The sequence below is a fragment of the Salvelinus alpinus genome, chromosome 1 (genome assembly GCF_045679555.1).
Source record: "Salvelinus alpinus chromosome 1, SLU_Salpinus.1, whole genome shotgun sequence".
In the NCBI taxonomy this organism is placed as follows: Eukaryota; Metazoa; Chordata; class Actinopteri; order Salmoniformes; family Salmonidae; genus Salvelinus; species Salvelinus alpinus.
The window spans coordinates 77,411,825-77,906,068 of NC_092086.1; the positions used below are offsets into that span (position 1 = coordinate 77,411,825).

The following is a 494,244-nucleotide window of genomic DNA, read 5'->3' on the forward strand; positions in this document are numbered from 1 at the left end:
AAATCCACCAGTGGGTGGCAGTTTTTCAAAACCTAGGGAAAGCCAACTTGATCAACATGTTCAGGATTGTCTCATTTGTCCTCAGTGTGCCTGGCTCAAATGCCTTTGTAGAGAGGATTTTCTCTCTGATGACCATTAAATGGTCAGACTCAAGAAACAGATGCAGCACGGAGCTGATCAAAAATGAAATATCTGTGAACTGTGATTTGTCATGTAATGACTTCTCTCTGGCTATGCAAAAGGACAAAGGACTGCTTGAATCAGTCAAGAGCAGCAAAAAAATAAGTAGACTTGGTGAGTGACTCATGCCCCTCTTTTCCTCTTATGTATTTTTTTTTAGCTGTAAAGGTCCAAATTGTGATTTCTTTGATCATTTATTTTGAGGTTTATTCACATAAGGATACAGTTTTAGTAAAGCCATAGACTAAATTGAATATACAAATGTTTTGCCTTTCCAATTGAATAGGAATATGAACACTGTTTATATATAGCTACAGTAGTTGCCATGGTAACCAAACAAACGGACTTGCTAGTTGAGCTTACTAAAGCATCATTCCTGCTATAGCTTGTGGCACTGTTGTTGTTCGTCGAGGGCCTGCAAACCGTGCAAATATATCCTCCAAACACCAGCTTCGAGGGCATTGTCACTTTTATACAACGGGTTACCAACATATTCAAAATAATGATTGACATATTTTCATAAAAAATGTTAGTTTGATGAATTTATTCATACTATTTTATCCTTCCACAAGATATAGTCCCGACACAAATCTAGGGTTGCTAGTAGGGTTGCCAACTTTCTCACCACCAAATAAGGGACGGCGGTGTGGGCATGGTGTTGTGTGAATAAACTTGCTAGCTACTTCAGTGGATGTTTCTAGCGGCAAATGTGCTAAATTATAGCCATGGTATAAAAGGGAAAATCAACTCCGGGCTCTACGCATTCTCTGGAAAATAATGCAACTCTGCTAGCGCTTCGTGGAACACATCTCCCACGTCTTTCATTGTTTTCTATTGAACACATAGCCCCTCGTTGATTATCTCTTACATGTACCTAAGTGCATAATGGTAAAGATAGCAGAGTGTACAGCATTCAGAAAATATTCAGATCCCTTGACTTTTTCCACATTTTGTTAAGTTACAGCCTTATTCTAAAATTGATTAGTTTTCCCCCTCATCAGTCTACACACAATACCCCATATTATGGGGCACATAATCATTTTTGCAAATGAATACAAAAAATATTCAATCACATTTACATAAGTATTCAGACCCTTTACTCAATACTTTGTTGAAGATCCTTTTGCAGCGATTACAGCCGCAAGTCTTCTTGGGTATGACGCTACAAGCTTGACACACCTATGTTCGGGGAGTTTCGCCCATTATTCTCTGCAGATCCTCTCAAGCTCTGCCAGGCTGGATGGGGAGCGTCGCTGCACAGCTATTTTCAGGTCTGTCCAGAGATGCTTGATCGGGTTCAAGTCTGGGCTCTGGCCTGGCCACTCAAGGACATTCGGAGAATTGTCCAGAAGCCATTCCTGCATTGTCTTGGCTGTATGCTTAGGGTCATTTTCTTATTGGAAGGTGATCCTTCGTCCCAGTCTGAGGCAGGTTTTCATCAAGGATCTCTCTGTACTTTTCTCCGTTCATCTTTCCCTCGATCCTGACAAGTCTGCGAGTCCCTGCCGCTGAAAAACATCCCCACAGCATGATGCTTCCACCACCATGCTTCACCGTAGGGATGGTGCCAGGTTTCCTCCAGACATGACGCTTGGCATTCAGGCCAAAGAGTTCAATCTTGGTTTCATCAGAACAGAGAATCTTGTTTCTCATGGTCCCATTGCCACAGAGGAACTCTGGAGCTCTGTCAGAGTGACCATCGGGTTCTTGGTTACCTCCCTGACCAAGGCCCTTCTCTCCCGATTGCTCAGTTTGGCCAGGCGGCCAGCTCTAGGAATAGTCTTGGTGGTTCCAAACTTCTTCCATTTAAGAATGATGGAGGCCACTGTGTTCTTAGGGACATTCAATGCTGCAGAAATGTTTTGGTACCCTTCCCCAGATCTGTGCCTTGCCACAATCCTGTCTCGGAGCTCTACGGTCAATTTCTTCGACCTCATTGCTTGGCTTTTGCTCTGACAAGCACTGTCAACTGTGGGACCTTATGTATTGTTGCTTCATTCCTTCCTAGCATAAATAAATAAAATACATTTAGTTTAATAAAATAAAATACGTTTAGTTGTCTGTCATTCTAATGACATCCTTGAATAAAATAGGACTATAATTATATGCAGAAGGCTTTCACTTATTTTCTTCACCAAGATTGAATGGTTATGAGTCTAAATATATAACTGCTAGCCTACCGCCATCGCACGTTCGCTCTTCTTTCAAACTAGACGTGAGTTCTATTGGGCTGCTGTATTTAACATTCAGCTAAAAAAGAGCTTGCGTCCCTCTTCGAATAGTCTAACGTCCAGAAAGCTATTCTAGTCGAGTGTATCACCATGTGTATAGTGCAAAGGGATTGTTAACGTGCATAAATGATAAGGATGTTTATTATGCAGGGGTTTTTACTGTGCGGTCGGTCCATGGTGTGACAGTCACAAAGTGTCAGTACCAAAAGGCAATAAGGATCTTTAGGGATCATACTCCTGTGGCTATGGCTGCACAACTAACATATTGACATATTGGCTGAGTCCCAACTGACCCTGTGGGGCCTGGTCAAAAGTAATGCGCTATATAGGGAATGGGGTGCCATTTGTGACACAACCTATGACAGTCTCTGCAGGACATCTGACATTGCAGCGCAAAATGCCATCGCAGCACTCCTCCCTCCAAACCACATTGGGCAGTGACAATATGATACTTTATTCAACCCCTAAAATATCAATCCTGGTTTCCCAACCCTGGTATTTATCAATTCTTAACCCCACTGCCTATAAATGAGTGAATGTGGAATGTGCGATTTTGGTTTTGGTTTTGAATCACAGTCAGGATTGGGTATAGGAAGATAACATGAATTGAATATAATTGTATTACAATAAATATATGTGTGGTGTGTAAGAGGAGAAAAATCAAGTATAGAGTTCAAAAGTTTAAGCATTCAAAACGTCAGGGAAGACGAGCTCGACAAATGTTTCTACTTTTAATCACAAAAGGTGCTCAGGTGCAGCAAATATTTCTGCACAAATTTTTTACATTTGCACCTTTGCTTTTGCGACCAAGTCAAGCATTTTTTGGAGAGTGAGCACATTTATTTACTGATGTAGGATCTTCATTTGAACACCCTGTTGCAGGAGAACTTTCCTGCAATGCAAAATCTAGTGAATTTGATGTTTAAGTTTCCCTATCAAACCCTACAAAAATGTCCATTCATTATAATCGTTCCTTATAATCCACATAATAATTCACATTTCCTGTTTCTTTTCCTGCTTGAGCAAACTGACGCAAATTAAGATCCTACTTCTGTAACTACTCACAGTTTTTCTATTTATGAGGCAATTAATTTACAATATGATTCACTAGTGGTAAGGAAAGGTTTCCACCTCATTAGTGATCCACCGAACATCAGAATGTGCTACAGCAGTTGGACAAGAAATGTTTCACTCTCACACGAGCTGTTTAACACAACAGTCATAAAAATAACTTTATTCATTACAATTGTATCTGACATAGAGCATATCAAATGTTACCTGTAGACATTTAACAGATAGAACTTTACCTTTTGACAAATCACAAAATCTAACAAGTACAGTACATAGCATATCCATAAAGGACAAATAGGAAATCTGAGGTTGAAATTAAGTTGAGTCCCAACGACCCAAAAGCTCAGTCATACAAAATGACATCGCTCAACTCAACCACCAAGCTTTTCATTCTAATGGAGGCTTTTTGGAACAATTTCTCTGAGTACAGAACACCGTACCTCACTTCTCTCCAGGGTTATGTCTTTTTTAACTAATCTTCTAAACCTAGCTATACTGAACAAAAATATAAATGCAACATGTAAAGTGTAGTTCCCATGTTTTATGAGCTAAAATAAAATATCCCAGAAATGTTTCAGAGTCACAAACAAGCTTATTTCTCTCAAATGATGTGCACATCCCTGTTAGTGAGCATTTCTACTTTGCCTAGATAATCCATCCACCTGACAGGTGTGGCATATCATGAAGCTGATTAAACAGCATGATTATTACACAACGAAAGCCACTCTAAAATGCAATTTCGTCACACAACACGTCACAGATGTCTCAAGTTTTGAAGGAGCATGTAATTGGCATGCTGACTGCAGGAATGTCCACCAGAGCTGTTGCCAGAGAATTAAATGCTATTTTCTCTACCATAAGCCGCCTCCAACATTGTTTTAGAGAATTTGGCAGTAATTCCAACCGGTCTTACAACTGCAGATCACGTGTAACCACTCCAGCCCAGGACCTCCACATCCGGCTTCTTCACCTGCGGAATTGTCTGAGACCAGCCACCCAGACAGCTGATGAAACTGAGGAGTTTTTCTGTCAGTAATAAAGCCCTTTTTTGGGGGGCAAACGAATTCTGATTAGCTGGGCCTGGCTTACCCATGGCTGCACACCTGCCCAGGCATTTGGAATACATAGATTAGGGCCTAAAAATGTATTTAAATTGACTGATTTCCTTATATGAACTGTAACTCAGTAAAATCATTGAAATTGTTGCATGTTGCGTTTATATTTTTGTTCAGTATATTTTTCCTTCATCCACATTGATTGGTGTCACATTGATGGTTCAGTCCATTGGTGATTTAGTCATTTTTACATGATGCAGTCTCCTTCAACTCATGGTACCCCTGGTGGTTTGGCTCTGTAAGGAGACAGAGAGGGGAGTTAGGAGTGGAAAAAAACACAAATTGTACCTGATCTCTTGCAGTATTTCCTAATAAAAGCCTCTTTTAGAAGTAGGCTGTCCGGTCATGGGAAAAACTCTAACACATAATAGTTATTTATATTAGGCCTACTGGCATAGTAGTTTGACAATTAAAATAAACGATTTGTGTACAATTAATATTTGTGCAAAGCATTTCTGTATCAAAGCTACTGAGAACATATGGTATATTCTAATGTTCCCTAAGTGTGGATGGAAAAGTTTATATCAAACCTGCTATCTCAATTCAAGTCCATTATTACTTTTGAATCATTTAATATTCAATAATCTGTTCGCTGCTCTGGCACCCCAATGGTGGAACAAACTCCCTCACGACGCCAGGTCAGCGGAGTCAATCACCACCTTCCGGAGACACCTGAAACCCCACCTCTTTAAGGAATACCTAGGATAGGATAAAGTAATCCTTCTAACCCCCCCCCCCTTAAAAGAGTTAGATGCACTATTGTAAAGTGGTTGTTCCACTGGATATCATAAGGTGAATGCACCAATTTGTAAGTCGCTCTGGATAAGAGCGTCTGCTAAATGACTTAAATGTAAATGTAATAAGAGTATAGTGGCTATTCAATGAAAACTGCTTACACCACCAGCCGGTACTCAGTCAAAGTACTGGAGCAGACTATTTAATTTCAGCTTCATCTGCAGTCTTGCAGAGATTCCTCACTTTATAATTTTCTCAACTTGCAAAACGATATAGACGAACAAGACCACTAACAGAATACGTTTGAGAGTGTAGATAAGAGTTACGGTACCCAGACTCATATTCTCCTCCACCAGTGGCCTGGACTCGGTGCAGTTGACAGCGTTTCCCCGGGCTGCTCCTAAGATGGTCATGATGTCCACCAGGTTGAGCTTCCCTTCCTCCTGCAGCTCCTCCACGTCCTCCTCCAACTCCTGCGCCATCTCGGCCCTCTCCTCGATCTCCTCCGCCGTCAGCATCCTCACACCCTTCATGCCATTCCCCTTCCCGATCTGCGGGGGCGCCAGCGAGCATATAGCCCTCAGCCTGCCATAAGACTGCAGGTGCACCACGTTAGCGCGCAGAAACAGTAAAAGAACGTTGAGGTCGTTGAGCGGGCAGCCCAGCTTGCGACCACTGTTGAGGCCCAATGCGGGGAGAACCTCATACACCGACAATAGAGTCGTATCCCAGCAGAAGAGGCGGACCAAGCTGAACAGCACGATAGGCACCAGCAGGACATAGATAGCGCCGTTAGCCACGCTAATCACCTGGAAGACCAGTTGGCCGGTCATCTTGCACTGGACCAGCTCGGGAACCCAGTTTTGGTCACGCAGCAGGCCCGTGCGGACGAAGCAGCTGAACTCGTCCTGGAGGAAGGCGGACATGTGGAAATAGACGAGGTAGAGGCAGGCGGCCGACATGAAGGTGAGCAAGAGGAAGCCGCGAAGAAAGAGCATGCTGACGAGGAAGTAGGAGCTTTGCTTGCTCTGCATGTACCTCTCCAGCAGGGGGTACTCGAAGTAGCGCTTCCTCTTGGCCCTGAAAGAGACCATGAAGGAGATCGGGTTAGAGGACAGATGGCTCAAGCACGCTTTCATGTTATTGGCTCTGTTGTATGATAATGGGGGTAGTATGAGCATCTAAGGCATTTATAGTATTCAAGATTTAGTCAGTCACATGACTGTAGTTGAAGCTAAACTAGTGTCTTGTTTTCAGTTTCCATGGATTTACAAACACCCGGGAATGTGATTGCTACTCAAACGTCTTCAGAATCATTGTAGACATCAATCTAAAGGTGTGCTTCCCAGCAGGTAAAGATTGTGAATATATTATGACCACATTTTGTGGTCATAATATTTTAAGTTTTAATAAGTTTTTGTTCGTTTTGGGTTTTTTCGGCTGTTCGGGCTCACAAAATCTGTTCTGGAGGCAAGCCAGAGACAAAGTCTATGCCCCTTTGTCAGTGATTGGTCAACAGTAGGGATTCTTCAATAAAGTCTTTATTGTCATTCAATGAGAACTCTTTTTTGATTCACATTTTTTCATTGATAAATACTGGACCAAACATCTTAGTTAGATGTAAAATTGTGCGATTAAGATCTCCTTGGCAAAAACAGCAACATTTATGACAGACTTCTTGAGTTATCTTACATTAATTCTGACTATTTTCAGGAAGTGTATACTGGCAACGGCTTCTCAAAATGAACAAATAGTACTATTACTGCTTTTTTCTCACTTTTCAAGAAAATATATTTTAACGGAGTATGCAAGCACTCACGTTGGGTGCCAGCCAAACTGAAGCATGCTAACACCTTAAGCCTGTTGACGTCCCCTCTTCCCCAGTCCAAACTCCTCCCTCTACCTGCCTCAACAAATCTCTGCCACACCCACTCTCACCTCTCAAGCTCGGCTTGGAAGGTGAGGGGGTTCTGGGTGTTCTGGCGCATCTCCAGGATGCTCCGAGCCAATCGTATGGAGCGGTTGTAGGACTTGTCCAGCTCATCAATGATGAAGAGCAGGTCAGAGCCCAGCGATGGCATCACGAGGAAACGCCAGATGAGGGCAGGCAGGTACATCATCATGGTCATAGCCAACAGAGAGTACGGGAAAATCTGAGAGGGAGGGAGGGAAGGTGAGAAAGAAACGAAGAGAAAGGGAGGGGATCGGAGAGGTAGAGGGTAAGAGATGATGACAGAGAAAGGATAAAGAGTGAGAGAGAGTGAGATGAAGAGAAGAGAAGGAGAAAGGGAAAGAGCAGGAGGGAGAGAAGAAAAGTAATTTACAGACTACATTTTAAATGTTTAATGAGAAAGATTAATTACTTTTAATGGATGCTCTTTAATGTGACATTAAGGAAGCAAGAGGCACTTTCCATTAAAAAGTAATGATGGTCAGTGTACAAAGTAATGGTGCTCCCTATCTCTCTCCATATCTACTCACAACTTCGCTTAATTTTGTAGTTGAAGAATGCGAGAAGGTGATACTCGCGACTGGTGACTTTCAGGCTCCATTGTCATGTTTGGATTGTTTCAAGAGTTCATAAAGAACTACACATTTTGATATGTTTCATTGTACTGTAAGTGCTATGGATTTATTGTTACAGGGAAGCAAGCTGTGTTATTTTGTTCATCGGATGGCAGATCGTTTTAAGAGGAGCGCTCCTATCATTTAAATGGAGTTGGTCAAATTCGAATCTGGGTTTGTGCCTGTCTTTTGTTTTTACTAGCAAAGTGCAAAGAAATGCTAATTCAGGTTGGGCATGCGTTTCTGCTTGAATTTGGTTGAAAGGGCAGTGAATTTTCTCATATCTGAGAACTTGCTACCAAGCTCCTGTGTGTATCACTTAATAAATGTATAATTTATTTCATGTACACTGTAATTGTACATGTCCTATTAATCCTATTGGGATTAGTTGAATTGAGTAAATGCATTCCTCGTTTTAAGGAGTAATTATTTGATTGACTATACACTTATAATTTAGTACATCTATTGGTAGTTGTTATTTACACTATACACTACACATGATTGGGTACCGCCTTGACATCTCTGATCTGCTTGCCTCAATAAATTAATGCTAGAACATTGGTTGCCAGGATTAGCTGTTTGTATCTAATCTCTTAAAAATGATATAACGGTGCAAGTTAGACACATGTTCATTGTAGTCATACTGAGAGGTGGGGTAAAGCTTGCTACCTTGACTAGAGTCCTCCAGAAACGTACCTGTTGCCTTTATTCACATAATATTGGAGTCAGATTGATGAATGTAGTTTCTTATTATATTCAGCATCATTTCTACATATTGGTTGGATCATTTCCACACCCGTTACAAATGGTGACCCATCCAGTTGCATGGGAATTTCCATTACACTACAATTTCCCACAATGAACACCTAAAACTGTGTACTGTGCTACATCAGAAACACACACACACGCACACACTCACAAGCTTGTGATACAGCTCCTCATCAGCCGCTTCTGAACAGACTGCCCACCAAAATACACATCAAAATATACCAATGGACACAGCACATGGCTAACTCCATCATTATACCCATGAACATGAGGTCCATGTCTTACTTGGACAGCCCAGTACTGATAGAACTGCTTATTACATATTTTGAAAGCCCATCTAAAAGTGCATGTCTGAGCTTTCAAACGAGTTGTTAATGGCCTCAGTAACAGAAACCTCAGGCTGTTAGTGTCTTGTCAAAGTTTAACAGTGTTATGTCTGGAGAAATCTTTAAATGTCCCTTTTAAAAAGCCATTCGGTTTCTCTCTGAAGAATGTATTGTCAGTGCATATTTTTGAATTGGGAATCTTCCAACAACATTGCCAAATACAGGTATAGCCCACAAAATCCCTCCAGTATACCATTGACTCTTCACCCACTTATTTTACACTGATGTCATTTATCACCTGACAAAGAGCAACTATTTACAGTAGTTTTATGACCTTTTTTGTCCAATTCCTGTGCCACATTAAGGTGTGTGCAATTGTCTCTCGTTCCAGCATGACAGAACACAGCAGGCCATACCTTGTGCACCCAGAGGGATCGCTCCTCGAAGTTTCCATCTGTGTCAAACTCATGGTGCATAAGGGAGTCCCAGCAGTACGTGTCCACATAGGCTGCCTGCCTGGCTGTGAAGTTGTTAGGTGGGAAACAGCTGATCTGTGGGCCTAGAGGAAAAACAAATATAGATTTGAACTATTTTGAGCTCAACAATTGCACTGGTCCAGTTTGTAAAAGTATTACAGTGACATAAAGATGCATGTGCACACACTCAACATACGTGCATGCATAGACATAAACACACACCACAGAGAGAGAGAGAGAGAGAGAGAGAGAGAGAGAGTTTCCATAATGTGCCTTAAAGCTTTTCAGAAGGTTCCCTTTTCCAGAAGCAGAAAGGTTAGCCCTAACAAATCTAAATCATATGCTTCTAAATGGAAACTTGCGTTTTTAAACAGGGTGGTGTTAACCTCCTAATGTGTGGGTCTTTTTCAGAACAGGCCCTGCCCGTTCCACCATACAGATGGCTTAACCACAGAGCCAAGGGTCCACACCCTTCCGTTCAGCCCATCTCCTCTACAGCAGTGCTGGGAGAGCAGGGCAGGGCGACAGGCAAAGGGCCACTTCAGAGAAAACTCTGAGAATAACACAGGACACCCTATTTTTATACACAGACTCCAAATCTCCACATCTGTGAGAGTCTCCTAAAATAAGTACACCCAACCATCCAGTTGCTGACTGGGCATGCAGTAGGCTTAAGCCGCACCACCAGTGTTGTGGTATTACAGATAACTGTACATGGATGGGTTACATGTTACATGATGTGCGTGCGTTTGTGTGTGTGTGTGTGTGTACGTGACATTGAGATAGCTGGGGACATGCTGTATCCAAAATGGACTATGTACGACAAGACCGTCAGGTTACAAGGGAACACAGACAGCAACAAAGCATGTTCCTTCTACCACTGGGCGACAGTTTGACAAAGAACCCCTATTGCCATCCCTATCTTGCTTGTTACCCATTGTACAACAAGGGATCCTTCTCACCCAGCTATTTGTAGCTGTGGGCAGAATTATTGGCTGCTGCAGCAGGTGCACGCAACAGAGACAACGGAGACACCACCAACCAGACAAAAGAGGAAGCAGACAACAAACCAAGCTAGATAAGGAGGACCAAGAGCCATCAACCGTTCCTAGACTGTCCCTCATTTTGCAACATCTCCCAGTTAATTAGCATTTAATTTGACTTCGATAGAGAACTGCAAAAGGAGTAGGTTGCCAGTAATTACCAAGCAACACGGCACCTGCGAACACTGCTCTCAGTCATCCTCCTGCCAATTAACATCTGTAACGGCTGATTATAGTCCAGCTCGACGGGAAGACGATCGTTAGCTCAATGTCAATGAAACAAGGAAATAAACTTGCCTGTATGTACCCTGTTCTGTGTGCCACTATCACACGCATGGTTGTGTTAGTGTTATTGTTGCAGTTGACCACGGTTGGGGTCCAGTACATGTCAACTCAAGTCAGAAAACAAATGGAAATGATATGAATAAATTGAAAGAGACCTTATAATTCATGAAAACGTTACAATTAACCTTTTGAATAGTTGATAGAATTGTCTCCTTAACCCTTAGACTACAACCAGGACCGTTATAACATCCAGTGCCCCCATGTACCCTCCATTCACAAAAGTGCTGTGCAAACAATGGTTTGTGACTGAATCTGAATCACTAACTCCCTTGCCTAAACACAGATTCTCACTCCCGTACAGTAAAGGGAAAAAGGCAAATGAGAAGAGACTAGAGAGAGAAATGTGAGACAGAAAAAGAAAATGGAGGAATATTGACCCAATGATACAGCGGACAAAAGAGGCATGAGAAAATTGCAAAAATAAACACAGAAAAGGGAAAGAGAGGCAAAAAGAGAGGAAAGGAAATAATAGCAGAGAATGTAACAAATGTGATTTGCAGCTAAACAAGAACTAAAAGAGAGCGAGAGAGACAGAGAGAGACAGACTGACCGATGGAGATTTCGCGAGCGAAGGCCATGGACACCAGCAGCAAGGGCAGCCCCACGGACACAAACTTGATGACCCTGTCGAGCGGCAGCTCCAGCTCCAGGTGACCGATATGGTTGCCCCCGGCGCCGTCCCGGAGCAAGGCGTCTGACAGCATGGCCTGCGCGGCTGCATTAGCGATGGACATCTTGACACCTAGAGATGTACAGGGAAATGTTGGATTTACTCCCAACTGAGTCCACTGAGACCTGGGAGAACTGAGTTTTACACTAGTAGAGAAAGTTTTTCATTGTTGCATAGACCAGATTAAATCCAAACTGGCAAGCGGAGTCCACTGAGACTTTATAGCACTGAGCCCTAGTAGAGCATGAAGGATTTTAGCCTGGGGCGGAGTCCCGTCCCAACTGGCAACCAGGAGTTTCTGGGTTAGCTAGGGGAAATACATTTGTCCTACCCTGTAGAGTATTAGAATGTACTTTGTATTCAGTTGTTTCTTTTTTCTATTGATACAGATTTCAGATTTACTATGTCATCGTATTAAACCACTAGTATTATAGTCTTGATATCCAATCTGAGAAATAAACTGTTTAAATTTAACTAGGCAAGCCAGTAAAGAACAAATTCTTATTTACAATGTCGGCCTACACCGGCCAAACCCGGACGACGCTGGGCCAATTGTGCGCCGCACTATGGGACTCCCAATCACAGTCGGTTGTGAGACAGCCTGGATTCAAACCAGGGTGTCTGTAGTGACGCCTCTAGCACTGAGATGCAGTGCCTTAGACCGCTGCGCCACTCAGGAGCCCCAAATAAAACTGGTATTCAATGTGTGAAGTAATCATCAAAACAGTATGCAAAACTATGGCAAAGGATGAGAAGAGAAAATTGTTTCTCAGATATTTTTCTTCAATTGACAATACCGTAAATACCAAACATGCATCAAAGTACTTTAAACCCTTGGTACAAGTACCACTTATTCTACACATCTCTATCTCCCTAAATGTCAACAGCCTTTCAATCATTTCCATTACACATCTTCTACAATACAATGATAAACAGCTTCCATGTTACCTTCAATCCGCTTGCTCTTTCCAGTGACCAGTGACTGCAAGATGGAAATCCAGTAAGGAAATGCAGTGAGACAACTGAACCAAACGCCTCTCTGAAGACCAGAGCTGTGTTGGCGAGGCCCTTAAGTTGTCCGTGAGGGCCCTGCTATATGACAGGCTGGGACTGGGCTGGACTGGGCCTGGGTCCTGGGTCTATGGATCTAATTACTGCTGCTGTATGTTAGTGCCCAGATGGCAGTGGTGTCTCCGCAACTCCACAGACCTACAGGGCTGGCTGCTGTGTGGTGAGGTGTGTCTGGGGTGGGAGGAGGGAGTGGCGACTGTGTGTGTGTGTGTCTGTACTTACGTGTGTGTGTTCACGTTTGTGTGTGTGCATATGACCCACTGCCCAGCCTCTTCACTGAGGTCCCAACCATGCTCGACTGCCATGGCAGCAGCCCACTTCAAACAAGACCCAAGCACCAGTGGCTTTTCCTGTCTCTCTAATTTCCCCTCTTATTTATACCTAAGGTTGGCTCCAGAACTGCTGCTGCTGCTAGCATACAGTATTGAGAATGGTAGTTAGAGTTAGGCCCTGTCTGCTACAGCTATTTCAGTGCTGCTGCTAGGATGGATAACTTCAGAGGAACTGAATGACTGGTAACTAGTGCAATGTAGAACAACGTGCCATACCACAACCCTAATGGCAATCATGGAATGCTTGGTCATATGTAGTCCAAATACAGATACAATGATTTTAGGAATTTGGGGTATTTTATTACGTGTGTGTGTGTGTGTGTGTGTGTGTGTGTGTGTGTGTGTGTGTGTGTGTGTGTGTGTGTGTGTGTGTGTGTGTGTGTGTGTGTGTGTGTGTGTGTGTGTGTGTGTGTGTGTGTGTGTGTGTGTGTGTGTGTGTGTGTGTGTGTGTGTGTGTGTGTGTGCGTGTGGTGGCCATCTACAATGAAGTAGGTCAAGGATACAAGTGTGTATATATGTGTGCGTGTGTGAATGTCTGAAATCAATGTATAACGGCCATCTACAGAAGATCCCAGACTTGTATCATATTCAGCAAATGTTTTTTGATACTCTCTACTTACAGTACATGGGTCACCCAAATTTAAAGGTGGGAAGACATGGGGGTGGTACTCCAGCAAGACCAAATCACAGGTTTGATAAACAACCAGAGGTTGGGATATAAAAGACATGACAAGGAAATGTGGGAGGTTGCTCTACATTGAGGCCGTTTAGTCTGAGCTTCATCTGTAATTTGTGGAGAACTGTGGTTATTGTCTAATACAGAAGTGGTCTTTCTTGTTTGAAAAGCAGAGGCCCAGTGTTGGGTTACTGTCAGCATGCAACAGGTAGTGTGGCTTGGGTGAACTTTTCTGACAGGAGCAATGGCGTAAGATTAAACAATGAGCAACAGACACAGATTCATGACAATTTATGTGGGGTATCTTTAGCCCTTTAACAGCGTGCAGTTGTTTTTGATGTAATTTGTACTATTTTGATTGTAATACCCAATCTGGCCACAGGGAGGAGAGGTAGGCCTGTCACGATACTCACAAAAGTGTCAATAGTAAGCTGACTGAGGCTGCCCTAATATACACACTGTGTGTGACCACTGTCATATGCACACACCTTCCTGCCTCAGAAAGGATACTCAAACTAGAAGCTTTATCTATTTTAATTATAAAAATTGTCTATTGAAACAATAGATTATGACAACAATGTGCACAAACCCAAAAAATGAAATCCCTAGTCACTTGCTCTGGAAGAACCATTTAAAAAAAATAAGCAATCAAGAAAATGTATAATTAAGCAATAAGGCACGAGGGTGTGTGGTATATGGCAAATATACCACGGCTAAGTGCTGTTCTTAGGTGCCTGGACACAGCCCTTAGCCGTGGTATATTGGCCATATACCACAAACCCCCGAGGTGCCTTATTGCTATTATAAACTGGTTAACAACGTAATTAGAGCAGTAAAAAGAAATGCTTTGTCATACCCGTGGTATACCACGGTTGTCAGCAAATCAGCATTCAGGGCTCGAACCACCCAGTTTATAATGAAGAACATAATTCACAAAGACCAATCTCAATGAACATTCAAGAACAGGTTTTTCTTTTCTTTTCTAGACATCACATTAGAAAACGGGTGGCTTAATTTTGTGGATTTCATTTAGCACAAAAAGAGGGTTGAACTTAGTTTTCACAGTTTCTTCAAATCCTTAACGTGAAACATAGAGAATCGTTTCAGGAATTTAACTCTTCCCTTTAAATATGCAGGCTTTCCCTTTAAATTGTCTTTTTCTTGCAAAGGTTTTCACTTAAAGATGTTAGTTCTTTAAATTGAGGATTCAATTCCATTTCTCTTCATGTCGGTATGTTTTTCTTTAACTCATTGAGACACTGTTACCAAGGCAGTGTTTGGTTTGTAATGTGAATCCTCAATGTGACATAGAGTATTTCTTTCCAGTCTTGAGATTTTGTCACCTTGATTGGCCATCAGTAACTTCGATAACTCAGATTCACTAACTCAGTTTTCTCAATTGCAAGACCTCCAGAAAATCACAGCAGTTACTTTGTGCCTTCTACAAAGGTGCCATTTCAACAGTCTTCTGAAAGCTCGAAGGAAATTGTTTATAAATATGCAAGCCTTCAGCAATGTAACGCAAACGTCAAAACATCTAATATACATACTTTGTGCAGTTTTTGCTCTTGGCCTCAAAGAATGAAACGTTTTTTTAATCATGCCCGAAAACATCAATTTTGTTGCAGTGAAAAATCGCTCGTCATCAACATTATGAAAATGTGTGCGGAAAACATAATGACAACATCGTGTTCATGGAGTCAATCTGAAACGGACTAAGGCTTGGATGATTCCAAAGCATGGAACCCAACGTGACGGCCAGGTATAGACCTACAGTACAAGTTCACAATCAACTCACATACAGCAACTCATAGTTGTCATTGTTTTGTCAGTAATAAAACATAAGAGGTTTGGGGTGACCCACTAGTCCACAGAGTATGGTGTCCATTCTAGGACACACAATTTATGGTGACCATTTTAGGACACCTTCAGACCCCTAATCCTCATATAGGATCTTCCTTCTTAAGAGTTCTGATGGGACGGATCTGTAGTTTCTAGACAGAAATCCATGGTAGAAAAAACAAAAGGCCCATTCAAGGTGTGACTGTTGCCTGAATCTAGGGGCTGGGCAGGGGTTAAGATTGAATGGAGGTGTGGTTTGTGGAGGGAAAGTATGGTCTGAATTGTGTTCATTAGAGCACCCATAACAAAACAAATTTCTTAGTGGAGAAATCCAGGTAGTCCCTTTCTGTCTCAGTCTGTTTTCTTCTGTTTTGGTGACTACTGAACACAACCCAGGTGTCAAAAGGTCACGTTGTCCTTTAACACATCTCATTACTCTAGCCCCTCTCTATGCTCCATGCCCAGATCTCTCCTTCCTCCGCCGCCGGATATACGTCTCCCTCCCTCGCTCTCTTCCTCCTCCTCATCTTCCTCGTCCTCCTCCATAACTTCCTCTTCCTCCTCCTCCTCCTCCTCCTCCTCTTCCTCTGTGCCATCCATGGAGTCGTCGGTTCCACCCAGCATTGCTTGCTGCATGGCCAGGGTGGCTGAGTCAGAGGACAGGGGCTGGAGGCTGTCCAAGCCTAGGGGGTCTGTATGAGAAGAAGGAGAAGCAGGCAACGCAGGGTTTACACACTAAGAAACACAAACATGACATTATAACTGCCTTCGATTCTATATCCTTCTCATCAAAGTGTGCACTCATTCACCCCCCCTACTGAGATTAAAAAGAATGAACTGGTGTAATGTGGTGGGATCACTATAGCCCATGCCAATATTCAATGTATTGTATTCACTGATCCATTGCTTTTAAATCCATGAGGATGAGTGCGCAAGTGCACACTATCTATGCACATTGATGCAAAATGATTACCCTTATAAAGTAGGTTGAAATAACAAGGAAACTATGTTGAAATATCAAGAGAATCATGATGACTCAACCAATCTTTAGCCAGAGTTTTGAAACAGACAAGTAGACATTGACAGAGCGTTTGAATGGTTTAGTGACGTACTGTCAGCGTTGTTAGAGTGAGGTCCATGTGTCTGCAAGACGCCAGCAACAATGGAGTCTGGCCAGAAGCGCTGGGTTGGACGGTGTTGGGACTTCATCTTCTTAGCCTTGGGAGCTGGGTCTGGGTTACTGGCATCCAGCATGGGCTGGAGGATGCGCCTGCGAGCGTTGATAAACCTAGAGAGAGAGAGAGAGCGAGAGAGCGAGAGAGCGAGAGAGCGAGAGAGAGAGAGAGAGAGAGAGAGAGAGAGAGAGAGAGAGAGAGAGAGAGAGAGAGAGAGAGAGAGAGAGAGAGAGAGAGAGAGAGAGAGAGAGAGAGAGAGAGAGAGAGAGAGAGAGAGAGAGAGAGAGAGAGAGAGAGAGAGAGAGAGAGAGAGAGAGAGAGACCTTTTTTCTCTGTAAGAATGTCGTACTCTATGATACTGAGAACATTTGTAGACCAGTAGATGGCGCCACTATGTTGTGAATCACCATCAGGTGATAAAGCATAGCACTGAAGTTTGAACTCATCAACATTCACTCTGAACATTCAACATTTCTATTGATTTCATCCATACTTTTAACCAGCTGATTTTCATCTCCTAGTGCATTTGCAGTAGTAGTATTACAATCTTACCAGTTGTTGACCTGTAATAAGGTCAGATTTGTTTGTCCTGCAATCTGTCTTTTCTCGTCCTCTGTTGGGTAGGGATGCTACAAAAGGGACAGATTTAAGATATTTAGGATGCCATCAGTAAAGTTTAATCAATTTCAATTAGTAGTTTTGTGAATGAATAGTTCAAACCCTCCCCTCACCCCTAAACTCTCAACTTCCCTAAACCTTTGACCCATGCCCCAACACCTTGTATTCTCAGGCCTTGGCCAGAAACAATCCTTAGCCCATAAATCTAATTCTTCATAGCCTATCTGAGGGAGTGGAACTACCATATTGCTTATACCTATTCAATTAATTCATGGAGATATTCAATTCATTATTTCAGATCACTACAAGTGCCTACTAGGTAGAAGCTATGTGGGTTGTTTCTGGATGAGGCCTTCAGTCATACACAGCTCCAACCCTGACATCATTAGCTCTAAACCCTTCACCCTGATTTTCCTCCATAGCTCGACTCTTCTCAATAACTTCTTCTATAGCTTAACCAAAGGAATAGGGATGAATATTAGCTCTGTGGCTACTGTAAATCCAACATCTTAACATTGATGTGAACACTAATGTTGCTAGCTCACCATGAGATGCTGGAAGAGCCAGGAGCGCATGATGTTGGTGGCGTGCTTGGGCAGGACCCCTCTCTTGTTCTTGTGCTTCTTGTCATCACTGTCCAAGAGTGAAGCCAAGTCCAGGTTTACCTTGGATGGAAGAGAGGGATGGAGAGAGGGATGGGGTGTTATTGTTGCCACGGTAACAAAGAGACAGTGCCAATTATCCGTCTCTTTGGCAAGGGCAGAACCGCCCTCTTCACCATCGCCATAGCAACCCAATTTGAGTAATGATACTTAAAATAAAAAGGCGAGAAAGGAACGTCGATTCACAACACCCTTGACTCAGAGAAATCTAGGAGGCCGGTCTGATCTAGCTGAAAGAACTACGATGAGAAATGTGCCTAAAAAACCTGGCAAATTGTGCAAAAACAAGACAGTACAAGTAGATAGCTTGTAACTAAAACTTTGGCTTTGATAAGAGTTTTGTTCCAACTCCGTGGGTGGTTGAGAAAATTATGAAAAAGCACTTATTCAAGAAATCTCCGATTTCTATTTTACAGTATAGTTGGGTGGGGAGTACTCAGTGGCAATTAACTAGTTTAAACCATGTCCATGCTCACACTGGCGTCAAGAAAACACATGCACATGCATGTGCGCGCACGCACACACACACACACACACACACACACACACACACACACACACACACACACACACACACACACACACACACACACACACACACACACACACACACACACACACAGAGTCCAATGGTCCTCTATAGCTCAGTTAGTAGAGGATGGCACTTGCAACGCGTCTGCTAAATGGCATACAAAATAAAAAAAGGCATATACAGTGGCATGAGATCACTATGCATGAATTCCAAAATGTCTTTAATCTAAAAAAAATTCACCTCTGGTCCACACACAAAACAAATATTTCCTATGGCATTGGCGCAAACAGTATCAAAGTGAGGATCCTTCATTCATATTTAACAACCCATTTGCAATGGCTAAAACACTTTTGAGGCAAAAATATGAAGATTTCTTCTGCACCACGCATAAATTGGCAGTACAAAATGTCTGAATAGATCAATAAATATACTCAGCTAAAAAATATTCTTAATCATTTCATGCAGGCATTGGAAAGTCATGAAAATGGAATGGCTCCCAACTGATTCTGATATACAGTGCCTTCAGAAGGTATAAAAAGGATAAAAATTGATTTAATCGTCATTTTTTGTCAATGAGCTACACAAAATACTCTAATGTGATGGTGGAAGAAAAAGTTTTTTGTAAAAGAAAACATGAAATATAAAACACAAATATACAGTATTTTGATTAGATAAGTATTCAATCCCCTGAGTCAAAACATGTTAGAATCACCTGTGACTCTTTCTGGGTAAGTCTTTAAGAGCTTTGCACACCTGGATTGTACAATATTTTGCACATTATTCTTTACAAAATTCTTCAAGATCTGTCAACTTAGTTGTTAATCATTGTTAGACAGACATTAAATATTGTGATAAAATTTCGAGCTGATTTTAGTCAAACTGTAACTAGGCCACTCGGGAACATTAAATGTCGTCTTCGTAAGCAATTCCAGTGTATATCTGGCCTTGCGTTTTAGGTTATTGTCCTGTTGAAAGGTGAATTTTCTCCCAGTGTCTTTTGGAAAGCAGACTGAACCAGGTTTTCCTCTAGGATTGTGTTTAGCTCTAATCAGATTATTTTTATCATAACAAACTCCCTTGCCAATGACAAAGAAACCCATAACATGATGCAACCATTTCTTTGCCACATTTTTTGCAGTTTTACTTAGTGGAATTAAAATGTATTTTTGGGGGGTTTGTATCATTTGATTTACACAACATTTCTACCACTTTAAAGATGCAAAATATTTTTTATTGTGAAACAAACAAGAAATAAGACAAAAGAACAGAAAACTTGAGCGTGCATAACTATTCACCCCCCCAAAGTCAATACTTTGTAGAGCCACCTATTGCAGCAATTACAGCTGCAAGTCTCTTAAGATATGTCTCTATAAGCTTGGCACATCTAGCCACTGGGATTTTTGCCAATTCTTAAAGGCAAAACTGCTACAGCTCCTTCAAGTTGGATGGGTTCCGCTGGTGTACAGCAATCTTAAGTCATACCACAGATTCTCAATTGGATTGAGGTCTGGGTTTTGACTAGGCCATTCCAAGACATTTAAATGTTTCCCTTTAAACCACTTGAGTGTTGCTTTAGCAGTATGCTTAGGGTCATTTTCCTGCTGGAAGGTGAACCTCCGTCCCAGTCTCAAATCTCTGGAAGACTGAAACAGGTTTCCCTCAAGAAATTCCCCGTATTTAGCGTCATCCATCATTCCTTCAATTCTGACCAGTCTCCCAGTCCCTGCCGATGAAAAACATGGTGTTCTCAGGGTGATGAGAGGTGTTGGGTTTGTGCCAGACATAGCGTTTTCCTTGATGGCCAAAAAGCTAAGTTTTAGTATCATCTGACCGGAGTACCTTCTTACATATGTTTGGGTATTCTCCCACATGCCTTTTGGAGAACACCAAACATGTTTGCTTATTTTAACTTTAAGCAATGGCTTTTTTTCTGTCCATTCTTCCGTAAAGCCCAGCTCTGTGGAGTGTACGGCTTAAAGTGGTCCTATGGACAGATACTCCAATCTCCACTGTGGAGCTTTGCAGCTCCTTCAGGGTTATCTTTGGTCTCTTTGTTGCCTCTCTGATTAATGCCCTCCTTGCCTGGTCCGTGAGTTTTGGTGGGCAGCCTTCTCTTGGCAGGTTTGTGTTTTAATAACGGATTTAATGGTGCTCCGTGGGATGTTCAAAGTTTCAGATATTTTTTTATAACCCAACCCTGATCTGTACTTCTCCACAACGTTGTCCCTGACCTGTTTGGAGAGCTCCTTGGTCTTCATGGTGCCACTTACTTGGTGGTGCCCCTTGCTTAGTGGTGTTGCAGACTCTGGGGCCTTTCAGGACAGGAGTATATATACTGATATGATGTGACAGATCATGTGACACTTAGATTGCACACAGGTGGACTTTATTTAACTAATTATGTGACTTTATTATATTTGTATTCTGTACAGGCTTCCTTCTTTTCACTCTGTCATTTAGGTTATTATTGTGGACTAACTACAATATTGTTGATCCATCCAAAGTTTTCTCATATCACAGATATTAAACTCAGTAACTGTTTTAAAGTCACCATTGGCCTTATGGTGAAATCTCTGAGCGGTTTCCTTCCTCTCCGGCAACTGAGTTAAGAAGGACGCCTGTAGTGACTGGGTGTATTGTTACACCATTCAAAGCGTAATTAATAAATTCACCATGCTCATAGGGATATTCAATGTCTGCTTCTTTTTTTACCCATCTACCAATAGGTGCCATTCTTTGTGAGGCATTGGAGAACCTCCCTGGTCTTTGTGGTTGAATCTTTGTTTGAAATTCACTGCTCAACGGAAGGACCTTACAGATAAATGTATATGTGGGGTACAGAGATGATGTAGTCATGTTAACCACTATTATTGCACACAGATAGTCCATGCATTTTATGTGACTTGTTAAGCACATGTTTACTCCTGAACTTATTTAGGCTTGCCATAATAAAGGGGTTGAATACTTATGGACTCATGACATTTCAGGTATTCATTTTTAATTAATTTGTAAAAAATTATAAAAACATAATTCCACTTTGACATTATGGGGTATTGTATGTAGGCCAGTGACACTTCAAAAAAAAATCATTAATTTAAAATTCTGGCTGTAACACAACAAAATGTTGAAAAAGTCAAGGGGTGTGAATACTTTCTAAAGGCACTGTAAATATATGAAACACAAACACACACACATACACACACACACAGTATAAAATAAGCCTTATTACAGGTGCAGCTGGGGTGTCACGTGGAAATCCCTCCCCCTATCCCCCTCGGCACTGGGAATTTGTGTTCCGGAAAAGCGGGGTTGAATTAATTGGCGGCACCAAGCCGGGGTATCATTACCGGGAGCTTGTCGGTGATGTAGCTACGGGGCTGCACTCTATTCCCAGACCACGTGTAGAGTGCCGCCTCGGCTGGGTCCTGGGTATTCACTGAGGCCGCCGCTGTCTGTCAAACACAGAATTACCTGCCTGGCTGACACTGTGGCTTTCTAATACGCCTGCAGAGCAGAGCACCCCACAGTCTGCTCCGTAGGCGAGCATACGGGTGGTCTGACAGTCTGACTCAAATATTGACCACCTATGTGAGGTTCTTCAGGCCATGGGGATTGCAGGAGTTTAAAGGGACATGCACTCGCAAACTCTGACATTTAGAGCTTTCTTTGCAGGTGTGTTGGACTTCAAATTAAAATAAACAAGTCACTTGTTTATTGTACTAACATTTTGTCAAGGAGGAAACGTTAGCACATAGGCTAAAGGCTGAAACATTAGCATAATAAACAAGTGATACCTTGCAAAAACAGTGTGCTGAAATGTCATAAGTTTACCAATGACACGTTAGCTATTACACTATTACTCTAATATTCATTTCACACTGTCGTATCATGTTCATAACAGAGAGGCCCACCACTTGATGACAGCTAATGGCAAGCAAAAACAATGGTATGCATGACAGTGAGATTATTTGGAGTTGTTAGACATTATCCATCTCTACATCTTATGGCAGGAGAGGCAGGTATATGCTAGAAGAGCAGCTGACGGCCTCACCTGTGAATTCTGGATCTGGATGGTCCCCTGGGGGAGTCCCTGGGTTAACACCTGCCCTTGCGATGTCACCATGGCAACCGGCTGATACAAGGTGCCACCTGAGGGGATAATTTGCGGTCATAAGAGTCGAGTGGCTTCTTCTTCTGTGAAAAGCAGTCGGCCTTGCACCATTTCGGCTCGAGAGCTCTATTATCTAACCCTACCAAAACAATAACAACAACAACAACATGTAAACAAGGAAGGCAAAAGCACGTCGGTGCGAATGAAGCACGAAAAAAAAAGCTGTATTCTTTCATGAGTTGTTCTTTTGCTACTAATTAGCACTAATTTAGATTCTCTAATCACGGGTATTAATTTGAGCTTTGAATGTCTTGCGATCAAAGAGAAAGATGGAATGAGATTATCATTCTAAGTTGAAAGGGATTTCCGGAGGGCAGGGGTAACTTTTTGCTGTGCATAATAACAAGAAACCCAGCCACACTTTTGAGTGATATACACTACATTACCAAATGTATGTGGACACCTGCTCGTCGAACATCTCGTTCCAAAATCATGGGCATTAATATGGAGTTGGTCCCCCTTTGCTGCTATGACAGCCTCCACTCTTCTGGGAAGGATTTCCACTAGATGTTGGAACATTTCTGCGGGGATTTGCTTCCATTCATCCACAAGAGCATTAGTGAGGTTGGGCACTGATGTTGGGTGATTAGGCCTGGCTCGCAGTCGGTGTTCCAAATCATCCCAAAGGTGTTTGATGGGGTTGAGGTCAGGGCTCTGTGCAGGCCAGTCAAGTTCTTCCACACCGATCTCGACAAACCATTTCTGTATGTATCTCGCTTTGTGCTCGATTCATCACTCCATAAAACGTGTTTCCACTGCTCCAACGCATTTCCGAGTCCAATGCGAGTCCAATGGCGGTGATCTTTACACCACACCAGCCGAGGCTTGGCATTGTGCATAGTGATCTTAGGCTTGTGTGCAGCTGCTAGGCCATGGAAATCTGTTTCATGAAGCTTCCAACGAACAGTTCTTGTGCTGACTTTGCTTCCACAGGAAGTTTGGAACACAGTAGCGAGTGTTGCAACCCAGGACAGAGAATTTTTATGCGCTTCAGCACTCGGCAGTCCCGTTCTGTGAGCTTGTGTTGCCTACCACTTCACGGCTGAGCCATTGTTGCTCCTAGAAGTTTCCACTTCACAATAACAGCACTTACCGGGGCAGCTTTAGCAGAGGAGAAATTTTACGAACTGACTTGTTGGAAAGTTGTCATCTAATGACGGTGCCACGTTAAAAGTCACTGAGCTCTTCAGTACGGGCCATTCTACTGCCAATGTTTGTCTATGGAGATTGCATGGCTATGTGCTCGATTTTAAAAACTTGTCAGCAACGGGTGTGGCAAATTTGAAGGGGTGTCCACATACTTTTGTGTATATAGTGTAGAACACCATTAACACAAAATGTATTTTCATAATTATATGTCAACAGCCTCCATTTGACGTAGGATATGATGTGACCTACCAGCAAGCAGTTGCTGAAATAATAATTGATAAATACTTAATGCAAAACATTGTGGCTAAACCTTCTCTCACTCTAATGTTGTTTTCATTTTAAATGTTGTGCATGCAGAGTAGAACACTTTGTACAATTTGTACATACACTGTTTCTGCCCATGTCACTACAATGTAGAGGTATAAGGGACACTTGTTGTATGATGTAATATCAGGGAAGGTGAGGTACCCATAGAACTGGGTTGAGGAAGGTGGAAAGGCTTCTCACCTGACACCACCTGGGAGTTGATGGTAGTCATGGCAATGTTACCCTGTTGCAGGGTCCCGGTGTGCACCATGATGCCCGAGGAGTTGACGGAGCTGGAGACTGATGTCATGGACGGAGAGGATGTCTGGAGGAGGTCCTGGTGAGGTCAGAGGTCATAGGAAGAGAAGGAACCAGTAAGGGGGTTGAGGAGGGCCGTTCAGGATGTACATACGACTAATACAATTTGAAACTTGAAACATGAAAGTACTGAATGTTGGGGATAAAAATGCCATGAACAGAGCTGATGATTCCTTAGTGCTACATGTAGGAGACATATCTGTTCTTCAAAACGTTCTATCCAAACGTTACACAATGTATTAGACTAATGAATACGTCTCAGATGGTTGGACACAAGTATAATGGTCCTTCAGAAAAACACGAAAACATTAACGTAGTTGGCTCCTTGAAAGTGCATACCAGATACACTATGTTTAGAGTTTGTACGTAAGTGCATGCAACATATGTGTAAGTGTCCGCCTTACCTGCTGCAGGCTGAGCGAGGTGTGCGAGGGCGAGTAGGGCCCGCCCAGGTCATTGCGAAGCAGGTTGTCGCTGTGCATCTTGGTCTTGAGGCAGGTGATGTAGCGGTTGCAGAAGTCCTTGCAGAGCTCGTTAACCTTCTCCAGCTCCAGAAGGTGGATCCTCAGCACCTGGATGGCCTTCACCATCTCGGGAGGGAGAGAGAGAGAGAGAGGAATATATGCAAGCTCAATGATTGGGGAAGGAAGGACGCTACATGCTAGCCTGAATGCTAGTCTAGATTGGCTCAACTTTAGCTAGCTCTCGTGTTGATTTCTCCAGTTTTAGAATGGTGTAACCTTAGCAGACCTGTGTTCAAATGCATTTGTATTTGAGTATCTGGTAAAAAAATAAAATAATTGGTGTGTATTTGAGTATTTACAAATACACAGCCAAAAACATGTACTTTTATTTTAGTATTTGAATGGTTATTTGATAAATTGTATTTAAGAGGATTTTCAGATACTTCAAATATTATTTTCAAATATCTGGATAAATGCATGGGAGTGTATTTGAGGCAGTGTATTTGAATTGTTCAAATACATTCCAAGTGTATTTCCAAATACATAAAAAAAATTTACTTCTTGTCTTTTCAAGAAAAAATATATCTGAACACTTATTTCAATTGTATGTGAAAGTAATTGAGATATTTGAAATAGTATTTGAACCCAGGGCTGAACCTGATCACCTGGACGGCCTTCACCATCTGAGAAGAGAGAGGCAAAGCCAGCAGGCTCAATGACTAGGGAAGTAGGCTACATGCTAGCCTGAATGCTATGCTCGCTCAACATTGGCTAGCTCCATGGTTGCCTTCTCCAGTTTGAACCAAAGGTAAATAATAATATTGGCAATGATGTGCCCAGGGGCTAGAGGTTGTTTCTGGACAGCCCCCTCATGTGCCTTACAAATGATGTGCTAGCCCTAGTCAGTCTCTGAACGTTCTAAGATAGCCCTTGACATAACACCTGCTAATCCATGAGCCCTCTCAAAATCCTTCACCATGATCCAAACTTTGTCCTTTTTCCAACCAGGCTTCTCTTCCCAGTGCTCACTCCCTCAAAGTCAGCACTCAAGGGCACCAGAATGGGGCGGAAAAGTGCTTGGCCAAGGAGGAGATAAATCTGCCAATTACTGCCGCTTGTTTAATCGGGAGCCAAGTGCCATCTCGGCCAGTCAGCTTCAGCATTACTGTCCTGTGGAAGAGTTAGTGTGTGCCAGGGCCAGTCCGCGACCGGCACCTCGTAAAGCACACAGATGCGGGGTTAATTGACTGCCGCACCACTTGTCGGCCGAGTACCCCCATAATGATGAGAGCCGACCTTCCATCTCTCTCTCTCCCCAGCCACCTTCCCTATTTCTCCTAATTTCTAATTACTGCTAGCTGTCATGGAAGGGTGGGAGGGAAAGATCATGAGGGGGGAGAGTGGGAAAGGGGAAGAGAGAGAGAAAGGGTGAATATAAATAAATATTTAGAGAGACAAAGGAGATGGAAGGGAAAGGGGTAGACGTGTCTGCATGTGAGAGAGAGAGAGAGAGAGAGCTAATTGATAGTCTAGAAGAGAGAACCATGTACATGAGAAAGGGTGAGAGAGGAAATAAGACAAATTGATATGAGTGGGAAATAAAACGGCACGTATGTGAAAGGGATATGTAATGACTGCCTCCACCAGTAGAGGAAGCAAATCATCCTCAACATTAGTAAGCTACGTTAGACTATTGAGATACTTCCTCAACATGAGGAAGCCGTTAAGACTATTGAGATGCCTCCTTAATGAAGAAGTCACGCTAGACTATTGAGATACTTCAAAGCCGCGTTAGACTATTGAGATGCCCCCCATGCAGGGTACTAACCAGGTTGTCCAGGTCGGGGTCCTCGCTGAAGAATGGCTTGTGGTCCTGCTCCTGCTGGTGCACAAAGTTCTCGATGTCCACATCGAAGCTGGCAGAGGTGATGCACTCAGAGCCCTGGGTGGCCTGCTCACACTTCTCAAACAGCAGGGCCAGCAGTGGGAATAGGGGATGTCTGGAAGGATAGGAGAAAAAAGGAAGTAGTTAGACTTTATAACTGCTCTAGCTGTATCTTGATTGCCATATAAGAAGTAGTTCCAGGTGCAAAGTTTTTTTAAACTCTGTTTGAGAAGAGGAAATGTTGTTTGTTATGTATACTGCTCTCGCTGTATCGGTATTTGTGGTATGTGTATCATGTTTACAGTCTGAGGTCGACAATGCTCCTTTTAAATGCAATGTTCCTGCGTTCTCTGAAACCACATTCACAGTAAAGGCTCAATCCGAAATGACTATTAAACGGGAAGACTGAAGTTCGAGGTTTTGTTGTGCATTGTGTTCTTGATACAGTATTGTTGTACTGCAACAATGCTCTATGTCTTACACCCAGGAACCGCATAAGCAAGTCAACTTGATTGTTAACTCCACTGACAAATGCAACAGACAAAGCGAACAGTAGGCACTGAGATGATCTACTGCACACCCAGTCGCCAAGCTCAGTAAAGGTGCAGGAGTAATCCACTGGGCACACACTGGTTGAATAAACGTTGTCAATGAAATGACGTGGAATAAATGTTGAATTGATGTCGGTGCCAAGTGGGAAATGCATATGATTGAGTGAAAAAGGAGCCTCCACACGCTTCAATCAGATGCAATTAAAACGCTGAAATAGCATCTGAAATAGCGCCTGAAATAGCGTCTGAAATAGCGTCTGAAATAGCATCTGAAATAGCGTCTGAAATAGCATCTGAAATAGCGTCTCAAATAGCATCTGAAATAGCATCTGAAATAGCGTCTGAAATAGCGTCTGAAATAGCGTCTCAAATAGCATCTGAAATAGCATCTGAAATAGCGCCTGAAATAGCGTCTGAAATAGCGCCTGAAATAGCGCCTGAAATAGCGTCTGAAATAGCGTCTGAAATAGCATCTGAAATAGCGTCTGAAATAGCATCTGAAATAGCATCTGAAATAGCGTCTGAAATAGCATCTGAAATAGCATCTGAAATAGCGCCTGAAATAGCGCCTGAAATAGCGTCTGAAATAGCGTCTGAAATAGCGTCTGAAATAGCGTCTGAAATAGCATCTGAAATAGCATCTGAAATAGCGTCTGAAATAGCGTCTGAAATAGCGTCTGAAATAGCATCTGAAATAGCGTCTCAAATAGCGTCTGAAATAGCGTCTGAAATAGCATCTGAAATAGCGTCTCAAATAGCGTCTGAAATAGCGTCTGAAATAGCATCTGATTGAAGTGCACGCAAACTCCTTTTTCACCTCCTGACAAGCAAAACAAAACAATGAACAAACAGTTTGACGCAACCTCATATCACTGTGTTATCAATAGTTTGGATTAGTGTTGCAAAAGTCCCAAAATTCTTGCTTATTCCCTTCTGATTCTGTAAATCCTCAAACCATGAATTCTGAAAACCTGGGGCTTTTGGGAGAGTTCTTGGAATTTCACAACCCTAGTTTGGATAGCTTTCTCATATTCCCTAGGACATTTAGTTCTGGTATGAATCAATATGAAGATGACGTTAAGTAGTGAAGATATGGTCCATTGCGATAACAGTGAATGTCACCTACATTGTTACCATCTGTCTTTTATGGCCAATGTCACAAAGGTCAGACCACTCAGTAATATGGTCCAATGATCCATCTGCAAATCCCCCTCTGTTTAATATAGTAGTTCCAACTTCTGCAACTCAGGCAATAATGCCTGTTCAATGTTAAGGAGAGAATATACAGTATATCAATGAGTATCAATGTTTTGGCAGAATTCACAGAGTTGGACAAAGTTTATGGATACTTGTGTAGAATTAACTGGACAAGACTAAAACAGAAAACAATAGCAAATCAAATCGAATAGAAGATAAAAACATCTTAATCACTCCTTAATAATCATACAAATGCCAGGAAAAAGCCTTTGAATGTGCATGTATCACAAAACTATTCAAACACTAAGAACACTTCATCAAGCACACTATAGTACCAATAACCTTTATAGCTTTGCGTATTTCATGTTGTAAAACCCAAAATAGCAGAGGCACCTCATAACATGAAACAACATGACAATTAATTAAAATCTCCCCCAAAAACATGACCTCCCTGCATCCGTCTCTGTACTAAAGTGGTGTGTGTGTGTTTGTGTGTGTGTGTGTGCGTTGGTCTGTGCCTACGTGTAAGCATACATCCATCTGCGAACGTGCACGCGCGTGTGTGTGTGTGTGTGTGTGTGTGTGTGTGTGTGTGTGTGTGTGTATATGTGGCGTGAGAGAGTAGGTAGGTAGGGGGGAAGTGGGCATGTAGCACACAGGGCTACTCTAGGATGCTGGGAGAGTGGGCCCCTGCTCTGGCTCTAACCCATGGCTCGCAGCCTTTAATAGCCCACTATATTAGACTCTAATCTGCCTGATCCCAATTTAATGCGGCTCCCTCGGCCAGACGTGAGACGAATACTAAACAGGCGGCCATGCGCAGAGCGCTGAGCTGCAGTCCTCCCGGCCTCATTCACGGGGCGTGAGAGAGAGAGAGAGAGAGAGAGAGAGAGAGAGAGAGAGAGAGAGAGAGAGAGAGAGAGAGAGAGAGAGAGAGAGAGAGAGAGAGAGAGAGAGAGAGAGAGAGAGAGAGAGAGAGAGAGAGAGAGAGAGAGAGAGAGAGAGAGAGAGAGAGAGAGAGAGAGAGAGAGAGAGAGAGAGAGAGAGAGAGAGAGAGAGAGAGAGAGAGAGAGAGAGAGAGAGAGAGAGAGAGAGAGAGAGAGAGAGAGAGAGAGAGAGAGAGAGAGAGAGAGAGAGAGAGAGAGAGAGAGAGAGAGAGAGAGAGAGACCAAATTGAGACTCTGCATGCAGAATTCTGCAAAAATATCCTCCGTGTACAACGTAGAACACCAAATAATGCATGCAGAGCAGAATTAGGCCGATACCCACTAATTATCAAAATCCAGAAAAGAGCCGTTAAATTCTACAACCACCTAAAAGGAAGCGATTCCCAAACCTTCCATAACAAAGCCATCACCTACAGAGAGATGAACCTGGAGAAGAGTCCCCTAAGCAAGCTGGTCCTAGGGCTCTGTTCACAAACACAAACACACCCCACAGAGCCCCAGGACAACAGCACAATTAGACCCAACCAAATCATGAGAAAACAAAAAGATAATTACTTGACACATTGGAAAGAATTAACAAAAAAACAGAGCAAACTAGAATGCTATTTGGCCCTAAACAGAGAGTACACAGTGGCAGAATACCTGACCACTGTGACTGACCCAAACTTAAGAAAAGCTTTGACTATGTACAGACTCAGTGAGCATAGCCTTGCTATTGAGAAAGGCCGCCGTAGGCAGACATGGCTCTCAAGAGAAGACAGGCTATGTGCACACTGCCCACAAAATGAGGTGGAAACTGAGCTGCACTTCCTAACCTCCTGCCCAATGTATGACCATATTAGAGAGACATATTTCCCTCAGATTACACAGATCCACAAAGAATTCGAAAACAAATCCAATTTTGATAAACTCCCATATCTACTGGGTGAAATTCCACAGTGTGCCATCACAGCAGCAAGATTTGTGACCTGTTGCCACAAGAAAAGGGCAACCAGTGAAGAACAAACACCACTGTAAATACAACCCATATTTATGTTTATTTATTTTAACTTGTGTGCTTTAACCATTTGTACATTGTTACAACACTGCATATATATAATATGACATTTGTAATGTCTTTATTGTTTTGAAACTTCTGTATGTGTAATGTTTACTGTTCATTTTTATTGTTTATTTGACTTTTGTATATTACCTACCTCACTTGCTTTGGCAATGTTAACACATGTTTCCCATGCCAATAAAGCCCCTTGAATTGAATTGAGAGAGAGAGAGAGAGAGAGAGAGAGAGAGAGAGAGAGAGAGAGAGAGAGAGAGAGAGAGAGAGAGAGAGAGAGAGAGAGAGAGAGAGAGAGATTCACACTATAAGTGCCAACTACTTCCTCCCTCTGAAACCGCACACAGAGGAAGGGGATGAACGAAAGAGAAGATAGAGGATAGGAGTGGAGGGGGGGCAAGGGAGAGGGGCTGGCTGCAAAGGAGTAATATGTTCATCATGGCTTGTTTTTCAGGTCCTATGCTATGGCAGGTGTTCAATTATTTAACTTGCTGGTGATCTAACGCACAGTTCAGACGCCGAACTTTTGGTGAGTGGAAGTGAATAGAAATGAAGAGCGGGCTGGTACGGTTGAGAGCTTTTCATGACATACTGATTGGTTTCATACAACCGATCTCAACACTACAGTTGGTTTCGGGTCGAATTCAGGCATAAGAGCGACCTCTTCTGTGCTAAAGAAACTACAAAGTTTATTGCACTAAAAAGGCAAAGACCAATCACATTCCTGTGCAGCACAGAAGTTAATGTTTGAAACAGTGAATATGATCGGTTTACTGTGTCTCGGTTAACGTAACGTGTCTTCAGATTTCATAACTCCCTTTAACTAAGGAATCACAAAGCGTCTTCTCATCCCTAAAATAAACCATGAGGTATGTTAGCGATAGCGATATTACTGTGCAGCGTACACGTTATATTTTCTCCCGAGATGGCAAAGTAATTCATATGTTGATGTAGTGTCCATCCGTTATGAATGCTTCAACCTCTGTGTTGAGAAGTCATGTTTTTATTGCTGGTTCAAAGAGCACCAAAAACTATACTAACCATGAATAAGCCTTTTAGCATTTCTGCCGCCACAGAAACAGACCCTGGGTCTGTTCTAACGCGTCCACATGTGAATCGAAGGGGGGATACTCTTTTCACGCCATTCTGGTCGGTGGGCGGTGCTATACATAACGGTGGGTGTAGATTTCAGTGGAATCCACACAGTATCGAGAACAAGCCAATAATTCGCTCATGTTCGGATCGTGGAATCTTTTTAACACACTGCTAAGCCATAAAGTACAGTTTGACTAAACTTAACTACAGTAATGGATGTTACAGTTTCATCAGGGAGCCCCAAAGATGAAGTAAACAAATGTAAATCGCTGAATTCACATTATGTTTGCTATTTCATGCAGTCACAGAATAGAAAGAAGGTAAACAAATGAATTTGTTTTCAAATTTCGCATTGTTTGAAATTGAGAGATATCATTCAACGCAAAGTAACGAGACTGGTTGTGTAAGTATGCCTCCAGGATAGCATGGTAAAGTTGGTCTCATGTATAGGACCACAAAAAATAAATAAGACAAAAAAAAGTGTTTAATGAAGCCAGCAATAAAAATAATTCATCTCAGCGATTGACAGGTATTATTGCATGTTGACTAACCAATCGCAGTGAAATTTGATTAAATCTCACCTACATTGTTACTATCTGTCTTTTATGGCCACACACACACGTGCGATCAGTTTCCGATATTTCATTCAGGTAAATTTAGTAGATAGACATTGTTTGTTGGCTAGCAATCAAAGCTTTTCATTACACATCTTTCATTTTGGCAATGAAAAATGTAAAAAAATAGGGACCGCTGTTTTGGCATCAAATGAAGATAGAAAGAGAGATGATTCCGAGTGGTGCAGCAGTCTAAGGCACTGCATCTCAGTGCAAGAGGTGTCATTTCAGTCCTTGGTTTGAATCCAGGCTGTATCACATCCGATTTGGATTGGGAGTCCCATAGGGTGGCGCACAATTGGCCCAGCATAGTCCAGGTTGAGCCGAGGTAGACTGTCATTGTAAATAAGAATTTGTTCTGACTTGCCTAGTTAAATAAAACATGTAATCGGAGAATGGGGTATAATTTATAGTGACCAAAGTAAGTTGTAGCTGGGTAAAAACATCCTACTTCAAAAAACCAAGGCACTCTTGTGTAAAAGTTAAAAGCCTTTATTTTAGTGGCTATTGAATAGTAAAAATGTAAAGAAAATACACCAACACGGTGCGGCTCACAGGCCTTCTTCAGGGTGCACATCAGTGACAGGTGAAATGAATGACCAGAAATTAAAGGGGAGTGGAGAATATTAACCAATAGATGAAGAGGAAATTAAGCAAAAGTATGTACTAATATGAAAGTGCAATTGTAAACTATACGTAGTAACCCACCATAGTTTAAGTTATGAATGAGGTCCCAGGCGGAGGGTTTCCAGTTGAAAGTGCATGTGCGTCGGACAGTCCTTGCACTTTAAAAACCACGGCCACTGTAATGTATACCACCGCCCACGGAGTGAAAAGAGTTTGTCCCAATCCGAGGCCATGATTGTGCTTCCGTTGTGGGTGTTGTAGCGAAGCAACCTTTATTTGCATGCAATTAACATATATTAATATGCATTACCATTTCAACCGACACTGGAAGAACTGCTCTGGCGCGCTGTATGAAACAGAGGCGTGCTTAACCCATACCACGCCCAAAGAGCGGCAGAGCCTGCCGAACTATTGTCAAAGGTCTGACGAGGCGATCTACCCCTGCATGGTTTCAGACAGCACTCTATCCACGCTATTCCAAAGAGAAAGTGCCGTATTTTTTAGTTCGGCTAGGCGATGGAGCGGTGAACTAGGGCTAAGATATCTAAGTGTTATAGACAGTTATTGTCTTATGAGAGTAAAAATAGGTCCACGTATTGAACTAATCTCAAATGAAAACCCAGATAAATATAGGAATTTATCATGTTATTGATTCCAATAGCCATTCTCACTGGTGATGGTTTCCAGCTCTGGAGTGAAATGTTTGTTCCCCCTTCCTCAGTAGTGCTTTCTGTAAACACACAGACAGGCGCACCCGCACACGCACACACACACAACTGATGAAATGGAGATATGATGCCGCGGGGCTTCTTCTCATAACCCCGGGGCATTATGGGTACACAATAGGTTTTATTGGCCGACTGGCCCACACCTACAACACCACAGTAAGAGAAAAACGTTTCTTCTCCACAATGAGTCTGGATTTGCATCCCTTGCCGACAATCCATAGAATGCGAACATATTCTGACCATTCTGATTGGTCCCAGAATCTGATGGGTTGGGCCAGAGCTGGCCTACATGATCAACTTTGATACTCTGATTGGTTAGACTTGTTAGAGACGATCCAATCGCTGATTAATTTGTTTTGTAAGTCACCCCTCATTTTGAAGTCACACAAACGACTTCAGGGATGGCAGTTTCAGACTGAATGTATGTAGCGATTGATAGAGCAGCGGAATTAAATTCAAGGTGAGTTGTCAGGCAAATAAACAATAGCAGTAATTACACAATTGAATCCTTATTTTAGATGTATTTATTAAACGGTAAGGCTCCAGGCACATAACATTCATGGACCTTTGCCTGGTTTAGGATATTTTTCCTGGTTTTGGACATTTACATGGTTCTACGTTCAATCAGCTGCTCAGGTGGGTGCAAATAAATGTAGGCCTACCAAGTAATAAACATGAAAGTATTTTCTCAGTTCTATTGAATAATGTGTCACATTTTGTTTCCCTTGATTTAATGGTCACTATCTTGGTACTGCTGTATGCCTTAACCCAAGCTGTGCAAATTGTGAGCATTTTATTTCTTATACTCATAGCTTGAATGGAGGCTACACGGTTTCATGCTTAGGGAACAGACAGTGGTAGATCAGGGAGTGGATCAGACTGAGGTGAATGCACACCGTACCTGTATAAGTCTTTCTGATACTAAGGCTGTCCTAATATGGACACCATTTAGCCCCACATCGGGCACCAAAAAAACAGCCAGTCTCTATCTGCAGTGCGACGGAATGGAGACGGCCGACGGGGGGATCGTTACCCGGGCCATAAAAGAGCCATTTACAGGACGGAGGGAGTGAGCATGGAGTCAGTCAGCACAAAGTCTCTCCTCCTGCACCAACTGAGCCACGACAAAACACCCCACCGAAACGGTCCTCCATGAATCACACTCGCACGATACGTGTTCACTTAAACATTAAGGTTGGGGAATGGTTATGAAAAACCTACCCTTTTTCTGCAGTATCATACGTGAATCAAAGGCATGGGGTGCATCTGAAATGGCACTCAATTGACTATATTGGCACCCTATTCACTATGTTTTGGTCCAAAGTGGTGCACATAGGAAATAGGGTGCCGTATCGAACGCAACCATGGTGTGATACTAATTGCGTACAGGTTTGTGGCCTTGCTGTCACTAGCAAGGGTGTGTGCCTTCTGAGTTTATATACCTTGGCTTATCGATCTGTACCTATAATTGTGGGGACTTATTTATTCATAAGGTCATTTTTCAGTTCTTTCTCCATATACAATGGGAGTAAATCTGTAAGCGTAAATACCTGTAGTACCTGTGGTAGAAAAAAACACTTGTTCAGAAAAACCATGTAAAATGTAAGTATTTCCGTAATTGGACAAAAGGTGCCGAACGTCAAGAGCAACCATGTTTTGCTATTCCAATTTTTTCTCTGCCACTGTTTTTGTTGGGGAGCTTTTGGCAACCCACCCAGGGGGTGAAGAACGTTAGAGGAGGGGGTGGGGGGGGCTCTATCTGTGTGTTCACCGTGTTTGCCATTCTAATCAGTCCTGCCATATGCCCGGGCGCTTTATTAGGACCCAGTTTGTGGCAGGAACCACGCTGTGTGTGCTCTCGACAAGGCCCTCTCCCCCAGGCTACATGTCTGAAGCACACCCTGTGCAGGGGGCACACATACACGTGCACACACACACACACATGCACGTACATGTACGCAAGCGAGCATGCACACGCACAAGGAAACGCACACACACGCAAGCATGCACACACACACACAGTGAGTTTAACGGCAGCCCATCTCTCTGCCTCCTCCTTTTTCTCTTTTACTTCCTTCCTTCTGTCTTGTCCTCCCACCTCCCTTCTGTATTTCTTCCCCCTATTTATTTCTCGGTCTCTCCTATTTTCTCTTTCGCTCTCTTTCTTCCCTTGTCCATCCCAGGGGAGAACGACTGGAAGTTCAAGGCCGGCCGCGGTACTGCAGGCATTGTTAACAGAAAACAGGATCTCCTATGAATGGAAAAATGTCGATCTTCAGGGTTAACCTTTGTGTAAATAAATAAAAAATTCAAAGACAATCATGGTACCAATAATTGCTTCACATACACCAATGCATGTTCTATAACTGATTATTTTCAGATCGCACACAGAGGATAGAAGGATAATTTAGTTGCTAATGGCAGCCTGCAGTATCCCGGTTGGCCTTCAACTTGAGATACTCAATGAGAGGGAGCAGCACTGAGCTAGCCTGTAACGTCACTTCCTGGAGTAGCCCCAACTACACATGTTATGTCTCCATGAGACGCCATCTTAACCAACTTCATTTGGCTTCAATGTCCTATTGAGTCTTCACATAGGAATGAATGGTGTCACGTGATCGATGTGTTATTTAAGTGTTATTACATACAACCGAGAAGAACTATTGGATATCAGAGAGACGTCAACTTACCAGCACAACCAGCACTACGATCAGGAATACGACTGTCCCAAAGCGGATCCTTTGTCTGCGCTTCCCAGGGCATTTGAACTGATTCCAGAGGCCGACCCAAAACACCGCTGGAGGAGAAGGTGCCAGAGCGGTCTTCTAGTGAGGCTTCGGATGCGCTCACACCACCCACCGCTTCCGAGTATATTACTTGCTAAAGTCCAGTCCCTAGTTAACAAAGTCGACGAAATCAGGGCAAGAGTTGCATTCCAAAGAGATATCCAGGATTGTAACATGCTCTGTTTCACAGAAACATGGCTAGCTGGGGACATGCTGTCGGAGTCCATACAGCCAACGAGATTTTCAGTGCATCGCGCCGACAGGAATAAACATCTCTCCGGTAAGAAGAAGGGCGGGGGTGTATGTTTCATGATTAACAACTCATGGTGTAATTGTAACAACATACAGAAACTCAACTCCTTTTGTTCACCTGACCTAGAATGCTTCACAATCCACTACCAACCATATTATCTCCCAAGAGAACTGTCCTCGGTCACAGCCATCAAGGAACTTCACTGGACTTTATGCAAACTGGAAACCATATATCTTGAGGCTGCAGTTAATGTAGCTGGGGATTTTAACAAAGATAATTTGAGAACAAGGGTACTTAAATTCTATCAGAATATCGATTGCTGTACACAAGCGAGTAACACGCTTGACCATTGCGACTCTAACTTCCACAATTCTACAAGGTCCTCCCCTACCCTCCTTTTAGAAAATCTGACCAAGACTCCATCGTGTTGCTCCCCTCCTATAGGCAGAAACTAAAAAGGAAGTGCCCGGGCTTAGGTCTATCCAACGCTGGTCTGACCAATCGCATCCCACGCTTCAAGATTGCTTCGATCACGTGGACTGGGATATGTTCCGGGTAGCCTCAGATAATAACATTGACGTATATGCTGACTCGGTGAGCAAGTTTATAAGGAAGTGTATAGGAGATGTTGTACCCACTGTGACCATTAAAAACTTCCCTAACCAGAAACCATGGATTGATTGCAGTATTCGAGCAAAGTCGCAATTCAAAGGCTCAAACACGAGACGTATGTGACAATAACGAATTACAAAAAGAAAACCAGCCCTGTCGAAGGACATCGACATCTTGCTTCCAGACAAATTAAACAACTTCTTTGCGCGCTTTGAGGACAATACAGTGCCACTGACGCGGCCCGGTACCAAAGACTGTGGGCTCTCCTTCTCCGTGGCCGACGTGAGTAAAACATTTTACACGTGTTAACCCTCACAAGGCTGCCGGCACAGACGGCATCCATAGCCGCGTCCTCAGAGCATGCGCAGACCAGCTGGCTGGTGTGCTTACGGACATATTCAATCAATCCCTATCCCAGTCTGCTGTCCCCACATGCTTCAAGATGGCCACCATTGTTTCTGTTCCCAAGAAAGCTAAGGTAACTGAACAAATTACTATCGCCCCGTAGCACTCACTTCTGTCATCATGAAGTGCTTTGAGAGACTAGTCAAGGATCATATCACCTCCACCCTACCTGTCACCCTAGACCCACTTCAATTTGCTTACCGCCCCAATAGGTCCACAGACAATACAATCGCTATCACACTGCCCTATCCCATGTGGACAAGAGGAATGCCTATGTAAGAATGCTGTTCATTAACTACAGCTCAGCATTCAACACCATAGTACCCTCCAAACTCATCATTAAGCTTGAGACCCTGGGTCTCGACCCCGCCCTGTGCAACTGGGTCCTGGACTTCCTGACGCGCCGCCCCCAGGTGGTGGAGGTAGGAAACAATATCTCCACTCCGCTGATCCTCAACACTGGGTGTTGAGGGTGCGTTCTCAGCCCCCTCCTGTACTCCCTGTTCACCCGCGACTGCGTGGCCATGCACGCCTCCAACTCAACCATCAAGTTTGCAGACGACACAACAGTGGTAGGCTTGATTACCAACAACGACGAGACAGCCTAGAGGGAGGAGGTGAGGGCCCTGGGGGTGTGGTGTCAGGAAAATAACCTCTCACTTAATGTCAGCAAAACAAAAGAGATGATCGTGGACTTCAGGAAACAGCAAAGGGAGCATCCCCCCTATCCACATCGACGGGACAGCAGTGGAGAAGGTGGAACGTTTTAAGTTCCTCGGTGTACATATCACCGACAAACTGAAATGGTCCATGCACACAAACAGTGTGGTGAAGGCTGAAAAACCTCAGAAGGCTGAAAATTTGGTTTGTCACCGAAAACCCTCACTAACTTTTACAGGTGCACAATTGAGAGCATCGTGTCGGGCTGTATCACCGCCTGGTACGGCAACTGCACAGCCCACAACCGCAAGGCTCTTCAGAGTGTGGAGCGGTCTGCACAACGCATCACCGCGGGAAAACTACCTGCCCTCCAGGCCACCTACAACACCCGATGTCACAGGAAGGTAAAAAAGATAATCAAGGACAATAACCACCCGAGCCATTGCCTGTTCACCCCGCTTCCATCCAGAAGGCGAGGTCAGTACAGGTGCATCAAAGCTGGGACAGAGAGATTAAAAAACAGCTTCTATCTCAAGGCCATCAGATTGTTAAATAGCCACCACTAGCACAGAGAGGTGGCTGCCTACCTACAGACTTGATATCATTGGCCACTTTAATAAATGGAACACTAGTCACTTTAATAATGCCACTTTAAGAATGTTTACATATCACGCATTACTCATCTCATATGTATATAATGTGTACTGTATCCTTCACTATCTATTATTTAATATTTATTTTATCTTAGCCGCTCTGTCACTGCTCACACATATATTTTATACTTATATATTCTCATCCCATTCCTTTACTAGTGTGTATTAGGTTTTTCTGTGGAATTTGTTAGATATTAGGTTTTGCTGTGGAATTTGTTAGATATTAGGTTTTGCTGTGGAATTTGTTAGATATTAGGTTTTGCTGTGGAATTTGTTAGATATTAGGTTTTGTTGTGGAATTGTTAGATATTACCTGTTAGATACTGCTGCACTGTCGGATCTAGAAGCATAAGCATTTCACAATAACATCTGCTAACCATCTGTATGTGACCAATTTGATTTGATTTGATTTATCCATTCACATACACAGTCATTGTTGGTCCATCCTCCCTCCATCACCTGCAATGCGGGATAGATGGGCAAAGCCGGCACAGGGTGTAGTGTCTGCGGTATGTGAGATCTGAAGTGTGTGTGCGTGCGTGTGCGCATATCTGCCTGCGTGCTTGTATTCTCTGTCTCTGTCACAGTCCAGTTGTAGAGAGCAAGTGGGCCCATGGGAGACGGAGGCAGATGGGCTGGTGTGTCACCTTCCTATCATCAGAGCGTGACACTTTCATTGATCCAGTTAAGCCAGTGTAATCTTTTCATGTTACTCATTTCAAGTTATAGTTTGTATTCACCATTCAAACTGTCCAGGCCGTTTAAATCTATTCAGTCATATCAGCTGTGGTTGTTAATGTTCCTGTGACTAACATTATCGAAAGATGCTTACTTCCACAAGCACCCAGTTCTCTGTATCCGTAACAATATCAAAGTTAAAATCGCTTGACAAACTCCCCCACGAATATCCTGCAGCCCTTCCTCTCTCAACCTTCTCAGTCAAGTCAAACGGTGAGGAACCAACCAGAGATCAGACTGACCATGCCAATAAACCACTGGGCTCTGACACAAACACCTTTCAGCCAGCCCGCTGAACACTCGAAGGGAAGCCTTTTTTAAGGAACACGGGTGGCTAGCTTTGCGCCATCAAACAGCGCTGGTCGTTAAGGAATGTGGGAGCGGTCAGATGGGAGACAAAATAGCGGCGAGAGCTTCACAGCGGTGAAGGTAAACAGACTTTATGGTGCATTACTGAAGTCTGTGAGCAGACATCCTGCATGGCGCCCCCCATTCCAGGGCACTGTCAAATTAAAAGCGTTCCCATAGTGTATGATACGGGATGTCTTTGCCTCGCCGCTGCACCTCTTTGCTCTATGGATGCACACACGTGTGTGCTCGCTAACACACAAACACACACATACTCTCTCATTCCTCGCTTCCCTGTGAATCCGTCCATCCACTGGAGTTCAATAAGTGGCAGCAAACACACACTTCAAATTGCATGGTGTAGTCTTTGCCATGAAATGCTTACTTACTAGCCCTGTCCCTACAACACAGAGTTAAAAATTAAGAAAATGAACAAACAAAAATAGAAGAATAGTAAGACAATAAATAACAATAACGAGGCTATGTCTCGGGCGGATCTACGGTGTAGAGTGACACAACACATGCAGGGCTTTGGACTGCAATTTGGGCCCATTAGAAAAAGGATGGCACCAATGTCAAAGGTTGAAAATAAAAGTGTTATAGCATGTAACGCTGTTTGCTTTCCATTTTGAGATTGAGGATGTATGACAAATATGGGACTTTTGTGTGAAACAGAGTTGTGGTTCATTTTGTCAACCATTCTGTACTGTGCCTTCAGAAAGTATTCATCCCCCTTGACTTATTCTACATTTTCTTGTGTTATAGCCTGAATTCAAAATGGATTAAAATGTTGTTTTTTTGTCACCCATCTACAAACAAATACCCCATAATGATAAAGTGAAAATATTGTTTTTACAACTTTTTGCAAATGTATTGAAAATGAAATCCAGAAATATGTCATTTACATAAGTATTCACACCCCTGAGTCAATACATCTTAGAATCACCTTTGGGGTAAGTCTCTAAGAGCTTTGTACACCTGGATTGTACAATATTTGCACATTATTATTTTTTTAATTCTTCAAGCTCTTTCAAGATGATTGTTGATCATTGCTATACAGCCATTTTCAAGTTTTGCCATCGATTTTCATGCCGACTTAAGTCTGTCGTCTTGGTAAGCAATTCTGGTGTATATTTGGCCTTGTGTTAAATATTACCTTCCTGCTGAAATATTAATTTGTCTCCCAATGTCTGTTGGAAAGCAGACTGAACCAGGTTTTCCTGTAGGATTTTGCCTGTGATTAGCTCTATTCTGTTTCTTTTTATCCTAAAAAAAACTCCCTAGTCCTTGCCGATGACAAGCGTATCCATTAACTGATTAACAGCCACCACCATCCTTATAAAAATATTGAGAGTGGTGCTCATTGATGTGTTGTGTTGGATTTGCCCCAAACATAACACTTTGTATTCAGGACATAAAGTTAATTTGTTTGCCAATTTGTTTGCAGTTTTACTTTATTGCCTTATTGCAAACAGGTATTTTGTACAGGCTTGCTTCTTTTCACTCTGTTTTTATTCTGTACAGACTTCCTTCTTTTCACTCTGTCATTTAGGTTAGTATTGTGGAGTAGCTACAATGTTGTTGATCCATCCTCAGTTTTTCCTATCACAGCCATTAAACTGTAACTGTTTTAAAGTCACCATTGGTCTTGTAATGGGAATTGTAATGTTCGTGCTTTTCTTATAACTAATTTCTGTGTTCTATTCGTGTGCTGTTCTAATAACCAATTTCTGTGTTCATGCAAGTGACTGACTTAACGAATCATACTGATTAACATCAGTATCTACAATTTGGAAGTACGCCCAGACCTTGTTTTGAGAACGAATGAAAGATATCTCAGTTTCAAGGTCTCAGCAATAGAGAGAAGAAGCCTCGTGAGGTATTGGTCTGTGACATGTTATGAACCAGTATTGGTCAGTCACATGAATGAAACAAAATGGTAATGATTAATTAATTATGCTAAATCATGCAAATATAACTTGTCTGTGTATAGGCATATATAAGACAACTGCTGGTACTTCCCAGGGGGTGCATTGAGTTGGTTGGAACCTCTCCAGCGCACTGACAAATAAAGGATGATTAAGTTAAGATTGACTTCGAGTGTCCCTGTGTAAGAATTTCCATGAAATCCCTGAGCAGTTTCCTTCCTCTCCAACAACTGAGTTAGGAAGGACGCCCATATCTTTGTAGTGACTGGGTGTATTGATACACCATCCTTGTAAATTAATAACTTCACCATGCTCAAAGGGATATTCAATGTCTGCTTTAAAAAAATGTTTACCCATCTATCAATAGGTGGACTTCTTTGCGAGGCATTGGAAAACCTCTCGACTGAGGGACCTTAAAGATAATTGTATGTGTGGGGTACAGAGATGAGGTAGTCAGTCAAAAATCTTGTTAAACACTATTATTGCACACAGAGTGAGTCCATGCAATTTATTATATGACTTGTGAAGCACATTTGTACTCCTGAACTTTCAGACTTGCCATAACACCATAATACTTATTGACTCAAGAAATTTCAGCTTTTCATTTTTTATTAATTTGTAAGATTTTCTAAAAACATAATTCCACTTTGACATTATGTGGTCTTGTGTGTAGGCCAGCAACATAAATATATTTTAAATTCAGGCTCTAACACAACAAAATGTGGAAAAGCACTGTAGATTTCAAGTTCACTGCATGTATTTTAACTTCTTAATGTACAGAACATTTTCTCAATATACCCACCCATGAAGGCGGCAATAGTTGGCACATTGATTCTGTGAGATACTGTGTGTTCCTGTTTTACTTGTGAAACAAACAGTTCATCTTAGTTGTACTACTGTTTTTCATATCAAAACAAAGTAGCTAAAATCTCCCCAACCACCATTTCACTTACAAAGACGTACACAATAAATAAATAAATATCTCTCCTTCAGCCTCCATCAGTTGGGCATAGTGGAGCGACCTCTGGAAAACATACCGCCTGCTAGCTCGCTAATAAGACAAGCCCAATCTAGCACTTCTTCATCGGGAGCTTCGTAACTCGTTAGGCTAATTACAGCTATCACAAGTTGATTCCGCCTGTAATAATTAAGTGACGACTCGTCAAAGAGAATAGAGGAGCTAGACAGGTCCTCCGCGCACAACAAACTCACTATCCAGGCCATTAGCGAAAGAACTGACGTGTGCACAAACATTAATAAGGAAGAGATGCTGCAAACTTCCTGGATAAATTACAGGGATGCTAATTCAAACTCTGGTATCACTTTGAAAACGTTCCAACCCCCAAATGGCGGCGGAGAATTGGAACAGTGCGGAACAGGGGAGGAGCAGCTTTTTTGGGATTGAGAATGTACAGTATAACTTTCCCTTGCATCATTGACAGTAGCGGGAGGGAGTCGAGACAATGGCTTTGGAGGCTACATTTGACTCATTGAACGCATGCTTTAAAGTTGCGTATCAGTCTTTTATTGATTATAACACAGCATTTTGTCATCAAGGCCATCCAAATATAAAAACAAGCATTCTGTCTTTAATCCAAGAAGGTTTCCAAAATGTGTTCATCAATTGGCACAAACAGAATATGTTAATTTCTGATTTGATTTGACCCACAATATATCTGTCGAGTTAGCTTTTGGCATTGCAGCAGCATGTGTTGTGTGTTGTGCTGCTGCATGGTGTGAGCACACTACAGGAGATGATCAATAAAGTGGGAGACAGGAAGCTGTCTCCTCTGCCTGTGGATGTTTAGAATGTTTTAAGGACATTTGGAAGTGTCAAAGAGGAAGAAAAGGCAACGTTTTGAAGCCCCTTTTTTGCTTTCAGTTTCATACCCTTCAAGTGGTAGGGTTAGCGGTCTGTGTGCTTGTGTGTGTATGTGTGCATGAATATACTGTACATACGTTTGTGTGTGTGTGTGTGTTCATTTGTGTGTGAGTTCATGTGTGTGTGAGCATGGCTGCAAGCCCGCCTGTGAGTGTGTTTTCAGGAGGGACGATAATGAGTGAACAGGCAGCGTGGGCCTGGGGCTGAGTGTCTTTTCCAGCGCCCACAGCCCCTCTCAGGCTGGCTGCTCCCATCAAAGAGAAGCCTTGTATCTCAGAGCGGCTTAGAAATTCTGCCCCAGGCTTGGCGAGGCCTTCACAGCACTCGCCTAAGGGGCCTGAGCCGGCCAACCATGGGTCCAAGAGCACACTCAGACAAGAGCAGTGGATAACCACACTAGGGGAGAGCCAAGGAGCCAGAGCAGTGAGCCGAACAAAGAGCATGCAGTGTCATCATAGAGTTTGCTGAAGACGGTATTGGGGAGAAGATGTATTTTTCTTGGAAGCACAAAAATAGCGGTTTGTTGCTGGAGCATGATTTCTCATTGGGAGATTGCTGAACATATTACAAATTTCTGTGTTCTGTGAATCATTTTCTTCATTAACAGATAATAAAAGCCCATTATGAAAGTACATTAATATTCAAGTGATGAGTTGGGAGAGGAGGATGTTTTTCAAAATGTATGTTTAGTTTTCAGTTTTCAACTGTCTATTCACTTAATTACTCTTACAAGGATTTCCTAATTGTGATACTGCACTTGAAAAGATAATTCCTTACACGTTATGTACCACACAATAGGTTACACAAAACCCAGTACCCTGGAGAAAATAGAGAAAACCAACCATCATCGTGCTCAATCTTACCTTAGCATTGGGAGTGTGTACTGAATGTGTGTGTGTGTGTGTGTGTGTGTGTGTGTGTGTGTGTGTGTGTGTGTGTGTGTGTGTGTGTGTGTGTGTGTGTGTGTGTGTGTGTGTGTGTGTGTGTGTGTGTGTGTGTGTGTGTGTGTGTGTGTGTGTGTGTGTGTGTGTGTGTGTGTGAGTGTGTGCGTCCATGCAGGAGTGGGTGCGTGCGTCTGTTTACAGGTGTCCTTTAAATGCCTGATGGTTCTCAAAATCTCCTCAAGGGAGTTTTGCCTTACCACTTTTTGGAGAGCTTAGTGTGAATGAACTAACAGAGAGAATTTACAGTATATAGCACAGAAAATGTACAGTATATTGCACAAATGTATGCTTTGAGACCACGTCTTACCTGTAAACGGCCCGCTTATCTGACTCCAGCTGGGCCTGGGGGTCAAGGGTCACACTGATGGGGGTATTCCCAGCCTCCGAGGATGCTGAGATGTGGACCTGTTGGGCCTTGGAGTTCTGTTGGGTGGTGCCCGTCATCTGAGGGCAGAGCAAACAGAACCACAGTGAACTTCAATACATAGAACGGTAGCCCTGGTCCCAGATCTGTCGGTGCATTAGCTAACTCAGAACCACAGTTAACTGCATAGACTGGTAGCCTGGTCCCAGATCTGTTCATGCATTCAGAACCACAGTCAACTACATACACCTGGTCATACGCCTGGTCCCAGATCTGTATGTGCATTAGTCCTCTTCTGGCTGGGCTTTCTACTTAGAAAACTGGTTTTGTGTTCCACTATCTCATCTCTAGCAGGCACACACACACACATTATCAGATTCTGTGAACTACATGAGTGGATAGACAACCAGCTTGATCTTTCCGCATGGCCTATGAAAGATGGGCGTGTTATTTTGATGTGATGGTCTGGATGTGTACAATGCATCTCTTCAATCGTGTCGATCCTCCACCTCTTTCTCCTTCTCCCACCCCCTCCTCTCGTCTCCTTTTCCCCCTCAGTCTTTGGAGAGAAGGAAATGGGTCCTCCATCCCCCCTGTGTTGGTTTGGGGAGGAAGCATCTTAATCTCGGCTCCAAATGGGAAATAAATTAGCTTCTTCACACTTAACTAGCTCTCATTTGCATTTTGTTGCCTGCACTGACTGTGGCTTGGGAGCTCTCCCCTGTCACTAATCCTCTGGGCGGAAGGAGACAGTGGTAGAGTGGAGACAGGGTGGGGGATGGTGAGGCTCTGATTGAACCTGCTCTACTTCCTTCTCTAGGATACTGCTTAGCTAGGATAAGGTTAAAGGGCAATTCTGCCACTTTTCAACCTCATATGTGGCTCGTGTCAGGAAACTAGGCGTATGTCGCGGGTCACTACTTCACAGGAAAGCCATTTGAAAGTAAACTTTTTATTATTATCAAAATGTGTTTTTTCTGGCAGAAATGCCCTCTGGAACATGTGAACTTTCATGTGCCTTAATAACAAACTTGTATGCCATTTGTTAAGCAACAGAAAAAGTGAGCAACCTTCCAGCTAGCTATGATTGGCTGAGATAATAAGTGGGCTGGACATGCCGAGAGATCAGTTCGGATTGGTCAGCCATATAGCCTGCTTCTGTCTATTTGAGCTGGTCAGTATGTTTAGGTATTCCTGCCTAATGCGTCTATTTTGAAAATATATCACGTAGTAGAACTGCATAAGTGTTGCTCTCCACTTTCTGGAGGATCGAGTTTAGAAATCAGTGGAATTAGAGGATAATAGCTAAGGAGATGGAGAAAACATCTGTCTCCGGATTACATCTTCAAACTAAGGGCAACCATGGCATCTCTGACAGGGAGAAGCGTCCATTCTTGATGTCTAGCTAGCTACATTTTCAGATATGACACGTTTCTAATTTGACAGACAGCCTTTTTCCTTTCAAGTTAAAGTGTACTGTTAGCTAGCTAGCTAAAGTTAGCTGGCTGGCTCGCTAGCTAACGTTACGTGTATGATCTTATTATTCATATCTCAGATACATTTGTGTTGCTAGTTATAGCCTAATGTTAGCTAGCTAACATTGACCCTGGTTGGTTAGCTACCTTCAGATTCATGCAGGGTAGTAACGTCATGATTTGGGATACTGGTTCATTGTTTACCTAGCTAGCTAGCTACATGGCTTAACTTCTTATGGCTGCAGGGGCAGTATTGAGTAGCTTGGATGAAAGGTGCACAGAGGTGCCCAGAGTAAACGGCCTGCTCCTCAGTCATAGTTGCTAATATATGCATATTATTAGTAGTATTGGATAGAAAACACTCTGAAGTTTCCAAAACTGTTTTAAGTATGTCTGTGAGTATAACAGAACTCATATGGCAGGCAAAAACCTGAGAAAAAAATCCAAACAGGAAGTGGAAATTCTGAGGCTGATCGATTTTCAACCAAGATCCTATTGAAATCACAGCGAGATATGGATGAGTTTGCACTTCCTATGGCTTCCACTAGATGTCAACAGTCTGTAGAACCTGTCTGTTTTAAAAGACTAGTTGATCATTAGAAAACACTTTTGCAATTATGTTAGCACAGTTGAAAACTGTTGTCCTGATTAAAGAAGCAATAAAACTGGCCTTCTTTAGACTAGTTGAGTATCTGGAGCATCAGCATTTGTGGGTTAGATTACAGGCTCAAAATGGCCAGAAACAAATAACTTTATTCTGAAATGTGTCAGTCTATTCTTGTTCTTGCCAAGAAACTGAAGATCTGGTATAACACTGTGTCTGGTATAACACTATATAACACTTGGCAATTTCTCGCATGGAATAGCCTTCATTTCTCAGAACAAGAATAGACTGACGAGTTTCAGAAGAAAGTTATTTGTTTCTGGTCATTTTGTTGCTTCTTTAATCAGAACAACAGTTGACAGCTGTGCTAACATACTTGCAAAAGGGTTTTCTAATGATCAATTAGCCTTTTAAAATTATAAACCTGGATTAGCTAACACAACGTGCCATTGGAATACAGGAGTGATGGTTGCTGATAATGTAGATATTCCATAACAATTCTGCCGTTTCCAGCTACAATAGTCATTTACAACATTAACAATGTCTACACTGTATTTCTGATTAATGTGATGTTATTTTAATGGACCAAAAAAAATAGCTTTTCTTTCAAAAACAAGGAAATTTCTAAGTGACCCCAAACTTTTGAACGGTAGTGTATGTGAAAATGGCGCGTTGCTATGAACTGTGATTAAAAAGATACAAGGAAAAGTTTTTTTTAAATGCCTTGGCAGCAGCTAAAAGGGATCCCTAATAAATACAAAAATCTCATAACATTTGTTTTTGAAATGTTTTAACTTCGGGTGATGTCATCGGGTATAATTATTTACTTTACATATTTTTTCTACAAAACTTAAAAAAGCAGAGTTTTCACACTGTTATTGTGTTGGAGATAATGACAATGAAGTTGAAAAGTGGTGGATTTGCCCTGTTGGTCTCAGGTTGACATTGAGGTAGGGTAAACTGCTCCTATATCTGCAGTTAGGTCTGGCCTAACTCTTATAACAATGTTTATAAGAGTTAGGCTCTTATAACAATGTTTGTTTGGAAGTGCATTTGACTTAAGACAAATAAAATACTCTAGAATGTTTTCTGCAAGAAATTTTCTATTGATTATTTACTTTCTAATCCATTTCCTTAATTGGCTGAAATAAAAACTGCTTTGACCCCAACCCTGAGCTGACTACTAGTGGTGTACTGACCTGTTGGCTCTCCTGGTACGATGGTGGAGGAACGCTCTGAGTGGCCATCATTGTTAGTGCTGGGGACACATGTTGCATCATGGGACAGATTCACATGGAGACCTGCAGGGGGACACAAACACACATAGTGTTAAGAGTACATTATCGCCTCACGAGTGGCGCAGTGGTCTAAGGCTGTGCCACTAAAGATTCAGGGTTCGAGTCCAGACTCTGTCGCAGTTGGCCGCGACCGGGAAACCCATGGGGCGGCATACAATTGGCCCAGCGTCGTCCGGGTTAGGGGAGGGTTTGGCCGGCAGGGATGTCCTTGTCCCATCGCACGCTAGTGACTCCTGTGGCGGGCCAGGCGCAGTGCATGCTGACACAGTCGCCAGGTGTACGGTGTTTCCTCCGACACATTGATGCGGCTGGCGTCTGGGTTAAGTGGGCACTGTGTCAAAAAGCAGTGCGGCTTGGTTGGGTTGTGTTTCGGAGGACAGACGGCTCTTGACCTCATCGATGAGACAAGACTGTAACTACCAATTGGATACCATGAAATTGGGGTGAAAAGGAGGTAAAAAAATGTATAATAAATAAATGAGTACATTATCATTTAAACATCAGGTGTTTGTCTCCTGAGTGGCGCAGCGGTCTAAGGCACTCTGAGTGCAAGAGGTGTCACTACAGTCCCTGGTTTGAATCCAGGCTGTATCACATCCGGCTGTGATTGGGAGTCCCATAGGGTGGCACACAATTGGCCCAGTGTCTTCCGGGTTTGGCTGGGGTAGGCTGACATTGTAAATAAGAATTTGCTCTTAACTGACTTGCCTAGTTCAAATATATATATATATATATATAAGAAGTGGCTAATTGCTGGTCCAGGGTCAGGCCCTGTATTCATAAAGCATCTCAGAGTAGGAGAGCTACAGTTATGCTTTTTAGACCATGATGAATAAGACTACATTGACAGGGGGGGACATGATCCTAGATCAACACTCCTACTCTGGGAAGTGTTATGAACACCCAGGTATTTACCTAATCAGCTTTAGTGGGTGGTTTATCCGTGCTACTTTCACTTTTCACCCAATACAATGGATCTGATCCCAGCCGGCGACCCTGTGCGACGCCGAAAAAGGGGCAAACGAGGCGGTCTCGTGGTCAGGCTTCGAAGACGGGCACATCGCGCTCCACTCCCTAGCATACTACTCGCCAATGTCCAGTCTCTTGACAATAAGGTTGATGAAATCCGAGCACGGGTAGCATTCCAGAGAGACATCAGGGATTGCAACGTGCTCTGCTTCACGGAAACATGGCTAACTCAAGGGACGCTAACGGAGTCGGTGCAGCCAGCTGGTTTCTTCATGCATCGCGCCGACAGAAACAAACATCTTTCCGGTAAGAAGAGGGGCGGGGGGGTATGCCTTATGATTAACGAGAAGTGGTGTGATCATCATAACAACACACAGGAACTCAAGTCATTCTGTTCACCTGATCTAGAACTCCTCACAATCAAATGTCGACCGCATTATCTACCAAGGGAATTCTCTTCAATCATAATCACAGCCGTATATATTCCCCCCCAAGCAGACACATCGATGGCCCTGAACGAACTTTATCTGACTCTTTGTAAACTGGAAACCACACACCCTGAGGCTGCATTCATCGTAGCTGGGGATTTTAACAAGGCTAATCTAAAAACAAAACTCCCTAAATTCTATCAGCATATCGATTGTGCTACCAGGGCTGGAAAAACCCTAGATCATTGTTATACTAATTTCCACGACGCATATAAGGCCCTCCCCCGCCCCCCTTTCGGAAAAGCTGACCACGACTCCATTTTGTTGATTCCAGCCTACAAACAGAAACTCAAACAACAAGCTCCCGCGCTCAGGTCTGTTCAACGCTGGTCCGACCAATCTGAATCCACGCTTCAAGACTGCTTCGATCACGCGGATTGGAATATGTTCCGCATCGCGTCCAACAACAATATTGACGAATATGCTGATTCGGTGAGCGAGTTCATTAGGAAGTGCATTGACGATGTCGTACCCACAGCAACGATAAAAACATTCCCAAACCAGAAACCGTGGATTGACGGCAGCATTCGCGTGAAACTGAAAGCGCGAACCACTGCTTTTAACCAGGGCAAGGTGACCGGAAGCATGACCGAATACAAACAGTGTAGCTATTCTCTCCGCAAGGCAATCAAACAGGCTAAGTCCCAGTACAGAGACAAAATCGAGTCGCAATTCAACAGCTCAGACACAAGAGGTATGTGGCAGGGTCTACAGTCAATCACGGATTACAAAAAGAAAACCAGCCCCGTCGCGGACCAGGATGTCTTGCTCCCAGACAGGCTAAACAACTTTTTTGCCCGCTTTGAGGACAATACAGTGCCACTGACACGGCCCCCTACCAAAACCTGCGGGCTCTCCTTCACTGCAGCCGAGGTGAGTAAAACATTTAAACGTGTTAACCCTCGCAAGGCTGCAGGCCCAGACGGCATTCCCAGCCGCGTCCTCAGAGCATGCGCAGACCAGCTGGCTGGTGTGTTTACGGACATATTCAATCAATCCTTATCCCAGTCTGCTGTTCCCACATGCTTCAAGAGGGCCACCATTGTTCCTGTTCCCAAGAAAGCTAAGGTAACTGAGCTAAACGACTACCGCCCCGTAGCACTCACTTCCGTCATCATGAAGTGCTTTGAGAGACTAGTCAAGGACCATATCACCTCCACCCTACCGGACACCCTAGACCCACTCCAATTTGCTTACCGACCCAATAGGTCCACAGACGACGCAATCGCAACCACACTGCACACTGCCCTAACCCATCTGGACAAGAGGAATACCCATGTGAGAATGCTGTTCATCGATTACAGCTCAGCATTTAACACCATAGTACCCTCCAAACTCGTCATCAAGCTCGAGACCCTGGGTCTCGACCCCGCCCTGTGCAACTGGGTCCTGGACTTCCTGACGGGCCGCCCCCAGGTGGTGAGGGTAGGTAACAACATCTCCACCCCGCTGATCCTCAACACTGGGGCCCCACAAGGGTGCGTTCTGAGCCCTCTCCTGTACTCCCTGTTCACCCACGACTGCGTGGCCATGCACGCCTCCAACTCAATCATCAAGTTTGCGGATGACACTACAGTGGTAGGCTTGATTACCAACAACGACGAGACGGCCTACAGGGAGGAGGTGAGGGCCCTCGGAGTGTGGTGTCAGGAAAATAACCTCACACTCAACGTCAACAAAACAAAGGAGATGATTGTGGACTTCAGGAAACAGCAGAGGGAGCACCCCCCTATCCACATCGACGGGTCAGTAGTGGAGAAGGTGGAAAGTTTTAAGTTCCTCGGTGTACACATCACGGACAAACTGAATTGGTCCACCCACACAGACAGCGTTGTGAAGAAGGCGCAGCAGCGCCTCTTCAACCTCAGGAGGCTGAAGAAATTCGGCTTGTCACCAAAAGCACTCACAAACTTCTACAGATGCACAATCGAGAGCATCCTGTCGGGCTGTATCACCGCCTGGTACGGCAACTACTCCGCCCACAACCGTAAGGCTCTCCAGAGGGTAGTGAGGTCTGCAGAACGCATCACCAGGGGCAAACTACCTGCCCTCCAGGACACCTACACCACCCGATGTCACAGGAAGGCCATAAAGATCATCAAGGACAACAACCACCCAAGCCACTGCCTGTTCACCCCGCTATCATCCAGAAGGCGAGGTCAGTACAGGTGCATCAAAGCAGGGACCGAGAGACTGAAAAACAGCTTCTATCTCAAGGCCATCAGACTGTTAAACAGCCACCACTAACATTTAGCGGCCGCTGCCAACATACTGACTCAACTCCAGCCACTTTAAAAATGGGAATTGATGGAAATTATGTAAAAATGTACCACTAGCCACTTTAAACAATGCCACTTAATATAATGTTTACATACCCTACATTACCCATCTCATATGTATATACTGTACTCTATATCATCTACTGCATCTTGCCATCTTTATGTAATACATGTACCACTAGCCACTTTAAACTATGCCACTTTATGTTTACATACCCTACAGTACTCATCTCATATGTATATACCGTACTCTATACCATCTACTGCATCTGCCATGCCGTTCTGTACCACCACTCATTCATATATCTTTATGTACATATTCTTTATCCCTTTACACTTGTGTGTGTGTGTAAGGTAGTAGTTGTGGAATTGTTAGGTTAGATTACTTGTTGGTTATTACTGCATTGTCGGAACTAGAAGCACAAGCATTTCGCTACACTCGCATTAACATCTGCTAACCATGTGTATGTGACTAATAAAATTTGATTTGATTTGATTTGATTTTACCATGCTTGGTGCGTTTCTATGTACACTGTACAAAAATATAAATGCAACATGCAACAATTTCTAAGATTTTACTGAGGTACAGTTCATGTAAGGAAATCAGTCAATTGAAATAAATAAATGAGGCCCTAATCTATTGATTTCAGATGACTGGGAATACAGATATGCATCTGTTGGTCACAGATACTTTAAAAATCCATCAAATCAAATCAAATGTTATTAGTCACATGTGCCGAATACAACAATACCTTACAGTGAAATAATTAATTACAAGCCCCTAACCAACAATGTAGTTTAAAAAATATGAAAAAGAATAAGAAATAAAAGGAACAAGTAATTAAAGAGCAGCAGTAAAATAACAATATACAGGGGGTACCGGTACAGAGTCAATGTGCGGGAGCACCGGTTAGTCAAGGTAATCGAGGTAATATGTACATGTAGGTAGAGTTATTAAAGTGACTATGCATAGATAATAACAGAGAGTAGCAGCAGCGTAAAAGAGGGGGTGGGGGGGGGTAATGCAAATAGTCTGGGTAGCCATTTGATTAGATGTTCTGGAGTCTTACGGCTTGGGGGTAGAAGTTGTTTAGAAGCCTCTTGGACATAGACTGGCACTCCGGTACTACTTGCCGTGCGGTAGCAGAGAGAACAGTCTATGACTTGGGTGGCTGGAGTCCTTGACAATTTTTAGGGCCTTCCTCTGACACCACCTGGTATAGAGGTCCTGGATGGCAGGAAGCTTGGCCCCAGTGATGTACTGGGCCATTCGCACTACCCTCTGTAGTGCTTTGTGGTCAGAGGCCGAGCAGTTGCCATACCAGGCAGTGATGCAACCAGTCAGGATGATCTCAATGGTGCAGCTGTAGAACCTTTTGAGGATCTGAGGACCTATGGCAAATCTATTCAGTCTCCTGAGGGGGAATAGGTTTTGTCGTGCCCTCTTAACGACTGTCTTGGTGTGCTTGGACCATGTTAGTTTGTTTGTGATGTGGACACCAAGGAACTTGAAGCTCTCAACCTGCTCCACTACGGCCCCGTCGATGAGAATGGGGGCGTGCTCAGTCATCCTTTTCCTGTAGTCCACAATCATCTCCTTTGTCTTGATCAGGTTGAGGGAGAGTGCGTGGATCAGAAAACCAGTATCTGGTGTGACAACCATTTGCCTCGTGCAGCATGACACATCTCCTTCGCATACAGTTGATCCAGAAAATGATTAACTTGCTGTACAGTATGTAAAATGCATCTTGTGTTGAGAATGAGTGCGCAGCAGTTGTCTGGTTTGTTACTGCACCAGATAACCGCCAGGTGCTGCTATGATATCTCTCTCTCTATCTCTCTCTCTCTCTCTCTCTCTCTCTCTCTCTCGTAAAATGCTAAACTACAAAGCACCTCACAAAGTGCAAAAGCAATGCAAAAATGGACCTACAACAGATGCAACATTACAGAACAGGTGACATTATAATAACGCTTAACAAGATAACACACAATAAGGGATCAGTGCCCTTGTTTTCCTCATGTAGTGGATGGTAGGTTGTATTTATGAAACCAAGCCAACCAGTGTCCAATTAAAGCTCCAGTCAGTGGACTAATTGCTATTGTCCAGACCTGGAGGAGTCCCGCAGGGTTGTGTACTGTACCTGATGGAGTTATAGGGTCTCTGGAGTTAACACACACACATGCACATGCAAGAAAACACATACACGTGCGCACACACACACACACACACACACACACACACACACACACACACACACACACACACACACACACACACACACACACACACACACACACACACACACACACACACACACACACACACACACACACACACACACACTATTCCCATGTATGGCACAGCATCAGTGGAACAGCATGTATAGTCATGAGCATGAAGGTCCCTTTGGATGGTAGGGTATGAATCACATTAATTGCTGGTGTGGTTACAGGAAGATTGGGAGCGGTACTGTGGAATAGATGATACAGTATCTGTCATGCTTACTAAGAAGTCTGAACTTGGCAGGTATAATTGTTAACAGCCAGAGAGGTCTAGGAGTTAAATCAGAATGAGATTGTGAGTCATACCAAAACAAGGCTAGACACAGGGAGTCGCATTGGACTGAACCATTTCAACTCTATTTTACAGGCAGAAAGGGCAAAAACAGGGCACAAATACCCATGCTTCCATGCAAATAACTGAGACATTGTAAAATATCAGATGTAGGATCTCAATTTGAGCCAGTTTGCCACAGTAGGAACATAATCTTGCAGCAGCAGGAAATGTGAATTATTATGTGGATTATAATTACGCCTAATGAACATTTTTGTAGGGGTTGATACATGTTTCCTAAGGGAAAATCAAATAAATGACAAACTTCAGAAGCATTTTTAAACCTCAAATACACTACAAGTTTAAAATGTCCTGCATTACAGGAAAGATATTCTGCAACAGGGTGGTCAAATTTAGATCCTACATCTGTATATTATACCCAGTCACCATTTCCATAAAGAATTCCCCTGCTCTACTCTGAATAGGAACAGTGTCTTTGAGTTTGAGGGGACACAAGTGCACAAGACAGCACAAGGACCCAGACAGCCAGACAAGAGAGGAAGTGGTGCGAACGGCTTCTCATCTCTCCCCCAGACACAGACAAGGAGACACAGATGACGGGCGTGCTCCACCAGTGAGCTCATCCCATCCTATCCTAGGACCCGGCCTGGCACCAACGTGTGTGGAAAAGTGCCCCGGGAGGCTCTAAAACACAACCACCCGTCAACTCAGCCAGCCCCCCACATAACTCAACACAACATCTTGCTAATGATATTATTAACCCACTATCGACACCTATGTCCTCCAAATGGTTCGCATCTCACCTCACATCTTCTAAGGCATTTTTGTACAACCACCCCCAGAATGGATCCTGGCTCTGAAATTGCACATTTTAGTTAATCTGACGAGCTCTGGTCCAAATCATACAAATTGAGGATGATGGGTGTGTGTGAGTGTGATTATACTGATTTATCTTCCTGGCTTGTGTTCTCGTTCCAAGTGGTGTCACCTGAAAGGTATGTCCCCTTTTATTGGTCCTCATTTTAATTGCAAATGCAGGGTTGGTAATTAAACGGAAAATGACACAGTAGGAACATAATCTCGCAGCAGCAGGAAATGTGAATTATTATGTGGATTATAATGAGGGTTACCTAGTGGTTAGAGCATTGGGCATCGAATCCCTAAGCTGACAAGGTAAAAATCTGTCGTTCTCTCCCTGAACAAGGCAATTAACCCACTGTTTCCCGGTAGGCCGTCATTGTAAAATAATAATTTGTTCTTAACGGACTTGCCTAGTTAAATAAAGGTTTAAATAAAAAAAACAAAAAAACATTTAAAGACTAAAAGATAAATCAATTCCAATTATTACACAGGTTTTTAAGTGGTCTATCAAGTCTCCCATTCCTCAAGGAATGCAGTAGGCTACCTAACACAACCACATTACATGCACCCGTAAATACACACACACACGTACATGTACGCACAAACACACACACTCTGGGGGACAACCAAGTGGTCAATCAACAAGACCTGTATTTTTATCGGGTCAAATATAACACCCAAATGGACAACAAAACATTCCTTGTAGAATGGTAGGGACACATTTTCCCCTTTCCCAAAGCACCACTGGTCAGTACCAGTAAGTAATTCCACTTTAAGACCCTCACTGGACCAACTATGAGAAATATGGCTACACCATAAACCACTAAGTACGTGCCAGTTGTTTGAGGACCCAATGTAGGAAAGGTTATGTGTTTAACAAAGAGCACACCACAAATATGTCCATTCTAACGCGTACAACTGGCCTACATCATATTGACACAAAGCCTGTCAGTGGCCTAACCACAGTTCGACACCATTACCCTTAGTATTGATAGAAAATCCATATCCGGTCACATTTGATGTGATTAAGTCCTATACCATCCACACTTGACTGAATCACATCACATCTTACTGTATACCATCCACACCTTCTCCAATCCAACCCGTTCAGATCTGTGATTACTTAAAGGAAGGTAGGAAGGAACGAAAGAAGGGTGCATTTCTGAGGTATTCGAACAGGGCCCATGTCTAACTGTGTGGCACGAACGTTACGTTCGATCGATGAGCCTTAACAGGAGGCCTACTGCTCCTTGAGAGCCTTGGCTGAGGAAAGGTAAAAGATGTCATCGATAATTCTTGACATGACCTCGGACAACAATCGTTACCTCCTGGGTCCAGGCTATTGATGAGGCTGGCTGGGGAGGGGGAAAGCATTACAGTGTCAAAGCTGCTCATGTAGCTGGCTGGCTCTGAATTTCTCGGTTTCTGCAAAAAGAAAATATTGTCACTCTCTCGCTATCTCGTTTTCTCGAACACTTGCGCCCAAACACGTACACACACATACACACACCACCACACACAAAATACACACACATACACACACACATTCCTGTTCCTCTTTTGATAAGACTGAGTCAGCTTTCTACCAAATGTCAGCCGCGGTATTTAAACAATGAACTCCCCCACCAAAAACAAACAGTTAAATAAGAAGTGTTAGTAAGAAATTAGCCAGAATCTTTGAAGTGCAAAGACCTCTCCAGTGACATGTCTGACACACAGCGATTGGGCACTCTTGAACACAGCTCTGCTAGGTTTCCCAGCAAACAGGTGATGCCTGCAGTCAAGGGAATGTGGTCAGATGAGTGTTTACAGATGAGTGTTTGCACACACACTTCATCCAAATACTCTCACGAGTGGCTTTACACAAAAATCGGGTAAGGAAACCATGTGTTGGAGGATGTTGCACGATCCTTTCTAAGCACACACATACTGATAAACTATCAACAGCATAACACAGGTTGACTTCAAGATCGATGCCACATATGATTGCTTCATGCTGCATAATGCCTGACTTTGAGACTGACCCCCGTTGGTTTTCTCAGCGTCCGATGTTAAGAACATGTCGGAATGTGGCAGTTTAATATTGATTTTGTAGTTCTGATTTCAATTGCGCATTGAGGATCATGAAGGAGAAAACCACTGAGAGACTACAACCACAACATTTGCTTGAGCCAAAGGGCTGCCCCCGCCCCCTTTCCATTTTCTCCATCCCGAGACCGAGTTTCCTGGTTACGGACATGACCTGGAAATGCAATGAATAACATTTGCTTCGGAGGTGACACGTAGCCCAAATATCATGCATCTTAATGTCCTAAGTCATAGCAATAACACAGATGAATATGGGTATCCAATTACTGCTCATTCTTAGAGGTAGATTTGCAATGCAAAAGGTAAGAGGAGAGGAGGCCTTGGTGGGTATTCACCATGTGAGAGAGAAGGGCTTGGCAGGAGGTAATGAGGTTGGGGAAGGGGGCACCACACACACTTTTGTGCACACACACACGCTCACACATTTACAAAATCGTACACACACACGCACACAAACACACATCCCTTCGGTATAACCAACGTCATGACATATAAGTGGGCACCACACACACATACCCCACACCGTACAGCCCGAGGCGGGTGGGCCCAACAGCGGTCCTCCGGCCTCATAGCCCCCGGGCTAGGAAGAGGCTCACATCACGGGGCCCAGCCTTCTTCAATCTCTCCCAGTCTCCTTACTTAGCATTCATCCTATTACCATTCGAAAGACACACACACATCGACATTCACACACACGCACACACTCATACACACGCACACACACACAAAATGTGGGGGTAATACCTCAGAAGCCCAATGTGGATGGTTTTGATGCTGTCGCTTGGTGAAGGACGATCATAGACATTGTTAAAGACATAAGTTCAGCAGAGGTCACTGCACAGATACTGCTGAGGGAGAGACTTTGTTGCAGATTGATTTGTTTTGTCTTCACCCTCGATGGTGAAATTGTATCGATGAATCCAGCAAAGAACTGTAGAAGTTAATTAACTCATGTCTGACACGTTTGCACAGTGCAATAATGTCCATTGAATTTTGGATAACACTATCTATGAACCACCTGTTTATAATGCCACATAGTGCAATATAAGGCTTCTTATAAGCATTCATAATAGCTCACAGCTCATTTTAACACCTTTTATGAATGCATTAAGGCTATAGATTCATTCATGCATCAAACAAAAAGCATAATGCATTATAAATTATAAAGACGAATAGTTCCTTATAAGACCCTATATGAATGCATGAGTGCATATAATGCAGTTATAAGTCAGGTGACTCACAGAAAGTGTTTCTGAATGTTCACTTCCCACCCTTTCATACAAACCAGACAAAATGACCTTGAATGATAAGTGCTACTTCCTAGTGACATAGTTCTTTAGTAGATTTTGTGATAATGTCCTTCATGGATTTAAATGTGCCACATAAACATAAAAAACACCCTACCATTTCCCAGGAGTATTTTCCGTCCATATACAACAGCATCAGTCGCCCAATCTGACTCCAATTCTTGTTTTCTTTGTATTTATGCAAATGATTGTTTGGATATTACAGATTCAGATGTGATTGCATTCTGTCCTGCTTTTTAAAATTACATTAAAGATTCGACTATGGATGTTGATGAGACTACTACAGTGTGGTGAAATTTGTGTAATTCCCTAAAGGCGAATGGTTCGCATGCAAATAACCTTATTAGCATATCTAAAAGCTCTTATTATAATTAGGTTGTTTTTTTTCTAAATAGGGAACACGTTACCCTGGGATGAAAAAGAGAGGAATATACATGTTTCACAGAAAATTGCAAAACCTAAAAACTGTATAAAATCTGGATAAAGTGCAGACGCGCGTTCAACAGGGGAAATAATTCACGAACGTTAGCTAACATTAATAATAATAATTTATCGGATTTATATAGCGCCTTTCCACCTACAGTAGGTGCTCAAAGTGCTTTACATAGTCTGAGGTGAAACACTCACCTCTTCCAACACCAATATGTAGCACTCACTTGGGTGATGCACGACAGCCATTTTTTGTGCCAAAAAGCTCACCACACACCAGCTATCATGGTGGAGTTATATATGTTTATTAAGAATGAGGGGGTGATTAGGTGGCCATGATGGAATGGGGCCAGGTTTGAAATTTAGCAATGACACCGGGGTTAACACCCATACTCTTACAATAAGTGCCATGGGATTTTGTATGACCACAGAGAGTCAGGACACCCATTTAACATCCCATCCGAAAGAAGGCACCCTACGCAGGGCAATTTCCCCTTCACTGCCCTGGGGCATTGGGATCTCCTTAGACCAGAGGGATGAGGTCCCCCTACTGGCAACAACACGTCTGCCACGCTGATCCTCAACACTGGGGCCCCTCAGGGGTGTGTACTTAGTTCCCTCCTGTACTCCCTGTTCACCCACGACTACGTGGCCAAACAGGACTCCAACACCATCATTAAGTTTGCTGACGACACAACAGCGGAAGGCCTGATCACTAACAACGATGAGACAGTGTGGTGCCAGGACAACAACCTCTCACTCAATGTGAGCAAGACAAAGGAGCTGATCATGGACTACAGGAAAAGGCTGGCCGAACAAGCCCCCATTAACATCGACGGGACTGTAGTGGAGCGGGTCAAGAGTTTCAAGTTCCTTGGTGTCCACATCACCAACAAACTATCATGGTCTAAACACACCAAGACAGTCGTGAAGAGGGCACGACAAAACCTATTCCCCCCCAGGAGACTGAATAGATTTGCCATAGGTCCCCAGATCCTCAAAAAAGTTCTACAGCTGCACCATCGAGAGAATCCTGACCGGTTGCATCACCGCCTGGTATGGCAACTGCTCAGCATCTGACCGAAAGGCGCTACAGAGGGTAGTTCGTACGGCCCAGTACATCACTGGGGCCAAGCTTCCTGTCATCCAGGACCTATATACTAGGCAGTGTCAGAGGAAAGCCCAAAAAATTGTCAGAGACTCCAGTCACCCAAGTCATAGACGGTTTTCTCTGCTACCGCACGGCAAGCGGTACCGGAGCACCAAGTCTAGGACCAAAAGGCTCCTTAACAGCTTCTACCCCCAAACCATAAGACTGCTGAACAATTAATCAAATGGCCATCGGACTATTTACATTGACACCCCCCCCCATCTATTTGTTTTGTACACTGCTGCTTCTCGCTGTTTATTATCTATGCATTGCCACTTCACCCCTACCTACATGTACAAATTACATCGACTAACCTGTACCACCGCACATTGACTCGGTACCGGTACCCCCTGTATATAGCCTTGTTATTGTAATTTTATTGTGTTACTTTTTATTCTTTTTTACTTTAGTTTATTTTGGTAAATATTTTCTGAACTCTTTTTTGAACTGCACTGTTGGTTAAGGGCTTATAAGTAAGCATTTCACGGTAAGGTCTACACCTGTTGTATTCGGAGCATGTGACAAATAAAGTTAGATTATTTTATTTGAACACCACTTCCAGCAGCATCTGGTCTCCCATCCAGGATCGACTCTGCTTAACTACAGAGGCAAGCCAGCAGTAGGTTGCAGGGTTAACCTAAAAAGGTTTGCCACTGTTATTTGACAGATACAGTAGATCAAAGGTCTATTTGTTACTTCAGTGGCAAAGCTTATAGGGAAAATATAATATAATATTGGAATATCTAGCAGGTGAACTACGGTATAAGAGTAATTTAATTCCAGAGCTCTGTTGATGACACCAATCAAAATAGGCAGATTATTTCAGAGTAGATTGCCATTTTCAATCAAACTTACTGTGCACCGAAATACATTAATGCATTAGCCAGCCTAATAAAGACCATCTAGATGGTGTTCTTTGTGTATTGACATTATTTTCCAGGTGAATTGGAAAACATTCAACCTATATGTTCCTTTCTGTTTTGAAACATTTAGGCATGTTTTTTCCTCTCTCCCTTCCTCCCTTATAGACTTTCAAATCCAGTCAAACAACACTTTGAGGGACTTCCATTTGGAGATCTTCAGTGCATCCTCCTACACACCACATAGCTTTCATTCTGTGAGTTGTGCTAAGCCGGCTCTGAATGTACCAGCATCTTGATGTTATTAGCCCGATGCAGGGCCGAGCAGGCAGCGTGTCCCGCGGTTGACACACAGCAGTCGCATTTCCTCCCTAAGCTGATAAAAATCGGAATATTTAAGGCTGAAAATTCTGCCTGAAATTGGAACTCCTGAGCTCGGCGAGAGGAGCGTAATCTTCAAAAGTTTGCTGTCTTCAAATCGTTTCCGTGGCCCTCTCTCTCTTCTTCTTCTACTCTCATGTTCACAGGCGATACGCCGGTTGTAACATTGTGTGGCTTATCTGCTATTGCATCTGCAAGGCCGTTTTAAAATGGATACCTCCTTATCGGTGGACGTGTGAGTGAGCGAGGCCACAACTTTAGGTGATGGTTGTGGTACATGACAAATATTGTAACTAAGTGACATGGATGGTGTAATACACGTGGGCCCTACCTCAGATGAATCATGTACAAGCCTGTCCTGCTGTTCAAGCTTAATAATTGAATTAAAAAAATATCCATCATATACATTTTTAACATTGAATGTGATTCAACCAGTGGCTGGTCGGTGTCATTTATTAAGATATAAAGAAAATATATGGGCCTTATTTCTATTACATCATATTAGATGACTGTCATTCATATTCCATTCACCCAGCTCAATTTAACATCCATAGGTTTAGCCCACTAGATGATACTCAAATTTTCCCTTTACCCATCATGAGGTTGCTACAATCTAGCCTACAAATAAAAGTTTACAACGTAGGTGCACAGGTCGAGAGAAATTAGAGTAATTAAGGTGACAGACAGTGACACATTCAATACCGCCTTGTACACTCTTGCCCGAATCTAGCTGATCTAGGGTGTAGTCATTAGTCCAACAGTTGCAAACAAGTTTCTATTGGACAAATTCAGGTATGTTTATCCCCGTTTCGTTCCGTTTGCTTCTGTTTAAGAAAAGTTTTTCAACAGAATCAAAACACTCCTGATCACACGCAAACACAGAACTAGCAGCCAAATATAAACCGCATGATCACTTTGCTCATTGTATATATAATTCCTTCTCGCATCTACGCTCTCTCCTCTTCTCACCTTTTCCCTTCACTTGTGGACTTCAGTGCACAATACAACAGCTGTCTGTGACCAGGCAAAAAAAACTTTCCAAGCCAAACTTTCATACCATAACCGCTAACCACAGCCTACATCGTTGTCACCATATTAAGGTCATAGTCAACATATAGTAGCTACTAGAACTAACGCGCTAGTAAACCCGATACAATCATGCAGTACAGTATACAGCAAGCAATTTAGCAGTTACACCGGCGGGCCTCGGTGGCAATAAATTAATAAAGCCAAAAGCTTACCTTGGAAGAGTTCCAGTGTTGGATAGCATTAGACAGCTAGCGTTGGATAGCATCCCTCTCTGTTTTAACTGGGTATTTGAGTAGGCTAAACTAGTTAGTTAAGTAAGTGAAAGTGAAAGTAAAAGATATATATGCTACGAAATATAGTTAGCTCTCTCTGTCTTTAATTCGTTTTTCTGTCAACTACTCACCACATGTTATGCACTGCAGTGCTAGCTGTAGCTTATGCTTTCAGTACAAGATACATTTTCTGACCTTTTGATTGGGTGGACAACGTGTCAGTTCAAGCTGCAAGAGCTCTGATAGTTTGGAGGAAGTCCTCTGGAAGTTGTCATAACTACTGTGTACGTTTATGGAAGGGGTCTCCTAGGTTTTTTAATGTTTCACTTGTTTAACTTTTTTATTCACGATAAAAATTGCTATTTTCCCAACACCCCGGCCTATCCACTGGCTTAAAAAAATCAGTCGGGATCTTAAGCACTTACAAATTCATAACATATTGTACAGTACGAATTGGAATTTGTAACTTATCATAAAATATATATATTTTTGCAGTAACATATTGTACAAAATGGATGATGTAGTACACAATTGTGCAGAATCTTCTGGGACCCGTTTTGCCTTGAGCAGTACTTTCAAAACTCCTGGCGGAAATTACACAATCTCTGGAGCATTACTTTAAGGGGAGCATGACTCTGTGTCCCGTGCCCTTAGTTCAACTTCAAACACCTTTAGACAACAGCTTTTAGAGTGAATATTAGGTATACAACACCTAACATTGACACCGAGGTTAAATCAAGAGTTTGCAAGGTTGACATGAGTTAAATGAACGGCCAGTGCCATGCCATGCCATGCCCTGCTTGGTGCCACCGGAGGGTGAGGGCACATTGTGTAGAGGTATTGGCAGGCATGTGGAGGGGAAGATTAAGAGCACCTAGTCATCTGCATGCAGAGGATTCCATCTCTCTATCCTCCTTCCATCCCTCTATCCCTCCCCCTACAAAGGACAAGCGACAGGGAATATTTGAGGAGAGCGGCAGGGGGCTAATGAGTGGGGGGGGGGTTATCAGGTGTGTGGGTGGATGTAGAGGAGGTAGAATGGTTGGGATGCGCAGCTTTGATTGTCAGCAGATTCCTGGTGGAGATGGTTTGAGGCCCCCTCGTCAGGGTCTGGATGAGCCGCCGAGGGGGGTCAGACTATTATAGCAGGTGGAGGAACCAGGGCAAGGTGGATGACATGTGTGGAGGCGGTAGGGAGAAAGACCTTCACCCCATAAGGGTGTTCGTTGGCAATGTGTGGTTGGACCCATGAGGAAACCGAAGGGTAACCAATACTTGGTTGAGCATAATGAGAGATTGGTCCACAAAGTCTAAAAACTGTCTGAAAGATAGCTAGGCTACTGAATATGCTAGCTAATTGAGATCCAGTTCATGCATGCTCCCTTTTTATTATTGAAATTATTGAAAAGTGAACAACTATTATCCCTATATACAGTTTCATTCCCTGCAACAATGAACCACTCCCCTCATTTTCTCTCTTCATCCAGATGTATTTTTCCTGTAAAATGGAAATCTGATAATTGTCCACAACCATTCCCAAGGGCCTGGTAATTACGATATCACTTGCTGATACCAACAACAAAAAAAACACAATTCAAACGATCACAGTGGGTATGCCATAAAGTTAGGGGGAAAAAACAGTGTCAGGGGCACTTGGAGAGCATGGAGAGCCGTCTAGAACACAAACCAGGCAGTGGGGAAGAAAGAGACAATAAAAAGTAGGCCAGAGCTCTGAAATGAGAGGGGCAAATAATGAGGGAGACGCTGGTGTTTGCTGCTCTTGGCACCGACAGCTGATGTTTGTCTTTGTGTCGGGGAAGGAGCCCAGCCGAATGGAATCCTTGGAAACACCAAACAATCCAATATTACATTTCCTCTCTCAAATGCCACAGGGAGCGGAGGGGAGCATGTGTGGGGTGATGAGGGAGAGAGGGGGAGTGAGAAAGCCAGAACTAGAGAAAAAGAGAGAAAGGGAGTGTGAGAAAGGAAGAGACACAAGTAGATTAAGAAAGAGAGAGAAGGTAAGAGATGAAAGGAGCCAGATGGAGATATAGAGAGAGAGAGGAGAGAGCAGCCAACACCAAAGAGAACAGAGACATTGGGGACTCAGTATTACCAATGCTGTTTTAAAATGGGAAAAAATAGAAAACGCACAGCTATCATGAGCCAGCGATTAGAACTGAACAGGCAAGTTGCTGCAGGTGCATCAACAAGTCCCTTTGATATTTTAAGTAGAAATTGTGCACAAATGTAGCATTTTAAAAGCCTGTTATATTAAATAAAGTTCCCTTTAATATAGACCACATGGAAAAATCAGCCCCAGCCAAAAGGACATCTGGAGTGCATTAGAGCTCTGAGGACATTGGATCTCCCCCGAGCGGCAAGACTGGATGGGTGGCCCGCTCCACCATTTTAGCAACAGGCCCGACCCTTTGTGATTGATAGGGGGCCTGCCTGGAGGAGTCCCCGCACACTTAACACTCACACACACCGCACATGCCACACACTGCACACACTAAACACTCAAGTACAACATACCTCATATGCCACATTATATGTTGTAGGGTTCATACATGTAGTGTAAATGTAGTATTATATTTATCACTCACATAAGTGAACACTGCAAATGTCAGAAAGTGTGAAGTTAATACTCATGGGCACATTGCACACAGTTAACACTTTTAGAGTGTTGCACATATCACTCATTGCTAGATTCCTGAACTCTCAAAACTCATGCACGCACCACAACACAAATAACTTGAAAGAATTTGACAGTGTTATTATAAAAATGATTCGACAGATTCTTCACAAAGTTGCTACACTTCATTCTGCAGTCTTAATCAAAATTATACTGCACATAGAGACATTTTCTGTTTACAAGCAAACATCACGTTTAAGTGGTGCACGCGTATCCTCACATCAAAAGCCCTGTAGCAGTATAGCTATACACTGATGTCGGGAACTTGACAAACTTAACAATGAGTGAATGATAAATATGAAAACACACAAGACTGATGGGTATAGCTATGCTCAATAAGTATATTATTCTAGCTCTATGGGTGATATTTTACCTTGCCTCGCTATCTTGCTAGCTAATCAATCCTCCGATGACAGCTGCCATGTTGTAGCCGCTAACCATCTGACTACGTATTTGTTAACTTGCAGCCCTTGCAGAAAAAACATGCATTTCACGTGAACACATGGGAAGTGTTCCAAAAAAAACATGTTTCCATTTGACCACATGATCTTATGTGAAGTTAATGTGATAGAAACTACAAGTGAAAACGGGATGACTTGTGAAGTGTTCCAAAAACAGATGTATTCACCTGATTTCAGATTGATTGATTTAACGTGAAATCAGGTGAAATTCACATGAAATGAATTTTCCGCATGTGAAATAATGTGTTTTTTCTGTAAGGGAGAAGCTGCATCTGAAGTTGTATTCAATCCAATGTAAACAAGCCCCTTTCTGATGTCTTTTAACAATGAGGCCGAGAAATGGGTCTATACTCTTGACTAGAACTTGGGGGATCATCATTCTCTCCATATGGAAGCAATGTGAAATGATGTTGAGAAACAACATACAATTGCTTCACTTCCAGATCATCAAAGCATTGCTTAAAGCATAATTTATGTTAGTTATTCTTAAGCTATATTTAATATACTGTGTATATGTCTTCCCTATACGTTTTCAGTATTCTTGACAGTGAGAAAATAATAATTTTTTCAAAAAGTTCAAAAGGATCCCCTCATTTCAAAGATATTGCCATCACTTGATTTGCCATTTCAAATCAATTGCAGCATCGGCCCAATTCACAGGAACTTCTCAGTGGCGTGCCACACACCACACAGACGAGGTTGATCCATATTTCACGTTTGAATATAAGATGGAAACGAAAGAGAGAGAGAAGAGGGGGGGGGGGCAGATCAGCCTCCATGCCAGAAGATGGGGGAGAGGCAGACCGAGACAGACCGAAAAGAAAGGGAAGAAACAGGCGACATTTAGAGTAAATGGCATCCAAAACCCTCTCCAATTATCTTTGCCAGCCACGCCAGCGAGACTGACTTAATTAAAATGACTTGAGAGGGAGGGGAGCGAAAGGAGCCGCCAGTGATTGAGGGGGCAAGGCGGGTATGTATCAGCGGCGAGCACAAAGCTTGAGCGTCGGGCGACTGCCGACCACACTCCCTTTTCAATTCTGACATCAAAAGAAAATAAAGAAATCATAATAAAAAAGAGAGGCCCTTGCCGTTTGGAGCCATGTAATTGCACTATTCAAATCCAATGTTTTTATCATCGTTCAGATATTCTATAGAAGAAATGTATTTATACAAAAAAAAGAGAGAATAAAACTGATTTTATTCCCCCTCCAAATCCCCCATAATCCTGTTGTGTCTTTCTGAGGCTGCCTCTGACGGTGACCTTTTTGCAGGGAGCCTGTTACCATAGAAACCCCTCCATTCTTTGTGAATTTCTGTCACCATTTAGGCAAAAGTGGTGACCTTAAGGTAAATAACGAGCATTCTGTTCCCCTCGTCTAAATCAAGTGTTGTTTGTGTGTCTTACTTTCCATATCGAGCTGCAGGTGACGCGTGAGGGCCTCTTCATTTAGAACAGAACAATAATCTTCTGACAATTGTTCATGTACCATAACAATAGATGATTGGATTCGCAATTTCCTTTTGTCTTAAACTGATTTCTGATTATCAGAATGTCCATGCCAAGTGTTTCTCCTTCCAGTTAAAGTGAAGCCCTGATTACCAGATACAGTGGCTCATGTGGCACCACATCTTGGTTAACACCTGTTACTCTTTCTGTTACTGTTTCTATTGTCTCCTCTGCTGATTTGAATCGTAACTCTATTAAACAAAACCCTACTTAGAGATGTTGTATATAAGAATGGTGTGTGGAAGTTTTATTCAAAAGTTTTTGGATGACCACAAACATAGACTCAAATTCACAGGTTGATGGCCATTGCCTACCACAGTGTAAATAGCTTTGATGTGGTCTGCAGTTTGAGACTACAGTGTAACTGTTAGAGCAACAAACTTATCTGAACCAGCTGAATTCAAACAAAATAAACGTACTTACATAAAAAGCTATGTTTATTGAACTACAACGTATTATGAAAGAGCATGACTTTTCTTGGAATAGAGCTTGCTCAGTACAGTGTTTAATAAAACAAAAATACGTTTTGGCAAAGGGGTCAGGTTTTTGTTCTAATCACCACTGGTCAGAGTGTTGTATACAAGCCGGCACCCAATAAGTACAATTTGTTACGTTCTGCATATAGTGTTTCAGTCATTCAAACACTACCCCACTGCTTGTGGGGAATGCCTGAGCTAGGTGAGGGGTTGAAGAGAGAGAGAAAGAGAGAAGGAAGGGTGGGAAGGAGGAGGAGGGGGTTGGGTTAACATGACAACCGCTGTTTTGGCCGGGATAAAACCAAGCTTCTCTCTCACCCCTCCCTTCTCTCCTCATCCTCTTTTCCTCCTTCCTCTCCCTATCTCTCACTCTCTCCTTCCTATTCAGCTCTCACTCTTTCTCCCTCTCTCCGTCTCCCCACTTGGGGAGAGTCGCATTCCCCTGTGTTGAGCTCAGAGGCGAGCCGGAGCGCAACTCTCCTCTCAGTGGCAGGATTGTTCTCAGGGCTCTAGATCCTCCTCCGGTTGCCGTGGAGACCTCCATACCACAGCACTGACCCTGGAGGTTTGGGTCTGTTTTCCTCCAAGCAGGAGATTCTGGCAGCTGGAGGACAGCTGTTACTACCAGGGCCAGGCGTCAATCGGCTCCAGGCCTACAACCACCCACAACAAACACTGGGTACACACACTGAGTACACTGTCTTGTGTTGACGTAGTAAATCTTTTCTTAATCCTATTTTCTTAAAACTGCATTGTTGGTTAAGGGCTTGTAAGTAAGCATTTCACAGTAAGGTCTACACCTGTTCTATTCGGTGCATGTGACAAATACAATTTGATTTGATTTGAAACATTGAAATGTTCAATTGTCTTTTGAGGATGAAACGTGTCGTTTTTCACAACAAACAGATGCATCTTGTAATTGGGTTGTCTTTTGTGCAAATCACAATTTCTCTGTGAATGGACTTAGTAGCCTTAATACTCAATGGCGACAGAATGGAGCAAAGTCAGATTAGAAGCTAATGTTCAGTTCACAGTATACATTACACACTGGGACTAAATGCTCCTGTAGGTGAACACAATTCACTGTGTAATAGATTTTGGCAGGACCCTCTTACAGAGGAGTCAAAAGGCACATTGAGCTGAATCCCACAGCAGGACAACCGTAGCGGCATTAAGATGGTGCAGAGGATTAAAGTATGGGCAACTGATCCTCACCTGCAAGCTGCAATGTAGCTATTCCTAAAGTGGTTCTCCAAAATGGTGGACCAGCTTCACATGCATACCAAGGGCAGACTGATGACAGACGAGGGCATGTTCATATCTATTGCATGGGCATCACTACCAAATACATACATACTGTATACTGTACATGTCTGAGTTGGAAAACATCTCAACACATGATGCATCACATTGCTGTATATCAGCAGTGATTGGCTCTCACTCATCTCCACTCCATTCATTGCTGCTGAAAAAGCTATTCTCGTAGCACTTTGCATGCCCTCTTCTTGAGTTGAGTACTTTCCTTGTTTCTGAGTGCATCAAGTACTGCCGTATCCCACACTGCACAGAAGCACGAATACTACCCCAATCTCAGCGCAGCACTTTGAATGCTTCAACTGGGTATATCATCTGTCTGTTAGTTTCACCAGTACTCTTTTTGAAATTAGTTAATATATTAGTTAGTATCTATTGTACACATAGGTGATGAAAACATAAACTGTAATATTAGACTTGGTATTGATCTGCTTAACATCCCAGAGATAGATTGCAAGTGAAATGTTTTTTTAAATTATTGTTAAGTGCTACATAATTCAAGCCTAGAATACATTTTAACAACAAAGACATACACACATTCTGAAGAAAACAAACATTTGACTATAATTCAAGTCTAGAAGAATTCAAGTCTATAATTCTAAATACTACAACAAGTCTAGAGGCCCAAAGACTTCCTATAAAACCTTCCACCCTTCAGGCCTGCCTTATCTTTCAACAACGCTCCAACATTTGTCTCTTTCTCTTGTATGTATGTTTTACAGGGATGGGGTAGGGGTTTGATGGCGAGGATCGAGTTATAGAGAGTTTTGTTGCTTCTTTTTTCTTACCAGGGTAAAAAAAAAAGTGCATGCAGCCTACGCAGGGAGCTACGTTGCAGAGTCTTTTGGCTCTTCCTCTCCATCTGTTTTGTTTTCTTTCCATCGTCCCTTTTTGATGAGCTGGGTCTTCAGTCCCCCCAATAAAATCCCATTAGCTCTTAATGAAGTCGTGCTCGCAGCCTCTCGGCCTCACCTCATTTAGCACGATTGTCTGGCGGCCATTGGCATGGAGGCAATTACAGCCGCGCGGCGAGAGTAATTGGATATGCCGACAGGGGCCCCAAGAAATGGGGAATAAATAAATAAAAATATTCAAACTAATAAGCTTCCATTCAGATGGTGGTATGGAGGAAGGAAGGGGTTGTGGCTAAGTTAAATCAACATAATTAGGGTTGCTGGGTTGGTGGGGAAACGAGAGCAGGGTTGGGTAGCTAGCAGGGTGAGGAGATGAAGGGGTTTCACTAAGGGATGATGGTTGAGATGGCAAGAACGATGGGATGGGAGATGGAGGAGGGGTAGCTAGCGTGCTGCTAACGCTAATGATGAAGGGCATACAGGTGAACTCGAAATTGACTGGCAAAAAGGATGCAAGAGTATATATCATAGGTGTACGTCAATTCGTTTTCTTTTTCCGTTTTGTCTAAATATTATATTTTTTCGTTCCATTATCGAAATGACAGCTAAATCGTTTAATTTCTTAGGAAAATGCCCTTATCCCAGGCGGCACACTAGGCTCACAGTGTCACAGATTCTCCACTAATACGGCATGATATTTACAGAGGTGCAGGTTCAATTGCTTTCTCTAGGGTATACAGTGCATTCGGGAAGTATTTAGACCCCTTGACTTTTTCCAAATTTTGTTACGTTACAGCATTAGTCTAAATGTATTAAATAAAACGTTTTCCCTCATCAATGGGTGTTTCTACAACTTCATTGGAGTCCACATGTGGTAAATTCAATTGATTGGCCATTATTTGGAAAGGCACACACCGGTCTATATAAGGTTCCCCAATTCACAGCATGTTAGAGAAAAAAAACAAGCCATGAGGTCGAAGGAATTGTCCGTAGAGATCCAAGATAGGATTGTGTCTAGGCACAGATCTGGGGAAGGGTACCAAAAAATATCTGCAGCATTGAAGGTCCTGAAGAACACAGTGGCCTCCATCATTCTTAAATGGAAGAAGTTTGGAACCACCAACACTCTTCCTAGAGCTGGCCGCCCGGCCAAACTGAGCAATTGGGGGAGAAGGGCCTTGTTCAGGGAGGTGGCACCTTCCCTACGGTAAAGCATGGTGGTGGCAGCATCATGCTGTTTTTTAGCAGCAGGAACTGGGAGACTCATCAGGATCGAGGGAAAGATGAACGGAGCAAAGTACAGAGAGATTATTGATGAAAACCTGTTCCGGAGCACTCAGGACCTCAGACTGGTGCGAACAGGACAGCAACCCTAAGCACACAGCCAAGACAATGCAGGTGTACCTTCGGGACAAGTCTCAGAATGTCCTTGAGTGGCCCGACCAGAGCCCGGACTTGAACCCGATCAAACATCTCTGGAGAGACCTGAAAATAGCTGTGCAGCGACGCTCCCCATCTTGCCTGACAGAGCTTGAGAAGATATGCAGAGAAGAATTGGAGAAACTCCCCAAATACAGGTGTGCCAAGCTTGTAGCATCATACCCAAGAAGCCTCAAGGCTTTAATCGCTGCCAAAGGCGCTTCAACAAAGTACTGAGTAAAGGATCTGAATACTTACGTAAATGTGATATTTCTGTTTAGTTTTTTTATACATTTGCAAAAATTTCTACAAACCTGTTTTTTGCTTTGTCATTTTGGGGTATTGTGTGTAGATTGATGAGGAAAAAACTATTTAATACATTTTAGAATAAGGCTGTAACGTAACAAAATATGGAAAAGGTCGAGGGGTCTGAATCCTTCCCGAAATTGGATTTCCTTGTGGGATTGGAAATGTCAGCCTTCACTATTTAATTGTCTGTAAAGACAGTGGGAGGTGTCAGGTGCTTCAATCTAAAATACCTTAGTTGCCTCATCTGAGAGCGAGCATTTCAGATGTAGTCTGTTTAATGAGGTTGGCTTCCATCTCTGAATGTCTATGCTAACCTTGCTATGCATGTGTAAGATACTTCATATGTTCGATACCATTTGGTCAACAGGATACTGTACACAAGGAACTCATGGGAGTCCTAATGGCATTTCTTAAACAGTTGTAAGGACACATCTAAACATAAAACACAAACTTTGATTCCAACAATACTAAATGATCTGTAACTAACATCTACCTTTGAGATGCTTGTCATTGGCCACATGCTAATGCTAAAGCTAAAAATACAATTCCCTACCACCATTTATGTTGTCCTCCTTGATAAAAAAGGGAAGAAACGAGAAAGCGGACTTCACACTGGAGAAATGAAATGAATTGAATGAAATGAAAGATCGAGAACATTGGGATCCAGTACTCTTGGCACATGGCGAGCCCCTCTTGGTGCCAGATGCCTGGGCATCTCCCCTGGCTCCCTCCCTCCCCCTCCCTCCCTAAGCTGAGCGACAGGTGGCAGAAACCTGATCACCAAGCACAGGCCTTCACCAGGGGCACCTCCGCCAGAACCGAGCAGCCTACCCACACCCTCCACAATGGGGGTAGAGGTGGCAGAGGACTGGATAGAACCAAACCCAAGAGGGAGTTAGAGGGATGCAGGCAGGGAGTGGGAGAATGGAGGAAGGAGGTGGTTACAATGGAGCCTTTGGCAAGCAACAATGCAGAGAGACTACAAGTCTATTGTGGGCGGTGTGCTCCTACAATAGTCGGGGAGTGTCTCCTGAGGGGGCATCCACCATAGCAGGGCCCCTCCCAGGCAGGGCCCCTCCCAGGCATCGCCTATGTTTAGACCTGGCCCCACCTGGTGACACTTCCCCTAAAACCCCACAACACACAGATATACAATGCAGGTAGACTTCTTGAGATTAAACACTGGGACTTACAGGGACATTTTGGTTACTGAAACCCATTTTTATTGCATGTAGTTTAACAGGCTCTATCTTTGTTAGGAATGACGACAAAGGGACCTAGAGAGGAAGACAATGTTTGTATTTGTATGTGTCTATCCATCATAGAATTGTTCTATCATTGGTCATGATACTGGGAAAGCATATAGCAATGTCTAAAGGTTTCACATTAATCCATCCAGACCGGTGTGGATTGGGTGGACAGCACAGGAGGTTGGTGTTACCGTAATTGGGGAGGACTGGTTCATAGTGATGGCTGGAAAACAATAAATGGAATGGTTATCAAACTTAAACACACGATTTCCATGCGTTTGATACCATTCCATTCACTCCATTCCAGCCATTATTATGAGCCATCCTCCCCTCAGCAGCCTCCTGTGGTGGACAGCTGTGTTTATCAGGATCATATACTGTAGCTGCATGATCGCTGCCCATTCATTGATACAATAACAAGATGCTGTGAAGGAAGGGAAAGAGCTAGGTAGCCATGGACAGTTTTCATAAGAGACTATCATCCTATGGATGCCATTCCATTGAGGAGAGAAAGTGGTACCTGGTGCGGATGGCTGCCACTTCCCTAACACCGAATGCTAGGTTAAAACCTATAAGGATTATCAGAAGTGCAGGAGCAACACAAGCCTCATCCACTCAACACGACCCTTCTCTCCTCTCCCCATGACTTTGGAATGAAAATGTTTATTAGTCTAAAAAGATCTATACAAACAAACACTCCGCGCGACAGTGTGAGATGGCGGCTCCAGCCAGGAGGAGATTTAATTAGCGAAATCTCGTTAGGTCTAACAAAATTAAGTGTAAAACAATCCTCGGCAGGGCTCCGAAGAATCCATACAGGAGAGGAGAGGAGGGAGGGAGGATGCAGCGGCTGGGAGTGATTAGGGCCAGGAGGATATGGAGACAGGCAGTGCCAGTGCACCGTTGTTGTGGCGGGAAATGGCTTGGAATATCCAGCTGCTTTTGCACTCAATTAAAGAGACTTCCCTCTCTTTCTGCCCTCCAACCCCCCCTTCTCATCCTATTCCTACTAAAAAATGAGTTCACCTCCCTGTTGCCTGTCATTATAGTGTCACAGTAAAGCCCTCGTCTCGAACTCTCCCCACAGCTTCACTTAGAACTCATCAACTCCAGTCAATTCCATCCTGGCCAGCTCAACCATTAAAGACACAAATAGTGTTTTTAGAGTGAATCTAACTGCTATTAAAAACATGAAGGGGGAAAAGCAGCATCCAAACTTTGGGAAATAAACTCCCTGCGAGAAGTAAAGTCAACTTAAAAAGTCAAATTGGGAAATACAACTTAGTCTGCGGAATTAGGAAGAGGCCTTAAATGATTGATGTCGATCTAGGTCAACCGAACCGCAACGGAGTTGAGTCAATCAAAGAGACTTACAGTAACTACTCTTGCATGGTAGTTTTTTAAGGTAGGAGTAGTGCTCTTAGTCTTAGCCTTCATCATGGTACGATAAAAACACTTGGAGTTGGTCCTCCACACTGCTTCTGAAGAAGCAGCTTGACAGTATTAGATGTACCAGATGTGCTGCTAAGATGTGTTGTTAACACCCCATTAGTTAGTCATGCGTACGTGTATAAAACACATGCCCAAAGACTACACTTAGGCCCTCGCTAAATACACCTCTTGTTTAATGGTGCTGTAAACAAACAGACAGTATGTAAACAGTAACTCTAGTGAAGAAGTCTTAAAGTCTTACTTCCCTATTTCAGGACTGTGAAAAGGTGATGGGAGAACTCACAGTTAGTTTGCCCTCAGCAACACAGCAGCAGTCGATGTTGTTGTCGTCTGCTCTTCCACGCCTTAGTGTCCGGTCCTCCACACAAAGTCTGCAAAAAACAGGGAAATGTTGCTGTGTGAGTAAACATGTATGTATAAAGTCCATTTTTAACATATCCCATTTACTGTACACAAAAGAAGGCAAAATCTGAAAAGTAGTTGTAATTTCACAATGATAGTGGTCTGGGTTGTTTTCTTATGTATACAGTATTATTGGCATTAAAATACCGCCATATAATGGGTGTGAATAGAGTGGTGAGGAGAATCAGTGTCCAGAAGCGACATCATCATTCATTTTCTGCATTCAGGTTCACTCAAACATCGTTTTAAGCTTTGTTTTACTACTGACAGTTACAGCTGATTTCGGAATTGTATATCGATTCTCTCTCTTTAAATATTTGTCATCTGATTTCTTTGTTTCAGTCTCTGAATGGTTTAATTAAACATTTCGCCGCGAGCTCCAGATATCAGGGCATAAAAACTATCATCTATGTCTTGAATTAGCCTAGTGCGCATGTGCGCCCAGCTATATCATGAGTAAGTGCTATCTGGGATACGTGGGACGTCCCTAACCTAATCCTAACCTTAACCCCTACCCTTACCCTAACCATAACCATTACTTAACCCTAAACGCAACCATTTAAAATGTCAACTTCAATGGGGTAAGGACGTCCCAAGGAGCCCGGGCAGCACGGACCCTATATCCTGTCCCGAGCTTGTTTTCCCTTGCTAAAATAGCTGGCTAGCTGAACTATAGCTGTGTTCGAAAACCCATACCACCATACTGTATACAACATACTTAATGAGTATATACTACATACTAATATTTCATTTTAGTATACTGTAAACGAACGGTATCGTTTCAGTTGAGCTTACTAGAGCTTCGCCTGTCTAGTTGATGCTGTTGCTATGCAACCTCTTGCTAGCTTGTTAGCATAACAAATGACTAGCTAAACATTTTATGATTTTGGGTGTGTTCGTGAATTCAATCCGGAGTGCCAGAGTGCGCTCTGGGCGTTCGTAAATTCAGAGCGCACACTGGACACTGGACGAGGAGTAGGGTTGATCTGAGTGTTCAAGGATAGTCAAGCACCCAAGCTAACTGCAGTGGTGGAAAAAGTACCCAATTGTCATACTTGAGAAAAAGTAAAGATACCTTAATAGAAAATGACTCAAGTAAAAGTGAGTCACCCAGTAAAATACTACTTGAGTAAAAGTCTAAAAGTATTTGGTTTTAAATATACTCAAGTATCAAAAGTAAATGTAATTGCTAGAATATACTTAAGTATCAAAAGTAAAAGTATAACTAATTTCAAATTCCTTATATTAAGCCAACCAGACGGAATCATTTTCTTGTTTTTTAAATTTACAGATAGTCAGGAGCACACTCCAACACTCAGACATAATTTACAAATGAAATATGTGTGTTTAGTGAGTCCGCCAGATCAGAAGCAGTATGAATGACCAGGGATATTCTCTTGATAAGTTCGTGAATTGGACCATTTTTCTGTCCTGCTAAGCATTCAAAATGTAATTTTGGGTGTCAGGGAAAATGTATGGAGTAAAAAGTACATTATTTTCTTAGGAATGTATTGAAGTAAAAGTAAAAGTTGTCAAAAATATAAATAGTAAGTTAAAGTACAGAAACCCCAAACAACTACTTAAGTAGTACTTTAAAGTAGTTTTACTTAAGTACTTTACACTACTGGCTAATGTTGGCTAGATACTTCTAGACACAAATGAGAGAACACCTCACTCTGACAATTTTACTCGCCCTAGCAGAGCTGGTTAGGCTGTTTTCATGTTATCCAGAGCATTAGTGACTTTAATTAACTGTGCTGCTGGCAACAATTTAATTACGCTTTTTTTGCTGACGTGTACTGACACGGGCCATTCTCTCGCAGTTATTCTGCGAGAGAATGCTCTGAAATCAGAGTAGATAGCCAGAATTAACAATGTCCATTGAAACGTACAATGACCACTTAGCTAAGAATGATGTGAATAATCAAGTCAATAAACGTTGGGTAGTTAGTTAGATAGCATGAAGTTAATATACTGCCTGGCAAGTTCGATGTACTGTAGTAGTAGTCAACTAACGTTAGGTAACTAGCTAACATACTGCTGTACTGCTATGCGGTTCGTTAGCCAACATAACGTGTAACGTAACTTATTTGAAAAGTTATTTATTTATTACATTGCTCAACATTTTGTTAACATTTGTCATAATCACTTAAAGCAATGAATTTGTATCAGCTCTCGTTGGACTTCGGCATATTTTCCAACATTTTCTTCAAATTTAAAAAACGTTGTGAAGCCATGCCCATTTCTGAAGAATTGCATTACGGGCCTTAAAAGTACGGAAAAAGTGTTCACTGCATGTATACTTCATATTTTGACGAATTCTAGAACAACATCCGGGAAGTTTTGGCATACTATCTATATCCATACTATGACCAATAAGCATACTATATACTCAATTCATGTCACAAATAGTATGGTTAGTGTCACAAATAGTACGGTTAGTACGGTTAGTATGAGTACTTGAGCTAGTTTTTGCAATCCTTGTCAAACTTCATAAATACTGCTCCCTCAACTTCAAAACTCCTTTGCTAGTTATACAATCATGTAACTAAGAAAATCGCTGGAAAGAAACTTGATTTATTGTTTTGTTGAATAGTCATGACTGGTTCGACCTATCAATTGTGGCAAAAGATACCATTGCTACTTAACGAGTATCCAAGTTCAGTTTTGAGATCCACCGGTTTCAGTGGCATAGGGTTAGCTAGACATTTCTGACTGATCTTGGAACTGTGACAATGGGCAGCCTCTCCTCGCTAGGCTCGATGGAAGATGTAGTGATTTTGCCAACACAGACAGATATGTACACAGTCTTGTACCCTTAATCTTTCTTAAACTAACTATCGGATTTGTTGATTTAGGCCATCATTGTGAATAAGATGTTGTTCTTAACTGACTTGCCTAGTTTAATAAAGGTTCAATTTAAAAAATGATCTGACTTTATTAGTAGAATGAGTAATCCAGAAATGTCACGAGTAAATTGACAAGAGAAAACTTGAGAAAATAGCAACTCTACAGAGCACCAATGGCTACAATGAATGGGTTAATTACTTCTGGCCATGAAGAGTCCACGTTAGTCTTCCTCTGTCTCACCACTCTATATGTCGAATATAGAATATCTTGGCTGCAAGTAGCCTTAGTCTCTTTTAGACATATTCCTTTGTGCCTAGTACCTCCATAGGCTCTTGGACTCATTTCGAGGAGTTCTGGTGCAGTGCAGGAAGTCAGTATGCACATGTAACCGATTTAAGTTCAATCTTCCATTTAGGATTGGACACCTGATCTTTCGCTTGACCGGCTAGTCATGTATCCTGTCAGTGGGTGTGTGCTGGGCTTCCCAGCAGGCTAGCAACTCCAGCTGCTACCTGCTAACACTGGAGCTCTGAACAGCGAATGTTTACCAAGACCTGCACTGCTCAATTGGGACTGTGTGTGAGGTATAGGCTAGGGAGCTTGGAGACTGGATATTTAACAGACAGGGGGAGGGGGGATATACATACTGCAGCAGTTACATGGCTTTTTCGTTTCCTTCACTTCAAGACCACTAACAAGTTAATTAAAGGACTGGATAGGATTCCACCATACACCCTTTTGCTTCAATGTATAAACTCATTTCAGACCAGTGCTCATGAAAGTAAACAAGGAGAGTAGGCTTTTTTTGTGGGGGGGGCTATCCTCTAGCCTGGGTTGTTCACTTCACCAACACAACAGTCACCCAAGGAAGATCAGGGGAGGTAGAAGGGGAGGCATTTCTAAGGTTTCCTCCTGCTACAAAGAAAACATTTTAGCCTGGTCTGTAATCCCTCTGGAAGCTTCCCCCTAATCTCCGGGACCAGCAGTGGCCTTCCTCTCCAGCCGCTCAACCCGGGCTGGCCTTCCTGTTGACGTCAAAGTGAATTAAAGCGGGCCGAAGCAGCAGCGGCTCCCCCCGGGGGGCTGGAGGGCTAATCACTGTGTTCCTCGCAAACCACAGAGGAAGCATTAGCATTCCTGGAGCAGCAGACCACCACAGCAGACCACCTCCCCCTCTCCCAAGTCAGCCTGGTCGGCTGGCTGGGCCCCCAAACAGACACGGAGAGGAGAGAGTGGGCCCCTCTGACTTGGGAGAGGGGGAGGTGGAGAGCATTAGATTTTTCCCACATTCAGTCACTGTCTTGGTCTCAGAGTCTCAAGTAGTCTGGCATGTCGCCTTGTGCAAACAGTCCAGGCCTAGCACACACACACTCACACACATGCACACACAGTCCCCCAGTCTAGGAATTCTTCATTAAATTGAACAGTGGGAGGATGGGGCACTGCTCTCGGGTTACATTTTGACTTGATTAAAGCTGAAGGAATTGGACACGGCAGTAGTGCTACCCCATGACAAGTTCTTGTGCTTCCTGGAGTTTTTATCGTAGCCCTGTACAATATTTGTTCTCGAATAATGGGATGCGCTCGGCTGCTTCGAACTTGTTTTCGGCCATGCGTTACAAAACAATTCAGCTCATTTGCTCAATTTTTTTTTTTTTACAATTCAAGTGGAGTACAGGCAGTTTATTTTAGTTTCAGGCAAACATGTTCAGAGAAGATATAGCGTTAATGTAGGTAATGAATATTTACTAAATATCCTATAATCGTACACAGACTCAGTACACATTGGTATAGTCCAGATGGACCTCTTTAAGATCCACAAACTCTCCTCTTTGGAAGAGGAAGGTCAAGGTGAGCAGGGTGGACCAAAGGACTCATTTCCCACAATCCCTTGCCAGCAATAGCCCCCCAGCTGTTCAAAGCCTGCAATAACAGCTGCTCAGAGGTTTAGTGCTTCATGTTACTATGACAACAGTGGACTGATTCATATGCACAGTCTCTCTGTTCTAATAACGAAAGTGACATTATGCCATAATTTCATTTCCATAAAACACAAGAAAGGCGAGCAAGGTTTTTCTACACAAAGATGCAGGGCATGAAGAAGCTAATTAATTTGAGATTCATTTTGGAGTTCTGTAGCACATGCACCCAAACTCAAAAACCCATGCCCCACAAACTTCACACCACAAACTTGCAATAAACACCAAACAGAATGTAACTGTATCTACAGAACTAACAATATATAAAATCCTTACGGTGGTTTCCACACACACACAATGGGACCTAAATATTCTGTCATGCCCTACAGCTGTACAGAATATCACACAGATCACTGTCAAACAGGATGTACAACAATGATACAATTTTCTTTCCACTGGCCAAACAGGAAGTGAGGTCATTTGGCCATCTTCACAGGGGATTTCTATTGGGTGCTGATGCTATAAGAAATGCAGAATAGTACTTCCACATTTACAGTATAAAGCCTATAGATGACATAAACAATTCAACTCTTTCAACTGTCTTTTATTAAAAGCTATTATACCAATATGTCTCTACCATTTTTCAGAAGGTAATATAGCATAACTATTTACTTAGTCATTATTTCAGGGATGGAACTTATTTTGGCCACAATCAATAGCAATAATCAAGAATTTTGACATAAGACCAACCCTTACCGTGCAAAATATATACTCTTTCACCATCACACACACAGGTTATTTTGAAACACGCACTATGTACTTAACATTTGGAACAGCACAGAATACATTTGCATGTGTTTAGGAGTTATTCTAAGCTCAATATTGGGGACTATTACTAGGTCAGTATGGCTAAGACTGTGTTGTTTAAGGGTAACAACTATAGAATTCCAGGGAGCTTTGGATGACAATGGTAGGTATTCCCATAGGGGTAACAGTACACTCCTTGGCATCACGAGGGGTTTACCCCAACGTTTAACGAGCAAGCAGCTAATAATAGGCAGATGTGGCAGACAAAGCACAGGACACACACATAATATACACACACCGCACGACACCATATCCACCCTTAAATGCACACACAAAACAATACACACATGTGTATACAAACACACACAGACACTGATCCATATACAGTTGCTAGGGAAAGTCTACACAACCCTTGCAAAGTCTTCACATTTTGCTGCCTTAAAATTACATCTAAAAAGGGATTACATTAGATTTTTTCCCTACAACCTATTTCACATTTTCAAAGTGAAAGAAAAATAATAGAAAATGTTTCAAATGAATAAAAAATATACATTTGTATGTCTTCACACCCCAGAGTTAAAACTTGGTGGAAGCTCCTTTGGCAGCCATTACAGCTATGAATAATTTTGAATAAGATTCTACCAACTTTTCACAACTCTTAAGGGCCCCTACAATTGATGGACAGCAATATTCAAACCGTGTCTCTGATTTTCAAGCAAATTTAAGTCAGGACTGAGACTGGACTACTCATGACCACTCTTGGAAAGCCATTCTGGTGTGTCTTTGGCATGAAAATGTGTGTAATTGTCCCACTGGAAAAATAAAACTTCAGAAGACTGAGGCAGTTTTTCCTTTCATATTTATTTTAATCCTGGCAAATTCCACAACAAAACTTGAAAATACAGAGGATCAATAACATTGCATTCACTACACAAAACTAGACAATGTTTGAATATTGCTGTCCATCAATGATTCCCAACAAAATGTACTGAGCTTGAGCAATTTTGACAAAAACAATGGATATATGTTGCCCTAAGAGTTTTGCAAAGTTTGTTGAATCATATTCAAAATGATTCACAGCTGTAATGGCTGCCAAAGGTGCTTCCACCAAGTATTAACTCTGGGGTGTGAAGACATACGCAATCAATAGATCTTTGTTTAAAAAAATGTATTAATGTGGAACATTTTCTATAATATTTTTTTTTACGTTGAAAGCAAGCTGTGCAAGGGGTGTGTAGACTTTCACTAAGCACTATCCACTATCTATACAAACAAATGCGAGTGAACACCAAACAACACATACAGCACCTGTCAAAAGTTTGGACTCAACTATTCATTCAAGGGTTTTTCTTTATTTTTACTATTTTCTACATTATAGAATAAAAAATATTAAATAAGGCATATGGAATCATGTAGTAACCCAACAGGTTTTAAACAAAGTCTTCAAAGTTACCATCTTTTCCTTGATGACAGCTTTGAACACTCTTGGCATTCTCTCAACCAGCTTTATGAGGAATGCTTTTCCAACAGTCTTGCCAGAGTTCCCACATATGCTGAGCACTTGTTGGCTGCTTTTCCTTCACTCTGTGGTCCAACTCATCCCAAACCATCTCAATTGAGTTGAGTTCAGGTGATTGTGGCAGCCAGGTCATCTGATGCAGCACTCCATCACTCTCCTTGATCAAATAGCCCTTACTCAGCCTGGATGTGTGTTTTGAGTCAATGTCCTGTTGAAAAACAAATTACCCCAAAGCACAAACCAGATGGGATGGCGTATCGCTGCAGAATGCTGTGGTAGCCATGCTGGTTAAGTGTGCATTAAATTCTAAATAAATCACAGACAGTGTCACCAGCAAAACACCCCCACACCATCACACCTCCTACTACATGCTTCACGGTGGGAACCACACACGCAGAGATCATCCGTTCACCTACTCTGCGTCTCACAAAGACAAGGCGTTTGGAACCAAAAATCTCTCATTTGTACTCATCAGACAAAAGGACAGATTTCCATCGGTCTGTTTCTTGACCCAAGCAAGTCTCTTATTCGTATTGGTGTACTTTAGTAGTGGTTTCTTTGCAGCAAATCGACTATACTAAAGTGTTAGCAAATTGATATCCTTATTTTCAATGGTGCATGTGCAGATGTAGAGGGTAAAGCAAAAGGTGCGGGGATGAACCCCGTCCTGTCTAAGGACTATGAAAGTCAAGTTTGAGAGATATGAGCTTTGGGGTGTGGTCACTGGTCAGTCAGTATGCCCTAATGCAGCGCAACTGTAAATGACTTCCATTCTATATTTTCTAAATGATTTGCCTCTAAAAAATGGACTGTTATATTACAGAACTAAATCATTCCTCAATCTAGTGTTTAGAAATACGGTTTACACTAGCCACAACTAAGGCCTTTTGGCTAATAAGACCAAACAACTTGACCCTTTAGTCCCAGATGATACATGTCCATTTTACAATCTGTGTCAATCCTATTTCATGATATGAAAATACTATTAAAATGCCACATGATATGACATGTCCTAAGGCATCTATGCAGTTTATTCTATTCCATCACTCCCTCCCCAATGTAATAAAACTGAAGGAGCTCACTTGCTACCGCACATAACTCATATGATCTGAACCATGCTCCTCGGTCCCCATGGGCCTTGTTGGGTCGGCCTCTTATGCATCATATGCTCTTTCGCTTACACTGGAGCTGAGCACCAGAGCAACCTGGCTGCCGGCCAGCCAGCCCAGGCCCCAGCCCTATCCCCAGTCCCTCAGCCTCAGCTCCATAGACGTAGCTCCAGCCTCAGCCCTAGAACATAGCTACCAGACCCATCCCCATCCCAATAGCCCCAGTCCAATGAGCCCTATCCTCAGCCCCATAGTCCCAGCCCAATAGCCCCAGCCCAATCCCTAGTCCTAGTCCCAACTCCAACCTGTCAGCCCAGCCCAGGCCAACCAACACTCGCCCCTGCACAGGAATCTAGAGACAAGCATCCTGTCTAGGGACTATGGGAATGAGATCTGGGGGGGGGGGGGGGGGGTTGGCGCTGAGGGAGAGGAAAGGAGGGGATAGGGGTAACGGAGGGGAAAAGACTGAGGCACTGAGCTTTCAGCAGATTCCTCAGGCTTGGGGATGGATTGGGTGGATGGTGGACGGACCCTCCTGTAGCGCACAGTAGGCTGGCTGATCTAACGCACGTAGGGGGACACTAAAACTATCTTCCCCTGGTGGAGTCTTCCCTCTTTTCGGAGGGTCAGAGAGAGACATGCCTGTTTCATATTCCTCCATTGGGCCTCTGATGAGCCCACAATATCTCCCAGAAGTTCATTTGTTGTCACTCTGTCTAGCAGAAGGGAGAGCGAGCGGAGGGAAGAGGGAACATGATGAACTTGGCAGAAGAAGGGCAAGATCCTGAAAAGTCAAGACAGTGCGGAATTCCCCATCAGTGTCTGAAATCAGACTTGCTGGCTGACCTTTAGCCTGTTTTTTCCTCTCTCTCTCTCTCTTCAAGTGGAAAAGAAAAGGTTAACCCTTTCTGAGGGACATTGCAATCGGGGGCTTCGCCAGGCATTTGTATGTACAGAATAGATGTGTGTGCATAATCTAGTTTCTATGCAAGACGTGCATGCATGATCTAGCCAACTTCATCAGTTTTCTACGTCTGAATATTCTGTTTAGAGGCAGTTCTTGAAGTGGGTTGATAAGGTGTTGATGCTCTTTCATTTTTCTGTACAATGGTCAATATTTTAGAATTAATATTTTATAAGAGATGCTGGTACTCAAACAGTAGAAACTTTGAGGTGCCGACTCAATTCAAACTCTGGGTAGATGTATCATGAATGTGCTTGTCTGTTTGTTTCTGAGGACATTATGTATTTAAGTGAGCAGGGAAAGATGAGAGGTGCGCTCAAATCTGTATTAAATGTCTATAACAGTTTATAAATACTACCACAGCAGGGCGTCAGTGGAACCAGGGACAGCAGCCAGCCTGTTAAATGGCTGCTACACACACGCACACACGCACACGCACATGCACACACACACGCACACACACACCAGGGAACTCAAGAGGAAGGTACAAGTGATCCTCCACCATTCTGCTCTTTACTGGGGACATTTCACCTCCAGTAAAGCTGCACTGACAGACAGTTCCACAGCTCCACCTAAGCACTGGTCTCGGATCAGTTTTATTTTCCCAGTTACCTAAACATACCCATTACTATTAAACAAATACACCTGACCCCAGATCAGCACTCAGGGGCTACAATGTCCATTTACACCATACTGACCCTGGCCCGCCGAACCCATGGAGAGGGCCAGGTACTCGCCACAGAGAAGGGACCTTGACCAGACAGACGCTGAGTACCAGATATAACTGCTGTCTGTGTGGAAACGCTTCTCTCCTCACCCTGCTAGACAGGGCCAGACTAAAGCATTTGGGGCCTCTCATTGACTAGAATGTTCCCACCTGATCTCGCCTCCTGCCGCCTGCCTTTTATCGTTGAGGGCATGGGGCAGTTTATTTTTTTTGCTGTTTTATAGCTCATCTTTTGTTCAAATTTCCCCATTTGTGCAGTTTGAAAGCAAATGTTCTGCTATTCTACACATTTTGCTATGAGGCTGAGAGAAAATGTTGCAGTTTTAAAGGTAACTTCCTGCAATTCTACCCATTTTACTATCATTTGCTATCTGGCGGCCCCCTGGAGGTCGGGAGTCCGGGGCACGTGCCCTGCATGCCCGTCCAGTAATCTGGCCCTGCTGCTAGGCCTTGTCATTCTAGCACAGACATGGCAGCAGGCCACAGACACTCTAGCTGCTGTGTTCAGCCTCACACCAGTCGCTCTACACTACACAGCAGCTGTTTACATCTATCTTTTAGAACAGAGCTGTCATCAACCTTTTCAGGGACACCATTATAAAGTTATAGAAACGGGAGGAATTGAGGTCAAGTGGAAGATGGAAGTCGGGGGTTCACCACTAGGTGACATAGCTGGTGTTCTCTACTGCCGCACAATGGCGACTTTTTTGAGCCCGCCGTGGCTCCTTATAGGTGTCGTGTTTCAACTCTGACCTTACGATGGTTGGGGAAGCAGGTTGATTGGTTGGTCACTGTCTTTAGAATGATATGGTGGCAGAGACTGGCGGTTATGTGGTTATGACTCTGGTAAGCTCACTGGATCAGCCAATGGCATTATGTTAACGTTCTGACGTGACTAGTCTCTTGTGACAGACAAATTGTAAGGACCAACGCCGGAGATGAGAATCAGGTACGGGGAGTCAACATTTAATCAGGAAACAGACAAAGACCAAGAAAAGAACAGCGTCAGCACACGGGTACAAAACGACAAGCAACAATTAATGCTGAAGCAGGGAACAGAGTGGGGAACTAGACAGATATAGAAGAGGTAATGACAGAGATGATTGAGTCCAGGTGATGTGCGTGACGGGTGGAAGGCAGGTGTGCGTAATGATGGTGGCAGGAGTGCGTAATGCTGGGGCGCCTGGCGCCTTCGAGCGCCAAGGAGGGGGAGCGGGAGCAGCAAAAACCTCCACAGTCATCTGGTTATCAGTGTTTTTTGTATTATTCATTGGGGAAAAGCAGGGTTGGGGTCAATTCGAATTAAAGGCTGTCAATTCATGAAGTGATTTGAATACAAAATTCCGAATTGAAAAATATTGAAATAAATACATTCTACTTTTCAGTTTGTTGTGAAGTAATTGGAAATCAATGCATTTTTTTCAATTATTGAATTGTAATTTCAGTTTACTTTCTGAATTGACTGCCTGTAATTATAATTGCCCCAAACCCTGTGGAAAATGGACGATTTACCACAATAGAGGGTGAAACACATTTCTGGACTCTGTTTATTCCTGTACAGGATTAATCCAGTCATTCATGACAAGATGAGGACAGTGCAGAGAGATCAGAAAATAGAAAACAGTAGATTCAATTCTATTGACGAAAGCTGTTATCAGCAGCTCCAAAATCCCAAAATGTCTTGGTCTGATAGACCTCTACAGAGAACTGTACTCTTCCCTTCCTAAAAACTAAATGTCTGCTTTAAAAAGTCAGTTTAGTGTTAAGCCACTGGGCCTTAACTTGGCAAGAAGTTCCAAACCTGTATCAAAACCATATAGTTCTTTGCATCGCAACTTCCACAGGCCAGAGCGGAGCTATCAATACATAAAAGATCAAAGGACTCTTTCCTTGTGAATGGAGTGTAGCACATCTGTGATTTAAATCGACTAAGATCTATCTACCAGAAACAAGAATTAAATCATGTCTATCGCTACTTATGCTCTCTGCAGTATTTCTTTAGCATCTTTTTGTATTTGCTGGATCTTCCAAAAATAACAAAGTATAGAGAAAGAAAATGGTATGATGAAAAACATTGCTATTTAACTGAGCTAAATCTGTATCAGTAACTCTCAGTTTTCAGGGACAGGGGGAACAATAGGATCATTAGAAAAGCAAAGCTCATATCGCAGCACATATCCTAACATACTAATTACCCGGCACACAGTTTGAATCTGTTTATTATGCATGAAATAATCTAATGTGATGACTGCAATAATTATGTGCACACATAATAAGACAAAAGAGTGGTAACAAATTATAGACAAACGATACCAAATGGGATTAGTAGTTGTAGTGAAGAAATGCTCAATGAAAGACTAGGTTGAAAATGAGTACTCCCACCAAACACAGAACATTCCCAGAACATTAGCTACGATTCCCAATAAGTTGTAGTTAGGGGTTTTGTTAACATTAGGATGACATCACAAAAACATTTCAAATGAAATATCCTTGGAATGTTCTAACATTCACTAAAATGTTCTACACAAAATCTGTAACAATCACCACAGAACATTCCTCAAATGTTCTCATTAGGTTTCCAGGTAATGTAATAACACAATGTACCAGTAATGTTTTCCCATCAAAACAAACTTGGTTCTGTGAACATTATAGGAATGTCCTGGGCAACCAAACTTAAACATTGTATGAATGTCATCACAACTAAGCATATTTCGTGTTTTGGGAACCTATCTCTTGTAATGTACCCACACTGTTCCCACAACCGAATGAAATGTTTAACGAACTCAGAAAGGTTGCTCTGTCAACATTCTTGCAACATCAAAGGAATGTTTTGTGCACCCTGAAACAAACATTATCTGAATGTCAGCACAACTAGACAGTTTTAGTGTTTTGAGAACCTATCTCTTGTCATATCCCCAAAATGTTCCCACAACACAAAGAAACATTCTGGGAACCTTTAACAAGCAGATGAAATGTGTTCTGGGAACATTATTGTAACATTGGGTGAATGATTTTTTCACCCTAAAAGAAACTTTGTAGAAACATCTGCACAACTGGACAGTTTTAATGTTTTGGGAACATACAGTATATTTTGTGATTGTTACGTCCGTCGTTAAATGATGTCCAAGGTGCAGCGTGGTAGGCGTACATTTTCTTTAATATTAAATGTTCCACCAAAAAACAATAAACAACTCAACGAACGTAAAGCTAGGAGTGCAACACCTGCAACACAAAAAGACAAGATCCCACAACAGAAGGTGCGAAAATGGGCTGCCTAAGTATGATCCCCAATCAGAGACAACGATATACAGCTGCCTCAAATTGGGAACCATACTGAGCCAACATAGAAATAAAAACATAGATTTCCCACCCTAGTCACACCCTGACCTACCAAATAGAGAATAAAAAGGATCTCTAAGGTCAGGGCGTGACAGTGATATCCCCACAATGTTCTCACCAGACTGTTCCGACAACCTAATGAGCCATTCTGGGAACCTTTAAAGATAGGATTAAATGTGTTCTAGAAAAGTTCTTGCAACATCAAGGGAATGTTTTTTGCACCCTAATAGAAACATAGTAAAATCCTCCGCACAACTAGACAGTTTCGGAGTACTGGGAACATTTATTTTGTGATGTCCCCACAATGCTCCCACCAGACTGTTTCCACAAACTGGAAACATTCTGGGAATCTTTAAAAAACAAATGAAATGCGTTCTAGGAACATTCTTGCAACATCAGGCAATTGTTTTATACAAACATTCTGTAATCATCAGCACAATTGGACAGTTTTTGTGTTATGAGAACATTTGCCGCAACCTAACGAATGTTCTGGGAACTTTCACAAAACCAATTTTGTTTTTCTGGGCTGTCTACATACTACTATAGATAATGGACTACCGAGCCTGAATTAACGTCTAGAAAATGTCTGTACCACGATACTCGTTCCACATGGATGCTGGCCCATGTTGACTCCATTGCTTCCCACAGTTGTGTCAATTTGTCTGGATGTCCTTTGGGTGGTGGACTATTCTTGATACACACGAGAAACTATTGAGCATGAAAAAGCCAGCAGCATTGCAGTTCTTGACACACTCAAACCGGTGTGCCTGCCTACAACCATACCCCGTTCAAAGGGTCTTAAATCTTTTGTCTTGCCCATTCACCCACTGAATGGCACACATACACAATCCATGTCTCAATTGTCTCAAAGTTCTTAAAACATCCTTCTTTAACCTGTCTCCTCCCCTTCATCTACAATGATTGTGGTCGTGTACGGCTCAGTTAGTAGAGCATGGAGCTTGAACCGCTAGGGTTGTGGGTTTGTTTCCTGTGGCCACCCATATGTAAAATGACTGTAAATTGCTTTGGATAAAAGTGTCTACTAAATGGCATATATTATTATTATATAACTGATTGAAGTGGATTTAATAAAAGATGTCAATAAGGGATCATAGATTTCACCTGGTCAGTCTATTTTATGGAAAGAGCAGGTGTTCTGAATGCTTTGTACAGTCAGTGTATATGTAACATTGGGCTTTAAAGGGTTAATGTATTACTATAAAGCAATCCTGATAAGATGTTTTGTTTTTGGTATTTAAAGACAATAGTAAATGTCTATTAATTTTAATATGAAATAGTTCATTTTATTGTATGTTGATAATTACTGAATAACTGGAAAATAGGAACTGGGGCCATTGTTTTAAGACACATAAAGACTGAGTTGAATCAATAGTGTTCTCTTTATCTCTTGGTACAATGGGTAACATGTACAATGAAACTACTAGCATCCTTTTGTCGCTAATTGCTCTGTGTGCAGATTCCTTTAGAGTCTGATATGATAATCCCAAGAACACACACTACTTCCCAGAGCCTCTGCATCCACTTGATAAATCTGCCATGTTCTTGTTTACAATGTGACTTGAAAGGCAACAACTTGATGCCCTGGGCCCCTCAAACGTAACAAATGTGAAAGGACATAAAATAAGAAGTGGCATGTGTTGTTTGGAACAGCCACTGGGAAGTTAGATGTGAGTTGAGTCATAAAAACGCAACCATTTCAGAACTGAAATGTGGTTAGCCTAAAACATCTTGTGTGTGTGTGTGCCACTACGAATTCTAGGCATCCCCACATCCATACACAGTCATTTAATTTACCTGTGACTGCATTTAAGGTTTGGATTTCATATTAAATCCCTGACTTTACTATATTTCAAGCCCGAATGAAATTCCTGGACACAAAGTTCAATGGGATCTCCATAAACATGTCACTAAGCATTTCCTGTTGAGGAGTGAAAACCTGCACTGTATAAAAGTCGCCCTTACACACAGATCTCAGATCAGCTTACCGTCCCCAAAGCCTAACCTTATTCATTAGAGGTTATGGATGCAAAACTGACCTTAAATCAGCATCTAGGACCTACAGTACTTCAGTACATACTTTTTCAAAGAAACCTTCTCCTTAATTACAAACCAACCCGGCCCCCTTGGGCTCCAGCCTTCCGGTGATACAGGAGCATGGTCTGACACATGGCTAGGGCTAAACATGATCTTCTTGCAGAAGCATTGAACGAGCAGCAAGATTCAGACATTCACAACCTATACTGCAGAGCAACTGGCCAAAACATTACAAACCTACTTCGATTCTCTACAAGAAATGGTATTTAAAGAGGAATCTTGCAAGAATCCTCTGTGTCTTAACAAGGGAAGCAGCTGCGGAAAATTCCAGACAAAAAATAAATAAAACTGTAATGAAGAACAGAATCGAGCCTAAGTGACTAAAAGTTAAGTGCTAAGGGGTTGACTCTCAATGCAATCCTGTAGCTTTAAAGTTACGGTATAACATCAACGTTTTTTTTTAGCACAGATTTTTTACTCACACACCCTCAGAGTGCCACTCATAATTTTATGAAACTAATGGGGTGAGAACAGGAGAGGGAAAAGCAATGAGTGGGAATACAGCAGATATGGCCGTCTGGATGAACTGTGCACTTTTCAAGTTGACAGCTTCTCAATTTTGTTTTTAAAATTCCTCAAAGACAGTTAAAGTAATTTGAGGAACTCGGGCTCCCCCGAGTGGTGCAGAGGTCTAAGGCACTGCATCTCAGTGCTAGAAGCGTCACTACAGACCCTGGTTCGATCCCGGGCTGTATCACAAATGGACATGATGGCGAGTCACAAAGGGCGGTGCACAATCGGCCCAGCGTCATCCAGGTTAGGGGATGGGTAGGCCGTCATTGTAAAATAAGAGTTTGTTCTTAACTGACTTACTTAATTTAATAAAGGTTAATAAAACAAAGGAAAACTGTGTATGAATAGCCAGCAGTTATCTGATGATGCATTTCTCCAACCTATACAGTAAACCAATGTTAGTTATGGCAGAAAGAGACGCACCTTCAAAGGGTATTAATAACTTCTCTGTTTTAAGATTACGTAACAGCATGGGAAAAGGTACACAAACTTCACGTTGTACAACAGTATATTTCAGATACGTAAAGGTTGAACAATATGTCAAATAAGGATAGCATCAACTATCAAGTGTAGTGAAAGTCTACACACCCCTTGTACTCTTGTCACATTTTGCTGCCTTAAAAATTTATTCAATTATATTTTTTTCCTCCACCCTTTCAAAGTGAAAGAAAAAGTGTCTTCATACCTCACAGTTAATACTTTTGGCTGAAATTCCTTCTGTAAATCATTTTGAATAAGATTCTAGCATATTTTGCCTGTGCTTATCTCCATTCTGTTTCTTTTATCCTGAAGTCCTTAACGATTACAAGCAGATCCAAAACATGATGCAGCCACAACTATGCTTGAAAACATGGAGGGTGGTACTCAGTAATATGTTGTTGTCACAGGTCAGGGTCACTGGAGAGCATCCGTGGGTTTCCTCTAGTATCCAGGTGACCCTGATTGGGGTTATTCGGATCACCTGCTGGATGACTATTTAGGTTCCTCTGTGGACTGGGCCAGTTGCTTAGGTCTCATGTTTTGTTCAGTGTTCTCGTGTGCCCTTGCTTTGTTGTTTTGCTATGAAGACCTTAAGTAAATATTCTGGATTTACCCTTACCTCTGCCTGCTGTGTTTCTCTGTGCCTGGGTCCAAGTTTGTACTAGCACTATTGTCACAGTAGACCTGAGCTGCAAAATGGACCCAGCAGAGATTCTTCAATCGTCCGAGGGACACTCCGAGCTCCACCACTTACGGTCGGCTCTCACTAACCATGGAACAGTGATTGGTCGCCAGTAGGCGCGGCTGAAGACTTTGTCAGAGGATTTAGGAACTCTTGTGTTCACTCTGTAGACACGACAGACGGGAGAAACTGCTTCTGCACCTGTGGCGGTTTCTAACCCTCCACTTCCTACCAGCTCATCATCTCCCTCCCCTCGGGAGCCTCATCTCCCATCACCGGAGTGCTTTGAGGGGCATCCTGGGAGGTGTCGTGGGTTCCTGCTCCAATGTTCGCTGGTCTTCAAGTTGCAGGCATCAACGTTTCTCACCGAGCGTTCCAGAGTGGCATACTTCATCTCCTTGCTCTCAGGACGGGCTCTGGCCTGGGCCATGGCCATCTGAGAGCAGCAATCAGACATCTGTTTCAATTGGCAAAGCTTCACCCAGGAGATGAGGGTTTTTGATCACCCCATCAGTGGCAGAAATGCTACTCAAAGCCAGAGTCTCTGGGTTTGCGCCCAGGCTCTGTCGCAGCCGGCCGCGACCGGGAGGTCCGTGGGGCGACGCACAATTGGCCTAGCATCGTCCAGGTTAGGGAGGGTTTGGCCGGTAGGGATATCCTTGTCTCATCGCGCTCCAGCGACTCCTGTGGCGGGCCGGGCGCAGTGCGCGCTAACCAAGGGGGCCAGGTGCACGGTGTTTCCTCCGACACATTGGTGCGGCTGGCTTCCGGGTTGGAGGTGCGCTGTGTTAAGAAGCAGTGCGGCTTGGTTGGGTTGTGCTTCGGAGGACGCATGGCTTTCGACCTTCGTCTCTCCCGAGCCCGTATGGGAGTTGTAGCGATGAGACAAGATAGTAATTACTAGCGATTGGATACCACGAAAATTGGGGAGAAAAGGGGGTAAAATTTAAAATAAAAAATAAAATTAAATAAAAAGACAGGGCAGCTGTAACGTAGCTGATTACGCCATTGACTTTCGGACGCTTGCCGCTGAGAGCGGTTGGAATATACAGGCACTTCACTCAGTCTTTCTGAACGGACTCAGCGAGGTTCTCAAGAATGAACTGGCACCCGGGACAACCCTGACACTGGAAGAGCTTATCGTTCTGGCCATCCGGATTGACAACCGGCTTCGGGAACATCGTCATGAGAGGACGGAGGGGTCCTGAGTTGGTTCCAGTGTTTCGGGCCATGCTGAGGGAGTCGACTCTTCACTGCCGTATGCTGGGCCTGCTTGTCCTGTACCCCTTCAGGGTTCTCAATTCGGCTATGGTCCTCCTTCATATCCTACAGAGGAGCCGATGCAATTGGGAGGCACCAGACTTTCCGCTCTGGAGAGTCAGATACAGTCTCCTGCGGACAATACGGTACGCACCTTGCTTCTGGACAGCCTGTGGTGGGATAAGGAACAGTTGGATATTCCGGCTTTCATAGACTCTGGATCACACATTAGCTCGCCAAGAGAGTCTGCCACTCATTAAGCTGGACACTCCGTTGTCGGTCACTGCACTGAATGGTCAAACCCTGGGGTCTGGGAAGGTCAAGCAACTTACCATGCCTATCGAGCTACGAGTTCTGGATGACCATGTGGAGTTTATCCAGTTACATCTGTTGGACTCTCCTGAGCTTCCCCTGGTTCTTGGACATCCGTGGCTTTCCACCCATAATCCTCAAATTGACTGGCCTTCGGGAAGCGTTCTGGGATGGAATCCTTCATGCCAGTTCACCTGCCAGCCACTCTCTCCACACCTTTCCGGTCCTGCTCGTCTGGAGACTTCCGATCCTCCTGTTCTGCTGGCTGGGATTGACAAGCCCGATCTTTCCCGCGTACCTCGGGATTATTGGGATTTGAGTCAGGTCTTCAGCAAACAAATGGCCAGCAAACTAACTCCTCACAGGCCCTATGATTGTGCCATTGACCTGTCCGGCACCACTCCGCAGAGAGGAGGGCTGTATTCTCTCTCAGGTCCAGAGACTGCAACCATGAACAGTTGTATTGAAGAGGCGCTGGCGGCTGATTTTATTTGGCCATCCACCTCACCTGCAGGATCAGGTTTTTTCTTTGTTGGGAAGAAGGATGGGTGATCACGCCCCTGTATCGATTACTGGGGTTTAAATAACATTACAATCAAGAACCGTTACCTCCTTCCTCTTATGTCATCAGCTTTTGAGAGACTCCAGGGAGCTACGGTTTTCTCTAAATTGGATTTACGGAACACACACAATCTGGTGCGCATCAGACAGGGAGACGAGTGGAAGACAGCGTTCAACACTCCTAATGGACATTATGAGTATCGGGTCATGCCGTTTGGACTTACTAATGCTCCAGCCGTTTTCCAGGCCCTGGTCAATGATGTGCTGCGCGACTTCCTTCACCCCGTTTGTGTTTGTGTACCTGGATGACATCCTCATCTTCTCCAAGTCCATGGTTGAACACGTCCAACATGTCCGCCAGGTTCGTCAAAGACTCCTCGCTCATCACTTGTTCATGAAGGCCGAAAAGTGGGAGTTTCACGTTCCTCAGATCTCCTTCCTGGGGTACATCGTGTCTCAGGGCTGTGTACTGATGGACTCCGAAAAAAAAGCTTGGCTGGGCATGTATGCTGGACCCCTGATGCAGAAGGCGTTCCAGGACCTGAAACGTTGGTTTTCTTCTGCACCCATTCTCGTTCATGCGGACCCTTCTCTCCCTTTCGTGGTAGAGGTGGATGCCTCTGACGTTGGCGTGGGGTGGTTCTGTCGCAGCACTTGGCTAAAGACCAAAAGCTCCATCCCTGTGCCTTCTTCTCCAGGCATCTCACTCCAGCGGCGAATAACTATTATGTCGACAATCGGGAGCTTCTTGCGGTCAAACTGGCTTTGGAGGAGGGACGGCACTGGTTGGAGGGCTCGGAACATCCCTTTACGGTTTGGACTGACCACAAGAACCTGGCCTACATCCAGGAGGCTAAACGCCTCAACCCTCGACAGGATCGTTGGGCTCTCCACTTCACTCGGTTCAGATTTACGTTATCTTACGTTAACCCTAAGAACATTAAGCCGGATGCCCTTTCTCGCCAGTTCCCCAGCTACAGTGAGGATCGGCCGCTTGAATCCATCATCCTCAGGTCACTCATTTTCACGCCGGTGTCCTGGGGTATAGAGACTGTAGTGAGGGAGGCGCAAGGTAGGGAGGTAGTTCCAGATGGCTGTCCACCTAACAGACATTTTGTTCCTCTTGGGGCACGGTCCAAGGTATTTCAGTGGGCTCACTCGTCGCGTCACACCTCTCATCTGGGAGGGCAGCGAACGCTAGAGTTTTTGAGGAGGTTTTGGTGGCACTCGGCAGAGGCGGACAGTCGGACCGTTGTGTCTGCCTGTCCGACATGCGCCCGGAACAAGACTCCTCGTCAGCAGCCTCTGGAGCTTCTTCATCCATTGCCAACACTTTCTCGGCCCTGGTCCCATCTCTCTATGGATGTCATCACGGGCCTTCCATCCAAAGAGGGACACACGGTCATCCTGGTCATTGTATACCACTTTTCCAAGGCGGCACATTTCCTTCCACTGCCTAAGCTTCCATCTGCCTGTGAGACTGCTCAGCTAGTCATTCAGCATGTTTTCCGCCTTCACGGACTTCCTCTGACCGGGTTCCCCAGTTTGCCTCCAGATTTTAGAGCACATTCTGTACTCTTCTGAGGTCATCAGCCAGTCTGTCCTCGGGTTATCACCCTCAGTCAAATGGTCAAACTGAGCGGGTGAACCAGGATCTGGAGACCGCCTTACGGTGCTGTGTGTCCGCCAACCCCGCCACTTGGAGTCAGCACCTTCCTGGGTGGAGTATGCACACAACACTCTCCAGTGTTCCTCCACTGGCCTGTCACCATTCCAGGTGTTGTACAGTTACCAGCCCCCCCTGTTTCCAGATCAGGAGATTGAAGTGACGGTTCCTTCCGCTCAACGCCTCATCTCTCGTTGCCTCCGGACCTGGAAGAGGGCTTGGTCAGTGCTCCTGAGGTCTTCAGCTCGGGTACAACGACAGGCCAACCGTCATCGCCGCCCGAGTCCCCTCCTGCATCCAGGCCAGATGGTCTGGTTATCTACTAGGAATTTGCCTCTACACTTGGAATCTAGGAAGTTGGCTCCCCGGTACGTTGGGCCATTCAAGGTTCTACGGTGCACCAATCCAGCGGCCTATTGTCTTCGTCTTCCCCGGTCCACGAGGGTTCATCCCACCTTCCACATCTCCAGACTCAAGCTTGTGGTGTTCAGTCCTCTGGTTCCGGCCTCCACCTCCGCCTCGCTTGATAGCGGGACAGCCAGCCTACACGGTGCGACGCATCCTCTCCAGTCGTCAGTTCCGGCGAGGGACTCAGAATCTCATGGACTGGAAGGGTTATGGGCCTGAGGAACGTTCCTGGGTTCCGGCCTAGGACATTTTGGACCCTGGACTCATTTGGGACTTCTGTCGACGTTCAGCTATCCCTAGTGGCACACCGGGAGCCGTTCCTTAAGGGGGGGGGTGTCCTGTCACAGGTCAGGGTTTCTTCCTGGAGTGTACTACCTGTGGCTGCCACTGGAGAGCACCCGTGGGTTTCCTATAGTAACCAGGTGACCCTGATTGGGGTTATTGGGCTTATTGGGATCACCTGTTGAATGGACTGGGCCAGGTGCTCAGGCCTCATGTTTTGATCAGTGTTCTCGTGTGCCCTTGCTTTGTTGTTTTGCTATGAAGACCTTAAGTAAATATACTGGATTTACCCTTACCTCTGCCTGCTGTGTTTCTCTGCACCTGGGTCCAAGTTTGTACTAGCACTATTGTCACAGTTGTATTGGATTTGCAAACAGGATGAATGTTTTGGAATATTTGTATTCTGTACTCTGTCAATTAGGTTAGTATTGTGGAGTAACTACAATGTTGTTGATCCATTTTGTTGATCCCATCGTCAGTTTTCTCCTATCACAGCCATTACACTCTGTAACTGTTTTAAAGTCACCATTGGCCTCATGGTGAAATCCCTGAAATGTTTCCTTCCTCTCCGGCAACTGAGTTAGAAAGGACGCCTGTATCTTTGTAGTGACTGGGTGAATTGATACACCATCCAAAGTGTAATTAATAACTTCACCATGCTCAAAGGGATATTCAATGTCTGCTTTTTTTTACCCATCTACCAATAGGTGCCCTTCTTTGCGAGGCATTGGAAAGCCTACAGTACCTAGTCTTTGTGGTTGAATCTGCGTTTGAAATTCACTGCTCGGTTCAGGGGCATTACAGATAATTGTATGTGTGGGGTACAGAGATGAGCTAGTCATTCAAAAATCATGTTAAACCCTATTATTGAACACAGAGTGAGTCCATGCAACTGATTATGTGTCTTGTTAATCCAATATTTTACTCCTGAAATTATTTAGGCTTGCCATAACAAAGGGGTTGACTACTTATTGACTCAAGACATTTCAGCTTTTCATCTTAAATTAATTTGTAAAAAAGAATTTAAAAACATAATTCCACTTTGACATGATGGACTATTGGGTTTATGCCATTGACCCAAATCTAAATTTATTCCATTTTAAATTCAGGCTGCAACACATCAAAATGTGGAAAAAGACAAGGGGGGTGAAGACTTTGAGAAGGCACTATATCCATTGTTTTTGTCAAAAGTGCTGAAGATCATTACATTTGGTTGGGAATCATTGATGGACAGCAATATTCAAACCAGGACTGAGTAAGATGTTAGATGAAAACATGCCTCAGTCTTCTGAATACCTAACCCTGGGATATAGTTATATTTTTCAGTACAACAATAACACATTGTAATGCCAAAGACACACCAGAATGGTTTTCCAAGAGGTGTTGAGTGTTCCCATGGGTCCAGTCCCAATACTAACTTTAAATCTGCTTGAGTTGAACATTACTGTCCATAACAACATTTTATGAGCTGGATATACAGTATGTTTCCCTGAGAGTTGTGCAGAGTTGGTAGAAGCTTACTCAAAAAAATGTACAGCTGTAATTGCTGCCAATGGGGCTTCCACCAAGTATTAACTTTGGGGTGTGAAGACATACACAATCAAAACAGCTTCGTATTTTATCATTATTAATTTCGAAAATGTTCTATTCTTTTTCTTTCACTTTGAAAATGTGAAGCAGGCTGTGTTGATCTGTTGGGAAAAAATCGAAATGAATCCTTTTTAGATTAAATTTTAAGGCAGCAAAATGTGATAGCTGTGCAAGGGGTGTACTTTCACGAGGCACTGTATATATTGACAAGCTGGATTTCGAGAATAGCTCACTTCCATCCCTAAAATAGACTGAGTCAACGAGTTCAGCTTGCACAATGCACAAAACCATGGAATCATTGGCTCAAATTCTAGAAGAGGTAGCTATAGAGGGGCCTATATGTGTTTGCCTAGAACCCCTAAATCACCTATGTCAAAGCTGAGAGAAGCTGGAAGCTTTACAGTCTCCCTGCGGCCAAAATGCCTTAATGCATTATATTACAGTGATAAAATGGTACTCCTTAAAGTATTTTGGAGAGTCAAAGTCTAGTAAAACATAAGACATAACATTACCGGGGAGAAATGCACTTCCAGTAGTCGACGTTCATATAAAATCATTGCGCTTTTACAGTAAGGGGTTGGACACATTGAGGAAATCATTTGTGGTATTACCACTAAAACTCATTACAATAAATGATTCTGATGTCACCGTTTAAGCAATGCTTTCAGTCCATTGATGCAGTGCTTCTGCAATAACAAAGCCCATGAGAAAAACGTCCTTGATTTCCTATGTCAGACGTTGCATCTGGCTTTTGATAAGAAACCTCTATGGACCCCGTAGGAAGAACAAAAACAAGGTGCACAAATAGATTTGCAGGAAAGGAAACTTAAATATCGACTAATGTTAAAAAGCTAGGAGGTGGGGGTACAGAGGGAAAATGTTGTCCTCCAAACCAATGATATCCTGTAGAACAATGTTTTGAGAAATACACAGGAACTAGAAATGGCAGAAAGGAATGAGTGATGTCATTCCAGTAAACTGTGAAAGATGGCACTTTTTAGGACAAAATAGCACTTAAGCGTTTGCATCCATTCAATGGAGCTTTATACTGTTTTTCCAAGTACAGTCTACTACTGTATGGTGCCAATCATCAACATGAGGCAATGGACAAACCGGATTCCATCAAGACAATTTCAGAAGAAACTCCCTATTTTGGCACGTGGCTACAACCACTATGGAGAAACTCTCTCCACGTTGTCTGCGTCTCAGCCAACGTTTTGTAACACAACTGGTCGAAATTTCCAGCAAACTCGACAATGACACTTCACACCCCAAAACTAATTGAGGGAATATGAATGGTTGCTCTAGCTTGCAGTTTGAACCTACTTTCCAAGAGTCTCCCACTAAGGGTATAAGATTTTTAAGCAACTTTAAGTTTACCATTTTTGCCCATACATTTATGTATTTTTTGAGAACGGAGAACACAAATATGCAGCAGCCATAGTGGTTTTGCCTCACCCTGCTCAGCTGTTACTAGAATAAAATACATTCTGGATTTAGTGACAGACTTCATATGTCTCTCTGTAAGGCTGTATTCATCTATTAGGATTATCTGCATTCCACCAGAGATAAGAATCAAATAAGTTTCAAGTTTGCAGTCCTGTCTTTAAACACAGAATAAATAATAAGCTGCTGCTAATTTATTTAACTTTTGATCCTTGAATAATAATAATCATTGCAGTCTAAATACAATGTTGATTTTTGTTTTGAATAATAATAATAATAATAATAATAATAACAATAATAACAATAATATTGTAAAGATGTTTACATTTACTTGAAGTTAACTTTGTTTTGAATTGTATAATATAACATTGACTGTAATCTACCAAACTATAATTACCTTCGCTTCAGCTAAACACAATTAAAACATCAGCATTCTGTTTTGTGAGTTTTGTTTAGTTTCCAGAATGTCTCCCTGTTGCTACTTCATCATTCTAAAAAAGGGCAATAAAATCAAAGTGCTGATGCTAAAATCATTAGCAAATGACTAAAACCTTTGTTCAATGTTATATTATGCTGTGCTGTTTTATAGTTATACAGATCTCCAACCATGAGGGTTGTCTGGACAACCTCTATAGAACCATATAGATCTGGCCTAGTATTTGGTGATCTGTTGATTTTGGAAAGCATGTAGTTAAAGTCATAGGAACAAAATCTGCTGGTTACTATTCAGCAGTAGTGGCATTGGAAACATCCTCGAAAACATCTTGGAGAGTTCTAATGCATTTTCATGACAATGTCTATTTTCTGTCCTTCTGCAGACTGAGCAAGTTGCAGCAAAAGATCAACCGATAGCACATGACACAAACAATATTGCGGATCGTTAAATACGCCCATCGCTCCTCTCGGAGCATAAATCAAGCAAATCCATTTCCTCTCCGTGTCAGTCCCCGGTGACGGACTTCGAGTAAGAGCGATGCCCATGCTGCAGAAGTGGGAGAATGAGGCGAGGGGTAAAGTATAAAAGCATGCAGGGTCCTCCTTACACTGAGCCATCGGACAGCTAAAGCAGGCCTCGTCATTCCTCGGGAGAGCAATAGGGATCAAGCAGGCTTAGTGCCTGGCCGGTGAGGGCCTCTGATGTAGGGGCCACAACATGCATCCCAACTGCTCGAGGTGTGCTGGTGTGCTTCACTTTTGAGGCCTGTGCTGCAGAGAAAAAGGCCCAACTTGTTCCCAGGGATAGAACAAGACCTTAGTGCGCTCCAAAGGGATATACTGTACCTACCCAGCAGACTAAGGCCTCATGAATTATTCCAAACAACATGCATACTTTAGGATTTCTCTCTTTCTATCTCTTCATCTGACTGCTAACAAGAAGATGAAATGGGCCTTTTCAGGGCCGGTTCCAGGCATAAGCGACATAAGCGGTGTGATCAAAACAGGGGGGGGGGGGGGGGGGGCTCAGTCGGGGTTTCAACTTACTATTGAGAGTAAAAACAGTAGAATACACGAGGTGCAATTTTTCGGAATTTGGTTGTGCATCAGCGGTTTTTCTCTTGTTATGTCAGTCACAGACAGTCACTCAATTATCGATGTTAGCTAACATTTTTTTTGATTGGTAGTTAGTCTTGCCAGCTATCTAAACTTGTAGTAATCATGGCCGAATGGGGGCCCAGACCTCCAGGGGGCCCCCATTGATTTTGTTAGTCATTCTCACTCATATATCATATTAACATGGCATAAGTCATTACAAAATGTGTAGAATTGCAGGACATGTTATTTAAATCTGAAAAACATTCTCTCTATCCCATGGCAAATAGGGTAGAATTGCAGGTTATTTTCTGTAAAACTGCAAATTTGCTCTCTCCACCCTATTGCAAAATGTGTAGAATTGCAGAAAACTTGCTTTAAAACACTAACGTATTTTGCCGCGGGATGGGGGTGCCCCAACCAAATCTCGCTTAGGGCCCCCAAAAGAGTAGAGCCGGCCCTGGGACTATTAGAACGAGACCTGAAATACATTGATGATATTCACAGAGAAAATTATGTATTTGTTACTTTGGCAATATGAAGGAGGTGGTATTAGGCGCTACGGCAAGGAAAGAGCAGCCATTTGCATATCGCTTCAATTTTCTCAAACGCTTTATGGCCATACATAAATGCACAAATTGGTTAATAACAGATGCTGTTCTTGCTCTGTTTATTTCATTCATTTAGTGCAACAGAATCACTTTATTAGTGATTATCCTCTAAAAGCTGCAGGAGAGCACAGCATCGCACCTAATAATGTAATTTACCCATAAACTGGGGAATGGGAATATGCAAATAATGTATGGGTGTTCGGTATCTGCAGTTTTGCCCCTGGGCTGCTTGTCCCATGACACAAATCATCAATTAGGATCCCAGCAGGGCTTTGGAGCATCTAAATTGTGTGTGTGTGAACAGCTTCAATGTGTCTGTAACTCTATTGGAGGGATGCAACACCTTTCTTCCATGAGAAATTCCATAATTTGGTGTTTTGTTGACGGTGGTGGTAAACGCTGTCTCCAGAATCTCCCATAAGTGTTAAATTGGGTTGAGATCTGGTCACTGATCTCAATGGCATATGGTTTACATCATGCTCATCAAACCATTCAGTTGCCAATCATGCCCTGTGGATGGGGGCATTGTCCTCCTATGGTGGCATACCCATGGTAGCCAAAATAACGGCCTGCCCAGCATTTTTATACATGACCCTAAGCACGATGGGATGTTAATTGCTTCATTAACTCAGGAATCACACCTGTATGGAAGCACCTGCTTAAAATATACTTTGTATCCCTTATTTATTCAAGTGTTTCCATTATTTTGGCAGTTATCTTTACAGTACATATATTATATGTGCCATGTCTACAATTACTTGGCATGTACATTAATTAATTTCTAACACCACTTAAAAAATAAGATGCAGATTCAGATTTTTCTAATCAGAATTTGAAAGGTTGTATGGAATAAGTTCCTTCAAATTGAGTTTATATCATCACTTTTGTGGTAATACATTGAATATGTATATATCAGTTTTGTTTATATATACATGAATAAAATGTAATCGTTCTGGGGGGGGTGGGGGTGGGGATTGGGGGGAGCGGAGGGGGGCTCAGTTGATGGATAGTTGGGAGGGGGACTGATGGCAACATCAGTTGCAGGATGGGATGGGAAGGGGCGGGAGGTATGCTTTCTTCAGGTGTGGGGGGGGGCTGCTGGGTTGGATGCAAAGGGGTGGGAGGAGGATACGGCGGGTGGATGGCGACTGAGGGGGGGATGGGTTGGGGTTATCTTTGTATACATTTTGTTGATTGTATTTTTTGTACCTGTAAACCAAACTCTGAAAAAAAGACAAAACAAAACAAATTGTTGATATCAGATGCAGGGTTTTACAAAAAGAATGCCTCAACTACTTTGACTAAATAAAATAATAATAGATGTCCAAACATTGCAAATGGATACATATTGAACTCATTAATATGGCATGACATGATAGTGAATCAGAAATCCCTATGCCTTTTTATACATTGAAATTTCATGAGGGAAAGACAAAAAAGCTTAACTCTTTATAGTCTACATGGCAATAAATATAGGATACATGACTGAAGTGAGTTCCAAATTATGTGGAAAAACTTTGAGTGTGTTCTTGTCAAATGCCTAGCCCACTAAAAGCCCAATTCTGGAATAAACAAGTAATCTAAAATAGAAAGTAGCGACTGGGCAATGAATCGTGCCACACAAAGAGAGCCAATGTTCAGTCTGGAGAGGTCTTGCATGGTATGCCTCAGGATTGAAAAACAAACATTGGAGTCACTGTGATGCTGACAGCCACAAGCCATTCACTTTAGACAAATCACCTTCTGTATCCCTATTTAAAAAGATAGAAATAATAAAGTGCCAAACTGAATCTATTTTTGATAGACATGGATTACATGCTGACAAGGGCAATGACATGTATATTACAGTATATTATATTATGCAATTTCAGATTAATGCAAACCAAAACACTTATAGGACAATTCATTTTTTAAAGTATAATCAAATCCAATCAGATAAAATCTAAAAGGTCCAATGCAGTCGTTTTTATCTCAATATCAAAAATGTTCTCGGTAACAATGAAGTACCTTACTGTGATTGTTTTCAATTAAAATAGTAAAAAATAAACAAAAATAGCTTCTTAGCAAAGAGCAATTTCTCGAGCAAGAATTTTGCTAAGACTGTCTGGAAGTTGTCTGATTTGGGAGGGGGAAACTGAAAACTTGCTGTTATTGGCAGAGAGGTTTGCAACTCTCTTTCTTATTGGTCTATTAACTTTACAGCATGCTGATGTCACCAGGCAGGCCAAAATTCCGTCCCACCAAAACAGGCTGAAATTTCTGGCCATCTTTTCAAACAGCTCTTACATTAAAAGGGCACAGTACTATTCCAACCTCATAGTGTGGAAACATATATAGAAAACACGGGTATAGAAAACACGGGAAAACATTTTTTTTATTGCACTGGACCTTTAAAAACGTTTTGCCATGCTCAGGCTATTACAGGATTTGACTGACAAATCATTACCAGTTTACCTGCTTAACTATGGCATTTGTATTTTAGATAAATTACGAATGATTAGGCTACAAAGACTGACTAGCATCCCACTGGGCACACACTGGTTTAATCAACGTTGCTTCCACTTCATTTCAATGAAATTATGTTGAAACAACATGGAATAGACATTGAAGTGATGTCTGTGCCCAGTAGGATAAAGCTTAACCACCATGTGTGCCATAAACGCAAAATAATGTACCCCAATGGTCTTCACTGAAATATAATTTTAATGTAGCCCATTTGACACACATAAACCATTTTGTTGACATCCTTTCTTACACTTATATTTCTTTCACATACATTAGCAGTTATTTACAGTGGATTTTGGATAGCCTGTAAGTGGTGCAAAACATCACAGTATAACCTAAAGTTAGTCGTAGACCATTACTTACTTTACCTAACGTAGTCTGACAGCAAAGCGTTTGTTTGCCTTAAACAAGAGGACACATTAGTTCTACCTATAGCCCATCAATAACAAAACGCTTATGAGAAGGATAAGACCGGATACAATGCAATTTCAAGACAATCATCCAGGTGCAAAATCAATGAAGAATATACTGCAAAATCAATGAAGAATATACAAATCCATATACATGAAAAAGGCCTATCATATAGGCTATGTCAGTCAAAACATATTTGCAAATACAATTAATTAAACAAACAAATATATAAATGCATAATAACTTATTAATAAATCATTATTCAATAAGCATGATACATTGTCACGCGTGGAAAGCGCGTTCACGTGCGCAGTGTCTAAAATTGTCTTGTGCAGTCCTTCGATTATTTTCTCCAACCAAAACATTGTTCTATTCTCCATATCCCTTACAAACACCTCGCAAACACCTCGCAAAACGTGCTCTAAATGCCATTATCAGAAACATAACCAACATATTTTATTAATCCATACGCTGCATCAAGAAAAAAACATCCAGTCTTCCCATCCAGTACAAAAATGTATCTCTCTTCTCTGTTTCTTTCTTTTCCTCTCCTCCCTCCCTTTCACACACGTTCTCCCTCCTCCCCTCTCTCCCTGTCTATCTCTCTCCCGCTCTCTCTCCCTAGCATGGCCCTGTCTGTATGAATAATGTGCTGCCTTTTGTAATGAGGGCGAGGGGGGAAAAAAGACGCTGGAGTGTTAGCCTGCTCCATGCTCTGACATTGAAAATGAATGACAGCTTACCTGAATGCCAATCTTCATCAGACTGACACTAGGCTGACAACACAGCCTATACTCCCTTGCACAAACTGTGACGTCTGCCATGTAAGACCCCTCCCACCCCCCCACACACCACCCCACCGGCTCCTCGTATCCCCCCTCCCATCACCTCCACTACTCTCCCTCCAGTATTACCACACAAACCCCAGCAATGCGCATCTATTCAAATCGTGGAGTCTGCCGGCCCCCTGTCGGCTCATATTAAAAATTACCGTCAGACAAGCAACTGATATGCTACATTCATTTGAAACATTAGCAGACATTCCAGTTATCCAGTATGAGGATGGATACATTCTGTCACTTCCCAATGATGCAGTGGTGTAAAGTACTTAAGTAAAAATACTTACTTAAGTCGTTTTGGGGGGTATCTGTACTTTACTTTATTATTTATATAAAGTTAATGTTTACTTTTACTTCACTACATTCCTAAAGAAAATAATGTACTTTTTACTCCATACATTTTCCCTGGCACCCAAAACTACCCGTTACATTTTTAATGCTTAGCAGGATACCTATCAAGAACATCCCTGGTCATCATCTCTACTGCCGATGATCTGGCGGACTCACGAAACACAAATTATTCGTTAGTATAAATAATGTCTGGGTGTTGGAGTGTGCCGCTGGCTAATCATTTAAAAAAGTACTGTCTGGTTTACTTAATATAAGGAATTTTAAATGAACTATACATTTACTTTTGATAGTTATGTATGTTTAAAACTTTTACTCAAGTAGTCTTTTACTGGGTGCCTTTCACGTTTACTTTTTACTTCATTTTCTATTAAGGCATCTTAGTGTGACAATTGGATACTTTTTCCACCGCTGCAATGATAACACACCAGTGAAAAAAGTGCTTTATTTATAAAATTATTCACAAAGATCTATTATCCCAATGTAACAGTGGCAAAAGGCGGCTTGAGTCAGTAACTGAATGGTTGCTAGATCGAATCCGCGAGCTGACAAGGTAAAAATCTGTCGTTCTGCCCTTGAACAAGGCACTGTTCCTAGGCCGTCATTGTAAATAAGAATGTGTTTTTAACTGACTTGCCTAGTTAAATAACGGTAAAATATTTTTTTTGAAAGGACTTATTAGTTGTAAGATCAGTGACTGGGAAAACGTCTGAAAAGCATTCTAGTTGCCCATTGATAAAATCATCTAGTTGCCCACTGATAAAATCATCATCACGTTAGTTGGATTTATTGTGGTTAAACATTCAAAGTTAAAGCATCATTGTTTGTTGTTTATGGCAAACAAGAGAGCGTACACAATTTCAGATGCTGCTTCTTCTTGGAATAAACTACACTTCCCAGCACTCTATTCGGTATTAGTAACAACCACTTTGTAAGGCTGCTTATGGTCTATCCTATGAAATTGAGGTTTATTTGCAACCAATGGATCCAGCTTGTAGTTGTTATACAGTTTGCACGCAGGTGATAGTACAGAAGTGATTTCGTGCAAGTTCTGTTTCCGTTCAGAAATCCATTTTTTGGTGTTGTGGGTTATCACGAGCGGTCTCAAACTTTGAGTTATTTGGAAAGCAAGTTATTGAATCAGCACGCGCTCACAGGCCTGGATGTTGTGTTGAGTGTACGAGCTAGCTATTTAGCTAGCTAGGTAGCTAACTTTACTGTCATCAGCGGGTGCAAAATGCGACGTCTAGAGTTCTAAACGATGCAATTCGCATTCTAGGGTGCAACTTGTTTTGCAGAAACTCAATTTAACGCAAATAGCTTTGCTTGAGCTGAACAACAGCACTAGCTAACGCATATAGCTACGTTAGTTAGCTAGCTCACTTGAATCTCCTCAAGACGTGACTGTGAGCAGCTAACTAGCTCACTTGAATCTCCTCAAGATGACTGTGAGCAGCTAGCTAGGTTAACCCTTTGGTGAAGAATGGCTGGCACGGTAATGGGCGTGGGCACTGGGGTTTTCCTCATTGCTCTTATCTGGATTGTGGCTCTCGTGCTCGGGATGATCCTTTTGAGAGCTACTGGACCAGCTAAGTAAGTTACCGGTAGTTGTGAATACATACACACATGCAGGCCTAGCTAAATAGGCTACCTAAACACAGTTTTTACACATTATCTTGTGCAGACATGATGCCACACTGTACATTTGCATTGCCCCGAATAGCCTGCTTCTACAACCGCCATGCCAAGAGGTGAAATCACAGGATCATAGGTGTATGCTGTACTGGCTGTTCCACATCAAAACCCTGGCCTACACTTTTGTGGATTATACTGTACATTATCATGTATTTCAGAGGGATTATAATGTATTTCAGAGATTATATCAAATAGTTAGGCCCTACATGTTTTATACAGGTGTATGGCTATTGCACTTAGGCTAGCCCAGGGCCGTTTAACGGTCTACTGTCATTCGACTTTAGACCAGCCTGCTATTTGCACTGTTACTGGCTAGGTCACATGTTTCTGACTGCTACTGAAATGGTTATGTCAAGATTTTACTCTGAGAAAATGAATTGATTCACTAAAACGTGTAAAACGGGGTTAGTTTACTGGTTATACATATTTGATTGGGCTGATTGATGTTGATTGCAATGACCTTGGCCTAATTTGCATTAGTCCTAAAGAACACACAATCAAAAGTGATTACCGTCGAAATATTTGAAGAATACAATTTGACCCCATATGATATTAATGATATTTGTATTTTTTTTAACAGGCTAGGCGTCATCCCTGTCTTCCTGCTGGCCTTCATTGCCACTCTTATCCTGGTGTTCTTCCCCCGCAGCTCAGAGACTCCGTCACCATTCAAAGACATCGAGGTAAGTAATATAACTGTAATACAATTGTAATGCACACACACACGCACGCGCAAGTGTACTCCAGCGTAGAGGCAGCCAGCTGCAGAAGGCTCTTGGGTGTCAAAGGTTCTCTGTAGAAGTGGGAGCCACTGGTGTCATGTGTTTTCTAATATTGATACTCAACTAGGGATGGGCATTTCAGATTTTTACTTGAGTACTCGACTGAAAAAACCCATATATTTTTAGAACACAAGGCCCGCACTGGAAAGAAATATGTGTGCATTTATCTATAGGCCTATGCCAACAGTGCGCGACAATGGCTAATTTGTTATAACCATTATAGATAACAAATCCTAATTAATTTAGCAGACAAGACACTCTTATTTCCCGAGCCCTTATCACAGTCTAGACACCTATTTTATAGTAAAAAAAAGATGTGATATAACAGAATAAAATATTATATTTTTCCAAATGAAAAAAGTTGCCACTGCGAAGTGATGAGCATCTCACGTCTGGAACAGTTATTCTCAGTGATCATTTGAAACGGGGCTCTATTAGGCGAGTTGAAAGACACATTTTTTTCAGGGTTACAAAACAAAATCTGTATTTTTGATATTCCGATGTTCGATTTAGTTTATTCTGCCTGTTCTTTGGAGTTTTCTAAATGGATGAACAATTTCACATTGAACACTGCGTGGTGATGAAGTACAATCACGACATCTGTTTGAATAGGTCTAGGTTTAATGATTCTGATAAATATGCTCTTTGTGTTTATCAAACTAATATTTTTGCGTAGTTTCATTTTTGGAACTTGTCTATGTTTAGTGGGGTTATAGTTTAGGCTAAACAATTCTAAACGGCACTAGCGGTTCACAAATTAGCCAAAGCGAAAATAGACGGGACACAATCGTTCCAAAACTGCAGCTTGTTGGAACACATATCAGTCCATTTTGAATTTGTGATAAAACTGTTGTCATTTTGCAAGGAATGTTGCGTGTGTATCCCATCAGCTGGATACATTTTTATAGGCATCTATTTCTGTAGGCCTAACGAGAGCTTGAAAGAGAATTTAGGGAGAAGAACTGTGTGATGCTGGGCTATTTTTTTGTTGTTGGTGGTGCCCCGTAAATGCACATGTGCAAATAGAATACTAGAGTCAACGCAAATTAGCTTACTCTTCAAGACAACAAGTTGATGCTGTTGCTATACAATCTCTTGCTAACTAGTTAGCATAACAAATGACTAGTTAGACATTTTACAACTTTGGGTGTGTTCAATGTGGAGTGCGCTCGTAAATTCAGAGCGTTGTCAGATTGTCCGTTTTGTAAATTCAGAGTGTTTCACTCTCGGGGCGCACACTGGACGTTTGGGCCGAGAGGTAGAGTTGATTTGAGCATTCTGAATTTACAACCGCAGTCAAGGACCCAAGCTAACGTTGGGTAGCTTGCTAGCTACTTCCAGACACAAATGAGACAACACTGATCATTTTACTCGCCCTAGCAGAGCTGGGTAGGCTGTTTTTATTTTTTCCAAAGCGTTGGTGACTAACTGTGCTGCTGGCAACAATTTAAATATGCTTTTTTGCCAACGTTTACTGACACTGGCCGTATTCAACGGGTGTTGAGCGCTCGTAAATTCATTATTCTGGGCTCTAATACACTCAGACGAGAGTGCTCTGAAATCGGAGTAGATAGCCAGAGCGAATTTACGAAAGCACCCGAATGTCCATTGAGAACGCACAACGACTATACCATTTAGTTAAGCAAAGAAGGACGGGAATAATCAAGTCAATAAACGTTGGGTAGTTAGATAGCCTATAGTTAGAATACTGGCAAGTTTGATGTATAAGTAGCCAACGAACATACAGGTACTTACTGCTGTAATGATATGCTATGTGGGTCGTAAGGACAGAGTAGCTAACAAATTGTCAGCCAACATGTAATGTAACTTATTTGAAAAGTCATTACTTTATTACATTGCTCAACATTTTCTTAACATTTGTTATAATTAGTTAATGCAATTAATTTGTATCTGCTCTCGTTGTACTTCGGCTGCATATTTTCCACCATGTTCTTCAAATCTGAAAACGATGTGAAGCCACGCACATTTCCTGAAGAATTGCATTATGGGCCCTAAGGTACGGAAATAGTGTCCTTTGTGTGTATACTTCATATTTTGGCGAATTTAGTACCTCATCCGGTAACTTTTGGTATACTAACTATATCCATACTATGACCAATAAGCATACTATATACTCAATTCACGTCACAAATAGTATGGTTAGTATGAGTATTCGAGCACAGCTACAGACAACTGCCCCATTGAATCATGCGCATAATATTCGTGTCATTATTAGCTAACCCATCTATGGAATATGAATAGCGTATTGCGCTCATCAAATGATTCCCCTGAACAACAGAGGGATTTGTCCCAAACAAGTAAACTACAACCCATTTTTTTTGTCATGGTGGCTTTTGTTTTGTTTTGTGGCCCATGTACATTATGTAGGCCTAGCAGAGTGGCCTGTTGGCCCTGGCTGCAGAGCTGCAGTCAGAACATGTGGCGGTGTGTTTGTCATAAAGACCTGGTCTGGTTTATCTTTCCCCAAAGGCAGCGCAGCACAGACAGACTACAGCGCTTGCCTTTCCTGCTGCGCTGTCTGTGCATGGGAAAACCAGAAGTACAAAGAGGCATGGGCTGTGTCTCATAGGGTTGCCAAATTACGGGAACTTTCCATAAATTCCCTGGTTTTCCAGAAACCCTGGTTGGATGACTCCGGATTTCCTGCTTATTCCCTCACTATTCCAGAACACCTCCAACCGGGATTTCGGAAATACAAGGGAATTTATTGAAATTTGCAACCTAGTCTCAAATGACACCCTATTCCCTATTTAGTGGACTACTTTTGATAAGGCTCTGGTCAAAAGTACTGCACTATATAGGTAATAGGGTGCCATTTGGGCCGCAACATGGTTCTGTGCCTGTTTTCCTGTTAGTTTAGGCCAATGTGCAAGATCAGCTGACACACAGACCCGATGATTCAGGCAATCTATTTTCGACGATGCATTCATTATGCATTCTGTTTTTTATGTGAATAAATTCACTATTTGCTGTTCTGTCATGATACTTTAAAAATCTATTTTTCCACAGAAAAGTGTTAATGTATTTGGGTTTATGTAGTGAAATATTAATTAACTTTTAGATGAGTTTCAAATCTTAGGAATGTGTAAAACAAAAACATATTTTTATTGATTTAAAAGATGACCGGTGGGGTGCATAATTTCTAGGCCATATTCAAATAAAAATAAACAAGCGTAGCTAAAATAGTTTTAATTCGGCTGATTGCACATTGTAATTAGTTGTGTCAATAGTCTACAACTGGTGTACTAAACTATCATTACATCAAAAACCATACAGTTCGGTATGATGTAGCCTAAGCCTATTGAAACACACAAGGGCAGACCTATTACACATGCAATTTGCTTTTAGAAGGTGGTCTTATAGAAGAGGCTCAACCAGTTATTCCTTACCACAGAGATCCTATTAAATTACATGTGACTTACCTCTGAATAACTAGCTACTGTGTGTGTGTTACTAAGAGAGTGTGTGTGTGACCGACCACGATAATGTGTGACTGTGTATGCATGTGTCTGTGTGTGTGTAAGAAACGGCTAACCTCTTGCTGTTAAACAAAAACAAAATATCACAGCGCCAATTAGGCCGGCCCCAGACAGGGCCTCCGTACCGAACGGCTCGATGCCACATTAATAAAACATGGGCCCCAGCTCTGGGCTCCGCTTGCTGGCTAATTGGCAAATTAGAAAATTAGATGCGTTAAATGAGAGAACACTGCATCCGCCAGAGACAATGCCCCTCCACCCCTGCCCCGAAGCTCCCACCAAGGCCCCAGTATCCTATCTTTAGTCAGCAGTAGGTTGTTGCCGCCTCGTAATATTTGGCATCTGTACGGTGGAGCAGGTCTTCAGGGAGTTGGGTCTCTTGGTTAGTCATCTCTTCCACTCCTCCCCCAGGTCCTTCTGTTTTGTTCCAACAGGCAACGCAGTATAACCAACAACTGTCCAAGTGTAACCTTGTATCTAAGTCATAGGGACCGCCAGTTAACACACTGGCTGGGAATTGTATTGACCAAGATGATGGAACACAGTACTATTGACTCTTCTGTGATTTAGTGAATCATGTATTATATTAAATGAATCATATTAAGCCTAGTTAGTGTCTCTTTGAGGAAGGTTGGTCATAATGCATTCAAACTTTTTTTTGTGTGATTTGAATCATTTGTATTTTTGCGATTGTTTCAACTTACCAAAGTGTTTAGTTTTTTGAGCCATTTCACGTGGATGATGCAACACGTGATCATATTGTATACATTGAGAGTGATCATTATCTTTTAAAATAAGGCTTGTTATTACTCACATCATTATTAACAAGTCTCTTGCCCTATCATGTCCATTTATTGAATGAGGCCATGTTTGCTTGAGTACAATATAGTAACTGCCTGAAACGTGTGCATTTATAGAGCAACATGGGTCATGATCTACTAAGTCAAGTCAGACACTGTAACACATTTACCAAAGTCCATGTTAACATTTGGCTTATAAACATTTGGCTTCTAGTGAAGTAAGTGTGAGGAGAGAAGCCTGCCTTTCCTTCCCATTTCCCTCCAGCACTGATTACAGTGGCTCACTTGTGACATCTGTTGGAAGAAAGAGGAATTAGGATAATTAAAACACAAGTTACACATTTATCGGATATACACAGACCATCATCTATCCTAACTAACTCATTCATCATCCATTTGGACTTGGATCTACACTGAACCAAAATATAAAGGCAACATGTAAAGTGTTGAGGGGGTGGCTCATAATATGAGAAGAGTACTGTTAGTTTGGCTTTGTCTGTAATAAAGCCCTTTTGTAGTGAATAACTCATTCTGATTGGTTGGGCCTGGCTCCCCAGTGGGTCGGCCTGGCTCCCAAGTGGGTGGGCCTATGCCCTCCCAGGCCCACCCATGGCTGTGCCCCTGCCCAGTCGTGAAATCCATAGTTTAGGGTCTCATTTATTTATTTCAATTGACTGATTTCCTTATATGAACTGTAACTCAGTAAAATCTTTGAAATTGTTGCATGTTGCGTTTTATATTTTTGTTCAGTATATTTGGTCAACCAATGAACTGATAACTGTATGAACATAACAACCCTATCTCTCTACTCCCGCAGATCGTGGACACTTTCTTCATCGGCCGATACGTCCTGTTGTCAGTGGCCAGTGTGGGCTTCCTGGTTGCTCTGTTTGGCCTGCTGCCACTGCATTTCCTGCAAGCCGTCTATGCCAAGCCCTTGAGAACCCATTAGAGCGGAGCGGCCAGGCCAAGTTGACCCGTTAGACTGGTGGCCAGGGCCGTATGTGCAGCACTGGAGATGAGAAAAGGCCAACTAAGAGGGGCCCTAGTTAAATGGAGCACCGGACAGGTTGGCACCTGAACCAAAACACAGGCAGGGCCAATGTTTTCTCTGCGGTCAACTGTTGTGTTTGTTTTGGGCCAAACAACATTAAAGATAGGCTAAAATGTTGCCTGGTATCTCACCCTAACATAGATTATATGTTTTGATGTTTTGTATATGGATAGCTATTAGTTTGAATTGTAGTGGTGGGGTAGCAGTTGCATTAATGGAATGGATTTATCTCTTGGGCCTCTGAAGTTCAGAGGATAAGACTGATAGCTGTAATTTAACTGTATGTATATTTTTGACATTCCTTTTTTTTTTACTGAACTTGTATTCTTTTTTTTTACAATACAAATATTTTATGAGACAACTTAATTAAACATTTCATTGTTGGTTATCCCGCCTACTGAAAACAAATTCCTTCTAGCAAAATCATCCAGCATCAAAATGCCACTAAAGAACTCAGGCCTAGTCCTGCTGTAGCAGGCCCTGTTAAGAATATGCATAGCGCTGTTTGTCTACGTTCAGATGCAGCCAGGTGGCTTTTTGAGTGAGTTTGGTTAATTAAGATATCTTCTTTGATTACACTTCTCATAGCTGTCTGATTCATGAAGCCTCTCAAGTCAGTCAAGTAAATTGAATGAAGAGAGAACTGTCAGTAGCAATGCTGTGACATACTATGATGTGAAGTAGTAGCCCTCTCACATAGTTAAATGGAGTGATTGTGTTCATTAACTCCAGATGCATCTTGTGTTCTGTCACATTTGCCGGCATTTAAACCAGATAGATTGGATCTGCACTCGACTACATTGAAATGTAAATTTTTCAACTGACTGATGCCGTCTTTCTCGGTCTCATACCCCCAAACAATAAAACTAAGTGGGAAAGCACAAATTCTGGTTTTGCTGTTGTCCCACAAAAAACTTAATGCAGCATTTCTTTCCTTGAACAATGGGCGCTATTGTTTTTAAGTTATTTTGTAATTTCAACTCTCAGATAAAATTGCATAAATGCTCATCAGAAGTGTGCATTGTGTAGCGTTCACACGCATCTTCACTAATCCTAAAATGAGATGTAATCTCCAGGACAACAAACTGTAATCATACGGTATATCAAGTTTCCCTATATTACTCATATAGGGAAACTTGTGATACTGGGAGGCCAGGCCTGTAGAAATATCGTGAAAGACATCACACACAAAAAATCTATTCTAAAAGGAATCCAGTCACAAGCAGTAGGGGTACAGCAGGGGTACATTATTGGTAACATAGTACCATGAAACAAACAGGTTTCCTTTTGCCCCTTAGAGGATAGTAAGTAACCTATAAGATGGATGTCTGCTCTCCTTTATGTCATCAATCATTTATCTCTAATCATACCATTCTGTTGCACAGTGGCGTGGTTAGGATAGTATCACCAATGATTCCACAGAGTATGATGCTTTTTGCAATCTAGGGGCTCAATTTCCACTGCTCAGCCCCTCTCTTGGCTCCTTGCAGCCCCCTATTTAAAGTGCAAAGCCCGACGGGACGTGCAGTGAAATTCCAACCAGGATGATGAAAGAGAATCTAATGAATCAAAACCAATCCTATTAGTTCCGGCCCACATCTCCACACACTGGCCTTTTCTACACGGTCAGGCCCATCCACCACCACAGGTCCCTCTCACACAGTCTTGGAAATGGGTGGTGCAGCCTGGCATGGGATGGATCTGAGATCATTCAACACAAGGGGTATAGGTGGGGGGGGGGGGGGCTTCCTTGCCTGTAATAGAGCATGTGATTACCATGAAACATGATCTTCGCCATAGAGTGGTAGAATGTTTTGAAGCGTAGTGACACTTGTTGGATAGGATTTACCTGGGAGGTGGCGAAAACGAATGTGGCCTATGCATTGAAATGTTATCAGAGACTAATTACTTTGCAAATATGTGGGGGTTGTCGTTGAAATGTACCTTTTTGAAATGTTTTTCCTGCAACAACAGTCGCCATGCAGCAGATGCCACCGATTACCACATCTTTCAGCTGCCTCAGGCTCCAAATCTGACAGTTTAGGGCCTGCGCAAGACGCACGCCCAAAGTTCTTTGCTCCAGCCGATCCAACTCTTTCTCACTCTTTCTTTTGCTTTATCCCTTTTTTTATTATCATTTTTGTTACCAAACTCCCTCTCTGGGGAGTGGGAAAATGGGCAGAACAAAGCGTCTGGGGGTTTGAAGCTCTTTTGGAACCTCGATCCAGAGCCTTTGTGGAGCAGCCAGCTGGACATACAAAGAGATGGGTGGGGGGACTGGAGAGAGAGAAAAAGAGAGGGAGAGAGAGATGTGGGGGCAAAGAGGTGTGCAAAGCCTAGGATGTGGGAGTGGTGCTTGGTTTTGAAGCAGGGGAGGGGGAAAAGGAGGGGAAGGGGAGTGTGCTCCTCCTCACTAGAGCCTGTTTTGAGATGCATTGAAGCAGAACTCCTGCCTTGCCCCCCGCACCCTATCCTTCATCCTCCGTTCCTGGTGTAATATGGCCAGTGTCATCAAGCCTTTCCCCTCTCATCCAAGCTAACCCTGAAGATCCTCTATCAGTGCTCCAACACCCTGACCCATGGTTAGAGCATCCCTTCCATGCTGTTTGACAGGAGACAAGAGCCAATGGTTTAGCACTGCCGGTATTGACGATGGATCTTTGATCCACTCGGCTGGCAAGTTTTCAGCAGGCCTCCGTTCCCAATTTGTTATAGGTTTCAAAACTATACATATTTTTGTTGAGGGCTTATACAGGGGAAAAGCCCACCAAAAATGGGTGAGCTGCTTCTAAATCCCTCAAAGCCTGAATTTGATTAAGGCTCCCTGTCCAACGAGTGGAACTGGGAACATCCAAACCTCCAGTGAGTCCCCTCACTACCCTGGCTTGGCTGGCTGCTTCACCATAGCTGGGAAATTAGTTGTTTTGGGGGGTAGAAATTTGCTTGGTGCAGTGTTGCCCTGGCAACTGCCGATGTATTTTTGGGGCAGAGGACTGTGGATTTTCTCACTGCCGCCCCGGTCTCGCTCCATTACGCCCTTTGTGCGAGGCCAGAGGGTGCTGTCAGTGCCCCACACACTCTAGGACAAATCCAGAGTCCCAGGAGCCGGCGTCGCCTCTTTCCTCTTAGCCCTCTCTCAGGAGGGGATTACCTCCTCCCTGGGTGAAGATGAAGGCCCAATTTAGAGGTCAGAGTGCTCTCCAATGGCCTCCTGTCAGCTCAGACCCGACGGCCCATCACGGGGCAAAGCGTGGCTCTTCGGGGATCCCTCTGTGATTGTGGGGAGAGGTGTCCGAACATGGGCCACCTCCCGGGGAAGGGGTTATGGTGTCAGGCTTTAAAAAGACTGTGGTCGTAATGACGGAGTGAGAGATGGGTTGTCTGTGGTAGATGGTCACTGTGGTCCAAAGGAAAGATCTGTGTGTGTTTGGTGGTCTGGTCAGTTCATACACAGGGAGGACAGGACACACCTGTTGGTCTTGCTCTTTGTATCAATTGGATTCAGAGTGATTTTCAATGGAATAGCTCAATGAAGTGTTGAAGAAAGGGTTAACGATGCAAGAGGTGTTTGTGCTATTGACTTGGCACAGACATGTTCCTGAAATGGAATAGTGATAGCTCATTGAACTCAATAATTAGACTTCGGAGCTGAATTCACATTGGAAAGATGATGTAGCCAATCAGATATGAAAATCAGGGTGGTTTTATGAGGTTTACAGTTTGGTTAGCTATGTATCGTAATGTGTACTGCTCACTGCTGAATAGATGCATACAGCAGAAGTTTTCCCTCTGCTGTATGCATCTCCCTGCCCCATAGTGACTTTTAGTACATCAACGTCAAGTCTGTCATTGTCCATTAGCGGTTGCTGAGCACAAAGAGAAAGTTGTCAAGAGGTTGTTGGGATAAAACCCATGATCAGGTCTGATGTGTTAGCCCAGCATGGTACCTCTGTTACCTCTGTTCCCCCAAGTCCTCTAGTCTCCAACCAGCTGGACTGGATAGTGATTGTTGAAACATCGGACCAGAACGTTTCGACAAGGTCGTTGTAAAAAACTTTTGTCTGATTGTGATCGCTGATCTAAGATGATGTACGAGGGCTCCTACTGTGCGAGCAGGCGGCTACAAATTTGCCTTGCTAGTTGCACTAGTGGGGGGTGGGCAATGGGTATTTGAGTTGCCTCGTTAAAGGAAGACCGCGAGTGAAAAAAATAACCCTTTGTGGCCCTTTTTTTCCCTTTCCCTTCTTATCAAAGGGAACTGGCGTTCTTCTGGCCAGATAATTGATACGTGAGCTCCGAAAATTGAAATTGTCACCAGTGAAAATGAATTATCTACACCTCAACAAATGAGAATGCACCGGCCTTGATGTCTAGCTTTGTTCCATCTTGCATTTGGCTTTTCATGGCATATTGTAATATTCCTTGTTGTAAAAGCATGAATATCCTCCAACAAAGGCTTACCCTTTCTTGCATTGATGCATTTAGAGTTTTCGGAGAGGGTCAGAAACACTCCCTGTCCAATCCTTGGTCTAAAGCGCTATGGGCAGAAAAGGGGGGCACACAGTAACAGATACCGCCTGCCTACTTTAGTCAGTCTCCCTTGAAAAAATTATCTCAGAACACAAACCAATGGATGGGGAGGCGTGATGCATATCCAATCCCTTTGATGTTGCAGAGTGGAGAAAGTGGTATTGTGCTGGACTTGATCAGTCAGCTGGTAGACACTTGATTAATGGAACTGACCTAGCTTTGGTAAAACAGGCTTCTCTGTATCCTCCCCCTGCCCCAAACTCTCTTCCCTTTCTCCTCCCCCTCCAGGCCTTGTTTTCTGTCCCCCTGCTCCGTGCAGAACGAATGACACATATGCTGTTGGAGGAGACAGGACCCCTTGGTCCCCTTCTCTGCGCTCCTCTCCCAGTATGGGGCCTGAACTTGTTTTTCAATCATTGTTTTCCCCCCCAACATATTTTACCCCCCCCCCCAAAGAAAAAAGAGGCACAGAGAAAGAGAAGTGAGAGAGCAAGGAGAGAGGCAAAAAAAGAAAGAGGGAGGGAGAGAGGGAGAGAAGGAAGGAGAGCACAAAAGCCAGGGTGCAAGGAATATAAAGAAAAAACATTCTTTATAACAATCTCCAAATAATTTAACGCAGGGAGGTCTAAGAGTTGTCTGGGGAGAGACTAGCTGAGATGTGCCTGTTGGGGCTCTACCAGGGGCAGAGATTGTGCGCTAGGCACGGAGCTTTGGCGTAGAGCTGTCATCCAGATAGGGAAGACGCAGAGGCTAGAAGATGCAGGTTGGAATGTGTCTGCTCTGGGCGACCTGGATCTATACCTGGGCGGAAGGGTCACTTCAATGCCAATGCACATGTCTACCTGAGCCGGGATTGGCCGAGGGGTCAAAGACACAGGTCAAGGAGCATGTCCGTCATCGATTGGAGCACCAGCAGCATCGGCCTCATAGGGACAGGCCACACCGGAGAAAAGGTAAGCACCACCCTTCCTTCCCCCCTGACCTTGCTCAAATGTCTTTTGAGGGAAACCTGTACCATAGTAAAGAAGGATTGATGAGCTCAATAGTGTTGTGGAATGCTAATGCTATTAGCCCAGTCGGTTCTCCATGTTCCACTATATCCATCTTTGGTGCAGTTCATTGCAGTATAGAAGTTGTGGAGTTAGGCTATATCATGAATTAATAATGCTTTCCTGCAATTAGGCGTCTTATTGATAATGCATTACTGATTAGGTAATGTATATCTGATCGACTGTCGGTGTATCAAAAAATAGTACAGAATGACATCACCAAGTTGGCAATCAAAGTCTAAAGAATGTTGGTCCCATACATATTTTGTATCCAATTAACTACTTATGAAAAGTGAAATACATAAATGATCAGTTCTATATGAATTATGCAAGCTTGTCATTTGCATATGAAGTGCATGATTTCTTTGTAGAGTGAGACGGCTATGCCTGCCCCAAGCTGTTATGAGAAACATTGCACTCATTATGTGTCCCAGTGTGTGGACCAATGCGTGACATCTTGAAGATGGAAAACACAAAAGAAAATGTATTGGACGATTGATAGAAAACCAGTATAAGTAGACTTGGGTCAGATTCATCCGAGTGTACTCTTGTTCCTGTATTGGCATCAAAATTGTTGAAGACCTCATTAACTGCAGCCAATAGGTTTGTTCCATGGCATTCTTCTTTCAACTTGTCTTTAGGAACAATTGTGGCTCAAACAGTTGACTTAGAACTTCTTCATGTTTATAAAATACCTACTGGGTAAATTCTTTAAAGCCATCCTTCAGCACATATTTAACCCAACATCATTTCCATGCCATGTGTTTAGAGCAAGCCATCCTTTTTCAATCTCTAAACCTTTTGAAAATGTCTGGAAGCTGGCCGGGGCCATCTAACCCGAGTTGTTGGATCAATATAAGCTTCCGTCACCTCGACTGGGCCTTTTTAAACCGAAACAATTGCCGGTTCACTAAACAACACTTTATTTATGTGTTTGTTTGGAGGGAATGGACTACCATTGGTAGTTCTCCCTTTCTCTTCTCACCATCTCCCTCCGGGAGCCCTGTTTTTACAGGATTTGGGGTAATTGGGATAAGTAACTATTAGCTCCTAAAGTCGTTTTTCTTTTCTCCTCACGGCTATACTCTAGCCGTGCCTCCTTGTTTCTGCTGTAATGGATCACTAGGTGATGACATCTGAGTGTCTTTGTAGCAGGGTGTAAAAGAGAGATGTATCCATTTTGGTTCAATTAAAATGTCTCAATTAAAACTCTAAACGCTAAAAGAAAACATCAGAATGCATCTGTTATTCTTAAGGCCTACGCTGCATGCATCTGTAGGCTAGAGCAAGTCAAACCTCTCCATAAGTCATTTAAATCAGTTGAAAAAGGCTGATAGCAGATGTTATTGTGATTGCTTCTATCTACAAAACAATTCTTAGCATTTCTCATTTTTTGCTCTGCAACTTCTTATTTTTAGATTAAATTCTACCATGATTAACCATGAGATATGATTGCAAGAACTGTAGAATGTCACCAGTTCATGAAATATAAGATTAAGTCATTTCCATGTATTGTTTAGAAGCATGGGAGCCTCCTCATTTCCTGTCTTTCCATGCAGTGTTGACAGAGCTGCTGCTACAAATTGTTTTCAACAAAAAAAGACGACCATTCCACATTTTTGGCTGTATTACACTGAGTGTACAAAACATTAGAAACACCTTCATAATATTCAGGTGCACCCACTCTTGCTCTCAGAACCTCATGGACTCTACAAGGTGTCGAAAGCGTTCCAAAGGAATGCTGGCCCATGTTGATGCCAATGCTTCCCACAGTTGTGTCAGGTTGGCTGGATGTCCTTTGGGTGGTGGACCATTCTTGATACACATGGAAACTGTTGAGTGTGAAAACCCAGAAACGTTGCAGTTCTTGATACACTCAAACCAGTGTGTCTGGCATCTACCACCATACCCTGTTCAAAGGCACTTCAATATTTTGTCTTGCCCATTCACCCTCTGAAGGCACACATACACAATCCATGTCTCAAGGCTTAAAAATCCTTCTTTAACCTGTCTCCTCCCCTTCATCTACACTGATTTGAAGTAGATTTAACAGGCGACATCAATAACGGATCATAGCTTTCATCTGGATTCACCTGGTCAGTCTATGCCATGGAAAGAGCAGGTGTTCCTAATGTTTTGTACACTCAGTGCATAATCATTCAAAGGACGCAGGCAACCAAATATAAAGGCAACCAATATACAGTAGCTTATGAGGATCAATATTGCTGTAGACTACCCGAAGTGATAACCTCAAATTGGCACTTCAAATGAGGGAACATTGAAATATATGTAAACAGGCTTCAACGTACCCCAAATGCAAATTATCTTATTATTCTATGAAAAAGTGTTGCATTTGAGGAAACGATGTTCAAATTAACCCACAATAGCCTATATCCTGTGTAGACTGTGTGGCAGCGCTTTTATTCCTCTGCAACTATCCCAATGATGTGTTGGTGATTAGAACGGTGGCTTAAGCCCCTCATGCGACGAAAGACACATTTTCAGCCAGGGAGTTAAAACGGGGGAGTGTCGCATTTTTTAGGCGGCGACCTGTTGCCACTTTGCCTGCCTCTTCTAAAGGTTCACATGGCAGTCACTTGGGACTGTTGCTAATTGCATTGGTGCTCTCTTGGATTTAGATAAGGTGGTCATCAATGTGTGATGGAATGGCAAACGAAACACCAATGGAATTATCTGGAAAATCTTAATCAATCTGGAGAAGAAACCTCCTCAAATGGAACTTTGATTTGTGCGTAAAACAGGAAACGCGCCTCCTCAAGTGAAGTAATATGCACCAGATAGGTGAACGATGCAATAACGATTTGTTTACATACTTCGGAGACCTAACATAAAATGACGGAACAGATGTTTATAAGAATGTTGGTAGTTTTCGCCGCTCTTGGAAACCTTGCAGGTGAGGCTGTTATTTGTATATGATACATGTAATGTACTGTAGGCCTATGGTAAACATATCAGCTAATGCATTTATAGTTTATTTAATTATTACTATTGCTAGCAATTTGAGTAAATAAAGTTAATTATAAAAGTTTCCCCTGCCTATATTTCCACCCTTTTTTTTTCCAATGGCTCTGTTATTATGGCCTGGTTTGTGAGGCCTATTTGAATGAATTGAGCTCATTCTCAAAATAAGTTTCTAGTGGTATCAGGCACCATTTGTTTATTGATAGGCTAAGCTTTTTAACACCAGGCTTTAGCCATATGTGATACATAGCAAATAGAGTTCTCTCCTGTTGGTGATTTTTGTTTGTTTCCCCTGCTTGCTTCAAATCATCTTCCTACTTTTCAATGGCACTTTGTTGTTCAGTAAATAATTAACAGTTGATGTAGCCTACAGCACCTGCCGAGTCAGCCCATCTGTTTGACACAGTACTAGACTATTGTTATTCCAATCTTTATGGAAGTGACCATTTAGAAAATAATATTAGTCTACTCTATAGGTTTTGTAAATAATATGCATATTATGCAAATATTTAATTGAAACCGCTTTACATTTTTCAAAATCATTTTATGACTTAAGTGTGGGCTCTCCCTCAGGAAATAGCTTTGTCTGAAACAATATAAACTTTGCAAGCCACTGACAAAAATGTCTTACCTCACAATCAGGGGTAGACCTATGGCTAGCCTAGTGTTGCAAATGACATTTGCAAGATTAGCTGATTGTAACACATCTGAAATCCTATCAAAATAATCTTGACAGTCTTTGAAAGCATGTCATCTCGTACATGATGAAAGCATCCATCAGATAGCTGTTCCAGTTGCAATGTTCATTATCAAAATCAACACAACCAAATATAGCCTACCACAGCTCAATGGCCAGAGTCCAATTTTTATCCAATAGTACATAGCGCCAGTGTAAGCCTTAGCATCAATAGTGTTTTGACATTGCCACTCAATAAAGGCATTGTCGCCGGGGCAATAATAGCAGGGGTCCACTGCCACGCACTCAGTGCACAGGTGACAGATTTCCCTTTGAGCCCTCTTGATTGTGTTTGCGTGAAGGAATGTTGTTCTATTGTTTAGTGTGTGGGGGGTGGGGGGGCAAACGGCCTTGCGACTGGTTTAGCTTCCTGTCCCATACAGGAAGTACCACAGAATCCCCCCACTTCCTCCAACTTGGAGTCATCCAATACCACGGGCCGAACAATGGAATTCCAATGCTGCTGGCCTAAGAATAGGCATTGTTTGTTGGTAGCCGGTGTCTATGCTTGTTTGTGGTGGATGCTTTTACTTGAGTGTGTGAGCTGACCCTGAACTAGGGGCCACTCTCTGGGTGTGGTGTCTCTACTGTAAAAGCCCACTATTACTGACTCTTAAGTATACCCTTGTTCCACTTTGAAAAGAGGACCACACACTTCAGACTACTTCAGTCAGAGTTTGTTTGAGACCACTTTGGGACAAACATGTTTTCCGCACTACCTCTCCATCTGTCATTAGCCTTTGAGTCATACTGTACTACATTGTTGCTCTCCAACACAGTAAAACTTGTTTTTGAAGGTGGGAGTTGCTTATGGCGTGAAAAGCATTGGCGAGACTCCCAAAGGAGATGCTTGTTGACGTATGTAGCCTAAAACACTGACCCAAGATTAGATTGTACACGGCCTCCCGTTACGTGAGTTAGGAATGGAAGGTCATCCATGACTTGTGTTTGTTTGTGATATTACTAGAATGGGTGTATGAATCAGTACATCCCTTGGGACCTGATAGAAGGAAAGGAATATTAATGTAAAGTTAGTTTTTTGACTGTCCATGAGACTTGAAATAGTCTATCCACCTCTCATTCCATGGCTTACGGCCAGACCAGCCTGAATATGCTTGATCTCGGAAGTTAAGCAGGGTCAGAACTGGTTACTATTTGGTTGGAAGACCGCTTGGGAATATCAGATGCTGTAAGCTTTTTGCTCACTAGAGTATTCTCTTATAAACACAGTAATAATATCAGGGCCATTTTAAAATGGAATGGCTATTCTAGTTCCTCAAAGTTTTTGAGTTACATGAACTTGAAATAGTTTATCCAACTCTTGTTCCATGGCTTACGGCCATACCAGCCTGAATACACCCGATCTCGTCCTCTTCACCCCATTCATTGCTAAATGAATAGTATGCATAGTAATAGTAATAAACTATTGCCAGAGCTTCTGTGAATTAACAGATGCAATAGCCTATTTTGACAGAACCTTAGTTTCTCCATCGTTCCTCCATCCACTGTTTTTGTTCCCTGCAGGTTCCAGGCTGAGGGCGGAGGTAGTGGAGGTAACCCCGCTGATCGTCCACCACCCCTCAGACGTGGTGGTCAAGGTAGGCAGCCCTGCCACCCTCTCCTGCCGTGCCGAAGGCACACCCGAGCCCTCCATCGAGTGGCTCCACAATGGCCAGCCCCTGGAGATGGACAAGCTGGACAGCCAATCGCGGCCCATCGTTCTGTCAGGGGGCAGCCTGTTCTTCCTCAGGGTGGTCCCTGGGAGGCGGAGTCAGACACAGGGTGTGTACGCGTGCGTGGCAAAGAACAGCGCAGGCAAGGCCACCAGCCGCAATGCCTCTCTCTATATCGCAGGTAAGACTGTGGGGAAGTCTTTCAAACTAGATGGACATGCATTTATCTTGTCATACAATGCCTTCAGAAAGTATTCACACCCCTTGCCTTTTCCACATTTTGGTGTGTTACAGCCTGAATTTCAAATGGATTAAATTTAGATTTTGTGTCACTGGCCTACACACAATACCCCATAATGTCAAAGTGGAATTATGTTTTTAGAAATGTTTACAAATTAATAAAACATGAAAAGCTGAAATATCTTGAGTCAATAAGTATTCAACCCCTTTGTTATGGCAAGCCTAAATAAGTTCAGATGTAAACAATTTGCTTAACAAGTCACATAATAAGTTGCATGGACTCACTCTGTGTGCAATAATAGTGTTTAACATGATTTTTGAACGACTACCTCATCTCTGTATCCCACAGCAGTACATTTCAAACACAGGTTTTCCAGTACCTCGCAAAGAAGGGGGCACCTATTGGTAGATGTGTAAAATAAATAGCAGACATTGAATATCCCTTAGCTTAGAGCAAGGTGAAGTTATTAATTACACTTTGGATGGTGTATCAATACACCCAGTCACTACAAAGATACAGGCATCCTTCCTAACTCAGTTCCCTGGATTTCACCATGAGGGATTTCACCATGAGCCAACGGGGACTTTAATACAGTTACAGAGTTGAATGTCTGTGATAGAAGAAAACTGAGGATGGATCAACAACATTGTAGTTACTCCAGAAATGCTACCCTAAATGAAAGAGTGAAAAGAAGCCTGTACAAAATACAAATATTCCAAACATGCATTCTGTTTGCAATAAGGCACTAGTAAAACTGCAAAAGACATGGCAAATAAATTAACGCTGTTCTGAATTCAAAGCGTTATGTGTTATGTTTGGGGCAAATCCAACACAACACATCACTGAGTACCACTCTTCATATTTTCAAGCAGGTGGTGGTGGCTGCATCATGTTATGGGTAAGCTTGTCATCAGCAAGGACTAGGGAGTTTTTTAGGATAAAAAGAAACAGAATAGAGCTAAGCACAGGCAAAATCCTAGAGTAAAACCTGGTTGTCTGCTTTCCAACAGACACTGGGAGACAAATTCACCTTTCAGCAGGACAATAACCTAAAACACAAGGCCAAATATACACTGGAGTTACTTACCAAGGCAACATTGGATGTTCCTGAGTGGCCTGGTTACATTTTTTTACTTAAATTGGCTTGAAAATCTATGGCAAGACTTGAAAATGGCTGTCTAGCAATGATCAGCAACCAATTTGACAGAGCTTGAAGAATTTAAAAAAGAACAAAGTGCAAATATTGTACAATCCAGGGGCCTCATTTATCAATCATGTGTAGGCACATCTGTGCATAAACCATGCGTGGGATCATTTCCACGCAAAGTGTGAGATTTATCAATATGCACGTTTGCTTGAGAGTGTTAGTAACTTTACGCACAGCCATGACCATGCATAATGCTCAATGCCAAGTGTAAGGGAACTTCCTGTCAAGTGTAGAATGGGGAAAATATATGTTGAACATTAAAACAAATCGAGGGTAATAATAGTTGTATTTCCATTGTGAATTCATTAAACATATCTTGACAGTCATATAACTTGACTACATTAGTGCATTTGTTCCAATAATAATCCTTATAAAATACAGTCATTTGTTAAATTAGAGTTACGTGTGAAAGTGAAACCATTGTTGAAATACTATAAAAGACTGAGATAATGGGAAATGTCACGAGGCTGATCTCGCTCTATTTGAAGATTTGGCACGCTGCATTTCGTAGAAAGCGTGTTTATAGAGACAGGTGGGATTGTTTTTGGCAGAAAGTTCATATTGGTTTTGGGAAATTATCTGATGAACCAATTTGCGAGGATTTAAGACCTACTTTAAAAAGACAAACGCATGCCATTCCAGTGCAAATCCAAGTGCTATCCACCCTCGGGTCTTTGGCAAAATGCATTTTTCAGCGGGAGCTTGCCGATCAGTGTTTCACAACCAGTAGCGGATTTCGGTATAGGCGACATGGGCACCGCCCAGGTCACGGGGCGCACTCCCCAAAAAATGTGTAATGGTGACATTTGTGCGATCGGTTTTCCATCGCTCATTTGCACATCACGTCAATGATATCATGTCACCGTGTGGGACTGTGGGTCAATTAACCTTGTCGGAGTGGGCGCCCTGATTCTAGTTTGTGAGCTAGGCAGGCTACTGCCTGGGAAGGTCTCCCACTCAGAAGTACGAGATGGGGAGGTTGACCTCAGGTCTCCCCACTGGAAGCCCGAGGTAGGGGACCAGGGGACTCCATCAAATAGTGCACCTCTAACTTTGTACAGTACTAATGCAATTAGTAAAATCAGTCACACCACGAAATGCTACCAAATAAATCACAATTAATTCATAATACTGTGAATATATAGTTTCACAGACATATTGTTGAATTTTGTTCTGGTTTGTGCCTAATCGTTAAGAATAATATAAAACCAGTCCAAATGTATCCAAATTTGTGGACTGCTCTCAGAATTTGTCTTGCTCTTCCAGTGACCGTAGCTCAAGCAGAGAGGCGCTTTTCAAAGCTAAAGTTCATCAAATTCTACCAGAGGTCCACCATGTCACAGGAATGCCTTAGTAGCCTTGCTGTCATCAGTATTAACCATGCAATTGCTGAGCAGATTTCTTATGATGATGTAATTGATGACTTTGCATCAAGGCAAGAAAGATCAGGGTTTAGATGGCAGTTGAGCAATTTCGTTTGTGTTTCTTGTTTGAAGTGCAGTAGTGTAATAATCAGGTTATTCTATTTGTGTGATATAGGATTTGTGCAATTTAGTTTTATTTGTGTTGTTTTTGTTAGCAATAGGGTAATAGTGTAATAATTTGATAATCTTTTTTATTTGTATTTATATACTACAATTCGTTTTTATTTGTCTTTGTTACTTCTTTTGGATATTTTTGAATCTTATTTTTGCGTATATTTTTATATTTATATCATTTTTAATGTTATGATTATTTATTTGTGCTGTTCCAAATGTCTGAATAAAAATTAGTTAGTGCAGAACGGTGCTTTTTTTTGTTGGCGGGGGGGGGCGTTCGCTCAGGGAGCCATACAAGCTAGAACCGCCACTGCTCAACCCTCGATGAGGTAATGTTTTGGATACAATCATCAGCAAAACAAACTGTAACATACAATTTTCATACACCATCGCACTACGGGTTGAAGTCAAGAGTTTTTTTTTTTTGCCAACAATGGATTCACAAATACGAATGGAGGAGTAGAACGCACCCACATCACCATAAAAGCACCATCCTAAAACGATTTCAACTATGTCAACAGAAAAGGCTTCCACTCTTAATGTGCAGGCGATAGGTTATGTGGTGCGCAAAAGATGCTGCTAAATGTGGTGGCCAGGTGGTACGCACAACTCGTTCATTCTGCAGAACAGCAATGTTGGCCTATACGCCTACAGGAAGGAGCTGTTGAGGATGGATGGCTTATTGATGAGTGTTGCCTGCTCATTTGAAGTATATTTGCCATTGCTAATGTAACTAATTGGCTCAATGGTCCTCTCTTTGTAGCTATTTTTACTGGTCAAGCCACAACTGAGCAAGCCAAATATAATATTTTGATTGTACTCAATCTCTGACACTAACACCTGTATTTCATTCTTGGATCATTATTTTTTTCTAAGCTTTTTTTGTTTGCGGCGTTGTATGTCATGGTACGCCATTTTATTTCCCCCACATGCTTTAAAGGAATAATTTGGACCATATATGGTTAATTAGGGACATTTCGAAATGCAAATAGCCAAGGTCGTGTACTGAGGCTGAGAACAATTTGTATTTAGCAATGGTGATCTCCTACCGGTGTGCACTCATAGGATTATTTGATAACTCAAACATTTTCTATGCGTATTAACATTCTAAATTCCTTTCGTAAGTTGTATTTTAGAATAGTTCCTCCCAATATTGTCAAATGAGGCCCGAGGTGTGCAAAGTTCTTAGATTTACCCAGAAAGACTGATCGTAATCACTGCCAAAGGTGATGCTGACATCTCAGGGGTGTGAATACTTATGTAAATGAGCTATTTCTGTATTTTGTTTTTAATAAATTGGCATAAAATGTGTCAAGGGGTACGAATACTTTCTGAAGGCACTGTAAATGCCAAGATACCATGCAAAACTAATTGCACACTAGGATGAAGAGAGGTACCATCACACTGTTATAGATCATGTGAGTGAAGAGACTATGTATCAGTCGCCGCAGTGTGCGGTAACTAATAAACCACTCAAGATATTGATTAGCTGAATCAGGTGTGCTTATACTGAGATGGAACCAAAACCACACAAGGCTGCTTTCCAGGACCAAGACTATGGAACCCTATGCCAGATGGATGTGAAACTGTGGTCTTAGAATACATTCTATTGTCTTTGTTGTATGGCTCTCTCCTACATCCTGTCCCATTCACTTCCTCTCTACCTCCATGCTGATCTTTAACATTATATCAAGCTGATATATGATCCTTGAGGTCAACGGGAAGCCCCCAGTATCCACAGATCCACAGAATCCTGCTCCAGAGGAAGAGAGAGCGAGATTGTCTTTGTGATTACAGAGAATAAGTAAGGGGGTCCAATGTCAATGAATACCCCCTCTCCAGGACAAACACTGCTAAATGACCCCTGACCCCCAGCCTCTGTTTGCACCCAAAACAGGGTCACCCGGAGACCACTGGATTCCTGAGCTGGATGGTATAATTAGTGGCTGATTGACTTGTTGGGGGAACTTCCCTGGAGCAGTACATTTGGTGGTGGAGCCATTGGGACAATAGACAGTGGTACTTAATTTAGATTCAGTTGGCAGATCGACAGTACTTTAGAGAACAGTAGCAGGAGGATTGTGGTATATCTAGAATTTAACCTTTATTTATCTGTGTTAGTTTCATTAAGATAATCGTGTAATCGTGACCTTTGTCAGTATAGTTGAACTGGTTGGGAAATGTAGCCTAAACAGCAATAAACCATGCATCACTTTTAATTCAAAAGTTGGGCTAAGTTCATTTCCGGCTAATTATTAAGTTGAAGAATACACGTATCTACATTTTAGAGAACTCCAGCTTAAGATCATTCCTTAATATTTTGCTGAACAAAAGATTGGAGATATTCTACTTGTACTTTATGGCACTAGACCATTGTGTGTCCAAAAATGTTTTGTCTCATGATTCCATTTGGTGTTGCAATGTAATGGTATCAGTGAGGATTTAAACAGGCATCCTAAGCATGTTGTAATTTATACATTCAAGGTGAAAGGCCATTGTTTCTGTTCTTTTGGATATAATGGGAGGAAGCTCCTTAGACCTTCAACCTAAATGGTTCACAGTTACTCTTAATGATTGAGTAAACATGACTTGTTCCTGTCAAGAGGTCAGGCTTGTCTGTCATGTACTTGTGGTTATGTCACTGTAGACCGGTCAAGTTTGCTCTATGAATTGTTTGAGACCTCTGAGGAACGTACAGTACCAGTCAAAAGTTTGGACACACCTACTCATTCAAGGATTTTTCTTTATTTTTACTATTTTCTACATTGTAGAATAATAGTGAAGACATCAAAACTATGAAATAACACATATGGAATCATGTAGTAACCAAAAAAGTGTTAAACAAATCAAAATATATTTTATATTTGAGATTCTTCAAAGTAGCCAGGCTTTGCCCTGGACAGCTTTGCACACTCTTGGCATTCTCTCAACCAGCTTCATGAGATAGTCACCTGGAATGCATTTCAATTAACAGGTGTGCCGTGTTAAAAGTTGATTTGTTGAATTTCTTTCCTCTTAATGCGTTTGAGTCAATCAGTTGTGTTGTGACAAGGTAGAGATGGAATACAGAAGATATCCCTGTTTGGTAAAAGACCAAGTCCATATTATGGCAAGAACAGCTCAAATAAGCAAAGAGAGAAAATAGTCCATCATTAATTTAAGACATGAAGGTCAGTCAATCCAGAAAATTTCATTAACTTTTGAAGAGTCTTCAAATGTAGTCACAAAAACCATCAAGCGCTATGATGAAACTGGCATCAAGCGCTATGAGGACCGCCACAGGAAAGGAAGACCCAGAGTTTACTGCTGCAGAGGATAAGTTCATTAACATGAGCAATGGACATTAGACAGGTAGAAATATGTCCTTTGGTCTGGCGTCTTTGTGAGATTCAGAGTAGGTGAACGTATGATCTCCGATGTGTGGTTCCCACCGTGAAGTATGGAGGAGGAGGTGTGACGGTGGGGGGTGCTCTGCTGGTGACACTGTTGGTGACTTATTTAGAATTCAAGGCACACTTAACCAGCTTGGCTAACACAGCATTCTGCAGCGATACGCCATCTCATCTGGTTTGTGCTTAGTAGCGCTATCATTTGTTTTTAATAGGACAATGACCCAACACCTCCAGGCTGTGTAAGGGCTATTTGACCAAGAAGGAGAGTGATGGAGTGCTGCATCAGATGACCTGGCCTCCACAATCACAGTTACTAACCCTAACCCTTCTAAAACTAAAAGCATTGTAATTGGAACAAATCACTCACTAAACCCTAAACCTCAACTAAATCTTGTAATAAATAATGTGGAAATTGGGCAAGTTGACATGACTAAACTGCTTGGAATAACACTAGATTATAATATTCATGTCAATCTCTCCTGGCTGAAAGTGGAGGAGAGATTGACTTCATCACTACTTTTATTTATGAGAGGTATTGACATGTTGAATGCACCGAGCTGTCTGTAAACTACTGGCACACAGCTCGGACACCCATGCATACCACACAAGACATGCCACAAGAGGTCTCTTCACAGTCCCCAAGTCCAGAACAGACTATGGGAGGTGCACAGTACTACATAGAGCCATGACTACATGGAACTCTATTCCACATCAAGTAACTGACGGAAGCAGTAAAATTTGATTTAAAACACAGATTAAAAAAACACCTCATGGAACAGCGGGGACTGTGAAGCAACACAAACATTGGCACAGACACATGCATAAACACACACAGATTTAGTACTGTAGATATACGGTAGTGGTGGAGTAGGGGCCTGAGGGCACACAGTGTGTTGTGAAATCTGTGAATGTATTGTAATGTTTTAAAATTGTATAAACTGCCTTAATTTTGCTGGACCCCAGGAAGAGTAGCTGCTGCTTTGGCAGCAGCTAATGGGGATCCATAATAAATACAAATACAAAAATCACCCAACCTCTACCCAGTTGAGATGGTTTGGGATAAGTTGGACCACAGAGTGAAGGAAAAGCAGCCAACAAGTGCTCAACATATGTGGGAACTCCTTTAAGATTGTTGGAAAAGCATTCCAGGTGAAGCTGGTTGAGAGAATGCCAAGAGTGTGCAAAGCTGCCAAGGCAAAGGGTGGCTTCTTTGAAGAATCTAAAATCTAAAATATATTTGGATTTGTTTAACACTTTTTTTGGTTACTATATGATTCCATATGTTATTTCATAGTTTTGATGTCTTCACTATTATTCTACAATGTAGAAAATAGTAAAAATAAAGAAAAACTTTTGAATGAGTAGGGGTGTCCAAACTTTTGACTGGTACTGTATGTGGTTGTTGGCACTATGTATTCCGTATACAGAATATCTGGATATTTGGAGCTGTGTGATGTATGGTAATGGTTTTGTTTAAAAAAATCATTAGATGAGGTTATTGTAAGCCTTGCTTGTTTTTGGTGGTCAAAACTCTCATTTGCGGGAAGACAATTCAAGCAGGCAGGGATGTGTATTGTGCTCGGCACGTTTCCCTGGAAATGTTTATGAACTACAGGCTTGTAGACTAACTTTGACGTTTTCGTACAATGTACTGTTATGGCAGTGTGCACCAGCTAGTCTCAGACTCACTGGTTATGAATGGACCTCCTCTGTCGTGTCTTCTTCCAGCTCTCCGTGAAGACTTCCGGGTGCAGCCCATTGATGTGGAGGTAGCTGTGGAGGAGGTGGCGGTGATGAACTGCAGCCCGCCGGTGGGACACCCCGAGCCCAACGTTACCTGGAAGAAAGACGGGGTCCCCATCAACAACACTGACCCGCATTACACTGTGAGACCTCCTTAACAATAGCTACATTCTTTTTAGGGGTTTGGAAATTGGAAATTAACATTGGGACAGTTGTCAGTCTGCATTTCATTACAGAAAATGTATTTTCAAAACATGTAGCTTTTTCCATATTTTAATGAATTTTTCTAACTTTAGTTAATTCCCGAGGTGGCAGGAGCTGAAATTTATTCCACACCAACCTGGGGGGTTCATCATACTGTTTTGTTTGATTACTTATTTCTCCAATCCTGATGTGGTATCATCCTTTTACCAATAGAGGGCATTGTTGTACAAAAGTTTGATTAAAACCACAGGCTGCTTCATTCATTTTCCTTCTTCGTTAATAAAAGAGGACCTATCATCTTGGACCAAAAATGATGATAATTTATCCTCTGCAATGGCAAATTCATTGGCCTTCTGGTTAGAGGGTCAGCCCTGAGATTTGACTGTTGAGAGTTCAATCCCTGGCTGAGTCATACCAAAGACAAAAAAATGGGACCCAATGCATCTCTGTTTGGCACTCAGCATTAAGGAGATAGATTGGGGGTAAGGCCCTGTGATAGACTAGCATCCTGTCCAGGGGGTGTACTTGTACATCAAGCTGTTCACTCTACAGAAACAGGAGATAGGCTCCTGCTCCTATGAGCCATTTCGGCTCACACAAGCCAAGGCTCGTACAAGGTTATTTATCCTCTGCAAGAAACTTTTTTTTTTTTTTTACTATATGTGATTGCTATCCATGTGACCTATAGGCGCTGAATGGGAAGTTGATCATTGCCCCAGCCCAGAAGAATGACTCTGGCGTGTACATTTGTGTGGCTTCCAACACTGTGGGAGTAAGAGAGAGCAGGGCCGCCCGCCTTTCTGTCCTAGGTAAGATAAACCCTGACCCCATATATAGTACATCAGCATTTTAGCAAGAACCTTTTCGCACTACTGAGCCAAGCTGTACAGCGCTGGCCTGATTATGCATCCACCATAGTGGCTGGAAATGACAATGTGAAAAGAACTGAGTCAGCACAGTACAGTTTGGCTCTGCACAACATTGTGGAAAAGGTATGTCATTCTGCTAAGAATGTTTGCTATTGATAAAAGGGATAGCATGGAATTGAATGCAATAAAATGCATAGAGGTGTGATATGACTAACCATACTTTTCATATTTGTCCGTGCTTTCTCAATCCCCAGCCAAGCCAGTGTTGGTGCTAAAGCCTCAGGATATGTCGGTGGGGATGGGGGAGTCTGCCCAGTTCTACTGCGAGGCTAAAGGAGATCCCATGCCTGCTGTGGAGTGGAGCCGCGAGCAGGGCCCTCTGCCCAATGGCAGGTCTGATTCTTGCATTCAACTACAAAAGCTTTGTCCATTAACTGTACATTAGACTAAAAACTGTCATTGACATGAGGTGTATATGTAACATTAAAAAACAATCTCTCAGCTACTCCACAGCACAGTCAGTACATATGTCATGACAGGCCATACTTAGTATACCGTTCAATAATATGTCATTCTTTGATTTCTAATAATTGCATGCAGTTGCTAGAGTGAATGTTGTACTGATTTCTGTGTCATGTCTGTAGGTATCTAGTGAATCCTGACCAGAGCCTCCAAATCCACTATGTGACGTCACAGGATTCTGGGAGGTACACCTGCACAGCTGTCAACGACGTGGGGGTGGTCACCGCCAGCGCACAGCTAGTGGTGGAGGGTAAGAGCGCTTAGCTTGGGCCTTCAACGCTACGTTCATGTGTTGTGTATCGGTTGAATATGTAATGTACAGTGTTTATGTTGTGTACAGCAGGACTGTGTGTCTAAGCCAGTTTCGCCTCGGTGAAATCAAAGTTTATCCTATCGTACCCTATTTCCTTACAGCCAAATGTAATCAACTCAGCAAGAAAAGAAACTGTCCTTTTTCAGGACCCTGTCTTTCAAAGATAATTCGTAACAATCCAAATAACTTCGCAGATCTTCATTGTAAAGGGTTTGAACACTGTTTCCCATGCTTGTTCAATGAACCATAAACAATTAATGAGCATGCACCTGTGGAACGGTCGTTAAGACACTAACAGCTTACAGACGGTAGGCAATTAAGGTCACAGTTATGAAAACTTAGGACACTAAAGAGGCCCTTCTACTGCCCAGGGTCCCTGCTTATCTGTGTGAACGTGCCTTAGGCATGCTGTAAGGAGGCATGAGGACCACATGAGATGTGGCCAGGGCAATGAATTGCAATGTCCGTACTGTGAGACGCCTAAGGCAGCACTACAGGGAGACAGGACGGACAGCTGATCGTCCTCGCAGTGGCAGACCATGTGTAACAACACCTGCACAGGATCGGAACATCACACCTGTGGGACAGGTACAGGATGACAACAACAACTGCACGAGTTACACCAGGAATGCACAATCCCTCCATCAGTGCTCAGACTGTCCACAATAGGCTGAGAGAGGCTGGACTGAGGGCTTGTATGCCTGTTGTAAGGCAGGTCCTCACCAAATATCACCGGCAACAACATCGCCTGTGGGCACAAACCCACCGTCGCTGGACCAGACAGGACTGGCAAAAAGTGCTCTTCACTGATGAGTTGCGGTTTTGGGAAGACATCCACCTCCCTCATGTGGTACCCTTCCTGCAGGCTCATCCTGACATGACCCTCCAGCATGACGATGCCACCAGCCATACTGCTCGTTCTGTGCGTGATTTCCTGCAAGACAGGAATGTCAGTGTTCTGCCATGGCCAGCGAAGATCCCGGATCTCAATCCCATTGAGCACGTCTGGGACCTGTTGGATCGGAGGGTGAGTGCTAGGGCCATTCCCCCGCAGAAATGTCCGGGAACTTGCAGGTGCCTTGGTGGAAGAGTGGGGTAACATCTCACAGCAAGAACTAGCAAATCTGGTGCAGTCCATGAGGAGGAGATGCGCTACAGTACTTATTGCAGCTGGTGGCCACACCAGATACTGACTTTTGATTTTGACCCCCCTTTGTTCAGGAACCTTATTCCATTTCTGTTAGTCATGTGTCTGTGGAACTTGTTCAGTTTATGTCTCAGTTGTTGAATCTTGTTATGTTCATACAAATATTTACACACATTATTTACAATATTTACACTGAAAAGAAATGCAGTTGACAGTGAGAGGACATTTCTTTTTTTGCTGAGTCTATATCTATTTCTCCTCAGGGAACACAGCAAACTGGAATGCACAACAAAGACCATATTAGGCACAGACTTTTTTATGATGTCCTTGAATTGGCGGCGGAATTGAGTGTGGATCTAAAGTAAACCGTTTTTAGGATCACTATGGAAATGTATATGGAGTTTAGTTTGTGTCAATTTCAGTGCCAGTAGGGAACTTCCATTTATGAACAGAAAATATTATTTTCTCTGAAGATTTTTCTCCCTCCTTCACAGAAGCCGCAAGTACCAGACAGAGGGACCTTCACAGAGAGTTGTCGGCCCTGCGCGTGGCTCTGGAGAATGTGACGGTGCTGACTCCAAACTCCAACATGTCCCAAGTGCAGTGGAAGGTACGGAGATCAGACGTCACATGAAGGCGCATGTATTATTATGAAAACTGTTAGGTATTAACCTTTTGCTGAACTAAGATTGAGGTCTGTCATTTTTCACGTTTGTTCAGAACATTATTTTCGTGTCACAGAGAACGTTCAAATAATGCGGATTTAAGGTTGTCTTTTTTGGGTTTCTACTCCAGAAAGGCAAATCTTTTAACTCTGGCTTTCCTTCTGTTTTGTTCCTTACAGCTCCAGTCTTTCCCAACCCAGCCACACTACCTGGATGGTTTCGAGGTCCTCTATCGCTCTCTCCTGCCCGCCAGTTCGGACTGGGCGGCTAAGAGGGTTGTACTACCAAACTTCCAAACACTGGTCGGCCCGCTGAAGAGGGGCTACAAGTATGAGTTCAAAGTGCGTCCCTACGGCAGCAGCCTGTACGGCCGGGAGAGCAACACCAGGCACCTAGGTGTACCTGAGACAGGTAAGGGTTCAAAACGGTTAGAGTTGGCTGTTATCAACTCTAAAGAAACATTTATGAAAATATAGGTGTTTCTTTGGATACTGTAGCTCAGGAGTAGTCCAACTTTACAGTGCTATTTTGTACTATGAAGATTAAAAACGATGTTTTGAATCAAGATGGGTTGTGTGTCTGTGGTTTTTACACGTGTTGTTATTTTCATGACACTCCATCCTCCCACAGTGCCTAGTGCCCCACCTCAGGCCATCTCCATAACGATGACCCCTGACCATAATGACACGGTCCATGTGACCTGGAAGCCTCCCCCCCATGAATCTCACAACGGCATCATCAAGGGATACCAGGTAAGAACAAGATGACTTAAAACCCCTTTTACCTTCTTGTATCTATGCTTGAAGAAGTTGCTCAAGCACACTGGCATTCTTGTATGCTCCACAATGTGTTTTATGAAACTTTTGTGAGAATGCAAGAAATTCCAGTGTGAGTTTTCTTTCCTCTATGTTCAGTACCTGACATAATACATTCACACATTCTAATGAGACATCGTATTGACAGGGTGTCCTATGCAACCCTGGCCTGCAGGCTTTTGTTCAAGTGCGAAATACCTGATTCAACTAATCAGTCTTGATAGAAGTGGTTGAACTTCTGGGAGAAGACCATGATAAGTTTAATCAAAGGTGTGTTGATCTGGTACAAAAGCCAGCTCTCCGGGACCAGAGTTGCCTATTACTCCTGCTGAAGAATCAATCACCTGAAAGCACACACACACACAAACTGTAATGCTTCCCTGGTTCCCTCTTTGATCTCTGGGTGTGTGTCCGTGTGTCCTGTCCAGGTGTGGTGTGTGCAGTCGGAAGAGCAGCAGTACCTGAACTGGACAGTGGACGGTGGGACCTACAGTCTGGAAATAACCCCTCTCTACCCAGGGAAGCAGTACTGGGTCCGGGTGGCAACGGTCAACGGAGCTGGCGTCGGGGTACAGAGTGACCCCCATAGAGTGGTCATAGGTCAGTGACAACATGCAGCGGTTATCTATGGTCAACCGAACGCCAAAAGGTTATGAAACCAAGCCAAGAGGTTGAAGTAATTGTTCGTAGAACTCCGAGACAGGATTGTGTCGGGGCACAGATCTGGGGAAGGGTACCAGAAAATGCCTGCAGCATTGAAGGTCCCCAAGAACACAGTGGCCATCATTCTTAAATGGAAGAAGTTTGGAACCAACAAGACTCTTCCTAGAGCTGGCCTTTAGGCTAAACTGAGCAATCGGGGGAGGAGGGCCTTGGTCAGGGAGGTGACCAAGAACCCAATGGTCACTCTGACAGAGTTCCAGAGTTCCTCTGTGGAGGTGGTTGTCCTTCTGGGATGGTTCTCCCATCTCTGCAGCACTCCACTAATCAGGCCTTTATGGTAGAGTGGCCAGACGGAAGCCACTCCTCAGTAAAAGGCACATGACAGCCCACTTGGAGTTTGAAAAGGCACCTACAGGACTCTCATACCATGAGAAACAAGATTCTCTGGTCTGATGAAACCAAGATTGAACTCTTTGCCCTGAATGCCAAGCGTCACGTCTGAAGGAATCCTGGCAACATCCCTACGGTGAAGCATGGTGGTGGCAGCATCATGCTGTGTGGATGCATTTCAGCAGCAAGGACTGGGGGACTAGTCAGGATCGAGTGAAAGATGAATGGAGCAAAGTACAGAGAGATCCTTGATGAAAACCTGCTCCAGAGCACTCAGGATGTCAGACTGGGGCAAAAGTTTACCTTCCAACAGAACAACGACCCTAAGCACACAGCCAAGACAACTCTGGAGTGGCTTCGAGACAAGTCTCTGAATGTCTTTGAGTGGCCCAGCCAGAGCCCGTACTTGAACCCGATCTAACATCTCTGGAGAGACCTAAAAATAGCTGTGCAGCGACGATCCTCATCCAACCTGACAGAGCTTGAAGGGATCTGAAGAAAAGAATGGGAGACACTCCCCAAATACAGTTGTGCCAAGCTTGTAGCATCATACCCAAGAAGACTCAAGGCTGTAATTGTTGTAAAGGTGCTTCAACAAAGTACTGAGTAAAGGGTCTGAATACTTATGTAAATGTGATATTTCAGTGTTTTATTTGTTGTTGTTTTTTAGGGAAAAATTTGGACACAGTACCTGTCAAAAGTTTGGACACACCTACTCATTCAAGGGTTTTTCTTTATTTTTACTAGTTTCTACATTGTAGAATAATAGTGAAGACATCAAAACTATGAAATAACACATATGGAATCATGTAGTAACCCCCCCAAAATTATACAAATCAAAATATATGTTCCATTTGAGATTCTTCAAAGTAGCCACCCTTTGCCTTGATGACAGCTTTGCACACTCTTGGCATTCTTTCAACCAGCTTCATGAGGTAGTCACCTGGAATGCATTTCAATTAACAGGTGTGCCTTGTTAATTTGTGGAATTTCTTTCCTTCTTATTGCTTTTGAGCCAATATTGATTTTGAGACAGTTTTGTTGTGACATGGTAAGGGTGGTATACAGAAGATATCCCTATTTGGTAAAAGACCAAGTCCATATTATGGCAAGAACAGCTCAATTAAGCAAAGAGAGATGACAGTCCATCATTAAGAACTTTGAACGTTTTTTTCATGTTTGAAACACATTCCAGGTGAAGCTGGTTAACAGAATGCCAAGATTGTGCAAAGCTGTCATCAAGGCAAAGGGTCGCTACTTTGAAGAATCTAAAATATTATATAAACCCCCACACAACAGAGCCTGAACTCTCTCTCTCTAATTTTTCTCTTCATTTTTGACTTTCCCGTCCCTCCCTATTCCAGACTCCCAGAGGTCCGGGGCCCCCCAGTTGGACAGCCCCAGTAGGGACCTCACTCAGGTCCTGGCCGTGCTGAGGGGCCCAGTGTTCATTGGGAGTGTTGGCGCCCTCCTGTGGTGCATCCTGGTGATAACGGCCGTCTGCCTGTACCGCCGCCACACCCGGCCTGGCGACCACCTGGGACGAGGCCACATCAAGGCTAAAGGTCTGTATGGGCAGAAATTGGGGGATAGCTTATATGTTGTATCATTAGTATTAGCTTGGCATAGGATATTTGGAGCATGGATATGTCATGGTACGCTAGTCCACTTTACCATTATGGTTACATAATTAGCGTTAGCAACTATTCAGGTTTTTTATTTAGCTAAAACAAGATGTTCTGGTTATTTGATGTGTAACTGAAGGTTTCACCCCTCACAGGGTTGTATTATAGTGGGCATGCATTCCATAGGTTGATTTGGACTCATCATTCAAGGTCAAATGCTTATGATAAAATATATCAAGGACGGAATTAACATTACCATCTCCAGTATTCCTGTATAAGGTGTGTACCCTCATTGGGAAATCAACGAGACTATAAAATTACTATGACTCTGGATTTTGCAGGTTTGTACAGGTTGGCCAGTGAGGACCTCATCATAAAACACAGGTAGGTGGAAGACAAACAGTGTGGCTCATTGACAATGTCACTACCTTTTGTTTTGTTAAACACAAAGTGGACAAAACATTAGGAACACTCTTTCCCTGACAGACTATCCAGGTGAAAGCTATATCCCTTATTGATGTCACTTGTTAAATTCACTTCTATCAGTGAAGATGAATGGGAGGAGACAGGTTAAAGAAGGATTTTTAAGCCTTGAAACAATTGAGACGGATTGTGTATGTGTGCCATTCAGAGGGTGAATGGGCAAGACAAAATATTTAAGTGCCTTTGAACGGGGTATGGTAGTAGGTGCCAGGCGCACCGTTTCCCGTGTATCAAGAATGTTCCACCACGCAGAGGACATCCAGACAACTTGACAACTGTAGGAAGCATTGGAGTCAACATGGGCCAGCATCCCTGTGGAATACGTTTGACAGCTTGTAGAGCCCATGCCTCAACAAATTAAATTACATTTATTCATAAAGGCCTTCTTACATCAGCTGATGTCACAAAGTGCTGTACAGAAACCCAGCCTAAAACGCCAAAGAGCGAGCAATGCAGGTGTAGAAACACGGTGGCTAGGAAAAACTCCCTAGAAAGGCCGGAGCCTAGGAAGAAACCTAGAGAGGAACCAACCAGGCTATGAGGGGTGGCCAGTCCTCTTCTGGCTGTGCCAGGTGGAGATTATAACAGAACATGGCCAAGATGTTCAAATGTTCATAGCAGGGTCAGATGATAATAATAATCACAGTGGTTGTAGAGGGTGTAACAGGTCAACACCTCAGGTTTAAATGTCAGTTGGCTTTTCATAGCCGATCAATTGAGGCTGTTCTGAGGGCAAAAGGGGGAAGGTATTCCTAATGTTTTGTACACTCCGTGTATGCTCATGTGTAATATGATCTGATCCACTATATGTGCCTCCTAGTTTTGCCATTTTAACCATACCCATTACATGGGATTGATTGATTGGCTGACTGATTGATTGTGTCTCTGCAGAATGGCGGCCCCAGACTCTCCGTGGATCTCAGGTGTGTGGAGACCGACCCTGAGTGACGAGAAGTACCAGGGACTGTGGGCTCAGAGCCAGGAGAACCCCGGCTTCAGAAGGACTAGTGAGTTCTGCTTTAAAGCTGGTCTAGAATCAGTTCTACCATGTTTTTGTCATGTTGTGTTGCTACCATGCTGTTTTGTCATGTGTTGCTGCCGTGCTATGTTGTTGTCTTAGGTCTCTCTTTATGTAGTGTTGTGGTGTCGCTCTTGTCGAGATGTGTGTTTTGTCTTATATTTTTATTTTATTCTTAATCCCAGCCCCTGTCCCCTTGGAGGCCTTTTGGTAGGACCGTCATTGTAAATAAGACATTGTTCTTAACTGACTTGCCTAGTTAAATAAAGGTAAAAAAAGAAACAAAAAGAAGTTCCTCCTACCGCATTTCTTACTGTTACCAGTATGCGCTGGATAACAAAGACTGGTCCTGGACCAGTTGATTATGCAACTAACTCTGCTATTCATCATGGAAGCTCAGAACCTCTGCTACGTAAGCACTACACTTGATCCATTCTGCCTCAGAATTTCTCCAATCTTAGATCGATAGGTATAATTTATTTGACAACTTAAAAATACAATTCCAGCCACACAAGTGGATGCATAGCATTTCAAATTCACACAAGTGGATGCACAACATTTAACATCATCATGGGGGACAAATAATGGTCCTCTTCTTATTCCCAGCGTTGCCCATCACAGCCAAGAAGGACCCCAGCTCTCTGGACGTGGCTGTCCCCATTCTGCCCGACAGCTGTGGTGTCTACGGGACGTTCTACGTGGACCTGACGGGTAATGGCCTCAAGACCTTCAACAGCCCTGCCCGATGCCCCAAGCGGCCCCACTGCCACACCACCACCTCCTCGCAGCACATCTCCCAGCCTGCCACAGTTGTCCAGGATGGCCAGGCATTGCCATGGAAACAGGCCTTGCCCTCGCAGCCCAAGATGGGCGTGCTCAAGGAGTCGTGGGAAAATAATTACAAGCAAGGTGATTGTCAATGTGGTGTCTTCCTTGCATGGTTTTGATGTCCTTGCTATTGGTGAACGTCGATCTGTAGTTACTTTTGAGTCACAGACTTTGTCTCCTTTCGCAGATCTCCATGCGGTGAACAGCGCCCCCTTGCTGTCGTCGAGGAGCCAGGTGCTGGCTATGAGGGGAATGCCTTACAAACAGAGGCTCAGCCACCTCCCACCAGGTACTGTACTACTGTACAGTCATCTTATACCACTCATACTCTAAAGGATTTAATGCTCAGGAACAATTAAACTGTGTATTTACTGCCCCCCAGGGTGTTTACCTTTTTGTTCTACCCCAAGCACACCTAATTGATCTTATCAATGGCTTCGTATTTAGTTATCTTAAATCAGGTGTGTTAGTGTTGGGCTAGAACAAATATGTGCACCCCTGGGGGTTCCCCCAGGAATGGATGGTACAGTCAGATCCCCTGTCCTTGACAGTATTGTTTTTGTTGTGTTAACCTTGGTGCCTGTGTGTGTTCGTCCTCCAGGTGGGCGCTCGGAGTGCTTCAAGCCCCTGGCGTCGCCCCGCTTCCTGCACTACTCTGCCTCACTGCACCTGGAGGACATGCTGCCACCCCCGCTGCCCATGGGCGACACCACTGACACACACAGCCTCACCTCAGAGGAAGGGTGAGGAACTTCCTGTTGACTACTTCCTGACACCAATTTATCCATAACTTCTCCCATTCCCCACTCTCTAATGAGCCACTGCGCTCTGCTTCCCTCCATTTCCTTGGCCATTATAGTAAAACCCTATGGCCTGAAGTGGTTTCCTGTCTACTGCTGGAGAAAATGATTGTACTTCCTCCCTGCTCTTAGCCACGACGACAGGGCCTCGACACGGCTCAGAGAACGGCAACCAACACCCAGCAATCAAATGCCAATTTACTTGCCCATGAATGAAACGTAACCACAGTTTAAATAAAGGAAACTGCTCAATTCTAGTTACAGTATGACTATCCTCTTGCAAGGAATAGCACTTTTGTTAGAAACAAAATTGGAATATCTTGTAACTATAGTACATTTAGGCAACTAAGCGTGACGAACGTACAGACAGACAGATCCACAGTCCCCTCCCCGATTTCATTGTGGGGGACATTAGCTGCTGTAATATCAAGCTAATATTTTGGCTGTGATATAGCCATTTTATTAATTATTTAATGATATACCTATTGATTCTTGAAGAATATCACTTATGAATGTATTTTTAATTATTGGAAATTACCATCTGACCATTATTCATCACACCTAGGTCCAGCAGGTCCACTAAGCTGACTGTAGATGCCGGGTCTCTTCAGTCTGTGTGTGCTGCGTCTGGTCACCACGGCCCCCCCACCAACACTAACACCAACACCACTGGCTGCCCCTCCTATAGCCGCCTGTCCACTGCCTCCTATTGCATGTCATTGGATGAGGAGCAGGACGCAACGATGACCTCACAGGAAGTCGCCCAGTACCTGGAACTCAGCCCCAGGGCTGAGAAGCACAGGTAGGGTTGCCATGGAAACCTAAGGGTGGCGACTAAGGGAGGGCGAGAGGCTTACTGTCAGAGTCATTGATTGAAAGGCTTTCACGCTATCTATTCCACTACGTCGATTGATAAGGGCTTTTAAACTTAGACAACCAAACATATTGTCAGTAATATTTAATCTGACTTTTCTCCAAAGCCAGTAGCCAGTCTCTTTATCAGTAAAATGTTTGATATTACAAGAATAATTCTGTTATGTTACAACACCTGTAAAGCAATACTGTAGTAAGTTTTTACTTTATTCACCTCTTACCTTACCTCACTTCCTGTTTCCAGCACCACGTTGGAGAATCCTCCCGCCTCCTCCCTGTCTCGCACCTTTTCCCCCACTCCCACCCTGGGCTATATCTATGGGCCCCTCTCCTCCGACCAACTGGAGGACGGGATGACTGACGAACAGGAGCCAATGGGCCCCCGACGGGCCCGGTTTCAGAGCACGCCCTCGTCGCTCTGCAGCGAATGGGAGGGTTCGCTGTGGAACGGCTGGGGCTCGGTGTCAGAGGGAAACATGGCGAACAGCACCCGCAACAGCTTCATCAGCTCGTCGGATGGCTCATTCATGAACGACGCCAACTTTGCCCGCGTGCTCGCCACTGTGGCCGCCGAGTCCATGAGTGAAGCCTCCTTCTCAGGCAAGACTGCTGGATAAACATTATTAAAATGTTAATGATAGTTAATGCATGTTTTAATATGGTTGCCCAAATGTAGCCAATCATCATACTTTAGACAGGTTGTTCATATATGTTATTCCTTGAGATTGAGTTGTCTTTCCACCAACTGGCACTAGATGGTGCACTATTACAAGACAATCCTAAAATGGTGCCTTGGAGTCAGATTTACATCAGACATTCAATCTGATTCCACTAGCCTCTATAGGTTGGTCATCATATACTTGTGTATGAAGATTTCTGGATGGATGCGTCAGGCTACATCAGGGTTAGGTATTATTCATTAATTTAACGTTGTCCATAGTATTTAACAAATAACAAACATTTTACAACTCATAAATGGAATTAGTGTATTCCAGTAGCTGGTGGAGAAATGGAATTGACCACACATTCAGGTGTCACCAGTTTTCATTTGTGTAGCTTATCGGCATGCTCTGTATCCATTGGGGATGTAGCCTTACCTAGATTTAAGCAGTGGTCTTGTATTCGAGGATGCATAGATGGGCTACATGTGGGAATTAGCAGTGCTTGTGTGGCCCCTGAAGCTGACCTATGGGACAGATAGATGTGATTGAGTTGAGAGTGTATCTCACAGACACACACAATGTAAAGAGAAAGTGTGTGTTTGTGTGTGTGTGTTGGGCAGGGGGTTAGCTCAGGATTCGGGGGATGGCAATAGGTGATTACTTAAGACCTCTCAGCAAATTAAAGGGGCTAGCAAGCCAGCATTCTCAGACTGTTACTTAATCAATAACTCTGTCCTTTTTCCAAATGTGCAGATGTCCGATTCAACTTTACTCGATTTGCCCAATTGTTCTTAAAATATATATATTTTTTTTTTAATCGGTCTCATGAAAACGTCCGTTGTGTCCGAAAGGTCTGGGGTACAAACTTTTGACACCACTAAGGAAAGACTCACAAACACGATGGTGTTCTCCGTTTTGCTCTACGACCCCCACAAGTGTCCCGGGACTCATCTGACGGTTACCTGGTACCAGATTAAACAATTAATGGAAATATGGAAGTAGTTTTGTGCCAAAATATGTCAAAACAATATATATTTTCTGAGATTTCTTATCTCCTAGATATAGGACACGCACTTCAAACCTTATTCCTTATGATTTATTTGGTCTGTTTATTTGGTCCGATTTTTTATTTTCAGTATTTGGTCTGTTGACCAATCAGATCAGCGCTGAAAAATGCCAATTAGTGGAAAAAGTTTTGGAATTGGACTGCCTGTGTAAACGCAGCCATATTTCTTTATTCTTCCCCTCTAAATCAGGGACTCATTTAGACCTGGGACACCAGGCAGCCCAATTCTGATATTTTTTCCATTTATTGTTCTTTTTACCAATCACATCAGACCTTTTTCAGAGCTGATCTGATTGGTCAAATGACCAATTAGTGATAAAAAAAAAAATCTGAATTGGACTGTCCCAGGTAGAACAGAAAACCAGCAGGCTCCGGACCTCATAGGGCAGGGGTATCCACATATTACCCTATATAGTGCACTACTTTTGACCAGGGCACATACGTCTCCGGTTAAAAGTAGTGCTTTTGTAGGTCAGGGTTCCCCAACTGGCGGCCTATGGGTGGTTTTATTTGGCCCCCCAAGTTTTCTGAGAAAAAAAATTATAAAATGTATTTTTTACATTTTTGGACAAAAGACTGTAAAAACACCAGGAAATCAGCTCCAAAATTATTTTAATTTTGTAAATCTGTTCCCAAGAATTCCCATGCATAATAGGGAGAAAAATGATCATATACAAATGTAAGCAAGGTTTGAAATTGTTTTAGTCAAATATTATATCTGTTTGGGCTTCTTGTGCTCAATTTGCAGTCTACTAATTATTTGTAAATATATTCTGGGCCCCCCGACCATCCGCATAAGAAAAATTCGGCCCGCGGCTGAATCTGTTGTTGGGAATAGGGTACCATTCACGTCAATGTCATTTTCCTCTTTAAAAGTGAAATACCTCTTTAATTACTGGCCAAGGGAATACTTCCAATGAAGAAGTTGGCAGGGTGATCGTGCATCTGTTTTTCTTTTACTGTTGATATGGTACAAAGAGACAATCTGACACTGTAAAAATGTGTCCCTTCTGTTACATCTCTTTTATCATGACGTCAGTTGTCGTATCATATCTCTCTTTGTATCACGGTGTCAATTGTGTCATATCTCTCTTTGTATCATCGTGTCATATCTCATGTATTTTGTAATATATAGTATCTCTATCGTGATGTCCGATGGTGTGACATGGTGTCATGTATCAGTGTGTGTTTTAACTCTAGTTGTGTTCTACTGTCTCCTCTCCAGACTTCTCTCCCCCGGCGTCGCCCCTCAGTGCCCTGTTCCCTCCAGCTCGAGGGGAAGAAGAGGAGTGTTTCGGGGAGCTGGACCCCATGCCCGTTTGGGACTGGAGCACAGCCTGGGTGGAGGAGATGGAGGCGCAGTACCGTGCACAGTACCCCTCTCAGGCAGCAGCAACCCCCGCTTGCAACACCTGGGGGCGTTGCCGTGACGATCTTCACTATGACAACCGCCGAGCCACAGGAGGGAGTAGGGGCGAAGGACGAGGGGGGGTGAGGACGACCCCACACCGATGATCTGTTTGATGATGATTTTTGGTCAAATCCATTTCAATGCCAAGACTTGAATTGAATTGACTCTTGATTTGTTAAGCATGAGAAAAAACGATTACATTTCGACTTGGGTTTCATTCATTATTTTTTAAGTGGTCTTTGTTTCTCTGTGAGTGCTTTGCAAGTCATCAGTAGAAGTGTAACTGGGGTTGAAATGACCATTCAACGTCTCCCGTCCAGACCACTATTGGTTACCTGAGCTAGGTTTCCCACAATACCTCAGGGCAGTCTCTCCCATGAAAATAGAATTCCTAGAATGGACATCTATGGTGTGTCCTCTGTTTTGTGTTCTCATATGACCTGGGTTGGGCTTTCCAAGAGATGAACCGCAGTGCCAAAACAACTCTAAAAAGTTTCAGTCAAAATTTTGTCATGTCATAGGTTGTTCCAAAACAAATATTTAGAGAGTTATGCTTTTAGCAGCACTGTTACTGTACTACAGCACTATTTTTGTCTTCCAGAATCTTCCAAGCGCTATGATCCTACTAGCCTGGTTAAAACAGATTGAATGCACACTGGTGAGCGCAGCATTCAGTCTGGTTTCATATTAATTACAGCATATTGAAAACTTCAGGAGCGAATTTGTACAGACCATTTACTTGCAATAGAATGTAAATATCTACGACCGATTTAATTTAATGAACCATGAACACTGTGACTTTCCAACCCATTCTCTGCTTCTTTTCATCATACTTTGTTCACACAAGAACGTTTTATTCCGTTTTTTATTATTATTAAATGTGCTTTTGTCTCTATACATTTTTTTTTAATGAGCGCTAACCATTTGTTGTTTGACTAGAATTTGGAAGATGTAGTTATGTTTGTTTAATTTCTCTTCCTTTTAACATGAAACTTAACATTGAGGGCTGAATCATCAACACAACAGATGTGTGTGCAGGACTACACGTTTTCGCAAATCTCCCCTTGACATCAATACATGACTTGTGTAAATATCCTATGTGTCTGAAGTTAGGATTTGGCCCTATGTACCTGCTGAAATGTGCACGTTGAGCAATAAGTAGAATATGTTTTTCACATACTGTAAAGGTCTTCCTTTTATAAGAATAGCTTCAGTAGGACTGGACCAGTATGTCTCACCCGAGATGAGGAATAATTCTTCCTTTTATATACATTTTCATGCATTACTTAATATCATTTGAAGCTTAACTAACCCAATATCTTCTACTGTGGCCTTTGATAATGATAATAAAACATATAAGTCTTAGTCTGGTAAGTTCTTAGTTATGAATGCTTATTCTAGGAAGTCTTTCTAAAGTAGCAGTGGACATTAGCCTAGGTACAGTACCTTTCCTGAGAGTTTCATCCTTGCCAAACTTTCCCGTTGTTTGGTAAGACTACCAGCATTTTTCTAAAGCAAAAACAGACCGGCAACCAAGCTAAATTATTGATACTTTGAGACTACTAATCTCATTCTGTGGCTCAGGATGATCTCCTGCAATTATTTTTAAACCAACTGGTATCTAACTCCAACTACATCCTGTTCAATCCAAATGTGACACTAAACCTTTTTAATGAAATGTGTAATCCAGTGGCACTTTCAACAATTCATGTACTTGTAGAGGATGAACAACAGGACAACCTGTTAGTCTTATATAAATCATAGAAAATCAAACAAAAGGAAAACAATCTCTTGATGTGTCAAGCATTTTGCCCACTCTGGTCTCGTATCACTGTATTGCCTCTCCTCATATTTGGTCAACTGTGTGTGTGTGTGTGTGTGTGTGTGTGTGTGTGTGTGTGCGTGCGTGCGGATATGTGTCTGTAAATGTTAGTTTGGTCAATGGCTTCCTTGGCCAGAGGTTACTCCATTAGTTTGTATTGAGTTGTTACATCGTGTTATTCGCCACTACCATGAACAAACAGACAGAAATGACATTACACAACAGTGTCCTCATCTTGCCTCGTTTGTGTAGGCTACACATCCAGATGGTTTAGCCCTTATCTCACAGTGTTCACTACCCCACGGCCATATGCTCAACATGAAAAGCCAACACCAGCTCCCACTCCACACACACAAAAGCATGAAAACACTTAATTCATGCACGGTATATATATATATATATATACACACACACTACATCCCCCTACACACACGAATAGTACTAGAGGGATCTGTTTCACTGCGTTAGACCCGTGCCAAGGTGGCAGTTTTTTATAGCCTGTTGGTAATCCACTGACCCACATTGGCCTGGAGAGAGAGCACAGAAACTATATGCCAATATCTGCCAAGTAGACCTGGGTTCAAATACTATTTTAAATCTTTCAAATACTTTATTTGCTTTAGCCTGCCTGGAGTGACAAATGTGAGGTTTACACTTGGGAGTATTCTGTTGCTTCCCTTGCGGCTCAACCAAACACCGCCTGAAATGATTTCAAATACTATTTGAACCCAGGTCTGCTTTGACGCTTGTTTTATTAATTTTCCCCCCCCGCTTTAATCCCGTTTTTTATTTTAAATGTTTGTTGTTTTTTTACGTCATAGCTGCCATTTCACCAGGGGGATTATGCATTTTGGTCGCGGCTATCGCTAGAGAGTAGAACATGCTTTTAATTAGAGAGAAGGAATTCAATGCTTCCTCCTGTATTTGGACTGGGTTGGCCATTTAGATATGCCTGGATTTTTTGACAATAATATTCAGAGGCTCTGCTTTTGCAGAATTTATGGCAAGCCATTTTCTTACATTCCACCTCTCTGGACAGGTAATGCTGCCTAGCTGAATAGATTAACTGAATAGCATTTTTGTGGGATTCCTTGACTTCAAAGTATACCCAGAACCATCTGGGCAGAGGTAAAATTGCAATTAAAAATTGCACACTGAACAGTGACAATTATTTCATTAATTGGACATCAATGTGGCACACATGGGCAATCCATATCCACTCTGCCATGTATGTCAATACGATGTAAGTTACCAGCTTACCCCCTTCATCACACACACTTCCACATTCACGCGCAGACACAGTGAGGGTTCGAGCGGATCATTCAAAGTGTGTCGCATTATTGGGTTAAAAATTGTCTGACTTGCACCTACATGTCCACCAGTGGAGGCTGCTGAGGACAGGACGGCTCATAACAATGGCTGGAACGGAGCATGGAAACCAGCGTTGAGACCATGTGTTTGATACCATTCCACCTATTCCGCTCCAGCCATTACCACAAGCCTGTCCTCCCCAATTAAGGTGCCACCAACCTCCTGCGGTGTCCACTGCATGAACTTCACAAAAATCATGTGATCTAAGGTCATGAAGTTTTGACTGCAGTCAATTGAATGTTTCTGCAGTTGCTCTTCACCGCCATTCATATCGACAGGGCTGTAGGGGAGCGGGTCTAGAGCTTCAAGTTCCTCGACGTCCACATCGCTAAGGATGTATCATGGTCCAAACACACCAACACAATTGTGAAGAGGATACGACAACGAATCTTCCTACTGAGTAGGCTGAAAAGATTTTGCATGGGCCCTCAGATCCTCAAAAGTTCTACAGCTACACGATGTGGAGCGTCTTGACATCACCGCCTGGTATGGCAACTGCTTGGCATCTGACCATAAGCCGCTACAGAGGCTAGTGCGTATGGCCCAGTACATTACTGGGCCTGAGCTCCGTGCCATCCAGGACATCTATATCAGGCGGTGTCAGAAGAAGTCTCCAACCACCCAAGTCCATAGACTGTTCTCTCTGCTACTGCACAGCAAGCAGTGACGGAGCGCACAAGCCATAAGACTGCGGAACAGTTCATCAAAAGGCTGCCCTGACCCCCTTTTTATTTGCACTGGCTCTCTTGCACCAGCTCTATGCACACTCACTGGAATCTACCCACATACTCACACACTATACTGACACTCCAACATACACAACACAGGAGGCTGTTTAGGGGAGGACGGCTCTTAATAATGGCTGGAATGGAGTTAAAGGAATGGTATCAAACACATGGAAACCACGTTTGATGAGTTAGATACCATTTCATTTATTCTGTTCCAGCCATTACTATGAGCATGTCCTCCCCAATTAAGGTGCCACTAACCTCCTGTGACACACACACCCACTACATACGCTCACACATACAAAACGTACACACACATGCATATTGATTCCACACACATACACTCAGATATAGACACTCTTTCACATACGCTGCTGCTACTCCGTTTATTATCTATTCTGATTGCCTAGTCACTTTTACCCCTTTACTTTTACATATCTCAATTACCTCAACTACCTCTTACCTCTGTACATTGACTCGGTAGGGGTACTCCTTGTATGTAGTCTCGTTATTGTTATTTTATTGTTACTATTTCCTTTTTGGCAAATTTGTCTTACTTTTTAACTCTGCATTGTTGGGAAAGGGCTTGTAAGTAATCATTTCACAGTAAAGTCTACACTTTAGTAAAGTTTTTGCTTGACAAATGTGACCAAAGACATGACTGAAACAGGAACTAACTTTGCCATGTACACTGTGGATATATACAAATTAATGTGACATTTGAGGCTCTCTCTCACTGATGGATTGTACAATGTACAGGTAATTGCCAAAATAAAGGAAACATCTACATAGGGCTTTGGGCCACCATGAGCCAGAACAGCTTCAATGCACCTTGGCATAGATTCTACAAGTGTCTGGAACTCTATTGGAGGGATGCAACACCATTCTTCCACAAGGAATTCTATAATTTGGAGGTTTGTTGATGGTGGTGGAAAACACTTCCTCATGTACCGCTCCAGAATCTCCCATAAGGAGTCAATTGGGTTGAGATCTGGAGACAGATGCTCATAAAAACCATTCATTGACCAGCCATGCCCTGTGGATGGGGGCATTGTCATCCTATGGGGGATAGCCATGGTAGCCAAAATAATGGCATGCACAGCATTTCTATACCTGACCCTAACACTATACACGTCGTGTTACCATCAGCGTCACTTCAATGTGATGTTCACCCCTACCTACATGTACAAATTACATCAATTAACATGTACCCGCACACTGACTCGGTACCGGTACCCCCTGTATATAGCCTCATTATTGTTATTTTATTGTGTTACTTTGGTTTATTTGGTAAATATTGTCTTAACTCTTTTTGAACTGCACTGTTGGTTAAGGGCTTGTAAGTAAGCATTTCACGGTAAGGTCACACTTGTATTCGGCGCGTGTGACAAATAAAGTTTGATTCGATGTCTACCAGCTACACAGAGCGTGTTGTTTTGAGAGTGGAGAGCAGTAGAGGGGAAGAGCATCTTTATTCAAATGACACAAGTTGCTTTTGTTTACATTGAACATAGTCAATGTAGCTAGCTAGAGTTTCTGCTTCTTGGCTTCATAAATCTTAGTAAGATAACCAGTGGTGTTTAGTCGAGGCCATCTGCAACCAAAATCAACTTCATGATTTCAATTCACAAGATAGAATGAATGCGCGTCAGCCATCAAGAGTTGAACCTTGGCAATCATTGCTTAATTTGTGACAAACCACAGCGTAGCAGCGCAGCAGACAGAGTAAACAGCCAAGTAGCCTCCTATCTATTGTGGTGAAATGGACAGTACTCTCCAAGGTGCTGATTCATTCAAAGCCTTTTAGATGACACTGCAGAACACCCGTCATATGCACACATACTCAGCTGTGGGGCTTACAAGACCTGCATTTCATGTCATTTTCAAGACCTCAATGTAGCAGTACAACAAATATCAAAATATAATTTCAAATAAAATTAATCAATGTAGGCTACAGCAGGACACACATATGAGAATATATAGGCCGCCTATTTGATAATATGAAGCACATATTCAGATTAACTTCACAGTACAGAACAAGTTTGTTAAGGAATACACGTTTCCACCTTCGTTTTCAAAACCTCCCACAATGACTCTCCCCATGTCAAGTCCATTTAACTCCTGACAGCCCATTTCTTGCTCAAAGCCATGAGCGAGCCAGTGGCTGTGACATTTAGCCTCCTAAGGCTGTTCATAAGACTGGCTGTAAAGTCAATTTTTTTTATTGTTAACTATAACCTTGGTGTCTTTAGCCTTGTCTACAATGCTTGCTGCCACCAAATGCGCCTTGGTTCTGGCATGTTCAAAAACCTTTTTTCTGAGGGCTTTTTGTTGTTGTTTTTATGTCAGAGGCAGAGGATGTTACTGTACATTCCACCCACTCTTTTGCTAGCTAGTTTAATCCCTCCAGTCATTTCTAGACCCAAGCTCCCTACCTTTTTGCATGCTGTACAGCCCAGCTTTGAATTCTGTATGACAAGCCATTGGTTTATACATTTGCTTGTTCTTTGAACTGCAAATTGCACCTGCTTGTCGGTGGATGCACTGCCGCTCCCCCCAGCCCCCCGTCTCTCTCTCCCGCTGAGTCTGACTCGCTAGTAGGCCCACTAGCTAGTGGAGGTGCCGGTGGTGATGCTGAACTGGCAGGATTAGCAGCGCTTCTAGTTAAGGCATTGCCTTAGGAACAGTTGCCCCCTCATTCCTCTCCTCCGGCACTGACAGTTCTCTGGCTCATTCTGGGTCTGATTCACCATCTCAGGATTTTTGGACTGGAAAAATGATCAAACTCAATTGCCTTTTATCCAATTTTTTATTTGGTTTAACCACGTTTCAAATTCAGGCTACGTGGCATGATTACATAGGGACCTCTTCACTAGCTGACCACCACTACCAACACCTGTGTCAAGATCAGTTACTTAACGCACTGGCACTTCCCATAACCTCTATGTACAAATAAGAGAGCAGGTCTGGAATCATTGTGGTAGGATAGGATGATTACACAGATCACCACACTTTTACATGACCTTTCTGGTGATTTAAGGCTGATCGCTTTTAGTCTAATGTTTAGTGCGAACAGTGAAACAAATCATGCCGCGAAAGGTACCGGATCGGGAAAATAGGTGCTGGAACGAACTAAGTCAAATCTTAGAGGTGCTGGTTCCAGTTCCTGCAGGATCCGGCTCAAATTAAGCACTGTTGGCAATTCTTGCCATTGGACGTGACGCAACGCGAACGCGACACGGGCAGTATAGCAACGTTCACTGATTTCAAAGGAAGCTTTCCCTCAATGGCTGATGGCAATGCCAGACGCCCGATGGGTGTAGTGTAGCAGGGCCGTAAGCATGATGGGATGTTAAATGCTTATTTAACTCAGGAACCACACCTTGTGGAAGCACCTGCTTTCAAAATATGTTGTATGCCTCATTCACTCAAGTGTTTCCATTATTTTGGCTGTTACCTGTACATACAGTGTATTGGGAAAGTATTCAGACCCCATCCCTTTGTCCACATGTTGTTACGTTACAGCCATATTCTAAAATAGATTCAAATTATATTTTTCCCCTCAATCTACACACAATACCCCATAATGACAAAGCGAAAACAGGTAGAGATTTTTGCCAATGTATTAATTAAACTGAAATACCTTATTTACATAAATATTCAGACCCTATGCTATGAGACTAGAAATTGAGCTCAGGTGCATCGTGTTTCCATTGATCATCCTTGAGATGTTTCTACAACTTGATTGGAGTCCACCAGTGGTAAATTCCTCTAACTGCCTGTAGCTCAGGACCTGAAGTAAGGATATGCATATTCTTGATACCATTTGAAAGGAAACACTTTGAAGTTTGTGGAATTGTGAAATGAATATAGGAGAATAACACATTAGATCCGGTAAAAGATCATACAAAAAAAAAACATGCCTTTTCTATTTATTTTTCAATATCTTTGAAATGCCATACATTTAGAGGTTATCCACACGATCACAGCAGTGTCTGTGCAAGGTTTCAGACTGATCCAGTGAAGAATTACATCACTACACAATATTTTGTATCAAGTCTGCCAGGAGTTTGCCCAAATGTGCTGAATTGGTCAATTTATACATTTTCAAGTACATAACTATAGAGAACATACAAAAATGCTATGGTAATAATTTATTTTTACATACATGGATCATTAGCTTCCCTACAAATACACCAACCTTCACACATCTGGATGGCCAGGCGGGGTGGGTGTGGAGCCAGAGACAGCGGTGGGATCAAACTGTAGAACCCAGTTCTGTCACGCCCTGACCTTAGATATCCTTTTTATGTCTCTATTTTGGTTTGGTCAGGGCGTGAGTTGGGCATTCTATGTCGCATCAGGACGATCGTTACAAGTTCCTACATTTGAGTTGAAAAATTGATTTTATCAAACAAAACTATACTACATTTTATCTCTGGGATCCTCAGGATGACAAATCAGAGAAAGATTACTGAATGTACATACATTATTTACCTTCAGAGGTGAATGTATCAAACCAGTTGTAACGATGTACGCTGAGCGTCGGGAAGCAAGTTCAGGGAGTGAATACATTCAATAAATGAACAAAACAAGAAACACAAACAACGCACCAAAATGAAACAGCAACAATGACAACTGGGGAAGAAACCAAAAGGAGTGACATACATACAGTATATAGGGCAGGTAATCAAGGAGGTGATGGAGTCCAGGTGAGTGTCATTATGCGCGTAACAGGTGTGCGCCCTAACGAGCAGCCTGGTGACCTAGAGGCCAGAGAGGGAGCACACGTGACACCAGTTGCCATGATGAAAGTGTTTTGTTGTTGTGCACTATCCTCAAACAATAGCATGGTATATATTTTTGCTGTACTAGCTACTGTAAATTGGACAGTGCAGTTAGATTAACAAGAATTTAAGCTTTTTTCCCATATAAGACATGTCTATGTCCCGGAAAGTTGGCTGTTGTTAACAATGTCATTCTAGTCAAATTATCGCATATTGAGCAACAATTGTCCCGTTTAGGTACACCGATCCCATAGAGGTTACATGATTTGGAAAGGCACACACCTGTCTATATAAGCTCCCACAGTTGATAGTGCATGTCAGAGCAAAAACCAAGCTATGAGGTCGAAGGAATTGTCTGTTGAGCTCCAAGACAGGATTGTGTCGAGGCACAGATCTGGGGAAGGGTACCAAAAATGTTCTGCAGCATTGAAGGTCCCCAAGAACACAGTGGCCTCCATCATTCTTAAATGGAAGAAGTTTGGAACCAACACAATACTTTTCCTAGAGCTGGCTGCCTGGCCAAACTGAGCAATCAGAAGGGCCTTGGTCAGGGAGGGGACCAAGAACCCGATGGTCATTCTGACAGTGCTCCAGAGTTCATCTGTGGAGATGGGAGAACCTTCCAGAAAGACACCAAGTTTGCAGCACTCCACCAATCAGGTCTTTATGGTAGAGTGGCCAGACTGAAGCCACTCCTCAGTAAAAAGCACATGACAGCCCGCTTGGAGTTTGTCAAAAGTCACCTAAAGGACTCTAAGACCATGAGAAACAAGATTCTCTGGTCTGATCAAACCAAGATTGAAATCTTTGGCCTGAATGCCAAGCGTCATGTCTGGAGGAAACCTGGCACCATCCCTACGGGGAAGCATGGTGACAGCTAGGGCTGTGGTGGTCATGAAATTTCATCAGCCAGTGATTGTCAAGCAAATAACTTTCGGACTCACGGTAATTGGGCTCCCGAGTGGCTCGGCGGTCTAAGGCACTGCATTTCAGTCCAAGAGGTGTCACTGCAGTCCCTGGTTTGAATCCAGGATGCATCACATCCGGCTGTGATTGGGAGTCCCATAGTAAATAAATAAATCCATGAACAATTGGCCCAGCATTGCCGGGGTAGGCTGTCATTGTAAATAAGGATTTGTTCTTAATAACTGACTTGCCTTGTTAAATAAAGGTAACATTAAAAAACAAAAACATTTAGCATCTCTTGGCTTCCACACAGGTCACTGATGCTGACCTTTGGAACATCTACATTTTAAAAAGTCTAATAAATCCATGTAATATAGACTACACCTTCACAATAAATCCATGATTTATTTTAGACAGGCCTAAAGACGCATGATATGAAGAAAGAACAGAATAGCATACTCTGAGTTGTCCTTGGCTGTGGACTACACAAGTTCAATTAGCAGAGAAGATTTGCTTACAATTCTGTGGCATTGTTTAATATTATTTTACAGTTTGAAGAATACATTTGAACAAAGCTGAATAAAATAGAAAGGATATTTTCTCCAAATGACTTGAGGCGCACATGCAGCTATTCTGTGTTGAGTGGTTAACAAAGAAATAGGATATTCTATATGCTTAATTTAGAGTTATTCATGTAAATGTAGTTGTTCTACAAACGTTAGGCTATATGTTTAGATTTTTAATACATTGTAAGGCTGCATGATGCAACTCTAATGATGATTTGAGAAAAGCCGCTTGAAAGGCATGAGCTCTGCTTAGTTTTTTTGTGTGCTGCCTGTACACACTTCGTCAGTCTCTCATTCACAATTTGAGAAGCACTTGATAATAAATCTATGCTTTTTTGCAGCCTTTCTCCCTAAATGCTGCCTGCACCTCTCACCTCACTCACACATCTCTCCATCACCTGATCGGGTCTTTCTCACAGGCTACAAGTGAAGACAGACACATCAGGGACGCAACTGTGTGTGTCCTTATCCAATTCTGATGTGCATATTGAACATTTTGGAAGAACTGTCCACATTTACTTTTCGTCAGCCAACAAGATTAGTAGGCCTAACAAACAGCAAAAGCACTAGCTTATGTGAATCTACTATCCCCCATAGTACAAAAGTTTACCTATTCTATTCTGTGCGAGAAATAAATATTCCAAACATAGTCTGGGACAGTTGTGGGATGCGATAGATCCCAAATTAATACAACCATTAGGATCAAAAACATTTTTTACGCAATGAGGCTGAGGCAACAGATCAGACTGTTTAGCTTAAAATGTTGATAAACTATTAGACTATTTCTTCACATTACAAGCACAGCAATGCCCACGCGGCAGTAGGCTATAAGCGCAAATGTTTCATTAGCGGGAAAACACCATTATCAAAAGTGACCACAAAAGCGATTATGCATGTAATGCTTTTATTATAAAGGTACATTTTTATGGTGAAAATGATCTTCCCCAAACTTGAAACTCACATGCTGCTTATGTGTGCCAGTTAGGCTCTACACCCCTTGTAAAGCGGATTCATGTGCATTTGGCCACTTAGTTGTGATACAAACCTTATTAAAACATATAGGCCTATGGGCTAGGCTACATGAGGTGTGCGAATATGATTTGAAAAAGTTGAGAGAAAAAGAGGCATTGTTTCTTATGCTGGGCATCATTCACAAGTGATAATATATAATTCACAAGTAATAGGCTAATATTGTCACCCATCAAACTATACTTGATTTCATCTTGTCTTTACATATACTAAGTAATATATGTGTGACATTTGTTTTGATTTAGAATGGACCATTATCATGCACCTGTATCGGAACAGGGGCAGCCGGAAAAAATACATGTCATCTATGCACTTAAATAGCAAATGGAGGATGCTTTTCCCCATGTTTTTTTCTCATGCCAGCCAGGTAAGCTATACTCCTGTTGTAAATATAAGCAATGTGCTTAATATTAGGAAAGTTAAAAAATAAATATAGTAGGCCTAGCCTATAGAAAGCTGATCCTCCTCTTTTCAGTAGAGGCCATAACTCTGTTTTCTCGCACAATTGCATAGCCTATTGAAATGTTGAGCAACATGAGCTCATGGGCTCTCATGAAGTGTTTGATTAGGATTAGAGGGACAATAGAGTGTTGAGTACCAGACAGTTAGCAAGTTTGGTAGGCTACTAATGACCATCAGCAGCATCAGAGCTTGGAGAAGCCTAATTACCACGACTAAATGGTGACGTGGAATTTGACTGTCTTCATGACTCATGACCGCCAGTTTGGCGATAATACAGTCACCGTAACAGCCCTAGTGGTAGCAGCATCATGCTGTGGGGATGTTTTTTAGCGGCAGGGACTGGGAGACTAGTCAGGATCGAGGGAAAAATGAACGAAGCAAGGTACAGAGAGATCCTTGATGAAAACCTGCTCCAGAGCACTCAGGACCTCAGACTGGGTCGACCGTTCACCTTGCAACAGGAAAACAACCCTAAGCACACAGCCAAGACAACACAGGAGTGGCTTCGGGACAAGTCTCTGAATGTCCTTGAATGACTCAGCCAGAACCAGGCCTTGAACCCGATTGAACATTTCTGGAAAGACCTGAAAATAGCTGTGCAGCGACGCTCCCCATCCAACCTGACAGAGCTTGAGAGGATCTGCAGAGAAAATGGGAGACACTACCCAAATACAGGTGTGCCAAGTGTGTAGCATAATGCCCAAGAAGACTCAAGGCTGTAATTGCTGCCAATGGTGCTGCAACATAGTACTGAGTAAAGGGTCTGAATAATTATGTAAATGTGATATTTCAGTTTCTAACAATCTGTTTTTGCTTCGTCATTATGGGGTATTGTGTATAGATTGATGAGGGATTAAAAAAAAAATCCATTTTAGAATAAGGCTGTAAGGTAACAAAATGTGGGAAAAGTCAAGGGGTCTGAATACTTTCCGGATGCACTGTACACACATATGATTTCAGTTTGGGCGTGTGATATAACGGTTGGAGCAGTTTATTTCAACAATATAAAGACAAACGTGTATTAACAATGGCAACTGCCATGTTGAGTTGAGCCTTGCTGTTGGGAAACCACCTTAGTGTCTGACTTTCGGCTGTCAAAGATGCACCTCCCCCGACTTCACTCTGACTTTCTTCTACAGTCGGTTGCTTTCCCCTTACTATTCAAACACCCTCAGTCTCTCTCTCACTCTCTCTCATTCACTCACATGTTTTCTCTGTCACTCACATACTCTCTCTCTCTCTCTCTCTCTCTCTCTCTCTCTCTCTCTCTCTCTCTCTCTCTCTCTCTCTCTCTATATATATATATATATATCTCACTAAATGGTCTCTTTCTATATATATATATATATATATAATATATTATATATATATATATATATATATATATATATATATATATATATATATAATATATATATATATATATCACTCACATACTCACTCAATTCAATTCAATTCAAGGGGCTTTATTGACATGGGAAACATATGTTAACATTGCCAAAGCAAGTGAGATAGATAATATACAACTCTCTCTCTTACTCACACACATACTCTCAGTGCTGTGTGCTGGTGTCATATTGGATGTGTTTGGCCTTGGTTGGTAGTGTTTCCTATGCATTGTGTGATCAGAGCCTATAGTGGATTGGTCAGACCCCCCATCAGAGCCTGCCTTCTGTTGGCCCTCTGTGACCCAGATCTGGTCTGGACCAGATTAGACAGAAGGGTCCCTCCACCTTCCTAATTTTCTCTTCTCTTCTCATTTTCTCTTCTCATCTCTTCTCGTTTACATTCATACATACGTCCAGTTTTCATATGCTATGTTTTGACTTAACACCTTGCCACATTCTCACAGTTTTCAAAGACAGTCAAACCTACCCATCTCTATTAAAGGTCGAGTTTGGTCAAAAACACAAAAATCACGTTATAACTGATCAGTGCACCATCATATCAGGCCATTTAATGCTTAAAAGAAAATGGATGATTACGATATTTGGCTACAAAAGTGCAATTTCTTACCGATCGCTACAGCTTCCGTCCAAAAACAAATCCTGTGAAATTATGTCAACACATACTGGCTAGCTATTGTGGCAAGCTTAGGAAATGAACTAGCTTCGTTGGTTGCGGCGCGCATTACCAGAATGGTAAAAATTGAGAAAGAGGCACATTTGGACCGTTTTTCATTCACAAAGTTGACCTTTAACTCTGCTCAAATATCCTCTTGACTGCATACGGCTTTGTTTGCGACCCCTTTTGCATATAAAACGTCTTCCCAAAAGACAAAAGCGTAAATCTCTTCTCGGCTGTGCCATTAACATGGAAATTGGAATGTGACATTTTGGACAGGACAGGGATTTCAATGACCCACTCCACCCCATCCCCAACTCCCCATCCTCCTCCTCATCCCTCCATCTCCCTCTCTTTCTCAGACTATTCCCCCTCTCATTCTTTAGTGGGCGTTTCTAGCCTGACACTGGCCTAATGAATGAGCAGGATGATTTATGGCAAGAGGGGAGAAGGGGAGCGATGGAGGGGGGAGGACTTGGAAGTTTAAGGGAGTAAAGGGTCTTCCAGGATGCCCATGAGGGTGGGAGGTAAGTGGGGTGAGGTTTGAGGGTGTCGAGAGGGTCTGTGAGTTAGTATGTCAGCATATTTGTCCTCGGAGTGGATGCAGTGTTTAGGTGTACATGAACCTCAGTACACTAGTAAGGTAGAAGTACTTTTATATCAGTCGTACATCACAGTTTTGTGTTGTCTCTGTCGAGCGCAGATATAATATGTATATGATTTGGTCTGAATGTGTTCATTCGGGGCATGTGTATAATGTAGTATTTGTGACGTGACTTAGTAGTGCATCCTGATTAACTACAAAGGAATGCATTGGAGCTCCTCAGGGAGTAGTCCCATCCCCACTTCCTTATGAATTTTCCTTGATCCAGTTAGACCCAAAACACTGTCAACTCTGCAACATGCCTCGTTGTTCAAGGGCACAACAGTAGGCTACAGTACAGTGCAAAGACAACCCATCATGTCCTTTTTCAGTTCACTGCTGGGGCACAATGACAGTAGCACTAGCAGGACACTCTATGGCGTGTGTGTGTGTGTGTGTGTTTGTGTGTGCGCGCACATAAGGCACCTCAGGGTTGTGGGTGATGTCTCAGGTGGACAGAGGAGAGTTAATTTTTTTTCACTCTCTGAACTCTAGGCAAAGGCCTCTCACATTGGCAATGTCATGCTTCTCCGTGCAGAGCCAACCGTGTGGAATGTACTGTGAATAGTCAGAGGCTTCAGGATGAAAATAATGAAAACATGACTTCAGCTTTTACACTTTCACTCCACCTGACAGTTCTCCCCCAAACCAAAAGTTTGTCAGATGTTTCCATAGTTGCCTAAAGCTGAGTGTAAATTCTACATAATCTGTTGTGTAGAGCTAGCTTTCTGCAGTTGGAGAAATTGTTCGGTCTTGGTGCCAAATCTAACTAACTATAAATTTGGATCTGTCTAATTTTGTTTTATTATAGTTGTACACTGTAAACATCTATTAGAAGACATTCTTATGAAACACTTTAAAGTTCAACTGCCCCTTAGAACCAACATTTCTGGTTTTATACGGCCTATGTGGCATCAATATAAGTCATAAACATAAATTATACTGTCAAAATTGACAACAAAGTGTAAATAGGATAATAAGTCAGTCTCATCCAAAACAGTTTTGTGAGTTCGTCACAATTTACTGGAGGGTTGGGATTACGATCATGCCCACTTGCACAGTGCCCACTAACACAAGAGAAGCAGCTGTGCTGATCAACTGTGCGTGCTCTATTCAATCATAGCAGCAGACAGTGAGACAGACATCCCATTAAGCAGTGCCTCAGACCTCAGATTCCTTATGAAACACTGCCAGACAGACACACTCTGGTAATAGATAGTGAGAAAGTTGTAAACAAATAAATGGCACTGAAGCACACACGTCGCCACTCGCCAATGACTTAATAAGTTTATTGTGGACCAGCTGCTCAATGTGCCTGCTAGCTACCACTTGCTAGCTTCATTGACAAACACAGAGTTAGCTAACTAGAAAGTGATTTCGGGCACTGATGAACAGCATGTAGCTTGTGCTTTACAGTATTTACGATAGTTTGACAGCTTGCAGATGTAGACATGTTATTGTTCCAAGAAATCAGTCCTAAGCGTGCAGCCAGACTTTCCTGACTGGATAGACTGTATGAAGTGCACTGACGAGTTTTTCAGGCAAATATTTTTACTTGAGAAATACTGCACTAAAGACCTTAGCTAGATGTAAAATTGCACGATTTAAACCTCAGCAGAAACGTCTAAATTAATGACAGATTTCCTGATTCATCTTAGATTCATTCTGACTATTTTAATAAAGTGGCTATTTTGTTGTTACAGTGAATCAGAATGGTCAAAGAAAAGTACCTGCCAGGGTACGATATGCAAACATAACCACAGATTATCCATTATACTGACCAAATACTCAAGTGGCTGCTCTAACAATGAAAACAAATGTCTTAAAAAAATGGAAGGCAGTCGGGAGAAGGCAAGATCAGGTGGGACCATTCTAGCCAATGAGAGGGCAGATATGGGTGTGAACAACAGGTACAGCTCCGATATGAAGTGTATTTTCTCAAAGTTGCCGCGATGTCACGTGTCCTACATATATCAGTACTTGTAACAACCTAAGCACTACGAAACTTCCATTCAGTCAAATAAGCCACACATAGCAAATAAGCCATGAATTTTTTTGTTAACCAATCTGTTGGAGAAGACAGATTTTGGGAGCAGGTATCCCACTCGCTTCGCCTCTCTGACATAGCACATCCACGTCAAACCACACCCCCAAAGACAAGACTCATTTGCCTTCAGTCATGGCTGCTAGCAATTCTTAATGCGCAATCTTCAAAACGAGGCCAAATCAGGAAGTGCAGTAAAGTAAAAAAGTGTATTTATTGTTCAACAAATGTATTTTATTGTATTTTTACAAAACAACAAGACTACCAAAAAGTTAGTCGACAGAACAGGTCTTTTTTTAACAGAATACGCAAGTCATCGCACAATTGCAGCAACACTCCTTCAAAAGGGACGGTTACAATCTTTTCACAACAAGCTCTCTCTGTAAAAAAAAAAATCTAACGTAGAAAAGAACAACATTCTCATCGGACGACAGGCGATAGGGATCCAAAGACGACAGAGAAGACAGGCAGAGGCGTCCTGAGAGGAAGACGAACCCCTGCAGTTTTATCTGTCCGGCCGGCTGCCCGACAACACACATTGTGCTCCATATTTTTTGTTGTTTCTCCGCCACAACAAGTGCAATAGCCTTTATGCTTCTCGAAACGGTATGCATTTCTACAAAAAGAGGTTGGCACATTCAAGACATTAACTGTTTATAATAATGGACCTTTTTTTTCATTATAAATACAATATACTTTTTCTATCCCTGTATCCAGAACCCACGTAAAAACAGTACAGAGATGGCTATTTACAAATGAATGCGGGATGAGCCCAAGAGTCATAAATAATCATAATAATAGCAACAAAAAAAAGGATGAAAGTCCGTTCTTCTTCCATTGTTCCTTAGAATTTGATCATATTCTTTATTTTGTAGCTGTTTGTGTCGATGGGAAAAAGGGAAAATGGGAGGCATCAAAGGAACGTGTTTTGTTTCTACGTGAGAATGTTCCTGTCTCCACTTATCTCATTTCCTGAAAAAGACAGACAAACGTGTCAGAAAACATGTGAAAAAAGGAACAAAAAGCAGAAAGCCAAGGCTTGTTTATTATCTGGACATAACAGGTAGGAGCTCTAACAAAGCATGTATTGAGGATGATTCTCATAAATCACAAAGTTCGTCTACACCGCTTGATTTAAATACAACAAAATATATTTGATTTGTCAATTCATTTTCAAAACGGAAACCAGCTATACAACTAAATCAGAGGAGCTTAACAACCCAAGTGGCTAAATTATAAACGATAAAATGTTGGAATAAAACCCAAATTTGGACTAATAACCATAGAATGTTTCTAAAAACCCTCTTCAGCTCTATCTCACTGTAACCCAAAACGCTGGTCAACCGCCCTATGGGAACAGCTCTTGTTCGTCCTTCATAGACTACTTGACTCAGTAATCATTTGAGGGATTGGCTATTAAACAAGGAAGTCAAGATCTGAGGGAGTCACACAAAACACATCCCCCACTGGGGGGTAAAGACCCTCGCCCCTACCCCCCATTCAAACCAAGCCCCCCATTCACCCGCTCTGTCCAAGTGGAAAGATAACGCTCAGCAGCGTGACAGGAGAGGGGTAACACGAAACTGTCTCCCAGTGAAACACACAGCCCATCTATTGTAAGGCCCTGGCTTTAATGTTCCTGGTGGAGCACGAAGGGAAGTGGAGATGAGGGAGGCATCAGAGTGAGTTCCTGGGTAGTCCACATGGAGGGGGGGGGGTACTGTGAGGCTTTTCCCCATGTTAGATCTCTAATGCAGGTCAAAGGGGAACGACCTATCATTGGGTCACCGATCGCCTGAGAACCAGCAGATCTGTAGGACAGTGTCTGGAACGACAGAGCCAATTCTGCACCTAATAAACGAGGTCATCTAGTACAAATTGCCTGAAGCTCTACTGAGCATAGCCTAGCTGAATGAATGACAAAGCTAGACGCGTGATAGGTTGATAGATGCTGTATATTTTATATTTGGCAAACATTAAGATACTTAATACTCCAATATTACCAATTTTCTGTTTAGATCGAGGTACAATGGTCGCAACAGTGGCAGTTGAAAGCTAGTAGAACAGTGTAAGTTACCACTGGGAATCACCATGGGCACACAGAGCAAATGCAATGTACCAGTAAGTGGTTATACGGTAGTTTGACTACTAAAGTCATTTTTGAAAAGATGTCAAAATGTTGTTGCGGTTGTTTCTTTTCTAGTCTTTTTTAGCCCGGGGGACATACTACACAGCTTGTACCCACTTAAAAGGCCTTCTACCCCCTCACTAGGGTGCCTGCTCAGAGTGCACTTAAAGCAGGGATCCCACAAAGAAGTGTACCCTCAGTGCACTACAGAGGGAGAGTGGGGTGGGGGGGGGCTGAGTTTGACATTATCCCACACTGTGCAGGGGATTTTGTGTTTTGTGTGTGTGCGTGCATGCATATTTTTTTATGGCGAGAGAAATCATTTGTGAGCGTGTGTGTTTTATAGAGAGAAATATAGTATATGTGAGCAATAGTAGATATCTATACGCTTGACAGGGCTTGTCATTTTGCTCAGTTATCCCTCATGTCAGCATTTCCATGCTAGTGAATGATTATTTACACACGTATGACACTAGCACTGAACCATAGACAATTTAACTGTTATATTATCTATGCCCTGAACTGTGTACAGAAACGGAATACATTTACTGGATACTGATCTGTACTTTTATTGACAAAGACCAATGCGTGGTAAAGGGGCACGCTTGAATGAATTGATGTATGTATTTTCATAGTACATGGTCTATGAAAGCTGCAACAGTTTTGGCCTTGTGAGATACAGTGGCTGCAGGGAAAGATCTTGAGCTGACACTCGTTAACTAGTGAACTTTTTAAAAGAGACCAGTGGACAAAGAGTTGCCTATGGTATGTATAAGCTGGAAGTAGAAGCCTAAGTGTTGTTGTCCATTAATTTACTCCAATTAGGTGAGGGATGATAGATAGGGTTAGGGTAAAATAATAAAGGAAAATATATTTTAAAATATATATATATATGGGGGATTGGAAATGATGCGGACAATTACATTGACAGAAACCACAATCTATTTACAATATTAAAGCTAAAAAAAGAAGAAAGAAAAAAGTTGCCTATCCCTGTCTTAGCTAAAACACAAAACATGACATTACCCTAGGTCACCTCATCTGTAGTATATCTCTTCTCAGCCCCCAAATAACCCCTGAACACCAGTAGACATTGTAGCTCCCAAGAACTAGAACCCACCATGGTCCCCTTCTATTACCACTATTACCACAACCGTAGTGTCTCTTCTTGCCCCCCTTCCTGATATGAATAGCTCAACAGCTTCCTGATATGAATAGCTCAACAGCTTCCTGATATGAATAGCTCAACAGCTTCCTGATATGAATAGCTCAACTAAATGCAAGAGAGAAGAGAAAACCAGCAGATATTGTGGCTGCCAAGAACCAGAAACCTTGTATCACCTCCTCTCCTCGTTGCGTTTCCTGCCCGGGCAGTGACCCCCTCGTGACCCTGTGGAGCCCCGCGATGAGGAGCTTCCTGTGATGGAGCAGTTGCTGGACATATGACCCCCCCGCCCCGCCAGGTAGCTGGGTTTGCCATATGAGATCAGGTCCTCATCTGTGGAGGAGATGGGATTGGGTGAGAGGGGAGAGTTAGGGTCAGGGATCAGAGATGTACATGTTGGGAATGGAGAGTAAGAGAAGTGGCTATATTCTACTGATAAGAGGATCTTGTAGGATGGAGGGAGTACTACGTCGTGAGTTTTTAATGGATGGATTTGTGAATTGAAATGTATTCATATGTTAGTGTGTGTGAGAGAACGTGTTCATGAGCTTGATTGATTTATGTATTATTATTTGTGTGAATTAGTATTTTCCCAGTGAATGAGTGACTGTGTTTTGGTGCGAGTGCTAATAGGCTACTGCAAAGGCTCTGGCTGTGCTTGTGTGTGTGTTGTGAATATGAGACTGAGCATGTGTGTGAACACCACACTTCAGTATCTGCACCACTCACCGTCTTGGCGTCGCTGTCCCGATCCCTTCCTGTTGGGAGTGCTCCGCTCTCCTTCTTTCCTCTCCATGGAGGACAAGGTCCCGGGGCCCCCCTCTCTGTCCAGGGACGTGTTGCCACATTCTACAGTCCCTGCTGGGCCCCGAACTGCTCCGTTCTCTGGTGGAGGCTCTGGTGGAGGGGGGAGGTCTGGAGGAGAAGACAGACAAGGACAACAGGGTTAGGGTTACACTGCAATGGAAGAACAGTAAATATAAGCATATAGGCAAACATACATAATGTAGGCTTTACACACACAGAGACATGCTCATGCCCAACACACATTCATTGATTTGTTTGTTAATTCGTCCAAACACGTATGCACACAGACCCCAACCACGAGATGTTCACTCCCTTACCGTGGGGTAGACGGTATCTTAGCATGAGGTCTGATACCAGACAGTTTTTATCTACAAACCATCAGACTGCTGAACACTAAACTGGACTGACCACTGCACCTTAGCAAACATGCACTCACTCACGCACCCACACACCCACACAGACATACACACAAACATATATACAGTACCAGTCAAAAGTTTGGACACACCTACTCATTCAAGGGTTTTTCTTTATTTTTACTATTTTCTAATAATAGTGATAATAGTGAAGACATCAAAACTATGAAATAACACATATGGAATCATGTAGCAACCAAAAAAGTGTTAAACAAATCAAAATATATTTTAGATTCTTCAAAGTAGCCACCTTTTGCCTTGATGACAGCTTTGCACACTCTTGGCATTCTCTCAACCAGCTTCATGAAGAATGGTTTTCTAACAGTCTTGAAGGAGTTCCCACATATGCTGAGCACTTGTTGGCTGCTTTTCCTTTACTCTGCGGTCCAACTCATCACAAACCATCTTAATTGGGTTGAGGTCGGGTGATTGTGGAGGCAAGGTCATCTGATGCAGCCCTCCATCACTCTCCTTGGTCAAATAGCCTTTACACAGCCTGGAGGTGTGTTTTGGGCCATTATGCTGTTGAAAAACAAATGATAGTCCCACTAAGCGCAAACGAGATGGGATGGCGTATCGCTGCAGAATGCTGTGTTAGCCAAGCTGGTTAAGTGCGCCTTGAATTCTAAATAAATCACAGACAGTGTCACCAGCAAAGCACACCCACACCTCCTCCATGCATTCACGGTGGGAACCACACACGTGGAGATAATCCGTTCACCTATTCTGTGTCTCACAAAGACACAATGGTTGGAACCAAAAATCTCAAATTTGGACTCATCAGACCAAAAGTCAGATTTCCACCGGTCTAATGTCCATTGCTTGTGTTTCTTGGCCCAAACAAGTCTCTTCTTCTTATTGATGTCCTTTAGCAGTGGTTTCTTTGCAGCAATTTAACCATAAAGGCCTGATTCACGCAGGCTCCTCTGAACAGTTGTTGTTGAGATGTGTCTGTTATGTGGCTGCAATCTGAGGTGCAGATAATTCTAATGAACTTATCCTCTGCAGCGGTCTTCATGAGAGCCAGTTTCATCATTGCGCTTGATGATTTTTGCAACTGCACTTGAAACGCTCAAAGTGTTTGAAATTTTCCGCATTGACTGACCTTCATGTCTTAAAGTAATGATGGACTGTTTTTTCTTTTTGCTTATTTGTGTTGTTCTTGTCATAATATGGACTTGGTCTTCACCAAATATGGCTATCTTCTGTATACCACCCCTACCTTGTCACAACACAACTGATTGGCTCAAACGCATTAAGAAGGAAATAAATTGACTTTTTGCAAGGCACAGTTGTTAATTTAAATGCATTCCAGGTGACTACCTCATATTGCTGGTTGAGAGAATGCCAAGAGTGTGCAAAGCTGTCATCAAGGCAAAGGGTGGATAATTTGAAGAATCTAAAATCTAAAATCTATTTTGATTTGTTTAACACTTTTTTGGTTACTACATGATTCCATATGTGTTATTTCATAGTTTTGATGTCTTCACTATTATTCTACAAAGTAGAAAATAGTACAAATAAAGAAAAACCCTTGAATGAGTAGGTGTCCAAACTTTTGACCGGTAGTGTACATTCATGCTACACACACATCACAACTGCTGCTACCAGACTCTTATTTTTATTGTTAAACACTCTACAATTTAAACACTTGCCTGCCAATCACCCCTTCCCCAATACATGTGTAAATATTGGACTATAAATTGTGTCTTCCTGTGTTATACTTCTATTCTACTGAGCCATTTATCTTTTATTATTTCTGCATTGTTAATTACACTTGAAACACTAACCTCCTTGATTCAGCACCTCTCTTCTGTAAGCTCCGCCCTTGGAGGTCTTCTTTTTCACTCGCGACTTCTGGCCAGGGGGAGTCTGTGTGTTGTCTGCTGGGGATGGCAGAGCTCTTACTGTAGGTCAGCCAGAGAGAAATAAAAAATTACTATAAGGTAATGGGGTTATGGGTCCTTTGAAGCACTGTACATGGACAACATTGCAAATAACAACATTGCAATGTCTTATGTAATTCCAGCTCTTTGTTTAGGTATTACGAATTATATACCGGACATAAATTAAAATAAATTTATGTTAATGTTGTGTGTGCGTGCATGTGTGTGTGCTTGCAAGTAAGTACAGATACTGTATCTTAATATGACCCAGTGTCTCACGCAGGTAAATAATCCTGTAGCAACAGGAAATGTGAATTATTATGTGGATTATAACATTTTTTTGTACGGGTTGATACATTTTTCGTTGTGACAAATCAAGTCTGACATTTTAAAGTGGAAATTGCTCAGTTTAGAAGCCTTTTTAAACCTCGAATACACTACAAGTTTGCATTTCCTGCTGTGAAGGAACATTTCTGCAACAACAGATGATTAAATTAGGATACAGCATCTGTATGGGTTTGTTTGCCCACTGTTCCCTTTCCATGTGTATAAGCACATCTGTGTGTGGTGCATTCACTCGTGTGAGTTTGTGCAGAGCGGTAAGCATCACTGACCAGGTGTGGTGGAGCTGACATTGTCGGCACTCAGCGTTTCCCCCTCGCTGAAGTCACGGCGATGATTCGAGCCATTGCGGAGCGGTGTGCCCCCCTCGGAGTCCTCACTGTGCTGCTGGGCTGAGAGGTTAGGGTTGGACTGGGTGAGGGGAGGGCTGGGCGCCCGGGGCACTGAGACGGGACCACAAGGTAACCTACTGTATAATGGCAAAGAAAGAGAGGGTGCTTAGCAATAGCAATTACTTACTTATTTTGTTACACAATTGAACTATTGTTTTGTTCATTTGAGGGAGAGATTCTACTGCAAATATGAGTATTGTGCTATCTGTTGGTAATGACATTGGGCAATTACCATACCAAAGCATTCATTACTTTATTAATCTGTGTTATTACCATCTCATTCATCTGAACAAGAGAGTATTCAATGCTATCACCATTAGTATGGCTACAGTGTCTACCTGTACATACATGATGTGACTTTTAGAATTTGACTATGTTTGGCTTTGTTAGGCTGTGTCATGTCATACCGTGCTAGCTGCTGCCCGTCATGGTGGTGAAGGTGTGCTGTGTCGTGGGGTGGATGGTGGCTCTCCTCTCGGGGCGATGGCGTGAGAGTAGCAGTGGACTGGTGACTGTAGGAAGTGGTGGGGGACGAGGCGCCACCCCTGAGGGGAGGGGCGGGACCATCCTCACAACCCTCGGTCAGATAGGTCCTGTCTGGAAGGGGCGGGCACCACTCTTCCTCATCAGACCTGGGAAGGAGGAGAGGGTCACTTTTTCCATGAGTTCACATTAGACAGAGTAGGATGCCGTGGCCCCTAGGAACACTGATCTATTGTCTGTTTTTGCATTATCCCTTTTAATGGATTGGGGAGGATAAACTGTTCCTAGATCTGTGCCTAAGGGCAACTTCTACCTGGAGCATTATAAAACAGTCACCGCTTGTGCAGTTGGTGCTATGGAGCAGTAGGTAGCTCGATCACAACACATTCACAATGGTGGCCCTCCCTCTTTAGCTCATAATGCTTACAGCATTGGTCTGTAGCGTATCGATTTCCACTGCTCTACAGCGCCGTTAGACAGCCTTCCCTGTGGGTCTGCTGAGCGCCATGTCTTGCAAGGAGATCAGGGTGTGCATAGAATCACTTAAAGGGTGTTTTCATACATTTGTGTTTGGTAGAGAGGTATGTGTGGAGAGAGGGCTGTGTGCCTGTGCCTGTGTGCCATGTGTGTGTGTCATGTGTGTGTAATGTGTGTGTATGTGTGCATACATGCGTATGTGTACACCATGGAGGAAATGGGCAAGGCCAGGGAGTTAGCTAGCTGTTATAAGGCCAACGTTCCTCTCAGCTAGCCACAGGGGCTAACTCAAAGGTTAACGACATTAACTGAGGTTCATCACCAATCTCTGCTAACGGCTAACACCTGCAGGGGGCTAGGTGGAGTGGTGCATGAGAAAGCTGCTGAATGATTATTTTGTTCTGTTGACCCGGAGAGTAGAACATGAGAATGGGAACGGGCTAAAGTAGGCTAATGTTATTAGCTAGTGTTATTAGTTGAGACTTGGGAATAGTGGCTAAATTGCTAACTGCCGGCTAGCGTCTTGGCTAGAGCCAATACAACCTACAGTAGCTGTCAGAAATGGTTAGAGGTAGAAGTTCGTAAGCCTCATGCCTGCTTCAGTTGAGCTGCTAGCCTAGCCTATTCGGGGGGAGTGAATGGCAGGAGCGATAACTGAATGGTCCCCTTGCCAAACCTCCATGAATACTGACAATATTATCGTTTACAAAGTGTGTGTGTGTGTATTCATTTTGCAGTGCGACAGTAATGTGGTTCAGCAGGGAACTGGAAGAAAAGGTGCATTGAGGTCCAGAGCTAGCAGGGTTAACAGAGAGAGAGACCAAAGGGAAGTCTGTCCTGTTAGGCAGAGAGGCAACGTTAGGCTAACATAAAAAATCTTCACACAAAACCCTGGCCTAGAACTATGTGTTAGTGAGGACTGAGAGTGCAGAGACAAGGGCCAGGAGAAAAAGAGGAAGTCAGAGGCTCATACGTCTGTAGGACAGTATAGTAAGTAGCCTTGCACGAGCCTTAATGGCTCATAGGAGCACGAGCTCCAGCTTCTGTAGCATGAGGCAGCTTGATGTACAAGTACACCCTCTGGACAGGAAACTAGTCTATCGCAGGGCCTTACCCCTAATCTATCTCCTTAATACTGAGTGCCAAGCAGAGACGCATCAGATCCTAAAAAGAGTGTCCAGAGGTTATTTAAGAGATCTACCATACCTTAATAAATGAATATTACCTTCATGTTAGCAAGAAGATGGTGTAATCATCGGTGTGTGTTGTGCCAGGGAGCAGCATAAGTGTGTGTGTGTGTGCATGTGTACACGGTTATGTATATTTGTGTGTGTGTGTGTGTGTGTGTGTGTGTGTGTGTGTGTGTGTGTGTGTGTGTGTGTGTGTGTGTGTGTGTGTGTGTGTGTGTGTGTGTGTGTGTGTGTGTGTGTGTGTGTGTGTGTGTGTGTGTGTGTGTGTGTGTGTGTGTGTGCGTGCTTACCCTAGCTCCATGTCCTCATGGTCATCTAGGGGCAAATCCTCCACCACACACTGCTCCAGCTCCCCAAAGGAGGGGGGCGCGGGCAGGACTTCAGTCCAGTTCATAGAGGGGGTCTTCACCGCTTTGCCCATGGACTTCTGCTTGGGTTTACCTGCACATAGACACACAAAGAGTTGTTTTAGTTCTGTAAGGTGGGAAGACTTGGTCCTAAGGTCTCTAAATACATGTTAATACACTTGGAAAGGGTATACATGTATGTCACAAACATAACTCGAGGTCCCTCGTAATTTTCGGAGGCATGAATCAGTGTTCTTGAAAAAGAAAAGGAGAGCCACACACTCAAGGAGTTCAGATGCAATAATTTAATAACAACGTTTCGACAGCCAAGCAGTCTTCATCAGGGTATAATGACAAACACTGCGGGTCACTCATTTATATAGAGTTTGAAAGGACACACACAGGTGTCTGTAATCATGGCCAGCTGTGGCTTTATTTCAGTGGTTGATTTACAGATATAAATAGAACATATAAAAAAGCATGAATGGATTACATGCAATCATAGATACAATTTGGCTACATAGGCATACTAACATTATATACAATGGATAGCAAAAACATGTGCTCCACTAAGGCAGTTATTTCTATTATAACTTGTCCTTGTGGTAAAATAACTATGTGGGCAAAACGAAGCGCAAACTAAAAGTAAGAATCTCTGCGCATCGTAGCACCATTAGGTGCAAAAACTTTATGTACCCAGTTGCGGCCCACTTTTTGGAAGCAAACCCCTATTTCGTCCCTTCGCTATATCGGCGTGGAACACGTCACCCTCCTTAGAAGATGGGGTGACCTTGAAAATGTATTGTGAAAACGAGAGGCTGTCTGGATCTTTAATTTAAAGACCCTTGCTCCCTTTGGTCTCAATGTAAAGTCTGATATGAAGCCATTCTTGTGATTATTGATTTTGATATCCATTGTACATCATTTGTAAAGCAACCAAAGAAATAAAGCCACAGCCGGCCATGATTACAGACACCTGTGTGTGTCCCTTCAAACTCGCAGTGTTTGTCATTATACCCTCGCCTTGTTGGTTAAGGCCTTGTAAGTAAGCATTTCACTGTAAGGTCTACACCTATTGTATTCGGCGCATGTGATAAATACAATTTGATTTGAAGACAGCTCGGCTGTCGAAACGTTGTATCTGAGATCCTATAGTGTGCTTTTCTTTTTCAAGTGTTCTACTCCGCTAACCAGGTGTGCGTTTCCTCCGCCTTCAGATGAATCAGTGTTACACCAATTTCCAGTAGGTTAGCTACCGCTACGTCTCTTGTTGCTATCTAGTAGGTACCATAATGCTGTTCTATGGCTCCAAAAATGTCAAAGTGACTCCAGTTATTATATTTAACTTAGTCTTTTTTTGTGAATGTAGCTTGGGGTTCTTGGTGCCCCAACTTGAATCATACCATGGGAAACGCAATCTTAAACGTAGTCTTACCGCTGTCCGTCCTGCAGCGGTCGGGCTGGGCGTACTGGGAGGAGGGTCCGGGCTGGGTGATCCAGTGGCCGCCATCTTGCTCTGTGGGGCTGTGAGACCCCTGGAGTGCCTGGTTGGTGAAGGGCATGATGGGAGTGCTGGCGTATGGTGTGGTGGAGGAGTAGGGGCTGTTAAAGCTGCGGCGGTCCTCGGCAGTGGGGTCGATGGTGCTGTAGATAGGGCCTTCGGTGGAATCGCCCGTGCTGTACTTCTCTGTCTGGTTCAGGTAGTTGGATATGCCCGCTTCTGGTGCCGAGGGGGGTCAGAGGTGAGAGGTCAGATTCTAGTGAGAGGTCATCTTTTATCATTTGATTTATGGTTATAAGAGGATTTCTAGATATTTAACTGCAGAGTTAGTGTCAAAGTTGTTATGTGAGCTACAGTTACCATGACATATGCAGGTTACACTATTTGGCAAGGTAAAATATATTTTATTTAACAATAATTCAACCTGTTGGATTTTCCAGAAGTGCTTGAATTCAGCCCCAAGTCTGCCGTACAAGTTGATTTCACATGAGATGATGGAAACTATACTTTGAGACTTCTTCAAAGACTGAAGGAAGATCTCAATTGCATACTCCTCATGTCCTCTCTCCTCTCGCATTGTTTTCTCAAAACCCATTGGATGAGAAAGCCAGAGGTCCCTCCCCTCTGACCTTCTTCTCCAATGGATTTTCACAAGGAGGCAAGGAGAGAGAAGAGAGGACGCGAGGAGTATGCAATTGAAATTCTCCCTGAGACTACAAAAAAGGCATTGAAGAGATAATCCCTGGTTGTGTACAAAACAAACTGACCGCTGTGAGCAGGATCATGCTGTGTCTCATACCATTGTAGTATCTCTCTGCAGTGTCATGTTTGGAGGTGCAGCAGTTGACGACCTCTTTGCCACTATGGACCAGGTTGGTGGTGGGCCATGAGTCTGCCAGCCACGGGTAATTGCCCATGTTGCCACCCAGCATGCCAGACCTAAAACATAATAAAACACACACTATGATCATATCTGATGCCAATCCACAGCTTTGTTCTCATCAATTTACTAAAAGAAGACTAGTAATAAGAATGGGAAAGTCTCCTTGAAATAACATAAACAGGGATCCTTACCTTCCATTGAGTCCAGATGCCTCTCCATGTGGAAAGCCAACTGCAGAAAAAAGGAAATATGCATTCAGGTGTGAATGGAAAGGTAAAATACAGTAAAGCATGAGTGGGGGCCATAATGTCATACGGTACAGTTGCACTCTAATATATTGGCACCCTTGCACGTTACTATTTTTTCATTAACAGAGCTTTTGGTGTTCACACGTGTATTGATTTATAACTGCACAGGACCAAGAAACTTCACTTCAAAGTAAAAAAACAAAATGTCCCAGACTAAATTATTCTGAATTCAGAAGAATTCTAATGAATTTGGTTGGAGGCAGGTGATTCTCATTCACTGTGTGTAATCTATCTCACCTGTAGTAGGTAGCAGGTGCCTACAGGGTAAACATAGCCATTCAACCAGTTTTGAAAAGAGAAAAGAGAACATTCTGCTCCATTGCACTGATACCCATAGAATTCCAGTCATTGGCATTGGCTCGGGCAACTACCTCTAACTTCCTTCATACTGGACACAGAGACATAGAAATGGTATCCAAAAGTTCATCTGACTCTGGGGAAGTAGATAAAGGGCCTCATTGCCAACATCCTGAAGTATTTTAAGTTAAAATAGCAGCCTATTGTAAAGTGCAGTAGAATACTTGATATGGTAAGGTTGGTTATATTACAACATGCTTCTTTGACAAATGGTAAAGTAACATTAAGTGTTGTATAAAGAGTGCATAAAATAAAGCGTGTTAAGTACCTGCAGGCGTGTAGTTGAACGATGCGGTATAGTGACTCAGCTCCTTCCTCTTCTTGCGGCGGCAGTAGATCCACATGCTGAAGCTCATGAGGATGACCCAGAAGGCCCCGCCGATCCCAGCGATGAATGCCGGCTGCTTCACCACGTCAGTGATCTGCTCGGCCAGGCTCACGCTGCCTTCATCACTGTCCTCGCTGGGCACCGAAGGTGCCTCCGCTGGCAGCTCTGAGGGAGAGCGGCAAGGAAGTAAGGAGATTGGTTGATATTTCGATTTTCAGACAACTTTTGCCATGTAAGTACTGTATTATAACCATAATTTTCCAAGTAATACTGCATGGTTTGAGTACTGTGTATGACAAAATGGTATATGTTATAAACCAAATGACGAATGGCAAAACATTTAATCTTCCACACCTCAGAACTGTATGTAAAGTTAGAATCATACTTGTTGGCCTCATGGCAACAATACAACATTTGATTCTAAGTTGTACACAGACTCTAAGCATGCTTAACACATGAATATGACGCTGCTGTAACACTTAACGATCATTTCAGTCATTTTTGCTTCCCTTATTACAGTTCCGCTCAATCTTATACTATATCCTTGATATGCCGGAACTGAAATGTCTAATTCTGCTAGCTTGTGGTTCTGCGGGGACTCACTAATGAGGATGGACACAGGCTGGCTGTGGGTGCCCACTCCGGCGCTGGTCACTGCTGCCACCTCCACCTGGTACAGAATGCCTGGCAGCAGCCCCTTGAGCACAGTGGAGAGGAAGGCGCCATCTACGGTGGTGTTGATGTGGTAGCGGGTCTGGGTGTCGTTGCCTACACACCACACCTGTTATTGTTGGTTGGAGGATGGTGAGTTGGTTTAAGAGATGGAAGATGTCAAATTTACAGTGTCCATATTAGCACTGCCTGTTGTGACTTTGAGGCAGTCCTAATATGGACACGATTTATTTTCCAGTCCTGTTTGAGCTGGTGTTTACATGGTATTTAGTTATTTAGTAAATAAAAACGTATTTGGTAACTATGGGTGCGTTCTGGTACTTGCTTTAAAAAATGTAAAACAATTCATAGCTACTCCTTATTTCCAATTACTTGTTTTAATGAATCCCAAAGAAATCATTGTAATTATGTAACTATTATTATTTCATTTTTTATTTTACCATGTTATTTCTAAGTAAATACCACCCATATGGATGGTTGTCATTGGATTGTTCCAATCATGATATGTCGTCTCTGGTTCAGTCAGCCTACCTTGTACTCCTGGATGATTCCATTCTGCATATCGGCAGGGGGAGGCTCCCAGGAGACACTAATGCTGGAGCTGTTGCTCAGCTTCACTGTAACCACGGTGACTGCTTTGGGAGGGGCACACGGGACTGCAGGGAAAGAGGGAAGATCAAGTTGTGAAAAAACCCAACTCCATGTTGACATAGAAAATATTAAATAGGGCCATTTGGTAAGATAGCGAAAATATGATTAGATTTTGATGAAAATGGCAGACTCCATGAAATGCCATCAAATGCCATGAAGTGGTTATTGGACTAAACAGTTCTTTGCCTTCATAACAGGATGTGAAGGTCACACAGGTGTTGGGAATTGCAATCCAATTGAGACTGAATTGGTTTTGACTTCTCAGAGATGTGACTGCTAGAGGCTCCTTAACAGCTAGCTATTTTTAAAAAGTCAGACCTCAAACTGTTTCTGCTTTGTGCCCTCCAAAATAAATACTAAAAAGGTTAAATTGACCACTTTTCATTTCACCCTTACTTTGCTGGGTAAATTGACTGAGGGCACATTCTCTTTAAAAGCAACGACTGTGTATGACCAATCAATCGCCACTTTCAAAACCTTTATTTAAACCTGGAACTCCCATCGTAAAAAAAACTATTTTAAAACCTTGTTACTCACCATTCCCTCCATTATGGACATAGGCTATCTTAAGTATACGCTGTCCATATTAGGACAGCCTCTGTCTCAGCAAGGCTTGTGTCAGTCTCATCTGAAGTGGTCAGTATCAGTAGCTTCTAGCCAGTCTTACCTTCCTCTGGTGTTCTGACCAGAAGCAGCCGGCTGTCCATGCCCTGGAACTCGTCGAAATAGGGCCGGATCTTGATCTCGTACTCAGTGCCTTTGAGCAGATCAGCGACCACGGCCAGGCGCTCCGACGGGGCCTTGACATCCTGCAGCTGCCAGGTGCCACCCCTGGGCCGGTAGAGAATCCGGTAGCCCTGGATGTACTGGGACTGACGGTCCACCTGGGGAGGGGAGGAAAAACGTGGGAACGTGGGGAAATAGAGAGAAAGAATGAGGGACAATTAGAGAAAAGGGAGAGATACAAATAGAAAGAAAAGAGATACAGTTCTACTACCCTTGAATATGGGTATACAGTAAAACATCCAATAAAACATTCATAGAGTGTGAGTCCAACCTTTCTCCTGTGAAAGGTGATGTAAACACTCAGGTCAGGGTACTCACCATCCATGATACTTGAACACTGGAGGCAGTGAGTGTGACAGGCTCCTGAAGCTGAACGGCCACCTCTCCCAGCTCTTTCTGGACCTGCCTGTGGTCCACTCCCTGACCGGTGGGACTCACATCTGCAAACACATCATGAACAAACTTCAAGACACAAAATACACAGTAAAACGATAGTGGATGCTTAACTCACGTACACACTTGATTGACATACCCTAAATTGTTTTATATGAAGCGTGAAGCCTTCAGACCTTCATGCTTTCATGAAGCAAGTTTTCAAAATGAGAGAAACATTTAATTTTGACTTCCCACACTTGTTTTACACTAACTACCACTCTGTACTTATTTAATTTTTAAAATTATGTTGTGTCCCTCCTAGGTACTGACCTTGTGTGCGGACGGGCTCAGAGATGGGGCTGGGGTCACTCAGGCCATAAGCGTTGACCGCTCGGACGATGAATAGGTAGATGGTGTTGGGGAAGAGGCCACTGACCGTGTGTTTCTCCAACTTGACCAGGTCAGCCACCGTTTGCCACGTACTGCCTGCTGATTGGCTAAAGTAAGAGACCACAGACAATGATGTCATGTTATTTGTAATTTCCAATTACCTTAGTAAAGTTACTGTGCAAGGTTATTGTTTAATGTTATACTTTACAGAGTATGTTATATTGACAGCTGTTCCTATATTACTCAATAGTGACTATCACTATCTTTTCACAGAGAATCAAACTCAGCGGCAAGTAGCCTAGCGGTTAAGAGCGTTGGTCCAGTAACCGAAAGGTCAGAGGCGTGTGTGAAACAATTGTGGAGGCATGCAGTAGCATTGACATGATATCTCTGCATTGGCATGATTGGTTGACAATAGGTGGCGGCGGTACGTCCGGTAATAAACACAAACTTGACAACTTCCTTTACAATAGCTCTGCTCCGCCAAGGGCAAGAAATATGAAAGCCCTGATGTCTGCGGAGGCTGCTTCACAGTAAATGCTGTACGCCACTTCAGACACAGATTGACCTTTAGGCAGCCCGCAGCAACTCTCTGATTCGGAGGGGTTGGGTTAAATGCGGAAGACACATTTTGGTTGTGCAACTGACTAGGTATACCCGTTCGTCAGGTTATTGGCAAAGCATTCCACTAAACATTGTCATGACTCAATAGTGACTACAAACTGTTCCTCAGTCTTTTTACAGAGAATCAGATAGGAGCCACTAGAATAGCAGAGCCCAGGCTGAAGCTGTTTGCTTCGTCATTAAGTGCTGTGTTCAGCGATGCTTCGCTATCCCCCATGCTCATTTGACGCACTGCGTTCCCGAGCCCAGTGACAGATCCAGGAAATGATGACGGAGCTATTTTTAGCCCACTCAGGTTTTTAGCCACGACGCACCATCAGACCATGCCAGAGCATCTGGTAAATAACAACGCCAGCTGTGTGTTTATGACAAGTTTCTTTGTTCGTTTTTTAAAAATGTTTGTCATCTTAAATATTCGTGCTTTGCATTCTAATAAATAATGTGATAAATCTTGTGAACAATGCATCTAATAAAGGCAGTTCCGTTTGCATTGTCCTCTCCTGCCTGGTCTTCTTTAGATTTGCTGTCACACCTTGTTTATTGTTTACTGGCATAGTTACATGACACCCTCCTCCACCCCTCATCACTCGCTTTTTCTTATCTTTTCCTCAACCCGTTCCTTTTTCATTTCCCCCTCGGGACCAGTGACTGCTGTAGCAGACGAGTGACTTTATAGCCGACCTGCGCAATTAGGCGACAGCGATAAAAGCTGTGTGAACCGTAAATATTCCTCCAGCGGACCGCCCAATAGTGATAAATCCAAGGTCACTTTGTCCGAGGAGAGGCCGAAACTTGGGACACACACAGGAAACACACAAATACACGTAAATATACACTCTCGCCCCACAAACATGGCAATGGGGGGAAAAACGAGTGTTCCTCACCTCCGTGTCCTATAGAATGGAGAGAGGACAATGGTAAATCAGGCCCATCTTCATACAGTAACAACATGTCAGGATTCTATCTCCACCTTGTCCTGCACGCACGCACACACACTCATCCCCTCTCCCCCTGGCCACACCTACCCTTCAACCCCCAAATGACCCCCAGCACCTCAGACAAGGAAATGTGATTCTAAACTAACCTATTCAGCCCCCACAGCAACTCTATAAACAATCAATTTGGGCCACTCGGCACGGTGCTAACTACTGCCCAGGGGGCAAGGTGAGTGATGAGGGGGCTAGTGAGTCAGGATGAGATAGTCCCCACCTAAATGAACAAGGAAGGGGAGGGGGGCATTTCCTCGTAACACAGTCCGTCCACGTCTGGACCTGCTTTCTCATCCCTTCCTCTCTCCATCCCTCTGCGTCCTATCAGCCCATTAGACCCTACGGAGCCTTTGTTGTTTACTCGTAACACTGTCTATCTGTGTCTGACCTGCTTCCCCCATCCATTTATTCCTCCATCCCTCTATATTCATCTTTCCATCCCTCCATCCCTCTGCGTCCTATCAGCCCACTGTGAGACCCATAGGAACCTCTCTCTCAGTAAATAGAGCTAGCCCGGCTCCGCTCAGCGTACAATAGCCCAAGGACTCTGTCTATCTGTCTGTGCCGGCCACATTTGAACACATTACCATTTTAGCGCCACAGAGGTGCACTAAGCTGTGTGTGTGTGTTCGTGTGACGTTTGATGGGGGCTAAAGTCAAAGTGGGGGGCAGCTGGGAGGTTTGGGGAGTGGGTTAGCATGGGCCAGCCTTCAACCTAGCTGAGGTTGATTAGAATGTGAAATGTGTCAGGGTCAGGGTGTCCACAGGGGTGTGTGTGTGTGTGTGTGTGTGTGTGTGTGTGTGTGTGTGTGTGTGTGTGTGTGTGTGTGTGTGTGTGTGTGTGTGTGTGTGTGTGTGTGTGTGTGTGTGTGTGTGTGTGTGTGTGTGTGTGTACTGACACCATTAATAAAGGGTGAGGGATGGATGCCCACAGCAACCTCTGACTAGAAATGGTCCACCCAAACAGACAGTGTGGTGAAGAAGGCGCAATAGTGCCTCTTCAACCTCAGGAGGCTAAAGAAATGTGTTTTGGCCCCTAAGACCCTCACAAACTTTTACAGACACACAATTAAGAGCAGTATCATCGCCTGGTATGGCAACTGCACCGTCCGCAACCGCAGGGCTCTCCAAAGGGTGGTACGGTCTGCCCAACGCATCACCGGGGGCACACTGGCTGCCCTCCAGGACACGTACAGCACCCGATGTCACAGGAAGGCCAAAAAGATCATCAAGGACATCAACCACCTGAACCAGAAGGCGAGGTCAGTACAGGTGCATCAAGAGACTGAAAAACAGCTTCTATCTCAAGGCCATCAGACTGTTAAATAGCCATCAATAGCCGGCTACCACCTGGTTACTCAACCCTACACCTCAGAGGCTGCTGCCCCATATACATTGACATGGAACACTAGTCACTTTAATAATGTTTACATACTGCTTTACTCATTTCATATGTATATACTGTATTCTATTCTACTGTATTTTAGTCAATCGCACTCTGACATTACTCGTCCTAATATTTCTATATTTCTTAATTCCATTCTTTTACTTTTAGAGTTGTGTGTATTGTTGTGAATTGTTAGATACTACTGCACTGTTGGAGCTAGGAACACAAGCATTTCGCTACACTGCTAAATATGTGTATGTGACCAATACAATTTGATTTGAGAGAGAGAGCTGGGGGCTGGAGGGTAGAACACTGTGTGTCTGCCAGTGGAGGCTCCTCAGAGGAGGAAGGGGAGGACCATCCTACTCGGTGAATTTCATACAAATAAAAAAGAGTTAAGATAAACCTATACTAAATATATTCACATCACCAAATACCTGATTAAAACACACAGTTTTGCAATGAAGGTATACAGTAGTCTCAACAGCACCCTCTAGGGTAGCACCATGGTGTAGCCAGAGGACAGTCATTTTCCGTCCTTCTCTGGGTACATTGACTTCAATACAAAACCTAGAAGGCTTATGCGCCTCACTCCCTTTCATAGACCTACATGGTAATTAAGACAACCTCCGGTGGACGTCCTTCAACCAGTGAAAGCTTTGGCAGTATGAACATGTTGTCAGACAATGATCCTAGTACTTGTGTGATTTTGCATGTGTGATTTTGAAGCTTGGTGAGTTGGTGACATTTTCGGATAGATTGAGATAGTGAATAGTTGAGCATTTTTAGGATATTATTCAATTCAAATTAGTTTCTTCAAACTACAGGAGATGGAGAAGGTAGATTATATAGTTCTTTCTTGGTTTTAAAACTTTATTTTTGTGTCAAGTTAGTGACATTTATTTGACATTTTCCTGCTAACTTTAGTTGCAAGTAGCTAGCTAGCTACCAGAGTGCAGTCGTCTCCGCCAGAATGACTAGCTAACACTAATGACAATGTAGTGGATTTTTTGTTGAAGAACCCCTTTCATTGTCCACATCAGATTGAAGCCTCTGAACGCCTCTGAACACCTCAACTCATGCCTCATACCCTCATTCAATCGCAGCTGTGATTCCTTCCCAACCCTAGACTTCTCATTGCCCATAATATTTTACTGTAAATATATTTCTTAAATGTTTTAGGTTGAAATAATTTGTCTTTGACGACTTTTGAAACACGCTTTGTTGTCTCTGTGCAGCCCGCGCCTATACCGTGGGTCTCCTATCCTTCTATACCGTGGGTCTCCTATCCTTCTATACCGTGGGTCTCCTATCCTTCTATACCGTGGGTCTCCTATCCTTCTATACCGTGGGTCTCCTATCCTTCTATACCGTGGGTCTCCTATCCTTCTATACCGTGGGTCTCCTATCCTTCTATACCGTGGGTCTCCTATCCTTCTATACCGTGGGTCTCCTATCCTTCTATACCGTGGGTCTCCTATCCTTCTATACCGTGGGTCTCCTATCCTTCTAAAATGTTCAAGTCACCAGTATGTGCAAGTGTATCTTTAGATGTTACGTGTTACTTTAACCCCCCCAAAATGTAGCATGAATAGAGCTGACATATCTGTCTTTCTCTCTGTTCTACAGAATGCACCACGAGGTTGAGCCCTATTGAACGTGGTCTAAGTCCTACTGTCCACTCCACTCACCTGAAGGCCTCGATGATGTATGAGGTGACGGCGGCGCCTCCCTCGTGGGCGTTGGGCTGCCAGGTGAGGGTGACACTGTTGCGGGTCACGTCGGTCACCACAGGCTTCTGGGGCGGTCCTGGCAGCTGGAAAGGTTCTGATGCCTGGGGGACAGACGAACCTCCACTCTCTGAAAATCACAATCAAATCAAACTTTGTATGAAGTGCATTTAAAAAGAAACAGACAGAGGATGAGAGGTTAGCTGGATGGTAGTGGATCTCCTATGTATAGTGGTAGTGCAACCATTCTCGATCTAACTGTTGTTGGAAGACTAGCACTAGTCCTTTTGTGAGTTACCAACAAATAATTCATGTTATACGATCAATCACGAATTGAAAAGTGACATTTGTCTTCAATAAGGAATGAACTGGAACCGAGCCCAGCCCTGATCACAGTAACTGACTTTGACAATTCACATCTAAAAATAAGAGTTTAGTTGTGAATTTCTGCTTGGTTGTTTTTAAGATGCATTTGTAGGCACTAAATACCATCGTATCAAGCTTCATCAAACAGCAGCATTTCATAACAGGCATTACTTCTTCCAACTCATCATCCTTCCGCTTCGCCTTGGGCCAAACAACACCCCTCGGTACGATTACATCCACAATTTCACAAGACCTCTGCCTTATTTCTCCTTTCACTGCCACACCTACGGCTGATAATGATCTTATATGGACATGTAATGTCATAGAGGTAATCTAATAGCCTGTAGGGAGGTGTTTACTACAGTACATTTACCTTTCACCGTGTGTGCGTGCGTGTGTGTACACGTGTGTGTGCATGCGTGTGCATTTACCTTTCACTGTGAGTACTCCGCTCCATGTCGTCTCTCCGCTCGAGCTGGAAGCCACGCAGGTGTAGGCCCCTGAGTCCGTTTCCTGGCAACAAGAGAGAGGGCTCAGTTAACATGGTGTACATGCACCAAAGCACAATGCCTTTGCCTCTTCATATTCGGTGTTCCAAAGCAAATCTTTCCAGGTAAGTCAACATGAACATCTGCCTAGAACATCTGCCATGTTGACTCCAATGCTTCCCACAGTTCTGTCAAGTTGGCTTGATGTCCTTTGGGTGTTGGACCTTTCTTGTTACACACAGGAAACTGTTAAGAATGAAAAACCCAGCAGTGTTGCCTGTTCTTGACACAAATCGGTGCGCCTGGCACCAAATACCATAATGATTGAAGTGGATTTAGCAAGTGACATCAATAAGGGATCATAGCGTTCACCTGGATTCACCTGGTCAGTCTAAGTCATGGAAAAAGCAGGTGTTCTTAATGTTTTGTATACTTAGTGTATATATGGCTTTAGATTATATGTTCTCAGAGCATGCACAGAACAGCTGGCAGGCATATTCACTGTAATTTTTAACCTCTCCTGGTCCCAGTCTGTAATCTCCACATGTTTTAAAATGACCACAATCATTGCTGTTCCTAAAAACTCTAAAGCTTCATGCCACAATGACTACCGCCCTGTAGCTCTCAGTTCTGTAATCATGAAGTGCTTTGAGAGACTGGTTATGGAACACATTAACTCCTCCATCCCAGCCACCCTAGACCCACTCCAATTTGCATACCGCCCCAACAGATCCATAGATGACGCAATCTCAATTGCTCTCACCCACCTAGATAAGAGGAATACCTGTGAGAGAATGCTGTAAATTGAATACAGCTCAGCGTTCAACAGCATTGTTCTCTCCAAGCTCGTCACCAAGCTTAGGACTCTGGGTCTGAACACCTCCCTCTGCAACTGGATCCTGGACTTCCTGACGGGCCGACCCAAGGTGGTGAGGGTAGGCAACATCATCTCCGCCACGCTGACCCTTAACACAGGGGCCCCACATGGGTGTGTGCTTAGTCCCCTCCTGTACTCCTTGTACACCCACGACTGTGTGGCCACGCACGACTCCAACACAATTATCAAGTTCGCTGACAACGCGATGGTGGTAGGCCTGATCACCGGCAACGATGAGTCAGTCTACAGAGAGGAGGTCAGTGACCTGGCAGTGTGGTGCCGGAGCAACAACCTCTCCATCAACGTCAGCAAGAACAAGGAGCTGATCGTGGACACAGTAGAGCAGGTAGACAGCTTCAAGTTCAGGGTAGGAGTCCCCACTATCCATTTAATCGTATTCATGATCTAAAAGGCAAAACTGATCATAGATCAGCACTCCTATCTGAAACCCTTGATAAATATGGGCCCTGATCCTTTTGAACCAGTGTGGGAGTTTAGAGGAGGATAAAGGAGAGACCTTTAGTAACCAGAGCGGGTCTGCAAACTTCTGTGGCTCTTACTTTGGTTTATACTGAGCACTCAACAGTAACCAGCAATCTGGGCTGACACTAGCAAGTGTGTGTGTGTGTGTGTGCGAGCGTGTGTGCATGCGTGTGTATACTCGCACGTGCATGTGTATCTGTGTGTGTGTGTGTGATTGCGTACGTGCCTACTGGTAATTGTGTGTGAGTGTGTAGGTAGTGCACACGTGTGTGTGTTTAAGATGATAAGTGTGGGTCAGGGAGAACATTGCCTATTAAAATTTCATTGGGAGGCTGAGAGCGAGACAAGGGCTAGAAATTGCTTACAACAGTGGAAGATGTACAAATGTAGGATCTCAATTTGATCACCCTGTTGTTGCAGGAAATGCACTAATGTATTCAAGGTTAAAATGCTTCTAAATTCAGATTTGCCCCTAAACATTTTTTTTATCAATAATTCACATTTCCTGTTGCTGCAGGATTATCTTCCTGCTGTGAGAAACTGGTCAAATTAAGATCCTACACCTGTAGGGACTTTAACTCGCAGACAATGATCTAATAGTGTTGACAGCTCACCCCCAACCGCCTGCAGGTTAGTGTGCCACACACACACACACACACACACACACACACACACACACACACACACACACACACACACACACACACACACACACACACACACACACACACACACACACACACACACACACACACACACATTTCAAACTAACGACTAGGCATTCAGCCCTCATGGTTAGTGTAAGACTAATCTTATTCAAAACTAAAGCTAATGAATTATACAAAGCACACTACAAAAACACACAGCGAGCCAACACAATGCAATCAAGATAATAGCACTGTTGTTTGTGCTTGGTTGCCATCCACTTCTCTATACCCTTGTGTGTGTGCGTGCGTGCGTGTGTGGCCAGTTGCAGTGGCGTTGGTATAACTCAAGTCTAAGTTCCCTGTCTAAAAGCCCCAAGAGGGACAGGAGAGATGACTCCAAGTCCAATAGCACATCACTCTTCCTTCTCTCTTCCTATAGGCCAGCTGACATTGAAAGGACCTGTATGGCAGCCAAGAAAGCCAATGATGTGGATGTTTGGGGCGACAGGTCCCGGGTGGTGACTGGTGATTGGAGGAGAGGATTGGGAAGGGTTAAACGGATGGGCACATAACCATTAATCATGGTTGGCAGCTTTAGGTGCTGCGCTAAACAGATAGTTAAAAATGGTTGAAGGATGAAGGTGGGGAGAGTCAACCGGGAGCCAAATGTCTAAGCTCGTTCCTGGTTGTGGAATGCGTTCCTTATTTTCTCCCCTTCCTCAATGTTCTGATATTATCTCAAGTGCACTCTCTCTGTGTTGTAGCATCTTCCTTGACTTCTATTTCTCTCCATCTCATATTTTCATCTCAATATCCTGTCCCTTTCTCTATCGCTTTCTTTCTCCCTCCCCCCCCATTTCTCTCTGTCCTGTTAGAGGGAGGCTTGGCACTGTGCTGTAGTTGTAGTGTGTGTCTGGCTCTGGTCCCGAGGTAATGGGCATTGCTTCAGTCCCAGAGAGGAACAAACGGACCATCTGTCGGGTGGCCGGCCCTCTCTCCTCCACCCCATCCTCCCCTTCTTCCTGTGCCCCTCTCTGACTTAGTTAAAAGAGGAGCAACCTGATAAAAGTGGGAGAGGGCGATAAAAACAAGGAGGAAGAGTGTCCAAGATTCAAAATTACAGAAATTGACATAAGTACAGTCCATCTAGTCGAGATATGAGAAATTCACAAATACATTGGGCAGAGGAAGTACTAAAGATTGTTTGCTATATTTTGAGTGCATGCGGTTGAAGTTTTAGCTGAACATTTTTGATGTTGGTGCATTGAGATTCTTAACTTAATCTCTCTCCCTCCCTCTCTCTTTACCTATCCCCCCTCCCTCTCTCTCTCCCCCTCTCTCAATTCCCCAACAAGGATTTAATTAAAGTCACAGCAATCGTTAATCACTGTGGGCCCGACAATCAATTAATTAACACGTCGGCCGGCCTGAAGCTCGCCACACACTACGGTGACCCGCAGGTGCAGCCCGCAACCCCAGAGGGCTCTGGGTAGAATGGATTTCATTAGCCGTGCGTACGCCACCACTAACGACTGCTAACGATTGCACCCGCTCATTGCCTTGGCGATTATGCACCACAGACACTCGACAGCCAATTACTAAGTCAATGAGTCACCCATAAACCATAAAAAAGTCACTCCTGCGGTCCAATATTCCAATATTAATATCTTGCTCTTAATTTGATTGAATTACATTGCCGAGATGTGTGTCAGAGAGGACAGCTGGTATGGCCTGTATGCCGCTCACTGTGGCCATATCAATATATCAAGAGGACAGGTTGCCGTGGCATCTGAAAACTGCTATGGCTTTCTATTGCTCTAAATGGCAGTCACTCATAGTAATACAGTGAATTAAACTAAGCTAATTACCATTAAGGATGAGTAGTTACTCATTGTGTATTTATTCCTTGTGTTATTATTTTTAAATTATTTCTCTTTTTGTCTCTCTGCATTGTTGGGAAGGGCCCATAAGTAAACATTTCACTGTTAGTCTCCACTTGGATTTGATTTAGTTGATTGCATTGCTTTGGAAATAACACTCGGGTGTTATTGCATGCGGTTGCTTAGTGTCACTTAGGAGAGTTACCTCAGACGATTGATATGATGAGACTTGGAGTGCGTTGAGATGCAATGTGAGGTGTTTAATTTCATATGCTATTATCCAGGGCGTGAAGGCATTTACAGAGGAGGAGGGAAAGAGAATTGTTTGGAGCATTCTTTCTACATTTATGAGAATCATTGAGAACATTATTTTACGTTCTTAAGAATTATTGGGAACGTTCTTTGTACGTTCCTTTCAGGTACCTGCAGGTTTGTGATCTGGAACGTTCCCTTCTCCATCAGGCTGACACGCTCGTCGCCCAGTATCCTTTGGCCGTCCTTCTCCCATTGGATGCTGGGCAGAGGGTTACCCATCACGTGGCACTGCAATTGAGCGGTGGAGCCTGGTGCCAACGTTTGATTGGCTGGCCCTTGGCGGATGATGGGCGGGACTCGGTCGGAGGGTGCTGTGTGGGGGAGGGAAGGAGGGAGAGACAGAGAGAGGGAGAGAGAGGGAGAGAGTGTGCATTAAGAGAGTGTGTACCACTGGGCAAACACTGGTTCAATCAACGTTTTTTCCACGTCATTTCAATTAAATTATGTTGAATCAACGTGGAATAGACGTTGAATTGACATCTGTGCCCAGTGGGTAGTTGAGTGTATTCCATAAAAACACTATCCTAACCATTTTCAGCATGGAGTCCACCTCGAATTCTGTTGGGACATAACTCTTCATATTAACCAGTGTGAATCACTAACAGCAGGCAAGGCGGTGTAAAAATATGCAGACGTAAAATAACGCAGCTCTCAGCAAGTCCACAAACCCCCTGCTCCTGCCCTATTTCACATCCAATCAATGACATAGATCTCTTTTGCTCGAGCGTGTAGCAATCTAGTTTTTCTCTTGCTCTAGAGACGATTTATATGTGAAATAAAACAGCGGTTCAATGAAGTTGTCATTTACTGGTTAGATGTTAAAGGGTTAGTTAAATAAAAACACTACATTTTCAGTGTCTAGTTTAACAGAACTGTGTGGATTGCAGTCACTCCTTGTCCGTCGACTGCTTTCAAGGTATGGAAAGAAATATCTAAATATTCATTTAGCAAAATCTGTCCCTGTAATGTCAACTTTCAGTTAAAAAAGGTCTACCCATGGCAGTTACTCTACTGAACTGTAGTGTTTTGCCAGTGCAGGCCTTTATTTACCATAACATCTTCACTCATATTGCTTTCTCCCACTGTACAGCATTGTTATGGCTTAACACGTCAAAGTAGCGCTGAATAATTTAATATTTGTTTGACTAAACCTGGAAAATTCTTCTTGAATAAGTCATTGACGAGTTAATTACTTTGGCATTTACCATTCCCTCTCCAGTATCAAACAGTTCTGATGGTAAAACCAAGGACATTAGACTGCTGGGATTGGGTACATGCTGAGATTAGGTTTGCAATATTGGGCTTTGTTCCAAGAGGCCAAGAGGATACTTATATGAATAAACATCATGGAAAGGAAACATAATCTTTCACAACATACCACCAAGGTTGTGGACTCAATTCCTGCATTAGTCCACATTCTAAGTGGGTTTGGTTACATGTGTGCTAAATAGCCATATGGAGTAAGTGGCTTCACTTAAGATACAGTACATATCGAAATGACCTGCCTTCATAGAAGCTAAAAATGGAATGGAGGAGCAGAGTATGTGTGTGCATTATTGTGTTTGAGTATTTTTGTGTGTGCGCGCGTTTGTGTGAAAAGGGAACAGTGTCCACTGCAGTCAGATATGAAGTATAATTACCTTTTTAAGTGTATTGACATTTTCTGCATTGACTAGTATCGAGCAATATAGAACATACAGATCTAGGATCTTCATTTTATCACCCTGTTGTTGCAGGACATTTCCTGCACAGCAGGAGATGCAAACTTGTAATGTATTCACATTTTTAAAAGGCTTCTAAAGTTTGTCATTTCCACTTAAAAATGGCAGACTTGATATGTCCTAACACATAATGGACCAACCCCTAGAAAAATGTCATTGAATTATAATCCACACAACAATTCACATTTCCTTTTCAAATGAAGATCCTACATACAGTATGTAACTAGTACACAGTACATCAATAGTGTACTCCTTGTTTAACCCCTTGGCACTAAATCCCATCCCTCCATAGACTGTTTACCCTGTAGTGAAACACAGGCCCTGGCTATATACTCACTAGACCACCATGCCCTGCAAACAGAGGCCAGCCAATGTACATATATGGATCTGTCTATGCCACCTCTGTATGTCTGTGTGTACACCATCATGTAAACACCACTGTGTGTGTGCTGACATCTTACAGAGTAACATTCATGAACTATGACTATGACAAAGGGAAAATGAAAAACAAATATTAACTGTATATCTGTTAGCATAACGTACAAGTGCATTGTTGTCTGTATGCTAGGCAGGGAAAGGCTAGCTAAGCTACAGTGCTTTGAGGCAGATGTGGAGCACAGATGCATCTAAACAACAGTTTATCCCCTTCCTTACTGGGCGCGGCGCGATGAGGGGAGCATATGTTCCCGGCGAGGTTAATTTGCATAGCGCCATTGCGACTTGTCCTGTTTGATTACGTCTCGCTTTACCTCCTGCTGTTCGCTCATTTGGGGGACTGGGGGGGGCGATGATTTTTAATTTGGGGCGGCTTTGAAGAGTTTTTAATTTATTTAGGTTTAAGCAGTTGTGAAGGGAGTGATGGAGGGTGGAGGGACTGGCAGGGGGGGTAGTCCATGGGCCAAACCAGCAGTCCATGAAATATGTCCAAATAAAACATGGTGATAAGGTAGTCGGAAAAAGGATGCTTCCCAATGGCACCCTATTCCCGTTAAAGTGCACTACTTTTGACCTAGGGCTCTGGTCAAAAGTAGTGCACTATAAAGGGAAGAGGATGCCATTTGGGATATACTCAAAGTGTTAGAAGGTAATGGGATTTGAATGTGGGGTTTGTACGAGGAAGGTGCTGGGTTGGGTTTGGGAGGTAGGTTAATTGAAGCCAGCTGTGTGTGATAGTGAGCCCTAGGGGGTAATCAACTTACTCTAGAGCAAGTATTCCCAAACTGGGGTATGCATACCCCCCTGCCGGCGGGGGCACGCCAAATAAAAATGTGATTCACATTTATTTATTTTTTCACATTTTCAAACAGTCGATTTATATTTTCCAACGGGGCTATACATTTGGGAGAGTTTTTTTTCCTCGCCTGAGTAGCCTCATTTCACTGCCAAAAATAAAATGAAACCATCTAGTGTTCAGCGAAATAACAACACAATGTCAAATACAGGTAGCCTAGTCAAATAACTAACATCCAATCACATTAACCGTTATTCCCTGGCGGGAATTCCACTAACGGCCCATATGTAGCCAAACATAGCTGCTGCTCATTCCGTTTGCTCGAAAATGGATACATGGTTAAAAAAAGTAAGGCCCACGTCCAGCTCTACTGGTAGTACTGCTACTACCAGCAGTACTACACCTGCACCTCTCGATGACACAAGTTGTTCTGCTTCCACGAGCACATCCAATGCTTGCATCAGTAATTCTACATTTGTTGTTAGCCCAGCTAGCATGGACACTGACAGTTGTGAATCTGATGGAGCCGAAAAGCTACTGCCCCGTTACCCGGGAAAGCAACGAACAACAGACAGGGACGTTGGACCATCGAAGAGGGGCAAATATGATAAGAACTACATTGATTTGGGGTTCACTTATATTTGGAGTAGTGCCTTTCCTCAGCCACAGTGTGTTATATGTGCAAAAGTACTATCTCACAACTCGATGAAACCTTCACTCTTGCGCGGACATTCAGAAACAAAACATGCCGATTACAAAAATAAGCCACTGAGGTTTTTTTGCGAGAATTAAAACGACTTTCGAGTAGTAAGACATGTATAAGAGCAACAGATACCATTATAAAAAGGGTCGAGAAGGGTCTTATATGGTGAGCTACCGAGTGGCTAGGACAGGCAAGCAACATACTATTGTGGAGGACTTAATTGGGACGGCAGGTAGCCTAGTGGTTAGAGCATTGCATACCACTGCTGGCTTGCTTCTGAAGCTAAGCAGGGTTGGTCCTGGTCAGTCCCTGGATGGGAGACCAGGTGCTGCTGGAAGTGGTGTTGGAGGGCCAGTAGGAGGCACTCTTTCCTCTGGTCTAAACAAAAGATCCCAATGCCCCAGGGCAGTGATTGGGGACACTGCTCTGTGTAGGGTGCCGTCTTTCGGATGGGACGTTAAACGGGTGTCCTGACTCTCTGAGGTCATTAAAGATCCCATGGCACTTATCGTAAGAGTAGGGGTGTTAACCCCGGTGTCCTGGCTAAATTCCCAATCTGGCCCTCAACCATCACGGTCACCTAATAATCCCCAGTTTACAATTGGCTCATTCATCCCCCTCCTCTCCCCTGTAACTATTCCCCAGGTCGTTGCTGCAAATGAGAACGTGTTCTCAGTCAACTTACCTGGTAAAATAACGGTAAAAAAATATATATATATAAAAAAAATTGGACTAATAACTGAAAGGTTGCAAGTTCAAATCCTTGAGCTGACAAGGTAAAAATCTGTCGTTCTGCTCCTGAACAAGGCCCCTGAACCCACTGTTCCTAGGCCTATCATTGAAAATAAGAATTTGTTCTTAACTGACTTGCCTAGTTAAAATACAATTATTCCTGCTGCTGGGGAGAAAGGCCCACAAAACTATACAGGCAATGCCTTCATCAAACAACACTGTTTCACAGTGACATGGCAGGAGATATTTTGAAACAATTACTGCTTTGTGGCGGGCCTGGCATAGCTCCTGGTATATGTCCGTTACGTTTATGGGGGGGGTCAATTAAGGAAGCTGTCAGACATTCCTCTTCTGCAAACCACTGGAAACCAGGACAACAGGAGAGGATATTTTTAAAGTACTGGACAGCTTTGTGACATCAATTGGACAATGGTGGTCAAGATGTGTTGGTATCTGTACTGATGGTGCAAAAGCCATGACAGGAAAACATAGTGGAGTGGTAACACACGTGCAAGCAGTTGCTCCCAAGGCCACTTGCATACATTCACTGCAGCATCCACTGAGAGGCTCTTGCTGCCAATGGAATGTCTGACAGCTTGAAATACGTTTTGGACAATACAGTGAAAACTTTGTTAAAGCAAGGCCCCTGCACTGAGACTAGGAAACACTGTCACCACTGATAAATCCACAATAATTGAGAATTCCAATAAGCATTTCTCTAAGGCTGGCCTGCTTTCCACCATGCTATCCCAACCCTGGCCAACAGCTTTGCACCCCCCGCAGCAACTGGCCCAAGCCCCCCCCCCCCCCCCCTCCCCACTTCTCCTTCACCCAAATTCAGACAGCTTATGTTCTGAAAGTGCTGCAAAATCTGGACCCCTACAAATCAGCTGGGCTAGACAATCTGGACCCTCTCTTCTTAAAATTATGTGTTGCTATTGTTTCAACCCCTATCTGTTCAACCTCTATTTTGTATAGTCTGAGATTCCTAAAGATTGGAAAGCGGCCGCGGTCATCCCCCTCTTCAAAGGAGGAGACACTCTAGACCCAAACTGTTACAGACCTATATCCAACCTGCCCTGCCTTTCTAAAGTCTTCGAAAGCCAAGTGGACAAACAGACCACCGACCATTTCGAATTCCACTGTACCTTCTCCGTTATGCAATCTGGTTTCTGAGCTGGTGACGGGTGCACCTCAGCCACGCTCAAGGTCCTAATTGATATCATAACCACCATCGATAATTGACAGTACTGTGCAGCTGTCTTAATCGACCTGGCCAAAGCTTTCGACTCTCACCGTATTCTTATCGGCAGACTCAACAGCCTCGCCTGGTTCACTAACTACTTCTCAGATAGAGATCAGTGTGTCAAATCGGAGGGCCTGTTGTCCGGACCTCTGGCAGTCTCTATGGGGGTGCCACAGGGTTCAATTCTCGGGCCGACACTTTTCTCCGTATATATCAATGATGTCGCTCTTGCTGCGGGTGATTCTTTGATCCACCTCTACGCAGATGACAACATTCTGTATATATCTGGCCCTTCTTTGGACACTGTGTTAACAAACATCCAAACGAGCTTCAACTTCATACAACACTCCTTCCGTGGCCTCCAACTGCTCTTAAATGCTAGTAAAACGAAATGCATGCTCTTCGACTGATCGCTGCCCGCACCTGCACGCCCGACTACCATCACTACTCTGGATGGTTCTGACTTAGAACATGTGGACAACTATAAATACCTAGGTGTCTGGTTAGACTGTAAACTTTCTTTCCAGACTCTCATTAAGCATCTCCAATCCAAAGTTAAATCTAGAATCAGCTTCCTATTTCGCAACAAAGCCTCCTTCCCTCATGCTGCCAAACATACCCTCGTAAAACTGACTATCCTACAGATCCTTGACTCCGGCAATGTCATTTACAAAATAATCTCCAACACTCTACTCAGCAAATTGAATGCAGTCTATCACAGTGCTATCAGTTTTGTCACCAAAGCCCCATATACTACCCACCAATGTGACCTGTATGCTCTCGTTGGCTGGTCCTCACTACATATTCAACGCCAAACCCACTGGCTCCAGGTCATCTACAAGACCTACAAGATAAAGCTCCGCCTTATCTCAGCTCACTGGTCACCATAGCAACACCCACCCGTAGCTTGCGCTCCAGCAGGTATATTTCACTGGTCATCCCCAAAGCCAACACCTCTTTGGCTGCCTTTCCTTCCAGTTCTCTGCTGCCAATGACTGGAAGGAATTGCAAAAAATAAAAGTCACTGAAGTTGGAGACTTACAGTTGAAGTCTGAAGTTTACATACACCTTAGCCAAATACATTTAAACTCAGTATTTCACAATTCCTGACATGTAATGCTAGTAAAAATTATTCCCTGTCTTAGGTCAGTTAGGATCACCACATTATTTTAAGAATGTAAAATGTCAGAATAATAGTAGAGAGAATGATTTATTTCAGCTTATATTTCTTTCATCACATTACCAGTGGGTCAGAAGTTTAATTACACTCAATTAGTATTTGGTAGCATTGCCTTTAAATTGTTTAACTTGGGTCAAACGTTTCAGGTAGCCTTCCACAAGCTTCCCACAATAAGTTGGATTCATTTTGGCCCATTCCTCCTGACAGAGCTGGTGTAAGGGAGTCAGGCATGTAGGCCTCCTTGCTCGCACACGCTTTCTCAGTTCTTCCCACAAATTTTCTATAGGATTGAGGTCAGGGCTTTGTGATGGCCACTCCAATACCTTTACTTTGTTGTACTAAAGCCATTTTGCCACAACTTTGCAAGTATGCTTGGGGTCATTATCCATTTGGAAGACCCATTTGCGACCAAGCTTTAACTTCCTGACTGATGTCTTGAGATGTTGCTTCAATATATCCACATGATGTTCCTCCCTCATGATGCCATCTATTTTGTGAAGTGCACCAGTCCCTCCTGCAGCAAAGCACACCCACAACATGATGCTGCCACCCCTGTGCTTCACGGTTGGGATGGTGTTCTTCGGCTTGCAAGCCACCCCCTTTTTCCTCCAAACATAACGATAGTCATTATGGCCAAACAGTTCTATTTTTGTTTCATCAGACCAGAGGATATTTCTCCAAAAAGTATGATCTTTGTCCCCATGTGCAGTTGCAAACCGTAGTCTTGCTTTTTTATGGCAGTTTTGGAGCAGTGGCTTCTTCCTTGCTGAGTGGCCTTTCAGGTTATGTCTATATAGGACTCGTTTTACTGTGGATATAGATACTTTTGTATCGGTTTCCTCCAGCATCTTCACAAGGTCCTTTGCTGTTGTTCTGGGATTGATTTGCACTTTTCACACCAAAGTACATTCATCTCTAGGAGACAGAACGCGTCTCCATCCTGAGCGGTATGACGGCTGCGTGGTCCCATGGTGTTTATACTTGCATACTATTGTTTGTACAGATGAACATGGTACCTTTAGGCGTTTGGAAATTCCTCCGAAGGATGAACCAGACTTGTGGAGGTCTACAATTTTCTTTCTGAGGTCTTGGCTGATTTCTTTTGATTTCCCCATGATGTTAAGCAAAGAGGCACTGAGTTCGAAGGTAGGCCTTGAAATACATCCACAGGTACACCTCCAACTGACTCAAATTATGTCAATTAGCCAATCAGAAGCTTCTAAAGCCATGACCTCCTTTCATTTTCTGGAATTTTCCAAGCTGTTTAAAGGCACAGTCAACTTAGTGTATGTAAACTTCTGACCCACTGGAATTGTGATACAGTGAATTATAAGTGAAATAATCTGTCTGTAAACAATTGTTGGGAAAATTACTTGTATCATGCACAAAGTAGATGTCCTAACCGACTTGCCAAAACTATAGTTTGTTAACAAGAAATTTGTGGAGTGGTTGAAAAACGAGTTTTAATGACTCCAACCAAAGTGTATGTAAACTTCCGACTTCAACTGTATTTCTCCCTCACTAACTTTAAGCGTCAGCTGTCAGAGCAGCTTACACAGCACATCTGTAAATAGCCCATCCAACCAACTACCTAACTCATTACCATATTTGTTTTTGTTTTTTTGCTCTTTTGCACACCAGTGTCTACCTGCACATCTATCATCTATCACTCCAGTGTAAACATCTATCACTCCAGTGTAAATTTCTAAATTGTAATTACTTCGCCACTATTGGTCTATTTATTGCCTTACCTCCTTACTTCACTTATACAGATTTTTCTGAGAGTTACATTGTTTATCCCATGTGTAACTCTGTATAGTTTTTGTCACACTGCTTTGCTTTATCTTGACCAGGTCGCAGTTGTAAATGAGAACTTGTTCTCAACTGGCCTACCTGGTTAAATAAAGGTGAAATAAAAATACATTTGAAAAAACTCTTGTGTATTTTCTGCACTATGCAATGAATTGGGCAGCGACCATGTAACGCTTTTACAACATACAGAAGTGCACTGGTTATCAAGTATTGACACATTGTTTTTAATTGAGAGACGAACTTAAAGTTTTCTTTACTTACCATAATTTTCACTTGTCTGACCGCTTGCAAGATGACGAGTTTCTCACACGACTGGCTTATCTGGGTGATGCTTTTTGTCGCCTGAATGATCTGAATCTAGGATTACAGTGTCTCTCCGCAACTATATTCAATGTGCGGGACAAAATTGAGGCTATGATTATGAAGTTGGAGCTCTTCTCTGTCTGCATTAACAAGGACAACACACAGGTCTTTCCATCATTGTATGATTTTTTGTGTGCAAATGAACTCAAGCTTATGGACAATGTCAAATGTGATATAGCGAAGCACCTGAGTGAGTTGGGTGAGCAATTATGCAGGTACTTTCCCGAAACGGATGACACAAACAACTGGATTCGTTATCCCTTTCATGCCCTGCCTCCAGTCCACTTACTGATATCTGAACAAGAGAGCCTCATCAAAATTGCAACAAGTGGTTCTGTGAAAAATGAATTTAATCAGGAGCCACTGCCAGATTTCTGGATTGGGCTGCGCTCAGAGTATCCTGTCTTGGCAAATCGCGCTGTTAAGACACTGATGCCCTTTGTAACCACGTACCTACAGTATGTGAGAGTGGATTCTCAGCCCTCACTAGCATGAAAACTAAATACAGGCACAGACTGTGTGTGGAAAATAATTTAAGACTGAGACTCTCTTCAATACAACCTAACATTGCAGAGTTTTATGCATCCTTTCAAGCACACCCTTCTCATGAACCTGTGGTGAGTTATTCACAATTTTCGATGAACAAATAAGGTTTACTGTGTAAGACGGTTAAATAAAGTAAGTAAAATGATTGATTATTATTATATTATTTGTGCCCTGGTCCTATAAGGGCACTTTGTCGCTTCCCACGAGCCTGGTTTTTACAAAAACTCACACTCATTCTTATGTTTAATAAATGTATTGTATAGTGTGTGTGTGGCAGGCTTACAATGATGGCAAAAAATAACATTTGAGAGTGCGCTGACCCTGGTGCTAGGGGGTATGCAGCTGGAGGTTGAATGTTTGAAGGGGTACGGGACTATAAAAAGTTTGGGAACCACTGCTCTAGAGAAACTCATGCTAGGTTTCTGTCGTTAGAGGTTAGTGTGCAATCACACACACACGCAAAGGCACACACACGAAAAGGCACACACACGCAAAGGCACACACACGCAAAGGCACACAAACTGAAACACACACACAGACACACACACTCATTGAGGCTGTGTTGGATGCTTTGGCATGACTTGTGTTTACGGCACTGTGGGAATCCAATCTTTAACGAGACAGTCAGTACTGTATAGCCTCACATGCACCGAAGCACAATGCCTTTGCCTCTACACATTCTGTGTTCCAAAGCAAATCGTTTGAGGTAAGTCAACATAAACATCTGCCTAGAATCTATGGGCTATCTGTAGATACACTGAGTATACCAAACATTAGGAACACTTTCCTAATATTGAGTTGCACCTTTTCAGATCGCTGCAGCTGGCGACTGGAACGAGCTGCAAAAAAACCCTCATAATGGACAGTTTTATCTCAATCTCTTCATTCAAGGACTCAATCATGGACACTCTTACTGACAGTTATGGCTGATTTGCGTGATGTACTGTTGTCTACCTTCTTGCCCTTTGTGCTGTTGTCTGTGCCAAATAATATTTGTACCATGTTTTGTGCTGCTACCATATTGTGTTGCTACCATGTTGTTGTCATGTTGTGTTGCTACCATGCTGTGTTGTCATGTGTTGCTGCCTTGCTATGTTGTTGTCTTAGGTCTCTTTTCATGTAGTGTTGTGTTGTCTCTCTTGTCGTGATGTGTGTTTTGTCCTATATGTATTTTTTATTTTTATTTTTTAAATCCCAGCCCCCGTCCCCGCAGGAGGCCTTTTGGTAGGCCGTCATTGTAAATAAGATTTTGTTCTTAACGGACTTGCCTAGTTAAATAAAGGTTAAATTAATAAAATAAAAATGTATGCTTTGTACACTCAGTGTATGTGCTGTGACTGAGTGTGTGTGTGTCTGTCCCTGACTTGTGTGTATGAGCACCTTGATATACAACAGATATATTTGTGTATCTGCACTTGCATGTTTATGTGCTATCATTTGTGTGTATATTCATCTGTCCCTGAACACTTTTTCAATATATTTACGACAGATCTGTGAGTGTGTGTGTGTTTGTGTTTGTGTTCCTCCCACAGACACTCACCACTCTCGACCTCCAGCAGGGCCTTGGTGAGGATGCTCCCGGCCACAGAGATGGCCTGACAGATGTAGTATCCCGAGTCCTCACTGAGGACGTCTGTGATGGTCAGCTCCCCGCTCAGAGACACAGAGTATCGGCCGGACTGGGCAGCTTCCTGGATGGGGAACAGCAGGATCTGGGGAGGCAGGAAATGACACAACACCACATAACAGGTAGGCTGAAACCAGTCAGCACAGGGGGGATAAAACATCACAACACCATGTCACACAACTGGTAGGCTGAAACTGGTCAGCAAAGGTAAAGCATATAATTTTTTACTGTAATTTGCTCAGGTCATTGTAAGAATGAGATATTTGTCTTATGTACAAGCTACCTTCTTTTCACTCTGTCATTTAGGTTAGTATTGTGGAGTAACTAAAAAGTTGTTGATCCATCCTCAGTTTTCTCCCATCACAGCCATTAAACTCTAACTGTTTTAAAGTCACCGTTGGCCTCATGGTGAAATCCCTGAGCGGTTTCCTTCCTCTCCGGCAACTGAGTTAGGAAGAACGCATGTATCTTTGTAGTGACTGGGTGTATTGATACACCATCTAAAGTGTAATTAATAACTTCACCTTGCTCAAAGGGATATTCAATGTCTGCTTTTTTTATTTTTACTGATCCACAAATAAGTGCCCTTCTTTGCGAGGTATTGGAAAACCTCCCTGGTCTTTGTGGTTGAATCTTTGTTTGAAATTCACTGCTTGACTGAGGGACCTTACATATAATTGTATGTGTGGGGTACAGAGATGATGTAGTCATTCAAAAATCATGTTAAACATTATTATGGCACACAGAGAGAGTCCATGCAAAGTATTATGTGACAAGCAAATGTTTTATACTGAACTCATTTAGTCTTGCCATAACAAAGAGGTTGAATACTTGTTGACTCAAGACATTTCAGCTTTGAATTTTTTATGATTTTGTAAACATTTCTAAAAACATAATTCAATTTTGACATTATGGGGTATTGTGTGAAGGCCAGTGACACAAAAACTCTCATTAATCAATTTTAAATGCAGACTGTAACACAACAAAATGTGGAAAAAGTCAAGGGGTGTGAATACTTTCTGAAGGCACTGTATGGGTGTGTGTGTGTGTGTGTGTGTTTGTTACATGCATGCAGTGTAAATACACTACCAGTCAAAAGTTTGGACACACCTACTCATTCAAGGGTTTTTCTTTATTTTTACAATTTTCTACATTGTAGAATAGTGGGGGGAAAAGTGTTAAACAACTGAAAATATATTTTATATTCTTCAAAGTAGCCACCTTTTGCACGCGCTTGGCATTCTCTCAACCAGATTCACCCGGAATGCTTTTCCAACAGTCTTGAAGGAGTTCGCACATATGCTGAGCACTTGTTGGCTGCTTTTCCTTCACTCTGCGGTCCAACTCATCCCAAACCATCTCAATTGGGTTGAGGTCGGGTGATTGTGGAGGCCAGGTCATCTGATGCAGCACTCCATCACTCTCCTTCTTTGTCAAATAGCCCTTGCACAGCTTGGAGGTGTGTTGGGCAATTGTCCTGTAGAAAAACAAATGATAGTCCCACTAAGCACAAACCAGATGGGATGGTGTATCGTTGCAGAATGCTGTGGTAGCCATGCTGGTTAAGTGTGCCTTGAATTCTAAATCACCATCACACCTCCTCCTCCATGCTTCACGGTGGGAACTACACATGCGGAGATCATTCATTTACCTACTCTGTCTCTCACAAAGACACAGAAGTAGGAACCAAAAATCTCAAATTTGGACTCAAAAGACCAAAGGACAGATTTCCACCGGTTTAATGTCCATTGCTCATGTTTCTTAACCCAAGTAAGTCTCTTCTTGTTATTGGTGTCCTTTAGTAGTGGTTTATTTGCAGGAATTCGACCACGAAGTCCTGATTCAAGCAGTCTCATCTGAACAGTTGATGTTGAGATGTGTCTGTTACTTGAACTCTGTGTATTTATTTGGGCTGCAATTTCTGAAGCTGGTAACTCTAATGAACTTATCCTCTGCAGCAGAGGTAACTCTGGGTCTTCCTTTCTTGTGGCGGTCTTCATGAGAGCCAGTTTCAGCATCACTCTTGATGGTTTTTGCGACTGCACGTTAAAATTTCCGGATTGACTGACCTTGACTGACCTGAAATTCCACAAATTTACTTTTAACCATGCACACCTATTAATTGAAATGCATTCCAGGTGACTACTTCATGAAGCTAGTTGAGAGAATGCCAAGAGTGCGCAAAGCTGTCATTAAGGCAAAGGGTGGCTACTTTGAAGAATCTTTTTTGGTTATTGCATGATTCCATATGTGTTATTTCATAGTTTTGATGTCTTCACTTATTCTACAATGTAGAAAATTGTAAAAATAAAGAAAAACCCTTGAATGCGTAGGTGTGTCCAAACTTTTGACTGGTACTATATGTGTGTGTGGTTTTCATTGCCTCCAATGTGTATTTTGCGGGGTTCCAGGAGTGCGATGCTCTTTGACTCTGTCCTCGAAGAGGCTTAGAGCTGATCGGTGGAGAGCCCGTGGTAAGAGGTCAAGGGTGAAGATATAATTGTGTGTGATGGAGAGAGGCAGAGAAGGAGGGAGAAAGGGAGGGGTCCACAGTGATGCTTAGAGGGAGGGATAGAGGGAGAAGAGGGTCACAGAGGAATAGAGGGAGGGATAGAAAGAGGGAGGAGAGGGGAACAGAGGGATAGAGGGAATCATTTCGCTGCCCAGAGACAGTTAGACCAAAGAGAAGCCCTCAGTTCTGCTCTCCATGGGTCTTGTGCTATTTAGAGCCAGGCAGTTTGGTGTTATCTAACACAGCCCTGGCAGGGCTACAAAGGGGGGCACTCTCTCTCTCCCTCCCTCTTTCCCTCTCTCTCTCTGCACCTCCTATACAGTACTCCCACATATAATCCTTCGCTCTTTCCTTCTGCTTTCATCTACTTTTCCCATTCCCTACCCTCTTTCTCATTGGCAACTCTCTGTTTCTACATCTCCCACTCTCTAGCTATACCAACCAACCCCTCACTCCCTCTTTCCACCTTCGCCCTCTTCATCTCTCTCTCTCCATCTCTCCCCCTCATCTGTCCCTAAGAGCGGTGCTACAGGCTCCCATGCACACACTCCCACCAGGCCTTTCAGCATGTTGATGCTTCGCAGAACCCTCTGGATTCTAACAGTGACACACACACACACATACTCTCTTCGATGCCTAAGGAGCCTATATACTCCTGGTGAGATCTGCTCTAAAGTGTAATATATCAAGGGGATTGCACATTACACCACAGACACTAGAGTGCACCTGTGTGTGTGTGTGTGTGTGTGTGTGTGTGTGTGTGTGTGTGTGTGTGTGTGTGTGTGTGTGTGTGTGTGTGTGTGTGTGTGTGTGTGTGTGTGTGTGTGTGTGTGCATATGTTTTTAATCAGACATGACACCATATACGCCATCTTTTGTGGACCCCAGGAAGAGTATAGCTGCTGAGTTGAAACACTATCCAACAATTCATTCAGTGTGTGTGTTTCTCAGTGTGACTTGCCCAGGGACTGCGCTCAACCGAGAGAAAGCAGAGCCTGATAGCAACATTCAACGCTAGCAGAGCCAAGAACATGACAGATAGACTAGATAAGGTTCTCCTTAGGATGACCTTTATTTAACTAGGCAAGTCAGTTAAGAACACATTCTTATTTAGAATGACGGCCTACCCCAGCCAAACCCTAACGACGTTGTGCGCCGCCCTATGGGACTCCCAATTACGGACGGTTGTGATACAACCTGGAATCGAACCAGGTTGGTGGTCGCATGGCAATTTTTAAACCATGTTTTAATGATACCAATGAATTGTGTTTATATTGTACCAGTTTTCATAAGGAGGTTTATATTATGTGGTAACTTTATCCACCATCAACTTTTTACTTATCTGTATCCATGGCAGCCATTTTGTGCCAAACCCATGCTGACTGAACACCAGTTTCCACAGTGGAGTGGTCATATTGGTGTATACAGAACAACTGTGACCTGACCTGATACAATATTCCATGGCGCGTGTCTTACCTGGCTGCCTTCTTTCTGCCAGAACACAGCGGGTGGAGGGTTGCCCTTGGTGCCACAGAGGAAGGTTACGGTGCGACCCTGGGCTGTGATCTGGTCCCGGGGTCGAACAACGATCTGAGGGGGCACTGTAGAGAGAGGGAAGAGTATGTTAGAATATCTAAAAAGATATGCATGTTTTTATTTTTGCTGGACTCATTTCTCCATGTCAGGATGTGTGTGCACGTGTGTGAGTGACCCTTTCTTAATGTGAGTGTGTGTCAGGTCTGCATGCACTGTGTATGTCCACCAAGCTGTCACCACTGGCACTGTGCACGTGTGTAATTCTTAGGGGCCCACCAAAACACTGTGTGAGGATAACAGTTCATCCCTTTCTATATAACACACACACACACACACACACACACACACACACACACACACACACACACACACACACACACACACACACACACACACACACACACACACACACACACACACACACACACACACACACACACACACACACACACACACAATGAGGATGAAGCATTGACGGAAAACAGAGATGCAATGAGGGTGCTTTGTGTGTGTGGATTTCTAGTACACACATTTTCCAGTACACACTTGACAATTTCTTGAACACACTTGTCATCATTGAGAAACTCCATGTAGGCAGATGCACCACCACATTTAACATTGATAAAGAGCTTTAAAAAATGAGTACTGTTCGGTGCAGTGATAGAACTGAGCATCACTTTCATGTCGCTACAGCAACGACATTCGACTTGTGCACGGTTTCTTCAATTACAATTTCTTCACATAATTACATCTGTTTTCATGGGCTCGTGTTTTGAAGCCCTCTCGAGAAAAAACTGTTCATGTTGAAAATCCATGCTATTACAAACTTGCTTCCTCATATTATCGTTGCGATGCTGACCCGAGCACGAGCCACTGCAGCTAATAAGACTAGGATCGTTTTTTAAAGCTCTACTTACAAGAATGTGACCCAGTGTCATTTGCAGCTAGTTAGCACTGGCTAGTTGAATTCTCATTGGCCTCTGTGTCCTTGCCAAAAGTATAGGATCATTGGAGCCAACTCTTCTATATGCTAATTGGCTACCATATATAGGCTGCTGGAGGAGCATATAGAGGATCCCACTCTGCCTCTCTATCCAACCCAGTCACGTACATCTTAAACTAGGACACAAATCTGGAAGTTGGGGGGGTCACTTCTTGATCAAGGACCTTGTAAAAATTATGTATTTGAAAGACAATAATAATAAAATGGGAAATAGGGGAAAAAAAACCCCACTATATCCTCACAATCTCTCCTCCATGACACCTATCACACCCACGCACGTACCCAAACACACACATACAGCAACCTCTTGATTGCTATTGATCACACCACGAGCTATTGGCTCATTTTGCACAGAGGGACTGAATGTGTAATGATGTCATCTTTGCCCTTGTGGTGCCTAATTGATTTCTCATCTCCCTGCCTGATCCCCTCTCTTATTTCCCTTTCACTCTCAATTGGAGATTGAGAGACGAGGGGAGGGATAGGGGGGGATAGAAAGAAAGGTATTGAAGGCCAGGGGGTAGAGAGAAAGGAGAGAGAGGGGGGGGGGGGGGGGGGAGTGAGTGAGTGAGAGAGAGCTGGTCCTGGGGCTCTGTTCACAAACAGAAACAGACCCCACAGAGCCCCAGGACAGCAACACAATTAGACCCAACCAAAAGATAATTACTTGGCACATTGGAAAGAATTTACAAAAAAACAGCAAACTAGAATGCAATTTGGCCCTAAACAGAGAGTACACAGTGGCAGAATACCTGACCACTGTGACTGACCCAGAATTAAGGAAATCTTTGACTATGTACAGAATCAGTGAGCATAGCCTTGCTATTGAGAAAGGCTGCCGAAGGCAGACCTGGCTCTCAAGAGAAGACAGGCTATGTGCACACTGCCCACAAAATGAGGTGGAAACTGAGCTGCACTTCCTAACCTCCTGTCAAAAGTATGACCATATTAGAGACACATATTTCGCTCAGATTACACAGACCCACAAAGAATTTGAAAAGAAATCAAATTTTGATAAACTCCCATATCTGTTGGGTGAAATACCACAGTGTGCAATCACAGCAGCAAGATATGTGACCTGTTGCCACAAGAAAAGGGCAACCAGTGAAGCACAAACACCACTATATTTATGTTTATTTACTTTCCCTTTTCATACTTTAACTATTTGCACATCATTACAACACTGTATATAGACATAATATGACATTTGAAATGTCGTTATTCTTTTGGAACTGTTGTGAGAGTAAGGTTTACTGTTAATTTTGTGTTGTTTATTTCACTTTTGTTTATTATCCATTTCACTTGCTTTGGCAATGTAAACATATGTTTCTCATGCCAATAAATCTCCTTAAATTGAATTGATAAAAAGAAGAGATAGTTGGGGGGAGTGAGAGGTCAGAGAGAGGTCAGAGAGAGGAGGGGGCAAAAAAGAGAGCGAGAGAGTAGAGAGATGGAGGGAGGTACATTTACAGAGAGGAGGAAGTAAAAGGGAAAGTGAAAGAGGTCTGGCAGAGCACATAAATAGTGCCTTGGGTAGTATCCTCTTTACCTCTGCTCCCATTTCCTTTCAATTCATCAAACCAATAGACTTTCAAGGAGCAAAATCTCAGCATTCATTATCAACCCACCTAGAGAAGTTAGTCTAACAGAAAAACTATAACCAATTCGTTCGGTTACCTGCTCTGTGTATTTTCACTTTGTGAGGTGTGTTTAATTCAGGATGATTGCTCTATTTCCGAAGTGTGTAAACTCTTAGAAAAAAAGATGCTATCTAGAACCTAAAATGGTTCTTCGGCTGTCTCCATGGAGAACCCTTTGAAGAACACTTTTTGATTCCAGGTAGAACCCTTTTGCTTGTTCTAATATAGTTCTACCTGGACCCAAAAGGGTTCTGCTATGGGGACAGCCGAAGAACCCTTTAATAACCTTTTTTTCTAAGTGTACTACAAGCTTTCATCCTCCTCGATCGACCCCTTCTCCCTGCCACCCTCGCTCTTCGCACAGTGGGACATAAATCACTCGCAAAATAGACCCAGGGCAGAGGTCGCGGAGGGTCGTGTTCAGGGGTCAAACGAGACTCCACATGCCAACGCTAAAGGTCAACAAGGTCAAACCTGACATCCCCTGCTGTCTGTCATTTGGGCGTTGGGCTGTGGGGCAGAAGAACAGCTAGCTAGCGAACAAAAGTAAACACCAGCAAAAGGCATAATCTATGTTTCACCATATTCTGTCTCAGTAGCTATCTCCGAGGCATGCGCTCCTATTGATTCAATCCCATTCTCACGGCTGACGCAAGCGCTGAAATAGTGCAGAAACGCAGCGTAATACCCACATCTTATGTAACCTCACCGTAGGCTTGTGCACACACAGACAGAGACACGTACAACAAAAATGCACTATCAATACACGCAAAGCCAACGTACAGTGCCTTCAGAAAGCATTCACAACCCATGACTTTTTCCATAATTTGTTGTGTTATACAGTCTGAATTTAAAATGGATTAAATAGAGATAGTTTGTTACTGGTCTACACTCTAAAAACAAATGTGCTATCTAGAACCTAAAAGGGTTCTTCGGCTGTCCCCATAGGAGAACCCTTTGAAGAACCCTTTTTGGTTCCAGGTAGAACCCTTTCCACAGAGGGCTCTACATGGAACCCAAAATAATTTCACCTGGAACCAAAAATGGTTCTCCTATGGGGACAGCCAAAGAACCCTTTAGAAACCCTTTTACTAAGTGTACACACAATACCCCATAATGTCAAAGTGGAATTATGCTTTCGAAATTGAAACAAATTAATAAAGAATGTAACGCTGAAATGTTGAGTCAATAGGTATTTAACCCCTTTGTTGTGGCAAGCCTAAATGAGTAAAAATGTGCTTAACAAGTCACATAATAAGTTGCATATATGTACCCCACACATACAATTATCTGTAAGGGCCCTCAATCGAGCAGTACATTTCAAACACAGATTCAACCACAAAGACCAGGGAGGTTTTCCTATGCCTTGCAAAGGCCCCCTATTGATAGATGGATCCAAAAAATAAAAGCAGACATTGAATATCCCTTTAAGCATGTTGTCGTTATTAAATACATCCAGTCACAACAAAGATAAAGGTGTCCTTCCTAAATTAGTTGCCGGAGACGAAGGAAATCGCTCAGGGATTTCACTATGAGGCCAACAGTGTTTTTTTTTTTTCAAAAACATGTTTTCACTTTGTCATTATAGGGTATTATGTGTAGATCGGTGAGCGAAAACATATTTTTTAATCCATTTTGAATTCAGGCTGTGACTATCATTAAATGTGAAGACTTATTTTATCAAATCGTTTTAATTATAGGTTTAATTATTACGTGATTAAACTAACCATGTAAACATGAATTAACTAGGAAGTCGGGGCACCACGGAAAGTGTTGCGATTACAAAGTAAAACATTTCCAAATATAACTCTTCAGATATTTTAATACCTGGTGAATTAGTCTTCTATTAATGAATTATACATTTTTACCTCATTAGTCTCATTCCAAACGTCATAAAATTATTGGTTATCTGCACAAACCCTAGTTTACATAATGAATCAGCAATATACAAATTGGCTTAATTATTTATTTACTAAATAAGCACAGAAACACATAACAAACAAACAGTAGATATTGGTTACTAACAACAATAGAAACGTCCCTAGTGGGCTAAGCCGATATGACGGCTTGGTAGACAAAGGAAAGGGGTGGGGACCGAGAAAGAGCGGGAAAGACAAAATGTATTCACTACACACAGTGGATAATTCTAATCATAGAAATGCTAATCCTTTGCACATGAACGGCCGCTCATTCTGAAAGAAACTGAAATGTACATATTTACGCCTGTATGTCGTTGTTGTCTCTCCATTGAAAACACTTGATCATCCTGTATGGTTCATCAGTGTCTCTGGTTAACTTTCCCAGAAGTCATGTCTTTCGTGGTTGTAGGTGGTTAGAATGGATACTTCAGAGTACCATTCCGAAATGTTCTCAGAATAGATGCTTCGGCGGCTGTCGGTATTCTAATTCTAGGTTTACGTAGTTTCTAGCTGCAAACTAGTAATTTGTGTCGTCTAGAATTTGCTCCTTCTTCTGTAGTGAACGATAGTCTCAGAGTTTAACCATTTCCAGCCATGTAGCCAAAACAACAGCTGTATGGTTTCTGTGGCCTATAGAATTGTAGCCTCTGTCCCAGCGTCCTCTGACTTCTTAATTATTCGAGACGTCCGGTTTACCGTGGGTCTCTTTGGCGTGAAATGTACATTTCGTCACGGGTGGTTTTATACTCTGGAGTAGAAAAGGGCGGTTCCATGACGCCAACGTAATGTCTATGCTCACGTGTGCGTGGCCATTGATTTGGTTAACTTGATATGAAAAACATACTCTCATTTAGAAGGTTAACATCACATTACATCTTTTCACAAATAGTTTAATGTTTAATCACATACGTTTCACAATATTTAGATGTAAACCTGACAGCTGGGAAATGTACACTTTAAGAGATACAGTTATGTGTGTTTCCTGTCCTTCATGAGATCACCAAATGAAACACACTCGTCATAACTGTCCCTTAAGTGTCCATGGACCATTCCCACATTCAAAAAAAGTAGAAATCTTGTTTAGTTCTCCCATTTCGGGGATTAGGAGTTTTGAACTAAAATAAGCTCTATGTTCTGGTAGACTCTCTCAATACTGCATGGCAGTTTCTACCAGGTATTTAAGACCTGACATAAAGTCATAAAACTGTGGAGAGAGAGAGAGAGAGAGAGAGAGAGAGAGAGAGAGAGAGAGAGAGAGAGAGAGAGAGAGAGAGAGAGAGAGAGAGAGAGAGAGAGAGAGAGAGAGAGAGAGAGAGAGAGAGAGAGAGAGAGAGAGAGAGAGAGAGAGAGAGAGAGAGAGAGAGAGAGAGAGAGAGAGAGAGAGAGAGAGAGAGAGAGAGAGAGAGAGAGAGAAAAGGCTCTGCACACACTTACTGGCCTGAGGCCAAACCACTCGACCAACAACATTGGACACTTTATGGAACACAAAGCCTTCACCATCTCATCCTGGAATATCCAAGGCCTGAGGTCATTTGCCTTTGGCCTAAAGAGCAGGAACCTGGACTTCAACAAAGAAATCGGAAATACAGACATTGTCATCCTACAAGAAACATGGTATAGAGGAGAAGGACCCACTGGTTGCCCTCTAGGTTACAGAGACCTGGTAGTCCCATCCACCAAACTACCAGGTGTGAAACAGGGAAGGGACTCAGGGGGTATGCTAATTTGGTATAGAGCAAACCTAACTCACTCCATTCAATTATTCAAAACAGGAACATTTTACATTTTGCTAGAAATTCAAAAGGAAATTATCTTAAAAACTTCTTGACGCTAGGAGGCAGAATTTTTCTGTTTGGAAAAATAACGTTCCCAATGTAAACGGCCTATTTCTCAGGCCCAGATGCTAGAATATGGATATAATTGACAGATTAGAATAGAAAACACTCTAAAGTTTCCAAAACTGTCAAAATATTGTCTGTGAGTATAACAGAACTGATTTTGCAGGCGAAAACCTGAGGAAATCCAACCCGGAAGTGCCTCTTATTTAGATAAATCCCTGTTCCATTGCCTGCCTATCCTCCATTTAAAGGAATATCAACCAGATTCCTTTTCCAATGGGTTCCACAGGTTGTGAACAGGCTTAAGACATAGTTTCAAGCTTTTATTCTGAAAAATTTGCGAGATTTATCAAATTGCGTCAGTGGATAGTCAGATGTCCTTTGATTAGTTCTTGCGCGCGAAAGTGGTAGCTCAACATTTTCTTTCTCTATTGTATTGAATAGTTTACCGTCCGGTTGAAATATTATCGATTATTTATGTTAAAAACAACCTGAGGATTGATTATAAAAACGTTTTACATGTTTCTACGAACTTTACGGATACTATTTGGAATTTTCGTCTGCCCTTCATGACCTGCCTGAGCCTGTGGATTTCTGAACATAACGCGCCAAACAAATTGAGTTTTTTTGATATAAAAATAATCTTTATCGAACAAAAGGAACATTTATTGTGTAACTGGGAGTCTCGTGAGTGCAAACATCCGAAGATCATCAAAGGTAAGCAATTAATTTTATTGCTTTTCTGACTTTCGTGACCAATCGACATTGCTGCTAGGTGTTTGTAATGTTTTGTCTAGTGATCGATAAACTCACACAAACGCTTGGATTGCTTTCGCTGTAAAGCATATTTTCAAAATCTGACACGACAGGTGGATTAACAACAAGCTAAGCTGTGTTTTGCTATATTGCACTTGTGATTTCATGAAATTAAATTAATTAATTGTTTTGAATTTGGCGCTTTGCAATTCAGTGGTTGTTGATGAAAATGATCCCGCTAAAGGGATCCGTGCGCCAAGAGGTTTTAACAGAGAAAAATGTCCTCCTGTGTGCTACAGGAGACAACTTCTCTATCCTGAAGACAGCTTCTCTATCCTGGGGACATGTACTAGTCTGTGGCGACCTAAACCGGACTAGAACCTGACACCCTCAGCACACAGGGGGACAAACACCTGCCTGGAGGTGACAGCATTCCCTCCCCCATATGCCCCCCTAGGCACAACTATGACAACATAACCAACAAAAATGGGCTACAACTCCTGCAGCTCTGTCGCACGCTGGGTATGTTTATAGTCAATGGTATGCTTTGAGGGGACTCCTATGGTAGGTACACCTATAGCTCATCTCTTGGCAGTAGTACTGTAGACTACTTTATCACTGACCTCAACCCAGAGTCTCTCAGAGCGTTCACAGTCAGCCCACTGACGCCCCTGTCAGATCACAGCAAAATCACAGTCTACTTGAACAGAGCAATACTCAATCATTAGGCATCAAAGCCAAAGGAACTGAGTAATATTAAGAAATGCTATAGTTGTAAGGAATGTAGTGTGGAAACCTACCAAAAAACAATTAGGCAACAGCAAATTCAATCCCTTTTAGACAACTTCCTGGACAAAACGTTCCACTGTAATAGTGAAGGTGTAAACTTGGCAGTATAAAATCTTAACATTATATTTGACCCATCAGCTTCCCTATCAAATCAAAAAATGTCAAACAGAAAACCGAAGAAAATGAACAACAATGACAAATGGTTTGATGAAGAATGCAAAAACCTAAGAAAGAAATTGAGAAACCTGTCCAACCAAAAACATAGAGACCCAGAAAACCTGAGTCTATGCATCACTAAAACAATACAGAAATACACTACGGAAAAAGAAGGAACAGCACATCAGAAATCAGCTCAATGTAACTAAAGAATCCATAGACTCTAACCACTTCTGGGAAAATTGGAAAACACTAAACAACACAAAGAATTATCTTTCCAAAATGGAGATGTATGGGTAAACCACTTCTCCAATCTTTTTGGCTCTATAACAAAGAACAAACAGCAAAAACATATACATGATCAAATACAAATCTTAGAATCAACTATTAAAGACTACCAGAACCCACTGGATTCTCCAATTACCTTGAATGAACTACAGGACAAAATAAAAACCCTCCAACCCAAAAAGGCCTGTGGTGTTGATGGTATCCTCAATGAAATTATAAAATATACAGACAAACAAATTCCAATTGGTTATACTAACACTCTAACATCCTCCTTAGCTCTGGCATATTCCCCAATATTTGGAACCACGGACTGATCACCCAAATCCACAAAAGTAGAGACAAATTTGACCCCAATAACTACCGTGGGATATGCATCAACAGCAACCTTGGGAAAATCCTCTGCATTATCATTAACAGCAGACTCGTACATTTCCTCAGTGAAAACAATGTACTGAGCAAATGTCAAATTAGTTTTTTACCAAATTATCGTACATCAGACCATGTATTCACCCTGCACACCCTAATTGACAAACAAACAAACCAAAACAAAGGCAAAGTCTTATCATGCTTTGTTGATTTCAAAAAAGCCTGAGACTCAATTTGGCATAAGGGTCTGCTATACAAATTGATGGAAAGTGGTGTTGTGGGAAAAACATACAACATTATAAAATCCATGTACACAAACAACAAGTGCGTGGTTTAAAATTGGCAAAAAACACATTTCTTCCGACAGGGCCGTGGGGTGAGAAGGGATGCAGCTTAAGCCCCACCCTCTTCAACATACACTGCTCAAAGAATAAAGGGAACACTTAAACAACACAATGTAACTCCAAGTCAATCACACTTCTGTGAAATCAAACTGTCCACTTAGGAAGCAACACTGATTGACAATTCACATGCTGTTGTGCAAATGGAATAGACAACAGGTGGAAATTATAGGCAATTAGCAAGACACCCCCAATAAAGGAGTGGTTCTGCAGGTGGTGACCACAGACCACTTCTCAGTTCCTATTCTTCCTGGCTGATGTTTTGGTCACTTTTGAATGCTGGTGGTGCTTTCACTCTAGTGGTAGCATGAGACGGAGTCTACAACCCACACAAGTGGCTCAGGTAGTGCAGCTCATCCAGGATGGCACATCAATGCGAGCTGTGGCAAGAAGGTTTGCTGTGTCTGTCAGCGTAGTGTCCAGAGCATGGAGGCGCTACCAGGAGACAGGCCAGTACATCAGGAGACGTGGAGGAGGCCGTAGGAGGGCAAAAACCCAGCAGCAGGACCGCTACCTCCGCCTTTGTGCAAGGAGGAGCACTGCCAGAGCCCTGCAAAATGACCTCCAGCAGGCCAAAAATGTGCATGTGTCTGCTCAAACGGTCAGAAACAGACTCCATGAGGGTGGTATGAGGGCCCGACGTCCACAGGTGGGGGTTGTGCTTACAGCCCAACACCGTGCAGGACGTTTGGCATTTGCCAGAGAACACCAAGATTGGCAAATTCGCCACTGGCGCCCTGTGCTCTTCACAGATGAAAGCAGGTTCACACTGAGCACATGTGACAGACGTGACAGAGTCTGGAGACGCCGTGGAGAACGTTCTGCTGCCTGCAACATCCTCCAGCATGACCGGTTTGGCGGTGGGTAAGTCATGGTGTGGGGTGGCATTGCTTTGGGGGGCCGCACAGCCCTCCATGTGCTCGCCAGAGGTAGCCTGACTGCCATTAGGTACCGAGATGAGATCCTCAGACCCCTTGTGAGACCATATGCTGGTGCGGTTGGCCCTGGGTTCCTCCTAATGCAAGACAATGCTAGACCTCATGTGGCTGGAGTGTGTCAGCAGTTCCTGCAAGAGGAAGGCATTGATGCTATGGGCTGGCCCGCCCGTTCCCCAGACCTGAATCCAATTGAGCACATCAGGGACATCATGTCTCGCTCCATCCACCAACGCCACGCTGCACCACAGACTGTCCAGGAGTTGGCGGATGCTTTAGTCCAGGTCTGGGAGGAGATCCCTCAGGAGACCATCCGCCACCTCATCAGGAGCATGCCCAGGCGTTGTAGGGAGGTCATACAGGCACGTGGAGGCCACACCCACTACGGAGCCTCATTTTGACTTGTTTTAAGGACATTACATCAAAGTCGGATCAGCCTGTAGTGTGGTTTTCCACTTTAATTTTGAGTGTGACTCCAAATCCAGACCTCCATGGGTTGATAAATTTGATTTCCATTGATAATTTTTGTGTGATTTTGTTGTTAGCACATTCAACTATGTAAAGAAAAAAGTATTTAATAAGAATATTTCATTTATTCAGATCTAGGATGTGTTATTTTAGTGTTCCCTTTAATTTTTTGAGCAGTGTATATATCAAAGAATTGGTGAGGGCACTAGAACAGTCTGCAGCACCTGGCCTCACCCTAGTAGAATCTGAAGTCAAATGTCTACTGTTGCTGATGATCTGGTGCTTCTGTCACCAACCAAGGAGGGCCTAGATCTTCTGCACAGATTCTGCCAGACCTGGGCCCTGACAGTAAATCTCAGTAAGACCAAAATAATTGTGTTCCAAAAAAGGTCCAGTTGCCAGGACCACAAATACAAATTCCATCTAGACACCGTTGCCCTAGAGCACATAAAAAACTATACATACCTTGGCCTTATCATCAGCGCCACAGGTAACTTCCACAAAGCTGTGAACGATCTGAGAGACAAGGCAGCAAGAAGGGCATTCTATGCCATCAAAAGGAACATAAAAATTTACATACCAATTAGGATCTGGCAAAAAAAAATACTTGGATCAGTTATAGAATCCATTGCCCTTTATGGTTGTGAGGTCTGGGGTCCGCTCACCAACCAAGAATTCACAAAATGGGACAAACACCAAATTGAAACTCCGCATGCAGAATTCTGCAAAAATATCCTCCGTGTACATAACGTAAAACACCAAAGAATGCATGCAGAGAAGAATTAGGCCGATACCCGCTAATTATGAAAATCCAGAAAAGAGCCTTTAAATTCTACAACCACCTAAAAGGAAGCGATTCCCAAACCTTCCATAACAATGCCATCCCCTACAGAGCGATGAATCTGGAGAAGAGTCCCTTAAGCAAGCTGGTCCTTTGGCTCTGTTCACAAACACAAACAGACCCCACAGAGCCCCAGGAAAGCAATACAATTAGACCCAACCAAATGATGAGAAAACAAAAAGATTATTATTACACATTGGAAAGAATTAACAAAAAAAAATGAGCAAACTACAATGCCATTTGGCCCTAAACAGAGAGTACACAGTTGCAGAATATCTGACCACGGTGACTGACCCAAACGTAAGGAAAGCTTTGACTATGTACAGACTCAGTGAGCATAGCCTTGCTATTGACAAAGGCCGCCATAGGCAGACCTGGCTCTCAAGAGAAGACAGGCTATGTGCACACTGCCCACAAAATGAGGTGGAAACTGAGCTGCACTTCCTAACCTCCTACCAAATGTATGACCATATTAGAGACACATATTTCCCTCAGACCCACAAAGAATTTGAAAACAAATCCAATTTTGATAAACTCCCATATCTACTGGGTGAAATACCACAGTGTGTAATCACAGCAGCAAGATTTGTGCCCTGTTGCCACAAGAAAAGGGCATCTAGTGAAGAACAAACACCATTGTAAATATAACCCACATTTCTGTTTAGTTATTTTACCTTTTGTACTTCAACCATTTTTTAAATGTAGCCTTTATTTAACTAGGCAAGTCAGTTAAGAACAAATTCTTATTTACGATGGCAGTCTAGGAACAGTGGGTTCACTGCCTTGTTCAGGGGCAGGACGACAGATTTTTACCTTGTCAGCTCAGGGATTCGATCTAGCAACCTTTTGGTTACTGGCCCAACGCTGTAACCACTAGGCTACCTACCGCCCCATTTGCACAATGTTACAACACTGTATATATACACATAATATGACATTTGTAATGTCTTTATTACCTTGGAACTTCTGTGAGTGTAATGTTTACTGTTCATTTTATTGTTTATTTCACTTTGTATATTATCTACTTCACTAGCTTTGGCAATGTTAGCATATGTTTCCCCATGCCAATAAAGCCCCTTGAATTGAATTGAGTGTGTGGGGGGGGGGGGGGCTATGATCCTCCCCCAAGGGCACGTCATGACAGGCTGTAACACAACCAATGTGGAAATAGTCAAGGGGTTTCTGACGGCACTACTTTCTGACGGCACTATACTGTGATGATATACCGACAATAACAACAAAACAAGCCCTGTTTCCACTCCACACTAGACAAGGGGCTTGATTACGACAACTTGACCAGGCGCAAATCCATCTACTTCTATCTTAGAATGATTGGTGGGGTTTTCAACTGGGACTTTTCCCCCTCCGAAGCTCCATCTCGAGAATAACAATGGCGATGCTTGATTTGAGGAGGCACACTCTCTTGCACATCGCCTATGGCTACAATAAATAATTAGCCATAATGGGCACAGCACTACACTGCTGAGCTTCAGAGGCAGGGAAAACAGAGAAGCATGAAAGTTCTCACTTGGGATAGCACATTGTGGGAACACACTGTAATGGATATAAAATATACATAACACCAAAATTGAGCGAACGTATCAGACGTGTCATAGGGAAGAAATGAGAGATGGCATCTGCCTACTACACGTTTTGGAAACTTAGTTCTATATTTAAAGCCACAATCCTGAATTTGTTTATCAGTCAAAGGTCATTTGGTTTGGTTTTAAGCTGAGGGATGGGGCTGGAGAAATGTTGGATGGCTCAAAATGGAGTCTTGCATTTATCCACCATGAAATAAAGACAATAGGGGAGTCCATTGACTTATGTTAAGTGCCTATTGCAACCAAGTACACACATAACTGAGAAAACATGAATAAGAGAGAGTCTATTTTAACCTGTGGGAGTTCAGGACTCTTTCTTTATGATAAGATAAATGAGGGAGGTATGATAGGAAGGAGAGTGGTGGTCAGAGTGAGAGGTAAAGCAGCTGTGAGATGGTGTGTGTGTGTGCGTGCATGTGTGTGCGTGCGTGCGTGCGTGCGTGCGTGCGTGCGTGCGTGTGTGCGTGTGTGTGTGTGTGTGTGTGTGTGTTTGTGCATGTGTGTGCATGAGTTAGTGGTTGTGTACATTTGCGTGCGTGTGTGTGTGTGTTTGTGTGTATAGCACTTTTCAACTGATTCCTCAGCCCCCCACATACTGTGCTTATGCTAGGCCAGATCAGAGTGCAGTTAGTTTCAGTGCTGAAGTTGAATGGAACACAGTAACTCACAGCAGGCCTCTATATCAAACAGCGGCAGACAAAGTGGTTACAACAGACGATCTAAAACAATGCACTAAGAGAAACGGGGCTCACAGTACGTGTGCGCGGGTGTGTGTGCGTGAATAGGCCCTCAAATCCTCTAAAAGTTATACAGCTGTACCATTGAGAGCTTCTTGACTGGCTGTATCATTGCTTGGAATGGCAATAGCACCTCCCTTGCTCGCGTGGCGCTACAGCTAACAATAGCTAACAAAATGGCTACACAGACAGAGTTGACCCTTGTATCTTATTTGTATTTTTGCACGCAATGTATTGAGATAAGCATCAATAGGTTGACACTTGTAATGTATTAACAACAGCTTCTATCCCCAAGCCATAAGACTGCTAAATAGCTAACTAAATAGCTAACAAAATGGCTACACAGACTGAGTTGACCCTTCTGTGTGTACATACAGTACCAGTCAAAAGTTTGGACACACCTACTCATTCAAGGGTTTTTCTTTATGTTTACTATTTTCTACATTGTAGAATAATAGTGAAGACATCAAAAATATGAAATAACACATATGGAAACATGTAGTAACCAAAAAAGTGTTAAACAAATCAAAATATATTTTCTATTTGAGATTCTTCAAAGTAGCCACCCTTTGCCTTGATGACAACTTTGCACACTCTTGGCATTCTCTCAACCAGTTTCATGAGGTAGTCACCTGGAATGCATTTCAATTAACAGTTGTGCCTTCTTAAAAGTTAATTTGTGGAATTTCTTTCCTTCTTAATACGTTTGAGCCAATCAGTTGTGTTGTGACAAGGAAGGGGTTCAATTCTTGGGATGACTCTTTTCTCTGTATATATCAATGATGTCACTCTTGCTGCTGGTGATTCTCTGATCCACCGCAACGCAGACAACACCATTCTGTATACATCTGGCCCTTCTTTGGACACTGTGCTAACAAACCCCCAAACGAGCTTCAATGCCATACAACACTCCTTCTGTGGCCTCCAACTGCTTTTAAATGCTAGTAAAACTAAGTGCATGCTCTTCAACCGATTGCTGCCCGCACCCTCCCGCCCAACTAGCATCACTACTATGGACGGTTCTGACTTAGAATATGTGGACAACTACAAATACCTCCAGACTCACATTAAGCATCTCCAATCCAAAATTAAATCTAGAATCGGATTTCCATTTTCGTAACAAAGCCTCCTTCACTCATGCTGCCAAACATACCCTCCTAAAACTGACTATCCTACCGATCCTTGACTCCGGCGATGTAATTTACAAAATAGCCTCCAACACTCTACTCAGCAAACTGGATGTAGTCTATCACAGTGCCATCCGTTTTGTCACCAAAGCCCCATATACTACCCAGCAATGCGACCCGTATGTGTCACACCCTGATCTGTTTCACTTGTCCTTGTGATTGTCTCCACCCCCTCCAGGTGTCGCTTGTTTTCCCCAGTGTATTTATCCCTGTGTTTCCTGTCTCTCTGTGCCAGTTTGTCTTGTATGTCCAAGTCAACCAGCGTGTTTTTCCCCGTGCTCCTGCCTTTTTCTATTCTCTTTTTCTCGTCCTCACGGTTTTGACCCTTGCCTGTTTCTGGACTCTGTACCCGCCTGCCTGACCATTCTGCCTGCCTTGACCTCGAGCCTGCCTTCCACTCTGTACCTCCTGGACTCTGAACTGGTTTTGACCTTTTGCCTGTCCACAACCATTCTCTTGCCTACGCCTTTTTGGATCAATAAACATCTAAGACTCCAACCATCTGCCTCCTGTGTCTGCATCTGGGTCTCGCCTTGTGCCCTGATAGTATGCTCTCGTTGGCTGGCCCTCGCTTCATATTTGTCGCCAAACCCACTGGCTCCAAGTCATCTAATAGTCTTTGCTAGGTAAAGCCCCGCCTTATCTCAGCTCACTGGTCACCATAGCAACACCCACCCGTAGCACGCGCTCCAGCAGGTATATTTCACTGGTCATCCCCAAAGCCAACACTTGCTTTGGCCGGCTTTCCTTCCAGTTCTCTGCTGCCAATGACTGGAACAAACTGCAAAAATCACTGAAGCTGGAGTCTTACATCTCCCTCTCTAACTTTAAGCATCAGCTGTCAGAGCAGCTTACCGATCACTGTACCTGTACACAGCCAATCTGTAAATAGCACACCCAACTACCTCATCCACATATTGTTACTTATCCTCTTCTCTTTTGCACCCCAGAATCTCTACTTGCACATCATCATCTGCACATCTATCACCCCAGTGTTAATGCTAAATTGTAAATATTCTCGCATTTATGGCCTATTTATTGCCTTACCTCCCTACTCTTCTACATTTGCACACACTGTACATAGATTGTTATATTGTGTTATTGACTGTACGTTTGTTTGTGTAACTCTGTGTTGCTTTTGTCGCACTGCTTTGCTTTATCTTGGCCAGGTCGCAGTTGTAAATGAGAACTTGTTCTCAACTGACCTACCTGGTTAAATCAAGATGAAATAAAAAAGGTGGGGGTATTCAAAAGATAGCCCTATTTGGTAAAAGACCATTCCATATTATGGCAAGAACAGCTCAAATAAGCAAAGAGAAACAACAGCCCATCATTACTTTAAGACATGAAGGTCTGTCAATCCGGAAAATGTCAAGAACTTTGAAAGTTTCTTCAAGTGCAGTCGCAAAAACCATCAATGAGCTATGATGAAACTGGCTCTCATGAGGACTGCCACAGGAAAGGAAGACCCAGAGTTACCTCTGCTGCAGAGGATAAGTTCATTAGAGTTAACTGCACCTCAGATTGTAGCCCAAATAAATGCTTCAGAGTTCATGTAACAGACACATCTCAACATCAACTGTTCAGAGGAGACAGCGTTTATTTATAAAAATGTATTTAACTAGGCAAGTCAGTTAAGAACTAATTATTATTTTATAATGACTGCCTACCCCGGCCAAACCCTCCCCTAACCCAGACGACGCTGGCCCAATTGTGCACCGCCCAATGGGACTCCCAATCACAGCCAGTTGTGATACAGCCCAGGATTGACACCTCTAGTACTAAGATGCAGTGCCTTAGATCACTGCTCCACTCAGGAGCCCAAGTTGCTTTTTTAAATTTAACTAGGCAAGTCCGTTAAGAACAAATTCTTATTTACAATGACGGCCTAGGAACAGTGGGTTAACTGCCTTGTTCAGGGGCAGAGCGACAGATTTCTTACTTGTCAGCTCAGGGACCACGATCTAGCAACCTTTCGGTTACTGGCTCAACGCTCTAACCACTAAACTACCCGCCTCCCCTTGCTTGGTGGTCAATCCGGTGGAAATCTGTCCTTTGGTCTGATGAGTCCAAATTTCAGATTATTGATTCCAACTGCCGTGTCTTTGTGAGATTCAGAGTAGGTGAACGGATGATCTCCGCATGTGTGGCTCCCACCATGAAGCACGGAGGAGGTGTGATGGTGCTTTGCTGGTGACATTGTCTGTGATTTATTTAGAATTCAAGGCACACATAACCAGCATGTCTACCACAGCATAGCATTCTGCAGTGATACGACATCACATCTGGTTTGTGCTTAGAGGGACTATCATTTGTTTTTCAACAGGACAATGACACAACACACCTCCAGGCTGTGTAAGGGCTTTTTGACTAAGAAGGAGAGTGATGGAGTGCTGCATCAGATGACCTGGCCTCCACAATCACCCGACCTCAACCCAATTGAGATGGTTTGGGATGAGTTGGACCGCAGAGTGAAGGAAAAGCAGCCAACAAGTGCTCAGCATATGTGGAAATCCTTCAAGACTGTTGGAAAAGCCTTCCTTATGAAGCTGGTTGAGAGAATTCCAAGAGTGTGCAAAGCTGTCATCAAGGCAAAATGTGGCTAGAATCTTAAATATAAAATGTATTTTGATTTGTTTGACACTTTTTGGTTACTACATGATTCCATATGTGTTATTTCATAGTTTTGATGTCTTCACTATTATTCTACAATGTAGAAAATAGTGAAAATAAAAGCCCTTGAATGAGTAGGTGTGTCCAAACTTTTGACTGGTACTGTATATACATGTATATACACTTTTCTTTGCAGTCTCTATGCACACTCACAGGGCCCTACACAGTCACACACACACACATTGACACTCCAACATACAAACAAACACTCACTTCATAATTTGCTCACACACTCACACATACAGTACATTTATACTGACTCCACACACACACACACACACACACACACACACACACACACACACACACACACACACACACACACACACACACACACACACACACACACACACACACACACACACACACACACACACACACACACACACACACACACTGCTGCTACTCTGTTTATCATAATATCCTGATGCCTATTCACCTTACCCCTATACATATCTCCCTCTATTACTCCAGTGTCCCTGTACATTGTAAATATGGTATTGGAACTGACTGACCCTGTATATATTATGCTTACTTACTTTCTCGTGTTCTTCTTATTTTTATTTCTCATGTATTTTTGTTCTACCTTATGTTATTTTAGTATTACATTGTTATGGATTACTGCATTGTTGGGTTTAGAGCTTGCAAGAAAGACATTTCACACACACACACACACACACACACACACACACACACACACACACACACACACACACACACACACACACACACACACACACACACACACACACACACACAATCAATCAATCAATCAATTTTATTTTATATAGCCCTTCGTACATCAGCTAATATCTCGAAGTGCTGTACAGACACCCAGCCTAAAACCCCAAACAGCTAGTAATGCAGGTGTAGAAGCACGGTGGCTAGGTGTCTGTACACACACACACACACACACACACACACACACACACACACACACACACACACACACACACACACACACACACACACACACACACACACACACACACACACACACACACACACACACACACACGGTAAGCAACAAAGCACAGCCGTGTCCTCGGAGAGAGCTCCTCAGGGGCTAAGAGTGACAGGCAGCTGTCACAGTCACACGATGATGTCGACAGACAACAGCCACCTACATACGCTCGAGTAGACCCGCTCGCAATTAAAAATGCACCCAAACGCTATTAATACTGCATCAAAAAGACAATGTTTTAAGCTTGAGAGGACTTGCAAAAGACCTGCTAAAGTTAAAGTTACCCCCTGTAGAACAGAATGAACGAGTACAATGTTCTGGGCCTTCAAGTTCTTTCCCTGAAGAAAACAATTGAAAGAGCTTTTTGGTGCTAAAATCCTTGTCTTCATGTAGATCTAATCCATAGTAAATTAGGAAGATTAAAGTGAATTTGTGTGTACTGATATTGCATGCTGATATGTTGCTTATAAACTGGATATCTTAATGTAGTTGGGTTTTTTTCTTCATAAATTCAGTACAGGTAGTGTTTTAGTCTATTTTCTCTCTCTCTTTCTCTCTATTTTTCACTTTGTTTCTTTATTTCTCTCACTCTCTCTCTCACGCACACACACACATACATACACACACCCTGTCCTCTCTCTATCTCTCACCCACTCTCTCCTCTCTGACCCACTTGCTCAATAATTGGGTTGTTTTCCGCCCCACACAAGACTGCCTATTGAACAGGCTTTCAAACATCGCCCCAGTGCCTTCCCAGTCTTTAATCTGTTGTATCTAAATTAGTCTTACACCTTCTTACTTCCCCCTCTATTGTCCCTGTCCTTTATACATGCTAATATGCAGGGCAGTTTAGGAAATTACACGCTGAGATTATGTTATGATTTTATTGCCGCTGCGGGCATGATAAAAAAAGATCCTTTGAGATTGCTATCCCGGACGAGCCCCCATTAAGGGACCCACCCGTTTCTTCTCTTATCCCCTCCACTTCTCATTTTGTGCTAAATTTCTATTGTCTGATGGGAAGTTTTCTTTTTATACTGTTCTTCAACAAGCCATTGTACAAATTATAAGTGGAGTCTTTCCTCCCTCGGTGGCCTGTGCCCAAAAACTAAATAAATAAATAAATAAATATATATATATATATATATATATATATTTACTTACATTTCGTACATTCATAGCTAATTATCTAATGCTCCTGTAGCTAAATTTAAATCGATTTTTAAGCATATAGCTTTATTTTCTGCAAAATCCCACTCATCCCACTGTACACAATTGTATAGCCTACTGCTCAAAGAGAGTTGCTTGGCTACCCAGACGCCTTGCCCCGGCCAAATGCTACGCCATGCACATGGACTTTAGTTTCTTCACCACAATGAGTCTGGATATGAGTATCTCCCTGACCCTACACCAAATGCGAACACATTCGGGGGCATTTGATTGGTCCCGAAACCGATGGGTTGGGCCTGAGTCAGAACACACTTGGGTAAAGCAGCGGTTTGAAAATATGTCATTAGCTTTGATACTCTGATTGGTTCGAGACGATTCAATCGCTGATTACTTTGTTTTGTACAAAGCCCCTCGTGCGCTCATCACCACAAAAGACTTCAATGATGTTAGTCTAAAGTATGTAACGAACGACAGAGCAGTGAAAGAATTTAGTGTGAGTCGTCAGGCTACAAAGAGAGGCCGAAGAGGGGTGGGCTGTCAGCTGATCATAGCGAATGTAGATTATGTAAACCAGCTAGTTAGCTAGCTAGCTAGTTAGCTATGCTGTTGAAACAATCTAACTAGTCTTTACCTGTGATTGGAGTTTGTTCTGCTGCTGACATTTTCCTCTTAGGCCTACTAACAAACAGTCTAATTAAAGCCTTCTATGACACATGCAACTGAAAAGGGAGCCCCTACTACACTTGCGTTGCGTGCAGGTATCTTATACCTGCAGTGCACACTCGCGTGGGGGCAGAGGAGCGGGTGAGAGGGAATTTTCCACAAAAAAAAAGGTGAAATTATCTAGTTTGATGGGAAATTAATTTAAATAACGAGAGAAAATCGACTAAAAGTGAAATAAATTGTTAATAATTAACCAATCTGAAAGGGCACTTTACTCATAGGAGGACAAAAGGGCAGGGGCTCAGGCACCCTTAGACCTTTACCTGTGCATGTGCCTCGTGGCCTGTATACTGTTCCTTCTTAATCTACCATTTCCACTTAATTTTCTTTCATTTTGACATGTACACTCTCTGAAGAAATATAGTGCAATATCTTCAGTTTCATGGCAGAACAACGTTCAATTTCATAGCTATGGCTTGCTTTTTTGGTTTTATGAGACAGAAAAGCTTCTGGGTTACTCCAAAAATAACTTTTTGTTAACCTACACTTGACTGCTATCACAAAAAAAATGGCTCTTATTTTCATTCACAATAATATGCGAGTAGCTGATGGCTTGGCGCTTAATTGATGTTAGCATCTTCGGACTGTGTCCAAAATTAGTCGCACATGGTGCTGTGGGCTAAGTGGTACGTCTAGTGTGGGAGGGATACTAAAATGGAAACAGGTCGCAAAATATTTACATTCTCCTATTAAACCTTTTAAAAAAGGGGCCTTTTAAATATGACACATCTGCAACCAAGTTGGGTTACGCTATAGCATAGATGCTAGCCAAACCTCAGACAGGAGGAAACCCCATTTGATCTACCAAGTAGCAAAGAAGGCAGTAAATTGTCCGTAACCATTGACACGGTCAGATTTTTTTCCTAACAATAATGGTTAATGCTACGATTGGGGTTAGCGTAATCTGATCCCAGATCTGTGATTATGGGCAACTTCTACCTCGAGTGCATAGAAGGGTTTGGTAGAACTCCAAATCGCAGTAGCTACCTCAGCCTGCCTGTCACCTTTACTTCTGGGCTAGTATTGATCGCCTTCTCCCCTTCTCCCTCCCTCATATAGCTTCCTTAGGTCATTTGCCAATGTGGGTATAAATCTTAGAGTTCAACCCTGTCTCATTGATCTCTGCTGTAATCGTCATTGACAAGTCAAGGACATGACTGTGGTCCTATCACTAGCCTATTTGAAGCATTGAGCCTTAGTGCGTGCACGCACACACTCACACACACACACCCACCCCCACACGTACACACACGTGCATGGTATCAGTCGCTGTAGGTGTAGGATGAATATGTATGAACTTTCCAATTTGTAAGTCGCTCTGGATAAGAGCGTCTGCTAAATGACTTAAATGTAAATGTAAATGTGTACAGAAAAGACTAGCTCTCCATGTGTCAATATCACAAGCCAATTTGATCCAATTAACCTTTTTTGGCATTCCAATGTTAAGGGTTGTTGCTGTAAATATATACATCTATAGTACAGACCATTTTATAGATGAACTCAAAACGGATTGGATTGCTGCTGTTGAGCCATGTCCATATATGGTATTGCAGAGTATGATTTTACAGGGTGGCCAGGGGCATTTAATGCATATTGACTTTTCCCCCCTTCATCAAGACGCCAATCAGATAAAAGCAAATGGGAGGTTTCTACTATGCCAAATATGGCAACCGCATGGACGAGACCCAATCGCAAGCAATCAGATCAATCCTTGTCCTTCACTCGACACACGCTACATGCAGAGAGATGAGATGAAATGGTGTACTTACTAAATGGACCCACTGGGACGGAGAGATGGAAAAAAAATGGACCGGAGAGAGAAAAAAAGAGAGATGAATGAAAATGAGATGGGTCGAGTTGAGTTGAGACTTGAGGATGATTGAATGAGCAGTGCAGTCCAATAAACCCAGAATTAGTGTATCATGGTTAGATGATGTTTTACTAGTCAAGTCAGGAAGTGAAATTGAAACTTCCTTATAGAAAATCAATGCCACGTTTCAAGTACATTTTCCAACTCTTTCTATTCATCGTCTGAATTGATTGAACTGAAATGGTATTGACCCCAATCCCTGGTATGAATAGGTATTATGATATGTCGGCTATAGGTCAAAACTTAAGGGATGAATGTGTAAAGGGAGAGGTGGAGATTGGAAATGAGAGGGCTCAGACTGAAAGAGATGTGCTCAAACAGAAACCCCTCTGGCTGTCTCCTCTACTCTGAGTGTGTTGTAGACGAAACACGCACGCACGCACGCACACGCACGCACACACACACACGCACACACACACACCATTAATAATGCAGCTGCACTCTCCAAACTAAATCATCTCCCAACAGCCAATAATCTCCACACAACTCCATGCCATAAGCTCCTATTGGTGTATGTGCCTGTGTCTCCACTTATGTGTGTGTGTGTGTGTGTGTGTGTGTGTGTGTGTGTGTGTGTGTGTGTGTGTGTGTGTGTGTGTGTGTGTGTGTGTGTGTGTGTGTGTGTGTGTGTGTGTGTGTGTGTGTGTGTGTGTGTGTGTGACTCTGTACCAGTGAGTGTGTTTTGCATGTCATGTGTGTGCATCCCCATGTGTTGTGCCCGGTCTTACCGTGGACCTGCAGGCTGCCCGATGCTTCTGCCTTCCCCACGCTGTTCTCAGACACACAGGTGTAGGTGCCCTCGTCCTCGGCCCGGACCTGAGTCAGACGCAAGCTGTGGTCACTGCGGATCTCTGACCTGCAACAACAACAGCAGCAGCAGAGCAGAGCTGATAGGATGGTACTGTATGCTAACTGGGATCCATTCACCCTCATTGATTTCTGGTGACCCAATGCTAATGTGATGCTGTGTATGTGTGTATCTATCTTTGTGTGTGTCCTCACCTGCCACGGGGCAGCTCTCCCTCCTCTCTCCTCCAGCGGATGGTGGGGGCGGGGTCTCCATGGGCCTCACACAGGAAGTCCACCATGTCATCTGCCAGCACCACCTGGTTCACTGGACGCTTAACAAACATGGGCCGCTCTGACAGACGGACAGAGACAGAGATATGGTCAGAGAGAGAACAAGCTAAGTTAAGAAAGAAAGAGGGAGAAAAAGCTAAACAAGGAGAGAAAGTTGGGGAGAGAAAAGAAGAGGGCAAGATAGGAGAGTGGAAGAAGTAGGGAAAAGATGATGAATTCACAGCAGAAGATAAAACGTGAGAAAGAGAGGGAGAAGAGGAAACACTGAGCATTTGAATGTGTTGAGGAGGAGAGCGAAAACTTAATACGTTAAAAGACATGTTGAAACTCCACTCACCAAACACCACTAGTTCTGCTGGGTCGCTGTCCCTTTCTCCCACCATATTGGTGCCCACACACACAAACATGCCCGCATCGCTCTTCCTCGTGTTTGAAATCATCAGCTTTCCTCCTCGGATCTATAATTAAGGAGAAAGGAATTGGAAAGGAGGGAGAGAGAGAGGGGATAAACAAACATGTTAGTCAAAAACACAGGAGGTTGGTGGGACCTTAATGGGGAGGACGGGCTCGTGGTAAAGGCTTGAGCGGAATAGGTGTAATGGTATCAAATACATCAAACACATGGTTTAATGCCGTTGCAGCCATTATTTTGAGCCGTCCTCCCCTCAGCAGCAACCAGGTCAAGAACCTGGTCCAGAAGTAAGCCACAGTGTTCCCTTAAAAGCCACCACAGAGGGAAGAGTGATGATGTTCTTGTCATGTCCCCAAGCCCATTCACTCTGTCATGTTATATATTGAGTAAACAACATTTTAGGCATTTGGTTATTTTAGGCATTTGGTTATCTGTGTCTGATTATGGTTGTCTCCTTCTCTTTTTCTCTCTCTCTTTCTCGCTCCATCTCTCTTTTATTCTCTCTCGCTCAATCTCTCTCCACAGCCCTAGCATCACATTGCCTCTCTCAATTTCTATCTCACTCCCCCCCCTATATACCAGCCTACTCTCTTTCTGTTTCTGTCTGTCTCTCTCTTTCTCCAACCTCACCTCACCCCACCCCACTCTCTCTATTTCTCTCTCCCAACAAATGTAGAATACATTAAACAAGAGCCTTCCCAGTTAGCACATTTGGTTCCTTGGAAGTTGAGGGAACGTATGTTTTTTGTTTCAGATTGGTTGTGGGAACGAAGCCATACGTTTCCTGACCAGTAAAACAGAACGTTTTTTAAACGTTCTTAAAGTTTTTATGTGAGGTCTTATTAACACTCTGAGAAAATAAACTATGTTTCAATAAAACTTTTTAGAAAATGACTAGCTTATTTTTGGTTAACTTTTTTGAACTCCAAGCACAAATAGAACACGTGGATATTAATTTCATTAGGCATTAATCATGGAAATACATTTCTTTTTTATTGTGACAAGGCATCAGAGAGATTCAAACCTATAATCTCCTGTTCTATATCCATGGAATTAGTCCACTTCACCACCAGTATGGAGCTAGCATGCTATGTTTAATTTTTTACGCATACAAAGCTGTTCATTTTAGTCTATTCAAACAGACCCCATTTCAAAGGAAACAAGCACTCTTTAAGATCAGTTGTAGCCAATTAGTGGGTGCGGCCAACACACCTGAACACACTTAACAAGAGGATAGAGAGTTTTGTTGATGCTGAGAACAGAATGTATATGTTTGTAAATAACATTCTTAGAACGGTCTCTGAACGTTACCAACGTTTTCTTGTGGTTTTTATGGGAAGTTTTCTTAACGTTCTCGGAACAATTTGAGAACATAACTTAAAATAGAACTATGAGAAAACCTGTAGGAAACGTGCTTAAGTACAGAAATACCCACAAAAGAACATTGTTTCTTAACGTTCTCTGAACTATTTATTAAATTAAATGTAAACGTGGGGTGGCAGGTAGCCTAGTGGTTAGAGTGTTGGGTCAGTAACCGAAAGGTTGCAAGATCAAATCCCCAAGGTAAAAATCTTTCATTCTGCCCCTGTACAAGGAAGTTACCCACTGTTTCTAGGCCATCATTGTAAATAAGAATTTGTTCTTTTAACTGACTTGCCTAGTTAAATAAAAAAATGTTTAGGAAAGTTCCTAATGAAATACCAATAATATAATTGTTTTTATTTTGTGAAGTTCCTTAAATGTGCAGAGAATTTTCCAAAGCCAATCAACTATTGTGCACCACTCTCAGAAAGTTGTGGGACGATCGTATGCAAATTAACCATAGGACAACCATGCTCACACCAAGCTCTACGAAACACGTGGCTCTTAGAACGTTATGTGCTAGCTGGGTTCTCTTTAGATAAGTGACTGTGTGTAGTGTATTATATAGTGTATCTGAGTGCTTAAGACCTCAGGGAGAGCAGAGGTGGTGGTGGGTCTGCTTTTGTCATTACACCTTCAAATAGATTCATCTAAATGTGCTGTATAATCTATTCATTTCCGTCATTGCCGATAATCAAAAATCAATGCAATTCCATACACATGCTTGTCCATTATAGCATTGAGCATATAACTGTCATACAGTATTGACCCGTGTTCAGCTGACAAACAAAGGGATACAACCTTAAGGTTTATGGATAAAACGCTTAAATGATAGAAAGATGAAACTGAGGTATAGATATAGGTATTCTAGGTTCTACTTGTATATACAGTTGAAGTCGGAAGTTTACATACACTTAGGTTGGAGTCATTAAAGCTTGTTTTTCAACCACTCCACAAATTTCTTGTTAACAAACTATAGTTTTGGCAAGTCGGTTAGGACATCTACTTTGTGCATGACACAAGTAATTTTCCCAACAATTGTTTACGGACAGATTATTTCACTTATAATTCACTGTATCACAATTCCAGTGGGTCAGAAGTTTACAAACACTAAGTTGACTGTGCCTTTAAACAGCTTGGAAAATTCCATAAAATGATGTCATGGCTTTAGAAGCTTCTGATAGGCTAATTGACATAATTTGAGTAAATTGGAGGTATACCCATGGATGTATTTCAAGGCCTACATTCAAACTCAGTGCCTCTTTCCTTGACATCATGGGAAAATAAAAAAATCTGAAAATAAAATTGTAGACCTCTACAAGTCTGGTTCATCCTTGGGAGCAATTTCCAAACACCGGAAGGTACCACGTTCATCTGTACAAACAATAGTACGCAAGTATAAAAACCATGGGACCACGCAGCCGTCATACCGCTCAGGAAGGAGATAAGTTCTGTCTCCTAGAGATGAATGTACTTTGGTGTGAAAAGTGCAAATCAATCCCAGAACAACATCAAAGGACCTTGTGAAGATGCTGGAGGAAACAGGTACAAAAGTATCTATATCCACAGTAAAATGAGTCCTATATCGACATAACCTGAAAGGCCGCTAAGCAAGGAAGAAGCCACTGCTCCAAAACCGCCATAAAAAAGCCAGACTATGGTTTGCAACTGCACATAGGGACAAAGATCGTACTTTTTTGAGAAATATCCTCTGGTCTGATGAAACAAAAATAGAACTGCTTGGCCATAATGACCATCGTTATGTTTGGAAGAAAAAGGGGGTGGCTTGCAAGCCGAAGAACACCTTCCCAACCGTGATGCACGGGGGTGGCAGCATCATGTTGTGGGGGTGCTTTGCTGCAGGAGGGACTGGTGCACTTCACAAAATAGATGGTATCATGAGGGAGGAAAATCATGTGGATATATTGAAGCAACATCTCAAGACATCAGTCAGGAAGTTAAATCTTAGTCGCAAATGGGTCTTCCTAACGGACAATGACCACAAGCATACATCCAAAGTTGTGGCAAAATGGCCCAAGGCCACCAAGACAAACAATTTAAAGGCAATGCTACCAAATACTAATTGAGTATATGTAAACCTCTAACCCACTAGGAAAGTGATGAAAGAAATAAAAGCTGAAATAAATCATTCTCTCTGCTATTATTCTGACATTTCACATTCTTAAAATAAAGTGGTGATCCTAACTGACCTAAGACAGGGAATGTTTACTAGGATTAAATGTCAGGAATTGTGAATGTTTAAATGTATTTGGCTAAGGTGTATGTAAACTTCAGACTTCAACTGTAGTTATACAGTGCCTTCAGAAAGTATTCATACCCTTTGAATTATTCCATATATTGTTGTGTTTCAGCCTGAATTCAAAACTGATAAAAAATAATAATATTTAGTTTGACGGTTCTGTATTTAAGAAGTATATGAATACACAAAAATGCAAGTTGTTTAATTAAAGGAAGCTCTATCCAACGAAAAGACTTTCAACATGTGAGAAGAAAGAAAATCATAAAGTACAGTGTTAAAAGTTCACAACATATAAAGAGATGGGAACATTTTTCGAAATCAAAAATGGTGTGCTGTGTCCTGATTGACCATATAAAAAAAGTAAGACACAAGGCCACAGCTATCCCATGGTGGTGCATAGGGTTACTTATCTGGCTGCAGTTCTGAAGATTGCACATTCAATCCAACATTTTCTGTAACCGTGTTTCTTTAGAACAAAAATGAAATTGAAGATCAGATATACTCTACAAAGAGAAGATATCTTTAATTTGTCCAGATTTATAAATCCAGTCAGAAATGCAGAATTTAGACTTAATGTAATTGACTGTTCAACTTTAAAAAAACACCTCAGATATAAAGCAAAAGTGATCCTAGATCAGCACTTATAGTCTTGGATACCTTGTAAATATGGGCCCAGAAGTACACAGCATATAAAGAGGATGGGTGAAGTGACGGTGAATAGCCAGGTTACCAGTATTTCCCTGGGTTAGTTACGTCTAAGAATGCTTAAAAGGAAGCATGGAATTCCTGATTGGCCATACTGCCATGGCTATATACTGAAAAATGATGATGATGAAAGAGGGCTTCCCTGGTGGCACAGAGGATGAAAGTCCTGGTTTGGCAACCAAATATTGTAGGTTCAAACGTTAAATGTCAAACATATGAATTGTAAAACAATATGGTTGTGCTTAAATTATTAAATGTTTTTCAATTGTCCTATGAATGAAATTAAAATGACATGTCTATATCACATACAGTGCTTTCAGAAGTTTTCATACCCCTTGACTTATTTCACATTTTGTTGTGTTACAGATTGAATACAAACTGGATTCAAAAAAAAAAAAATTCATCCATCTACACAAAATACCCCATAATGACAAAGTGAAAACATGTTTTTAGAAATGTTTGGTACTTTATTGAAAAAAGCACCCCTGAGTCAATACTTTGTAGAAGCACCTTTGGCAGCGATTAAAGCTGTGAGTCTTTCTGGATAAGTCTCTAAGAGCTTCCCACACCTGGATTGTGTAACATTTTCCCAATTGTGTTTTCTTTTGTAGTTATTGCTTGTGATTTATGTATTTATGCACCTATTGGTGATGCTGTGCTAGTGTTTGTTGAGCTGTAAGACATATTTCCTGAAAGGGACACACAATAAATAATTATATGACTATTATTTTCAAATATTCTTCAAGCTCTGTCAAATTGGATGTTGATCATTGCTAGACAACCATTTTCAGTTCTTCCAATCAATTTTCAAGTATATTTAAGTCAAAACTGTAACTCGGTCACTGAGGAACATCACTGTCATCTTGGTAAGCAATTCCAGAGTAGATTTGGCCTTGTGTTTTAGGTTATTGTTCTGCTGAAAGGTGAATTAATCTCCCAGTGTCTGGTGAAAAGCAAACAAACCGGTTTTCCTCTAGGAGTTTGCCTGTGTTTACCTTCATTTCAATAATTTTTTATCCTGAAAAACTCCCCAGTCCTTAAATATTACAAGCATATCCATAACATGATGCAGCCGCCACTATGCTTGAAAACATGGAGAGTGATACTCAGTAATGTGTTGTATTGGATTTGCCCCAAACATAACACTTTGTTTTCAGGACAAAAAGCGAATTGCTTTGCCGCATTTTTTTGCAGTATTACTTTTGTGCCTTTCTGCAAACAGGACGCATGTTTTGGAATATTTTTATTCTGTACAGGCTTCGTTCTTATCATTTTGTCAATTAGGTTAGTATTCTGGAGTAACTACAATGTTGTTGATCCATCCTCAGATTTCTCCTATCACAGCCTTTAAACTCTGTACGTGTTTTAAAGTCACCATTGGCCTCCCAGAGCAGTTTCTTGCCTCTCCAGCAACTGAGTTAGGAAAGATGACTGTATATTTGTCGTGACTGGGTGTGTTGATACACCATCCAATGTGTAATAATTAACTTCACCCTGCTCAAACGGCTATTCAATGCCTGCTTTTTATTTTATTTTCACCCATCTACCAACAGGTGCACTTCTTTGCAAGGCATTGGAAAACCTCCCTGTTCTTAGTGGTTTTAAATTCACTGCTCGACTGAGGGACCTGACAGATAACTGTATGTGTGGAGAACAGAGATGAGGTAGTCATTCAAAAATTGTGTTAAACACCATTATTACACACCATGTAACTTATTATTTTATCATTTTTAAATTAAATTTAAACACAACAAAATTAAGAAAAAGTCAAAGGTTGTGAATACTTTCTGAAGGCACTATATCATAGATATAATAGATAGACAGACATACAGTGCATAGGGAAAGTTTTCAGACCCCATGACTTTTTCCAAATGTTGTTACAGCCTTATTCTAAAATTGATTTAAAAATGTCCTCATCTATCTACACACAATACCTCATAATGACAAAGCGAAAACAGGTCATATGATTTTTTTGCAAATGTATTAAAAATACAAACAGAAATACCTTATTTACATAAGTATTCAGACCCTTTGCTATGAGACTCAAAATTGAGCTCAGGTGCATCCTGTTGTCATTGATCATCCTTGAGATGTTTCTACAACTTGATTGGAGTCCACCTGTAGAAAATGAAATTGATTGGACATGATTTGGAAAGGCACACAGCTGTCTATATAAGGTCCCACAGTTGACAGTGCATGTCAGAGCAAAAACTAAGCCATGAGGTCGAAGGAATTGTCCATAGAGCTCCAAGACAGGATTGTGTTGAGGCACAGATTTGGGGAAGGGTATCAAAACATGTCTACAGCAATGAAGGTCCCCAAGAACACAGTGGCCTCATTCTTATACGGAAGAAGTTTGGAACCCCCAAGACTCTTCCTAGAGCTGGCCGCCCGGCCAAACAGAGCAACTGGGGGAGAAGGGCCATGGTCAGAGAGGTGACCAAGAACCTGATGGTCACTCTGAAAGAGCTCCAGAGTTCCTCTGTGGAGATGGGAGAATCTTCCAGAAGGACAACCATCTCTGCAGCACTTCACCAATTGGGCCTTTATGGTAGAGTGGCCAGACAGAAGCCACTCCTCAGTAAAAAGCACATGACAGCCCGCTTGGAGTTTGCCAAAAGGCAGCTCAAGACTCTCAGACCATGAGAAACAAGATTATCTGGACTGATGATTGAACTCTCTGGCCTGAATGCCAAACGTCACGTCTGGAGGAAACCTGGCACCATCCCTACGGTGAAGCATGGTGGTGGCAGCATCATGTTGTGGGGATGTTTTTCAGTGGCACGGACTGAGAGACTAGTTAGGATCATGAGAAATTTGAACGAAGCAAAGTATAGAAAGATCCCTGATGAAAACCTGCTCCAGAGCACTCAGGACCTCACACTGGGGCAAAGGTTCACCTTCCAACAGGACAACAACCCTAAGCACACAGCCAACACAACACAGGAGTGGCTTCAGGGACAAGTCTCTAATGTCCTTGAGTGGCCCAGCCAGAGCCTGGACTTAAACCCGATCGAACATCTCTGGAAAGACCTGAAAATAGCAGCGACGTTCCCCATCCAACCTGACAGAGCTTGAGAGGATCTCTAGAGAAGAATGGGAGAAACTCCCCAAATACAGGTTTGCCAAACTTGAGTGTCAAACCCAAAAAGACTAGAGGCTGTAATCACTGCCAAAGGTCCTTCAACAAAGTACTGACTAAAGGGTCTGAATACTTATGTTTAAATTTGCTAAAATCTCTAAAAATCTGTTTTTGCTTTGTCATTACGGGGTATTGTGTGTAGATTGATGAGGGGGAAAAAAACTATTTCATTCATTTTAGATTAAAGCTGTAACGTGACAATGTGGAAAAAGTCACGGGGTCTGAATACTTTCCGAATGCACTGTACAGGCCTCTTTTTTGGATAGCCACAACAATGAAAGTATAGAAGGATGAAACAGAGGTCTATATACAGATGGATAGGACTCACGGTGATCCTCTCGTCGTGGTCGTTGACCTTCATGTTGTTCCTCTTCCAGGAGATGGTGGGCTCCGGGTGGCCCCGCGGGGGGATGCACTCCATGACCGCCGGCTCCCCTGCCGCCACGACTACGTCACTGGGTGTCTGCCTGAAGTCATCCCTCAAGACTGGTAAGAGAGGGGAGGGAGAGGGGGGTCGATTGTTATTATACAGCAAACATTCATTATTAGCTTTGGCAATTTTCGTACATATTTATTGCCAATAAAGCACAATTGCAGATTGAATTGAATAGAGAGAGGGTGATACAGAGTACTACGCCTACTTCCCAATTCCAAATCAACCCCTAACCCCCTAAGCACTTTGTGTTGATGTAATACAGTTGGAGAGGTAATAGCAAGATCATAATAGCTCTGCTTTTCCCTCTGTAAGGGAGTGCCACAAAGATACCTCAAAAGTCCACATCAGAAATCGTAAGTTAGGGTAGTCTACCACATCTTTCACTGTGCAGGGTGGCTGCATGAATGCATTATAATGTAGTCTAAGTTTCATGTGTAAGTACGAACTGTATGCCATAAAGCTTTGTGCTGTCTCCGCTATCAAGTCTTCTTAAAAAAAGAGTGAATGCAAAACAGATGAAATTCAACACGCAAGAGCGGCTCTCAGTGTATGATTTAATTGAATTACCCAAAGCCCCTCAATACTGGGATAATAATGATATGACTTGTGATTCAAAAATTGGTGTGTGTGTTGCCTTCCTATGGTCTTCATTGACTCAGTGTCCTGTGTGTGTGTGTGTGTGTGTGTGTGTGCATGCGCATGTGTGTGTGTGCGTGCGTGTTGCCTCCCTATGGTCTTCATTTACTCAGTGTCCTGAGTGTGTGCTTGTGCGTGTGCCTATGGCATAGCGTCTCATCAATAATGGACAGGCTCCTTTCTGACACAAGGTGGATGAATTATTCAATCGGCCTAACACACTCCCCAGACACACACACATCCATATGCATGAGACAGAAATACAAACACTTACAGAACATACAAAAGAGACAAACATGTACACACACTTGCACACAGAGCATAAGACAAAAGCTTATAGAAATATGAACACTCACAAACACACCTACACACATGCAACCACGCACACCAACAACATCAACTCTACCAATAATAACCAACCACCCTCTATCAAACCACACCTACAGGCCAGATGCAATCAACCCTTCTTCCTTCCTCAATCTGTATTCCCATTACATTTACATTTACATTTAAGTCATTTAGCTGACGCTCTTATCCAGAGCGACTTACAAATTGGAAAGTTCATACATATTCATCCTGGTCCCCCCGTGGGGAATGAACCCACAACCCTGGCGTTGCAAGCGCCATGCTCTACCAACTGAGCCACACGGGACCACAATGACTCTTGAATGACTCTTTATCAGATTCTTCTGCACCTCTTCGCCACTTCTATTAGTGTAGTCTGCTGCTCTCCTTCCGTATCTCTCTGAATTGACCCGCATTCAATCGTTATTTCACTCTGCCACTATCCAATTGGTGCCTGGCTATGCCCTTAAGCTAGCACCAGAGGATAAAGTTTCCGTGAGGATAAAGTTTATGAGGAGAAGGGATATTGCTTTGGACTCGATCCAATATACTGTAATGCCAGGCTGCTGATGATATGGATTAAACTGAATGGAGTCTGTTGGAAAATGGCAGTAGCCTGTATCAGTGTGTTAAAAATAACTATGAGGATAGTGGAGTTGGTATTTGTTCGTATTTCACTTAGGCCACAAGTGGCTAGTGATTGGAGACGATTGGACAGAGTTCTAGGTAGTTTCAGTGCTTTGGGTAGAAGTTACCCTTAATGACAGATCTAGAGTCATCTTATCATCTGTTAGTCACAACTTTAACCATTGGGAGTAAAAACGGGAGTATATGACCTTGGATCAGTGCTTAGGGGTAACTTCAACCCTTAGTGTCAACAATGTGTGAGTGTGTCAGCCAATCACATGAAGAGCTGAATAACCATCTCACTGAGAGGCCTGCGGAGGCCAATCATAATTTGGTCTCATGCGAACAACAAAACAAGACACTGTCTTTCATTCAGTGGCAGTGCTTACCCTGTGATAATCTAATAAGAAAAGCTGTTATGAAAAGCTGTTTCATCATTTTTTATCTGTTTTCTTTAAAGGTTTTTTTATGCTCAAAATCTCAAAATGTGCTAAAACTGCATCAAAACGTGTTAGGGTATTCATCAATTCAAATCCATTCAGAACTTGCGGCATTCGCGGCCGTTCCTGATTCCAGTCACTGTCGATGAACAGCATAGGCCCCGCTGCTTTGCCTAGCCTCATTTGTTGCATTGAGCCAATTTCATATGTTGTGCATGCGTGTTGCGTGTGTGGGTAAGCTCTGTTCATTTGGCCGTGACTACCTAATTTGGCGCCCGCATCCCTTGAAATTATTGAAGCTAGCTAGAAAAAGACAAATGTACACTGTACTGCACCCCAAACGTTTTCAAGTTGAATTTTCAACAATAACTTGGTATAATTCAAAGAGTGAGACCAACACCTGCACTTCCTGACCATCAGAGGAAGGGACAGAAAATCATCCGATCTAATGTACCATACTCACCCTGACAAAGCAGCCTGGCACACAGCCAATCAGAGATGAGAGGAGAGGAATGTTTTACAGTATTTTGGACATTATCAGTGTTCAAATGGAAGTCAGATTTGATAATTTTAGGGCTCCTGAGTGGCGCAGCGGTCTAATGCACTGCATCTCAGTGCTAGATGTCATGTTTTGTCTTTGATCATCATGTCTTGTCCCTGTGCTTCCCTCTGCTGGTCTTATTAGGTTCTTTCCCTCTTGCTATCCCTCTCTCTCCCCCTCCCTCTCTCCCTCTCTCGCTCTCTCTCTCTATCGTTCCGTTCCTGCTCCCAGCTGTTTCTCATTCTCCTAACTACCTCATTTACTCTTTCACACCTGTCCCCTATTTTGCCCTCTGATTAGAGTCCCTATTTCTCCCTCTGTCTTCCGCTTCTGTCCTTGTCGGATTCTTGTTTGATGTTTGCTGTTCTGTGTCCTTGTTCCGCCCTGTCGTGTTTTTGCCTTCTTCAGATGCTGCGTGTGAGCAGGTGTCTATGTCAGCTACGGCCTGTGCCTTCCTGAAGCGACCTGCAGTCTGTGGTCGCGTCTCCAGTCGTTCCTCTCTACTGACGAGAGGATTTCAGTTTCCTGTTTTGGATTTTCCTATGATAATATCCAGGAGTATCATTGTTTGTTTAAGACTGGATTAAAGACTCTGTTTCTCTTAAGTCGCTTTTGGGTCCTCATTCACCAGCATAACAGAAGAATCCGACCATGAATGGACCCAGCGACTACGGATTTTCGCAACACTGCCGTCGAGATCCAGGGAGCAATGCTCGGCAGACACGAGCAGGAATTGTCTGCTGCTCGTCATGCCGTTGAGACCCTGGGCGCTCAGGTCTCCGATCTCTCAGGACAGTTTCAGAGTCTTCGTCTCGTGCCTCCAGCTACTTCCTGGTCTTCCGAGTCTCCGGAACCTAGGGTTAATAACCCACCATGTTACTCTGGGCAGCCCACTGAGTGTCGCTCCTTTCTCACCCAGTGTGATATTGTGTTCTCTCTCCAGCCCAACACATACTCAAGAGAGAGAGCTCGGATCGCTTACGTCATATCACTCCTTACTGGTCGGGCTCGGGAGTGGGGCACAGCTATCTGGGAGGCAAGGGCTGAGTGTTCTAACGTTTATCAGAACTTTAAAGAGGAGATGATACGGGTTTTTGATCGTTCAGTTTTTGGGAAGGAGGCTTCCAGGGCCCTGGCTTCCCTATGTCAAGGTGATCGATCCATAACGGATTACTCTATAGAGTTTCGCACTCTTGCTGCATCCAGTGACTGGAACGAGCCGGCGTTGCTCGCTCGTTTTCTGGAGGGACTCCACGCTGAGGTTAAGGATGAGATTCTCTCCCGGGAGGTTCCTTCCAGCGTGGACTCTTTGATTGCACTCGCCATCCGCATAGAACGACGGGTAGATCTTCGTCACCGAGCTCGTGGAAGAGAGCTCGCGTTAACGGTGTTTCCCCTCTCCGCATCTCAACCATCTCCTCCCACCGGCTCAGAGACTGAGCCCATGCAGCTGGGAGGTATTCGCATCTCGACTGAGGAGAGGGAACGGAGAATCACCAACCGCCTTTGCCTCTATTGCGGTTCTGCTGGACATTTTGTCATGTCATGTCCAGTAAAAGCCAGAGCTCACCAGTAAGCGGAGGGCTACTGGTGAGCGCTACTACTCAGGTCTCTCCATCAAGATCCTGTACTACCTTGTCGGTCCATCTACGCTGGCCCGGTTCGGCTGCTTCCTGCAGTGCCTTGATAGACTCTGGGGCTGAGGGTTGTTTTATGGACGAAGCATGGGCTCGGAAACATGACATTCCTCTCAGACAGTTAGGGAAGCCCACGCCCATGTTCGCCTTAGATGGTAGTCTTCTCCCCAGTATCAGATGTGAGACACTACCTTTAACCCTCACAGTATCTGGTAACCACAGTGAGACCATTTCCTTTTTGATTTTTCGTTCACCTTTTACACCTGTTGTTTTGGGTCATCCCTGGCTAGTATGTCATAATCCTTCTATTAATTGGTCTAGTAATTCTATCCTATCCTGGAACGTTTCTTGTCATGTGAAGTGTTTAATGTCTGCTATCCCTCCTGTTTCTTCTGTCCCCTCTACTCAGGAGGAACCTGGTGATTTGACAGGAGTGCCGGAGGAATATCATGATCTGCGCACGGTCTTCAGTCGGTCCAGAGCCAACTCTCTTCCTCCTCACCGGTCGTATGATTGTTGTATTGATCTCCTTCCGGGGACCACTCCCCCTCGGGGTAGACTATACTCTCTGTCGGCTCCCGAACGTAAGGCTCTCGAGGATTATCTGTCTGTTTCTCTCGACGCCGGTACCGTGGTGCCTTCTTCCTCTCCCGCCGGAGCGGGGTTTTTTTTTGTTAAGAAGAAGGACGGTACTCTGCGCCCCTGCGTGGATTATCGAGGGCTGAATGACATAACGGTTAAGAATCGTTATCCGCTTCCCCTTATGTCGTCAGCCTTCGAGATTCTGCAGGGAGCCAGGTTCTTTACTAAGTTGGACCTTCGTAACGCTTACCATCTCGTGCGCATCAGAGAGGGGGACGAGTGGAAAACGGCGTTTAACACTCCGTTAGGGCATTTTGAATACCGGGTTCTGCCGTTCGGTCTCGCTAATGCTCCAGCTGTCTTTCAGGCATTAGTTAATGATGTACTGAGAGACATGCTGAACATCTTTGTTTTCGTTTACCTTGACGATATCCTGATTTTTTCACCGTCACTCGAGATTCATGTTCAGCACGTTAGACGTGTACTCCAGCGCCTTTTAGAGAATTGTCTCTACGTGAAGGCTGAGAAGTGCGCCTTTCATGTCTCCTCTGTCACATTTCTCGGTTCTGTTATTTCCGCTGAAGGCATTCAGATGGATCCCGCTAAGGTCCAGGCTGTCAGCGATTGGCCCGTTCCTAAGTCACGTGTCGAGTTGCAGCGCTTTCTCGGTTTCGCTAATTTCTATCGGCGTTTCATTCGTAATTTCGGTCAAGTGGCTGCCCCTCTCACAGCTCTGACTTCTGTCAAGACTTGCTTTAAGTGGTCCGGTTCCGCCCAGGGAGCTTTTGATCTCCTCAAGAAGCGTTTTACATCCGCTCCTATCCTTGTTACTCCTGACGTCACTAAACAATTCATTGTCGAGGTTGACGCTTCAGAGGTGGGCGTGGGAGCCATTCTGTCCCAGCGCTTCCATTCTGACGATAAGGTTCATCCTTGCGCTTACTTTTCTCATCGCCTGTCGCCATCGGAACGCAACTATGATGTGGGTAACCGCGAACTGCTCGCCATCCGCTTAGCCATAGGCGAATGGCGACAGTGGTTGGAGGGGGCGACCGTCCCTTTTGTCGTTTGGACTGACCATAAGAACCTTGAGTACATCCGTTCTGCCAAACGACTTAATGCACGTCAAGCTCGTTGGGCGTTGTTTTTCGCTCGTTTCGAGTTCGTGATTTCCTATCGCCCGGGAAATAAGAACACCAAGCCTGATGCCTTATCCCGTCTCTTTAGTTCTTCTGTGGCTTCTACCGACCCCGAGGGGATTCTCCCTGAAGGGCGTGTTGTCGGGTTGACTGTCTGGGGAATTGAGAGACAGGTAAAGCAAGCACTCACTCACACTGCGTCGCCGCGCGCTTGTCCTAGTAACCTTCTGTTCGTTCCTGTCTCTACTCGTCTGGCTGTTCTTCAGTGGGCTCACTCTGCCAAGTTAGCTGGCCACCCCGGCGTTCGGGGTACGCTTGCTTCTATTCGCCAGCGGTTTTGGTGGCCTACTCAGGAGCGTGACACGCGCCGTTTCGTGGCTGCTTGTTCGGACTGCGCGCAGACTAAGTCAGGTAACTCTCCTCCTGCCGGTCGTCTCAGACCGCTTCCCATTCCTTCTCGACCATGGTCTCACATCGCCTTAGACTTTATTACCGGTCTGCCTTCGTCTGCGGGGAAGACTGTGATTCTTACGGTTATCGATAGGTTCTCTAAGGCGGCACATTTCATTCCCCTCGCTAAGCTTCCTTCCGCTAAGGAGACGGCACAAATCATCATTGAGAATGTGTTCAGAATTCATGGTCTCCCGTTAGACGCCGTTTCAGACAGAGGCCCGCAATTCACGTCACAGTTTTGGAGGGAGTTCTGTCGTTTGATTGGTGCTTCCGTCAGTCTCTCTTCCGGGTTTCATCCCCAGTCTAACGGTCAAGCAGAAAGGGCCAATCAGTCGATTGGTCGCATATTACGCAGCCTTTCTTTTCGAAACCCTGCGTCTTGGGCAGAACAGCTCCCCTGGGCAGAATACGCTCACAACTCGCTTCCTTCGTCTGCTACCGGGCTATCTCCGTTTCAGAGTAGTCTTGGGTACCAGCCTCCTCTGTTCTCGTCCCAGCTCGCCGAGTCCAGCGTTCCCTCCGCTCAGGCTTTTGTCCAACGTTGTGAGCGCACCTGGAGGAGGGTCAGGTCTGCACTTTGCCGTTACAGGGCGCAGACTGTGAGAGCCGCCAATAAACGTAGGATTAAGAGTCCTAGGTATTGTCGCGGTCAGAGAGTGTGGCTTTCCACTCGTAACCTTCCCCTTACGACAGCTTCTCGCAAGTTGACTCCGCGGTTCATTGGTCCGTTCCGTGTCTCTCAGGTCGTCAATCCTGTCGCTGTGCGACTGCTTCTTCCGCGACATCTTCGTCGCGTCCACCCTGTCTTCCATGTCTCCTGTGTCAAGCCTTTTCTTCGCGCTCCCGTTCGTCTTCCCTCCCCCCCCCCCGTCCTTGTCGAGGGCGTACCTATTTACAAGGTACGGAAGATCATGGACATGCGTTCTCGGGGACGTGGTCACCAGTACTTAGTGGATTGGGAGGGTTACGGTCCTGAGGAGAGGAGTTGGGTTCCAACTCGGGACGTGCTGGACCGTTCGTTGATTGATGATTTCCTTCGTTGCCGCCAGGGTTCCTCCTCGAGTGCGCCAGGAGGCGCTCGGTGAGTGGGGGGGTACTGTCATGTTTTGTCTTTGATCATCATGTCTTGTCCCTGTGCTTCCCTCTGCTGGTCTTATTAGGTTCTTTCCCTCTTGCTATCCCTCTCTCTCCCCCTCCCTCTCTCCCTCTCTCGCTCTCTCTCTCTATCGTTCCGTTCCTGCTCCCAGCTGTTTCTCATTCTCCTAACTACCTCATTTACTCTTTCACACCTGTCCCCTATTTTGCCCTCTGATTAGAGTCCCTATTTCTCCCTCTGTCTTCCGCTTCTGTCCTTGTCGGATTCTTGTTTGATGTTTGCTGTTCTGTGTCCTTGTTCCGCCCTGTCGTGTTTTTGCCTTCTTCAGATGCTGCGTGTGAGCAGGTGTCTATGTCAGCTACGGCCTGTGCCTTCCTGAAGCGACCTGCAGTCTGTGGTCGCGTCTCCAGTCGTTCCTCTCTACTGACGAGAGGATTTCAGTTTCCTGTTTTGGATTTTCCTATGATAATATCCAGGAGTATCATTGTTTGTTTAAGACTGGATTAAAGACTCTGTTTCTCTTAAGTCGCTTTTGGGTCCTCATTCACCAGCATAACACTAGAGGTGTCACTACAGACCCTGGTTTGATCCCGGGCTGTATCACAACTGGCTATGATCGGGAGTACCATAGGGCGGCGCACAATTGGCCCAACGTCATCCAGGTTAGGGTAGGGTTTGGCTGGGGTAGGCCGCATTGTAAAATAATAATTTGTTGTTTTCTGACTTAGCCTAGTTATATAAAGGTTAAAAAAAGTGTCATCCTTGGCCATGAAACGCTGTCACACTGAGAGGTTCAGCCTGAAGGACAGACGAATGGACTTAATTTAAAAGTAAAGGTAGGCCTAATTAATTTCCTTTTCCTTTGCAATTTGCGTGTTAGGCTATTGTTTAAATGAACATGAAAATACACAACATCCCTTTGATGCATTTGATTTATAAAGCTAGAATTTCGTTTTGATGAGACACTATTTTGACGTTTTAAACTGAATTCTCAGTCATTTCGATTGTTGATATGGAAATTATGTTAGAACCTTAATTAGAATGTATAGTTGAAATCGGAAGTTTACAAACACTGAGGTTCGAGTCATCAAAACTCATTTTTCAACCACTCCACAAATTTCTTGTTAACAAACTATAGTTTTGGCAAGTCGGTTAGGACATCTACTTTGTGCACGATACAAGTAATTTTTCTAACAATTGTTTACAGACAGATTATTTCACTTATATCACAATTCCAGTGGGTCAGAAGTTACATACACTAAGTTGACTGTGCCTTTAAACAGCATGGAAAATTCCAGAAAATGTACTCATGGCTTTAGAAGCTTCTGATAGGCTAATTTACATAATTTGAGTCAATTGGAGGTGTACCTGTGGATGTATTTCAAGGCCTACCTTCAAACTCAGTGCTTCTTTGCTTGACATCATGGGAACATTTTGGCTTAAGTACAACAAAATCAAGGTATTGGAGCGGCCATCACAAAGCCCTGACATCAATCCTATTGTGGGCAGAACTGAAAAAGCATGTGCGTGCAAAGATGCCTACAAACCTGACTCAGTTACACCAGCTCTGTCAGGAGGAAGGGGCCAAAATTCACCCAACTTATTGTGGGAAGCTTGTGGGAGGCTACCTGAAACGTTTGACCCAAGTTAAACAGTTTAAAAAAGGCAATGCTACCAAATACTATTTGAGTGTATGTAAACTTCTGACCCACTGGGATTGTGATGAAAGAAATAAAAGCTGAAATAAATCATTCTCTCTACAATTATTCTGACATTTCACACTCTTAAAATAAAGTGGTGATCCTAACTGACCTAAGACAGGGAATTTTTACTAGGATTAAATGTCAGGAATTGTGAAAAACTGAATTGAAATGTATTTGGCTAAGGTGTATGTAAACTTCCGACTTCAACTGTATATATTTGTGTGTAATAATATTTCACATAATAATAATATTATTATGTGTGTGTGTGTGTTTGTGTGCGGTGCTTTGGAAGAATTGTAAATGCATTGTGAAAGGCTAAGCTGTTTGCTTTTCAAACTTTTCGAATTAAATGTGTTTATATATTGAACTTTTAGTGCCACCTATTGATTGTATCTTGGGATGCTACACCGGTCTTTGGCTGAGCTGAGTTGAGTAGTGTGTCATTTTGTCGGTTGATATGAAATATGCCGCTATCGGAGGCTATAGCTTGTGTACCCTGGTTACATAGGTATTTACATTTGGTGATTTTTTTATATGTAATTTAGGTTTCTAGCCTATGTCACTCTGGTTGTTGGAGCTATCTATTGTACGGTGAACTTGGGCTTCATCAAGGTTTATTTGTGAGTACATCTGGCATTGATAATCGCCAGTGCCTACTCAGACACCAACCGCACCGCACGTCACTGCTCTCTCCCCCTTCCCTCTCTCTCTCTCATGTTCTCTATCCGCCTATTAATAATGCATGAATGATCTGCCTGTAAGGTGTCTTCGGTCAGTCACCCCCCCCCACCCCGATCCTTCATTCCCCTCATCCCTCTTTCTCCCCTCATCTCTCTTAAGCCTCCTGCTTGTGGTCGCTACCTGAAGGCATTTTCTTTCTTTCTTTCTCTCTCTCTCTCTCTCTCCTTGTTCTTTCTCTCCTTCTCTTTTTGAGTCCATATCAGGTTTCAGGTGTGATCCAGGCTTTTGATGCTCCCAGATGAGATCTTGACATACAGTGGCCTACCTAAAGAGGCCAAAGCCACACTTGCCTTCGAGCTAGCAGCCTGGCCTAAGCCACTCTCGGGATTTGGAGGGGTGGGTGGGTGAGGGGTACCTGAAACTATGAGAGGGATCACTGTCTAACCCCAGGCTCATTTCCTTCTCAAATATCACCCCTTAACCCCCTTTTTGTAAAATGGACCTTGCCAAAAATTTACTTTCACATCAGCTTCTGTCCCACAGTTAGCTGATGGGAAACTTGTGAAAATAGGGGGTGTCTTCGCCTTCTAAAGTTACTCAGCTTTCAACACAAAATCGCACACTCATCTTTGAAAATATGAGTGAATTTGAGATTGGGACATCAAGGCTGGTAGATGATTTATTGATGTGTTAGAGAGTCATGGGGGTGAATGTGTTGCATACGTTATGATGACCTGATTAATGATATTCAGAAATGATATCAATGCGTAGACGTTCTCACTACGTCCACACTGAACCTTCTCCCATGGGTATGGAAAGTGTGGAGCAGTCAAATCTGCCAGTAAAATAATCAGAGGAAAGATTTCCATCCAAAAAGTGTTCCTCCAAACAATGGAAGGCAAGTTGGAAGGCATTAATTGCAACAGCGCTCAATTATTATATTGTCTACTATTCAGATTTAAAATCTTAAAGAAACACTCCAAAAAGCATCACTATCCCTTAGTGAACCGAGAATACGTGTTTTTCCTCCTTTCTCACATAGTGTGAGTGAGACTAATTAACACTAGACTAATTGCTGAACACTCCACCAGGGACAGAGGTGGTGACTGTTATTTCTCACTATTAGACGGAGGAAAACACTAATGTTGACTCAGTGTTGAAAACAGCTCACAGGTGTGTCCCATATCAGTACCCGGTGTTATGACGTTGGCCTGTGGGTAAGGTTTATGACCCCCCCCCCCATGAAAACCTTTCTCCCTTCCTTCCCTCTCTCTTGACTCTACTGAGGGACTCTTGAATAGCCTTTGTTAAACATAGAGAGTCTGGGAACATCAAACAAGTGGAGGGAAAGGAACCATATTTCGGTAATAGAACCAGTTGAAAATATGTGTTGGTACTTAATGAATATGATGTCGGTTCGGTTGTCATCTGAGACATTATGACTGATGACAGGACGACCTAAACTGTATCTGGGAAAGTCTACACATTATAGTTATCAGATTCACATGGAATTGTTGTGCAATTCAAATGTTTAAGTATAAAATTATTTGTGAAAAGATTAAATGTAATTTTAGCTTCCAAATTAGAGATTTGGGTTTTCATAAGGTTAGGGCTCTGCTCAATCAGTGGCCTGCCCCTGTGAAGAGACATGGGTTATAAACTATGAAACACACCCTTCTCCCTCCACTATATAAGCCCTTGACGAAAATGTAACCTTCTGTTCCGGGTACATTAGGATCACGGTCCGATGTCAGAAGGATTCAGATAATAACTACAGAACGAAGCCAACCTCAGCGAGAGCTTTGGTTGCGAATAGTATGAACTTTGAACTCTTATTCGCTACAGAGGTGATACCTCCTAGCCGTTGAGTTAGCAGCAGCCGCTGTAAACGTGGGCTACGAGAGGACAGACAGAGTATCCCGTCTACCACACAACGACGACACTACAACGTTTCCAGTTCACCACCAGAGACAGTCTTCAAAGGACAAAGGACTCTGTTGGGCAACACGGCCTTCCATCTACCACCAACCTATTGAAGCGCAGCTCAGAGTAAATATTTATTGCATTTTCCTTTTCCAAATGGGCGGTAATTTAGAATGCATAAGATTCTGTATTTACGATAGAGTAGCTGCCTACGGCCCGATAGAGACATAGCTTCTCCCTTTGTTCTTCAGTCTTCCCGCTCTTTCACTCAAACCCAACCCCCTTTTCTTTGTGTAACCAGCTGTCATATCTGTTCCGTCCGCTAGGGACGTTTTCCTTTATGACATAATTTGTAATCAAGGTATGATTCATTCTGTGTATATGTAATTCTGTGTGATTAGTTTGGTATTTAGTAAATAAATAATTAAACCCAATTTTGTATTGCTGATTCAACTTGATAGCCAGGGTTCGTGAAGATAACCAAGAATTTACAACTTTCAGATGAGACTGAAATAAGGTGACGATTAATATTGACTGCTATTGATGTAAAATATTACTAGGTCTTTAAGAGTTTATTCGGAAGATAACAGCTCTATAAACACTCTTTCGTGGTGCCCCGACTTTGTAGTTAATTACATTTACATGATTAGCTCAATCAGGTAATATTAATTACAGAGAAATAATTTTATAGAATAGCATGTCATATCACTTAATCCGGCATAGCCAAAGACGCGACACCGGCAACTGATTGAATAGAGAGTGACGGTAGATCCCAATTCAGTACCCTACAACTGATTGAATAGAGAGAGATGGTAGGTCCCATTTCAGTACCCTGCAACTGCCTTGTTTTACAGTAATGAATTCCTCTAAAAACTCAATCTACAGATCTTTAAGGGACCAATCTGTGTGTGTGTACTTATACATGCGTGTGAGTGTATGTGCTTACCCTGGGGGGTTGTGCTGGTCATTAACACTGTAATTTAGCCACTAATGTCCCCGCAATGTCACCCCAGCAGGGTGGATCTGAACTTAATCTGATTAATGACAACTCGCTCCTATAATGAAGGATGAGAAAAGCCAACAAAACCTGAGCACATTACCATAACCATCCTTATGGGGACTTATGGGGACACTCCCTATCTATGTCATGGCTAACCCCCCTTATGAGGACACTCTTTATCTATACTGATGATGGGTTACCTCCCTTATGAGGACTCCCTATCTCTGTCAATGGGGCCCTCTCATCGCTTACGTTTGTGATCATTTCTCCAAATGTCAAGATAGCGTGGCGTCCCTTCTCGAGTGTGTGTGTGTGCGTGGGTGCGTGCATGTGTGTGTGTCTACATACATCAGCGCATTTTGTTTATAAGCAAGGTAATACCAGATTGGAGTGTCAGATTGAGAGAGAATTGGGGATGTGTTTTATTTCCACCCAACAGTGCCACAGAGATATATGCTAGAAGAGAGGTTTTCTGGGGTCAATAAACGGTGAATTAACTGTTGAGGCTGGTGTTTAACCACTCACACCACACACACAGCCCCCGACCTTATCCCAACATCATATCAACCTTTACCCAACCATCATTAACCCAGACCAAAACAGTGCACCACCAAAACTACTTAGGGACCCCTCCATTCACAGCATGTGGTTTGGGGGAACCTATTTAGCTAGCTACTTCCCGGGTCCGGATTGGAGTGCCACAAGGTTAGGGAAAGCTTGAGTTGACCTGTCACACCCTATACAAGGGGCCCTTGCTCCTAGGTCCTTGGATCCCTCTCTTCGCTCTCCTTCCTCGTCTTGGCTTCACTGGATGCATCCCAAATGGCAGACTATTGCCTATTTAGTGCACTACTTTTGACCAGGGCCCATAAACCAGCAGCTTTGAGAGAAGAGTGCTCCACAGAAACTTGATTAAGCACTGACAATTACCCATAAAGCCCCAGTGGGGCAAGATTAAGCAGATGACCCTTGACCCGCCAGTACTGACGCCCCCTTGGGGGAAGCCTCTCAACAAAGCTAGGTATAATCCCTACCGCAGGGCCTGCACGGTCCACTTCAATTAGGAGGGGGAAACACACACACAGGGACACACAGAGCGGGACAAACCACACAAGCCGAGAGACATGCACACACACATAGACACAGATATGCAAAAAAAACACACACAGATACACACAAGCATTGCTTATAAACAAAACACACTAATGGACTGTATGAGAAAGGTAGACCCTAATGAAGGAAACCCCATTCCATCTATCACCATCTATCGCCTTTTCTGTGTTTAAGTGAGCTAGCTCTTTTACAGTCAACAATATACAAAGCACATCCGAGTTAGCTGTCAACGTGCGTCTCTCAGCCAATGTAGCTGTTTGTGTACGCTAATGACAAATACAGTAGTCATACAAAATGACAAATAACAAGTCTAAGTTTACCACTCTGCCATCTACATGCAAACATATCCATTACATTGAATCGAACAAAGAAAATAAGCTGTGCATATAAACAAAATCAACAATATCAACATTGTGTATTTATAATATCAATCTCTTCACCAGTGACCAGCGAATGACTCTCTGCGATGTGTCACACTTAAAATATGCCCCCACTACAACGACACTATTCAATGTCAGGTCCTTGCTAATATATCAGTGCATTGTTTGTGCTCATAATTTGACATAAATGCTCGGGGCAGGCAGGCGGCTCACTTTTAATTAAAAATCCACTTTATCGTTATCATGAAATGTTCATCACATTCATCAGATGTTCAGGAAGATGCTTGTGTGTGTTTTTTCCTCCTGACAAGTCATTTTCAGCAGCCCTAGGGCTGGGCGATATGACGATATATATCGTGTGACGATAGAAAAACCTCTAGCGTTTCATATTGTGCTCTATCGTTTATTTAGTTGTGTCGCAAATCACAATCTTTACGGCAATATTTTTCGTCAACTGGACGACGCTTTGCAAATTGGAAATTTGCAACACAAACAAACATGGAAGAGAGTGAACGTGACACAGAGCACGGAGACATGGAGCTCGTACCTAAAAGAGGGGCTACTTCGGTTTCATGGACGTGGTTTGGGTATGAAAAGTCTGACACGGACCAGAAAACCGCCCACTGCAAAATATGCCGCAGGCCGGTCCCGACAACAGGCTCAAACACCACTAACCTCTTTTACCACCTACGCAAGAATCATGTGAAACAGTACGGAGAGAGTCTACAGATGAGAACCAAAAAAGTACAGTCGAGTGCTCAAAACAAACCCCCGACTCAGACGTTGCAAGAGGCTTTTGCCCGCAGCACACCATATGGCAAAGAATCAGGAAGATGGAAGGCCATAACAGCTGCCGTTACAACTTACATCTGCAAAGACATGGCCCCAATTTACACAGTCGAGAAACAGGGGTTTCGTGAGTTGGTGCTAACACTCGACCCAAGGTACCAAATGCAAATTGATATGTGACACGTATTAATGCCAAATTAACATGCCAAAACAGGCAAGCCACCAAAATATATATATATATATTTTAGGCCTATATTTATTTTGTTTGCAACTATAGGTGAAGTGTTTTCTATTTACCTTTTAAGATTTTGTACATTCATATTTAATATTTTGTTATATGCTTAATTGAAAATTTGCACAGGTTCTCAATAAAATAAATAATCAAATATGAGTACCTTTTCATTTGTTGAGTATAATTCAAACTGTAATAAGAAATAGGCCTTTACATGTGGTCATTCTATATAAACTATTTATAAATTGAATTCACAGAAAATGTGCTATATCGTGATATGTATCGTTTATCGGGATATGAAATGACCTATATCGGGATATGAGATTTTGGCCATATCGCCCTGCCCTATCCCTACTCATTAATAAATATTCAAATAGATGATGGAGAGAGACAGAGATTGAGGGATGGTCTTAGGCTGGTGGGGACCGGGGGGGGGGGGGGGGGGGGAGTGAGTGTTCAGGCTCTGTTGTGTGGGGGTTTGAGGCGGTCATCTGACAATCTGTCCTCTTGCATCTCAAGCTGATATGAGGCAATCTGTCACACACACACACACACACACACACACACACACACACACACACACACACACACACACACACACACACACACACACACACACACACACACACACACACACACACACACACACACACACACACACACACACACACGGGAGACGGGTTATTGAGGGCTCCACACACACCAATCACTGTGTTTTATCATCCTCAAGCATTGATCTGATTTGGAACCAGCGAAACATAATATCCTCACACACACTTTAACAAGCCCCCCAGACCCCTGATACGATTCCAAATGGGAGATTCAAATCCTAATACGTTATACGACTCTGGATATACCTAAAGTCATAGTTTATTCATAGCCGTCTAAGCCTCCGTCTCCTGTGCTGTATTGATGGGGTGTGTTTGACATTCAATGAAACAGGCCAGTGCCTATAATGAAAAGGTCAATGTACGCAATCTTTGCCTCATCTCTTATGTGTTGAATTAAATAGGCCTAGGCTCTCCACCCCACCCCACCCCTCAAGAATGTCAGAATGTCATCTTTGACATATTTTTGACATATCTTTGACATATGAAACCCAGTCTATATGGCCTTATGGTTTGCATGTCTGTTTTCTCTACGAGGGAGATATATGTTTATTTTGTCTCGGAAACCAGATGCATAGGCAGATGTATAGGGGGTGGGGGGATTGAGTGTCTTGGAGGGGTCCCCGAATTGGTGATCAATAAAAGTGATTGTTGGTGGGTGGGTGGGACTGGGGGTGGTGTGCAGATGGTAGGCCTTAGGGGCCTCTCCTTGGGGGCCCCATGGGTTCCTGGCCCCTACACTTTCACTAGGATTAGCCTGTAAATTCACAAGTAAACACAAATACACATGCAGCCACACATACACATATTGAGTGACATTAGAGCTCTGCTACCCGATGCGAGCCTGACGGGCCCCGACGTTATACATCGGGTTAGGGTGGGTAGTGCCTGTTTTATCATCAATAACTAGGGTATGGGTAGGGCTCAGGTATCACTAAATTGATCACTAACATTTTGAAGCTGAGCCATTTGTTCATGCTCTGCTGCACAGCACAGCCATATCTGACTAAGATCATAACATGGTTTCAGAAGTGCTTAAACCTCGTAAAATACCATGTTCCCCGAGTTTTGTCGGGTTTTAGAGTGACCTTTAAAGTAACAGCTAACTCCTTTCGCATGTCTCTTCGCTCTTTGAGCAACACCCGGTGCATTCTGGGCAATTCTGTGACAAGGAGAGCTCTCCTTCAAGGAGTGAATGGGAGTCAGTTGGGCACTAGCTCAAAAACCAAACATTAGCATGACTTTTGTCAACAAGAAGTACAACATTACAAGTCTTTTTGGAGATGTGAGATAATTAGCTTGCTATCTGTAATATTGTACAGCTTTGGAATTATGACATTACGTACCCTGAATTTGAGAAGGGATTGTGTGATGATAAGCTTAGTTAGCCGCGTTACGCAGCGTGACATTGTGAACACGATTGGTCAACAGTCTGTTGAGTGGGGTGTTATACAGTTGTCACGGCCGTCGAAAGAACTGGAACAAAGCGCAGCGTGGTTAGCGTACATATTCCTTTTATTAAGATGACGCCGGCAAAAACAATAAACAATACAAAAACGACCGTGACAGAACTCCCCACCACCAAAGGACCAAGCAGCGTGGCGAAAGGGACTCCTGGACATGGGAGGAGATTCTGGACGGCAAGGGACCCTGGGGGCAGGCTGGGGAGTATCGCAGTCCAAGGGAGGAACTGGAGGCAGCGAAAGCAGAGCGGCGGCGATATGAGGAGGCAAGTCAGCGAAGCAGGCACGAGAGGCAGCACACGGGGAGATTGGCGGAGTCAGGTTATAGACCTGAGCCAACTCCCCGTGCTTACTGTGGGGAGAGAGTGACTAGTCAGGCACCAGGTTATGCGGCTCTGCGCCGTGTGTCTCCAGTGCACTCTCATAGCCCGGTGCGCTCTCTGCAAGCTCCCCGCAGTTGCCGTGCTAGAGTTGGCATTCAGCCAGGAGGGATTGTGCCGGCTCAGCGCTCCTGGTCTTCGGTGCGTCTCGTCGGCCCGGGTTATCCTGCGCCAGCTCTACGCACGGTATCCCCAGTTCGCCAGGAGAACCCAGTGCGGCCTGTTCCAGCTTCCCGCACGTGCCGGGCTAAAGTGGGCATGCAGCCAAAAGGAGAGGTGCACGTGGTAAGCACCAGATCTCCAGTGCTCCCCCACAGCCCGGTTCGACCTGTGCCTGCGCTCGGGAGGTGCCGGGCTAAAGTGGGCATTCAGCCTGGAAGAGTGGTGCCAAGGCTACGCACCAGATCTCCAGTGCTCCCCTACAGCCCGGTTCATTCTGTGCGTCCTCTAAGGACCAGGCCTCCTGTATGCCTCCCCAGCCTGGTGGACCCTGTGGCAGCCCCACGCACCAGGCTGTCTATACGTCTCCTCCCATCAGTGAGGGTCCCCAGTCGAAGTCTCCAGCGACGGTCTCCAGTCCGGAGCCTCCAGCGACGGTGCCCAGTCCGGGGCCCGCAACGAGGGTGCCCAGTCCGGGGCCAGCAACGAGGGTGCCCAGTCCGGGGCCAGCAACGAGGGTGCCCAGTCCGGGGCCAGCAACGAGGGTGCCCAGTCCGGGGCCAGCAACGAGGGTGCCCAGTCCGGGGCCAGCAACGAGGGTGCCCAGTCCGGGGCCAGCAACGAGGGTGCCCAGTCCGGCGCCCGCAACGAGGGTCCCCAGTCCGGGATCAGGGCGCCACCAAAGTGGGGTGAGCCAGAGGTGGAGCGGGGTCTACGTCCCGCACTAGAGCCGCCACCGCGGATAGATGCCCACCCAGACCCTCCCCTATAGGTTCGGGTTTTGCAGTCGGAGTCCGCACCTTCGGGGGGGGTACTGTCACGCCCTGACCTTAGAGAGCTTTTTATGTCTCTATTTTGGGTTTGGTCAGAGTTTGATTTGGGTGGGCATTCTACGTTCTATTTTCTATGTTTTTGTATTTCTTTGTTTTGGCCGGGTATGGTTCTCAATCAGGGACAGCTGTCTATCGTTGTCTCTGATTGGGAACCATACTTAGGTAGCCCTTTTCCCCTCCTTTCAAAGTGGGTAGTTGTCTTTGTTTGTGGCACTAAAGCTTCACGGTTGTGTTTTGTTGGCGACATTTTAAAATAAAAAGTAATGTACGCTTACCACGCTGCACCATGGTCTTCTTCCAGCATCGGCCGTGACAACAGTGAGCTCCAAAAGTATTGGGACAGTAACACATTTTTATTGTTTTGGCTCTGTATTTCAGCACTTTGGATTTTAAATAATACAATAAAGTGCAGAATGTCAGCTTTAATTTGAGGGTATTTTCATCCATATCAGGTGAACCGTTTAGAAATTACAGCACTTTTTGTACGTAGTCTCCACCTATTTTGGGGGACCAAAAGTATCGGGACAAATTGACTTCTTAGTTAAGTATTTGGTCGCATATTCATAGCACACAATAACTACATCAAGCTCGTGGCCCTATACATTTCTTGGATGCATTTGCTGTTTCCTGAATGAATCGTGAATAAGGTGAGGAAGTTACAGACGCACAAATATCTCTCTCTCTCTCTCTCTCTCTCTCTCTCTCTCTCTCTCTCTCTCTCTCTCTCTCTCTCTCTCTCTCTCGGAAAATCAAAGCTGATTTGCACAGTTGAGGGTAATGAGCTGAAAACAGTAAGCAATTGGGGATGTTTTGGGGCGGCAAGGTAGCCTAGTGGTTAGAGTGTTGGGCCATTACCTGAAAGGTTGCTAGATCGAATTCCTGAGCTGACAAGGTAAAAATCTGTCGTTCTGCCCCTGAACAAGGCAGTTAACCCATCTGTTCCTAGGCCGTCATTGTAAATAAGAATTTGTTCTTAACTGACTTGCCTAGTAAAATAAAAAAGATTTGGTTCTTGTAAAATTGCCTTATTGGTTCTACAAATCTACTCAACATGGCAGATAGTCTATGTCAACATGGGTTCATAAGGTAAACCAGGTAAACATTTGGTAGGCTATACACTGAAATGTCATGCATTGTGCAGAAATAAATGACATTTTTGGAAACTAAATAATCAATGGCATTTGGTATGAAACCTGATAGCCATATGCTGCTCCTGCTTGTAAATTGCAGAAGTGTCTGTCAGACTGTGTGTGTGTGTGTGTGCGCATGTGTGTGTGTGTGTACCTCCGGGACAGACAATCTCTAGTTACCCCTCATAATGGAGGGGCTATTAGTGTTGGGACGTAGACAGATATCCCTGTCTACTGCTAGGACCACAGCTGTCATGGAGGTTGTGTGTGCATGTGTGTGAGTGTGTGTGTTGGGGGGGATTGGTGGCATGAGCTGGACGGGTGCTTTGAGGGGGAGGTGTGCGTGTGTGTGCAGGAGGGGGGGGCTTGTTTGGAGCTTAAAGGCACGTTTGGCTTGGACATCTGTCCCACCCAGAGACCCCTCACACACACACACACACACACACACACACACACACACACACACACACACACACACACACACACACACACACACACACACACACACACACACACACACACACACACACACACACCTCCCTCGACGCTCTCCCCTGGACATTTCATCATCTCCAAACTCCCGACAGGGATAAAAGAAGGACCCACTCTGGATAATGAGACTGGTTGATGGAGGCAGGGAAGGCTGGGGCTGCTATGGTGAGGCAAGCACTGAAGGACCCAGACAGATATTGCCTTGGGGACGATAGGGAAATGAGAAGGGGGAGGAGGGGAAGCTGGGGGGGATCAGTCCAGGATGGTCCATCCCCCCAGCCACAGGACCCTGGTGGTGCATTTACTTCTCTCCTTCCCTCATTTCTCCTCATTTTATCCCCCTCTTTTGTTTGTGGTGCGTGTTTTTCCTTGTCGTGCCACTCATTTAGACGCTGTCTCCCCTGGTTAGGCCCGTCAGCTGAGTCCAGTTAACACACAACAGCTGGGGATTCCTCCCCTTACCCTCACAGACCCCCAAACACCGACCTTTTGGCGGCTGATGGATGAAAGGCAGCTGGCCCCACCGCGGCGGTGACGGGGCATGAAAAATGATTTCCTTTATGACAGAGAAAACGCACAGGACGCACCATGTTGAGGGGAGTTCTGACACACCGCCGTGCATATGATACCTGTTTTTTTTCTGTGTTTTATTTTACTGGACAGAAGATGATCAGACAATGCGTGAAACGTGCTTAATTCATAGATAAACTAACAGCGTTTGCGTGTTTGATAAATACGTGTTTCCATTTGGGTAGCTATACGAGGTAATACTGTTTACAAATCAGGTTTCCCGTCATGTAGCTTTCTATTGTCCAGCCACTACCCATTTTCCAACCACTACTTTTCTCCTTCCCCCCTTATGACACCCAGGTGGTGACAGCTAGAACAGCAGAGTCCCTACCCATCTTCCGAAAGCACCTAAAATCCTACCTTTTCAAAGAGTACCTTAAAAAAAAAAAAACACACACACACAAAAACATTCCTGAACCAACACTTGACTCCCCCCTCCCCCCTAGCTCTGACTTTGCTGATAACTACTTTGTTGAGGAAAAGTGTACTGACTATGCCAAGATGAATGCACTAACTGTAAATTGCTCTGGATAAATAACTCAAATGTAAATGTGGAATGGATGCATGACAGAAAGCATACAGTTCTTTACAGCTTCTCAAAACTCATCAGCTTTGGCCGGGGCATCTCATGAAAACACGTCCCATAACCACGAAAAAATAACGTCTCTAACTCAACCTTACATGACATAAAACACGGTGGCTCAGACTGCCACAAAAATAGTCGGTGGAGGCCGGCAGAGGCTGGGGAGGGAGAGATGGACGAGGTGAGCTGTCAAGGTGCAACATTTTAGGGCTTTCTAAGTGCTAATAAACGCCCATGCCTCGGCCTCCCAGCAGCCTTTCACACCCGGACCTGTCAGGGCGACAAATTGGAGTTATAAATGAGTGTGTGTCGACTGCTCGGGTCAATGTGGAGGGTGACTGTGACCTGCAGGCCCTCATTATCAGGGGGAGTAAGGCGTTATGGGGGTGGAGAGAGAGAGAGCGAGAAAGCGACAACCTTTCCTTTCTTGCACTAACACTCACACTTGTCTTGTTGTTGCTTATTATAACCGTGATATGTGGTTGGCTGACCTAGCTACCTTAAGATGAAGGAACTGTAAGTCGCTCTGGATAAATGACTAAAATGGCTATAATGTAAATGTAGAGAGAGACACAGAGAGAGACACAGAGAGAGAGAGGGAGAGAGAGAGAAACATTGCCTGTGTATGTGTGTGTACATGTAAAGGTGTGTGCAGGGTTGGGGAGTAACGGATTACAAAAAAACTGTAACTGTAATCCGTTACGTTACCAGCAGAAATATTGTAATCAGATTACCGATACTTTTGAAAAAGTAGATAATTACTTCTAGGATTACTTTCAAATTTAGAAGGGATGTTTGCTGAAAATAAATGTCCATGAAACAATTCCCTGTTTTCTTAATTACCTTTCATATTAGCGTCAGTCAACTGAAAAAGTGCTACTTTGATCTTCCCGCCTGAGCAACATACACGGTCACAAAAGAAAAAGGTATGGCGCGCCAACGCAATGCATTTTTTGGATGGCGTTTCAAAGAACAATTTGTGTTCAAAAAAGAAAAGGGCAGGAATGTTACAGTTCAATGCAAACTATGTTTGCCCACGGTAAAGCTGCTGTCGACATCCAGACACTCCACTTCCAAACTGAAGAAACACTTGGAGGAAAGGATGATGATTGGCAGGTGTGGCGTGTTAGCTTGCTTAGCTAGTCTCTAGAGACATAGGTTGTCTTCACAATGTTACCAATGTTCCAGCCTAGGTCAGAGATTTCAGAGAGTACTAGCTAGCTAGTGAGTCAGATTTCTAGCTAGCTAGCCTGTTTAGTTTGCTAATTTGCCTGACAACTCTCCTACACTATGTGGTATGCTGCTCACTTAAGGTTGCTCTGTCGGTTGCTTGCTACCGTAGTTAGAAAGATATCATAACAAGTATGTTATTGGGATAATTTGTTAACAATTTCACGAATTAAATCTATTTTAACTAAGATAAATCAGTTGTAGATAGTTGGGTGAGATTTACTGGGCTACATAGCCTAGCTAGCTAACGTAAGCTAAATCAAAAGTAAAAAATTAAAAAAGTTTTGAAAGCTAGTTGCACTCTGTAACCCAACATAACAAGATGCTCACTCTCAGGGTTGTTGCTAACTTAGTTAGCTAGCTATGGTTTCAGAGTAACATGCTACCCAAATCAATAAAGCCACACTGCAGTTTTCCTGCTGATCAATTGTTTTTTCAACAAAAATAAATGCCTGTATTATTCAATCATAACTCAAAGTATAATACTGTATTAGTCCACTGTTTCATTTTTATATTTGAGTATTTCTAGACAAACAATATAAACCACCATAGACATCCTTGCATCCACAGCTTTCTCCAGCACCCACTCGTAGCACGCGCTCCAGCAGGTATATCTCACTGGTCCCCCCCAAAACCAATTCCTCCTTTGGTCGTCTTTCCTTCCAGTTCGCTGCTGCCAATGACTGGAACGAATTGCAAAAATCTCTGAAGCTGGAAACACTTATCTCCCTCACTAGCTTTAAGCACCAGCTGTCAGAGCAGCTCACAGATTACTGCACCTGTACATAGCCTATCTATAATTTAGCCCAAACAACTACCTCTTCCCCTACTGTATTTATTTATTTATTTTGCTCCTTTGCACCCCATTATTTCTATTTCTAATTTGCACATTCTTCCACTGCAAATCTACCATTCCACTGTTTTACTTGCTATATTGTATTTACCTCGCCACCATGGCCTTTTTTTGCCTTTACCTCCCTTATCTCACCTCATTTGCTCACATTGTATATAGACTTATTTTTCTACTGTATTATTGACTGTATCTTTTGTTTATTCCATGTGTAACTCTGTGTTGTTGTATGTGTCGAATTGCTATTCTTTATCTTGGCCACGTCGCAGTTGCAAATGAGAACTTGTTCTCAACTAGCCTACCCGGTTAAATAAAGGTGAAATAAAAAAACAAACTTTTTTTAAAAAATGTTTATGTGTGAGTGGTTACATGTCAAATCAAATCAAATTGTATTTGTCACATGCGCCGAATACAACAGGTGTAGACCTTACAGTGAAATGCTTACTTACAAGCCCTTAACCAACAATGCTTTAAGAACCTCAGCCCTGTGTTTATCAGACAGGGGCAGACTATAGAAAGTGAAACATGTGTTTCAAAAGGGTGGACAAAAGTTTTGAAAAGCTACAATCCTTAATGGGAACAATAACAAGGTGCTCACTCCACTGTTATTTTACTTATACTGTAGTGTCATAGTTAAGTAGTTACATTATGCTTTTTCAGAGGATGCATAACAATCAATGGACGACCCTGGGCAGGAAAGGAGGAGTGCAGAGATGCACAGCCATCTACAGATGGCCAAAAAGAGACATTTTGTACACCATTGAAACAAGCAAAACTACAACCAGGAGGACCACACACCTCACAAAGCCGGGTTAATCACCTGGTATTTGGCTTCATCATAGAGGATGTGCAACCATTTTCACTAGTAGAGGTGCCTTCATTCTGCAAGCTAGTAGAAGTAATCAGTGGTGGGAGAAGGGTCATGTGTAGAAATAATTTAATGCAACGAATTGAAAGGGAATTTGAGTTCATGAAAGAAGCTCTATCCACCAAACTCCAGACTGTAAAGTCAGTCTGCACCACAGCAGAAGCTTCTTCGGCATGACATGCCACTGGATCGAGGAGGACACCTTGGAGAGGAAGTCAGCTGCTTTGGCTTGTGCGAGACTGAGAGGACGTCATACCTACAATGGGATTGCTGCCAAGTTAAAATGCAGTCTTTGAAATTCAGCACAAAGTGAAGGCCACTTGACAGACAATGGAAGCAACTTTGTAAAGACATTCCGGGAGTTCAATGGAAATGAAGAGGAGCAAGATGAGACGGATGATGGAGACTTTGAGGTTTGATGATGTTGTAACGGATCTCCTGTTCGTCGGATGAGGAGTAGCAAGGATCGGACCAATGTGCAGCGTGGTAAGTGTTCGTCATTTTATTAAACTGAACTGAACACTACAATACAAAGTAAACAAAAAAGAACAACCGAAACAGTTCCGTCTGGAAACTAATACTAAGACAGAAAACAATCACCCACAACACACAATGAAAAACAGGCCACCTAAATATGGCTCCCAATCAGAGACAACGACTGACACCTGCGTCTGATTGAGAACCATACTAGGCCAAACACATAGAAATATAACATACAGAACAAAACATAGAAAAACAACATAGAATGCCCACCCCAACTCACGCCCTGACCGAACTAAAATAAAGACATAAAAAAGGAACTAAGGTCAGAAGGTGACAGTTGTGGGTGCGATTCTTGAAGAGGAGGTTGAGCAATACCTTTTCTCTCCCTTTACATCAACATTGTGTGGCACACACCCTCAACCTCATCGCCACCAATGAGGTGGACAAAGCTGCATCCCAAGGTCCATCACAAAAATTGTACAGAAGTGCAATGTCAAAATGTTCCAGCATTTGGAACAAAGCACACAATTCCACATTAGCTTCAGAGGCAATAGAGGACATTGCAAGCATGAAAGTAACTGTGCCATGTGTGACAAGATGGAGCTCAGAGTACCGTGCCATCTCCAAACTCATAGCCCTCACAGATGACCAGCTGGGGCAAATCGGTGAAGAACTGGGTGTGAGCAGAAAACTACATCCTTGTGAGATTGCTTTTCTCAAGGAGCCACTCAAATTCTCTATTGATCTTCTTCAGGGAGAGAATAACTGTTTTCTTGGCTTACTTATCCCAACAATCCTAAGCTTGAAGTCTAAACTCTCAGAGAAAACGCCTCCTGCGACATTCTCATCACTGCGGTCATTGAGGCTACAGACCGCCGGTTTGGACCTATGCTAAGCACCCATGAGGCAAAAATGGCAACTGCTACCGTGCCAAAGTTTTGACTGTGTTGGCTCAACCCTGGAAAGAGAGAGGAGATGCGGAGCACATTAGTTCAAGAAGCAGCTTCTATGGGGAACACGCAGGTTGATGAGGGAGCTCAGAATGAGTCTGATGAGTCAGACAACAACAACGGCCAGTAGCACTGCAGAGGATGAGGTGAGGAAGTACCTCGAAGACAAAGACAAGTCTTTGGAATCCTTGAAATCGTTCCCCATAGTCCGGAACTTGTTTCTGAAGTACAACACTACACTGCCCTCCAGTGCCCCAGTTGAGCACCTTTTCAGCTATGGTGGAAACCTGTTTACCTGTCAGCGAAACAGGATGTCTGATGCTCATCTAGCGAATGTCCTCTTGCTGCGATAAAACAGCAATTTCTGCCTTCAATCATCTGAGTAGGCTAGCTTCAGAATAGGCCTACTGCAATGCCATGTCTGATATGTGGGTTTATTGCAACTAGCTGCACTTTTTTTGATTAAACTTAAAAAACTACTTGGTGGCCTAGATGTGTGATTACACTGTGCACGTTGTAAAATAAAATCTTCATATTTCTATTTCTCATTTTAGTCATTTAGCAGGCGCACTTATCCAGAGCGACTTACAGTAAGTAGTGAGTGCATACATTTTCATACTTTTTTGTACTGGTGTCCGGTGGGATAAGTGTTTCGCAACATCCATGTTGCTGTGTTACTTAAGTCCTTACTTATACCTGGTTTTAACATGTATCCTTTGTCCTGAACATTGTGTTTGTGCCCACATTTTTAGACAGGTGTACCTGATTAAAAGACGCATTGCAGTCTGACTGTGATCAGATCTTATAGGTGTAAATGGACAAGATCAGGATGAAGGACGCATGGCAGGTATACAGGGCTTAAATACATTTTTGTCACAATGTTTTGTGATGTGTTCTAATGTGGCTCTGATTAGTGGCTCAAACATCAATAAATGTTGTTAAATTGATAATAATATTTTATTTCTTGTGTGTTTTACGGGTGAAGTAATCCAAAAGTAACGGAAAGTAATCAGACTAAGTTACTGAGTTTAGGTAATCCATAAGTTACATTACTAATTACCCTGGGTGTGTGTATATGTGTAGCCTACAGTTTACAGTTTGTGTGTGCGGAGGACCAATAAGCTCCTTGGTAACAGTGAGTTAGAGGGAGGGAGGAGAGGGTAGTTTATGGGGGTTGGCTTGGCCTCCACCCTCTCCTGCATGCATCTCCTCCCCCCAACAGTCAGCCCCATGCCTCAGGCCTACTAGGCTAGTTTGATTGAAAGAGACATATTTCAAGTCAAGATGGGCTGTATTAAAATACAACTTGGCAACCGAAATGTTCTGACACCCAGCCCCTTCTTCTCCCATCACGCTATCACACACCCCCTCTCCCTTTCTATCTTTCTTCACCCTCTCTCCCCTTCTCCCTAGCCCTCTTCCCCCGAAAGCAGCACTGGTCTGTTTCAGCCTTGGAAAACAGCCTGTGGACACACACACCTCTTTGGGGTGTTCACATAGTGCCTCGCTTCATGGTCCATTCCCATCTCCTATATTGGTGTTCCTGCTCTGGCTGTGCTCACCCGACCAGGGGTAAGAGGTTCATCCCCAATACACCTTCCATGTTTGTGGGTTGGGGGAGGCTGCTATGTGTGTGTGTATATGTGTGTGTAGATATATATTTGGGCTACAGTCCCCCAGGACTGAGCGCCATAATTCAAGAGAGTACGATAGGGCAACATGTCTGCTGCCAGGCAAGAAGCCCTCTCCAACCTCTCTGCCGTCACACTGGGGCATTCTTACTGAAGCCAGTTTCGAAGCAACGTTCCAAATGGGCCTTGGTCAGAAGTACTGCACTATAAGGAAATAGGGTGCCACTTGGGATGCATGCTATGTCTCGTGAACAGCACCAACAAAGGGCTAGCTGTTACCTAAATAACTAGGGGCGGGTGGGTAAGTTGTGCCACGCTTGTTTCTAGGAAACCATACACAAAATGAAGAATTTGACCAAATATTTAGGAAGAGGTAATCATTTCATGGAGTCTAAAGGAAAATAACACATGGAAAAAGTGGTAAGCAATAAAGGGTGCAGCTGTTTGTTCACCCGCCAGCAATTGCTAATAACCCATCCGCAACCGCCCGACTCTACAGTGCATTTGGAAAGTATTCAGACCCCTTGACTTTTTCCAAATTTTGTTACGTTACAGCCTTATTCTAAAATGCATGAAATTGTTTTTTTCTCTAATCAATCTACACACAATATCTCATAATGACAAAGCAAAAACAGGTTTTAGAATTATTTATTTTTAAAGCTGAAATATCACATTTACTTAAGTATTCAGACCCTTTACTCACTACTTTGTTGAAGCAGCCTTGGCAGCGATTAGAGCCTTGAGTCTTCTTGGGTATGACGATACAAGCTTGGGACACCTGTATTTGGGGAGTTTCTCCCATTTTTCTATGCAGATCCTCTCAAGCTCTCAAGATCCTGTCAGGTAAGATGGGGAGTGTTGCTGCACAGCCAGCTATTTTCAGGTCTTTCCAGAGATGTTCGATCGTGTTTAAGTTCGGGCTCTGACTGGGCAACTCAAGGACAAGGACTTAGTCGAAGCCACTCCTGAGTTGTCTTGGCTGCATGCTTAGGATTGTTCTCCTGTTGGAAGTTGAACCTTTGCCCCTGTCTAAGGTTCTGAGCGCTCTGGAGCAGGTTTGCATCAAGGATCTCTCTGTACTTTGCTCCGTTCATATTTCCATCGATCCTGACTAGTCTCCCAGTCCCTGTAGCTGAAAAACATCCAGACAGCATGATGCTGCAACCACCATGCTTCACCGTAGGGATGGTGCCATGTTTCCTCCAGACGTTACGCTTGGCATTCAGGTCAAATAGTTCAATCTTGGTTTCATCAGACCAGAGAATCTTGTTTCTCATGGTCTGAGAGTCTTTAGGTGCCTTTTGGCAAACTCATGTGCCTTTTACAGAGGAGTGGCTTCTGTCTGGCCACTACCACAAAGCCTGATTGGTGGAGTGCTGCAGAGATGGTTGTCCTTCTGGAAGATTCTCCCATCTCTACAGAGGAACTCTGGAGCTCCTTCAGAGTGACCATCGGAATCTTGGTCACCTCCCTGACCAAGGCCCTTTCCCCCGATTGCTCAGTTTGGCCAAGCGGCCAGCTCTAGGAAGAGTCTTGGTGGTTCCAAACTTCTTCCATTTAAGAATGATGGAGGCCACTGTGTTCTTGGGGACCTTCAATGCTGCAGACATTTTGGTGTCCTCCTCCAGATCTGTGCCTCGACACAATACTGTGTCGGAGCTCTACGGACAATTCCTTCAACCTCATGGCTTGGTTTTTGCTCTGACATGCACTGTCAACTGTGGGACCTTATATAGACACGTGTGTGCCTTTCCAAATCCTGTCCAATCAATTGAATTTACCACAGGTGGACTCCAAGTTGTAGAAACATCTCAAGGATGATCAATGGAAACAGGATGTACATGAGCTCAATTTCGAGTCTCATAGCAAAGGGTCTGAATACTTATGTAAATAAGGTATTTCTGTTTTGTATTTTAATACATTTGCAAACATTTCTAAAAATCTGTCTTTGCTTCGCCATTTTGGGGTATTGTGTGTAGATTGAGGAAGAAAAATATGTATTTGATACATTTAGAATAAGGCTGTAAAGTTACAAAATGTGGAAAAAGTTAAAGGGTCTGAATAGTTTCCGAATGCACTGTATGTTATAAAATGAAAATCTGTGGCCCGCACCCGACTCTTACCTGCTAATATAGAAAACACGCTCTAGGCTACAGTCAGACACGGTGGACATTTTTTAGGACAGAGAGTGCAGGATTGTTTTTGTCTGATTTAGATGTTTCTGCTTCTAATTTCCGACATTTGGTAGGCTACTTGTTAGTCAACTTGTCTATAATTAGATACATCAAGTGAAACTTTATTTGTCACTGTGAAATGCTTACTTACAAGCCCTTAACCAACAGTGCAATTCAAGAAGAGTTAAGAAAATACGGAAGTAATAAAATAAAATAACAATAATGAGGCTATATACAGGGGGTACCGGTACCGAGTCAATGTGTGGGGGTACAGGTTGGTTGAGGTAATTTGTACATGTAGGTAGGGGGGAAGTGACTATGCATAGATAAGATAATAAACAGTGAATTACAAATGGAGGGGGGGGGTTGTCAATGTAAATAGTTTGGTGGCCATTTGGGTTAACCCTCCTGTTGTGTTCCGGTCGAATTGGACCGATTTGCAAGTGTTCTCTCTGAAAAATGTAGTTCATTTAATCTGATTGTCAGGTTCCTTGACTTTGTCCACACAGGGCATCTGAACACACAAAATACATTTGGATGATTTTCATTAAATTTGGGGTATTTTATTTTGTACACCTGTGGTGTTCCCGGTCAAAAATGACCGGTCATTAGAAATGAATGGGTGAGACTACACTTAGTGTATAGAATTGAGTTCAGGCACATGCCCATTCATCAGATGGACACACTTCTTCTCCCAGACCCCCACATGCATGTGTCTGAGCACACACACACACACACACACACCTCACTCCCCTTCTTGGCTTCCATGGCAACCCCCACGGGAACCTTTTCCCAATCAAATCTTTCCTCCACGGGAACCACACCTGTTGGCATTCTCACAAACAACCACAACATTGTTTCAATAATAATAGCTTTTATCGCAGCTATGGTATATAAAGCTTTTTTGAGGCCTTGCTCACAATTCATTCTGTGGCAGCACAATGACCAAACGATATACTGTATGTGAGGCTCTTGATCATAACTTTGATCATGACACTGGTGAGGAGGACAGAGGCCAGGAAACTGACAGTGAAGATGCATTAGAGGAGGAAGTGTCAGAAGTTGAAGACAACACAGAATATGATCCAGACCAAAAGACAACCGAGACAATCCAGTGATGAGGAAGAGGGCCCTGCTGAGGTTGTTGTTACATTCCAGTCAAAGAATGGGAATTTGTCCTGGTCTTCATCCCCACCTGAGAGGTTGGCTGTCGGCTGAAAATATTATCAGGATGACCCCAGGGTCAAATGAGATACGCCATATCCCGGGTTGATGACATACAACTATTCCTGACAGAGTCAATCGCAACTATAGTGATAAACATGACCAACTTGGAGGGGAGACGCGTTTACAAAGACTACTGGAAGGAGGTAGACCGGACAGACGTCCAAGCAGACGTGGGTCTCTTGATTTTGGCTGGTGTGTACAGAAACTAATCTACCACCAGTTTATGGGATGCAGAGTCTGGTCGGGCAATTTTTCGTACCACTATGTCACTCCAGATATTTCACGTGTTGTCACAGGTGATTCGCTTCAACAACCGTGATACAAGACCAGGCCGCCGTCAACATGACAAGCTGGCAGCTATCAGAGAGGTTTGGCACAAGTGGGTGGAGCGCCTGCCACTCAACTATAAACCAAGTCCAGGCACATGCAACAGCCACCACGTATTGTCCAACGTGCATGAGAACACACAAAATGTAACCACCATTGATTGACAGATTGTGAACATTTAAATGTTTTTGTCATTGATAGAAATACTGTTATTGTTACTGTTGTTCTTTAATGTGCTCAGACATTAATTTTGTAATATGATAAAGTTTTCATGTGTAGTTCTGGGCTTATGTCCTTTCTTTACTAATAAAATCCTACCGGTCAGTATTGACTGGGAACACAACAGATGTTATTTTGTATCACTATTAAACAATTTGAAATGGTTTCAAAACAAATGTCCTTGTTAAACTTTGACACAAAGTAGTCTGTGATAAATAGAACAATATGTTTCATCTGAGTATTTGTTATAGTAAAAAAAAACATACATTATGCATTTTTCACTCAAAAACGAGTTGTATGAGCTCAGGTCAATAAGACCTACAGGCCATAAATAGCAAATGGAAGTGACAAACTTGTAATGTTCACAAGAACTTAAGTTCATATAAAGATCTAACACAACATTAGGTGATAATATAAGTATTATTATGGATTTATAATCAGCTATAATTGGGTGGTCATTTTGGACCGGGAACACAGAATTAATAAATATGAAACAAACACAACATGGTTAATTGTTCAGTAATCTTATGGCTTGGGTGTAGAAGCTTTTAAGGAGTCTTTTTGTCCTAGACTTGGCGCTCCGGTACCGCTTGCCGTGCGGTAGTAGAGAAAGCAGTCTATGACTTGGGTGACTGGAGTCTCTGACAATTTTATGGGCTTTCCTCTGACACCGCCTATTATATAGGTCCTGGATGGCAGGAAGCTTGGCCCCAGTGATGTACTGGGCCGTATGCACTACCCTCTGTAGCGCCTTACGGTCAGATACCCAAGCAGTTGCCATACCAGACGGTGATGCAACCGGTCAGGATGCACTTGATGGTGCAGCTGTAGAACTTTTTGAGGATCTGGGGACCATGCAGCTTCTCTTCTGTTATTATATGTTGTCCTAGAAGACGAAATAAACCCTTGCTCACCAGAATAATGTCATAAATCGATAGAATGAATGCTTCAATCTAGTTGACATCGGTAAAGATGTCTCTGTCATCTCTGCTTCTTTCACGGAGCAAAGACGTTTAGGGACCGGGGAGAAAATGCAATAACTCAACCCCCCAAAAAACTGGAACCTTTTCAAAATGTCTAAACGACATCAGTTTGACCGGTTGTAAGGAAATAGAAAGCTGTGAAAATGACTCATTCAAGACTGTAAATGAATAACAATGATTCATTATTCTTTCATTCAATAACTGTAATGTAAATGGCGTACAGTGTAACACAATGGGGCAGTTGTCTAAATGATCAGCAGCCGATTCAAAAATCAAACTGTCGCATAATAGTGACTTAACTTCTGCTAAACTTGAGAGGTGCATCCCAGCCTCCTCTACAGTTGAATACATTAGTCTCACGCTAAGTGACTTTGAAAAGTATACGTTCTTCCAAAATGCAGTCATTTTAGCTTTGAAGGACACTTCAAACAGACAGACAGAAGTATGTTGCGTCAAAAAACTTGGATGAAAGGCTCCTTGGATAACGTTATTTACCAAAAACAAGCACTTCAGACTGGCAGAGGTTAGAGGAAGAAGGAGCTTCACAGCAGGAGGCCTGTTATTACAAACACTATGTCCACTTGTTATTCAGTGCCTCTGTCATGTCTGTGAAGTGTGTGTGTGTGTATGTAAGAGTCAGCAGTGTGTGTGCGTGTGTGTGTGTGTTCGTGTGTGTGTGTGTGTGTGTGTGTGTGTGTGTGTGTGTGTGTGTGTGTGTGTGTGTGTGTGTGTGTGTGTGTGTGTGTGTGTGTGTGTGTGTGTGTGTGTGTGTGTGTGTGTGTGTGTGAGCAAAGTATACACCCCTTCACCACTGGATAGAAGGACTGACCCAAAACAATTGAATGGCAAAAACAAAGAGAGGGGGCATGGTGAGAGCGTGGAGGGAGGAGGGCGGGGGACCTGCCCCTTTTGCCCCCCAAGCGTAGTCCTTTTGAATGCAGATACACCCAACAATAAATCCATTACTGAGGTGGTCTAATCTGTGTGGCCAGCTAATAGAGACATTGTCTGCCCTGGAAGAGGATTACTTTAATCTAGTAATGGTCTGCCTTGGCCTATGTTAGGGGAGCATGGGGCCATGAGGACCCCCTTTGTCCAGTGGGGCAGTTGCCCCCATTCTCCCTAATTCCCCCCACTGCCCTCTCTGCTTTGTCTACTGTACTCAAGCCATCTGGAGAAAACTGAAAACAAAAAAAGCTGCTCCACCACAACAGTAGTCTTCTCACAATCATCAAGGATATGAGAATTGAAGATGAGAATCTCCCCCACCCCCTCCACTGTAGTTCAGTCCGATAATGAAGATCTCTGAATACTAATCAAAGTCTGATAAGTCATTTAAAATGACGTTTCAAAAGGTGCTTAAGAGAGGAGGAATCCCAAGTAATATATTTAAGAGTGTTTCATGGCTTAAAAAAATAAAACAACGACAAAAATACATCACCGCCCGGGGAAATGGCGTAAAAGAAGTGTAGGGGGACAATGGTTTAGTCGGTGTGATGTTTAGTGTGAGAAAGCAGCCCAGAGGCACTGTCGTTGAAGAAGGAGTTGATGAGATGCCAAACATATAAAGGTCTCAGCCATTTGCAAAAAGCTGTATGACAATAACACTGCCATAAAATGCACATAAACAAATCATAAAAAGCTTCATTGAACTAAATTATTTTATTTATTTATTAAGTCACTCTTAAATCTTTTCAGAAAATGTGACATCCCACCATGTTTCCCAAAGCCAAAATGGTTGATCTAGTATTTTTGTAGTACCGTATCCAGAAGAGAAACTTGATATTGTTGTGCCTTTACTGTAAAATCTATTCAATTAAATTGGTTATCTCAAGTTGGAAAGCGCGCAAAAAGATCAACTGCGTCATGCAGATTTACTCAAAGAATGTGTGTGGGCTCGGAAGCTTTCTTGGTGCCCACCATTCCAATGAGGGACAGCTTGCCAAATCCCAAATACCTCCATATCCGCCTTCCCTCAGGAGCCAACGCAGGGTTAAGAAAACGAGTTCTGAACATAGTCTGTAGACTGACTCACGCACACACAACAGCAGAGAAACATGACAGAAATGCAGAATCTGGACTGGGACTGGGCAGTGAGCAAGAATGCAAGCTACAGATATAGGATCTTAATTCAAGCCAGTTTGCTATAGCGGAAAAATAATCCTGCAGCACAGGAAATGTGAATTATTATGTGGATTATAATTAATATAATGTTTTTGTAGGGATTGATCCATTTTCATTGGAGCAAATAAAGTATTTTAAAGTGTAAATTATAAACTTTAGAAGCCTTTTTAAACCTCGACTACACTAGGGAAGATTCCTGCAACAACAGGATGATGAAATTAAGATACGACATCTGTATATTGGGTGCCCACGTTGGTGGTAAGAAACAGGTCGGTTTTCAATAATTGTATGTGTGCTTATTCGCTCCATTGTTGTTAATAGCAGTTTATTTCTCCCAAACAGACCAACTGCCACATCGGGGGATTTGGAATAGACGCTTACGCAAACACAGCCAGGCCAGTGACAATGCCAGACACCGCACTGTTCTAGCATCGAGAAGAATATGCCAACCAATTACACTGTTGGGTCATTGACACCTTTGTACACTACTGAAATGTTTTATTATTTACAATGGTGGCCTACCCCGGCCAAACCCGGACGATGCTGGGCCAATTGTGCGCCCGCCCTATGGGACTCCCAATCACAGCCGGATGTGATACAGCCTGGATTCAAACCAGAGACTGTAATGATGCCTCTTGCACTGAGATGCAGTGCCTTAGACCACTGCGCCACTCGCGAGCCCTAATTTGAGGTACATGTCATCACATTTGTGTATTGGATAGAGATAGGATAGGAGGCAGATTAAATAGGAGGCTGTTTGTGTGTGTTCCTACAGATGTAGGATCTTCATTTGATCACTCTCTGCAGGAGAATGTTCCTGTAATGCAGGAAATTAAAAACTAGTAGTGTATTTAAAAAAGCTTCTGAAGTTTGTAATTTCCACTTAGAAATTTCAGACTTGATATTTCCTTTTGAAAAATGGATCAACCACTACAGGATTATTTTCCTGCTTTAGCAAACTGGATCAAATTAAGATTCTACATCTGTATGCTATTCAATTCCCCTGGGTGATGCCAACTTTCTTAGTTCCCTGTATAAGTTATGCTAGGTGTCAGCAAGCTCTCCTGACTTTGTGCATCATCTAGTTGTTGTTGGTTGCAGCTGAGACAGATGGGCAGGCTAGTCATCTCTGACACTTCAGTCTCATCTCGGAGACGGTCAAGACCACTGCGTCAGTGGATGAGCATCCTGCTGTCTCAGTCCAGTCATGACGTATGGGCACCTTCTGGGCAGCGTGATGGCTTCCAATGAACACTTGGCCCAGGAACAGATGGCAAAGGTGTACTTTCTACTGACCCTCTGCCCACCGCAGTGCCCAGTTCTCATCAAATGTGCTGAGCGGTGTTTACCCTGTGCCCATTAATGTGCCTTGCACATGAAGACTCCCAAACAACTCCCTCTAGCATGGCACAGAAGGGGGGGTGGGGAGTTCAACTACACCCATTTCCCCCACGTCAACAAACTCCAAACCAGATGGATCTGTGACAAATCCATTTAGATCCAGTCGAATGACTTAAGCTCTTCTCTGACCTTTCCAACTCTGGAGCGGTGGTCATCTTAAGGTGAATTTCAGCTCAGAGAATTCATTAAAAAAACATATTGTAGAAATCAATAGAGAGTTTAAACGTCTGTTTGCTCGGTTATTTGCGGAGGGTCAAACGCAGCTAAATCCCCTTGAAATGTGCTTTTAATACAACAGCATACGGTTTTGTCCTATCATTAGGCAAAGGCCACATTGAACGCCCAAAGTGTAATGCGTCTGTCAATAAAAAGTTCCCAGAGTCAATTAAGTGGAAACTTGACTTTGAAACGGCCTCTCGGCTGGCAGGCAGCAGGCTCCTGGGGAAGAGGACAACACAACAAAATAAATGGAATAATAAAGCAGCCGTAAGTAGAACTATAAACAGCACCATATTCACCGAGCCTGACCCCACAGGAGTTGCCTTGGGGACAAGAATGGGAGTTGATCTATTTTCGCAACTGCAACTCATTTCCAAACAACATGCTTCTGAGATAACCGAACAAATCGAAGGAATTCTGTAATCACAGTATAACCCGGTTACAGGACTCTGATTCAACGTGTAAAAATCGACCTCGCACATCTAGGAAATATATCTTGCCTAATACTCCTACACTTGCATAACAGTTTGGGAACTAACATAATCTGACAGACGGTTGAGGTCAGTAGGAGGGTCTGGTGTATTTAACAGTGTGGTGGAATAGCCCGCGTAGATAGTGATCTGTATCAATGAGAGATAATGGAGCTTGATTAGTCGGAGTGGGATTATATTGTTTTATTGTAAACCTGGATGCTTCTGCTGTAACCCAGGACACACAATGGCCCTGCAGATGCCCCAGCATTCATTAGCATGGGGGCAGGGGTAGTGTGTGTGTGTGGGGGGGGGGGACTGTTCCTCACACCACCTGTTGTCATGTCCTCTTGACCCCCATCCTCTCCAGACACACACACACACACACCACTGGCCACAGGCCACCAGCACGACCTCAGTCTCATTAGCCCCAGTCTGGTCTTATTAATTCATGATCCTCTGAGGAGGACAGGTTTGGCCGGTGGGCCCAGCTCAATGACCACCAGACGGAAGGGGGACCAGAGGGACCAGCCAGAGGGTCCTGGCCTCACCTTGGCCATCTGACCCCTCCTTTTGTGTTTAGCCCCCCTGGTCATAGTCCTGTCCTCTGCCCTTTCCTCAGCCCCCACGAGCCTGGCAGCAGGCACATTGATTCCATTAGTTAAGCCTGGACACACAGGAGGGCTCAAACAGTCTAAACTCAAAAACAGACCAATTCAGAGAGATCAACTCCTAGACTATCCAACTCAGAGACTAATTAAGAGACATAGCAACTCAGAAACAGACTAGCTCAGAGAGATCTACTCCTGAAGGGCTTCAAAGAGAGAGAAGACCATATCTTCTAGCACAGTACCAGTGGGCACTTTAAGTGGAAACACATTGGCACACAAAGGCATTTGACATAGCTGATCACTGGAGACCAGATACTTGGAGAACTTCCTCAGGTAGTTGACTTTCAGACTGGCAAAGCCAGTTGTAACCGAAAAGCTTTATCGAAAGAAAACAGGCTATTGCCACTCGTCCAATTACGAGTAAAAAAAAAAAGAAGAGATTTCTCAACGATCTCTTGAAGAGGGTGTTCAGACAACAGAGAAAATGCATCAATGGTGACAAATTGCTTTGGAACCACTGACTGGTACAACTGGCAAGAAAATATGTCCTAATCTCTGCTGAACTCTACAGGCCCGGGCCTGTATTTCTGCTCTTAGCTGGACGTGAGGTTGGAAATTGCTCAGTGTGGAGCGTGAAGCAGTTATGGAGCACCATGGCCCATATTGGCCCTAACCCATCGGATTAATAACAGAGGGCAGCCAGCCTGGAGCTGCCTGAGGTTGGAAATTGCTCAGTGTGGAGCGTGAAGCAGTTATGGAGCACCATGGCCCATATTGGCCCTAACCCATCGGATTAATAACAGAGGGCAGCCAGCCTGGAGCTGCCTGAGGAGAGCGTGCCCTGCAGCAGCTTGGCCATTTGAAGAGGGGAGGAGGGCAACTCAGACACCCTTATCTGCCAAGTAGCCCCCTTCCTCCCTATTCCTAATCCCTTAAAACCTCAAAATACATTTTCTGGAGGAGTGGTGTGTGTGTGTGTGTGTGTGTGTGTGTGTGTGTGTGTGTGTGTGTGTGTGTGTGTGTGTGTGTGTGTGTGTGTGTGTGTGTGTGTGTGTGTGTGTGTGTGTGTGTACGCACATCTTACTTCCGGAGCATTGGCCCCAGGGCTGTCTCGTGGTTGGGGTCCTCTGAGATGGTTGGGAGTTTTAGGGTGAGCGATATTGGCCAGGGCTAAGCTCCATAAAAGGAGGGTTGAAAGCATTTGACTTTCACTGCTCCCTCAGTAAAAACGCAGTTTCTGTGTTTTGAGGGACAGAGGGTATAGTCTGTCATGGGGTAAAGACAGCCTTCATAATAATTGAACTCTAACAAATATGTGTATATTGCTGTCAATACTGTTCACTGGGGCTCTCCAACCCTGTTCCCGGAGTGCTAGCCTTCTGTAAGTTTTCGCTCCAACCCCAGTTGTAACTAACCTGATTCAGTTTATTAACCAGCTAATTATTAGAATCAGATTGCTAGATTAGGGTTGGAGTGAAAACTTCCTGGACAGTAGCTCTCCAGAACAGGGTTGAAGAGCCCTGCTGTATACAAACAGTTTGTCGGATATGCTACTTACATCATCCTATAACAGAAAGAAAGAGGAGCAAATGGCAGCTCTTGAAAAAGGAATGTGGTAACTGTAGCCTACCAGGCTTCGTTCTAAAGCACTGAAAACCCGGCAACCAATACAAACCAAGAAACTATCCTCAACTCATATCAGGGAAAACTATTCATAAAACAGCAACAAAAAAAAACTGAAATATGCAAATTACCCGTTGTGTTATCAAAAGGAATTACATAATGAAATCCTAATGCAATAGCACATCGGCTAATCTAATAGTGAAATCAAATTGGCCGTCCACGTTTTATTTGAGCAGAGCAGATTGCAGCAGTGCCCTGTTGTGAAAAGCTGCCATTCTCACAGGGTTTTCTATAGTGTGTGTGTGTGTGTGTGTGTGTGTGTGTGTGTGTGTGTGTGTGTGTGTGTGTGTGTGTGTGTGTGTGTGTGTGTGTGTGTGTGTGTGTGTGTGTGCTTGTGTCTGTGTGTGATGATTTCAGGGGCTAACATCTGCTACCTGGAAACAGCCACAGTTGGCTGTTCTATCTTCACTTTCCCTTTCCAGTGCCAGTTGTTACATTTTGCTTGAGCTAAGGATTGCCTCTCCTCTCTGTCAATCCTATGCAGTGCTATACTTGATCAATTTCTGACAACTTGGCTCAAACACACCTCTCTATCCCCAAGAGCCAAAATGGCCAAGGCACTTACTTGCCACTTCCAGTGATGCGTTGCGACTGACGGCCTCGCCTAGGTAGTTGCGTGCCACGCACACATAGACCCCCTCGTCGGGTTTGCTCCGTCGACCGTGGACGATACGCAGGAAGAACAGGGAGCCGCTGGGCAGCAGCATACGGTGGGAGCGTGGATCTTCCCTGTCCGTCTCCACTCGTTCGCCATCTTTGTACCACTCCACCATGGGGCTGGGACGCCCCTCTGCCTTGCAGTTGAGGGTGGCCGGCTCGCCCTTGGACACGATCAGGTCAGAGGGGTGCTCCACGATTCGCGGGGGGGCATCCTCCAACCTGGGTCGGGATCCTGGAATAGAGAGAGGGGGTAAAGAATTAAGTGTAGTCTGTTGTAGAGGTCTTGACAGTTTCAACAGACCCAAAATTCCGAGATCTGACCCGGGTCCTAAATTCAGACTTTTGTCTTGGATCTGGGTCGGGTCTGATATAATTGCCACGGGTCTCGGATATGTGCAATTAAAATGTATTTACCGACTGAACCCAATTGAACCTGTCCTCTGTTAATTTAGTCTTTGTGTGATGAGAACTGCGCCAGTTTGTTATCTGTCAACCAATTACAATTCAATAAAGCGTATAGCTTATGTCCAGCTGAAACTGGTTCTGGCTGCTCACCTCACATGCACCTGCTGCTGAGGAGAGAGAGAAGAGAGAGAGTAAAAGGAACCCTGGCCTAGGCTACTGTTGATTGCGATCATTGAGTAGTTTTTCATTGAAGTAAAACGAAAGTTAGAGGAGAAAGAGTACAGTGAAAAGTAGCTGACAAGGGTAATGCCTTTGGGGACAAATGTTTATATTGTAGTGAACAAAGAGGAGAAAAACATTGCCGCGGCCAAATGGACTATGTGCAACTCGCTATTCAGGTTTGATGCAATTTTCTACCTTTTATTTATTTATTTTCGTATTCATTATTAATTGTTTAGTAATTACTATTATTATTGTAAATTATTATTATTATTATTATTATTGTAGGCCTATGTAATAATATAAACCAGTTATTTAAATATCCTATGCAAAAAGTGTTTTGTTTCATTTTGTTGAGACATTTCATTGACTAAATTAAGGTCTGTCTTTTACATTTTGTGCTCCACTTAGTTTAAGGTTAAAAGTAGGCCTGTTGTAATATAAATAGCATTAGCCTATTGCTGTCATTGGTTGGGTAGGCCTAAAGTAGACAATCACCTTTGTTGGTAATAGCTGCAATATAGGCCTAGCCTGTTCAAAACTTTTATTAAGGTTTCATTGAGCCATTTTTATTGGCCAAATGAAGTTCCAGCTGGAATGTTGTGTTGCCGCAATATAATACAATTACCGGAAGGCCTACTATGCTACTCGCACTCAAAACATGAAAAGGAAAAACCAAAGAGGGCAAGATGCAAAACTTAATTTAATGCTGCAATATAATAACCTGTTGTTATTTTCCCTATAACAATGACTTGACTTGATTTTGATATTACCCTAAAAGTTAAGCAACTTTAATGAAGGTTTGGTGTGGTATGGCTATTATTAGGCTTAGCTACTGCAGGCCTATGAAGGCAGTGCAAACTGGCTGAGGAGTATTTTTCTCTGCTCTGCTGAAGGGTATTTTTCTGCACTCATACTGGAGTAATAAAGGTCTAGTGAAATGTACATATATTTGGGGGATTTATCAGGGGGTGCACCCTAAGCTCCCCTGAGAATTCAGACTTTTTCCACATCTTGTTACGTTACAGCCTAATTTTACAATTTGATTAAATATTTTTTCCCCTCATCAATCTACACACAATGCCCCATAATGACAAAGCAAAAACTGTTTTTTAGACATTTTTGCAGATTTATTAGGAAAAAAAACTGAAATGTTACATTTACATAAGTATTCAGACCCTGTACTCAGTACTTTGTTGAAGCACCTTCAGCAGCGATTACAGCCTCAAGTCTTCTTGGGTATGACGCTACAAGCTTGGCCCACCTGTATTTGGGGAGTTGTATTTCGATCAGGTTCAAGTTCAGCTCTGGCTGTGCCACTCAAGGACATTCAGAGACTTGTCCCGATGCCACTCCTGCATTGTCTTGGCTGTGTGCTTAGTGTAGTTGTCCTGTTGAAAGGTGAACCTTTGCCCCAGTCTGAGGTCCTGAGCGCTCTGGAGCAGGTTTTCAACAAAGATCTCTCTGTACTTTGCTTTGTTCATCTTTCCCTCATTCCTAACTAGTCTCCCAGTCCCTGCTACTGAAAATCATCCCCACAGCATGATGGTGCCACCACCATGCTTCACCGTAGAGATGGTGCCAGGTTTCCTCCAGACGTGACGCTTGGCATTCAGGCCAAAGAGTTCAATCTTGGTTTCATCAGACCAGAGAATCTTGGTTCTCATTGTCTGAGAGTCCTTTAGGTGCCTTTTGGCAAACTCCAAGCGGGCTGTCATGTCCCTTTTACTGTGGAGTGGCTTACGTCTGGCCACTCTACCGTAAAGGCCTGATTGGTGGAGTGTTACAGAGATGGTTGTCCTTCTGGAAGGTTCTCCTATCTCCACAGAGGAATACTGGAGCTCTGTCAGAGTGACCATCTGGTTCTTGGTCACCTCCCTGACCATGGCCCTTCCCCCCCGATTGCTCAGTTTGGCTGTGCGGCCAGCTCTAGGAAAAGTATTGGTGGTTCCAAACTTCTTCCATTTAAGAATGATGGAGGCCTCTGTGTTCTTGGGAACCTTGAATGCTGCCGAAATGTTTTGGTACCCTTCCCCAGATCTGTGCCTAGACACAATCCTGTTGCTTGTTTATTGGTGGCGCTGGCAAAGCCCAGTTGGAGGTTTCTTTCTCTCTCTATTTCTACTCTCGGATTTGGGTCTGTTTTCCACTGGACTTTTCGAAACGGGTCTCACTGTCCTCGGATCCATTTGGAATGGGTCTCGTTTAAAAAAATATACATATTTATGCAGGTAGGAAAGCCACGGATCCATTTCGGAACGGATCCAACTTTTTGGACCGGTGAAGACCTCTACTCTGTTGTATGACTTGACTTGATTCATTTTAGCCCCTAGTGGAGGGATAGGGGGTTAAGTATTACTGTAATAGAGAATGTTGTCAGTAACTAGGCGAAAGCAGGAGAGGGGAAACGGCTTCTTGAGCGTGCACTCGCCTACAGGGGAGGTTGGGAGAGGGTTGGTGCTAATCACTATGTGGTAAAAGGAGAGGGTTCATTTCCCTGTGAGCTCCACCGAGCCCTCGAACATAGCCTCTTTTTACAGTAGAGACACTCCGCACAAGGGCTGAGTGGGCGGCACACAACAGAATAAACAAGTCAACAACACACACATTCAATTTTTGCTCCCCTAACAGTCGACACTCAACCACGTCAACAACATGTGAAAAACACATTTTCATCATTCAAACTGTCAGTTCTGAGAAAACGAAGACAAGTTGAGTAATGTTCTCCACATGTGTCACTATTCTGCATTCATATCAACTTGATGGCTGAGAAATTACATGCTCTAAATTCAACTATCAAACAAAATGCATCTCCGGCTCAGAGGGGAGACGCACGAAACGTATCAATAAATTAAATTGTCCTGGGTTTTTAGAAATTCACAGAAAGGAATGAGGAGGGACTGCCAATGGTTTTGTTTTGCATAAGAGAGAGAGAGAGGAGAGAGCGAGACACAGAGAGACACAGAGAGAGCGAGAAAGAGATATACAGAGACAGACAGACAGACAGACAGACAGACAGACAGACAGACAGACAGACAGACAGACAGACAGACAGACAGACAGACAGACAGACAGACAGACAAAAGGTAATTCCATGCAGCAGGTTTTGTTGCTGGAGTGCTTTGCAATTGCTTCCCTCTCTTTCCCCCAATTTGATTGACAGTGTGTTGGCGAGACAATTATGGATGAATAACAACAGCGGCGCAAAGACTAACACTGTGGGGCGAGAAGGAATTTTCCACAGAGAGTCCTTTTAGGGATGACACAGAGAGGTGACTATCTCTCCCTATATTTGTCTGAATAATTACTGAGATGCACCGATGCCAATTATTACGGTTTTGATGACTTTGTTGTTGTATTTTATTCCACCACAGTTAGGGACGCCAAAGATTTTTTGAGTCGTTGAGCTGAGTTTTCTTGTCGGCAATCCAAGATGGAGGATGAGGCTCTCAAGAGATCTCCACAGGGCCAGGTGTGAAAATGTGGCTTCCAACCGTGTCTGATAACAACTGATAAGAGGGCGGCTTAATATCCACTGGGCAAATGCCTTTCCCTCCACGGTCGAATACTCCAGGGTTATAGGATTAACAAGTCAAAGGTAGAAGGCTTTTAGTTGATGGAGGAGATACAGACTATTGTATTGAGTGATGGACCCTCACTCAAACCAATTATCTTGTTATAGAAGGAACGTGTGGACTCTTGATGTAAAGGTAATGGTGGTAGATGGACTTCTGAAGGAATTTTGAGTCAGATGTAAAACATCAATTTTCATGCGATAGCTTGACCTGCAGTGTGTGACTAACATCTCAGTAGATCATCGGCCTTTACCATACAGAATGATAGGCCTTTCAAAGCAAACTCTCGAACTGGCTGCTAAATCTTAACTTGCATACTGCCTCAGTCATTTATTTTGTATTGAACCTTTATTTAACTAGGCAAGTCAGTTAAGAACAAATTCTTATTTACAATGACGGCCTACCAGAAGGCAAAAGGCCTCCTGCGAGGACGGGGGCCTGGCATTAAAAATAAAAAATATGACAAAACACGCAAGAGAACAAGAGAGACACCACAACACTACATAAAGAGAGACCTAAGACAACAACATAGCATGGCAGCAACACATGACAACACAGCACAACATGGTAGCAGCACAAAACATGATACAATCATTATAGGGCACAGACAACAGCACAAAGGGCAAGATGTTAGAGATGACAATACATCACGCAAAGCAGCCACAACTGTCAGTAAGAGTGTCCATGATTGACTCTTTGAATGAAGAGACGGAGATAAAACTGTCCAGTTTGAGTGTTTGTTGCAGCTTGTTCCAGTCGCCAGCTGCAGTGATCTGAAAAGACGAGCGACCCAGGGATGTGTGTGCTATGGGGACCTTTAACAGAATGTGACTGGCAGAACGGGTGTTGTATGTGGAGAATGAGGGCTGCAGTAGGTATCTCAGATAGGGGGGAGTGAGGCCTAAGAGGGTTTTAAAAATAAGCTTCATCCAATGGGTATTGTTTTATTTATTTATTTTATTTCACCTTTATTTAACCAGGTAGGCTAGTTGAGAACAAGTTCTAATTTGCAACTGCGACCTGGCCAAGATAAAGCACAGCAATTCGACACATACAACAACACAGAGTTACACATGGAATAAACAAAAGATACAGTCAATAATACAGTAGAAAAATAATTCTATATACAATGTGAGCAAATGATGTGAGATAAGGGAGGTAAAGGCAAAAAAAAAGGCCATGGTGGCGAGATAAATACAATATAGCAAGTAAAACACTGGAATGGTAGATTTGCAGTGGAAGAATGTGCAAAGTAGAAATAGAAATAATGGGGTGCAAAGGAGCAAAATAAATAAATACAGTAGGGGAAGAGGTAGTTGTTTGGGCTAAATTATAGATGGGCTATGTACAGGTGCAGTAATCTGTCATTGTGACGGGTATACAGAGATGACCAGTTTAAAGAGGAGTACAGAGTGCAGTGATGTGTCCTATAAGGAGCATTGGTGGCAAGTCGGATGGCTGAATGGTAAAGAACATCTAGCCGCTCGAGAGCACCCTTACCTGCCGATCTATAAATTATGTTTCCGTAATCTAGGATGGGTAGGATTGTCATCTAAATCAGGGTTAGTTTGGCAGCTGGGGTGAAAGAGGAGCGATTACGATAGAGGAAACCTAGTCTAGATTTAACCTTAGCCTGCAACTTTGATATGTGCTGAGAGAAGGACAGTGTACTGTCTAGCCATACTCTCAAGTCCTTGCTTGAGGTAACTACCTCAAGCTCTAAACCCTCAGAGGTAGTAATCACACCTGTGGGTAGAGGGGCATTCTTCTTACCAAACCACATTACCTTTGTTTTGGAGGTGTTCAGAACTATGTTAAGGGCAGAGAAAGCTTGTTGGACACTAAGAAAGCTTTGTTGTAGAGCGTTTAACACAAAATCCGGGAAGGGGCCAGCTGAGTATAAGACTGTATCATCTACATATAAATGGATGAGACAGCTTCCTACTGCATAAGCTATGTTGTTGATGTAAATTGAGAAGAGCGTGGAGCCTAGGATCGAGCCTTGGGGTACTCCCATGGTGACATGCAATGAGGCTGAGACAGCAGATGTTCTGACTTTATACACTGCACTCTTTGAGGGAGGTAGTTAGCAAACCAGGCCAAAGACCTCTCAGAGACAGCAATACTCTCACAAGAATGGAATGGTCTACCGTATCAAAAGCTTTGGCCAAGTCAATAAAAATTGCAGCACAACATTGCTTAGAATCAAGGGCAATGGTGACATCATTGAGGACCTTTAAGGTTGCAGTGACACATCCATAACCTGAACGGAAACCAGATTCCATACCAGAGAGAATACTATGGACATCACGAAAGCCAGTCAGTTGATTATTGATACGTTTTTCAAACACTTTTGATAAACAGGGCAAAATAAAAATGTGCCTATAATCACCTTGATCTCTCCCTTTAAATAAAGGATGCACTGTGGCTGCCTTCCAAAAAACGTGTCAGTGACAACCACATAATCCACATTAAGGGACATGGGCAGCTGTAAGGAGGGGGGTTTATTCTCCAGGTCTTTAACTGTTTTCCAGAACTAGTTGGGGTTAGACCCACAGAGAGAGAGAGAGAACCTGCATTCCAACAGAGCTTGGTCTACTCATGCCTATAACCAAGTATAACACAGAATCTGACATAGGCTGCAAAAAAACAAAAAAACACTCCATCTGTGTATGTTCCTTGCTCTCAGAGTGAAAACAGTCGTCACTTCGGAGTGGTTGTCTTCCCTTTAAGCCAGTGTCTGCAGAAGAACAGTATAGGACCAACTGACGCTCAGCTAATATCTTTTAGGGTCTAGAAGAGCTGAATAGACCTACGTTGGTGGGGGTTGGTGGGAGGTTGTGGAGGAACCCAGCAGTACAGGGGCTTCAGGAGCTGACACATAAATATTACAGGCCGGGCCAGTCTGAGCAGGGAAAAGGACCGCGGTATGAGACTGACCTAATGTTATGTGAATGTTCTCAAAGCAACTGAGCGCCTTAATAGAAATGAAGCTGCAGTTGAAGTCGAAAGTTTACATACACCTTAGCCAAATACATTTAAACTCAGTTTTCACAATTCCTGACATTTAATCCTAGTAAAAATTCCCTGTCTTAGGTCAGTTAGGATCACCACTTTATTTTAAGAATGTGAAATGTCAGAATAATAGTAGAGAGAATTATTTCTTTCAGCTTTTATTTCTTTCATCACATTTCCAGTGGGTCAGAAGTTTACATACACTCAATTAGTATTTGGTAGCATTGCATTTAAATTGTTTAACTTGGGTCAAACTTTTCGGGTAGCCTTCCACAAGCTTCCCACAATAAATTGGGTTAATTTTGGCCCATTCCTCCTGACAGAGCTGGTGTAACCGAGTCAGGTTTGTAGGCCTCCTTGCTCAAACACGCTTTCTCAGTTATGCCCACAAATTTCCTAGTGGGTTGTGTCAGGGCTTTGTGATGGCCACTCCAATACCTTGACTTTGTTGTCCTTAAGCCATTTTGCCACAACTTAATAAGTATGCGTGGGGTCATTGTCCTTTTGGAAGACCCATTTGAGACCAAGCTTTAACTTCCTGACTGATGTCTTGAGATGTTGCTTCAATATATCCACATCATTTTCCATTCTCATGATGCCATCTATTTTGTGAAGTGCACCAGTCCCTCCTGCAGAAAAGCACCCCCACAACATGATGCTGCCACCCCCGTGCTTCACGGTTGGGATGGTGTTCTTTGGCTTGCAAGCCTCCCCTTTTTTCCTCCAAACATAATGATGGTCATTATGGCCAAACAGTTCTATTTTTGTTTCATCAGACCAGAGGACATTTCTCCAAAAAGTACAATCTTTGTCCCCATGTGCAGTTGCAAACTGTAGTCTGGCTTTTTTATGGTAGGTTTGGAGCAGTAGCTTCTCCCTTGCTGAGTGGCCTTTCAGGTTATGTCGATATAGGACTCGTTTTACTGTGGATAAAGATACTTTTGTACCTGTTTCCTCCAGCATCTTCACAAGGTCCTTTGCTGTTGTTCTGGGATTGATTTGCACTTCTCGCACCAAAGTACATTCATCTCTAGGAGACAGAACTCGTCTACTTCTTGAGCGGTATGACGGCTGCGTGGTCCCATGGTGTTTATACTTGCGTACTATTATTTGTACAGATGAACGTGGTACCTTCATGCGTTTGGAAATTGCTCCCAAGGATGAACCAGACTTGTGGAGGTCTACAATTTTTTTCTGAGGTCTTGGCTGATTTCTTTTGATTTTCCCATGATGTCAAGCAAAGAGACACTGAGTGTGAAGGTAGGCCTTGAAATACATCCACAGGTACACCTCCAATTTACTCAAATTATGTCAATTAGCCTATCAGAAGCTTCTAAAGTCATGACATCATTTTCTGGAATTTTCCAAGCTGTTTAAAGGCACAGTCAACTTAGTGTATGTAAACTTCTGACCCACTGGAATTGTGATACAGTGAATTATAAGTTAAATAATCTGTCTGTTAACAGTTGTTGGAAGAATTACTTGTGTCATGCACGAAGTAGATGTCCTAACCGACTTGCCAAAACTATAGTTTCTTAAAAATACATTTGTGGAGTGGTTGAAAAACAAGTTTTAATGACTCCAACCTAAGTGTATGTAAACTTCCGACTTCAACTGTAGATGTTATGCAAAGGTTTTTAAAAGAGAAGATACCATTGCCTGAGATTGAGGTAAATGTCATGCTTGGGTTTGCATAACTAGAAATGGGAAAAATATTAGGCAAATGTTTAGAAATGCAAACTTCTAAAGGCCAAGAGATGAAGTTCAATGTTATTAAAGAGAGGTGTTCAAATGGCAAGGTGACCTCAACATTGTACGACTTCTCCAATTTTAACTTGAAAAATTGGGAGAGGACAGTAGACAATCAGAAAGTAGGCCTATACTTGACTGTCCGGAGAGAGATTAACTGACATACCTAGGCTTTCTATGGACTTATTACCACCTGGCTGTGGTTTACAGGGACAAGAGAGCATCGGCTTCAAAGCTTAATGTGAGCTCATGAAACCATGGAGCTGAGCTTCTCAGCCTTTTATAGATAGGAATGACAGTGTCTGTAAAAAAGCTGTGAATGCTAGTCCAAATTCCACAAACCTGAACATGTAAATAGGGGGCAACTCAAGACACAAGAGTGTGGTTGTTTTGTGTTGACATGTCTATAGTTACTGGGCATCCTAAATGAACCTGAGCAGAAGCATTTGGGAATTGAATGTACTGTGAGACAGTGATGAGCAGTTTTGTCTTTAACGGATATTATTTTATTTACATTTGAGTCATTTAGCAGACGCTCTTATCCAGAGCGTGCATTCATCTTAAGATAGCTAGGTGGGACAACCACATATCACAGGCATAGAAAGAACATCTTTCCTCAGTAACCTAGCTGTCAGTAGAGTCAGAGCTAGAAGGGGTGGGGTGGGGATGGTAAAGTGCAAGTGCTGGTTAAGTGTTTATTTTTTTTAAAGGTGAGGAGGAGGATTATTTAAGATACTGTTTGAAAAGGTAGGGTTTCAGATGTTTTTGGAAGACGGTCAGGGACTGCTGTCCTAGTTTTAGGGGGAAGCTGGTTCCACCATTATGGTGCCAGGACAGAGAAGAGCTTGGACTGGGCTGAGCGGGATCTGCCCTCCCGTAGGGGTGGGAGGGCCAAGAGACCTGAGGTGGCAGAACGGAGTGCTCGGGTTGGGGTGTAGGGTTTGAGCATAGCCTGAAGGTAGGGAGGGGCAGTTCCTCTTGCTGTTCCGTAGGTAAGCACCATGGGCTTGTAGTGGATGCGAGCTTCGACTGGAAGCCAGTGGAGTGTGTTGAGGAGCGGGGTGACATGAGAGAACTTGGTTGAAAACCAGGCGGGCTGCTGCGTTCTGGATAAGTTGCATGGGCTTGATGGCACCTGCGCCACTTCCTGTGTGAAGTAGGGTCGTACTCTACGGATGTTGTAGAGCATGAACCTGCAGGAGTGGGTCACTGCTTTGATGTTTGCAGTGATGGACAGGGTGTTGTCCAGGGTCACACCAAGGTTCTTTGCACTCTGGGAGGGTGACACTGTGGAGATGTCAACCGTGATGGAGTGGTCTTTGAGTGTATAAAGGAACAGATGTTTATCAAATCATTCCAAAGTCTGCTCTGATATCACACTATGGTTGCTGCAAACCCTCAAAAAATATATACAAATAGCCTCATGAGTAGATGCTATACAACATGGTCATGCCCACTAAGAATCCACAGCAAGCTATAGTGACTGATTAGAAGCAAAGGATGAGAGTCAATTTGAGTCTTACATGCTCGTCGAGTCAGCCTTAAAATGACAGGGACAAATGCTAAGCTAATCGCAAAATGACCCCGATGGGGCACGATCAGCATCAGGATGAGCCCAAAACATCAGGACTGTGTCAATGTTATTAGAGTGAGAGTGTGCTAATGCACACCCAGCAAACCAAAATCCGTTATGTAAAGGTTCCCAGAACATTTGTTAGGCCGCGGCAAATGTGCTCATAACACAAACAACTGTCCAGTCGCGGTGATGATTACAGAATGCTTGTATAACACATTCGTCTGATGTTGCAAGAACGTCCCTAGAACACATTTCATCTGTTCTTTAAAGGTTCCCAGAATGTTTCATTAGGTTGTGGGAACAGTCTGGTGAGAATATTGTGGGGACAACTGAAAAGATATGTTGTCAAAACACAAAAACTGTCCAGTTGTGCGGATGATGCTACAATGTTTCTTTTAAGGTGCAAAAAAACATCTGCCTGATGTTGCAAGAACATTCCCAGAACAGCCTTTCCGAGTTCGTTAAAGGTTCACAGAACATGTAATTAGGTTGTGGGAACAGTGTGGGTGCATTAAAAGAGCTAGTTTCCCAAAACACAAAATATGCTCAGTTGCGATGACATTCATTCAATGAATGGAGGTGCTCAGAAAAATTCAAGAACATATTCCTGATTGGTTATACTGCCATGGCTACTGAAAAAAGGCAATGAAAGAGAGCTTCCCTGGTGGCACAGAGGATGACAGACCTGGCTTGGAAACCAAATATTGCAGGTTCAAACCCCAGATGTGCAAATTGTCAACTTTTGAAGTGTAAAAAGAAGATGGTTGTGTTTGTATGATTAAAATGTCATATGAATGAAAATATGCTGTGTGTCTCTATATCCCTTACAACACAGTCCTCAAATGCAATTTTCCATTAAATCTGGAGAGAAACATAATGGGAATGTATTCTAATTGGCATTCTGAGAATGTTTTGGAAAAACTAAAATAGAACATGTTTTTGAAATTTTCTGTGCAACTCCATTCGTTGTATGAATGTCATTACCACTGAGCGTGTTTTGGGAACCTAGCTCTTGTAATGTACCCACTCTGTTCCCACAAACTAATTAAACATTATTGGAACCATTAAAGAACAGCCAAAATGTGTTACAGGAACATTCTTGCAACGTCAGGCAAATGTTTTAATATAAAAACACAAACTTTTGGGGGAATGTTCTGTGCTGGTTGCTACAGATGTTGTGCACAACATTGTTGTGAATGTTAGAACATTCCCAGGATATTTAATCTAAAAAAAAATGAAAAATATTCTCTGAATGTTTTTGAGATGTTATCATCCTAATGTTAGATAAAACCCTAACTAGAACTTAATGGGAATCTTAGCTAATGTTCCGGGAATATTCCGGGTTGCTGGGCAGAGTCTGAAACAGCGTGACTTCATCCCAAATCTCTTAGACTTAGACCTCTTTTAGCTGGGGAGTTGATCTCAGCCTAAGAGAATACTGCTGTGTTGTCTTGCATGGGAGAGTGGGAGAGAGGGAGGGAACATAGTCTTGATCAGATTTCAAATGTCATTCTATAATGGAGAATGAAAAACTGCTGAGGCGTCGCGCTTTCCTCGTCTTCAGGTTAACAAGTGGGTTGGTCTGACCTTGTCGTCTGAGACACGAGCGTGTGCGCCAGCATCCAGAGTGGATTCTATCTCCCTGCCAACTCCCTCCACTATGTATTTCATCATGTCTATCCGATTGGGCTTTTAGCAGCTAAACAGATTGATCTACTTCTCTGGGGAAGAAAACTTAATCTGCACATCACCCAACTCCCCAAATCACTTAAGTACTCACTTGACCGACATTCTGATGAAAGATGGGCCTAGAGGGAAAAGTAATTTGCATGTAAGGTCACAGGGCTAACGTTGTTCAAGATATAAAAGAGAGGCTAGCAATTTAGCGCAACTTCCCACAAATGGCACAAAGATCATATTCAACCTTGCCTTGATGTATTCTAAGGAGTTAACTCAAAGAAGTCATGTCATTCAAATATGGCCAAACACTATAGGCCTATAACACCATAAGAAATATTTTCTACTGTTATCTATGTTTTTACTCAGCCCGATTTGTATGTATATAATCCTTATAACCATTATGTACCTCTATGATTTATGACTATTTACTGTGCGCAAAGTTGCCTTTTGTATCACACGGTTTTGAATTGTTTCCACAGCCACCATGCGCCATGTACGTAATGGTCATGTGAGGTGTATTCTGTGTATATATTTTGGGATGTGGCACTCAGGGCATTTGACTTGAGAAAGATCCATGTTGGATTGAAACATTGTCCTATAAAGGTGTTCAATTGGGAGCATATACAGTGTGCAGGCCTCTATTCTTTTTCATGTGTCCTTTATTAGCCCAGCACCTACTGTACGTTCTTTTAAGGATGTGCGTCTGACAAATAACTTTTCTAAAGACAATTATTTCCCCACACATTCACTTCAGCAGCAAAGAAATTCTATCATGGTTTGACTTTTTTCCTTTTTAAATCTCCATGACAACAGGTTTGGCAATTTAATAATTGCCTTCTTCATTCAAGCACCTGTGAAAGCCTTGAGATCAACACCCTTCGATCACCAACGTACAGAAGACTAATTGATACAGCTAACTTCCTGACCCTCCCCCACACAACTGGTTTGTTTGCTAACCACCCCTCACACCTCCAAAGTAATCTCATATGGCAGTTATGACATGAGGTACTGTAAAGTATGTGAGAAGACTCTGTTTTCGTCTCCCTGCCAGGCAAACCTGAGCACAAAACACTGATGACATCTAAGCTCAGTCGGAGTCAGCCGTGAAAAATGCCTTAAAATTCCACCGGAGGAACTTGAGAATAAATCAGGCTTGGGATACCTATCGGAACACAGCACCTCAAATCCTTAACACCCTGTGGGGCTAAAAAGAGAAGATTAATCCATGCATTGGCTTACCATTTGAAAACTCGGCTAAGCTAACCCCCTGCTTTCCACGCAACTCCCTTGAATAGAAATTCTGACTTCAAGTGTCCACAGCTGGAAGGAGTCTTTCACATAGGAATTCCAGTACAGCAGCTACTTTAGATGTGAGCGCTTTCTGAGAGCGTAGCCCTTTATACTTGTACATGTATATGGGTTAAAACTGCAGATTTGGGCACTAATAAGCACCTACATTGGAACATAGTGGCTGTACAGTAACATGCTATATATGACGTCAGAGCTCTGGCTCTGCGCTTCACAGAGCTCTGTGGGTTTTGACTGAGAGCCTTGATGAACTTGAGCACGGTGTGTGACAAGAAGTTGACCCCATCCCTCCCGGAAATTGTTGTCTGAGTGAGGGAAATGCTGTAAATTAAGAGGACTGGATGCATTTTGAAAGATGAGATGTTGATAATTATAATAAATACCGCTTTGATGCCATGCAAGACATCAGTGAGTCCAAATGTGCACTTTATATCTCCAAATCATAAAACGAATTTCATATACAGTGTCAACGTTTATGATCACTACGTTTGATGTACAGTTTCAAGATGACATGTCATCATACCCTGGGTTGTTCTGAACAGAATGAGCCTATGTTTGTTTAATGTGAAGAAAATTTGCACACCAAAATTACAATCTGTTTCTCTGAATTCCCATGTGAAAGCCTAACACTGTAAGTTAATATTTTATAACTTAAGCAAGTCATGTTGGCAATAGAACAAGCCTTCAAATCATGCCAACCTGACCCAGATTGTGATTAATAATGGACCGTTTTTGGATTGCGTAAACAACACCAGTAAATGTGATGGTAGGGATGCAGGGTTTGCGTTCCAAACGAAACAACTACAAGTGTGCTTGCTGTAGTTCCTCAACCGCACAGCTAGGAGAGCTCAAAGAAGTACCTTATAGTTGAATACTCTTCTTTGTGACATACAAGTGCATTGAAATTGCTTAGGGACTGTGCACACTTTAGAGAGGTTCGTGGCCTCTTGGAGACACCATTTAGTCCTCTCACTCAAACCCTTTTATTTGTTTTGTCTTATGTTGCAACTACCCCGCATTTTCCAGAAAGAGCCTTATCGTGTTACTGAATGTATTCAGAGTATTTTCAGATTTCATTATCAAGAAATGCAGCAAAGAGGCCAGTAAATGTCAAATTCACATAAAATGAACAGTGTAATGTTTGGATTCAGTCTTGTGTCAGGTGAACTGTTGTGTACTTACCTTTGGTCTAACAATTTTCAGATCATCTCCAAACTGTTCCCTTTCAATTGCTACCATGGTTATGCATTTCATATTTCTTCTGTAAGAAACATTTCAATTTAGCCCTATCCATATAGGGTTAAAAAAGGTTATCGACCAGAGGGAGTAGGACAAGAGGAGAGGCATGAGGGGAAAGAGAAAGGGAAAACGTTCTTATTTCTTCCTCATCTGCAATTATTTTTACCAGACTGCCCACCCCTCCCTCTCAACTGAATGTTGATGTTTTACAGCAGCCCCCCCTCTCCCTCCTCTTCTCTTTTGTCTAAGCCTGGGAATTGATTTGTAAATGGCATTCATTTCCTGAAGTTAAATTGGGAGTGGGAGTTGGGCGGGGAGTGAGTGTTTTCTCCCCAACCACCTACTCTTTGAGGTTGAGGATAACAAAAAGAGGCACTTGCATGAGAATAGAAACGGTGGGCCGTAAAGCCATAGCCTTCATAATTGAGCTTCTGTTGGATGCAAGGGACTAAATAGAGCAGGGTTAACTGCTCTGGTGTTTTCGGGTTAACTGCTCTGGTGTCTCCCTCTCTCTGTCTTTGAGAGGGGACTAAGGATGGCTTAGGAAAAGTGACCAAGCTTCCACATCACGTCAACTCCGAAAGATGGTGCTGACTTACAGTTACACCTTCCAGGGGAGGGAGGTTCAGTGGCTAAAGCAGCTTACATGTTTTCTGGGCTAAATGTTTGGGCTGAAAAATGAGACACCTTGCCATGGAGAGAGGGGCTTTCCCTCCGCCAACTGGAAAAGAAAGTTTAGGGTCATTTTCGTACTCTGAAAGTGTAGTTTCTCCACCAACATGGTTGAGAGGCTTGAAGTCCATTAAACTTTGATTTACTTCAAAGTAAAGAACTCGCTCTGGGGGTCAACATAGTCTTTATACATGGATATTTTAATGTTTACCTTCAAATGTTCTACATTTCAAATTCCTCACCCATAATGTATACCTCCAGTGGCGGATCTAGCTTGAATGGCTGCCTGGCCGAACCTCCCCTTCAGCCCCCCCCCCTCCAAAAAAGCACCATTCTGCACAAACTATAATTTTTATTCAGACATTTGGAAAAACACAAGTAAATAATCATAACATTTAAAACTTTATAAATAAAAAAATATATACAAAAATAAGACTGATAAATATCAAAAAGAAGTAACAAAGACAAATAGAAACACATTAGTGTTGATTTGGCACTCGAGCATCAGTACATTACTCATCCCCCAACACTGTCAACCAAGAGTCAAGACTAAACCAATTCACCTTGCTGGTGTGCAGACTGGTTTTATATTATCCTTAACGATTTCACACAAACCAGAAAAAAATGCAAAAAAATGTCTGTGAAACTATATATTCACAGTATTATGAATGAATTGTGGTTTATTTGGTAGCATTTCATAGTGTGACTGATTTTACTAATTGCATTAGTACTGTACAAAGTTAGAAGTGCACTATTTGATAGATTGCCCTGACCCCCCTACCTCGGGCTACCAGTGGGGAGACCTGAGGTCAACCTACCCCCGCCCCCCTCCCCATCTCGTACTTCTGAGTGGGTTACCTTCCCAGGAAGTAGCCTGCCAAGCTCACAAACTAGAATCAGGGCGCCCACTCTGACAAGGTTAAATAACCCACAGTCCCACACGGTGACATGATATCATTGACGTGACATGCAAATGAGCGATAGAAAACCGATCGCGCAAATTCACCATTATGATTTTTTTGTGCGGGCATCCCGTGCCGCCCTGGGCGGCTGCCCATGTCGCCTATTCCTAAATCCGCCGCTGTACACCCCATTTGTCTTGCCAGTTCAGTTAGAAATGTCAATATCATGGTGAACGTATTGCCTACTTGACACTGATGTACAAACAACATTTTATCTAAAGAGTGTGCATCACAGAAGCAATTAGCATCGCAACTCTTATTTCTTTCAAGTGATCCTTACTCTAGACTAAGACAACAGCAAACAAGTGTATCTGGATTGGTTATGTTTCCACGTGCTACTGCAGAATTTGGTTTTCAATGTTTATATATTACAATTGGTTGGTTCAAGTCAGATGTCAATAAGGTGTTATGTCATTGGCTATGCTTGTAATGTGCAAGTGGAATTCAGCAGGGGAGAACGTAACAGGGTTGGTTATGTTTCCACTTGGAACTGCAGATCTCCCCGTATCTGCAAGCGTAGCCAATGACATAACACCTTATTGACATCTGACTTGAACCAACCAATATAAATAAATATACAATGAATACATATTACTGCAGCAGCCGGTGGAAACATAACCAACCCTGTTACACAAGCAAACACTCAAAAGTGTTTAAAAGCTTGAACTCAAAATACAGCAGCCCTGCACTCTCAAGCCAATCAAAAATCCTCTAACCGCTGTCTGCTTGGTTTTGGTAGCTTCCAGCAATAACTATTGATTTTCCAAACAAGACTTTGGGGAGAGGCTTGAGAGAACATGAGCAAGTCAGCACTTTCACCTACCAGCCAGACAATTGCTAGACTACTACTACTGTCAGTGTTGTAAGTACTAACACTGTCAAGTGCATGTGAGAGAAAGGGAGAGGAGGGGGGGAATGAGAGCGGAATCAGAAGCGAGATACTGACATTGCATGTGCTGAGCTTTCCAGGGCTTGTCACTTTGCATGTAGGCTATTTTTACTGAGCGTGGAGGCAGGGGAGTAAAAGGGATAATGCTAATAAACTGCCTGTGAGTGCAACAGTGGAGTCCCCGCTTGGCAGTATCAAGAGACTGCATCCCAGAGTGTAATCCTGGTTTGGGGGTTCCACCACGACCACCACCACCACCACGACCACCACCACCACGACCACCACCACCACCACCACCACCACCACGACCACCACCACCACCACGACCACCACCACCACCACGACCACCACCACCACCACCACCACCACGACCACCACCACCACCACCACCACCACCACCACGACCACCACCACCACCACCACCACCACGACCACCACCACCACCACCACCACCACCACCACCACCACCACGACCACCACCACCACCACCACCACCACCACCACGACCACCACCACCACCACCACCACCACGACCACCACCACCACCACCACCACCACCACCACCACCACGGCTAGGGGAGCTGGCATCAGCTTCCTGTCCCACACAGTTGCAACCAGCAGTCTCTGCATTCTTCTGCATTAAAGACCACACTGGACATGAAGACACACACATACAGCTGTGCACACACCAACTGGCCCTAACTCATATCCTGTCTGACCCACAGACTCCACATATCACCACAGAAGACAAAATGGGCCCAATGTGAAAAACTTCCTGGGTATTATCAGGGCAGATATTGAATGGTGTAGTAGGGGGTTGGTGGGAGGGATAACAAATGTCTGGCTACAAAGCTAGTTCCTACACCACTCTGGCATTCTCTAAGTATTTTCTGCTATCCACAGCAGTTCAAGGCGGGCTAACATCCCTATGCTCAGTCAGAGGCCTAGCCTTGATCTCTTTGTACCTTGGATGCTTAGCGCCTGTCTAAAAAATATAAGAGCGAAGGGAACAACAAGGCAAACTATACAACATAGTTTTACACTCACTCAAAATTCACCTTAAGAGATTTCTTCCTTAGAGTTTCTTCTAAACTGGCAATACTGTTTTACAAGGAATGTGTCCTAGTTTGACTGATACAGTGCCTACAAAAGTATTCATCCTCATTGGCGTTTTTCCTATTTTGTTGCATTATAACCTGTAATTGAAATAGATTTTTATTTGGATTTCATGTAATGGACATACACAAAATAGTCCAAATTGGTGAAGTGAAATGAAAAAAATAACGTTTCAAAAAATTCTTTAAAAAAAAAACCCGGAAAAGTGATGCGTGCAACCCCTCTTTTTACGCTGCTGCTACTCTCTGTTTATCATATATGCATAGTCACTTTAACTATACATTCATGTACATACTACCTCAATTGGGCCGACCACCCAGTGCTCCCGCACATTGGCTAACCGGGCTATCTGCATTGTGTCCCACCCACCACCCGCCAACCCCTCTTTTACGCTACTGCTACTCTCTGTTCATCATATATTTTTTATTTTTTATTTTACCGTTATTTTACCAGGTAAGTTGACTGAGAACACGTTCTCATTTGCAGCAACGACCTGGGGAATAGTTACAGGGGAGAGGAGGGGGATGAATGAGCCAATTGTAAACTGGGGATTATTAGGTGACCATGATGGTTTGAGGATCAGATTGGGAATTTAGCCAGGACACCGGGGTTAACACCCCTACTCTTACGATAAGTGCCATGGGATCTTTAATGACCTCAGAGAGTCAGGACACCCGTTTAACGTCCCATCCGAAAGACTATATGCATAGTCACTTTAACCATATCTACATGTACATACTACCTCAATCAGCCTGACTAACCGGTGTCTGTATGTAGCCTCGCTACTGTGTATAGCCTGTCTTTTTACTGTTGTTTTATTTCTTTACCTACATATTGTTCACCTAATACCTTTTTTGCACTATTGGTTAAAGCCTGTAAGTAAGCATTTAACAGCATTGCACCTGTTGTATTCAGCGGACGTGACAAATAAACTTTGATTTGATTTGCATATCTATTCACCCCCTTTGCTATGAAGCCCCTAAATAAGATCTGGTGCAACAAATTATCTCCAGAAGTGACATAATTAGTTAGATTGCACACAGGTGGACTTTATTTAAGTGTCACATGATCTGTCACATGATATCAGTATATATACACCTGTTCTGAAAGGCCCCAGAGTCCGCAATACCACTAAGCAAGGGGCACCACCATGTAAGCGGCACCATGAAGACCAAGAAGCTCTCCAAACAGATCAGGGACAAAGTTGTGAAGAAGTACAGATCAGGGACAAAGTTGTGAAGAAGTACTGATTAGGGTTGGGTTATAAAAAAAGATGAGAAACTTTGAACATCCCACGGAGCACCATTACATCCATTATTAAAAAATGGAAAGAATATGGAAACACAACAAACCTGCCAAGAGAGGGCCGCCCACCAAAACCCACAGACCAGGCAAGGAGGGCATTAATCAGAGAGGCAACAAGAGACCAAAGATAACCCTGAAGGAGCTGCAAAGCTCCACAGCGGAGATTGGAGTATCTGTCCATAGGACCACTTTAAGCCGTACACTCCACAGAGCTGGGCTTTACAGAAGAGTGGCCAGAAAAAAGCCATTGCTGAAAGAAAAAAATAAGCAAACACGTTTGGTGTTCGCCAAAAGGCATATGGGAGACTCCCCAAACATATGGAAGAAGATACTCTGGTCAGATGAGACTAAAATGTAGCTTTTTGGCCATCAAGGAAAATGCTATGTCTGGCGCAAACCCAACACCTCTAATCACCCCGAGAACACCATCCCCACAGTGAAGCATGGTGGTGGCAGCATCATGCTGTGGGGATATTTTTCATCGGCAGGGACTGGGAAACTGGTCAGAATTTAAGGAATGATGGATGGCGCAAAATAGAGGGACATTTTTGAGGGAAACCTGTTTCAGAGATTTGAGACTGGGACGGACATTCACCTTCCAGCAGGACAATGACAATGACTGTTAAAGCAACACTCGAGTGGTTTAAGGGGAAACATTTAAAAGTCTTGGAATGGCCTAGTCAAAGCCCAGACCTCAATCCAATTGAGAATCTGTGGTATAACTTAAAGATTGCTGTACACCAGCGGAACCATCCAACTTGAAGGAGCTGGAGCAGTTTTTCCTTGAAGAATGGGCAAAAATCCAAGTGGCTAGATGTGCCAAGCTTATAGAGTCATACCCCAAGAGACTTGCAACTGCAATTGCTGCAAAAGGTGGCTCTACAAAGTATTGACTTTGGGGGGGTGAATAGTTATGCATGCTCAAGTTTTCCGTTTTTTTGTCTTAACACTTGTTTGTTTCGCAAGAAAAAAATATATTGCATCTTCAAAGTGGTAAGCATGTGGTGTAAGTCAAATGATACAAACCCCCAAAAAGTCCATTTTAATTCCAGGTTGTAAGGCAACAAAATAGGAAAAATGCCAAGGGGGTGAATATTTTCGCAAGCCACTGTAAAGGATGGACACAAAAGGAAATGGCACAAACAGCAAGCTGAGGAATTCTTTGTGGAGAAAGATCTTCTTCCCTTCTCGTCTGTAACTACTTCTCACTACGTATCACATATTGCCTATTTGAGACTAATCTGACAGGAACTTTTCCTAATGATGGATGCCAAAGTCAAGGAATCGATGACAGCAGCTGCAAAATTTTCTCCTACTCTGACAGGAAGCCAGTCACCTTGAGAAACCAAGGACAGTAAATTATGAATGATCAAACAATAGCCTTGCTGAACTTTCGAAGTGCTCAAGTCTGCAAAGTCTAAATGATCCCCCTGCCAATTTGTGGAACCCCTGCCAGATGCTTCAGGTGACAGCTAGACTTACATTTTTTATTACGCATCTCATTTTGGATGTTGACAGACAATTTGAAAAGTGACTGCAATTTTGTGGATCCCCTACCTGCGCTGCTTCAAAGCCGCATGACAGACAGACACGTCCTTCGCCGAAGAGACACTTTCTTAGCAGATAAGATCGTCTGTTTGACCTACTGCTGCATCTTACGAAAACCAAGTCTGTTGTCAGGCAGACACTTGAAACACTCCAGTGGAGGGAAATACAGGCTACTGGTGGAGAGAGAACAGATTGATAACTCCATTCTATCCCCAATTCCTCTTTACCATATGCCAGATTGTACGGCGTGGGGGGATACACGTTGTTTGTATAAACAAGGCAACTGAACTGAATAATGAAACTTAGTTATTTTTCTATTTGTGCCATACTCATCTGACCTTGACCAGAAACTGCTGAGCAATTATAAATGTCCACTGAATAATATGCTGTGGATGCTATATAATGGGTACTACCACTACTACAGGCGATTGGTTTTGACAAGTAAGACTGGCTGGGAGTCTATTTCCAAATAGCAGTAGTAGTAGTAGTAGTAGTAGTGAAGGACGGGAGAGTGGCAGTATGAGAAGTGGAGGTGAGGAAGTATGTGTGTGTGTGTGTGTGTGTGTGTGTGTGTGTGTGTGTGTGTGTGTGTGTGTGTGTATGCTCAGAGTCATTAGACTGAGAGCTCCTGATGGGAGTGTTCACATGGCAGCGGGCCACTGCTGTTTAATGTGCCCTTCAGAGGGGACCAAGTTGCCCACTAGTTTAATCAGCGGGGAACCATCCAAATATAGCTGCAGACAATGATACTGGGCTGAAGTGGTGCACTACACACACACACACACACACACACACACACACACACACACACACACACTACACACACACACACACACACACACACACACACACACACACACACACACACACACACACACACACACACACACACACACACACACACACACACACACACACACACACACAAACACACAAACACACTCGCGCACGCACCAAGTATTGATTTAATACGAATGCACAATGCCACACGAATGGTACACACACACACACACACACACACACACTCTCATGGACAAACACATACAGCGTATACACAGTGCATTCACAGACGCATCTACACCAAATAAACAAACAAAAACACAGAGACACTGTCTGCCATTTGACTGCCCTAGACATGCTGCCTCTCTGTGTGACTCCCTGACAGACAGACAGACAGACAGACAGACACAGGGTCTTGTGAGGCCTGGGCAGGGCAGTGGGGTGGCTGTGTGAATATGATGTCTGAGTGGAGTAGGACAGCTCTTCTGCTGTGCTCCAGTGCCCACGCTGTCTTTATCACCACAGCGCCGCTCGGCCTCACAGGTCACTCCCCTGCGTCTCACATATGCTCTCTCTCTCTCTCACACTCACACACACACACACACACACACACACACACACACACACACACACACACACACACACACACACACACACACACACACACACACACACACACACACACACACACACACACACACACACACACACACACACACAACACGAACACACAGGCACACATAAACCTCACACACTCCATTTATTACAAAAGGGAATTTTCAAAACACTTGGTGGTACATGCTGTAGCAGACAGTGCATTATGGATGTGCCCCATGCTAGGGGGCAACAAGGGAACAGGGAAGTCCTATGGGGAAGAGTTGTGTTGGTTGTGTGAGCATGTTGTATAAGTTATAGATATGTTACAGACAGACAGGTTCTTTTTTTTTGTGAGTAAACAAAGGAAAAGTGATCGTCTGTTTTACCAACAGCTCTCTGTTGTTAAACAGACACTTGAAACATGTACACTCTTAGAAAAAAAGGTTCCAAAATGTTTTTCCGGCTGTGCCCATATAAGAACCAGTTTTGGTTCCAGGTAGAACCCTTTTGGGTTCCATGTAGAACCCTCTGCGGAAAGGGTTCTAACTTGAACCGAAAATGGTTCTTCAAAGGGTTATCCTATGGGAACAGCCAAAGAAACCTTTTAAGTTCTAAATAGCACCTATTTCTCTAAGAGTGTAGGTAGGTAAGCAGACAGACGGGTAGGTGAATGGACAGTTATGGGTTACAGGAGGACTGCAAATTAACTGTTATTTTCTGTGCTTGTATGCATGTCTGGGTGGATATGCACAGTGACAGGGCCTATTGCGTTCTCATTTTCCGATGTACATTCTTTGCTCCTTTCTTATTCCACAACTGGAATTAGATGCCTTTGTACCCTAAAGATCCAACAGATCCTTGTGTCACAACAGGTGACTAACATTTCAGAGGGAAAATGGCTGCACCCAGTGTGTTTTCACCTTGTTAAATTTGGCTAAACTGGAGGAGGCTTTAAATAAATGAATGTGTACTAATAAACACAGAACAGGGCAACACAGCAATTTCTTTAATTAATTTGTAATTCTATCGTTTCAACCGATATCTCTGAAATGGAAAACATTTTGAAAGCCTCTGCAGACAAAATGTGGGGGGTGGGACATGCAGTGTTCGAAATTTCTTCTTTCTCAGCCCACATCACGTGTTCTGCATATAATAGTCCTCAAGTAGTAGAAGTAAAAACAAAACAGCTTCAAGTCTCTCTCTCTCTGTCCGTCCGTCCGTCCGTCCGTCCGTCCCCCTCTCTCTCTCTCTCTCTCTCTCTCTCTCTCTCTCTCTCTCTCTCTCTCTCTCTCTCTCTCTCTCTCTCTCTCTCTCTCTCTCTCTCTCTCTCTCTCTCTCTCTCTCTCTCTCTCTCTCTCTCTCTCTCTCTCTCTCTCTCTCTCTCTCTCTCTCTCTCTCTCTCTCTCTCTCTCTGTGTGTGTGTGTGACCAGCGCTAGGGGCTCAGCGTCCCCACAACCTTTCATCTTCATCATCCCCACAATGTCCCCATAACCACTGGACTACTGGAACTAATGTCCTCGGCCATTAAGCTGTCTGAAACGTGGGGCCCTGGCCCAGGGGCCCGTCAGATTGATGCCACACTGGTATTGTTGAGGTCCCTGTGGCTCGTTTTCACCTCGGACAGCTGCGGTGGAGCTCTTTGAGGTCTGGAGAGAGGTGCTGTCAGCAGCCACTGCTAAATAGAGTCCCCCTGTGGTTTGGTTGGTTTCTTTTGATGCCTGGGTGAACTGGAAATACCTCAGCCCTGTCTGGTAGTGGCAAAGAGGTTAGGGTGACTCCTTTTAGCCCTTGGAATAACAATGTTTTGTTCAAACAGACTTAACTGAACTCCAATTGACTATTTCTGCCTGTTGATGGGTATTTTAGTGTGAGCTTATGATAACTGACCTTGGCTGATGACAATCAGCAGACATTGAGCAAACTGAGGAATATCGTTATTCTTTTAATAGTTAGAGTGAATGAGGGTTTGACCATGTATTTATGCCTGGTTAGCTGAGTCACACTATGGAAGATGGATCAACTCAACAGCTCATGTCAGCACCTCCCAAGTTATTGGCAGCTTGATTGATCTGCTTGATAACAGATGAAAAGAGGAGCGATGAGGGGGACTGGTTGTTTGCGCGTGTGTGTGTGTGTGTGTGTGTGTGTGTGTGTGTGTGTGTGCATCTAAGAGGCAACAGAGGGTTCTGACTGTGACTTGCCTAACTCTCTCCCTCTGTCTTTATCTGTCTGTCTGACTTGGGTGTCTCGCTGACTGTAGATCTTGCTAGATCCTGTCAAAGTGATCATTTTAGACCAGAACCAAGATGATTAAGATGTCTGGTTCCCTCACTTGGGGATGTGGCTGTCTGTCTACTATATGTTTACTGTGCTGGTTGCAGTCACATGTCTCAGACAGTGTTTACAACAGACAAACAGGAAGAGCCTTCATCCCTGTTACCCATCAACATTCTTCGACATTCACGTCACCGTTTAGGTAATGGCTCACTGAGTAATGGCGATGACACAGAGATGCATAGATACTACGGGTGAATTAAGGGACATGTCAGAGGCTGGTGTAACCCAGACACAAATGTAGCAATTAGATGTACACGTATGTCTCTTTACATTTCGCAATAACAGCACTGTAGTTATGCAGTTACCATAATGCTTTCTTTGCTTTCCGCTATCGTTTGTCAACAACGGCTCCATACGTTTCAAATGAGCAGTAAAATGTAAACACAAATCATCCTCAAACACCTATTGATGGCTTTAAAACTATAAAAGCTTAGCTATTGGTTATAGGCTATTCTCCACCGAGATCTTGTCCGAGACGCGTGTGTACTGTAATTAAGATCAAAGTCAAGCGGTTATATCCCGTCTTTTTGGCCTCGTTAAAGGCCTGTTTGGGGATGGTCATGAGAAAACTGACAGCTGTTCTGCTGCAATTTCCCAGCGATTTCAAAAGGAGCTGAGCAAACGCATGGCCCTCTCCCGTTCAGTCATTCAAGACTGGCAATAGGGTTGACAAACTAGCGACTGGGTTGACTGAGGGTCACCTTACTGACAAACTGAAGCCAGCGATTGAAACTTGACCCTGGCCCCCTGTTGAAGGCTTTTATCAGGTGTGGAAAGGTGATGGGAGATAGCTGGAGGGACCTTCTGCGCATAGTGAGAATGGTTGGGTGGAGACTTTTTTTCTCTCGAATGGTGACATGTACAGTGGAAAACAGCTTGCATCGGCACATGGACACGTAGGATATTTGGACTTAGAGAAGAAAAACTGGTCTTTTTTTTTATGGCTAAAATGACATTGATTCAATTTGAGGTTATGGGGACATTGAATTAGGAAGATTTGGCAAAGCTGCGAATGAGTGTGCGTTCAATTTAGCCTTGTGGACCCATAGGAACATCTGGAATCATTGAAGGAGAGCTGTTCCAGATGTGGCCATGCTCTGGGTTCATAGTCAATGTTTACAGCCTTGTAAAAGCCAGCTCCAGCAGTACCCAGCAGCAGGGCCCGATACACCACGCTGTCAGAGACGGCATCTGCGTACGACCGGGAATACTGCCAAGTGGCCATACGACATGCAATGGGGATAGCGAGTAATGGTATTATTTGTATTAATCAACAGGGTGAGTTTCTCTTGAGAAGAATCCATTGTCTGTGACAAAACTCAGTGAAACTTCTAAATTATGTTATTAATACATACTGTATTATTATATATTTAGTTAGGCACAACTGCAACATTCTACTGTCGAATTCTGGCCCTCTCTCCTGTCCTTAGATATTCAGGAATACAGATCTTGAAGACACAATCACAAAAGAGGTCAACATGTTGCCAAGGTCCCCAAGCCAGCCATGTTTCCCCTCTCAAACTGAGTTGACATAATTGAAGTGGTGTCCCTCCCAATGGCATCACTGAATAGTTATTCATGTGACTGCTCAGGTATTGTCAATGTGGCTTCATAAACATTTCTCCCCTCACTGACGTATTTTCCTCATTTAAAGGCATAACCAATAATTTGCGACGAGCTGAGAAATTGATGGATTAAGGATGAGCATCTACGGACATTCTTTATAATGTGGTAATAAGCATATCAACCTTTTTGATTTCAAAGTTTTGAGCAAAATACACAAAATGTAGATCTTTTTATACAAGATCACTCATAAATATATTTTTTACTAGGCCTATACCAATACGAATTAAGGTGAATGAGCGTCTGTCACTGAAGCCTTGTGTGTAAAATAAACCACACATTCATTTCCTTGGCTATTGGACCAAGAGTGCCACAAAAAAACAAAGCATCACACTTAATAACTTATTTATAGGAAAAATCATTAAGCATGGCGTATAAGAAATATGATAATTGTATCATGAATTGAACTTACCAAAAACGAAACCAATAAGCGCAAAAATAACCGGTAGGGTATCCAACGTAAGGCGAAACTCCATTACCCTCTGGTGTATGATAAAATTGTCTTCAAACAAGAAAAGTTTCTCAGGTATCCCCACCAAAAACTCAAAATTATCCAAATGTGGGTAAGGTCTGTCAAGTCTACAGAAGCCGACTCCGACAACTTTGGAAAGTCAGCCCCACACGTTGAGACAATTTCTACGACTTAACCACTTGCAGCATCACAACTGCTTCAGAAAGACTACATACAACATTCGTAAGAATAAGTTCCTTATGGTGTTTTCTTATATCTGAAGGATGGCAAATTTACGCGCCTGGATACGGTCGGGAGTAGAGAGAAGATGCTCTATTTTCTTAGATTTCTCTGCCGCTGTCACCGTATTGTTTGTTGATGGGAATTTTTCATAACGCTGTCCAGATTTACATTCAACCCACGATGTTAGGCTGTCTACCCCCGAGTCCAGGTTGCTTGGTATTGAGAATCAACTTCCTCGTCAAAAAGGTAACTTCTGTGACAGTATGTGCAGTTTAATTCTTGATAGAGACTTTCATTATTTATCTTCTCCCATTCCATCCTCTCTCTTGAATGAACTGAATTTACAAGTCTCTTTATCGCCAACACGCTCTCGTGGCTAAAGCCCACCCCCTAGCCCCAGTCTATAGTAGTCAAAACAGTGAACACTCTTAAAGAGACAGTGAAGAAATATTTCGCATAACTTTCTTAGAATTGACAAAATCGTGCACAAATTACACACACCATGTTGCGCATTTGTTTACCCGTTACTGCAAACAGATCAATAGAATGTTTTGCTCTCAACTCATTCCATAAAAAGAGGTCAGTTTGTGTCAGGATAATATTTTCACATCAAATTGTATGAATGTCATATGGTCAGTTGAACAATTGTTTTAATTAATAAGGTTGTGGGAGATTTTGTATTGCCACTTACAGAGTTCAAGTAAATTCCATTCCCGAATGCTAGGCCAATCTATAGTCATCTTTTTCAATCTCCATGGGGCATGTTGATTCACAATATTCACATGAAAATGTATTCACCACTATGTGCATTTAATTTACCTTGGGATAATGGCATCAAAAACGTGATGGTGGAAAGAATTCAAATGTAAACATATCATATGCCTTACATATGAAAAGACACACACCAGGAATACCAATCACATTGACTAGGCATTAGACCTATGTGATGTTATTTACGCAAAGCAGGCAATAAAACAGACGTTCTAAAATCTTTCAGGTCCAATGCAGCAGTTTTTATCTAAACATCAAATCATTTCTGGGAAAGAATGAAGTACCTTACTGTGATTGTTTTCAATTGAAATCCTCAAAAAGAAACAAAAATAGCTTCTGAGCAAATAGCAATGTGTCAAGCAAGAATTGTGCTAGGACTGTGGTTTGAGTGGGGAGGGGAAAACTGAAAACTAGCTGTTATTGGCAGAGAGGTTTAGAAATCTCTTTCTTATTGGTCTATTAACTAATTTACCATCTGGTGATGTCACCAGGCAGGCCAAAACTCCATACCACCAAAACAGGCCAAAATTTCAGCTGGTCTTTTCCAACAGCTCTTACACTAAAAGGGCATTATCATAATTTTCATAATTTCACAATTTTATTACAATGTCATAGCGTGGAAATATAAATGAAACTCAGAAGAATCTTGTTTTTGACAGCACTGGGCCTTTAACAAACCCCACAGTGCTGAGAAAATGTCACTATCTATCTGAAGGAGAGCCTTGTCTTGAAATGATGGAAGGAAAAAAGGCAATATTACATGTGCTTGGAGATAGGGGCAAACTGCAGAGTATGAGATGTGACAGAGCAGGACATAGCGGGATCCATCAAATCCCACGGTGGGAAATAATACGGAGTGATTGGATAGAGTGCCGCTCGGCCAAATAAATATGACGTATTGCAAAATACCCAAGTAAACACACGGTGCTTGACATTCATAGAAATGCATTGGGAGATGACATTTACTGAGCTGCCTGTGCATATTAATGTGTAAAGACTTCACTACTGTGCTTAGGGACTGTGATATTATCATGTTTCATTGATATTCTGGTGCAGGCCACTATTGTAGATTTAACTAATAATGTTTTAGAAATCCATGCATTCTAACACAATCTACAAAATCTAATCTAATAACACTAACTTGAATACATCCTCCTTCTAAAGCACTACAACACAAAAGTACCCCTGACTGTGAATACCCTTGATATCACCGTCATGGTTCATGCATGTGCATGTTTAACCTAATTACGAAAACTGATTCATTGAGCTCCAGTGCGTAATTGAATAAACATGATGATGCAGTCCCTAAATACATTTCAGCTTGTCTATGACGGATGACGGTAGTTTGGGACCCGCATCAAACATTTGGTCAAGCTGTCAGCGAAATGGTGCAGTCAATGAATTTAGACATATTATCCAGCAGTAGATGTCATATTATGGCCAACAGCCTATCAACATGGTTGGATGCTGTGTCTCGACCCCAGAGGTACTTCAGTTTTAGGGGGGTGATCTTTCTATTGCTGTGCCTCTGCTTCATTTGTCACACCTTGCTGTTTGAAGCAAATTATCATCAGGTATTACAAATGCTAAATCGGTTGAGCATGGCAATTTTTTAAATATTTGACAAGACGCAGTTGTGGGTTCTCTCTCCCCTCCTTTCTTTTCGTCATTAGCATTAAAACATTTTTTTCACATTTCTCTGTGAGTTGTTGTGGGCAGAAGTCCGATAAAACAGTACAAGTAGTAAACAGTAAACAGATGAACGGTTAAAGATGTCTTATCCGGTGTCCTGTGTGAATTTAAGTATGCTCTCTCTAATTCTTTCTTTCTTTCTTTCAGAGGACCTGAGCCCTAGGACCATGCCTCAGGACTACCTGGCCTGATGACTCCTTGCTCTCCCCAGTCCACTTGGCCGTGCTGCTGCTCCAGTTTCAACTGTTCTGCCTGCGGCTATGGAACCCTGACCTGTTCACCAGACGTGCTACCTGTCCCAGACCAGCTGTTTTCAACTCTCTAGAGACAGCAGGAGTGGTAGAGATACTCTGAATGATCGGCTATGAAAAGCCAACTGACATTTACTCCTGAAGTGCTGACCTGTTGCACCCTCGACAACCACTGTGATTATTATTATTTGACCCTGCTGGTCATCTACGAACATTTGAATATCTTGGCCATGTTCTGTTATAATCTCCACCCGGCACAGCCAGAAGAGGACTGGTCACCCCTGCATAGCCTGGTTCCTCTCTAGGTTTCTTCCTAGGTTCTGGCCTTTCTAGGGAGTTTTTCCTAGCCACCGTGCTTCTACACCTGCATTGCTTGCTGTTTGGGGTTTTTGGCTGGGTTTCTGTACAGCACTTTGTGACATCAGCTGATGTAAGAAGGGCTTTATAAATACATTTGATTAAAGGACCTAAAGGACCTCTAGGTCCTCCACGACATAAGAAGCATACTACATATTTTTTAGCACCTCCAAGACAAATACGTACTAATAGTCTATTTACATTAGACAGAAACAATCGTCTAGCAATCCAAAGGTTGCGTGTTTGAGTTAACAGTAGCATTTTAGCTAACCCTTTTCCTAACTTAACCTAATTCTCCTTACCTTTTATGTAAATTCTCCTAACATTTGTCATTTTAGTACTCCTAACCACCAAGTAAATTCTTCCCATAATTCTCCTTTGTTGTTAGGACAAATCAAATCAAATTTTATTGTGGGTGCAGCGAAATGCATGTATTCCTAGCTCCAACAGTGAAGTAGTATCTAACAGTGCAGTAGTATCTAAAACTATTTACAACAATACACACAAATATAAAAGTAAAATAATGGAATTAAGAAATATATAAACATCATATAGAGCAATGTCGGAGTGACATTGACTAAAATACAGTAGAATAGATTAGAATATATACATATGGGATGAGTAAAGCAGTATGTAAACATTATTAAAGTGACTAGTGTTCTATTATTAAAGTGGCCAGTGATTCCAAGTCTATGTATATAGGGCAGAAGCCTCTAAGGTGCAGGGTAGCGTAACCGGGTGGATGATGGCTAGTGATGACAATTTAACAGTCTGATGGCCTTGAGATAGAAGCTATTTTTCAGGTTCTCGGTCCCAGCTTTGATACACCTGTACTGACCTCACTTTCTGGATGATAGAAGGGTGAACGGGGCGTGGCTCGGGTGTTTGATGTCCTTGATGATCTTTTTGGCCTTCCTGTGACATCGGGTGCTGTAGGTGTCCTGGAGGGCAGGTAGTTTGCCCCCGGTGATGCGTTGGGCTGACCGCACTACCCTCTGGAGAGCCCTGCGGTTGTGGGCGGTGCAGTTGCCGTACCAGGCGGTGAGACAGCCCAACAGGATGCTCTCAATTGTGCATCTGTAAAAGTTTGAGGCTTTAGGGGCCAAGCCAAATTTCTTTAGCCTCCTGAGGTTGAAGAGGTGCTGCTTCTTCCCCACACTGTCTGTGTGGCTGGACCATTTCAGATCGTCAGTGACGTGTACACCGAGGAACTTGAAGCTTTCCATCTTCTCCACTGCAGTCCCGTCTATGTGAATAGGGGAGTGCTCCCTCTGCTGTTTCCTGAAGTCCACGTGTCCACGAAAGGTTATTTTCCTGGCACCACTTTCCCAGGGCCCTCACCTCCTCCCTGTAGGCTGTGTCGTCATTATTGGTAATCAGGCCTACTACTGTTGTGTCGTCTGAAAACGTGATGATTTAGTTGGAGGTGTGCGTGGCCACGCAGTTATGGGTGAACAGGGATGACAGGAGGGGGTTGAGCACGCACCCTTGTGGGGCCCCTGTGTTGAGGATCAGCGAGGTGGAGGTGTTGTTTCCTACCTTCAACACCTGGGGGCGGCCCGTCAGGAAGTCCAGGACCCAGTTGCCCAGGGTGGGGTTCAGACCAAATGTCGATCGATTATGATTTTTCAACGCTGATACCGATACCGATTATTGGAGGACCAAAAAAAGCCAATACCGATTAAATCGGCCAATTTTTTTGCAGTTTAATTTTTTTTTTTCTGCCATTTTTTAAAATTACATTTACAACAATACTGAATGAACACTTTTATTTTAAGTTAATATAATATATCAATAAAATCTACATAGCCTCAAATAAATAATGAAACATGTTCAATTTGGTTTAAATATTGCAAAAACAAAGTGTTGGAGAAGAAAGTAAAAGTGCAATATGTGCCATGTAAAAAAGCTAACGTTTAAGTTCCTTGCTCAAAACATGAGAACATATGAAAGCTGGTGGTTCCTTTTAACATGAGTCTTCAATATTCCCAGGTAAGAAGTTTTAGGTTGTAGTTATTATAGGAATTATAGGACTATTTCTCTCTATACCATTTGTATTTCATATACCTTTGACTATTGGATGTTCTTATAGGCACTTTAGTATTGCCAGTGTAACAGTATAGATTCCGTCCCTCTCCTCGCCCCTACCTGGGCTCGAACCAGGAACATATCGACAACAGCCACCCTCGAAGCATCGTTACCCATCGCTCCACAAAAGCCGCAGCCCTTGCAGAGCAAGGGGAACTACTACTTCAAGGTCTCAGAGCGAGTGGCGTCACCGATTGAAACGCTATTAGCGTGCACCCCGCTAACTAGCTAGCCATTTCACATCGGTTACACCAGCCTAATCTCGGGAGTTGATAGGCTTGAAGTCATAAACAGCTCAATGCTTGAAGCACAGCGAAGAGCTGCTGGCAAACGCACGAAAATGCTGTTTGAATGAATGCTTACGAGCCTGCTGCTGCCTACCACCGCTCAGTCAGACTGCTCTATCAAATATCAAATCATATCAAATCATAGACTTAATTATAACAGAAATACGAGCCTTAGGTCATTAATATGGTTAAATACGGAAACTATAATTTTGAAAACAAAAAGTTTATTCTTTCAGTGAAATACGGAACCGTTCCGTATTTTATCTAACGGGTGGCATCCATAAGTCTAAATATTCCTGTTACATTGCACAACCTTCAATGTTATGTCATAATTACGTAAAATTCTGGCAAATTAGTTCGCAACGAGCCAGGCGGCCCAAACTGTTGCATATACCCTGACTCTGCGTGCAATGAACGCAAGAGAAGTGACACAATTTCCTTAGTTTAATATTGCCTGCTAACCTGGATTTCTTTTAACTAAATATGCAGGTTTAAAAAAAATATACTTCTGTGTATTGATTTTAAGAAAGGCATTGATGTTTATGTTTAGGTACATTCGTGCACCGATTGTGCTTTTTTGTGCTTTTATGTCATGCTGAATGGAGGCTTAAATGTACATACCAAATCATACAAATTGCACTTCATACAAGCATTTGAAAGAGTAAGTAGAAAAAGATTTTCTCTGAATATTGTGAACTGTGGCAAACTGTGATGCAAATGGATTATCTAACCTTAATTGCTTTGCGCAACACCAAAGCCATGCATAAGGATTGTTGGAAACACCGACAGCATCAATAACAACTTGGAATCATATACATGAACCATACATGCAACCCCGAGAACATCACACACCATCACATGGCCCGGATGAGAAGTGACAGCCCCTCTGCCTAATATGGCTAATTAATCGATGGACTGTGGACTGGGTTTTCAGCATGTGCCAGTGTAACATGATTTATTGCCCCGGATCAACCACTCACCATTAAAGCTGACAGCTCCAATTGGACTTTGGCCAAGTCTGTCAAGCATATAGCCCTTGGTTGTGGCACTCCAAAGCAAGATCACATGTTATGTGGATTGTGAAACACAGTTTTTGTTGTATCCTCAGTTGTAATGATTGCACGACACAGCATTTTCTGTCAACAAACCATTGCACAATCCATTTTAGCTTAATTTGAGCTGTTTTTTTTTAGCTTGTAAATGTTCACCCTTTCACAAAGGGCCTCTGCCAAGCCTTGCCATTTCATTACTTCTGCTGCTATCCGACAACACAAATGTCCACACATATTACAAAGAAATCAAACTGTGATTGCCATGGAGACTTATCAAAAACGCTGCCTCTGAATAGTCCTTGACTGCATTTCACACACTGCTCTAAAATGTATGCCATAAATTATGTTAAAGCAATTGAGTTAGCTATATTGTATATGTGTTATTAAGATAAGATGAGCCGCTCTTCAGTGTTTTCGTTTTACAAATGACCTGCCATTTTATTTTTGTTATTTGGGTTGTCCCATGAAATGAGTGCCTTTTCAATCCCTTTGATACTTAAATTAGAAATTGTGCACCAATATAGCATTTTAAAAGCCTGTTATATTAAATGAAGTGCCCTTTAATATAGACCACATGGAGATGCCAAAATGCAGCATTTTGGCATGTCCCTCCATGCACCCTCTGTGACTTCGAGGAAGATTTTACCCCACTTAAACCCAACATTTCTCCAAGTTTTCACCATCATTGTACAGCCGTAGATATTGTATTGCTTTGACAAAGTCATTTCTGAATAGAATACAGTATATGCATATGAGATGAGTAATGCAAGAACATTATTAAAAAACATTATTAAAAAGCATTATTAAAGTGGCATTATTAAAGTGTAAAAGCAGATGAGATGGTTCTACTCTTTGTGATCGTTTGCTGGTGTTTTCTGATGACAAACTGAGCGGGTCGAGCATAACGTCAACCAGATAGACAGGCAAAAAAAATGAACAATTTCAATTATTTTGTGAAGATTTCATTCAATTGCAACTCCCTGTTGCACACAACAAGCTTCCACTCCCCTTGTCACAAGAGGATGTATGGGTGATTTGAGATGAAATTGTCTACCCTGCTACGGTCAACCCTGTTATTTTATTTGGCACTTAAAGGTGCAATATGCAGAAATCGTTCCACAATTTCCTGGTTGCTAAAATTCTAATAGTTCGCCTAATTTCACTTTATGCAACAAAACAAGCAAGTATATTGGCGAGAATCATTGCACCATCTGAACCGCAGTGAAATATATTTTCCAAAACCAAAATATTTTATTTTCAGCTGTTTGAAGCTGGTGACCAAAACGGAAAGTAAAAGATGCAAAAATTCAACTTAAGACCGGGAAGCATAGAAATAGCGCACATAGAACAGCTCTACCGCTTCTTAGACTTGCTTTCAATGATAAAAGGAGAAATGCTCACAACACGGCAGCAAGTTACGTTTTTAAATATATTTGCAATGTATTGAAAAAAAAATACAGAAATATCTAATTCACAAAAGTATTAACACGCCCGAGTCAATACTTTGTAGAAGCACCTTTGGCATTACAGCTGTGAGTCTTTCTGTATGTCTCAAAGAGCTTTCCACACCAGGATTGTGCAACATTTCACCATTATTCTTTTCAAAATTCTTCAAGCTCTGTCAAATTGGTTGTTGATCATTGCTAGACCACCATTTTCAGGTCTTGCTATAGATATTCAAGTAGAGTAAAGTCAAACTGTAACTCGGCCACTCAGAAACATTCACTGTTTTCTTGGTAAGCAACTCCAGTGCAGATTTGGCCTTGTGTTTTAGGTTATTGTCTTGTTAAAAGATAAATTAATCTCCCATTGTCTGGCTGAAGGCAGACTGAACCAGGTTTTCCTCTAGGATTTTGCCTGTGCTTAGCTCCATTCCATTTATTTTTTAACCTGAAAAACTTCCGAGGCTTTAATCATTACAAGCATACCCATAACATGATGCAGCCACCACTATGCTTGAAAATATGGAGAGTGGTAGTCAGTAATGTGCTGTATTTGATTTGCCCCGAACATAACACTTTGTAATCAGGACAAAAAGTGAATTGCTTTGACACATTTTTTGCAGTATTACTTTAGTGCCTTGTCGCAAACAGGATGGATGTTTTGAAATATTTTTATTCGGTACAGGCTTCCTTCTTTTCATTCTGTCAATTATGTTAGTATCCTATCACAGCCATTAAACTCTGTAACTGTTTTTAAAATCACCATTGACCTCATGGTGAAATCCCTGAGCGGTTTCCTTCCTCTCCAGCCACTGAGTTAGGAAGGATGCCTGTATCTGTGTAGTGACTGTGCATATTGATACACCATCCAAAGTGTAATTAATAACTTCACCATGCTCAAAGGGATATTCAATGTCTGCTTTTTTGTATTTTTACAATTGTTTTATTATCTACCAATAAGTGCCCTTCTTTGCGAGCATTGGACAACCTCTCTGGTCTTGGTGGTTGAATCTGTGTTTGAAATTCACTTCTCGACTGAGGGACCTTACAGATAACTGTATGTGTGGGACACAAAGATGAGGTAGTCATTCAAAAATCATGTTAAACACTATTATTGCACACAGAGTGAGTTCATGCAACTTAATATGTGACTTGTTAAGCAATTGTTTTACTCCTAAACATATTTAGGCTTGCCATAACAAAGGGTTGAATACTTATTTACTCAAGACATTTTAGCTTTACATTTGTTATTAATTTCTAAACATTTCTAAAGACAAAATTTTACTTTGACATTATGGGGTATTGTGTGTACGCCAGTGACACAACATTTCATTTTAAACCCATTTTATATTCAGGCTGTAACACAACAAAGTGTGGAAGAAGTCAAGCGGTGTGAATAATTTCTGAAAGAACTGTATCTTTTAAATGCATAAACACCAACTCCTTGGGCTGTTTTACCTCTTGATGCAGAAAACGCTTTTGATAGACTAGTACAGTCATATCTCTGGTCTGTCTTGGAACATATGGAAATTGGCACATGTCTGATGAAACATTTTATGACAGGTCTGATGGAAACAGAAAATGTTTTGGTAACTTTCTAAATGTCGACAAAACAAAATACGCTAGACAAGGTGGGATATTTTTGTGCCGGTAAAGTGAATTATGCAAGGAATGTCGGTGGAAGCGGTTTTATGCACAAATATTGATGTAATAACCATCATAACGAAGTAAACTCGGAGTCACGCGATGACATGTTGTGTGGTCCTCCAACTACGACTTGTCGGGAATGCATGCAGTTTATTAGGCTACAGATGAAATACGCTATGATGAACTCCACAGGCTGGTGAGCTTGATGCTCCTTTCCAATAAATACCGAGGGTCTAATTCTGGTGACATGATAATCAATGCTTAGCTGCTATTTGAAAAAAAAATGTATATAAAAAATATATTAACTCGCTCTTTTGTCCATGATAATCTCATCATGCTATACAGTGACTTTAAAAACACCTGCTCTTTCCATGACATAGACTGACCAGGTAAATCCAGTTGAAAGCTATGATCCATTATTGATGTCACTTGTTAAATCCACTTCAATCAGTGTAGATGAAGAGGAAGAGACAGGTAAAATAAGGATTTTTAAGCCTTGAGACAACTGAGACATGGATTGTGTATGTATGCAGTGTGTCATTCAGAGGGTGAATGGGCAAGACAAAACATTTAAGTGCCTTTGAACAGTGTATGATAGTAGGTGCCAGGTGCACCAGTTTGTGTCAAGAACTGCAACACTGCTGGGTTTTTCATGCTCTACAGTTTCCTGTGTGTATCAAGAATGGTCCACCACACAAAGGACATCCAGCTAACTTGACACAACTGTGGGAAGCTTTGGAGTCAACATGGGCCAGCATCCCTGTGGAATAATTTTGACACCTTGTAGAAACTTGATTTGGGGAACCCTGGATTGGTTGGTTTTTAGGGGCAGTCGCTCTTTAAGGCTCTTATTATAAAGTACCTTTAAACTACTGCCATTCTGGACTGTGATGGAAAGCCTAATATGTGGCTCTTTTAGCCACCGCACCACTCTAACTGACCTGCAAGTGCATTGAGGTAACATCAACAACATATAGTACAGTAAGCCTTGACAGTATGTGACCATTGACTGATCCCAGTCATTTTTCATAAGTGCATTATCTTAGTGACCGGATATGAAAGTCATTAACAAAGAGCACAGTTTTTAGTCAGTATGGGGACTTAACAGGCTGGCTGACCTTGTCAGGGTAAAAAAAAAATGTAATCTATTTCCGTGTAATAGAGTATATGGAAATTACTTGCAATGAATCCCCTGCAAATCTGTTACTCTCTGTTTCTCTCTCTCTCTCTCGCTAATAATCAAGCTCATATCTGCACCTGTTATTGGAGCTGCTGGTCTTCTAAGGGGCTCATTGGATTCTATTATAGATTAATTGATTAAGAGGGTGGCGCTGGAAAATGACAATATCTCAGTGATCTGTCTTTCAATGAGATTGGCTGTTACCCAACCACCCCAAGGGAGGGAGAGAAAAGGAGAGGGAGAGAATGAGAGAAAGTGAAGAAAGCTGACCTGGGGACACCCAATTTCCTGTTTGTCCTTGGTTTGGTCTCTCTCTTTTTCTCTCTCTCTTTCTCTTTCTTTCTATTTATTTGTATACATTTTTTTTCTTCTCTCTTTCTCTGTCTCTCGCTCTCTCTCTCTCCCAATTAAATGTTAAATTTCAATTTAAATGGGCTTTATTGGCATGGAAAACATATGTTTACATTGCCAAAGCAAGTGAAATAGATAATTAACAAAAGTGAAATAAACAATCAAAAAAATGAACAGTAAACATTACACTCACAAAAGTTCCAAAATAATAAAAACATTTCAAATGTCATATTATGTGCAAATAGTTAAAATAGAAAATAGAAAATAAATAAACATAAATATGGGTTGCATTTACAATTTATCTCTCTCTCTCTTTCTCTCTCACACTTGTGTCTGGGCATTTTGTCTTTGAGCCTTTTTTGTGAGGCCCCCAACGTTAATTGTTGGGCTGTGAAGCGAGAAGGTCCCTCTGTTGTCCTGTGGTTCCAGTGAATGGGATGGGAATTGGTGTGTAGACAGGGGCTGAGACCCCAGCCCTCTGTTTGCCACTCAAATTATGATATGGCAGATGACCTGAGAGCCAAAGATGCCATTAACCCTTGATCCAATGGGATTTAACCATTAAAAGGGCAGAAATTAAACTGGATTCATCTGCTAATTGTATAATGAGGAAGGATTAGCTCTGGCATGCAAACACAGTGCTGGAAATTAGTTTTAACAGATGTTTGTCAAGGCTTACACTGGAATTAGTGAGTATCTACAGTGGAAAAGTGTTTAAGGTGTTATGGTGTAATCATGTTTAGAGCTGCAGTGTGGTTTTGAGTTACTATTTCTTTGAGATAAACCATCTGAGATATTCAGAATCATACAGTTTGTTGACATGTTGTTGGTTAGTTTGTGGTTGTACATGACTGAGGTTAGAGGATGTACATGTGTTGTTGATTATATTGTAGTTGACTATCAATGATGGTTGAGCCTGAATGTCCAGTCCAGTCAATCTCTCTCAAGATGGCTGCCTCACCTGGCTCCACAGTCACAGAGGGTAGGAGGCCCAAAGAAGGCGACTGCATGCTCTGTAATTTGGCCCCATACTGTGTGCAAGTCCCTGGTTCTAATGACATGCTCCACACCCCCTTTCTCCCTCCCTCAACTTCTGCTGACCAAATTGGAGCTCCCATCATTTTGTTTCCCTGGAGATGAAATGACTCTTCCAATACCCACAGTCTGCGACTGGGCTCCAAAGGGAGAGAGGGCAGCAATTACAGTCTCACACTCCCCTAACAGTGCTGGGTGAAAGCTGCTACCAAAAAGCTGCCCACGTTTTGTCTGACTGCTACACTGATGGCCTGACTTGATTTCGGTTCTCTCCCTGTGTCAACAGGCTGCCCGGGTTTCTCAGGCTTCTGATTATGGGATGTCGGCCATTCAAGATGGTCGGCCCTTTCAACATCTTTAACAGGGCTATAGGAAAGCATGCTGTAGCTGGTGGTATGCTTTTTTAATAACAGTGATATGGGCTTTTCTAACCCACTCTGTCGCTACAAAACATACAGTATGTAATGTGTACATGTGGCACTAATGTCAATGTTCCATAAACATATGTATGAGTATCACCACAGAATGACATTCAACACCTATCTATCTAAAGTCTTATCTAAACGAAAAGGTGCTGTTACGACTAACAGCACCTGATAGAAGTATGTAAGATCATTTATGGATAACTTTGACTTAAAGTAAGTCTATTTTTTTAATATTTTGTACTTTTTTGTGGGGAGGGGGGTTCCAGATACAATATTTAAATTTATAACATTTCATATTCCATATATTTTCAATTCATTATTTCATACATTGTATCTGTGGGTTTCCACTCAGAAGAAGAAAAGAAGAGGAGAAAAAGAGGAGAAAAAAAACATTACAAAAGGTAAGTAACTACAAAGTATTGATCATGTTGATCATATTTATAAGTTTAAGTAATAATAAAGTCAGTATAAATAAGAAAAACTAAAAAAAAAGTGGGCCTCCACCCCCAACGTCCCATCCCCTACCCCCAACCAGCCAACCTGTCTCCATCCAAACCCCCCGCCACTCCAGAAAACCATGTTTTGTGGCTGAGGGATAGGCATATATCATTTTAATCATATTAATGAAATTGGAGCCAATTCCCATATGTTCCAAGACAGACCAGAGATATGACCATTCTAGCCTATCAAAAGCTTTTTCTGCATTGAGAGATAAAACAGCACAAGGAGCTGCTGTTTCTGATCAAGCATTTAAGAGATTGTAATGACGGGCGCCGAGAGTCGGGAAGCAAGTTCAGGGAGTGAGTTTTTTTTATAAATAAACGTAACATAATACAAAACAAGTAAACACGAACAATGCACAGACATGAAACAGAAACAATAACGCCTCGGGAAGAAACCAAAGGGAGTAACATACAGTTGAAGTTGGAAGTTTACATACACTTAGGTTGGAGTCAATAAAACTCATTTTTCAACTACTCCACAAATTTCTTGTTAACAAACTATAGTTTTGGCAAGTCGGTTGGCACATCTACTTTGTGCATGACACAAGTAATTCTTCCAACAATTGTTTACAGACAGATTATTTCACTTATAATTCACTGTATCACAATTCCAGTGGGTCAGAAGTTTATATACACTCAGTTGACTGTGCCTGAGAAACAGCTTGGAAAATTCCAGAAAATTATGTCATGGCTTTCGAAGCTTCTGATAGGCTAATTGACATCATTTGAGTAAATTGGAGGGGTACCTGTGGATGTATTTCAAGGCCTACCTTCAAACTCAGTGCCTCTTTCCTTGACATCATGGGAAAATCAAAATAAATCAGCCAAGACCTCAGAAAAAAATAGTAGACCTCCACAAGTCTGGTTCATCCTTTGGAGCAATTTCCAAATGCCTGAAGGGACCAGGCGCGTTCTGTCTCCTAGAGATGAACGTTACTTTGGTGCGAAAAGTGCAAATCAATCCCAGAACAACAGCAAAGGACCATGTGAAGATGCTGGAGGAAACAGATACAAAAGTATCTATATCCACAGTAAAACAAGTCCTATATCGACATAACCTGAAAGGCCGCTCAGCAAAGAAGAAGTCACTGCTCCAAAACCGCCATAAAAAAGCCAGACTACGGTTTGCAGCTGCACATGGGGACAAAGATCGTACTTTTTGGAGAAATGTCCTCTGGTCTGATGAAACAAAAATAGAACTGTGTGGCCATAATGACCAGAATGCCTCTCCTTCCTGAGTGGTCTGACGGCTGCGTGGTCCCATGGTGTTTATACTTGCGTACTATTGTTTGTACAGATGAACGTGGTACCTTCAGGTGTTTGGAAATTGCTTCCAAGGATGAACCAGGCTTGTGGAGGTCTACAATTTTTTTCTGAGGTCTTGGCTGATTTATTTTGATTTTCCCATGATGTCAAGCATAGAGGCACTTAGTTTGAAGGTAGGCCTTGAAATCCATCCACAGGTACACCTCCAATTGACTCAAATTATGTCAATTAGCCTATCAGCAGCTTCTAAAGCCATGACATCATTTTCTGGAATTTTCCAAGCTGTTTAAAGGCACAGTCAACTTAGTGTATGTTAACTTTAGACCCACTGGAATTGTGATACAGTGAATTATAAGTGAAATAATCTGTCTGTAAACAATTGTTGGAAAAATTACTTGTGTCATGCACAAAGTACATATCCTTACCGACTTGTGGAGTGGTTGAAAAATGAGTTTTAATGACTCCAACCTAAGTGAATGTAAACTTCAGACTTCAACTATATATATATATTTATATATATATACAGTATATACACACACACGCGCACGCACGCACGCACACACACACACACACACACACACACACACACACACACACACACACACACACACACACACACACACACACACACACACACACACACACAGTTGACGTCTAATATATGTGTATATACATATATATTATTCATTCATCCATTTATTCACAGCTTACAAGTCATTCACGCCTTTAAATACGAACAGTATTTAAATACAATCAGTAATTTGTATTATAAAAAAAACTATCAAAGGTGTCCTTGAAAAATTCATGTCGCCAAAAGCAATTGAATTCACAAATGCATGCGACTGTTTTTAATCATGGCTTTATTGAATACTTAAACAGTTTTTCGTTAGAACAGACTGTCTGGGATGGATTGTAATTAGTTTGTAAGTCATTATTGTATTTGTTGTGGTGATTACACTGTTCCAAACGCTCAGAAAAAAGATTGTAATCTAACACCACCTGTTGGACACTCTTAATGTACACTGCTCAAAAAAATAAAGGGAACACTTAAACAACACAATGTAACTCCAAGTCAATCACACTTCTGTGAAATCAAACTGTCCCCTTAGGAAGCAACACTGATTGACAATACATTTCACATGCTGTTGTGCAAATGGAATAGACAAAAGGTGGAAATTATAGGCAATTAGCAAGACACCCCCAATAAAGGAGTGATTCTGCAGGTGGTGACCACAGACCACTTCTCAGTTCCTATGCTTCCTGGCTGATGTTTTGGTCACTTTTGAATGCTGGCGGTGCTTTCACTCTAGTGGTAGCATGAGACGGAGTCTACAGCCCACACAAGTGGCTCAGGTAGTGCAGCTCATCCAGGATGGCACATCAATGCGAGCTGTGGCAAGAAGGTTTGCTGTGTCTGTCAGCGTAGTGTCCAGAGCATGGAGGCGCTACCAGGAGACAGGCCAGTACATCAGGAGACGTGGAGGAGGCCGTAGGAGGGCAACAACCCAGCAGCAGGACCGCTACCTCCGCCTTTGTGCAAGGAGGAGCACTGCCAGAGCCCTGCAAAATGACCTCCAGCAGGCCACAAATGTGCATGTGTCTGCTCAAACGGTCAGAAACAGACTCCATGAGGGTGGTATGAGGGCCCGACGTCCACAGGTGGGGGTTGTGCTTAGAGCCCAACACCGTGCAGGACGTTTGGCATTTGCCAGAGAACACCAAGATTGGCAAATTCGCCACTGGCGCCCTGTGCTCTTCACAGATGAAAGCAGGTTCACACTGAGCACATGAGCACATGTGACAGACGTGACAGAGTCTGGAGACGCCGTGGAGAACGTTCTGCTGCCTGCAACATCCTCCAGCATGACCGGTTTGGCGGTGGGTCAGTCATGGTGTGGGGTGGCATTTCTTTGTGGGGCCGCACAGCCCTCCATGTGCTCGCCAGAGGTAGCCTGACTGCCATTAGGTACCGAGATGAGATCCTCAGAGCCCTTGTGAGACCATATGCTGACACATGCACATTTGTGGCCTGCTGGAGGTCATTTTGCAGGGCTCTGGCAGTGCTCCTCCTTGCACAAAGGCGGAGGTAGCGGCCCTGCTGCTTGGTTGTTGCCCTCCTACGGCCTCCTCCATGTCTCCTGATGTACTGGCCTGTCTCCTGGTAGCGCCTCCATGCTCTGGACACTACGCTGACAGACACAGCAAACCTTCTTGCCACAGCTCGCATTGATGTGCCATCCTGGATGAGCTGCACTACCTGAGCCACTTGTGTGGGTTGTAGACTCCGTCTCATGCTACCACTAGAGTGAAAGCACCGCCAGCATTCAAAAGTGACCAAAACATCAGCCAGGAAGCATAGGAACTGAGAAGTGGTCTGTGGTCACCACCTGCAGAATCACTCCTTTATTGGGGGTGTCTTGCTAATTGCCTATAATTTCCACCTTTTGTCTATTCCATTTGCACAACAGCATGTGAAATGTATTGTCAATCAGTGTTGCTTCCTAAGTGGACAGTTTGATTTCACAGAAGTGTGATTGACTTGGAGTTACATTGTGTTGTTTAAGTGTTCCCTTTATTTTTTTGAGCAGTGTATTAAGCACACAGCGCTCGCTCCTCCTACCCTGCTTATTGTTATTATTACAATTATTCGTATTATCATTATAATAATAAGTAATGTCATTATCATTAGTAGGCTTTTTAGACTAGTAGCCTTGTATAACCACCATTGAGCCGTAGGCCTAAGAATGTGCATTTTAAATATAGCCTACCTAAAACAACAGTTATTAATTTCAAATCCCTAAAAAATGAACTTTTTTTGTCCTACTGAAAGCCCACCCAGAATGGATGGCTTCTTTTGTATTCCAATTTATTGAAGGAGTTGGTAAGGCTGCAGAACCATTTACACCTGGCCTACAGCTTTGTAGCGTATTTACAGTCCACTTTCACTCTGTTGTTAATGTTGAAAAAAAGAGAGCCCCAAGCTTCCTGTAGTTCGAAATATTATTTATTAACTCTAACATTGAGTGAAGGGCACTCACATCGGCCAGTCACGGTGAGTGCATACATGTCGACCTGTACTCCGCCCAACCCTGATTGTGACCATCTCGTCCCTCGCCCTCTTTAACGAGTCATTCTCCGCCTGACTCTCCACCATTACCACCAGATGCTTATTTTTATTGTTGTTACGTATTCAGTAACATTTCAGTCTCACAACAACTTAAATAAATAATTAGGTTACATATAATCATACATATAATCATAAGAGGCACCTTCTTTTTCACCTTCTTTCTCGCAGGGTCTTTTTTTGGTTACAGGGTTAAAACAGAAACATCCAAAAGGTTAACAGTTTAGGCATTAATTCCAAGTTGTTAGGGCTAAAGTTTGGGGACGGCTTAAAACAAAATAATTTAAAACGACACGCTATTACCGTCAGGCATCGTCCGTATTCACGTTATTGTCATGGCTTGCAAGTGCATTGTGAAATGGAAGGCTATTTCCAGTGATCAGTCTGCACCCCTACACTCGCTCAGATGACTGACTGCAGCATTCCCACCTAGCCAAGCTATTAGGCTATCCTTTTGTAAGTTAAGAGAGGTGTGAATGCTTCTGTGGCTTCTGTGAATGAGTCTTGTGCCTTACCGCCCATTACATCAGACATCTGTGTGATGAATTAACTATTTTTGAATTATTGTTTTAACTTTATTTGTTGGCTAATTCAGGCTTTCACTCAAGTGAGGAATTTTTGGTATCACATCCATGGGCTTATTAACACTAAAGATAACAATTGCATTATTAATAATATATATATATATATATATTTTAAACAATGGCAACTCTCTCTTGCAGTTTGAAAGGTCTTAATATGGAGTTGGTCCCTCCTTTGCTGCTATAACAGCCTCCACTCCTCTGGGAGGGATTTCCACTAGATGTTGAAACATTTCTGCGGGAACTTGCTTCCATTCAGCCACAAGAGCATTAGCGAGGTCGGCCACCGATGTTGGCCGATTAGGCCTGGCTCAGTGAGCGTTCCAATTCATCCCAAAGGTATTCGATGGGGTTGAGGTCAGGGCTCTGTGCAGGCCAGTCAAGTTCTTCCAGACTGATCTCGACAAACCATTTCTGTAAGGTCCTCACTTAGTGCACGGGGGCATCTTCCACCAAACTTTACAGTCGGCACTATGCATTGAGGAATGTAGCGTTGTCCTGGCATCCGCCAAACCCAGATTCTTCCGTCGGACTGCCAGGTAGTAAAGAGTGATTTATCACTCCAGAGAAAGCGTTTCCACTGCTCCAGAGTCCAATGGCGGCAACCTTTACACAACTCCAGCAAATTCTTAGCACTGTGCATGGTGATCTTAGGCTTCTGTGCAGCTGCTTGGCCATGGAAACCGATTTCATGAAGCTCCCGACGAGCAGTTATTGTGCTGACGTTGCTTCCAGAGGCAGTTTGGAACTTGGTAGTGAGTGTTGCAACCGAGCACAGATGATTTTTACACGCTATGCACTTCAGCACTCGGTGGTCCCATACTGTGAGCTTGTGTGGCCTACCACTTCACAGTTGAGCCGTAATTGCTCCTACACGTTTCCACTTCACAATAACAGCACTCACAGTTGACCGGGGCAGCTTTAGCACTGCAGAAATTTGACGAACTGACTTGTTGGAAAGGTGGCATCCTATAACGGTGCCACGTTGAAAGTCACTAAGCTCTTAAGGGGCATCCCTCACTCTGAACCGCAGTATGACGCAACTACTAAATGAGGACCCACTGTATGTACAAGAAATGCAGTCTCATCTAGATCTTCAAAATAATTCATCATGGGCCAAGTCCTCCTTTAGGCCAAGTCCTCACTGGAAGATACATTCAATAGTGTAAATGGAGGGGGACAGCCATCAACAGGAAGAATATATATATATATAAGGAATTGTGTGGCAGCCAAAATGGGACTGACCATCTATCCTAAACAGTAGTACAATAGAAATAGCAGGGGAATAGCTTCCAATTTATATTGCCGTATTTAGCCCATATACTCTAGGTATACAATGCCCTGTAGCCCCACAAGGAAGCAGCTTCAGTCTGTATGACACTTCAATATACTGTCCATTGTTCATTAATTGGAGTAGTGTCATAATTGTCTAAATGTCCTGGACTTTAGGCAATATAATAATAACAAAGTCCAGTTTTCGGCAATAATAATAATAGTGCTATTTTTACCCAATTGGGGGGGTGTCCTCATAATTGTCTTATGCTGAGGGCAGCATCACAGCCATAGGCTAGACTGCGTGGATAGCATACCTGTACCTGAATATTGATCCAGTCAAATTGGGAGTAGCCTAGATCTGTCGGCTTGTCCACTTGTGTCTTGCTGTGCTTCTCGAAGAAGTCTTGAGCCTCCTTGCCAGTGTATTCTGGAAGGTCAAGATGAGTTTTGCCGGGTGGATGAAGCCGCATGTCAGGTTTAAAGTAAATCTCTGACCATTTTCTCATTGATTCCTCGGAAGGCCAAGCCGTATGAAATATGCAAACAGAGGTTGCCTCCCAGTTAGCACCCTATTCCCTACATACTGTAGTGCAGTACTTTTGAGCAGAGCGCTATGGGGGAAAAGTAGTGCACTAAATAAGTTATAGGGTGTCATTTGGGATGCAGCCAGAGTCAGTGAGAGACTGAAATCTGAGTGGAAATAACAAATAGTCATGACTCATCCCCACACACTGGTATTTACCCCAATCACTTGGCGAGTAATTATCTGCTTGCGGATCTAGCAATTGAACGTTTCAGGCTTTGATTGTTGGAAGCTAACAGAGGCTGCATTTTCCCATAATTAATTTAACCCCTTTTATTTCTTATTGTGCAACGAAAGAGAGCTAATGTTGGTTATTATGGTTATTACTTCTGCCACGCTGCATAACGCAAATATCCATTGATATTTCTTATGAGAAGCTGTATAATAAACAAAAACGCTTGGAAATCGGTGTGAAAGAATAATGAGTGTTTTTCTGAATTCGTTTGTCGAGGTCGCCAGGGGAATTTGAAAGATTGTTGAACAGTATACCATCTAACAGCAGTGGTGGAAAAAGTACCCAATTGTCATACTTGAGTAAAAGTAAACATAACTTAATAGAAAATGACTCAAGTAAAAGTGAAAGTCACCCAGTAAAATACTACTTGAGTAAAAGTCTAAAAGTATTTGGTTTTAACTATACTTAAGTATCAAAAGTAAATGTAATTTCTAAAATATACTTAAGTATCAAAAGTAAAAGTAGAAATAATTTCAAATTCCTTATATTAAGGAAACCAGGCACCATTTTCTTATTATTTCAATGTAGGGATAGCCAGCGGCACATTTCAACACTCAGGCGTCATTTACAAACAAAGCATTTGCATTTAGTGAGTCCGCTAGGTCAGAGACAGTAGGGATGACCAGGGAAGTTATCTTGTGTGTGAATTGGATAATTTTCCTGTCCTGCTAAGCATTCAAAATGTAACGAGTACTTCTGGGTGTCACAAATGTATGGAGTAAAAAGTACATTATTTTCTTTAGAAATGTAGTGAAGTAAAAATAAAAGTTGTCAAAAATATAAATAGTAAAGTAAAGTACAAATACCCCTAAAATCTACTTAAGTAGTACTTTCAAGTATTTTTACTCAAGTACTTTACACCACTGTATAACAGTGTATATATATACTGAACAAAAATATAAACGCAACATGTAAAGTGTTGGTCTCATGTTTCATGATCTGAAATAAAAGATCCCAGAAAGTTTCCAGACGCACAAAAAGCTTATGCCTCTCAAATTTTGTGCACAAATTTGTTTGCGTCCCTGTTAGTGAGCATTTTTCCTTTGCCAAGATTACCCATCCACGATTTACTCCAGACACGATTTACTCCATCCACGATTTACTCCAGACATCCGACAAGGCCCTCATCCCCGTCATTCACAGGAGAAAGAGACAGAGATATCGGGGACGTAGGTCTGGGTGCCTTGTAAGAATTCGACGGGAGTGGGTAATCTGCCTTTACCATCGGTCCTATTAGCCTAGGTACAATCATTGGATAATAAAATAGACGAGCTACGTGCTCGTATATACTACCAATGGGACATTAAAAACTATAATATCTTATGTTTTACCTCGTCGTGGCTGAACGACAACATGAATAACATACAGCTGGCATGTTTTACGCTTTTTCGGCAGGATAGAACAGGCGCCTCTGGTAAGACAAGGGGTGGCGATCTGTGTATATTTGTAAACAACAGCTGGTGCACGAAATCTAAGGAAGTCTCAAGTTTTGCTCACCTGAGGTGGAGTATCTCATGATGAGCTGTAGACCACACTATTTACCAAGAGTTTTCATCTATATTCTTCGTTGCTGTCTATTTACCACCACAAACCGATGCTGACACTAAGACCACACTCAATGAGCTGTATACGGCCATAAGCAAACAGGAAAATACTCATCCAGAGGCGGAACCCCTAGTAACCGGGGATTTTAATGCAGGGAAACTTAAATTCGTTTTAGCTAATTTCTACTAGCATGTTAAAAACTGAAGCTGGAAACACTAGTGACTCGGTCAATAAGAAAGTGGTCAGATGAAGCAGATGCTAAGCTACAGGACTGTTTTGCTAGCACAGACTGGAGTATGTTCCGGGATTCTTCCGATGGCATTGAGGACTACACCACATCAGTCACTGGCTTCATCAATAAGTGCATTGATGACGTCGTCCCCACAGTGACTGTATGTACATACCCCAACCAGAAGCCATGAATTACAGGCAATATCCGCACTGAGCTAAAGGGTAGAGCTCCCGCTTTTGTGGAGCGGGACTCTAACCCGGAAGCTTATAAGAAATCCCGCTATGCCCTCCGACAAACCATCAAACAGGCAAAGCGTCAATACAGGACTAAGATTGAATCCTACTACACCGGCTCCAAAGCTCATCGGATGTGGCAGGGCTTGCAAACTATTACAGACTACAAGCGAAGCACAACTGCGAGCTTCCCAATGACACGAGCCTACCAGACAAGCTAAATTACTTCTATGCTCGCTTCGAGGCAAGTAACACTGAAACATGCATGAGAGCATCAGCTGTTCCGGATGACTGTGTGATCACGCTCTCCGTAGCCGATGTGAGTAAGATCTTTAAACAGGTCAACATTCACAAGGCTGCAGGGCCAGACGGATTACCAGGACGTGTACTCCGAGCATGTGCTGACCAATTGGCAAGTGTCTTCACAGACATTTTCAACCGGTCCCTGACAGAATCTGTACTACTAACATGTTTCAAGCAAACTACCATAGGCCCTGTACCCAAGAACACTAAGTTAACCTGCCTACATTTAACCTGCCTACATGACTACCGACCCATAGCACTCATGCCTGTAGCCACGAAGTGCTTTGAAAGTCTGGTCATATGGCTCACATCAACACCATTATCCCAGAAACCCTAGATCCACTCCAATTTGCATACCGCCCCAACAGATCCACAGATGATGCAACCTCTATTGCACTCAACATTGCCCCTTCACACCTGGACAAAAGGAACTACTAGCATTGCCCCGCCCCCCTTCTTTTACGCTGCTGCTACTCTGTTTATTATCTATGCATAGTCACTTTAACTCTACCTACATGTACATATTACCTCGACTAATACTGTACCAGTATTGAATTTTTTACTTATCTATTTTTTAGTTAACAGTTATTTTTCTTAAAACTGCATTGTTGGTTAAGGGCTTGTAAGTAAGTATTTCACTGTAAGGTCTACACCTGTTGTATTCGTCTCTTGTGACAAATATGATTTGATGACACAGGTGCAGCTTGTGCTGGGGACAATAAAAGGCCACTCTAAATGTGCAGTTTTTTCACACAACACAATGCCAGAGATGTCTCTAGTTTTGAGGAAGTGTGCAATTGGCGTACTGACTGCAGGAATGTCGATCAGTGCTTTGGCCAGAGAATTTAATGTTAATTTCTCTACCATAAACCGCCTCCAACGTTGTTTCATAGAATTTGGCAGTACGTCCAACTGGCCTCACACCCACAGACGGTGTGTAACCATTCCAACCCAGGACCTCCACATCCGGCTTCTTCACCTGCGGGATTGTCTGACCAACCAGCCGGACAGCTGGTGAAACTGAGGAGTATTTAATAAAGCTCTTTTTTGGGGAAAAACTCATTCTGATTGGCTGGGCCTGGCTCCCAAGTAGGTGGGCCTATGCCCTCCCAGGCCAACCCATGACAGTGCCCCTGCCGAGTCATGTGAAATCCATAGATTAGAGCCTAATGAATTTATTTCAATTGACAGATTTCCTTATATGAACTGTAACTCAGTAAAAATATTGAAAATGTTGCATGTTGCGTTTATATTTTTGATCAGTATAGAAACCAAACAATTTCACTCTCAGTAGTATGGCACTGCAAGGTTGTTCTCTGAATGAGAGATAGAAAATGTATCTTACTGAATAGTGAATACCCATACAATTTGTATGAAAGGGTTTCTTAAATTAATTAGGCACAGCACAGAGCCCTGGCCTTCACATTATGTGTGATTCAACATTAAATGAAAACTTAACCCATTTATTTTTTCTAATAGTTTAAGAAAAATTGTATAACTTCAAAACAGGTTTAAAACTATAATTTTTATCTCATGGATTTTCTAGCATCCATAGCTAAACTCAGCAAAAAAAGAAACGTCCTCTCAAGTGGCTACTGAGTTTATTTTCAGCAAACTTAACATATGTAAATATTTGTATGAACATTACAAGATTCAACAACTGAGACATAAACTGAAAAAGTTCCACAGACATGTGACAAACAGAAATGGAATAATGTGTCCCTGAACCAAGGGGGGGTCAAAATCAAAAGTAACAGTCAGTGTCTGGTGTGGCCAACAGCTGCATTAAGTACTGCAGTGCATCTCCTCCTCATGAACTGCACCAGATTTGCCAAAACTTGCTATGAGATGTTACCTCACTCTTCCACCAAGGCACCTGCAAGTTCCCGGACATTTCTGGGAGGAATGGCCCTAGCCTTCACCCTCCTATCCAACAGGTCCCAGTCGTGTTCAATGGGATTGAGATCTGGGCTTTTCGCTGGCCATGGCAGAACACTGACATTCCTGTCCTGCAGGAAATCACACACAGAACGAGCAGTATGGCTGGTGGACCTGCCTTACAACAGGCCTACAAGCCCTCAGTCCAGCCTCTCTCAGCCAATTGCGGACAGTCAGAGCACTGATGGAGAGATTGTGCGTGCCTGGTGTAATTCGGGCAGTTGTTGTTGCCATCCTGTACCTGTCCTGCAGGTGTGATGTTCCGATGTACCGATCCTGTGCAGGTGTTGTTACACATGGCCTGCCACTGCGAGGATGATCAGCTGTCCGTCCTGTCTCCCTGTAGTGCTGTCTTAGTACGGACATGGCAATTTATTGCCCTGGCCACATTTTCAGTCCTCATGGCTCCTTGCAGCATGCCTAAGGCATGTTCACGTAGATGAGCAGGGACCCTGGGCATCTTTCTTTTTGTGTTTTTCAGAGTCAGTAGAAAGGCCTCTTTAGTGTCCTACGTTTTCATAACTGTGACCTTAATTGCCTACCGTCTGTAAGCTGTTAGTGTCTTAATGACTGTTCCACAGGTGCATGTTGATTAATTGTTTATGGTTCATTGAACAAAAATGGAAACCGTGTTTAAACCCTTTACAATGAAGATCTGTGAAGTTATTTGGATTTTTACGAATTATCTTTGAAAGACACGGTCCTGAAAAGGGACATTTCTTTTTTTGCTGAGTTTATATCTATTAATGCATTTGAGAGTGGTGACATTTCTCTAGCCCCATCTCTCAGCTGTTTACCAAAACAATGATTTCTTGCTTTTCGAACCCCAGATTGCCCCTTTAATGTGCAATTTTATGTAATTGGCTGGGAATTTCAAACCATATGTGTCAGACAACGTGAACAGAAATTGAAAATAGAGAAAATTAATGTTACCCTGTTCAAGTTTGTTGTGCAGTTAATTGCTTTCATACATTACCCTGGTGGAGACCATGGTCAACATAGCGATCAGGCTGGTTCCATCAGTTTATTCATATAGTTGAAGTCGGAAGTTTACACTCACCTTTGCCAAATACATTTAAACACAGATTTTCCTGACATTTAATCCTAGTAAAAATTCCCTGTCTTAGGTCAGTTAGGATCACCACTTTATTTTAAGAATGTGAAATGTCAGAATAATTGTAGAGAGAACGATTTATATCAGCTTTTATTTCTTTCATCACATTCCCAGTGGGTCAGACGTTTACATACACTCAATTAGTATTTGGTAGGATTGTCTTTAAATTGTTTAACTTGGGTCAAACGTTTCGGGTAGCCTTCCACAAGCTTCCCACAATAAGTTGGGTGAATTTTGGCCCATTCCTCCTGACAGAGCTGGTGTAACTGAGTCAGGTTTGTAGGCCTCCTTGCTCGCACATGCTTTTTCAGTTCTGCCCACAAATGTTCTATAGGATTGAGGTCAGGGCTTTGTGATGGCCACTCCAATACCTTGACTAAGCCATTTTGCCACAACTTTGGAAGTATGCTTGGGGTCATTGTCCATTAGGAAGACCCATTTGCAACCAAGCTTTAACTTCCTGACTGAGGTCTTGAGATGTTGCTTCAATATATCCACATAATTTTCCTACCTCATGATTCCATCTATTTTGTGAAGTGCACCAGTCCCTCCTGCAGCAAAGCATCCCCACTACATGATGCTGCCACCCCCGTGCTTCACGGTTGGGATGGTGTTCTTCGACTTGCAAGCCTCCCCCTTTTTCCTCCAAACATAACGATGGTCATTATGGCCAAACAGTTCTATTCTTGTTTCATCAGACCAGAGGACATTTCTCAAAAAAGTACGATCTTTGTCCCTGTGTGCAGTTGCAAACCGTAGTCTGGCTTTTTTGTGGCGGTTTTGGAGCAGTGGCTTCTTCCTTGCTGAGCGGCCTTTCACGTTATGTCGATATAGGACTTGTTTTACTGTGGATATAGATACTTTTGTACCTGTTCCTCCAGCATCTTCACAAGGTCCTTTGTTGTTGTTCTGGGATTGATTTGCACTTTTCGCATCAAAGTATGTTCATCTCTAGGAGACAGAACGCGTCTCCTTCCTGAGCGGTATGACGGCTGCGTGGTCCCATGGTGTTTATACTTGCGTACTATTATTTGTACAGATGAACGTGGTACCTTCAGGCGTTTGGAAATTGCTCCCAAGGATGAACCAGACATGTCTTGGCTGGTTCCAGACAGGTCTTGGCTGATTTCTTTTGATTTTCCCATGATGTCAAGCAAAGAGACACTGAGTTTGAAGGTAGGCCTTGAAAAACATCCACAGGTACACCTCCAATTGACTCAAATTATTTCAATTAGCCTATAAGAAGCTTCTAAAGCCATGACATAATTTTCTGGAATTTTCCAAGCTCTTTAAAGGCACAGTCAACTGAGTGTATGCAAACTTCTGACCCACTGGAATTGTGATACAGTGAATTATAAGTGAAATAATCTGTCTGTAAACAATTGTTGGAAAAAATACTTGTGTCATGCACAAAGTAGATGTCCTAACCAACATGCCAAAACTATAGTTTGTTAACAAGAAATTTGTGGAGTGGTTGAAAAACGAGTTTTAATGACTCCAATATAAGCGAATGTAAACGTCTGACTTCAACTGTAAATGCTGTGATTATTAAATCTTTAACAGGACACTGAAAAAGGTTTGGCACAAACATGGAGAACCTTAAACACTTTAATTAAATGTGTATTGAAATGAATCTCATTTCTCGCCAACTATGCTACTGTATATACTTCAAAGGTCTCTCAGTGTTCCCTCTACTACTTGAATGTCAGATGTACAAATGTGGCAGGTTGTCTGAAAGCAACACTACAGTTTCTCCTCCTCACCTTCTTTTGAGGCTGTCAACATTCCCCTTGAACCGCTCAGGGGTAAAATGTGAGATGATAGGCGAGTGTGTAGGAATAGTTCCAGGGGTGGAGGGCAAAACATTGCAAAAGCTTGTTTAGTGGTCTGTGAGACCGCCGTAGGGATGGTGAACAATGTCACAGAGAAAGAGAGAGAGAGAGAGAATGGACTTCTCGTGCTGCAATGAATCGTGCTGCAATGGAAAGCAGACGTTTTACCGGTTCCTGACCAACTCTGCTATTTGATTTATTTGCGCTGATCTTAACTTCTTTTGTAGATTATGTTTCTGCCATTGTTTCCTATGACCAAAAAGAGCTTCTGGACATAAGAACAGCGATCACTAACCTCAATTTGGATAAAGATTTCTACTTCAATGAGTCGGAGGCGCAGGATATACTGCTCACCCCGGACCAGGCCCTAAGATCCCAAAAATAAAAAGGCTGCATAAGAGAGGCCGATGTGTTGGCAAGTACATCAATTATCTCTAACCTCCATTCTATTGGCAAACATACAATTACTGAAGAACAAACAGGACGAGCTCCGTTCGAGTCTATCCTATCAACGAGACTGGAAAAACGATAATATACTATGTTTCTCAGAGTCGTGGCTGTACAAGGACATGGATAATATATATCTAACTGATCTTTCTATGCATCGTCACGACAGAACGGCAGCGTCGGGTAAGCTCAAGGGGGGAGGTGTGTGTCTCTTTGTTAACAACATCTGTTGCTCAATCGCTAATATTTAGGTCTTGAGGTTCTGCTTGCCTGAGTTAGAATACCTCATGATACGGCCCAGTACATCACTGGGGCTGAGCTCCCTGCAATCCAGGATCTCTATACCAGGCGGTGTCAGAGGAAGGCCCTAAAAATGGTCAAAGACTCCAGCCACCCATGTCGTACAGTAGACTGTTCTCTCTGTTACAGCACAGCAACAGGTACCAATGCACCAAGTCTGAAAACAACAGGACCCTGAACAGCTTCTACCCCCAAGCCATAAGACTGCTAAATAGTTAACCAAATAGATACCCAGACTATCTACATTGACCCTTTTAGCGCCAACTTTTTTGACTCGTCAAATCAAATCAAACATGTGTAGACTTTACCGTGAAATGCTTACTTACAAGCCCTTAACCAACAATGCAGTTATAAGAAAAATAAGTGTTAAGTAAAAAATAGATAAGTAAAAAATTCACTACCGGTACAGAGTCAATGCGCGGGGGCACCGGTTAGTCGAGGTAATTGAGGTAATATGTACAGGTATGGGTAAAGTGACTATGCATAGATAATAAACAGCGAGTAACAGCAGAGTAAAAATAGAAAATAATAATAAATAAAATACTGCTACTGTTTATCCTAATATATATGTACAAATTTACCTCAATTACCTCATACCCCTGCACATTGACTCTGTACTGGTACCCTGTGTATATAGCCAAGTTATCGTTAATCATTGTGCATTTACTATAAATTGTATTATTACGCGTTTTACTTTTCTATTATTTCTCTATGGTCTTTCTCCCTACATTGTTAGGAAGTAAGCATTTCCCTGTTAGTCACCACCTGTTGTTTACGAAGCATGTGACAAATAACATTTGATTTGGTTTGATTTGAGAGAGAGAGAGAGAGAGAGAGAGAGAGAGAGAGAGAGAGAGAGAGAGAGAGAGAGAGAGAGAGAGAGAGAGAGAGAGAGAGAGAGAGAGAGAGAGGTAAGCAGCTATTGAGGAAAACTGCCACGGCAGAATGGATAAACAACAGTTAGGCTATACAGTATACACCAGTCCAACAAGGTTTTAGGATAACAGTGTACCAGGGGATGCCTTGGTGCGGATGGGCCAATTATCTTGTAGGTTGGTGTTTTTACACACACACACACACACACACACACACACACACACACACACACACACACACACACACACACACACACACACACACACACACACACACCAAAAAATAAAATAATAGCCCATCTGTCCACTGTTTCACCTCACATCCCACCTCTCGTATACACATATTTTTTGTCATTGTACTACAGGAGACGGAGGGGCCTTTATTCCTGTGAATACAAGGACATTGTTTGGTTGGGGTAGGTAAGTGGTTGCTATGGAATGGCGCATTGACAGAACGCCCCTGTAAATGACTTTGTTTCCCTCTGCAACAGGGGGAAATTAAAAAATATAAAAAACGTATCCTGTTTGCTCACAATTATTTGTGGATTACCCTTCCTCCATATATTTTTGTGGTAGTCGTGTCATAGTTAAACCCAATCCCAGCTGAGTCAGTCTTCTTTTTCTGTGTGTGTGCGTCCCTCTCTCTCCCTCTCCATCCCTGTCCCTTCCTGCCTTTGTCTCCCACACTCCCCCTGTCCTTCCAATCATGACATAAAGCCTGGCTTCTGGAGCATAGTTCCCACTTTAATGTCGCCTTTCTCTTCCCCCTCAGATCGGGTTTGTCCCTGATTTACAATGGCCCCGGCAGCCTATGGGGAGGAATGGAGATGAGGGAATGGGGAGATGGGAGATGTAGAGCCCATTTTACTGTTCTCCTGCTCCCCTGTTCCTTTTTTTATGATTCATTCAGCCCAGCCATGGATGTGTGGTGCCTGAGGGAACAGCCTTGGCCTGGGAGACAGAGGGAAAGTCTCTCCCTGGAGGGAACCCAATGCAAAGTTAGTGGATAGTTGCTCAGGAGACAATGGCCCCTGCCTATCACCCTGAGAGAGTCAGCTGGTTTGAACCTAGGGTGAATGGGTCTATCACGAGAAAGCACGCAAGGCCTATCAAGACGTCTAACTGAATAATGGTTACATTCTGGGCAGGGGGCGTGAGGGTTGACCAATTGAGCATGACAATGAGTAATATAAGCTCGTCTGACACAGTTCCTTGGGGACGCATCACATGTTGGGTATTGTTGTTCGAGGATGTTGTTGGGATATAAGACCACTAATGTTTCCTCAAAGCAGGATGTAAGTCCTTATTGAATTAGAGGATTGAGGGCCTAAATCCCGATCAAACATGATAAATAATTGCTTGTTAAAAATGTAGCGCCATCTGGTGAATAAATAGTCAACAAGATGGATAATGGGATTTATATACAGTATATAAAAAACAAACACCAGACATATTTACAATATTCTTTTAGAGCAACTTTGAAGGAAAATGTTATATGTTATTCAGTTTGGACATGTACAGTGCTGTGAAAAAGTATTTGCCTCCCCTCAGGTTCCCCTTTTCTAATATTAGGTTTTGGTTGAAGATCTAAAAACATTCAAATCAAATCAAATCACATTTTATTTGTCACATACATGTGGTTAGCAGATGTTAATGCGAGTGTAGCGAAATGCTTGTGCTTCTAGTTCTGACAGTGCAGTAATATCTAACAAGTAATCTAACAATCCGCCAACAACTACCTAATACACAGAAATCTAAAGGGGTGAATGAGAATATGTACATGTAAGTATATGGATGAGCGATGGCCGAGCGGCATTGGCAAGGTGCAATAGATGGTATAAAATACAGTATATACTGTACATGTGATATTTAATTAACATTTATTTAACTAGGCAAGTCAGTTATTAAGAACACATTTTTATTTACAATGACGGCCTAGGGACAGTGGGTTTACTGCCTTGTTCAGGAGCAGAACTAAATATTTTTACCTTGCCAGCTCGGGGATTTGATCCAGCAACCTTTCGGTTACTGGTCCAACACTCTAACCACTAGATTACTTTGCCGCCCCAATATGAGTCATGTAAGATATGTAAACATTATTAAAGTGCCATTATTTAGAGTAGCATTGAATAAAGTGACTAGTGATCCATTTATTAAAGTGGCCAGTGATTGGGTCTCAATGTAGGCAGCAGCCTGAGTTAGTGATTGATGTTTAGCAGTCTGATGGCCTTGAGATAGAAGCTGTTTTTCAGTCTCTTGGTCCCAGCTTTGATGCACCTGTACTGGCATCGCCTTCTGGATGGTAGCGGTGTGAAAAGGCAGTGGCTCGGGGGGTTGATGTCCTTGATGATCTTTTTGGCCTTCCTGTGACATCGGGCGCTGTAGGTGTCATGGAGGGCAGGTAGTTTGCCCCCGGTGATGCGTTGTGCAGACCGCACCACCCTCTGGAGAGCCTTGCGCTTGAGGGCGGTGCAGTTGCCGTACCAGGCGGTGATACAACCCGACAGGATGCTCTCGATTGTGCATCTGTAAATGTTTGTCAGGGTTTTGGCTAACAAACCAAATTTCTTCAGCCCCCTGAGGTTGAAGAGGCTCTGCTGCGCCTTCTTCACCACACTGTCTGTGTGGGTGGACCATTTCAGTTTGTCCGATGTGTATGGCCAGGAACTTAAAACTTTCCATCTTCTCCACTGCTGACCCTTCGATGTGGATAGGGGGCTGCTCCCTCTGCTGTTTCCCGAAGTCCACGATCATCTCCTTTGTTTTGTTGACATTGAGTGAGAGGTTGTTTTCCTGACACCACACTCCGAGTGGCCTCACCTCCTTCCTGTAGGCTGTCTCGTCGTTGTTGGTAATCGTTGGTAAATCGTCTGCAAACCCAATTGCACAGGGCAGGGTTGAAACCCAGGGCCTCCAGCTTGATGATGAGCTTGGAGGGTACTATGGTGTTGAATGCTGAGCTGTAGTCAATGAACAACAGCATTCTTACATAGGTATTCATTTTGTCCAGAAGGGATAGGGCAGTGTGCAGTGTGATGGCAATTGCGTCGTCTGTGGACCTGTTTGTGCGATATACAAACTGAAGTGGGTATAGCGTGACCGGTAAAGTGGAGGTGATATGATTGACTAGTCTCTCAAAGCACTTCATGACTAGTCTCTCAAAGCACTTCATGATGACAGAAGTGAGTGCTACGGGGCGGTAGTCATTCAGTTCAGTTATATTTGCCTTCTTGGGTACAGGAACAATGGTAGCCATCTTGAAGCATGTGGGGACAACAGACTGGGATATAGAGCAATTGAATATGTCCGTAAACACACCAGCCAGCTGGTCTGCGCATGCTCTGAGGATGTGGCTAGGGATGCCGTCTGGGCCAGCAGCCGTGCGAGGGTTAACACGTTTAAATATTTTACTCACGTCGGCCACGGAGAAGGAGAGGGGGGGGGGGGGGGCACAGTCCTTGTTAGCGGGCCGCGACGGTGGCACTGTATTATCCTCAAAGCGGGCAAAGAAGGTGTTTAGTTTGTCTGGAAGCGTGACGTCGGTGTCCGTGACGTGGTTGGTTTTTGTTTTGTAGTCCGTGATTTCCTGTAGACCCTGCCACATACGTCTCGTGTCTGAACCGTTGAATTGCGACTCCACCTTGTCCCTGTACTGGCATTTCACGTGTTTGATTGCCTTGCGGAGGGAATAACTACATGGTTTATATTCAGTCATATTCCCAGACCTCTTTCCATGATTAAATGCGATGGATCGCACTTTCAGTTTTGCGCGAATGCCGCCATCCATCCACGGTTTCTGGTTAGGGTAGGTTTTAATAGTCACAGTGGGTACAACATCTCCAATTCACTTCTTTATAAACGCACTCACCGAGTCAGCGTATAGGTCGATGTTGTTCTCTGAGGCTGACCGGAACAAATTCCACTCCGCGTGATCAAAACAATCTTGAAGTGTGACTTCCAATTGGTCAGACCAGTGTTGAATGGTTCTCGTCACTGGTACATCCTGTTTGAGTTTTGCCTATAAGACGGTGGGAGCAAGATGGTGTTGTGGTCGGATTTGCCGAAGGGAGGGCAGGGGAGGGCTTTGTATGCATCACGGAAGTTAGGTTAGCAGTGGTCGAGGGTATTGCCCATGCGCATAGCGCAATCAATATGCTGGTAGAATTAAGGTAGCCTTGTTCTCAAATTTGATTTGTTAAAATCCCCAGCTACAATAAATGCAGGATATATGGTTTCCAGTTTGCATATAGTCCAGTGAAGTTTCTTGATGGCCGTCTTGGTGTCTGCTTGAGGGGGAATGTACACAGCTGTGACTATAACTGACGAGAATTCTCTCGGTAGGTAAAATGGCCGGCATTTGATTGTAAGGAATTCTATGTCGGGTGAGCAGAAGGACTTGAGTTCCTGTATGTTGTTATGATTACACCATGAGTCGTTAATCATGAAGCATACACCCCCGCCCTTCCTCTTCCCAGAGAGGTGTTTATCTCTATCGGCACGATGCATGGAGAAGCCCGGTGGCTGAACCGATTCCGACAACATATCCTGAGAGAGACATGTTTCCGTGAAATAGAGAATGTTACAATATCTGATGTCTCTCTGGAAGGCAACCATTGCTCGAATTTCCTCTACCTACCTGTTGTCAAGAGACTGGACATTGGCTAGAAGTATACTCGGGAGTGGTGGGCGATGTGCCATCCACGGAACCTGACCAGGTGGCTGCTTCGTCTGCCCCTTCTGCGGCACTGTTGTTTTGGGTCGGCTTCTGGGATTAGGTCCATTGTCCTGAGTGGTGGTCCGAACAGAGGATCCGCTTCGGGAAAGTCGTATTCCTGGTCGTAATGTTGGTAAGTTAAAATTGCTCTTATACCCAATCATTCTTCCCGGCTGTATGTAATAAGACTTAAGATTTCCTGGGGTTAACAGTGTAAAAACATAAAAAAACGAAATACTAAATAAAAACTAAATCGTCACCACAGAACGGCAGCGTCGGGTAAGCTCAAGGGGGAGGTGTGTGTCTCTTTGTTAACAACAGCTGTTGCTCAATCGCTAATATTTAGGTCTTGAGGTTCTGCTTGCCTGAGTTAGAATAGTTTCCTAAGAACTCGAAGCGAGGGGACCATCTCTGTCGGCGCCATCTTTTAGTATCATCTTTTAGTATAAAAAATATGCAAAAATAAATAAAATCTGAAAGGGGGCAAATACTTTTTCACTGTACTGTAGCTAGCAAAGTTTAGACAGGTAATGGGCTATTTGGAGTGCTAAACCAGAAAAACTATTAGGTGGCTGCAACACGAAGTGGCCCCCACACCTGTTTTGCTATGTTTTAGAGCAGGTGTACAACCTCGAGGTCAAAGGTCGGCATCTGTCAGGCCAGAGTCCCTAAACCCTAAAATCTGAAAAGCTGCTGCTTGGCAAAGCAGCTAGCCTAGCTGCTAGCTATCAAGCTAGCCTAGTTGCTAGCTATCAAGCTAGCCAGGTTTCCTTAACAGTTTGAACACAGCCCTCGACGCGGTTAGCCCTTGTGGCTGGGATCGCAGATAGTCCTGGGCTTGTGGCTGATTAAAGCCTCATAGATGTTAAGTCCCCTATGTAGGGTACTTTGAGCGTTTCTGTACTGGTTCTGACAGATATTTCTGTGTACAGCGAGCTCTGTGAACGGCGCAACATCAATTGTTTTACATTCCCTAAAAGCATTGGTTGTCCCGATTCTAATGTGCTATTGCAAGTGCAGCTGTGAGGTCCACAGACACACAACATATTATATTAGCATAGAAAGCAGAACGTCACATTGTTTGGCCTATCCAGACAAAGGAACCTTACAGCTGCGCTTGCAATAGCGCATATGAAACGGGAGAATCTAATGGATGCAACAAAAGCAGTCATCTCGTTGTGATGTTCTCAGATGGATTTATAGCTCTCGACAGGAAAAAATACAAAATAATTTTGTAGAATTTTAAAAATACCACTTTCTCTTTGTCACAGGCGGACAAAATCACGTTGTGTATTGTCATTAAGTATGATCATATTTATTTGACAGTTAAGAGAAATGTGAAATCTTATTGTAAGTTGTTTATAATTTGATTGTTAATATATTTAGCAATATTATTTATTTCCTATTCAACAAAAGAGGGATCAATAGGGCTAGAAATGACTGAGATGTCATTTCAGTCATTCAGTCATTTCTAGCCCTATTGATCCCTCTTTTGTTGAATAGGAAATAAATAATATTTGCACTATGTACTTGAGCTTGTGTCCTCAAAAGTAAGTCCACCTGCGCAATTTATAACTATTTTTACCAGAAATGTGAGATCTTAATCTTCTTGGAGTATGCAGCATTACTAGTTAATATTTAAGGCCCTCTCATAATAAATAATCACTATTTTGGCTAAAATAACATTTTTGCCCTAAAGTTTGTTGCGTATCAGTACCAGCTTACGTTGCTACCGTCATGCCCCCTAAAGTTAAAAAAGGCTGGAATAATGGAGAGGACAGTGTTTCGCTATCATAGGTGCGCAATCTGTTAAATCAACAAAAATGTGTATACAAGTAATTGTTAAAGCAACAGGAAAATAGCTTCAAGAGCTTTGTCCAAATACTAGTGGAGTCAACCAACAAAACAATGGACAATCTGACCAGAGATTTACAAGACCTTAAGAATAGTTTGCAGTTTTCCCAGGGAGAGGTGGATGTCCTGAAAGAGATTTGCAGCAAGATGACAACAAATTGTAAGTCCACACGAGATAACATCAGCACTGTCTGTGAACTATTACAGATGACTGGGAAAACAGACTATCTAGAAAGGCAATCCAGGAGAAATGATCACCGAAAAGCTGCAGATGGATCATAGGAAGATTGAAAACCTGTAAACACAGGTCTGGAAAAACTGTAACCAGCCCAGGTGACAGAAACCAGGCCGATAGTAGCCAAGTTCCTAAGGTTCAAAGACAAGATGGCTGTTCTGGAGAGAGCCAATAACTTGAGAGGAACCTACAACTTCCTCAACGAGGACTTCTCTGAAGCTGTGAGCCAGAGGCGGAAAGAACTTATCCCAGCTAATGAAAGCTGGCAGAGAGCGTGGGGACAATGCTTACATCCACTATGACAAGCTAATTGTCAACCCTCCCTCCCAAAAGCCTGGGTGGAGTGAAAGAGCCAAGCTTCCGGGTCAGTAGCTTCAGCCCACTTTATATATACAGTACCCGTCAAATGTTTGGACAGACCTACTCTTTCAAGGGTTTTTCTTTATTTTCACTATTTTCTACATTGTCAAATCAAATCAAATTTTATTAGTCACATACACATGGTTAGCAGATGTTAATGCGAGTGTAGCGAAATGCTTGTGCTTCTAGTTCCGACAATGCAGTAATAACCAACAAGTAATCTAACCTAACAATTCCACAACTACTACCTTATACACACACACAAGTGTAAAGGGATAAAGAGTATGTACATAAAGATATATGAATGAGTGGTGGTACAGAACGGCATGGCAAGATGCAGTAGATGGTATAGAGTACGGTATATACATATGAGATGAGTACTGTAGGGTATGTAAACATAAAGTGGCATAGTTTAAAGTGGCTAGTGGTACATGTATTACATTAAGATGGCAAGATGCAGTAGATGATATAGAGTACAGTATATACATATGAGATGGGTAATGTAGGGTATGTAAACATTATATTAAGTGGCATTGTTTAAAGTGGCTAGTGGTACATTTTTACATAATTTCCATCAATTCCCATTTTTAAAGTGGCTGGAGTTGAGTCAGTATGTTGGCAGCGGCCGCTAAATGTTAGTGGTGGCTGTTTAACAGTCTGATGGCCTTGAGATAGAAGCTGTTTTTCAGTCTCAATTGACCCAATTGAGATGGTTGGGGATGATTTGTACCGCAGAGTGAAGGAAAAGAAGCCAGCGTAAGTGCTCAGCATATGTGGGAACTCCTTCAAGACTGTTGGAAAAGCATTCCTTATGAAGCTGGTTGAGAGAATGCCAAGAATGTGCAAAGCTGTCATCAAGGCAAAGGGTGGCTACGTTGAAGAATCTCAAATATAAAAGGGTGCATTACCGATGACACAACGGTGGTGGGCTTGATCACTAACGACGATGAGACAACCTATAGGGAGGAGGTCAGAGACCTGGCAGTGTGGTGCCAGGACAACAACTTCTCCCTCAACGTGGACAACAACCTCTCCTTCAACGTCAACAAGACACACACACACACACACACACACACACACACACACACACACACACACACACACACACACACACACACACACACACACACACACACACACACACACATACACACACATAACACGAACACACAGGCACACATTCACCACACACGCTTTCTCATCTCCACACTCATCACGTACGCTGCTGACTACTGTCTGTTATCTATCCTGTTGCCTAGTCACTTTACCCCTATGTACATATCTACCTCCATTTCCTTGTACCCCTGCACATTGACTTGGTACTGGTACACCATGTATATAGCCAAGCTATCATTGCTCATTGTGTATTTATTTATTTTTCTGTTATTATTATTATTATATATATATATATGTTTTTTAAAATTGTATTCTGCATTGTTGGGAAGGGCCCATAAGTAAGAATTTCACTGATAGTCTACACCTGTTGTTTACAAATTTGATTTGGCTCCACAATACATTATTTACCATACATTTATTTTGGGCACAAAATAGTCTGAAACACAACCAAAACAAACAGAAAATGCATCCAACAAGTTTGTAGTCACAAGCTTGATGTAATCATTGCGTGTTCGGAATATGGGACCAAATACTAAACTTCTGACTACTTTAATACGAATACAAAGGAATGTTTTCCAATACTTTTTGTCCCCTAAAATGGGGGGACTATGTACATAAAGTGTTGTAATTTCTTAACGGTTCAACCGATATGGATAAAAATACCTTCAAATTAAAGCTGACATTCTGAACTTCAACCGCATAGTCATTTTATAATTTCACATCCAAAGTACTGGAATATAGAGCCAAAACAACATCAAAATGATCACTGTCCCAATTCTGTAGTATGCATCTGAATGTGCATCTCATCTGACAGTATATTTATTTCAATTATTTATATTCAAAGCTTCCCAGTTAACTGGGTTCCTGTTAAACAACCAAATATAAAAAGTGTCCCATTAATGCTATACTGTAGCTAAATCCAGCATACACAATGGATCCGCAGGACCAGAGTTAATAGACACTGCTGTTCGGTCTAATTTCCATTTCTACAGCCCTGTCCATGACTGTAATGTAATGTTGATTAATATGTAGGGCATTTGGAAAGCCTCCACACAAATCCCATGTTCCCTCCTCAACTCCTGGGCCAAAAGTCTGCCAGCCCTCCACTGAGCTAGATAGCTACTTCGGTCCTGAATCTTTAGGTAATGGTAATAAATTGTCATGTTCAATATCTTGCACTTGCAGTTCAGTCCACAAGGCAATTAAAAGTGCATTGATGAAATAACATTAGGGATCAAGAAGCAGGATTACAATAATCATCTCAGCCTATACTTAGACATGTTTTCCCTGTGAAGTCTGCTTGTTTAATGCTGATTCATTCCATCTTCATTTTAAAAACAAAAAATTATTAAGGAATGAATCAAGATAGCAATTTCATTTTCGAACAATTTGTTTTTTTAAATACAAAGTAATACAATCAAAACAAAATGAACCAGACCCAGTCCACACATAAAATTGAAAGTAATGTTTCAAATGGTCACTATATTAGGTTAACAATCCAATCACAGACTTGACAACAATGGCTGGCATTACTAACCTCAGCTGATTATAAATATTTCGCAAATATTTGATAGTATCTACTTCACCCTCTAGTAGGCCTTAGTGGGTCCAGTAATGGTAGATTTGAAACGCTAATGCACTTCAACAGAAGTTCTCAACACTGCAACAGAAATGTTGAGTGTCTTTTGTATGCAATAACAGACCCTCCACGGTTGTCTCTAATGGAACTAAAGGGGGCACTCAACACAATACTGGGTGTATCAGTCAATCCCGCACTCCCTTGTGAAGAGACAGCAGAGTGCGGTCAAAATTGATGGTGAGAAACCGATATAGCGTACAGCATAAAACCAAACAAAAGGACGCAGGTCGGAGGAGAGTGAGAATGAACAAGAGAGAGGGAAAAAAGTTTCAAATGCCAGGGCTTGGGGAAACACAAAACCTCATCATCTTTCGGCCACCGAGAGCTGTCTTCACTTCTGCCATGTACATTCAGTGTACAAAACATTAGGAAGCTAAGATCACCTTCCTAATATTGAGTTGCACCCCCTTTTGTCCTCAGAACAACCTCAATTTGTTGTGGAAGAAAGGTGCAGAAATCACTCTGCCATTTTCTAATTGCTAAAATTATAATAGTTTGCCTAATTTTATGTTACAAAATAAGCCCTCAGAGTGTAAAGAATCAATGTACCACTAAACTGCTGTGAAGTATCTTTTCAATAAACCAGAATATTGTATTTGCATCTTTTTGAAGCTGGTGTACAGAAACAAAAGTAAAAAACACAAAAACTAAACTTAGACATACTTTAGCACACATAGAACATATCTACCGCTTGATTTCATTGAGAATGACAGATCTATAACTGACATTTCTATGTGAATTTGGTCGGGTCTCCCAAAAAGTTACATATTGCAGTTTTAAATCCGATTCGTTTTGTGTTTCTTTGTCGCGATTCTAACGAGTATCGCGATACTGGTATCGTCCCGGCCCTATATTATATTATATATTATATTGTTATAAAGATTCCATTTGGTGGCAATAGCCCAGCTCATGACTGATTAAGATTCCTGAACAGATAGGCTAGAAATGTCCTACAAGGCCACAAAAAGGAATACATATATACTGTATGTTGTCAATGATTGTGTATAGTAGTTACTACACAAATACAAAGTAATGTTATGTTCTCAGAATACTTGAAAGCCAGCTATGGTCTATTCTGCTTCTGGGTGATACTAGGAGTGTTGAGGAAAGCGTCTTGGGGGATTTGCTGTGTGTATCAGTGCCAGTCAGTGTGTGATTGAAATGCTCAGCTTTCTGACCTGTCCACTTACACAGATAGAGCCCAGGGCGCCAGCTGCCCACTGCCCATCAATGACTGGCCATATTACGTGCTCACACGAACATCGTTCATTCATAAGAACAGAAGCAGAGAAATATGCAAACAATTCCAAACGTACATGGTACACAGACTTGACCCACATGTTCACACTTGGAAACACATCAGTCAAACAGGTACAGTAAATCCACGGACATAAACACATTGCTTAGATGTCATCTCTGCTTGTTTTGGGGCTTTGGTCTGGGCACTGCTTCAGTGTAGACAACAAATGATTTACGCCCGGACACCCAAGTCATGTGACACGAGCTGCATCGGTCACTGGTCTCGCCAGTCATCACTGCTTCCTTATTGAAACATCGCCAAAAGACAAACAGATGCTAGGTCTTTTACCCCGCAGCTAAAGTGACCATGTTATGTACTGACGGATCTTCCTTTGAGTGCTATGGTCCATGTTGAACAGAAAAATGGGTTAGAAAGCCTGAAATACACTCAAGCATATATTAACCAGTTATATTTCCATTATGTGAAAAAATAGCCAAAATCCCCACAGATCATTAGAATTACACTACGTGAAAACATTGGGTTGGGTGTCAATGGCCGCACAGCTTTTCTTTTTAATCACAATTTTCTTGATAAATTTTTATACAGAGTAGACTTCAGAATTTGAGTGTCTTTTAAACAGCCCCAGACCTTGTCTGCTCTTTCATGCCAGTTGAACACTGACATAGACAAGACAATTGAACACAGTAGGGCAGCTAGCCTTAAAATGACCACAGAGTCTGTTGGAGGTCAACTGAACACTAAGTTGGGATGAAGTGACTCGATTGTGTCACCTTAAGGGACATCTGCCCTGAGAAGTCGGACCAATATTGAGTTCAGTTCCGACCTCATCACTCAAGAGAAGGACCGCACTGTCATATCGGATCAAATTGATCTGTTCATTGCTAACGGCTAGCTCTGCTAACTCCATTGAGCCTCACTAGTTTCTGGCTTCTACTCAGAATACAACATGACAACGACATGCTGGCAGCCAGCTCGTTTGTTCAACACACTTCACAGAGTTTCTTCTTCACTGGAGAGAAAACATCCAAGCTATGAAATTAGCCAATTATCTTCCAGTGTTTCCGTTTTGGACTGTGAAAAGCAAGGGGCTGGCGAGTTGACAAGTCATAAAAAAGGGCTGTCAGTTTTCTCCAGAGGAAGTTCTATTGGAGGGGCGAGAAAGAGGAAACGGAGGAGAGGTGCTGATTGGAGGGCTGGACCTGTCTGTCAGGCTGCCAGGTGGCAAATTTCTTGTCCAGCTGCACGGGCTTAACACTTAGCGTAGCCACCGATTGACCTGCGAACCGCGGGAGGTTGTGTCTCAGTTATCATGGCGAGTTGGCACTAATGCTAAACCACCCGACAGTGGGGGATTGGATGACAGTGAAAGGGTCAGTGTGTGCCAACCGTAGAGAGAAGTGACAGCGATGACAAGGGTCGACATCTGTCGGGGCGTTAGCCTCCGCAACTATGTTAATGCTAACGTTAGCTGTTATCTCTGTGCGCCAGCCTGGCTTTAGCACTATGCTAGCTACAACACTCTGAGCTCCTATCAAGAGATTGGAGCCAGAGGTGAGAATGAATAGAGATACCTAAAATGAATTTCTATAGCACTCATCCAGGGGAAAGTCATTAAAATAAATTATGCAAACAGAAAGAATATTTCTTCCTACAAGGAAGAGTTGTATGCCTCACTATTGGGTAGCTGGCTCTGAGAGTCAATTGTCAATATTGATCTCAGAAAGATATGATGAGGTGAGTGACTGAGCTTAGTTCCTCTCATGTTTATATATAAGGTGCACACCTTAATCTAGTTTTCTGCCCACAGTGAGACCCTAACATTTCAATTTGGAAATAGGTAGGTTGGTATTGGCAATGTAACTGCCACTGAGTTATTTGAATTCTGAGGTAATTCAGATCACTGAAGACACTTAATCTTTAAAGCTCAGGGGATTGTCCTTAATTTTGTAGAAAAATATATAGTGCCTTCAGAAAGTATTCACACCCCTTGACTTTTTCCACATTTGTGTTACAAAGTGGGATTAAATTGTATTTTTTTTTTGTCAACGATCTCTCAAAATGGAAGAATGTGAAGAACATTCATTGAAAAATGTTAATTAATTAATGGAAAATAAAACACTAATATATCTTGATTAGATAGGTATTCAACTGATAGGTATTCAACTGAGTCAATACATGTTAGAATCACCTTTGGCAGTGATTACAGCTTTGAGTCTTTCTGGGTAAGTCTCTAAGAGTTTTCCACTCCTAGTTTGTACAATATTTGCCCATCTTTTATTTATTTATTATATATATACAGTGGGGAGAACAAGTATTTGATACACTGACGATTTTGCAGGTTTTCCTACTTACAAAGCATGTAGAGGTCTGTAATTTTTATCATAGGTACACTTCAACTGTGAGAGAAGGAATCTAAAACAAAAATCCAGAAAATCACATTGTATGATTTTTAAGTAATTAATTTGCATTTTATTGCATGACATAAGTATTTGATACATCAGAAAAGCAGAACTGAATATTTGGTACAGAAACCTTAGTTTGCAATTACAGAGATCATACGTTTCCTGTAGTTCTTGACCAGGTTTGCACACACTGCAGCAGGGATTTTGGCCCACTCCTCCATACAGACCTTCTCCAGATCCTTCAGGTTTCGGGGCTGTCGCTGGGCAATACGGACTTTCGGCTCCCTCCAAAGATTTTCTATTGGGTTCAGGTCTGGAGACTGGCTAGGCCACTCCAGGACCTTGAGATGCTTCTTACGGAGCCACTCCTTAGTTGCCCTGGCTGTGTGTTTCGGGTCGTTGTCATGCTGGAAGACCCAGCCACGACCCATATTCAATGCTCTTACTGAGGGAAGGAGGTTGTTGGTCAAGATCTCGCGATACATGGCCCCATCCATCCTCCCCTCAATACGGTGCAGTCGTCCTGTCCCCTTTGCAGAAAAGCATCCCCAAAGAATGATGTTTCCACCTCCATGCTTCACGGTTGGGATGGTGTTCTTGGGGTTGTACTCATCCTTCTATTCCTCCAAACACGGCGAGTGGAGTTTAGAGCAAAAAGCTCTATTTTTGTCTCATCAGACCACATGACCTTCTCCCATTCCTCCTCTGGATCATCCAGATGGTCATTGGCAAACTTCAGACGGGCCTGGACATGCGCTGGCTTGAGCAGGGGGACCTTGCGTGCGCTGCAGGATTTTAATCCATGACGGCGTAGTGTGTTACTAATGGTTTTCTTTGAGACTGTGGTCCCAGCTCTCTTCAGGTCATTGACCAGGTCCTGCCGTGTAGTTCTGGGCTGATCCCTCACATTCCTCATGATCATTGATGCCCCACGAGGTGAGATCTTGCATGGAGCCCCAGACCGAGGGTGATTGACCGTCATCTTGAACTTCTTCCATTTTCTAATAATTGTGCCAACAGTTGTTGCCTTCTCACCAAGCTGCTTGCCTATTGTCCTGTAGCCCATCCCAGCCTTGTACAGGTCTACAATTTATCCCTGATGTCCTTACACAGCTCTCTGGTCTTGGCCATTGTGGAGAGGTTGGAGTCTGTTTGATTGAGTGTGTGGACAGGTGTCTTTTATACAGGTAACGAGTTCAAACAGGTGCAGTTAATACAGGTAATGAGTGGAGAACAGGAGGGCTTCTTAAAGAAAAACTAACAGGTCTGTGAGAGCCGGAATTCTTACTGGTTGGTAGGTGATCAAATACTTATGTCATGCAATAAAATGCAAATTAATTACTTAAAAATCATACAATGTGATTTTCTGGATTTTTGTTTTAGATTCCGTCTCTCACAGTTGAAGTGTACCTATGATAAAAATGACAGACCTCTACATGCTTTGTAAGTAGGAAAACCTGCAAAATCGGCAGTGTATCAAATACTTGTTCTCCCCACTGTATATATATATTTTTAAAGCTCTGTCAAGTTTGCTGTTGATCATTGCTAGACAGCCTTGCCTTAGATTTTCAAGCCGATTTAAGTCAAAACTGTAACTAGGCCAATCAGGAACATTCAATGTCGTCTCGGTAAGCAACTCCAGTGTATACTTGGCCTTGTGTTTTAGGTCATTGTACAGCTGTTGGGTGATTTGTGTCCCAGTGTCTGTTGGAAAACGGACTGAACCAAGTTTTACGCTAGGATTTTGTCTGTTGCTTTTTATCTTAAAAAAACTCCCCAGTCCTTCCCGATGACAAGCATACACATAATATGATGCAGCCACCCCCATGCTTGAAAATATGAAGAGTGGTACTCAGTGATGTGTTGTGCTGGATTTGCCCCAAACATTTACGTATTTGCCAAATTTGTTGTAGTTTTACTTTAGTGCCTTATTGCAAACAGAATGCATGTTTTGGAATATTTGTATTCCGTATAGGCTTTCCTTCTTTTCACTCTGTCATTTATGCTAGTATTGTGGAGTAACTACAATGGGGTGCTTTGACATTATGGGGTACTGTGTGTAGATCAATGACACAAAATCTCAATTGTAACCATTTTAAATTCAGGCTGTAAAACAACAACATTTGGAAAAAGTCACGGGACGTGAATACTTTCTGAAGGCACCGTATATACCAAACCACAATATTGACCAAGAATATTTGTCCCTCCATATCCAAATGCAATGATAAACAGTTACAAATCATTTTTATGAGGGGCCAATGGGATCTTTTGAACTTCCACCACCTACTGTGAGGCTTTAGGTGACAAATTTAAATTAATTCCATTAATTGCTGCCTCACCTTTGGCCATATCCTCTGGTGCCTCCAACTACAGTAGCGAAGAGGAGGCGCCCACTCTGGCCATGCACCATGCTCTCAGTCCGATTCAACGGAGCTCATTAATAACCCAAACGATAGCGCTCTACCTCCAGCCGGTGGGGTAATCAGTCTAAAGAGGCTGCACCATGCCAACAACACACTACCCTCACACACTTATGTGCACATGTAAAAAACGGATTAAATATTGGTGGTGAAACAAATGAATATGCACATAATAATCCATACACTGAGACACACTTATTCACAGATATGCTGTCTTTCACAAACACACACACACACACACACACACACACACACACACACACACACACACACACACACACACACACACACACACACACACACACACACACACACACACACACACACACACACACACACACTAAGAATGTGATAAATCCATCATTAACAAACCTGTAGTCAGCATACAGTATGGTGCAAAACACACTATCATCTTTCTCCCACACCCTTCACTAATTGTGTGAGAGTTACAAATGCATATTCCCTGAATGCCTAATAAGGCAGTTGGGACTTGAAGATAATCTTATTTCTGTTTGACTCTCACTTTAAAATGTTTACTGTGTGAGTTTTGATTGTATATACTTTGCATATTTGACATCCTTTGAAGCCTTGAACATAGTTCTGTATTCTATCAGTGGAATAAGGCACACATGGACATAGATAGCCATTAGGCTATTCTAACTGGCTGCTGTGTTTTGGCAGGAAGTTATGTAAGATAGATATGGAAATGTCAATTAAATAATCACATACATGCACGCGTGTGCATACACACACACAAACACACACAAACACACACACATTCTCTCTCTCAAAATTCACTTTCTCTCTCACACACATACAAGCACGCACGCTCTCAACACGCACGCACACGCACGCACACGCACACGCACACACACACACACACACACACACACACACACACACACACACACACACACACACACACACACACACACACACACACACCACAAAAATAGTTAAACACATCCACACACACACACACACCACACACTCACAGTAGACATAAGGCAATCTGATTCTTTCTTGCTTTAGAGTACATGCAGGAAAAAGAGGAGCAGCAGGCCTTGTGGCTGTCAGTGTGTAACTGTTACCCTCAGCCAGAGGCCCTAGATGGTCCCACATGGCCCCTGGCCCCTCTCTCATAGGTAGTACACAACCATACACAAACACTCCTTACTACTGCATTATTCTGAGTAGGTTAGTTGTTTAGATACATCCTTCCTTTATTGAACTGACTTACTGTAATTCACTTTGCTCTTAGTCAAATCTGTTGTCCAAATGTTATGAAAATGAAATTTACTGCTTCTGTTATGACCTTGAGGCTGTGGCGTTCCCCAGTCAACTTTAAAAGGGACATTGGTGAGAATTTAGCGTCAATTATGTATATTGAGAGCTATGCAACATTTGCATGCAATGGAGTCTGCTAGTCATCCTAGGGTCTTCCGCTATGAAACCAATTAATTTGCTGACGATGATGTCAAGGGTTGTATTATTTATTTTGAATTACTGAAACACTTTCAAAAGCCAGAAGAGTAAAATGAAAAGAAATTCCAGCACAGTTTCATATGTAATGTAGCTAGCAATATAAACTTAGCAAAAAAAGAAATGTCCCTTTATCAGGACCCTGTCTTTCAAAGATAATTCGTAAAAAATCCAAATAACTTCACAAATCTTCATTGTAAAGGGTTTAAACACTGTTTCCCATGCTTATTCAATTAACCAAACAATGAATGAACATGCACCTGTGGAAAGGTCGTTAAGACACTAACAGCTTACAGACGGTAGGTAATTAAGGTCACAGTTATGAACATTTAGGACACTAAAGAGGCCTTTCTACTGACTCTAAAAAACACCAAAAGAAAGAACGTCTGTGTGAACGTGCCTTAGGCATGCTGCAAGGAGGCATGAGGACTGCAGATGTGTCCAGGGCAATAAATTGCAATGTCCGTACTGTGAGACGCCTAAGACAGGACGGACAGCTGATCGTCCTCGCAGTGGCAGACCACGTGTAACAACACCTGCACAGGATCGGTACATCCGAACATCACACCTGTGGGACAGGTACAGGACGGCAACAGGAACTGCCCGAGTTACAGTAGCACAATTCCTCCATCAGTGCTCAGACTGTCCGCAATAGGCTGAGAGAGGCTGGACTGAGGGCTTGTAGGCCTGTTGTAAGGCAGGTCCTCACCAGACATCACCGGCAACAACGTCGCCTATGGGCACAAACCCACTGTCGGTGGACCAGACAGGACTGACAAAAGGTGCTCTTCACTGACAAGTTACAGTTTTGTCTCACCAGGGGTAATGGTTGGATTTGCGTTTATCGTCGAAGGAACGAGCGTTACATCGAGGCCTGTACTCTGGAGCGGGATCGATTTGGAGGTGGAGGTTCCGTCATGGTCTGGTCATGGTATGGTCATGATCTGGTCTGTGTCACAACATCATCGGACTGAGCTTGTTGTCATTACAGGCAATCTCAACACTATGCGTTACAGGGAAGACATCCTCCTCCCTCATGTGGTACCCTTCCTGCAGGCTCATCCTGACATAACCCTCCAGCATGACAATGCCACCAGCCATACTGCTCGTTCTGTGCGTGATTTCCTGCAAGACAGGAAAGTCAGTGTTCTGCCATGGCCAGCGAAAAGGCCGGATCTCAATCCCATTGAGCACGTCTGGGACCTGTTGGATCGGAGGATGAGGGCTAGGGCCATTCCCCCCAGAAATGTCCGGGAACTTGCAGGTGCTTTGGTGGAAGAGTGGGGTAACATCTCACAGCAAGAACTGTCAAATCTTTTGCAGTCCATGAGGTGGAGATGCAATGCAGTACTTAATGCAGCTGATCGCCACACCAGACACTGACTGTTACTTTTGATTTTGACCCCCACTTTGTTCAGGGACACATTATTCCATTTTTGTTAGTCACATGTCTGTGGAACTTGTTCAGTTTATGTCTCAGTTGTTGAATCTTGTTATGTTCATACAAATATTTACACACGTTAAGTTTGCTGAAAATAACCGCAGTTGACAGTGAGAGGTTTCTTTTTTGGCTGAGTTTAGCAGTGTAGCTCTACCAGCCTTCTAGGGCAATTACAGGCAAATTACCTTGTTCTAGGACACCAATACAACTGAACCACCCAGGACTTCAAACAACAAAGCCACAAAGTCATCAGCTTGAAAGCCCCTGATCTCAATTTCGGAATAACATATTAGGAATGTGACCAAAATAGCTTTTTACCACCTCAGGAACATTGCAAAGGTGCAGCAGTTTCTATCTCAGGCTGATACAGAGAGACTTATCCACAATTCTATTACAAGCAGGCTTAACTAACTACTGTAATGCTCCCCTGTCTGGAGATTGCATCGTTTTTAAAGTCTCTGTACTGGCTGTCTGTGAGTTTTAGAATTCATTTGAAGATTATTCTATTGGTTTTTAAATCAATTCACGATTGTGCACCCCAATACATGTCAGACATGCTTTTGAGTTATGTACCCATTAGGTCTCTCAGCGCTTCTGGCACTGCCCTTTTTTAACTATCCCAAAGTCTAGGACTAAGAGGCATGGAGAGGCAACCTTTAGTTACTATGCCCCCTGCCTCTGGAGTAGCCTGCCAGAGAACCTGAGGGGGGCCGAAACTGTGGATATACAGTGGCTTGCGAAAGAATTCACCCCCCATGGCATTTTTCCTATTTTGTTGCCTTACAACCTGGAATTAAAATTGATTTTTGGGGGGTTTGTATAACTTCATTTACACAAAATGCCTACCACTTTGAAGATGCAAAATATTTTTTATTGTGAAACAAACAAGAAATAGGACTAAAAAATTGAATACTTGAGCGTGCATAACTATTCACCCCCCAAAGTCAATACTTTGTAGAGCCCCCTTTTGCATAAATTACAGCTGCAAGTCTCTTGGAGTTTGTCTCTATAAGCTTCACACATCTAGCCACTGGGAGTTTTGCCCATTCTTCAAAGCAAAACTGCTCCAGCTTCTTCAAGTTGGATGGGTTCCGCTGGTGTACAGCAATCTTTAAGTCATACCACAGATTCTCAATTGGATTGAGGTCTGGGTTTTGACTAGGCCATTCCAAGGCATGTAAATGTTTCCCCTTAAACCAGTCTAGTGTTGCTTTAGCAGTTGCTCATTGTCATTGTCCTGCTGGAAGGTGAACCTCCATCCCAGTCTCAAATCTCTGGAAAACTGAAACAGGTTTCCATCAAGAATTTCCCTGTATTTGCGCCATCCATCATTCCTTAAATTCTGACCAGTTTCCCAGTCCCTGCCGATGAAAAACATCCCCACAGCATGATGCTGTCACCACCATGCTTCACTGTGGGGATTGTGTTCTCGGGGTGATGAGAGGTGTTGGGTTTGCGTCAGACATAGCGTTTTCCTTGATGGCCAAAAAGCAAAATTTTAGTATCATCTGACCAGAGTACCTTCTTCCATATGTTTGGGGAGTCTCCCATATGCCTTTTGGCAAACACCAAACGTGTTTGCTTATTCCTTTCTTTAAGCAATGGCTTTTTTCTGGCCACTCTTCCGTAAAGCCCAGCTCTGTGGAGTGTACGGCTTAAAGTGGTCCTATGGACAGATACTCCAATCTCTGCTGTGGAGCTTTGCAGCTCCTTCAGGGTTATCTTTGGTCTCTTTATTGCCCTCCTTAACTGGTCCGTGAGTTTTGGTGGGTGGCCCTCTTTTGGTGGGTGGCCCTCCCTCTCTTGTTGTGGTGACATATTCTTTCAATTTTTTAATAATATATTTTATGGTGCTCCGTGGGATGTTCAAAGTTTCTGATATTTTTTAGAACCCAACCCTGATCTGTACTTCTCCACAGCTTTGTCCCTGACCTGTTTGGAGAGCTCCTTGGTCTTCATGGTGTCGCTTACATGGTGGTGCACCTAACTTAGTGATGTTGCAGACTCTGAACAGGTGTATATAAATATATACTGATATCATGTAACAGATCATGTGACACTTAGAGTGCACACAGGTGGACTTTATTTAACTAATTATGTGACTTCTGAAGGTAATTGGTTGCACCAGATCTTATTTAGGGGCTTCGTAGCAAAGGGGGTGAATACATATGCACAAACTACTTTTCCGTTTGTTTGTTTTTTAGAGTTTTTTGAAACAAGTAATTTTTTTCATTTTACTTCACCAATTTGGACTATATAATAAAAATCAATTTAAATTACAGATTCCAATGCAACAAAATAGGAAAAACGCCAAGGGGGATGAATACTTTTGCAAGGCACAGTATTTAAAAGAGATCTTAAAACACACCTTTTTAGCTTTGCTTTTCCCTAGGGTGCTTTTTTAGTCTTTCGGTTTTTATTGTTATTCTTTTGTTTTTTATCCTCTTATGTTTGTTATGTAGTAAATATTTCTGTTTTTATTTTCATTGTTTTTCCTTGTGAAATGCATTGCGTTGCATTCATGTCTGAAATGCAATATATAAATAAAGCTTGATGTTATTTTATTTGACCCCTCGTTTGACAGCGGTTATAAAACCGGTGTGGTGGTGTGGTGTCACAACGAGTAATACGATAGCATTGTGTCACTTTAGCCGCTCAACTCTAGCTCTTTGTCTTACACCTGGTACCAAACGAGAGACCAAGAGCTAGGGAGATAAGAAACGAATATGCCATTGTGTGCGTGCGTCTGTGTGTATGTCAGTCCCCACTGTGAAGTGGGGTGTGTTTCTCGAGTACAAAGGAGAGCGAGCGTGTGTGTTTGTGTGTGTGTGTTTGTGTGTGTTTTTTGTGTGTGCGTACATAGCCTTGTTGTCCCCTATGTGGACTGTCTACGCACCCACCCCCCCCCCCCCCCTTGGCTCCCTACTACTCGACATACACACACACACACATGCCACACTGGCTGGGCTGGACTGCTCACTCTCCCGAGAGGAATGCCTATTGATCAGGAAGGCATCTCCCTAATTAGGCCTGAATCGAGAGAGAGAAAGGGAGTGTGGGATGAGAGGAAGGGGGAGGGGGGACACAAAGACAGACACAGAGAGAAAAACACAGGGAGAGGGGAAACAGAGGAGGTAGGGCACAGAGGGCTGGTCAACTTGTTGTTCCAAGAGAAATGAAGGCGGGAGAGAGGAATTAAGCTCTGCTACACAAGAGGAAAGATGAAGGGAGAGGGTGGGAGGAAGGTAGGCATTACTAGGCTGTGAATGAATGGTGAAAGCAAGTATAATGAAGATAAATAAATCATGACCGAAACAGATAACATGGAGGATAGTAAGGGAAGGAGAGGGAAAGATAGATAGTGGTAGATAGTGTAGAGAGGGCTGGAGTGAAAAAGAAGTAGAGTTGGATGGTGGTGAGGGGTGCCGTGACTTTGTTACACAACCTCATAACTTAAAACTGATTGGCCCCGAGCACATCCCAGAATCCTTCGCTCCAGCCGTTTGTTTTTTGAAGAATTTAGGAGAATGGAAAAACAAATGGAACTCTGCTATTTGATTCCAATCACCATCGGGCCTCAAAATGCTCCTGGGATTCAATTAAAAGCTGCAATTAACTAGTTCACAGTTTTCCCTCCTCTTTCCTTTCCTCCCTCCAGCTAGATAGGAGAAATGATTTAGAAGGAGAGAAAGATAGAGACGGAGAGAGAGACAGGGAGAGAGAGACAGGGAGAGAAAGGGGAGAAAGAGGGGGAAATAGAGAAAGAAGGGGGAGAGAAAGGAACATCCTTCTGCTACACTGCTAAACTAATTTAAATCCCACCAAGGGGAATGGATCTTTCCCAGTCACTTTCACTTTCAATAGTTGTTTTTAAATAGACACCAGGGAGAACTTATAGCAACATACCATTCCCACTGATCACCATGCATAATCTATAGGGAAATATGCTGTACACTGGGAAATACAGTATATATATGAGCATATGCTTAAACTTCAAATTTGCACTGTAGCAAGTGTAGGACATAGGGATGTGTGAAACTTACTCCTCAGCCTGAAGTGTCCCCACTTGTACCATTGAATAGCCAGCTTTTCTAGGGCGGCGATTAGTAAGATTCTTCAGGAGGGCAGTAGTCATGTGTGCTAGCAAGGCAGAGTTCCTGGGTTCGGACCTCGGTGTGAAATGAATCAGGAGGAAGCGGTATTCGCTAAGCAAGCAGCATGACATCCTTCACACATGCTTTGGTTCTACAAAGATTTACAAAGTGTGTGTTTGTTATACAAATTCTGTCTCCAGCATATTTCTCCCTCAAAAACATGTGTGTGCGTGCGTGCGTGTACCTGTCTGACTCTATTTGCATGTAGCCTAGTAATGTATGTTTCTGAGATGTCTGTCTGTCTGACATGATGAGTCTGATTGAGCTGGTTTTCTTGTTTGCTGTGTTTGAAGTGTGTGTTTGCTCACTTGTGTAGGCATCATGTAGGCTTTTATGTGTGTCCGTGGGTGTGCGTTTTCAGTGTGAGTTTCCCCTTTGGGGTAAATCCCCAAATTCCACCCGAGACACACACTCTCCCTCTTTCTCTCTCTTGCCCTCTCTCTTTCATGTAAGTGCCACTCTTCAATCATGCCAATTGCTTGTGAGTCTAATGTGAGATGTTCAGCTCATCATGCATGCTGCCCCACTTTCAAGCAGCCAGCAAGCAACAAACCTCTTAATAAATCAAATAAGCGTTAGCTTTACAACACAGAGCTCACAGTCTCCCAGTAGCCTTCCCCCAGTGTGCCTCCAACAAGGACCCCATAGCGTCTCCCTCCACCCTGCCTGCCTGAAATGGCATGGAATAGAAATAGCCATCCGTTTAAATTGTCTGAAGTTGAACAGAATCCAAAGGCTTGCTATGAAACGTGTTAATTAGGAAAAGAAAATGCGTTTCTACAGGGCATTGTTGGTTGGTGGAACAGGAAAATATGGAGTGTAGCGTGATGTGTGACGGACAGATCAAAGGCCGTCAAACACATTCCTAAACACATTTCGTAAAGCCATCGTCTTCGAAACAGGGCCCCAGATTGAGATGGTCTTAAGAGGTGTCAAGGGGAGTGTGTGTCCCAAATGGCACCCTATTCTCTATGCACTACTTTTGCACTACAAAAGTAGTGCAATATATAGGGAATATTTTTTACAGATGGCTTTTGTTCCAAATGCATGTCATTTCTCCTCTCCAGCTCAATTCACGCTCTTAGGAACATGCCACATAAGTATGAAATCAAATAAAATGTATTGGTCACATACACGTGTTTAGTAGATGTCATTGCAGGTGTAGCGAAATGCTTGTGCTTCTAGCTCCGACAGTGCAGTAATATCTAACAAGTAATATCTAACAGTTTCACAACATATACGCAAAATACACGTACATCTAAGTAAGGAATGGATTAAGAATATATACATATACTGTATGTCTGAGCGGCATTGGACTAAGATACAATGCCATAGTATAGAACACAGTATATACATATGAGAAGGGTGATGCCATATTTACACACAATTAAAGTGACTAAGATACCATAGAATAGTATAGAGTACAGTTTATACATATGAGATGAGTAATGCAAGATATGGAGACATTATTAAAGTGATTAGTATCTCATCCTTAAAGTAGCCTAATCTATGTCTATAGGCAGCAGCCTCTGATGTGCTGGAGATGGTTGTTTAACAGTCAGTGGTGTAGTATAGAATACAATACAGTATGTACATATGAGATGGGTGATGCAATATGTAAACACAATTTAAAAGTGACTAAGATACCGTAGAATAGTGTAGATTGCAGTTTATACATATGAGATGAGTAATGCAAGATAAGAAAGTGGCTAGTGATCCATTTTTAAGGTGGCCAGAGATTCCTAATCTATGTCTATATGCCGCAGACTCTGATGTGCTAGTGATGGCTGTTAAGCAGTCTGATGGCCTTGAGATAGAAATTGTTTTTCAGTCTCTCGGTCCCAGCTTTGATGCACCTGTACTGACCTCACCTTCAGGATGATAACGGGGTGAACAGGCAGTGGCAGTGGTTGATGTCCTTGATGATCTTTTTGCCCTTCCTATGGTGCTGTAGGTGTCCAAGAGGGCGGGAAGTTTGCCCCCGGTAATGCGTTGGGCAGAGCGCACCACCCTCTGGAGAGCTTTGTGGTTGTGGGCGGTGCAGTTGCCGTATCAGGCGGTGATACAGTCCGACATGATGCTCTCAATTGTGCATCTGTAACATTTTGTGAGGGTTTTAGGTGCTAAGCCAAATTTCTTTAGCCTCCTGAGGTTGAAGAGGCGCTGTTGCGCCTTCTTCACCACACTGTCTGTGTGGGTGGAGCATTTTAGTTTGTCAGTGATGTGTACGCCGAGGAACCTGAAGCTTTCCACTTCGGTTCCATCGATGTGGATAGGGGGGTGCTCCCTCTGCTGTTTCCTGAAGTCCACGATCATCTCCTTAGTTTTGTTGACGTTGAGTGAGAGGTTATTTTCCTGGCACCACACTCCCAGAGCCCTCACCTCCTGCTTGTAGGCTTTCTCATCGTTGTTGATAATCAAGCATACTACTGTTGTGTCGTCTGCAAACTTGATGATTGAGTTGGAGACGTGCTTGGCCACGCTGTCATGGGTGAACAGGGATGACAGGAAGGGGCTGAGCACACACCCTTGTGTGGCCCCTGTGTTGAGGATCAGCGAAGAGGAGGTGTTGTTTTCTACCTTCACCACCTGGGGGCGACCCGTCAGGAACTCTAGGACCCTGTTGCACAGGGTGGGTTCAGACCCAGAGCCTTGAGCTTGATGATGAGCTTGGAGGGTACTATGGTGTTGAAGGCTGAGCTATAGTCAATAAACAGCATTCTTACATAGCCTCTTGTCCAGATGGGACAGGGCAGTGTGGTGGCGATTTCATCGTCTGTGGATCTATTGGGGCGGTAAGCAAATTGAAGTGGGTCTAGGGGGGAGGTGATATGATTCTTGACTTGTCTCTCAAAGCACTTCAAGATGACAGAAGTGTGTGCTATGGGACGATAGTCATTTAGTTCAATTACCTTTGCTTTCTTAGGTACAGGGACAATGGTGCCCATCTTGAAGCATGTGTAGACAACTGACTGGGATAGGGAGAGATTGAATATATCTGTAAACACACCAGCCAGCTGGTCTGTGCATGCTCTGAGGACGCGGCTAGGGATACCACTGGGCCTTGCGAGGGTTAACACGCTTAAAAGGCGTGAAGGATAGCCCACAGTCCTTGATAGCGGGCCGCGACAGTGGCACTGTATTATTCTCAAAGCGAGGGAAGAAGGTGTTCAACCTGTCCAGATGCCGTCGGTATCCGTGACGTGGCTGGTTTTCCTTTTATAATCCATGATTGTCTGTAGACCCTGCCACATTCGTCTCATGTCTGAGCTGTTGAACTGGGACTGTACTTAGTCCCTATACCAATGTTTAGCCTGATTGATTGCATTGTGGAGGTAATAACTACACTGTTTGTATTCTTCCATATTCCCAGTCTTCTTGCCCTGGTTAAATGCAGTGGTTCACGCTTTCAGTTTGGCGCGAATGCTCCCATCTATCCACGGTTTCTGGTTGGCCTAGGTGGGTACAACTCCTGTGCACTTCCTGATAAACTCATTCGCCGTATCTGTATATATGTCAATATTATTTTCTGAAGCTACACTGAACATATCCCAGTCCGCGTGATCAAAACAATCTTGAAGCGTGGATTCCGATTGGTCAGACCAACGTTGAATAGTCCTTACCACGGGTGCTTCCTGTTTGAGTTTGTGCCTAATGGGGGATGAGGAGCAAGATGGAATCGTGGTCTGATTTGCAGAATGAAATGGCGGGGGAAGGCCTTATATGCATTCTGGAAGGTAGTATAACAATGGTCAAGAGTTTTAGCAGCGCGAATACAACAATCAGTATGTTGATAGAATTTCGGGAGCCTTTTCCTCAAATTTGCTTTGTTAAAATCCCCAACTACAATAAATGCAGCCTCCGGATATGTGGTTTCCAGTTTGCAGAAAGTCCAGTGAAGTTATTTGAGGACTGTCGTGGTATCGGTTTGAGGGGGGATATAGACTGCTGTGGCTATTATTGACGAAAATTCTCTCGGGAGATAATACGGTCAGCATTTGATTGGGAGATGTTCTACGTTGGGTGAACAGAAGGACTTGAGTTCCTGTATGTCCTGTAACTAACCTCCAGACGAGCTTCAATGCCATACAACTCTCCTTCCGTGGCCTCCAACTGCTCTTAAATGCAAGTAAAACTAAATGCATGCTCTTCAACCGATCACTGCCCCCACCTGACCTCCCGTCCAGCATCACTACTCTGGACGGTTCTGACCTAGAATATGTTGACAACTACAAATACCTAGGTGTCTGGCTAGACTGTAAACTCTCCTTCCAGACTCACATTAAGCATCTCCAATCCAAAATTAAATCTAGAATCGGCTTCCTATTTCGCAACAAAGCATCCTTCACTCATGCTGCCAAACATACCCTCGTAAAACTGACCATCCTACCGATCCTCTACTTCGGCGATGTCATTTATAAAATAGCCTCCAACACTCTACTCAACAAATTGATTGCAGTCTATCACAGTGCCATCCGTTTTGTCACCAAAGCCCCATATACTACCCACCACTGCGACCTGTACGCTCTCGTTGGCTGGCCCTCGCTTCATACTCGTCGCCAAACCCACTGGCTCCAGGTCATCTACAAGTCTCTGCTAGGTAAAGCCCCGCCTTATCTCAGCTCACTGGTCACCATAGCAGCACCCATCCGTAGCATGCGCTCCAGCATGTATATCTCACTGGTCACCCCCAAAGACAATTCCTCCTTTGGCCCCCTTTCCTTCCAGTTCTCTGCTGCCAATGACTGGAACGAACTGCAAAAATCACTGAAGCTGGAGACTCTTATCTCTCTCACTAGCTTTAAGCACCAGCTGTCAGAGCAGCTCACAGATCACTGCACCTGTACATAGCCCATCTGTAAACAGCCCATCCAACTACCTCATCCCCATACTGTATTTATTTATTTATCTTACTCCTTTGCACCCCAGGATCTCTACTTGCACATTAATCTTCTGCACATCTACCATTCCAGTGTTTAATTGCTATATTGTAATTACTTCGCCACCATGGCCTATTTATTGCCTTACCTCCCTTATCTTACCTCATTTGCACTCACTGTATTTAGACTTTTAATTTTTCTACTGTATTATTGACTGTATGTTTGTTTATTCCATGTGTAATTTAATGTTGTTGTATGTGTCGAACTGCTGTGCTTTATCTTGGCCAGGTCGCAGTTGTAAATGAGAACTTGTTCTCAACTAGCCTACCTGGTTAAATAAAGGTTAAAAAAAATCCTGGACCTGTGACCAAAAACGAGCTACATGTGGACAGTACCAAAATAAATGATCTAATGACTTTACCTCCTTGCAGCAAAATCTGCAGAGCTGTGAAGATTGTATCCCCCATAGATTGTCTTAGGCCTTGACATATCGAGCTGGAGAAAAAAAAGACTACTGGGTCTAGACTAGTTTTTGTGCAAGACTACATCTAGCAGAGGAAATAAAATGAGATAGCAGATTCCCATGGGGAGAAAAGCAATGGTATAATGGTTTCTCTTTCCATGGCTCCTTGAAATTTCAAATTGATGTTTTGTGCGTTGATGGTTGTCAATGCACTCTACTGTACAGTACCAGTCAAAACTTTGGACACACCTACTCATTCAAGGGGTTTTCTTTATTTGTACTATTTTCTACATTTCTATAATAATAGTGAAGACAACAAAATGATGAAATAACACATCATGGAATCATGTAGTAACCAAGAAAGTGTTAAACAAATCAAAATATATTTTATATTTTAGATTCTGCAAAGTAGGCACCCTTTGCCTTAATGACAGCTTTGCACACTCTTGGCATTCTCTCAACCAGCTTCATGAGTTAGTCACCTGGAATGCATTTCAATTAACAGGTGTGCCTTGTTAAAAGATCAGTTGTGGAATTTCTTTCCTTCTTAATGCGTTGTGTTGTGACAAGGTAGGGGTGGTATATAGAAGATAGCCCTATTTGGTAAAAGACCAAGTCCATATTATGGCAAGAACAGCTCAAATAAGCAAAAAGAAATGACAGTCCATCATTACTTTAAGACATGAAGGTCAGTCAATGCGGAACATTTCAAAAACTTTGAAAGTATTACTCATACTGTGTCAATGATGGCGCCGACGGAGATGACAGCATCGCGTCTAGCTCTTAGGAAATTGCAGTATTTTGTTTGTTTATGTACTATTTTTTATGTTATTAGCTCAGGAACTGTTTTGTGTCATTACATACAGCCGAAAATAACTATTGGATATTAGAGCAGCGGTAACTCACTAGAACTTCCAGCATTACGACCAAGATTACTTCCCTGGAGCAAATCCTTTGTTGGCTCTCCCCAGAGCAATTGAACTTATTCCAGAGGCTGACCCAAAACAATGCCTGCGGAGGAGAGGTTCTCGGGGCGGTCTTCTGGTCCGACTTTGGAAGCGTGCACACCACCCACCACTCCCGAGTATTTTACTCGCTAATGTCCAATCTCTGGATAATAAAGTTGATGAGCTCAAGGCGAGAGTTGCTTTTCATAGAGCCAACAGAAACATGGCTCTCTGGACATATACTGTCTGACTCTGTAAAGCCAGTTGGGTTTTCAGTACATGGCGCCGACAGGAACAAACATCTCTCCGGGAAGCAGAAGGGTGGAGGTATATGTTTTATGATTAACGACTTATGGTGTAACTGTGATAACATTTTCATTTATTTTTATTTAATTTCACCTTTATTTAACTAGGCAAGTCAGTTAAAAACAATGTCTTATTTTCAATGACGGCCTAGGAACAGTGGGTTAACTGCCTTGATCAGGGGCAGAATGACAGATTTTTACCTTGTCAGCTCGGGGATTCAATCTTGCAACCGTTCAGTTACTAGTCCAACGCTCTAACGGTTAGAGTCTAACCACTCGGCTACCTGCTGCAACGAATGCAGGAATGGCTGAAGAATTGCAACATTTACCTAGAACTAACACTGTAGATAGCAATACTGGGTGATTTGAAAAGACATAGACAATCGATAAATAATATTATAATTATTTTAGCAAAAATGAGAATAGAAAGGTTCAGTACTTTTGTGAAGCATCACTGCACAGTTGAAAAATATATGGCAACTGGAAATCCAAAATGGATGGTGTTAAGATATAGATGGGAGGGGGTGAATGGATGGGACTAAGAACAATAAGATAACAAATGCAAAACATACGGGGTCTGTAAAATGTATATAGTTTCAGAACTTTTGTGAAATAGCAGAGTTACAAATAGACATCAGAAATAGAGGAACGCCAGGACTAAAAACAAACAAAATATAACTATTGTAAAATAGATTGTGTCTGTAAAATGTTGTCTGTAAAATATGTATGAACTGCAGGTAGAAGCCTAAGTGTTATTTTTTATTTGTTTACTCCAATTGGGGAGGGGTGGTAGGGTTTGCGGGGAATAATGAAGGTATATTCTAAAAAAAAGTGTCTATTTGTATGTATATGTATATACACTACCATTCAAAAGTTTGGGGTCACTTAGAAATGTCCTTGTTCTTGAAAGAAAAGCAATTTATTTGTCCATTAAAATGACATCAAATTGATCAGAAATACAGTGTAGACATTGTTAATGTTGTAAATGACTATTGTAGCTGGAAACAGCTGATTTTGAATGGAATATCTACATAGAAGTACAGAGGCCCATTATCAGCAACCATCCCTCCTGTGTTCCAAAGGCACGTTGTGTAAGCTAATCCAAGTTTATCATTTTAAAAGGCTAATTGATCATTAGAGAAGCCTTTCGCAATGATGTTAGCACAGCTGAAAACTGTTGTCCTGATTAAAGAAGCAATAAAACTGGCCTCCTTTAGACTAGTTGAGTATCAGGAGAATCAGCGTTTGTGGGTTCGATTACAGACTCAAAATGGCCAGAAACAAAGACCTTTCTTCTGAAACTCGTCAGTCTATTCTTATTCTGAGAAATGAAGGCTATTCCATGCGAGAAATTGCCAAGAAACTGAAGATCTCATACAACGCTGTGTACTACTCTCTTCACAGAACAGCGCAAACTGTCTCTAACCAGAATAGAAAGAGGAGTGGGAGGCCCCGGTGCACAACTGAGCAAGAGGACAAGTACATTAGAGTGTCTAGTTCGAGAAACAGACACCTCACAGGTCCTCAACTGGCAGCTTCATTAAATAGTACCCGCAAAACACTAATATCAACGTCAACAGTGAAGAGGCGACTCCAGGATGCTGGCCTTCTAGGCTGAGCTGCAAAGAAAAAGCCATATCTCAGACTGGCCAATAAAAAGGAAAGATTAAGATGGGCAAAAGAACACAGACACTGGACAGATGAACTCTGCCTAGAAGGCCAGCATCCCGGAGTCGCCTCTTCACAGTCAATTATCAGAAGCTTCTGAAGACATGACATCGTTTTTGGGAATTTTCCAAACTGTTTAAAGGCACAGTCAACTTAGTGTATGTAAACTTCTGACCCACTGGACTTGTGATACAGTGAATTATAAATGGAATAATCTGTCTGTAAACAATTGTTGGAAAAATTACTTGTGTCATGCGCGAAGCCAACTTGCGAAGCCAACTAACCAACTTGCCAAAACTATAGTTCGTTAACAAGAAATTTGTGGAGTGGTTGAAAAACGAGTTTTAAAGACTCCAACCTAAGTGTATGTAAACTTCCGACTTCAACTGTAAGTGTAGGGAAAAAGGAAAATGAGAATAGGGAGTTCAAAATGACTGCTGCTCGGCTTGTCTCCTGTCAGCCACTGGGATGGAAGTCTGCTTTTGAAGTCGCTGGTGACCTCGTGCTATTGGCCAATGACTAGGGAGTCCTCTTTCTGTATGTACACACAGGTACCGCAGATGAAACCACTGTGGGAGAGGGGGACAGGAGGAAAGGAAGGGAGGGAGGAAGGGGTTGTTCACTCAGATGAGCCCACTGAGAGGAATAGCGTGTCACGCACACACTGGGGGAATATAAAAGAGAATCATTTGTGTGTGTGTGTGTGTGTGTGGTGGGGGAAGAGGAGAGACCTCAGTGACTGCCCCTCTTCCAGCTCTCATGCAACATTAATGGCCTTTATCGATTGTGTCTGTCCTTCACTGGGGAGATGGGACACAGACACATGTATGCAGTTGCTCACACCTCGACTCACGCATGCACACACCTCAATTTACTGTACACACATGTGGACAGTCCCCCCACCCCAGGCCCAAATAAATGACAGTAAAAACCTCTTCTGTCATTCAAAAAAACAATCTCTTTTCCTCCCTCCATCTCCCATCCAATATAGTGTAACTAAATGTCATGGCGTCCCCAGTTTAATTTGTAGGAGGACAAGAGACAAGCACTGAGTTATTTTTCTTTCTATTTCTTTTTCCTCCAGATACAGACTTATACATATGAACAACAACTTACAGACACAAACAAACAATAACTACATTTTATCTTCCCAGACCTGAATGCTCACACCCCCATCCCTAGTGCCTGCATTATTGTTTGCCACTTCACCTTAAATTGTACTAATTTGTTTTTCTTGGTCGCCCATATTTCTATATTTCTATAATAAATCATTAGATTTTTCCATTGTGTTAATGATGACGGATTGATTGATTCCCAAGTTTTTCTTCAAATATGCAGACAGACGGATTAAAAGTAAGTTTATGTTGTAACAATATTTCATTCTTAGAGGCCTCTTTCTCTTCTTTCCTGTCCTCTTTTCTCATTCTCGTCTCTCCAAGTGGGAATACATTCCAAGGCCAGGGATTGATCAATTAACTAGCTGCCTTCATCGCAGGGTAGTTACTAGTAAACAATAAAAAAGACTTACCTTGAGGAGACAGAATACCAAGCAAACAGCATCCATCAAGACACCAGAGGATGTGGAGAAGAGAGAAAGAGAGAGAACAACAAACACTGAATTAGCCATTGGATTATGATTTTCATGGTAACAAGTTGTGTACCACACCTGCAAAACTTATTTGGATGAGATAGAAAGAGATGAGAGACAGGCTTTGTCCCTCTGCTACAGTCCTTAGTACTAATATGCTCACAACTCGCAGTATGGCGAGAGTAGCGTATTATGAAGGAGTGAAGAGAGTAGTCTTCAGTTTATGTCATGTGTTATGACATTATTATAGGTGTTCTGACAGAGAAAGGATTCGCCAACACTCCCATTAGTTCTGGTGCTCTTTTTAATAATGTCCAACCAATGACGCCCACTGAATAGTAATGATATGTTAGCAGGAATGCTCTTGCTTCGAGTTGGCAAAGTAGGTTGGCATGATGGGACTCTTTTGATGATAGGAAATGAAAATGACCACTGCGAACACAATAACTACCTGTGTGGGGCTAAACATGCCTAGTATTTATCTGAAAACATGGTTCCCAGGCCAAACTCACCATTAATGAATAAGTGATCCAGTGGGTTATTTCCATACCATTACATTTAAATGGAAAGAAAGCATATAATTCAATATACTATTACTATTGTCGTTTCATTGTCACCGCAGTTGCACGTACTTGGCAAAGAAAATCATAAGCTGACATATGTGTCAGCCCATTAAACTAAACCAGGTTGTGAGGGAATTTAATTGAAACGCAGACAATAAAATAGATCGACATGCTAAATTAGCTTCCACATAAAGCCCTGGGGGCCACTGTTGCTGTGTATGGAAACATGCTAGTCATGTAAAGAATTACCTTTGGGGGGGAAGAATTAGCCTCCTGAAATGCAATTACCAATTTCCATACCCAGATGTAGCACTAAAGCCACTTTGATTTGATTTGATTGGGTTAATAGGATTTAATCTGCCATGCACCTCCACCAATATTCATAAAAACGGGCCCCCGGAATGTAAGCTCGAGCATGTGCACGTTATTGGCTGGCGTACCCCTCTGGAGCGTTCCGACAACGTTGTGAGTGTTAATGAAGAGAATGGTTGTCAAGCTGTCACGTGCGGCGGCTGGCAGATTGGTAGTGGCAATTATGGGGTTGTAATGGTGGTGGTGGCAGCGATCTACAGAATTATAATGCCCCTATTCATGGGACTTGGGAGGTTACTGTGTGGCAGATTTGGTGTGTGTGTGTGTGTGTGTGTGTGTGTGTGTGTGTGTGTGTGTGTGTGTGTGTGTGTGTGTGTGTGTGTGTGTGTGTGTGTGCGTGTGTGTGTGTGTGTGTGTGTGTGTGTGTGTGTGTGTGTGTGTGTGTGTGACCTTTTCAACATGTATGGTAGATACGGCTTCCGGGGAATTGATCATCTGCTAAACATAGATTGCATGCAAGGTGTTACATGCTACATGGGCACACAACGAAAGATTACACGTCTCTAAAATGTGTAGGGCTTCATACTGTAGATGGGATTGTGTTAGATAGACGGATAGATAGATGGATGGTAATTGGATGACTTCTAGCCCTCTGATTCACAGATCTATTGGAGGGAGTGCTTGAAACGCATCTACACTCACACAAACATCACACAATCACAATCTCCACACGGTAATCTATTCACACACGCTATTTCCACTTATATTTTCATATACAGACAGATAAACGCAACCACGTGCACACACACACATCCACACAATGTCAATCTGGTAATGGAAAAGTAGCTACACAGCTTTTCACTTCAAGGCTCAGCAGGTAGCTTTTCATTTGCCTTCCCTGACCACGGCTAAAAAACAGTGGCCCCAGCATCGATCCCTGCCTCCCTCCCTTCATTACCATGTTAATATCTGCAAAACGCTCCTCTTCCAGAATAGCAGGGGAGTACACCACAGCAGGAGATGGAGAGATGGAGGGGAGGAAGACTACTTTCCTTCCATTCCAGCCATGAAAACACGAGAAGAGTAGGGGAAAAACAGAAACACAGAGCTGTGGGGTGTCCAAGAGATTGCCTGTTTTACTTTCAGGTGATTTCCTCACTCCCCACGGGTCTTACTGGGGCCTCTAGGAAGGGAGTGAAGCGAGGAAACGCAACCAGGAGAAGAGGCCTCTGCCCTGGGTAAGTATGGGGGATGGAGCCCTGTGATGGAGCTATGCTGTAGCTAGCCTAGCGTCATTAGCCATCTCCAGCTGCCTGGGAAATGTGCGCACTTAATTTTGCCCCTGCGGGCCCCCAAAACCACTGCATCTCCCGGTGCCTACAAACTACCAGCAATTTAGGCCAATCTTGGATCCTGAGCCTCTGAAGTTTAATGGTAGCCCATTGAACAAAAACATCAGTGGGGTTTGTTTTTTAGAAACCTTCCTTAGTGTGTGTTTGGACAGTTTTGTTTATTTTCCAAAACTTTTCTTGACAACCCCACCACCTCACTACACAGTATCGCTGCCATGAAAAAGGAGGAAGAGTTCCATTAGCCAGATTGGTTGTAATTTGGGGCGTTGGTGCAATTTACCATCTTAATGTGAGGTGACCATTAATGTACAGTGCATTCGGAAAGTATTCATACCCCTTGACTTTTTCCATTTTTTTTACATTACTGCCTTAGTCTAAAATTGCTTTTTTTAATGGTTTCCTCATCAATCTACACACAATACCCCACAATGACAAAGCGAAAACAGGTTTTTATAAAAATGTATTTACATAAGTATTCAGAACCTTTGCTATGAGACTCGAAATTGAGCTCAGGTGCATCCTGTTTCCATTGATCATCCTTGAGATGTGAAATGGTGGTAAATTTCAATTAATTGGAAATTATTTGGAAAGCCACTCACCAGCCTATATAAGGTACCACAGTTGACAGTGCATGTCAGAGCAAAAACCAAGCCATGAGGTCGAAGGAACTGTCTGTAGAGCTTCGAGACAGGATTGTGGCGAGTTACAGATTAGGGGAAGGGTACAAAAAAATGTCTGCACCATTTAAGGTCCCCAAGAACACAGTGGCCTCCATCATTCCTAAAACGGAAGAAGTATGGAACCACCAAGACTCTTCCTAGAGCTGGACGCCCGGCCAAACTGAGCAATCAGGGGAGAAGGGCCTTGATCAGGGAGGTGACCAAGAACCCAAAGATCACTCTGACAGAGCTCAAGAGTTCCTCAGTGGAGATGGGAGAAACTTCCAGAAGGACAACCATCTCTGCAGCACTCCACCAATCAGGCCTTTATATAAGTCAGTAAAAGGCATATGACAGCCCACTTGGAGTTTGCCAAAAGACTTAGACCATGATAACACGATTCTCTGGTCTGATGACACCAAGATTGAACTCTTTGGCCTGAATGTCAAGCGTTACGTCTGGAGGAAACCTGGCACCATCCCTACGGTGAAGCATGGTGGTGGCAGCATCATTCTGTGGGGATGTTTTTCAGCGGCAGGGACTGGGAGACTAGTCGGGACCGAGGGAAAGATGAACGGAGCAAATTACAGAGAAATCCTTGATGAAAACCTGCTCCACAGCACTCAGGACCTCAGACTGGGGCGAAGGTTCACCTTCCAACAGGACAAGACCCTATTATTTTTTATTTTTTTATGTTTAATTTCACCTTTATTTAACCAGGTAAGCTAGTTGAGGACAAATTCTCATTTACAACTGCGACCTGGCCAAAATAAAGCAAAGCACTGCGACAGAAACAACAACACAGAGTTACATAGAATAAACAAGCGTACAGTCAATAACACAATAGAAAAAAAGAAAGTCTATATACAGTGTGTGCAAATGGTATGACGAGGTATGGCAATAAATAGGCCATAGTAGCAAAGTAATTACAATTTAGCAGATTAACACTGGAGTGATAGATGAGCAGATGATGATGAGCAGATGATGGTGTGTAAGTAGTGATATTGGTGTGCAAAAGAGCAGCAAAGTAAATAAAAAAAATATGGGGATGTGGTAGGTAGATTGGGTAGGCTATTTACAGATGGACTATGTACAGCTGCAGCGATCGGTTAGCTGCTCAGATAGCTTATGTTTAAAGTTAGTGAGGGAAATGTAAGTCTACAGCTTCAGCGATTTTTGCAATTCGTTCCAGTCACTGGCAGCAGAGAACTGGAAGGAAAGGCGGCCAAAGAGGTGTTTGCTATGGGGATGACCAGTGAGATATACCTGCTGGAGCGCGTGCTACGGGTGGGTGTTGTTATCGTGACCAGTGAGCTGAGATAAGGCGGAGCTTTACCGAGCATAGACTTGTAGATGACCTGGAGCCAGTGGGTCTGGCAACGTAGAGCATACAGGTCGCAGTGGTGGGTGGGATGCATATGGTGGGTGGAATGCATACAGCCAAGACAACTCTGAATGTCCTTGAGTGGCCCAGACAGAGCCCGGACTTGAACCCAATCAAACATCTCTGGAGAGACGTGAAAATAGCTGTGCAGCGACGCTCACCATCCAACCTCACATAGCTTGAGAGGATCTGCAGAGAAGAATTTTGAGAAACTCCCCAAATACAGGTGTGCCAAGCTTGTAGCGTCATACCCAAGAAGACACGAGGCTGTAATCGCTGCCAAAGGTGCTTCAACAAAGTACTGAGTAAAGGGTCTGAATACTTACGTAAATGTGATATCTTAGTTTATTTATTTTTTACAATTGCAATAAAATTCTAAAAACCTGTTTTTGTTTTGTCATTATGCGGTATTGCATGTAGATTGATGAGTAAAAAATACAATTTAATACAGTTGAAGTCGGCAGTTAACATACACATACATACACTTACAGGTTGGAGTCATTAAAACTTGTTTTTCAACCACTCCACAAATTTCTTGTTAATTAACAGACTATAGTTTTGGCAAGTCGGTTAGGACATCTACTTTATGCACGACACAAGTAATTTTTCCAACAATTGTTTACAGATAGATTATTTCACTTATAATTCACTGTATCACAATTCCAGTGGGTCAGCAGTTTACATACACTAAGTTGACTGTGCCTTTAAACAGCTTGGAAAATTCCAGAAAATGATGTCATGGCTTTAGAAGCTTCTGATAGGCTAATTGACATAATTTGAGTCAATTGGAGGTGTACCTGTGGATGTATTCCAAGGCCTACCTTCAAACTCAGTGCCTCTTTGCTTGACATCATGGGAAAATCTAAAGAAATCAGCCAAGACCCAAATAAATTGTAGACCTCCACAAGTCTGGTTCATCCTTGGGAGCAATTTCCAAATGCCTGAAGGTACCACATTTATCTGTACAAACAATAGTACGCAAGTATAAACACCATGGGAACACGCAGCCGTCATATCACTCAGGAAGGAGACTCGTTCTGTCTCCTAGAGATGAAAAAAAGTGCAAATCAATTCCAGAACAACAGCAAAGGACCTTGTGAAGGTGCTGGAGGAAACAGGTACAAAAGTATCTATATCCACAGTAAAACGAGTCCTATATCGAAATAACCTGAAAGAACGCTCAGGGAAGAAGAAGTCACTGCTCCAAAACTGCCATAAAAAACAGACTATGGTTTGCAACTGCACATGGGGACAAAGATCATACTTTTTGGAGAAATGTCCTCTGGTCTGATGAAACAAAAATAGAACTGTTTGGCCATAATGACCATCGTTATGTTTGGAGGAAAAGGGGGAGGCTTGCAAGCCGAAGAACAACTTCCCAACCGTGAAGCACGGGGCTGGCAGCATCATGTTTTGGGGGTGCTTTGGTGCACTTCACAAAATAGGTAGCATCATGAGGATGGAAAATGATGTGGATATATTGAAGCAACATCTCAAGACATCAGTCAGGAAGTTAAAGCTTGGTCGCAAATGGGTCTTCCAAATGGACAATGACCCCAAGCATACCTCAAAAGTTGTGGCATAATAGCTTAGGGACAACAAAGTCAAGGAATTGGAGTGGCCATCACAAAGCCCTGACCTCAAGCCTATAGAAAATTTGTGGGCAGAACTGAAAAAGCGTGTGAGAGCAAGGAGGCCTAAAAAAACTGACTCAGTTACACCAGCTCTGTCAGGAGGAATGGGCCAAAATGAACCCACCTTATTGTGGGAAGCTTGTGGAAGGCTTCCCGAAACGATTGACCCAAGTTAAACAATTTAAAGGCAATGCTACCAAATACTAATTGAGTGTATGTAAACTTCTGACCCACTGGGAATGTGATGAAAGAACTAAAAGCTGAAATAAATAATTCTCTCAACTATTATTCTGACATTTCACATTCTTAAAATAAAGTGGTGATCCTAACTGACCTATAACAGGGAATTTTTGATAGAATTAAATGTCAGGAATTGTGAAAACTGAGTTTAAATGTATTTAGCTGAGGTGTATGTAAACTTTCGACTTCAACTGTACATTTCAGAATAAGGCTGTAAAGTAAACATTTTTGTTTCCAACAAGTCTGAATACATTCCGAATGCACTGTAAATGTTCATGGAAATCAAATTAAACCTGCATCTTCTAGTGTGAACTGGTTATCCTTTCAGGCTTGTCCTTGCATGATCAAATTTATAATCAAAAATCTATTATTTTGGAATCACTAATAGGGTCTAATGTTGATGTTTTTGTTTGTATTTACATTGCGTTTAGCCACTGTAATTCTTTAGACATTGTTGCATAATGAAATGTAAAATGCAAAAATTGTTCAACTTACTGTAAACATATACAGCAGCAGCCTAATAATACTTTTTGTTGCTTTAGCTTTATTCACCCTATTCACCCTACCCTCCCATTCGCTATGTGATGCATGCTGGGTAATCCACAGAGCTCCAACCACTCACGGTCTCCTCTGCTCAACCCAAGGACACAAGTCTGTTTAGGAGCTATGGACGCAGCTGGACGCATTTGGAGTGTGGTGGGAGGCAGAGGAGACATCCTTACTTGTGCCCGCTGATTAAGTGTCACCAGAGAGCAATGACCTCTCCCCACCTCTCTCTCCTGCTGGAAAGGCACAGGTACATAAGGCTTTAACCTTTTCATTACCATTATCCTGCCATGCAGAGCAATAGGTAGAGGAAGCTATAGCTTTAGTGTTTATGGCTGCTGTGGTGGGTAGGGAGGGAGGGATGGACAGGAAAGAAGGGAGAGAGAGAAAGGGAGGCAGAGAGATAGCTAGCTCAGTGGTTATTCTGGTAGGGAGAAAGGGAGGGAGGGAAGGACTAAAGAAGGGAGAGAGAGAGAGAGAGGGAGGGAATGTAGCTCAGTGTTTATGGCTGTTGTGGTGAGGAAGATGGGAAGGGAGTGAGAGAGAGAGACTGATGCTCATTTAAATTCAATGCAGGGCTGAGGTGGGAGATAAGCAACAGATGACACTAGTGATGGGCCATTCTTTCTCTCTCTTTTCTATCAGGGAGCCAGATCACAAAATACCCTCCTAAATACTTCATTTCAGAGAAATAAATTATGGGGATGGTGGGGGTGTAGTGTGGGGAGAGGGTGAAATGACATGTCGCAGGGTGAAATGACATGGCGATGGCTCTTGAAATTCTCCTAATGGTTTGTCTACTAATATAGTTCATGGTTTGTCTTCCTCTCTTTTTTTGATGATCCGCCCACCTATATCCAGAGCCATATACACTGAGTGTACAAAACATTAGGAACACCTGCTCTTTCCATGACATAGACTGACCAGGTGAATCCAGGTGAAAGCTTTGACCCCTTATTGATGTCACCTGTTAAATCCACCATTCAGTGTAGATGAAGGTGAATAGACAGGTTAAAGAAGGATTTTTAAGTCTTGAGACATATATTTTATAGCTATGCCATTCAGAGGGTGAATGGGCAAGACAAATGATTTAAGAGCCTTTGAACAGGGTATGTTAGTAGGTGTCAGACGCACCAGTTTGAGTGTGTCAAGAACTGCAACATTGCTGGGTTCTTCTCGCTCAACAGTTTCCCGTGTGTACCAAGAATGGTCCACCACCCAAAGGTCATCTAGCCAACTTGACCCAACTTTGGGAAGCATTGAAGTCAGCATGGATCAGCATCCCTGTGGAATGCTTTCAACACCTTGTAGAGTCCATGCCTCGACGAATTGAGGCTGTTCTGAGGGCAAAAGGGGGTGCAACTCAATATTAGGAAGGTGGTCCTAATGTTTTGGAAACTTAGTGTATACTATACCCATTCCCTTTAGATCAATAATCAAGAAGGAACGGAGAAGAAAATGATTATATTCAAAACTATTGACTATTACTAGCTAATAGTAATGGAGTATGGTGGGAGTTGCACTAAGGAGTGTCTAAGAAACATAAGGTCACCTTGCCAACGCCTAATGCTTCCTTCCCTCCGCCATCGCCTACACACCGTTTACTATGTCTTAATTAACACACACCACAAAACCCCAACTGGATTGAACGAGAGAGCAAAGAGGAGGAAGGGGGAGGGGAAAATGAGAGGCCTTGATTGATTTGGCACGAACGGGGAAAATAAAGCGGATTTGAGGAACCCAAATGAAGACTTGCCAGGGTAACTTCCCAAATCAATCTCCATCATCGCTCCTCACGTAATCAATTAGTCTTCATATAGTATGGGAGTGTTACAGATGGAACACCAAGAACTGACTCGACTACTATAAACATTTTTCTAATTTGAACCATAAAAGGTTATTATAACACTGCTTGGATTTAAATCATATTGTCTAGTCAAATAAGGGATTTACCCAAAATGAGTTTAAGTGTTAAAAAGCTGTATTTTTGGTTCCCTTTCTATACTATATATATATATATATATATATATATATAGTGTCTGAACAACTTCCTAATTAAATTCCCTCAGCCTGTAAAAAGATCTGGACCTGAGCCGACTACGCCACAAACATATTGAGCAGAACATCAGACGCATCCCTGCAGCACTTCTAATGTAGCATTTGTCAGGATCTTATTTCTGGTAAGCCATTTCACTAAGCCCTATGGGTGAGAAGCAATACAGTCAACTTTGGTTCTCCTATCCTCTTATCTAATCCACCGTATCTCGCCTGGCCTGTCCTCTCCCAGACGTCGACTAATAGACCCAGACAGTAATGTCGAAAAAAGAGGATGGCAAATAGAGTGACCTAAGGGGTGTAGTAGCCTTTGTGTGACCAGGGTTATGGGTGGCGTGACCTCCAGTTGCACAGACCCATATTAGTGACTTGTGTCAAAATGAGGCCTGTGATTTCCTTTAAAAGAAACCCCTGGTGTTGTGCAGCAAATGAATCACCCATCCAGCACACATGTCCATGGATCGTGGTATTGTCATTCAGATAATGTGTGTGTCACTGTCGTTCTTAATTTAAAAAAAGGAGGAGCATATATTTAATACAATTTTATGGGCCAATATGGATCGGTGTGTAACATGCTCTCTGAGTCTTTCTGTTCTTTGTTTTCACTCGGATGGATGTTTCAGAAATAGGTCTAGGGATTTTTTGATCTGTGCGTAATATCTCTGCCATATCAAAACTAAACTACAACACCTTTTCAATAGATTAGGATGGATTGTGTTGCAGTCATTTGTGTCTGTTCACCACATATCACTTATTCTGCATTGGAGAAATTGAGAGGTGAAGGATACCTCGATCAGTTTTATCCAATAATGTTTCCATTTGTCCAATTTACACTGAACAAAAATATAAACACAACATGTAAAGTGTTGGTATCACATTTCATGAGCTGAAATAAAAGATCCCAGTAATTTTCCATCCGCACAAAAAGCTTAATTCTCTCAAATTTTGTGCACAAATGTATTTACATTCCTGTTAGTGAATGTTTCTCCTTTGCCAAGATAGTCCATCCACCTGACAGGTGTGGCATATCAAGAAGCTGATTAAACAGCATGATCATTACACAGGTGCATCTTGAGCTAGGAACAATAAAAGGACATTCAAAAATGTGCAAGTTTTGAGGGAGTGTGCAATTGGAATGCTGACTGCAGGAATGTCAACCAGGGCTGTTGCCAGATAATTTAATGTTTGTTTCTCTATCATAAGCCGCCTTCAACGTTATTTTAGAAAATGTTGCAGTAAGTCCAACCGGCCTCACAACCGCAGACCACGTGTAACCACACCAGCCCAGGACCTCCACATCCGGCTTCATCACCTGCAGGATTGTCTGAGACCAGCCACCCGGCCAGCTGATGAAACCCGTGGGTTTGCACAACCAAAGAATTTCTGCACAAACTCTCCTAAATCATCTCAGTGAAGCTCATCTGTGTACTCATCATTCTCACCAGGGTCTTGACCTGACTGCATTCGGCGTTGTAACCAATTTCAGTGGGCAAATGCTCACCTTCAGTGGCCACTGACACACTGGAGAAGTGTGCTCTTCATGGATGAATCCTGGTTTTAACTGTACCGGGCAGATGGCGTCGTGTGGGCAAGCGGATTGCTGATGTCAACGTTGTGAACAGACTGCCCCATTGGGGTTATGGAATGGGCAGGCATAAGCTATGGAAAATTAACACAATTGCATTTTATCGATGGCAATTTGAATACACAGAGATACTGTGACGATATCCTGAGGCGTATTGTCATTCCATTCATCCGCCGCCATCACCTCATGTTTCAGCATGATAATGCACAGCCCAATGTCAGAAGGATCTGTAAAAAACAAAGCTGAAAATGTCCCAGTTTTTCATTGTCTGCATTCTCACCAAACATGTCACCTATTGAGCATGTTTGGGATGCTCTGGATCAATGTGTATGACAGCGTGTTCCAGTTCCCACCAATATCCAGCGACTTCGCACAGCCATTGAATAGGAGTTGGACAACATTTCACAGGTCACAATCAACAGCCTCATCAACTCTATACGAAGGACATTTGTCGCGCTGCATGAGGCAAATGGTGGTCACACCAGATAATGACTGGTTCTCTGATCCCCGCCCCTTTTTTAAGGTATCTGTGACCAACAGATGCATATCTGTATTCCCAGTCATGTGAAATCCATAGATTAGGGCCTAAAGAATTTATTTCAATTGACTCAGTAAAACAATTTCACTGTTGCATGGTGCATTTATATTTTTATTCAGTGTAAATATTTAAGCTGCCCTGTAAACAAACTACACATTTCTGTAATTTTGTTTCAGCACCCATCAGCCCTCTCTATCTCAATCTCTATACCACAGACTGAGCACACAATCCGATTTCTGATGGCTAGCCACAACAGGCAAGGCAGTGTAGCAGCAGTGTTGTTGTAGCTAAGCCTCTGGACCTAGGGCGACACACACACACACACACACACACACACACACACACACACACACACACACACACACACCTGACTTCCTCTACTAAAGGGAATATGCTGGAGAGACATCCTTTTCTCCTCTTCACGAAGACTACACTGTACATTGTAGTGTATGTGTAGGAGTAGTGACCATATCGTTGATGTATCTATGTTGCATTTTCTATTACAATGGCGCCTTTTTTCAGGCTCCTAACCAATTGTGCTATTTTGTGTGTTTCTTCTCATTGTTTGTAACTTATTGTGTACATAATGTCGCTGCTACTGTCTGTTATGAACAAAATGAGCTTCTGGATATCAGAACAGCGATTATTACACTCGAACTGGACAAAGATTCTTTCTTTAATTAGTCCGACGGAAGGATTTACTGCTTCTCTGAGACGAGGCCCAAATCCCTGTCATTCGCATGCAGAAAAGACGGAAATACATGGGGTGGAGATCGCGGTGCCTTGTTAGAATTCGTAGTCAAGTGGGCAACCAACCGTTCTATTGGCCAACGTGCAATCACTGAAAAATAAACTGGTTGATCTCCATTTGAGACTATCCTACCAAGAGGATATTAAAAACTGAAATGTCTTACGTTTCACCGAGTCATGGCTGAACGACGACACTGATAATATACATTTGGCTGGGTTGTCCGTGCATCGGCAGGACAGAACAGCTACGTCTGGTATGGCGAGGGGTGGGGGTGTGTGTCTGTTTGTCAATAACAGCTGATGTACGATGTCTAATATTAAGGAAGTCTTGAGGTATTGCTTGCCTGAGGTAGAGTATCTCATGATAAACTGTAGACCACACTATCTACAAAGAGAGTTTTCATCTATATTTTTCGTAGCCATCTATTTACCACCACAAACCGATGCTGGCACTAAGACCACACCCAACGAACTGTATAAGGCCATAAGCAAACAAGAAAATGCTTATCCAGAAGCGGCACTCCTAGTGCAGGCAGACTTAAATCCGTTTGACCTCATTTCTACCAGCATATCACATGTGCAAGCAGAAGGAAAAAATACTCCAAACCACTTTTACTCCACACACAGAGATGCATACAAAGCTCTCCCTCGCCCTCCATTTGGCAAATGTGACCATAATTATATCCTCCTGATTCCTGCTTACAAGAAAAACCTAAAGTAGGAAGTACCCGTGACTCCCTCAAAACAGAACTGGTCAGATGAGGTGGATGCTACGCTACAGGACTGTTTTGCTAGCACAGACTGGAATATGTTCCAGGATTCATCCAATGGCATTGAAGAGTATACCACCTCGGTCACCGGCTTCATCAAGTGCATCGATGACGTTGTCTCCACACTGACTGTACGTACATATCCCAACCAGAAGCCATGGACAACAGGCAACATCCGCACCGAGCTATAGGCTAGAGGTGCCACTTTCAAGGAGCAAGACACTAACCCGTACGCTTATAATAAATCCCGCTATGCCCTCAGACGAACCATCAAACAAGCAAAGCGTCAATACAGGACTAAGATTGAATCCTACTTTACCGGCTGTGATGCTTGTCGGATGTGGCAGGGCTTGCAAACTATTACGGACTAAAAAAGGAAACCCAGCCGCGAGCTGTCCAGTGACACGAGCCTACCAGACGAGCTAAATCACTTCTATGCTCGCTTTGAGGCAAGTAACACTGAAACACGCATGAGAGCATCAGCTGTTTCAGACGACTCTGTGATCACACTCTCCATAGCTGATGTGAGCAAGACCTTTAAATAGGTCAATATTCACAAGGCCGGATTACCAGGACGTGTACTCTGGCAAGTGAATTCACTGACATTTTCAACCTCTCCCTGACCAACTCCATAATACCAACATGTTTCAAGCAGACCACCATAGTCCCTGTGCCCAAGAAAGCGAAGATAACCTGCCTAAATGACTACTGCCCCATAGCACTCACATCAGTAGCCATGAAGTGCTTAGAAAGGCTTGTCATGACTCACATCAACACCATCATTTCTTTTAATACAGTTTTTTTTTCACCTTTATTTAACCAGGTATATACAGTGTGTACAAATGAGGTAAGATAAGGGAGGTAAGGCAATAAATAGGCCAGGGTGGCAAAGTAATTACAAAATACCAAATAAACACTGGAGTGATTGATGTGCAGAAGACGAATGTGCAAGTAGAGATACTGGGGTGCAAAGGAGCAATATAAATAAATAAATACAGTAAGGGGATGAGGTAGTTGGATGGGCTATTTACAGATGGGCTATGTACAGGTGCAGTGATCTGTGAGCTGCTCTGACAGCTGGTGCTTCAATCTAGTGAGGGAGATATGAGTCTCCAGGTTCAGTGATTTTTGCAGTTCGTTCCAGTCATTGGCAGCAGAGAACTGGAAGGAAAGGCGACCAAAGGAGGAATTGGCTTTGGGGGTGACCAGTGAGATATACCTGCTGGAGCGCGTGCTACGGGTGGGTGCTGCTATGGTGAACAGTGAGCTGATATAAGGTGGGGCTTACCTAGCAGAGACTTGTAGATGACCTGAAGCCAGCGAGCCTTCAGGTCACAGTGGTGGGGCTTTGGTGACAAAACGGATGGCACTGTGATAGACTGCGTCCAATTTGTTGAGTAGAGTGTTGGAGGCTATTTTGTAAATTACATCGCCGAAGTAGAGGATCGGTAGGATGGTCAGTTTTACAAGGGTATGTTTTGCAGCATGAGTGAAGGATGCTTTGTTGCGAAATAGGAAGCCGATTCTAGATTTCATTTTGGATTGGAGATGCTTAATGTGAGTCAGGAAGGAGAGTTTACAGTCTAATCAGACACCTAGGTATTTGTAGTTGTCCACATATTCTAAGTCAGGCGGGCAGGTGCGGGCGGCGATCGGTTGAAGAGCATGTATTTAGTTTTACTAGCATTTAAGAGCAGTTGGAGGCCACAGAAGGAGCGTTGTATGGCATTGAAGCTCGTCATGAGGTTAGTTAACACAGTGTCCAAAGAAGGGCAAGAAGTATACAGAATGGTGTCGTCTGCGTAGAGGTGGATCAGAGAATCACCAGCAGCAAGAGTGACATCAATTATGTATACAGAGAAGAGAGTCGGCCCGAGAATTGAACCCTGTGGCACCCCCATAGAGATTGCCAGAGGTACGGACAACAGGCCCTCCGATTTGACACACTGACTCTATCAGAGAAGTAGTTGGTGAACCAGGCCAGGCAATCATTTGAGAAACCAATGCTGTTGTGTCTGCCGATAAGAATGTGGTGATTGACAGAGTCGAAAGCCTTGGCCAGGTCGATTAAGACAGCTGCACAGAACTGTAATTTATCGATGGTGGTTATGATATCATTTAGGACCTTGAGCGTGGCTGAGGTGCACCCATGACCAGCTCTGAAACCAGACTGCATAGCGGAGAAAGTACGGTGGGATTCGAAATGGTCGGTGATCTGTTTGTTAACTTGGCTTGACTTTACAGTGTCCCAGAACTTTTTGAGTTTGTGCTACAGGATGCAAATTTTTGTTTGAAAAAGCTAGCCTTAGCTTTCCTATCTGCCTGTGTATATTGGTTCCTAACTTCCCTGAAAAGTTGCATATCACGGGGGCTATTCAATGCTAATGCAGTACGCCACAGGATGTTTTTGTGCTGGTCAAGGGCAGTCAGGTCTGGAGTGAACCAAGGGCTATACCTGTTCCTGCTTCAATTTTTTTTGAATGGGCATGCTTATTTAAGATGGTGAGGAAGGCACTTTTAAAGAATAACCAGGCATCCTCTACTGACGGGATGAGGTCAATATCCTTCCAGGATTCCCGGGCCAGGTCGATTAGAAAAGCCTGCTCGCTGAAGTGTTTTTGGGAGTGTTTCACAGTGATGAGGGTTGGTCGTTTGACCGCAGACCCATTACGGATGCAGGCAATGAGGCAGTGATCACTGAGATCTTGGTTGAAAACAGCAAAGGTCTATTTGGAGGGCAAGTTGGTTAGGATGATATCTATGAGGGTGCCCGTGTTTACGGATTTGGGGTTGTACCTGGTAGGTTCATTGATAATTTGTGTGAGATTGAGGGCATCAAGCGTAGATTATAGGATTGCCGGGGTGTTAAGCATGTCCCATTAGGTCACCTCGCAGCAACAGCTCTGAAGATAGATGGGGGTCAATCAATTCACATATGGTATCCAGGGCACAGCTGGGGGCAGAAGGTGGTCTATAGCAAGCGGCAACGGTGAGAGACTTGTTTCTGGAAAGGTGGATTTTTAAAAGTAGAAGCTCCAATTGTTTGGGTACAGACTGAACAGTAAGACAGAACTCTGCAGGCTATCTCTGCAGTAGACTGCAAATTCGCCCCCTTTGGCAGTTCTATCTTGTCGGAAAATGTTATAGTTAGGGATGGAAATTTCAGTTTTTTTTGTGGTCTTCCTAAGCCAGGATTCAGACACAGCTAAGACATCCGGGTTGACAGTGTACTAAAGCAGTGAATAAAACAAACTTAGGGAGGAGGCTTCTAATGTTAACATGCATGAAACCAAGGATTTTACGGTTACAGAAGTCAACAAATGAGAGCACCTGGGGAATAGGAGGGGAGCTAGGCACTGCAGGTCCTGGATTAACATCTACATCACCAGAGGAACAGAGGAGGAGTAGGATGAGGGTATGGCTAAAGGCTATAAGAACTGGTCATCTAGCACGTTCGGAACAGAGAGTAAAAGGAGCAGGTTTCATTATGCCTTGAATCTAAAATAGATTCAAGGCATAATGTACAGATAAAGGTATGGTAGGATGTAAGTACATTGGAGGTAAACCTAGGCATTGAGTGATGATGAGAGAGATATTGTCTCTAGACACATTTAAACCAGGTGATGTCACCGCATGTGTGGGAGGTGGAACTAAATGGTTGGCTAAGGCATATTGAGCAGGGCTAGAGGCTCTACAGTGAAATAAGACAATAATCACTAACCAGAACAGCAATGGACAAGGCATATTGACATTAGGGAGAGGCATGCATAGCCGAGTGATCAAAGGGGTCCAGTGAGTAGATTCGGCTGGTTGGAGACACGGTGATTCAGACAGCTAGCAGGCCGGGGCTAGCAAGCTAGCAGAAGGGCCTTAGAGGGACATCGCGACGTAGGAAGTCTGTTATAGCCTCCTCGTGCGGTTACTTCGGTAGACCAGTCATGATGTATTAGTAGGGTTCCGTGTAGCCTTGGGCTCCAGTCCAATTGGCAAAATAGGTATAGTGGCCCAAGAAATTGGCCGATGGATCTATTCAGCTAACAGTCCAATATGCTCTTGACGGCTAGCAGGGTAGCAGATTTGCATTCAGGGGACGTCGCGACGTAGGAGCCAGTTGAGTAACCCCCCTCGAGCAGATTACGTCGGTAGTCCTGTCGTGAAGGATCGGCGGGGCTTGCTTCGGGACAGAGACGTTAGCCAGGAGTAGCCACCCGGAATGCAACAAGCTAGCTGCGATGATCCAGGTGAAAAGGTTCAGAGCTTGCGGTAGGAATCCGGGGATATGGAGAGAAAATAGGTCCGGTATGCTCTGGTTTGAATCGCATTTTGCAAACTGCCGAGAGTTTTCCGAGCTAAAGGTTAGCTGATAACCGCTAGCAGTGGTTAGCTGACTACTAGCTAGTAGCTAGTTAACTGGCTAGCTTCTGTTGGGTGATTCCGGTTCAGAAGTAAAGAAAGAGCAGATCCACACCACATTGGGTGAGGTGGGTTGCAGGAGAGTATTTTGAAGTAGAGGTTTAGAAAAATATAAAAAAGGCATGCGAAGAAAAAATATATAAAAAGATATATACATGGGACACGACAAGACGAAGGACAAAGATGTCTGGCTGCTACGCCATCTTGGTTTGTGATGGAGTGCAATCATCCCAGAAACCCTAGACCCACTCCAATTCACATACCGCCCCAACAAATCCACCGATGACGCAATCTCAATTGCACTCCACACTGCCCTTTCCCACCTGGACAAAAGGAATACCTATGTGAGAATCCTATTCATTGACTACAGCTCAGTTTTCAACACCATAGTGCCCACAAAAGCTCATCACTAATCTAAGGACCCTGGGACTAAACACCTCCCTCTGCAACTGGATCCTGGATTCCCTGACGACTGCCCCCAGGTTGTAGGGGTAGGAAACAACACATCTGCCACGCCGATCATCAACACGGAGGCCCCTCAGGAGTGCGTGCTTTGTCCCCTCCTGTACTCCCTGTTCACCCACGACTGTGTGGCCAAGCATGCCTCCAACACCATCATTAAGGTTCCTGAACACACAACAGCTGTAGGCCTGATCACCGACAACAATGAGACAGCCTATAGGGAGGAGGTCAGACACCTGGAGGTGTGGTGCCAGGACAATAGCCTCTCCCTCAACGTGAGCAAGATAAAGGAGCTGATCGTGGACTACAGGAAAAGGAGGGCTGAACACGCCCCCATTCACATCGACAGGGATGTAGTGGAGTGGGTCGAGAACTTCAAGTTCCTTGGCGTCCACATCACCAACAAACTATCATGGGCCAAACACACCAAGACAGTTGTAAAGAGGGCATGACAGCACCGTTTCCTGCCTCAGAAGACTGAAAAGATTTGACATGGGTCCCCAGATCCTCAAAAAGTTCTACAGCTGCACCATCAGGTGCATCCTGACCTCGTATATCACCACCTGCAATGGCAACTGCTCGGCATCCGACCGTAAGGCACTACAGAGGGTAGTGTGTACGGCCCAGTACATCACTGGGGCCAAGCTTCCTGACATCCAGAACCTATATAGTAGGCGGTGTCATAGGAAGGCCCAAAAATGTGTTAAAGACTCCAGTCACCCAAGTCATAAACTGTTCTCTCTGCTACCGCATGGAAAGCGGTATCAGAGCGCCAAGTCTAGGTCAAATAGGCTCCTTAACAGCTTCTATCCCCAAGCCAAAAGACTTCTACCCAAACCCCATTTGTTTTTACACTGCTGCTACTCAATGTTTATTATCTATGCATAGTCACATTTCCCCTACCTTAATGTACAAATTACCTCAACTAACCTGTACCCCTGCACATATACTCGTTATCGGTACCCCCAGTATATAGCCTCGTTGTTGTTATTTTATTGTGTTACTTTTAATTTTATTTTGTACTAGTTTATTTAGTCACTCTTTTCTTAATTTCTTCGGAATCGGTGTCCCTTCCACGGGACGGTTGAGCTAAAGTAGGCTAATGCAATTAGCATGAGGTTGTAAGTAACAAGAAAATTTCAATGGACATAGACATATCTGATATTGGCAGAAAGCTTAAATTCTTGTTAATCCTAACTGCACTGTCCAATTTAGAGTAGCTATTACAGTGCAATAATACCATGCTATTGTTTTAGGAGAGTGCACAGTTTTGAACATGAAAAGTTATTAATTAGCAAATTAGGCACATTTGGGCAGTCTTGATTCAACATTTTGAACAGAAATACAATGGTTCATTGGATCAGTCTAAAACTTTGTACATACACTGCTGCCATCTAGTGGCTAAAATCTTAATTGCACCTGTGCTGGAATAATACATTATGGCCTTTCTCTTGCATTTCAAAGATAATGGTATAAAAAATAAAAAATATAAGATCTTTTACCAGATCTATTGTGTTATAGTCAACCACATTCCTTTCACATTTCCATAATCTTCTAAGTGTTTCCTTTCAAATGGTACCAAGAATATGCATATCCTTGCTTCAGGGTTTGAGCTACAGACAGTTAGGTTTGGGAATGTCATTTTAGGCGAAAATTGAAAAAAGGGGCTAATCCTTGAGAATAAATCAAATTCATGGCCTCGTTGAATAAAATAAATACTACTGTATACTGATAGTTGACAGCATATAGAATGCAACCAATATTCTATATTAGGAGAGAATACATTTCTCAACAGTTGTATTTGAATTTCTTGAACTGCATTGTTGGTTAAGGGCTTGTAAGTAAGCATTTCACGGTAAGGTCTACACCTGTTGTATTTGGCGCATGTGACAAATAACATTTTATTTTATTTGACACAGGAGGTTGGTGGCACCTTAATTGGGGACGACGGGATCGAGGTAATAGCTGGAGCAGAATAAGTGGGATGTTATCAAATACTGTACATCAGACACATGGTTTCCATTTGTTTGATGCCATTCCATTTTTTCCATTCCAGAGATTATTATGGGCTGTCCTCCCCTGAGCAGCCTCCCGTGATTAATGCTGTATCTATGACCTAGTGCAACGACAATTCTTCATATGCCAATTATCATGAGTACTCCCAAACTGAAGGACGTAGCTGATTCCACTTGTTTCATAGCTGAAGAGGCGGGGAAAACCTTCAGGCGGGTCATACTCTACATACAGTACCTGTACACTCTTATAACGAAAGTGCTATCTAGCACCTAAAAGAGTTATTTGGCTGTTCCCATAGGAGAACCCTTTGAATAACAATTTTTGGTTCCAGGTAGAACCCTTTTGGGTTCAATGTAGAACCATTTCCACATGGAACCCGAAACAGTACCTGGAACCAAAAAGGGTTCTCCTCCTCGATAACTACTGTGATTATTATTATTTGACCATGCTGGTCATTTATGAACATTTGAACATCTTGGCCATGTTCTGTTATAATCTCCACTCGGCACAGCCAGAAGAGGACTAGCCACCCCTCATAGCCTGATTCCTCTCTAGGTTTCTTCCTAGGTTTTGGCCTTTCTAGGGAGTTTTTCCTAGCCACCGTGCTTCTACACCTGCATTGCTTGCTGTTTGGGGTTTTAGGCTGGGTTTCTGTACAGCACTTTGAGATATCAGCTGATGTACGAAGGGCTAAATAAATACATTTGATTTGATTTGATTTGATTATGGGGACAGCCAAAGAACCCTTTTGAAATATTTTTTCTAGTGTGTGACACATACTTACGGGTGTTTTTCTCTGCACCCCAGTTTGACGTAATGACACAGTCTTTTGACTTCAACCACGGCACACAACATTCAGAGGGAGTACTTTGGGTCCTAATAACAACCTTGCCAGATGAGCATCCACACATGTTTGTGTTCACTTGTGCGTACCTGTTTATGTGTGTGTGTGTGTGTGTGTGTGTGTGTGTGTGTGTGTGTGTGTGTGTGTGTGTGTGTGTGTGTGTGTGTGTGTGTGTGTGTGTGTGTGTGTGTGTGTGTGTGTGTGTGTGTGTGTGTGTGTGTGTGTGTTAGAGCTGAAGCCCCATCAGAGAGACAGAGAAAGAGGTGTTTATGTGGGAGTGTTTGATGGTCTGGTGGTCTCTACATCAGAGTGAAGGAGAAAGCCTTGATTGTGTTGATGATAAACACAGGGGGCCACTAAGTGTCTGCAGCCAAGATTGGCTTGTCCTCTTTTACAGTGGTGGAAAAAGTATCCAATTGTCATACTTGAGTAAAAGTAAAGATACCCTAATAGAAGATGACTCAAGTAAAATTGAAAGTCACCCAGTAAAATACTATTTGAGTAAAAGTCTAAAAGTATTTGGTTTTAAATATACACTACCGGTCAAAAGTTTTAGAACAACTAATTCAAGGGTTTTTCTTTATTTTTGCTATTTTCTACATTGTAGATGTAACGTATACTCCCTCTCCGGCCTCTAGGTCATCAGGCTGCTGATTATCCCGCACACCTGTCACCATTGTCTTGTGCACCAGCGCCTCATGACACTCACCTGGACTCCATCACCTCCTTGATTATCTTCCCTATATCTGTCACTCCCCTTGGTTCTTTTCTCAGGTGTCATTGACTCTGTTCTCATGTCAGTGCATTTGTGTTTTGTGCATATTTTATTTGTTAAAACACTCACTCGCTGAACTTGCTTCCCGACTTTCAGCGCAATCATTACAGTAGAATAATAGTGAAGACATCAAAACTATGAAATAACACAAAAGGAATCATGTAGTATCCAAAAGTGTTAAACAAATGAAAATATATTTGAGATTCTTCAAATAGCCACCCTTTGCCTTGATGACAGCTTTGCACACTCTTGGCATTCTCTCAACCAGCTTCACCTGGAATGCTTTTTCAATATTCTTGAAGGAGTTCTCACATATGCTGAGCACTTGTTGGCTGTTTTTCCTTCACTCTGCGGTCCGACTCATCCCGAACCATCTCAATTGGGTTGAGGTCGGGGGATTGTGGAGGCCAGGTCATCTGATGCAGCACTCCATCCCTCTCTTTCTTGGTAAAATTAGCCCTTGCACAGCCTTTTTTGGTTACTACATGAACCCATATGTATTATTTCATAGTCTTGATGTCTTCACTATTATTCTACAATGTAGAAATAGTCAAAATAAAGAAACCCTTGAATGAGTAGGTGTTCTACATCTTTTGACCGGTAGTCGACTTAAGTATCAAAAGTAAATGTAAAAGTATAAATAATTTCTAATTCCTTATACAGTATTTATCAAACCAGACAGCACAATTTTGGTGTTTTTTTTATTTACAGATAGCCAGGGGCACACTCCAACACTCGACAATCATTTACAAACTAAGCATTTGTGTTTAGTGAGTCCGCCAGATCAGAGGCAGAAGAGATGACCAGAGATGGTCTCTTGATAACCCATTTAATCCCGAATTTTTCCCAGACATGAAAATATCCAAATCTTGTGTCATTAGTAAGCCTTTGAAATAATCAATCATATTTTTTTTACATTTTCATGGAAAAGTAGGTGAAAGTGTGTTTTATGGTCGGTCGGTGGGATAATGTGATGTATACTGAATTAAAATATTTCTCCTATGCAGTCATGAAAATTCTTATATATCCCAGCCCAGTTATTAACACATTTAAATCTCTGTTACTGGCAGTCCCCAGCATTGCTACTGGAATGCCCCATCACATTCTAGTGTGACTATTTTACATATCAAAAACACTTATACAACACCGATATGAATACTGAGAGCAAAAACAAAAAAACAACCATCAACGTATTTCAACATTGTTACTTTATTGTAACATACATTGTAAAATTGTTACTTTAGTGCAACATATATTGAAACATTAATATTGTAACGTTATTGTAACATTTGAACTTGTACTTTAGTGCAATATTCATTGTAACATTGTCATTGTGACATTTACTAACAACTGTATAGCAGTCGTGTCATTCATTCACATTGAACATAAAGGTAACATTTAGGGTAGAGGTAGCCTGAATAACATGTATTCAAGTAGAGGCCTACACTGAACAAAATAAAAATATATATACATATATATTATACACATACATATATACACACACACACATATATACATACATACATACATACATACATACATACATACATACATACATACATACATACATACATACATACATACATACATACATACATACATATTATAGAGGTAGGCTTCAGAACCAAGTGCACGATTCGTTTGTGCATCACTATTTTGAACTACGATCAGTCAGACCTACTGTCATTCAGTATGTCTTGAATCAATTGATCCTCTTTTCCAAAAACATTTCAGTCATTTTTGATTGTCTTTTTCCCTTTTTCGTCAACTTTTATTTTCTTCCTAGAGTCCGTTGTAATTGCTTTTCCTCACCTTTAGTGACTTTTACATTTTTATTTTGTCTTTTTCACCCCTTTTTCATTTCCTCCTATCTCCTTTCCTACTGTCCATGGTATATCTAGAAGCACTCAATGTGCAGTGGCACTTTGCATTTCTCACATGCATAGGTAGTGTGTTTGTCACAATGACGACATCTATGGAACCGGTGCATCGTGTTGATTGGCCAGTAAGAAGCTTTGTCATATCTTGACTGATCTTCAACAGTAGCAGCCAGTAGAGATCTCCTTCTGTGGCTCAGTGGTTTCGTGCCAAACTTTTGTATGAGACTGTGCCACTATCCATGAGAAGGTGAGCAGGTTGATGGTTCCTCCCATAACATCTCTGTAAAATAAATGGCTGTTTACGAGTGCATTGTTGAGAGACCATGCAAAGATGGGCCACCACCACTTCTTAGACCTGATCCAGATATGGTATCTTGAAACCTGTAGGATGTGAAGGTCAACACCACCCATGTGCTCATTGTATCGGTTGATGCATTTTGGTTGTGGGACTTTGTCAAAAGGCACGTCGCTCCTTGTTCCATCTCTTGACAGAGGTCTCACTGTATTTCTCCTCCATGTTTGTTGCCACTGTGACAATGTTATTGTCTTTCTAACGGACCAACAACTTGTCTCCTTGGTTCAGAACCTCAGAGGTTCCCCGGGGTAACTTCATGAAATCCTTCTGTGGCTTGAATGAGACATCAAACAGACGATTTTGCCTCATCGTTCCAGAGCTCCCATATCCTCTTTTTGTCATTTCATCGAGGAGTGCAAGCGAAGTGAAGGGGTTGTCATGAAGGAACTTGCAACCTTGAGGCACCTGAGACTGCTCTGCAACATCAAGAATGACACTGGGCCCATGACCCAACCCAGTCTCAGGGAGGAGAGTGTGGGGTGGTGAGGAGTAGGTCATCATCACTGATAACGTTGTTCCTGTCATGATCAGTTTGCATAGGTTCAGCATATACATTCAACAGCCTGGCTGGCAAATGGCCTGTCTCTTATCACCATCCCCCAACAGGTGGCACTTTGAATAAGTATGCGTGTGGGAGGGAGGGGGTGGGGGGTACTCTGTGTGTGTGTGGGGGGGTGGGGGGGGGGGGGGGGGTACTCTGTGTATGTGTGTGTAAATATGTGTCTGCAAGAAGACAGTATGTAAAGTATGAGAGTATGTTAGTGTATGCGTGTGTCTCTATGTATCTGCACAAGAGAGTGTGTGTTTTTGTCCGAGTTTCTACACTTAACTGTATGCAACTGGATACATCTAGTAGGAGATAACCCCCCCTCCTGACCTCAGCTCTGCACCATGTGATTGCACTCCTCTGAATAAGCCTGCGTTAACGTTTTATTTCACCTTCTCTCTCCCTTGCCTGAGCTGCAATCTAGCGCTAAAGACAAGCTCCACAACTCACAAGCCCTGCAGAAAAGCTGTGTCTGCACTACCTGTAGCTGGGGATTTCCAAAGTCATTAAACAAGAGAAACAGAGGAACAGGCAAAGGGGTAGAGGGATGGAGTGGTGGAATGGGTGAATAGTGAAAGGGAAAGGATGGAGATAAAGCAGGTGAAGAGAGAACAAGAGAATGGGAGAAAGAGTGACAGTGCTTGAGAGAGAGAGAGAGAGAGAGGGAGAGAGAGAGAGGGAGAGAGAGAGAGAAATAAAGAAAGGTGCAGAAGAAAACAAGAGTGTGGCAATCTGCCTGGATTTTTAACCCTATCAGTCCCGAGACCCTAACAAAATCGTATTTTCATTTATCTGCATGTCCAGCCCTTATATTTAGCCTTACAATGATGTGTGTTACCATTTTATTTTCAGGAGAACCTGGGCTAGTGGTAGAACACAAAACAATTTGACATAATGTCAATAAAAACAAATAAGGTCAGCCAAATAAAAAACCTGATAAAAGTAAGCGAAAATCTGATAAAAGTGAAGTTATATGAATGTCAGTGACAACTGTGTGGAGTTTAGAGTTTGTGACAGCAACTATGTGTGCTTATTACAGTATAATAGACACTATGACCTGGGATTTTCCATGATCTTCTATGTAAGAGAACCCCTTACCTTCTAATTACTATTTTGTAGCTTGTGAGCATCATAGAGCATTGTGAAGTCTTAGCTTTTCATAGATAGCTTTTAATAGTATTTAGCGCAAACTATTCTGACTCTACAGATGTTTTTGTAAGAATACCCAGCCCTGGGCCCCTTTGGGATCCACCTTTGTCTCACAAACACCAATCTAGCTCAGCGGCTGTTAATCACACATGCTAATGGTTCATACCAATGGATTCAGGAGAAATTGACAAATCCAATGATACAACCAAGAAGTCTACTCAGACAAGCAATGTTTAAAAAGGATAGAAGTCCTAAATCACACCGGTGTGATGGTGGGACTCATTGGGCTAATGACAGAAAAAAAGCTTATACTCCAACACATTTCACATTGGCATTTTTCCTACTGGACATTCTATTGATTAACGTGCTTCTCAATTTCGCAGCCATGAGTTCTCAATACACCGCCTCAAATGAGTAACCCCCCCATTCGCATTACTGAGTTCAATTCCATAGACGACTGCAACAGAGGCTGTTCACCAGATAATGGATTTCCTCCCTCATAGGCTTTGACATGTGCTCCTATAGAGCTTGGTTAATATTTCAGCCAGCCTGTCTTCTACTACCCAACCCCAGTTTACTGTATTGATTTATCTGCAGATTCCCCCTATACCATACCATCTCTGTGGTGGGAAGACATAGATATAGATATATTCCCTCAGGTGGTGAGGGCAGTCAACAACACATCTGCCACACTGACCCTCAACACAAGGGTCAACGCTGACCCTATACCCCTCCTGTACTCCCTGTTCATCCAAGTCTGCGTGACCGCGCACGACTCCAACACCATCATTAAGTTTGCTGACGACACGACGGTGATGAGACAGCCTATAGGGAGGAGGTTAGAGACCTGGCAGTGTGGTGCCAGGGAAACAACCTCTCCCTCAACTTCAGCAAGAAAAAGGAGCTGATTGTGGACTACAGGAAACGGAGGGCCATGCACGCCCCCATTCACATCGACAGGGCTGTAGTAGAGTGGGTCGAGAGCTTCAAGTTCACCGGTGTCCACATCACTAAGGAATGAATGAACATGGTACACACACACCAACACAGACGTGAAGAAGGCACAACAGTGCCTCTTCCCCCTCAGGAGGCTAAAAAGATTTGGCATGGGGCCTCAGATCCTCAAAAAGGTCTACAGCTGCACCATTGAGAGCATCTTGACTGGCTGCATCAACGTTGGTATGGCAACTGCTTGGAATCTGACCGCAAGGCGCTACAGAGCGTAATGCATACGGCCCATTACATCACTGGGGCCAAGCTCCCTGCCATCCACAACCTCTATGCCAGGCAGTGTCAGAGGAAGGCCCTAAAAAACACTCCAGTCACCCAAGTCATAGACTGTTCTCTCTGCTACCGAATGGCAAATGGTACCGATGCACCAAGTCTGGAACCAACAGTACCATGAATAGCTTCTACTCCCAAGCCACAAGACTAATAAATAGTTATCCAAATAGCTACCCAGATCCTCTAAATTGATCCTTTTTGCACTAACTTTTGTGACTCATCACATACGCTGCTGCTACTGTTAATTATCTATCCTAGTTATATGTACATTGCCTTCGGAAAGTATTCAGACCCCTTGACTTTTCCCACATTTTATTACGTTACAGCCTTATTCTAAAATGGACTAAATAGTTTCTCCCACCCATCAATCTACACACAATACCCCATAATGACAAAGGAAAAACAGTTTTTTATACATTTTTGCAAATTTGATTAAAAAACAAACAGAAATACCTTATTTACATGTATTCAGACTCTTTGATATGAGACTCAAAATTGAGCTCAGCTGCATTCTGTTTCCATTGAGCATCCTTGAGATGTTTACATAAGTATTCAGACCCTTTACTCAGTACTCTGTTGAAGCATCTTTGGTAGCGATTACAGCCTCGAGTCTTCTTGGGTATGAAGCTACAAGCTTGGCATACCTGTATTTGGGGAGTTTCTCACATTCTTCTCTGTAGATTCGGTCACGCTCTGTCATGTTGGATGGGGAGTGTCGCTGCACAGCTATTTTCAGGTCTCACCAGAGATGGTTCGAATGGCTTCAAGTCCGAGCTCTGGCTGGGCCACTCAAGGACATTCAGAGACTTGTCCTGAAGCCACTCCTGCGTTGTCTTGGCTGTGTGTTTAGGGTCGTTGTCCCGTTTGAAGGTGAACCTTCGACCCAGTCTAAAGGTCTTGAGCGCTCTGGAGCAGGTTTTAATCATGGATCTCTCTGTACTTTGCTCCATTCATCTTTCCCTCAATCCTGACTAATCTCCCAGTCCCTGCCCCTGAAAAACATCCCCACAGCATGATGCTGCCACCACCATGCTTCACCGTAGGGATGTTGCCAGGTGTCCTCCAGACGTGACGCTTGGCATTCAGGTCAAAGAGTTCAATCTTGGTTTTATCAGACCAGAAAATCGAGTTTCTCATGGTCTGAGAGTCCTTTAGGCAAACTCCAAGTGGCCTGTCATGTACCTTCTACTGATGAGAGGCTTCGGTCTGGCCACTCTACCAAAAAGGCCTGATTGGTGGAATGCTGCAGAGATGGTCGTCCTTCTGGAAGATTCTCCCATCTCCACAGAGGAACTCTGGAGCTCTGTCAGAGTGACCATCGGGTTATTGGTCACCTCCCTGACCAAAGCCTTTCTCCTCCGATTGTTCAGTTTGGCTGGGCCGCCAGCTCGAGGAAGAGTCTTGGTTGTTCCAAAATTTGATGTAGATTGATGTAGGCCACTGTGTCCTTGGGGATCTTCAATGCTGCAGATGTTTTTTGGTACCCTTCCCCAGCTCTGTGCCTTGACTCAAACTCAAACCTGTCTTGGAGCTCTACTGACAATTCCTACAATGTCATGGCTTGGTTTTTGCTCTGACATGCACCGTCAACTGTGGGACCTTATATAGACAGGCGTGTGCCTTTACAAATCTTGTCCAATGTATTGAATTTACCACAGATGGACTCTAATCAAGTTGTAGAAACATCTCAAGGATGATCAATGGGAACATGATGCACCTGAGCTAAATTTCGAGTCTCATTGAAAAGGGTCTGAATACTTAAGGTATTTCTGTTTTTATGTTTAATCCATTTGACAACAAATTATGAAACCTGTTTATTGATTATCCTCTCTTGGGCAGGGGGCAGTATCTTCACGTCCGGATGAAAAGCGGGCCAAAAGTAAACTGCCTGTTTCTCAGGCCCAGAAGCTAGGATATGCATATAATTGGTAGATGTGGATAGAAAATACTCTAAAGTTTCTAAAACTGTTAAAATAATGTCTGTGAGTATAACAGAACTGATGTGGCAGGCGAAACCCCGAGGACAAACCATCCCAAAAAAAGAAATGTCATCCTACCACTATTTTCAATGGCTGTCACTTTTATTATATGGTGAAGTCCTCCCAGATTGCAGTTCCTAGGGCTTCCACTAGATGTCAACAGTCTTTAGAAGGAGTTTCAGGCTGGTTTTAGGAAAAATTAGCCAGAAATTGTAGTTTTTCTTGGTGGCTCCCATTTTGGCTGTAGTGTTCCCATGCATGTGAATGAGAGCGCGTTCTTTGGTATTTTTCTCCGGTAAAGACAATAACGATTCTCCGTCTTAAAGTTGATCATTTATTTACGTATTAGGGTACCTAAGGTTTGATTATAAACGTTGTTTGACTTGTTTAGAAAAGTTTATTGTAACGTTTGGGATTCATTTTGTATGCATTTTGATGGAGGGAAACTGGGTGGATTATTGACTGAAGCGCGCCAGCTAAACTGAGTTTTTATGGATATAAAAAAGGACATTATTGAACAAAATGACCATTTGTGATGTAACTGGGACCTTTTGGAGTGCCAACAGAAGAAGATCATCAAAGGCATTTATTATATCGCTATTTCTGACTTTCGTGTCGCACCTGCCTGGTTGAAATATGTTTTTCAATGGTTTTGTATGCGGGATGCTGTTCTCAGATAATCGCATGGTGTGCTTTCGCCGTAAAGCCTTTTTGAAATCTGACACAGCGGCTGGATTAACAAGAAGTTAAGTTTTATTTTGATGTATTACCCTTGTGATTTTATGAAAGTTAAATATTTATAATCCTGTAGTTTGAATTTCGCGCTCTGCAATTTCACCGGATGTTGGCCAGGTGGGACACTACCGTCCCACCTGCCCATAAGAAGTTATGGGGTATTGTGTGTAGATTGATGAGGGGGGAAAACAATTTAATCCATTTTAACAAAATGTGGAAAAAGTCAAGAGGTTTGAATACTTTCCGAATGCACTGTAACCTCCTCAATTACCTTGTACCCCTGTACATCGACTCTGTACTGGTACCCCGTGTATATAACCAAGTTATCGTTACTCATTGTGTATTTATTTTTACTTTTATTATTACATGTTCTTACTTTTCTCTTATATCTCTGTTGTCTCTCTCTATACATTGTCATGATGTTGGCCTGTTGGGGAGGTTTATGACCCCCATAAATACCTTTCCCCCTATTTGTGAAAAGATTAAATTTAATTTTTGATTCTTAAATGAGAGAACGGTTTGTCATAGAGAAACTCTCAGAGGCCCCGCCCAAGTGAACAGACTTTGGTTGTAAACTATGAAACACGCCCTTCTTTCACCACTATATAAACTCGTTGACGAAAATTCAACTTTCTGTTCCGAGGTCCTACGTTAAAAGGGCTCAGATAATAACCTAATGAAATTAGCATCGTGTTCAATGTGAAGGTGATGATCGACACGCCGAAAGGATGAATTTCGACTATACCAGCCAGAATATAGCACGAGCTTAAAAGTATGGCAACTTGGCATGAACTTTGAACTCTTATTCACTCCAGAAGTGATACCTCCGAGCCGTTGAGTTAGCAGCAGCCGCTGTAAACGTGGGCTAGGAACGGACGGACGACGTGTCCAGTCTAACACACACACAACGATACTACAACGTATCCAGTTTACCACCAGAGACATTCTTCAGAGGACAAGAGATCCCTGCTGGGCAACCCGGCCTTCCATCTACGACCAACCTATTGAAGCGCAGCTCAGAGTAAATATTTCTCGTATTTTCTTTTTCCAAATGGGCGGTTATTTAGAATGAATAAGATTCTGTATTTACGATAGCATAGCTTCTCCCTTTGTTACTCAGTCTTCCCGCTCTTTCATTCAAAACCCAACCCCCCTTCTTTGTGTAACCAGCCGTCATATCTGTTCCGTCCGCCAGGGACGTTTCCTTTATGACATCATTTGTAATCAAAGTATGATCCATTCTGTGTAGATGTAATTATGTGTGATTATTTAGTTATTTAGTAAATAAATAATTAAACCAAATGTTGTATTGCTGATTCAACTTGTTAGCCAGGGTTCGTGAAGATAACCATAATAATTTACAACTTACAGATGAGACTGAATAAATATTGACTGCTACTGATGTAAAAGATTACTAGGTCTTTAATCTTGCAACTATAGGGGGTGCTGTTCCGCATTAGCATATTTGGGTCTCCAAATTAAACTGCCTCGTGCTAAATTCTTGATCGTACAATATGCATATTATTGTTATTATTGGATAGAAAACACCTTCTAGTTTCTATAGAAGTTGGAATTTTGTCTCTGAGTGGTACAGAACAATATCTACAGCACTTTTCATGACAGGGGTCAGATTTCAGAAATTTTTACCCCTGATCTGGAGTCTGTTTTTAAGGCGACAGTGAATGCTATGAAGAAACCGACACTGCCTACGTCTTCCTCTGGGTGTCTGTACGTCATCACGTTTTGAATGGAGTCTATTGCACAATCCCAGCCATTATAAAACCACAAAATGTATAGGGACCGCCCTTTCTCGTCGCGCGCCTGAAGCGTGAAGGACATCGGACTTGCCTCATTCCAAATCCTTGTCTAACCAGCAATATTTCTCCGGTCATGTTTTCAGTCGTTATAGTTGTTAAAAACATCATAATGTAGTTAATTTGAACCGTTTTATAGCAATTTATATCCGTTTAGTGCGATTTTGAGGAATTTCTTTGTTGTGCACTCTGAAACTTTGGACACGTTTTGGGGTCCCGTTCGATCGTTAGTGGATATTTCGAAGGACAGAGGACATCTATCGACCAAAAGACGTTTATAACATAGAAAGGATACATTGCCCAAGAATCTGATGGAAGAACAGCTCAAAGTAAACAATATTTAATATGATAAATCGTTGTTCTGTCGAAATATTTTAAACGCATATTTCGCCATTTTGTTTGGTATAGCTTCACTTGGCGAACCCTGTATTGAAAAGTAAGGATAATTTAAAAAATGTAAATCAGCGGTTGCATTAAGAACTAATTTGTCTTTCGATTCCTGTCAACCCTGTATTTTTTTGTCAAGTATATGATTAGCTTTCGATTAAACTAGATCACTCTGAAAGCTGACGTTCCTCATTTTGAGGCTTGAGTTGTGACTATTTCCATTGTATAACCACGGTTTTGTATGGCTAAATATGCACCTTTTCGAACAAACTGTATATGTATGTTGTAAAATGATGTTACAGGAGTGTCATCGGAAGAATTCTGAGAAGGTTAGTGAAAAAATTAATATATTTTGGCGGTGATTACGTTATAGCGCTCTTTGGCTGGAATCGATGCTCTGGTAACGTTTGCACATGTGGTATGCTAACTTATCGATTTATTGTGTTTTCGCTGAAAAACGCTTAGAAAATCTGAAATATGGTCTGAAATCACAAGAACTGGGTCTTTCCATTGCTATGCTTTGTCTATTTTTATGAAATGTTTTATGATGAGTAAATTGGACATACACGTTGCTCTATCTAGTAATTCTAGTCGATTTGTGATGGTCGGTGCAATTGTAAACTGTGATTTCTACCTGAAATATGCACTTTTTTCTAACAAAAACTATCCTATACCATGAATATGTTATCAGACTGTCATCTGATGTTTTTTTTTATAGGTTATTGGCTATCAATATCTTAGTTGAGCCGAATTGGTGATAGCACCTGAAGGAGTAAGAAACTGATGGAGTTAGAATAGTGGTGTATTTTGCTAACGTGTTTAGCTAATAGATTTACATATTTTGTCTTCCCTGTAAAACATTTTAAAAATCTGAAATGGTGGCTTTATTCACAAGATCTGTATCTTTCATCTGGTGTCTTGGACTTGTGATTTAATGATATTTAGATGCTACTATCTACTTGTGAAGCTATGCTAGCTATGCTAATCAGTGTGTGGGGGGGGTGGGGGGTGATCCCGGACCCGGGGTAGAGGCTCGTGAAAGGTTAAGAGTTTATTCGGAAGATAACAGCTCTATAAACATTATTTCGTGGTGCCCCGACTTTCTAGTTAATTACATTTACCTGATTAGCTTAATCAGGTCATTTTAATTACAGAGAAATTATTTAATAGAATTGCATGTCATATCACTTAATCCGGCATAGCCAAAGACACAACAAAAATTTTGGGAAAGGCCCATAAAGTAAGCATTTCACTGTAAGTCTACACCTGTTGTTTACGAAGCATGTGATGAATAACATTTTATTTGATTTTATTTATTATGGACTTTAATACCTTTCAAGGATCTCATTTAAAAAATCTGAACGACCAAACAAACACTTTGATTTCCCTGCATCTGCGGAATCTATCATAGAATCTGGGGTTATTCCAGCGTTCCTCTCGGGAGACAACTCGGAGATAGGGAGCGTGTGTAGAGGGAGGAAACAGCTTGACTTGAGAAAAGAGAAAAAGAGAAAAGCTTGGGCCGACTGGAGACAGTGATGTCATTTATTTCCCTTTACAGGAGGTTACGCATTCCCAACAAACAAACAGGAACAGGACGCCACAGAACTTCCTGGTGGTGTGCTGTCAAAACAAGTCCCCCCTGCTATATATGGAGACGTACCAGTTTGGGGGGTGGTGTAATGGCGGTTGTTTTGGAAGGTGATTAGGAAAGAGGGCTGCCATTTCCTGACTCGCGGCCTTATAGGATTCACTGAGGATGGTGGGTGATGGGGCTCCCGGGACAGGAAGAGTGCAGTTCCAGGATGCCTAGAGTGCAGGTGCAATGAATTGAATGGAGCCCAAAATATCTCCCATCACCCAGAATGCAACTGTCCTTCCTGCATCCTGCCCCACACCAGCACTGATAAACACATCTCTCTCTCTCTCTCTGCTAAACACATCTCTATCTTTGTCTCTATCTATCTTTGGGGTGGCAGGTAACCTAGTGGTTAGAGAATTGGACTAGTAACTGAAAGGTTGCAAGATCAAATACCCGAGCTGACAAGTTAAAAATCTGTCATTCTGTCCCTGAACAAGGCAGTTAACCCACTGTTCCTAGGCTGTCATTGAAAATAAGAATTTGTTCATAACTGACTTGCCTAGTTAAAAAATATATTTTTGTTCTCTCTGATACATGTAGAAGCATCACTATCTTTACCCGACATGTACTGTACATTCTATTCCCAACATTTAATATAGGTCTGTGTCACAACTTCTGCCGAAGTCGGTCCCTTTCCTTGTTCGGGTGGCGTGCGGCGTGCGGCGTGCGGCGTGCGGCGGTCAACGTCACCGGCTTCCTAGCTACTGCCGATCCACTTTTCATGTTCCATTTGTTTTGTCTTTGTTTCACACATCTGTTGTCAATCCCACAATCACTTGTTCATTATTTAACCCTCTGTTCCCCACATGGTTTTTGTGAGTGATTGTTTATTGTAATTTCGGTCTTAAAAAAAAAAGAAGGTTTATTTCACCTTTATTTAACCAGGTAAGCTAGTTGAGAACAAGTTCTCATTTACAACTGCGACCTGGCCAAGATAAAGCAAAGCAGTGTGACACAGACAACAAGACAGAGTTACACATGGAGTAAACAATAAACAAGCCAATAACACAGTAGAAAAAATATACAGTGTATGCAAAAGGCATGAGGGGGTAGGCAATAAATAGGCCATAGGAGCGAATAATTACAATTTAGCAGATTAACACTGGAGTGATAAATGAGCATATGATGATGTGCAAGAAGAGATATGTGCAAGAAGAGATACTGGTGTGCAAAAGAGCAGAAAAGTAAATAAAATAAAAACAGTATGGGGATGAGGTAGGTAGATTGGGTGGGCAATTTACAGATGGACTATGAACAGCTGAGGCAATCGGTTAGCTGCTCAGATAGCTGATGTTTAAAGTTGGTGAGGGAAATAAAAGTCTCCAAATTCAGCGATTTTTGCAATTCGTTCCAGTCACTGGCAGCAGAGAACTGGAAGGAAAGGCGACCAAATTAGGTGTTGGCTTTGGGGATGATCAGTGAGATATACCTGCTGGAGCGTGTGCTACGGGTGGGTGTTGTTATCGTGACCAGTGAACTGAGATAAGGCGGAGCTTTACCTAGCATAGACTTATAGATAACCTGGAGCCAGTGGGTCTGGCGACGAATATGTAGCGGGGGCCAGCCGACTAGAGCATACAGGTCGTAGTGGTGGGTGGTATAAGGTGATTTGGTAACAAAACAGATGGCACTGTGATAGACTGCATCCAGTTTGCTGAGTAGAGTATTGGAAGCTATTTTGTAGATGACCTCGCCGAAGTCGAGGATCGGTAGGATAGTCAGTTTTACTAGGGTAAGTTTTGCGGCGTGAGTGAAGGAGGCTTTGTTGCGAAATAGAAAGCCGATTCTAGATTTGATTTTGTATTGGAAATGTTTAATATGAGTCTGGAAGGAGAGTTTACAGTCTAACCAGACACCTAGGTATTTATAGTTGTCCACATATTCTAGGTCGGAACCATCCAGGGTGGTGATGCTAGTTGGGCAGCGAACGGTTGAAAAGCATGCATTTGGTTTTACTAGCGTTTAAGAGCAGTTGGAGGACACGGAAGGAGTGTTGTAGGGGATTGAAGCTCGTTTGGAGGTTAGTTAGCACAGTGTCCAAGGAAGGGCCAGAAGTATACAGAATGGTGTCGTCTGCGTAGAGGTGGATCAGAGAGTCGCCCGCAGCAAGAGCGACATCATTGATATATACAGAGAAAAGAGTTGGCCCGAGAATTGAACCCTGTGGTACCCCCATAGAGACTGCCAGAGGTCCGGACAACATGCCCTCCGATTTGACACACTGAACTCTGTCTGCAAAGTAGTTGGTGAACCAGGCGAGGCAGTCATTAGAAAAACCAAGGCTATTGAGTCTGCCGATAAGAATACGGTGTTTGACAGAGTCGAAAGCCTTGGCCAGGTCGATGAAGACGGCTGCACAGTACTGTCTTTTATCGATGGCGGTTATGATATCGTTTAGTTCCTTGAGCGTCGCTGAGGTGCACCCGTGACCGGCTCGGAAACCGGATTGCACAGCGGAGAAGGTACGGTGGGATTTGAGATGGTCAGTGATCTGTTTATTAACTTGGCTTTCGAAGACTTTAGATAAGCAGGGCAGGATGGAAATAGGTCTGTAATAGTTTGGGTCTAGGGAGTCACCCCCTTTGAAGAGGGGGATGACCGCGGCAGCTTTCCAATCTTTAGGGATCTCGGACGATACGAAAGAGAGGTTGAACAGGCTGGTAATAGGGGTTGCAACAATGGCGGCGGATAGTTTTAGAAAGAGACGGTCCAGATTGTCTAGCCCAACTGATTTGTACGGGTCCAGATTTTGCAGCACTTTCAGAACATCTGCTATCTGGATTTGGGTGAAGGAGAAGCTGGGGAGGCTTGGGCGAGTAGCTACAGGGGGGGAGGAGCTGTTAGCCGGGGTTGGAGTAGCCAGGAGGAAGGCATGGCCAGCCATTGAGAAATGCTTATTGAAATTTTCGATTATCATGGATTTATCGGTAGTGACCGTGTTACCTAGCCTCAGTGCAGTAGGCAGCTGGGAGGAGGTGCTCTTGTTCTCCATGGACTTTACAGTGTCCCGAAACTTTTTGGAGTTAGAGCTACAGGATGCACATTTCTGCTTGAAAAAGCTAGCCTTTGCTTTCCTGACTGACTGCGTGTATTGGTTCCTGACTTCCCTGAACAGTTGCATATCGCGGGGATATTCGATGCTATTGCAGTCCACCACAGGATGTTTTTGTGCTGGTCAATGGCAGTCAGGTCTGGAGTGAAACAAGGGCTATATCTGTTCTTAGTTCTGCATTTTTTGAACGGGGCATGCTTATCTAAGATGGTGAAGAAAATACTTTTAAAGAATGACCAGGCATCCCCGACTGACGGGATGAGGTCAATATCCTTCCAGGATACCCGGGCCAGGTCGATTATAAAGGCCTGCTCAGAAGTGTTTTAGGGAGCGTTTGTTAGTGATGAGGGGTGGTCGTTTGACCGCGGACCCATAGTGGATAAAGCAATGAGGCAGTGATCGCTGAGATCCTGATTGAAAACAGCGGAGGTGTATTTGGACGGCAAGTTTGTCAGAATAATGTCTATGAGGGTGCCCATGTTTACGGATTTAGGGTTGTACCTGGTGGGTTCCTTGATGATTTGTGTGAGATTGAGGGCATCTAGCTTAGATTGTAGGACTGCCGGGGTGTTAAGCATATCCCAGTTTAGGTCACCTAACACTGTCTGTGTGTGCTTAAGATGTTACTCTGTATATTTATATTTTTTGAGTAAAGCACGTTTTTTACTCGTATCTGCTGTCCTGCGCCTGACTCTCTCACCAGCTACACACAGGACTCGTTACAGTCTGACTGAAGTTCTTTGCTAGACGTGTGGTGTCACTCCCTGCATATGTACGTGGTTCTATGGACATGATTAACACCGTCAAGACAATGCAAAATATCACTGGGGAGATGCTTATGGCTTGCTTTGATGTTTAATCCCTCTATACTAATATCCCCCATCAGGGAGGCCTAGAAGCCATGGCACGCTTTCTTAGTCAACGACCCACTGGCACACTCCCTAGCACTAACTGTATTGTTGAATTTGCTGAGATTGTACTGACTAAGAACGTTTTCATGTTTGAAAATGACATGTTCATTCAACAGAAGGGAACTGCTATGGGTAGTAAAATGGCACCGATTTATGCCAATCTGAATGTGCCGTTATTTGAGAAGGATGTGATTATGACCACAAACTTTTCCACTTGGCTAGACATTGCTCAGTAAATGTTGGTTAAATATAATGTTTTTTTTATTACCCAACATTTAAAGTACATTTTTATCCCAACATACTACACTCTTAAAAAATGGTTTCAAAAGGGTTCTACATGTAACCATAAAGGGTTTGACATGGAACCAATAGGATTCTTCAAAGGGTTCTCCTATGTGAACATTTGAAGAACTCTCTTAGGTTCTAGATAGCAGAGCGTATAGCTCTGATTTGCATGAAGTTGCCCATACATCATGGAGTGACTCTATAACTACTTTTGACTGTTAAATAATGACTGTTATTATTTAATGTACGTACAGTCACTGTAAGAGCACTTGAGGTTGGATCCCCACCTGAAAACAGTTGATACGGCGACAGCGTCATTCAAAATCAAATGCAAAGTATCGGAGAGCAACTTCTCAAAATGTGATTAATCTCTCATTACATTTGTGCAAATAACAAATTGAATCAATTAATGCAAATAACTTATTCCACTGTAGTCATCATTTAAACCGCCTGCTGAGCTAAAGAATAGGCACAACCCATGACTCAAATCTGGTCGCCCACAAAGGTCATTAGTAATTAAATTAATGTTTGGACTTGCACAGCCAGCAGGTCAGTGGAATAGCTTCACATGGGCAAATAACACATTAACACAATGGTAGTTAATTACACTTTGGGCTTGGCTGGGGACTTGTTATTGAGAAATATGGAGTGAAGCTGACCTTTTGGGAAAAGTTTTTAGTTCGGTCTTGTGATAAATCTCTCATATTTGGGGTACAAGTGAAGTTTGGCCTTTCGAAAAGTATTATACTCTATGTTAGAGTTTATATGCAAGTGCATATGCTAAGGAATTACAGTATAGAAAATAAAATGTGCTGTAGTGTCACATACTGTACACCAGATAGGTTTAGTGAAATGTGTTGTTTGATTGGGTCAGCAGGGTTGGGTAGGTTACTTCCTAAATGTATTCCGTTACAGTCCCTAGTTACATGTCCAAAATTGTAATGAATAACAAAACGTTTATATTACCCCAAACTCAGTAACCTAATCTGATTACAATCAGTTACTTTTAGATTACTTTCCCCATAAGAGGCATAAGAAGAAGACAAACATGTATGTTACCAATTGAACGACATCTATTGCAGGATAAATCAATGATAATGTGTACATAGCTGGCCATATATGGATGTTACATTTTACTTTATGGGTTGGTTATGTAGGCTTCTTCTAACCCATCTCTTTGGAAATATATGGAAGTATAGACTAGCCAAATTGTTTTACCTGAGCATAACCCCAAAACTAAGGACTTATTAGCCAGCCTTACTCTGTTGTTTATGATTTTGTTGCCATGGAGGACTGATTGGGCTCATTGATTGGAGTTGAAAAATAAATGCTGCGCTCATGGAATGGCATGCTTTTGAGCACTATTGAAAAGTGCTTTTTACATGTGAAAAACGAACGCCATATGCTGCATTTGCTATAGGCCTGTGACAAAAACGAGCTACATATGGACAGTACCAAAATAAATAATCTAATGACTCTGCCTCCTCACAGCAAAATCTGTAGAGCTGTGAAAGTTGTATCCCCCATATACAGTGGGGAGAACAAGTATTTGATACACTGCCGATTTTGCAGGTTTTCCTACTTACAAAGCATGTAGAGGTCTGTAATTTTTATCATAGGTACACTTCAACTGTGAGAGACGGAATCTAAAACAAAAATCCAGAAAATCACATTGTATGATTTTTCAGTAATTAATTTGCATTTCATTGCATGACATAAGTATTTGATACATCAGAAAAGCAGAACTTAATATTTGGTACAGAAACCTTTGTTTGCAATTACAGAGATCATACGTTTCCTGTAGTTCTTGACCAGGTTTGCACACACTGCAACAGGGATTTTGGCCCACTCCTCCATACAGACCTTCTCCAGATCCTTCAGGTTTCGGGGCTGCCGCTGGGCAATACGGACTTTCAGCTCCCTCCAAAGATTTTCTATTGGATTCAGGTCTGGAGACTGGCCAGGCCACTCCAGGACCTTGAGATGCTTCTTACGGAGCCACTCCTTAGTTGCCCTGGCTGTGTGTTTTGGGTCGTTGTCATGCTGGAAGACCCAGCCACGACCCATCTTCAATGCTCTTACTGAGGGAAGGAGGTTGTTGGCCAAGATCTCGCGATACATGGCCCCATCCATCCTCCGCTCAATACGGTGCAGTCGTCCTGTCCCCTTTGCAGAAAAGCATCCCCAAAGAATGATGTTTCCACCTCCATGCTTCACGGTTGGGAAGGTGTTCTTGGGGTTGTACTCATCCTTCTTCTTCCTCCAAACACGGCGAGTGGAGTTTAGACCAAAAAGCTCTATTTTTGTCTCATCAGACCACATGACCTTCTCCCATTCCTCCTCTGGATCATCCAGATGGTCATTGGCAAACTTCAGACGGGCCTGGACATGCGCTGGCTTGAGCAGTGGGACCTTGCGTGCGCTGCAAGATTTTAATCCATGACGGCGTAGTGTGTTACTAATGGTTTTCTTTGAGACTGTGGTCCCAGCTCTCTTCAGGTCATTGACCAGGTCCTGTCGTGTAGTTCTGGGCTGATCCCTCACCTTCCTCATGATCATTGATGCCCCACGAGGTGAGATCTTGCATGGAGCCCCAGACTGAGGGTGATTGACCGTCATCTTGAACTTCTTCCATTTTCTAATAATTGCGCCAACAGTTGTTGTCTTCTCACCAAGCTGCTTGCCTATTGTCCTGTAGCCCATCCCAGCCTTGTGCAGGTCTACAATTTTATCCCTGATGTCCTTACACAGCTCTCTGGTCTTGGCCATTGTGGAGAGGTTGGAGTCTGTTTGATTGAGTGTGTGGACAGGTGTCTTTTATACAGGTAACGAGTTCAAACAGGTGCAGTTAATACAGGTAATGAGTGGAGAACAGGAGGGCTTCTTAAAGAAAAACTAACAGGTCTGTGAGAGCCGGAATTCTTACTGGTTGGTAGGTGATCAAATACTTATGTCATGCAATAAAATGCAAATTAATTACTTAAAAATCATACAATGTGATTTTCTGGATTTTTGTTTTAGATTCCGTCTCTCACAGTTGAAGTGTATGCTTTGTAAGTAGGAAAACCTGCAAAATCGGCAGTGTATCAAATACTTGTTCTCCCCACTGTATATAATGTTCTATTGGTTGCAAGAATTTTTTATAATAATTTAAATTGAAAAAATCTGAGTTTTGAATCCGACGTCATTTTGCATGTCAATTCATAAACCCTGTGCCATGGAATCGGTACATAAAAAATCTCTTCCCAACTATTTTGCAATCTATATGGCACAGCTGTCAATTTTTTTATTCTTAAATAAAACTGGTATATATTTTCACAATTTTCTTTAACCAATTTTGGGCTTTAATGCAGGGCCGATAGACAAGTTCTTACTTTTTCCCCCTTCCACTTGCCTCTTCCATTTTTGCGGTAATGCTGCAATTAGTTGGCTGTAATTTTGGGTAGAGCAGACATTTCCATATATTTGTGTTAGCTGCATGTGCGACATAACTCCACCAGTCCCATTTTTTATTTATAAAAAAATAAAGGGTTTTTATCAATTAATATATTTGAGTTTAACCACAATATATGTTGCATTATTTGTTCTGTCTTTTCTGGTGGATTAAACTGAAATTGGAAACAACTTTCTATGGCTTGTTTAAAAAATAACAATATTTTGGATATGATTTCGTTTTCAACTAACCGAAAGTGAGTAGTTGTAATCTGAATAAAGTGGAAAAGGCCATTCTTGAAAATGGGGTGAGACGTTCTTCCTAATTTGCTAGAGAACGAATTTGGATTTAAGTATAACTTTTGTATGACTGATGCCTTTAGTGAGAGGTCTAATGCTTTAATATTTATTAATTTCTGCCTTCCGAATTCATATTAATTATATAAATAGGCCCTTTTAATTTTGTCTGGCTTGCCATTCCAAATAAAATGTAATATTATTTGCTCATATAATTTAAAAAACAGGTTACTTGGTGTAGGCAAAACCATAAGCAAATAGGTGATATGTGATATGACTAAAGAGTTAATCAGGGTGAATTTTCCACAAATAGACAGGTATTTTCCTTTCCATGGTTGCAAGATCTTAACTATTTTTGCTAACTTTCTTTTAAAAATGTATTGGAGTGAGATAATTTCTTTCTTTCAGGATATGTATACCGAGTATGTCCACATCCCGTCAGACCATTTTATTGTTAAACGGTAATGTAAAAGTTATATTTTATAGTGATACAAAACGTAATATCCAAACGTAACACTTATCATAATTTGGTTTTAACCCAGAGAGGTTAGAAAAAAGTATGCAGATCCTCTATAAGGCTATGGAGGCATTCTAATTGTGGATTTAAAAGAAAACGTTTATCATCAGCGTACAATGACACCTTTGTTTTTAACACCTGGATTTGTAATCCATTAATATTATTGTTGGATCTGATTTTAACAATTAACATTTCGATGGATATAATAAATAAATATGCCGATAATGGACAACCTTGTTTTACTTCTCCTGATTGTTTAAAACTTTCTGAGATGTAGCCATTATTTACTATTTTACATGTAGGGTTCCAATACATAACTTTAACCAATTTTATAAGAGATTCTACAAAATTGCAATATTCCAGGCATTTATATATAAACTCCAGTCATACTTTATCAAAGGCCTTTTCAAAGTCAGCTATGAATACTAGGCCTGGTTTTCCAGATACATATTTCATAGTGTTCTATTTTTTACAGTACTTGTCTTATATTATCTCCAATGTATCGTCCATGTAAAAAACATGTTTGATTAGGATGAATAATATCTGACAAAACCTTTTTAATTCTATGCGCAAAGCATTTAGCTATATATTTTTTTATCACAACACTGAAGTGTAAGAGGCCTCCACGTTTTTAAATGGACTGGATCTTTATATTTACCACTTGGATCCTGTTTCAGTAATATTGAAATCAGACCTTCTTGTTGAGTGTCCGATAATCTACCATTTATATAGGAGTGGTTAAAACATGCTTATAATGGAGATTATCAAAAAAGAGTTTGGTATACCTCCACTGGTATGCCATCCAGCCCAGGAGTTTTCCCTGACTTAAAGGCTTTAATTGCATCAAGAAGTTCCTCCTCTGTAATTTGTTCTTCACATCAGTCTTTCTGTACAGATGTAAATTTTACGTTTTTAATACGAATAAAATCCATACAATTAGCTTCGGTTAGTGGAGATGGAGGAGACTGAAATGAAAACATATGCTTAAAGTACTTTATTTCCTCTTTCAAAATATTGTTTGGTGAATCATGGGAGACTCCATCTTTTGTAACAAGTTCTAGTAAATTATTTTTGGTAGCATTTCTATGTTGAAGACTAAAAAATAATTTGGTGCATTTTTCCACATATTCCATCCAGTTTGCTTTTTTTGTATCTTTCTGGATCTTTCTTGAACAAGGTCCTCCATTTCTTTTTGTTTTTCCTCTAACTTACTCTGAGCCTCTATGGTACAGTTTGTATTGTTATCTATCTGTACTGTTAGTCCTTCCATTTCCTTTGTTAATATGGACTCTTTTGACCTAAATTGATTTTGTTTTATAGATGAGAACTGAATTGCATGGCCTCATTTAAAAGTGTTCCATATAATAAGGGATCTGCTGTACATACAGTTGAAGTCGGAAGTTTACATACACCTTAGACAAATACATTTAAACTCAGTTTTTCACAATTCCTGACATTTAATCCTAATAAAAAGGTCAGTTAGGATCACCACTTTATTTTAAGAACATGAAATATCAGAATAATAGTAGAGAGAACGATTTATTTCAGCTTTTATTTCTTTCATCACATTCCCAGTGGGTCAGAAGTTTACATACACTCAATTAGTATGTGGTAGCATTGCCATACATTTTTTTTTACCTTGGGTCAAATGTTTCGGATAGACTTCCACAATAAGTTGGGTGAATATTGGCCCATTCCTCCTGACAGAGCTTGTGTAACTGAATCAGGTTTGTAGGCCTCCTTGATCGCACATGCTTTTTCAGTTCTGCCCACAAATTTTCTATAGGTTTGAGGTCAGGGCTTTGTGATGGCCACTCCAATACCTTGACTTTGTTGTCCTTACGCCATTTTGCCACAACTTTGGAAGTATGTTTGGGGTCACTGTCCATTTAGAAGACCCATTTGCGACCAAGCTTTAACTTCCTGACTGATGCCTTGAGATGTTGCTTCAATATATCCACATCATTTTCCTACCTCATGATTCCATCTATTTTGTGAAGTGGCACCAGTACCTCCTGCAGCAAAGCACCCCCACAACATAATGCTGCCACCCCCGTGCTTCACGGTTGGAATGGTGTTCTACAGCTTGCAAGCCTCCCCCTTTTTCCTCCAAATATAACGATGGTCATTATGGCCAAACAGCTCTATTTTTGTTTAATCACATCAGAGGGCATTTTTCCAAAAAGTATGATCTTTGTCCCCATGTGCAGTTGCAAACCGTAGTCTTCCTTTTTTATGGCGGTTTTGGAGCAGGGCCTGAAAGGCCGCTCCTTACTGAGCGGCCTTTCAGGTTATGTCGATATAGGACTCGTTTAACCATGGATATAAATACTTTTGTACCTGTTTCCTCCAGCATCTTCACAAGGTCCTTTGCTGTTGTTCTGGCATTGATTTGCACTTTTTGTACCAAAGTACGTTCATCTTTAGGAGACAGAACCAGTCTCCTTCCTGAGCGGTCTGACGGCTGCGTGGTCCCATGGTGTTTATACTTGCATACTATTGTTTGTACAGATGAACGTGGTACCTTCAGGCATTTGGAAATTGCTCCCAAGGATGAACCAGACTTGTGGAGGACCGCAATATTTTTTCTGATTTTTTCTGATTTCTTTTGATTTTCCCATGATGTCAAGCAAAGAGGCACTGAGTTTGAAGGTAGGCCTTGAAATACATCCACAGGTACACCTCCAATTCATTTCAATGATGTCAATTAGCCAATCAGAAGCTTCTAAAGCCATGACATAATTTTCTGGAATTTTCCAAGCTGTTTAAAGGCACCGTCAACTGAGTGTATCTAAACTTCTGACCCACTGGAAATGTGATACAGTGAATTATAAATGAAATAATCGGTCTGTAAACAATTGTTGGAACAATGTCCTAACCGACTTGCCAAAAGTATAGTTTGTTAACAAGAAATTTGTGGAGTGGTTGAAAAATGAGTTGACTCCATGTCAACTGAATGACTCCAACCTAAGTGTATGTAAACTTCCGACTTCAACTGTACCCCCTTGCTGTGAAACACCCACACACGGTCCTCTGTTGTGACCATATTCCCAAGCCTCTCTGTGCAGTCAGACCTTTGATGATTTTGTGCCACCAGGGCCACAATAATATGCCCCCTCTCTGAATGCCCGAGTGTGACCCCCTCCCCATGGGTTACTGCAGCTAGTGTTGCCAGCACTGCCACTGCCTGGGTGGGGGCATCCCACCGGAATCCCCACCGGGCTAGGTACAAGGTCATCAAGGTTGTCATTAGCAGGTTTGAGAATTTCCTTGTATTTTCCTTCTGCTCTCCCATCAGGGGGCTTTGTAGGACCAACCCTGCCAGGCAGGCTCAGAATCTTGAGGGGCGGTGCTGCTTTAGTAGGTCTCTGACCTTATTCATCTTTCTGATTTGTCTGCGCATAGGCTACTTACAGTAGGGCCATAAAACAGATAAGGACTTCTCCTTGTTCCATGGGTCTCTCAGGTGGGTGTCTAGGGCGTAGAGTTGGGGACCATTCCATCGTGATAGGACAGTAATTTAATCAATATGAATATTTTATTTTAAAATGTATATCCCATATCTGCACAAAAGCTCTCTCTCATAACCCCTGCTCACAAACACACATGGGCTCTGGGATTTGCAACCCGTATCCTTTTTCACTCACTTTACTCCACACTTTTCCAGACACAAAAACACACACCACACCTTCCATCACAATACATGCACACATACCCACATACTGTGCCTTCTATGTCCTCTGTGTTTTATCTCTACCATGTTGATTGAGTACTTTTGTGTTCCAGTTCCTTATCTTTGAAGATGTATTATTTCGCTAATTATCCTTTCTCCTAATGCTGTCTTAATTTATGAAATACTATAAATGGAAAGTCTAAAAATAATTGTTTTCCAACATTCCCTGTCTAGAATGGTATAGTGTAGTTGTAGTTTATTTCTTTAACAATTGTTGTATTTTATTGCTTTTCTATATATTTTTGTATTACAATACCTACCATGGCTAGTATTGTGTTACATTATTCGACTCCTCTATGGGAACTTTGTAGTATTTAGAATAGCCATGGAGTAGTCTTTGTGTCTCTGAACATTTGGTTATCAATATACAGTTTATCGACTACGAGAGCAACGCGTTTCCCTTTCAATCTATTTTCCTTGAAGATTGGATACAGAACTTTACGCCTTTCTGCAATTTCCTTTGGGAACTGATCATTCATGCCTATTTTCGTGCCAGGAAGTCTTTTAACTATTATTTTATCTTTACAGAAAGCAAATTTGCCCTCTCTGTCCGAAATGGTGTACACATTCGAGTTGGATTTTGTCTACAGCTTCACGTGGGATCTGAAGCGCTGTAAGGAGGAACTCTAACTACACCCTCAGGAACCTCCTTCTTTCTCTTGGATACCAGTAAGTACCAGATTTTCTCTCATGGATCTAGTCTGTATGTCAAGTAAGGCTTCTCACAGAAAGATGTTCTCCATTTTAAGTTCATTAACATCGGTTTCAATCTTATTGACTGTTGATTTTAGCTTGTTTGTATCTTTCTCCAATGTCGCAGCTTTTTCGTCACTCATCTTGAGGCTTGCCTTCAACTCCTTTATATCCTCACTGACTAATTCAAGTTTGCCCAGTTTGTCATTTATTGATTTTAACAGATCGGTTTCCACCCTTACCATTCCCGGTAGTGAAAAGATTAAATCATCTGTGTCTTTCGAAGAGTCATGTTTTACTCTCCGTCATGTTAGGGTGTTGCTATTTTTCGTAATATTTGTCGATACATTTCTCTAGCCTTATGATTTGTTTTGTGTTGTTATCCAGATTGAAGGTTATAACCCACTAGTTTGTGAAGTGCTAATATTTTGTCTAACTGACCGATTTTGAATATTACGTTTTTATCTTGAGGTGATCTACACTGCTGTGTTCATCTTTCTGTCATCAAGTCAAAGGGTGGCTACTTTGAAGAATCTCAAATATAAAATATGTTTTGATTTGTTTTGCACTTTTTTGGTTACTACATGATTCCGTATGTGTTATTTCATAGTTTTTTCATTATTCTACGTCGTAGAAAATAGTAAAAATAAAGAAAAACCCTTGAATGAGTAGGTGTTCAAAAACGTTAGAGTATTTAAAAAGACAAACAAGTACTTATTGGACAAATGCATTCATGTTTTCAATAAACATTTGCAGACGAAATATAGCTTTATCCTTTAGTTATAAGCCATCCCCGTCTGTTATTTGCCTCATGGTTGCGCCTGAATTTGTTTTGTTGGTAGTACCCCACCTGTCTATATGACTGGTCTTGACTGTACGTTATATGACTGGCCTTGACTTTACACAGGGTGTTGGTGTTCCAGGGACCCCAAGACTGGGTAATTTCAGCTCTCTGCAGGAGCCTGTGTGAGACACACACACACACACACACACACACACACACACACACACACACACACACACACACACACACACACACACACACACACACACACACACACACACACACACACACACACACACACACACACACTGACACCCAGACCCACACACAAAGGAACACTGACACTGACACCCACACCCACACCAACACACACACACATTTCAGTACAGTACACATAAATCACAAAACCCATCAGCCTTAACATATATCAGGCTGTAACGGCCGAGCATCGAGCATCGATCGCTCTCGGTCAAGAGTGTGATATTTGCCAAGCCGAGTGGAAACCGATTCCCAATCCTCTGACTCCTCCTGTTCCCACTCCGTCCCAATATTCCAAACTAGCCAAGCAGTGAATGGGAAAAATACCTCCCTTTTTTCTTTCCATGTCCTGGTTGTTCCCTGACTGGTTGACTGCCTAATGTACGACCATGGGTCCTTTGAATTGAATTGAGATGGTGAATAGCACAGTTGAGTTGTATGCAGTTGACACAGTCTGAGTTACTGCTAGCCTGCTAGGATATTAAGGTAGCTTTAACTACTGGTTTTTCGCTGTTACTTGACCTGTTTTCATTGTGATTCTGTCAGTGTCGATGAGTGTTGTCCTTCTGTATGTTTGACCGAAGCACAAACATGTTTTCGTCGTTCAGTCAGAAAAATGCCCATATTCAGCAAAAATGTTGTATCCTCTCTTGAATCTTTCTGCATTATATTTTTGGACCGATGGGCTGGAACAATTTAATACCTTTAAACTCAATGTGTGCAAATCTTTCCGCACTGAACTCGCGAGTGTGTAGTAGGGGATGGAGAGAGTGTGTGTGTGTGTGTGTGTGTGTGTGTGTGTGTGTGTGTGTGTGTGTGTGTGTGTGTGTGTGTGTGTGTGTGTGTGTGTGTGTGTGTGTGTGTGTGTGTGTGTGTGTGTGTGTGTGTGTGTGTGTGTGTGTGTGTGTGTGTGTGTGTGTGTGTGTGTGTGTGAGCGTCCATTAATGCATGAGGGGGTGTGTGCTTCGAATTACAGTTATTTGCCACAAAGAACCCCACCCCACTGCCAAAAATCAGCAATGATGCAGGAAGAGCAACAGGAAAGAGATAAGCCATCTGAGTGGAATGCAAATGGCTTGTTGGATATAACAGCTCTTTTCCTGTACCAGAACTAGCCCCTCTGTGTTTTATGTTTTTGGGTCTCTGTTAAATATGCTCCTACTGACTCAACCAGAAAATCTGATGCTATGTCAGTGTGCTGTTGTGTTAATGGGATTTGGGGTGTCTTTATTGAAATGTGTGATTTAGTAACAGAGATTTCGAGAAGGTGCTTCTACACCTGCATTGCTTGCTGTTTGGGGTTTTTGGCTGGGTTTCTGTACAGCACTTTGAGATATCAGCTGATGTAAGAAGGGCTTTATAAATACATTTTATTTGATAGGTAGATCTGATGGGAAATGTAGCTGAGAGTGGGTGTACACACATATGAACACTCACATATAAAAATACACTCACACACAAACACATACACACAATCCAATACTCACACAGACATGTTAACAAAATGTGTGCTCTGACACACGCTCACACACATGCAAGCAGGCAGTCATGCACACTCACACAAGCACACAACGACACACACAGGGGAACCTAAGCTTTAGATCAATGCTGCAACAGAATCAATACATAGCGAAGAGGAAGAAGAGGAGAGGAGAGGAGAGGAGAGGAGAGGAGAGGAGAGGAGAGGAGAGGAGAGGAGAGGAGAGGAGGTAGAGCATTCAAGGAACAGAGATATATTTAGAAGGCCAGCCGCTCATTAGTTGAAAGAGACGTGGGAGAGAGAGAAAAATATGATATAGAGATATTAATAGGTTCAATACACCATTTACATGTGGATTGAACAAATGGAGCATACAAATCATGCTGTGTTCAATGCATATGATGAGAAATGGGAGGTAACATATAGCCAATTGGTGTATAATTCAACACAGAGGAAAGAAAAATAGACCAAATGAGAGAGAAGGAGAAATAGTCAAATCCCGATGAATGGTAGTTGGCACTAGCAATACAAGTGGCACCAGTGTATGTGCACTTCTCTGAGCTGCCCTTGTGAGTCTGGATCAAAATACTCTGCTTAGCCCAGTCTAAACACTCTACCTGGTAGCCTACTCATTGTTCTCTTGGTGCTAATGCCATACGTGTCTGTGTTTGTCCATGCCATGTTAGGTGATCATTGGATATGTTAATGTCATATGGCTACCCCTGACTCAAACACGCATATCAGGCAGAGGTAGTGTTCCTTCTGCAGTTGTTCACCCAAGGATAGGTACAGGAAAACACAGAGAGAGAGACGGAGACATAGAGACGAGAGAAACAGAGAGAGAGAGACGATAGGTACAAAAAGAGAAGCAGAGACAGGCAGAGACAGAGGAAGATAGTTTGTCAATGCCTACTAACAGGGATAGTCCATTGACTTGATTAGGTTTAGAACAGGGGTGGGGTCAGATTTGCATAAAGGGGTGTGAGGGGACGCTGTCCCAGAGACCCCCAGAGACATGGGACAGAGTGGGGTGACAGAGTGACACACACACATTACTCCCCCCAGACAGCGTGGTGACAGAGTGACAGAGTGGTGTATGGCTGAAGAGGGGGACAGAGGGGACGGATGAGGACCACTGGGGTTTAAGCTGTAGACACCCCCTCACCTGCCACAATAGCGCACCCCAACAAAATCTTCTAGTCACTCCATATGAGTGATGGGCACCATACCAGACATGGGGGTACTGTGTGTGCTCCTGACAGACACACACACACACACACACCACAGGCACACTCGTGAACACACACACTCACCCATCTAGTCACTCCGTATGAGTGATGGGCTCCATGCCAGACATAGGGATACATGTGCTGGCAGACCCACACAGAGACACACACACTTGCACGCATGCATGCACATACAGTACCAGTCAAAAGTTTGGACACACCTACTAATTCAAGAGATTTTCTTTATTTTGACAATTTTCTACATTGTAGAATAATAGTGAAGACATCAAAACTATGAAATAACACATGGAATCATGTAGTAACCAAAAAAGTGATAAACAAATGAACATATAATTTATATTTGAGATTCTTCAAAGTAGCCACCCTTTGCCTTGATGACAGCTTTGCACACTCCTGGCATTCTCTCAACCAGCTTCACTTGGAATGCTTTTCCAACAGTCTTGAAGGAGTTCCCACATATGCTGAGCACTTGTTGACTGCTTTTCCTTCACTCTGTAGTCCAACTCATCCCATGCCATCTCAATTGGGTTGGGTCATTGTCCTGTTGAAAAACAAATGATAGTCCCAATAAGCGTAAACCAGATGTGATGGCGTATCGCTGCAGAATGCTGTGTTAGCCATACTTGTTAAGTGTGCCTTGAATTCTAAATAAATCACAGACAGTGTCACCAGCAAAGCACCCCCACACCATCACACCTCCTCCTCCATGCTTCACGGTGGGAACCACACATGCGTAGATCATGGAACCAAAAATCTCAAATTTGAACTCATCAGACCAAAGGACAGATTTCCACCAGTCTAATGTCCATTGCTCGTGTTTCTTGGCACAAGTAAGTATCTTCTTCTTATTGGTGTCCTTTAGTTGTGGTTTCTTTGAAGCATTTTGACCATGAAGGCCTGATTCACACAGTCCCCTCTGAACAGTTGATGTTGAGATGTGTCTGTTACTTGAACTCTGTGAAGCATTTATTTGGGCTGCAATTTCTGAGGCTGGTAACTCTAATGAACTTATGCTTTGCAGCAGAGGTAACTCTGGGTCTTCCTTTCCTGTGGCGGTCCTCATGAGAGCCAGTTTCATCATAGCGCTTGATGGTTTTTGCGACTGCACTTGAAGAAACTTTAAAAGTTCTTGACATTTTCCAGATTGACTGACCTTCTTGTCTTAAAGTAATGATGCTGTTGTTTCTCTTCGCTTATTTGAGCTGTTCTTGCCATAATATGGATCTAGTCTTTTACCAAATAGGGCTATCTTCTGTATACCACCCCTACCTTGTCACAACACACTCATTGGCTCAAATGCATTAAGAATGAAAGAAATTCCACAAATTAACTTTTAACAAGGCACACGTTAATTGAAATGTATTCCAGGTGACTAACTCATGAAGCTGGTTGAGAGAATGCCATGAGTGTGCAAAGCTGTCATCGTGGAAAGGGTGGCTGCTTTGAAGAATCTCAAATATAAAATATATTTTGATTTGTTGAGCACTTTTTTGGTTACTACATGATTCCATATGTGTTATTTCATAGTTTTGATGTCTTCACTACTTTTTTACAATTTAGAAAATAGTAAAAATAAAGAAAACCCCTTGAATGAGTAGGTGTGTTCAAACCTTTGACTGGTTCTGTACATACGCACAAACTGACACAGCACAGACACACACACACTCTACACATAAAGTAACACACTTTAACAGGATGAATATGACAATTCATGGCAATTTACTATGTGCATGTCAAGTCAATGGCTATACTAACATCTGCTTTGTGAATTTCTATATAGTGCTGACACAGTTGCATAGATTTATACGGCTTGCTCCTGGATATACATAAATATACTTTTATCTCCCTCTAGTGGCTGGTGTAAGCTAGTGTTGACGTCAACTTGAATGGAACGGTTGGGCATAGGCGGTATGCTGTTATATTATGTATTTGAGTTCCATCTAGTGGTCATTCTAATGTATTGCATGAGGAAAAAAGGCTCATGAGAACAGTAGTATTCTCAAGGGAATTTATTTTCCTCTGCTTTGCAGTGTAGCTTTAAGGTAATATCCATATTACAAGACATTAAAACAATATATAATTTACAAGTTTTTTATATAATTTACAAAATGTTTGAAAATATTTAGCATAATGTTACAATTCCAACCTAAATGTATATGAATTGTGATTATTTTAGTCTGATTTCGTTCCCTCTTTTGACAGAAGAACTTGGGAACAGAGGGTTCTAGCACCATAGTGTGTTCATTTGGGGATATTGCAGGGACATTCATTAGTTTGTATCAATTGGCAGTTTATCAAAACTCAAATCAGATTACTGTACTAGTCAATTGCTGTAGGCTACATGTACATGTACCGTAATAATGCACTCTCCAATTAATTAATCAATGGAGGGTGGGTTCCAATTCATGGAATTAATTTCCTGAACTGTAAAAGTTGTATTTTTAAATGTGTGAAGTACAGTACTTTATTCTCATAATTAGTTCTTATCACCAGCAGGTGTGCTGATTTGGTGCCCATTAGACTAACGAGCTAAGCAGTGACAGCTGTGCCTCATGAGCTGCTGCTAGAATGGATTGTTAGCATTTTTGGTTCAGCGTGTTGTGTGTAGCATAGGCCTAAATTGATAATTATATACTGGGTAGTTTAGATCCTGGGTGCTGATCGGCTGGAACAGCATTTCAGCCGTGTGCATATTCGACAAAACACCACGGGTATGATGCAAAAATAGTTGTTTACTGATCTTTTTATGCTGGTCACCAATTTAAGATAGCCAAACAAGCTTTGTCAAACATAAACTGAAAGTACAGCTATCATGCTCTTGAACAAATGAGTGTTAAAAAATCATTAAATACATTCTTTTTTATAAATAATGTTTTGTTGTTGCATTTAACTGATGAACATGCTGTTATCGAGGTCATGTCCTTGGTATGTGATGTCAGAGTTCAGCATGTGGAAGAAGTCTGACCTCAGAGATGATAGATGAGTTTCATAGCAGTAATTATCAGTTGAAGGGCCGTTCAAGTGGATTTCTCCCAGTCATATGCTGGTATTTACTAATTCATGAAATGTTATGAATGTAGCACTTCATGTTGTGCTTAAGAACAGCCCTTAGTCGTGGTATATTTAAACAATAAGGCCCGAGGGGGTGTGGTATACGGCCAGTATACCACGGCCAAGGGCTGTTCTTACCCACGATGCAACGCAGAGTGCTAGGACACAGCCCTTAGCCGTGGTATATGGGCCGTACATCACAAACCCCCCAAGGTGCCTTATTGCTATTATACACTAGTTACCAATGTAATTAGAGCAGTACAAATAAATGTTTTGTCAAACCCATGGTATACGGTCTGATATACCTCGGCTTTCAGCCAATCAGCATTCAGGGCTCGAACCACCCAGTTTATAATGGCCTTTCTAATGATCCTTTGAGAGCGGCGAGACAATAGTACAAAGGTCTTTTATAGCCAAGATACACCCCTCTCCACCTACATGACGAACAACAGATATATAGAATGGGTCACAAGGTTAAGATGTGTATGAAAGATACCTATAATACATAGCAGACAGCATCTGCTGTGTCAACAGTTTCATTGTATAGACCAGTGTCTGGCCCTCTGACTCCAAACTGGAACCATCTCTCCCTGGTACGGTATAGAACAGAAACATTAACTCATGCCCTGGACTGCTCTTTATGTTTTATCACCCAAAGACATCGTAAATCTCTTGTCAGTGTTATCTCCCAGAGGCTCATCCTCAGTAGAACACACACACAATAGCTATAAGAATACTCTATTCTTTCGAATAAAACAACCATTTGATGCAATAAAAGCATTATAACATAATCTTGCAATTTTTCCATGACATATGACACAAAAATACTTGTTTACTGTTCTATTTATGTTGGTAACCAGTTTATAATAGCAAGAAAGCGCGTCAGGGGTTTGTGGTATATGCCCAATATACCACGGCTAAGGGCTGTATCCAGGCACTCCGCGATGCGTTGTGCATAAGAACAGCCCTTAGCCGTGATATATTGGCCATATACCACACCCCCTCGGACCTTATTGCTTAATTCAAACTCTAGCTAGTAGCCAAATTAACTAAACAGTCCTTTCCAACAATATCTGTATTAATGAAAACCTTTCCCTGTTTCAAGAAGTAGCACTACTAAGTTGTTGCTATTGTTGACTCCAGCAGCTAACACAAATAGTAGCTAGCTAACAGAGCAAGTAGCTAGCTAACACAATCAGCATTATGGCTCTAACCTTCTGTTGCCTATGCAATTTGATCAAAAGTTTTATAAACAAGAGTCAAGTTTATCAGAAATCAAATAGTTATGTTACAAAATGTGCTTGCAAATATGGTTTATTAGCATAGCTAATACAGAACCTGATGTCACAGGGAGGCCAAAAAGATCATCAAGGACAACAATCACCTGATCCACTGCCTGTTCACCCCGCTACCATCCAGAAGGCTAGGATTAAACGTCAGGAATTGTGAAAAACTGAGTTTAAATGTATTTGGCTAAGGTGTATCCGACTTCAACTGTGTATGTTTGCCCTTCATAAAACCAGACTGGGTATCATCAATGCTTTGGTCAAGACCGTTTGTAAGTCTTTCTGCAAAGATGGATGCAAGTAGCTTTCCATCATTGTTCAGTAATGTGATTGGTCTCCAATTTTTTAACATCATAGAATCTTTGTTTGGTTTGGGTTTTACAGAAATGAGGCCTTGTGTCAAGAGAGAAAAGAAAAAAGCTGATTGTGAACTTCAGGAAACAGCAGAGGGAACACCCACCTATCCACATCGACGGGACCGCAATGGAGAAGGTGGAAAGCTTCAAGTTCCTCGGCGTACACATAATTGACAAACTGAAATGTTCAACCCACACAGACAGTCAAATCAAACTGTTTTTGTCACATGCGCTGAATACAACCTTACAGTGAAATGCTTACTTACAAGCCCTTAACCAACAATGCAGTTTTAAAAAGTAAGAGATAAAAATAACAAATAATTAAAGAGCAGCAGTAAAATAACAATTGAAGAGCTATATACAGGGGGTACCGGTACAGAGTCAACGTGCGGGGGCGCCGGTGTCGAGGTAATTGAAGTAATATGTACATGTAGGTAGAGTTATTAAAGTGACTATGTGTAGATAATAACAGAGAGTAGCAGCAGCATAGAGGGGGGGGGGGGCAATGAAAATAGTCTGGGTAGCCATTTGATTAGCTGTTCAGGAGTCTTATGGCTCCTTATGGTAGAAGCTGTTTAGAAGCCTCATGGACCTAGACTTCGGCTCTGGTACTGCTTGCCTTGTGGTAGCAGAGAAATAGTCTATGAGTAGGGTGGCTGGAGTCTTTGACAATTTTGAGGGCCTTCCTCTGAAACCGCCTGGTATAGAGGTCCTGGATGGCAGGAAGCTTGTCCCCGGTGATGTACTGGGCTGTATGCACTACCCTTAGTAGTGCCTTGCCATCGGAGGCCGAGCAGTTGCCATACCAGGCAGTGATGCAACCCGTCAGGATGCTCTTGATGGTGCAGCTGTAAAATCTTTTGAGGATCTGAGGACCCATGCCAAATCTTTTCAGTCTCCTGAGGGGGAATAGGTTTTGTCGTGCCCTCTTCACGACTGTATTTGTGTGCTTGGTCATGTTTGTTTGTTGGTGATGTGGACGCCAAGGAACTTGAAGTTCTCAACCTGCTCCACCACAGCCCTGTAGATGAGAATGGGGGTGTGCTTGATCCTCCTTTTCCTGTAGTCCACAATCATCTCCTTTGTCTTGATCACGTTGAGAGAGAGGTTATTGTCCTTGCACCACATTGTCAGGTCTCTGACCTCCTCCCTATAGGCTGTCTCATCATTGTCGGGGTTCAGGCCTACCACTGTTGTGTCATCGGCAAACCTAATGATCGTGTTGGCCTGTTCACCCCGCTATCATCCAGAAGACGAGGTCAGTATAGGTGCATCAAAGCTGGGACCGAGAGACTGAAAAACAGCTTCTATCTCAAGGCCATCAGACTGTTAAATAGCCATCACTAGCACCTTAGAGGCTGCTGCCCTATATACTGTACATAGACTTGAAATCACTGGAACACTAGTCACTTTAATAATGTTTACATATTTTGCATTACTCCCCAGCTAGCAATGAGAAATCGCCACAGAAGCAGCCCTCTTCTGGGGGGCTGGACTGATTGAATCTGCCTGGAATTGGGTATCATTCACAAGTGATAGGACTTGGTCCGGAATCAAAATGAATGACTGCCCAGAATCGGCCCAAGTACATCGGGCTGTTTCCGTCTACAGGAATTCAGCCGACTTTGCCGGCATCTTACCAGAATCCCCCCAGAAGTGGCACGATGCAATTTTAAATAAATGTATACAAAATTACCCGATTTAGTCATCTTAAATATTACTATTATACATTTTATACATACAAATTATACCCATCCACAAAGTGTTTAATGCTGATCAATTGCCTTGCACAAAGTAATGTTGATTATATAAAGCAGCCTGTGTAATCATCTGCCAGAGAGTAGCCACAATCGGTCCGACCCCCAAGTAATACATTTGGGCCAGATAACTCACACCGGAATCGGCCCGAGCTCAATCCCCGCATCCTAATCATAAGTAATAGTGCCGAAGGCGGGCCAGACTCGAGCCACATGATGCCGGCCGAGTATGACTCTAAGCCGAGTCCCACAGAATCAAGGTATAAAAACAAATTGTACCACAGACTTTGTTCAATTGGTAAGTAAGTCTGCTGAATACTTTGAAGAGCAGGCACAATGGCAGGTTGTTACATTGACAAATATCTATTTTTCAGTGTGTTGGTAGCAGTACACCACCTCATATCAACTAACTTCTTTGCATTTATTATTTATTTAACTAGGTAAGTCTGTTAAGAACAAATCCTTATTTACAATGACAGCCTACCAGGGAACAGTGGGTTAACTGCCTTGTTCAGGGGCAGAACGACAGACTTTTACCTTGTCAGCTCTGGGATGCGATCCAACATCCTTTCAGTTACTGGCCCAACACTCTAACCACTAGGCTACCTGCTGCCTTAATTTCCATGTTACTATTCTTTGTTCCAGAAGCAGAGCTAGCTCGAGGGCCATGGGTGTGACTAGGGCTGTTGCAGTGACCGTATTACCACCACACCAGTGGTCACTGGTCATGAAGGCAGTCAAATTCCACGAGACCGTTTAGTCATGGTAATTAGGCTTCTCCAAGCTCTGATGCTGCTGATGGTCATTAGTAGCCTACCAAACTTGCTAACTGCCTGGTACTCAGCACTCTATAGTCCCTCTAATCACTCTGACATCAATGCAAATGTGATTGAAAATTGAATTGAACACTTCATGAGAGCCCACGAGCTCATGTTGAGCAACATTTCTATAGGCTATGCAATTGCGTGAGAAAACAGCGATGGCCTCTATTAAAAAGAGGAAGATCCCATCAGCTTTCTATAGGCTAGGTCTACCATATTTATTTCTCAACTTTCCTAATATAAAGCACATTGCTTATCTTTACAAAAGGAGTATAGCCTACCTGGTTGGCATGAAAACGAACCACAGGAAAAGCGTCCTCCATTCGCTATTTAAGTGCATAGATGAGATGTATTCTTTCCCCTGCCCCTGTTTCAAGACAGGTGCATGACAATGGTCCATTCTAAATCAAAACAATTTTCACACATATATTCTTTAGTATATGTAAAACAAGGTTAAATCAAGAACAGTCTGATGGGTAACAATATTAGCCTATCACTTGTGAATGATATATTATCACTTGTGAATGATGCCCAGCATAAGGCAAGAAACAATGCCTTTTTTAAAAACGTTTTCTAATCATAGTCGCACATCTCATTTAGCCTAGCCCATAATGTTTGTACCACAAATAAAGTGGCCAAATAACTTCTTAAAATTAAGCACATTAATGCGCTTTACAAGGGGTATAGAGCCTAACTGGTATACATAATCAGCGCGTGAGTTTCAAGTTTGATAATAATTTTCACCATAAAAATGCACCTTTATAATAAAAGCATTACATGCATTATAGCATTTTTTGATAATGGTGTTTTCCCGCTAATGGTACATTCGCGCTTATAGCCTACTGCCGTGTGCGCATTGCTGCGCTTTTAATATTAAAAAATAGCCTAATAGTTTATCACATTTTAAGCTAAACATTCTGATCTGTTGCATCAGCCTCATTGCGTAAACACGTTTTTTTTATGCTAGTGGCTGTATTAATTTGGGATCTATCGCATTCCCACAACTGTCTCAGACTATGTTTGGAATATTTATTTCTCGCACAGAATAGGTCAACTTTTGTACTATGGGGGATAGTAGATTGACATAGGCTAGTGCTTTTGCTGTTCGTAAGGCCTACTCATTTTGTTGGCTGACAAAAAGTACAGTTCTTCCATCATCATCAATATGCACCTCGGGAATTGGACAAGGACACACGCACTTGCGTCTCAGAAGTGCCTGTCTTCACTTGTAGCCTGTGAAAAAGACCCAATCACTTGATGGAGAGCCATGTGAGTGAGAGGTGCTTCGGAGCACGCAGCACTCAGGGAGAAGGGAACAACGGCCACTGGCCACAAAAGGCATGGATTGTTTTAGGGTGTATTACGGCCACACAAATGGGATGCCGCTGGGAAATTCGAGGCATTATCAAGTGCTTGTCAAATTGTGAATAAGAGACTGATGAAGTGTGTACAGCCTGCACAAAAAAGCAAAGCAGAGCTCATTCCTTTCAAACTTTATTCATATCATTATTAGAGTCGCATCATGCAGCCTTACAATGTATTAAAATCAAAACATATACCACAACGCTGTAGAACAACTAAAGTTACATTATTACCTCTAAATTAAGCATATAGGAGAACCTATTTCTTTGTTAACCGCTCAACACAGAATAGCCGCATGTGTGCACTCCCTCAAATCACTTGGAGAAAATGTCCTTTCTATTTTATTCAGCTTTGTTCAATTGTAATCTTCATGCTATAAAATAGTGACATGGAATTCTAACCAAATCTTGTCTGCTAAATGAACCAGTGTAGCTCACAGCCATATGACAAAGCCAGATCAGGACCTAACATAATGTCACACTCGTTGAAAGATGGATTGGACCAAGGTGCAGCGTGCTAGGTGTACATTTTACTTTTATTTTAAATTACAACAAAAAACAACAAAAGTAAAGCTACATGCAGTGCAGAAAGCAACTACACACAAACAAGATCCCACAATCTAAGGTGGGGAAAAGGGCTGCCTAAGTATGATCCCCAATCAGAGACAACGATAAACAGCTGCCTCTGATTGGGAACCATACTAGGCCAACAAAGAAATAGAAACATAAATTTGCCCACCCAAGTCACATCCTGACCTAACCAAATAGAGAATAAAAAAGTCTCTCTAAGGTCAGGGCGTGACACATAAGGACAACTCAGAGCATTCTATTCTGTTAATCTGAAATAGACAACATTTTCTTCATATCATGTTTCTTTAGACCTGTCTAAAATAAATAATGGATTTATTGTGAAGGTGTAGGTTATATTACATGGATTTATTAGACTTTTTAAAATGTAGATGTTCCAAAGGTCTGCATCAGTGGCTTGTAGGCTATGTGTGGAAGCCAGGAGATGCTAAATGTGTTTATGTTAATTAACGGTCAATTACCGTGAGACCGACAGTTATTTGCTTGACAATCACCGACTGACAAAATTTTGTGACCGCCACAGCCCTAGGTGTGACCGCCCCAGGGCCCACGCAACTTAAGGGGCCCCAAATAAATAATAAATAATAATAACAATAATTCAACAATGATGTAGGCCAACCAAAAACCAAAGAAAAAACATTCTGTAGCACTATAAAGCATGGCAAAATGGATATATAATTTTATAAAGTCCTGGAATTGTGCTGCTGGTGTTGCTTATTTAATAAAGCAATGTACAGCTGTGACTCGCTATACCCCTTTGAGGGGCCCCATGCATGGCCTTGGACCAAAATGCAATTATGGGAAAACACCATTCAAAACCGCAACTGATGCAAGTGGTTTCATGGTTTCCTTTTCTGCCCTTTTCTCCTTTATGTATCTGTCTCTCAGGATTCTACATTTTTTACAGTCATCTTCTACAAAGTGACAAAAAAATGTTTTGATCTTATGCACTTTTCATAGTTTGATTAGTCACTCTCTCTCTCTTTGTCACTCTTTCATGTTTTGTGTGGACCCCAGGAAAAGTAGCTTATGATTTTGCAACAGGAAATGGGGATCCTAATAAAATACCAATACCCCCCAAAAATACCAGACACAGACAAAATATTCTCCATATTTGCATGATTTTGATTGTGAAGATGAGGAGCATGGAATGCGATGTTTGCGTAAAATTTACCGTAAGGCAATTTGATAACGCACCAGGATTGCACAGGGTTTTTACTAGATAGCACAGCCACAAAGTCAAATTGTCTATATAAAAAAATTCATGAAAAGCTAAATTTGCTTTTTTGTTTTCATTTAAGGTTAGGCATAAGGATAGCAGTGTGGTTAAGGTTAGGGTTAAGGTTAGATTTTGGCTAGGCTACTTTTGAAGCAAGGTAGTACATGCCTCGTAATAGGCTATAAAGTTACATTTCCAGGTTTAAAAAAATTAAGTATATTTTCTCAACATGCAGATTGCCTTCAACTCAGATTGCAAGGTGGTGGGTGACGTGCTGATGATAGCTTACCATATGCTTGCACTCGAATGATGGTTGCTTAATATTAAGGAGTTGAGAAATAAATATAAGCCTAGTAGCAATGGAAAACTGGGATCCTCCTCTTTCTAAGTGGATATCAAAACTCTGTTTTCACACACATATAGAAATTAATGGGCTTATAAGAACACATAAGAACACACTGCGCAACAGGTGATATTCCAATAGGCTTTGTATGCGGTGCATGTGTGAAAAATAAGATAGGCTAGATGACGAACTAACTAAAATACACACGCGCCAATTTCATTCCACTAAATTATGCAAAATAACCCATAGACCGATAAGCATGACCGGTCAAATACATTTTTGGCAACCAACTAACGGTTAAAGGCCAAGTGCAGTCAAAAACGTGATTTCTCTGTGTTTTATATTTCCAAATTGTGATGTTGGAATAATACTGTGATAATACAATGCCCTTTTAGTGCTGTTTGAAAAGACCGCCTGAAATTTCAGCCTGTTTTAGTGGGACAGAGTTTTGGCCATCCACGGGCATATTGCCAGGCGATAAATTAGTTAATTTACCAATAAGAAAGAGAGTTCCAAACCTCTCTGCCAATGACAGCTAATTTTCAGTTTTCCCCTCCCCATTCTCAGACAGTCCTAGCAAAATTTTAGCTTGACAAATTGCTCTTTGCTAAGAAGCTATTTTTGACCATTTTCATTGAAAACATTCACGGTAAGGTACTTAATTGTTACCCAGAAATGATTTGAAACACATAAAATTGGCTGCATTGGACCTACATCCCTAGTGATGATGCCTCATTTGTGTTTATGATAGGCGATAATGAGCTTAATTTTTTTTTTTTATGATTTGATCAGAAGGGCCCCTCGAGAGCACCCCACACTCTGTGCTAAAACTAGCTCTGCGTCAGGTTTTTCAGGGTTTCATTGGAAAGGAGTGGAACATCTCACCTGTCTCACCTGATAAAACAAAGGTGAGAAAAGAATGAATTACAAAAACATGTAGTGTAGCCTGGGCCAGTAGCCTGTTTCATGTCAACAATGAAGGATATTAATTATTTTACCTCCTTTAGTAAGACCCCCAAGAGTCCATACATCAGGAGGAACAAACCTGTTTGGAGGGGTAAACTCCTGCACTCCACCTTGCCTCTTACACACCAATCTCCCACCCCAAACCCACCGACCCACCTTCTGTCACACACTGGAGGGAAAAAATGGGGGAGGGTATGTAGGGGATCTCCGAAATGTCATCCAGAGATGAGCCAGCTTTGATGAGCAGCTATCAGAGCTGCCCTTTGCCCCTGACATTTCCTTTCATGTGTGGGGCTTTCTGGCAGCAGGGTCTTTTAAATGCAAAGCACCAGGTGCAAGGGAGAGGAGAGCTGGGGAAGAGAGAGAGAGGGGGGATGCTTCCTCTCCCCTGCCACCCCTCTCCTCCCCTCTGCCTCTCTGTGGGCACCACCACAGTTCTTAACTGGCGGGGTAAATGGTTTGGCACACATGCTAATTGAGGACCCCTTAAGGAGAAGCGCCAAAGAAAAGTTTGCCTAAGTGGACCCCCCCCCCCCCCCCCCACACACACACACACGCACACACACACATCCTCCTGCCTCCCCACCAGCCCCACTACTTCCTGATACCGGATTCCACACTTCACTTCAAAAGAAGAGAGGAGAGGTTTAGGTCTCATTCTTTTTAAGTGAACTCATTAAATTAGGAGAGAGGCTTGAGATTACAGGGAAAGGAGGAAACCTAGTCAGTTGTCCAACGGAGTCCATTCAACTGAAATGTGTCTTACGCATTTAACCCAACCACTCTGAATGCCTTAATCAACATCCACGTCTTCGGCGCCTGGGGAACAATGGGTTAACTGCCTTGCTCAGGGGAAGAACGACAGATTCTTACCTTGTCAGCTCGGCGATTCGATCCAGCAACCATCCGGTTACAAAAGTAAGTGGACACCCCTTCAAATGAGTGGATTTGGCTATTTCAGCCACATCCATTGCTGACAGGTGTATAACATCGAGCAGCCATGCAATCTCCATAGACAAAGGTTGGCAGTAGAATGTTCTTACTGAAGAGCTCATTGACTTTCAACGTGGTACCATCATAGGATGCCACCTTTCCAACAAGTCAATTAATCAAATATCTGCCCTGATAGAGCTGCCCCGCTCAACTGTAAGTGCTGTTATTGTGAAGTGGAAAAGTCTAGGAGAAACAACGGCTCAGCGGTGAAGTGGTAGACCACACAAGCTCACAGAATGGGATCGGTGAGTGCTGAAGCGCGTGGCGTGTAAAAATTGTCTGTCATCGGTTGCAACACTCCCTGCCGAGTTCCAAAATGCCTCTGGAAACCCCATCAGCACAAGAACTGTTCGTCGGGAGCTTCATGACATGGGTTTCCATGGCAGAGCCGTCCACACAAGGCTAAGATCACCATGCGTAATGACACGCGTCGGCTGGAGTGGTGTAAAGTTCGCAGCCATTGGATTCTGGAGCAGTGGAAACACATTCTCTGGAGTGATGAATCATGCTTCAACATCTGGCAGTCCAACAGACAAATCTGGGTTTGGTGGATGCCAGAAGAACACTACCTGGCCCAATGCATAGTGCCAACTGTAAAGTTTGGTGGAGGAGGAATAAGATTTGTGGCTGTTTTCCATGGTTCGGGCTAGGCCCCTGATTCCAGTGATGGGAAATCTGAACTTTGTGGCAACAGTTTGGGGAAGGCCATTTCCTGTTTCAGCATGGCAATGCCCCCGTACACAAAGCGAGGTCCATACAGAAATGGTTTGTTGAGATCGGTGTGGAAGAACTTGACTGGCCTGCACAAAGCCATGACCTCAACCCCATCGAACACCTTTGGGATGAATTGAAACGCCAACTACGAGCCAGGCCTAACTGCCCAACATCAGTGGTCGACCTCACTAATGCTCTTGTTGCTGAATGGAAGCAAGTTCCCGCAGCAATGTTCCAACGTCTAGTGGAACGCCTTCCCAGAGGCTGTTATAGCAGCAAAGGGGGACCAACTCCATATTTAATGACCTTGATTTTGGAATGAGATGTTCGATGAGCAGGTGTCCTCATACTTTTGGCCATGCAGTGTATTTCCATAGTAAAGGAAATCTCAAGGGTTATTTTAAGTCAAATGTTTGAAATGAGACTCATCAGTTTGGGAATGGGCATTTCAACTGTCAATGCATGAGTATCACCTTGGTTATGACAACACACAGCGAACACACTTTTCATTCTACAGCTGAAGACCTATTTAATGATTGGCTTCACAAGTACACACACACATACCAGTGGATTTGTGGGATGACTGTCACATTTAATTACAATTTGTTTAGAATATTAATGTTATTCTCCCAATTAACCTTCTCCCATGGCATGTACCACCTGCCCTCCTAGCAGTCATTATGTTGACTCCATTACAGGCTATATGAAACCTTATAGAAATTAATTTAACGTAATATGGCTACATCAAGGTGGAAGTAAATTAAAATGGACAAAAGGAGCAGGATAAGATTTGTTCCTGTCGTAGCAAAAGCGCTTGTATGTCACTTGAACATGTTTTTAAAACATGAAATCATACCAACGATTGATCCACCAAGAATAAGTCTCTCTCTTGTGGCGAAGAAACATAATTGCAGGGAGGCCCCTCAGTGCCATAATTCCAGTCAAACATCAGATACAGAATAGGAAAGAGGCATGAATTTCTTCATCAGACAAAGTAAAAGTATATCATTATATCATCATTTGTTTTACCTCACACGCACACTCAGATACCTACTGCTGTGGGTGTCTCAGTAACAGGTCAGAAGCCATTGATAAGTTGAAATAACGTATTAAGCTGAGAGGGGCACAGGGTCAATGGTGTATAGAGGACGGCAGCTGTGTGCCAATCACCTCATTAGGTGTGTGTGAGACTTTTCCATAGCAACGCCACAGGGTTGAGGGTTTATGTCCCAAATCCCAAGTCAACCCCTGACCCCTGGTCTTAGACACTTTGTGATATGACAGGGGTGGGACGGGAGGACGGCTTATAATAATGGCCGGAACGGAGCAAATGGAATGGCATCAACCACCTGGAAACCATATTGATGCATTTGATACCATTCCACTAATTCTGCTCCAGCCATTATCACAAGCCAATCCTCCCCAATTAAGGTGCCACCAACCTCCTGTGGCTGACACCCATCCAGTATTTTCAGGCCGTCTCCCTTGGAGAGTTGGTCAACCCTGATCTAATGGTAGTGATTACAATCAAGCTGACTCTATTTTCATAGAATGGTGCGCCCAACTGGCCCATCTACCCTTCTGCAGAGGTAACTTTATAGCCAGTGAGCCACTGAGTGAGGATAACCAAGACCCTTGTACCCCTCTATCCACCCGTCTGCCACCCTCTGACTACTTCTTTCCCTGTGCCAAGCTCATTGGTCCAGCCTGCTCCTGCTGGGCCTTTTACTCTCTGGTAGCATGCCAGGTATTGGCATAACATGAGGAGTGGGTTATTGCTCTCTCTCTCACACACAGCTGGCATCTCTGGACCTCCTCTCCTCGACCTGCTAACTGTGCTGGGCTACTAGGATAGGATGAAGGCCTACAGGAGGCTGTGTGTGTGTGTGTGTGTGTGTGTGTGTGTGTGTGTGTGTGTGTGTGTGTGTGTGTGTGTGTGTGTGTGTGTGTGTGTGTGTGTGTGTGTGTGTGTGTGTGTGTGTGTGTGTGTGTGTGTGCGTGCGTGCGTGCGTGCGTGCGTGCGTGCGTGCGTGCGTGCGTGCGTGCGTGCATGTGTGTCTGTCGGGCGTGTGTGCAGATGACCTGCTTCTCATATACTATATGCCAGGTTATGTGGTATTTGGGTTAGTTGATAAGGTTAGGTGCACACCCGTGTGAATTGGCAGAGTCTAGTTACGTTGGTGTGCTTGTCTCTACTGCCGACCCAGACCAAATGTAAGCCTGTGTGTAGGTGTGTTAAGTTTAGGCAACGTGTGCACCTAAATGAAGCTGACCAGAGACCTGAGACCTATTTTATTTATTTTTATTCACACACCATGTAGACTTTTGTTACATGACTATTAACAAGTCATTTGCCAGTAGGACAGATTCAAATCCTCAGCCCCTAATCCACATGAGATGCTAATATGAACACTGGTGTAAGAAACTGAAAATCTGAAATGCAAATGCTACAGAGTGTGTCTCATTACAAAATGTCCCACGTTGTCTTCACTATGGCTGGGAGCTTGGTGGAGGAGAACGGGAGTACGGACGGGGGAGACAAAACCCCTGTCCTCCTCTCTCCCTTCCCTCTCTCTTTCCCTCTCTCCCTTTTAAGTTCAATCCCCTGGTCTCATCACGCAACTCCACCCGCAAATGGCCAGCGAGCATTCTCCCTCACGCCTCTGCCCCTAGCGCCCCACCACCCACCCTTCCTCTTGTGCAACCATGGCAACATGCACCTGACCCCAGCGCTTCTACGGGTTCCGTTGGCGAGGCGAAGGTGCACTCAGCCTGGGAAATCAGCCTAATAAATAGCTTTATGCTAATGTAGCTGGCGAGCGGCGGGCGGAGCTGCCAATCCTAACACTTATTACATTTCTATCAGGCTCCAGAGACAGAGAGGGCTCTCGCCATCACCCTTTCTCTTGCTCTTTCTTTCTTTCTCTCTCTCTCTCTCACTTGTTTTGTTTCTTTCTCTTGCTTTCACTTTCCCCCTATGTCTTTTGCACTCTCTGCCCCTGGCTTTACCCTCTCTCTCTCTTTCTCTCTCTCCCTCATGCCAACAAGCATGGATGATCTCAGTAAATTGGGGTTTATTCTCTTGTGCTCTAGAAATAATAGATACAGGGTCTATCCAGGATGACTGTGCTGGCCAGCTGGCCTCTTGCCACTTCCATCTATGCTCTCGCTTTGGCTCATGTCCCCTACAACAATCTCTCTCTCTCTCTTTCGCCTATCTATTTTCTGTCTCTTTTGTATTCCTTTCTCTCTACTCCCTTCCCTTTTGCCCTCTCTCTTCCTTTGTCCCCCCTTTCTTTCTTTCTTTCTTTCTTTCTTTCTTTCTTTCTTTCTTTCTTTCTTTCTTTATTGCCTGTCCCCATTTCACTCTCTACTCAGCAATAATAAGTGTAACACCCTCTTACTGTGAATCAGTGTTTCACAAATACTTTTTCCCTACTCCCTCCTCTTCCCCTTTATTCCCCCCATCCATGTATGTAGTGTGGCTCACAGTGTAACTCTCCTGACTCTTTCTCCATCTGCTCTCCCCCTCCTCTTCCTCCAGCCCATATGCCACAGGTTCTCTCTGCTAAGCCACAACCAGAAAGCAGGCATGTGGAAGTAGCAGCAGTGGTGAAAGCCTAGCACTGAATACCTAATCAGTCGTAACACCCTGAGAGTCAGTACACTGAAGCCCAATCGTATCAGAGCAGCCAGGGGTTAAGACAAGGTATGAATACAGGTATTACTCTGCCCCACTTCCTATCTTATCCCCAGTCTGGGAATAGAGCCATTTTCCTATTGTCTTATTGAGTTGTATGTAATGAAGTAGAGCTTGAAACTAATCTCTTGTACATGCTGATAGTGTTCATATATATTTTTCTCCATATCTTTATTCACAGCTAACTGTAACTGTAACAATGCACCAGAGGCAAAGATGAGGGATATATCCCTAAACTGAATCTGATTAATGTTTCACACCTCTCTTATTTACTAGCTACATCACAAATCATTACACCTGGGGTGGTCACTCTTCACCTGTGTTCATTTTAGGATAGATTCAGTCTCATCTGGATTTGTGTCAGTCTGAGACGCAGACTGTCCTAATATTGACAGCATTCTTACGGGGTGTTACATACACTACATTACCAAAAGTAAGTGGACACCTGCTCGTCGAACATCTCATTCCAAAATCATGGGCATTAATATGCTGTTGGTCAACCCTTTGCTGCTATAACACCCTCCACTCTTCTGGGAAGGCTTTCCACTAGATATTGCTGCGGGGACTTGTTTCCATTCAGCTACAAGAGCATTAGCAAGGCCGGGCGATTAGGCCTGGATCGAAGTCGGCGTTCCAATTCATCCCGAAGGTGTTTGATGGGGTAAAGGTCAGGGCTCTGTGCAGGCCAGTCAAGTTATTCCACACCGACATCAACAAACCATTTTTGTGCGGACCTCGCTTTGTGCACAGGGGCATTGTCATGCTGAAACAAGAAAGGACCTTCCCCAAACTGTTGACACAAAGTTGGATGCACAGAATCATCTAGAATGTCATTGTATGCTGTAGCGTTTAGATTTGCCTTCACTGGAACGAAGGGGCCTAGCTCGAACCATGAAAAACAGCCCCAGACCATTATTCCTCCTCCACCAAACTTTACAGTTGGTACTATTCATTCGGGCAGGTAGCGTTCCCCTGGCATCTGCCAAACACAGATTCGTCCGTCGGACTGTCAGATGGTGAAGCGTGATTCCTCACTCCATATAACACGTTTCTGCGGCTCCAGAGTCCAATGACGGTGAGCTTTACACTCCAGCCGATGCTTGGCATTGCACATGGTGATCTTAGGTTTGTTTGCGGCTGTTCGGCCATGGAAACATATTTCATGAAGCTCCCGACGAACAGTTCTTGTGCTGATGTTGCTTCCAGAGGCAGTTTGGAACTCAGTAGTGAGTGTTGCAAACAACAAAAGTACTCAGTATTCATACCCCTTGACTTTTTCCAAATTTTCATCAATGTTCAAACAATACCCCATAATGACAAAACAAAGCAGGTTTTATACATTTGAGCTAATTGATAAAATAAAAAAAATTGAAAAATCACATTTACATAAGTACTCAGACCTTTAACTCAGTACTTAGTTGAAGCCCCTTTGCTAGCGATTACAGCCTCAAGTCTTCTTGTGTATGACGCTACAAGCTTGGCACACCTGTATTTGGGGATTTTCTCCCATTCTTTTCTGCAGATCCTCTCAAGCTCTGCTAGGTTGAATGGGGAGCGTTACTGCACATCTATTTTCAGGTCTCTCCAGAGGTGTTTGATCGGGTTCAAATCCGGGCTCTGGCTGGGCCACTCAAGGACATTCAGAGACTTGTCCTGAAGCCACTCCTGCGTTGTCTTGGCTGTGTGCTTAGAGTTTTTTTTCTGTTGGAAGTTAAACCTTCACCCCAATCTGAGGTCCTGAGCGCTCTGGAGAAGGTATTCATCAAGGATCTCTCTGTACTTTGCTCCATTCATCTTTCCCTCGATCCTGACTAGTCTCTCAGTCCTTGCCACCCCGACAGCATGATGCTGCCACCACCATGCTTCACCGTAGGGATGGTGCCAGGTTTCCTCCAGACGTGATGCTTGGTATTCAGGCCAAAGAGTTCAATATTGGTTTCATCAGACCAGAGAATCTTGTGGTGCCTTTCGGCAAACTCCAAGCAGGCTGTCATGTGCCTTTCACTGATGAGTGGCTTCCGTCTGGCCACTCTACCATAAAGGCCTGATTGGTGGGGTACTGCAGAGATGGTTGTCCTTCTGGAAGTTTATCCCATCTCCACAGAGGAACTCTAGAGCTCGGGTTCTTGATCACCTCCCTGACCAAGGCCCTTCTCCCCCGATCGCTCAGTTTGGGCGGGCGGCCAGCTCTAGGAAGAGTCTTGGTGGTTCCAAACTTCGTCCATTTAAGAATTATGGAGGCCACTGTGTTATTGGGGACCTTCAATGCTGCAGAAATGTTTTGTTACCCTTCCTCACATCTGTGCGTCAACACAATCCTGTCTCGGAGCTCTACGGAAATTCCTTCAACCTCGTGGCTTGGTTTTTGCTCTGACATGCACTGTCAACTGTGGGACCTTATATAGACAGGTGTGTGCCTTTCCAAATCATGTCCAATGAATTTAATTTATCACACGTGGACTCCAATCAAGTTGTAGAAACAGCTCAAGGATGATCAATGGAAACAGGATGCACCTGAGCTCAATTTCGAATCTCATAGCAAAGGGTCTGAATACAAACATAAATGAGATATTATTGTTTTTAATATTTTATAAATTTGCTAACATTTCTAAAAACCTATTTTCGCTTTGTCGTTATGGGGTATTGTTTGTAGATTGATGAGGAATTTTTTTATTTAATACATTTTGGAATAAGGTTGTAACGTAATAAAATGTGGAAAAAGTTAAGGGGTCTGAATACTTCCGAAGGCACTGTGTATACAAAAGTATCACTGTACATATGACACCTCTTGTCATGCCGCCATATTGCAAACCAACCACCATACGTCATCCACTCATTACTGTTCATTAGTTATTTGATAATGTGCATAATTCTATTCCGTAAGAACAATGCCAATTAATGTTGAACCTTAATCAAAACGAAATGTTTCCCTCACAAATCTATTGCTGTGTTAATCATATTAGCATTTAAATAACTAATGCAGACATTTCCAAAAAGTTACAGAATGTCTTTAATGTAGTGAGCTAATGAGTTGCCCTGCAGTGTGTGTGTGTGTGTGTGTGTGTGTGTGTGTGTGTGTGTGTGTGTGTGTGTGTGTGTGTGTGTGTGTGTGTGTGTGTGTGTGTGCGTGCGTGCGTGCGTGCGTGCGTGCGTGAGTGAGTGAGTGTTGGTTGTCGTGCAGCGCCGCAGGTGATTATTACTGCGGTGTCTGCTTCTCTGCATGCCGGAGCACACTAGGTCCTCTTCTCATTAGTTATGGAGATAGATGGAGGGATAAAGAGGGAGAGAGAGAGAGGAGGAGTATGAAAGCGGAAGAAATTTGGGGAGAGTGCATCTCTCCCTTATTGTTGTGTGTGTGTGTGTGTGTGTGTGTGTGTGTGTGTGTGTGTGTGTGTGTGTGTGTGTGTGTGTGTGTGTGTGTGTGTGTGTGTGTGTGTGTGTGTGTGTGTGTGTGTGTGTGTGTGTGTGTGTGAGATAGGTGTAGAGGGTTGTGGGCATGATACTGACAGTACTGCTCTGTAATGACTTAATTAGTGGCGCACTGGAGTGTGGCGCACTGGAGTGATTTATCATGTCCACACATCCCCTTCCTCCCTTCACACACACACACACACACACACACACACACACACACACACACACACACACACACACACACACACACACACACACACACACACACACACACACACACACACACACACACACACACACACACACTACACAAACCAACCAGCCATTAACAGTGCTGGCTGATGAATCAATAGCCGCATGCACCCACAGCAGCATGACGGACACACAAGAGTGGAGACAGTGATCATATGCAGTCCATAATAACGCTGAACAAATCATGTCACAGATGGGCCTTTACACAAAATAGCAAACACAGGCTGATATCTTTACTGGAATTGTCTCTGAAAGATGAAGCCTTCCCATTTCAATTCTACATCAACATAATTTAAGCACTGTACAGAACGTTATATGCTGATTTGTTACGGATTTCAACACATGGTGTGGTTTTGCGTATGAGTTAGTTTGAACAAGCCTGCATGACCAATTCTGTTGACATTGTGGGTGCTTTTTCTCAAGCGTGGAATTCCAAAGATAATCGGTGGCGATATTGTGGTGCGAAATACAAATAGGTAACTTGGCGTGCCTGAATATGTAAGTGTTGACGTGTATTTGAATGTAAATGTCCGAATGTGTGATGGTCTTTGAGTATGGCTGTATGCATTGGTGTGTGAAAGTATTGGCCTGTGTGTACCCATGCACATAATGTCAGGCAATACACATGTGTTGAAGCTGCACTGTGTACACTGTTCTGATGCTGCGGACACAAGCCCACATCCACTGGGGGATTGCATTCATTAGAATAACAATAGTGTGGGCAGATGTCACAGACAAAAGACTGGGCTCATTTTCAAAGCCCTGCGGTGTGCTTTATGACCTAACTGCCACGGGTGGTGAGGTTTGGAGGAGGCTTGGTGGAGATGGGGGGATGGAGGGTGAGTCATTGACTTGTCACAGAATGGGAAATAAATTAACCTCGTGTTCTGTGTTTTAGGTGCTGGGGAGGGGGTTGGGGGGCACCACCACCTCTGGTGACCTCTGCGTCATCAGCACACTTAACCACCTCACTTTCATTGACTTCCTGCTTGTTGGGGAGCTCCCACGTGGATACTGGGACAAGAATGTCCCAATAGGCCAGACCAGAGGCACATAAATGTAACTCTGGTTACTTTTTACATATCGTTGAATTTAAGACCAAAGGCTAGTGTTAAACCAAACTGCAGGTTTTACGACAGCAGAGGATATTTGTCGGGGATAGTGATAGATTGTGATCATGTATGAGAGAAAGGAGAGAGAAGATGGAGGGAGGGAAAGAGAGAAGGTGTTCATCTCAATCTATAGTATTGATGAAATTATTGACAGGAGCTCAAAAACTTCAGCAAGACAAAGAGCATGATACATTCACCGTCTGCTTCTTTGGGTCTGGCTCGGACACGCACACGCGCACGCGCACACACACACACACAGGACACTTAGCTACCAGTCCCTTCATTCCTTTTCAACCCAACACATTCTGTCAAATCCCAATGATTCACATCCCAATAGCAAACAATATCACACCACACAAACCATTTCCTTCCCCCTGTGTGTGTAACATCACACACAGTCCTCTTAAATAGCCACCTAACACGCCGATTGGCACGTGTGTTTTTCTGTTGCTCATCCTGACCGATTCTGCGTTTGGTTAATGATGTTTGTCCTTTCACTTCCTCAAAATCCCCAGAATGAATCTAAGATAACGCAATACATTTTTACGTTTTTGCAGAGGATGTTTTAGTTGCGCAATTGAACATCTAACTAAGGTGTTTGGTGCAGTATTTCTCAAGTTAAAACATCTGCTACGTGTTGTCTTATGTAAACAAAGTCGGGCCGCTGGGCAGGTCTGTCTCACCATCTATGTTATTGGTTAGAGAGCAATCACTGCAGCTGTTCATCCCATGTTAGTGGGCAAATGGACATTGTCAAATCAAAACCCAACCTTAATTTACCTGTTGTGACACAAAGTGATGTTCCAAACTCCATTTTAGACGAGACTGACATTATGACCAAAATTATCCTATTTGCACATTGTAGTCAATTTTGACACTAGAATAACTGTTTGACTCATATTGATGCCACATAGGCCGTTTTCAAAGGGATTTGTTGCTTTTTAAATGCAGTTGCTCGAGGATGGAGTAGCGCTTCCTTCCTGACAATTACTATGGCAGCACCGATAAACCTCCCTGATACGCAGTCTCCACTACATCACTTTTCAATCTAGACTGCGTCCCTATGGGCCCCGTCAAAGTAGTGCACAACATAGGGAATCAGGTAACATTTAGGACTCCCCCCAACCCCCCCAAAAATCCTCTGCGTAATTGAGGAAGTTGGCAAAACGTGCGTTGCATATGCATAGCAATCCCGCTCCTGTCGCCCAAGTCCCATCTCATTTCGCACGGCGCTAGCTCGCTACCCCTTAGCTCCCATCACCTTCACACATGCAGATGCAGATCGCGTCGGCGAAGATGCCTCATTTCCATTCCTGTTAGGTTATGTACATAATTCTGCATATCATCACAGGTGGGGCGTGGGTGGGGATTAAGACCCCGGGATTAGCTTGTCACGGTTAGTGGCACGGCGGCGGCGAGCATGTGTTCATGGAGGCAGATGAGAAGGCTCACCCACCCTCAGATAGAGAAATAGATAGAGAAAGGGGCTGCATCTCAAATTACACCCTATTCCTTATATAGTGCACTACTTTTGTGGTAAAAAGTAGTACACTACAAAGGGAATAGGGTGCCATTTGGAATTTGGCGAGGGGTGATATGACATTCATTTTCCAGCTTCTCGGACAAATGGCTCTATGGCCACAATGTTATTCATAGCCTGCCCAGTTTGAGGAGATTGACGCTGTGGAGGAGATCTTGAGATAATGCGAAGACAGGCTGAAGGTAATGGAGAAAGACAGAGAGGGAGGGAAGGAGGAGAGGAGGAGCTGGATAGAGGGAGATAACAAGGGAGGGAAGAGATGGAGATAGTGAGAGATGAAGGGGAGTGATAGTGATGGCAGTAGGAAGCGCGAGGAGGAAGATAAAGTGTGTCCTCAAACACCTGCTTTCTGCACAACCTCAGGGTCCCATGATATTACACAGAGTAGACATTAGAAAACCTTGCTGACTGTGGTGATAGCAGCACATATCAAATAAATGGTAATGCCCTTCTCTGTCAGGCATGGAGACAAGAGGATGAATGAAAATAAGCAACAGGTTAGCTCCAACAGAACCACTGTAACAGCCTCTATGTTAAGATCCTATGTCACCATGCTGTCTGAATGGATTGATAAGACAGTAGTTATGTAGCCTACTGTATGACAGCACTTGGTTAGATCTGGATGCCACAAATATTGATTTGAAATAATTGGAGGAAATTCTGTGGCTATTGAATCTGTCTGGCTCTAGAGATGACAATGCTGTGATATGCACTTGCTGAAACTGACTATGGAACATCAGATGATATTTCCTCAGTTTAACCATAATAATAGGTCTCCATTGAAAAGGCACAGGGGGAAATCAAGAGCTGTTGGTGTAGGGGTCTTGCCAGTCTAGGTGGCCAGCAGCCATTTCCTCTTTCTATTAATCAGTCATTCTCTTTATATCACACTACAAAGTCCCATAGTCTAACCTCAGGACTGGCAACAGTAGACTGGAAAAGGTCAGATTTAATGATGGTGGCCACGGTTTATCTGGCGCACACTGTCTATGAAAAGTGCATGTGTGTGTGCCACTGTGACGCGCATCCCCTAATGGCAGGCTTTGGGAGAGTGGGGAGATGAGGCAAGGAGAAGGGGAGGACACCTGGCGCTCCCAGTCCGTGGCTGTAGTATGAATAAACATGCCTAGCTTCGGAAAAGCTCTCCAGCATTCCATTAATAATGCATTCCTGACCACCCATTCCCAGTGAATTTATGTGGAATACTGGAGAGGGGATGTGCCAGTGGGGTGCCACTACTGCACTAACAGCCTTTGACTGTGTGCCTCTCTTCTTCAGACTCCCTGTCATTCTCTCTGTCTCTTACTAGTGGTGCATCAGTTCATGTAGTCCACAATTTTGAATCTGATTCACAAGTTTCAGGACCAGACATGAAATTGGTTTAGAATATTTATTAAGGAAATGGAATGGATGTGAGGTTAGGATTCAGTGGGGAAATGAGAATAGACCGAATGAAGCCAAGGGATGCAGATGAAGGATCCGGAGCAGTTGATTCTGAAGGGTTTGGCTTGGAGTCTCAGGTAGACATCAACACCAGGCCTTGGTAGTTAGGCTGCTGTGGTGAAGGCAATTCCCCCCAAGAAGAAGTTTGAAGAAACCTAAATAAAAGGAGACCGAAGGTGGCACCGGGGAGGAGGAGTGATATGACACAAAACCAAGGCAAAATGACTGTTTAGCCAGGTTTAAGTAGGGTGGTAGTGTTGATTGAGGGGAGTGAGAACAGGTGTTGAGGCTGATTAGCAGTTATCAGCAGCTGGAGCTTGTTTAAGGAGTTTCGTTCAAGGCAACTAGTTAAGTGTTGCAAACAGTAGTTGAGGCTGATTGGCAATGGTTAGCAACTGGTGCTTGTTGAGTTGCAAGGGAGCTGCGTTCAAGGCAGCTTGATTTTATTTGTTTTAAATGACGACAGCTAGTCTAAGTGTTACATTCAAGTATGGTCCTTTCTCCTGAATTTTCGTTAATTCTTAACACCATTATGGACCCAAACATTAAGACAGTTGCTGCTGCTCACCTCTCTCTTCTCCTCCCTTTCTCCCTCTCAGACCTGGGCTAAAGCCAGGTACAGGCGAGGGTTAAACTGTGACAGTCAGTGTAGCACAATGTATACACCCTGCCAGATTGACAGTGAGATTTCACGCCTCATACCCGGCAGACACCACCGGGAGCTATGGGAAAGGAAGTGTGTGTACCCACTCAGTGCTCCTTCTGCAGGACACAAATCACAACCGTGCCACGCAGATTGCTCTCCTCGGTAGTGTCAGGGCACAGCAGTTTCGGTTCCAACTATCACGTTTTAAACTCAGTGTTCCCTTTCATTCATCACTCAGTATAATATAATATGGGGAGTCAACGACCAATCCTATTCACCAGAAGCAGACTGAAATCACATCAAACAGGCCATAATACCGGGGCTCGCATCCATTTCCTCAATTCTTTGCTCTTCAGCCCGCCTGAAGGAAGAACGTGTCACACAATTTGCAAACGTTTCAAGCACATGAAGGCTACGAAAACCGGCTCTGACTTAGGTGTCTGTTAGTGGGGAGAGAGAACTCGTCCCCCTAGATGTTGCAGCTTTGGGTCTTGGTATCGCTCTATTGCTCTGCTTGTGCAGTTAATGCTTCCTTGCTCGGGTAGGATTTGTGTTAGCTAAAAAAAAGCCACTATTTTCTGCTTTGCTTGTGTAGCCAGTGCTTCTCTGCTTGAGTAAGATGGTCAGTGGTAAGAGTAAGTTCAAAAAGGCTAACCAGCCAAGTTTTAACCTCCGACCATTCCCTAGGGCATGTGGTTTCACAATGAAAATTAAAGACTGACGAGTGCTGTCCTGTTGCATGGGGTGGAAACACTCAGGAGACCTTGGCTTGGACCAGTTCGTGTGACCATTGTCTCCGGCTGGGTTCAACTTCCATTGGGAGTCGGGCTGACTTTGTGAGGAAGATTGGTGGTCGGATTGAGGCTCATTCCGGTTTCTCTGGCAGTGTTCAGAGTCTGGATTCCGGGGATGATATACTAACCCTGATTGACTCTGGAGGTCTTTCAGAGTGTGAATTGGATGACATCAGTCCGGAGAAGCCTGAAACCCCGGCTTTGGATTCGACGGGGAGAGTGAACTATTTGTGTTGAATGTGCCTTTTATGGCGGTTTTTGATGGCTCCCCCACAGCGGAGTTCCTCCAGGTTTGGAGGAAGGTATTTACCTCCTGTTCCTGCAGAGGTGCTTCCAAATAAACAAGGTCGGTTCTCGGGATTCCTGAAAGGGTCCGGCGGATGTATTTGGATGAGCCAGTTTTGCCAACAAGGTTGTTTGGCTCGGGGCCCTCCTCCCCAACAATTTACTGTGGCAACAGTGCTCCCAAGTGGCTTGGTCAATTGGGGCAAGTTACTGGTTGTCGAGGTCCCTGAACCCCGTGTGGGCCGGGTATCAGAGCGCACAGTTTCTTCCCCACGTTCAGACACACGGTTGTCAAGAGTGGTGGATATGAAAACAATTGACCTAGATAGTTTGTGTGTATGTATTGTTATGTAGGCTACGTGTACCTTTTCTAAAATAAAAAAAAATATTGATGTAGTTCTGTCCGTGAGCTGTTCTTGTCTATAAAATGCTATGTTTTGTGTGGACCCCAGGAAGAGTAGCTGCTGCTTTTGCAACAGCTATTGCGGATCCTAATAAAATACAAAAACAAAAAATGTAAAAGCGTGACAAATAAATATATCCAGTCTTCAGGGTGGCGCTCTGCCCCTTCAGGAAATAATGTATGGGAGTCTGGTAGCATGCTCAGTCCAGTGGCAGGCATGCACAGTTTCACCATGGGTGATGAGGTGGTCCGGGTGGTCCCCTTGTCAGAAGTACAGAGTGGTTGGCACAGCATCCCATCCTGGACACCTCAAGTTTGCAAGTAAAAAATGCTCACAGTTCGCCGGCTATTGCAGTCGGTGCGTCCCTGCGATTGGTTCACGTCGATACAATACACTTTATTGTCCATTTACATGGAAATTCATTCTGTGACGTCAGCATACAAATACACAACACAATATATTACATGCAGTACGGAAAACTGGAAAGTTGGTACACAAGTCACACATTTACATTTCCATATATTCAAAGTCTCTGAGGCCTACTGTTCAACCGTTCCCTGGGCACTATGTCCCACTGTTCAGAAGCCCGATGGCTGATGGAATGAAACTTTCCCTGCTCCTATTCTTACTGAACTGTGAGACCCTTAATCTCCTTCCGAAGGGCAGCAGCTTAAAACATTGGGCAAGATTGTGTGTGGGGTCCTCTATGATGCATTTGGCCTTGTCCCTTGCCCGTTTATAATACAGGCCCTGAAGCCTCCTGTACTGCAGCCCGCAGAGCTTGGACCCCAGGTTCACAGTCCGCCTGAGGATACCCTTATTAGCCACTGACAGCCCACCAAATCAGGCCAGGAAACAGAAAACCAGCACGCTCTATATGGCAGGTGTAGTAGTTGGAGAGAATCCAGTTGTTGCCATTCAGTTGTCTCAGTCTGCGCAGTAGGTACAGTCATAGTTGGTATTTTTTATTGATATTCTGAGTGATGGCATTAAAAGAGAGTGTGCTGTCCATGATGGTTCCCAGGTGCTTAAAATCTAACGTTATGGCAATAACTACTGTTCCCTGAACAAGAGAAAGGAGGTACAACATATTATCGTGACTTCAGTTGAAGGATCTACAATTACGCCTGACAAGGCCAATGTAATCCGCTCCTTCCTGGAAGGTATGCCTTGGAAGATAACGCGTGGAGGTCACCAACACGTTTATTCGAGGCCAAAGCCATGAGCAGGGAGGTTTTGTAGGAGAGGATCTTCAGTTTCTCCAAAACCAGCGGCAAGTCCCATGTGGACTCAAATAGGTTTAAGACGACGTACAACTTTCAGGAACCGAACCACCAGGGGTAAGCCCCCAGTCAGGCTCCGTCAATTCCCAGATGACTCACTGAGATAGCGGCCATGCACACTTTTAAAAGTGGAAAATGCTTGAAAAGCTCCTGTAGGAACATAAGGATGTCCCTCACAGAGCACTGAAAAGGAACAAGTATTTTATCACCAGAACTCAAATGCTTCCTATTTACAAGCATACAGCCCTCTTGTGGACTGAATGGTAGCAATAACATTCGGAGGTAAACCTCAAGCCATCGGATCAGCCTTCTTAGGGGCCAGGCCCATAGGAACCAAATCTCCGGCCTCGCTTGCCAAACCTGCCCAAGAGCCTGGGACAACAAGTCCCCGTGCCAAGGGAGTTGTGAACCAAGGCTGCCTGGGCCAACAGGGAAGCCACAAGAATCAATGGTAAGCCATCCCGACGCATCCTCTCCAAGGTGGGTTGAACCAGAACCACTTGCGGAAACACGTAGAGGGTTCGAGGCCACTGGAGCACCAGAGCGTCCATTCCTAGTGGGGCACTTGGGTTCCTCATCGAGAAAAATAAACGACACTACATGTTTTTTTTGCTATGCATAAAGATCTACATCGGTCCTGCCAAAAATGTCCCATAGCTGGGAGACCCCCCAGGGGCGAAAGCAAGTGCACACTGCTCTCCAGTAATAGGGAGTGAGCCATGGTTAGGATGGATAGAGACGGAGTCTCTCTCCATCTGTTGATGCATGCCACCACTGTCATATTGTCGTTCTGAACAGCACACGCCGGCCCGACAAAAACAGGAGGAAGTGCCTGAACACCAGATACACCGTTAGGAGCTCCGGGTAATTGACATGCAGTACGCACCAGTGTCTATAACCCCGAATCGAGTTGCCATTGTACAGCGCACCCCACCCTCGGGGTGATGCGCCTGTCATGATCACCTTGTGGAATACAACTCAGTTAATGGGAGCACCCTGACAATAGCAGAGGCTCCCACCACTGGGCCACGGCCCGTAGGCCTGACAAGGACCCCCGAAGTGACCGGCTTAGGCTGGGAGTTGTGTCCAGTTGAGTGGCTAGCACTCAGCGCTGGAAGGCATGCATTAACAACAGCCCCACAGGAACGACTTCCATCATAGAAACCATCATCCCCAGTAGGCGTAGGCACTGGCAAAAACGCACTGTGTGACCCAGACAAAATTTGGCTAAGCAGAGCCGGAACCCGGATACCCTACGTAGAAACTTTTGATGCGTGAGTGTGTCTAGCTCGAGACCTAGAAACGGAAAGCGCTGAGATGTAGTAAGACAGGTCTTTTTCTGGTTTCTTATGAAACTTAGAGACTGAATTTGGGTCCGTAGCACGGATGTGTGTAACACTGCTTGCCTCCTAGACTCCATGGGCAGCCACCGCATACCCCACTCCCAGGCAGACAAGACATTTCCTCCATCCACCCAATCCATCTCTGCTTCCTGCACCTTGGAAAGTCACCATCGGTAATTCCAAGCTTCCTCAAGACGCTACACGTCTTTCCAGGGAGTTTGTATGCAGTACATGGAAATGCGCACATGGACTGGCTCGAGCGAAGCCCCTTGAGCTTGCTCCAAGCCGAGACAGACTACACATACAGTAGATCATGAGTATCTTTCCAAGAAATGCTATAACCATATGACTGGGGGCATGATCTCTACCTGAACCAGGATTAGTCATCATTATTTTGGTCATCTTCATAGCCATCATACCTCATTGCACCATTAAATTGAAGAATAACTGATTGTTCGTGATTAGCACACAATGTACAGGGTGTGAGCACACTCTACCACTATGGGAAAGTTTAGTTGGTGCAATGTAAGACAGTCTTGTTTTACAATTGTTTATTTTAGTAGTGTGAATCGTTCCTGTTCATACCTAGGTGATGAATGGAATAACTGAAGGAATGAATCTGAGCCTCACGCTTATAACCTCTGGAAGGCGGTGCTTCCAGCGAGGTGCGGATTTCATTGGCCATGTCAGGCGTGATTGTAGATCCTTCAACCGAAGTCGCGAGTGTGTGATTCTCCATAATATCTCGTACCGAAGTTGACTGACTGAAAGGGAACTCCCCACTCTCTCTAGTGTACCTCTCACCACCCAGGATTAGGTGGCTCACTGGGTCTGCCTTCCTGTGGAAGTCAATGAGCATTATACATTTTTGTTGACGTTGAGTATGAGGTAGTTGTTATTGCACCAGTCATGAACCCTGTTTACTTCTGCTTGTAAATGCAGTGTGTCATCTGAGAGGTTGACAAGGGCAGTGTCATCTGCATATTTCACTGCCAAGCAGTCTGTTGGAACCTCTCAGGTCATTGGTGCATATGGAGAATAGCACTGGAGAGATGACAGTTCCTTGGGGGGAACCGGTAGATGTACACAGAAGAAGGGTCCAGGAAGTCCAGCACTCACAAGGTAATGCTGGGGTCCACCTGTACTGTGGTGGGAGAGTTTGTCACAGAGAAGGTGAGGCTGCATGCAGCTAAAAGCAGAGGAGAAGTCCAGGAAAAGGATACACACATAGGAGTGAGGCCTCTCCAGGTGTGTCACGGCACTGTGCAACACCATCAGGACTGCATCCTCCACTGATCTGTTCTTCCTGTACGCAAACTACATTGGATCAAAGACTCCTTTCACATGAGACCTGAGACGTGTGAGTATCAAGTGCTCAAGGCACTTCACAATGACTGACGTTAACGTCAATGGACTATGGTCATTCAGCTCCGCTGGATTGTTCTTCATTGGAACTGATTGCATCTTCTTCTTGACTTGCCCGGTGAGGGTTGCCAGACCCTGCCAGGCCTGCCTGCAAATCTCTGTGTGGAACATGGTTTCCACTTTATTTTTGTAGTTGTCCTTAGCCTGGACAACTTCTTGTTTTACTGTCCTCTGCAGTGTTTTCACTTCCTATTGGTTGCTAGTAGAAAAGGCTGTCTGTTTCATCTTAATTGTCTGTTTAAGCTCTGCAGTAATCCAAGGCTTGTTATTTGGATAGCATTTCACCCTCTTTGTGGGGACTAACATGCCCTCACGGACATAGATATTATGCAGTCACCCATGATACTGACTCCTGAAGGGTATGGTCCATGATAAAAATGTCCCAGTTTGTACAGGAAAAACAGCCTCATAAGCTTTCTATAGCTTCCTCTGACCATATCTGGACTGCCCTTTCCTTAATATTTTCCTGTTTGTATGTTGGCAGTAATTGAATTATATAGTGGTCAGATGTGCTCACTTGGGGCTTCTGCAGTGACTTATATGCCCCTTTAATATTACCATAACACAAATCTAATGTATAATCTCCTCTTGTGCTACAAGTAACCTATTGTTCATAGTTTGGCAGGACAATATGAAGTGAGCAGGAGTTAAAATCACTGAGTAGGATTTTGGGTGCATCAGGGGACATGTCTTCCAGCGTTGACACATTGGCAGATGGTTTGAACAGCAGTTGTAGTATCTGCTGTGGTTGGTACATAAACAGCTGTCATAAACACTTGTCCAAATTCCCTTGGGAGATAGAAAGGGTGCAGTGAGAAGCAGAAATAGTTCAACATCTTATGTGCAGACAGTGCTCTTGATGTTAATGGAAGAGCTAATCAATTGTGTGCCTTATTGATCTCACGTTGGCCAAAATGATGGTGGGGGATTGTTCTTACGATTTGTAAGTTTCCTTCACAATCCTCCTCTCTTGTCTCCTTTCCTTAGTCCTCCTTGTTGCCATTTCCATTGTATATTCCATGTTGTATTAATCTCCTGCGGCAATGCGCTTATGTCATAGTTTTTTCCACCTGTGGGTGATGATTTGATCTCAACAAGTTTGTCTCTGGTGTACCTGATACTCCATCCATGTATTCTACCTGTGTCTCCAAACTTGTGGACCAAAGCAAGCAGATTCAGGCCTGCAATCAAAACAAAAGCCAATTGTAAATCCATCTTATGTGCCCTTAGTTCATCTCACTATTCCATGTTTTCAAACATTCAGACAAGCACTGTAGCTTAAACAAAAAACAAACACAGCAGTCTGTCACGGTTTGCCAATTGAGGAGCGCCCCCTTTTCATAGATCTGAATGATACATATAGTATTCTCATAAGCTTAACATCCTCCCCATCTCCATATTGCCCTGTACCATTTTTATGGTGGTGGAGGCGTCTTTGGTACCGGTGCGGTGCCAGGGATCAGAGTACTGGCTAATCTGGACGATTGGTCGCAGAGGAGTCAAAGGAACAGGTGGAGCTCCACACTTCCACGCTGGTTTCCCATATTCAGTTTCTGGCATAGTGAATCACAAAAAAAGTTGTTTCACTCTGGCTCAGCGCATTCCGTTTCTGGGTCTCATTCTGGATCGTTCTGAATCATGCGTTTTTGTCCCAACAGAGGACGGATTGAGGAAATGGACGCGAGCTTCCGAGGGTGGGCTCGTCATCCATTGGCCCGTTGGGCATGATTTCAGTTCGCTTCAGGTGAATAGGATTGGTCGTTGACTTTCCATATTATGTTATACCTCATTCCCTCCTTTAGGGAACAGTAGTTATATTCATAACTGTATATTTTCTAAAGCTACAAATGAAACCCGTCGAGTTAAAACAAAACAAGAAAGTTGATGTGCAACAATAATTCACAAACAGGTACAATACACCTAAAAAATAAGATTTTAGTTTCTGTCATGACTATTTAAGGATAAAAATACATTGGACAGTCAGAGCTTTCACACTCTCTGGATTTGCATATTGAGACATAATTGGCACACACACAGCACACAGCACACAGCACGCATGTACACACACACACACACACACACACAGGTGAACATGTTGAATGAATGACCTGGCTAGATATGGCTAGGTGAAAATACTGAAGGGGAGCACACTTGACCTGAATGTGCAGACAAATGGCCACATTAGCACAGAGACTTGTACATACACACAAACACATCCCTAATCAGAGCACAGGGATTGAAACTCCCACAGAGCCAGGGTTTTAACACTGAAAACCATTTCCTCCACACTATAGGGTTCTATAGGATCCATTCACTATCAACCTGAGGATATCTCTGAACAGGAAGTATTAACATTCGTTAAATCACATAGGCATAGGAGGCCCTAACAGACAAGTTTAGCTGTTGTAATTATTTTGTGTACATTCAATGCAGTCAGTGAGCAACTGAGCAATGAGTGATTATATGAACTATACAGACTGACATGTGCGCACACACACCAGGTGAATAGAAAAAAATTAAATAAGAATAATTCAGGACACATTTAGATGTGACAAGGCAATGAGACATTAACAGACATTCAGAGACATGACTTATAAGACATTCAGAGACTTTTTAAGTTTAAAAAAATACAAAACAAGGAATTTTCCCACCCCGTTTACATTTGTGAATATAATATTTGGCCGGGAGAATAATAATGTTAGTAAAATAGTTCTGATTGGATAAGGATAAGCATAATGCCATTTAACCTCATCAAAGGTAAACATAGGTCATTTTTGAGATTTTATACACAACCGTTTATGAATTTCAAGCCATAGTTTACTAGAATGCCAGCATGAAAAAATAAATGCTTTATAGACTCTAAATCAGAGGAGCAAAAGATCCAAGACATTTTGTCAAAATTGAACCTTTTATGCAAAAAATCATTAACAGAGTAGATGGAAGAAAATATTTTTTAATTAGTTTCTTTAACTTTTGGGATAACTACACATTTAAGGTAAAATTTAGTAGCTTTTGACCAAAGCATGAGTTGGTCACTTCCAACGCAAAATATTGAATTATAATCACCATTTTTTTTTCACTAACTGCAAATAGTATCCACTTATTGTTGCATATTTTATCCAAAATGTTCAAGTCATTAATTTGCAAACTTGGAAAAGTGGGAACAACCTCATAATATAACAAAGTGTTCTTAATAAGTCCAAGTAATGGAAGTGGAATTGCTTTGCAAACCTTAATATATTCTCTCTGAGATAGATATCATTTCAACCATTTAATCTCAAAAGTACCCACTAACAACTCAAAATCAATAGCCTGTAAACCTCTATGATCATAGTCTTTCAATAATTGACATTTTCAAATATAATGAGATTTATTCCTCCAAATAAATCTAAATATAACAGTATTGACTTTGTTGATGTTATTAGAAGGAAATTCTAGATAAACCATCAGTCTTGGTCAAAATAATATGACCCGAAATCGACATATCACATTGCAGCAAATTAATTAAAGAGACTCTTATGGAATTAATTATACTATCAATGTGTAAATATTCTCTATCAGAAACATTTTTAATTTGAAAAATTCCTAAATATTTAACTTCACAGGTATGGAGACCATGTTCACGAAGTAACAGAAATGAATTGGCATAAGATCACATCTGTTAAGGTTGAGAGTCAATCCAGAGGCCATAGAATGTTTCTTGATACTGTCAATAGCCAAGGAAATAGCCAAACTATCCTTTAGGAAATGGTCATTATCATCTGCAAATTGACTGATATTTATATATTTACCAAAAGTACATATCCCTTTTATTTGTTAAGAAATAAGGCTAATAAATCTGTGATTAAAAGAAATAAAAGAGGCGAGATTGAACAACCTTGTCTAATTCCTTTAGTAATAGAGAAACGAGGGGATGTTCCATTGCTCATAGCCACCATCATTATACATCATCCTTATCACTTTACATAAATTCTCCCTAAACCCAAAAGTAGAGATAGTTCTAATAAAACTGTTGTGCTCTAAGGTGTCAAATGCCTTAAAAAAATCAAAAACAATGTAAAGCCATTTTCTTCTATGTAATCACTGTAATCTAAAATATCTATTACCAATTGTATATGGTTATGAATATTCCTTCCTTTAATGAAGACTGATTGCGTTTCATTGATATCATCAAGGCCTTTTTTCAGCCTATTAGCATAGAAATGGGCTAATAACTTATAGTCAGTTGCCAACAACGTGATTGGTCTCCAATTGACCAAATAAAGAGAGTCCTTCTTTGGTTTGGGTATAAGAACTATTAGTCCCTGTTTCAAAGAATGAGGTAAGATAGCGTTAGCAATACCCTCTTTGGAGACCAAAAGCAATAATTCTCTAATATCAGGCCAAAAATGTTGATAGAACTCAGGAGTCAGGTCATCCAGTCAAGGAGACTTGTTTAATGGCTTGGTCCAACTCAGTAATATCTATATCAGAATCACAAAGTTTCTTAAACCTTTCTTCTATAGACTTAACACAGTTACAAACTGAATCAAAAAAGTACTATAGGAAGAGTATATTTCCTTATTAATCACTTCAAGATCATCAGACATAGTATCACTAACATAAATTGATGAAATACTATTCCTAGTCCGCCTTCTTTCTCCAAATTAAAGAAATATTTTTTTTCCCCTTTCTCAATCCATTTGGTCTTTGAGAGGATGAAGGCACCCTGTGTCTTATTGTTGTATATGTCGTCCAGTTCACATTGGCATTTTGCAAGATCAGCTTTTTCATCATCATTTAAATCAAGTTTATTGCTCAGCCTGTTAAAATCAACAATAATATCTATCTGCTTGGAGAATATTTTTTGAGCTAACATTTTACCACTACTGATGGCAAGACAGCGAATTATGAATTTAATCATTTCCCATTTGCTAGTAGAAGAAAGAGCAAATTCGAGACAGGTCACTCTGAAAAGATTTTTAAACTGTAAACAAAAACACATTTTTTTTTAAAGAAAAGAGTAACATTTCTAGTATGATTTTAAAAACATCTTGTCGTTATCTAGACAAAAAGAAAGAAGGATGGAACAATGGTCTGTCAGACGAGCTGAAGAAATACTACATTCACTGACACGATTCAGAAGATTGGAAGACACCAACCAATAATCAATTCTAGATTTTAATTGTCTGTCTCTCGTTGTAGTTTTAAACCAAGATAAATGTTTTTAAGTTGGATTCTGAGAACGCCAGATATCGGAAAGTTTCAAGTTAGAGCAGAAATTAAGAATTAAGTTATTAAAACAATGGCCTGAATGCCTGGTGGGATACCTATCGATCCAGTCACCAGGAGCAACATTATAATCACCTCCAACAATAATGTTATCTGTTGAATATTTGGTTTTAAACTCAGTTAAAACTTTGCTAATAGATGTTAGAAGAATATTGTTTATTGACTGTATGTTATTATGACCATATATATTTCCCAATATGTAATGTGACTCTTTATACTCATAAACAATAGTTATCCAGTGACCCTCATCATCATATTTGCGTTCTAAAACTGTACCTGAAAAACGTCTGAAAAGTTTTGCCACACCAGCAGAATGAGATGAGCCATGGCTAAAAAATTATCTTGTTACCCCATTGTGAAGTCCAAAATTGTAATTAAACATCTGAGGAATATGTCTCTTGAAATAACAAAACAATTGGACTTTAATTAATCTTTATAAAAAATTAAAATAGACTTGCGTTTTATATTGTTGCATAAAGCCCTGGTGTTCAAGGATAAAAAGGAAAGCAAAACGTCGAACGAGAAGAATATCAGAGAAAAAAATTGTCTACAATAAACAAACTAATAGGTTGTGGAATAACAACACATCTTATATTAATAGTTTACATATTAAATTGAACTCTAAATCTTAAAATAAATAAATACAGCTCTGAAGGCTAATCAAGTCATATGAAAAAAGACGTGGAGATTTACTTACATAATATCGATCTTGAAACAAAATGAAATGAATAAAACCTGAATGATAGCAGGCCAACTCGTAGAAGAGCACCAATCAGTCAGTGACTTAGCGCCACTGCGACCATCAATGACAGCAAGCCCCTCGTGAAAGAAGGCTTTTATTTCCCTGCGTCTTGCCTCATCAACCTATGGCCATAGCTTCGCACGGGTATCCCTGTTGTCTTTGCTCAAATCTTCTGCAAAGCAAATGCTTTTCTCCCTGCAGATCGGCGCCAGCTTCGCAGCTCTCCACACCTCATCTCTCACATTCCTCAACACAAACAGCATGATGACCTGTCTGTGTCTGTTCATCTCCTTTCTCTTGTCCCCAAGACAGTGTACAACATCTATTGTGATGTTCAGGGTGAGCAGGGGGATGTGGAACAATCTTCCCAACAATGTCGATCACAATCCTTCTGATAATCTCACCATCATTTTCAGGCAGCCTGTTCAGTCTCAGCCCCCGTCGGCACTCATTATCTTTTGTCAGGGCATCAACTTTCTTTTTCAATAGTTTCACATCAGTGGTGATGCATTAAACTCTGTAGTTTTGGAAACGTTTGCAATCGAGAGGGTATTTTTATGAATCCTCTCATCAAAGCCATTCAGCCAAAAGGCTTGGTCTGCAAATTTCTTGTTTAAACCCTGGATTGCTGCGAAGATGGCGTCATTGGTGATAGGCTGGGGTGGTTGAGTCTGACCGGCATCACTTTCTTGTAGTCTCTTCAGGTTGGGGGGTTTCAAAGGGGTTATTTGAACACCTGTACCGAAGACGAATTCCTCCGACCTCGGTACCGTTTCTTCTGGGGGAGTGTCAAAATCCTCCATATAGTTGACAGTATCAACCTTGGTTACAACAGCTCCCTCTACATTTTTGCTATCTTTCATCTCAGCTAACTTTTTTAGCTAACTCTGATTTCTTGCTAGCTAGTCTTGGCTGAAATTGCTCCACAAAGTGGAAAAGTGATGTTCAATAAACCACTTAACTAATTGAATGAAAAATTAACACAGAGTTGAAATGTAACTTTAACTGTGTTTGTCGTCAAACTCAAATTAGGTCTTGAATTCAATTTAAAGCTTTCAGGAGCTCAGTTTAAATGTGACCACTCACTCTGCCATGTTGCCCCCCCGCGCACACACACTCACATGGCAAAGCTCAAACTATTTCAAATACCTAATCCTACTTCCTGAAGGTCATGAGAACAACCTCAAAATAATAAATAATGTTCTTGAACAATAATAGAAAAAAGCAGTCAAAAGCCAAAGTCTAACATACATAAATATTAATTGTGTGCCTCCTCAAACACAGCTATCTCTGCCCACAAAAGTCATTCCATGCCTCCAACTATGATTGTCCCAGCATCCATATAAGAACATCAGTCAACAATGCGTAAACCCAACAAACCCAACAAAGCCATTGAATCGTGGGAGCAGTAGTCTATGTGCGATAAAGGGACTGGAACTACAAAGGCAGAGAGAGGGAAAATTGAGGAGAAAAATACTGGTTAGACTATAGCCTATCCCCAGTAGTCCACTATAGACTGTTAGAGTCAATTCACCATTATTTCCTGGATTTGTTATTGAGCAGCATTGATTTTCTCCCCTACTGTCGATGAGGCTCCAGGGGTACCCTAGCAGCCAATCTGCTCTTTGCCCCGCTATCGAGTTTCTCGCCTGGGCACCCTTAGCTTGGCCACCCCCTAGTACTCCAGTCCTGGCTTGAATAACCAGTGGGAAGGAAAACAGAAAAAGAGATAGCGGGAGAGCGGGGCATCTTAAAGAGGAAGACCCATGATAATTCCTTTCTTTACATTCCAAGGATGAAGCCCACTAGACCAGACAACAGTACTGCTGCATAGGTCCATAAAGATTTGTTGACACACCCTAAACTTCAGCCCTTCTATACCCGTCTTTTAATTAAAAATATATATATTTATATTTTTTAGTGGGTAGATCAACTTTAATATTGTATATAGATTGTAGCTTCCATCAATTGGGGCTGCAGGTAGCCTAGTAGTTAGAGCGTTGGGCCAGTAACCAAAAGGTTGCTAGAACAACTCCCCGAGCTGACAAGGTAAAAATCTGTCGTTCTGCCCCTGAACAAGGCAGTTAACCCACTGTTCCTATGCCGTCATTGTAAATGGGGATTTATTCTTAACTGACTTACCTAGTAAACTGGGATATGACTAAAGAGTTAGAGTTAACAAAGGTTAAAAAAAATGTAATTGTCTGCATCACTTTCAATCCCCCATTAATTTTTTTGCAAATATATATGTGTATATATATATATCCACCACCGGTGAAAGGTTGAGGGTCACTTAGAAATGTCCTTGTTTTTTAAAGAAAGCACATTTTTTGTCCATTAAAATAAAATCTAATTGATCAGAAATACAGTGTAGACATTGTTAATGTTGTAAATGTATTGTAGCTGGAAACGGCTGATTTTGAATGGAATATCTACATAGGCGTACAGAGGCCCATTATCAGCAACCATCACTCCTGTGTTTCAATGGCACGTTGTGTTAGCCAATCCAAGTTTACCATTTTAAAAGTCTAATTGATCATTAAAAAACTATTTTGCAATTATGTTAGCACAGCTGAAAACTGTTGTGCTGGTTAAATAAGCAATAAAACTGGCCTTCTTTTGACTAGTTGAGTACAGAGGCCCATTATCAGCAACCATCACTCCTGTGTTTCAATGGCACGTTGTGTTAGCTAATCCAAGTTTACCATTTTAAAAGTCTAATTGATCATTAAAAAACAATTTTGCAATTATGTTAGCACAGCTGAAAACTGTTGTGCTGGTTAAATAAGCAATAAAACTGGCCTTCTTTTGACTAGTTGAGTATCTGGAGCATCAGCATTTGTGGGTTCGATTACAGGCTCAAAATGGCCAGAAACAAAGCATTTTCTTTGGAAACTTGTCAGTCTATTCTTGTTCTGAGAAATGAAGGCGAGAAATTGCCAAGAAACCAAAGATCTCATACAACGCTGTGCACTACTCCCTTCACAGATAAGAGCAAACTGGTTCTAACCAGAATAGAAAGAGGAGTGGGAGGCCCCGGTGCACAACTGAGCAAGAAGACAAGTACATTAGAGTGTCTAGTTTGAGAAACAGACGCCTCACAAGTCCTCAACTGGCAGCTTCATTAAAAAGTACCCGCAAAACCCAAGTCTCAACGTCAACAGTGAAGAGGCAACTCCGGGACGCTGCCCTCCTAGGCACCTTTTGTCAATAGGGGGAGCTGTTAGCACTATTTCTTTTTTTACATTTCCAAATTAAACTGCCTCGTACTCAATTCTTGCTCGTACAATATGCATATTATTATTAATATTGGATAGAAAACAATCTCTAGTTTCTAAAACCGTTTGAATTATGTCTGTGGGTGAACCAGAACTCTTTCTACAGCGAAAATCATGACAGGACATGCGAAGGTCTGAAAACTAGGCTCTGATCTCGGATCAGTTTAAAGGTCTGTATGTGCCCTATGGGTTGAAATGAACTGCACCCGCCTTCCCCTGGATGTCAGTAACCAATGAGAAGTGGAATGGAGTCTCTACGTATTTCACAGAGTTCATAAAAGGCCATGGAGTGACATGTCCGTTCTTTTGGACCCTCGTCAAGGCGCAAGAGAGGACATCAGAATGGCATGCTCAAAAGCTCCTGTTATCGGCCTAAGATATATCCGTCTGTGATTTAATTCGATATAGGTGTTAGAAACATCATAACGAAGTTATTTTAAACCGATTTATATCAGTTTATGCGAGTATATTGCTATTTTTGGAATTTTCGTGGTATTGCGCTTTGAGGATTTGGACATGTGTGTGCCACGTAGCTATTGTTAGCTGCTAGTTCCGAAGTTGAAGAGGACATTTTACAACAAAGCAACGATTCTTTTGGAGAAAGGACACCTTGCCCAAGATTCTGATGGAAGCTCGTCCAAAAGTAAGAGCTATTTATGATTTTATTCCGTATTTATGTGGAAAAATGTAAACGCATTTGTCGGCCATTATTGCGGCACTAGTCTGGCTGTAACGCACACTGTATGTCTAGTAACGTTAATTTTAAAAATCTAAATCAGCGGTTGCATTAATAACCAATGCATCTTTCATTAGCTGTCCAACCTGTATTTTTTTAGTCAATCTAATCGATAAATAATCGTAAACTTAGGTGCCTTTCCAAGATGGCGCGGGCCAGAATGCATGCCATGTTTTGACAGATTACATTGCATAACCACGATTTGTGATGCTAAATATGCACATTTTTGAACAAACTCTATATGCATTGTGTAATATGATGTTACAGGACTGTCATCTGAAGAATTCTGAGAAGGTTAGTGAAAATATTAATATATTTTGGTGGTGATAACGTTATCGCTCTTTTTGCCTTGAATCAATGCTGGGGTGATGTTAGCTCATGTGGTATGCTAATATAACGATATATTGTGTTTTCGCTGTAAAACACTTAGAAAATCTGAAATATTGTCTGGATTCACAAGATCTGTGTCTTTCAATTGCTGTACGCTGTGTATTTTTAAGAAATGTTTTATGATGAGTAATTAGGTAATACACGTTGCTCTCTGTAGTTATTCTAGTCGCTTTGGTGAGTTTTGTGATAGTGGCTGCAATGGTAAACTATGATTTATACCTGAAAAATGCACATTTTTCTAAAAAAACATATGCTATACCATAAATATGTTATCAGACTGTCATCTTATGAAGTTGTTTCTTGGTTAGTGGCTATATATATCTTTAATTAGTCGAATTAGTGATAGCTACTGATGGAGTAAAAAAGTGGTGGAGTAAAAAAAGTGGTGTCTTTTGCTAACGTGGTTAGCTAATAGATTTACATATTGTGTCTTCCCTGTAAAACATTTTAAAAATCAGAAATGATGGCTGGATTCACAAGATGTTGGTCTTTCATTTGCTGTATGCTGTGTATTTTTCAGAAATGTTTTAGGATGAGTATTTTGGTAATTGACGTCGGTCTCTGTAATTATTCCGGCTGCTTCCAACGCTATTTCAGATTGCAGCTGCAATGTAGAACTGTGATTTATACCTGAAATATGCACATTTTTCTAAAAAAACATATGCTATACCATAAATATGTTATCAGACTGTCATCTTATGAAGTTGTTTCTTGGTTAGTGGCTATATATATCTTTATTTAGTCGAAATTGTGATAGCTGCCCATGCAGGAAAAAAATGGTGGAGAAAAAAAAGTTGTGTCTTTTGCTATCGTGGTTAGCTAATAGATTTACATATTGTGTCTTCCCTGTAAAACATTTAAAAAATCAGAAATGATGGCTGGATTCACAAGATCTGTATCTTTCATCTGGTGTCTTGGACTTGTGATTTAATGATATTTAGATGCTAGTATTTACTTGTGACGCTATGCTAGGCTATGCTAGTCAGCTTTTTTACTGTGGGGGGTGCTCCCGGATCCGGGATTGGGAGGAACTAGAAGTTAAAGAAAAAAATAAGCAAACACATTTGGTGTTCGCCAAAAGGCATGTGGGAGACTCCCCAAACATATGGAAGAAAGTACTCTGGTCAGATTCAACTAAAATGTAGCTTTTTGGCCATCAAGGAAAAGCTATGTCTGGCGCAGACTCAACACCTCTCATCACCCCGAGAACACCATCCCCACAGTGAAGCATGGTGGTGGCAGCATCATACGTGTGGGGATGTTTTTCATCAGCAGGGACTGGGAAACTGGTCAGAATTGAAGGAGTGGCGCTAAATACAGGGAAATTCTTGAGGGAAACCTGTTTCAGTCTTCCAAAGATTTGAGACTGGGACGGAGGTTCACCTTCCAGCAGGACAATGACCATAAGCATACTGCTAAAGCAACATCCCAGTGGCTAGATGTGTCAACCTTATAGAAACATACCCCAAGAGACGTGCAGCTGTAATTGCTGCAAAAGGTGGCTCTACAAAGTATTGACTTTGGGAGGGTGAAAAGTTATGCACACTCAAGTTTTCAGTTTTTTTGTCTTATTTCTTGTTTGTTTCACAATGAAAAGTGTTTTGCATCTTCAAAGTGGTAGACATGTTGTGTAAATCAAATGATACAAGCCCCCCAAAAATACATTTTCATTCCAGGTTGTAAGGCAACAAAATAGGAAAAATGCCAAGGGGGTGAATAATTTCGCAAGCCACTGTATGATATGTCGGAAAGATTCAATTATAAATTCCTCTGTTCTAGTAAAAAATAAGTTATCATCCAGTAGACTTTGATTCAATTTCCAATATCCTCTCCCACGTGGAAATTCAGTAAGAGTAATGTATATGCCAATTATCTGATGGTCCCACCATTCTATCTCCTATCAACACTTTTATAACCTTAACTTCCTGTCTTTGTCTTTCACTGGCTCTATTACTCTCTAACTTGTCTAGTTTCCGTTGTCTTACACTTTAATCATTTAGCAGACGCACTTATCCAGACTTACATGAGCAATTGGAGTCAAGTGCCCTGCTCAAGGGCACATCGACAAATTCTTCAGCTAGTCGGCTCGGGAATTCAATCCAGCACCCTTTCGGATATTGACCCAACGCTTTTAACCGGTAGGCTACCTGCTGCTCAGGTCTTGGCAGGTTTAGTAGAACAAGGACTATAACATTGTTACTCTGTGATGCTTCTCTCAGTTATGTAGGCACACATGGCAATATTGATATTGATCTGTAAAGCTATAGTTTTCTTAGAGACAGTCTCGGTCATTTACACTCTCAACGTATCAATGCAGCCTGTCGAATGATTGCTAGAACCCGATTGGCTTTCAGCTCTCATACTCAAGCTCAAACGAATCGCCACATTGAATATGAGCACATTTGAACAAGAGGCACATCTAATAAAGTCTTCAGATAGCATCTGCAACGCTGACATCAGTCAATCCCTCTGCAATAGATTATTTGGCCTCTGCTGTCGGCACAATACTCCCTCATTGTGCTGCTATAGATCTGAGGAGTGGACAGTCTCTCCATATCTATCTGCACTCCATTAGGGTTTTGTGATGAGAGCGATGGACAGAGGGAAGAAAGAAAGGGGAGAGAGAGAAAGAAAGGGATAGAGAGAGGATATAGACTCAGCTTTATCAATACACGCCCACCGCTGAGATAAGCAGATTATCGGGAGACTGTATTTCAAAAGCAAATTTACATCCCACACATTTGCCTCTGAAATACACCCCAACCCCCACCACCCCCGCACACTCAAAACAATACACACACGCGCACACACACACGCACGCTAACCCTCCCCACACCACTCTCTGACTCATAACCATCACGCTGCAGTGCCATGCTGGGAAGCAGCTGGATATTTTACAAACTGACCAGGAATTCAAAAATATTATTAGTCAAGCTGTCAGAAGTGTTCAGAGAAGGGGGAAAGAATGGATAAAAAAAGATTGTGTAACTAAAAAATGGATAAAAAAAGGATGCAAAAAAAATGAAAAAGCAAGCAAGAAAGAAAGTCATATCGTTCATTACATTAACTGCAATGATAAAAACTGCTTCAGTCATCATCGGTCAACAGCAATTTCTCAACTCCCCTGTGTAGTACTCAGAATACAGGAGACTGCAACTCAACTCAACCATAACATATGATATAGCCTATACTGTATACCTGACCATGGGAAGCCCATAACCTTGAGTGCCAAGGCATGAGTGGAGGTGTGTGTTTGTGTGTGTTGGCCAGTATTACAGTATTGATTGGAGCGCTGCAACATGCGGCCAGAGCAGGGGAGCTCATTAGAAAAGTAGCAAGGTAAACACACCCCTCCCTCCACTTAACTCCTCCCCAACTCCCCCTGCCCATTCCTCCCCATCTCCTATCTATACAGAGTCATTACAGGAGCCAGAGGAGCAGGGCACAGCAAGAGCTTCCCATTACACCTTCTTCCTAGCTGCCTGCTGCACATACACACACACACACACACACACACACAAACAAACACTCATACAGACACCCACATATATACCACCAGCATATACAAGCACAAACACACCTGCACTCTAGATATAAACACACAGACAAGATCTCATCCTAATTAACAGATATGCAGAGACTTATTAGACTTTCTCAAATACAGACACACTCTTCTATTCTTACAATGATATACAGTATGTATATACCTTCTTTAATCCAGAATCCTTTTCAGATACTTACATTCACACACATATCCAGACCAATACACAAACTCTCAGAAACAAGCAGATATGCACATGTGGACAGTTAAACTGGTTTAGACAAACACACCAAATGTCAACAGTGAAAGTCACCAGAGAAACATTTGATCTAGAGAACGATGCTCAAAGGAATAAGTTGCTCATAAAAGCAGACATTTAAAGCTTGAGACGCTTTCACAGCAGACACCAGACAACGGACTCTACTGGAGAGAATAAAAGTGTTCTGGAGCTAAATGTGTTCCCTTAAAAAAAAACAGATGTCATAGTAATTGTCACCAAAACTGTCCCCTCGCAGCACCTCAACAAAAGCATTTTGACATCCTTTGCACATTTATGTGCTTCATATAACAAAGTGTTCAGTTCATCAAAAATGACTTGTCAGCTCTCCTCACGAAGTCCCGTCATGGCAGATTTTGGAAAATATGCCCTCAAAAGATGTTTATGAAAATATAGGAATAGGAATATAGGAATATCACAGTGCAACTGATGTTGAATTGTGAATAAGTCTACTAAAGGCAATGCATCCTCTTTCTTTGCTGTAGGCAGGGAACCTCTCTCATTTCAACTTGTCTCACTGCACTTGAAATCATTTACAAGTCAATCTATTCATCATGACTAACAAATAACAGCTAAGTTCACATGAGACCGCAAAATGAAATACCATTTCATTTTCAAATATCAAATACATTTTCAAATTCCCATGCGTCAGTCAGCAGACCTAGGGATGTTCTCTCATGCCAACTCTTCTTAATTCGTTCTCCTTTCACCTCCCTCTCTACACTCAAATGAACACTTAAGAGAGCCATACCTATAGAGGTTAGCCAATGAGAGTTGAAAATGAAAGTCAGAGAGTCATTCTTTGAAATAAATGAACTTCAAGTGTCATTTTATAGCTTTACACCTGCTTTCATGAGAACTATTCTTACTTCACCCTTCTTCTCCTCGTTCTACACTACACTATTACTACATTACAAAGCCCCACACACACAGCACCTTACGTACAACGATCAACCTTTATGGCGTCAGTCAGTCATTCTTAGCAATTAGACAACAGAGAGAAACATCAGATAGGTGAAGTGTCAGTGGTCCACTTATTACTTGTTTTGTTATCACTCAAAAAAGCCCCACACATACAGCACCTTATACAATCATAAAACTTAGAGCATCCAATCATTGAAATAAGCAGAGAGAAGCACCATTGAGAAGCGTCAGACAGTGGTCCACTCACCATTGAAGCTGGCTTTACATATGCTTTTACGATAACACCTCTAACTTCTTCTTACTACCACTCAACAAAGCACTCCACATGTAGCACCATACATACGATGTAAGACAGCCGGAGAGAAGTACAATTGAGAAGTGTCAATGCAGTGGTCCACTCACCATTGAAGCTGGAGGTGAAGTTGCCCCAGTCCAGCTGCAGAGTGGTGTTGAATGAGGGGATGGAGGAGAGATTGAAGAGCAGCTCGCTGCTGTTGGACGGATCTCTCAGGGTGTCTGTGAATAGGTTCATCTGGAGCAGGGTCTTGATCAGGTAGCGCAGCATCTTGCCGCTATAGCTGTCAAAGGGGGGTCCTCTTCTATCTGTCCGTTTAGCTCTATGAAAGACTCTATAAGCAACTCTCTGGCTCCCACTCTCTCATTGAAAGAAGTGTTAAATGAGGGTCCTAAATGTATTATGAATGTCAACTTATTCCCAGTGCTGGATTCAATGGTAATTCAGCAAAGTCTTCCACTTTTGAAAAACAGTCATTTATAGGTAAAAGTCTAGGGGTTGGAAGGCAGAAAGCAGATAAAAAGGGCAAAAGAAATGTCTCATTAACTGTCAGGCACCGAGGGTTGTCACGTTGTGGGGTACCACTCTATCTATTCTTCCCTTTCTTTTCTTCTCCTCCTCCGAGCACATCGGATTGTTTCCTCCTGCTCTCCTTTTGTTCTGGAATCACATAACTTCACACGGCGTCCGCCACCACACAAAATACACCTCGCCTGTGTGAAAGAATCTAGCTTCTATCTGATGACCCGTCGGATTCGCTGCTCTTTTTTTCACCCCTCCCTCTTGCAGCCTGTGTCCCTCCTTCCCTCTCTCTCTAGCCCTCCCTCTCCCTCTCTCTCTCTTCCTATCCCCAAGCTTCTTGGAATGGTGTGATGGGGTCCCGGGGGGTCCGGGGTAGAAAAGGAAAGCAGGTGCCGTCGGCAATAAAAGTTTAATTATTGGATTAATAATCATCCCTGGAGCAAGGAGGGGAGAGGGAGAATACACTGTCACTGTCTTAACACAGCACGGGACGTGCGCTCACACACACACATACACACACACACACACACCAGGCACAGATACACACACACACAGGCACATATGGTCACTCATAGATGAACACACACCCACATGCAGAAAAGAAACAAACATGAACCGACACTAACGCATGCTGTCTGCTACTGTTTATAATGTCGACCTTTCAATGAGCTGGAACACACCCACTACTCCTATCTGTGACTATTACTTAGTATTTGTATATATTATATTCCAAACAATGTGTTCAAAACATGATTTCCTTAAGAGTGAGAGCAGTTGCAGGTCAGACTAAAACACAGTTAGTTCAATTGATACATGTATGATTTATGACTATGCTGCGTTGCGTCTATGAAATATGAGAAATCATTGCCAAACACAATTTCATTAATCCAGAACTGATTTGTATCTCTTCATTGGGCATCCGGTGAGGTTATTGCAATGGTGCTACAAATCTAATTTCATAAGTGTACCATTTATATACAGTATTCAGCATTTTTTCAGATCAAATCATGTTTCATGACACTTTTGTCATTATGTCATCACTTTTTTTGCGATTAAAACGTCTAGGGAAGGTACAACAAAAGGTGGACACATGCTGGTGGTTGGTCAACAACACAAGAGGGTGTGGCATCAACTGTCATTTCATCTCGCTATGTGAGACAAGAGCAGATGTCTTCTCATTTAGTAAAACTAAACTTCAAATAAGAGAGTGTGATTGCTTTGATGCAAACCTGAGCTGCTACAGAACAAATCACTGTCAATCTGTTTTATAAGACAGAAAGATATGATTTAATATGCCATTACAGATCAGGTAAAATTGAATAAGACTGCTGGTGAAAAGGAAGGGGTTTGTTTCTGAAGAAATATAGGACTCCTATTTAGAACTGTAGGTAAAATAGTGTCTAAGATTACTAGTGAAATCGTAGACACGATGGAGGATCCCTGAGTATACAGTCTATTGTAAGCATTACATGCATCATGGACCTGCATGCATGAATGTGGGCTTGTGGATGTAGGAATGTGGATATCTACATATGCATGCTGTGTGTGTCTGCGTATTTGGATGCTTGTAAGAGATACTGAATATATACGTGTGTGGGCCATATACGTGTGTGGGCCATTGTATCTGTCAATGTGTGCATGTGTGTAATAGTGCATTTTATATCCTTACATTAGTGTGTGCATGTTTCTTAATATGTGTATCTATGTATTTACGATATGATATACTTTCTTGTATATTTACATGGAAATTCATTTTGTGAAGTCAGCATACAAAAGTTACACATGCACAACACACTATAATACATGCAGTACATAAAACTGAAAAGTTAGTGCACAAGTCAAACATATTCAAAGTGTGCATGTGGGTAGTGTGGATATAACAATTTGTGTCACGTGTATGGACAGTGTGTATGTGAATGTGCATATGTGCATATGTGCTGGGTGGTCACGGGTGGTGCAGCCCCCCCCCCCCCCCCCACCCCGCTGACAGCCTCAGTGTGACTCCTATTAGCAGAGCCTGTCTCCCATCGGGCCCCTGTCCTCCCGCTCTATCTTGGGGACAATGGGACCCATCCCCGCTACAAAGTTGGCATGACGACCCCCATCCTGCACCCTTTCCCGGGGAACTTTCCGGAACCCTCATTTTAAGGGGTCTTCCAATCATGGGGCAGCTGTGACAGAGGATTCCACATAGGGCTCTAATCAGCGTACAATATGGGGATGGTATGGACCCCACACGGTCAATCGATAGCCTCTCAGGCTATGTGAGTATGAGCATTGCGTCATCTCCGCTCTCAACCCCTCTCAGCCCTCACACAAATTGGCCAGTGTAGGTATTGGTGTGCCTCATTGTGAAGGTTCACTGCTTCCCCAATCAAAAGCCCTGGATTAAAACTGAGGTAACGCACTAAGATAAAAGGACAGAGATACCGTACACAGGGCTATCGCAGCCAACCCCGAGGCTACGGCCGAGGACACGAATGCATGCAAGAAGTCCCACTACGACCTCTGCAAAGTCATCAAAAAGGCAAAATGACAATATAGGAACATGGTGGAATCCTTTAACACCGGCTCCAAGACTCAACGCATGTGTCAGGGGCTGCAGTCCGTTACGGATTACAAAGGTAGACCTAGCCATGAGTTTTCCAATGATGCCTCTCTAACAGTCAAACATAATGTATTTTATGCACGCTTCGACAAAACTAACACAGAGGAGTACGCGAGGGCGCCGCCGTCCCGGAGGACTGGGTGATCTCGCTCTCCGAGGCTGACGTGAATAAGGTTTTTAATCTGGTCAACACTCGCAAGGCCACAGGGCCAGACAGTATTACAGGGCGCGTTCTCAGAGCATGCGCAGACCAGCTGGCAGGCATCTTCACGGTCATTTTAAACCTCTGCTTGTCCCAGTCTGTAATCCCCACATATCTCATTCCTGTACCCCAGAGAACTCTAAGGCTGCCTGCCACATTGAGTACCACCCTGTAGCACTAACAACTGTAATCATGAAGGGCTTTGAAAGGCTGCTCATGGCACATATCACTTCCATCATCCCAGACACCCTAGACCCACTCCAATTTGCATACCGCCCCAACAGATCTACAGACGATGCAACCTCAATTGCACTCCACACTGCACTCTCCCACCTGGACAAGAGGAATACCTATTTGAGAATGCTGTTCATTGACAACAGCTCAGTATTCAACACCAAGCTTGGGACCCTAGAACTGAACACCCCACTCTGCAACTGGATCCTGGACTTCCTGACGGGCCGACCCCAGGTGGTGAGAGAAGGCAACAACACCCCCTCCACGCAGACTCTCCTGTACTCCCTGTTTACCCACGACGGTATGGCCACGTACGACTCAAACTCCATCAAGTTTGCTGACGACACGACTGTGGTAGGCCTGATCACCAACGGCTATGAGACAGCCTACAGAGAGGAGGTCAGAGAACTGGCACTGTGGTGCCCGAACAACAACCTCTCCCTCAACGTCAGCAAGACCAAGGTGGGTGCACAAGCCCATCCACATCGACGGGAGAGGGCCAAGAGCTTCAGGTTCCTCGATGTCCACATCAATGACAACTTAACATGGTCCTCTCACACCAGAACAGTTGTGAAGAAGGTATGGCAACTCCTCTTTTCCCTCAGGAGGCTGAAACGATCCTCCATACTCCCATCCGGAAGGCAGTACCGGTGCATCAAGGCTCAGACAGACTCCTAAACAGATTCCATCCCCTGACCATAAGAATGTTAAAAGGCTAACAACTACCCCCTCTCCCAGAGACTATCCACACTGATTCTTTGCCCATCCACAGGTCTCTACCCACTCAGAAGCAGCCTACGCTGCTGCGAAAATGATTATTGATTAGATGTATTACTCCATTACACTGCTGTCCATTGATTGCCATTACCATTAGTATTTATCTATTTATACTGCTACTGGTCATGTATGTATTACCATTACCATAAGTATTTATATATTCCTACTACCACTTTTCAGCCCTGTTTGCATGTTTATCCTACTACAGGTAACCTTTTATGTATAAACCCACCTTGAATAAGGTACTGGCACTGACCTGTATGCATTCTTGCGTTCTATTAACTCTCATTGTAGTTTATGTGTGGTTTTTATTCTTACTTTTTTATTTTATTTTCTAATCATTATCTATATTATTATTATCACTGCATTGTTGGGAAAGAGCTCTCAAGGTAAGAATTTTACTGTACTGTTTTACACCTGTTGTATCCTATGCAAGTGGTGAATAAACTTTTAAGCTTGAAACTAGTGGCTGGTGAGGTGAAAGCAATGCATAGATTATCTCTATAGGTGATAGGCTAAATGGCAGTGTCAACATGTGGATGCGGCCTACCAGTAAAGACATGTAAAAGCAGTGCAAAGATAGAATGAGTTTCTTCGGTGTGCGCTCACGATCTCTCTCTCACGTGGAAATACCACACCAGAAAAATGAACATAGTGAAACATTAAAAAAGTTATCCTTTTTAGATAAAACAATACTAAATATATTAACATGTCACCAAATAATTTATGAAAACATTGTTTTGCAACGATGGTCTACAGTAGAATTTCATTTAAAAAAAGTTATCATTTTTAGATAAAACTATACTAAATATATTCACTTAAAATAATTTATTTATACACTGTTTTGCAATGAAGGTCTAAAAGTGGCCTCGACAGCACTCTCTGGGGGTAGCACCACGGTGTAGAAGAAGCTGGCTTCCATCCTCTGGGTACATTTACTTCAATACAAAACCTAGGAGGCTCATGGTTCTTACCTCCTTCCATAGACTTACACAGTAATTATGACAACTCCCGGAGAACGTCCTCCAACCTATCAGAGCTAGCTTTATTTCGTTGTGTTTTATTCACTTACTTAGCTAGCGAATGCAGCTAGCTAGTTTAGTCTACTCAAACACCCGGCTCAAACAGAGAGGGATGCTATGTTAGCTAGCTAGCTATGGCTATGGCAATTCAACACTGGAACATTCCAAGTCAATGTAAGCTTTTGGTTGCATTCATTTATTGCCACCGGGGCCTGCCGGTGTAACTGCTAAACTGTTTGCTGTACACTGTACTGCATGACTGTAGCAGGTTTACTAGCACGTTGGTTCTAGTAACTGTGGTGACTATGACAACCATATTAGACTGTGTGTAGCGGTTAGCTGTTATTTTATGAAGGTTGTATCACAGCAGGCTGTATCACAACCAGCTGTGATTGGGAGTCCCATAGGGTGGCGCACAATTGGCCCAGCATTGTCCGGGTTTGGCCGTGGTAGGCCATCATTGTAAATAAGAATTTGTTCTTAATTAACTGACTTGCCTAGTTAAATAAAGGTTACATTTAAAAATGTAAAATGAATTGTATGTGGCTGTCACGCCCTGACCATAGAGAGCCTTTGTTTTTCTATGGTATAGTAGGTCAGGGCGTGACTGGGGGTTGTTCTAGTTAGTTATTTCTATGTGGGGTTCTGGGTTATTATTTCTATGTTGGTGATTGGTATGATTCCCAATTAGAGGCAGCTGATAATCGTTGTCTCTAATTGGGGATCATATTTAGGTAGCCTTTTTCCACCTGTGTTTTATGGGATATCGTTTTGAGTTAGTGCACGTAGCATCTCTGTAGTCATGGTTCGTTGTTAGTTGATTGTTTATTTGTTTTTGTCTTTGCTAAGTTTCACTTTATTCATTAAATTATGTGGAACTCAACATCCGCTGCGCCTTGGTCCGATATTTATTCCAGCGAACGTGACAGTGGCTGCTATGAAAGTGAAATGTGTTTGAGGGTGATCAGGGGTGTATTCATTCCGCCGATGCTGTTGAAAAATGTTTTTTAAACGGAACAAAACGGGGATAAACATAGCTGAATTTTTCCAATAAAAACTCCTGTTTGCAACTGCTGGACTAATGGTTTAACCCTAGATTGACTATATGCAGGCAAAAGTGTGCAATGTTCTTTTGACCTGTGCACCTATGTTGGAAACTTTAATTCATAGGCTAGGTTGTAGCAACCTCATGATGGAAATAGGGAACATTTTAGTATCATGTAGTAGCCTAAACCTATCGATGTTACATTGAGCTGGGTGAATGGAATATGAATGACAGTCATCCAATATGCTGTAGTAGAAATAAGGCCATGCTCATAAAAAATGAATTATTCTCCCTCATCTTAAACGGCACCGATCATCATTGACACACACACACACACACACACACACACACACACACACACACACACACACACACACACACACACACACACACACACACACACACACACACACACACACACACACACACACACACACACACATACACATACACATACACACACGCACACACATTCGATAACTACTTATTTTTTAGCAGGCACAGTGAACACCACTGGGAGACACACATCCACACCATAATCTTCCCATTTGGAATCATAATGCATTGTCTGAGGAGGATTATTGCCTTCAATATATCACCTCACAAAGACTGACATTTGTCTGTCAAGCCATCAAATAATTGTCCTGGAAATGCACCAGTAAATAGTAATCCAACAAAATGAAATCACTTAAATCAAGCAGAGATGAAGTCGGAAAATGATGCCACTGCTGCATCTCTTGTCTCCGAAGAGGTGCTGAAATAACAAATGTCGATCACATTGATGTAACCTGACAAGATATTGCAAAGGCATAAAGTTTGATATAAAATCGAAAAGAATTTGACAGATGTCTGTTACATGGTAGCAATTATCTTTGACACCAAACCAACATTTTCATCACAACCATAAACCAACCATAATAAGCCGGTAATACATTGTACTTTTTACTGGACTCATACTTTTATCGCTACACCGCTACTGTGTTTTGCCTACTAAACACTTTGACTCTGTACTCTCCTGCTGTTAAGGGAGATCAGTTTTGGTAATATTGTTTGGAACATGTTTGCCCCCAGTAAAAGACAGGCCATCGGCATTCTGGCTGGAAGTGGCGAGCCGGTGAATGGTGGGCCTGTGGTGTCAAATGACTGTTTAAGATGCAGCTCGTACTCTCTATGATCTGGCTGGTAAGTGCAGGGTGAAGTGTGATGAGAAATAATAGCACAGCAAGGCCAGAACACACAGGAACATAATGGTATATTAGGACATGGTCCAAACGAACAGCCACTGCATTCCAATTGCTTTTTGTTCTTCCAAAGGCATACATTTGAAGATGTTGATACGGTCTAGAGGACGGTGAGCTGGCCAATCAGCGGTCTACTCGCATTCATATTTTTTATGACCGGTATACACCCACACCATTCTGTTGTTGGGGTACGCCGACACCATTCTGTTGTTGAGGTACGCCGACACCATTCTGTTGTTGAGGTACGCCGACACCATTCTGTTGTTGAGGTACGCCGACACCATTCTGTTGTTGAGGTACGCCGACACCATTCCAACACAGAAAATCAGATTTTTAACATAATTAAACATTTTCTAGAAGGAAACTATTTCACTCATGTTGTAAGTAAGTATAGGTCATATTTCATAGAAATGTGTGAACACTAGACAGTTACTTTAAAAAGCCATTATGGAGGTACAGGCTAGTGCTGCCAGGTCATCTTGATCACACTGTCATTTCTACTGTCTGGGTCCTCTATATACAGTTACCATTGATGGTCTCTCTTGGAAGTGATAAAAAGTGACAGTTCAAATTTGTTCATTTTTTTCCTTCCCAGACTCTCCTCCTGAGTGGCAGTGTTAAAAAATGGCCTCTAACTGAAGTGTTCCATTCGGAGCTCAGATTGGAGATCGATAGCAGAGCCTGCGTTACGGCATCCACAGTTTTTTCTTCCCCTGCTTGAGAAGATCATCAAAATCGAACTCTCATTACCACCCACTCCTCCATCCTCTCCCCAGGCGCCTCCAACAATTAGTCTGACTCAATTAAGTGAGAAGCAACACAGCACAATTGTCTATATTGACTAAACTTTGCACTCTAGAAACCTCCCAGACAAGGGGTGAGAAACATCGTTTTTGTCATTTGCTGTTCTTCTCTGAGACGATTTTCACCTATTTTGTGTACTGTATTGAAGCCACCTAGGCCAATTTAAATCGGTTTTGTCAAAAGAATCAATGGCATTGAACTTTTACTTATTGACCTCTGTATAGACTTCAGTCTCATTGCTCTTTTGCTGAAGGCACTGGGGCTGTGAATATATGTGACTCTGCTCTCAGCCATGTCTGCAGTGTCTAGACTAGAAAGCTAATTTGAATGGCGCAAACAGTACTGCGGTCAATAAAGAAAAGAGGCGCATGTCTATGTACACACAAAATGTATACTCTTGTCTGTCAGCATATCAAGTGGCAACCCGTGAGCCAACACGTCAACTTATTCCTGTCGGCTTTGTAACAGCAATGGAAACCTGTTCTCCCAGAGATGTTCCTGTTTGCTGAGATGTTCCTGTTTGGTTCATCGTTGAGATCTTTCGAACAGCGAAAAGAGATTTCTGCTATTCACACCTGCAGTTGACCTCGTAAAATCGGTGCTGATGTGGCCCCAGACTGTTACATGGGGCCAGGGGTGGGCAGAACATCTGTGCCCAGGTCTTGCTGTGCCCTGCTGCTCTAATTTGCTCCAGGAAACTCCAGGGTAGGGGTAAAGGACAGCCGGCTGAAGCCCCCTCCTCCTTGTCCCAGCTGGATGGAGGTGCCGACAGACAGCCAGTCCCGTGGTGCGATCAGGATGCAGGTGTGCCATGCCCGCGAGTACTTGGCCCTCTCACAGCTGGATCCACAACCGCCATTGGGGAAGGAGGTTCCTTGTAATTGGGAGCCTTTTTGGCAGCAACTCAGAGCGCTGCTGACCCTCGACTGGCGAGCAGTTGACACGCTCCAACATTAGAGTGACGCTCCTGCACTGCCCATATGCCAGGGTGGTATAATTGGTGCTTCTGTCCCATATACGCTCAGCTGTGAGGCCAGAGGGAGAAAGCCCCCAGAGCAAGATGGCCACTGTCTCTTGAGGTAGTCGTGTCCAATCAAGCCTCACAAACTAGCTCTCTAGGAAACGCCACAGTTGATTTCACAATATTTTCCACAAATCACATCATGAGTCGGCCAACTTAACTGTTCACTTCAAAGCATTCTAATGCAAACCTTATAGCTGAAACATTCAGGACTGATGCAGTTTAAAAGCAGAGGTATGCTCTGGTAACACCCTTGTCCTTTTATAATATGCCATTCTAGGCCTGGGGAATACAGTTTGACAGGGCCAATGTGCCTGTTAGTCTGGGGATTAGCCATTCTCCAGGGGCCTAAGGTACACTTAGGGCCACGAGGGGAGAAAGTTAAACAGAGCTGGCTCCTACCCACAACGGTGACTCTAAACCCTGAGCAAACTCGGCATAATCACACAACAAAGACACAATTAGCCACGATCCCATGAATACTAACTTGGAAAACACACCCCTGTCATTTGTACCCTTTGGACATTCACTTTTCATGAATTTTACCCACTTACGTTCCTTATCCATTTCTCATTTTGTCATAAAAAGCTCATATGCAAAATAAAATGCAAAGTACTCAATTAAATATGCATTAGAACACCACCCCCCGTGCAAATTTTCCAAAACCACAGACCATGTCTGTCTCACTTGGGTTAGCGTCCTCGAATCTGAATGTCTCTTAGAGATTCTCTCCTATTCTCAAGTGCTTCTCCAAACTGACCCTTTGCAGCTAAATATGACCAGTCTGAAACGACCTCATCCACTCACCGGGAAGGGTTGCTTTCTTGCAATCAATGCACCGATTGCTTCAGAAAATTGGTCTTCATTCCAATCAGTACTATAAAGAGAAAACAGTGGCATGTAAGAGTGAAGGGGTCTGTGGTGTATTGATTGTTACAAAAGATGAATTATTTGTCAGCCCTGATATTTTAAGGGGGAGAGAACTTTGGTTTGATTGCTTTCCCACTGTGCTGTCTGCTGTTTGGCAGACTTCAAAGAGGCCAAGCATTCCAGGTGAGCGAACTTTGTGAAAATCCATTGTGTGCCCAATCATGGCTTAATCACTGATTTAACCAGGATTCACCTAGAGGGCTTTTTATGTTTTCATGTTTTGAGTACATAACTGGCAACTCCACTGCAAATGCAATGCTTGACAAACTGGCAAAGGTGCAGTTTGCATGTAATATATTAGGCAATTCATATTCCTTGCTCTGCCCATTACCTTAGTTGTGTCTGGAGCCTGGTAGTGGCAATTCAATACTTATCACTGTGGAAGATATATTTAACGTTTGAATGATGAATAAATGTCATCTCAAAATGACTAAAAACTCATCTGAAACAAAACAAAACAAAACGAAAATGTTAAGTCTTATACCCAAGGAAGAGTGGCCAGCTAACCAAAAGCCAGGTGACAAGGCAGGTACAGGTTAACTACTAAGAGAAAATCTGTGTATGCAGCCAAGTGAGTGTTTGTGTTTCTATGCATGTGTATGTCTGCCCGTTGAGGTGTGACTTCCTTAAGACAACATTTATCAGCCCACAGACCGCCATAAAACAACAGCATACACAGCCACCAAGCCTCACCAGCCACGGACCCGCCCCATCCCTAACTCAGGGTAGCCTGGCTGGTTGGCTGGTTGGCCAGCTGGGGGCCTCTCCACAGGGCTGATTACCCGGGCTGCGTAACAGGTAGCATCCCCAGGTGCGGGGGCCTCTTCCCAGATCGGTAAGCCATCGCGCACAGGGCTGACAAAGCTGTGCTTAATTAGGCAAGAGGGGAGCATCAGCCTGTAATGGGTCCTTATGAGAGCAATGTTGGAGCATGGGCTAACTAGGGGGGTCCCAACCCACTTTTTCCCTGCATTATGGATTAACCCATCTGGCCATTCAAGGGGATGGGGGGGGGGGGGGGTGATGTGCTGTCGGTCGACTTAAACAAAGACACTGCAAGAGAGGGGCGTGTTCGTAATCACACGCTGAATTACTGTGGTCGCTACAGGGCTATTGTGTGCGTGATTGTTTGGCTTTTCACAGCTGGGGCAGCCCAAATTGTTCTTTTATACTATTTTATTCTCCCTTATTGGAGCCAGAGGGGCTCTGGGAATGATTAACAGACACCACAATGAGGTGGACTCATTGTCAACATTTCCTTCTCAATTTACTTTTCCCATTTATTTCTCCCCAATTGCAAATGACTGGACCTCGCTTGGTTAACTATGCTGTCGATCAGATGGCGGAAAGTTTGTTTCAAAAGCACAGAAGTGGTGACCTTGAGTTATTTTGTTGAGGTTGTCTGGATGTCTGTATTTGTTTGTTCGCCCAAATACAAAATAAAAAACCATCTCATCTATAAAAATGTACATCATTTTGGGGGGTAAATTTGTCTTACTGTAACAAAAAGAGAATATTGAATATCTGAGGACTACTGATTCAAAGTCTTAGCAGTTTCAAAAGTTTGGTCATGCCTTCTGTCAAATTACCACAGACTTTTCTGTCTTGTCCTCTTCACACTCCTGACAGAGTTACCCAAACAGTGCAGGAACATGAAGATGAACGCCGAGTGGAGAGAGTAAAATCTCTGTGTGCCCCATGCCCCCCTTCCTCCTCTCCCTTCTGTGTTGTGCTCCATGTGTCTGATCTGATGTCCATTTCACAGCCCACCACAGGTCCTCAAGGGAAGGCAAGTGGAATAGAGGCCAGCCAGCTTAACAAAGCTCTTCAAATGAAGCCAACCCCCCGCCTCCCTCTCCCAATAAGCCCAGCGTGATAGAGTTCACGTCGCAATTAGAAGAGAGACGAGAGGCCCTTTTATGAGTTGGATAAATGAAAGGCCTGGCTGGTCGGGCTCCAACCCCCGCTGGTCCTCTCTTGGTACGAGCTGAGCTCTGCCACCGGTTCCCCCTCTCAGATCTCTCTGTCACACTGAAGCCTTTAGTCCAGTGGCCCGGTTGTTGCTGAGACTAATAATCGTGCCATTCCAGGAAATGGAGAGTCTCTTGTTTTGGGTCTGAGATCTAAGGCAGTTTTTGGTTTATGGTAAATTGAGGTGTTTAGGTTTGCATTGCTCTCCCCAAAGCAAAACTCTTTTTTTTGAGGCGATGTCACTGGAATCTCTTGTGTTCATTGAGGGGATTTTGTCTTTGCAATCCACAGTTGATGCTGTAAGAGCATGGAGCACTGTCACTGAGTGTGACACAACTAATCATAGATTCTTCTGACCCTGTTCAGCCGAAAACTGGAACACTATTTTATTGAGAAAATATATTGTTGGTAACAGAACATCCTTCCTCAGTACAGAGGTGATCCAAATTGCTCCACCAAATCCATGGGTCTCCAGGTTGACTGCCATTGTATCATTCCTCTGGCCTCATGTTTCTTGTTTTGCTGTTATAATACTGTGTCAAGTGTTACCAAGTTGACTTGTCTAAGGTGTATCAAAACTAATGGGCACTGGATTGATTATCGAAGTGTACCGCCACGAGGGCCAACTCTATCCAATATATATTTTGCCAAAGTAAATATAGACAAGGCAGAGCCATGCCATAATGTTATATTGAACCATGATTTTGGCAGTATTAATTTAGTAGGCATTATGGGGATGATGGCAAACACAGTATGTAGTTTGGCTCGCTCATGCTTGTACTGACATTCTGGGTCAGTGACAGTGTTTATGAGACAGCAGGGGTTTTGTCTGGAGACATAGCTGAGGATGGGATAGGCATCTACTGCACACACACACACACACACACACACACACACACACACACACACACACACACACACACACACACACACACACACACACACACACACACACACACACACACACACACACACACACACACACACACACACACACACACACACACACACACACACACACACACACACGTGCCGAGTGATTAAACCATTTTTTAAATGTTTTATTAAACAACTAATTGACCGATGTCGGTTCAACTACTTGAATTCCATTTAGCTTGTTTTTTTGGTGAGCCCAATGCGCGTTTCTTTAGAGAGAGATCAAAGTTGAAGTTTTCAAATATTCAACCTAGTTCAGCACAGAAACATGGTAATTACTACAATGACCATAATCCATTGCGCCAGTTAGAGATGGATCAGAGAGGAATAGGAGAAGCGAGAGGTTAACTTGCCAAAATCTGTGCAAAATAAGCTCAAAATAAGTTTCTAGGGGCTTATTTTGGACCTAAACTCGTCGCCTGCCTTCCCGCCTTTGGGACGACTCCCATTGTTAGGTCAGAGACATGAGCATCTCGTCATTATATACAGATCTCTGGATGGATACACTTTTACGCCTTCTACGTTAGGTTAGATACACATGGACCGCATGAGAGAAGAATGTACACAACACAATGAGAGGGACGGAGACAGTTCGTGAAAGTATCCCTTATCTACTATGAAGAACTAGTAAAAATGACTTCATCAGACAGCTCTACAGCAAGCTTCCGCATTTGCTTCGGTTCGGCTGGTGCCTAGCAAAACTTGGCTAGGCGAGCTGAGCACTAGGCGGACCGAACGAGTGTGCTTGAATACTCCCTTAAAGGATCTTAATTTGAAAAACAAGAAAAAAACTGCAATAGTACATCTGTCCATCTAAGACACTGTAGCCAGTATACACTTCCTCAAAATGAGTCAAGAAATCTGTAATTCATTTGTATGTTTTTGCCAAAGAGATCTTAACGCACAGTCCCAGTATTTCTGAAGTGGAAAAATGTGCATGAAAACGAGTCGTCTCTCGTCGAATGATAACAAACACTTCATTGAAGAATCCCTACTGTTGACCAATCATCGACAAAGGGCCATAGACTTCGACTACCAAACTTTGGTTTGCCTCGAGAAAAATATTTGTGTGCATGAATGGCTGAAATAAATCCTTGCCGAAGACCAAAACGAACAAAAACGTCACAAAATGTCAGCATAATATATGCACAAACTGTTTTGGATGGGAAAATGCTTAGGCAGGCTAGCTAAATAGGATGACTAAAGACAGTACAGTGTGGGGAGCAAATAACAATATAAGTAATATACACAACTGAAATATTGTATTATTTCATAGATATTTTCTATTGACGTCTACTCAATGTGGACCCGACAGAGACAATGGGATATTTTAAATGTTTTGGCAATTTAATGTTTTGACTTTGGAATATCTATTAAAAAGATCTGAAAACATTGAAAGGTCATTATTTCACGATGCATTTAACATCAAATTGCTCAACACTAACACACACACACACACACACACACACACACACACACACACACACACACACACACACACACACACACACACACACACACACACACACAGTCATTTGACAGGCTGATTACAGTACAAAGAGATGGACAGGGTGGGTTCCGTTCCTTCAGTAGGGTCCCCCCAAGGACTCACACACACTATGAACACAAAGCTAACTCACTTACACACTTCAGCACAATGGGAGAACCTTGTAATTAGGCCATAGAGCATTTCATTGAGATCATTATGACACCCTTGTAAAGATGTGATGCTCCATCAACCCTCAGAGTACCGTGTAGTGGAGTCATATCTATAGTGATGGCTTCCCAGATAAGTACAGAATATGCAGCTAGTAGTAATATACACTGAGTGTATGTACAAAACATTAAGAACACCAGCTTTTTCCATGACAGACTGACCAGGTGAATCCAGGTGAAAGCTATGATCCCTATTGATGTCACTTGTTAAATCCACTTCATCCACAATCATTGTAGATGAAGGGGAGGAGACAGGTTAAAGAATGATGTTTAAGCCTCGAGACAATTGAGACATGGATTGTGTGTGTGCCATTCAGAAGGTGAATGGGCATGAAAAAAAAATGTAGGTGCCTTTGAAAGGGGTATGGTAGTAGGTGCCAGGTGCACCGGTTTGTGTCAAGAACTGCAATGCTGCTGGGTTTTTCATCCTCACCAGTTTCCCGTGTGTATCAAGAATGGTCCATCACCCAAAGGACATCCAAATGTGGAAAGAATTGGAGTCAACATGGGCCAGCATCCCTTTGGAACTCTTTCGACACCTTATAGAGTCCATGCACCGACGAATTGAGGCTGTTCTGAGAGCAAAAGAGCAACTCAATATTAGGAAGCTATCATCCCATAGTTGCAGACCTATCTTGACCTTTTGTGATGAAAGATTTTCAGAGCGCAGGCCCAAATATGAGCGAGAAGGAATTACGTTTGAGTCTGGGAATTTGTTTCATTTTTAATTGCCCCTTGTTTTCATCACTATCAATATGTTTCCGAAATACAGGAATTGGGCAATACGCCAGAGCACAGACACCGACATACAAGTAAAATTCATTTTCTTCTGTTGATTACATCAGCTCGTCCCAAACAGACAGAGATCACTTCATAACTTATTGAGGTCATGCCACTCATTTAGAAAACACGAGAGACAAATCCCAGTCTGTGCCTCCGAGAGCATGAATACAAATATATAGTTTTCCCCCCGACATTGGTTTGTGTTGTCGAAAACCATAGTCTAATCAAATCCTACCCAGTAGCCCTACGAGTTTGTGATAGTATGTATTGAATGTGATTGCTATCTCAGGTATAGCAAGAGGAGGGTTGAGAATCCATACTGTGTGCAACAAGAACAGATGTACAGTATACTGTAGATATCAGATACTAATACAAAGGCTGAATTGTAATTTGACTTTGCATCTCAAACTTTTGCGTACTGAAAATTATAGGCTATATTGATGTTGATGGGAGATTTGCAAAAAAAAAATGATAACATGCATTGTATCTCAAATCAAGACACTTGACTACATTAGACAATGGGATCGGGAGACACTTCCTTAGAAAACTATTTTGGCTGGCATTGGTCATCCAATACAAGCATGCTTCCAAGTTCCTTCCCCCATGTTTTCTTTCAACACAACATGAGTGATTACTGTTCATATAAAGAGGCAGCCCTTTAATTACCCAGCCTGCCTCTGGGGAGCCATTACAGCGGGGAATCTTTTCACTCTTTATTAGCCCATTTTAATATGGGCTAAGAAAAGTACAATGGGTGAGGCAGCCGTTTCCCTCACCCTGGGCATATTTATCTTGCTTTAGGGTGCTACTACTGGGCCTTCCGCTTGAATATGCATGGTGGGCTGTGGACCGGTGGGCTGTGGACCGGTGGGCTGGTCCCCGGGCACAGGGCCATGTGACAGGGGTGATGAACGACCCAGTCGGGCCTCATCTGGGGGTTCCCCCTAACAAAGGGAAGACACAGGGAGAGTTTTTCATAGGAGTTAATGAAGAGGCCATGTAAAAGAAGGAGATGCCAGCACTGAAAGGTAGAGTGTTGAGGGATGGCATCGCATCATGCTCTTTTAGAGGAGGAGTCAAATGAAGCGGGAGCTCCCAAATAAAGTTTGGGTGGATAGAGTGAGAGGGACCTATGACTTAAGAAAATCAAGGCAGGAGACCGTAGCAGGACAAAGTCTGGACTGAAGTTATGTATTGATCCCATTATCCCAAAACATTTTTTATTTTTTTTGTAGGACCCCCATGGATGCAGGGTCACTACAAAGATCAGCAACTGACAATGTGAGCTACGCATTTTTTTAAATACGATATCAGTTTGCTTTCTTCCTGAAATTACGGAAATTGTTTTATAGCAGTAGGCTAAAACCACATGGCCCAATGTCTGCAAAATTGTACATTACATAAAGCGCTTTGAGATTTCATAGGGTTTACATTTATTTATTAATCAGGGAGATCAGGCTCCAACTCCAACAACAGTAAATATGTACTAAAGTACATCCAAAGTCAAGGACAAACTCAATCTCCAACAATCTTTCACTTATTAAACCCCAGTATAATTCAAAGTCCCTCAAATTGAAAAAGGGCATTGCTCACTTCAGTGCCTGAGTCAACCTCTCACAATGTGGAAACAAATGTAATAGCAGAACTCATCTGCTAGTTTGTATCCAAGCCCAATGTAGATGCAAAGGAGAGGGATAATGAACAATGAACATAGGGTCTTATTAATAATAATGAACATACATGTTGTTTCTCTAGTAGAGAATAAAGGGATTAGATGGAAAATCCTAAACTATTGACTGACAAGTACTCCCTGACCTCTGAGAGAGAATGGAGGTACATCCTCTGATGCTAAAGTGGCTACATGGGTATATCAAGCCACTTACAGACACACTAATGCCCCGCAATTAAATTATTGCAGGAATTACACCCTCACTTCAAAACAGGGGTAAACTAACATTGAGTTGTGTGTGTGTGTGTGTGTGTGTGTGTGTGTGTGTGTGTGTGTGTGTGTGTGTGTGTGTGTGTGTGTGTGTGTGTGTGTGTGTGTGTGTGTGTGTGTGTGTGTGTGTGTGTGTGTGTGTGTGTGTGTGTCGGGGGAGTAAGGTGCTCAGACTACTCACTCCTCTCCCCGTGTGAGGAGCGCACGTGCGTCTGCATTCTGTAGGCATTAACACACCACGTTAATCAAAGCCAGAGGGGAGACCGCGAGAGGAGATGAGGGAAGAGATGTAGGACCCTGCTGGGCACAAAAGCAACCCCTCTGCTCCCAGCTCCTTTTAATTAGACCCACAGAAGCGGCACATCACAGGGGCACATCGGTGACACACTCATTTTCTCTCTAGTGTGTGTGGGGGTCATCCTATCTTCTCCAATTCTGCTAGTGAGCTGCTGTCCAGTGGCTATCAGGGTCACGACACTGGCCAGAGAAAATAAGACCCTCCTCACTCCCCAACGTCCAGTCCGTCAAAGCAGTGTGAAACAAAATGATAGATAGCATCATATCACCTCATTAGGGAGCCATGGAGAATTTGTGTTTCATATGGTAAGGGCGAAACTTGTACATACGTTTTCAGACAAACATGTGAGAGGAATCCAGAAGTCTCACTGACCAGAGAAACCACTAAATAATGTTGATCTTGACTTGGAATTTATCAGTTGGATATACTTTTCCAGTGGTCATTTTTCAACAGTGGACACAGAGAGGCTGCTAGCCATCTGCCTGCCAAAGGCCCCCCGAAAGCATTGACATTTGGTCAGGGACCTTTCACCTCTTCGTAAAATGTCATGACACCGAAAGTCACCCCAACACAAAGAGCCCTAAACCCCAATGGAGGGAAACAGAGCTAACCTGACAGAATGCGGTCCTGCCCGCAATCAAGAATGATTCATCTTTAGGCGTCATAGAGTGTGATTAAAGCAATGTTGGATCGAACCGCGCTGTCATAGCACAATAGACACCCTCAACCCCAGAGCAGAACCCTGCAGGAAGTTAGATTCATTGGGGGCACTCAGTGAGCAACGATAAGACCAAGCTGGAATACACTCGTTCTGGAGACGCTCCAGTCTTTATTGCAGTTATCAATCACTAGCACACAAAGTGAGGAGACAGCGAGTGGGCCAATTTTTGCACGGCGGTCACACTCATTACGACACAGTTGAAGGGTGTTGACAGTGGATTTCGACGCAAAGATTCAGTGAGATGGTGTTGAAAATGACCCGCTCTCATTTGTTTCATGGATTTCAATCCCATTAGAGACTCAGTATGAATTCTCCTAGGAACTAAACTGGTACTTTGGCTATCAAATAGAGCACTTGTACACTTTTAAAGCCTTAGTGGTACAAGCAGAAAGAAACGTGTATGTCGTAGATCCATTTGAGTTTTCAAAGATTTTCTGAAGTGTGTTTTTTAATATTTTCCTGGCTGTGCAATGGATATATTATCTTTAATGGTCATATAAATGACATTCAGGTTCATTTTTTGTCTATAAACCAACTCAATACCATGTGACATTTGAGTCACATGTTGAATGAAAACATTCATAAGTAGTATATCATTTCCCCATACAAACCATTTTCACTCAATGCAATCATATTTTGATAATTTTCAACTGTAGAAAAGATCTGCAGTTCATTGAAGTGAAGAGTTTTATTCTTTCACTTTGAGTGAATATTATAAAGGCGCTGCACCCACTTACCCCATCATTCTCTCCCAGAGTTAGCTCATGCGGCCAGTACGAGTGGTAAGCTCTGGTCAGGACAGCTGCCGGGGGTAATGGTGTATTGAGCTGTGGACAGGCCTGAGGTAAGGGGGCTAGGGTCCAGCTAACCCACACCTGTGTCCACTGGGGGGGCTAAGGGCCTGCCGACTCAGGGCCACTGCTCCCCTCCTCCCACCACCCACGCCGTGGAGTGGGCCCTTCATTACTCAGGCCCCGCTCTCACACACATCAATCAGGGGCCCGTCGTGGGCCCTCAAGTGGGACCATGCATCAAAGACGATGACCATTAGTGATCCTTCATTCATTTTTCTCTCTCCATTTTTCCCATTTCTTCTTGCTGACTGTGACATCGCTGGATTAAATGCATTTGAATGAAGCGCACGCTGAGAGTGAAAGCCGAAATGGGATTTGATTGAAAAATGTTGAACTAAGAAAACTGCATGTATATTTGGGAAGTAAGGTATGTACAGTATGGGTTAGACCTACTTGATTTTTCACAGAAACAGGGACACCTAACCCCCAATCCAATGAATTCAATAGACATAACACTTGCTAAGGTTTTATACAAAATACAAGGACCATTTATTGTTTTCAAAGGCCTTGCTTTGTCGTGATCGATTGATCATACTTCCCACCTCATATTGCTGCATGATAGAGGTTGCCTTTTTTGGCCGTTATTGTAAATAAGAATTAGTTCTTAATTGACTTGCCTAGTTAAATAAAGGTTAAATAAAAAATATATAACAATTCCAGTGTAAGCTACAAGAGTTGCTAGCAGTTGTATTTCCTAACAAAGTTGTAGTCTTGACATCTGATGTGAGTATGTCACCACCCACTTGACCTGAATTCTCTAAATATGATTTGTTGAATCACACCTGAGACAATGGTTGAAACAAGCCCTGCTGACACTGAGGCTGTCCTAATATGGATACCTTACAGTGGCTTACTGCAGCAACATGGCTTATGCTTGATCGGTCACCTTATCGATACCATTACAATGTCACAGACAGCAAAGTTATTCCATTTCAGCTATCTGAAATATCAAAGGCATGAGATTAAGAAATATGCTTGGTTATGAGATAATACGGTCTTTGGTTCATGCTGATATAATATCATTACCAAGCATTTGCCCACCCCTTGATTGTCATTCATGAGGTGTTAATGAACTGTAGAAAAAGCTTCATTTGAAACTCTGTCTATTAAAGTTAGATGTAATGGAGTAATGGTGCCCGCTGATGTTTCAATACAGACCCTCTTGGGTCACACAGAAATCTTCAGCTGCTGATGAATAATTGTATATCATTGTCCTAATGAATTAGACAAAAATGTATGGAGAATAATATCTATAGAATAAAACACACATGTCCTCAAATGTAGACTTCAGAAACGACATAAAAAAGTTTAATGAGTGCCTTTTAATTTACAAAAAAACATTGGGAAAAAGGCATTAAAAATAAGATATTTGATGAGCATATTCAGTATAAGTTCATCAAATTAAGTACCTTTCTTGACCTCTGCATGCCCGACACAGCCTCAATCCCCACTCTGCTTCACCAAGACTTGAACTTGAATTCTCTCACTGCTCAGCCTGCCTCCATCCCTATGTCCTTCGCTCCCTCCCTCCCTCGAAAATACAGAAGCATGACATGACTTTGGCCCTGACCCTGGGCTACCTGACTGTTTTGTTATGAGCGGGTGGAGATCAGATGTTTTTGGTCATTACGCCGCCTCTCATTAGGTTCTGGCCTCATCCACATCAAGATAATGAGACAGTGTTTAATGTGGAGCCCGAGCGCCCTGATGAGGGAGTAGCCTGTGTTTTGGCCCACCGGGATGAATTACCCCCACGTCTGACTATGGGATGGCACCTGGGCCTCTGTCACTCTGGGGGAGGTTAGCCTAGAGCCTGGAGCTCCCTGGGGGGAGAGAGGGCTGGACTCAGCTGGAGGAAGCCGCCAAGGCAGATTCTCTTTGGGACGATGTGGATGAAGGGATGTGAGGGCCTTTGGTGTTTAGGGGGGGATTCAGCACGACTATCTGACTTAATTGGGAAGTGGGAGGCGAATGAATTCATTTGGCGTGTGCTGTCATTTTCATTTTCATCTGTTTAAGTATTCTTACAATACCCATACAATATCACAAACTATCTTTAACTTAAAGACTTTTCAAGAAGCTTATTTAAAACTTATTCCAGAAGCTTTTCCAGAAAGCTCCCTTTGTATCACTGTACTTCTAAAAAACTGTTTATGGTACCAAGAACAAACATTGTCTACTAAGAGGCAACGCATGTACCAGTTACAACAGTGCATAATAGTTTAAAGTTCAATTAAGACTAATACATTATGATCATTGCTTGATTTTATTTACATAAGAAAAATGTGTTGTGTAAGGCTACTTTTTCAGACCTTATGTATTGTGTTCTGGTAAAAAAGGTATACTTGGGTAAGAGGTACAAAGGTTTGGGGTCACATAGAAATGTCCTTGTTTTGAAAGAAAAGCACATTTTTTGTACATTAAAAATTACATAAAATTGATCAGAAATACAGTGAAGACATTGTTAATGTTGTAAATGACTATTGTAGCTGGAAACGGCAGATTTTTTATGGAATATCTACATAGGCGTACAGAGGCCCATTATCAGCAACCAATGGCACGTTGTGTTAGCTAATCCAAGTTTATTATTTTAAAAGGCTAATTAATCATTAGAAAACCCTTTAGCAACTATGTTAGCACAACTGAAAACTGCTGTGTTGATCTAACCTTTCATTGCTACTAACCCCGGATCCGGGAGCACCCCCCACCCCCCACACACTGATTAGCATAGATAGCATAGCTTCAGAAGTAGATAGTAGCATCTAAATATCATTAAATCACAAGTCCAAGACACCAGATGAAAGATACAGATCTTGTGAATAAAGCCACCATTTCAGATTTTTAAAATGTTTTACAGGGAAGACAAAATATGTAAATCTATTAGCTAAACACGTTAGCAAAATACACCACTATTCTAACTCCATCAGTTTCTTACTCCTTCAGGTGCTATCACCAATTCGGCTCAACTAAGATATTGATAGCCAATAACCTATAAAAAAAACCATCAGATGACAGTCTGATAACATATTCATGGTATAGGATAGTTTTTGTTAGAAAAAAGTGCATATTTCAGGTAGAAATCACAGTTTACAATTGCACCGACCATCACAAATCCACTAGAATTACTAGATAGAGCAACGTGTATGACCAATTTACTCATCATAAAACATTTCATAAAAATAGACAAAGCATAGCAATGGAAAGACCCAGTTCTTGTGATTTCAGACCATATTTCAGATTTTCTAAGCGTTTTTCAGCGAAAACACAATAAATCGATAAGTTAGCATACTACATGTTCCAACGTTACCAGAGCATCGATTCCAGCCAAAGAGCGCTATAACGTAACCACCGCCAAAAGATATTAATTTTTTCACTAACCTTCTCAGAATTCTTCCGATGACACTCCTGTAACATCATTTTACAACATACATATACAGTTTGTTCGAAAAGGTGCATATTTAGCCATACAAAACCGTGGTTACACAATGAAAATACTAGGAAATCAAGCCTCAATATGTCTGACGTCATCTATCAGAGTGATCTAGTTTAATTAAAAGCTAATCATATACTTGACTAAAAAATACAGGGTTGACAGGAATCGAAAGACAAATTAGTTCTTAATGCAACCGCTGATTTACATTTTTAAAATTATCCTTACTTTTCAATACAGGGTTGGCCAAGTGAAGCTATACCAAACAAAATGGCGATATATGCGTTTAAAATATTTCGACAGAAACACGGTTTATCATATTAAATATTGCTTACTTTGAGCTGATCTTCCATCATATTCTTGGGCAATGTATCCTTTCTATGTTATAAACGTCTTTTGGTCGATAGATGTCCTCTGTCCTTCGAAATGTCCATCACCAACGACCGACACTCTAAAACGTGTCCAAACTTTCAGAGTGCACGACAAAGAAATTCCTCAAAATCGCACTAAACGGATATAAATTGATATAAAACGGTTAAAATTCACTACATTATGATGTTTTTAACAACTATAACGACTGAAAACATGACCGGAGAAATACTGCTGGTTAGAAAACGATTTGGAACGAGGCAGGTCCGATGGCCTTCACGCTTGAGGCGCACGTTGAGAAAGGGGGGTCTCTGTACATTTTTGTCATTTATAATGGCTGTGAACGTCCCATCGACTTCATTGAAAACGTGATGACGTACAGACACCCAGAGGAAGACGTAGGCAGTGTCGGTTTCTTCATAGCATTCACTGTGGCCTTATAAACAGACCCCAGATCAGAGGTAAAAATTTCTGAAATCTGAACCCTGTCATGAAAAGTGCTGTAGAAATTGTTCTGTACCACTCAGAGACAAAATTTCAACTCCTATAGAAACTATAGACTGTTTTCTATCCAATAATAACAATAATATGCATATTGTACGATCAAGAATTTAGCACGAGGCAGTTTAATTTGGAGACACAAATATGCTAATGCGGAACAGCACCCCCTATAGTTGCAAGAAGTTAAAGAAGCATTAAAACTGGCCTTCTTTAGACTAGTTGAGTATCTGGAGCATCAGCATTTCTGGGTTTGATTGCAGGCTCAAAATGGCCAGAAACAAAGACTTTCTTCTAAAACTCGTCAGTCTATTCTTGTTCTGAGAAATGAAGGCTATTCCATGTGAGAAATTCCCAAGAAACTGAAGATCTCGTACAACGCTGTGTACTACTCCCTTCACAGAACAGCGCAAACTGTCTCTAACCAGAATAGAAAGAGGAGTGGGAGGCCCCTGTGCACAACTGAGCAAGAGGACAAGTACATTAGAGTATCTAGTTTGAGAAACAGACACCTCACAAGTCCTCAACTGGCAAAACACTAGTCTCAAAGTCAACAGTGAAGAGGCGACTTCTAGGCAGAGTTCCTCTCTCCAGTGTCTGTGTTCTTTTGCCCATCTTAGTCTTTGATTTTTATTGGCCAGTCTGAGATATGGCTTTTTCTTTGCAACTCTGCCTAGTAGGCCAGCATCCCGGAGTCGCCTCTTCACTGTTGACATTGAGACTGGTGTTTTGCGGCAATTATTGAATGAAGCTGCCAGTTGAGGAGTTGAGAGCAGGTTGAGAGATTCAAGTTCCTAAGTGTCCACATCACCAACAAACTATCATGGTCCAAGCACACCAAGACAGTCTTGAAGAGGGCACGACAAAGCCTATTCCCCCTCAGGAGACTGAAAAGATTTGACATGGGTCCTCAGATCCTAAAAAAGCTATAATACTGCACCATCGAGAGCATCCTGACTGCTTGCATCCTGACTGCTTGCATCACTGTCTGGTATGGCAACTGCTCGGCCTCCGACCACAAGGCACTACATAGTAGAGGTCGAACGATTATGATTTTTCAACGCCGATACCGATACCGATTATTGGAGGACAAAAAAAGCCGATATCGATTAATCGGCCGATAAAAAAAAAAAAAAAAAGTGTATTTATATATATATATCATACACACACACACACACATTTTTGTAATAATGACAATTGCAACAATACTGAATGAACAATGAACACTTTTATTTTAACTTAATATAATACATAAATAAAATCAGTTTAGTCTCAAATAACATGAGAACAAATGTTAAAACGAACCACCAGCTTTCATGGGTCTTCAATATTCCCAGTTAAGAAGTTTTAGGTTGTGCAGAAAGCAGAGCTTGTCTGCATGGTCCCCTGTCAGTCTGCTCCTCCGCGAAACACAGACCTTATTTGAAGTAGATCAAGACATTCTCTATGGAAGACATGAACGGTAAAATAACGAAGGAACCCCTTTCAAGTTCAGCCGCAAGTTATTACAGGAATTATAAAGCGTCGACTATTTCTCTCTAATCCATATACCTTTGACTAATCCGGAAACTATCACCTCGAAAACAAAACGTTTATTCCGTTCCGTATTTTATCTAACGGGTGGCATCCATGAGTCTAAATATTCCTGTTACATTGCACAACCTTCAATGTTATGTCATAATTACGTAAAATTCTGGCAAATTAGTTCGCAAAGAGCCAGGCGGCCCAAACTGGTGCATATACCCTGGCTCTGCGTGCAATGAACTCAAGAGAAATGACACAATTTCACCTGGTTAATATTGCCTGCTAACCTGGATTTCTTTTAGCTAAATATGCAGGTTTAAAAATGTATACTTGTGTATTATTTTTAAGAAAGACATTGATGTTTATGGTTAAGTACACATTGGAGCAATGACAGTCATTGATTGATTGTTTTTTATAAGATAAGTTTAATGCTAGCTAGCAACTTACCTTAGCTTACTGCATTCGCGTAACAGGCAGGCTCCTCGTGGAGTGCAATGTAATCAGGTGTTAGAGCATTGGACTAGTTAACTGTAAGGTTGCAAGATTGGATCCCCCGAGCTGACAAGGTTAAAAATCTGTCGTTCTGTCGTTCTGGCAGAACGTTCCTAGGCCGTCATTGAAAATAAGAATGTGTTCTTAACTGACTTGCCTAGTTAAATAAAGACTAAATAAAGGTGTAAAAAAATAATAAATCGGCGCCCAAGAATACTAATTAATCGGCCATTCCGATTAATTGGTCGACCTCTACTACAGAGGATAGTGCGTACGGCCCAGTACATCACTGGGGCCAAGCTTCCTGCCATCCAGGACCTCTATACCAGGCGGTGTAAGCCACCCTAGTCATAGACTGTTCTCTCTGCTACCGCACGGCAAGCGGTACCAGAGCGCCAAGTCTAGGTCCAAGCCATAAGACTCCTGAACAGATAATAAAATGGCTAGCCAGACTATTTGCATTTTCGTCATCCCCCCCACCCCTATTTTATGCTGCTGCTACAGTGCATTGCAAAAGTATTCATCCCCCTTTGTGTTTTTCCTATTTTGTTGCATTACAACCTATAATTTAAATTGATATTTATTTGGATTTCATGTAATGGACATACACAAAATAGTCCAAATTGGTGAAGTGAAATGAAAAAAAAATTGTTTAAAAAAATGTGAACAAATAACATACGGAAAAGTGGTGCGTGCATACTCTCACGCTCGTTGATGGAATGTTCGGACCAAGGTGCAACGTGGTAGGCGAACATCGTACTTTATTTAAAATGAACACCGAAAAACAACAAAATACAAAACAAACGTAAAGTTCTGCAGGCTACACAGCAACTATACAGAATCAAGATCCCACAAACTAAGGTGGGGATAAAGGCTGCCTAAGTATGATCCCAAATCAGAGACAACGATAGACAGCTGCCTCTGATTGGAAACCATACCTGGCCAACAAAGAAATAGAACACATAGATTGCCCACCCAAATCACACCCCGACCTAACCAAAAAGAGAAATAAAAAGGCTCTCTAAGGTCAAGGCGTGACAGTACCCCCCCCCCCCCCAAAGGGGCGGACTCCGGCAGCAAAACCTGACTCCATGGGGGAGGGTCCGGGTGGGCATCTAGCCTCGGTGGTGGCTCCGGTTCGGGACGTAGACCCCGCTCTGCTTGCTGATCCCTCCGCTTCCGTGGAACTGGACCGTGGATCATTGCCGGAGGCTCCGGACCGTGGATCGTCGCCGGAGGAACCAGACCGTGGATCGTCGCCGGAGGAACCGGACCGTGGATCATCGCCGGAGGAACCAGACCGTGGATCGTCACGGTCTCCGGACCGCAGATCGTCGTCGCGGACTCCGGACTGGGAACCGTCTCTGGAAGCTCCGGACTGGGGACCGTCGCTGGAGGCTCCGGACTGGGGACCGTTGCTGGAGGCTCCAGACTGGCTCCATGCCCTGGATTATCACTGGAGGCTCCGGGCCATGGATTATCACTGGAGGCTTCGTGCCATGGATCATCACTGGAGGCTTCGTGCCATGGATCATCACTACAGGCTCCGGGCCATGGATCATCACTGGAGGCTTCGTGCCTTGGATCATCACTACAGGCTCCGGGCCATGGATCATCACTGGAGGCTTCGTGCCATGGATTATCACTGGAGGCTCCGGGCCATGGATTATCACTGGAGGCTTCGTGCCATGGATCATCACTACAGGCTCCGGGCCTTGGATCATCACTGGAGGCTTCGTGCCATGGATCATCACTGGAGGCTTCGTACGTGGAGCCGGAACAGGTCTCACCGGACTGACGAGACGTACAGGAAGCCTGGTGCGTGGAGCTGCCACAAGGCTTACCAGGCTGGGGAGACATACTGGAGGCCTGGTACGTGGAACCGGAACAGGTCTCACCAGACTGGGGAGATGCACTGGAAGCCTGGTGTGTGGAGCAGGCACCGGATACACTGGGCCATGGAGGCGCACTGGAGGTCTCGAGCGTAGAGCTGGCACAACCCGTCCTGGCTGGATGCCCATTACCGACCGGCAAATGCGGGGCGCTGGAACAGAGCGCACCGGCCTGTGAATGCTCACTGGAGACACAGTGCGCATCACCGCATAACACGGTGCCTGACCGGTCACATGCTCCCCACGGTAAGCACGTGGAGTTGGCTAAGGTCTGAACCCTGACTCAGCCAATCTTCCCGTGTGCCCCCCCAAACATTTTTTGGGGCTGCCTCTTGTGCTTGCTTCGTTGAGCTATCTCCTCGTATGGTCGCTGTTCCGCTTTCGCTGCCTCTATCTCCTCCTTCGGACGGCGATACTCCCCGTCCTTGTCCTCCAGGGTCCAATTTTTTTCTGAGGTCTTGGCTGATTTCTTTTGATTTTCCCATGATGTCAAGCAAAGAGGCACTGAGTTTGAAGGTAGGCCTTGAAATACATCCAGAGGTACACCTCCAGTTGACTCAAATTATGTAAATCAGAAGCTTCTCAAGCCATTACATAATTTTCTGGAATTTTCCAAGCTGTTTAAAAGGCACAGTCAACTGAGTGTATGTAAACTTCTTACCCACTGGAATTGTGATAAGGTGAATTATAAGTGAAATAATCTGTCTGTGAACAATTGTTGGAAAAATGACTTGTGTCATGCACAAAGTAGATGTTCTCACGACTTGCCAAAACTATAGTTTGTTAACAAGAAATTTGTGGAGTGGTTGAAAAACTAGTTTTAATGACTCCAATCTAAGTGTAAGCAAACTTCCAACTTCAACTGTATGTATTCACCCCCTTTGCTATGGCGCCCCTAAATAAGATCTGGTGCAACCAATTACCTTCAGAAGTCACATAATTAGTTAAATAAAGTCCACCTGTGTGCAATCTAAGCGTCACATGATTTTTCACATGATCTTTCACATAGATCTTTCACTGTTCTGAAAGGCCCCAGAATCTGCAACACCACTAAGCAAGGGGCACCACCAAGCAAGCGGCACCATGAAGACCAAGGATCTCTCCAAACAGATCAGGGACAAAGTTGTGGAGAAGTACAGATCAGGTTTGGGTTATAAAAAAATATACAAAACTTTGAACATCCCACAGAGCACCATTAAATCCATTATTCAAAAATGGAAAGAATATGGCACCACAACAAGCCTGCCAAGAGAGGGCCGCCCACCAAAACTCACAGACCAGGCAAGGAGGGCATTAATCAGAGAGGCAACAAAGAGACCAAAAATAACCCTGAAGGAGCTGAAAGGCTCCACAATGGAGATTGGAGTATCTGTCCATAGGACCACCTTAAGCCTTACACTCCACAGAGCTGGGCTTTACGGAAGAGTCACCAGAAAAAAAGCCATTGCTTAAAGAAAAAAATAAGCAAACATGTGTGGTGTTCGCCAAAAGGCATGTGGGAGACTCCCCAAACATATGGAAGAAGGTACTCTGGTCAGATGAGACTAAAATTGAGCTTTTTGGCCATCAAGGAAAACGCTATATCTGGCGCAAACCCAACACCTCTCAACACCCCAAGAATACCATCCCCACAGTGAAGCATGGTGGTGGCAGCATAATGCTGTGGGGAAGTTTTTCATCAGCAGGGACTGGGAAACTGGTCAGAATTGAAGGAGTGATGGATGGCGCTAAATACAGGGAAATTCTTGAGGGAAACCTGTTTCAGTCTTCCAGAGATTTGAGACTGGGACGGAGGTTCACCTTCCAGCAGAACAATGACCCTAAGCATACTGCAAAAGCAACACTCAAGTGGTTTAAGGGGAAACATTTAAATGTATTGGACTGGCCTAGTCAAAGCCCAGACCTCAATCCAATTGAGAATATGACTTAAAGATTGATGTACATCAGTGGAACCTATCCAACTTGAAGGAGCTGGAGCAGTTTTGCCTTGAATAATGGGCAAAAATCCCAGTGGCTAGATGTGCCAAGCTTATACAGACATACCCCAAGATACTTGCAGCTGTAATTGCTGCAAAAGGTGCCTCTACAAAGTATTGACTTTGGGGGGGTGAATAGTTATGCACGCTCAAGTTTTCTGTTTTCTTTTGTCTTATTTCTTGTTTATTTTACAATAAAACATATATAGCATCTTCAAAGTGAATGTTGTGTTAATCAAATGATACAAACCCCCCAAAAATCTATTTTAATTCCAGGTTGTAAGGCAACAAAATAGGAAAAATGCCAAGGGGGTGAATACTTTCGCAAGCCACTGTACTCTCTATTTATTATATATGCAGTCACTTTAACTCCACCTACATGTAAATATTACCTCAATTACCTCAACTAACCTGTGCCCCCGCACATTGACTCTGTACCGGTATCCCATGTATATAGCCTCGCTACTGTTATTTTACTGATGCTCTTTAACTATTTTATTTTTTACTTATCTATTTTTTACTTAACACTTATTTTTCTTAAAACTGCATTGTTAGTCAAGAGCTTGTAAGTAAGCATTTCACTAAGGTTGTATTCAGCACATGTGAGAAATAACATTTGATTTGATTTCTTCAACCGTGGCTGTGTGCTTGAGCTGGCATGCATACTGCAGGTGCTGCAATCAGCGCTGGCGATGAATGCATGTAATGATCAATCACACCCACTCGCTAATGATCTGATCCTGAGCACTCAGCGAAGGGGAATGAGATGAAACAGAATTTTATGGTGGGTGTGAAAAGACCCCTACTATGGATGATTTACCCAGATAGGCCGAAGCTTAATAAAAAGCTGTGTGAAAACACCTGAAATTGTCATCTTTTAAAGAGATATGGTCAACCATTTTCTCTTACGTGCCTCATTCCTTTTATTTTAGCACCTTTCCCTGTTGTTCATTTTCAATCCATTTATTTTTTTATCTCTTCATGATTTTTGAGCAAATTGCACCATGCAGCCAAAGCAGAGCTTTCAAGTAAAAACACAGCCCTAGCATACCACATTGCCAAGGCTTTGGGACCCAACACATCTGTGACCCAATCAGAGGTTAGCATGGACGTTACACAAATCCATTGCCGAACCGGAGAGAAGATTAATTGCTGGCTTTTAACAGCACACACTAAGGTTGTGTTCAAACACTTTTTAATTGAGCCCACATCCCAATAATTTACTACGAATTTATGGATATGTATTTTTCCATGTTTGTTTTTGCTGAATCCTTGTCCATTAGGGCATTATGCTAATAATAGCTGTACATATTATGTGTTACCCATGTTATGAAAATGTAGCCTTGCTCTGGTCAGAGGGAAATGGATTGAGTAGGCTAGATAAATGGATCATCCAAAATATCAACATAAGGCAAACAGAAAATGGTGGCTGATTGAAAATTACCATTATAATATTCACAAGTATGATATTGTCCCTCCCTCTCAATCAAATCCCATCTCCCACGATTACATTACCATTTAAATAAAAACACACTCATGAATAGAATGACCATAGAACATGCAAAACTTAGAATTGTAATGACACCACAAGGCATATAATACCAGCCAGCCATAATTAGGAAGAGATCAGTCCATCTTCAAACTTCAGTTAGTAAGACGCTAGGTAAATGGCTGCAGTATAAACCTCATAGCCAAGCATTTTGTCCTGATTGAGTACAAATACAGCAATCACCTCATTAATCTTAAATTATGTCTGCGCATATATATGGTATATAATGGAGATCCTATAATGGTACAGACACAGAACCTAGTCTATTGGACAAATTTGCATTTACAAATATCCAATCACCTATGGAGCTTTTAGGGCTTCTTAAATATGTGCATTTGAGCTGCTAAACACATGACCATGCTTGTGTCCCAAAAGGCACCCTATTCCCTTTATAGTGCATTATTTTATGTAATGCATTATAACAAGAATAGAGTGCCATTTGGGATGCAGCCCAAATGTAATAAGTCATAATGAAAATATGAAGAATTATTCTGTTGACATGAAGCACTCTCTCTGAATTCATAGCCACTCCTCACAACCGGATGTGCAACCTGTCTTTAAAAGTTAGTCTGTCCACATTCTTTCCTGTGTCTGACCTTTACCAAATACCAATCACATGGAGATTGTCAGAAACTATGCCACATAGCCACACAGAGGGCATATGCCCACTACTGGAAGACAGCTGGCAAAGCAGTTTCTGAATTCACAGTATATCCACAGTAAAATAAGTCCTATATCGACATAACCTGAAAGGCCGCTCAGCAAGAAAGAAGCCACTGCTCCAAAAATGCCATAAAAAAGCAAGACTACGGTTTGCAACTGCAAATGGGGGGACAAAGATCATACTTTTTGGAGAAATGTCCTCTGGTCTGATGAAACAAAAATAGAACTGTTTGGCCATAATGACCATCATTATGTTTGGAGGAAAAGGGGAGAGGCTTGCAAGCCGAAGAACACCATCCCAACCGTGAAGCACGGGGGTGGCAACATCATGTTGTGGGGGTGCTTTGCTGCAGGAGGGTCTGGTGCACTTCACAAAATAGATGGCATCATGAGGGAGGAAAATTATGTGGATATATTGAAGCAACATCTCAAGGCATCAGTCAGGAAGTTAAAGCTTGGTCGCAAATGGGTCTTCCAAATGGACAATGACCCCAAACATACTTCGAAAGTTGTGGCAAAATGGCTTAAGGACAACAAAGTCAAGTGACCCCAAACTTTTGAATGGTAGTGTACATTTGGGCCAGATAACTCACACCGGAATAGGCCCGAGCTCAATCCCTGCATCCTTGCCATAAGTAATACTGCGGAAGCCGATTTCACAATAAGAAGTGCTTGTTCCCCATATAGCCTTCTGGAATAGGATACTGAGGATGTGGTCATAATTTCAATCACTGAATTAAATATTAATAATATGTATATGAACTGAATTTGCTTGTTAACCACAGCCAGTGTTTATTTTTTAGAATGTGTTTTACCTGTAGCCTAATCTGACTACTGTTACCGTCAATCTAATGCATTCATAATAACACAAGACTTCAACAACAACAAATTGAAGTTATAGGCTATGTATTACATTGGTTTGCCAGCTCCAGGTAGACTACACAGGTGGCACAAATTGATTTGCAATGACCTCAGTGATATCGTAATTTCAACATATGTATTGTATCAAATGGTAGCCTACAATGGCATATACATTAATAGACTACTTGATGGCCAACAGAGGCAAATATAATT

At 42.8% G+C, this 494,244-nt stretch overlaps 4 protein-coding genes across 12 annotated transcripts; 2 read left to right on the plus strand and 2 right to left on the minus strand.

Annotated features, from left to right (window-relative positions):
• Nucleotides 1–4,868: 4,868 nt before the first annotated feature.
• Nucleotides 4,869–105,747, minus strand: LOC139530512 (uncharacterized). Its single transcript, XM_071327005.1, is given in 18 exon segments — nucleotides 4,869–6,412; nucleotides 7,271–7,485; nucleotides 9,408–9,550; nucleotides 11,406–11,597; nucleotides 12,735–12,746; nucleotides 14,968–14,975; nucleotides 15,871–16,138; nucleotides 16,559–16,734; nucleotides 17,174–17,250; nucleotides 17,785–17,904; nucleotides 22,485–22,582; nucleotides 24,261–24,396; nucleotides 24,782–24,967; nucleotides 26,670–26,841; nucleotides 45,056–45,192; nucleotides 48,391–48,492; nucleotides 75,204–75,291; nucleotides 105,672–105,747. Coding segments are annotated over 16 exon segments (2,862 nt in total). The 5' UTR covers nucleotides 48,472–48,492; nucleotides 75,204–75,291; nucleotides 105,672–105,747; the 3' UTR covers nucleotides 4,869–5,571.
• A 1,237-nt stretch (nucleotides 105,748–106,984) lies between these two features.
• On the plus strand, nucleotides 106,985–114,334 carry LOC139530520 (transmembrane protein 218-like). The gene is made up of 3 exons (XM_071327013.1): nucleotides 106,985–107,708; nucleotides 108,391–108,493; nucleotides 113,710–114,334. The coding sequence occupies exons 1-3, from the start codon at nucleotides 107,599–107,601 to the stop codon at nucleotides 113,842–113,844; spliced, it is 348 nt and encodes a 115-aa protein (XP_071183114.1). The 5' UTR covers nucleotides 106,985–107,598; the 3' UTR covers nucleotides 113,845–114,334.
• A 4,654-nt stretch (nucleotides 114,335–118,988) lies between these two features.
• LOC139530530 (roundabout homolog 4-like) lies at nucleotides 118,989–148,754 on the plus strand. 2 transcript variants are annotated; one of them, XM_071327024.1, is made up of 19 exons: nucleotides 118,989–119,429; nucleotides 124,768–125,097; nucleotides 133,023–133,180; nucleotides 133,930–134,050; nucleotides 134,365–134,503; nucleotides 134,755–134,882; nucleotides 136,587–136,702; nucleotides 136,937–137,168; nucleotides 137,388–137,509; nucleotides 138,001–138,172; nucleotides 139,990–140,190; nucleotides 140,592–140,634; nucleotides 141,625–141,740; nucleotides 142,358–142,660; nucleotides 142,767–142,868; nucleotides 143,181–143,322; nucleotides 143,945–144,181; nucleotides 144,497–144,852; nucleotides 147,206–148,754. In XM_071327024.1, exons 1-19 carry the CDS (start codon nucleotides 119,234–119,236, stop codon nucleotides 147,493–147,495), a joined length of 3,504 nt encoding a protein of 1,167 aa, XP_071183125.1. In that variant the 5' UTR covers nucleotides 118,989–119,233; the 3' UTR covers nucleotides 147,496–148,754. The 2 variants fall into 2 exon arrangements, with proteins under 2 accessions (XP_071183125.1, XP_071183135.1); XM_071327034.1 differs by lacking the exon at nucleotides 118,989–119,429 and adding an exon at nucleotides 121,998–122,439.
• Nucleotides 148,755–164,008: 15,254 nt separating this feature from the next.
• LOC139530540 (roundabout homolog 3-like) lies at nucleotides 164,009–461,887 on the minus strand. 8 transcript variants are annotated; one of them, XM_071327055.1, is made up of 28 exons: nucleotides 461,261–461,887; nucleotides 275,967–276,293; nucleotides 236,309–236,466; nucleotides 228,437–228,557; nucleotides 228,022–228,160; nucleotides 227,748–227,875; nucleotides 226,919–226,930; nucleotides 204,632–204,756; nucleotides 200,558–200,729; nucleotides 189,592–189,794; nucleotides 185,225–185,306; nucleotides 184,389–184,557; nucleotides 179,638–179,804; nucleotides 179,251–179,372; nucleotides 178,814–179,030; nucleotides 178,027–178,151; nucleotides 177,427–177,604; nucleotides 176,764–176,988; nucleotides 176,022–176,061; nucleotides 175,747–175,886; nucleotides 174,882–175,163; nucleotides 173,390–173,540; nucleotides 171,357–171,581; nucleotides 170,830–171,026; nucleotides 170,120–170,236; nucleotides 167,836–168,021; nucleotides 167,283–167,439; nucleotides 164,009–164,785 (listed from the first exon to the last, which is right to left on the minus strand). In XM_071327055.1, exons 1-28 carry the CDS (start codon nucleotides 461,421–461,423, stop codon nucleotides 164,779–164,781), a joined length of 4,335 nt encoding a protein of 1,444 aa, XP_071183156.1. In that variant the 5' UTR covers nucleotides 461,424–461,887; the 3' UTR covers nucleotides 164,009–164,778. The 8 variants fall into 8 exon arrangements, with proteins under 8 accessions (XP_071183156.1, XP_071183148.1, XP_071183165.1 ...); XM_071327047.1 differs by having other exon boundaries at nucleotides 174,882–175,166; XM_071327064.1 differs by having other exon boundaries at nucleotides 167,273–167,439; nucleotides 174,882–175,166.
• Nucleotides 461,888–494,244: the final 32,357 nt, after the last annotated feature.

Coding starts and splice junctions, on each gene's coding strand:
- LOC139530520 (XM_071327013.1), top strand. CDS start 107,599: ATGGCTGGCACGGTAATGGGCGTGGGCACTGGGGTTTTCCTCATTGCT. Junction 107,709..108,390: donor AGAGCTACTGGACCAGCTAA/GTAAGTTACCGG, acceptor TTTTTTTAACAG/GCTAGGCGTCATCCCTGTCT. Junction 108,494..113,709: donor CACCATTCAAAGACATCGAG/GTAAGTAATATA, acceptor CTACTCCCGCAG/ATCGTGGACACTTTCTTCAT.
- LOC139530530 (XM_071327024.1), top strand. CDS start 119,234: ATGCAGGTTGGAATGTGTCTGCTCTGGGCGACCTGGATCTATACCTGG. Junction 125,098..133,022: donor TGCCTCTCTCTATATCGCAG/GTAAGACTGTGG, acceptor GTCTTCTTCCAG/CTCTCCGTGAAGACTTCCGG. Junction 142,869..143,180: donor GCTCAGCCACCTCCCACCAG/GTACTGTACTAC, acceptor TTCGTCCTCCAG/GTGGGCGCTCGGAGTGCTTC.
- LOC139530540 (XM_071327047.1), bottom strand. CDS start 461,423: ATGCTGCGCTACCTGATCAAGACCCTGCTCCAGATGAACCTATTCACA. Junction 185,307..189,591: donor TCCAGATCACAAACCTGCAG/GTACCTGAAAGG, acceptor TCTTGTTGCCAG/GAAACGGACTCAGGGGCCTA. Junction 175,887..176,021: donor GCATCTGGACTCAATGGAAG/GTAAGGATCCCT, acceptor ATTATGTTTTAG/GTCTGGCATGCTGGGTGGCA.